General features: G+C 43.8%; 11 protein-coding genes, 3 long non-coding RNA genes, 4 other non-coding genes and 2 pseudogenes across 88 annotated transcripts; 11 read left to right on the top strand and 9 right to left on the bottom strand.

Moving 5' to 3' along the window:
• Positions 1 to 23,138: 23,138 nt before the first annotated feature.
• Positions 23,139 to 48,354, bottom strand: MANBAL (mannosidase beta like). 15 transcript variants are annotated; one of them, XM_081560240.1, is made up of 6 exons: positions 47,427 to 47,483; positions 46,341 to 46,401; positions 45,529 to 45,607; positions 42,042 to 42,139; positions 38,962 to 39,163; positions 23,139 to 24,018 (listed from the first exon to the last, which is right to left on the bottom strand). In XM_081560240.1, exons 5-6 carry the CDS (start codon positions 39,109 to 39,111, stop codon positions 23,911 to 23,913), a joined length of 258 nt encoding a protein of 85 aa, XP_081416366.1. In that variant the 5' UTR covers positions 39,112 to 39,163; positions 42,042 to 42,139; positions 45,529 to 45,607; positions 46,341 to 46,401; positions 47,427 to 47,483; the 3' UTR covers positions 23,139 to 23,910. The 15 variants fall into 15 exon arrangements, with proteins under 15 accessions (XP_081416366.1, XP_081416357.1, XP_081416358.1 ...); XM_081560231.1 differs by lacking the exons at positions 42,042 to 42,139; positions 46,341 to 46,401 and adding an exon at positions 48,324 to 48,354 and having other exon boundaries at positions 47,427 to 47,481; XM_081560232.1 differs by lacking the exons at positions 42,042 to 42,139; positions 47,427 to 47,483 and adding an exon at positions 48,324 to 48,354.
• A 27,955-nt stretch (positions 48,355 to 76,309) lies between these two features.
• On the top strand, positions 76,310 to 79,662 carry GHRH (growth hormone releasing hormone). The gene is made up of 4 exons (XM_081552307.1): positions 76,310 to 76,389; positions 76,656 to 76,760; positions 78,653 to 78,772; positions 79,590 to 79,662. The coding sequence occupies exons 1-4, from the start codon at positions 76,310 to 76,312 to the stop codon at positions 79,660 to 79,662; spliced, it is 378 nt and encodes a 125-aa protein (XP_081408433.1).
• Positions 79,663 to 90,153: 10,491 nt separating this feature from the next.
• On the bottom strand, positions 90,154 to 139,578 carry RPN2 (ribophorin II). Of its 22 annotated transcripts, none has more exons than XM_081560169.1 (20): positions 139,540 to 139,578; positions 138,981 to 139,142; positions 138,762 to 138,872; positions 135,982 to 136,175; positions 127,347 to 127,442; positions 126,641 to 126,816; positions 121,845 to 121,920; positions 120,697 to 120,831; positions 118,416 to 118,592; positions 116,848 to 116,966; positions 116,016 to 116,121; positions 106,014 to 106,105; positions 104,189 to 104,303; positions 101,133 to 101,327; positions 99,769 to 99,855; positions 98,155 to 98,250; positions 96,743 to 96,818; positions 94,765 to 94,894; positions 93,265 to 93,312; positions 90,154 to 90,473 (listed from the first exon to the last, which is right to left on the bottom strand). In XM_081560169.1, the coding sequence occupies exons 3-20, from the start codon at positions 138,847 to 138,849 to the stop codon at positions 90,461 to 90,463; spliced, it is 2,019 nt and encodes a 672-aa protein (XP_081416295.1). In that variant the 5' UTR covers positions 138,850 to 138,872; positions 138,981 to 139,142; positions 139,540 to 139,578; the 3' UTR covers positions 90,154 to 90,460. The 22 variants fall into 22 exon arrangements, with proteins under 22 accessions (XP_081416295.1, XP_081416298.1, XP_081416297.1 ...); XM_081560172.1 differs by having other exon boundaries at positions 116,848 to 116,960; XM_081560171.1 differs by having other exon boundaries at positions 138,762 to 138,893; positions 139,100 to 139,142.
• LOC145533199 (cytochrome c oxidase subunit 7C, mitochondrial) lies at positions 103,271 to 103,679 on the top strand. The gene has a single exon (XM_081560224.1). The coding sequence runs from the start codon at positions 103,363 to 103,365 to the stop codon at positions 103,552 to 103,554; it is 192 nt and encodes a 63-aa protein (XP_081416350.1). The 5' UTR covers positions 103,271 to 103,362; the 3' UTR covers positions 103,555 to 103,679.
• Positions 128,631 to 128,761, bottom strand: LOC145533612 (small nucleolar RNA SNORA38). The gene has a single exon (XR_014074199.1). It is a non-coding gene; the product is annotated as a small nucleolar RNA SNORA38 (small nucleolar RNA).
• Positions 139,579 to 139,669: 91 nt separating the features above from the next.
• On the top strand, positions 139,670 to 198,043 carry MROH8 (maestro heat like repeat family member 8). The gene is made up of 24 exons (XM_081552306.1): positions 139,670 to 139,998; positions 144,475 to 144,596; positions 146,719 to 146,864; positions 150,443 to 150,565; positions 155,746 to 155,825; positions 156,593 to 156,737; positions 157,568 to 157,663; positions 161,579 to 161,683; positions 165,944 to 166,079; positions 167,990 to 168,108; positions 171,070 to 171,222; positions 172,892 to 173,052; positions 178,205 to 178,340; positions 180,798 to 180,988; positions 182,537 to 182,674; positions 183,129 to 183,243; positions 183,575 to 183,715; positions 184,065 to 184,229; positions 185,245 to 185,400; positions 187,570 to 187,692; positions 189,146 to 189,245; positions 189,504 to 189,569; positions 194,381 to 194,552; positions 197,796 to 198,043. Exons 1-23 carry the CDS (start codon positions 139,670 to 139,672, stop codon positions 194,527 to 194,529), a joined length of 3,195 nt encoding a protein of 1,064 aa, XP_081408432.1. The 3' UTR covers positions 194,530 to 194,552; positions 197,796 to 198,043.
• On the bottom strand, positions 192,706 to 192,778 carry TRNAG-GCC (transfer RNA glycine (anticodon GCC)). The gene has a single exon. It is a non-coding gene; the product is annotated as a tRNA-Gly (tRNA).
• A 3,620-nt stretch (positions 198,044 to 201,663) lies between the features above and the next one.
• Positions 201,664 to 203,509, top strand: LOC145533201 (uncharacterized). The gene is made up of 2 exons (XR_014073911.1): positions 201,664 to 202,003; positions 202,104 to 203,509. It is a non-coding gene; the product is annotated as an uncharacterized LOC145533201 (long non-coding RNA).
• LOC145533200 (uncharacterized) lies at positions 202,493 to 206,869 on the bottom strand. The gene is made up of 4 exons (XR_014073910.1): positions 205,804 to 206,869; positions 204,306 to 204,386; positions 203,190 to 203,312; positions 202,493 to 202,988 (listed from the first exon to the last, which is right to left on the bottom strand). It is a non-coding gene; the product is annotated as an uncharacterized LOC145533200 (long non-coding RNA).
• RBL1 (RB transcriptional corepressor like 1) lies at positions 206,641 to 292,492 on the top strand. 7 transcript variants are annotated; one of them, XR_014073908.1, is made up of 24 exons: positions 206,641 to 206,867; positions 209,993 to 210,126; positions 217,683 to 217,883; positions 218,130 to 218,194; positions 218,296 to 218,424; positions 218,536 to 218,696; positions 220,607 to 220,656; positions 221,258 to 221,444; positions 222,573 to 222,705; positions 227,540 to 227,652; positions 227,838 to 227,941; positions 231,881 to 232,018; positions 233,831 to 233,995; positions 236,197 to 236,329; positions 240,899 to 241,165; positions 242,234 to 242,445; positions 249,811 to 249,987; positions 253,122 to 253,193; positions 254,975 to 255,065; positions 263,172 to 263,320; positions 266,162 to 266,326; positions 267,813 to 268,029; positions 277,779 to 277,994; positions 292,276 to 292,492. XR_014073908.1 is itself a non-coding variant. In XM_081560161.1 (23 exons), exons 1-22 carry the CDS (start codon positions 206,712 to 206,714, stop codon positions 267,981 to 267,983), a joined length of 3,207 nt encoding a protein of 1,068 aa, XP_081416287.1. In that variant the 5' UTR covers positions 206,641 to 206,711; the 3' UTR covers positions 267,984 to 268,029; positions 292,276 to 292,492. The 7 variants fall into 7 exon arrangements, 6 of the variants coding, with proteins under 6 accessions (XP_081416287.1, XP_081416290.1, XP_081416288.1 ...); XM_081560161.1 differs by lacking the exon at positions 277,779 to 277,994 and having other exon boundaries at positions 222,539 to 222,705; XM_081560164.1 differs by lacking the exons at positions 277,779 to 277,994; positions 292,276 to 292,492 and having other exon boundaries at positions 267,813 to 269,881.
• On the top strand, positions 246,513 to 246,934 carry LOC145533198 (dolichyl-diphosphooligosaccharide--protein glycosyltransferase subunit DAD1 pseudogene; annotated as a pseudogene).
• LOC145533196 (glucosamine-6-phosphate deaminase 1 pseudogene) lies at positions 277,082 to 292,492 on the top strand (annotated as a pseudogene). Its single transcript, XR_014073909.1, has 2 exons — positions 277,082 to 277,994; positions 292,276 to 292,492. The product of XR_014073909.1 is annotated as a glucosamine-6-phosphate deaminase 1 pseudogene (transcript).
• Positions 292,493 to 299,499: 7,007 nt separating this feature from the next.
• SAMHD1 (SAM and HD domain containing deoxynucleoside triphosphate triphosphohydrolase 1) lies at positions 299,500 to 355,228 on the top strand. Of its 2 annotated transcripts, XM_081560191.1 has the most exons (16): positions 299,500 to 299,789; positions 303,738 to 303,804; positions 313,195 to 313,246; positions 320,423 to 320,583; positions 324,872 to 324,987; positions 326,993 to 327,063; positions 332,178 to 332,336; positions 333,405 to 333,505; positions 333,685 to 333,793; positions 334,610 to 334,701; positions 335,820 to 335,935; positions 341,993 to 342,129; positions 342,903 to 342,998; positions 348,544 to 348,648; positions 349,198 to 349,335; positions 353,113 to 355,228. In XM_081560191.1, the coding sequence occupies exons 1-16, from the start codon at positions 299,582 to 299,584 to the stop codon at positions 353,224 to 353,226; spliced, it is 1,842 nt and encodes a 613-aa protein (XP_081416317.1). In that variant the 5' UTR covers positions 299,500 to 299,581; the 3' UTR covers positions 353,227 to 355,228. The 2 variants fall into 2 exon arrangements, with proteins under 2 accessions (XP_081416317.1, XP_081416318.1); XM_081560192.1 differs by lacking the exon at positions 348,544 to 348,648.
• A 733-nt stretch (positions 355,229 to 355,961) lies between these two features.
• Positions 355,962 to 365,536, bottom strand: TLDC2 (TBC/LysM-associated domain containing 2). 2 transcript variants are annotated; one of them, XM_081560222.1, is made up of 6 exons: positions 365,465 to 365,536; positions 362,519 to 362,680; positions 361,247 to 361,399; positions 360,997 to 361,092; positions 357,238 to 357,311; positions 355,962 to 356,407 (listed from the first exon to the last, which is right to left on the bottom strand). In XM_081560222.1, the coding sequence occupies exons 1-6, from the start codon at positions 365,495 to 365,497 to the stop codon at positions 356,272 to 356,274; spliced, it is 654 nt and encodes a 217-aa protein (XP_081416348.1). In that variant the 5' UTR covers positions 365,498 to 365,536; the 3' UTR covers positions 355,962 to 356,271. The 2 variants fall into 2 exon arrangements, with proteins under 2 accessions (XP_081416348.1, XP_081416349.1); XM_081560223.1 differs by lacking the exon at positions 360,997 to 361,092 and having other exon boundaries at positions 356,272 to 356,407; positions 365,465 to 365,497.
• On the bottom strand, positions 363,184 to 363,256 carry TRNAE-CUC (transfer RNA glutamic acid (anticodon CUC)). The gene has a single exon. It is a non-coding gene; the product is annotated as a tRNA-Glu (tRNA).
• A 5,092-nt stretch (positions 365,537 to 370,628) lies between the features above and the next one.
• MTCL2 (microtubule crosslinking factor 2) lies at positions 370,629 to 444,695 on the top strand. 3 transcript variants are annotated; one of them, XM_081560158.1, is made up of 15 exons: positions 370,629 to 376,631; positions 397,352 to 397,576; positions 404,760 to 404,918; positions 417,030 to 417,092; positions 417,760 to 418,950; positions 420,173 to 420,313; positions 421,693 to 421,818; positions 423,026 to 423,256; positions 429,281 to 429,385; positions 430,858 to 431,025; positions 432,594 to 432,845; positions 433,895 to 433,966; positions 434,908 to 434,978; positions 436,685 to 438,038; positions 441,772 to 444,695. In XM_081560158.1, exons 1-15 carry the CDS (start codon positions 375,234 to 375,236, stop codon positions 441,922 to 441,924), a joined length of 5,709 nt encoding a protein of 1,902 aa, XP_081416284.1. In that variant the 5' UTR covers positions 370,629 to 375,233; the 3' UTR covers positions 441,925 to 444,695. The 3 variants fall into 3 exon arrangements, with proteins under 3 accessions (XP_081416284.1, XP_081416283.1, XP_081416285.1); XM_081560157.1 differs by having other exon boundaries at positions 420,167 to 420,313; XM_081560159.1 differs by lacking the exon at positions 421,693 to 421,818 and having other exon boundaries at positions 420,167 to 420,313.
• Positions 392,943 to 393,014, bottom strand: TRNAE-UUC (transfer RNA glutamic acid (anticodon UUC)). Its single transcript has one exon. It is a non-coding gene; the product is annotated as a tRNA-Glu (tRNA).
• A 5,358-nt stretch (positions 444,696 to 450,053) lies between the features above and the next one.
• Positions 450,054 to 453,020, bottom strand: LOC145533202 (uncharacterized). Its single transcript, XR_014073912.1, has 2 exons — positions 452,382 to 453,020; positions 450,054 to 451,096 (listed from the first exon to the last, which is right to left on the bottom strand). It is a non-coding gene; the product is annotated as an uncharacterized LOC145533202 (long non-coding RNA).
• DSN1 (DSN1 component of MIS12 kinetochore complex) lies at positions 452,644 to 468,707 on the top strand. 7 transcript variants are annotated; one of them, XM_081560216.1, is made up of 11 exons: positions 452,644 to 452,946; positions 454,675 to 454,717; positions 454,954 to 455,274; positions 457,465 to 457,538; positions 458,178 to 458,250; positions 460,129 to 460,216; positions 462,958 to 463,017; positions 463,531 to 463,605; positions 465,420 to 465,567; positions 466,760 to 466,847; positions 467,658 to 468,707. In XM_081560216.1, the coding sequence occupies exons 2-11, from the start codon at positions 454,690 to 454,692 to the stop codon at positions 467,759 to 467,761; spliced, it is 1,059 nt and encodes a 352-aa protein (XP_081416342.1). In that variant the 5' UTR covers positions 452,644 to 452,946; positions 454,675 to 454,689; the 3' UTR covers positions 467,762 to 468,707. The 7 variants fall into 7 exon arrangements, with proteins under 7 accessions (XP_081416342.1, XP_081416340.1, XP_081416343.1 ...); XM_081560214.1 differs by having other exon boundaries at positions 454,948 to 455,274; XM_081560217.1 differs by having other exon boundaries at positions 452,644 to 452,962.
• Positions 468,708 to 477,383: 8,676 nt separating this feature from the next.
• On the top strand, positions 477,384 to 543,976 carry NDRG3 (NDRG family member 3). 19 transcript variants are annotated; one of them, XM_081560194.1, is made up of 18 exons: positions 478,180 to 478,374; positions 487,653 to 487,706; positions 491,439 to 491,540; positions 500,204 to 500,239; positions 511,156 to 511,261; positions 512,274 to 512,394; positions 514,891 to 514,953; positions 516,189 to 516,249; positions 517,250 to 517,336; positions 519,053 to 519,109; positions 528,373 to 528,476; positions 529,747 to 529,812; positions 529,932 to 529,983; positions 536,163 to 536,210; positions 539,956 to 539,991; positions 540,079 to 540,130; positions 541,288 to 541,326; positions 542,379 to 543,976. In XM_081560194.1, the coding sequence occupies exons 3-18, from the start codon at positions 491,484 to 491,486 to the stop codon at positions 542,558 to 542,560; spliced, it is 1,167 nt and encodes a 388-aa protein (XP_081416320.1). In that variant the 5' UTR covers positions 478,180 to 478,374; positions 487,653 to 487,706; positions 491,439 to 491,483; the 3' UTR covers positions 542,561 to 543,976. The 19 variants fall into 19 exon arrangements, with proteins under 19 accessions (XP_081416319.1, XP_081416335.1, XP_081416338.1 ...); XM_081560193.1 differs by lacking the exons at positions 478,180 to 478,374; positions 487,653 to 487,706 and adding an exon at positions 477,384 to 477,414; XM_081560209.1 differs by lacking the exons at positions 478,180 to 478,374; positions 487,653 to 487,706; positions 541,288 to 541,326 and adding exons at positions 477,384 to 477,414; positions 495,216 to 495,311.
• The last annotated feature ends 352 nt before the right edge of the window (positions 543,977 to 544,328 follow it).

Here is a 544,328-nt window from a genome sequence, read left to right as displayed (position 1 = left end):
ACCTGCCTGCTAGTGCAGGAGACGTGGGTTCGATCCCTGGCTCGGGAAGATCCCCTGGAGAAGGGAATGGCAACCCACTCCAGTATTCTTGCCTGGAAAATTCCATGAACAGAGGAGCCTGGTGGCCGGTTTCAGTCCATGGGATCACAAAGAGTCGGACACAACTGAGCACGTGTGCTAGTCTCGCTCTTGGCTTTTCACAGGTCCTCCTGGGGTTACTGCACAGGGGAAGATGGGCCTGAATCCAGCTTTAAATGCCACCATCTGCCTCTATTTTCCTTCTCTGAAAGTTTTCCCATTTCACAGATGGGAAAGTAAAGCCCAGTCCAGGTCAAATGGTAGAAGCCTGGACTTCTGAAAGGAGCAGGAAGGGGAACTCTAGACTATGGGAGGCAAGGGCCTCTGGGTCCAACACAGTATCAGGGAGACCAGGAATGAGCAAGGCCTTAAGCCAGACTGATCTGGGTTCAAATCTAGACTGGTTGCCCAGCTGCTGTACCTTCTACTAGTCCATCACCTTGGGTCCCCTCGCCTATGAAACAGGAGTAAACATGTCCACAGACGACTTCCGGGAAGGTTAGAACTGACAAGAGTGAAGGTGGCTGAAGTTGTGCTCAACAAAGGTAAAGGACTTATGGTTGGTAAACTCAGGCCAGAAGGGGAAGGGGCTGCTTGAAGTCCCACAGCAAGTCAGCAACAGAGCCAGCGCCAGAAGCCAACCTGGGCTGGTGAAATGGCTGCAGGTATTTGCAAGGCTGGCTTAAAGATTAACCACAGCTTCCTAGGATATACTGGGCGGGCCCCTAGCTGGAGGAGCAGGTTTCTCAGCCCTCATTCACTCCCCAGACAGGCCTGCAGGCCTTTACTGGGGGGCCTGGGCTGAGGGTGGGATGTTCATCCAGTGGTGTGCTGAAGTTGGCTCTTCTCTCGTGCAGGAGCAGATTGGGTTCGTCTCTTCCCAACTCCACATTCAGTGATATCATGTTGGTAGCCTGACGTCAGCAGAAGTGGAAGTTTTAACACCACAGAAATCAGCAGACACTACAAATCAAGCCTTTTTTTTTTTTAATTCCAGAGAGCTAGTTGCTAAATATTTACCAGCCCATCACTAGATTCATCCCCAGGAGTTCAGTCGAAAGTTCTGGGCTTCTAAAGCTTGGATGACAAGAGTGCTTAAAAGCATAGACTTCGGACCCCTTGAAGGGAGCAGAATTTCTCTGAGCCTCACTATGCCAACTTGCAAAAGGAGCTAAAGAGAATGCTCCCCTCAGAAGACTCACGTGAACATGAAATGAAGCGATGTCCCCTCAGTGTGTCTCAGCCCTTTTCACACCCTACCGCTGTCTTGATGGAGTGGGCGCAGCTGGGACGCCTCTTGGCTCTGCGAGCACATATGTGGCCTTCCACCTGGAGCCACCAGTGGCTCGGCTCAGCCGCTGAGGTTGTCAGGAGGTCTTTCGGGAGGATGTGGCCAGCATAGTGGTTTCATGACTGAGCGTTGGAAGAGTTCGTTATTTGCAACCACCCCTCTGGGTCTTCACTCAGGCTGTAATCCCCACCAGGAATGCTCGCCCCCACCTCTCTAGCTTCCCGACCCTCCTTGTCCATCACGGTCCTAAGTAAGTGTGGCCTCCTCCAGGATAAGTTTCCTGACAATCCTCTGCTGGGGGCACACCCCAAGCCATATGGAAGTGTCTGTCCCCACCCAGAGGGCAGGGACTCTGGCCGGTTCCCTGGCACAGAGTAGGCACTGCCAAGCAACACTCTCTGGCCAAGAGAGCACTGGGATTAGGGATATACATACAAGAGTTCTAACTCTTCCATTCATTGCCTATGTGATCCTGCCCTCTCTGAGCCTCCATTTACTCATCAATAAATGGGAGCAATAACCTTACCAGGATTATGCATGTGCAAGAGTTGCTTGCTGGTCTAGCCTGGGGAACCGGTGAGTGACTCTTTGTATATTATTTTGCCTTTAAGATTGTTAGTAAAATAGCAGCTCATTGCTTCATACCTGCCAATCATTCATCTTTGTCCATGGATGGCAAACACTGGTCACCGATAATATACCCAGCCCCGTGCCAGGCCTGGAACGCCAACAGGGATAATTTCCCAAGTCCAAGCACCCAGCAGATGACAGATGTTACTGATGTCAACAGTGTGGAGATGGTGAGCACCAGCTATATACAGTTCTCTGTCTCTGGAAACCTCCTCTCTTTTCCTCCCCCCAACCTGGGTCAAAGCCACAACTGAGGGCAGGATGGAGCATGTGGGGTGAGGTCTGGCTCCTCACAACTGGCTGCAGACCCGTGGAGAGAATTTTCCCATGCTATGGGATCAGGGCACTCCCTGCACCTCCCCCAGGCTATTTGCCTCACCCATCCTGAGCCCACCACATCCTTGGAAAGCAACTGGGAAGCTGACCCATCCTAGGCGCTCAGTGGGAAATTCCAGACCCACACTCTCATTCCCTAGATGGTCTGCTGCAATTCCAAGAACCAGGCTCAGGGCTACAGGACAAGGTGAAAAAGAAGACAGACTCTGGCCTGAGGCTGTGAAATGGGTTTGGCACCTCTCGTGGCACTACAATTTACAGTTTACACAGAGATGTCCAGTGCATCAGCCTCGCCAACTGCTCGGGCCTCGCTTAGGAAGCCTCAGTCAGTTCAGTTCAGTTCAGTTCAGTCGCTCAGTCACGTCTGAATCTTTGCAACCCCATGGACTGCAGCACACCAGGCCTCCCTGTCCATCGCCAACTCACGGAGTTTACTCAAACTCATGTCCATTGAGTCGGTGATGCCATTCAACCACCTCATCCTCTGTCGTCCCCTTCTCCTCCCGCCTTCAATCTCTCCCAGCATCAGGGTCTTTCCCAGGGAGTCAGTCCTTCGCATCAGGTGGCCAAAGTATTGGAGTTTCAGCTTCACATCAGTCCTTCTAGTGAATATTCAGGACTGATTTCCTTTAGGATGGACTAGTTGGATCTCCTTGCAGTCCAGGGGACTCTCAAGAGTCTTCTCCAACACCACATTTCAAAAGCATCAATTTTTCGGTGCTCGACTTTCTTTAGAGTCCAACTCTCACATCCATACATGACTACTGGAAAAACCATAGCTCTGACTATGGGAAGCATGACTTTGACTATGGGAAGCCTGCCTCCCTGTTATCACAGCAGCTTGTTCTACCCTGAAGCGTCTTCTCTGGTCTGTCTGCCTGGAATGGCCTCCACCCACCAGCCCCTGGCTAAGCCTTACTCTTCCTTCCTCTGGCCAGTCAGTATTTACCAAGCGTCTACTATGTGCCAGAATCTGTGCTCTGTGCATTCACCTCTGGGAATCAGTAGTAAACAGGCCAGGTCTGGTCTCTGCCTTGGAGATGCTCACAGTCTGGAGGAGCAGGGAAGAGTGACGGTGTGGTGCTTGGCACAGTGATGGGCAAGCATTGGGGGTTGAGGGGAACCGGCTCTGACTCTGCACGTGTGATGGAGTCAGGGCAGGGGGGTGGGTGGGTGCTGGTGAAGGAAGGAGGTTGAATATGGAGAGTGTAGAAGCCAGAGGAAGTAGTTGCAGGTGAAAGAGGGGCAGACAAGGCATTCTAGGCAGAGGGACCAGCATGAGCAAAGACACAGAGGCTGAAAACCCTGTTTGGAAGCAGGAGCAGGCAGCGCTAATGGAGCACAGTGTAATGAGCAGTGGGTGCCTGGGCTGGGGGAAGGGAGGTGGGAAGGGAGGCTGGGGGGAGCCCTGAAGATGCTTCATTGTCAAGCTTGGCTTCTGTCCTGGAGGCAATGGGGAGCCATGGAGGGTTGGTGGAGAGGTGCTGTCCCTGAGCGGGGGGCAGATGGAGGGGTGGGAGGAGCAGTCTGGGGGCCTCTGGGCTGATGGCAACTACAGCTGAGGACCAGCGGAAGTGGAGCCCCTGGCTTACAGGGTGTATGTGTGTAGGCACAAACCTATATTCCTGGGAGTGAGGCCAAACTGGCCCGAAGGCCTAAGACCCAGGACGCCAGGGAAGTGCCCCCAATCCCATGAGAGACAGAAGGTGCTGGGAGCAAGTGAGCATATGTGTCCTCAGAAGCCGGCCTCCGGAGGGGTGGTCAGCCAACGCAAGGCTCTGGCAGTATCCGCCCACCTCTGAGGAGGGATGGAGACAGTGGGCACCCGAGCAGATAGAGCCCAAGCGAAGACCACAAGTGCCAGAGCTGACCTCTGAATGCCACCCCACACACTTAGAATCCTTGCGGCCCACCCTCTGGGTCTGTACGGTCACTTCACAGATGGAAATGTGTGATTCCAATTTCTATTCTCAGCCTGGAATCTGGAGACAGAGCAGAGACTGCCCATGTGAAAATAAGGGAGACTCTTGCCCCCCACTAAGAAACTCAGCTCTTCATCACATCACTCTCCAGAGGCCCAGAGAGGGACAGACACTCTCCCAAGGTCACACAGAGAGTCACTGGCCAGCAGAACCAGCCCCCTTCCACCCCAAGCCTCCTTCCGCCATAATCTCAGAATGTTTGTGAGAAAAGATAAAAGGAACCAGGGCCCTTGATCTGCCTGACCTGGCAGGAGGGCAGAGGGCAGGGCGGAAATCTGCAGCCAGAGCTGTGACCCCAGACATCAGAGAGGGTGAGAAACCTGCTGAGCTGAGAGGAGACAGTCTACAACAGGAGGGCTTCAAAGAATGCTTGTGAAAATAATCAGCGTCGCAACAGCCCACAGTGACCGTGTCCGGAGCTCCCTGGGCAGTGCCCTGTTCTGAGGTCTGTGCGTAGCAATGTGTTTGTTCTTCACAGCACTACAGGGTAGGAGCTATTGTTATTCCTATTGTACAGATGAGAAAACTGAGGCAAGGCAAGGTGATGTGCCCCTGGGAGGGAGGGCAGGACTTCGATCTCAAGCCCTCCTGAGTCTGAAACTCAAGCTCTGTGGTTCTGTCCCACCCAGACCTTGGGCATATTTCACGTCCAGTAGGGAGAGGCGAGACCCACAGAGCTGGACGCCACCCCTGACCCCTCCTACCGTGAGCCTCCGCTTCCATCTCATGGAATGTCTCCATCTCCCACATTTCCCAGGTCTGTTGGATGGATGCAACATAACAATGTTCTGTGGGAGTACTTTGAAAAGTAGATACTAAAGAAGAAAAAAATGGTAACTCAAGGAGGGGTGCGTAACTCCCAGTTCATTAGGTGGGGGGTGCTCACAGTGCCTGCCTTCCTCCAAGAGAGGACAGCATGGGGTAGGAGGCAGTAACATTACCTTGGAGAGACCTGACGAACACTCACTCAGCCAGGTGGTCAAGATCTGCATCAGCAGGGATAGGTCACGATGATAATATGTCCCCTTGATATGATATGATGAACATAACACTTCACCTCTGTGGTCTTCCTCCCCAGAACCCACAATCCCAATGTAATCATGAGAAAGACATCAGACATAGTCCAAAGACATTCTACAAAACAGCAGACCAGTTCTCCTAGAAACTGTCAAGGTCACAGAAAACAAGGAAAGTCCAAGAAATTTTCACATCCAAGAGGAGCCTAAGGAGACATGATGATTAAATGTAATGTGGCATCCTGGTTGGGATTCTGGAACAGAAAAAGGACATTAGGGGAAAACTTAGCACTCTGAATGAACTACGGACATTAGTTAACGATAGTATGCTGAGATTGGTTCATTCATTGAAACAAATCTACCATCCTGATGGAAGATGGCAGTTATAGGGGAAACCAGTTGGGGAGTATATGCCATGTTGGGCTTCCCTGGTGGCTCAGCGGTAAAAAATAATCTGCCTGCAATGCAGGAGATGAGGGTTCGATCCCTGGGTGGGGAAGATCCCCTGGAGAAGGAAATAGCAACCCATTCCAATAGTCTTGCCTGGGAAATCCCATGGACAGAGGAGCCTGGTGGGCTACAGTCCATGGAGTCCCAAGAGTCAGACATGATTTAGTGACTAAACCACCGCCACCATATGCCATGTTATGTTCTATAACAAAGGACAGAATTTTAGGATAGACAGGAAGCCAAGAGAGTTGTTGCTAAACATTTCTTTTTAAAACTTGGAAAACCAAGGACTAGGAAATGGAAGAGATTTTCCCAAGGTCATATGCAAGTTTATGACAGCCTGAACTAGGATCAAGCGTTCTGGATGGCACAGATATTTATCAACTACCTACTGTACACAAGACACCAGCCTAGGTCCTTGAGAGTTACAGAGTTTTGTCCATAGGTCAGCACCTCCCCTGGGCCAGGTGTGCAGGGACACAGATCCTGCCCATTGAGAGCTCTCAAACCAGAAGGGGAAACAGATACTGAAACACCCTGAGCAGGAGAGCCAGAGAGCCATGAACTTCCATGTCCGGAAGATTCAGCCCCACCGTCTGCAACCCACATGATCTTGCTAAGCCTCACGCTGCTGCTGCACAGAAAGGAGCTGGTGATGGAACCTTCTCTCCATGATGCTCAGTGATGCTGAGAGGAGGCAATAAGGTGTTGGAGCTGTGGGGGATCTAATACAGCACTTTGGGCACTGAAATTTCTCAATAAACAATGATTCCTTATTTTCAAGTGCAGTCTGAGGGCTGGAGAGCTCAGAGAGGGAGCGATTTGTCAAGTTGCTTTGGTGGGGCTTTCTTGGGGGGCTTCCTAGGTGAAGAACCTTTCGATTGGGTCTTGAAGGATGGGAAGGAGTCTACCAGAAAGAGGGGATGTGGAAACTGCAGCCCCGGCCGCCAGAGTTCACCGCCTGGTCTGGCAGAGAAGGAAACGCATCGAGCTGCTCTTTGAGGGCATTCCCACGGGACGGGACTTCCCCATTTCTTGGCCCTGATGCCTCCTTCCTGGCCTCCCCTGGGCTTTCGGGTTCATCACTGCCTTGAGTCAAGGGCAGAGGCAGCGGGGATGGGCGAGGGCGGGGGCGGCCACCAGAGCTGAACAACTCCAGGACTGTCTGGAAATGAAACCCAGCCAGCCCTGCCTCCCACTCACCAGCTGAGTGTCGCTTATACAACTTCCTCCTTCTGTTCTTGTTCAGGAATTACCCGGGTCCTAGCTCTGCTGGTTGGGGGGACTGCCCCTAAGTCTGGGGCCGGAGCCTCCTGGGGTCTGCTCTGATCACTCAAAGACTCAGACACTTGGTCTCGTGTCCCGACCTGCCCTCCAAAGTACACTTTCTCCTTCCTACCTCCGTTCATCTGCCCGTGATTGCCGGCCCTCTCCCTTCCGCTGGTCCAAACCCCAGTTGTCCTCCTCAGCCCGTCCTAAGCTCCTCCCAGAGGCCTTCCACAGAGACCCCTCCTGGTCCCTGTATCCTCTCTACCCATTCATGCCTCCTGCCTGGCAGGCAGATCAGCAGCAAGCAAAACTGGCACAAACCCTGTCTTTGCAGCGGGGGCTTCTAGGCTCTATGTCCCGTGCATCCTGCAGGCTTTGTCCACACCCGGGGTGGGGAATCAGAAGTCTGGTACGGCCTCTGCACCGTGTGATCTTGGGCAAGTCCCTTCCCCTGTCTGGCCAGGGTTGTTTCCATAGCTGCTGAGGGGAAAGGTTCAATGCCACGTCCAGGGAGCCTTAATTAAGGGAACAGGCAGGGGAGATGGAGAGGGTTGCCACATGCCACCCCACCCCCATCCTGCCGACCCCAATACAAAGCTTCCCTCTGAGTGGAACGGGTAGAAGGCAGACTCAGAGATTCAGTTCATCAGAATTTCTGGGTGGAAACAGACATGGGGGCCGGGGAAAGGGGCCTCAGAGGTGGCCAGACATCATGATTAAGAGCAACTATGAAGACAGGGCTTTGAATCCTGCCTGGATAGTTCTGTGGCCTTGGGCAAGGCACCTGACCCTGTCACCCTCACTGGTCTCACTTGTAAGCTAGGGGTAACTGTACACATTTTCTTTGGTTCTTAGTGATTAGCATGACACGCGCTTCTTCTTGTTGTTTAGTCGCTCAGCCGTGTCCGACTCTTTGTGACCCCATGGACCACAGCACACAAGGCTTCCCTGTCCTTCAATGTCTCCTGGAGTTTGCTCAAACTCATGTCGATCGAGTCGACGATGCCATCCAACCACCTCATCCTCTGTTACCCCCTTCTCCTCCTGCCCACAATCTTTCCCAGCATCAGGGTCTTTTCCAATGAATAGGCTCTTCACGTCAGGTGGCCAAAGTATTGGAGATTCAGTTTCAGCATCAGTCCTTATTGAATATTCAGGGTTAATTTCCTTTAGGATTGACTGGTTTGATCTCCTGGCTCTCCAAGGGACTCTCAAAAGTCTCCAGCACCACAGTTCAAGAGCATCAATTCTTCGGCACTTAGCCTTCTTTATGGGACCATGACACATAACTAGATGCTCAGTAAATGGATATTATTGCTATTATTATTATTATTTCTAGTGTAGCCAATTTACAGTTCCATTGGAAAAGTGGACAGCTGTGACAGTCTTAAAATTAGCAGTGTACATCTATGTATTTTGCCCTGGAAAGAGTTCATACTCTACTGTTGCTGCTGCTGCTGCTGCTGCTAAGTCTCTTCAGTCGTGTCATACTCTACTAGTACATTTAAATGTTATAGTATTAACAATATAATCCCATTTCTGTTTTTAAAAAAATGTGGAAGTAGGGAAAATAAAAGGAATAAACACAACCATGTTTCGAGCAGTTATCCTGGGGATAGGTGGTGAGGGGACAACTCACAGATGAGCTTAGTAATTTTTTCTTCTGTGCTTATCTTTATGTTTTACATTTTCTAAAATGAGGTCATGATTTCTGTTGTGGTTCAGTCGCTCAGTCATGTCAGACTCTGCGACTCCATGAACCGCAGCACGCCAGGCTCCCCCGTCCTTCCCCGTCTCCCAGAGCTTGCTCAAACTCATATCCATTCAGTCGGTGATGCCATCCAACCATCTCATTCTCTGTCGTCCCCTTCTCCTCCTGCCCTCCATCTTGCCCAGCATCTGGGTCTTTTCTAATGAGTCGGCTCTTGCATCAGGTGGCCAAAGTATTGGCACATCAGCTTCAACATCAGTCCTTCCAATGAATATTCAGGATTGGTTGAGGTTGTGATACGGGGGCAACAGAAAGTGATAGAGATTTTTTGTGACTCGATCGGCTGCCTCACTGGTCTGGATGCCCAGGGCCAGGCCTGGTCATAGACTCCACAGCTCAGGGCTCCTGGGGGCCAAGGTCCATGGGGGTGAGCTGGCCCTGCACCTGGCCTCTCCATACCCACTCTGGGTGACCCACCCCCAGGTGCCTCCACATGGGACGCTGTGGCTTATTTTGCTCCTGGACCCACCTGATGAGGAAGAGCCAGACTCCCAGGGGAAGTGCCTGGTTCTCTTCCGTGATGTTCTGGGGCCCGCTCTTTCCCTTTCCCTAGACCTTGGCTCACCCTGTGTATGTCCACAAGCCCCTCCAGGATGGGGCAGAGGCAGGTAATGAGGAGGAGGGCTCCTTGGCCCGGGGCCTGGGTCTGGGGCTGAGGACACAGCCCCTAGTGGCCCAGGAGGAGCCCACAGTCTGCAGGCTCCCACTCATCTCCATCTTGGTCCGGTTCTCCCAAAGCAGAGCCTGAGGTCACACTCCTGTGGGAAGGGATGGCAGAAGCTGCAGGGAGGGGACAGGAAGAGACACAGAAGAGGACAGGCCAATAAAGAAGGTTGATCCAGGTCACTGCCGGAGGCCACAGGCCCTCCAGTTCCTCTGAGACCTCAAATGAGTCTCAACACGCCTCCACAACTGTCCATCCTACGGAGATTTTGTCCCTCACTTCTGACCCTCTTTGGCTTCAGGATAGCCCCCGGGCTGTTAACTCCCTCACATCCCATGACCAAGCCTGCTCCCTGCCTCCAGAGAGCCAGAGGGAGAAGAGTCCAGAAGGGAGCACCCACCCAGCTTCACCCCAGCGCCCCTCCCAAGTCTTGGTCTCTCTCTAGAGCTTTGGACCCATCTGTACATCATCCTCCAGACCTTTCCCCAGGACATGCTCCCCTCCCCGACTCTGGCATCCTGGATACTCCCCCACCGCCGGCGCTCAGGCGGGTTTGGAGCATCCAGACAGCATCCAGGCCTCTTCGTGATCTCCCAGCCTCTGGTCTCTCCATCCCCCACTCTTCTTCTAACAGCCCTGGCCTTCAGTGGCTCCTCTGTGGCCTCAGGCCACAGCCCATAAAGGAAGCCGCACAGGGCCAGACAGCCTCTCCAGTCCTGTCTGCATCCTCCCCAGGGCTGAACTGAACCAGCAGCACTGTCACCTTTGCTCTCTATTCCACAGGAGATGGTTCCTTCCCCGCCTCTCCTCCCAGGTTAATCCTCTTCATGTTTTGGCCCCTCCCCTGACCACCCAGGCTTTGATGGTGGTTCAGATGGTATAGAATCTGCCTGCAATGCCAGAGACGCGAGTTCGATCCCTGGATCGGGAAGATCCCCTGGAGAAGAGCGTGGCAACCCACTCCAGTATTCTTGCCTGGAGAATCTCACGGACAGAGGAGCCTGGCGGGCTATAGTCATGGGGTTGCAAAGAGTAGGACACGACTGAGCGACCAACACACACACAGTGATCCCCCAGTCTGGGTCAAAGTTTCACAAACCTCATCTGCCTGTCTCACAAGGAATGTTCAGTTGACCATTCCCCCCACCATGGGCCAAGAGTTCCAAGCGGGTAGAGTTTGGGCCAGGGTCATCCTTGCACCCCAGCATTGCCCCCCCTCACCCGCAGGGCTTGACACTGAACAGGCCCCAGGCTTGTCAGGACAGGAATCTCAGGCCTGGATGTCCCAGCTCCACAGAAACACTGCCAGGCCTGTCTCGGCCCCTGCCTGAGGCTAACACATTCACTCAGGCTTCCATACCAGGAACTGGGCCAGCCACTCTGGCCTCACCTTCTCCCCGTATCCTGCCAGCTCAGGGAGGGGCTCGGGGGGTCGGGGATCCCGAGGAGAACCCGGCCCTTCCCCAACTGAGACCTCTCCCATCCCAATGACTGGATCTGGGGACGCACCTCCCCACAACCCCAGTTTGAACCAGGTCTCTTGCCACTTCCTGTCGCTGTGGTCTGTCCTCAACTTCTACCGCATCTACCTCCCAATAATTAAACATATTTAATCATCCCCGGTGGCTCAGACAGTAAAGAAGTCACCTGCGATGCAAGAGACGCGGGTTCAATCTCTGAGTCAGGAAGATCCCTGGAGGAGGGCATGGCTACCCACTCCAGTATTCTTGCCTGGGGAATTCCATGGACAGAGGAGCCTGGTGGGCTACAGTCCAGGGGGTCACAGAGTCAGACACGACTGAGCAACTGAGTACTCGGAATCATCCAACAGGTAAGACAGCTCCCGGGGCCTTGTGCCTAGCTCCCCTTCCGGCTTCTGATTCCTGGAGGTTCTGGCATCTGTGTTTTCAGGGCCTTGGGGGCAGGGCTGTTTGAGTCAGTAAACACTGTGGAGCACTATCTGCAGCAAGTGATGGTGCCAGCCAGGCTGCCTCCCTCCCTGCTGCACCTGGGGCCAGGGCAAGGAGAAGGAGTCTGTCTACCTGCTGGGCACAGGAAACACAAGGCCCAGAGAGGGTGAGAAACTTCCCCAAGGTCACAGAGCTCAGGAGCAGAGATCTGGTTAAGGACTTGGGAGTTGATGAAATATTTACTTTATCATCTTGTGGGTACACACTGGTTGATAAAATACACACAGCTCTTGCCCGTGTGAAGTTCACCGGTTGGTGCGAGGGGTGGTGTATAAAAAAGCCAGAGCACAAACCTATAGAAAGGTGGATCTTGCTACCTACTAGGGTGAGAGGAAGCCCGGAATGTGATGGGGAAGAGTGGGGAGCAGTGAGAACAGGAGGTCTGAGAGGGCTTCTCAGAGGAGATGAATTTTAGCTTTGAAGTTTGAAGGATAAGCAGAGTGGCCATACAAGGATTTGGGAGGAAGAGCATTCAGGCAAAACCCTTGAGGTGAGAACGGGCTTGAGTTGGTCTGGGTGGAGCAGTTGGGGTGGGGGGGGCGCAGGCAGAAAGGTGAAGCTGGAGCCTGGAAAAGGGCCTGGGCTGTAGTGAGAGCCTTGAACTTTATTTAAATGCACTGGAAAGCCTATAGATGTTAAGCAAGAGGGAGTGACACAATTCAATGTATGTTTTTGAAATATCCCCCTGGCAGCTGCTCGGAGGGGGACTACCAGGAGGGCGGGCAGGTAGGAGCAGAGAGGCAGACGAGGAGGCTGGGACGCCCTGGCAGGGGGCGGTGAAGGTGGCTCAACCCCGGGGGCGGGGGCAGGGGAGGTGGCAGGGGGCAGGGGAGGTGGAGTGGGGCAGGGGAGGCGGAGGAGAGCATGATTCAATTGCATGTGAAGGAAGCACCCACAGTCCTTGCTTGCATTGGGAGCGAGGGCGCACACAGAGGGCGGAATCGAGATGAATCCCCAGGCTTTTGGTTTGAGTGGATGGAGTTGCCGTTAGCTGAGATGGGGAAGCCTGGGTAGGAGCCCGCTGAGGGCAAAAAGTCACAAGTTCAGCGTTGGCCAAATTATGTTGGAGAAACCTTTTAGGTATCCATGGTGATGTGGAAAAAATGAATACTTCAGTCAACACTCATTGCACACATTCTGCATCAGGCAATTTAATCTCTTCATCAACCCCTAGGAATAGGTACAATTATTATGTCCATTTCCTTGATGAGGAAACTGAGGCTTGGAGTAGGATGTAGCGTATAGGATGAGAAGAAAGCCAGGCAGAGTCTCAAGAAGCTCTCACATCTAAAAGACCACGGGCGAGGGTGCCTCTGAAGGGAGTCCTGGGCTTCCCAGAAGGTGGTTCTTCTGGATCAGCCTGATGTTCCCAGGGATCACGTGAGAGAAGGTTGAGATGACAGAGCGTCCAGGGGATGGAGACACAGCATGGGTGCAGAGGAGTAGGGGCCGGGAGCTGGATCACAAGAGGTCTGGAAGGAACGGGAAGGGGAGAGGAGGACAGAGAAAGTGGCCTCACATTTTCCAACATGTAAGTCTGGCTGGGGAGGGCAGGAGAGAGACAGGGCCAGCTAACAGGGGCTGAGGGTCCTGGGCTGCCGCCCTGCCCATCTGGGGGCAGGGACGCCCACCATTTGCCAGAGGGATGGACACATCAGAATAACTTCCTTTCTGATATGGTCCAGCCGGTGGTGCCCCAGTCCTGTGTTAGCATGGAGTGCTCCCTCCCACCCGCGGATTTTTTTCAGGGGACCGAGGACAGGGCGCGGGGTTAGGAGAGGCGGATGACTCACTGTCACTGCTCTCAACCCCCAGTATTCCCACACAAACCAGGGGTTTGTCAGAGCCAAGAGGTCTGTGGGGCGCTCTGGTACTTCCTGGGGACTGTGGGCCCACAGGGGATCAGGGTGCTCAAATGCCAGAACAAGGAGCCTTGCCTGGCTGCTGGACTAGGCACCCTCCACGGTCAGAAATTTAACATCAAGAGGAAGTGGGGTGATGGGGAGGAATGGGGAGATTGGGATTGACACATGCATACTATTGATACTATGTATAAAATAGATGACTAATGAGAACCTACTCTATAGCACAGGGAACTCTACTTAATATACTGTGGTGACCTGAATGGGAAGAGAGTCCAAAAGGGAAGGGATATATGTATATGCATGATTGATACACTTTACTGTACAGTAGAAACTAACACATTCTGAAGCAACTATATTCCAAAAAATTTAATTTAAAAAAAAGAAAAAGAAAGAAACTAGCAAACACTTTCCCCACTTCAGAAAGTCCAGAGTGACCACAGACAGCTCTCAACTGAGTTAGCCATCTCCCTGGAAATGTGGTCCGGGGAGTTTTAGGCCCAGAGTGGGGAAGGGTCTTGCCCAACACCTTATTCCATTGGTCAACCCCTCCTTCATCAGTGCGACCAGATGCTAATCCTCTGGCACTGTCACCTCCGCCTGGAAGCCTTCCCTGATTCTCTTCCAGGCTGGGTGAGGGACTTCCCTTGCATTTCCAAAGCCCCTCAGGTATAACATCACCAGACTTTCCTATCTGATTGTCTATCTGATGGTCTTCATGTCCACTTGGCCCCGCAGATTGAAGGCAGAGGCCACATCTGATCCACAGCAGTGCCCAGCTCAGGGTCTGCACAGAGCTGAGGTGTGGGTGTCTTTGTTGAATGGATCTCATCTGAACCAAACCAGCGATGCCTTGTGAAGGGCCACAGACTTTGATCCTTCTCTGGCTCCCAGGCAGAGTACCACATTTCGGGTTTAGCATCCCTACCAAGTGGACGTGCAGAGGCACAGAGCCCCTGAAAGAAAGGAAATTGAAAGGGACATCAGGCTTCTCGTGCTCATGTTCCAGGGGAGGAAGCTGAAGCTCAGAGTGACAAAGGCACAGTCCATGGGCTGAAGATCAGAGGGCATAACATGAATCACGCTCAGATGGCCTTGGCCCTGTTTCATGGCTCTCCTCCCAGAAATGCTAAAGCCTAGGTTTCCTCATCTGCAAAACTGGGCTAGATGCAGCAGTCTCTGGAAGCTCAGCCACGGTCCAGTTCTGTGAACTCACAGACTCCAGGCGCCGCGGTTGGGGAGGAGGGATCATTCCAGAGGCTGTTTATCATCTTATCGTACCCCCTTGAGCTCTTGGAGCAAAACATTCCCAAGGAGCAGGGTGATTCATCACAGCACCATTTGCCTGTTCCAGAGAAAAGACAGACAATGAAATACATTCTGCAACTTTTAAACAGGAGACAAAGAAATTTTAAGATGAAGTTTCTCTTTAGCGGACAGAGACGGAATTGGGATATATATATATACATATATATATATATATTTTTTTTTTCCTCCCAGAGATTCAGGCTTTGAGGGGAGGAAACTATCATGGTTTGAGTCAAATTGTCCCAAAGTGCAAGGTGGCATCCTCAGTGAACACCAAGGACAACACTGCTTTTTTTAAACAGCTTGATGGACTGAATCTGACAACAGCCACTGTGAAGGCCGACTGATTGGATGAGAGTTAAAACCAAATTAGGTTGGCTGCTTTTGTTGTTCTTGGCACTAATCCATTCCAGAACTCTGATGGTCAAGGGGAAGATCAGAAACTTACCTTGCTTGCTCCACTTAAATTAAGCAAAGGAGAGCTTGCTGGATGGTTTGGACATCTTGTAACTCAAGAAGACATGGAGGGAAGTAACAGATAAGTCTGGTTGGGGGATCTAGGGGGAAGCATGGTTTGATCGCGGTGAACTTGAATGGTGAGCTTCCACCATTCACAGAAAACCACCGGAACTGCTCCAGCAGTGCAGGGGCAGATGGATAACCCCATCTCTCATTTCAAAGTCACTGGATATCTGTGCCCTGAGTTTGCGTCTCTTACAATACAACTGTTATATTCAACTCTTTAAAAATGGTACTTTTTGTACATTGGTAAATGCCAGAGGTCAGGGTTGGGGGTGGGAGGGGAGATGGGGAGTTAGTGTTTAATGGGGACAGAGTTTCAGTTTAGGAAGGTGAAAAATTCGGGAAACAGATGGTGGTGAGAGTTGCACAGTGTAAATGTACTTAGTGCCACTGAACTATACAGTTAAATATGGTTAAAATAGTATGTGTTACATTATGTGACTTTTACCTCAATAAAAAAAAAATTTTTTTTTTTTGGTCATAAATGATCTTTATTAAGAATGCATCTTCTCATGATTCAAAACCAAATACTTTACAGGAATGGTATTCCTAATACAAATTGACATGAAAGTGTTTTAAAATTGTAATAAAAAGCAAACATTTAAAAGACCTTTGTCTCTAGAAACACACACTTTAAGGATTAAAAGTAACTCTAAACTGTCAGAATTAAAAGCTCACATCACAGAAACGTTTAATAAGTACTGACCAACAGATTACAACAATGGTGGTGGTTTAGTCGCTAAGTCGTGTCCAACTCTCGCGATCTCATGGACTGTAGCCTGCTAGGCTCCTCTGTTCGTGAGATTTTCCAGGCAACAATACTGAAGTGGGTTAAAAAAATTTTTTTTTTAATTGTACTTCTCTCTCCCATGCCCCGATTGGGCAGAAGTGGGAGTGAACTTGACCTCTTTGCCCAAGTGAGGTTGTGTGATAACAGTAAGAAATTTCCAGAGATCTGGCTTCTAGTTTGACTCTGATGCCAACAAGCTAAGTCTCCTCGCTGGGACTCAAGTTTCCCCACCTGTAAAATCATAGGGAAGAGCATAGGTAGAGTGAGAAGAGAGGACCCCTGAGGCATGGGCTTTGAAATCACACTACCTGGATTCTAATCTCATTTTTCTAGCTGTGTGTCCTGAGGAAAGTTGCTTTTCTGAGCCTCAACTGTCTCATCTGTAAAGCAGAGACAGTATCATCTACCCATGGGATTTGCTGACAGGTTAAATAACATGATGTGTACAAAGCACATAGCTTAACGTTTGGCCCATATGAATTTTTTTTTTTTTTTAATGAAGGTGTGGTTTACACATAGTGAAATGCTCGATCTTCAGCATTCAACTTTGATGATTGCATAGCAAGATACAGAACATTTCAATCACCGCAGTAAGTTTTCTCGTGCCCCTTCCTAGGCAACCCTTCTCCCAGGAAAAAAAAAACAAAACAGATCTGATTTCTATCACCACAGGTTAGTTTCATCTGTTTTACAATTCCATACAAACAGAACTAGGCAGTATGTATTGTATTTGTGCGTTTGTGGGGATGTTTAGCTTCTTCAGCGTGACAGTTTTGAGGGTCATTCCTATTACTGTGTGTATGAGTAGGATGCTTCCTTTATGGTGTGTAGTATTTCATCATATAAACGCAGTACAGCTTTTCCATTGTACTGGTGATAAGCCTCTGGGCTATTCCCCGTTTTTGCCTATTATGAAGAAAGCTTCTATAAATCTTCTCATTAGAATTTAGCAGAAGACTTTCATGGACAAATATTTTCATTTCTCTTGGGTAGATACCTGGGAGTGGAATGTTGGATCATAGGGTAGGTGTATGTTGCACTTTTGAAAGAAACTCCCAAATGATCTTCTAAAGGGGTTGTATCATTTCACATTTCCATCAGTGATGTATGAGCATTCTAGTCACTTCAAACCCTCGCCAACATTTGGTGGGGTCAGTCTTATGGATTTTGGTCATTCTGATATCACATCATGGTCTTAATTTGCATTTCCCCATGACTAATGAATTCCTGTCATGTGTTTATTTAAAAGATTTTCCAAGGTAGTTCCTCTCCCCTTTGCTGCCATGTAGCTTTCACCCTCTATGATTAGAAGGACTGATGAACAAATAAGGAAGGGGAAAACTGATGACCAAATCTACTGAAAATGTAAAGAGCTCTACAAATACAAAATCAAACATAAGCTGAGCTCCGGAACCCCTCTGCTGACTTGGGTTTCCCAGGACTGGGGAGCTAAGGACTTGTTTTTCTTGAATGAATTGGGGGACAAGATCATGGCTGACTTGACGTCAGAATTTTTTTTTTTTGGCTACAGTGTAGCGTGCGTGATTTTTAGTTTCTTGACCAGGGATTAAATCCCTGCCCTCTACAGTGGAAGTGCAGAGTCTTTTTTTTTTTTTTTAATATATTGTAGTATTAATTTGAGGTTTCCCAGGTAGCTTGTGGTAAAGAATCTGCCTGCAATGCGGGGGACATGGGTTCAATCCCTGAGTCATGAAGATCCCCTGGAGAAGGAAATGGCAACCCACTCCAGTATTCTTGCCTGGGAAGTCCCATGGACAGAGGAGCCTGGCAGGCTACAGTCCACGGGGTCACAAAGAGTCAGGGACAACTTAGCCGCTAAAAAACAAATACTATTTTTAATTTTTTGAGGAAGCTCATACTATTTCACAGTGACTGTACCAATTTATATTCCCATCAATAGTGCACAAGGGTTCACTTTTCTCCACATCCTAGCCAACCCTATTTATCTATTTTTGATAATAGGTAAACTAAAAGATGTAAAGAGATATGTCATAGTGATTTTAATTTGCATTTCCCTAATGATTAGCCATGTTGAGCATCCTTTCATGTACCTGTTGGCCATTTGTGTATATTTTTTTGTGGAAAAATGTCTATTCAGATCTTCTGCTTATTTTCTAATTGGATTATTTGTGTTTTGTTACTGAGTTTTAGGCTTTCCTTACATATTTTGGATATTGATTCATAATCAGATAGAGGACATGAAAATCTCTTTAGTTTCACAGTTGCCTAATTTTGTTGTTTCTTTTGTCATGCAAAAGATTTTTGATGTTTTTTCTTTTTGTTGCTTGTTGGTACTGCCAATGATTTTTTTGGATAGGAAGCAAGGAGTCAACCACTGGACCACCAGAGAAGTTCCCAGGGAAGTTTATGTTTTAATGATAAACTTGTCCCTGATTGAATAATCATGTCCACTGCTGCCATTTATAAACTGCCTACTCTGCTCCATAGTAGCATGGTACATGTATTTACACATAGTATGTGTATTTTTACAATAACCCTGCAAGGTTGTTATATGATCTCTATTCAGTGATCTCTAAACATCAGGTCTGAATTTCTTTTCATTTATTTATTTTTGTCTGTACTAGGTCTTCCTTGACACACATGGGCTTTGTCTAGTTGCGGCGACCAGGGGCTACTCTTCATTGCGGTGCACGGGCATCTCATTGCTGTGGCTTCTCTTATGGAGCACAGGTTCTAGGCAAATGGGCTTCAGTGGTTGCAGTTCACCGGCCCTAGAGTGCAGGCTCAGTGGTTGTCATGCACGGGCTTTAGTTGCTCCATGACATGTAGAGTCTTCCTGGACCGGGGATCAAACCCATGTCTCCTGCATTTGCAGGCAGATTCTTATCCACAGAACCAGAGAAGTCCAAAGATGAATTTCTTTGCCTAACACCACACAGCTGCATCTCCATGGGATCTAGATTCAAAATGCAACTATGGTTCCAAAATTTCACTCAAGTTGCTTTTTATTCAGTTATGAAATAGAATGAAGTGCTGATATATGCTGCAACATCAATGAACCTCAGAAATACTGCACTAAGCGAAAGACGGCAGACATAAATGGTCACACAGTGTATGATTCCATTTATGCCAAATATCCAGAAAGGGTAAATCTGCCTTTAGACGGATAACAAGTGAGTGGTTGCCTGGGGCTGTAGGGAGAGAACAGGAGAAATTGTTTAATGGCTGTGGGCTTTTCTCTTGGGGTGATAAAAATAGTTTGCAACTAGATGGAGATGGTGGTTACACAACACAGTAAATGTAATAAATGTCACTGAACTGAATATTTAAAAAATTTTTTTTTAATTTGCTTGCACCGGGTCTTAGTTGCGGCACGTGGGATCTTCGATCTTCACTGTGGCATGTGAAATCTTTCGTTGCAGCATGTGGGATCTAGTTCCCTGACCAGGGATTGAATCCGAGCCTTCTGCATTGTGAGTGCAGTCTTAGCCACTGGACCACGAGGGAAGTTCCTAAGATGGTTAATTTTATGTTACATGACTTTCACCTCAATAAATTTTTTTAAAAAAACCAAACACTTCACCCTGCAGTCTTTTCCTCATTAATGAGCATAATTTTACCAAGAATGACTAAGTCCTTGGGGTAGTAAAACTCCCCAGCATCTGGTCCCAATCTTTTCTCTTCCAGAGAATCCCCTGCTTGCTTGAGAATTTCAGGGAGGAAATGGCAGCACGACCCGGAGAATGGGCCCTAGAGTCAGCCTGCCTGAGTTCAAGTGCAGGCATCCCCATGTTCTCATCTGTAAAATGGGGCTGCTAATGCTACTAGGCTCATGGGGTTGCTTTTAGGAAGGACCAGTATCAGGCATGTAGTGTCCGGGCACAGGGAATGTTTAGAGGTAACGTTTATTCACTAAGCTGTACTGTTAGGGCAGACCACCTGCTCCTACTGTCACCCATACTGCAAATATTTAATGAGCACCTGCTACATGCCAGACACTCTTCTAGGCCTTGGGGATTCATCTTTAAGCAAGAACAATAAAATTCCTTTCTTCTTGGAGTTCACACTCCAATTGGGGTATAAGACAATAAATAGACAAAGTAAGTAAAATACATAGTATGTTGCATGTGCGTGTGGGTGCATGTGCTGTTTTCAGTCATGTCCCGACTATTTGTGACCCCATGGGCTGTAGCCTGCCAGGCTCCTCTGTCCATGGAATTCTCCAGGCAAGAATACTAGAGTGGATTGTCATTTCCTTCTCCAGGGGCTCTTCCCGACCCATACTAAAGAGGAAAAGATAAATAAAGGGTGTGAATAGGAAGTTTTGGGGAAAGATTAGAATTTTTTAATTGGGTGGCCAGAGGTTTCCCTGAGTAATGTTCTGAGGGCAGTGAGGGTTTTCATCTCTTCTTGCTGCTGTAGCAAGTTACCACAAACTTAGTGACTCAAAACAACACAAATGTAGTATTTTACATTTCTTGAGTTAGGAGTTCAAAATGGGTCTCATGGGGCTGAAATCAAGGTGTTGGGGGAGCCATGTTCCTTCCAGAGGCTCTGGGGAGAATTCGTACCTTGCCTTTGTGAGCTTCTAGACGCTGCCCACATTCCTTGGCTCGTGTGCCTGCATCATTCCAAGATCCACCTCCTGCTCTTTGACTTTCCTACCTCCCTCTTTTCCTTATAAAGACCCTTGTGGGGCTTCACTGGTGGCTCAGTGGTAGAGAATCTGCCTGTCAATGCAGGAGACACAGCTCGATCCCTGATGCAGGAAGATCCCACATGCTGTGGAGCAACTAAGCCCATGTGCCACAACTACTAAGCCTGTGCTCTAGAGCCCAAGAGCCACAACTGCCGAAGCCCACGCACCTAGAGCCTGTGCTCCGCAACAAGAGAAGCCACTGCAGTGAGAAGCCTGAGCACCACAATGAAGCACAGACCCCTCACTGCAGCTAGAGAAAAGCCTGAGCAGCAGTGAAGAACCAGCATAGACAAAAATAAATAAAACTTTATATATATGTATATTCATACATATATAAAGACCCTTGTGATTGTATTGGATTCACCTGGATAATCCAAAATACTCCCATTTTAAAATCCTTAATCACATCTGCAAAGTCCCTTTTGCCATGTAAGTTGACACGGTCACAGGTCCTAGTGATTAGGATGGGGACATCTTCAAGGGAGCCGTTCTGTCCACCATGAGGCATAGTATCTAGAGGACAGCAAGTGCAAACGCCCTGAGGCAGGGCTGTGCCCTCAGTGCCAGGCGTGTCTGAGGAAGATGGAGACCAGTGAAGATGGAGGGGAGTAGGTAAGAGGGGAGTGGTCTCTCTTGAGGTCAGAGGGGAAGAAGGTACAATGCCTCTTGCAGTCCCTTTTGGGTCCCAGTGAGGACTGTGACCTTTACTCAAATGAGCTGGGAGCAGTTGAGGGACATGATCTTATGGGTTTTAACAGGATGCTTCTGGCTGCTGTGTTGAGAACAGACTCTCCATTGCAGAGTCTGCAGGATAATGCAGGCGGCTGCAATATCCATGAGATGATGCCAGCTGGACCATGGCAGTAGAGGGAAGCGGTGAAATGGGTCTCATTCTGGAGGTCAAGTTGCAAGGAACCACTTAAAAATCAAAAGTGAAGTGTCACAGAAAGAGGGGAGTCAAGGATCATCAACTGAAAGGATTGAGATGCTATCCAAGTTGGGGAAGACCACAAAAAATCAGGCCTGGGGCTGCTGGTGTCAGGACTTTGAGATGCCTGTTGGGTATCCAGATGGAGATACCGAAGAGAAAGTCAGATTTATGAGTCTGGCGTTTGGGCGAGGGGTCTGGAGGAATCTGTTGGCGATGTCGGCATGTTGGTATTTAAAGCCATGAGCCTGGATGAGGTCTCCCAGGAAGTACAGGCAGAGTGATCAAGGGCTGAGACCTGGGTCCCTTTGCTGAGGAGGAACCAGTGATGCAGGAAGAAAACCAGGCCAAGGCAGGGTCCTGGAAGCCTCAAGAGTGCCAAATCCCGCCAACACTGTCCAAAGTGAGTGTGGAGCAAGGATGGCAGAGCAGAGGATGACTACGTCACTTTCCTAGGGCTGTTCTCTGGCAAACAGCCTCTATGGGAGACAATTTAAGGGAGATGGACCTACCAAGGCAGCCCTGCGATTCCAGAGCTGTCTCCCCTGCAGGCAGCTGGACGGATCTGCTCTCCCAGCATCATTTCCCTCTCAGCTCAGCTCCAGTTGGGCTTTTAAGACTCAGCTCAGTTACTCCCCTCTGCCACGTGGCTGTGCTGCCCCCCAAGGCTGAGCTGGGGGCCCTCACCCAGCTCCCACAGCTCCCCACTGGACAGCTCTCCACACCCAGCCTGTGTACACGTCTCAGTCTCCCACTGGGCCAGGAGCACACTGGGCTTCTCGGAAGCTTCCTGTTTGGGCATCCCCCGGCCTGGCGTGGCCTGAGGGGTCAGACCCTCAGTAAACGTCTGCGAACAGACACACTTAGCAGAAGCCCCTTCCCCTGGGATGTGGCTGTGTCCAGTGCTTCGTCACGCAGACGCTTCCGTCCCCTGAAACTTGGGATCCTCCTGGGCCCTCGTGGCAGACCGGTCATCACACAGCACCCACCTGCTGACACTCACTGAAGAGTTGTTAAATATCAGGAAAGGGGCCAAGGACTGGGTCGAAGTTCAAGTCCTGGCACTCCCAAGTCGTCAGGACTTCAACTTCCCATCTCTGAAAGGGAGAGGACGCATGCTCATCCCTTAAGCTCCTCCTCCTCAGCTGTGACCTTTGGGAGAGTGTTTGGCAAACTGTAAACCAGCCAGGCATTCGGAGGTACCACAGTCAAGGCTTCTCCCTGACGGCTGGTTCAGGGCATGTGACTAGAACTGACCCACCCCAGGCCACATGAGGCCTCCGAATGGGTTCTCCTCAAGCCACTCTGAGGATAAGCGGCGTCCTCCTAAGGCAGCCAGATCCGGGGACTGAGTGGGACCTGGCCCGCGGAAACGAACACACGTGTGGATGTTCACAGCATCTCCAGTGACAGTGACTAAGTGCTACGTGAAGCAGCTGGCTGGACCCTTCCTGAAACTCATCCCAGATCTGCTCTGACCAGACGTCCTTCACTCAGGCCACCCTCTTCTCCAGGGGTGTGCCCTGCCTCACCCTCCAGGGCGGGGACCAGGCTCCCCCTCAGCGCAGACAACACACAGGAGGCTCAGCGTGCAGGGCCATTCGTTGACCTTTACTTCCCCAAATGACTATGGTCAGGGGTTGAAGGAATCGGAGGGAGAGGAGGGGATCCAGACATAAGCAAAAAGTTACACCCTTAATGTGCTGTGATGGGCTGAAGAGAGGTTCATCTGTGACTGACAAGTCCCTGCCCCTACCCCCTATCTGAGATGCTCCGGAAGTTTGGGCTCAAGAATACACACTCATTCAAGCCATATCCCTTCCACCAGCCGGAGAAGGACCAAGTCTGTTTAAGGCCTGGTCGCTGCACCAGTGGGACCACTGTGCTAATGGCCTTGGCGCCTTGACCTAAACAAACAGGGGAGGCCTGGTCTGGCTCCCTCTGCACAAGCAGAGACAAAGGTGACTGATTAGCAGGGGATCTGATCTGCGGGGCATGGATAATGGCAGAGGGTGGTTCTTGCAGCAGTAGATAAGGACTCTAAAACATAGTGTAAACCCACAAGGTGGGTGACTAAAAGTAGAACACGGGGATTAAGTCAGAAAATGGAACTCTGTGAGCTGACCCAACTTTTCAAGAGGCTTCCAGGACAGTCTCTGTTCACAGGGTATTTCAGCCCCCTTGGCCTTAACCCCTCAGGAAGGCAGAAGGAAGAAGAAGTGGTGGTCTGCCTTCCGGGGCCTGGGCATTGTCATGATTGTCCAGATCTCTGTGGTCACAGGGCACCCCAGCCACCTCAGACCTTGTGCCCCAGGAGGGCTGCCCTCAAGGCCCTCATGCCAGGCTGCGAAGGCCGTCTCTTCTACCGCTTCTTCTTGGCCTCCTTCTTGGGTCTTTTGTTTGCAGAAGGAGCAGTGGCCTTGGGCTTCCTCGTCACCTCTGCACTTCGGGGCTCAGATGGTTCTGCCTCCTGTGTGGTGACAGAAAGGAGAGTCCTGCTTAGACAAATCAAGCCTGACACCAGCAAAATGAGATCACGTCTGAAAGGACTCTGCAAATGGGAGCAGAGAAACCAGGGATCAAACCATCACCACGGGGACCTGGGAGCCGTGTGTTCTGGGACTGTCCCCGGGGAGCAGGTGAAGGATAAGGGAGGAGGCCTGAAGGGAGGGGTGGCCTTTGGAGTCTCACAGGCCTGGAGGGCACCGAGGCTCCCCCAGTTCCAGCCAAGTGACCTTGTGGGCAACTCCCTTCCCCTTTCTACATCTCAGCTCACCCACCTGTGGGATGCAAACAGTGATGCATACCTTGCAGGGCTGATGTGAGGAGGAAAAATGCTCAGGAAGAACCTGGGAAACGCAAATGCACCCAGGGGCCAGTGGGACACGCGAGCAGGGCCTGGGCAGAGTATGGGTGGGGAGGCAGCGGTGGGCAGACCTTCTGTGGTTTGCTCTCCTTCCGGCCCTGGCATCCCCTCCTCCCATTCAAGCCACAAAGACGAGGGCAGGGAAGGGTGGAGAGCACGGCCGCTACACAGGGTTCTGCGGTGCCTGGCAGGGGTGCCATGTGGGAAAGGGCAGAGGGCAGCCTCGGGGCACTACTCCAGACTCTCCCTATGTCCGGGGCAGCTCTGGTTTTTATCTGTCATGTACACTGTGATTTGTTCCCTGTATGATCTGGTTTAAACAAAGGCTCTGCTGCTGAAAAAAGGTTTAAAACCACAAAGCCAGCCCTGGCCTTTACGGGGCTGATAAAGAGAGTGGACTCTGGGGAGGGGACTTGGCCTGCTCCAGCCTCACAGGCTGTCAGAGGAGACTCTGGAGTGGCCCCTGTCCTGTCGGGAGTCTCCTCCTCCCCGGCGATAAACCACACTCAGCCAAGAAGGAGGCTAGAGTTCCCATTCAGTGCAGAGAACATGAGCCACGGTCCGCAGGCCTGGTCCGGCCCACAGGCAGACCTCACTTGGCCTGAAGTGTTTATTTTTAGGAATTTGAGCCAGTTGGGAGATTTCCCATTCAATGTGGAGTCCTTGCTTTTCTTGAGAACTTTAAACATCCGGTGACACTGGCCTCATGGAAGAAATGGGCTGAGCAGTGGCTGTCCCTTTATTCAGTGGCCCCCTGCCCCCACCCCGGCCCCCGCCACTCCACTGCCCCCAGCACTGTAGTAAAGAAACGTTTCAGTATTTTGTGTTCTTTTGTTAAAAAATGGGAAAACAAAAAGCAGACTCAGAAGACAAAGAGGGAGCACGGTGTTTCTAGAAAAGCATCTCTTCATGTCTAACTGGCCAGCTCCAGCTCGCTTCACTCTCAGTCCTTCTCTGGTCATTGTTGGCTTCCGGCCCCAGCCTCGAGCTTCCATCAGACAGAAGAGGCAGGACTGTGGCTGCAGACGGGCGGTCCCCACCTAAGGCCCAGTCCAAAGGTCCACCAGCTCCCTCTTATCAGCCTTCACTAGCTCTCCACCCTGCTCACCTGCCAGCCAGGAAACCAGGCGTAAAGGCCCAGCCCAGTCCCAAGCACCCACGGGTGATCCTCCCTAGATAACCAGCGGGCCGGCCCCTGGCCAGCCAGATCTCTGATTGAGCTCAACCAGTCCCCTTGCAGTGATGCTGTTTATGAAAGAGAGGGAGGGAGGGTGGAAGGGAAGAAGGAAGGAAGAAGAAAAAAGAAAAAAAAAAGTTACCCCATTAAAAACACAAAGCGAACAAAACCTCAGAGGAGACACTGTGTCAAGTGCACAGGCTGACAGCTGCAGAGCCTGCAGGAGGGCGACGGTTTAAGGCCAACCTCACAAGCACAACGCCTCTGGAGACTTTGGGAACTGGAAACAGTCCCCAGTCCAGTACCTGGGTGGCCAGTGGAAACCAGTCAGTCCCTGCGTGCCCCGGGCAAACAAGATCTGATTAAACAAAAGGGTTTCTGCACAAGGGACTTGCCAGGATCTCCAGGGATAAAGCCCCACTCTCAGTTCAAAGCTGGGGCCTCCGATTTCAGTGGGGCCTGCTCAGAACCCAGAGATGAGGACACCCAGCTGTCATCCCTCGTGCTTCCTTTACTCCACAGACCTTCTCTCAGGAACCTCATCCTGTCACCTCCCGGACCTCTCTCTTGGCCCAGCGTGGAACGGGCACCTCCCAGGCACCTCCCACTTAAGTGCCGCAGAGAGAGCATGGCCCCTCTGCAGCCGGCCTGGCCTCCCTCCTCCACCCCACCCCCACCAGTAGGCAGAACAACCAGAGTCCCAGCAAGCCCACCCTCCCTTTGCTCCCCTCCGTCCAACAGTCACCAAATCCTGCTGACTTGACCTCCTCCTCCTTGACTTGGCCACCGTCTTGAGCATCAAAGGCCCTAAATCTCTATGCCATGGCTTGCGTACCTGCCAAAAGAATTTTTCTGAACTGCAGATCCTCCCCACCTTAAACATTCCAGTGGCTACCATCACCCACAGTCTTATGTCCCATACCTGGGATGGCAGCTAAGGAGGCCACCTCTCCAGCCTCTCCTGGGCTCTCCTCCATCCCCCACACCAGGCCAGGCCCCAGGGCTTCCACTGCTCAGCCCTAAGCAAGAGGAGCACCCTTCTTTCCTTGGCCGCCCAGCAAACCCCTCCCCACGGTTTGGCCCGCCCAGGAACACACCGCTACTCCCTGTCTAGCCTTCCTCCCTCACTCTTCTTCAGCAGGTGCATGCTCTCCTCCACCCTGACGCCCCAGGCACCCAAGAACCTCAACAATGCAGTTACACGTGCCCATGATGGTCTCCCCTCCTCGCCTGTGAGCCCTTTGGACGGCTTCAATTGTTCCTGAAAGAATGAATGAAATGAAAGCACACACAAGATCTCCCATAACCATGGGAACATCTCTCTTGCTTTATCACCATGAAAATACAGCACTTAAGACTAGATCTTGGGCTTCCTTGAGTGGCTCAGTTGGTAAGAATCTGCCTGCCAATGCAGGGGACATGGGTTCGATCCCTCCTTCGGCAAGATCCCGCATGTGGTGGAGGAACGAAGCCTGTGTACCACAACTACTGAAGCCCACGTGCCCTAGAGCCTGTGCTCCGCAACAAGAGATGCCCAAAATGAAGGGCAGGCCCTGCTCACCACAACTAAAGAAAGCTCGTGCACAGCAGTGAAGACCCACCATAGCCAAAAAATAATGTAAATAAATTAATTTTAAAAGACTAGGCCTCATTTTTAGCATAGGGACAGAGGACAGCAGATTTTAAACCCAATATACGCACCCTAAGTCAACATCTAGACATAGCCATCAATAAGAACAGTAATAGTAAGAGCCACAACAGCTGCTAATATTTACAACAGGCTCTGTGTTCTGTGGTCTGGACATGTCTTATTTTTCCCTCACAAAGTGCCATAATGTGCCCCATTTTAAAGAAGAGACATTCAGAGAGGTTATGGGACCTGCCTCTGCTGGTAAGCAGCAGGGCCAGGATGAACCTAAGCTGTATGGTATATAGCCTCTTTTAGGTTTCCTTGGGACCTTGGGCTGATGGAGATCAAGAGTCGGAGTGAACTGTGAATCTCCTTTCTCTCTGTTTAGCCGAATCTGGACGCATGGGTGACGGTGGACTGACAAAAACAGCTTGTTCAGGATCCTGCCGATGGGTGCTTCAGGACCCCCTGCTTGTGGCAGGAGTCAGGAAAGTCGTTTAGTGCTCCTCGAGTCAGGCTTTGCTCCTACAGTTGAGAGCAGCTCTCCATGGGCGTGTGGACACGGTCACTGAGTCATCTGAGCGCCTTGTCTGTCTCCTCCTCACCCCAGGCCTCCTCCTCTCTTCTCCAGCTCAGGTTCTAGCACTGTCACTCACCCAATTCCCCAAGCTACAAACCGCTGAGCCATTTCTGGGTTCTCGCCATTCCCTGCGTGCCCCCACATCCAATCTGTCCCCATGGCCAGTCCATTCGGCTTTCCACAGAGCTCTCAGCTCTGCCCGGTCCCCTCTGGACACTACTGAGCCAGCTCAGACGACCCCAGCACCCTCCACCCCATCGCCCCGGTCTCCTGCCTGCCCACCTCAAGGTTTTCCTCACCATCCGCCACACTGCTTTCAGTCTGTTCTCCTGAAACAACCGTCCTGGCTAGCCTGTTTTCTGCTTTAAACGTGTTGCTGGTTCCCTCTTCATATAAAGCAGATCCCAAGAACCCCCGAGTGGCCTCCAGAGCCATTCCAACTGCAGCTTTGGCCCTGTCCCTGGCACGCCCCCTTGTGCAGCCCACTCTGTCACTTCTGGGCGACTGGCCAGCCAGTAACTCCCAGATGCTCTGCGTCTTTCCCGCTCTGCACAGGTGCTCAGCACCCATCACCCATCCGTCTGCGCCCAGTGCACGCAGGTTCTGGGTCAGGCAGCGCAGGGGAACCAAGAGGAGGCGCACTTCGTGATGTGTGCCATGTGACTGCCTCACAAACAGCCGCTGAGCGTCCCATCACCCTGGTGGGCCCATCCCTGGGAGCCTCATTTTACAGGCCAGGAAACTGAGGCTCACCAAGACTTAGAGACTCAGCCAGGGGGGCAGGGAAACGAAGGCAGCTGTTACACACATGATTTGGCTCTGGGGTCCTAGCCACACAGAGCAAGTTCCAACTTCTTAGCTGGCAAGAATGACTCCGAATAAATGGCTGACTTTTCATTTCTCTTCAAATGCGCATTGCTGGTACAAGCCAGGCAGACGGCAGACTCCGAACACGACAGCCCCACCTTTCAGTCGCGCCTCCTCTGCAGCAAGTTCCCCCAGCAATCTCACGTTAGGGAGTGAAAGAATCCCTCCACCCGGGGAGTTCCTGGGTCTGCGGAGGCGTCCTCCACGACACAGGCCTCATCAATAATGAAGCAGCTCCACAGCCACTTATGAGGCCAGGAAATTGCTGCTATTCATCAGCTTCAAATAATCGAATCTGTGCCACAGTGCATCCAATCTCTTCCAGCAGGGAGAGCACACAGAATTTTTATAATTTCCATTATACAGTTCAGGGTGGACTGAGTCCAATAAATCAGGACAAAATGTCATTCTACACAGACTGAAGCTCTTCTCTCCTCTGAAATGATCCCGGCAAAGGAGACCCTGTGCTGTGTGCAGGCAGCCCCACGGGTCTTATCTCACCCGATCCTCAAGGATGGTGTGGGACAGACATATATACACGATCACGTATACAATCGATAACTAACGAGAACCTACTGTATAGCTCAGGGAACTCTTCTCAATGCTCTGTGCTGTGCTTAGTCGCTCAGTGGTGTCCGACTCTTTGTGACCCCATGGACTGCAGCCCACCAGGCTCCTCTGTCCATGGGATTCTCCAGGCAAGAATACTGCAGTGGGTTGCCATGCCCTCCTCTAGATCTTCCCCATTCAAGGATTGAACCCAAGTCTCCTGCACTGCAGGCAGATTCTTTACCATCTGAGCCACCAGGGAATCTCACTCAGTGCTCTACGGTGACCTAAACGGGAAGGAAATCCAAAAAAGAGGGGATATATGTATATGTATGGCTGGTTGATTTTCTGTACAGCAGAACACACTATAAAGCACCTATACTCTAATTAAAAAAAAAAATTATTCAAAAAAAAAAGACCCACATGGGTCGGGCGTGAACCACATGGCTCAGGACACGGGCTCGGAGAGGGGAAGGCACCCGGGGCTGAAGCTCCAGCCTGCCCTGCTGTACGCTCTTGCCTGAGGCTCTGGGCAGGGTGGTGGCTGGGACACCTTGCAGGGCTGGGACTAGCACTGGCCTTGAGCGGAGGCCAGGACTAGCTGAAATCAAGCGGGGGAAGCTGTTCACGTGAGCTCCACAGGCGAACAGAGACAGAGTCCAGGATGCGCCTGGCAGGCGAGGAGAGCTGTGATTAGAGAGAATGGCCCACGGAGCTTTCCCCAGACACGATTCAGCACCCCAGCAGGCCCCCCCACCAGCTGGTCTGTGGCTTCATGCATGTCCAGCCCTCTCTCCCATGAGTTGGTAAGCATCTCAAAACTGTGTTTAGACCTTTGCCCTACCCGCTGCATGGCAATCTCTTGAGGATGGCTCATTAAGTAAAAAACACCCTGCTGCCCAATTCAACTGCAAACCCCTCCCAAGCTTAAAAAAACACAGGGCAGAACTGCAGAGGTGGTTCTGTAAGACTACCTCCTGAGGTGTTGAGAACAGGTATACACCTTGCCCAAGTTAATTATTTACTATGGCAGCCTTCACTGGCAATCGGGGGCTGAGTTTAAAATCAAGACCTGGGACTTCCCTGGCAGTCCAGCGGTTAAGACTCTGAGCTCCCAATGCTGGGGGCACAGGTTCAATCCCTGGCTGAGTAACTAAGATCCAGTTTGTTACACAGCATGGCCAAGATAACAAAATCAAATCAAATCAAGACCTCCATGCTGGATTTCCCACCAGGAACTTCCAGGCCACGGCCCCACTGCCTCAGGAAGGCTCCATCTGTCTCATGGCTTCCTGGTTGACAGTGAAGTCTACGTGGGCATCGCATGGAAACCCACCACTCCTGCCATCAATTCTGGTGAGCTCTCCTCCACTGGATCACAGTGCTGGGCACCAGCTGTCTTTGTCTGCCCCTCCCACTCCCTCTCCATCAAGGCCATGCTCTTTCTTTGTCCCATGTGATCCTGGGGGGCTCTCAGTCACTGTGGCCACAGCCATGGCCAGTTAAACATGGCCTGGCCAGAAATGGTACCAAATGCCCCTTCCCACCTATGAGGCAAAGTATAGACATGTGGCCAGGCCACAGCCAAGCAGAGGCCTTCCATGAGATCTGGAAAGTGAGCAGAGGCAGAGAAATGGCTTTCTTTGCTTATAAAGCATGGGCAATAAGGACACAGACTGGGGCTGCTGCAGCCATTCTGCTGATGTGTGGCAAGGGTCTAAGAATGAACCCAACACTGGTGGGAAGGCAGGAGATGGAGAGACAAAGGGAGCCTTCTGAATCCAGCTGTGCCTTGAAATTCCCAGTTCTAAAAGCCAATACAGTCTCTTTCTTTCCTCCTTAAAAATTTTTTTACTTACTTATTTGGCTCTACCGGGTCTTAATGATGGCACGGGGACCTTTGTTGCCACATGCGGGATCTTCCATAGGTGCGGCCTGTGGGATCTTCCAAAGCTCCCTGCATTGGGAGCGTGGAGTCTGAGCCACTGGACCACCATGGAAGTCCCCTACAGCCTCTTTCTAAGGAAACTGCTGGAGTCGCATTTCTGAGTTTTCAACAGAAAGAGTCCCCATTAACAGAAGAGACTGAGGCAAGCCCGCAAAAACGGCAGGGTGGGAGTGAAGGCACCTGCCGAGGAGCTGGCGGCTGGCTAGGCGTGTGTGACATAAACATATGAAAACCTGAGAACAGTCACCATTTAAACTACTAGGAGAGTTTGTGACTAGCAGATGAACTACTACTACCTACGACATGAGTCACTGAACAAAAAGTCAATACCTGCTTGCCCAGGATGGACAGGATCAACATTCTGGGCAGAAACGGATCCAAAAGAGGCTTGGGGAGGACGCTCAGGTAGGCTGTGGGGAACATGGAGAGGACTCCTGACCTTCGCTTCCTCATTACCTACTCCTTCACTCCTGGAATGTGGCTCCCACCTCCTTCAAACTACTGTTCTCCACTTGGAGAAAAGCGATAGGCTATCTTCCCAGAATATGTGACTAAGCATGGAAGCATCATGTTTTTGCACAGAACTGCAGGAAGCTCACAGGTTTCTGCAGTCTTTATCTAGGGGCGCCCTAGGGATCCAGAACTCTGCTAAGAACTTAGTTCTACTGAAACCCAGCTCTGAAGGAGGGCGGCCTGAACATGTCATCATCAGGTGGAGCAGCCTTTCCTCCATCACTCAGCCCAGTCTCTGTGTCCTCCTTGAACCACATGGGGGTTTGCAGCGAGACCACAGTCTTCTAGCCCTCTGCCCACTAGTCTGCCCATCTCCAAGAGAGTGAAAGGAACGGAGACCCCAGGTTTGTCTGCATGGCACTCCTGCTCCCTTGGGAACTGACTTCCCACTCCCCCCCAAGGGGTCACACCGCAGGATGCTGCCCTCCTCCACACTGGCCACAGCGGTCCCAAGCTGGGTCCCAGGTACAGCTCCTCCTCTGGGGATTCTGGAACTGGGACCAAGCAGGAAGGCAGCCTCCAGAGGCTGCAGGTGAAAGATGCAAACTTGGGAATCTGTTAGTGGCCATGTTTTATCTTATCACAGGGGGCGAGCAGAGGAAGGAGGGCAAGAGAAGTGAGAGGAGATGCACAGGAGGGGACGCAGAGGGGATGTGAGTGATGGGGTCCTACCCCTTCCAGAGGCCCAGCTGCATCCCTGATCAGGGAGACCACCCATATATTCTCAGTATCTCTACACCGCACAAGAACTGCCTCAAGCAAGCCAGGCCTTCCTCAAGTCCAGGCCTTGCCTGAATCTTCATTTCCCTTGAAAGGCTTAGCAACTCATTCTTAGGGTTTCAAGAAGTAATACTATGTTGGTTAAAATAATCCCCAGGTCTCCACCTCCAACTTCTTGCCAGCTCTTCCCTTCCCACTTGGATGTCATCTGTTATTACAAACTTGACACACACAGAACTGAACACCTCCTGTGCTCCCCAAATTGGTTTGTGCTTCAGGGAAACAGTCTAAGGACCAGTGGCTGCATAACAGAATCACCTGGGCACTTGAAGAAATTTCTGATCCAAGGCTTCAGAGAACAACTGAACCAGAATCTCCACGAGTGCAGAGCGAGCCTTTGAAAATTCCCCAGGTGGGAACAGCCAAATAGAGAATCACAGACCAGACCAAGGAAAGGCAATTCATGGTAACACTTACCAATCCCTTGCTCAAGGCAGACATCAATGAATAACTTCTTTCTTTACTCTGGAACCTAAAAGCAGCCCCAGAATCCTTTCCACCATGGCCACCATACAATCAGACTGAGCATGAGAGATGAAACACAGCTGCATCCTGGAACTGACAGTAACAGTACAAGAACTACCTTCTTAGATTTTAGAACCTGGCCTACGAGAAAATGCTTGGATTAAATGTGGCCCAGGCCTCAATCAGGCTCACACAAATGTTTGTTTTCTCGGGTCTTAGTTTAATGAGGTGTCAATGAGAAAACGTTCTCATCTGGCTTAGGATTCTAGGGGCTTTGGTTTTAATTTTACAAATTAGTTCTCGCTCCTACTACGGAAAAGAAAGGGGGGTGGGGTGGGAAGCATCTCTCTGTGTTCCTTTTTTCCTCCCCTGATTACCCCCAAAAGAGCTTTCAAATAATCTGCTAAGTATTGAAATACTGAAGTCATAAACTAGTTGCAGAAAATCGGCTTACTGGAACAACAGGAAAGACATTCTTTTGCCTTTCAAAGCCTTTCCCATCATCTAGAGCCAAAAATATTATCTTCTGACCCAAAAAGCCACTAATAAACCTTGCTTCTATAGGCTAAGCAAGAGGCATGATTTTCCCCTAAGCAATGTGGCTGAGACAACAAGACTGTTCTCTGGGCCCCCCACCCCACGTCCACCCTCTCCCTCCTCCTTGTCACCTTCTGCTTCCAGGTACCTCGCTCCTGCTCTCAAGCTGCCTCTAATCCCCACAGCTGTCCCCATTCCCACAGGCTCCTTTCCTCCACAAGAGCTCCCCAGCCCCAAGTTAAAACTCCTTTCTTTTTTCCTCCCTATCCAAATTCCAGTCACAGCTAGCTGCTGAGCACCATCTCTAACCACAGTCTTAGCACTCATTCTCTCTTCATAAGGCTGTTTATACACATAGAATTTGGTGTTTCTTTTTCATTTACTTAAGAGTTGGGAAAAGGCTGCCTTATGGGGGCATGCAGAGAAAAGCTAGCAATGGAATCCCTGCATAACTGAGGACCATTTTCAGGCATGATGCATTAATAAAAAGTCAAATTAATGGTACTATATTTTTTGCTACTGATCCACTGAAAACCCAAAAAACAAACAGAAACAAAAAACATAACACAGGAACCTTCAGTTACAAAGACAATTCATTTGTGTTCCTTATTCCCCTAAACTTGAAGATAAAAGAAAATGAGATGTTTTGTACCACATTTGTATTTTATTTTATTTTTTTTAAATTTTTATTTATTCATTTATTTATTTTTTACTTTTGGCTGTGCTGGCTCTTTATTGTTGCATGCAGGTTTTCTCTAGTTGTGATCAGGGGCTACTCTCTAGTTCTCATGCATGGGCTTCTCATTGTACTCGCTTCTTTTGTTGTGGAGCATGGGCTCTAGGGCACAGGTTCAATAGTTGTGGTGCACAGACTTAGTTGTTCCATGGCATGTGGGATCTCCCCAGATCAGGGATTGAACCCGTGTCTCCTGCATTGGCAGGCGGGCTCTTTACCACTGAGCCACCAGGGGAAGCCCCCACATTTGTATTTTAAAACATGAGGTTGTTACAGAGTAAAGTATGTCAGAAAGAGTACTGTATATTAAGGCATATATATAGAATCTAGAAAAATGGTACTGATGAACCTATCTGCAGGGCAGGAATAGAGATGCTGACATAGAGAATGGACTTGTGTATATGGGGAGGAGAGGAGATGGTGGGACAGACTGAGAGAGTAGCATGGACATATATACACTACCACGGGTAAAACAGAGAACTGGTGGGAAGCTGCTGTATAGCATAGGGAGCTCCGCTCGGTGCTCTGTGATGATCTAGAAGGGTGAGATGGGGGGATGGGAGGGAGGTTCAAGAGGGAGCAGATACATGTATACATATGGCTGATGCACAATGTTGTACAGCAGAAACTAACAACATTGTAAAGCAATTATATTCTAATTTTTTAAAAAAGATGAGGTTGCTGATACCAAAACCAAAGATATCACAAATAAAGAAAATTAAAGGGTAATATCACTGATGAACACAGTGATGCAAAAATCCTCAACAAAGTATTAGCAAACCAAATACAACAGTATATTAAAAGGTTCATACATAATGATTAAGAGAGATTATCTCAGAGAGGCAAGGATTTTTCAAAATTCACAAATCAATCAACATGATATACCACATTAACAAACTGAAGAATAAAAACCATATGAGCAACCCAATAGATGCAGAAAAAGCTTCTGACAAAATTCAACATCCATTCATGATAAAAAACTTTCCAGAAAGTAGGCACAGAGAGGACATACTTCAACATAATAAAGGCCACATATGACAAACACATAGCTAATGTCATATTCAATGGTGAAAAGCTGAAAGCATTTCCTCTAAGATCAAGAACAAGACAAGGACGCCTACTCTCACCACTTTAATTCAACACAACATTGGAAGTCCTAGCCACAGCAACCAGATAAGAAAAAGAAATAAAAGGAATCCAAATTAGAAAAGAAGTAAAATTTTCCTGTCTGCAGATGATACTATCTGTCTACCATACATAGAAAATCCTAAAGAGGCCACGAGAGAACTGCAAAAGCTCATTAATGACACAGAAATCTGTTGTGTTTCTATACATCAACAGTGAACTATCAGAAAGAGCAATTAAGGAAACAATCCCATTTCCCATCATGTCAAAAAGAATCAAGTACCTAAGAATAAACCTATTAATAACTAAGGAGGTAAAAGACCTGTACTTGGAAAACTATAAGACACTGACAAAAGAGATGGAAGATGACACAAACTGATGGAAAGAAATCCCATGCTCTTGGATTGGAAGAATCAATATTGCTAAAATGACCATACTACCCAAGGCAATCTACAGAATCAATGAAATCCTGTCAAAATACCAAGGGAATTTTTCACAGAACTAGAGCAAATAATTTTAAAACTTGTATGGCAACACATAAGACCCCAAATAGCCAAAACAACCTTGAGAAAGAAGAACAGAGCTGGAGGAATTATGCACTCTTGACTATATAAAGCTACAGTAATCAAAGCAGTATTGTAACGACACATAGATCAATGGAACAGAACAGAGCTCAGAAACAAACCCATGCTCTTATAGTCAATTAATTTACAATGAAAGAGACAAGAATATATAGTGGTGAGAAGACAATGTCTCCAATAAATGGTGCTGGGAAAACTGAAAGTGAAACAAGTGTTTATTAGGAGGAAAAAGAGTAAGTATGGACAGACACACAGGTGGGCTCAGAGAATTTCGCCCTCATGGTGGTTTTATTATAATCACTTTTACGGGGCATTTCTTCCAGGTTTCCTTCAGCCAATAATCTTACTTTGCCTGGTTCTGAGTCTGTACTTGGCATCATTATATTTCAGGGTCCTTCCATGTATGCCCACGTATCTCTTAGCCAAAATGGATTCTAGCGAAGGGGCCTATGAGTAAGCTGACATCACTTACTACAAGCTGACGTCTCCTCTCTTGCTACCTCCAAGAAGTCTTTCTGGAGATGTGTAGTTGAGAAGGTCTCCTTGACTTTGAGAATGAGAAATATGTGGTCTTTTATCTCTTATCTGGGCAGGCTCAGCCCTTCTCTCTCCTGCTGTTTTGGAGTAGCTGTCCAGAGGGGAGAAACAAGCTGTTCACCCAGGGGCCCATCTAGCTCCTGCCTCTGCTCCACATTCCCTCCTAAGAGACCTCATCCTCTTTCATGGCTTTAATTTTATCTTACTGACTCTCAAATGTTGATCAATACTCAGCACAGACCCTCCTCCTCATTCAGACCAGTAGATGCAACTGTCTACTTGATGGAATCACCTGGACATTTTAAAGGCCTTTGTTAAAAACTGAATCCAGCATGTTCCTTCCCCATCCTCACCCCAAACCCACCTTTGCCCGAGTTCTCCCAGTTACACCAGCAGGATCTCTGGGACACAGTCATATCCAAGATATATACCTCCAGAATATATTGTTAAATAAGGAAACACGTAAAACTATGTTTAGTATCGTTTGTACATCAAAGGGAGAAAATAAATGAATAAATAAAGAACTATCACACACACATATCCATTTACGTACATCTTCAGAAAAAAGAAACAAAAGTGGGATAATCAAATAAAAATGGGTGCCTACCAGGGGAGGAAGGGGAAGGGTGGAAGATACAGAGATTCAAGGAAATTTCTGTAACTGCATCCTGTTACATAGTTTTGACTTTGGGGAAGTTTGTAATATAAAAGTTTTACTAATTTTTAAATTAAATCAAAAGGAGAAACCTCTAAAAGTAAAAAACAAAATGAAGCAAATCAACGTTATGTCATGGTGGGAGTATACCAATGTGAAGAAAAGGCTTATAAACACAGCACTCTGAATATACATCCCTACTGGGACATATTTTGGGGCCCAGAAAGAAACATAAAGAAATCGTGAATTTCATTCTAAATCTTACTGTTAATAGAGAAAAACAACATCATTATTTGAATGCTATAATAAGTATGTTTCAAGTGTACTGAACAAAGTTTACATTTAAAAAAAAAAGTAAACTGCTGTCCTTAGAAAACCCAGCTTGCAAAGCTGGCCCTTGGCTGACATTTGGGAAACTGGATTTTGGGTGGTTCCCACAATTCCCAGAACTGATAAGAATGGCTCGCTATGCCTAACCTGTCTGTGGAAAATAATATGGTTTATGCTGAAAACCTGCCTTCCTGCTAGAAGTCTGGAATTTTGTGTTTATTAACACAAGTCTGGTTTGTGTTAGGCAGAAGGTGCTTATGTGACCTGTCCCCAGTAAAACCCTAGCCAATGAGTCTCCAACGGGTTCCCTTGGTAGACAGTCTTTCACACAACTGGATGGGGTTCCCATTGAAAATCAAAGCTTTATTGGTCAAGATTGGAGGTTACTAGAGTCCAAACTCACAACTCTGAAAACTAATAATAGGAAAGAATCAAGCATTTATCCTGCCTTTTACTATGAACAGCATTTCAGACTAATCATATAGGCGTGATGAAAAGATCTTCTTCACTGAAGAATTCCAGCTAATAAAGTGCAGAAGGAAAGAATGGCTCTAAGCAATGATCAATGGATGCTAAAACCATTTAGGTGAAAGAGGGATGAAGATTTTATAACAGAGAGACCAGCTATAACCACCTGAACCCACAGATATCTTAGAATCTCTATATGACAAGCAGACACTAAATGCCTGTTGATTACAAAGAACAAGACATTCACAGCACTAGCTATGAGGTGTTCTCACTAAATAACTGGATCTGAATTGAATCAAGCCTCTAGACTGCATTTCTCATTGACAGGATATATACGAGGAACAAGTTGAACATGTCATATGACACCACACAGAAGCAATCAGCCAAATCCTGGATGTGGTAGATGATGACCTACCTTCTTCAACAAATCAATGTCATGAGAAAAGTGAAGGTGGGGTGGAGGAAGGAGGCTGTAGAGCTACAAAATAAACAGACCTAATGAATAAAAGTCGAAATAACAAGAAAGTCAATCTGATTGCATCACGCTCTTCTTTAAAACCCCTGGGCCCCCACCCTCACGCTTCTGGCTGTACCTTTCATCATGTCCCCTCTGTGCACTGGCCACAGTCACCTGCATTCAAGGGTGAGCCCATTCCTTCACTCCTCAGGTCCTTACACATGCAGTTCCTTCTCCCTGGGGGAGGAGTGTAAGTTCAGGTCCTCCCCCTGTTATACACCCTCTCAGTACCCTGTACTTCTCAAGGAAACATGTGCATTTGTTTCATATCTGCCCTTCTCCCAAAGACTAGAAGTTCCTTGAGGGCAGACACCACATCTTTCAGCAGAGTCTGACACATAGTAAGTAAGTACTAAATAAAAATCTGTTTCACACACATGCGAACAAATAAGGTATGAACCACGTGGCCCAATGCCACCAGGTGGGAATTTGGGGACACTTTAAATCAACCAAGCCCCGCATAATCCCTGCTAGTCTTCACTGCTGTGAAGTCTGTATTTTCAGGATCCAGAACTCAGCCTGAAGAGCTGAGGCTCATGGGGAAGGACTTACCGCCTCGTGGGACTTGGGAATGGGAATGATGATGGCCAGCACGCAGATGAGCTGGAAGATGGCCCCCAGGAAGAGTCCATACCGCAGCAGGTTCTCCAGGAATGTGGGCTCGGGCACCTCGGGAGGGGAGAAGTCCAGGTCGGAGGCCATGGCGCCAGCTGCCTGAGGTCCCCTCCAACTCACCGCTCTCCAGAGCCAACTTCTAAATTCAAAGAGTTAATGTCACGTTTCTACAACTGATGTTTAAATGGTTCCACTTACACAAACACGCCCACATACATGCAAGAATATGTAAAGCAACTGTGGTGAAAAGTTAACAGCACTTGAATCTAAATGGAGGATATGTGGAGAGCCACCAGGCCATTCTTTCAACTTTCTTGTGTTTTCAATCTTTTCCAAATATGAAGTTACAGAAAATAAATAAATGCAAACACTTCAACAAAAATCTCAAATCAACATACATTTGCTGAAGGTCTGCTCTGTTTCAGGTTTTCTTTACTTATTCATTTACACACCCAGTCCTTCATTCAACAAATACTTATTGAACACCAAGCACTGAAGGCTGAGGAAAACAGTCTTCTCTTCTCTTGAGGCCAACCTCGAAGGACAGAAGGACAGAGGCAGACACAGAACTCATCCAGATGAGACATGCCAGCTAGTGGTCACTGTTTTGAAAAAAAGCTTCAGAAGGGCATCATTTTATTTTGTATAGAGTGACAGGAAGACAAGACAGGAACGAAGTGGTGGAGACAGGAAGCGTGAGAGTGAGGCAGGGCGGCATCTCTGGGAAGTGTATCCCAAGCAGAGAGAAAAGCAAGTGCAGAGGCCCCTGGTCAGGGATATGAGTCCAAAATGGCCAGAGAGGAGTGCAAGAGGGAGGAGGAGGAGGTAAGACAGAGAGGAGTGGGACTGACCAGGAAGCACCCTGACACTCTGATTTTATGAAATCAAATGTAAAGCCACAGAAGGGTTTTGAGCAGAAAAGTGACATGATCTGACTTACATTTTAAGTGGGGCAAGAGTGGACATGGGGAGACCCGTGAGGACGCTACTATCAGTAATCCAAATAAGAGATGCTGGGGACACGGACGACAGGGTCAGTGGTGGTCAGCGGTGGCAGGTCCAGTCTCAATCCACCTCTCCAGACTCTCTTTTCACCAGAGCCCCCAACTCCTAACACCCTGGTCGAGCTGAAAGACCTACCTGTAATTCCCCAAGAGCACTGAGCTCTTTCAAATCCTGGCCCTTTACCCAAATTGCATACTCTGCCAAGAATGCCCTTTCCCACTCTGACCACTTGGCAAAGTCCCCACTCTACGTCTAAGGCTGAACTCATGTCACCTCCCCAGCATGCTTTTCTTACTGCCCTCCTCCTATCCTGTAGGACTGAACTGCTCCCCCTCTACCACAGCACCCATGAGTGGCTTCCTCTGGCCCACCCCAATTTTCTCAAGAAAGGGGAAAACTTTGGGGAACCAGACCCATCTGACTCCAAAGCCCTTTGTGTTTTCAGGGATCTGTGCCACAAGGGAACTTTCTGCTAAATCTAAGCTGTCTGCTATCATAGTCATGAGCCACATGCGGCTATGGAGAGTTGAAACACAGCTAGTCCAAACTGAGATGGCTGTTAGGTTAGATACACACTCAATTTATAAGCTAGGATGATCATAAGAATGCAAAATATCTCACTAGAAGTGTTTTATATTGAATCCACATTGATGGCATGTTGAAAAGATACATTGGGCTAAATAAATTATTAATTTCATCTATCTTGAAAAAGAACAAAGTTGGAGGATTCACTTTCTGATTTCAAAATGTATTATAAAGCTACAATAATCAAAAGAATGTGATACTGGCATAAGAATGTAGGCCAATGGAACAGAATAAAGAGCACAGAAGTAAATCCTCACTTATACAGTCAACTGATCTCTGAACAAAGGTGCCAAGACCATCCAATGGGGAAGGATAGTTTTGTTAGCAAATAGTGCTAGGAAAACTAGATATCCACGTGCAGAAGAATGAATGGAAGTTAACCCAAAATGTTTCAAAGAACTAACTGCTACTGCTGCTAAGTCGCTTTAGTCGTGTCCGACTCTGTGCGATCCCATAGACGGCAGCCCACCAGGCTCCGCCATCCCTAGGATTCTCCAGGCAAGAATACTGGAGTGGGTTGCCATTTCCTTCTCCAGTGCATGAAAGGGAAAAGTAAAAGTGAAGTCGCTCAGTCGTGTCCAACTAAACTTAAGAGCTAAAACTATTAAACTTATTGAAGAAAACATAGGAGGAATCTTTGTGACATTGGATTTGGCAACGACTTCTTAGATGCCAAACCACAGGCAACAAAAGAAAAAATAAACTGGACTTCATAAGAATTGAAAATTTTTGTGCACGAAAGGGCATTATCAAGAGAGTGAAAGACAAACTGGAAAACAGTTTGGCAGATTCTAAAAAACTTAAACCTAAAATTATCATATGATCCAGCAATTTCACTCCTAGGTATATATACCCAATAGAATTGAAAGCATGGACTCAGATACGTGTACACCAATGTTCACAGCTACATCATACACAAGAGTGAGAAGATGGAAACAACCAAGTATCAATCAACAGATGAATTGATAAACGAAATGTGGTATACACACACACACACACACACACATTTACTCGGCTATTAATACTGAGATGAATAAAATTCTGACACATGCTACTACATGAATGAATTGTGAAAACACAGTAAGTGAAATAAGCCAGACACAACAGGACAATGTAGTATGATTCTACTTGCTAGTACTTAGGACAGGCAAACTCATAGAGACAGAAACTAGACTATAAGGTTACAGGGACCTGAGGAGGGGGAATGGGGAGTTACTGTTTAATGGGTACAGAGTTTCAGTCTCGCATTATGAAAAAGTTCTGGAAATAGTGGTGATGGTTACACACACTGTACACTTAGAAGTGGTTAAAATGATAAATTTTATGCTATGGATATTTTACCACACACAAAAAACTGTACCTATTTCTTCTTACTTTTTAAATATGGCTACTAGAAAACTAAATAAAACACGTGGCCTGCATTATACCCCTATGGATGGCTCTGCGTTTGCCCGGAAAGCTTCCTCCACTTTGGCTCTGACACTTCATTGCTCTGCAACATTTTTCCAACATGAACGCGGAGTGACTAAAGGATGACAAAAATGATCTTTGAAGTGAATAGACTGGGGGGTTTATGCAAATACACATGGTCTACCTTTTAACCTAGTCTCTTAGGAAGGTCGTGCGCCTGTGCTGACGAGGTGGCCATTGTTTCACACCACTCCTGTCTCCCTGGGGAATGGTTTTCAAAGTCTGAGCTTCACTCCCCTGCCCCCAAACCCTCAGAGCTGGCAGATCTTATCCTCCCAGAAAAGATCTGACTTCTGTAAAGAGCCCAACGTCATCTGGATCCCAGGGTGGTGAATCAGGTGGAGCCTCAAGCCCAGGAATGCCATTTTTGGTCAAATACAAGGTATGACGCTCAGACCCTCGGCAGACTGTTTGTGGCTCAGACACCGGCTCTGAAGCAAATTCCAAGGCTGCTGCGAGAACAGCTTCACTAGAGGAAACGTACAGGCCAAACAGGGCACTGTATCCTCGTGCTGTGTGAACAGTAAGGTATAAAAAAAGCTCTCTCACTTCTTCAGTTACACCTCATAAATACACACTTTTTCAAAATGCACTTGGCCCTAAACTTTACCTTTAAGGCTGTAACCAGTCTAGTGGGCTTACCAATATTTAGATTTATTAGTGTTACTAACAGCAACGTTATTAAGAATATTTCTAATATAATAAAAACATGGGGACAAGAGTCAGGCTAGGGGCACTAACTCTGCTTCTATTACCAATTAGCTACACTTTGGACCAATCTAGAGATGTGATGTTCTCATGAGCCAAACAACAATAATGCATTCAAAGCTATAATGCATTTAGGCTTTTTTTTTTTTAATAGCAATTAGGCAATACATAACAAGAGTCATAAAAGTGATTATATCCTTTGACTGAGTAACTCACTTCCTAGAATTTACAGTAAGGAAACAATTCAAAAGAAGAAAAAGGCTGCAGGTACAAAAAAGAGTTCATGGCAGTGCCATTCATAATACTGAAAACCAGGAAGCAACTAAAGTGTCCAACAATTAAGAAGCAGTTAACCCAATTATGGTACATCATGGCATACTGCCTCTTGGCTTAAATAGCAAATACAGATGTTGTGTATCAGTCCAGCGGAAAGTCTTTCCAAAATTATATTACATGGAAAAAGAAAACAATTACATAAACACTATCACTGCAACCATGTATAAATTGTGATTTCACTGGCTAAAGATCAAAAGAGGCCATAAGAAAATGTAAATAGTTGCTATTAAAAGTGAAGGGGCCATAAGTTTTAATTCAGGGGAGAAGCTTATTGAAAAAATTAATACAATCTAAAAGAAAAATCCATGCCCTATCTGCTCTCTTCATAAGACTTTATAGAGTCTAATGAAATGTTGCCCAGGAGAACTTTCTGCAGTGTCCAAAATGTTCTATACTTGTGCTCTCCAATATGGTAGCCACATGTGGCTAGTAAGCACTTAAAGGAGGAATGAGGAACTTTATTTTTCATTTTAACTTCAATTAGTTTATAAATCATCACATGTGGTTAGAAGACTCCCAGACTGGACAGCACAAGTATAATCAGAGGGTGGCTGTAGTAAAGTTCCAGAAAACATAAAATGCTCTATATATCTTGTGTGTCTGCTTTAGAACTCCTGTCTAGTTTTCTCTGCACCCGGGCTTTACCTCCCTGCCTGCCTGCCTGGACTTCTGGGTTTTCCTTTCCTGACTACAGAAGTCACAAGAGTGCTACTCATCCTTCGGCTCCCAATGAAGAGGCTCTTAGTCCTCAGACTCCATGACAGGCTTTGCTCCCCCACCCCCTCCACTGTCACAGCAGATCATTTGCCAGATGAGCACAGTACTTTACAGTCTAACTCGTTCAATTCACAACCACTATGGACAGGGGGTATTACTAATGAGGATGAGGAAACCGAGGCTCAAAGAGACTATGTGGCCTACCCAGGGATTACTTGGCTGAGAAGTGGCAAAGTCAGGGTTCAAACTGGATGGTGGGTAAGACTGAAACTTACCTGGGGGTCAACAGTTCTCCAACTGCAGCTTTTGGCCCATTAGTGAGCCCTGGAAACCATTAAGGGGGCTGCCACTGGCACTTTTTAATTTTATTAACCAGTACAATAGAAAATATCACATTAGTAAGGGTGAGCATTATATCTTGAAGCTTTTTTTTTTTTTTCAATTATATCTATCTACATCCCAGCACGCACGTTCTGGGTCAAAATTCATTTCTTATTGTTTGAGAAATACCACAGTCTAATGTTCTTATTGTTCCACTATAAGCTCCTGAGGTAGCTGGGACCCAGGGTCCATTTTGAGTTTGTTCCAGGGCCTGACACAAATATCTGGTAACTGATCAAACCTATGCTTGTTTCCCATCTTTAAAGAGCAGCCTCATTTAACGAGAGGAGGGGGAGCTGAGAGGCATGGGGCTTATGTAGGCTCTCCCACTGAATCAGGGCAAAGCTGAACATCCCGCTGTGTCTCTAACCCCGCAGTGCTCCAGACTTAATTAAGAGCAAAGGTTTCTTTTTTTTTTTACACATGGGGAAACTCATACCCCCACTGGAATTTAATAAAAAGTACAGACCCATTTATTATCAAACATGGAATAATTTCATAAGGTTATCAGACCCTTTGAGGCTCATCCGTGAATGTCAGACACCAGTGGTCTGAGACATTCATCCAATGAACACAGAGTTACTGAGTCTCTGCCATGGAGTTTCCATCCAATCAGAGGCACCCATACATATAATGTAATGTCGGCGATGAGTAGTACGAGAAAATATAGAGAGGGAGGTAAGGGGTGCTATTTTATATGACGTGGTCAGGGAAAGGCCACCCTGAGAAGGCGACATTTCAGCAGAGGCAAAGAAGAAAGTGAAAGGACAAGTTATATCAACATCCGTTAGGTACCCCAAGATGGAGAAGAGCAAGGGATAAGGTCTGAGGTGGAAAGGAACTTTATGATCAGAGGAGAGTAAAGTGAGCAGCTGTGTAAGACCAGTAGGACTCTGGGTCAAAGGGGAGCCACTGAAAGGTTCTTAGCAAAGAAACAACATGATCTGACTCATTTTTAAAGGCTGCTGTATTGAGAACAGATCGCAGAGGGATAAGAATCTGAAACAAGGAGACCAGTTAAGAGGCTACTAGTCAAAGGGCTTCCCAGATGGCTCAGTGGTAAAGAACTGAGTCCTTTACCTGCAACACAGGAGTCCTGGGATCAATCCTTGGGTAGGGAAGATCTGCTGGAGAAGGAAATGGCAACCTACTCCAGTATTCTAGCCTGGGAAATCCCACAGACAGAGAAGCCTGGTAGGCTACAGTCCGTGGAGTCGCAAAAGAGTCAGACACGACTTAGCGACTAAACAACAAAAAGCGACTAAACAACTAAACAACGACTAAATTAACAAAAAGACACACCTGCAGCAGTGGAGGCAGTAAATTCTCAGGTTATAGATACATTTTAAAGAGAGGGCCAACAGGATTTCTGGGGTGAAATCTAAAAGAAAGAAATTAACAATAAGACCTGAAGGTGAAATTATTCTGTATGATACTGTAATGGTGAATATATGACAGTATTTGTGAAAACCCATAGAACTTTACACCACAAAGAGTAAACTTTAATGTACACAAATGTTTTTCAAAAAATCATTTAGGTATCCAGGATGGAATGTAGAATGTGACATTCTGAGTCTAAATACATAACAAATGGATGAGGTAATTTCACTGAAGGGGTAGGGGGAATGTGATGCTGACCTCAGTAACTGTGGAAATAGATGGAATTTAGAAGACTAACAGCAAGAGGAACTGTACATGGGCTCTGTTGTTTTCCACATGGGATACAGGTTAACAATTCTGAAATTATACACATACATTGGAATTGCACAATTAAGTAAGTGAATGGTAGATGGTGGGAGCCAGGTTTGTTACAGTTGGGAGTAGAAGGTTATAGATAAGGCAGAGGAGGCTAGATGATCCACGTGGATGGATAAACATTGTGGATATCACATAAAGTCATATTTAGATTATTATAGATACAGACAGCTACATATATATATATATATATAGAGAGAGAGAGAGAGAGAGGGCAGGGAGAGGCTAGTCTACACACATACATCTCTTGCTACGCGTTTACTGAGAGGGCCTAGAAACATGGGCATCCCAAACAATAGCAACTAGCACAACTAGCACCCAGATCTTGGTGTCTAATACGATTATCCAATAAAACGAACCAGGGGCTCCTCAGAGAAATGGTTAACTCTAGGACTGAAGCAGGAAATATATAAGATGAGCCTGTAACAGAAAGTAAGAAAGTGTTCAAAAAAACAAAACACATTGATCAGGGTATGTCAAAGGGATATAAGACCCACTTCGATTGCCAAAGCCAGAACAATCTGCACAGCAAAACAATTAAGTAGCCCTGGATTATAATTCAAAGTATGAAAAGAATTATTCAAGGCCGTACTAATATTATTTAATAAGCAAACAACTTCCCAAGGAGAATTTAAAATAATTTATGTAGATAATCTGTCTTAAAGTGTGAAGTATAACTCCACACTCCTTAAGGATGGGCTGTGCATAATGACTTCCTTCCAGGAGTACAGTATGGAAAAGTGGTGGAAGGAGAGTAACTTTACAGTGGAAGAACTTGACTACTTCAAGCTAGTAATCTGGGTTAACATTAACAGTGATAACGTATACTGACAGTATGTACCCTACTGTGAGGGTGTGAGGTACATACAGGATAGTATATATCCTGTGAGGTGATGAGAATGGCACTTTACCTCCGGGATCTTCCTCTCTCAAACCTGTAACTCCAATGTCATCATAAGAAAAACGTCAGACAAATCCCAAACGAGAGTCATTTTATAAGATATCTGACCAGTAATACTCAACACTGTCAAGTTTATCTACAAGGAAAGTCTGGGAAACTACCACAGTCCTAGAAACCCCTACGGAGACCCGACTAAACGTAATGTGGGAGCCTACAACAGAAAAGGACTGAGCAAAGAGAAAACTGAGCAAATCTGAAGAAAGCATGGACTTTAGTTAGTTACCAATAATGGTTCATTAATTGTGACATACGTATTAAACTAATGTAAAATGTTAATAATAGGGAAAATTGTGGGGGGACATATGGGAACTCACTGTAGTATCTTCACAGTAATTTTGAAAATCTAAAATTATTCTAAAATTAAGTTTATTGGAAAAAAGTCAGCATTTCAACATAAATAACCGTTCAGACATGTACAGATGTCCAGACTTAGCAAACAGAAACTAAGTCTTGTCTAAGATGGAAAAATCCAGATTCCAAGTACCTTGGTAGGAGATCCTTGGCTTCTAATGAAATGATTTTAAAATTCTGCTCTGAGACTTCAACCGGAACAGAATGGTGAATAGAAAATCAGTGTCAGGAATTACTACCCTGGGTTGTTTACCCAGACCCGTCCCATTACAACAAATTCCCAAGAACTGCTCAAAACTGAGTTCGAATTTTGTCCTATGCAAAAGTAAGCCATTTCCCAGAGCAGTAAAAGCTGGCAGCCAGCGGGCTGAAAAAGATGGGCAGATGTCCTGTAAAATGCCATTATTAAATCAGAATGTATGGCCACATTCTGATGCGGCAAGTGTGGTTGCCACAAGAAAAAGTGTGGTTTCACATATTCATTTCTCACTTCTCTCAAAAAAAAAAAAAATTTCAGCAAACACGCACTGTACACTTACTAAGCCTTTTGCATTCACCATCTCATTTATTTATCCTCCAATCAACTATATGCACTCATTTTACAGGAGAACTGAGAACCAGAGAAGCAACCAGAGCTCGCCCACAGTTACCGAGTAATACGGTACACTAAGGGGTCGAACCCCAGCCAGACTGACTCCGGAGCTCTGGCTCCTCCGAATGCTCCGCCCTTGGGAAAAGGCCACAACTGTGAGGAGCACCGGGTCTGGTCCAGGCCCAGAGCTAAGGCGCTGGACACGAGCAAAGCAAGGCCCTCCGCCTCCCTGGGACTCAAACTCCCCTCCGCAAGTAACTTCCGAAGAGACACAGGAAGTTATTTGCGCCAAACACGGAGCGGCCCCCGGGCCAGCAGAACAGCGCCTCCGGGACAGGGGCAGCGGCGCCGGAGTCTAATCCCCGCTCCTGTACCGCAGCCTTGGCGACTACGCCCCGCCCCGAAGCTCGGACCGACCGCAAGCGCCTCGGTACTCACCTCCGCGCCGCCGCGCTGCGCCCCCGGAAGTGGTTTCTTGCGACCTTGGGGCCCGGAAGTGACGCTTCTGAGCAACCAGCGGCCTCGGTTCCGCCCCTCAGCGTTGCTAGGGTTGGCGGATCCAGGCTACTGGGCTTTGTTAGCCTTTTGTCCCAACCCTGTGGTTTGGAGCTGGAGAGAGAGGCCTGCAGAAGTGAAAGCCAGGCTCCCTCGATTCTCTAAGGCGCTGTATCACAGCCCATTTCAGCAAACATTTATACACGTTTATAGACGCCTTAATTTTTTTTTTCTGAAGTTTGATTTGCAAACTAGTTTGTAAGTTTTAGGTGTGTAAGTTTGTAATGATGTACAAACTTAGGTGTACAGCAAAGTGATTCAGCTATATATACTTTTTTTTCAGATTCTTTTCCATTATAGGTTGTTATAAGATACTGAATATAGTTCCCTGTGCTGTACAGTAGGTCCTTGTTGTTTATCTATTTTATACATTTGTTGTTGTTGAGTCGCTGAGCCGTGTCTGATTCTTTTGCGTCCCCATGGACTGTAGCCTGCCAGGCTCCTCTGTCCATGGGATTTCCCAGGCAAGAATACTGAAGTGGGTTGCCGTTTCCTTCTCCAGGGGATCCTCCCAACCCAGGGATGGAGCCTGCATTTTCTGCATCTCCTGCTTTGGCAGGTGGATTCTTTACCACTGAACCTCTAGAGAAGCGCATTTGACACATAGTGTATCTGTTAATCCCAGACTCCTAATTTATCCCTTCCCCTCATCCTGTTTGGTAACCATAAATTTGTTTTCTATGTCTGTGAGTCTATTTCTGTTTTGTAAATAAGTTCATTTGTATTATTTTTTTAAAGTTCCACATGGAGGTGATATCACATGGTATTTGGGCTCCCCTGTTGGCTCAGATGGTAAAGAATCTGCCTGCAATGCCAGAGACCTGGGTTCAATCCCTGGGTTGGGAAGATTCCCCTGGTGGAGGGCATGGCAACCTACTCTAGTATTCTTGCCTGGAGAATCCCCATGGACAGAGGAGCCAGGTGGGCCACAGTCCATGGGTCACAGAGAGTCAGACACAGCTGAGCAACTAAGCACAGCACACATGGTATTTGGCTTTCTCTGACTTACTTCACTTAGTATAACAATCTCTACGTTCATCCATATTGCTGCAAATGGCAATGTTTTTCTTTTTATGACTGAGTAATATTCCACTGTGTATACATACCACATCTTCTTTATCCATTCATCTATTGATGGACATTTAGGTGGTTTCCATGTCCTTGCTGTTGTAAATAGTGCTGCTGTGAACACTGGGGCTCATGTATCCTTTTGAATTAGAGTTTTCTTGGATATATGCCCAGGAGTGGGATTGCTGGATCATTTGGTAACTCTAGTTTTTTTAAGGAATTTCCATACTTTTCTTCATAGTGACTGCAGCAAATTTACATTCCCACCAACAATATAGGAGGGTTCCCTTTTCTCCACATCCTCTCTAGCATTTGTTATTTGTAGACTTTTTAATGATGGTCCTTCTGACCAGTGTGAGGTGATATTTAATTGTAGTTGGTTTACATTGTATAGATGCCTTAATTCTATGTGAGGCCCTGAGCTAGGAGCCTGCAATGCAGAAAGGAGACAAACAAGCACAATTTTGTAATTCAGACAGAAGCGAATTATTAAAATTCATTCAAAACATTCACCAAGTACCTACTCTATGGCTTGTGCTGGTTGTTGAACTACACAAATGGAGTCTCTGCCCTCACAAAGCTTACAATTTGAACACACTATCATATAATGTGACAAGTGTTTGGATGGCAGTACAGTTCCTGACTAAGTATGGGTTGGGCAAATAATGAAGGGGAAGAGAACTCTAGTTGGACATGGTAATCAGCCTCCACTTTGGACCTGAATGATTCTTGAATCCTGGAATCCATGCCCTTGTGTATCCCCTTCTCACACTGAATAGGACTAACAGATATAGCTGTTAGGATTTTATGGAAATCATGGAGTATGAGTTCCAAGATTAAGACATAAAAGATACTGTTCTTCCTCTTTGTGGTCTCTTCATCATTCATGAGGGATCCATATTATGAGGATACTCAAGCAGCCCTGGGGAGAGGCTTCCATGAATAATAACTGAGTCTCTTACCAACAACCACCTCCAACTTGCCAGCCATATGTGTGAATCATATTGGGAGTGGATCCTCTAGCCCCAGCCGAGCCTTCAGATGACTGCATCCCTGGCTAAAACCTTGAATATTATTGAGAGACCTTGAGCCAAAAACAGCAAAATCACTCTTGAATTCCTGACCCATAGAAATGATTTTAAGCTTCTAAGTTCCAGGGTAATTTGCTTTCAGCTTTCAGTAGAACTAGTACAGAGAAGATCAATGAGGGGGAGGGGGATGCTAGAGATTCAGAAAAAAGAATGAGACCTGATCTTTCCCTCAAGGAGTTCACTTTCTCCTAGAGGACACAGACAGAAATAATTATAATTCACTCAACATCCACTGTCACCCTTACTGTGTGAGATGATATGGAGGAGCCAAGGATGTATTATTTCTTCATTCATTCAACAGATGTCTATAGAGTTTCTACTCTGAATCATACACTATGGAATCAGGAAGGCAATAGTGAGTAGGTTGGTCCCTACCCTCACTGTGTTTAGAGGTTAGCGGTTATCTGACACCTTCATTAATCAATCGCAAAGAAATGTATATTTATGAACCATGAGATGTGTAAGGAAGAAAGAAGAGGAAACCATGAGAGAATAAATAACATGGGAAATGCAATCAAGAAAGGGTGATCAGGAAAGGTCTCTCTGTGGAGGTAACATTTAAACTAAGAAACAAAGGATGGATAGGAATTTGCCAGGCAAAAGAGGCATAAGGATGGTAGGAGCTGGAAAGGCTGTTGAAAAGCCTTGGCGCATAAAAGAGTGGGGAGAAGCCGAGGCCTGAAAGGTACAGATATTTAGGGGAATTCCCTGGTGATCCAGTGGTTAGGACTTAGCACTTTCAGAGCCCAGGTTCAATCCCTGGTAGGGGAACTAATATCCCACAAGTTACACAGCATAGCCAAAAAAAAAAAGAGAAAGTAATGTACAGATATTTAAGATAAGACTTGGTGTTTGTCCTGGAGGGGCTCACAGTGGGGTGTGGATGAGGAGGGCCATAGGAGACAGAGATGTCTTACATGTTGAATTGTGTCCCCCCAAAATGATTTGGTGGAGAATGAACCCCAGTACCTCAGAATGTGATCATACGCAGAGACAGGGTCTTCGCAGAGGTAATCAAATTAAACTGAGGTTATTAGGATGGACCCTAACCCAATATGACCGGTGTCTTTATTAAAGGGAGAAATTTGGACACCATGCACGCTTAGGGAGAATGCCATGTGAAGATGGAAGCAGAGACCAGGGTGATGCTTTTATAAGCCTGGGAATGACAAAGATTACCAGAAAACCATTGGAAACCATGGGAGAGACGAGGAGGGGATTCCTCCCCACAGCCTTCATCCTTGATTTCTGATTCCTCGCTGGCACAACTGTGAGAAAATAATTATCTCTTGTTGAAGCCACCCAGTTTGTGGTACCGCGTTCTGGCAGCCCTAGCAAACTAATACAGATGTGCAGGTGCTTTGAAACCTGTTAGTATCAGTATCCAAATGTGAAAGATTCCCAGCACGGCTGCTGCAAGCACAGCTACTTCCTTACTCTCTGGAAGCTTCTGGAGGGATCCAGCTGAGTCTTACTCATCTCTGTGCCCGGCCCGGCTTCATTAGCACCACAGCACGGTGGAGAACTCTGCGGCACGCTCGTTCCTATCCATAACATCTCTGCGAGGCACACTGCTTGCACAATGAAAGAGAAAAAGTTACAAAAAGCGTGGTGTCTGCTCTGAGAAACATTTCTAAACTAGATGAACACGACGGGGTGAACCAGTTTGAAATGATTAATTATAGCTGCTACTTATTGAGTATTCACCAGGTGCCCAGTGCTTTACATATATCAATATTCTCCCAGCAGCTTCCCTGTAAGGCAGGTATTATTATTCTCATAAACAGGTGAAGAAAAGTAGGGCTGGAGAAGTTAAGCAACTTCCCCAAGACCCCACAGAGATGGTGTGCATAACCACTGAGCTACCTAACCAAGCTGTTCAAGTCAGATGGGCATTCCAGGCTTGAGTGCTCTACGATGAAGGGAAGGATCAACAGGGAACGAGGTATCCAGGAGGGCTTCATGAGGAAGGTGGCTCGATGTGGGTCCCAGATGATGGGCTGGATTTGGATATGGGCAGAGGAAAGTGGGGTTTTCCTGGTGGCTCAGACAGTAAAGAATCTACCTGCAATGCAAGAGACCCGGCTTCAGTCCCTGGGCAGGGAAGATCCCCTGGAGAAGGGAATGGCTACCCACTCCAGTATTCTTACCTGGAGAATTCCCTGGACAGAGGAGCCTGGTGGGTTACAGTCCACCAAGTCGCAAAGAGTCAGACACGACTGAGCAATTAACACATACACAAAGGAAAGTGAGGCACAAGACTCGCTTTTCCACCTCCGAACCTTTGCCTTTGTTGATGTCTTCGCCTCTTCTCCCTGCTCTTCACAAGACAGGCTCATTCGCATCCCTCAGGGCTCATCCCAAACACTACTTTTTCAGAAACGTCTCCCATGATCACCTTTTCTAGCTAGTTATTTTTTCTAGAAATGGCTCCAGCAGTGTTGTTCATCCCACAGGGTCTTTTCTGCCCTGTGATTGCTTGGACCAACAGCGTACAGCGGAAGAGATGCTGCATCCATTTCAGACATGGCATCCAACTGGCCTGAAAGTCAGCCATCAGCTAAGAGGTGTGACCAGCCAAGCCACATGGGGAGGAACCAGACACATGAGCAGACACCAGACCTAGAAGTGAAGAAGTCATTTGGAGAGGTAGAAAGACAGATAGATGTGTGATAAAGCAAAGATGGTAGGATGTCAAGTGTAGAATCTAAGTGGTAGGCATAGCATGTGCTATACAATTCTTTCAACTTTTGTTTTTGTATATTTGAAATTTTTCACTACAAAGTTGTGAGCAAAAAAGAAACCATCTTGAAAAGGGACGCCTCAGCCCCAAACACCTCAACTGATCCCACTTGGAGCAGAGGTGAACCTCTCAGCCCAGCCTTTCCCAAATTCCTGACCCACAAAATCATGCATGGATATTTTAAGCCACTAAGTTTTGGGGAATAGATTACAAAACTTCCCTAAGTAGATCTCTTTTACTTTCTATCACAGCTTCCTGCCTATTTCCTTTATAGCATTTATCACAAATTGTCTTATGTGCTTGTTTGTCATCAGTCTCTCCCCCTCTAGGATGTAAACTTTATCTCCTTTGTTCACTCCTACCTCCCAGCACCTAATACCCTGCCTGGGGCACATGTAGGTTCAAATGAATGTTTGTTGAGTGAGCAGGACATGGAGCTCTTCTAAAGAGTACTAGAAGAGAATACGGAGTTCACACAGTCGGGGGAAAACTAGTATTTGTCTCTTGGGCTGCCCAAAATCTGAACCCCCATTTGTGGGAATCCCAAGAGGTAGGAGGAGACAGGCCCCCCTCACTATGGCAGATGGATGGGATGGACACACTCTCTCCTCAATCCATGCTGGAGCAAAGATGCCGAACTTAACCATGACCCATCGGAAGCCCCCACACCAGATTCTGAACCTGGAGGCAGGAGCGCCAGCTCGAAGGGTCCCAAGTCCAGGGCCTTGTTCACAGCAAGTGGATCTTGGCCTTGGGTGGTTCCTGCCTGAGCTCCTTCAGTCCTGCTGTTTTCCATTAACTCCTTCTCCACCCTTAGGTTCAGCTGCAGCAAGAAACTAGGAATGTCGAGTGTGGTGCATCCTCGTGAATCCAGAATGTATCCATTGGTGAGGAGGCATATTTTATGTATTTTTCTCCAAATGGGGAGGACATATTTTATGTGCCAGAAAGGCAAGGGACACATTCGTCTTGGAGCCAGCAGAGCCTAAACGACAGTGGAGGCTCATCATATTCTGGACCCTTTCTCTGGGCCTCCAGGAGCCTTCTAGCAGATAACAAACTTTGATAGTTCATAGCCTGTTCTCTTGCTTTCTACAAGGTGTGAACTTGAACTAAAGGCTAGATTTCACACTTGGGTGTCTATAAACCCATGGTAGACTTCCCTGGTGGTCTAGTGGTTAAGAATCACCTGTCAGTGCAGGGGACATGGATTTGATCTCTAGTCCAGAAAGATTCCATATGCTGTGGGGCACCTGGGCCCATGCACCACAACTACTAAGCCTGTGCTCCACAAAAGAGAAGCCACTGTAATGGGAAGCTCATGTATTGCAACTAGAGCGTAGCCCCCACTCATAGCTACTAAAGAAGGCCTACACACATCAATCAAGACCCAGGACAGCCAAAAATAAATTAATTCATTAAAAAATTATAAACCCATGGTTTGTTGTTGTTGTCCAGTCGCTAAATCGTGTCCAACTCTCTGCAGCCCCATGGACTTCAGCACACCAGGCTTCCCTCTCCTTCACTATCTCCCAGAGTTTGCTCAGAATCATGTCCATTGAGTCAGTGATGTTATCTAACCATCTCAACCTCTGCCACCCTCTTCTTTTGCTTTCAATCTTTCCCAGCATCAAGGTCTGTTCCAATGATGGTCATCGGTCATCAAGGTCAGCTTCTCGCATCAGGTGGCCAAAGTATTGGAGCTCCAGCTTTAGCATCAGTAAACTCAGATCCTAATACTGTGCTCTAGGATATTCCAGGAGCATGTCTGCTTCAGAGGAGGAGAGGTTTACCCATGGGCTCATTAAGTCATCACACAGAACTTCCATCAGAAGGTAGAGTACACATCAACGCCACAGAGGGTTTGCCCTTCCCAGGAAAATCCAAATGCTATAACTTGTTCTTGAGACCCCAGGCTTCCCACAGTTTTGAAACCTGAAAAGTTTTTTCCAGCAGACATTCACTGAGAGCCAACTATATGTCAGGGAAATACTGGGAATAAGATCTTAGGCTCTGGTGAGAGAGACAGACATAGACACAAACTAACACAATAAGATATTTTGAGTTTCTACAAAAGAAGTGTGTGCAGAACGACATAAGAACCCAGAAAAAGCATCAGACTTTGCTTTCATTGATCATGGAGGACATCCTAGAGTAGGTGACAGTCAATCTCCAGGAAGAGTTACAGCTGAAGCAAAGGCCAGGTCAGGGCTTATACTTCCAGAGTACTGAAGTTCTGGAAAGAGTCCAGAGCTTCATCTCTTTGAAAATCCTTCAGCCATGGAAGCAGCAAAAACTTAACAGCATCTGGATGGTGCTAACTACCTCCACCTTTATGAAGTACTGCATTAAACTAGGCACATGAAAAGATGTTCTGCATTGCTAATTATCAGAGAAATGCAAATCAAAACTACAATAAGATATCACCTCACACCAGCCAGGCTGGCTATCATCAAAAAACCCACAAACAATAAATGCTGGAGAGCATATGGGGACCCTCCACACTGTTGGGTAGGAATGTAGATTGGTATAGCCACTATGGAGAACAGAACGGAGGGTCCTTAAAAAACTAAAACTAGAGCTACCATATGACCTTGCAATACCACTCCTGGACATATATCTGGAGAAAAACACGATCCAAAAAGATATATGCACCCCAATGTTCACTGTAGCACTGTTTACAATAGTCAAGACCTGGAAGCAACCTAAATGTCCATCAGGAGAGAAATGGATAAAGAATGTGTGGTACATATATTCAATGGAATATTACTCAGCCATTAAAAAGAATGAAATAATGCCATTTGTGGCAACATGAATGGACCTAGAGAGTGTCGTACTGAATGAAGTAAGTCAGACAGAGAAGGAGAAATATCGTATGACACCCCTTATGTGTGGAATATAAAAAGAAATGACACAAATGAACTTAATTACAAAACAAAAACAGACTCACAGACTTCATGAAGGAGATTATAGCTGCCATGGGGAAGAATGAGGGGAAGGGATAGTTAGGGAGTTTGGGATGGACATGTACACACTGTTATATTTAAAACGGATAACTAACAAGGACCTACTGTATAGCACATGGAACTCTGCTTAATGTTATGCAGCAGCCTGGATGGGAGCAGAGTTTGGGGGAGAATGTATGTTTAGTTGCTCCATCATATCTGACTATTTGCAGCCCCATGGACTGTTCCTGGAATTCCTCTGTTCATGGAATTTTTCCAGGCAAGAATGCTGGAACAGGTTGTCATTTCCTCCTCCAGGGGATCTTCCTGACCCAGGGATCAAAGCCATGTCTCTTGTGTCTCCTGCATTGGCAGGCAGATTCTTTACCATTAACACCACCTAGGAAGCCCTTGGGGGAGAATGGATACATGTATATGAATGTCCCTTCAATGCTCACCTGAAACTATCACAACACTGTTTGTTAATCAGCTATACCCCAATACAAAATTAAAAAAAAAAAACTTTTTAAACAAAAACTTGACTCTAACCAAATAGCACAGGTGGCTCCCTAGGTTGCTGCTGCTGCTGCTAAGTCGCTTCAGTCGTGTCCGACTCTGTGCGACCCCATAGACGGCAGCCCACCAGGCTCCGCTGTCCCTGGGATTCTCCAGGCAAGAATACTGGAGTGGGTTGCCATTTCCTTCTCCAGTGCATGAAAGGGAAAAGTGAAAGTGAAGTCGCTCAGTCGTGTCCGACTCTTAGCGACCCCATGGACTGTAGCCTACCAGGCTCCTCCATCCGTGGGATTTTCCAGGCAAGAGTACTGGAGTGGGGTGCCATTGCCTTCTCCGGCTCCCTAGGTTAAATCCACACTAAATATTCAATTACGCACAACGCAAGCAGAGTCATATTTGGTGGAGATAAGTTCACTTGCTCTGTGAAGGCACTTTTCCAGCTGAATAATGATGGTGACTTTTAATTGTGCGCTATCTTCCTTCTTGGGGGCTTTTTTTTTTTTTTCTCTTTTTTTTTTTCTTGGAGGCTTTAAGTGGGACCATCTCCCCAGAGGAAGCCAGAAATGGGGTGTATCATCTCCATTTTGTAGTTGGATGAACTCAGTAAAGAGATCTGGCCCTAGCCACACAAACTGGACTCTTAACTCCTCCCCAGGGCCCAGCTCAAATTAACTTGTCTTAGAAGATTTTTTTGTTTCCCCCATCAGAATTCCCCTGCACACATGACCCTGGAAGAAGCTGAGAGAAATGGCTGAGCTTCACTTTCTACAGACCTTGTGTTGGATACTTGATCTGCAATCACTCACTTGATCCTCCCAGTAACCAGGAGAATGTGTTCCCATTTCAGAGCCAAGGAAACTGAGGCACAGAGATGCTGAGTGATGGGTCTTCGATTATACAGCTAATAAATGTTAGAGTCAGGATTCAAGCCCAGGCCTCCAAGCCCTTTGTCTTAACCACACAGAATCCTGGCCATTCATTCATTCAACAACTATTTGTTGAGCATCTACTGTACACCCAGTGTTTGCTAGGAGTATAATACTTGCTAGGGATGCAGTAGGGAAGAAAACACAGTCCCTGCCCTAACAAAGAGTATCACCTAGCAGGGAAGACAGATATGAAACACTTTCACAAACAATTATTTAATTACATATCAGGCATCAGGCAATGTTAGTAGAATTTAATTGAACTAAGTAAGACACTAGCAGGGCAAGAAAAGAAATCAGGTCTCTGGGTAGCTCTTTCTTGTCTGCAGTTCAGGAGTCAGTCAACTCTTCCTTTTTGCTTAGATTCAGTAGCTAAGCAATGCCTACAGATGCACACAACTGCTTTGGGAGTTTCCACAGACCACACTTCCTTCTCTGAATCATGGCGTTCCCAGGCTTTAAAATGGGGATGAAAATAGCAAAAGACTGGAAGTAACCCAAATATCCATTAACAGGGGACCATTTAAATAAGTGATGGTACATCTATAACCATGGAATATGCAGCTATTAAAAAGCATGAGGCAACTCTAAATACAAGAGAAGGATCACTAAGATCTGGATCCTGGTGAGTCATGGGGTGACATACTCTTTTTAAAAAATTATTTTATTTTTTTGGCTACACTGGATCTTTGTTGCTGCGCACAGGCTTTCTCTAGTTGCAGCTAGCGGACTTCTCATTATGGTGGCTTCTCTTGTTGCAGAGTACCGGCTCTAGGGCATGTAGGCTCGCTAGTCACAGTGCACAGGCTTAGTCGCCCCCACCACATGTGGAATCTTCCTGGATCAGGGATCAAACCCATGTCCCCTGCATTGGTGGGCAGATTTTTAACTGCTGGGCCACCAGGGAAGTCCATGACTTACTCTTAGTGTGTGCCATTTTGTACCTTTTGAATTTTGCACTCTATTCAGGTACCTTATCAAAATATAAATTAGTCACTTCAAGAATATTTTAATACAGCATTTTGATGGGTATAAAAAAGCAGTAAAATAGCCCTGCTCTTATCGGCCCATTTCGTGGTGTCATTGTTAGTTTCAAAGGAGAGGTTAGCTTTGGCAGACCTTGGAAAATCTAAAACAATTAGAACACACGTTGCTCCTAATGAGATGAGAGAGGAATAAGGGCCAAACAGAGAAGAAAGGAGGAGGAAAAGAGGAGAAAAACAAAGAGAACAAGCAGAGACTGGCAGAGAAAAAATCCACAATTACTTTAGTGCCACTGAGACCCCAAGGCAGCTGTGCTACCTGCTTCTTTCTAGCCAGCTGCCAGGTTGCCATGGTAATGTAATAGCCTGTGATAAGCTTATTTATGATTCTGAAAACATAAAAAAAAAACACCCCACCAGCAAGCTGCAGATATGCTGCAATGAGCAAAGAAGATGCCCGCATGAGAGGAGGCGTCAAGGTGACCTTCCTGAAGATTGAGGTCCTCCCTTGAAAACTGGTGGGGTCAGCCTAGAGCAGAGGGTCACAAACCTGAGCATGTAGCCAAATCACTTGGTGTGCTGTGCTGTGCTTAGTCGTTCAGTCGTGTCCTATTCTTTGAGACCACATGGACTGTAGCCCACCAGACTCCTCTGTCCATGGGGATTCTCCAGGCAAGAATACTGGAACAGGCTGCCATGCCCTCCTCCAGGGGATCTTTCCAACCCAGGGATCGAAAACACAGATTGTGGGACTTCCCTGATGGTCCAGTGGTTGGGAATCCATCTTCCAATACAGGGGACACGGGTTGAATCCCTGGTCGGGAAACTGGGATCCCGCATGCCACAGGGCAACTGAGCCTGCACACCACCGCTGAAGCACCTGAGAGCCACAGCTATGGAACCCGCACATTCTAGAGCCCGTGTGCTGCTACGCGAGAGCCGCGAACCGCAACGAAGACCTAGCGCAGCTGAAAACAAAATTTTTTTAATAAAAAGATAAAAATAATAATGATTTAAAACACACACACACACAGATTGCTGTACCCATCCCCAGAGATTCAGATTCAATAGGTATGAGTGGAGCGTTTCTAACAAGTTCCCAGGAGGTACAGAAACTGAGGCTTGGAGATCACCATCCTAACCATCTCAAAAGGCCTCTCCTACTCAGGATTCCATGAGCTTTGGGCTCCACCTCCCACTTGCCCTGAAACAGGAAATGATGCTTCAGTCTTTCAGGGTAAAGCACGGCCATCCCCTCCATTAGCTCTTCTGTTAACTAAGGAGCTACAACACCCAGCGTGGGTTGTAAGGTAGCCCAAAACACCTGGTGGGCCAAGGCCTTCGAGGGCAGTTTCCAAAGCCAAGGCCCATGCCTCATACAAGCAAGTGCCTGGGAAGATTGGCCGGCATACCAGCCGCCTTTGCCAGAACTCTCTCGTGGGGCCAATTAACTGGGTGTGATGGCCAACAGGTGTCACGGGGCCAGAGGAAAGGCGGCTGCCAGTCAAGACTGTGGCTGAGCTAGGGCCAGGGCCGGTGGGAGAGGATTTGAAACTGACAGAAGCCAAAGCTTCAGGCGCTATAATTTCCCACAGCGGGATTCTGACGCTCCACAGAAATGGAAGCAGGCAGACAAATCCAAACACCCAACCCCATTTAGTGCACACAGCATCCCGAGTGAGAAAGCTCCCGGCTGGGGCAGAATGCAATTTTAGTGACAGGTCCCTCCAAATTCAGGATTTCTTGTACATTCAACAAAATATCTATAGAGCACCAGTGATGCGCCAGACGCTATGATGGGTGATGCACAGGTGGGCAGCGGGCAAGAGTGGCCCCGGCTATTATGGAGCCTACATTTAAGTAAAAGGAGACAGACATTATTCAAAGAATCAGACAGTTTAATTGTGCTGTGGTTTTGTAAATGAATGATCTTGTTCTCAGGAAATAATGCTTAAGTATGTCAGGGTAAAGGGGCAAGATATCTGCAACTTATCTCAAGAAGTTCAGAAAAATAATCATATATCATATATTAGCTTTACATTTATGATTGTATATATTACCTATGTAATCTATTATATATATACATACACGGAGAGAGACAGAGAGGGAAAATGATAGAGCAAATGAGACAAAATACAACTGTTGAATGGAGGCAGAGTATATGGGAAGGAGTTCTTTGTGTTGATATTATTCCTAGAATTTTTCTGAAAGCTTGAAGTTATTTCAAAATTTGAATTTTAAAAAAGGCTCACATTGTGAAATCGCACCTTGTCCTTTCTCTTAGCATTACAAGTTTTGCCAAAAGAACGTTTTTGAGTCAAATATTGATGTGTGGAAGTGAGGGAGCTGGTCTGCTGAACCAGTAGTTTGAGATACTAAACTATCATTTTTGCACCTTTGAATACTTGAAAGGCCGACTTTGTATAAATGTATCCTCTGGTTTCCTATATTTTGGAGATATTTAGACCATAATTTCATTATAAGTAAATGAATAAATATTCAAAAACTAAAAAAGGATCACATAAAGACATGACAAATTACAAACAGTGAAGAGTGCTGGTTTTTTTTTTTTTTCAAGTATGTAATGGTGGTGAGGACCTAAAGACAAAGTGGTTTGTCTTAGGTAGGGAGATCAAGGAGGGCTTCCTGGAGATGGCAGGTTTGAGCTGAGGTCTAAGTGGAAGTTGACCAGAGAAGAGTTACCTTCCAAGCAGAGGACACAGCTCTGGCAAAAGCTCTTGGTAGGAAAGAACAGAGCTCATTAGGGGAATTGAAGAAAAGAAACAGGGCCGCTGGAGCTGAGCTCTACACATCCTCTCCTCCGCAGCATGATGGTGGGGAGCTGGGAGGGGGTCAGGGTTTCTGGAAAGGACTGCTCTTCTGGCCCCAGACAGGGTCTGTTTTGTTTCTCCCCTACCTTTCTGCCCTTTCCAGCTCACGTTCTCATGTATCTTCCTCTGGCTCCGCACCGAACCCTGGTCCTAAGATTCTGCTCGAACACAGCTCCCCAGGCCGAGGCCCAGAATCCCAGCAGCATATGGCAACGTGATCTGACAGCTTCCCACTGGCCCCTTCCCTGTAGCTCCCTCTCAGCCTCCAATCCCTGGTTGCCATCCATCAACCCTTTTACCTGCCATACAAAAACCATCGGGCTGTCATTTAAACTTATTTCTACGATTTGCTTCCCGGGCCTCAGGCAACCAGCTCCATCTGCGGATGGCTCCGTGCAGTTTCCATCTGGTCTCCATCCACTGCTGGTTTTCTGGAGAGCTCACACGGAGCCACCTTTCATATCACAACCAAGAGCAGCCGCAGGTGATTTTGGAGCATGAATCTGCCTGATAAAAGCATGGCATCCTTCATCTAGGTTAGCCACGAGTTTTGCAGACATGGGTAACGTCATACCGTACCCCAGTAATGCTTTGTAAACTCCAGGGCATGGGTGCCATTTTATTAGGTATTCATTGAATCACAGAATTAAAAGCTTAAAAGGGAACTTCTTGGGGTCTAACACTGTCACGTTGCAGATCAGCTCAGAGAGGGGAAGTCACTTGGCCAAGATCACAGAGCAAGTTCATAGAGGAGCTGGATTGAGAAACCAGGTTTCCTGAAGCCCAGTGGAAGGGTGGTGTCCAGCTGATGCTCCAAGTAATAAACAATACACAGGACCTCCCAGAAAGCTAAATGTCCTCACACCAGCAGCGAGACAGTCCTTATCTATGAAGTGAGCGGTCTGGAGAGCCTTAGTGGGAAACCAGCCCCATGAATCTGTCTTGTTACGTTTAGTAGCTACTCATTGTGTTATTTTTATCTGTTTGGTTTCACTTTAGACATGGTTCCCATTTCACATTTATGTCTAAAGGCCTTTGTGTGAGGAAAAGGGAAGTTGGGAAGAAGGTTCTTTTCTTTTGTACTCTGCAAACCTTTCCAACTTTTTTTTTTTAATAACATTTCCATTCCAGGGCCCCCGGAGCTTCTCAAATCTCCTGCATTTCCAATCCCCTGTTTGGCCTTCACTGTAATTATCTTGGGAAAATTTAAATTCTTTATCATGGTTCTGTGACAATACGGGCTAAAGATAAGCACATTCTGAGGTCTTGTCAAATTGCCCTCAATAGGTTCAGTTAATAGGAATTACAGTTAGATTTTTCCTTAAGTGTGATAACGGTATTGTGACGATGTTAAAGAAAGAGTCCTTATCATATTGAGATACGGACTGAAATATTTATGGATGATGTGATATGAAGTCTGGGGTTTGCTTCAGAATATTCTCATGGGGGAGAGGTAAAGAAAAATCCGCTCCCTTCATACACAGCTCTGCACTGGCTTTCTCTAGTTCCTTTTGCGGCCTCTTCCCCTCCCCCAATCTATGAATCTGTGTATTCCCTATCTGGGGGTGGGATTTGCCTCCTGGGGTCGCAGCCCAGAAGAGAGCCTATAGGTGCTGGAGCCAAAGAGGCTTAGATTCAAAATCCCAGCTCCACCCTCATGAGCAGAGGGACCGAGGACAAGCCATTTAAGTGTCTTAGTTCTCACTTCCCCATCTGCAGAGTGGAGATAATACATAGACAACCAACCAACCAACAGCCTATTTTTCTAATTTGTTCTTTTCCTCCACTTTTTCTAAGTCTGCCTCCACCAGCCCTGAAAGTGTGTCTTTTTCTCCAGGATCCCACCCACGCCACTTGGCTCTTCGGTGAAAGTCGCTCAGTCGTGTCCGACTCTTTTCGACCCCCATAGACTACACAGTCCATGGAATTCTCCAGGCCAGAATACTGGAGGGGGTAGCCTTTCCCTTCTCCAGGGGATCTTCCCAACCCAGGAATCGAACCAGGGTTTCCTACATTGCAGGTGGATTCTTTACCAACTGAGCCACCAGGGAAGCCCTGGCTCTTCAGAGGCTCCTACTGCCTTCCCTGTGCCGGCTCTCCCCTCCCACCCCCCCCACCCCCTGCCGCTTCCCCCCACCCTTACATCCAACCCTCGCACCGTCACCACCACTCCTCACCCTGCCCAGATCGAGGTCCAGGCTGGATCAGAGTGCCTGTTACCTACTTCCTCCTGGAGGTACCATGAGTCTGAAAATCCCAACACATGTAAATTGGAACTCGTTGCTCCTTCTCTTAATCTGTCCCCCGCAAAGCATCTGAACACCCTTTAGGCTCCCCACCCCTCTTCCCGTTTCCCCTTCCCCTTCTCCCCCCCCATCCTGTCTGCCCATGCTCCCATCTTCCAGAGCTCCCTCAAATCCACCTCAGGGGCCCCCCACCACTTCCTCTGCTCAGACCCACAGGCCTGGCCAGCTGTAAAAGCCTCCCACCTGGGCTCCTTCCCTGGGGCCCCTCTGCTTTCTAGCCCCCGCTCCAGGCTGCTGGCACAACTCTCCATCCAAAACCAGCACTCTTGGACTAGAAGGCCTCCCAGGGCTTCTCTCTGCTGAGAAGAGAAAAGTTCCAAATTCCTGAGCTCGGTATTTGATACCCTGCGCAGCCTGGCCTGTGCACATATTGTTCCAGAGTCATCCTCTGCATTCATTGCCAAGGAAGCCCTTGGCCTGGGCATCTCAGACTGCCATCTCTCACACCAGCATCAGAATCACCTGGGGCCTTGGTGGGAAATGCAGAACCCTGGGTTCTACCCCAGACAACTGAACCTGGAGGGATCTAGGCCCGATGCACACAAAAGCTGAGGACCCTCACTCTAATCACACCAAACTGCTTGCCTGGATCATGCCTCCAGGCCTCTGTTCATGCTAAATTAATGTTTCCCCTTTCTTCAAGGCCTAGCCTAAATGTCGTCTTCTCAGTAGTCATGTACAGATGTGAGAGATGGGCAATAAAAAAAAGGCTGAGTGCCAAAGAAGTGATGCCTTCAAACTGTGGTGTTGGAGAAGCCTCTTGAGAGTCCCTTGGACAGCAAGGAGGTCAGACCAGTCAATCCTAAAGGAAATCAATTCTGAATATTCATCGGAAGGACTGATGCTGAAGCTGAAACTGCAATATTTTGGCCACCTGATGCGAAGAACTGACTCATTAGAAAACACCCTGACGCTGGGAAAGATTGAAGGCAGGAGAAGGGGATGACAGAGGGTGAGATGGTTGGATGGCATCACCGACTCAATGGACATGAATTTGAGCAAGCTCCAGGAAATGGCGAAGGACAGCAAGCCTGGTGTGCTGAAGTCCACGGAGTCACAAAGAGTCGAATATGACTGAACAACAACTGCAAAGCCTCTCCTTCTCCCCAGTGGAGCGAATTCCGCACCCATTCTCTCCTGTAGCACTAGGCACACACCTCTGTTGCAGACTGCATGTAATGATCTGTTTGCCTGCCTTCCCAGCTAGAAGGAAGTCTCTGCCAAAGTCACTTCACAGAACACCCAGAGCCCCCAACACAGTGAACGGCACCCAGCAGGCACTTGATAAATATTAATTAATTTGAATTGCATCTTACTACTTCTTGGCTCCTGGATAGTAAACATAATGCATAGCTCCCGGCAGATTTTATTACATTGATGTCTGATGGATGAATTATCAAAGGATAGATGAGAGCCTGAAATGAATGATGAAATATGCAAATAAACTAATGATGAATTTTCATCGTTGATTAGTATTCGGAAACGCCTGGGTGTGCCTGAAACGTCTCTAACCTGACCGGATGTGTGAATCGGGTCCAATGTGAACCCAGGACTTTTGGTTCCAGGTTCCCTGGTTGAAATCGGCAGACCAAAGTTCTGATGTTAATCAGAAATGTCACTGTCACCATGATGAGTGCATGGCCATCTTCCATCACAACTTTCCTGGCATCAGCCTAGGGAAATCCTCACTTATCACGTTTATCGTTCCATCTCCCAGGGTCCACAGAGAGCCTACTGATACTGCTCAAAGGGAAACCTGATATCTGTTGTTAGGAGCAGGCAGAAATCAGCCTTCAGGTGCTGAGGTTGGCGGAATTCCCTGGTGATCCAGTGATTAGGATTCCACACTTTCACTGCCGAGGGCCTGAATTTGATCCCTGGTCAGGGAACTAAGATCCCAGAAGCACTGTGGCACAACCAAAAAAAAAAGATGCTGAGACCGGGGTAGAGGGCAGTAAGGCATGTCTGGAGGCAGACAGGTGCCACTTCTAGCCCTGGCCTCCCCATTTATGGTCTGTGTGAGACCGGACAAGTTACCCAATGACTCCAATACTCAAGTTTCTTCCACCATAAAATGAGGTCACTTTGTGCTCCTACCCTTTAAGATTATTGAACGAGATCATGTACATTTCATAAGTAGCACATAGTAAGCATCATGCTCTCAGTGCAGGGGGCCCAGGTTCGATCCCTGGTTGGGGAGCTAGATCCGACATGCAGCAACTAACAGCCAGTGCAGCCAAATAAAAAATAATTTTTAAAAGAGAGAGAGAGAGAGATGCTATTGCTACACTGCTGTAACCAGGGCAGCTAGATTCCTGTAAATGATTAGGTGGTGGTGAGTCGGGCTGACTCAAGGGCTGGAGTGACAGGAGTCAAGAAGCCAGGTACAGCCATCTATTAGAAATAGATTCCCCATTTAGAGGAGAATTCTAGCTTTAAGAATGGGGCCGAGCGTGGAAGCTGATCTTCGTTCTGCTCTGTGGCCTGCGTGTTCAGGGACCAAATGATGCAGAGCCAGGAAAGGCCAGGAGGATGTGGCCAGACTGGGAGCTTCAGCCCTGGAGGGAAACCCCAGCAGCTCTGCTTGCAGTCTGGAGTCAGGGCTCTTTGGCCAGGTTTGCCCCACCCATGGCTAACGCAGCTCCCTGAACTGCACTCTGACCACAGACGAAGTGAGGCTGTAATCTGGTCCCTGGTACGGGTCACCCACATCAGATGGGAAGCTGGAAACTGGAGTCCCAGGCAGGCCTTGGGTTTTTTCTGTAGACGCTGAATTACTGGGAACTTCCTCTCTCTGTGTCTGCCGGTCCTGTTGTCACTAAGATGCAACAAGTCTGACTCCCAGTGAGAAGGGGCCTCCCAAGAGATGCCCTTGTCCTCACCGGCCGTGTTCTTACTGGTGAGGCAGGCCGGAGGGAGGCGCCAAGTGCTGTTTTCTCCTTTGTCCTTCTTCCTGGGGACCCTGGGACAGGAGCTGAGCTTGGGGATCACACAGCCTCTCCTAACCGGAAACATAGCTGAGAACCCAGGGCAGGACCTGGGTAAAGAAAGATGAGGGGGTGGGCGGCGCAAGGGGCTGAGGAGGGCACGGCCTGATGGAAGTAATTGACCTGGACCCTCGGTGCTCCCGGGATTTCACGAGGAACAAAGCCCTGGCTGTGGGACCTCTGGCTTCCTTCCCAGAGCTCGACATGGTCAATGACTGGGGAACAGCGCCATCTCCTGGCTGCCTGCAGTCACAGCCCTCCTCCTGGTGGGAAAACCACAGAATGTTCAGAGATTTCTTAGGTGTGAGATGTCTTTAGAATCCTGGAACACAGAGGATTTGGTCTTTGATTCAGTCGTCTGGGGTGGAGTCCAAGATTCTGCATTTCTAACAGACTGCCCATACCACTAGTTTAGGGACCTGATCAGAAAGCTTTATATCTCAATATATCTCAATTATATCTCAATAAAAATAGAGGAAATGCTTTGAGGGGCTCAGATATGAATCACGTCTGGTCCCAGACACCCCAAGGGTCTCAGGGAAGATACTTTTCCACATACAAAATCTGTGAGTCACAAGGCAAGACGAGTAGGGAAAGCTTCTTGGAGAGAAGGGATCCAAAGCATGTTTTGAAGGGTGGTTGGATAGATCTTCACCACGGGAAGCTTGCCCAAAGGGTCAGCTGGGAACAGCCTTCCTGCTGCCTTGCGTCTACCACCCCAGACACAATGGTTCACAGCCATAATAACTGACCTGGGGCTGGCCCAAAGATTGCAAGCAAGGTGACTGATTAAAGTAATCATGGGAGGGCTTTCTTGGTGGGTCGGTGGTAAAGAATCCGCCTGCCAAACAAAGGAGACTCAGGTTCGATCCCTGACCCAGGAAGATTCTACATGCCTCGGAGCAACCAAGCCCGTGCACCACAGCTACTGAGGCTGTGCTCTAGAGCCCGGGAATATCAACTACTGAAGCCCGCTCACCCTAGAGCACATGCCCCCTAATAAGAGAAGCCACCGTAATGAGAAATCCGCACACCACAACTAGAGAGTAGTCTGCACTGCTACTAGAGAAAAGCCCGCACAGCAACAAAGTCCCAGCACAGCCAAAAATCAATAAAGTTATTTTTTTAAAATAAAATACTAATGGCAGTAACATTTCTGAGCAACAGTCACTTAATTGATTTGCTAAATATAATCAACGTCACCTCTTATAAAGAGTTCCTCTAATGACCTTCCCAAATATAGAATTTTCCAGAAAGAGACGAACGTCTAATGGTGATTGGATCACCCTTCAGTCACAGGCCCTTCTGCTTAGGTAGGACATGAAGTAGGAGAAAGGACCCCATTGGCCCCATTTCACAGAAGAGGAAACTGAGGCTCAGGGAGGTCACGTGACTTTGCCTGAGCCCACCCAACAAGGCTAACCCTGAACCCCCTGACATGGCACTCAGGAGCACTCCTGTGACATCTGCCAAGGTTGACTCCATAAAAACAGGCCAAGAAGGCACAGAGCGGTGAGGGGGAGCGGGGGGCCGGGGGTGTCATGGGAATCTGGGAGTCTGGGGTCCAGGCCTTCCATGCCTGCACAGTCACCTCGGGCTGGGAAAACTGCCATCGTACAGGGAGGGTGAAAGCAGCTTTTACAAAGCAGGGTCTGAGGCCCTCGGACAGGCCCCCCTTTGTCAACTTCCTCTGTCCTCCCCACCCCTACGCCCCTGCCTCGAGCATCACCCTCTTTGAAAGGCTGGCTCCAACACACTGGAAATTTGCAACACAAATGCACGGCTTGTATCTCGGTGGAGCCTCACTCCCCTAGCCTTTTGGAACCTTTTAAAGCCAGCCTTTCTCTGGGGTGCTTTCTTTCCACAGCAGCTCAAGCCCCCAGCCCTTACACACAGGCATGATCGCTAATTAATGCTGGGTGAAAATCCGTCTTGGGAAGAGAGCCGGGTGGCTAGCAGGTTGTTCCCACCCCTCTCTGAGGCGGCTGGCAGCCAGAACTGGTGGAGGGGGCTGAACTCTCACTCTCAAAGTTCATGCTGGCTTCTTCCCTCCATCCTCTTCCTTGATGGGTTTGAAAATTTACAGCAAATTAAGGTCATCACCCAGGATGGCACCCAGCTTTTCAGAGCTCGGCTCTATTCATAAGAACTGCAGTAATGGCTAACACTGACCAACAGTACCAGACACTTTATAAACATATTTCTGATACTCATAACAACCTGGAAAGGCAGAGGTTATCACACCCTTTTTACAGACTCGATAACTAAGGCTCAGAGTGATTAAACACACAGACCTGGATCACACAGCCTACAAGTGGCAGAACTGATTTTCAAATCCAAATCCCTTTGTGCCCCCAAATGCCTGCTCCCATTTTAGGTTTCTCTCTGCTCCTGTCTGATGCTCTCCCAGCTTTTCTGTGACTTCTCCCTTTTCTCGATTCTTGGAACATCTAGTGGTGTGTTCATCTCTAGGTCTACTTGCCTGAGGTGACAGTGGCACAACTGAATAAATTATGAAAATATTGGACTGTAGACTTCAAACAAGTGACTTGTGTGGTACGTGAATTGTACTTCAATAAAGCAGTTAAAGCTCTTAAAAAAAAGGGTAGGAGAATAAGAATTGGTGGACTATGGGGACTTCCCTGGTGGTGCAGCGGCTAAGACTCAACACTCCCAATGCAGGCGGCCCGGATTTGATCTCTGGTCATGGAACTAGATCCCACATGCCACAACTAAGACCCAGAGCAGCCAAATAAATAAATCAGTCAGTTCAGTCGCTCAGTTGGTGTCCGACTCTGCAACCCCATGGACTGCAGCACGCCAGGCTTCCCTGTTCATTACCAACTCCTGGAGCTTGCTCAAACTCACGTCTATCAAGTCGGTGATGCCATCCAACCATCTCATCCTCTGTCATCCCCTTCTCTTCCTAGTTTCAATCTTTCCCAGCATCAGGGTTTTTCCAATGAGTCAGTTCTTCACATCAGGAGGCCAAAGTATTATTGGAGTTTCAGCATCAGTCCTTCCAATGAATATTCAGGACTGATTTCCTTTAGGATTGACTGGTTTGATCTCCTTGCAGTCCAAGGGTCTCTCAATAGATACATAAATAAAAGATCTCTTAAATAAAGAATTGGTGGACTATGGAATATTAGCTTGTCATGGATCAATGAATTTGCAAGTCAGAAATATTTGAGTCTTGGCTCTGCCACTGCCCCGCTGTGTGACTGCTGGAAAGTGGGCAACCTCTCTGTGCCTGTTTCCTCATTTATAACAGCAATCATAATAGCAGTGGTAAGAGTTCATTTATGAGGCTTATTCTATTCCAGGCCTGTATTTTATCCACTGTCACATGTAATCCTCACCCTACAGCCTCACGAGTTGAGCCCCATCACTCCCATTTTACAGATGAGGAAACTGAGATCAGGCACAAGGTCTTTAGCACAACCCCTATCACAGAACTTCAGCTGAGGTTGAACTCGATCCCCATGGTTTCTTCAGCCGACTCTGTGTGTCCTACATCTGCACGCTGGTCTGGTGTCCATTCAGGGTGCCCAGCTCTCCATAGTACCCACCTCATGTTTGCTGAGATAACCTCCTGATTATATGAGCTCCCATTGCTCCAGGGGCTCCCAACTCCTCCATCTGCCACCTGCTGCTGTGACCCCTCAGTCCATGCTTAATCTCTGGGGATCTGGCCTGACCTGACCTCTTTGTGTCCAGGCCTGCAAGGAGACCTGTCACTCAGTCCCTGCTTCCCTGGGGAACATCCCATGTTTGCTATGTGCCAAGAACTTGGTTCAGTGCAAGCTAAGAAGCAGGATCACAAAGTATCACTGCTAGGAGGTTCCTTCAGAAACTACTGGCTCTGGCACTTCCCTGGTGGTCCAGTGGTTAAGAATCGCCCTGCAATGCAGGGGACGTGGGTTCGATCCCTGGTCAGAGAACTAGGATCCCATATGCCATTGAGCATCTAACCCTGCATGCCACAACTAGAGTCTATGTGCTGCAAGGAAAGACCCCACATGACACAACTAAGACCGGATGTAGCCAAATAACTAATTAAGAAAGAAATGACAGATTACCTGTGAACTGTAGAAGTGTGTCCTAAAAGGCAGTCTTCACTCCCTGCTCTTCAACCAGACCAGCCCTGTTTAAAAAAGTCTGATTTAGATACTACACTTCCCTAGATTTCCAAAGAAAGATCTATGCTTCAAATTCTTTTAAAAGTTTGAGAACTACTGTTCCTTGCTGTTTCGCTGTGGATGGGAGTAGGAAATTGATGGTATAGAAACTGAGGCCTGGAGGGTACAAGTAACTTGCAGAGGGTCGAGGTTGTTATGGATGGACACAGGAGGGCAGCAGGTGTCTGGATGCTTAGCTCAGAGCTATTTCCACTGCTCAACAACAGCCGTGTGGGAAAGCAGCACTTGTGCCTCCCACGCTTTCATGCCATTCTTGAGGATTCTTTAGCTCTAGGCTAGAGAAATCCGGAAGTACAATTCTCCCAAGACTTCTCATTTCTTGCCTCTCACTCCACACCCCTCGGAGGCAACTATCGACTTTGGCTGCCTCGATACAAGACGACGATGCTCCCCAGGCCAGTTGCCTACACCAGATTGTGACCTCAAGAGGTTAAGTCAAATAGAGGAACATTTTGATAATTGGACAACAAGGGAAATGGCAAACAACTCTCCTCACTAAGGGGAGAAAAAAACACTTTTGTCCGTAAAGTTGACTGTCCTCAAGTGAAATAAAGTTGCACACGGACAAAACAAGATCATGTGAACTTTTTAAAAGGCTCATTTAATCTCAGAGAGTAAATGAACCCTTGGCTGTTTCTCTGTTAGGAGTACTCCAATCATTAGACGAGCAGTATTAGACGCTTCCTCTGGGGATAATGTTATAACTTCTTGCTCTGTCCTTTCTCTCCAAGATGAAGTTCAATATGAATCTTCGTTTGCAAGGGGAAAAACCTCTCTCCCCTATTAGGGTTTGTCAGTGTGATGCTAAAAATGATCCTTTTGCGGACTTGTGAGTAATTGATCCTCTGACGCTAACAACACCGAGGAAAATGAAGGTATAATTGGTGGGAGTGCCACGCAGCCACTGGAGCAGACGCCGAGGCCCGTGGAGCTGGAGCAACCTCTCAGTGCAGAGGGAGACCTGCCACCTCGGAGGTGAGAGGGCAGGTGGGTGGGGGGCGGCCCTGGGGCTTGGTCTGGATGGGCCTGAGAACATTGAGCTTCTCGCCAACTCAGAGACCCCACATCCAAGAGGCCCACTGCCATCCTCTCTGCTCCTGGACTGGTGAGTACACTTGAGGCCCTTTGTTAGGGGCTCGGGAATATCCTTTGGATGGTGGGTACAATTTTGAGGTTGTCTTGAACGCGTGAACCTCAGTCCTTGGGGTAGTGGCAGCAGACAGGTGCCAGGTGGTCTGTCAGGGGCAGATGAGGTCTCGGTGCTTTTTCAAGGGTGTGCCAGGTGGGCTTCCAGGACAAATGCATCACCTGGCAAGATTCTCCTGTCAAGCACGGCATTCTGCCATGGACTAGGGCTTCCCTGGTGGCTCAGACGGTAAAGAATCTGCCTGCAATGTGGGAGACCCAAGTTTGATCCCTGGGTCAGGAAGATCTCCTGGAGAAGGGAATGGCTACCCACTACAGTATTCTCACCTGAAAAACCCATGGACAGAGGAGCCTGGAGGGCTACAGTCCATGGGGTTGTACAGAGTTGGACACGACTGAGCGACTGACACTTTCTTTCTTCAGAAAGGAACTAAGTGGCTGTGCAAATCAGTACCTCACACCGATCACTCAGAACCAATTCAACATAATTGCCTGGAAATTGATAACATTTTGCTTTCTTGCTCAACTGTAGCTGAGCTCCTTACCTTCGGTTTTAGACATGATTATCTGCCCTTGGAGTACTCCATTGCCCCTACACTTGTCTCTCAACCCAGACTTCAATGATCCTAAAGTATTTGTATCTTTTATCACAAGCTGCCTCAAACCCTTTCTGGAAGAAGGTGAGGTGTCGTTCTTTTGAATGACCATTCAAGATGCTTCTTCATGAATAACTTAGATCTCTTTGACTTGGAACACTAGTGGTGAAACAGTTTATAAAGTGAATCAGAACGTCAGTGCTTTAGGGTTCTTAAATTATATAGCAGAAGATTTAAGAGAGGTAAAAGATTGGTTTTTTTTTTCCAGAAGTTCAAAAGTGGCCTTGATGGTTTGGTACTTGAGATCTTACCTCTGTTGTTAACTGATGGTTTGTCTGCAGAATTCTTGTAGCATTCCTGGCATGAAGTCTGGCAAAATGTGCCAACTAATGTAGATTAAGTGCCCATTTATCTGAGTCCAGACGACCTCAAATATGTTTAATCACGGAATTAGTTTATAAGCACGGTGGAGAGCTAACTGATACACATAACGACAGCTGATAAATCCTAAAATGCCTTCGGAGCCATCCAGGAGGTGTTGATGGTGTTCTTGGATTCATGCTTGATTTAGTTCAGTGAATTCTAGTTTCTTAGACTGGCCTTGTGGAAGCTGTCTGCCACAACTGCTTTTTTATTCCTAGCGGCACAGCCTCCATCCTCATCATACAAGAAATGGGATGATTCTTGTTGTTTTCCCTCTTTGTCCAATGGGATTTTGTAACCCCATGGGTTAGCTTTTCGTGGGTCAGAGGTTACAATGGGTCTTGACCCATCCCTGGGGCACGCAGTTTTTGGCAAGTGTTGTGCCTCTTGGTTGACCAGATTATGAGGTTGCCCAGCCTCACTCTGAATGACTTGGGGTTACTGGATTTACTGTGACTTGACTCCCAAAGTCTGTCAATATCAGGTTATTTTCAGCTTCCCCAAACCACTGATATGCACAGGGACATCCAACCAAGCAGGTGTTCCTGTTTGTCCCACTTGTTTCCTCCTCAGAGACTCAGTAACAAAGAGCAAAAGCTTTCGGTCTTCTCAGAACTGTTTTCCATGTGCAGGGGATGAATTCTGGAGCGCCCCCATGAATAGGGAGTCCAATGAATAGGGGATTGTATCTGAGAGGCTGCCGCGCAGAGCAAGAGGCCGCCACGCAGAGTGAGAGGCCCATTCTGAAGTGCCCACTCTGCAACTAATTTGATGGAGGAACATGGAAAAAAAGCCCTTCTCCACCCTGGGCTCATTTTGTTGGCTGTCTAAGACTAGAGCTCGTGATACCTGCTTCCGAGGGCGAGTGTGAGGGTGGGCTGTGAGGGCCAGGGGTTCGAGGGGCTGGGAATCCCTTGTGCCAGCCCTGGGAGAAGGGGGAAGTGTTGGGGAGGCTGAGATGGCGCTTACGTCAAAAACAGGGGTTTGGGCTTTGCCCTGGAGGGAGTGGAATGCCAAGGGCTTCTGAGAGGTGAGAGAGGTAATTGTGAGCCTGGATGTGCTCAGGTCATTGAAAGAGCAGCCGGAAAAAAGGCGAGAAAGCCCAGACTGCAGCTGGGAGACAGAAAAAGTAGTGGTCATGTCAAGGAGACCCCTTCACCCTGAAAGATCTCCCTGTTTAGGAGACTCCAGCAGAGTACCAGGTCCGGAAAGGAAAGATGGGTGTGATAATGTGTGATGAGGACAGAAGGCTTAAGATCCTTGGTCTGGTGAACCAAGGTCTAAATCAGATGCAAAATGCATCTAAAGTGCTCATTGTGTGGTTAAATGTACAGAAGGTCTGGGAGGCACAGCCGGTGGATGTCAAAGGTGAGGCCACGGTTCCATCTTTTCTCTAGCCCTGATCCTTACCAGAGTGGTAAAAGCTTAACAAGTATTTGCAGGATAAGGGGACTTGGACTTGACACAACGGGAAAAGCTTCCGAACAGGAAAAGCTGCCTGGAAGTAGGACACACAGGCTTGGAGGTAGTGAACTCGCTGTCACTCAGTGTTTGGGCTGAAACTGGACCCTGCGCTATTGGGGGGAGGGGGATGGAGGGGTGCATATCAAAGAGGGGGCTGATGACCGAGATCTGGATGGCTGCTCCCTCCAGCTCTGGGGGTGCAAGGGTCTCAGGCAGCATTGAACAGTCCCCAGGGGTGCTTCTTGGGATCTCAAGGCCTCCCGGGTTTAGTCCAGACCCCAGTTCTGGGAGGAGGGTGATACCCTGAGAGGAGAAGTGAGCCCAGGGATGGAAGTGGATTCCTCCCGAGCTGGCCGCGCCTGCTGGAAATCCCTTCTGAGCAGGACTTGCCGGAAATGGAGCCACTCAGGGAGATGGTGGGCCGTGAGGTGTCTCTTGCCCTTTCCGGGGCTGGCCAAGCCTCTGGAGGGGTCCGTATGCCCCTAGAGGGGACATCTTGCTGAGAGGAGGGTGCCCCTGGGAGATGAGAAGTCCCACCCTGAAGTGACTGAGTCTCCCTGAGCCCAGCGATTTCCACCCTGAGGTCCGGGTTGATAGCAGAGCACGGCCCTAGCAGAGGCAGCTCTGTCCCCTGTAGACTCTGCTTCCTAATCGCCGAGCACGGTGTCAGCAGGCCCCCATTAAGGATAATTACGTGATCTATGAGATGATTCTGCGGCCGGGCTCCCCAGGTCCCTGGTCTCTTCCAGGGCTAAAACTCTTAGGCAAAATTTAAACATCTGGAGCAAGAGGCACAGCCGTTCTCCCTTCCCTCCAACTCCACACAAAACCAAGACAGCCTGCCCTCTGAGCAGGTCCTCAGGGCAGAGGTGTGTGAAGAATCCCCCCTGTGCCAACCACTCAGGTGCCTCATCTCAGCTCATGCTCACACGACCCTTTGCAGTAGGTCCAGTTATCGAGTCCATTTTATGGATAGAGAAACTGAGGTCTGGAAAGGAGAAGCCCCTAGTCCTGGGATGCACAGCTAGTGATGACCAAGCCTGGATGTGAACTCGGATTTTTCTGACTCAGGGCCTGAGCTGTTAGCCCCACTCAACACTGTCAGTGCCACACTGGGGCAGGGGGCAACTTAGGCAAATATGAGAAGCTATTTGCTCCTCCCCTACTCCAGTCTTCTTGCCTGAAGAATCCCCACGGACAGAGGAGCCTGGCGGGCAACAGTCCATAGGGTTGCAAAGCATCGGACACGACTGAAGCGATTTAATACACATTATTATATTATTTCTTGCTGAGACCTGAGTCCCACGTAGAATGCCCTACAGAAAGTGGTAGTTTCACCATTGTCTTTCGTTATATGTTCAACCCTGTGAGGTCAGCAGCGTAGCCTTATCATGCCCATTTTACAGATGGAGAAAATGAGGCCAGAGTTCGTGACTGGCAGAGGCAGAACTTGAACCCAGGTGTGTCAGACTTCGAGTCTGCTCCGTCTTCCCTACCCCACAGCTTGCAAAAGACAAGGACCATAGCTTGCACGGAGCCAGGCCGAGGGCCGGAGCTAGCAGAGGGCATCCCAGTGTCTATGGCTATGCCTGACCTTTTCTTCCTGTCTGTCATTTCCCAGGTGCCAGCACAGGGGTGAAGGATGCTGCTCTGGGTGTTCTTCCTCGTGACCCTCACCCTCAGCAGCGGCTCCCACGGTTCCCTGCCCTCCCAGCCTCTCAGGTAAGCAGTCCTGACAAGAGAAGCAGGAGAGGCGCTTTAAGGATGCAGAATCGAGCTGGTCCCGAGCGGGCTCCTCAGGCAGCCTCTGCTGCTCATCTCTGGGAGGGAGGCAGACTTAGCCCCAAGAGGTCACCACCCAGCCCTGGTTCCAGCCCTCTCTGGGGATGAGCAGGGCAAGAGGTGACAGAAGGACCTCACAGAGACCCAGTGAGCACAGTCCCCTGGGCCTCCCACCCCACCCTTTGACCTCTGACTCCTTCTACTAGGATCCCACGGTACGCAGATGCCATCTTCACTAACAGCTACCGGAAGGTTCTGGGCCAGCTGTCTGCCCGCAAGCTACTCCAGGATATCATGAACAGGCAGCAGGGGTGAGCTGGCGTTCTTGTGACTTCTCCCTGCACCCCCAATGCATCACGATTTGGAGGGACCAAGTCTGGTCTCTTCTTTGCACAGCATCTGTCACTTCTGGACTTGCCAGGGCAGAAGGGCTCCAGTGTCGAACCTCGTCTTACCCTTAACTAATAAATGATCATTGAGCATAGATGCTTGTCCCTGAGTTGGGCTCCAGTAATAACACTGACAGCAGTCACCACTTGACTGACTGTACCAGAAAAAAAAGACTTTACACTGGTTCATTTACACACACCTGGCACAGTGCAAAGTAAGCCCTTGGTAGTGTCAGCATTATTCTTAGGTTCTTATGTGCTCTTTCCAACAACTTTACAAAGGATGTCCTCTTGCCCCCATCATACAGAAGCTACATTAATAGCTTCTAAAGGACACACACCAATGAGTGGCAGAATTAGCATCCAATCAGCCTGACTCCACTGCCTGAACATGTTTTAGTTTTCATTTTGAAAAAATTCCAAACTTACAGAGAAGTTGCAGAAACAGTACAAAGGGCTTTTACATACCCTGCCCTAAGAGTCGACAATTCCTAATATTTTTTACTATATTTGCTTACTCTATTTCTGGGGCTTCCATGATGACTCAGTGGTAAAGAATCTGCCTGCAATGCAGAAGACGCAGGTTCGATCCCTGGGTCAGGGAGATTCCCTGGAGGAGGAAATGGCAACCAACTCCATTATTCTTGCCTGGAAAATCCCATGGACAGAGGAGCCTGATGGGCTACAGTTGATGGGGTCACAGTCGGACATGACTGAGCATGTATACACACACACACACTCTATATCTACGCCTAGATACAGCTCTAGACATACATACACAAACTCAGGTATGATTGTGAGTATTATTGTTTTGCTGAGCCATTTGAGAGTGAATTACAGTCATCATGATCCTTTATCCTTAAGTACTTTCGTGTGTCTCCTAATAGCTAATCAAAGGATACTCTCTTATAGAATCACAGTATAATTATCACTTATAGTCCATATTCAAATTTCACTAGTTGTCCCAAAATGTCCTTTATAAAAATTTTTAAATATTTTTGGCTGTGTCAGGTCTAAGTTGCAGCATGCAGGATCTTTCATTGTGCCACATGGACTCTCTGGTTGTGGCACACGGGTTTAGTAACTGTGGTGCTCAGGCTTAGTTGCTCTGCGGCATGTAGGATCTTAGTTCCCCCATCAGGGATTGAATTCATGTTGCCTGTATTGCAAGGTGGATTCTTAACCACTAGACCACCAGGGAAGTCCCTGTAACAATTACTGATCTTCCTCATCCAGGACTCAATCCGCCCACAGGTGGCATTTAGTTGTCATGTCTCTTTACTTTCTTTTAGTCTGGATCAGTTCCTCAGTCTTTATGACACAGACATTTTTTATTAGTAAAGGGCAGTTCTTCAAAGAATGTCCCTCACATTAGGCTTGCCAGGTGCTTCCTCATGAATAGATTCACATTATGCAACAGAAGTAATGTGTCCTTCTCAGTGCATCCTGTCAGGAGGAGCACGTTGTCAATTTGTCCCATTGGTGATGGTAACTGTGATCACTTGCGTAACACGACGTCTGCCAGGTTTCTCCTCTGTCGAGTTAACATCTTCTCCTTTGTGCTTCATAAGTCATCTGTGGGAAGATATCTTGCAGATGTGTACTTCACAGCCTATAATCTTCACTCCTATACACACTGCCTTCTTAAACGTTGCTGAGTCTAATTCAGCTGGGTGCAAGAGTCTATGCCAGATATCGCAATAGGCCGAGGGATGCACCCCCGCTCTGCTCCCTTTGCCCTGACTTTTCCCCGGCCTCCTCCACTTCCTACTCAAACAGCAACTTCTGTTGTTCCTCTTTTTCTAATCAAACAGAGAAAGAAACCAGGAGCAAGGAGCAAAGGTACGGCTTGGCCGTCAGGTGGATGACATGTGGACGGACCAACAGCAGATGGCATTGGAGAGCATCTTGGTGAGCCTGCTGCAGGAGCGCAGGTGGGAATATGTGTGTGTGTGCACGTGTGTGAAGGTGTGCACATGTGTGTATTGAGAGGCCTCAGAGTCTTCTGTCCCCAGGGGTAACCAGGAAAAGGACTCTCCTCCTCTCCAAGCAAACTGGGAATGAGGTCCCTTCTTCCATACATCAAGAACCGGAAGAAGGGGGGACATGTGTGATGGAGACTGGCTCTCATCCACTCCTGTATCTCCAGTGTGTAGCCAGAGGCCAGCCTCAGTGTCTGTGTACAGAAATGTCCCTCACTCAAGAGTCCTAGAGTGGGACCCAGGAATCTGAATTTGAACGAGAGTCCCAGGGGACTCTGATGCTCCTGGTCTGAAATGCATGCCCTGGATCCCTTGCCAAGTTCATCAAACTGTAAAATTAAAGGGAGACCAGCCCCTCCCAATACCCTTGGGTGGAGGACTGTGAGCAGCACTTGTGAGAGGGAGAGATGAGAATGACAGTTCCCTGACCCTCACAATCCCAGTAGGAGTCAGGGAAGATCAGGAACGAGTTTTCCCATTTTACAGAGGAGGAAAACTGAGACAAAGAAGAGGCAGTAGATAGCCCCTGCCTAGTCCCTCTAGGCAGGCCCAAGACCTGCCTTTCTTCCCCAGAGCCCTTCACACGAACTCCATTTCCTCAAAACGACCCGACTGTTTGCAGAAACTGTGCTGTATTTTAGAGCCTGATTTTTGAACTGTGAGCACAAACACGCCCCAGCGTGACTCTGCCAGACACCTCCAGCCCGAACTATTAAGCAAATCCAGTTCCCAGCAGAGCTCTCCGTGTGCCCCCTCGCCTTCTTCCCAGCCTGATTAGACACCAAGAGCTCAGAGATCTGGCCAAGTATTGTCCTGGGGAGATGCAAGCGGCAGCAGGCTGACAGGCAGAGCGCAGCAGAGGTGAGAACCAACCCAGGAGGCCGGATGGACACCTGAGCCCCAGGTCTGGTTGTGCAGCCAAGTCTCTGCACATAGCAAGTCATCTTCCCTGTTCCCTCCTCTGTAAAGGGAGCAGCTTTGCTCCAATGACCGCCAAGGTCCCGGAGGATAGAATTCTTTTTTAAAATAAATGTCCCTAAGAATAATGCCTCCCCCCAACACGCCGCCCCGGCCTTGTGTCTCTCACACTGGGATTAGGTCACTATTCACCTCCTTCAGGGCTCCCACCAGGCCCCAGTGGGGCAGAGTGGCCCCAAAGAGGGCCACCTCCTAAGAATGCAGGCTTTGTTCCTGCAAGTTAAAAGCCAGAGGCTTCAAACTGAAAGTCGTAGAGCAGCAGGAAGGGCCCAGAGGTTGCTCCAGCCATTGTTCCCCCTCCAGCTCAACTGTTGCAAATACTAGGACATGAGGGTATCCGGGGGGTGCTGAGAAAACAGAACTGCTGAATGAATTCTCCTATTAATACCTTAAAATTGCAGAGTAGAATGATTTGGCAGTTAGCATCCTTTTGCACCCATCACGCTTTATGTCCACATAACAGCCCCCTAAGTTAACAAGTTCAGATTTCTCCATCTTCCCAGCTCTTAAAAGTCATCCAGGGACTTCCCCAGTGGTCCAGTGGTTAAGACTTCGCCTTCCAATGCAGGGGGCACGGGTTCAATTCCTGGTCAGGGAAATAAGATTCCATATGCCTTGTGGCCAAAAAGTGAAAACATAAAACAGAAGCAATATTGTAACAAATTCAGTAAAGACTTCTAAAATGGTCCATATAAAAAAAATCTTAAAAAACAAAAAATCACCCAAAGATGGCCAGGCTCTGGGCTGAGGGGACAGCCGTGGATGGTCCAGTCTTGGTATCTGCTCTCATGGAATTCATAACACACTGAATCAGACAGAAATTAAACAAGTACTTGTACAGTGGATTATTTAATTTGTGATCAATGGTAAGAGATGTGGTGAACGTGTGTGCTGGAAAGAATGACCTCATCTAACCCTGTTTGGGAGTTAGAAGTGGCTTCTTCAAGGGCCAATGACTGCTCAGACTCTCAATGGGAGTGGGTTGGGAGAGCCGGGGCTAAGACTGAAGTCATCTTGGGAGTCGGTCAGTCTCAACACTGGAGTCACTGTCACCCTAATTCCAAGTGTCCTGTCCTACCTTGCCTTGATTTCAGTGCCCCCAGACTAAGCTTTATCTTTCTTTCTGCAATAGGAATTCCCAAGGATGAAGATTATGCCTCTATTTTCTGCTCCCTGCAGCTGAAACACAACTGCATCCAGTTAATCCTTTTTAATTTCTGACCTACTTTTTCCTTTAATAAATACAATAAAATTCCCCCATACTGCTTTGCGTTTCAATTTTCTTTTATCTTCAGTCTAATTTTTCACATGTTTTACAGAGTGCCATTTCCCAAAGTGGTATTACAAGATATTAAAAAAAAAAAAAAAAAGCTAACATTTACCAAACACTCAGAGTGCCAGCTGGGCAGCTTTATGTGTAGAACCTCATAGACTCCCTACACAGCCTAACAGGAGGTACTGGCGTCATTCTTATTTCACAGACGAGGAATCGAGGCACAGAAGGGTGAAGTGAATTGCCATCCATGGTCACTGCCAACAAGGAGAGAGCTGGGATTCAACTATAGGGGACCCAGCCCAGAGCTGGGCTCTTAGCCATATTCAACTACTCTGGGCCCAAGTCATCTTTCACCCACTGGTGACTCATTCATCTATGAGCAATGCCATTTATTCACTCAACAAACATTTCTAGAGATCCCACTATGTGCCAAGTGCTGTGCTGACCTCATAGAGTTTATGTTCTTTCTTTCCTTTTGGCTGTGCTGGGTCTTCACTGCTACATGGTCTTTCTCTAGTTGCTGAGAGCAGGGGCTACTTTAGTTGCAGTGTGTGGGCTCTCATCACAGTGGCTTCTCCTGTTACAGAGCTCAGGCTCTAGGGGGCACAGGCTTGTGTAGTTGTGGCCACACGAGCTTAGTTGCTCCGAGGCATGTGGTATCTTTCCAGACCAGGGATCAAACCCATGTCCCCTGCATTGCCAGGCGGATTCTTAACCACTGGACCACCAGGGAAGTCTAGCGTAGAGCTTATATTCTAATGGGGGAAAGAATAATAAAAACAAGTAAATATAGAATTTGTAAGATGGTGGTGATTGCAAAGAGCAAAAAATTAAGGCAATGGGAGTACTGGAGGGGATAATTTATCCATAATGAATGAGTATGTGGTGGGGTGGTTAGGGAAGGCCTCTCTGATGAGGGACATTTGAGTAAAGTCCCTCAAGAGTTAGCCTTGCGGAGAATGACTGGGTGAAGAACATTCCCCAAACAGTGAAAATCCAACACAAAGGCCTCTAGGCAAGAGTGTGGAAGGGGGAGGCGCAGAAGGCCGTTGTGTCTAGCCAGAGCACAGCGAGGCTGTGAGTGAAGGAAAGGAGGCCAAGAGGGAGCGGGAGGCCAGCTCATGGGGGTCCTGGGAGGCCATGGGAAGGAATGAAAGGATCTCACTCTCGGCGAGATGGGAGCCACGGCAGAGTTTAAGCAGAAGAATGACATGATCTGACTTGCATTTACTGCCACTCTGAGAAAGGGTCAAATGCTGGGTACATTCTTAGGGTAGAACTCATTTGCTGATGGATAAGGTATGGGAACTGGAAAGGAGTTAAGAATAATTCCAAAGTTTGGGGCCTGAGCACCTGGAAGGACGGAATTGCCATTTAGGAGCTCTGGAGGTGGGGGCAGAATTAGGAGTTGGGGTTTAGACATATTGAGTCTGAGATGTCCTTTAGAGGCCCAGTAGGGGGACTGAGTAGGCACTTGGGCGTGCAGGTCTGGAGCCAGGAGAGAGGTCTGGATAGCTGTCACCTTTTAGATGGTCTATAAAGTCAGGAGATTAAAAAAAATTTTTTTTAATTTTTTAACAAGGACCTACTATACAGCACATGGAACTCAGTTCAAAATTATGTGGCAGCCTGGATGGATGGGGAGTTTAGGGCAGAATGGATACATTTACATGTATGGCTGAGCCCCTTTGCTGTTCACCTGAAACTATCACAACACTGTTAACTGACTACAATTCAATACAAAATAAAAAGTTAAAAAAAAATAATGGAAAATAATATGAAAAATAGTATATATGTATAACTGAACCACTTTGCTGTACAGCAGAAATTAACACAACATTGTAAATCAACTACACTTTAATAAAATTGTTTTAAAATTTTTAAAATTTAATTTAAATTTTAAAAATTAATTTTTTTAATTTAAAAAAATAAAAATAACATTTATTTTTTTTAAAGATAATTCCCTGGAAGTCCAATGATTAGGGCTCAGTGCTTTCACTGCTGGGGCCCCAGGTTCAATCCCTAGTTGGGGAACCAAGATCTCATAGCTGTGTGGTGCAGCCTAAAAAAAAAATTAAAAAATAAAGTCAGGAAAGTGAGTTAGATCACCAAGAAAAAAGAACAGACTAGCAGAAGTGCAAGGACTACCCCAGGGCACTCCGTATTTAAAGGGTGGAGGAAAGATGAGGAGCCAGCAAAGGAGACTGAGAAGGAAAAAGCAGAAAAACTACAAGAGAGAAATTTCAGAAGGCAGTTCAAGAAGAGAGGGATGGAATGTACCAAATGCCGCTGATGGGTCATCAGTTGAGAACTGAACATGAAAATGATCGTGGAAGACAATGATGACCTTGGCAAGAACAAACTGGGTGCATGGTGGACGCAGAAGTCTGACTCTAGTGGGTTCAAGAGAAAATAGCAGGAGAGGGATCAGATCCGGAGAGGAGAGACCTGGCTGTACAGTATGGTGACCACCGAACACATGTGGCTGCTGAACACAAAACGTGGCTAATATCAACTGAGATGTGCTTTATGTGGATTTCAAAGACAGTATGAAAAAAGAATACCAAATGTCTCAGTCCTGTTTTTGTATTGATTACCTATTAAAATAACATATCTGATAAATTGGGTTAAAATAAAATATATTAAACTTGATTTCACCTATTTCCTTCTTACTTTTTTTATTGTTGTTTCTAGACAATTTCAAATCACCTATGGGACTTGGAAGCCTGGTGCGCTGCATGCAGTTCATGGGGTCACAGAGAGTGGGACACGACCTAGCAACCTAACAGCAAATGGGACTTGCATTATATTTCTATTGGACAGCTCTGGCAGAGTCAATTCTTTTGAGAAATTTTGCTATTAATATAAAGAGAAGCAGAGAGCTGAAGTCACTTTCCAGAGTTACCTTTGTCAGTGATTACCCAACTTTTTCTTTTCATGAACCATTTTATCTGGGCATATCCCCACATATCGCCCCTCTGAAGAATTGGTGAACTTGGGACTTCCTGGAGGTCCAGTGGCTAAGACTCCACGCTTCCAATGCAGGGGGCCCGGGTCTGATCCCTGATCAGAGAACTAGATCCTGGCATGCTGCGAATAACAGTTCACATGCCGCAGTGCAACTAAAGACCCCACATCCTCCAACTAAGACTCAGCGCTACTAAATAACTACATATTTGTTTAAAAAAGAATCTGCTTTCATTGCAGGGGCCACAGATTCCATCTCTGGTTGGTGAACTAGGATCCTGCATGCCCCAAGGCACTCATGGCCAAAAAAATAAATAAAAATAAAATTTAAAAATAATAATAAAAAATTTTTAAAGTGAAAAGTCTAGATGATGGGATGTGTGTTTGGATTAAAAGCATGAAAATATTCACAGCATCTTAGAGTTGATGGGGACTTGGAGGTGAGCAATCTTCTCTCTGTCCTTTTCTGGCCTGAAACACACAGTGCTGGACCCGTGGGTCCGTCTCCCACACCGGGACCGTAAAGCCAGCATGGGGTTTCACAGCGTTCAGACCACCTGCTCTCCCCAGTTTACCCTCCAAGAAAGAATATGAAGCATGGGAATGGCTCCACAGGGGCCCGGGTGGCTCCACCGAGCAGACAATACCCATAATGGGGAACAAAAGACCCCTCCGGAGGAGAAGGCTGGCCTCTGAGGGCCGCAGTCCACTTCAACCAAGCTGAGCCGGCCACCGAGAACCTGCCAGGGGAGGAGAACAAAGGAGGCGGCTGCTGAATGGGGTCCAGCCCGACCCCCCTCCATCCCCCAGACCCACCTGCTCATCTCTTTCCTCCGCCTGTCCCCACAAAAGCAAACACTGAGGGCTCTGTCAACTTCCAATTAGTTTTTCAAATGAAATAATGACCGCTGGGGCCTGCTGCTCCTTGTGGGTTTCGAGGTGAATGCCGTTAATAAAGGAAAAGACTGTGATGGCCACAATTCTGGTGCTTTATCTCCAGTAACTACCACAGTAATGGCGGCTTAAAGGACTTAACCCCTGCCCACAGAGCGGCTGGGAGCTTCCCGTTCCCTTGAGGGTCCTGCTTAAGATGAAGTGCTATTTTTATTATTATTATTTTTGTTCCACAGAATGCTCTAATCAATGGAGGATTTGTTTCTTATGATAATCCCTTATGTTTGCATTAAAACTCACAAAGGGGTTCTCATCTATTGCTTCACGGGCTCCCTACCACAGCCCTAGGGGGAGGGCAGAGCAGAGGTAACAGGTCAGGTCCTACAGCTCAGAGGGGTCAAAGCTGGGAACTGACTCCTGATTCCAGGACAGTGTCCTTGTGTTGTTCCAAGATGCCAGGCCCCTCAGGAAATGCTGGGGAAGCAAGTGAATTCAACCAACCAACAAAGAAACAAAAGAAATCTAGGTCCTAGTACAAACTGCTTACTGGGCCCCTGCTAACAACACACAGGAAATAACAACAGTAATGTCTATACTCACCTGAGCAACCTCTGAGTCAGTGTCAGTCAGTGACAGACGCTCTGGTGTGTGTTTTGGATGTGACCTCATTTAATCCTTATAAAGCCCTCAGAAGTGTTATCCCATTTTTACTGATGGGAAACTAAGGCCCAGCGGGGTGAAGAAAGAAAGGTCAGTTGGATACTGACCTGCCGTGATGACTATACTCTTGGAAGGCCGGGTCCAGGCACTACTGTAATGTCAAATGAAAGACAGAGTTGCACAGCAGTTAAAGTAGTAAAAACAGATTTTATTCAAGACTATTGCAATAGGGAGAAAGAAATCTCATACAGAAGTGGGCTCAATTCTGAATACAGTGTGGTCCACTGGGAACTTGTAGCCAAAGAGCAGGGTGAGGCTCAGTGGGTGGAAACTTACCAAGAGGATACATCAGGGGTAAGGGGATTCTGGCTGAAGACAGACCAAGGAGATGAGACATCATCTGGGAGATGATGGAGGATGAGGATTCTGATCATGTATCAGCATGATCAGACATGGAGGTGGGAGGGTCTGGTTAAACTGCTTAGCAAGATTCTTGCTAAAACTAGATCTTAAAAAAAAAAAAAAAAGGCACAGATAGGTGAAGGAGAAATTTCAGGAGCCTGGCTAAAGTTTGATCAAGCAAAGAATCTTTGCCAGTGGTGAATAATTTAAGCAACAAATCTGGTGTATGTCATAAGTCGTAGTATAGAGTTAGGCCAGTTCTCAACTGCAGTCTGCCCAGATCCATCCCTAGGCTATAAGCAAGTGGACTCTCCCCTGCAGCCTTCAAGAGGCTTCTCCCAGTGGGTAGGACCAGAAAGACAGCATAAGAGGTGTTTCTGCCTCTGCTACATCCCAGCATAAATTTCAATTTCCCTAAACTTGCAGTTGGTCCTAAAATAAAATCTATCCCCTTTACCACAGCCCTTAAAAGCTGTATTTGGAACTTCCCTGGTGGTCCAGTGGTTAGACACGGGTTTGATCCCTAGTCTGGGAAGATTCCATATGCTGTGGAGCAACTAAGTCTACATGCCACAGCTACTGAGCCCAAGCTCTAGAGCCCACATACCAAAACTACTGAAGCCCACGCACCTAGAGACCGTGCTCCACAAGAGAAGCCTGTGCACCGCAAGGAGGAGTAGCCCCCACTCCCTGCAAATAGAGGAAGCCTGCAAGCAGCAACAAAGACCAAGCACAAGCAAAAATGAATTTTTATAAATTCCATATATATGTTAATACACAGTATTTGTGTTTCTCTGACTTACTTCACTCTGTATAATAGGCTCCAGTTTCATCCACCTTACCAATATGCAACGCAGCAAAATGTGGCTCAGCTGGTAAAGAATCTGCCTGCAATGTGGGAGACCTGGATTCAATCCCTGGGTTGGGAAGATCCCCTGGAGAAGGGAAAGGCTACCCAGTCCAGTATTCTGGCCTGGAGAATTACATGGACTATATAGTCCATCGGGTCACAAAGAGTCAGATACAACTGAGTGACTTTCACTTTCACTTCACTTTCAAAAGAGACACAGATGTAAAGAAGAGACTTTTGGACTCTGTGGGAGAAGGAGAGGGTAGGATGATCTGAGAGAACAGCATCGGAAGATGTATATTACCATACGTAAAACAGATGACCAGTTCAAGTTCAATGCATGAAGCAGGGCACTGAAAGCCAGTGCACTGGAAGAACCCAGAAGGGTAGGGTGGGGTGGAAGTTGGGAGGGGGGTTCAGGATGGGGGAACACATGCATACCTGTGGCTGAATCATGTCGATGTATGGCAAAAACCATCAAAATATTGTAATTACCCTCCAATTAAAATTAATCAAAAAAACCCCTGTATTTGTTCTAACTTTCAAGGATACTCTCTTTCTTGCTAACTCTGCCCTGTTTACACTGCCTTGCTTTCAGAACCTTTGCATAGGTTGCTTCTCTGCCTAGAATGTTCTTCCCCAGCTCTGCAAAGACTGCTCCTTTCCTTTCATTGTCAGCTTAGCCTTCCCCTCTAGATAAAAATTCCTTTTCAGATTTGTGCTCACTCTGCTCCCTTTCCCCTGTCCCCTCTGGGATATAAGTGAACTGAGGGCAGAGAAGGCATTCATGTTGCTCACTGCCACAGCTCAACCAACCCCAGAACCGGGCATGTAGCAGATGTCTGCTATGCTTTTTCAAAAGTTATTTATTTATTGATGGCTACGCTGGGTGTTTGTTACTGCACACAGGCTTTCTCTAGTTGCAGCGAGCAGGGGCTACTCTCTAGCTGCACTGTGCAAATTTCTCATTGCAGGGGCTTCTCTTGTTGCAGAGCACAGGGGCGGTGAGCTTCAGTAGCTGTGGTACACCGGCTTAATTGCTCCACCACATGTGGGATCTTCCTAGACCAGGGATTGAACCTTTGTCCCCTGCACTGGCTGGCAGGCTCCCAATCATTGAATCACCAGGGAAGTTCCTCTGCTGTGCTTTATTCTCCAGCCCCTCTGGATCTGCAGACCAGCCCCGAACCAGTCATGGCACCCCTGAGCCCTGCCAGCCCCTTTTCCAGACAGTTGTTTCCTTACCTCTTCCCCTCCATCCACTATATTTCTGTTCTCAGGCCCTACTGTTCTGGCTCTATACCTCTGTCCAGCAGGCTTCAATCAGTGTCTTCCAGAACGGTACACATCTGGTTTCAGTGTGAAACTCCCAGTGGGTGGGCTCTCCTGCTCTCCTCGCTTCCCCACCACTCTGAGCTGTTGAGGTCCCAGCATCCCTAAGTAGGGACACTAGGAGACACCACTTGGACAGCAAGGAGATCCAACCAGTCCATCCTAAAGGAAATCAGTACTGAATATTCATTGGAAGGACTGATGCTGAAGCTGAAGCTCCAATACTTTGGCCACATGATGCAAAGAACTGACTCATTTGAAAAGACCCTGATGCTGGGAAAGATTGAGGGCAAGAGAAGGGGATGACAGATGGTTGGATGGCATCACTGATTCAAGGGATGTGAGTTTGAGCAAGCTCCAGGAGATAGTGAAGGATATGGAAGCCTCGTGTGCACAGGGTCGCAAAGAGTTGGACACAATTGAATGACTGAACAACAGCATGGGAAACCAACATCACCTTTTCCCATCAGAGTGGGTCTCCAAGTCATACGTCTACAGCGGCCAGGTAGGTACCAATCACATGAAGTTGGTGGGAGGAACAGGACCAGGGTAGGTGGAACTGACACCGTTTGGGGCCGGGTGGGGGTGGGGTGGGACTATGGCTGACTGGAGAGTGCAGGCCCCACTTAAAAGGCAAGAGTTCAGCTTCAGCTGATGGTTGCCATTCAGAAATCAGGCCCAATGTTGCCAGTTCTGATTTTCTTTTTCCAGAGAATCCTAAACCCTAGACCTGGATTTTTGTATCAATTTTCTCAATTTGTGAATGTTAGCAACTGACTGAATTAAAAAAAAAAACTATGGATCAAATAAAACATGGGTCACTGGTTTGGAACCTCTGGGAAAGATGAAGTCACTTGCCATCTTAAAGGCAGCCCTGTAATTGCCCATATGGGCCTCTGCCCTGCAGAGTCCCATTCAGAACTAGCCCCGAGTTCTCGAATTCCCATTTCCTCACTGTAGCAAAGTCCAGCTAAGTTGGAAAGCAATATGATTAAAATCATTTCTCCCCCCACCCCAAACTCAGTAAATACTCTGAGGATTACCTGTATTTCAAAAGTTACCTTTTATTATGTTTATTTATTTATTTAGGCTGTGCTGAGTCTTCGCTGCAGCTCGCAGACTTCTCCAGTTGCAATGCACAGGCTCAGAAGTTGCAGTGCTTGGGCTTAGTTGTGGTAATGTGGGATTTTAGTTCCCCAAACAGGCATTGAACCCGGGCCCCATGTACTAGGAGTACAGAGTCCCAACCACTGGACCACCAGGGAAGTCTCCTATTATTTTCAGTTAATGGAAGTAAAGGCAATGAGTCTAAGTGTGTAACTATGGGGCAGTTAGGATAGACGCTAAGCACTAGGCCAAGATTTCAGATGCATGAAGCTGCTTCAGTCATGTGAGAAGGTACTGTCATTATCTTTTACAGAAGGATAAAAAAGGAAGCTTAGTGACATTAAGCCACTTGCCCAAACTCCTTCACCCTGTAGTGAAGTAGGCTTGCCCAACACTGAAGTTTGCACACTTGGAACACACAATTCAGTATTCCTTTCCTAGGTGATACCATATGACCTCTGTGCAACGGTGGTCCTGGGCACAACTCCAAAGGGGCATTTCCAAGATGCGTGTGTCCCTCTCAGCTCCTAAGATGGCTCAAGGGCTCAGCCTTCTTTTAAGATAATCCCTTCCCTTCCCCACTGCATGCCAAGACCAAACTTTCTGGAAGGCAAAAGGCCCCCCCTTTCCAGAGGGGCCTTCAGACATCAACAGGGCATAGCTGGTACCCAGTGCTGGACATGAAGAAAGGATGCTGGCTTTTCTAGGCAATTCTCAGCTCTGTTAGGATAACAGTGAGAAGGACCAATGTAAAAGGTCTGGAGAATCACCCCACCATCATGTCAAGCATACTTTCCAACTAAGGCCTCATGTCATGTGTCGCAGAGACCCCACAGCCCCAAAGTACCGAAAAAAACCTCTCAGGTCTTTGTTCCTGTTATTCTCTTTATTCCATTAACAGATTAATTACAGATTTCAACTTTTCAATGCAACAAGTGGGTAAGTTAGAATATTCGCAGCATCTTGCTAGGGTACCATGCCAAAGAAACAGAGTATCTGGGTATCTGCTCTGTGCTGGGGACATAGTAAAACAAGCAAAAGTATAACCACAATTTTGACTTTCTTCTCTTTAAATAAAGGGGTTTTTCATCCCTCTTTTCAAATTGTGAATTGTCCTTAACTCCTTTTATCAATATTCACTTCAGCTTTCAGAACTTCCTTCCTTTTTCTGGAACTAATGTGCTGTTCTGAAAGAAAATGGAGACAAACACAAAATTATCGAAGGTTCCAACTCATGGTTACAGCTCCTAACTTGGTGACAACAGAGAAACCAAGGTCCTCTCCCACTATGAGATCCCATTTGTAAGGGAATAATCATTCATCTATTAGTCCTATTTATTTATGTCCCATCTCATTTCATGAAAAATGAAAGACAGCTCAAACTAAAGCTGATGACAACTTAAATAAACAATGAAACACACCTGATGATACCTAAGTAAGTGTGATATGTGAAAACACAAGATGAGGTCATTAATTCCAGGCACACCTCTCACAGTGTAAGGCCAAAAGGACAGTGTACATTTCAACCAGATGAAGGGTTTAAAGAATGCTCATCTTCAACTTCCTAGACTCTGGGTCTGCCAAACAACACATGGCCCTCATGTAGCTTGGACGATGACATCCTGACCTTTTGGTGCAGAAACCTGCACCACATTCCTGCCATGTGGTCATGTTCTTGTCAATGATCAGACTGGATGTCTAAACTTCACAGAAAAAAATTAAATCTAAATCTCACTAAATCTCTTTAGCCTCCCCTAGACTTCAAGAAGTGACGGGAAACACAAGAAGGAAAATGATAATCTAGATAGATACTGTGCAACCAGAGGGTGACAGCACCCAGGAGGTGATCTGGACAGTTCTGGTGAGCAGAGGCGAGGGGCTCACACACATGCTCTCCTCATAGACAGCTGTCCCCAGTGGTGAGGGCTGATGTGATGACAAGGAGGTCTTGCAGAATGGCATGCTCCAAACCAGGTAACCAACAGCCCCAAGGGGCATACATGCATAGGCGTGGAACTCATCCTGAGTGCCCCTAATTCTGTGCCAACATTCAGAGTTTCCCAGGTACATCAAAATGTGTGTGTCCCAGGAATTCCCTGGCGGTACAGTGGTTAGGACTCCTCACTTTCACTATAGCGGGCATGGGTTCAATCCCTGGTCAGGGAACTAAGATCCCACAAGCCACATGGCTCAGCCAAAAAAAAAGTGTGCTCCGAAATATTTATGCAGAGAGGACAGAATAATTATGAAATAAGAACAGGTGAAAGGGTGGTGACCCACAAGCCTCCACTGTGGCTAAGAAGCTAGCTGCCTGTTATGCCTGATCAAATAGATACCTGTCCTCAGATCAAAAACACCTGGCTACCAGGGACTCTCCAATAAAAGACGAGGGCCCAACATCAGGAAGTCCCAGATGTCCAAATGATCACGTGACTTTCCTCTTTTTCAGGCAGTACAGTTCAGGGGTAGTAGGGTGGGGGGTTGACTATCTAAAAATCAAGAAAAACAAACCTAATCCAGTTAGTCTGAAAGAATTAAAGAGCTCAATATGCAGCAGAAAGGACTAGTTCTGAAAGCAAATCTCAGACAGAGCAACTATAATACAGGACAAAACCAAATAGGTAACGCTGAGGAACGGGGCGGGAGGGGCGGGGAGAGACAGACCACAGAGGGACATGGATAGGAGCTTGTTGGAGGGTGGAAATAAGTTTGTACCTTGGTTGAGATAGTGTTTACTACAAGACTGTCGACGTTTTTCAAGATTCACAGAATTATACACTAAAAAGGGTGAATTTTACTGTATATGAATACTGAAAAAAAAATCAAAACATGTGGTTGCTTTCTATGTTGAGAACGAGATGATTCAGCTTCTGTTCACACATCAGTGCAAAGGCTCTACATTCTATGCTCTTGTGAATTTCTCCTGTTTCCAGAGGAGTGAAAATTAGATGGCTCCATTTCTTTGGCAGGGAAAGCCATCTCCATGGCAAAGGAACATGATCTGAAAACTCAAATACCTCCCCTCTCTTTGTTGTTCTAGTTCAGGGGTCAACACGTTGTGCCCCAGGGGCCAAATAAAGCCCACCACCCGTTTCTGTAAATAACGTCTCATCGGAACATGGCCATGCTGGTTTGTTTACGTGGACTGGGCTGTCCTCACATTATGGTGGCAGAGCTCAGTAGTTGTAACAGAGACCGCATGGCCTACAAAGCCTAAACAACTACCTGGCTCTTTCTAGAAAACTTCTGCCAATCCCTGGACTATAGGAGCTGATCAGTGAAGCATCAAACATTCTTCTTCCCTCCTTTCACCTTGCCTCCACTTGCATCCTCATCCGAGGACTTGACAAGATGGAGTACGGGTGGTACTTCACTGGGCATTTTAGTCACACAAGGAGCACCCCTGAACCATATCCTGAGCTCTAGGAACGTGAGTTTGGATGCTGGCTTTGATCTGTGGCCATCAGTCTTCATAATTTAGTGTCTTACCAAACCCCACTGTTTGGCCCAACCAGAGGATAATACTACAAAAAGGCCTAGAACAGTGACCAGGTGTGCCGGGATTTTCCATGGGACTATCATCTAATGAATTTAGATGCCCTGAATGGGGGTGGGAGGGGTCCGCTTTAAGAAGCCCTAAAGTCCAATCAGTCTTTTCCTCAACTCTGCTCTCCCATGAACACAGAGAGGGGCTGTGTCTATGAAGCACCTGTGGGACACAAGTGAGGAGGAAGCCTTACAGTCAAAGCCAGGTCCAGGCTGCTCAGCTGCCAAGTTACCACCAGCTAGGCTAACTCAGGGGGCTTTGGCTTTTGCCCTGGTCCACGAAGTGGGGAAACGGCCTCAGAATTCAGCTCTGGGGCAGGGAGGGATGGGGAGGAAGAAGTGTGCTGAAAACAGGTAAGTAACTGACATGCATGGACGTGGGCAAGATGGAAAAGGGGCCCTGCTCCTGGGTCGAGTGCCCCTCATCTTTACCGTAGTGTCCTATATTTTGCCAATCTACTGCTCTGCTCTGCAGCGATCCTGCCAAAGGAAAGAGGGTTTGAGAGTCAAGAAAGGACAGCAAGAAGAGAAATAAGCTGAGGAAAGAAACGGCAAACAACCAACCAAGAGCTTCTGTTAATGTCACCGCTTTCCCCAGGGGCAGAGCCTGATTCTAGAACTCATGGAGACAGCAACAGACAGCTGTAACTTTCTATACAGGATGGAGGAGGCATGAGAACCATGGTCTTCCTCCCCAGAAAATGTACCTGATTTTATCTGTATTAGGAACTCCTGCTGAGTGGGATCTAAATCAAATGGTAACCACTCCCATCTCCCCTCAATCTTGTTCGTCTCATGTGAGCAACTTCCAGAAAACAGAGAGCTCGGCAGAGGACAGCCTTTTGGTTCCCCGGGGCCTAGACGGGCTGCTCTGAGAGAAAACAGCTGAGCCCCTGGCGCTCTCAGATGCAGCACAGACCTGCCAAGTTAAGGCTGCTGGAGGTGCTGAGAAATGAGCCAGCTGCCACTGCTGGTGCTCTGGGAAGCCCGAGCAGAATGTAGGCGACCCCAGGAGAGGCAGGGAGCACTCTGGGCCGGTATCCCCAGGGAGGCCCTCAGAACGCTCACAGCGGATACCCGGGCAGGAAGGAGAATGTGGCTCTCCCACCCATACGGTCTCTGAGAAAGCTGCTCTGTTGACCTGCCAGCTTAGCCAGCAGCTGCACTGAGGGTACACTGAGGGGACTAAGTTACATTCTTCCAGTGAGAGTCCTGGAGAGGAGAACACAGGGCGCGTCTGAAAATGCTAACTTTCAAAGGTGAAAGCAATTCTGACCTTTTCTTATTGACCTTTATGTGGTTGAAATCACCCAAGTTCTAATAAAGTCAAATCAATGTGAAACACCAATGTGACATTTAAATTTACTTCTAATCCCGGTTCGAAAGTCAAGCTGCCAGCCAGCTGCCATCACGTCGGGTCCTGACCCTTCGTGTGAACCAAAGTTGTCTGGTTCTCGGGGGCCTCTGTAAAGCCCGATGCTGTTTCTGGGGGGGAAGAGCATGGACCTCATGCTTAGGAGGAAAAGCTCTGGGAGGCTGTTGGGGTTACAGAGGAGTCCCTCTGTGGGGCATGGGAGAAGCATGGAGAAGGATGCTCTGTGGCGGCAGAGGAGAAAATGGTTACACAGCCAGCACTTTAACTACAATCTTCTGCCACCTGTCCTGATCCACTTTAATCTTCATGAAGCAATTATTCTCTCATTCTAATGTGTCAAGGCATAAACTGTTGTGGTTTTAATATATTTAAAGCTTATCATCACAACTCGTTTCTGATTTAAAAGGCTTCTGTTTCTGGCTGAACTGAGGTGTCACAATGGCCCCTCAGGATATGAATCTTTTCACCACATACTGTTGGTTCAAAGAGCTGGGTGGACAGAGCTGACAAAAATATTTCTAATCCACTCTGGGCCCCTGACCTGCCCCCAACCTTACCTCTTGATTGCCTGCTGGGCCAGCATCCGATTGCCAGCCAGAAACGTCACACTGCCTAAGATGGCCAGGTACTTCAGGGTCTGGAACATGTTGAGTTGTGTCCAGTAGACATACATGAGCCCCAGCATAGCTACAAGGACAGGCGTCATGAGAATCAACGGAATCAAATAGTGACATTGCCCAGGGCAGAAGACAACCAGAAGCCAGTAACTGCGGAGCCCGAAAAGGTTTGTATTTATAGACCAGCTGGTGTTATTCCTTTCCTCTGATGCCAGAAAATACGTAACTCAATATACTTGCTTCTCAGTCTTGGCTACCAAGAAATTCGGAGGTAAGAACAATCTGGTTCCACGTTTTTGCATCTTTGCTCTTAAACGACGGTTTTGCATTTGTTTTTTTAAATTGCTGTCAGGTTATACTGGGTTGGCCAAAAAGTTCATTCTGATTTTTCTGTACCATTGTCTAGAAAACTTCCGATGAACTTTTTGGCCAACCTAATAATTCAGCTGATTTTTCAAATTCTGAATGAAAGCCCTCAGGATTAAAGAAATAAATCCTTTTCCTTTTTACTAAAAGCAAGAAATAGAAAAAAAAAATTAAGGCTAATTTGCCAATGAGACTAGGAAGGAAGCAAGGAGGACAGGAGGAGGGTTTAGTCCAAAGGGCTCAGGTCCAGGGACTTCCCTGGTGGTCCAGTGGTTAAGACGTCACCTCCCAATGCAGGTGGAGCAGGTTCGATTCCTGATTAGGGAGCCAGGACCCCACATGGCTCGTGGCTGAAAAACCAGTACATAAACAACGGAAGCAGTGTTGTAACACATTCAATAAAGACTTTAAAAATGGTCCATATTAAAAAAAAAGAAAATATTACAACAACAAAAAAAGCAGCTCAGGGCACTGAGAACCCTGGGTTCTGACCCAGCCTCTGCCCTTCACAGCCACTTAATTTCTCTGAGCCAAAATTCTCTCACCCGCCAAACCAGGATCATAAGTCCTGCCCTGGTCACCCCCATCAGGGTTGTGATGAGTCAAATGAGGGAATGTGCACAAAAAGCACTCTGGCACAAAAAGTCATGGCTCTAAACAAATTTATATGCAGGTTTTGTTCTCCCTGACCCGGGAGGGCTATCACTCAAATTCAGTAACTGGGCTGGAGAGAAAGGTCATCCTGTCAATTTTGCCCAGAAGGATGACGGATGAACTACAGCAGGGGTTCTTAGCCATTTTTGAGGTCATGGATCCTTGTTAGAATTTTGATCATAGAGACAGACTTTCTCTTTCCCCAGGAAAACGAGATACACATTTGCCTAGAGTTTCAAGGGGTTCATCTGTGGACCCCTGTGGAATCTGAACACTACAGAAACATAGAGGAGGGCTCCTACAGAAGTCGAAGAAATCAGAAAAGAATATTGAGGTCTTGGTGAAATGCAGAGGCCACCAATCCAATAGTGTCGAAAAGTTTCTGAAACACTTAACTAATTTGTGAATTTACTGTCTTGTAACATTTAGGTTCTAAGTTCTCTAGAGGACAATGCAGGACAGCGTGTTTGATTGTGGAAGGGAATGTCTTCTATTACTGTCCAGACACAGCTGCCAGCAAATGTGAAGATCGATATGGCGGGGGAAGATAACCTTTGGAAACTGCATTAATGCTCTCCATCCAGGAAGATGGCTCAACGTAAAGATGCGATAAGTGAGTAATCTCTGGAAATGAACAGAGCTATTAACTGAGGATAAAATGGCCTGCCAATGGCAGCCTTGTACAATGAAACCCGATATAATGACAGCTGTTCTAAGCTGATGGGCCAAACAGGTTTATCATCATATTAACTGTCGTAAAAGGCCAGGAGGAAGAGGGAAATGTTATGCTATTAAGTCATTATAGTTAATAGGTTGTGGGTCTACTTAACAGGGCTTTTGTGTGGGCAGGTGAAATGTCAAAGGAGGTTAAATGGAATTAGCAGCCTGGGGCGCTTACCAGCATGTCCCACGTGAAAGACAATCGTGCTGGGAGCAAAAGTGAAGTTGGAGACATTGGCACCAATCCGGATCCACTGAAAGATGGGGAGAAATAAATTAAGAAGACATTAGAACTTGAAAGGGAGGCAACCCACACTGTGCCATGCTAATCCAAAAAACAGCCCTAAGGGCTTCAAAATTCATATATACTTGAAGGACAGGGAATTTCTCCAAGTGACAACCACCCTATTTTAAGTCCCAAGGAAAAAACGTTCCCTTTTTTCCTTTAGAAAGGCATTCCAACACTTGTTCGCAAAAGTGCTTGAAAATCATTTTTAATAACAGCAAACTTTTCTATTTTAAAACAGGCGACGCCATGAAACTGAAAGGTACAAAACTGTATTGATGATGAAGTAATTGGCACCCCTGCTAATGTCTCTAAGTTTTGGTAAGATAAACCTACTGGCAGCTGGGAGGAGGTGCACTCACACTATGGGTTCTTTGCCTTTTGAAATTCTGATCACTCAAAAGAACAGGTGTCTAGGATTGGTTTCTGAAAGCTTGTGGCATGCCTTTCAGCTTTCGACCAAGCAATAATTCTTTTATTAAAATCAGAGGATTAGGAACATCGGCAATTTTCCAAAAGCAAGATCTAATGAGTTTTCCATATGGTTCTCAAAATTCTCTGAACTTGGAGGATCTGCATCTATGTTTATAGTTTTTAGAGTTGGTTAAAAAGAAAGATTCAAATAGCATGTTAAAATGGTAAAAATGTCCTTCCTCTATACTCCCTAAAAGGCCTTCTCCTTAGAAGGGACCAACACCAATAGTTAATGCCTTTTTAAGGTTTTTAAACATAGAAGATGATACTAAACACCCTATCCTATCACTTGCCTTCTTCACTCAATAGGACATTTTTAACAACCTTGTCATATCAGTTGACAAGTACATAAATTTATCCATTGTTTTAACGAGCTGCATATTATTCCATTGTGTGGATGCACCATAATTTATTTAACACTTGCTTTTATGAGGACTTTAGGTTGTTTATAGTTTTGTGCTCCAAAGAGTATTGAAATGCACAGCCTCTGTACTCATTTTTTCTACAGCTATCAGCATCATGTCTTGTTTTTTTCACACTTGGCTTCATCTGAACATTCGTATGGAGCATCCGTGTCCATATTTTGACCATTTATAATGGCTACCAGGTACTTTCTCATGCCCCTTGTTAAGGGATCAGTTTTTTTGGCAGCTCCCCTACAGTAGGTAATTTTATTTATTCTAAAGTTTTTGGACCATCGGTTCGGGTCACAGCTGTTGGACCCCTCTGGAGCTGTGCTGAGGCCAGAGCACAAAGTCTCCTTTGGAACGGCTACATCTATGGAGTCTGGCGCCAGACACACACTGCCCATGCTAATTACAGCAACTCACCAGAGCAAAGAGAAGGAGCAGGGGCGAGAGGATCAGGGCGGTGAATGTATTGGACACCACTGTGGGGGGCCTCTTCTCAGGCTCGCGGAACAGGTGCTGCCAAAAGAAGACACACCAGGAATATTCTACCATGTGCTCTTCCCAGCGGGGGCTGCCATGTATACTAGCAGCCAAAACCCCAATGACAGTCTAGAGGAGGAAATGCCTCCCAGAGGCTGAGACTTCCTGGCCATGAGCACCCAGTTAGCCTTTTCCCTCTTCCTAACACTGGCTTCTGCTCCCACTAGTCTCCTTCCAGGGATATTACACCAGTCCCAGCTCATGACTGCCCAAGCCTCTTTCCCCCTCCAAAACACATTGCCATTTAGAGGCTGGAGGATGCAACATATGAAGCAGTGTCCGCCTGGTAACAAAGATGGGGCCCAGGTATCTGGATGGCTAGGGTAACACATCCCAGGCAGGACGCCAGATTTCATAATGTTTCTGCGTTCCCAGGGTGGTGTCATTGTATTTTGCTAACTGACTTAAGTTAGCTAACTGGTGTGTTAACAATTTTAAATTTTTAAATTTTCTCGCTTGCCAATGTCCAGTCAACCCAGCTCCATGACAAGGCAGCTCCATGTGAGACTCCTATTCCGAAATTTTTAACCTCAGCTCCTGTTTGCTGCCACTGCCATGAAAGGACTTCTAACATGGCCTGTGGCAGCTGCTGCCGCCAACCCCACCCTACAAAATCAGTCAGCACCCTTTGTCATCACTGTTATACCTTCCAGTGTTTAACTGCATTCTACATTCTTAAATGATGCTATAACAACATCAGGAGGAATTTTAAAAAGAATCCTACTACTCTACCTTTTGGGCCTTTGGCCTTTTTCTAACAGTGGAGTAAGAGTCAGTAGTCTGCTTGGAACACTTCAACATTATTTCAGACGTGCGTTTCCCTGTTACTGCAGTATAATAATTTCTGAGGACTCCAAAACAGTCCACTGAGTAGATCCACTCAGTTTCCTTAACCAGGGCTCCAACTGTCTAACAATTATTGTGTTCATTTTGTACACTGCTTTAGAAACTTTTCAAAGCCATTCTTTCCTTATCTGGGAACTATTCTGAGCCTCACAACAGCCCCATGTACTGGACTGGGCAGGGATTTCTACTATTTGTGTGCAAGGAAAGTGAATCCTGGGAGAGAGGAATGGCTGGCCTAGGGGATGAAAGCCCTGTGCTCCAGTCGAGTCGCCCACCTGTGGGCCCCATTGGCCCTGGTCTATGCAGGAACATGGAGGAGCAAAGCGAGACCCACCAGTGCTGTGGCATCAAGCAGTGATCTGAGGGCTGAACCTCCTGCATGTTTAGGAAAAACAGACTCAGGTTCTGATTTTGTCTCTAGTTATCTGCTTTTTGGGAACTGGCCGGCAGGCAATCTGAGCCTGTTTTTTTAAGCTCCAGGATGGGGCTGGTATCTGCCCTGCCTGATCCACAGGGTGGCGAAGACCAAGCTACAACATATCATATAACAGGTTAAAAAGGGGACCACAGCCAGTGTCTGGGGCTCTCCTGCCCTCTCTCATGTGTCCATTTCTCCTGTGTTTAGTGAAGAAGCCCTTTGGGATATACCTGAATTTCCTGTTTGGGGGTGAAAATGTTCTTGGACAGGACAGTTGACGGAACATCATCTTCAGGGAACCTGATGACCACATCAGCCTAAAACAATAAAAGCAGCGATGAAAGGCCCAGGGGCAGAGAAGGGGGTGAAACTTATCAGCAGGACAGTATCTCCCAACTCCCATCCAGGACCATGACTGAAAGGAGCTCCAAGCAGTCCAATCACTTCTGATCCATTAGCCAACAAATTGAGGCAGTAAAAATTTCAAGAACAAAATAAGTATTTGTTGAAAATGCTTTTTAGAGCAAGAGTTCCAATTTTCTACTGGTCTGGTGAGCCCCACAGAGCTGCTTAATACAAAAATCCCAGTTGGTACTCAGGCTGTTACAGTAGCAATCAGAAACTGCTCCTGGGGAAGTATAATTTAGTCTCAGACAAAGAAAAAAAAGAAAAAGAAATGAAAATGTGCTCTCATACAAAAAGCAGCCTAAAGTCCGAGAAGAAAAGGAGCTTTGAATACAACATAAGAAAATGCAGCTGCCCCTTTGTCTTGCACAAGGAGCCACCCACCATTCAAGGCCTGCAGTCTGGCCTCTGCTACCTTCCCCACCTCACCGTCTCCTGCCCTTGACCAGACGCAGGTGCTCCAGCAAAGCGGACTCGCTCATATCTCACTGAAAGCACTTCAAACTTTCTTGGAGGCTGTCCCCCAGTGATCATCCGACAGCCCCTCGGATACAATCCTGAAAAACCCCTGCAATTCTTCAACCCTTGGCTCCTATGTCATGTCTTTTAAGAAGCCTCCTCTCATCCCACCAGCCCAGTGAGTTATGTAAGTGAAATGCACTGTGCAAACTATGAACACACCATGCAGATGAAGGGTATTAGTTTATCCTAGATGGTTATTAGAATATCCTGCAATTCCACAGGATATGTCCACACCACAATGAATTGGAACTGGATTTCAAATCTCAGGCCCCTCCCCAGCCTACCCTGCAAGGGCACACTGTACCTCAAAAGCTAGAGCCTTTATCTCTTATATCTGTGTATCCCCTGCAGTGCTTTGCCTGTAATATGAAAACCTTCTTCAAGTACAACAACTTTTAAAGAAATCTGCTAGAACCCATTAGGGCAAATCTATATACTTCATTCATTCACTCAATCACTATTTATGAAGCCCCTATGACATGCCAGCCAGGCCATGTGCATGCTCCTAAGACTTCTAATGGGATCAGCATGATGTGTACTTATTTATGGCCCTCTGGGTAGCATGGTAGAGGCCTGGGTAGAGAGCCCATGCCCTGGAGAGGGGCCATCTTTGTCTGACTGCGGCACAGCCGCTCTTGTCTGAGTGAAGATACAAGGAGGCACATACCACATTCCACAGGATTGGGTTCTTCAAAGTTGCATCTCCGATGATCAAGTAGAGAGTGTAGGTACCAGATGCAGAGTCAAATTCGAGCTTTCTCTCAGAGGTGTCCAGTTCAAACTTGTATACATTCTTGCTGTCCGGCTCTGCGACAAACACCACTTCCTGGCCAGTCTTCTGGTTGTGGAGTCGGACAAATGTCTGGATGGAATAATAACGCAACTTTTCATCTGATGATTTCAAAACTCCCTCTGGGCTCAAATCCCTGAGGCACGAGGCTGTCAGCTCTTCTGTCCCACTGGGAGTTCTGGGGTCAGCCAGGCCTGTCTGAGAAAGCAGGAGGAATGGCCACCCCACCCTGCTTATAGCTCCAAGATCAGACAGTACTTTTTGCAAGTACAAGAAATTTAACTTAGGGGTCCGGCCAAATCTCAACGACTCGTAGGCCGAATGCCCAGTTTGTGAATGATTTAAACCCTTTGCTGAGGCTGTAATTTCCTCTTCCTGCCAGCCTTTTGCTGCCCAATTAACTTTTTCACTAGAGGGTGAAAAGAAGGGAAATGAGGTGGAACTGTAAGAAGCCCATTTTCAATTTCCTAGTGCCTCCAGCTAAAGATTTAGGAGAGGAGGCATGGGGATGGATAGCAAGGCAGAGTTCTCATCGTGTAGGGCAGCCCAGTGTCAGAGAGAATTCAGGCTTGAAGACAGTCAGATATGATTTCACTACTTAAGAGCTGAGCAAGTTATTTAACCTCCTTGAGCCTTGATTTCTTCATCTTTAAGACAGATTTAACTTCTACACGTGTTGTATCTGTATGAAGACTCACAATAAAGTACGCAATGCATTTAGCGTAGGACCTGCTATACACTATCTAGTCAACAAACATTTATCAATATGATGATACAAGTCTAATCATGTTATCCCCCCAATGGCATAAGAAACTAAGGTTTCTGCACATAAGATGCAGCAAAACTTAATATTCACTCAGCTTTGCTTTCAGAAGTTTCCAAATAAAGAATTCAACAAAGCCGGTAGATTGGTCCCATTTTACAGATCATAAGGCACAGAGGATTAAATGAGTTGCCATGGTCACAGAGCTAGTGCTGGTTCCACAAGAAAAAAATCTAAATCTCATTCGTTACTCTATACCTGGGCAGCAGACAACAACCATCAAAGTATTTCGGGAAAGAGACCCAGAGCTGTGAAGCCTCCTGGCTCCTGCAATTGTGGCCAAGAATGGGATTTAGGAGCCTGGATGCATGATCTTCCTCCTGTCACAGCCAAGCACAGGCAAGCAGCCAGGCTCACCAGCAAAATGCCATCTCTACCTAGGAGGTCTGTAGGCCAGGCTTTCTAGGATCTTGGATGAGACAAGTCTTCAGTTAAAGTTTTACTTCCTCACTAGCTCTTCCTGCACTAATCCTAATCCCACCAATTTTGTCTTGTATAATAATGACTTCTCTTCATATGCCTTCTTCTCTTGGGCTTTCATTGGCAAGTGTCATTTTGAGAAGGACCTCGGAGATGCTACGAAGTTGAAGCTATAGACACAGCTAAGTGGGGCTGACCCAGCTCTCTGGAGACTGGGGGTGGAGAGGACAGAAGCCAAGAAGGGCAGGGATGGTGGTGCCAGGGGCAACCACTCTGGGCCTGGGCACGAGTGCAGCAGCCGCAGCAATGAGAAACAGAAAGCAAAAAGGTTTCCAAGTAAATCCACTCACCTCCATGGTCTGTTTTGACACTGCCTCTCTGCGTGGATTTAAGTCTGTTAACTCCAACTCAAAGACTACTACAAAGTACCTCAGCCAAGGCCACTAGGGTCCAGGTTCTTTCCTATTTTTCCACACTCAAATTATCTCTGGTATTTCCCTTAACAATACAACCGTGGATGAGGCAGTGCACAGAACAGCTATTCTCAATCAAGTGGGAAGACAGAGGCAAGAAAGGAGGGAGTCTGAGAGGACAAAAGCCATATCAGATTCTCCGGGAAAAAGATATGGTTTGAGAATCTTTTCATAATAATCACTATTTGACATATGGGAGACAAAAATGAAGCCTATTGCTTTCATCATGCTTAGTAGGCACAAGTTAAAAAGTGCTGGTTTTATTTCCCATCTTCCCTTTCGATCCTTGCAGTTAGGGGAACAAGGTCGTGAGGTAAGGATCGCGCGGTTTGCAGCCGCCATTTCTGCCGTCTTCAGTCTCTGAATCTTTTGTAGAGCTTCCAACAGCGCTATGTTGGGACAGAGCATCCGGAGGTTCACAACCTCTGTGGTTCGTCGGAGCCACTACGAGGAGGGTCCAGGGAAGAATATACCATTTTCAGTGGAAAACAAGTGGAGGTTACTAGCTATGATGACTTTGTTCTTTGGGTCTGGATTTGCTGCACCTTTCTTTATAGTAAGACACCAACTGCTTAAAAAGTAATCCATGAGACAGATAGGAAGAGGAGCATATTAAGAGGTGCAGTCTCTTAAAAGGATCAAACCCTTGAACTCAGCATCCTGGATATGTTTGTAAATAAACTTATGGCATAAAAAAAAAAAAAAAAAAAAAGTGCTGGTTTTGGACTTCTCTGTTGGTGTAGTGGTTAAGACTCTGAACTTCCAACGGGAGCGGGGGGAGGGGGGGGCTCCAAAAAAAATAATAATAATAGTGCTAGTTTTCAGATTCTTACAAAATAGAAAATCTGCTTTGGCCAGGGCAAAAACATACTTTGGGTACACTGCCTAAGTTTTCCTTTTTTCAAAATTATTTCAATATATTTTTTTTATTATAGCCAGAAAAAAGCTTCAATTAAATGCTAATCTGCCTTAAATATATCTTTCCTACACCAGCTAATCTCTCTAAAAGAAAAGTGCATTCCAGGTTCAGGGCTACACCCAATATGAAAGCAGGAGAGTGTCACAGGGGAGAACCTGATGGACTGTGAGGGTTCAGAGTGAAGACATGAAAGCAGGAATTCAGAATTTTCTTAACTCAGTGTTAAATACCACGTCCACACAACTATCGTGTACATCAAGGTTTCAGGCCAAGAGAACTGTCTGGGCTTTTTCCTGACCTGGTGAGGGGTGAGTTCAGCGCCAGTGTTCACATCTACCAGCTGGAAGAATAAGGCAAAGTTCTGGTGGCTGTCCGCAATGAATGTGCCCTTGGCTTTGGCTGGGTAGGTCACCCTGAAAGAGACATTTATATGGTAAGTCTTCAGAGAGGATCTGCAGATCTCTGAGAACAGAGGGAAGGAGACCAACTTCGCTTCACTGCCTAATCCTCTCTCTCCCAACTCTGTCTCTCAGTTGTAACACTTCTGTGGTCGACAGAGTGGAGAATTAATTGTCTATGGCCTGAGGGCAAATGGGACTGATAAAGCTTAGATGGAGAAAAGCACAGAATCAACTTCCTTCGGGGCCTGGGGAAAATGCTATGTGTGAGTCTCTAGGCTTTCACTTCAAGGATCTAAGGATTCAACCAAGCCAGGCACTAGAGAGACTCACACGCCCTGCTGGAGGTTCCTGGGTGAACTGGAAAGCTGGGCTAGCAGAACCACAAAGATTAAAAAAAAAAAAAAAAAAATTAACAGTATGGACATTAGCAGTGTATGTGAGCATGGTTGGGAGACCAGGAGGTGGGAGATACAAAAGAATGAGGGCTACTGACAGCTTTTTCTTTTTTGAATGTTGCACTTTTTTTCCCTTTCACACCGTTTTAATTTATTTTTCTGCCTGAAATTGAGCTTTAAAAAGTCATTTTCTCCAAAGGCAGGAGTGATGAGAAAACTTTTTTCTCAGCTATCTCCTGGGATTTTAGGTTTAGGATGGCCAGGGGATAAAAAAACAATCCAAATGGTTATAGAGCTCACAACTGGCCATATTTCCTGCTTATTTACTTATGAGTAATACCAACTCTTCATCTATATAGAGCATTAAACTCTGGAAAGCACTCTTACAGACATCATTTCAGTGGGTTCTCAACAGTGCTCTCATTTCTAATGTCACTATAAAAATATCCAAGCCAGAGACAGAAAGACTAGCCCTTTCACGTGACTTAAAAGGAGTGAATGCCTGGCTTCTAGTCTCTGGCTAACAGGCTAACATCCCATTTTCAAAATGACCTTGAGGGTCCCCTCCCTTCTGTGGTATCTACAGCCACCCCAGTTGAGTAAACTTGGGGTCTGAACTCTACCAGATGTCTAGATGGGCCTTCTACCAAGGATCTGGAAGAGAACTAAGAAGTGGGCTTCATACAGTGTTCCGGACCAACTCTGATCAATTACTAATGGTGACCTAGAAGTGTGTTCCAAAAAAGATGCCGAGTTCCACAATCACCAATGCTGTGACTGATCAGTGATCACCATGGACTGGAGGAAAGGAATCCCAGCCCTTGCGCTGGGTACCTTCCATCTCATCTCTAAGGACCTGTGAGACATACAACTGATTTCAGACCCACTGTGGGCCACAGAATGTGGCCATGAGGACCCTAAAAGCAAGTTTAAGCCTGTGAGGAAAAACAAATAACACAAGAAAATAAATTAATACACTGCTTCCTCCATCAATAAAGTTTTTTTTTTTTTAATTATCATCTGAACTAAATAGTGCTTGGGAATAAGTCTGACACAGACTTACATTCTGAGGTAAGCTCCTTCCCAAACTGTGGACTGTTAATAGCTTGTTCAGGGACTGATTGCCAATATAGACAAACCCCAAGTTTGTCTGGATGCCAAGCAGCACCCCTGGTGCAGTCCCAGAAGAATAACAGCCTCTTTAAATTGGAATATAAGCTGGGTCACTGCTGACACGGAAAAGATGGCTGGAGGGCCTCAGGGCCTTGGCATGGTCCTCCCAGCTCAAGCCTGGGTTCTCCCTGGGCCCAGGAGGCATCCCACCTACCGCGTTGTTTTGGGGGCGATGCTCTGATCCTTATCCACAGTGGAGAGATCGACATTTGTGATGCCAACTTCAGTGGAAATCTTGATTCTGAGCTAAGGTGAAACACGGAATAAAATCGCCAAGTCAACTGGTGAATATGCCAGTAATCAACATACATATCCAACGTTTTCTCTTACTGGTGAGTCAAGGCATGAAAAAAATCCTAGGACAGGAATCGCCAATGATTTTAGTAAAACTGACCCAGCTAAGTAGTATTTCCATCTCTTCAATCCAGAGGCCTAAAAGTAACTCCTTGATTCTTATCCCACCTTCCATTCTTGGCTTTGGATGAATGGTATATATTAAAAAAGAAATGAAAAGAAACAAAGAAGATCTTTCCACAGGTACTTTAAAAAAAATAACGGGGTAAAAAGTCCTTAAGTAGTAACCTTCAAATAATTTAAATTAACAAGTACTCAATTCTAAGCCACTGAGATTTGGAGTTTGTTACCGGCATAACCAATCCCTCTTGACTCTTTCAGTGTTTAAATTCTATACATTCCTTATAAACATTTTCACAAAGAGGAGCTAGCCAATGCTATTAAACAAGAAATTTTTTAAAAAATTAAATTCAAATAAATGTAAATTTCCAAAAGAGAAAACACGCTAAACGTCAACTCAGGGGAACTTTTTTATTTAAAATTTGTATTTAAAATCAAAGTTAGAATGTGCAAATTATGCAATCCCAAAGCACTTCTAATGTGTAAACATATCTGTGAGACTTTCAAATATTTGAAAAACTTGAATGTAATGCTTAAGGTAATCCTTGCCAAATCCACAGCCTAAGTCAGGATCAAGGAACAGAGAGAGAAATCTGGGCAGCTTCAGCATTTTTCTCAAACACACTATGAAGGTGTGACAGCCTCAAATCAAGGGCAAAGAAGACAAATTAAAAAGGGATAAAGATAGCTATCAAGTAATTCTTTTTAACAGCCTCTCTCCTGCCTCCATAATAACTATTTTGTGACAATAACCTCAATTATCAGGTTGAATGGGGGGTGTTCTATTTTGCTTAAAAATAAAAAAAAGAAAACCCTAATAAAAGATTTATTACCAAAGGCCATAAGGATATTATTATCTCCTACTTTTGAATACAAAGCTACCTATTGGCAGAAGTATATTTAGCATCATAGTTTGTCACTGAATCTAGGCAACAGGTGAATTATGGTAGGGGGAGGAGGAACCGCTGGTCTTCAAGTTGAATAAACCACCAAGGAGAGAGCTAGAATCCTCTACTTTGGCTCTTGGGTGCTCTGCTGAGCAAACAGCTTCACAACTCATACAGGGCTTGGAACCAGAGCCAACTTTGCTATTACAAAGGTCAACCCAGAGAGGCACTGATAGCACTTCCATTTGGAGAAAACCTGGAGTGGAAGGCTCAAGCAAAGTAGTCAACGAGCTTTGATTAGCAAGACACCCACCTGAGATCACTTCCCCACAACCCCCAAGAGCATTTGGAGCACCCAGGTGCAGGGACAGACAGAGACAGTGAGATGCACTTCCTATCCTAGAGGGAAGCATACAGGCAAAGCTAAATTACAACAGAGCAGGCTGCTGCTTTGGTGGAGGGAGGAACAAAGTGCTACAGAAGCACAGCAGGAGGATCGGTGACCCAAGTCGGCAGCTCTTGGATGAGGAGGGAAATGGGTAGCAGGAGGCTTAGGCAGGCCTCCAGTTTAGGGAGAGGCAGGACCTGAGCAACCACTCCACGCTATAAAGATAATCTGTTTTCATAAGCAATTACTCTGCAATCTTCATCAACATTAACTAGATAATTCCCTCTTCACTTCTCACTCTCTTGCGGACTCATTTAATCTGTAAATGTGCTTTTAAAATCATCATCCCACCTAAACGTCCATAAACAGGAGACTAGTTAAATAAATAATGGGATATTCACGTACACTTTGAATTACTCTGGAGCAATTAAAAAGAACACAGTAGGTATCTATGGACAGATAGGCAATATATCTCCTATTTTTGAATACACAGCCACCTATTGGCAGAATTATATTTAACATCACCTGTCACTGAGTTCTGGCAACTGGGTGAATTATGGCAGGGAAGCGTGGAGGTGGGGAGTAGGGGGAGGCCATGAAGCTGAACAGACCCCAAGGGGTAAGCTGGGAGCCTCTACTTTGTAACAAAAGCCAAGAATATAACTGTTTATAGAATGATTGCTTTTGTGTAAATAAGAAAGAATGTGCATACATTCAATGACATGGGCATTCTTCTTTTTCAAAGTAAATACAGTTAACTGTTACTAAAGGAGAGGGACTGGATCAAAGGGATGAGAGAAGGCTTTTATATTTCATTACGTACTTTCTTACACTTTGAATTTTTTACCTACATGCATATTCCACTCTTTTTTTTTTTTTTTAAATAGGGCTTACCTGAGCAATGACACTGTGTGACAAATACTTTCTTCTTTATAAACAGTTTTGTATTAAAAAGTACCACCCAATAAATATAATTTAAAAAAACAATCGCTCTCCCTTTCAACAGATGGATAAACAAAAACAGATGTTTAAAGATTTGTATAAGGTTCCTCAATGTATCCTAATTATAGTGATAAGGAAGCCATCAACTTGTGGGTTTTTACTCAGAATCCTGACTATAAGCTTTCAATAATAACATGGTCACTAAGGCCTGCTAATCAAGATTCAACTGTGTGTTCGTTCGGAAGACTTAAAAGCATTCACAACACAGACATGGAATAATGAAAGGGCAAACTGCAATGAACTCTAGTCCTTTTGGGTTTGCTCTCAGACCTAATTTTAAAAGGTCCCCCAAGTTACAGCTTCCTGTGTTGCACAGAAACCATAGGGCTGCTCTTAAATAGGGAACAATTTAAAACAAGTCCTTCTGCCCCTAAAATCTTACTGCAAATGGGTCTCTGGAAACATTTAAAAGAAAAGCTTTTTTATGCTACTCTCTTAGAGCAAACTGAGAAATAAAAATCACCGTAACTTTTTTCAAAGCCCTGCTGTAAAGAGTTCAGAGGAGGATCCTTGTCGGTTATCTGCTCCTTCCTTCAAACTAACACTGCAGGCTTCGTTTTTTTATAATAGCAAAGGGACTTGTTTAGCCACTTTAAATGCCACTAAGCCTGCTTTACAGTGAATCAACCAGTCCTTCCTCTGCCTGTGCTGCACGCCACATATACCTCAAAAAGTTTTAACGCCAGGAAATGCAGTCTTTCTGCTGAGAGTAATAGCCTCCCTGTTTAGCTCATTACTGTCAAAAATAATGGTGCATTAGGGGCAATTAATGCTAATGACAGCTTCTAAAACCCATGCTTCCCCTGACAGCAAGTCCAATGTCAATGAGTGCTATTATAGGCCTTCCACACCAAACCACTGTTAATGCACTCTGACCAATGTCAAGCATCTCAGGAAAGTAAACAGGACCTGCTGACCCGCTCTGAGGTTCTAAGTGTGACTACTACTGAAATTACAAAGTAAAGCTGGCTATGTGACAGAGGTCAGAGCATGCACACACACACACATGCATCAAGCTTAATAAAATGAAGAGGAAGAGAAGAGATTTGTAACACTTACTCCATCACAGAGAAGAAAAAGGACAGCAGTGGCCTCGAAGGGAGCTTATTATTACTGCATGAGTAACAGAGCTATAAGGCATTTCTGCTATTTTGTACTTATTTAATTTTTCCAGCAACCACAGAAACACTTGCACAAACACCAAATTTGATGTTACAAAAAGTCAAGCTGTTACAACAATCAAGACAGCACAGTACTGGTATAAGGATAAAAGTATAGATTAATGGAATAGAACCGCAAGTCTAGAAATTAACTTTATATTTATGGTCAATTGGTTTTTGACAAGGGTGCCAAGACAAGTCAATAGAGAAAGAACAGTCTTTTCAACAAACGGTGCTGGAACAACTGCTCATCTACATGTAAAAGGAGGATGCTGGATCCCTACCTCATACCACATAGAAAAATTAACTCAAAATGGATCAGAAACTTAAATGTAAGAGCTAAAATTATAAAATCCTTATAAGAAAACATAGGAGTAAATCTTCATGATCTTGGATAAGGCAATAGTTGATTAGATATGGTACTTAAGTCAATGTTTCTTTCAATGAAAGAAACAATTAAAAATATTGGGACTATTGAAATTAAAACCTTTTGTGCATCAGAAGACAACATTAAGAAAGGGAAAAGACAACCTACAGATGGTGAGAGGATATCTGCAAATCATATGTCTGACAAAGAACTTGTATTAAGAATATACACAGAACTCATAACTCAGGAATATAAAAAGACAGTGGAGTAAGAAAAGGAAATAAGAGCTATATAGATTAGGAAGAAGAAATAAAAGGACAAATTTTTAATGGGGAAAGATCTGAATAGACATTTCTCCAAAAAAGATACACAAATAACCAATTAGCACATAAAAAGATGCTCAACATCATTAGATAGCAGAAAAATGCAAATCAAATCACAAGATACCACTCACACCCACCTAGGAGGGTCAAAATGAAAAAGACAGAAAATAAATAACAAGACTTGGTAAGGATGCATAGAAATTGGAATGCTTATACATTGTTGGTGGGAATGTAAAGTGGTGCAGCTTCTTTGAGAAACAGTGTCAGTTCCTCAAAAAGTTAAATGTACAGTTATCACATGACTCAGTACTTCCATTCCTAGGCATAAACCTAGAAGAACTGAAAACAGGTGTTCAAACAAAAACCTGTACATGAACATTAACAGCAGCATCATTTATAATATCCAAAATGTGGAAATATCCCCACGTGTCCATCAACTGATGAATGGATTAAAAAATGCAATATATCCACACAAGGGACTATTCAGTTATTTAGCCATAAAAAGGAATAAAATACTGATACATGCTACAACATGAATGAACCCCCAAAATATTATGCTAAGTTAAAAACACAAAAAGCAAGATATTGTATTATTCCAGTTATATGAAATGTCCCAGATAGGCAAACCATAGAGATACAAAGTAGATTAGTAACTGCCAGGACAGAGAGGAGGATATATTCTTATAGAACAAGGAGTGTCTACAAATAGACACAGGGTTGCTTTTTGGGGTGATAAAAATGCCGTGGAATTAGATGGTAGTAACGGCCACACAACTCTAGATACAGTAAAGATGCTGAATTATATACTTCTAATGGGTAATTTTCTGGTATATCCTCAATAAAACTTGTTTGAAAGAAAAAAGAAAGCTGCTTTATACAGAATAAAAGGCTCACCCCTAAAAGATGAATTACCACAGTTCTAAGGGCCTTGGAATGCGGGGAAACATCTTTAATCTTCAGACCACTCCATCCTTTTCTTCTCTTAAGTGGGCTGAGACGGAAGCTAAGTGCTGAAAAAACAAGAGTTGGTCTCTGCCCATAGGGAGCACCCAGCTCAATGAAAAAACAATACTTACAAGCAAACAATGATAATACAATGCAGTAAGAACAATTATGGACACAGTATAAAATACTATAGCAACAAAAATAAGCCAAGTAGACTGAAGCCCTAAATATAAGGGGAAAATAACTTAAAAACTCCTGGAAGAAAATGCTAGAGAATACTTTTTGGATCTTGGAGCAATGTAGAATTTTTTAAAGAAGACACAAAAAATACAAACAACCTAGGGGGAAAAAAAAACTTTTAAATTAGGCTTCATTAAAATTAATTTCTGGGCATCAAAAGATGCCATAAAGCAACACTAAGGAATTATATCTGATGCTTATAACTAAGGATTTACTAATACATACTGCTTCAGAATATATGCAGCGCCTAAAAAAAATCAATAACTAAAAGACTAACAAACCAAAAGAAAAAGACCAAAGATACATGGCAATTCAGAGAAGAAGAAACCTAAATAGCCAATAAACACAAGAAAATATGCTCAATCTTACCAGTCACCAAAGACAAACATTAAAACAACAAGATACCATTTCATATTTAACAAATTATCAAAACTCATCATACCAGATACTGATAAGAATATGAAGAAAACAGCAATTTGGCAAAACATAAGAAAGCTGGAAGATGAGCATACCCTATGATCCCACAACTTCACTCCAGATAAATAAAATGTGCATGAAAAAATGTACTAGGATGTTCACAGGAGCACTATCCGTACCAGTGAAAGTCTAAGTGTCCAGCAACAGAAAATGAATTAATAAATCTAATGCATTCATAAAAGGAAGATAATTTTATGAAAATTATTCATATTTATGCATAAATATGGCTAACTGTCATAAAATTAATATTGAGTGAAAACAAGCAAATTACAAAAGGATGCATATAATGAAGCATATAAATTTGGGGAAGATGCAAATCAATGCACTATACTGCTTAAAAATACATATGTAGCAGAAACATAAAAACTGGCGTTGGACTATACACTTCAAATGTGGGGAAAGAGGAAAGAAAAAGTGAGGAATATACAGAGAGCTTAAGTTCAATCTATAGGGTTTTATTTCTTACCAAAATAAAACCAAATGAAGGAGAGGGGTTTCCCTGGTGGTCCAGTGGTAAAGAATCCACCTGCCAACGCAGGAAACACAGGTTCGATCCCTGGTCCCAGGAAGATCCCACATGCCAGTAACAACTAAGCTGTGCGCCAGAGCCACTGAGCTGTGCTCTAGAGCCCAGGAGCTACAATTATTGAGCCCACGTGCTACAACTACTGAAGCCCGTGTGCCCTAGAGCCCATGCTCCGCAACAAGAGAAGCCACTGCAATGAGAAGCCTGCCTACCACAACTCAACAGTATCCCCACTTTCTTCTCAACTAGAGAAAGCCCACGCACAGCAATAAAGATCCAGCACAGCCAAAAATAAAATACATAAATAAAACAAAGGAGAAAATATAGCAAAATGTTTGGGTTTGAGGGAGATGAACAGCTGGTAGGTATGTAACAATGATACTATTCTCTATTCTCTGTATTTTTGAAATAGTCTAAACTGAAAAAATAAAAATAAAATTCTAAGGGAGCACTGAAGGAGCAACATTTGTATTAGATCTTACAGGATGAGTACTTCAGCAAGGGAGGGGAAGGACATTCCCCATGGAGGGAACAACAGATGCCCAAATGCATGAGCATGCAGAGTACAGATGAGGACCAGTATGCAGTCAGGAGCAGCTAGAGCGGAGTGGGTGAGGATGCAACCACAATGAAGGATCCCATGTACCCTGCATGCAGGACCTTCAAAAGCCACACTGAACAGTCTAGACCTTACTCATACGCAACAGGGAGCCAAAGAAACATTTCAGCACAGGAACACCGTGATCTTTATCATTCTAGCGGTGTTCGTGGCGCTCATGAAGTGGAAGGGGCAGAGACACAAGGCAATGAAACTCGCTGCAAACTACCTACCTATTTACTTGGGATCTACCAAAGTGGGACCAAAGAACAAAGGAAGCACGTAAAAGCCATTTAAAGGTAGACTCAATAGGACTTGGTGACTGACTGAAGTCAGAAGTGGACAGGAAGAGAGCGATTGTAAGAATGGCCGTGATGCATGGGTATGGCACTTAAATTGGGTATGTCGATACCAAGATTGTACAGATAGAAGGAAGAGGTTTCAAGCAAAAAAAAAAAGTTTGCCTTTCAATGAGTTCAGCTGCAAATAACAAAAATAAGGCCCCTTACAGAAGGAAACTAAAATGGAAAGAATCTGAATTTTAAAGGTTCAAGGCACACACTACAATAATTTCTATCCAAATCTTTGTTAGTGAATGGACTAGGATCAGATGTCTCCTGCCTAAAAAGATCAGACACGTGGTAGAGAAAAGGCAGAGAGATTAGAGTTCCAGAAAACATCCTCCTTTCTGCCAAACTTTTAATCTAAATGTTGAATCTATGTTAAGTAATGGCCCACTTTTGAAAAGGTCAAACTTTCTAGCTGTGTGTCCTTTCATTAAAGAAAAGTGACACAGGGCCAACCTGAGGAGCTCTCCAAAGGCCGTATCTGGGATAAAATGAGCTAAAAAATAAATGATGACAGTAACGGATTACAACCTATACAGTAAAATAAGTATCCATGAATAACTAAATACAGGGAGAGGTGGACAGCATTTTCTTACAGTGAAATTCCAACTAATAAATGTAGACGGAATGAAAGAAAGAGAAAATCAGCTTTTGGCAAACACCACATTAATAACTCTTGCAGGCAAAATTGTCAGGGTATTTACAGTCTCAAAATATCACTTCAGCAGACACTTAATTACAAAGCAGAAAAAACAGCAACTTTACAATAGAGAAACCTAGCAGATGCCACCTTCACCAGGAGATCAAGATTAACATCACCAGCAATGAGACATACCAACAGCATATACTTCCTAACAGGACACACTGAGAAGGAACATTGCTTTTAGAGTATTTTTGCATGACCTGAATTTAATTATGAGGAAACAGCAGACAAACCCAAAGCGAGGAACACTGTACAAACTAACTGGTCAGTACTTTTCAAAAGTGTCAAGGTCACCAAAGACAATATACCCTAATTGGAGGAAGGTAAAGGGTCATGGCAACTGAAGGAATATGTGATCCCAGGTTGAATCTGGGACCAGAAAAGGGACATTAGTAAGATACCTAGTGGAATCTGAATTAAGTCTACACAGATCAGTTAATAGTATTGTATCAGTGTTAATTTTCACTTACTGAAATTATATTATATATAAGGTATACATTTGCGGCAGCTGGATAAAGGGTATACAGGAATTCTTTGTACCATTTTTGCAATTTACGATTGAAATGATTTCAAAATGAAAAAGTTTAATTAACAAAGGAAAGTCAGTGGAAAATGACATTTGGATAGTGAAGAAAACAGCTGTCGCAAATAGCATACATATAATTATTGAAAAGGCACTGTAACACCTCAAGCTCCCCTGACAATGTGGGACAATGTGGCCAAGTAGATACAACAGAGACAGTGGCAGAAACATGAAGAAATGACAGCTCTAAGGACAAAGTAATATTATGAATAGGCCAGCAGCTAGAGCAGCACACAGGTCTCAGCCGCTAAGCTAGCTCAATATTCGCCAGGGCGCGTAACTAAACCAGCATTGTGGAGGGGATTCACCCAAGCACAGACAGGCTGGAGGTTCTGGACAAGTTACTTTACCCCTCTGAGCCTCCTCAGTGAAAGGAAAAGGACTCCACGCATCTGTTAGGACTGTTGTAAGAATAAAATAATACAAGAAAAGCACAGAGAACTGTGCTGTGTATGTCACATGCATTCGTGCTGATGACCCTAAGCCAGAATAAGAAAGGTTAAACCGTATCTCATAGTTCAAGAAAGTAGGAAAATGTGTAATGCATCTTCAATAAACTTTTATCCAAAAAGATTAAAATGAAAGCCACAGTTCCTAGAGGGGCAAACACCAATTAGCTGAGAAAACCACTAATGTGAAATAACTCATTCTCACAAAGCAACAGATAAATGAGGCAGAGCTTTCCACCCTTAAATCCACTTGGATCTTCAACACAACTTGAGACAGCTAAACATCTGAAACACAGTTCATTAGGAAGGATTACCGATTTTCTTTTGTACTTCACCCAGACAGCCTTGCTATGCTGCTACAGGTCACTTGATGCTTTTGGTCCCCTTAATTAGCACCAAGCCCATTTCTAAATCTATCAAGGTCAACCACAGAAAACATCTTAAGAATAGTTATATCTCAGTGGAATTAGGGATGATTTTAATTTTTTCTACTTCCTAAATTTTATGTAAGAGAGTAATGCTAAGTTACAATGCAAAATGAATAAATGACAAATCCAACTGCCTATGATCAAGTTCTTGGCTGAGTCTGTCAAACAGCATAGTTCAAACCTACCTCTCTCTTAACATATTCATTTTAACTGGGTCATAAGTGAGGTCAACATACCTAAATGGTTAATGCCATGTGCCTGTCTGGTCATTTCCTTGGGTATATTAACATGGCAATGGGGATGACAAGAAAGCACTTACCTCTACAGTATTTGCAATATAACGGTTGTCACCTTCAACTTTGACAGAGAAGTCATAATAACCACTGGAAAATTTGACATTCATGAAGTTTAGCTCAAAAACATCCCTGTTAAGAATGACAGTGGGGTGAGCAACAACTCACATAGGAAAATCACAAATGGATGCAACAAATGGGCTGCAAAGTACAGCATTCCAGGGATGCACCATTTTTTCACTTTTCCACTTCCCATCCATCTTGGGCCACCTCCTGCTCAATAACATATTATTATGAGGGGCAAACTTCAAAACCACCTAAAATGACCTTCTCTTTCAAGTCTCCAAAGTCTTCTTTTTCTATTCCCTACCCACCCTTCCTCCCAGCTCCTAAAAATCTCACCTTCTTCAGTTAAGTCTTCCACAATTAAATGCAAAATAGGTAAGTCTATAGTAGGATACCAATTACATTTTTTTAAAAAAAGTGGAAATGTTCAAAGAGGCTGGCGTAGGGTAGTAATAATTGTAGGTAATTTTCTGTATTATTTCTACTTTTCTGTGCTTTTTGAATTTCCTAAAAAGGGCATATCTTACTTTAACTTACTAATTCAAAACTTAAAAGTTTCCTATAAAAACTAACCCTTAATTTTTAATTACCTAACAATAACACGCAGCCACTGAAGATAAGACTATGGAAGTATATTAAGCCTATGGGGGAAATGTTCCTGACATATTGTTATTAATAAAGCATAATCCTAAGTGTAGGTAACTTTGGTTTTACGATCTGGGTTATATCGGCTGCAGGCAACTTTCCAAAACAAGTATGTTGGCACTCTGCAGAGATGTGCTCAGGACTTACCCAACGAGGGTGAACGATGTCTTCTGGAGGACTGTGGCTCTGGAAGCAACAGATTTCGCATGTTCTAGTTTAACAGTGGCCTGAGTCAGAGGCTGGGACAGAACATTGGTGACCTGCAACTGGAAATATTTCAAAATTATCTATAGCCACAGAAGCTGAGGGAGTACAGATTTTTGCTTCTAGGGGTGGGAGCTTTATCCTCAGGGAGCGAGCTCCGCTGGGGGAGAACCGTTTCATTTCAGGAACTGTCTCTGACCTGTGGCCTACTATCTCTGGGGGATCAAACAGAGGAAAACACAATTAGTTCGGAATGACATAGATTATAGAATGTTAGGGGTGGGGGAGATCTTAAAGATGATTTTACCCAATGATCTCATTTTTCAGGTAAGGAAACCAAAGTTTAGGGAAAGACAATGACTGGCTTCAGATCACACAGTTAACATTTCCTTCACTCTGATCCCCTGATCTTCCCACTCTACTGCTCTACTATAGTACTTAAAAATATATATATATTAGCAAGAAAAACACTTTATGAAGGTATGGGCAATGAGAAAACTGAATATGGATAACGCTAATAGCAGTCATTTGTTGAAAGTCGACTATTTGCCAGATACCAGGCTAAGCACTTGTATCTATCCTACTATCAATCGTCTGAGACAGCTGGTATAATCTTCACTTTACAGATGATGAAACTGAGGCCACAAGAGGATATGGGGCAACTGAAGGCCACACGGCCAAGGACTGAAGCCCCAGGCTATCCAGCTTCAAAAGCCAGTACTGTTTCTACTTTGCTTTCTTAGCTCCCCTGATTCATGGTGAACTATATTACCCAGGTGAGTTCTCACCCCAGTCTTTGCTGAGGCGACGTGACATATAAGTAGGGGAACAAGAGGCAACTCTGGAGTCTGGGGCACTTCTCCTGGAGAGCATCTGAAGGGCCCTGCAAAGCACAAGAACTGATGGGACAGGTGGACAATCCTATGTGAACTCGTGTATTTAGATATAAACAAGACGCTAATTTCTTATGAAGATTTTAGCTTCTCACTGGTTTGCAAACAATAGCAACAAATGCCTCATTGGAATGGAAAACTCTTAAGCGTGTGCATTTTGCTCTGTTCAGACAGTTCACACACACAACCATCCGCGCTTACTGCTGAGGGGAGGGAGTGCTATGTTATGAAGAAGTGGAAAGATACACTGTCGGCTCCAAGGAATAAGAGACCTGACATTGATCTTAACAATGTTAAAGAAAGCTGTCTTAAACTAATGGATTTAGAAAGTTTGGGTATAGGAAAATACATTTTAGAAGTAAGACTTCTCTATACATCTGGACTTATGAATCCATACATGCAGTTTTCCAGCACTTCATTGAAACCTGTACTATTTCAAATACTCCAAAAAAAACAAAAAAAAAGATCCTGTGACTAGTTCACCGAGTGGTCATCCCCATTTGCTCTTCCTTTAAGAGATCTGTCCTCATGGGGGTTATCATTGGCTGTGTAGATTTCTGGAAGCCTAAGACTGGAAATGGCAATCAGAGCAGCACACTGGGGACATGGAAGTCATACCCGCAGGATAGCCTGTTCCTGAGTGTAGGAAGGAGGGCCCTCGGGCACGACCACAACGGGCACATGGTAGCGGTTCTCAGAGAGCGCAGCGGCAGCAGAGGCCACACTGAAGGCTTCAGAGAGTGACTCAAAGTTCTTCTTGCTGAAGATGGTGTTCATGAGCTGGATGACCTGATCCTGCAAGAAAAGGCGAACACAGCTTGAGATCTTCCTCAGGCAGGCAGCGGGGACAGCCACCCCTCCCTCTTCACCTGGGCCCAGTCACTCCTTCTCTGTTTCCAGGTGTTCACATGGGAAGTCTTTCAGCCACTAACCGATTTGGTAGGGGTGGGGGAAGCAAATATTTTGCATTTAAGCATAAAACTTGAATTTGGTTGGTTTTTTGCATCTTCTAGTACAAACTGAAAGGGATGCATTTCTTTGTCAACCATTTATGAATGCTTGCTGTAGAAACGCAAGGAACTTCTAGACAACTACTGACACAGAAAAGTTACTATATAATACCTATCGCAGTACCCGTCTGTTCCATGTCTATGTGTGCCAGGCACTGTGACAGATGTATTAACTCAGATCGCGACAAAGAGCCCGAAAAGACGGCTCTCAATCCTTTCCAAATAAGGAAACTGAGGCTAAAGGAAGTTAATTAACTCTTACAAGTTAAGACAGAAAAAAAAGAGAAGAAGAAGGACCAAAATTCACATGTAGGTCTGTTTGTCTCCGAAGTCCTTTCATAATAAAATATGTCCTTTCCTGTTTCCCCTCACCCTCCCAGCTTAGCTCCCCTCCTACCCAGCCCACCTCCACACAGGATGCTGGGACTAAGTTGGTGTTTACAAGACCAAACTGCACAGCCAAAACGTACATTAGAAAGAAACTAAAATAACTCTCCATTAAGAACTAATGGGCTGCTTAGAGGAGAGGACTGAAAGCAATTTTTTAAAAAAGTAGAACCTAAAAGGCATTATTAAAATTCTAGAGGTTGTTTGCTTAAGAGGAAACATTTTCCATTTCAATCAATTTTGTTTTTTAAAATCTACCATCTAACAAAAGAGCTCCCCTTGTTCCCGACAGTGTTATTCACAGTCGACATGAAATAATTTTCTTTAATTGTACCAATTACATTTTCCATCACTAAGCTGTTGACATGTTAAAATGGGGGACTGTTCACCAGAATGGTTATATCAAAAGCAGTGACAGCAAAATTATCCTAGCCAAATACCTGGTTGGTAGAAGCCTGGGAATAAAGCAAAAGAAAGTTTAAGTTGTTTTATGCAGAATATCGCCAATTCATCAACTGCACTGTGTACAGGAAAATCTCTAAATGATTTGTACCGTAAGACCCATGTTCTTGCACTTTCACCCATAATGGAAATTTAATAAGAGTGTAGTGCCTCTAGACCTCCTAAACTTAGGATGAAGGAGAAGACAACATAAAAATGCTAACACGTGAATAAATTATTAGATCATAGCCTACAGAGAAAATACAAAATTAACTCAAATTACTCGAGAAAGGTAATTATTTACTGTTTAGTTGAAACTCGGCACACAACTCACAATGCATTCCTAACACATAAAAGAAGTGGAAGTTCTAACTTGGGACCCAAATCTTTCCTCCTCAAATTAAAACAGCAGTAGCTTGTATTTGAAGTCCTTGAGATCAAGGGTTGGTCACCTTCTTACAAACAAGGGGTATCAAGAGGGTCCCACTCTCAAGACTTCCCACACACATTTCAACTAAGGGTTCTTTCAGGTTAACAAGCTCCTCTTGAAAAAAGAAAGAAAAGAATTAACTCTTGGGGGATGTCTGGTAGACACACATGCCGCTCAGTGAACTATGTCAATCAGCACAGATTACGTCTGATTGAGCCATCGCTGAGGGTCGAAGGGAGAGAGAACAGGCAGTTTTGACGTATAGGGCGCTTCTCAAGAGAAACAGGATGTGCATGGGCCACCAGCGTGGAAAGAATTCATGAGACAAGCAGTTAGGAGCGTTGGGGAGGAAAGGGAGGTGGACAGAGAATAATGCACTTGGCCTTTGCTCCACTATCTCGTGACAAAACCATATTCCATTTAAAACAAGCGTAGCAATTTGCTTTCATGCCTGTCCCACTGACAACCAGTTTCTCAAGAACAGGATTCACATTTTTCTTTCTCACTTCCATGCCGAACCCAAGATAGCCCAAAGCTAACCAAACAGCCCTCTCTGAAAAGCTATCATTAGGAGATAATGTCAAGGAGGCCTTTGAGTTTCATGCCAGAGAACAATGATGTAGGCAGGCACCTCCTTAATGGACGGCTCCGTCCCCACATGGTCCATAAGCTTGTAGGTGGCAGCCACAAACAATGCCGTCGTTTCCAGTCCTTCTTCAAACTGGAGATACACACCTCCTAGTTCATCCAGGCGAGCAACAAGGTCCTGTCATGACAGAAACGGAGGCTGGTTGAAGTCACGGGATAAAACAGAGATGAGATGTACAAACCACCGTCACTCCAGTGCAGACAAGGTTTTGGGAAATGTCAGTCTGCAGACCGCTTCAGTCACTCAGTGCTTTCTCAACAAAGGTGCTTAGGCAGAAAGTGAAGTACAGCATACAGGCATCTGAAGAGAATAGGATCTTCTGCAGCTCTGAGAGTGCTCCTTCCCTGACCCCTTCAACTTACGCCCAAGCCCAGGAGTCAGGGCACTCAAGGCACCAACTACTCTGGGCAGAAGGCCAGTGGTCCAGGCTGCGGTGTAGCCAGGAAGCATTGTGACATGGATGGATTTGATGGCCATCCATTTGCATACAACCTCTAGAGCTAAGCCTTTCTCTTCCTTAATCAATGTTCTAAAGGATGGAGAGAGACATACTGCTCTCCTGGGGAACATGAAGAGGCAGCTAACGTGCCTGTGGGGCAACCCAGTGACAACACTGTCAGACTGCCTGTCATCACTAGCTATGTGGTCCATGAGAGCAGGCTCTGAGCAGCGGGAGGGCCTGGGCAAAGGATGGAAGAAGAGCAAAAACCACAGTGACCACTTGCTGAGCGTCAATTCTGTACTAAGCACTTTAGAACTCCACTTGTTCCTACTACCACCATGTAGGGAAATTGAGGCTCAGACATTAATAATTCGCCCGAGATTACAAAGTAGTAAGTAGAAAAAATAATTGAATTTCAGGTTTGCTATGTTCTAAAATCTGTGGACTATGAGATCATACCTACAAAAGTAGGATGAAGTAGTTTGTTGTCTCATTGATGGTGTAACTATACTTGCCTAACCGATACTCCCTATGAAATATTGCTCTGATACAAAGAACAGAAGTGTGCCATGGATATGAAAAGAAAGGTAACTGGCTGTAACAAATGATTCATGTTTATCTGCAAGACTCTTCTAATGGGTTTCAAAGACAGGAACTGGGAGATTCACTTGCCAAAATAAATTTGTACCTCAATCTCCTCCACAATGCTTCTCAGGTCAGCCTGCTGGGACAGGTAGGAGGCCGTCTGCAGAGCCTGGACTGTTCTGGAATGTAAAGAGTAGAACCCCAATGAATGGCAAGTCTCTATGCAGCCCTTCCTGTATCGGGATATCCGGAAAATATCCCACTCTTGTTCTTTAGAAACGTAAGACAGTCTCGGGCCTGAAGGAGCTGGTTTACAATCTATATGGGAAAGAGGAAACAAAGACCATCACATTACAAGGAGTTCCCTGGTGATCTAGTGGTTAGGACTCAGCGCTCTCATCGCTGGGATCCCAGGTTCAATCACTGGTTGGGGAACTAAATCCCATAAGCCACGTAGTACAGCCAAAAAAAAAAAAAAAGACCACTACATCACAAAGTTCACTACAGCTAGAGAGAAGGCAATCTGGGCAACAGGATCCACAAAAGTACTGAAGGCAGAGAGAAGAGATGGAGCACCAGTGAACCCCCTTCTGAACCTCCGCTTGGTTCCTAATGGCACTGCACAGAGAACACCAGACTAAGACTTCATCAGCTCTAGAAGAGATACACTCTGAGAGAGAATGGGGGTCAATTCGACCAAGGTATATTGGGCATCCCCGTGTCATATGAGGTACTGTGCCAGGCAGAGGCTAGCTACCTGTTAACTTTCTATTTTTCTTACTCCAAGACCAAAGAAACTTTGTGGAATGTACATATGTAGGTTGCTGGTAGAATCTGGAGCAACTTTTCTGAAACCAGATGAATGCAATAGAAACAGGAAGCAGTTGGTAAACACATAGCCAACACTTGTGCTGTCGTCATCCTGCTAGGAGACCTGAAAGCTGCTCGTCCTTGAGGCATTAAATAAGGTGAAAGGAATAAAAAATTTGGTTCTCAAACCAGAGCCTATTCTTTTTTTTTTCTTTTCTATTTCTATTACCATTTATTTCCGACTATAAAAGTACGTATTTGTCAAAAATTCAAACAGATTACTAAAGAAAGTTAAATTTCTTTAGGTTATTTAAGAAAGTTAAAATTCCTGTAATGCCTACCCCTAAAAGATACCTGCTCTCTAATTTATCTTTAATTTAATAGACTGTACACACCTTTCCATGAGTACATATAAATGTATTTCATCCTTATTAACAACAACAAAGTATTATATTGCTTAGATGAACCATAATTTATTCATTTAATCTTCAACTGATGAACACTTATGTTTTACTAGGGCATGCAGTGTTGTAACTGTTAACCCTTATCCATGGTTGTATATGTATATATACATTTTAATTCACTGAAGTGAAATTCACATGAAATTAGCCATTTGAAAGTGAACAATTCAGAGGCATTTAGTATGTTTCACAATGTTGTGTAATCACCACCTCTATATATTCCTAAAGCATTCCCATCAGTCCAAAATATTAATAAAACCCCATATCCATTAAACAGTTTCATTCCATTTCCCATCCTCCACTCTCTCCCTGCCCCCTGGCCCCTGGCAATCTGTGTTCGTCTCTATGGATTTACCTATTCTGGATATTTCATATAAATGGAGTCATACAAATGTGACCTTTTGTGTTTAGCTTCTTTCATTTAGCATAATGTTTTCAAGGCTTGTCCACTCTGTAACACAATCAGTACTTCATTCTTAAGGTGCGATGTAGTATGTATGTCCGACAAAGGTTTGCATAGTCAAAGCTTACGGTTTTTCCAGTGACTAGTGGAAAACTACTGTATGGATGTGAGAGCTGAGCACCAAAGAATTGATGCTTTCAAACTGGGGTGCTGGAGAAGACTCTTGAGAGTCCACGGGAATGCAAGGAAATCAAACCAGTCAATCCTAAAGGAAATCAACCCTGAATATTCATTGGAAGGACTGATGCTGAAGCTAAAGCTCCAACACTTTGGCTACTTGACGTGAAGAGCCAACTCATTGGAAAAGACTCTGATGCTGGGAAAGATTGACGGCAGGAGGAGAAGGGGGCGACAGAGGAAGAGATGTTTGGATGGCATCACTGACTCAATGGACATGAGTTTGAGCAAGTTCCAGGAGTTGGTGATGGACAGGGAAGCCTGGCGTGCTGGGGTCGCAAAGAGTTGGGCATGACTTAGTGACCAAACAATAAACAACAAGTATGTCCATGTAAGATATTTTATTAGGTTCTATTCTCTTAATGTGGATAACTTGGAATGGAAATGGTGCTTTTAGAAGTGGAATGGAGAGAGCTGAGGACCCCTGGTGGTTAAGCTGATGCTGCTCAACCCCAGAAAGGTTCTCTAATTCTCAAGAGATGACCAGGCCTTTGTGTAAAAACACCATTTATCAAGTCAGTATTTTGGGGGATGTATAGAGAGAATTTGTCTGCTTTCATTGCGATCATAACAATTTAGATTCCCTCCATGGAAAACAAATCCCATTAAGTTGGCAAGCTGGAAAACAGAGGAGTCAGAATTCATGGAGAGGGAAGTGTTCAATGACCCTTCTGGGATGCTTGTTAGAAAGCACTTGAGAAAATGAAACCTGAATTTCCAAACAAGATAGAAATCCCACATCTGCCTGCAATAAACGCTGAGCCCAGAAAAGACTGCTAGGAGAGCCTAGAAAGAACTTTTCAATTAAGATACCATTTTTCTCTTCTTCGGAACAAGGAACGTCATGCTGGTAACAACCTCAGAAGTTTTCAGAATGAAACTAATCCACTTAGATTTTGAAAAAATTTATCATTGGCTTTATTTATTCCCCAATCACCAACTTCTCTCCCTCTGGAGCACTATATGCAAACACTAAGAAAGCAGATCCTGTCTTACTAACATACTGTCGATGATTCAAAGACACTGGGTTATGAGAGACCAAAACAGCATCTGGTTAGATTGTTCACTCAAGCTTACAAATGTTCTTTTCCTGTTCTGGACAAGTTTATGAACATTCATTTCCTAGAATAAGTCCAATTAAATGTAGAAGGCCCATTTAGAAAAGTCCTAATTTATATCAGATTCCTATAACAGGGCAATTGAGTAGTAATATTATATAAGGCATTCTGCCAGTTTGATCTTCACAATAACCCTATGAGACCGCTATCATTCTCCCTGTTTAACATACGAAAACACTGAAGTTTAGGGAGGTTAAACAGCCTGCTCATGGTCACAAAGACATTAAGTAGAAGAGGCTGGACTTGAACATTTCTCTCGCATCCCAAGCGCGTGGTCTTCCTACCTGAAGTTTTTTACAAGAGGAGAGAATAGAAATATAAAAGTATAGTTTTGAACTTAACTCTTTCTTGGGCACCTACCATGTACCAGGCTCTCTAAGCACTACAAATAAAGCTTACAATCTAATCCAGAAAAAATTACAATATAATCAAGGAAGTAACCAGCTCCTTAAGAAAGGGACCTGAGAAGGAAATGCTCTAGCAAGCATGAACTCCATGTGGCCCATGCCCACTAACACCAGGCACTGCACTAAGCTCTTCACAAGAACTATCTTACTGAACCTTAATATTTGTTCAATGATGTAAGGATTACTGATCTCATTTACAGATGAGGCTCAGAGAGGTTAGTAACTTGCCCAAAGTCACACAGCAAGAAACAGAGCTGGTATTCAAACTCAAGTCTAACAGACCCCAAAATGGATGTACTTTCTTTGTACTTCTTTCTGTTCTGGAGTTTAGAGGGAGATTTTCCCATCTGCTCAGAAGGCAACAGAAAGATTTTTCTGTAGAAGGTGGCATCTGAGTGAGGCACTGACAATGAATTCATGACAGGAGACAAAGTGGTGATAAGTCATATGACCTGAAACCAGATGACCACAAGGGCCAAGCACTGGGCAAAGTGGGCACAAAATGTCATTTCTAGGAAAAGTCCCAGCCCCCAAGTCACTGATTACTGACCACGTGAAAATGAGTAGGACGTGAGAGTGACAAAGAGAAAGGCAACTGTGAACCTGCTCTTACAAAGCTTCAAGTTTAGAAACATTTTAGTTCCTAGCAAAAACAAAAAACAAACCAAACAAGACACTAGGAGACAACTGAACTATTCTGCAGTAGGGCACTGTGTCACTAATGTCTTGCTGATGATAAATAGGAGTCCAGGTACTCCAATTCCTCTTAGGGTTGCAATTAAATGGGGGACATGTAGAAAATGAAATATACGTATGCTGTGTTTAATGAGGAGTTTCAGGATCAAAGAGGGAAAAAAAACTACCTACAACTTTTAAGTTTAGTAAATATCCTGAAGTCAGTTACAATACATGTATAATAAATGTATAACAAACGGGAAAGTTGCTCAGTGTTCCTTCCTAGCGGGTGCTTCTCCTTCACCTGAGCCTTTTGCAGACAAGCAGGGTTAGATCCCTAGGATACTCACCCCTCTGAGCCCTTACTCCCCTGCTGGGTGCTATCACCCACACCTCTAACGGACCCCATGAACTCTCCTCCAGGGCAGAGTCTCCACTACCACCATCACACCGTGGCCTGGCCAAGCCTCAGCACGAGACGCACATGGCTCCCTGGCCTCCCTCTCCCTTGGTCACTCCTACCTTTGCTTCAGCTCCTAACCTCAAAAGCAACCGTGTCTCTCTGTAGCAGCATGCTTATGTTCTGACTCAGTTTTTGCCTTGGCCAGAGCAGCTACAGGAGACCATGTCTTGGGGAGCTGCACGAGGACATGGACCTTAGTACAATACGATGTCTGTAGTGCTGACAGGGCACCTGGAGCACAGCAGGTGCCCAGACAACACTGTGGAACCAGTGGATGCAGCCTTTCAGGGAAGCAGCCTGAGAAGCACTTGAGATGCGCACTTACGCCAGCACGGTCTCCTCCTTGCTGAGGCGAGCAGTAAGGGCACCGAGCACCTCCCGGGAAGCCAAGGGGAGGCCAAAGCCACTCAGGGCTGCCACTGCATGGTAGATCTGGGCCACTGAGGAGTCTTCGCTCACAGCTGCCAGCAGCAGGTCTTTGGTCTCATTTGAAATAGAGATCTAAGAAAGGACGGGCAGACACAGAGCTTAGAACAGGTGAGGGCAGCCTGCAGCAGGCAGAGCCACTACCAGTCACATCACCCACCTGGTCCTCAATTACTCTCTTCAACATCTCAGAAGCCAGAGTTAAATATCTGGGAAACCTCAGCACAACACTTTTGAAAATATTCTGGCAAGTCACTAGCCTACTGATAGAGTTCTCCTGTGTTCAAAAAAATGGATTTCTAGAAATTTAATCTTTCACTTGAAACATTTTGAAATGTTAGAGGGAGACTGTAAGAAAAAAAGCAAGACTTCCCAGAAGAGAGACAACTCGAGGAAGAAGTTACTTAAAAATTCATGAAAAGTGAAAACTTGGGAAACATAAACCAAGTCCATTTCTTTAAGAAAAAAAAAAACCCCACAAGAATGGAATTCCCACCCATACGGAATAGTCTCCTTGCTAAAAAAAAAGTCTCACGTGACCACCCTTCTTTAAAAAAGGACTTGACAGTTTAAAGTAAACACAAAAGTGAAGAAGCTGGACTCACCTCACACCCCGCGAGGGCCTGGCTGGACTGGGCGGCGTAGAAAAGGGAATCCACATTGCTGGGATCAAGGTTTGATTTAATGAAGGTGCACGCTTTCTAAACAGAGGGAAAATCAATGGTAAGTGGTGATACACACGATGGCTGGGTCAAGTGTACGTTTTTTTTGAAAGACAAATTTTGAGGGACAAAAATTTTTTTGAAAGACAAAAATTCTGAGCAATCTATGATGGCTTAAAGAATAAGCTACACAAGATTTCATTTTTAAACAGATATTTTTCACAGGAAGCTATATTACCCCCAAATGCTAACTTCATAGAAACAGCAACTCTAGGGCTTCCCTGGTGGCTCAGTTGGTAAAGAATCTGCCTGCAAAGCAGAAGACCTGGGTTTGATTCCTGGGTTGTGAAGATCCCCACCTGGAGAAGGGAATGGCTACCCACTCCAGTATTCTTGCCTAGAGAATTCCACGAACAGAGGAGCCTGCTGGGCTATAGTGCTTGGGGTCATAAAGACTTTTTTTGTTTTTTTTACACACACATAGTCCTTCTGAACCTAGAAAGTAAGGAAAGAAAACACTTCCATTGACCATCTGCTCTGGCTGTAACCTATGCAGGATGTTTACGATGCTCTTTCTCTTAATGAACATGAGGACCCTGTGGTAGATATTATCATCCCCATTGAACAGAATAAGAAACTGAGGTTCAGCATTGGTAAGTAACCTCATGAAGGTCACAAAGCTAATAAATGGCAATGTCTTCACTCAGATGTCTCCACAGCTAAGTCAGGTTCAACACATCTAAAAAGGATTTGAGGAAGAAAACAATCTATTCAAGAAATCCTTTCAGCAGAATGTGGGGAATTAATGTGTGCTTTGTCGCCATCTGGTGCTTTAACAATAGAACAACATCCAAAGCCCCAAATAATGAAGGGCATTGTTACCACTTTTTGAACACTTAAAATGTGGCAAGCAGTGTTGACAAGTGCTGTATAAGCATTTCTCCTTTAATAAGAGGATCTATGCATTAGGTCCTCCTATCACCTAAATTTTACAGATAAGAAAACTGGGGCATAAGGTCACTCAGCTCTTAATGGAGGAACTGGAATTCAGCCCCAGGCAGCCTGGCTTCAGTCTGAGCTAAACAACCTTTCTCGGGACTACAAAAACGACCTGTTCCTGTGTAAAACCAGCATCATGCCTACTATACTTGCTTTGCAGAGACAGATCTACCAGCAGTCGGTGATTTCAAAGCTCAAAATGCTGGCAGCTTGTTTTTGCTTTTTTTCCTATGTGGGATGGTTGATCTTGAGCCTGCAGGAAGGAAGCTGGCCCCAGACTTCTCCACGTCCACATTTCTTTGCCTCCAATTCTTACGTGTCTAAAGACAGGAAACCACAGACACGCCTTTGTAGGAGGGTCATGCATGCTCAGTCGTGTTCCATTCTTTTCAACCTCATGGACTATAGCCCGCCAGGCCCCTCTTGGGGAAAATTCCATGAATACAGAGGCAAGAATACTGGAGTTGGTTGCCATTTCCTCCTCCAGGGGATCTTCCCAATCCAGGGATTGAACCTGCATCTCCTGCATTGGCAGGCAGATTCTTTACCACAGAGTCACCTGGGAAGCCCTACATATACAGTACTTGACACCGAAATGAAAGATGCTCATTCTCTGTTAACACCTAAAATCAACTCTCATTCCACACTCCACTGTTCCCAGAGCTGTGCTCTCTTCTCATACTTATTTAACCCCATTCCTCTGTTTTCCTGCTGAATCTGTTATGACAAAATAACCAAAATCTCCCCTAATGATCTATCTATGAGAGCAGCCAACTCAGTGGATCTAACAGAACTGAGGGAGTTCTCCCTACTAACTGAAAGCAACGACAGCTGAGCAGGACACACCCCACGACACAGAAGTGGCAGTAACAGAGACTCTCTCTCAATTGTTTCATTTAATGTGCATCTCTAATAAGGAAATCCACCAGCTCCTAAACGTCCATACAACTCCCTTCCTTCCACGGCTTACAATGGACACATCACACCCTCACCACAGCATGTTTCATGAGTGATTAGAAAAATGAAGTATGTGATTAAGCCATTTATTTTTTGATTAAGAGGCACATTTAGAGAGCTTTCATTTCTATTATGCTCAAGTTTACAATTCATTCATTCAACAAATATTTGTGGAACACCTTCTGTTCAGTAGGCATTAAGCAATGCGGATGGCAGTTTGATAAAAACAAAACATCATTGTACATGAACTACCACTATTACATAACAGTACTATTAAGAGCTAATACTGATTACACACGTATTACCTGCCATCACCATGCTAACTACCATACATTCATCACCTGTGAACTATTTCCATGTTACAGATGAGAAAACAAAGATTCTGAAAGGTCCGGTAAGCAGCACAGGTCCCTCAGTGGTGCAGTTGTGCAGTCAAGATCCTGAAGCCAACCACTGAATTAGGAACAAAAAGCCACAGCTAATCATACAATTTGGACAAGGAGATGGCAACCCACTCCAGTATTCCTGCCCGGAGAATCCCATGGACAGAGAAGCCTGGCATGCTACAGTCCATGGAGTCCCAAGAGTCAGACACGACTTAGCGACTAAACCACCACCACCACCAATCACACAATTAGCTGTGGTGGTGAAGACTCTTGAGAGTCCCTTGGATGCAACAAGATCAAACCACTCAATCCTAAAGGAAATCAGTCCTGAATTATTCATTGGAAGGACTAATGCTAAAGCTGAAACTCCAATACTTTGGCCACCTGATGGGAAGGACTAACTCATTTAAAAAGACCCTGATGCTGGGAAAGATTAAAGGCAGAAGGAGAAGGGGATGACAGAGAATGAGACGGTTGGATGGCATCCTTGACTCGATGGACATGAGTTTTAGCAAGCTCCGGGAGTTGGTGATGAACAGGGAAGCCTAGTCTGCTGTAGTCCATGGAGTCGCAGAGAGTTGGACACAACTAAGCCACTGAACTGAATCACTCAATTACCCCCGAATCACAGTGCACTGCAGCTGTCTGGATGGCTTTAGCCTATACCTTCAGCCCGGGCCAACATCCACTCGAACTCGTGACATCAGCAGAGAACACCCGCAGGGGCATGAGTTCAACCTAAATCCACATGCAGCTCCAAATCATGAGACAGATTAAAAGGTAGCGTTCTAGGCTTCCCTGGCGGTCTAGTGGTTAGGAATCTGCCTGTCAATGCAGGGTACTCGGGTTCAATCCCTAGTCTGGGAGAAAGGATCCTACATGCTGCAGGGCAACTGGGCCCGTGCACAACTACTGAGCCTGCACTCTAGAGCCCATGAACTACAACTACTGAAGCCCACTTGCCTACAGCCTATGCTCCACAATAAGAGAAGCCACCGCAATGAGCAGCCTGCACACAACTAGAGAAAGCCCGCATGCCGCAACCAAGACCCAGCGCAGCCGAAAAATACAGAAATAAATCTTTTTTAAAAAAGGTATCATTCAAGTTAGAGTGAGACTACCCCACTCCTCCAGGAGGCCCCTGGACTGAATCCTATGGTCCCACAGATGTTTGAAATCCATCAGTAGAAACCACTCATCTGCATTCAAATCCGCCAAAATTTAAAATTAACCTAATAATCCCATTTTCTCTCCTATACCTGATGATACAAAAACTCTGCTGGTCAAGACTGCTCCACCCTATGCCTCCCAATTGTTCTCTCTCTTCCCAGGCCCTTCACAAACAGTCTGGGCTGTCCATACCGTATCTACACCAGCACCGTCTGAACTCATATGAATAAATTATAAATAAAAGCAAAAGTTTTAAAATATTAATTATAACAATACTGAACAATCAAAGGGCCTTTCATGGGCCTGTTACCTATTAGGCATAACGTGATTTCACATTATCTTTTCAATGATCCCAGGAGAAAGGCACCATCAACTCCCATTTTATGGAGATGCAGCCAAGATCAAAAGCTTGGGCTAATGACTCTGTTGCTTGTGCACTTTCTTTTGAGCAAAACTAATTTTATCAGGCGGTACCCTGACCTAGAGGGTTTACAACAACATGAGGAAAGTCGGTTTCAACAGTCACACACAGAGATGCCGGGCGGGAGCAAGTAACAGCTGTCGGGAAGGTATCTGAATTTCTGAATAGGTGCAGCTCTCCTACAGCAGGGTTAGCAAATTTCCTATAAAGGGCCAGAGAATAAACAGGGCTTGGGGGCCAGATAACTCCCTTTAGTAATTACTCACCTTTACTGTTAAAGTGCAAAAGTAGCCATAAGCAATATATAAATGATGGGTCTAGTTGCGTTCCAGTTAACTTTTATTTATAGCAACAGGCTTCAAGCTGGATTTGACCCTGGGGGCCATTATTCAGATGATGGTTGGCAGACACAGGGCAATTTTCTTAACCTTTCTGAACTTGTGTTTTCTCCTCTATTACTGGAAAATATTTCTGACCATACAGAATTAAGAACTGTGGAAAATTCTTAAAGAGATGGGGAATACCAGACCACCTAACCTGCCTCTTTGAGAAATCTGTATGCAGGTCAGGAAGCAATAGTTAGAACTGGACATGGAACAACAGACTGGTTCCAAGCAGGGAAAAGAATACATCAAGGCTGTATATTGTCACTTTGCTTATTTAACTTATATGCAGAGTACATCATGAGAAACGCTGGGCCAGATGAAGCACAAGCTGGAATCAAGATTGCCAGGAGACATACCAATAACCTCAAATATGAAAATGACACCACTGTTATGGCAGAAAGCGAAGAAGAACTAAAGAGCCTCTTGATGAAAGTGAAAGAAGAGAGTGAAAAAGTTGGCTTAAAACTCAACATTCAGAAAACTAAGATCATGGCATCCGGTCCCATCACTTCATGGCAAATAGATGGGCAAACAGTGGAAAGTGACAGACTTTCCTCTTTTGGGCTCCAAAATCACTGCAGATGGTGACTGCAGCCATGAAATCAAAAGATGCTTTCTCCTTGGAAGAAAAGTTATGACCAACCTAGACAGTATATTAAAAAGCAGAGACGTTACTTTGCCAACAAAGGTCCGTCTAGTCAAAGCTATGGTTTTTCCAGTAGTCATGTATGGATGTGAGAGTTGGACTATAAAGAAAGCTAAGCACCGAAGAATTGATGCTTTTGAACTGTGTGTGGTGTTGGAGAAGACTCTTGAGAGTCCCTTGGACTGCAAGAAGATCCAACCAATCCACCCTAAAGGAAATCAGTCCTGACTATTCATTGGAAGGACTGATGCTGAGGCTGAAACTCCAATACTTTGGCCACCTGATGGGAAGAATTGACTCATGTGAAAAGACCCTGATGCTGGGAAAGATTGAAGGTGGGAGAAGGGGACAATAGAGGATGAGATAGTAGGATGGCATCACCAACTCAATGGACATGAGTTTGAATAAACTCCAGGAGTTGGTGATGGACAGAGAGGCCTGGCGTGCTGCAGTCCATGGGGTCACAAAGAGTCAGACACCACTGAGCGACTGAACTGAACTGAGAATTAAGAACACTCAAAATAACATGTCCAGTGTATCTGGTGTATATGAGATATTCAATAGATAATAGCAATTACTGATTCTAGTCTCAGCCAGGAAAGATAAACTGAGGACATCAGAAATTCTCAAACACTACCAGTTCACAAAAATACACACATACAGAAACATTTTGGCCCACTGGCAAAAATGGAACATTTTGAGCATCAAAAAAAATAACAATTGCAATGGACTTCAAGATATCAACTGGGACTACCTGTTCTGACCAGGACGGAATTAAAATATTAAACTGCCACATATAACTATAAAGCTGAACAAAATGAGATGTTGAGACACCAGACAGCACAAGGCTGTGATCCTTGAAAAAAAATAAAAAGTATGACAGTAGTACAAATGATGGGAGTTTGAAGAGAAATATTTTGTTATAAGATCCTTCCCTTATTCATGATGTGGCAAAATAATTCAAAATATACTGTGGTAAGTTAAGATCCATATTACAGGGACTTCCCTGGTGGTCCAGTGGTTGAGAATCCACCTGCCAATGCAGGGGACATGGGTTCAATCCCTGGTCCAGAAGATTCCATATGCCACAGGACAACTAAGCCCAGGCCACAAAGACTAAGCCTAGAGCCCATGAGCTGCAGCTATTGAAACCTGTGCACCCTAGAGCCTGTGCTCACCAGCAAGAGAAGCCTCCGCAATGAGAAGCCTGTCCACCACAGCTAGAGTAGCCTCCACACACCGCAACTAGAGAGAGCCCACAAGCAGCCACCAAGACCCAGTACAGCCAAATAAGTCAATTTTTTTAAAAAAGATGTATATTACAATCTCTAGATCAACTGCTAAAAAACTAAGCAAAAAAGTCAATAGAAGAGATAAACTATTTAGAAAGATTTGATCTAAGAAAGGAAAGGAAGAGGAAAGAATGGATAGACAAATAGAAAATAAAATGGTAGACTTAAACCCAACAGTATAGTTACAAAAAATATAAATGAACTAAATCCCTAAATAAGAGACTGAGATTGTCAGAATAGATTAAAAAATAAATCCCTACTGTATGCTGTGTACGAGATAGACTAGTGTGACCAACACCTGACGCTACTGATTCAACTTTATCGTAACTAAAAATGAAACAATCAGGTATCACGCATCCACTAAAAGGAAGTACACAGCACTGCCTACAAACTGACCCTGAATATAAATAAGCCTCAAGAACTTTCGGTTTATAAGAATCCAAGAAGCAAGAAAACATGTTCAAAAACAACATGAGGATATAATCAATCAAAGGCAGTATGTGGAAAATTCTCCAGGACAAGTGACCTGGCTTGTTCCATAAGTAAAAGATGGGGGCAGAGGGAGACTGTTAAAGATGAAAAGGATCTGCGAGTCAGGGAGGAGGCCAAGACAGGCCTTAGCAAAGGGACTGAGCAGCTAACTGGACACGTTACCTACCGCTCCCTAAAATGCACTGTCCCCTGAAGATTATATTGCCCTAATCTGTTGAACCCAGGCATGGCTACGGGACTTGCTTTAGGCAAAGAAATGAGAAAGAAAAAAGAAGTGGCAGGTATCTCTTCTGAAGAGAAGTTGTAAAAGTCACACTTTCATCTCTACAACACTCCAGAAAGAGACTACTCCATCAGACTAAATCTTAGCCTGAAGAATATGGAGCAAAGCCCCAGCTGACTGTTGATGGCCATATTATAGTACAAGTGACAAAAAAACTTTAGCCATAAACCATTTAAATGTGGGGCCATTTCCATGCTAGTGTAAGAAAGGCAGCATTCTAAAGATGCCATTATCAGATTTCCATCCATTGATTATGTATTTAAACACTAACCTAAGAATTGCTATGAAGGGATTTTTTAGGTGTAATTAAAGCCCCAAATCAGCAGACCTTAAAATTTAGAGATTCTCCAGGTAGGCCTGACCTAAAAGGTAAGCCCTTTAATTGCAGAGTTTTCTCCAACTGGTAGCAGAAGAGGAGGTCAGAGAGACTTGAAGAGTAAGGACTCAACATGCCATGACTGACCTAAGTGGGGACAGGGCAAGATGAGAAGAAAGGAGGTGGCTGTAAGGAGTGGACAGCAGCCCTTGGCTTGACAATGAGAAAATGGGGACCTCAGACCCACGACCACAAGAAACTGGATTCTGCCAACAACCTGAAGAGCCTCCAGGTTAAGAGCCAAGCCTGGCCGACACCTTCAAAGCGACCTATGAGACACTAAGCAGAGAGCCCCGCCAAGCCTGTCTGGACGTCTGACCTGCAGAACTATCTATTCATAAATGAGTGTTGTCTTAAATCCCTAAGTTCATAGTAATTTGTTACACAACTATAGGAAACTGACACACAAGGCTTATGTGAGAAACCTGGCCCTAATTCCCTACCCTAGGCTGTCCACGTTGCTGTAATGAATAAAATGTAAATTCACAATTTAAGACTCTTCCTAAATCCAGGAAAAATTTCAGTCATGATGCATTTTTCCTCATCAAACATCCAAAAAGTATATCAGAATTGCCTGATGCTGTAACTGTCAGTGTTTAATAAAAGTGAATGCTCCCCATCTTGAACTCCTTTAATATTTATTAGCCACACATATGGGGCACTTAACAAGTATAGCCTCACTGTAAGTGAAGTGAAATGAAATGGAAGTCACTCAGTCGTGTCTGACTCTTTGCTACCCCGTGGACTGTTGCCTGTGAAGCTCCTCTGCTCATGGGATTCTCCAGGCAAGAACACTGGAGTGGGTTGCCATTCCTTTCTCCAGGGGATCTTCCCACCCAGAGATCAAACTGCGATCTCCAGCATGCTGGCAGATTCTTTACCGTCTGAGCTACCAGGAAAGCCCAGCCTCACCGTAAAAGTTTCAATAAAAGCTGCAGCAAGTTTCTAAAGGATTTATGACTTGGTCTTCTTTATATTTTACTAAACACCTGGCATGGTCCTAACATACATTAGTCATTCAGAAAAAAAAAAGAGGATCTGTCAGATTGATATAAATATTTATGATATTGGCTTAGCCTTGGGTATTCTCAAATAAGCAAGAGTTAGCTTTGAAGTACACAAAAAGAAGACAGTGAAGGAACGAGGCCACCAAGGCAAAAGTGGTCTCACCTTTACATCTGGCACCTGGGTACCAAGGCTGCTGAGTCCTATGATGGAGTAGAAAGCAGACTCCAAACTTGTGAAAGGGCGGTCCAGCGAGGCTTTCAGTCTCTCCACGTCATGCTTGGTGAGGTAGTGAGTGGGCGTCAAAGCCTGGGCACTGGCTATGATTGTCAGGGCCAACAGGAAGACATTGCTCGAACCTTGGGGGGAAATGATTGTTGAATAAATACACTCCACACTATTCAAAGTTCTATACACAGTTCCAATGATGAGGCGCACCAAGGTCTGGGAACCAAATCATCTGAGGAAGAGTGAGGGAACTGGGAGGTTCCACCCTGGGGAACCGGTGGGCAGTCTTCAAATATCTGAATGACAGTCGTCCCAGCAGCTTCTGGGCATCTAAAGCAAGAGGCTCATCATGCCATTCCCGTCTCAGGTATGTTTGTAGCTCCAATGCCTCCTAGGACAAATCCAAACTCAAGTCCTCATGTGGCCTTGCCTGTTTCCCAGTGGGATCTCTTCCCCGACTCTTTCATCTGTGGCTCTCTGCCCTCCTCTCCGTTCCTCTAACGAGTCGTGTTCCTTCCTACCCAGCTCTTTGGCATGTCTTTTCCTGCTTAATTTCAACTTTCAGATTTCAGGTCAAGTATCTCTTCCTTAAGAAGCCCCCCAGCAGCCCTCCTCTGGATGGGGTCCCAGTTCTATGGTGAAACACAAGGTGTCTGGGGCCAGGTTTAAATCTCAGCTCTGTCACTTCTTAGCCAGGTGGCCATGGCAGTTACAACGTGACCAGTCTATGCCTCAGTTTCCTCAAGTGGAATAATACCAGTGTCCACCTCACGGTTGTTAAAATTACATGCATTAAGTTAGAAAATCTTAATTAGTGGCATGTATATAAATAAGGGTTACATAAATGTTAGCTACTCCTTCTTTTACATTATTGTTGTTGTTTCTATATCCACTCAAAGCAACTTGCAATTCTATGTAGCATTTTTTACAACTAAATTTAGTAATGTCTGATTCCTCTGCTAAACTATAAGCTCCACGAGGACAGAGACTGTTGCTTTTATTCATCCCAGTATTTCCAAGCCTTGCACATGGTAGTACTGAATTAATATTTGCTGAATAAATGGGAGAAAAAAAACAGTCCTCATCTATTATGCCCCAGGAGACAGAGGGAAATGCCAGGAGTCGAACATTTCTACTTTTCATTGGAAGAAAATCCTTTCAAATGGGCAGCTTCAAGAACAGTCTGCCTTCCAAGTAACAGTAATCACAAGGTTAACATTTGTAATTAATGCTCCTTTGCCTATATCATCTACTTCAGTTTGAACTAGAACCCCTTAAGAAAGGTATTTTATAAATAAGAAAGAGAACCAGAACAGCCTAGACACAGCCAATCTTGGACTCAAACCCAGGTTCATCTAAAGAGTTCTCACTCCACTATTTTTGGAAGAATGTTGACGAAGGGATGCCTATATTAGGGATATCAATGTTCATGCTTCTTAAGCCCTTGTATGTATTAAATAACCTAAAGAATGTAAAAACTCTTTAAAAAAACTAGAAAGAGATCTGTAATGTGGATCATCATTCATCAAATGTTTTTGAATAACTACTATGTACCAAAAACTATTTTTGGTGTCAAAAATACAACATGAAAAGGAACAAAAACCCCTAACCTCATGGAACTTACACCCTAGTGGGAAAAGACATGACACAAAATAACTAAGAAACATTATTCATCATCTTAGAAGGTGAAAAGTGCTGTGGAGAAAAATAAAGAATGTAAGGGATATCTGGAAAGAGCTGCAACTTTAAACATGGCAGCCTCTGAAGGCCTAACTAAGAAATAGAGATATTATGTATAAACCTGAGGGAAAAGAAGGAGCAAGTCATGAAGATATCCAGAGGGAAATTATCCCAAGAAGAAAAGCAAGTACAAAGACCCTGAATCTGGAGTGCAGACGGGGCTTTCTGTACTAGCAAGGAGGACAACATGGCTGGAGAGGATTAAGCAAGGGGTGAGAAGTAGGACAAGGCGACAGACACAGCAGAGGTCACACCTGGACGACCCTATGGCCACTTTGGCTTTTATTAAGTGAGAAAATTTTGAGCAGAGGAGTGATCTGACTTAGATTTTAACAGGAACTTTGTGTTGAGAATAAACAATATTGTGCTGAGATTACAGAGGAGCAAGGATAGAAAAAGAGACACCAGTCAAGAGACCACAGCCATACCTCAAGAAAAAAGATGGTGGTGGTCCAAACCAGGGGACCAACTGGTTGAAGTCTGGCTAGAACTCAATTAGAATTGCTGATGCGTGTAAAGATGTAAAAGAGGGATCTAGATACTAATGCTGAATCTCCAGTGCCTTGAATACATGCATGTACTCTCAGTACATTAAGATCTAGTAACTATGACCAGCATTCTCCCAGCTAGACTGTAAGTTCCTCTAATGTAGCATTTGTGCCAGTATCCTGATCTTCCCACCTCATATCAACGAAATTAACCATACAACTTTGGGGACTGTAATCTGAGCACTTAACTTGTGCGGGGTATGCCCACACTATGCTAAAGTACTCTGTGTGCATTTAGTCATTAAATCCTCACAATACCCAAGTCTGTGCGCTTTACAGACTAAGAAACTGAGTCTCAAAAATAGTTACCTGCCCTAAGACAGGTTAACTAGTTGAGAATCAAACTGCAGGAACTCTATTATCCTCAACCTGTCATATAATGGAGCAGAGAACCCACAGATTTATTCATTGTTACCTTGGGCAAGTTACCTGTCTTCTCTGAGATTCCGTCTGTCAAGTGGAAATAATAAAATAGTACACATTTCCCAAGTTGCTTTGAGACTACACGAGGTTGCATCCTGCACAGCGTCCTCTCAGTACCTGGCAATATAGTTCAGCTTACTGAGTGCTTTCTGAGTGCCGCGCACTGTTCTCCACTATGCAGGGAGATGGTCTCATTTAACTCCCATCGTAATTTACGAGACTAACCTATTTAACAGATGAGAAACTGAGGTGCAGAGGAATTAAGTAAGTTGCACAGGGTCACTTTACGAAAACGTGGCAGACCGCAAGTCTGTACCCGGAGACATCTTAACTTCAAAACTCACGTTTGTAAGCTCTCAAAGAGGTGTGATCTTCTCATCCCTCTCACTGAAGAGGAAAGTGGTCCAAAGAAGGACAATTTAGCCAAAAGCTCACTCTTAGGCCACCTGGCCCGGAAGCCCGCGCGAGTCAAATGAATGGGTGAGGCCAGACCGCGAGTTCTCCGCGGCTGCGGTCCTCGGCTGGGTCTCGGGGGGACCCGTAGCCCGCGCCGCACCCACCTCCACCCCCTCCTCCGCTCGCCCGCAGCCCCAACCGCTGGCCAGCCCCCCATCAGACGCTGGACCCCCAAAGAGCCCGAGCTCATGCCCCTGCCCCGCAGGGGAAGAAGACCCCTCCTGGCCGGCCCCCGAGTGGCGAGCACTAGCCTCCCGCGGGCGACGGCCCACTAGCCAAAGCGTGTGGGCCGCTGGACCCCGTTGTTGAGCCCCGCGCAACGCCTCACCCGACAGCGCCATTCCTCCGCGCAGGTCCCACCAGGGCCGGAGCCGCAGGCGGACTTCCGCTCGGGAAGGTGGCTCCAAGAGGCCGCCGGAGGGGACGCCAAGGACTCGCGGCAGACCCCGTGTGCTGGGATGGGCTCCAGGCACAGGTCAGTCCCCGCCGTTCCGCTGGGCCGGGCGGCGCTCACCAGCCGCACAGTGCTGAGCGCGCAGTGCGCCACGGCCCTTTGCGTACAGGTCCGCTTTCCTCCCCCCCCCCGCGCCCCGGCTCACTTGGAACCGACCTCCTCGCAACGGTCCTATTCCGGCAGGCGGTTGGACAAGGCTTCGGGGGGGTGGGCCCCCGACGGGGCCTCCTGTGATTGGCCGATCGCTCTGTCACTCAATCGTCTCTCTGCAACCCGGCCGATTTTAAAGGAATGGAAAGGATCGGGTGGAAAAGGGCCAGCAACATTTAAGCGGTTTGCGGGTTTGTTTGTTTTTTTATAAGAAAATTATGGCAGCTTTCCCTGAAGATTGTTTCGGTTGTTAGTAACTGACCTATAAGTGACTTTGTAACTGATCTGCATCCGTTTGTGTGAGGAGAATATAAATCCCAATGGAAATGACTCGTCTAAGAATTTATTAATTAGGTAACTCAGATTATTGAGCGTTTACGGGATAGCCAGACAGGGTACTAAGCACTCCATGTACCTTGTTTCATTCACTCCTCATCCCCAGTGTGTGAGATATGTACTATTAATATTTCCATTTTATAGAGAAGAAAATTCAAAAAGGTGAACCGGGACAGTCTCACTATAATCTGCTTTTAACTGTTACGAACACAAAGTATTCACAATGCGATATAACTTTTACAACCATTAGTGTCCTGGATATTACCGTCTATCACTGTCCCAAACAAGGAAGAGTCAGTTCTTTCTCTGTTTGATAGTGTGCTATTGTATGGTATACTAGCCATTAAATATGTGTATATTTTAATTTGGATTTAATTAAAATTGAAAATTCAGTTTGTCATTTGTATTAACCATATTTCAAACATTCAGTGACTCCATGTGGCTGGTGGAGATAATACTGAATTACGCACAGTTATAGAGCATATAGAACATTTCTGTTGTCACAGAATATTCTATTGGACAGCACTGATCTAGAATATATAAAGAACTCCTCCAACTCAATACTAAGACAACCAGTGGTGTGCCGAACCCTCATATTGGCTTATGAGAGTCAGCTGTTAAATTTCTCAGGAATTTTGACAAACCACGAAGTCCTACAGGGATGTTGGCAATTTGATCTCTGGTGCCTTTTTTAAAATTGCCAAATTTGAAACAGTCAAATTGTCTAGTCAAAGCTATGGTTTTGCCAGTAGTCATGTATGGATGTGAGAGTTGGACTATAAAGAAAGCTGAGCACTGAAGAATTGATGTTTTTAAACTATGGTGTTCGAGAAGATTCTTGAGAGTCCCTTGGACTGACTGCAAGGAGATCAAACCAGTCAATCCTAAAGGAAATCAGTCCTGAATATTCATTGAAAGGACTGATGCTGAAGCTGAAACTCCAACACTTTGGCCACCTGCTGCCAAGAATTGACTCATTGGAAAAGACCCTGATGCTGGGAAGGATTGAAGACAGGAGGAGAAGGGGACAGAAGAGGATAAGGTTGTTAGATGGCATCACTGACTTGATGGACATGAGTCTGAGCAAGCTCCAGGAGTTGGTGATGGACAGGGAAGCCTGGTGTGCTGCAGTCCATGGGGTTGCAAAAGAGTAGGACATGACTGAGCGACTGAATGAACTGAAAAGTCCTACTGTATAGCACAGGGAACTGTATTCAGTATCCTATAGTAAACCAATGAAAAAGAATAAGAAAAAGAATATATATGTATTTTCAGTATATATCTATATATTCTCTCACGTTGCTGTACACCAGAAACTAACGCAGCATTGTAAATCAACTATGCGTGCATGCATGCTAAGTCGCTTCAGTCATGTCCAACTCTGTGACCCCATTGACTGTAGCCCTCCAGGCTTCTCTGTCCATGGGATTCTCCAGGGTAGAATACTGGAGTGGGTTGCCATGCCCTCCTCCAGGGGATCTTCCTGACCCAGGGATGGAACCCAAGGTTCTTATGCCTCCTGCATTGTCAAGACGGGTTCTTTACCACTAGTGCCACCTGGAAAGCCCATAAATCAACTATACCTAAGTAAAAAATATATAAGTGAAAGGAATTTTTCAAATTGGTTGTTAAATACAGCTATTAGAAGAACTAAATTATATATACTTGAAATAAAGTATATTAAAAACAAAATTCATCATTTCCTAATTATTTTCCTTTATTTTACCATTGTCTGTGCTTTTGTGGTAGCTTGTATCTACTGTATCTAAATGGTGGAAATATTATATCATACTGTGCTACTACACATCTCTTCCCAGTAACATTGGTAGCTTGATTTGGCTGCAAATGGAATATTTATACCATAGAGTCAGCAAATGCTACAAACCAGGACTTGACTTACTGCTTTGTTATTGTGTAAATTTAATGTTGGAGATAATGTTAATCGAGATTAAACTTAAAAATATATCACATTTGTAGATTTTACATTGTAAATAGCACAGAAACTTGAAAATATTTGTCTTGTGTTTGAAAATTATTATCTAATTCAGAAAAGAAGTCACTTTTAAAGTTTCAGTTACATGTTTATTGTTTTTGTTTTTCAGTCCCTAAGTCATGTCTGACTCTTTTTGACCCCATGGACTGCAGCACACCAGGCTCCCCGTCCTCCTGGAGTTTGCTTCAATTCATTTCCATTGAGTCAGTGATGCTATCTAACCATCTCATCCTCTTCCACCTCCTTCTCCTTTTGCCTTCAATCTTTCCCAGCATCAGGGTCTTTTCCAGTGAGTTAGTTCTTTGCATCAGGTGGCCAAAGTATTGGAGCTTCAGCTTCAATATCAATCCTTCCAATGAATATTCAAGACATTTTAGTAGGAGGATAATGATGATAAACAATATCATTAATAAGTGAATGATAGATGGTACTGTGTGATAAACAAGAAAGAAAAAGTAGAAAAGGGTAAAAGGGGTTGAGAGAGGGGCGGTGTTCTGCCTCAGTCTCTTTTATCAACGGAGTAGTATCTCTTACCTATCCATTCACTTCTCATGAGGCTGACAATATGTTGGGTACTGAGGATGAAACCACAGAAATATGTTTCAGGGGCTCCAAAGAGCCCCAGTTCTTTATGTCTCAACACAGAAAGAATTCACTGAGAGGCAATGTTATGGATAAGAAGTGATTTATTAGAATAGATTGGGGGCAGGAGGAGAAGGGGACGACAGAGGATGAGATGGTTGGATGGCATCACCGACTCGATGGACATGGGTTTGGGTAAACTCCGGGAGTTGGTGATGGACAGGGAGGCCTGGCGTGCTGCAATTCATGGGGTCGCAAAGAGTCGGACATGACTGAGCGACTGAACTGAACTGAACTGATTAGAGTAGGATGCTTGTGAGGTTTACAAGCAGATGGGCAGGAGGGTACAGGGCTCAGAACTTACTGCCCTACTGCCCTTATACTCAAAGGAAATGTGGGGAGGGGGAGAAGACAACCTTCTCCCTCATTCTTTAGTGGACCTCAAGCTTCTATCGTCAGCTCCTCCTTCTCCTCCTCTGTATCAGGTGAGGGAATTTTCTCATCTCCACGTGTTCAAACTGGGACTGTCATGGTACAGTGAAAATGAGCAAAAAGATGGTAATGTACATCATAAATGGCAAATCATCTCAGGTTTCAGTATAATGTCACTTTATCCCTTTTTTAGTGTGTGCAGAGGAACATGAAATAGGAATCATTAACTTATTGACTTCATTGGACAGGATGTGGGTCTCATTCCACTATTGTTCTATTGTGCATGGGTATACCTCATGCTTCGATTGCACAGGTTTCTGGGGGTGTTTTTTTTTTTTTTGGCTGTGCTGCATCTTCGCTGCAGGGTGTGAACTTTCTTTAGTTGCTATGCATGGGGGTTCCTCTAGCTGTGGTAAGTGGGCTTCTCGTGCTATGTTGCAAGATCTTCTCTAGTTGCAACACATGTGCTTAGTTGCCCCACAGCATGTAGGAACTTAGTTCCCAGACCAGGGATGGAACCTGCATCCCCTGAATTGGAAGGTGGATTCTTAACCACTGGACCACCAGGAAAGTTCCCTGCTGCACAGTTTTGTTGCTCAGCTTTGTTCTTGGTTTTGTGGTAAGTAAACCTGCTTTCAGAGAAGGCAATGACACCCCACTCCAGTACTCTTGCCTGGAAAATCCCATGGACAGAGGAGCCTGGTGGGCTGCAGTCCATGGGGTCGCGAAGAGTTGGACACGACTGAGCGACTTCACTTTCACTTTTCGCTTTCATGCATTGGAGAAGGAAATGGCAACCCACTCCAGTGTTCTTGCCTGGAGAACCCCAGGGACAGGGGAGCCTGGTGGGCTGCCGTCTATGGGTCGCACAGAGTCGGACACGACTGAAGCGATGCAGCAGCAGCAGCAGCAAACCTGCTTTCTTGAGTGACTGTTAACTTAGGGGTCTCCCATACTTTTTCCATTACTTATGATTCCTTAGTGGGATTACCTATTTAATCACCTACTTTATCCCTTTACTCTATCCATATCAAATATACAACTGTGACCACGTCGACAAGATTTCTTCCCTCGTGGAGTTTATAGTCTGATGGGAGATGGTCAGTAAACAAACACACATGAACTTGATAATTGTAGGTAATAATTAAATACTATGCAAGAAATGAACAAATAAATATGAGACTGGGTAGGGAGAAGCTACTTAATCTAGATTGGTGATCAATAAATGCCTCTCTGAGAAGGGGACATTTAAACTTTCACTTGAGACAAAAGCAGTCCTGAAAAACTAATTTTTCCAATCCCCTCTTCATTCCTAGGATCTGTAGTCGAGAAGAATTAGTGATGCCTTTTGCTTCTGACAGTTATTCAGGAAGTGTGGATTTGCAGCTGGGCAACTTAGAGGATATTGAAAAGCAACCAAGTAGCCTTGAACTTACAGGTGAAATGGGGGAAAGATAAAGTAGTCGGGCTGGGAACAGGGAATCTCTTGTCAAGTCAAGTTGCAGGGTGACCAGCTGTCAACTAGATTTTGACAACGAGTTTGGTTCCTGACTTTAAGACCTTGGAATGTGATTGGCAAAATGAGCTGATATATTATTCTAGGTATATAAAAATCTAAACTTGGTCCTGAAACAGATCATCCTAAAGGCTTGCACAGAGTCTAAGTGCTAGAAGGATTCTGAGAAGGGAGAGGTAGGTGTGGATGGTTGCTGGATTGGGTTACAGTGTAACTATCTTTTATTTATTCTACATTTATTGAGGACCAGTTGCTGGGCATGCAACCATGAACAGGGCCAACGTGATCCTTGCCCTCATAGGATTTGCATTATACTGCTGAAAATGACCCCAAAAATGTAAACAGACAACAAACAAAGTAATGACAAGTTGTAGTAAGCACTATGAAAAAGTTGAACAGCTACAGTGTGTTTGAGGAACTACATTCATTCACTTGTACATTCATTCAACAAATATTTATTGAAGCCCTATTGTTCTCTCAACACTGATCTAGCTGTAGAACAGTGTACTTATAAACAAATGATTGGAGCTCAGTAAATTGTGTGTGATTAAAGGTTGGGGAGAAAGTAATGAGCAGACAGAGAAAGGTTTATTAGCAGCTCAAGGATACTTAGCCAAAATGGGCAAAGAGGGGATTCAGGAAAGGGATCCTGGAGTCGAGCTCTGATGGATGAGTAGGGGTTAGCTAGGCAAAGAGAGGAAGGGAAGGTGGGGAGGGGAAGAAGAAACAGGCAGGCAGAAGGAAAGCCTGTGCAAAGATCATAGGTGAACAGGAACATGGGCTTCCAGTGGACGACAGACACGTGGCAGGCAGTGGGAGAAATGTACAGAAGACAGTAGTCAGGAAACCACTAAGTGAACAAAAGTAGAGAAACCCTCAGCTGATAGGTGTGTTAGGGAGGAAATAGGAAGGCTATTTGCCCAATAGGAATAAGAAATTTGGTATCAGAAATGGAGGAGGCAAGGATATAAAATGACCTGAATCTAGGAAGGCCCAAAGGAAAGTGCTAGGTTCCTCACTGGCAATAAAATAATTTTATTGTATTTCCTCATTTATAAGATACACATCTTCACATTGTAATATTTCTAATCATGATATATTTATTTTATAATCACTGTAATTGGTATGATAGTGTTCCATTTTTCCTGAAAAGTTTGGTTATTAAACAGAACTGGTGTATTTTATAATCTTAAAAAACAAAAACTACATGAAGAGGAAGATGATGCCAGCATAATCCTTGTCACTCGATAAAGAAGGTTGTTATCACCCCCATTTTGGAAATGTAGAAATAGGCCCAGAGAAACTAAGGTTGCATAAAGTCAGAAGAGGCAGAACCGGGATGTGAGCCTAGGCAGACTCTGGAGCCTGTGCTCTTAAAGTATTAGGTTGGCCCAAAAGTTCGTTCAGATGTTTCCATAAGATGGTATGGAAAAACCCAAATGAACTTTTTGGCCAAGCCACTATATCTCAGGTCAAAAAGGAGACATCTCAAGCACTTACTTACTCAGCTACCTGCTCCATTTGGAAAGAGATCAGCAGCATAAGGGGCCACTATCTTTTAAGCTCTAGTCACTTCAGGGTCAAAGACTTTTGAATTTATATAAGAATATCTACCATTTAAGTGGTTACTGGGATAAGTCTTCTGTATGTACTACCTCACTCAGTCCCCAACAATAACCCTGTTTTACTGGTGAGGGATCTAAGCTTCTAAGAGACAGACTAATTTAATAAATGTCATATAGCTAGTAAGTGGTAGAGCCAGGATTCAAACTAGTCTCAGACTGAGAAAAATCCATGCTCTTATAACCCGCCTGCCTCAGCTCAGCCTTAAAGGTGTTTGTAGTTTAGGAGGCCCTTGGAGAACACTGGATTTGTAATTGAGAAAACTGAGACTCAGGAGGGGAAGAGACTTGTCCCAGGTTGCAGAGGAAGTAGGAAAGGTGAGAACAGGACCTGTCTCTTGATGTCCAGGGGTTCTCCCCACTAAACCGTATGACTTCACACAGTACAGAGGCATCACCCCATGTCTTTCTTTTGGTGTTAGACTCGGACATCTTGGAAATCCCTGGACTCCCCAGGGAATCCCTCACAGACACCTCCAGACACCTGACCCACCAAGGCCCCCTCGGTGAAGTCGTTGTTGAGCAGCTGATCCAATCCATCCAGGAGTTTTTTAAAGGTGAACTAAAGGTATGTGCAAGCAATCTTCCAAGTCATTCCAATTATTCATCTACCAAATATCTTAAAATTTTTATATAAATCATTTATACTATAGGCTATAAAATTGATTTATATGTATACTGTCAACTGAAAAAAAAAAAAAGCATAACCTGCAAGTGAAGAATTATGCTTTTTCAGAGGCGTTACTAAGGACTAAAGGGCTTCCCTGGTGGCTCAGACAGTAAAGAGTCCGCCTGCAATGCGAGAGACCCAGGTTAGATCCCTGGGTTGGGAAGATGCCCTAGAGAAGAGAATGGCAACCCACTCTAGTATTCTTACCTGGAGAAGTCCATGGACAAAGGAGCCTGGCGAGCTACAGTCCCTGGGCTCATAAAGAGTTGGATAGGACTGAGCAACTAACACTAAGGTCTAGAGCCTGGAATGACTAGAGCTCTGAGGGGCTGTTGGTAAGGGAGGAATCAGGATAAAAAGGAGTTTTTGATGGGGAAAAAAAACTATGTAGTGAAAGCACCAAAAGATGGACTGCTAATTGCAAAAGCAGACATTTCAAACTAATCATTTTAGTGTGTGTGAGAAGGTGCGGAGCAGCTGCAGTGGCTGATGGCTTGACAGGCGTAGCACCGTTTGTTCACTGAAAGGGCAGGTGGCATTCTTTATCCACAATACTTTTATATTTATTTTTTGTATTTATAATAAATATATTTACATAGTCTTCTAAATTACTTTTATGCTTATAATCACATTTATAAACATTTTAAATTTCCTATAAAAACAAAGAAAACTGTAATAAAAGGTACAGGTTAATCTTCCCTAATCCCCCTAAGATTTAAGTTATCTTAGTTTTCCTCCTAAGATAACTTCTGTTAACATTTTGGTGTATGTACTTTCAGACTTTTCCTTGTGCATAAAATGCATGTAATTATAGAAAAGCACACATCAGAGATAGTGGGAGAAAAAAGAAATTTCTAGGTCAGTAACTTTAGATCTGTATTATCCTACTGAATGTAGTATTCATTACATAAGTGAAACATTCATTCATTCTGTGGGAGCATATAACAAAAGAATTTGTCTTGACCTGGGGGTAGAGGGAGGCATTCCTGAAGAAGTAACATTTCAGCTCAAGTCTAAGGAATGAATAGGAGGAAGTAGAAGAAGTTAAAATTGGAGGTTTGATCTCTGAGTTGGGAGGATCCGCTGGAGGAGGACATGGCAACCAGAATCCTTGCCTGGAGAACCCATGGACAGAGGAGCCTGGCGAGCTACAGTCCATAGGGTTGCAGAGAGTAGGACACAACTGAAGTGACAGCACACACGCACGCATGTTCCAGAAATAGGAAGTGAAACGTTTAACAACTTTGTGGCAGAAAGGGTCAGAGAATGTCTGCTGAACGCAGAGAAGCCGGGCAGGTCTAAATCACAGCGTCCAAGGTCTCTGTCATCTGTCAACCGACCCTTGGGTTATTTCCACGTTCATGTGTGCTCAGCTGTGTCTCACTCCTTTCAACCGTGTGGCCTGCAGCCCACCAGGCTCCTCTGTCCATGGAATTCTCCAGGCAAGAGTACTGGGTGGATTGCCATTTCCTACTCCAGGGGAGCTTTCCGGCCCATGGATTGAACTCATGTCTCTTGCATCTCCTGCATTGGCAGGCAGATTCTTTACCACGGTGCCATCTATCTAACTGTGAATAATGCTGCAGTGAACATGGGAGTACAGATACCTCTTTGAGATCCAGTTTTCATTTCCCTTGAATATATGTACACAGATGTTTGGGGTTTGTGAAAATTCACAAAGTTTTATATTTTCTCTATGTATAATGCCAGTAAAAAAATTTCTTTTAAAGACTTAAAGCCAGAGTGTTGGTCTTCACTTTTGATTTGAACTTTTCTTTATAGTGGGGCTTCCCTGGTGGCTCAGGGGTTAAAGCGTCTGCCTGCAATGCGGGAGACCTGGGTTCGATTCCTGGGTTGGGAAGATCCCCTGGAGAAGGAAATGGCAGCCCACTCCAGTATTCTTGCCTGGAAAATCCCATGGACAGAGAGGAGCCTGGTGGGCTACAGTCCACGGGGTCGCAAAGAGTCAGACACGACTGAGCGACTTCACTTTCACTTTCTTTATAGTTCATGTCAGTAGGGCTCTCTAAAGGATTTCTTTGTAATTAATAAAGGGCTTGTATTGCTGCAGTGAATTAAAAAAAAAAAAAGTCCATTTCCTGCCCTGACCGAAATCCACAGCCAGTCGGGGTAATAGATGAGTAAGAAGGCAACTTTATCACAGTATTACAAATACCACATTAGCAATATATATATATGTGGTTTATGGATACACTTAGAAGGGTACTTGACCCAACTTCAGGAGAGAATGCATGATCCAAGTCTTAAAGCATATATAGATTTCAGTCAGTAAACAAAAAGTGTAGAGAATTGAGAAGGTGGAAAGGCTCAAAAGCAAGAAAGGGCAGCATGAAACTTAACTGGACTAAAACTCAGTATGCTACCAGGCAAGTTAGAAGATGAAATGTCAGAGGTTAGCTGCGGTCACTTTGAGAAGAATCTTGACTTTAATGGGTGCTGTTGAAAAAAGTTTCAGTAGAGAGGGAACTATGTGATCAAATTTGCATTTTATGACATGAAACTGGTAATAGCTGGGTGAATAGATTAGAAGGGGACAAAACTGGAGCAGAGTAACCCAATGTAGGCTTGTTCTACTAATCCAGGTGACAGAAAATCAGGCCATTGCTATATATTGCTACTATTGCCACTTGCTATCCAGAGGGCTTATACCAATTTATACCATCTACAGGCAGGGGAGAAAAGACTGGAAGAAATTTTCTCATGTTATGTAGAATTATTGATGTCTTTTGCTTTCTTCTTAATACCTTATTTTTTTCAAAGTTTGTATCATAGATATTGCTTTTATAATCAGAAAAGGAAATAATACAAAAGATTTTATTCTTCAAATCATAACTTGTATTTTAATAGGAAACAAATACTCAAAATAATGAATTTTTAATGACATCGGGAGAGCTGGAAGTAACAGCATCAGAGGTCGCCTTTAAGAAACTTAATCAGATAGCAGTAAACAGGAAGGGCTTCCCTGGTGGCTCAGACAGTAAAGAATCTGCCTACAATGTGGGAGACCTGGGTTCGATGCCTGGGTTGGGAAGATCCCCTGGAGGAGGGCATGGCAACCCACTCCAGTAATCTTCCTGGAGAATCCCCGTGGACAGAGGAACCTGGCAGGTCTGTCCATGGGGTTCCAAAGAGTCGGACACGGTTGAGCGGCTAAGCACACAGCACACAAACAGGGAAGGTAGGTGGAGACGCAGACTAAAGGTGGATAGAGCCATCATGGAGTACTTAGTAAAATCTAGCTGAGAGGGAAAATGAAGACCCAAACTTAGGCAGGGCCACTGGACAAGGAATTTTATTCCTCTGTAACTTCTTTATTCCTTGTAATAAAATACTAATCTTGGGTTGAATGAGATGTCAGTCATTTAAAACATTCCGAGAAGCTTTTCAGAAGCCCTTTACAATTATCAAATGAGATTATAATGTAGAATTGTGTTATCATTTTCCCACAAACTCAGAGTGAACTTGAGAAGCTGACAGTCCTGAGATCTTTGTCGTCTCTCAGCCGAACTTTACCTTCTGATGAAACCACAGAATCATTCATTCACAGCCACATAGCAGATATTGTGCATCTGCTAAGTGTAAGTATTATGACCTTATCCCAGATTTTTGTGACCATGCAGATTCTGTGACTTGGCTAACAAAATTTTTAGTGGCTTCATTTACGTTATCAATTCCCTCAACTTCTTTTCATGTATTTCTGCATACAGGAGAAATACCCAGGGTACTCCACTAAGATAATCAGCCTTGAAAACCAATTAAAAGAGCAGCAGAAAGGGAAGGAACAGCATTTAAATAAGCAAGCAGTAGATCTGAGGCAGATTCTATAATCAAATGCCTAGGTTCTGTGCCACTTCTGCCTCTTTCTAGCTGGGTGACTCTGGGAAAGTACTGCACTTCTCCATGCCTTGGTATTCTCATCTATAAAATGAGAATAGCTGTATCTATTGGAGTGGCCAAAAATTTTGTTTGGATTTTTGCATATGATGTTATGAAGTTTCTGGCCAACCCAGTACTTTACGTAGCTACTGAGAGCATTAAATAAATAAATGCCAGCCACAGAACATAGTACCTAACACGTATTTCACATTTGAGAAACATGATGGTATCCTTTTTATTGTTGTATTTTGTCCTATTTGTATTTAACTCTAGCCACACTCTGCCACTAACTCATTCATTCATTGCCTTATTAAGTACTTGACAGTTCCAGACAGTGTCCTAGGAACTGAGGCCGCAAAGATATAATCTCTGTTCCTGCAGCCAATCGAGTGTCACAGGGACTATAACAAAAGTTTAAATAAGTCTAGTAAGGGCACAGAGGAGTAAGTAAGTGGTCTGTTCCATGTCAAAGGATCCAGATGTACTTAGACAAGCACTTAACTTTTAAAAAAATTTTTTTAACTGAAGGAAAATTGCTTTACAGAATTTTGTGGTTTTCTGTCATACATCAACAAGAATCAGCCACAGGTACACCCGTAGGTACACAGATTTGTAAGATTTGTAAGGCTGATTAGATTGATGATTAATTTTCAGAGCTGAAGGCTAACCTGCTAACGGATTTGTTAAGTGGTAGGCGTGGTAAAGAATCCACCTTTCAGTGCAGGAGACACAGGAGACATGGGTTCAATCCCTGGGTCAAGAAGATCCCCTGGAGGAGGAGATGGCAACCCACTCCAGTATTCTTGCTTGAGAAATCCCATGGACAGAGGGTCCTGGCAGACTATAGTCCATGGGGAACCAAAGGGCCAGACACAACTGAGTGAGTGAGACCATAGCTATGCCAGACTATATCAAAGATCTTCTGTACCCAGAACATTGTGGTGCTTTGAAAAGAATACAAATTTCCTGGAAGGGTTATTCCTTGCCCTCCAAGCATTTACAGTTAGTTTGGAAGTGACTACACCTCATAAGTAGGTTGAGAAAAATTCCAAGTAATACATCAAGTAGAACAGAATGATATGATGCAGATTTAAGGGTGAGTGAAGCTTTTTACTTGGCTCTACTCCATGGAAAGAGGGTTATATGCAGCCATAGGACTCAGCCAAAATGGCATGATCATGCCACAGTTCCACCTCTACAAAAATTGGCAGGAGTGGGTTGATACATAGTTCAACCAATCAGCTCAGAAGATCCACAAGCAAAAGCACACTGAATTTCCCCATGCTTTGCACCTGGATCTGTCCAGCCAGTAGCAAAATACCTACTGTCAGGCATCAACCCAAGTTTGGGCTGGCAAGGGGTTCAGCCTCGAAGAGTTAAGGAGAGTCGGTGTCCACGAGAAAACTGCAGGGGTCAGTACATCATTGTTCAATACCATGTGCAGGGGCTAAAATAGTGTTGCTCTCAACAACCAAGAGGAGAGGCAGTTCTGAGGAAAAAACCAGGGTCATTCTAAAGAAAGAAGAAGTTTATGGGATTTGCCTGTCTTCTCTTGATCCATGACAAAGCATGGCTTTTCAGTATCCAAATAAAAAGAGCAAAGGAAGCTGAGAGCAGAATATGGAAAAGAAGGGGGAGAAGAATCTGTTACAGTACTTCACCAGGGAAGATTTACAAATAAGCACATGAAAACATGCTCCATCACTATGATTAGGAAAAAGCAAATTAAAACTACAAAAGGGACTTCCCTGGTGGTCCAGTAGCTAAGATGCCACGTTCCTAATGTAGGGGGCTTGGGTTCAATCCCTGTTCAGGAACTAGATCCCACATGATGCAACTAAGAGTCTACATGCCGCAACTAAGACCCAGCACAGCCAAATAAAGAAATAATACATATTTTTTTCTAAAACATAATGAGATTCAACTGTACACCAACTAAACTGGCTAAGATAAAAAGAAAGGTGATACCAAATGTTAGTGAGGAGGATGTGGCACAACTAAGACTCCCACGTACCACTGGTGGGAATTTAAATAGCATAGTCATTTTGGAAAACCAGAAGTTTCTTAAAAAGTTAAATATATACTTACCATATGACCCAGCAATTCCATTCCTAGGTAAAATGAAGCATATGTCCATACAATGACTTGTACACCAGTGTTTTATAGCAGCTCTATTTGTAAAAACTAAACACTGGAAACCACCCAAAGATCCATCAACAGATGAGTGGATCAACCAATTTTGATATAAATACATACAATGGAATACTACTCAGCAATGAAAATGGATGAACTGTTAATACATTGTACAACTTGGATGAATCTCAAAATAATTACACTAAGTGAAAGAAGCCAGATAGAGAATATACTCTGTGATTCTATTTACATGAAATTCTGAAAAATTAAGACTTATCTATAATGATATCACATCAATGCTTTCCTGGAGGTGGGAGTAGAGTGGGGACAGGCAGGAGGGAGAATTTACAAGGTAGCACAAGAGAACTTTTGGGAGTGATCCATATCTTGATCGTGGTGATGATTTCATGCATACATACCTATGTTCAAAATCATTAAATTACATGCTTTAAATATGTACAGTTTATTGTATGTCTGTTACTTCAAAATCAAAAAAGATGTAAACGATATGTGGAGAACTTTAATAGAAAAGAGAAGAACTTTAATAGAAAAGAGAAGAACTACAGTGACAATCGGGACATAAAGTAATGACAAGATTTGAGTGAAATTAATCCAGATAGATCTCCTGATCTAATCTTAAAAGGAAGTGATAAACAGGGTTGAGAGAAAGAACCAGTGAGTAGGGGCTTTGAGGGGTAAATTAGGATCTGGCTATTCGAAGTAGTAATCCTGAGTTATGGCAGAATTATCCATAACCCTGGGGGCTTCTCTTCTTGTGGGATGTAGGCTAATTTGCCTCACAGGCATTTGGGATCTTCTCCAACCCATGTCCCCTGCATTGCAAGGTGGATTCCTAACCAGTGGATAACCAGAAACGTCCTCCTGTTGCAGAATTTAAATGTAGCTGGACTTGTCCGTAATGCCTCTTAGTTTTCCTCTGGCAGCTTGAGACTCCACCCTAATTCTGCCTTGAGGTCCTCCACAAAACCCTACTACTATGTCATCTGGTAAAGAGTATACTCAACATTGAAGAAGCACTATGTTACTTGAGCAACACGGTAAGAAATGGATGAGAATGATGTTTTAGGAAGAGTCTTCTATGATATGAATAATGCATGCTGAAGGAGTACGGAGGATAGACAGTTCACACTAGACTGAACTAATAAGAAAATAATCTGTCCTGTTGTCCAAGTGAGAGTTTGAGCTCCCTGAGGCAGAAGGATGGAGAGGAAAGGGACCTGTTTTAGGAATCAAAGGACACAGTTTCTAGTTCTAGTTCTGTCAAGCACAACCTTTGTGATTTTAGACAAATCACTTTGCTTCTCTGAACCTCTAGCTCCACCTGGAAAATGGAGATAGTAATATCTGTATGGCTTTCATTAAGACCTTTGAAACAAATGCCTCAGTTTGTTACGATTGGTTAAGATTCTTCTTGAGGCAAGCAAGGAAGATCAACTCTGGCTCACTTTAGTTAAAAACAAAGGGATGGGGACTTCCCTGGTGGTCCAGTGGCCTCCCCCTCCCAATGCAAGGGGCCCAGGTTCAACCTGGTCAGGGAACTGGATCCCACAAGCCACAACTAGGAGTTCTCATGCCACAACAAAGACCTGGCCCAGCCAAATAATTACATATAAAATTAAAACCAACAAAGGACGCTGGAATATCTCGCTTAGAGTCTAAGGAAGATGTTTACCTATCAAGCCTCCAAAAGAGCCCATTCCAGGACACCTCCAGGAGTCTCAAAGGCAGAGGCTGCTCTGCCATCACTATGACCCTAACCTCTCCCAGCTCCCAGTCTGTCTGTGTCTGTCATTCCTTAATTCCACATTCTGGGGGAGAGAGGCTGCTTGGCCCAGGCTGGGTCTGTTCTCCACTCCTGCATCGATCGGGTGTATCAGGGGGCAGCATGGTATCATGATGCCAGGACTTCTGGGCATCCCTCCCTCCCTGTGTATTAGAGGCAGCTCCCAGAGAAAGGGTGAGTGCTGTGATTTGGATAGTCACCCCGGGAGGTCCCTGCTACACAAATACTTTACAATCAAAAAGCCTCTCAGCTTCTGATTCCGCATAGTGGTTAGCATAATTGTGAATATATAATAAGCCATTCGTACCTTACTGATTTAAAAAAGAAAAGACATACTGGGTGAAGTAAGCTAGAGAAAGACAAAAGATACAATATCACTTATATGTGGAATCTATAAAAGGGTACAAATTAACTTATTTAAAAAACAGAAGTAGAACCACAGATATAGAAAACAAACTTATGGTATCAGAGGATGAAAGGGAAGAGGATTGGGAAGATTCCCTGGAGGAGGGCATGGAAACCCACTCCAGTATTCTTGCTTGGAAAATCCCATGAACAGAGAACCCTGATGGGCTACAATCCATCGGGTTGCAAAGAGTTGGACACGACTAAAGCGACTGAGCACACACGCACTGAGTATTATGAACTAGCTCAATTAATTCTCACAACCAACTTATGAAGGTAAATAGTACTGTTATCTTGTTTTACAGATAAGGAAACTGAGGTACAGGCAGGTATCCGCTCAAACAGCTAGTAGGAGGCAGAGCCAGGCCTCAGAGACTAAACTCCTACCCTGGCCACAGTCCTGTTGCCAGCCTGGTGGAACCCAGGAGCAGGCCCGCCAGAGGACCTGCCGTGGTTCTTCCAGGCTATTTACGTCTCCCGCCATCTGGCCTAATGGCTCGGCCCATTCTCGACTCTAAAGTTCTTTCCCTCTCACTGCAGACGCTGGTGGAGGAGGAGCCCCTGCAGTCTCTCTTCAGCCCTGTGCTCCAGGAGGTCTTTATCACCATCACTGACTTCAGGTGAGGCCTGCGTGCCCCCTATGCGTGCATCCTGCTTCCTCATTCAGGGCCAGTGCCGAAGCCAACAGACATGCTTCCTATTTTTAACTCCTGAAAACGATTTAGAAAGAGAAGGGCAAGTCAAATCCATGTTTCTTTGTAAGAAGTTGGCTTTCATGTGTGCGCCCATCTGTATCTCAAAGACCTACTAGAACCTCTGTGGAGCTCGGTTGTGTCCAGAGTATATTCAGTGGAAAGATATTCCCATATATGCTTCATGACAGCAGAAGTCCATGGCCTGAGAAATTTGGAAGGGCTGTCTGCTATTTACCTCTCTTAGAAATTAGTACGGCACATTAACTGATTAAAGGTCCCAAGAAGTCCTGTAGTTAAAAGGTTTTTAAACTTGGGTCTGCCCACCAGTCCCCAAACTCAAAACCAAAAACTAACAAGCATTCAGCACAACACACTTTGGAAAATTGTGGTTTGCTGTATCAGACTCTAGCTGGCTTCCTTCTGTGGTTGAACTGGAGGAAAACCTGAGGAGTCCCTCTTGTGGGTTGGGGAGGGAAAGGAAGGGACCAGGTTGGAGGCTCTGAGCCTGAAACTCCTCCTCTTAACCTTTTGCGAGGTTTGTCCAGACAGACTGACAAGCATGCCATTGGTCTCCTCCATCAGAATGATACACCAAGCCGTCTCTCCTTCCCTTTGGGGTCACTTGAATTCCTGCTTATCAACATCAAAGCAAACTCTTCCCAGCTAGCTATTCCCAAACTGTCTTTTCTTAGTTACCAAGATGTCTACTTGCTGTTTGGTTCTGAAGATCGAGCTGACCTGTTGAGTCTTGTCACCAAAAGTGTAATCGCTCTGCCCTCTATCAAGAGCCTTACCCATCCGCAGGAAATCATGCCAGGTGGATCCTACAATTCAGAGGTAACTCACACCTGGCCAGAATAACTCACCAGCCACAGGGTCAGCTGATCTTGGCTTTTTGAAAGTACGTTCGATTTTTTGGAACTCACCAAAAACCATTTAAGCGAAGCCTAGTGAATAAAATAGGTGGTGCAGCCAGGTGGCGCAGTTGGCAAAGAATCTGCTTGCCAATGCAGGAGACGAATAAAATAGGTTGTTAAATAGTTTTTTTTTTAATTTTATTCCCACTTTATTTTGTTTTATTCCGTTCATTCCTTCTTTTCCTGCTTTTGGCTTTACAATAAGACGGGAACGTTCATATGCCTAGTTTTTCAGTAACATCTTATGGGAAAACCAAATGAACTTGTTGGCCAGCCCTATGCATCAGGTGGCCAGAGAGAGGCTTCCTGATGAGGTGACAGTTGCAGAGAGGGTGTGTGAACATCTCTGGAAGAAAAGGTTCAAGCAGAGAAAAGAGGAAGGGAAAGGCCAAGGCTGGATTTCCTTCTGCAGCTGGTGAACTGGAAGGTGAAGCAGTTGCCAAAGGGGAATTTGTTCTCCTGGGTTTCAAGGTGTCGGAAAGATTCACAAGTCAAGCTTTAAAAGTATGTTGATAACCCATAAGTAATTCTCACATGTAGTGAGAATCAGTTAACTGGGTTCCCAGTAAGACTGAGATGTCCATTTGAAATGAAGATTTATTGTTTCACCTCGAGTCACATAATGCCTGCTAGTGCTTTACCCAAAGGTCCTTCACCTTTGAGTAAGGTCTAAGATAACCAGGAGAGCCTTAAAGTGCACAGTGTGGGAGAACTTCCCGTGGGGTCCTCACTAACCCTGTGCCTTTGCAGTGTCTCTACAGGCAGACATTTCAGGCGTTCGTTGAGATGCTCCAGAGTTTGGTAATAAAAGACCGACATTTGGAAAATCTTGACATCATTTTTAAGGTAAACAGGATATCAGGAGAGAATGGGTAACTATTCCTATTAACTGGTGAAAGTGGAAGAAAAAATATGGAAGGGTTAAGTTTTAGGAGGCAACATAATAGGCGAGTATGGGCTTCCCTGGTGGCTCAGATGGTAAAGAATCTGCCTGCAATTCAAGAGACACGGGTTTGATCTCTAGGTCAGGAAGATCCCCTGGAGTAGAAAATGGCAACCCACTCCAGTATTCTTAACCTGGAAAATTCCATGGACAGAAGAGCCTGGTGGGCTACAGTCCATAAAGAGTCAGACGAGACTGAGGGACTAACACTTTCACTTTTTGTAATAGGTGAGTATCAGCTCTGTGTGTTGAGTCGGACTTGGGTTCAAATTCTGACTCTCTGCCATTCATTGGTTAAGTACATTCAGCAAGGAATCTAATCTCACAGTCTTCACCTTTTAAAAATACTTACCTATTTATTTATGGCTGCACTGGGTCTTGGTTCTTCGAAAGTACAGGCTTTTTCCAGTTGTGGTGAGCAGGTCTACTCTGCGGTGCACGGGCTGCTCACTGAGGTGGCTTCTCTTGTTGCGAAGCGCAGGCTCCAGGTACATGGACTCAATAGTTGTGGCACACAGGCCTAGTTGCCTCAAGGCATGTCAGATCTTCCAGGACCAGAGATCAAACCTGTGTCCCCTGTGTTGGCAGGCGGGTTCTTAACCACTGGACCACCAAGGAACTCTGTCTTCTACCTTTAAATGGAGATAATAATTACTATAAGTATTGAATAAAAGGCCTTCAAAAATGGTTTAAATGCTTGCTATAATTATTCCTTTAAATTATTTTTGCCCATTACTATAGGAGGGCTTCAATCAATGATCAAGAGAACAGAGTCAGCCTCGTGAAGGAGTAAATAGGCAGCTGCCTACCAGGCAAGGTTGTTCATAGCCACCTGCCATCACCTGTACCCGTTCCAGTAGCTGCCATTCCACCAATAGGGTGTTACTCATTGGAGTGCATTCACTGCAGTTCAAGCGTCTTACTCTCTTTCTCCTTTTTAAGATGCAGCTATTCTAGAAAGGGATAACCCTTTAAACTATTTTTAATCATTTGCACCTTTATACAGATGGATACTAACTTTTGCCACAACAGACCTTAATGTTATTTTTCATGCTTGTGCTCAGTCGCGTCCAACTCTTGGTGACTCTATGGACCGTAGCCTTCCAGGCTCCTCTGTCCATGGGATTTTTCCAGCAAGAATACTGGAGTGAGTTGCCATCTCCTCCTCCAGGGGATCTTCCCAACCCAGGGCTCAACCCAGTCTCCTACGTCTCCAGCGTTGGCAGGCGGATTCTTTAGCACTGAGCCACCTGGGAAGCCAGACATTCTTTCTCATCCCTCTTCTATTTATACATCAACACTCCAGCCACATTGGGTTTCTCTCATTTACCTGGTTGTGCCTTGTACCTTCCTGCTTTCCTAGCTTAATTCAAACCATTTCTTCTACCTGAAATGCCACCCTTTTTGTTAAGTTCCTCCTCCATGAATCCTTCCCTGACTGTTTCAGGCAGATACAATTTCCCATTCTCAGTTCAGTTCAGTTGCTCAGTCGTGTCCGACTCTTTGCGACCCCATAGACTGCAGCACACCAGGCCTCCCTGTCCATCGCCAGTTCCTGGAGTTTACTCAAACTCATGTCCATTGAGTCCGTGATGCCATCCAACCATCTCATCCTCTGTCGTCCCCTTCTCCTCCTGCCTTCAATCTTTCCCAGCACCAGGGTCTTTTCAAATGAATCAGTTCTTCAAGTCAGGTGGCCAAAGTATTGGAGTTTCACCTTTAGCATCAGTACTTCCAATGAACACTCAGGACTGATATCCTTTAGGATGGACTGGTTGGATCTCCTTGCAGTCCAAGCGACTCTGAAGAGTCTTCTCCAACACCACAGTTCAAAAGCATCAATTCTTCAGCACTCAACCTTCTTTATAGTCCAACTCTCAACATCCATACGTGACCACTGGAAAAACAATAGCCTTGACTAGACGGACCTTTGCTGGCAAAGTAATGTCTCTGCTTTTTAATATGCTGTCTAGGTTTGTCATGACTTTTCTTCCAAGAAGCAAGTGTCTTTTGATTTCATGGCTGCTGTCACCATCTGCAGTGATTTTTGAGCTCAGAAAATAAGGTCTGTCACTGTTTCCCTATCTATTTGCCATGAAGGGATGGGACCAGATGCTGTGATCTTAGTTTTCTGAATGTTGAGTTTTAAGCCAGCTTTTTCACTCTCTTCTTCCACTTTCATCAAGAGGCTCTTTAGTTCTTCTTCACTTTCTGCCATAAAGATGGTGTCATCTGCATATCTGAAGTTATTGATATTTCTCCCGGCAATCTTGATTCCAGCTTGTGCTTCATCCAACCCAGCCTTTCTCATGATGTACTCTGCATATAAGTTAAATAAGCAGAGTGACAATATACAGCCTTGACGTACTCCTTTCCCTATTTGGAACCAGTCTGTTGTTCCATGTCCAGTTCTAACTGCTGCTTCCTGACCTGCATACAGATTTCTCAAGAGGCAGGTCAGGTGGTCTGGTATTCCCATCTCTTGAAGAATTTTCCAGTTTGTTGTGATCCACACAGTCAAAGGCTTTGCCATAGTCAATAAAGCAGAAGTAGATGTTTTTCTGGAACTCTCTTGCTTTTTTGATGATCCAACAGATGTTGGCAAGTTGATCTCTGGTTCCTCTGCCTTTTCTAAATCCAGCTTGAACATCTAGAATTTCACAGTTCATGTACTGTTGAAGCCTGGCTTGGAGAATTTTGAGCATTACTTTACTAGCGTGTGAAATGAGTGCAATTGTGCAGTAGTTTGAGCATTCTTTGACATTGCCTTTCTTTGGGATTGGAATGAAAACTGACCTTTTCCAGTCCTGTGGCCACTGCTGAATTTTCCAAATTTGCTGGCATATTGAGGGCAGCACTTTCACAGCATCATCTTTTAGGATTTGAAATAGCTCAACTGGAATTCCATCACCTCCACTAGCTTTGTTTGTAGTGATGCTTTCTAAGGCCAGCTTGACTTCGCGTTCCAGTATGTCTGGCTCTAGGTTGGTGATTCAGGCAGATGCAATTTCCCATCCTCAAAGCTCCTTAATAGCACATCATTGATTTTCTTTCTTTCCTAAATAGATTTCATAAGGCTAAAAACATACAGAAGTAGTGAATAAATAATTGAATAAAGTTGGATGAAGAGAAAATAAAGTCTAGAATATAAGTACCAATAGAAGCTGGACCACCTGACTCCCTAGATCTTTGTGGTTGTTTGTCATCCCATTACTTTCATTTGCAACCAAAACTGGTTTGTAATTTAAGAAAATGTTTTCAGACGTGGTGGTGACATGTGGCAGACTTCCCAGAAGGCACAGTGGTAGGCCAGTGCAAGAGAGACAGGAGATGCAGGTTCAGTCCGGGGATTGGGACAGTCTCATAGAGCAGGAAATGGCAATCCACTCCAGTATTCTTGCCTGGAAAATTCCATGACCAGAGGAGTCTGGTGGGCCACAGTCCATGGAGTCGCACAGAGTTGGACATGACTTAGTGACTGAGCATGCATGCACAGAGTTACATGTGGGACTTTTCCCTCCACACTTCTTCCAAAAGAATACGGTGTTATCGCAGATCTTCCTGATAAACCATTTTTTTAAATGTAAAAAGTTAGTTTCAAGTTTTCCATTTATACTCTGTAAAAGCAAATTGAATGCCTCCTCTTATGCATAAATATCTTAAGTGCTAAGATTTTTTAGGATTATAACAGAAAACCAGTTCTATCAGAAAGTCTTTGAGTACCTATTAGAGAAATTAAACAATGTTAGTAAAATATGAGCTTGTGACTTTTGGATTATTTTCCTAGATCAAGCTGCTTAACCATTTATTTTTCACAGCACATGGACCCCTGGTTACAATCAGACAAAGATCATGAACGGGAACGGGCCACAGCCAGCATGGCTCAAGTTCTGAAGTGTTTATTCAAACATCTCAGCCTGCAAGTAAGTTGACCTCCAGTTGAAGATGAGGATCCAGAGCTATCCTTTTAACTGCTCAGTTCCCCTCCTGTTTATGGCTCCCCAGACTGGTGACTTCTTGGTGCTCATATAATAACATTTGGCATCATTCACTTATCTGCTCCTCTCCCCTAAGTGAGCAGCTTGAGGCCAGGTACTGTGTATAGTAACCTTGCATCCCCAAGGGGATGCACAAGAGTTTGAAGCAGTAAATTGTGGCAGGCAAATATAAGTATGTAAGTCAATTTAAATATCTCCCGGCATCTCAGAGAAAATGGTTCTACAATACCTCTTTTTAAATCCTCTCATTTCCCTTTTGCACTCTCACTTTCCAGTTGTTCTGAATTCTCTCCCATAATTCCTAAAAAGAATTCCCCAAACTCAGATCCTCTTTCCTGATCTGTTCCTTTTTGTCATCTACAAAATCTCTTTCTTCTTTCCTCAGTAGATCTTCTCCACATTGGAGTCTCTTCTGTTCTCCATCCACCATTTCTCCAATCTGCATAATAAGGCCCAGGATTTCGAAGAGAAGTTGGGGGAGAGTAGGAATACTAGGTCTTTATGAGAATTCTTCAGAGAATTTACCCTTGATGTAAATATTCTAACAATCAAAAGGACAGCATGCTGCTACCTTTCTTACTTCTCCCTTTGAAAACACATCCAAACTTGCCACCTCCTTACTGAAGCTCAGCCCCTCAAATGATGCTACTTCCCTTGTTCTCTGCTTAGTTGATGAGAGCACATGACATCTGGCCACCACTGACTACCTCATTATTCTGTGCTCACTGACTACCCTACTGCTAACCACAATGCATACTTCTTCCTCAAACTCTAATTTTGGCTGCAGACTAAAGACAAGAGTTTCAAATGACTTCTTCCTATACATAATCTCCCTCTAGGTTCGGCAGAACCTCTTCAGCATTTTCTTCCTGGCAAGAATTGCTAATGTAAGGGTGCTTAACTTAGGTGCCCGTGGGGTCTGTGAACATCTGGAAAGTCCTATGCAGAATTTTGTGTGGTGCAGTCTTCTGGATTTTTCTGAGAAAGGTTCACTGTTTGTGTCCCCAGTGCCAGTCCAAGTGCCTTATCCATAAGTGCTATAGTCATAACCAGTACCTGGCACATAATGGATACTCAGTGTTTGTTGATTGAATGAATGAACATATTATCAGAGAATGAAAGATCTTACACAGTTTGCATATATGTGTCTCTGTTTAGTGTACATAGGTTGCAGAAGCTGTTGTTTCCACTATCTCAATATATTTTTCTGAAAATCCACAGTGGAAATTTCTTTCTGCCTCAATCCTAGGAACAGTCATGCTGCCTCTGTATGGCTATTTGCTTCTCGCTTCATGGACAATGTGAATCGTTTTAGATGCGCTCCTCTGTTTGAGCCCTGAGAAAGTCTGAAGCCTAGCTCTGTGGCCTAGTTTGAGCAAAAGATGACCATGCATTCTGCATGCTAACAAAATCCTTAACTTCATTTATCTTTTCTGCCTTCATTTTTTTTTTTTTTATTGGTCCCACTTGCTTCACTGTTTATTTTAAATTGTATTTCTTTTTCTGGTAGGTTTTGACCAGCTACTTGACTTTTTTCCGTAATATGGTAAAATATCTACAAATAAAATTTTTAAATATTGTCAGTTGGTATATCTCAACTTTGTATCTGACTTTTTCACTAAGCAAACTAGCACATATTCCTGAAAAAAGGGAAAAGTGAAAGTTAGTCACTCAGTTGTGTCTGACTGTGATTCCATGGAGTGCAGACTGCCACGCTTCTCTGTCGATGGAATTCTCCAAGCAAGAGTTCTGGAGAGGGGTGCCATTTCCTTCTCCAGAGGATCTGCCTAACCCAGGGATTGAATCTTCATTGCAAGAAAATTCTTTACCATTTGATCCACCAAGGCTAATTTATTCCTAACTTATTATAAATTCTTGGGATACTTGTTTCCTAATGATCGTATTCATAGTTCTTGTTGTTGTTCAGTCACTCTGTTGTGTCTGACTCTTTGCGACTCCATGAACTATAGCACACCAGGCTTCCCTGTCCTCCCCTCTCTCCTGGAGCTTGATCAAACTCATGTCCAATGAGTAGGTGACGCCATCAACCATCTCGTCATCTATCGTCCCCTTCTTCTGCCTTCAGTCTTTCCTAGCATCAGAGTCTTTTGTAATAAGTCAGCTCTTCACATCAGGTAGCCAAAGTATTGGAGTTTCAGCTTCAGCATCACTCCTTCCAATGAATATTCAGGACTGATTTCCTTTAGGATTGACTGGTTGGATCTCTTTGCTGTCCAGGGGACTCTCAAGAGTCTTCTCCAACACTACAGTGCAAAAGCATCAGTCTTTCAGTGCTCAGCCTTCTTTATGGTCCAACTCTCATATCCATACATGACTACTGGAAAAACCACAGCTTTGACTCTATGGACCTTTGTTGGCAAAGTAATGTCTCTGCTTTTTAATATGCTGTCTAGGTTGGTCATAACTTTTCTTCCAAAGAGCAAGCATCTTTTAATTTCATGGTTGCAGTCACCATCTGCAGTGATTTTGGAGCTGAAGAAAGTAAAGCCTATCACTGTTTCCATTGCTTCCCCATCTATTTGCCATGAAGGAATGGGACCAGATGCCATGATTTTCGTTTTTTGAATGTTGAGTTTCAAGCCAGCTTTTTCACTCTCCTCTTTCACTTTCAATAAGAGGCTCTTTAGTTCCTCTTTGCTTTCTGTCATAAGGGTGGTGTCATCTGCATATCAGAGGTTATTGGTATTTCTCCCGGCAATCTTGATTCTAGCTTGTGCTTCATCCATTCCAGGATGTCTGGCTCTTGGTGAGTGATCACACCATTGTGATTATCTGGTTCGTAAAGATCTTTTTCATATAGTTCTTCTGTATATTCTTGTCACCTCTTCTTAATATCTTCTGCTTCTGTTAGGTCCATACCATTTCTGTCCTTTATTGTGCCCGTCTTTGCATGAAATGTTCCCTTGGTGTCTCTAATTTTCTTGAAGAGATCTCTAGTCTTTCCCATTCTGTTGTTTTCCTCTATTTCTTTGTATTGATCACTGAGGAAGGCTTTCTTATCTCTCCTTGCTATTCTTTGGAACTCTGCGTTCAGATGAGTATATCTTTCCTTTTTTCCTTTGCCTTTTCACAGCTATTTGTAAGGCCTCCTCAGACAACCATTTTGCCTTTTTGCTTTTCTTTTTCTTGGGGGTGGTTTTGATCACCGCCTCCTGTTAATGTTATAAATCTCCATCCATATTTCTTCATGCACTCTGTCTATCAGATCTAATCCCTTGAATCTATTTCTCACTTCCACTGTATAATTGTAAGGGATTTGATTTAGGTCATACCTGAATGGCCTAGTCATATCCCCTACTTCCTTCAATTTAAGTCTGCTTTTGGCAATAAGGAGTTCATGATCTGGGCCACAGTCAGCTCCCAGTCTTGTTTTTACTGACCATATAGAGCTTCTCCATCTTTGGCTGCAAAGAATATAATCAATCTGATTTAAGTGTTCACCATCTGGTGATGTCCATGTGTGGAGTCGTCTCTTGTGTTGTTGGAAGAGGGTGTTTGCTATGACCAGTGCCTTCTCTCTGACAAAACGTGGTCCACTGGAGAAGGGAATGGCAAACCACTTTAGCATTCTTGTCTTGAGAACCCCATGAACAGTATAGGTCTTATTACTATTGGCAATTATTTTGAATATGTGGTCTTTAAAAATCATGCTAGAGGGACTTCTCTGGTGGTCCAGTGATTGAGCCCACCTTCCAGTGCAGGGGACACTGATTCCGTGCCCAGGTGGGGAACTGTGATACCACATGCCTCCGGGCAACTAAGCCCATAAGCAGCAACTACTGACCCAGAGAGCCACAACTAGAGAGAAGCCTGTACACCACAACAAAAGGTCCCACATGCCACAACTAAGACCAAATGCAGCCAAAAGTGAATAAATATTTAAAAAGAAAAATATCTATAAAAACAGTGCTAGAATGAACATCTTTATACACAAAGCATTTTTCAGGTTGCTTACTTAAATTAGCATTTGTCCTATGTAATAGCATCTGCTGGATATATTGTATCTACACATGTTAAATGTGAACCCAGAAGATCCAAGGGCTGGATATAACACTGGCCCTTCTCTTGAGCAGGAGGTTCCAGGGGAATTACTTCTACAGTTGAAATCTGAGGCACCAAATGCACGTGCAGTCTAATGGTATTTTTCTTTTGCTTCCTAATCAGCTTCCAGTGCGATTCCAAAGACTTGGACACCTCGTGGCTCTGATGGCTCTACTATGTGGGGACCCACTGAAAGAGGTGGCCGAAGAGGCTGCAGAGGGCACGCACTACCTGCTGCACATCACCCTGAGGCTGAAGTGTAAGGCGCTGCTGGAGGCAGTGAGGCCCTGAGTCAATTCTCCAGCATAGCGCAAAAAGCACCAGGCCTCCTTGTGCACTCACTGCCCACATTCTAGAAAGACTTTTACCCTGGTTCATAGAGAGAAGGGTACCCCGTCCCTAGGCAAAGACAGAGCCACACTGACTTAATAATTAGAAGGATCAGACCCATCAGCGTCAGCCATGTGCATGACTGTGAAGTTGGAGTAGAAAACATGTGGCCCTGTGGACAAGCTGGAGTAATTAGTTTAGTTGGAAGTAGAAGAAGTTCTTGCCATCCTTTGGGCCTGCCTTTATGTGTTTATCCCAGAAACATTGACTGAGTCCTCACTCAGATCTAACAGTAACCAGAAGATAAGTGGTCCAGTCCTTATGTGGGCTTCACAGGTGGCGCAGTGGTAGAGAATCTGCCTGCCAGTGTAGGAGATGCAAGAGACATGGGTTCGATCTCTGGGTACAGAAGATCCCTTGGGGAAAAAAAATGGCAACCCACTCCAGCATTTTTGCCTAAAAAATGCCATGGACAGAGGAGCCTGGTGGGCTACAGTCCGTGGGGTTGCAAAGAGTTGGATACAACTAAGCACACACACACACAATCCTTAGACGTAACACACGATCTAGTGGGGGCATCAGAGAATCAGAGGGTCAACAAATAACTGTTATTATAACCATTTGACTGCTATGAAGGGAAATTACAGAGGCCATGAGTAAGGATCAAATCTAGTTGTGAGGTTCAGAAACGGCCTCTCTGAAGATAACCTAAAAAATAACATTTAGTCAGGTGAAGCGATAAGAAGAGTGTATTAGGCAGAAGGAACAGCGTGAGCAAGGACACTCAGCAGGTATGAGCTTGGGGAGTTTGAATAACAAAGAGAGGACCATGGTGGTCAAGGAGTGAATCACCAATCCCCACAGTTGGAAGAAACTTCAGAAGATATCTAATCCAGACTTCCCCCAGTGTTGAATCTGAGTCTATTCTATCCCTACCAAGCAGTTGCCCTGCCTGGACTTGCTTATACCAAGGACAATGTAGTGCGCTACTTCCCAAAGTAGCAGTCTCTTTTCTGGGCAGCTCTGAGTATGAGCTTTGTCTGCTGAGACATACAGCCACGGGAACACAGCTGGTTGTCCATTCAACAAATATTTATTAAGCACTTCTTGTTCGAGGGATGCGTTGGTGAGTAAGGCAGGCAAGGTCCCATCCCCCAAGAGCTTATAGCTGGAGAAACAGTATCCTCAACCATGGGCTCAGATACTTCCTATAGATCAACCATGGGCTCAGATACTTCCTATAGATCAACCATGGGCTTAGATACTTCCTATAGATCAACCATGGGCTCAGATACTTCCTAGAGATCAACCATGGGCTCAGATACTTCCTAGAGATAAATTTCCAGTGAAGATGAGTCACAATAAAACAGGAGGAAAACAAGACACTGTTAGGGCATCTTGGCAGACTCAGTATCAGCAAAACTAGACACATAGACAGTTCTGATTGCAGAACTATCAAACTCAGTACAAAACCGTGTAAGTTTTTGTGGGGACCTGAACTTCAGAGGAAGACCCCTCAAAAGTCCTCACCAATGGTTTAACTTGCCTCGTTTGTATTCCCAAATCACTCAAAAGCTCTTAAAAAGAGCTCTTCTCTTTTCTTTCAGCTCTTTTTATATATTGCTCTTCCGCAGAAGAGAAGCAAATCAGATTAACACACATTCCTTCCCCCATTTTTTGGGGAGGAGGTGTAAAAAGTAAAAATGAGCATTTTTACTCAAGTGAAGGAGACAAAAATGAGACTGGGGATCCACTTCAACCTGAAGATCAACCAGACTTGCAAAATCAAGAAAAAAGAAATAAGTCAGAAAGTATTAACATGTTATATTATTTTCTCAGGTATCACTTATGAAAAGAAAAATCACCAAAGCTTGAAAAGAGCAGTGAAAAAATGTCGAGAACTCCTGGAACTCTACAATATTAAACAGTTCTATAGTTGTCCCTTCAGAATTGCCCAGGTAATCAGAACGGCTAAAATTTTAAAGACAGACAGCTTGAAATGTTGGAGAGGATGGGAAACAACCAGAAGTCTCATACGTTTATTCATGAGAATGTGAAATGATAAAACCACTTTGGGAAAAGGTCCGTTAATTTCTTGTAAAACTAAACATACAAGATTGCCCAGAGAATTTGCTTTCTGAACATTTCATACTTTGGAGATGAGGTAATGGCCGTGACTGTTACACACTTTGCTCTGTGAGTTTAAGAGATTTAGGTCACACCATCAGTGAGGCCAGTATCACTGTGTAGACATTTTTTCAGACCAGCTTTGTGCCCGATTGCTCTCCTAGCCCCACCCAACCCCTTGCAAATGTAAATCCTTGTCACAAAAAGGGACCTCAAGAGGGTGAGTTTGAGGGACTTCCCTGGTGGTCCAAGGGTTAAGACCACCTTTCAATGTAAGGAGTGCGGAAATGATCCCTAGTTGGGGAGGTAAGATCCCACATGCCTTGCGGCCAAAAAACCAAAACATAAAACAGAAGCAATATTGTAACAAATTCAATAAAGATTTAAAAGAAAGCTCTAATTTAAAAAAAAAATGGGTGTAATTGATTCAAATACAACTACTAAAAAGCCATACACTTCTTTGTTAATGTAATTATTCAATACTCCATAAATACTAAACATCTTCTAGGTATCAGGGTCTTCGCTGGTGGCTCAGTGGTAAAGAGCCCACCTGCCAATGCAGGAGACCTGGGTTGGGACTATCCCCTGCAGAGGAAATGGCAACCCACTCCAGTATTCTTGCCTGGGAAATCACATGGACAGAGGAGCCTGGCGGGCTACAGACCATGGGGTCACAAAAGAGTCGGACACAACTGAGAGACTAAGCAACAATAGATGATACATAGAAAAAAAGCCTACAGATCTTACTCATGTACGGTCTAAGATACCAGGTAAATTGTCTTTATATCAGTTTCCTCATCTGTATATGAGGATCTGTAAAAATTAGGATAACTCAGTTGTTATGAGAGTCAAATGAGATACAGTACAGAAAATGCTTTGCTTAGTGCCAATCAGAGAAGGCGATGGCACCCCACTCCAGTACTCTTGCCTGGAACATCCCACGGATGGAGGGGCCTGGTGGGCTACAGTCCATGGGGTCGCTGAGAGTCGGACACGACTGAACGACTTCATTTTCACTTTTCCCTTTCATGCACTGGAGAAGGAAATGGCAACCCACTCCAGTATTCTTGCCTGGAGAATCCCAGGGATGGCGGAGCCTGGTGGCTGCCGTCTATGGGGTCGCACAGAGTTGGACACGACTGAAGCGACTTAGCAGCAGCAGTGCCAATCACTTGGTAAGTGCCTAGTAGATTATACCTATTATAATTATGTGGAGGACTTTATTCACTGTCACGTACAAACTGTGGAAAATTCTTAAAGAGATGGGAATACCAGACCATCTGACCTGCCTCCTGAGAAATCTGTATGCAGGTCAAGAAGCAACAGTTAGAACTGGATATGGAACAACAGGCTGGTTACAAATCGGGAAAGGAGTATGTCAAGGCTGCGTATTGTCACCCTGCTTATTTAACTTATATGCAGAGTACATCATGTGAAATGCTGGGCTGGATAAAGCACAAGCTGGAATCAAGATTGCCAGCAGAAATATCAATAACCTCAGATATGCAGATGACACCACCCTTATGGCAGAAAGCGAAGAAGAACTAAAGAGCCTCTTGATGAAAGTGAAAGAAGAGAGTGAAAAAGTTGGCTTAAAACTCAACATTCAGAAAACTAAGATCATGGCATCTGGTCCCATCACTTCATGGCAAATAGATGGAAAAACAGTGGAAACAGTGGCAGACTTTATTTTTCTGGGCTCCAAAATCACTGCAGATGGTGACTGCAGCCATGAAATTAAAAGACGCTTACTCCTTGGAAGGAAGGTTATGGCCAACCTAGATAGCATATTAAAATGCAGAGACATTACTTCACCAGCAAAGGCCCGTCTAGTCAAAGCTATGGTTTTTTCCAGTAGTCATGTATGGATGTGAGAGTTGGGCTATAATGAAAGCTGAGCACCGAAGAATTGATGCTTTTGAACTGTGGTGCTAGAGAAGACTCTTGAGAGTCCCTTGGACTGCAAGGAGATCCAACCAGTCCATCCGGGAGGAGATCAGTCCTGAACATTCATTGGAAGGACTGATGCTAAGGCTGAAACTCCAATACTTTGGCCACCTGATGCGAAGAACTGACTCACTGGAAAAGACCCTGAGGCTGGGAAAGATTGAAGGCAGGAGGAGAAGGGGACTTCAGAGGATGAGATGGTTGGATGGCATCACTGACTCGATGGGCATGAGTTTGAGTAAGCTCTGGGAGTTGGTGATGGACAGGGAAGCTTGGCATGCTGCAGTCCATGGGATTGCAAAGAGCCAGACACGACTGAGCGACTGAACTGAACTGAAAGTACAATGAGAAGCAGAATGACTCATTATTTTAATAAATCATCTCCAAATTATTTTAGCTAGGCTTTGGTCCCTGTCAGCAATAGAGGATTAGGGCCTTTCCTTAATTCCTATTCCTGTAAAAGTATCATGTGTCACTCTTTCTGAGGATCTCAGTAATCAAGCATTTTTATCTTTGGCCATGGTCCACAGCTTGTAGGATCTTAGTTCCCCAACCAGGAATCAAACCTGTGCTTCCTGCAGTGGAAGCACAGAGTCCTAACCACTGGACTGTTAGGAAAGTCAGTACAAGCTTCTTTCTAAAAGTCAGAGTTGTAAGAAACCATACACAGTCCCTTGGGACACTGGGTTACTTCCAATTTTTCACTTCTGTAAACAGTATAGAACTAAAGAGCCCTGAACATCTTTGTATGTTTCTCTGATTGTTGACTTAGAATTGTTCCTTGTTCAGGACTCTTCCTGTTAAACCATCCATCTTGAAAGTTCATTTTCCCTAAATCATCTCAGGTTTTCGAAGTTTTTCTCAATTCCAACGAGCTCTACCAGTTTGTAATGGCTACACTGGATGGCCTGAAAAACCTGAAACATCCACACACGCAGTGGTCAGCGGGGGAATTGCTGATAGCATTGGTGAAGAATGCGCAGTCCCGGTTTGAGAAGGTAAACTGCTGAGTGGACATTTCCCGAGTTTAAAATGCAGTCAGAGACCTGTCCCCACCCACAGATGCTAAGGTCTCTCCTACTGTTCCTATTCAGCAGAATACAACTGACAACAACCACTGAAGGGACCATAGTCAAAGCCTTAGTCTATTTAGTTAATGCTGAAAAATCATGCATTCAACAAGCATATACAACCACTGTGAATGCAACTAGGGATGGCAGGTTTGTTTTTTTATTTTTAATCTGAGGTATGGTCCCTATTTTCCAAAAGATTGTAGTTTTTTTCTTTGAAAATATAATTAACATACATGAGAATGGTAACTCCAATTTAGATCTTCATTCAGGTTAGTTAAAGGTACCAGAATTTTAAGAATCAAGCCACCAGTGATCCTAGAGGAAGGCTAACTTAGTAAATTTAAAATCAAGAGAATTTATTTTAATGAAATTGATACATGAACTAACGATATGGTCATATCATCTATAAATGTGGAAGGACATACTGGAAGAGATAAAATGGATGAAAGTAGTTGTCTCTGGAGTGTGGACCTGGGGAATAGGCCAGGGAGAGCCTTGAATACCACTGGACTTTAAAAATTGTGTGCATGTTGCACTTTGATAAAAATAAAAATAATTTTAAAATGATGAAAACCCATTTTTTAATCTATTAAAATAGCAAAGATACAAAAAGATCAGTAAAATATTGGAAGATGGTGAAATGGGCATTTGTATCTTTTGGGTGATTTCAGCTGTAAAAAAAAAAAAAATTGTGAGAAGCTTATACAAAGGGTTTATCGCCTCATGTATTAAGAAGTCTGGAAGTAGGGTGTATTTTCTAGGGTTGGTCCAGCAACTCAACAACTTTATAAGAGAGCCAGGGGTTTTTCCATCATTCCCACTTAACCTGTTCATATATTCGGAAGTAAGATAGTCACCACAATTTCCAACTCTCTGAGCAGATAAGACTACCCAGCAAAGAAGAGAGAGGTTGCTTTCCTTTCATCAGAGAGAAAAGTCTTTCCCAGAAGCCCCCAGCTGATTTTCCTCCATGTTCATTGGCCAGAATACCATCCCGTGCCCATCCTCAAACCGTTTCTGGCAGCTGGTGGTAACAATGGCCATTTTATATGAGGCTGCTAAGGACTGCCTTCTAAGAAGCTGACATTTCCACAGAGACCTCGAGCCACAAGTCTAGGAGCAGGAAGAGCAGTCCAAGCAGAGAAATGGATCAAGCCCTGTGGCTCCTGTTTACTTTACCTGAACATGACAAACATCTGCAGGAGGAAGGCAGTGATGACTCCCCTGCCATTCTCAGAGCCAGAGTGAGGAAAAACCAGCCTCCTTCCAACTTTTGTTAGTTTGTCTTATTATAAAACCAATACATAATCTTTCAGGAATAATTAGAAAAAATACATAAGCAAAAAAGTAAATATCACATCACTCAAAGACACATTAATATGTTTAGATATATGTTTTTCCAAATCCTGTTATGTATATATACATTCATATAGGTATATTTTTAGTTTTGATAATAATAAATTTTTTGAAAAATAATAAACATTCTGTATTAAAAGTCACCCCCAGGACCTCTTCAAAATAACCACAGTATCTTCAGTAACTATCAATGTCCCACAGCAGTAAAGTCTTAAGCGATTTCTTTTCCTTTCTTCAGGTGCCAGAAATTATGGGAGTTATCTGTGCCCAGCTCTCCACAATCAGCCAGCCTAGTGCCCGCCAACAAATCATAAATATTGTGAGTTTGTTTATGTCCAGGCCCAAGTACACAGATACAGTGATCAACCACCTTCTGTGTCACCCAGTACCATATGACAGGTAACAGAATCTGGTACAGCCTCTGGATTAAATTGGGGTGTGTGCTACACCTCTGAGTACTGTGGAGCAGGGTTGCCCTCAAAAAATCTAAGGATGTTCTTGTTGAGATATGATACGGACAGATGTCTGCAGAGTAAATCAGAACATAATGCCTAGAATAAGGAAACAATCCACAATGAACATTTTACAAGATGGTTGGACTGAACTCTTCAAAAAAATTGTCATGAAAGAAAATAATTGTGCTGAAGGCACTGCTCTAGATAAAAAGACACAAAAGTGACATAACCAAATGCAATAAATGACTTTGATTGGATTCTGAAAGAAAAGCAAAAGCTATAAAAGAAAATTTTCAAGAGATTTAAATATATATCAGTTCAGTTCAGTCGCTCAGTCGTGTCCGACTCTTTGCGACCCCATGAATTGCGGCACGCCAGGCCTCTCTGTCCATCACCAACTCCTGGAGTCCACCCAAACCCATGTCCATCGAGTCGGATATGCCATCCAACCATCTCATCCTCTGTCGTCCCCTTCTCCTCCCGCCCCCAATCCTACCCAGCATTAGGGTCTTTTCCAATGAGTCAACCCTTCGCATGAGGTGCCCAAAGTATTGGAGTTTCAGCTTCAACATCAGATCTTCCAATGAACACCCAGGATTGATCTCTTTTAGGATGGATTGATTGGATCTCCTGGCAGTCCAAGGGATTCTCGAGAGTCTTCTCCAACACCACAGTTCAAAAGCATCAATTCTTCAGCGTTCAGCTTTCCTCACCTTCCAACTCTCACATCCATACATGACCACTGGAAAAACCATAGCCTTGACTAGACGGACTTTTGTTGACAAAGTAATGTCTCTGCTTTTAAATATGCTATCTAGGTTGGCCATTACCTTCCTTCCAAGGAGTAAGCATCTTAATTTCATGGCTGCAATCACCATCAGCAGTGATTTTGGAGCCCAAAAAAATAAAGTCTGATACTGTTTCCACTGTTTCCCCATCTATTTCCCATGAAGTGATGGGACCAGATGCCATGATCTTAGTTTTCTGAACGTTGAGCTTTAAGCCAATGTTTTCATTCTCCTCTTTCACCTTCATCAAGAGGCTCTTTAGTTCTTCTTCACTTTCTGCCATAAGGGTGGTGTCATCCGCATATCTGAGGTTATTGATATTTCTCCCGGCAATCTTGATTCCAGCTTGTGTTTCTTCCAGCCCAGTGTTTCTCATGACGTACTCTGCATATAAGTTAAATAAGCAGGGTGACAGTATGCAGCCTTGATGTACTCCTTTTCCTATTTGGAACCAGTCTGTTGTTCCATGTCCAGTTTTAACTGTTGCTTCCTGACCGGCATACAGGTTTCTCAAGAGACAGGTCAGATGGTCTGGTATTCCCATCTCTTTCAGAATTTTCCACAGTTTGTTGTGATCCACACAGTCAAAGGCTTTGGCATAGTCAATAAAGCAGAAATAGATGTTTTTCTGGAACTCTCTTGCTTTTTCGATGATCCAGCGGATATTGGCAATTTGATCTCTGGTTCCTCTGCCTTTTCTAAAACCAGCTTGACCATCTGGAAGTTCACGGTTCACGTATTCCTGAAGCCTGGCTTGGAGAATTTTGAGCATTACTTTACTAGCATATGAGATGAGTGCAATTGTGTGGTAGTTTGAGCATTCTTTGGCGTTGCCTTTCTTTGGGATTGGAACAAAGACTGACCTCTTCCAGTCCTGTGGCCACTGCTGAGTTTTCCAAATTTGCTGGCATATCGAGTGCAGCACTTTCACAGCATCACCTTTACTCTTCATTACTAAATTAATATAATCTTCTTAGTTGTGAAATAATAATATGTAGAAAATTTCCTTATTCTTAAGAGACAGATCATTTAAGGGAGATTTAGGGGTGAATGTCATGATATCTACAATACACTTGAGAAAAATTTAGCCAAAAATAAATATATATATAAAAAATAAAGTATAAATATGTATATAAAATAAAGTATAAATATATACATAAATAAGATTAGAATCACAGAGAGGAACAAAGAAGAAGCTTTTTTATGATTAGTGGTTTTGAGCTGGAGGCAAGGCACCCTGGAAGTTCCAGGAAATGCTTTATGGGGAAGGCAATGAGGCATCCAGGCCCCATCCCACTTTAACCAGAGCAGCTCTTCCATTTATCTGCTTTATATACTGTGATTCTGGGTAATTACTATCTTGAAAGAAATATTTCTTAGCTTTTTTTAAGTTGAAGTGTAAGTGATTTACAGTATTATGTTAGATTCAGGTATACAGCAAAGTGATTCAGTATTTGTATTCAGATTTTTTGCCAGATTCTTTTCAGATTCTTTTCCATTATAGGTTATTACAAGATATTGAATGTATTAATAGTTCCCTGTGCTATACAGTCAGTCCTTGTTGTTTATCTATTTTATATATGGTGGTGTGTAACTGTTAATTCCAAACTCCTAATTTATCCCTCACCCCCCACTTTTCCCTTTGGTAACCATAAGTTGTTTTCTATGTCTGTGAGTCTGTTTCTATTTTATTAAAAAGTTCATTTGTATCATTTTTTTAGATTCCATACGTAAGTGATATTATATAATGTTTGTCTTTGTCTGACTTACTTCACATAATATGGTAATTTCTAGGTCCATCCATGTTGCTACAAATGGCAATATTTTATTCATTTTTATGACTGACTAATATTCCATTGTGTATATATGCCACATCTTCTTTATCAGTTCATTTGTCGATAGATACTTAAGTTGCTTCCATGTCTTGGCTATTGTAAATAGTGCCACTATAAACATTGGTATGCATATGTTTCCGAATTAGAGTTTTTATCTTTTTCAGATATACATGCAGGAGTAAAATTTCTGGATCATATGGCAACTCTATTTGTTGTTTTTTAAGGAACTTCCATACTGTTTTCCATAGTGACTGCACCAGTTTACATTCCCACCAACAGTGAAGGAGGGTTCACTTTTCTCTACACCCTCTCCAGCATTTATTATTTGTAAACTTTTGATGATGGCCATTCTGACCAGTAGGTGTGAGATAATATCTCATTGCAATTTTGATTTGCATTTCTCTAATAATTAGCAATATTGAACATCTTTTCATGTGCCTGTTGGCCATCTATATGTCTTCTTTGAAATGTCTACTTAGGTCTTCTGCCCATCTTTTGATTGGATTGTTTGTTTCTATACTGAGCTGTATGAGCTGTTCATATAATACGTTTTGGAAATTAAGCCATTATCAGTTGCATTGTTTGTAAATATATTCTCCTAGTTGGTAGGTTGTCTTTTTGTTTTGTTTATGGTTTCCTTTGCTGTGCAAAATTTTTAGGTTTGATTAGGTCTTATTTTATTTCTTTTGCCTTGGGAAACTGATCTAAGAGAATATTGCTACGATTTATGTCAGAAAATGTTTTGCCTATGTTCTCTTCTAGGAGTTTTATGGTCTAGGAGTTTAATGTCTTATATTTAAGTCTTTAAGCCATTTTGAGTTTATTTTTGTGTATGGTATGAGGAACTGTTCTAACTTCATTGATTTACATGCAGGTTTCCCAGCAACACTTAATGAAGATTTCTCAGCTTTAAACTGTTTGAAAACTGTTTCAAAACTGGTTTCAATGAATGGGTCTCATATAATGTCTTGGTGCAGTGCTAATGTTTTCTGTAAGCTGAAACAAAGTTTAGTCGCTCAGTTGTGTCCGACTCTTTGCGACCCCATGGACTGTAGGCCACCAGGCTCCTCTGTCCATGGGATTTCCCAGGCAAAAGTACTAGAGTCTGTTGCCATTTCCTTCTCCGGAGGATCTTCCCAACACAGGGATCGAACTCCGGTCTCCCACACTGTAGGCAGATGCTTTACCGTCTGAGCCACCAGGGAAGCTGAACTTAGACGTTTTACTCCACTGTATCAAATAGAGAACTTTTTTTTTTTTTTTACTTGTTTTGCACTTATTTTTTGTGGCATTTATTCCCAAGCCATAAGTTTTTGTTTCTTCAGTTTCTTCTGGGGTATCTTTTTCTTCTGTGTAACCTCCTCTTCTGGTTTAGCAACAATCTGTTCTTTTGCATTAAGGATCATCTCAATGTGGCAGGGAGAGCTCATGTAGGGGTTGATCCAACCGTGAGCTCTATAAGTCCTGCACTGCATTTTGGGGATTTTGTTCACCTGGATGTGCTCAATGACCAGAGAATCTACATCTAAGCCCTTAAGTTCAGCATTACTCTCTGCATTTTTGAGCATGTGCAGTAAAAATTCAGCACTCTTTTTGGGCCACTGACCCTGCGTCCAGCCTCACTGTTTGGCCTGTGCACACCTACCAACTCAGCCGTTCTAACGACGGAATGGCACACATTGCTTCTTTAAAGTGACATCCTTCAGATATTTGGTGGCTTTTCAGATATGCATATCCTTTATGGCCTGGGCAGTTTCACGAGTGTTCTTAAAGTGAACACAAAGGTTTGAACCTGATGATTTGCATGATTTTGTTGGGTTTTCTGGATCAAGTGAATAGCTCACCATTTATAGAGGTCACCTCAGGCCACTTACCAGAAAAGGAATAAAGGAGAACTTTTACTCATCCAAAAGAAAAATGAGTTAATACAGATTGTTTAATGGTCTTAATTTTGTGTATTTCTCTGGAACATTGTTTTTAAATCTTTACTACTTGCTTCAGCTTACCTATTAATACACTAGATTCTTATGTAAAATATATGATTTGGTATAAAGTATTAACTATATTCAGTTGATTTAAATGTAATTTTAGCATTATTTTATTTTTTTATGTTTGTTCTAGTTCTTGGAAAACTACTGCTTTAGGTCAAGTGAGAACTGTAGAGTCTGTTAGAAATGAAAACGACGTAGGAAACTTAGAGTACAGAGTATGTCATAGGGAAGTTGTGAGATTGAAAAGATATGTTAGGACCAGTTTGTGAATGGTCTTAAAGTCCATGCTGAGGTTGTGGGAACTTGAGTCTATGAAACCTTGGGAGTTACTGTTGTGAAATCAGATAGCAATTCAGAAGAACTGAGCCTCAGAGAGGAAAACCTCTTATAGATTGGATTCCAGACGGATTCTGGGAAGCTCATGGTCATGGTTGGCCTAGAATAAGCCATTCTCCTGATCCCTCTTCCTCTGGGATTTCTAGGCATCTGGCTGAGTTGTGGAGAACTCTGAATGTGGAGCTGCCCAAAACGACCTGGATTCTCTGGAGACTCCTGAGGAAGCTGCAGAAATGCCATGATTCTGGCACCCAGGAGAAGATGGCCTATGTGGCTGTTGCTGTAAGCCCTTGAGCTTTGCCCCTCCAACTTCAGCCCACCATGGCCCTCCTGGATAATTGGCCCAGCATCATCTGGAGAGTGTTCCTTTTGGTTCCTCTCAAAGTTTGTTTCCCTCATCCATTTATAAATCCACCAGTGTTGCCACCAAGGGATGGATGTGGAGGAGGCTGAGATGAGTGAAGGAGTCAGTATGGTTTCATCTGTTTTAAACATTCTTTTCCTCGTCTTTTAAAAAATGCATATCATCATAGTCAAGAGAGTACAAACATTTCAAAGAATATAGAAGAATATAAAATAGAAACCAAAGGTCCTCCTTTGAAAAATTGTTTTTATTTTTTATATAATTTTTTTTGGCCACACCTCGCAGCATGCAGGATCTTAGTTCTCTGACCAGAGATCGAACACACATATCCTGCATGGAAGGGCAGAGTCTTAACCACTGGACCACCAGGGATGTCCCCCAAAGGCTCCCCTTGAGCAGAGATTGGCAAACTTTTTCCATAAAGGACCAGATGGTAAATATTTTAGGTTTTTCAGGTCACATATAGTCTCCACCACATATTTTTGGATATATTTTTAAATAATCCTTTAAAAATCAAGAAACTATTCTTAGCTCATGGCTATACCATGTCCCTAAAAATGAACTTTCTGCAAGTGTTTATAATATATAAACTTCTTATATATGTACTTGGCATACTTTTTCCCTCTATATTTTTTCTTATAAATAAAATTTTTTTAGAGCAGTTTTAGGCTCACAGCAGAACTGAGCAGAAAAGTACAGAGAGTTCCTATATATTCCCTTCCCCTCTGCATGCACAGCCTCGCCCATATCCATGTTTGTTTTATTTCATTTTATTAACAATGTATTAATTTCTACTATACAGGAAGGTGATTCAGTTATTCATATATATATGTATATTCTTTTTCATATTCTTTTCCACTATGGTTTATCACAGGATATTGAATATAGTTCCCTGTGCTATACAGTAGGACATTGTTGTTTATCCATCCTGTATATAAACTGTTATATACAGGATGGATAAGCAAACTCCAAACTAATCCCAAACTTCTAATTCACCCCTCTTCCACCCCACTTCACGACTACTTTTTACTTTATTTTATTCCCTACCAGTTTATGGTTCTGCTTTCTCCGATCTAAGTTATTATCATACTTTTTTTTTTAGCTTTCAAAATTACTTTGAAATCTCTAATCTTCTATTGTCTTCTTGCCTACGCTCTCTGTTCTTGTGGGTTTATGCCTTTTAAAAAATCCCTAAAATGTCCTTTTAGTGCAGTTTTAGGTATTAGAGCAGATAAAGGTATATATTTAATCTGATTAGCCTATAAAATTCTGCATGTGTATTAATAAGGTCACAGTATATACCATTTCATGACCTGCTGTTTTTCATTTAACCATACACAAACTGTTATCCTCTTCATAGTTACATAGTAATTGATTTTAATTACCTTTTAAAAAATAGGTAATACATGATGCAGAACCATTTATTTCATTATTGTTTCCTATTAGTGAACATTTGACACTTTTCAAACTTTTGCCATGAAAACAGTGCTGTAGCAAACTTAATCATGCTTGCATCAATTTTGTTATACATACTCAATTATTTTCTTAGGATAAAGTCCATTGAAGGAGAATTTCTGGGCCAAATAGTGGGCTGAGTTAAACTTTTGGTAATGTTCCCAAATGACCCTCTAGCACACTGCCCTTCTGTCATCATGTGTGAGCATGGCCTTGCCACACCAAGCGTTGTTGTCTAGCTGCTAGGTGAAAAAGGAACACATTCTAATTACAGTTCCGTCATTGGCAAGGTTCAACATTTATGTATGTTTTTCAGTTGGTCATTTGTGTTTCTTCTTTCTTCATGTCCTACACCCAAGTGCTTCTCAGTTTTAATACACACGCAAACCACCATCATCTAAGGATCTAATTGAAATACACACTCTGATGCAGATATTCTGGGGTGGAGGAGGGGCGCTTGCGAGTCTCTGTTTCTAATCAGCTCAGGTGATGCTCCTGGTAGGTGGCCCACACTTCCCACACTTTGAGTAGCAGGCCTTTTCATTTGTCCCTCCTGACATATAAGGGCATTGAATATATTAAAACTACCGCATTTCTGCAAATTATCTGTCATCCGACTTTGTTTATGAACAATTTTCTTTTTGCCCGGGCTTTAAATTTGTATGTGGTCAAATATGTGAATGGTTTCCTCATAGTTTCCTTCTGGATTTCAGGATGCCCCTCACTCTGGCAACTTTTAGTGACACCTTCACTCCTATCTCATTACCCTGTCACTTTCATATCCCTGCATTGCTTACCACTACTGTTCTGCCTGTGATTTAGTAGAACCAGAAAGCATGTTCTGGAACAAGCAGAAGTAAAACAAAAGTAAGACTTAGGACCAGCGGGTGTTCAGCTCTGCCTTGTGCTTTTCTCCATAGGTGACAGATGCCCTTTATGAGGTGTTTGTGGGGAACAGACTCCGAGCAGCTACGTTCCGGCTCTTTCCTCAGCTTCTCATGACACTGCTCATCCAGGTTCACCATACCATCGGCCTCACCATGTCTGACGTTGCCATCCCCAGTGGCCTGTACCCAGAACAGGAAGTGTCTTCAGAGGTCACCCCCTCGTGGTACTGTCCATTGTGATTTTGTTGACCAGGATTCATTCTGTGCTCTCACTGGCTCTCTTTGGTCTTACTGGTGAAAGTTACTCAGTCATGTCCGACTCATTGAGATCCCGTGGACTGAAGCCCATGAGGCTCCTCTGTCCATGAAATTTTCCAGGCCAGAATACTGGAATGGGTAGCTGTACCCTTCACCAGGGGATCTTCCCAACCCAGGGATCGAACCCAGATCTCCTGCATTGCAGGCGAATTCTTTACCATCTGAGCCAAGGAATATTGGGAAGCCCAAGAATACTGGAGTGGGTAGCCTATCCCTTCTCCAGTGGATCTTCCCTACCCAGGAATCGAACTGGGGTCTCCTGCATTGCAGGCAGATTCTTTACCAGCTGAGCTACCAGGGAAGCCCAGTCTTGATGTCAAGGCAAATTTGGCTATCTGAGTTCAGATGCACTGCAAAATAATGGGTGCTAGCATGCCAGCCCTTTCTTAATAAATCAGGTAGCAACAGAGACAAGCGAGACAGCCTTAAACCTACCTCCAAGACCATACTGATGCAAAGCTGAGCATTTTCTCATTTCTGCTTCATGCATAGGGAGGTATTTTTAAATTCTCCTTTAGGGTCTCAATAGAAATTTCTCAGTATTTCTGGGGCACATGGATTTCTTTCTGAGGAAGTGCTCTAATGTGGAATATTTAAGAACGCCTGACTAAGAGGCAGAAGAACTTGAGTTCTGATTCTCATTCAGTTTTTGTTTAAGTATTTATTTTAGGTTCTGCTGGGTCTTTGTTGCTGCACGCAGGCTTTCTTTTGTTGCAGCAAGTTGGGGGCTCCCCTCTAGTTGCTTCTCATTGCCATGACTTCTCACTGTGGAGCATGGGCTCTAGGTGCACGGGCTCAGTAGTTGTGGTGGCTTGAGTGCAAGGCTCCATGGTTGTGATGCACAGGCTTAGTCGCCCTGCTGCATGTGAAAGCTTCCTGGAGCAGGGATCAAACCCACGTCCTCTGCATTGGCAGGCAGATTCTTAACCACTAGACCATGAGGGAAGTTCCTTTAAATAGCTCTGTACTCTGGGCAAATCTTTCTGTTGTTCTGTGCCTCAGTTTCCTTATCTGTAAGTGAGCTCAGGCTTGGTTTCTCCAAGGACTTTCCAGCTTCAAGATTCTCTGATGTCATGTCCAAAATACTAGTTCGATAAGTAGTTTTCAAAAGCAGTGGAGTAAATTTTAGGGGGGTATAAATTCTATGTAAATAAAGCTGCAAAGAAAAAAGCAGTGAATCTCAGTTTAGCATCCTACATCATTTGTTTTATCATAGACTTCTTTCCATTCTCCCAGGGAAACACAATTTTATTGGATTTCTTTATGCTTAGAGTTTGTGTGAAGGGCCTTTCAATTATTAGAGCACTGAGAATCTTTGGGAAAATCTAGAAAGAAGAGAATTACAGTCCACCAGCTATCAATACGTGGCCCTCCTCGGTGAGAGCAGGTGATTTTATGCTCTTCAGTTGGAGGGACCTGTACTATATTCACTTGTACTGTTTTTGTTGGATTAGCTTCGCCATACAGGCTACAAAGACTCTCCTCCTCAGAACATCCTGCTGGCAGGAATTCAACATCATGGAAAAGAACAAAGGATGGACCCTTCTGGAAGGAAAAGACTGCCATCTTCAGGGAGTATCCCTCCTTGCCAAGTAAGACTTCCTTGCCATGCATCCCTGCTCTAAAGCAGCTGTGTTTTAAGGTAATTTTTTTTCCCCTTTTAGTTATCGTAGCCACCGAGGTTGAATCACCTTCTCATCCCAGAATGGGCAAATGCCCGTAATTCCAGCCAAATTTTTAGCCCTGCCTTACCCTCGGGAGGAGAAGGGGACAACAAAGGATGAGATGGTTGGATGGCATCACCGACTCAATGGACATGAGTTTGAGTAAACTCTGGAAGTTGGTAATGGACAGGGAGGCCTGGCGTGCTGCAGTCCATGGGGTCGCAAAGAGTCGGACACAACTGAGCAACTGAACTGAACTTACTCTCCCGTGCACCTGAAGCTGAGCAAAAACTTAAGAGCCCCCTCACCCCCCACCCCCCACCCCCCATGCCCTCTCTGAGTAAGAGCATTTCTGAGAGTTGTTCTGTGTTCTGTTTTGCAGTGCATTGCTGGAGAGAAATCACCTCCTTGCACATAAGGTCATGTACCTGTTAGTGCCTTTTCTTAATCGAGGGAATGATAAACATAAGCTCACATCAGCAGGCTTTTTTGTGGAGGTAAGACTTCTTTTTTAGAGGCTGTATGTATTCAGGAAGCCTATAAGGCAGCTGTACTGGCCTTTCTAGGCCTTGTCCAACTGAGTGACCAACTAGGGTCCGATTTAGACGTGGGATAGAAATGGTCCAAATTTAACCTTATTGAAGTTCTTCTGTCCACATATTTAGTGTTCCTTAGGTCCCTACGGTGGAAGCATCATCCTGTAATGTATGTGCTGTAGAGTAGAAGTTTCAAAGGAAAATAGGTGTTTCGGAGTTGGTGGGAAGCTGGCTCCCCTCATGAAATAGGGCTAAAAGGTAACTTCTTTGGCCACTTTCTGGGTTTTTTCAGCTTCTTCAGAGTCCAGTGGCTAGGAGATTTCCCAGCATATACTGTATTGCCCGCTTGAAAGACTGGCTACTTCTTGAAAATAATCCCTTTAAAATTCTTGCCCTGAGGGGACTGTGCTATCTTACCAGACAGGAGGAAATGGTAAGACCACTGATTCTATTTTTTTAATTAATTAATTAATTAATTAAAAAATTATTTATTTTTAATGGAAGGATAATTGCTACACAATATTATGTTGGTTTCTGCCATACATCAACATGAATCAGCCACAGGTACACATATGTACATAAGCTCTTTTGCCTTCTCTACGTATCAGTCCTGCCAATACTGAGAGATGGCATCAGGCCCTCTTTAATTCTATGTTCTGGGCTGGCCAAGACAACCAAAAACTCAACAAGCACCAGGCACAGAGCACAGGCGGGAAGCCCTACTCTGGTACCAGAGAAAGTGCCATTGGGAGGGGTGATGATACGCTGTTTTGGGCACACAGAGGGAAGACATGAAGAGCCTGCTGCCGTACATCCTAGACCTTTTATGTGAATCCGACGAGAAGATTGTTTTATTGGCCATTCAGATACTCCTGCAATTCGTCAGGACGATGGATTTCACCACCCTGACTGCCATGATGAGGACCCTCTTTTCCTTGTTTGGTGATGTAAGATAAGGGGAGAGGAGAGACTTTCCTAGGGGGAAGGTAATTGGCATAACAGCAAACTGAAGTTGGGATAGTAATAAATACATTCTATTTTAGACTGTACTTTTTTGTTCAGAACACTTTCAAATCTCTTAAAACTCTTCTAGGTAACCCATGATGTTGGTGGGGTTGGTGTTACTGTTTTTTAGGTTAAAAAAACTGAGGCATAGAGACTCCCCTGCTTCCTGGGATGAAGAAGGAGTTTCTAGAAGAAATTCAAAGAACAATCAGGACTGGGTCAGGATAGTGGACTATACTTATGTCTCCATCTGAGATCCCAAAGATTTGTCAAAAAAAATACACGGGGAGACTTTCCTGGCTGTCCAGTGGTTAAGACTCTACGCTTCCACTGCAGGAGGAGTGGGTTTCATCCCTGGTCAGGGAACTAAGATCCTGCATGCTAAGTGGCCCAGCCAAAAAAAAGAAATATATGTGGCACAGTGAACCACGTTCTGAAAGGTCAAATATGCCAAGGCTGGAATTTTTAATTTCATCAAAACAGCATGTGATGTGTATGTGCTAAGTCGCTTCAGTTGTGTCCAACTCTTTGTGACTCCATGGACTGTAGCCCGCCAGGCTCCTCTGTCCATAGGATTCTCCAGGCAAGAATACTGGAGTGGGTTGCCATGCCCTCCTCTGGGGGATCTTCCCAACCCTGAGATCAAAGCAGCATCTCTTACATCTCCTGCATTGGCAGGCAGGTCCTTTACCACTAGCACCACCTGGGAAGCCCAGCTTGAGTGAATAGTTAATACTAGGAGCAGATACAAGCGGTGATGACTCATTCTTAGAGTGAGAGAATGAGCCATGCAAAGCAGCAAATGTGACTGTCTCCACATATATTTGGTTTCTTGCCCTCAGCTACCAACATCTAAATATCCTCCTGTTAGGACCGGCATTTCAGCCGACCTAGAGCTCTTATAAGTTAAGCATGAACACATTCAGTGAGTTGCTTCCCTTTGAACATCCTTCATAGGTAAGACCGAATGTTCATCGTTTCTCCATGACCCTCTTTGGAGCCTCCATAAAATCTGTGAAATACACAGATAAGAAGGGTGTAGAGAGCCAAGTCCTGGACAGCTTGGTCCCACTTCTTCTGTATTCTCAGGATGAGAATGATGCAATCGCTGCGGTAATGCCTACTGTTAACTTCTTTCAGCCCTGAATAAGTTCAAATCCAGAGCCAACTCTGCAAACAGGCCCTCGTATCTCTGAGGGCAGGGACTCTGTGGTGCCATCTTTATTCCCCATTTCCTCTGGCACAGGCTTCCTTTCAATTATTTTACCTAAGTGAATTGTATGAAAAACCTTACTCCTTATTTCTGTGTAGCAAATCATGACCCTATGTGGGTGAGAATCATGTATTTTTATACCTTTCTGTAGCCCCTCCAATATTCAGCCTAGCCCAGAACTCTCAACACACTGCCCAAGTCAACAAACTCTTTCTGCTAATGATGATCACAGTCTGTTGTCTTTTCTCTTTAATTCAAGAATGGCCTTGTGGCCTTGAGACAAATAGACTAGTGTTGAGGCTAAATCAGGAAGAGAAACTTCTCTGAAATCTGGAGATTTCTTTGAACTCTCCTTAATCTTCCAGGGGTTCCTCCATAAGAATTGTGGGAGGGATGGCATCATCTTTAGTACTGTCCCATACCTCAGAAGCTGGTCTTTTTCAAGGTCCTGTGACCACCAGTTACAGCCAACCAGAGAGGTGGGTTTAGGCTGCAAGGAGTCTGGGAAAATGCTGGAGCGCCCACCCACCTATGCTCCTCCTTACAGAAAGATTCAGAAACAGAACTAAAGATTACAGTGGACCGTGGCACCTTGTTATGGGGGAAGTGTTATGGCCTTATAGCCATAAATATAAAATATTTCAGACCTCAGTGAAGTATAGGGCAGAGCTTCCCAACCAAGTGATGGGAAAGTGTGCTCCATAGAGGTCATGGACATGGAACAGACAGTACTGATCCCCAACCCCCACCCTGCACCCCAGCCAGCTTTTGGCGATCAGGCAAAGCCTAGAGCAGTCAAGACTCTGGGCTTGTTTTTCTAGCATAAGGTTAGGAATCACTGGCACTGACAATATAACCTAAAACATCCATACCACCTCGGCTGAGAAATAAAACCGGAAAAAATCATACAAAATCTCAAATTTTGTTATCATTTCTGAGGTATTAGTTTTCATGTTTTAAAACTTTATCTGAAAAAAAAAAATTTTATATATTAAAAAACTTTGTTCATATCATTTGTAAATCCTTTCAGCAATTTGCTTTTCTCTGTTTAACATATTTAGAAGATTTATTCATGTTATATAGCTCTAGTTCAGTTATCACTGCTATACAAAATTCTGTCATGTAACTGCAACTTCCCTATTCTTTTATTCCTGGACATTTAGATTACTTTTATATTTTCCTTATTACAATACTGCAGTGAGCATTTTGGTAGATTTCTTTGTGTACATGTGTGAGAGTTTCTTGAGGGCATCAACCCAGAAGTGGAATATCTGGGTATCTTTAACTTTACTGCTGCTGCTGCTGCTGCTGCTAAGTCGCTTCAGTCGTGTCCGACTCCATAGACGTGTGCGACCCCATAGACGGCAGCCCACCAGGCTCTGCCGTCCCTGGGATTCTCCAGGCAAGAACACTGGAGTGGGTTGACACTTACAATTCCTAACAAAGTAACTGAACTAATGTGCATTCCCATCTGTCCCCAGAGGAATTTTAATGGCCCAGATGTCTAGTGGACCTGGGACCAAACACTTGCTTGGAGACTACCAGGGGTGTTATATGGTGCATGGCAGCCTTCTGAGGGCAGTGAGTAAAGAAGGAGACCACTTGCTAATTTTGCTCAAGTATCAGGATCAAGTGAGGATCAATACTTTCCAAAGTTTCTTCCAAGCTAGAGATGTACAAGGACTGTGAGAAGGGGAGCTACACTTTCCTGTGTGGAGTGACAGGAGAATAACATAAAGAGCAGCTAGTACGCATGGGAGCCCTCTCTCTAGAGCATGGGGTAGTGTGACTCCTGCCCAAATCTCTGACCTGGGTATTACACTTGATGTTAGTAGCTCTCACTTATGCCCTCGACCAGTGGTTTCTCCATTTTCCCCAGAACCCTGCAGATTTTATGGGTTCTCTGTAGAGACTGTTTGGGAAAGTTGAAGGAAGGCACCTTGCCCTTACTTCATTCAATCAAGATAATTCTGAGTTTATCATATTAGACTTTAGTGTTTTATTTGAAGAAAGGTAATCTCAGCTAAAACATGTTTGAAAATGCTGATCTCTGATCATCCTTTTCACAGGAGAGCAGGCAAGTGCTAACTATATGTGCCCGGTTCCTGAAGTGGAAGCTGCCCCAAGCAGTGTACCGCAAAGATCCCTGGATCATCAACCCTAGTGACATTGAAACAATCTGCAAGTTCTTTGTATGTGAGCAATAATGGCTTTGTTAACTCCTTAATATGCTGACATGCTTATTTTTTTTCATACATCGTTTTTAATGAAGGAATATGACATAAAGGAAACATTTCCCATCCTTCTCACTTCAGCACTTGATATCTATGACCGGTCTTGTTCTATGAATCCATTTTTCTGTAGTTTCCTCCCAAATGAATCAAAATTCACTTTCTCTTACCACCCTTCCTTACCAAAAAAGCCTGGTGAACTCTTGGGAACTCCACTAACCTGGCTCAGGGGCTGCAGAGTCAGGGAGATAGTACATGCTCAAAAAACTACTTATGGAGTGAATGGAAATGAGGTTATCAATGATCTTTAATGCTTTCTTTGGATATAGTGGATTATTTTACCCTCCATCAGAGCATGAGCCCCAAGAAGGGCTGCCATGCTGTTGTAAGCTTTGCAACACAAAGCCTTGCAACACTTTGTCAACACAAACTTGACAGAGGCTACTGTGACTCATCTTAGGGGCAGGCTTGAGCCAGAGCAGCCTGAGGAGGCCCATCCATGGTTTCCTAGACAACTGAGTCTAGAACCACTGGGATCCTATCGTGAAGACCCCAGGACTGACTCTTCCCAGGGATCTTCCATATGCGTAACCATTGAGGACCCAGTAGGGCCTACCTTTGATCAGACTTACCAGCCTAGGAAGCCCCACAGTGCCCTCATGTCAGGCTTTCCATGCAGGATTCTCTCTCTGACCTGCGATCAAACCTATCACAGATGCACTAATGACAGTATTTTTGCAGCAAGAAATTCAATGCTGTCGGTCAATGAGACTACATATTGTCCATGTTAAATCATAAGTTCTATAAGAACAAAATCCTGCCCTCTTCCTGTCCCTGAGGTGCCTATCCTGGTAAGAGATCCACTGAGTAGTCAATTCGTTCAACCAACAAGCATAACATGCTCCATGTGCAACAGGCCGTGGAAAACCCAGAAACATGCCCAAGATGAAAACTTGTAAGGGGAGCTTACAAGCTAGTGAGGGAGATTAAACCTCTGTGAAACACTGAATGGAAAAGCAAGGTGGAAAGTGATATGTTGCCAAGACAGAAGGACCTGCAAAAGATTCAAAGAGTACAGGGTTAGGTCAGGAAGGTAAGAGGTGTCAGGGAAGAGCTATTCGGAAGGCAGAGCTCAAGACTGGGCTTAGAGACCCAAGAAGACTTAGATACAGAAAAGAGACGACAGATTAGAGGCATTGCAGGCACAGTATGCGGGTGTGAGCGAGGTATATTCAGAGGATTTAACATTACCAAGGGCCTCGTTATTGTGGCATAATTCACTGAGCAACTGTAGTTGTTTCAACCACTATACTCTGTATGTGTATCTGACATAGTCCCTTTATAGTGAGGCTGATAAAAATAGTGCTGCTACTTCACTCCTTCATACTCTTTTTTTTTTTCCCCCGCCACTTAGGGAAAAAAATGCAAGGGGAAGGTCAACATCTTAGCCCAAACATTGATGTTCTCCAAGAATGCAAAACTTCCTATCAGAAGAGCAGCAGTCTTATTTGTAGGTACAGAGAAAATCCTCTCATTTCTCCAGTCACTTTTATCCTGTGCTTTCCCAAATTGCGTTTTTGGGTGTCCCCATTCTTTATGAAGATGACTTTGAAAATATTTCTTTGGAGAAGGGGGCTATGTTATCTGTAGGTAACTATCAGGCACTTGGAGGAATTCAGTGTTTAGAAAATCTAATTATCAGAAGGTCAGTTGTGCCAGCTTCTTAAAGCCGGATCCAGATCACAGACTCACGGACTTTATCCTGCATTTAGGGCTCTTATCGAGGTACGTGGATCACAGTGAACTCGGGACGCAGGGTACCGACTGGATAGAGGATGGTAAGTGGTAAACACTTGGACTTGGGGTGCCCTGTGTTTGGAAGGTACCTGAGGCAGGCTCTGTGGTAGAGATGAGCCTGGGAACCAGAGAGCCTGACTTGTATTATTTAAAAAAAAGCCCTTGGAGGCTTCAACCAAATGTCAGTCTCCTTCCAGGCCAGTTTCTTCTTCAGGAAAAGACATGACCCTATTTGTCTTGGAAACTAGCTTTGGTGAATGTCTCAGGGGCAATTTCTGAATTTCATCATCTGTCAGAAAGTAAATTATGTAGAAATACTATCTTAGTAAGTTATGATGACACCTCATGAGTACTACACAAATTGACTGCAGTGGCTCAGAGGTTAAAGCGTCTGCCTCCAATGCGGGAGACCCGGGTTCGATCCCTGGGTTGGGAAGATCCCCTGGAGAAGGAAATGGCAAACCACTCCAGTATTCTTGCCTGGAGAATCCCATGGACGGAGGAGCCTGGTAGGCTACAGTCCACGGTGTCGCAAAGAGTCGGACACGACTGAGCGACTTCACTTTCACTTTCACTTTCCTTTCTCTTTTCTGTAAGTGGCTGTTGTCTTATAAGGTGGAGGGACTTGCTAATAGAGAAGTTTTATAGTCCTGTAAGGCAGCTGTCATGCAAGTGGTTTTCTACAGTTGTACAGCTTTGGGAATTTGTCACTCAGAGAATATTTATTTCCATTTAATAAATAGTTCTACAACCAGAAAGTGCCATGAAATGCTAAGTCTCACTATTCAAAAGCATGTACTTTGAGAACCAAATTAAAGTCCTGAACAATTCATTGCTTTTAAAATAAAAATATGTAACTGGTAATAGAGCCAGAAGCTGAAACTTTTTTTAAAAAGATCATGCCACTTTTCTCTATGGTGCCCTACTTCCCCACAGATATCAAAAGCAAAAAAAAAGAAAAGAGAAGTCATGTAGTTATTTTATTCTATGAGATGAGATTTCACATGGTCAATTCTGGTCAATTAAAAGGAAATTATTTTCTAATCTAAAATGCTGGGGAACCAAAGTTCTTTTTCCATTCCAAATTTATCTATATATATAAAAAATGTATCTGTACAGATGATTTAGGATAGTTGTGTGTGTGTGTGTGTGTGTGTGTGTGTGTGTGCGCGCACGCGCGCACGTGCTTAGTTGCTCAGTCATGTCTGACTCTTTCCAACCCAGTGGACTGTAGCCCACCAGGCTCCTGTGTCCATGGAATTTTCTAGCCAAGAATACTGGAGTGGGTTGCCATTCCTACTCCAAGGAATCTTTCTGACCTAGGGGTCAAACCCACGTTTCCAGTATCTCCTGCATTGATTGATGGATTCTTTACCAGTGAGTCACCTGGGAAGCCCAAAGATATGTATACTACTGCTAAGTCGCTTCAGTCGTGTCCGACTCTGTGCGACCCCATAGACGGCAGCCCACCAGGCTCCTCCGTCCCTGAGATTCTCCAGGCAAGAATACTGGAGTGGGTTGCCATTTCCTCCTCCAGTGCAGGAAAGTGAAAAGTGAAAGTGAAGTCGCTCAGTCGTGTCCGACTCTTCGCGACCCCATGGGCTGCAGCCTACCAGGCTCCTCCATCCATGGGGTTTCCCAGGCAAGAGTACTGGAGTGGGGTGCCATTGCCTTCTCCGTATGTATAGGGTTGGCCAAAAAGTTCATTGAAGTTTTCCTATTACCTATGGAAAAACCCAAATGAACTTTTTGGGCAACCCAATGTATAAATTATATACATATACATCAGAAAGAACCTTATTAAGTTGCCATTTTGTAAGGCAAAACAGTCAATATCCGCAATCTCCTGTGGTTAAATCTAATGGATAATCCCACCCTCTTTCTTCCTTTACAGTGGCTTATCTGTCTTAGAAACAGGGTAGAACATCCTAGCACTCTTTTTTGGACAAGTTTATGTCATTTATCACAGTTAATTTTAAGCTAAATTTGAACAAAAAAAATAACAAAAATTTAAATGTAAGTTTCTGTTCCTTTGGATTCCGAAACTGATGTCTACTCTTTCATGTGGTCTGTGGAACACATAGATCTTCATGCAAGAACTGTAAAAAACGAAAGACTAGTCAAATATTCCATTTTTTAAATAAGCATGATGAATTTAAAAACTAGACTACTACTTAAATAAAAGCTCCAGTCTGTGAAGAGGTCCTGAGTATTTTTGAAGTCTTGGAGAATTAGAAATTAAAAAGAGACCTTTTTTCTGTTTTTTTGGCTTTGCCATGCAGTAAGTGCGATCTTAGTCGCCTGACCAGGGATCGAATCCGTGTGCCCTGAAGTGGAAGCATGGAATCCTAACCACTGGACCACTAGGAAGTCCTGACCTTTTTCTAATATGATTCAAACACAGATCCATAAAGTAAAATGATAGATATGTCTACATAAAATTTTAAAAAACAAACTTTGAAAAATAAAGAAGCAGACAAAACTGAAAAATAGGAAATAATATGGGAGGAGTATATTTACATTATGATAAATAGTTAATATCCTTAAAACACATCAGTACTTCTGCCAAAGTGGCAAACAATATGAATAAGTAGTTCATAGAAAACCAATAGCCAATAAGTATATGAAAAATATTACTAGTAATCAAAAGTTTGTGAAATAAAACAATGATGAGATGACAGTATGTGTTTTTCTTTCAAAATGGCAAAGATTACTAGTTAATACCCAATGTTGATGTGTTAAGGGAAAACTGACATTATCATACACTGGTATGAGCATAACTTTTTATGACATACTCTTTAAAAAATTTTGTTTGGCTGTGCTGAGTCTTAGTTGAGGCATGCAGGATCTTCAGTTGTAGCATGTGAGCTCTTAGTTGTAGTATGTGGGATCTAGTTCCCTGACCAGGGATCAAACCCAGGCATCTTGCATTGGGAGTGTGGAGTCTTAGCCACTGGGCCACCAAGGAAGTTCCTGAGCATAATTTGGTACAACTTTTTATAGGGAAGTTTGGCAGTATGTATCAGAACCCTTTATTTTTATTTATTTATTTAAAAAATTTTTTTTATTTACATGGCTGTGCTGGGTCTTAGTTGTGGCATTCAGGATCTTTAGTTATGACATGCGAACTCTTAGTTGCAGCATGTGAAATCTTTATTTGTGGCACGTGGGATCTAGTTCCCTGACCAGGGATTGAACCTGGGCCCCCTGCACTGGCAGCACAGAGTCTTAGCCACTGGACTACCAGGGAAGTCCCTATCAAAACCCTTTAAATAAACGTACACACTGACTTGTTGATCCCACTGCTAGGAAATTAAACTATGAAAGTTAGCAAAAATTGTTACAGGAATGTTCATTTAAGTGTTATTTAAAATGGCAAAAATAGGAAGCATCTAAGATTAGAAAAAATAGGAAATTAGAGTTTGTCCATATTGTAGAATCATATATGTAGCCATGAAAAATATTGTAGGAAAATGTTTAAATGACTTAGATAAATGATGATGCAATATTATTAAATAAAATAAGCAATGATTAGATAATATGTATATTATGGTTACATCTGGACAAAAAATAGAAACATACTAGTGTAAATGAATGAATAGAAATAGACCAAAAAAGTTAATGGTGGTTTTCTCTGGCAGGAGGATTTTAAGTGACTTTGATTTTCTTCTAGCACTTACATACATGTATTGTCTAAATTTTCCACATAATGAACATGTATTTCCTTTGCAATAAGAAACCGTACACTAAAAACTTTAAAAAAAAATTAAAAGGGAATAATGATTTATTAAAAGATGCTTGCTCTTTGGGAAAAAAGATATGACCAACCTAGACACCATATTAAAAAGCAGAGACATTACTTTGCCAGCAAAGGTCCATCTAGTCAAAGCTATGGTTTTTCCAATAGTCATGTATGGATGTGAGAGTTGGACTATAAAGAAAGCTGAGCACTGAAGAATTTATGCTTTTGAACTGTGGTGTTGGAGAAGACTCTTGAGAATCCCTTGGAGTGCAAGGAGATCCATCCAGTCTATCCTGAATATTCATTGGAAGGACTGATGCTGAAGCTGAAACTCCAATACCTTGGCCGCCTGATGTGAAGAACTGACTCACTGGAAAAGACCCTGATGCTGGGAAAGACTTGAAGGCAGGGGAAGGGAATGTCAGAGGATGAGATGGTTGGATGGCATCACCAACTCAATGGACATGAGTTTGAGCAAACTCCAGGAGTTTGTGATGGACAGGGAAGCCTGGCATGCTGCAGTCCATGGGATTGCAAAGAGTCGGACACGACTGAGCGACCGAACTGACCTGAATGATTTAAGAGTAACCTCAAGAACCAACGGGGCTTCCCTGGTGGCTCAGTAGGTAACGAATCTGCCTGCAATGCAGAAGACCTGGGTTCGATCCCTGGGTTGGGAAGATCTCCTAGGAGAAGGGAATGGCTACCCACTCCAATATTCTGGCCTGGAGAACTCCATGGACTGTATAGTCCATGAGATTGTAAAGAGTTGGACACGACTGAGTGACTTTCCCTTTCCAGGACCAACACAGGAACTCAAAAATTAACAGTGTTATATACGGTCTGCCTGGTCCATATAATTTTAACATGGACTACTTGGCAGTTTGATTATTTTAAAGGAGTAAAATATTTGGCAACTCAGAAACAAGTAAGTTCTGTCAGTGAAAACTGGAATTGGTTAACAAGTAAGTATACAGACTTTCACACAGAGGCTTGGAAAAAGTTAGGTCTCCGTTTCAGCTGTTCTGGGCATACTGGGTCCTTTGTGTCTGACCAGTGATCGTTTCCGTAGATCTTCACCTGCATGCAATTTGTTTTCTTACCACTTAGATCTGAAAAAACTGCTGCATGACCCTGAGCCATCTCTGCGCATCATCACCTCCCAGGCTCTATTCCGAATCCAGAAGGCAGGGGCTGAACCACATTCCAGGCAGACGCTGTGCGGGCTGAGGAAGCTCATAGGTTGTTTGCCTATCTAGAAGTCCAAGGCAAGCAACACTAGGTAAAAAAAAATCTAATCCCTTCAGAAGCCCCAGAAGCACCTGGTGCTCCTTTAGAAAAAACTTCCTCCACCCACTTAATCACCTCACAACATATTTTTTGCTGTCAAAACCTTTAAGGAATGGCAATATAGAAGAGAGAGCAGCTTCTGGTGTACCTTTGCAGAAACAGTGAAAATCTACTGAGATTCTGAGGCATGCCAGAACATCCATAAAGTTCTAGTCTTGATAAACAGGTCGAGGAAAGCTTCGAGAGATTCTCAGTGTTCATACTGCAGTGTTGGTAGTGTTGGCTCTTTTGTCAAAGCTCAGTCTGCTTGTCAGCTATCTTAAGAATAAAGTAACGACCAGTTCTTATAATTTGATGCTAGTGATGTATTTTTTATAAAACTCCTTATGGCCTTTCTCCTTCCTCTTTCTCTTAAAAACAAGCAAGAAGCAGTTTCTGAAGTGGTGTAATACTAAAGTATCTGATATATGTAAAGTTTCTACTCCTCACTTTCCTTCTCTTATTTTCCTGATTCCTCTCCTACAACGGCTATCAGATCCTTAAACGGTTCTAGGATGGGAACTGTTATTGTTGAGGACCCACTGTCTGTTTTAACCTTTAACCATAGATGGAGAAAGTTTTCTTACAAGTAGACAAGTAGAAAGAGATTTGTTTTTACTGAGTGAATACTTTGATAAGCTGCATGTGGAAGGTTGGGGCTAGGTTAATTAGAGATGGTCTCTCATGGGCTAATTCCCAGGCTCTTGTTTAAGGAACCTAAGTGGAGAGCAGAGCTCAGTTATTTAAGGCAATGGAGAGGCATCTTGGAGGTGGGATGGGAAAAGAGAAAGGAAATAAGGCAACTGGCATATGAAGAAGAGACATATGCAATGGTGGATTGCATAAAGTTGTATGAATCCCTACCGCATCCCACATTCACACCATCCCTCTGCCAAGACATCTTTAGGAACACATTTCTCCATGATTCATGATAAGTTGTGCCGGGAGCCAGCCCACGAGATCCCACCCATGACAGAGTCATGGGAAAGAGGAATGATTGAGCACGGCTTCTCAGGCCTCAGGGATTCTCGGAAGGCTGCCTCAGCACTCACCTTAAAGATATGTCTTTCTGATGTTGACTATAATAAACCTCTTCTTATTTTCTATGACTTAGGCAAAAGGCCTTTCCTGATTCCCTTCTAAAATAGATCATTCTGAAACCTCAAATCAACAAGGCCCCTGAATGGTAGCACCCTAAATAAAATTATCTGGGATATAGAGTATGCTAATCTAAATTCCTTTTGCTAACATATTAGTTTGTTTAATAAATAAGCCTGTGCCTTTAGAGCTAATATACATGACTGCTCCTTAATAATAAAACAGCATTGAGAGCCTCCACACAGAAAGCCCCTATGGGCACAAAACCTTTCGCAGGAAAAAAGGCTTGTTAGGAAATATAAGAAATATTGCTTTATGAAACTGTTACTTAATCTATATTTACTCACTATGTTTTTACTCTTAATGTATTTAGCCTATATAATAAAAGCATAATAGTTAGAGATTTATATAAGTAGAAGTTTAGCTTTAATGCAAATAATAAGACAATTGTTGATTTAACTGATGATTCTTACTTAAAGCTGAACTTCAGCTTGCTGTTCTCTGACTTTATGGAACTACATTTTTTTCTGTTAAGCTCAAGGCATAGAGTAAGTTACTGAAAACAGGTTTTACCTTGAAACTTTCTATTGATGAATTCTTTCCTGTTGTGCCTGATACAAAAGTGTTCTGACTGATCAACCCTTATCAATGGAGAGTCACAAGATGTTAGCAGGCCCCCAGGCCAGAAGATGATGTAGACAAAATGAGGCTTTTGGTAACTAAAAACATGCAAAAGGTTTCGATGAAGGTCAAAACTGCTGGCCTATTAAGCTGAATTGATAGGCCCATTAAGCTGAATTCATATGCCCATTAAGCTAAATTAGTATGCCCACTAAGCTGAATTGGTATGACTCTATACTTTACATTTGTTTCTATGTACCACAAAAAATATAAAAGCTGTCTTAAAAATAATAAAGTTGGAAGACACTTGGGAGACACTTGGAAACGCTGAGACTTGCTGTGTCTTCTCATTCGCATCGCCGACGCCGTCCATCCTGAAGGAACCCCTGGACCTGCTGGAGCTGGACTCCAGCAAAGTTGGACATATTTTGAGGGATGTGACAGCCAAGGGTGGCTTCAAGAGCAAGATTCCTACTCAAGAGAGGTCTTCATATTTGGGACTAGCAGACAGGAGTTTTGAGCTAAAAGGCAGGCTCCAGCTGCCCATGGATTAACTCTTCACCCTCAAGCAGAGCTAAGAGTACACCTTGAGGGTGGCCACTGGATGCCAACTTCAGTGCATCGAGCACACTGGAGTCACGTGCACCCCTTACTGCTCTCTCTTTGGTCTCACTACGTGCCACCAACTCCACTCTCCCCTTTTGAACTATCCATTTTGTCAATCACGCAGTGAAGATGATTAATGCATATTGAGTGCTTACAATGAACCAGAGTCTAAGTACATTGTGTGGTTAACTCTTTTAATCCTCATTACCACTCCATGTACTAGTATCTCCATTTGGCAGATGGGGAAGCTAAGGGACATAACATGAAGGTGACTTGCCCAAGGTCACACAACTAGGAAATTCACAAACTCAAGTTCTGGCTCCAAAACCGACATCCTTGGCCGGTCTGCTCTGCCCCCCTCCAATGTGCCCTTTCCCTTCAATAAAGATTTCCTCTACAGTTCATCTCAGTGGTTGAATTCATGCCTGGAATCCATGTAATCACACAAATGTTGTGAAATGTTATTGAGCCTCAGATTACAAAGTTTGAACACTTCTTACCTAAAAGTTAGTGAATCTTATTATTATTTTTTTTTTCTCCAATGGGATAGAATGCACATGCTACAATGTAAGGAGTGGAGTTAGAGCAAAAAGTGGTGATTATTCTTGAGGAATATTTTCTGAGTCCTTGGTTTAATCTCATGAGCTATCCGTGTCTCACTGCAGCAAACAGATCTTTTGGATTTAGGAAGCAGTTTAGACCTCTAGTCACATATAAGAGGTTGAGCGAATCCTTTCTCTTTACTCATATTTACCCTAGAGTTGCCCTCCAGGTGGTTATTTTATTGTCTGTGTAATACCACTAACGGGGAGTAGCAGGCACAACAATGCTTATTCTATTTTATTTATGTTTATTGTGTTAAAATCCACAGAGAGAAGCATCCATTAAGAGGACTGCACTTCACTCAACTACCTCAGTGGTTTGGGAGGGGCTGAAGAAGCACTTAATAGTAATTGTATGAACAAGTCTATTTATTCTAAATATCTCCATTACTTTTATATAGGGCTCTCTTCATAGATAGGTTTATGTTTTTGTGGAATTTTAAAAATATACAAAACAAATATTTCTGGACACTTAATTTGTTGTAATATGTTGAAATAAAAGTTCCATACAATTAAATATCATTTTGACTTTATTTTCATCATATACTTTTCAAATGTATTGTTTGTTATCCATTACTGGCCCAACCATGTCTTTACTATTTTATATTTTCCCTTTTTTAAAACTTTGAGTATCACTTTTCCTCTGTATACTGAGATATATATTCTTTCTTCTTCTTATTGAAGTCTTTCAACCAACCAAACCAAACCTAGTAAACGCTGAATTTAAGCTCAGAACATGTATTAGTTGATCTGAGGAAATCACTTTTGTGGCAAGAGGGGCACAACACTAAAAATGAAAAGAATTTCTAGGCAGTTCATGTGTTGTGACCTTAAAGCTAAAGAAGTTGGTATTCCCAAGGACCTTTCCACTGCAATAATCTTGGTGATTTTTTTTAATACTTATTTTTGTATATTTATTTTTCTAAATTTGTTTTTCTATATTTATTTGGCTACACTGGATCCCAGAATGTTGCAGCATGTGGTTTTTTAGTTGCAGCCTGCAAGATCTAATTCCCTGACCAGGGATTGAACCTAGGCTCGCTGTACTGGAGGGGAGAGTCTTAGCCACTGGACCACCAGGGAGGTGCTGTCTTGGTGATTTCTAAAGAGTTTTTGTGTTGTATAACTGCCCAGATTATCATTTTAGGTCAAGACCCCTTAGAATTTATAAGTCTGGCCAACCAATTCCATTGCATTTTAGTATTTTATATGAAAAAATTTTTTTCAAACATGTTTTAGGCCAAACACATTTCTACAACTTCCTTTGTGGTAACCTATTTTAGAGCTTTAAATAGTCTTGTCATGTTTTGGGATTTTTTTTTTTTTTTTAAGATTTCTAAGCCAAAATTTCTGGCAAAGTCATTTCCATCTCCTGCATTATTAAGATAATAAAAATAATAGAAATTTTTCTTAAAATAATTGAAAATCTTTTTAAATTATAAAAGGATTTTATAACTCAGACCTTCAAAGCTTTTCTTATTTGACAGTTGATGAAATTGCCACAGCATCATGGCTGCTAAAGAACCTGTTAAGATGTTTGAAATATTAGTATCATCCCACCACCCAGGTCTTATCACGGCCAAAAGTGAAATAAAAGCATGAAACAGACATTATTAGTTAAGTAGTCTTGTGCTGAAACAAAATCAGTAAATGATTGAATCTGAAAATAATCTCAAGCTATTCATCTCTGCATCTGATTCTTTATATGAAAGCCCCGACCTCAATGTACTTCTTTGAACTCAGGATATTAAGTCAGTTAGGGTTATTGGAAGTTAAAATACAGTATTTTAAAAGAGAAAAAGTTCAGAAAACTGTTTTGTCTTATTACAGATTAAAGTGGTAATGCATGTGTGTATTCATGCATCAGTCAAGCTAAATCACTTCAGTCGTGTCCAACTCCTTGTGACCGTTTGGACAGTAGCCTGCCAGGCTCCTCTGTCCATGGGATTTTTCAAGCAAGAATACTGGAATAGGTTGCCATTTCCTCCTCTAGGGGATCTTCCTGACCCAGGGATCGAACCCGAGTCTCTTGTGTCTCCTGCATTGCAGATGGACTCTTTAGGCTTGAGAAGGTAATATTTGAGCAAAGACTTGAATGAAGTGAGGGAGGTGGTTAGGCAGATCTAGGGAAAGAACATTCTGGGCAGAGGAAATAGCCATTTCTAAGTCCTAAGGCTCCAGGGTCAAAAGTCCTAAGGCTCCAGGGTCAAAAGTCCTAAGGCTCCAGGGTCAAAAGTCCTAAGGCTCCAGGGTCAAAAGTCCTAAGGCTCCAGGGTCCCCTAGGCTAGTCAAGGAACCACAAGAAGGCCAGTATGACCAGGGTGGGGTAGGAAAGCTGAGAGGAGCAAATGAAGACAGAGGGAAGTGATAGACATGACAAAGAGTTGCGCTTAACTCTGAATGACACAGGAGCCACTGAAGCATTTTCAAACTTTTGGATTTTTGCCAATTTCAGAGTTTTATTTTTTAAATGGCTTCTCAGTGGCTTAAGTTTGCATGTCTTTTACCTAGACTGTATTCAAGTCCTTCCCCCATTTTGAGATTTGTCTTTTTCACGTTGATTCATAAAAGCTTTTTATACTCAAGAAATTAGCCTTTGGTCTGTTACTTTAGTTACAAATTCACTTAACACCTTAAATAGTCTAGCCACCTAGATTTTGCTTTCCTGTGTTGCATTTCAAACTTCAGACCTTGGCAAAGATATTGCAATTTTATATGAAAATTAATTCATGATTCTTCACCCCTGTGTTAAATCATATATACAGAAAAATCGTTTCTGAAATAAAATGTTAAGTTCCTAGAAGCAGTTTTTAATTAACTGTTTATCCATAAAAACAAGTAGTAAAAAAAGTATTTTAAGTATCTCTGTATACATATGTGATGGTCTATTTATTTTATAGCATACATTTTCTTTATTTAGTTTTTGGCACAAGTTCAAAGTTTAAAAGATACAAAAAGATAATACTAAAAGTAACTTTGTTCTCAGCTCACCACTATTGAATTCCTCTTCCCTTAAGCAACTACTGCTCCCACTTTCTCATGTATCCTTCCAGATATTTTATACAGATGCTCAAACTCTGTTTGCTCTAAGTGAACACATTCCCAATCTCAGTTAATCTCCATTTAAGAATCAGTAATATTGATTGAGACATGACACACATGTGGAAAGAAAGATCAGAGTTGATTGTAAAGCATCCATCTGTTTCTGATGCAGTAGAAAAGCAGTCGAGGAAACAGTAGTTATCATTGTTCTTTGCATAGAACTTTCATGTTATTTTTTTTACCTTGAGTTGATTGTGTAATTTAGATATTATTGTTATCGCCATTTTACAGATGAAGAAACAGACTCGGAGAGGTTAAAGCCAGAGAGCACAAAATTAGTAGGTAACAGCGCTAGGACTCAAGACTCTTGATTCCGATTCTCTGAACTTTCTTCAGTAGCTCCATAGGTAATAGCCTTAGCTGTTTCGAAGAAGGAAAATATCAACTTCTCTAAATCGAATGAGGAAATTGAAACAAGGAAAAAAGCAATAGGGATAGTCTTGCTGAGACTATTTGCTATTGCCGTCTTCAGGTGTTACATACATCTCTCTCGTATGGCTCAATTTTTCCACCAAGACCTTCTCCTTAAAAGGCTTATACCTGGGGTGGGTTTTCACTAATGTTCAGTTTTCCAACTTTTCTGGGAATGCAATGGAGCAGGAGTTACCAAAGTATGTATAGATTGAGGAAACAAAAATGATCCTAAGTTTTGGTTCTAGGTAGAATGAAGTCAATGTCAGGACAGTCTCTTAGAGGAAAACTTAAAAGAAAATGCTGTTCTGAAATTTCTTCCCGTGACTGAATTGAGTGCCCAGGACACAGATTTTGGTGGAGAAAGCCTTAGAATGAACATTTTTAAGTTAAATTGGGCTTTTCAGTTTTTAATTTCCTTATCTAAAGTCTGAAAGAGGTAGATAAAACATAAATTGTCCTTGTGAGCAGGGTGGGCTCTAATTTCTCTCTAGGGACCCAGCTAAAGGACCATCACTTTAGCTTTTTCTTTGAGGAACAACAGTTAAGAATGATGAGGTCAGGTCTTGCCCCTCCCCCACAACTATTAACTGCTTTTTTTTGTCTGTTAAAAGGCTAGCTGGTGAGTAGATCTTCTTAAGAGGGGCATGTGCCAACTAAGTAGTTGCTTAGGGCAGACTATCCCTGTTGCTTAGAGCAAAGCTGGGAGACAAAAAATTTGGGGGTGGGGGGAGAATTTCAAAATGAAATAGTCATGTTGGGGAAAATAATCAGAACTTTGTTGTACTTTCTTACACTTATTTTGGGGTTTGGAATTGTTTATATTTTAAATTATATTTGGGAGGGTGTAGATTATAATCTTTTTAGTCTTGGAGCCTCTAAAGGTCTGAATCAGGCTCTTGACACATGCTCCAGGAAACTCTGAAATTTTAAATCCACAACTGGGAGGCTGCTAATTATACAGGTACTATGGGATTAAAATATAAACAACCTTCATGATGTATCTGGGTCAGAAATGGAGAGTAAATCTATCTCACCACCCATAATTCATTTTCTATTCAAAGAAGCTCAACTGAGTGTTAACACAGCAGGCCACTGGATAATAACGAAAAATAAAAACCAACATGTACCCTGAGAAAAAAGCAGGGAGAGCATATTGACAAAAGGGAAGAAAAAGAAAAAAACATGAAGGTGAGGCTGGATCAATGCTTACCTATCTACATTTGATTCAACTGGTAATAGTGAAGCCCTGAAGAGTCTTGAGAAAGAGACATGATACAATGATGCTTGAGAAAGACTAGACTAGTAAGTAAACATAAGATGGATTGGAAGAGAAAATATAACATGAAACTAGAAATCTGGTGGAGGAGGAATCCACAAGATTTAGTGATTAGGTGTAGGGGATGAAGGAGCAGGAGAGTCAGTGATAACAAAAAGGACAGCATGGGCTGGGTTTTTTTGGTGAGTTTGGCAGTCCTGTTTATTGAAAACCAATGACACAGTTTAGTTAACAGTCCAAAAGAGGTGGGGAGAGTACAGTTTAAATCTGCTTTATTTTGTAAGGGAAAGAAGAGAATTCAAGAGTATTTTCCTTTTATCTTGGCCTCATTTCCAAAGCCTGCACTTTCTAATAGTTCACTTCAGGATAGTCTGAGAATTACCACATGGCAAAAGGAAACGTCATAGACGTGAGCGATTAATTGAATGTAAAGAGTTACAGATCAAATGAAACAAAAGACAGGAGAGGAAAATGGGAGGTTCACATAGACAGGATAATGACATACTGAAAACCCAAAGTTAGAGCACAGACTCATTCCGGAGGAGAAAAAAAACCCAGCATGCAGTGATTCTCATTTTTCGTTTGGTGGATGACCTTTGAGAGATGACACACCTCTTGTTCCTGGGTCATTTTCAAGCCAGCAGTGCCCCTCAGTTCAAATCTGGATGATCTGAAAGTCACAGCAAAAGAAGAATCAGTATCTTGCACATAGTAGGCATTCAGTAAACATATTTGGAATGAAGAAATGAAGGGTTTTCAGGACTTAGTGTGTGTGCATGAAGCAGGAAAAAAAATCAGAATCATTCAGCTCCAAAGAAGAAATGGCCTTATAGTACATATACTGCAACTCACTGAAAACCCCACTACTTACTAAAAAGATGAAAAATGCAGCAATGACTCTCTATTTTTCTTTGGCTTATAATTCCTTAAAAATTCCTGTTTCCTTTTATCTTGGTTTCTTTTCAAGACCAGAATGACCCTCTGAAATTCAGATCTGGATAAAAAAGAGATTAATGAGTTATGGCAAAGGCAAAAAACTTGAGGTCTCTCAGCTCTTGTGATCTTGTCCATGACCAGCTATGAAAGCCAAGACCCCATGGGGTAGTCCTATTTTTATCCCACTTTTCTTCAAAAAATTCCAACCATGATGTCTGTGTTTAACAGAGTCAGGGATACTTCTCAACAAAGAAATATCCTTTACCACTGTCAGCTCCCAACTGTATGTTGCTATTTTCCACTCACTAGGGTGGAAGTTCTGTTTTATCTAGATGTGCGGTGATAACCTTCCAGAAAAGAGCTGTGAAGAGGAAGACCAGGCTCTAGATCCCTGTCTTGGGCACCTTCTCCAGGGCCTGGCTACATCGCTGATCTCTTTATCTTCAGTCTCTGCCTGTCCCTGATTATTCACATGCTTGAGTTTCCCAGTCCTAGAAAATACCCTTCCATCTGGCTCTCCTCCACCAGACTATGAAAACAGAAGTTTTTACTTCGTATTCCAACTTTCTGACCTTCCTTCCAGCAGCCTCTCAACCACAGTAATCTGGCTTCCACTCCCACTGTGCTAACTAAAGACAGCTGCTTCTGGCAAAGGTTACTGAAATCATATGAAAGATAACATAGGAGGTCTTCATTGAATTCCTCATCCTATTTAAATTCTCTGCAGTGTTGTACTCTATGGAGTACTTCTTTCCTGGCCTCTGAAATACTGCTCCTCCTCCTTATACCTTCCTGGACAGTTTTTTTTTTTTTTCTTTTCATTCACTCCTAAAATTTTGCCTATTGCTGAAATGTTGGTACTCCTAGAGGGTCCAGCCTTGAGTCTCTTCTCGTGCCAACATACTCCCTGAGGGATATGAATCTGCTCCCTTAGCTTCAGGTACTGCCTGAAAATTGCCAAATCTTCACGTCCAGGCTGCCTCCACTCCTGGAGCTCTTAAAGACAGATGCACAGCAGCTTAATTAGAAAACAAATGATCCAGGGACTTACCTGGCAGTCCAGTGGTTGACTCCGTGCAGAAGGCACGGGTTTGATCCCTGGTCGGGGAACTAAGACCGTGAATGCCAAGTGCTGCGGCGAAAAAAAAAAAAAGATCCAGTACAGGAAAACCTTCATCCATTTCATCTCCACTAATCCTGACATTTCTTTGCTGACAGGAAGTTAGGAGGAGAGACAATGAACCCTGTTAAGAGACTCCTTGACCCTGGAGACAGATCTCCCCTTACCTGCCCATAATCTAGAAGTAAAATCTCACAGGAGGTGAGTCTCCATGCAGACACTACATGCCGATACCCCTTTCAGAAGATAATGAGATGGTCCTGAAGTCAGCTAGAAGAAAACAGAGCTGGAAGTACCACATTTGAGTTTTTGGGGGGAGTTTTAGTTTTTACTCATTTGAGACCCAGCCTGCAGCTGGTCCCCAAGTCCCAGTCCTCCCTGTGTGTGGGGAATGTAGAAGACTGGGAAAATGCCCAGGGGAGAGGGGCAACCTTCTAAGAGCCCACACACAACAGTTCCAGAACTGATCATAAGATCAGTTATACTGATCTGGTTATACTCCCTCTGGTTATACTCCATTCAGGTTGAGAGTATCACCTTTTGGAGCCCAAAGGGAAACCTATGTTATTGGAGACTCCTCCTCTTCAGCAGGGCCCCCTTCAGCTCTAGGACAGAGTTGTCTCTGCAGGCTGGCTCCTATCTATGCTGGACTCATCTCCCACCATCTCCATACCTCTGCTCTCTACCCCCATCTAACCCACGTGTGACACCCAGAGGAACCTGGCTGCACAGACTTCACCTCCTTTTATTAAAATCTCCATGCTTTTACCCTTCTGAGATCCTTTGCAACTTACCTGGACCTGCTTCCATGTTCACCTCTGGTGACTTCTTCCCTCATCCAAACAACAATGGGCTCTTTGTCATTTTTAAACACACCACATTAAGTACTGAGTGCCAGCTATGCCAGTCACTAATCTATAAACTCTGGAACACACTGAATATAAAAAGAAGGTTCCTGCTCTCACACAACTCACATTTTAGTAGGAAGAGCCAGCGAATGTCAAGATAATTTCAGATAGTAATAAGGTGCTATGAAGACAATGATGGGGGGGTGGTGTCAGGGTAGAGAGGCAGGTCAGCTATTTTAAATACAGTGCTCAGGGATAGCTTGACAAGGTGACTTTTTGTAGAATAATGAGAAGGAGCCAGACAAGCAAAGATCTGGCGTGGAGTATCTGGGGCTGTTTGACGAGCATGTGAGAAAGGCTTTGAGGCAAAAATTAGTTTGGCAGCTTGGCATGTCCAAGGTTCCAAAACAAAGCAGGTTGGAACTTATTACATACCTAAGAAAGGGGACAATGCCCTAGATGAGGTGGGACCAGATCACATGGGGCCTTATAGGCCACGGAAAGAAGTTTGGAAATTATTTTAAGAGCAACAGGAATCTATTGAAAGATCTTGAGTGAAGGACTGACGAGCTCTGCTTTACCTTTTTAAAAGATTCTGGCTCTTCCTGGAGAAGGGGTTTTTGATGGAGCAGAAGTGTAAGCCTTCAGACCAGTTCCTTGCCTTCAGGATTATGCTCAGGCCATTCCTAAAGTTTTTACTGGGTTCCAGTGTCCCAGTTCCTAGGGCCCAGGGAGGTAAGGAAGTGCCCCCTTACTCAGCTCTTTCAGCCCAGGTCAAGCCTCGTTTAGCCATCAAAAGAGATGGACAGGTGTCTGCTAATATCTTTACCTCATCAACTCCTCAGTGATTCTAAAAGACCACTCTCAAGGCGCTGGAGACTGTGAGGAGTGTCAGACGAGGCCCTCCCCCGCCCTTGATGCCGTGGGACCACTTTTTTCAGTTCCCTCCTCCATTTCCTAACTCAGAGAGCAAATCTCGATCAAACTGATTGGAGTCCTGGGGCAGTGACAAACCCAGGGAGGCCCATGGGTTGGCGGGGCAAAAGACGCTTCTCCCTAAGATGAACGGGGCCACCTCGCAACTGGTAGCCCTGCCTGAACCAAAGAGCCACCGAGAAAGGGATGCGCCGCTGGCCCTAAAGCTGGATACAACTACAACTCCCGGCAGACCCTGCGCTCGGACTGCCGATCCCTCCGCTACCAATTTGCCCCGCCGGCTGTGTCCACCGCTGCCCGCCAAGGGCCAAGTCCAGGTGTTTTAGGTCCCGAAGTCGGTCTTCTTATCACATATCCGGAGAGGGACGGCTGGGAGCCCTGGAGGAGAAACGGACTTTTTTGAGGAGAATCGCGGATGCAGACCATCGAAGAGACGTCGTCCTGCAGCTCCCGATTTTCGCGCGCTTTTGGCGCGGGTGGTTGTGGGTAGCGCGCCCAGGAGCGAGAAAGGAGCCGGGGGGCTGTGACCGCGCCGCCCGGCGGGCCTGAGGGGATGGACGAGGACGATCCCCACGCCGAGGGGGCGGCAGTGGTCGCCGCGGCCGGAGAAGCGCTGCAGGCCCTGTGCCAGGAGCTGAACCTGGACGAGGGGAGCGCGGCCGAAGCCCTGGACGACTTCACTGCCATCCGGGGCAACTACAGCCTTGAGGTGAGCGGCGGCAAGTGGGGCGGCGGGACCGAGCTCGCCAGGCCCCACCCCCGCCCCGCCCCTACCCCACCCTGTGGGGCGGTGGGAGTTTCCCTACCGGGAAGGGTCTCGCCGAGGAGTGCGAAGCTGGAAGGGAGGGTATAGATCCCATCTCTCCATTTATTTTGAGGCGGGAAACCGAAGTCCTGAAAAGGAGTGGCTTTTCCAAGGTCACACGCCGCTCAGGGGTCGTCCCCTGGTCTTCAGACCAGCGCCACAGACGTCTTGGGACTGCCCTTAAGTCTGTTTGAGAAACAAATACCATAACGATAAAAGCTTAAATGACTTGTGTGCCGAGACGCCGCTGCCCAGCGCTTTAGATGTGTCGTTTTACTTGGTTCTCTCCACAAACCTTTGACTATGTTCTGTGATCCCCATTACACAGATGAGGAAGTTGAACCCCAAAGAGGTTAAGCCCAAGGTCGCCCAGTTAATGGTGGAGCCGGACTGAGTCTGAGTCATAACCTCTCTACCCTGCCGGCCCGAAATGTGGGTTGCTTTTTTTGCCGTATTGCCGCGGCACAGCTATTTCATCAGAGCCAATTGTGCACACAAGGCTTATCTCTGGGCCCCAGATTCCTCCTATCTCAGTCGGGGATAATTAGATGGTCTTGACGCTAAACACAGTGTGTGTCTCTGAACAAAATAAATATAAGCTATCATTAGATTTTCCCTAGCCATTCTTGCGTTAAGTCCTCACAACAGCTCTGTGCCATGACTGGGCAGTGAGTTAATCCTGCTGTGCAGGTAATAGTATCAAAACCAGGAGGGTTGTGTTGCCCAGGTTCGTTCTGCTAATCATCGCAGGAACCCAAACAAGCATAAGCCCAGTATAGAGGTAGAATTATGATGGGATGTATTTGCAATTACTCCAGTGGCCTCATGATCAAAAGTTTTTGTGATCTAAGAGGGCTAGACTCAGAGTGTTCTTCTGACTCATCACCCGGTAGAATAGTTAATCGCTGAGTTCAGAGGCTTGGAGTTAGAAATTTGGAGTTGACTGTGTATGTGTGTGTCAGTATATGAGGGAGAAGAAGAGAGACTCTTGTATGTCTCCAGGGTAGGACTGGATAGACTGGATTAAGGACAGTCATCTGCATCTCTGGGTGACACGACTGGAAAGCTGAGTAAAGGAGGAGAAAGTAAGGGAGATTATAACTTACAGCTTCTCGATTGAAAACAAACTTTTTAGAAATCTGAGAAAGCATTTCTGACATCCCAAGTCTTCATTTAGTCTCTCATTGAATGCGCATTGCTGAGTGTAGGCTGTGTTGAAGGCATTAAACTAGGCGCCTCTTTCAGATTCTTGAATATGCCTAGCTTGCTCCTACTTTCTCCATGCCAGTCTCTCTGCCTGGAAAATTCACTCCTCAGTCCAGGGAAAGTTTAAGAGCCGAATCTCCAGTTAGGCAGAGTTGATCAGGATATCTTAATGTTTGACTTAATTCACAGTTGTGTTGAATTACGATTTTGTGTTTATTCTATCTAAAGCGTTTTATTTTCCTCTTGTTTGTTGCTTTGTTTTTGGTGAAAGGCATTTTCATCTATCTGCTGCTTCCTAAGAACCCCTCTGCCCAGTCCCTATCCCTTCTAGTCTACCTGACAAGCTCCTGATTACCCACCCCACTTCACCCGTACATTTTGGTGAATTATCACCACTTACCACTTTTGTCTCCCTCTGTGAACCCTTCTGTGACTCCCCCTAGTCAAAATCAGTTGCTCACTACACTATATTCTCCCATAGCACTTTATTTTCAATTCTTAAAACATGTATCTCACCAATTATAGATAATAGTATCTGTTCCTCTTAGTTCTACACTTGGAGTTTTATAAGGTCAGAAGTGTTTTTGTATTTTGAAGGCCTAGTATCAAGGAACTAATTTAAATACTATAGGTGGTTTTTTTTTTTTTTTAAGGAAAAAAGTCAAAGTAGTAATTTTGGTTCTTAAAGTTTCTCTATATTAATAGTGTTTTCATCTAGTAGCCTGTATCCAAAAGCTCTATAATACTTGGGTGTTATATGCAAACAACTCGTTAATCAAGGCTTCTAAAAGTATTCAACCTTAAGCTTACCTGCCTCAAGCAATTAAGACTTGTCACTACTTTAGGGCAGGAACACTGGGTCTTAGACTTATTAGTAGCTACCCATTTCTGCTAACCCCTTTTGGATTATTGCAGGAAATCTTTATTAGTCATTTTTACTCTTCTAGCTAAGTCGTTTCAGTCGTGTCCGACTCTGTGCAACCCCATAGACGGCAGCCCACCAGGCTCCGCCGTCCCTAGGATTCTCCAGGCAAGAATACTGGAGTGGGTTGCCATTTCCTTCTGCCATTACTCTTCTAGAGTCTGGTCTTAAAGAGGATCTGCACTACAGTATTGTGTTATGCTATGAGATTTGTGTCTAGTTCTTAATTTCATGTAAAGCTCAGCAATGAAGTCATAAAGTGAATCTAGCTTCAATAACTCAAGTCTAAAGCAGAGAGTTAGTGTTGAATTCTCAAATGTCACCTTTTTTGTAGCATTGTAAATTGAAATATCTGCTAAGATAGAGAGCCATACTTACTGTTTTAAAGATTAGGGTAAATAATTCCCCCAATTTCTACCTCACAAAACTGACAATCTCCTTTATATTGAACACGATAGGTATTAATTTTTATATGTGTGATTCTTTTGCCATCATTCTACTCTGTTCTTTCCTTTTCTCTGCCAAATTGATTAAAAAAGAAACAAAATGATAGAAAGGCACTTGCACATCATCAAGGCCATGACTGGTGTTATAATATTGAAAAAGCTAATGCTGAGAAATTGAGAACTTTTTCAGTAATATTAGATTTGGGGTATAGATGAGAGATCTATCTTTAGATTAATATCGATTTACCATGTTACACAGGACTGAGAGTAATGAATTTTATACCCATTTTTGGAACCAACTAAGCTTTCTGACCTTGGGCAAATATCTTCACTTCTCTCACCTGTTAATACAGTATGAAAATTAGACCAGATAATCCTAAGATCTCTTTTGAGTCTAGAATTCAAGTGTTCTAATGAAATATATCCATTTTGCTGTTTTATCTTTTGCCTGCCAGGGAGAAGTTATACACTGGTTGGCATGTTCGTTGTATGTTGCTTGCCGCAAAAGCATCATTCCCACAGTTGGAAAGGGTATCATGGAAGGAAATTGTGTTTCACTTACCAGAATACTACGTTCAGCTAAACTAAGGTAAAGCACTTTGATTTTTCAAACATTACTTTATAAGTCCTGAATTTAACTTTAGAATTTAACTTCTCTTCATTTTAAATCATTTAGCTTCATCCCATTCTAAGTTTTTTTTCCAGTTCTCACATTTTTTTCCCAGTTCTCACATTGTTTCTCTGTCTTTCTTCCTCAAATTCTAACTTCAACCAAAGGCCCCTGTTCTAAATCTTTTTTTTTTTTAATTCAGTTACAATTTATAAGTCATACAATTTACTTACTTTACTTGTACAATTCAGTGATTTGGGTATTTTTTACAGAGTTATATAACTATCACCACAGGCATCACAGGCATAGAGGTTTTGTTTTTGGTTTTTTTTTTGGCTGCACAATGCAACGGGTGGGATCTTAGTTCCCCAATCAGGGATTGAGCCTGTGCCCCCAGCATTGGAAGCATGGAGTCTTAACTTCTGGATTGCCAGGAATGTTACTAAATCTTCTTATCTATGATTTTTTTCATTAATATTTTAAGTTTGAGAATAATTTGAAGCTCTCAGAAGAGTTGCAAAAATAAGAAAATTACAAAGACCATCCATACACCCTTGACCTAGACTCACCTTTTAGTGACATTCTATCCGTTTGCTTTATCACTTAATCTTTTTCCCTTAAATAATGTATTTTCCTCAACTATTTCAGTTTAAGTAGCATCCAATATAGCCCTATACCCCTAAATATTTCAGTGTGTATTTCCTTAAATAACTATAGTGCAGTTATCCACATCAACAAAATTAACCTTGATACAATAATTTTCTATAATCTAACATCTCTATTCTAGTTTTATTACTTGATGCAGTAAAATTTTTTCTTTTTTTCGGTTGTTCTGGGTCCTTGTTGCCGCTCGTCAGCTTCTCTAATTGCAGTACAAGGACTTCTCACTGCAGAGCACAGGCGCCAGTGCATGTGGCTCAGTAGTTGCAGTATTCGGGCTTAGTTGCCCTATGGTATGTGGGATCTTAGTTCCCCAACCAGGAATCAAACCTGTTCCCTGCACTTGGAAGATGGATTCTTCACCACTGGACCACCAGGGAAGTTGCTAATTTTAAGTGACTATGTAGATCTTTATGGACTTGGGAAAATATGCATCAAATATTGCTAAATTATACTGCAAAATACTGTATAAGTATAGATTCATACATATACCTATAAAACTAGAAGATTTTTATTGAGTATTTACCTGTGTGCCAGATATTATATGCTAACAGTTTGCATTTGTTTATTCGTTTAATCCTCACAGTAATCCTATCAAATAAATCTCATTTTAAAGATGAGGAAGTCAGGTCATCAAGAGGTTAAATTATACCCAGTGGTTATATACATAAGTGGCAGAGCCTCTGAAGTCCATGCTGTATTACTTATGTATCAATAAACAAATATACATTAGTGTGTCTTGTTTTGAATTGTATCTTTTATTCAGCTTCAGTTTACAAAATAAAATTAGCCTAAGTAATTTCCAACTTAAAAAGATAGTTTCATGTGGGAATTCCCTGTCTGTCCAGTGGTTAGGACTATGCGCTCTCACTACAAAGGGCCTGGGTTTAATCCCTGGTTGGGGAACTAAAAATTCCCCAAATTTATGTAAAAATTTGTCTTGCTATTAATAGTGTTAAAAATTAGTATCTATTTTGTAATTTGAATTTTAAATTCTTAATAAAGCAGTTGTCTGAATCTCATTAAGTAGTGAGAAGTAGTTTTTCCTTAGTTTTTTACAAGTTTTTTAGTAACTTGTGATTTAAATCAAGATTATTTTCATTCACTCATTATTTTCATATTTACTAGAACCTGAATGAAAAATTACTTTTCATAATTTTAATTGAACAAAGTAATTTTCTTTTTTGCCTTTTGAGTACCCTTAAAATTAGATAATGTGCCACTATTGGGACATATGTTCCATATTACCATCTCTTCTCTGTACTTTGTTTTTGCTGGCAGGGTGAGTCACAGCTCCCAGTAAGCCATGCAATCAGGAGGGTAAGCAACCAATACATTTACAACTATTCTGTCTCACAGCCATTCTGTTTTTCACTTTCAGTAGAGTATTTGTTAAACTATGTGAGATAGTCAACACTTTTTTTTTATAAATAGGCTTCGTGCTAGATGATTTTACCCAACTGTAGGCTAATGTAAGCATCTGAGCATGTTTAAGGTAGGCTAGGCTAAGTTGTGATGTTCAGTAGGTTTAGGTATATTAAATGCATTTTCAACTTATATTTTCAACTTACAGTAGAGTTACAGGTTACATCCTGTAACCCCATTTGTAAATCGAGGAAGATCTGTATACATGTAAATAACATAGAGAGATAGATGACAAAGCAAATATGCAAAATGCGAAATTGGTGAATATTGGTGAATAAAGAAGTTCTTGTATACAATTCTTGCAGCTTTTCTGTAAGTTTGATGCTATTTCAAAATAAAAAGTTTAAAGATAAAAGGGAATGTTTAGATACATTTATGGCACATCTATATAGTGGAATAAAATCCAGCTCTTAACATTATGGAAGGACGTTCATGTGAACTGATAGGAAATGATCTCCAAAATTATAGGAAAAAAGAGAAGTATAGAATATCTATTGTAGGTAGTATGGTTTCATTTGAGTGGGGAAAAAGTATTTAAGTAGGTATGTGTTCATAAATACCCTAAAAAAATTCTGCAAGGGTAAATAAGAAACTAGTAACAATATAATTGTGACTTTCTGTGGCTCAGCAGTAAAGAATCTGCTTGCAGTGTAGGAGATCCAGGTTCAGTCCCTGGATGGGGAAGATACAATCAGTCACTAAGGCAAAGTTGGTTGCTTTAGTGGAAAAAAACTGGGAGGGAGTTGATGGACAAGGAGAGATACTTTCCATCATGTATCCTTCAGCACCTTTGAAATTTTGTAATTATGTACATTACTTATTAAAAAAAGGAAAAAAGAAAACTCTCATAGGGTAACATGATATCCATCTTTGTGTAAATATTTTTGCCTATATCTTTGACTCTCTCCTTAGATTCTTATAAAAAGCAATTTTTGGATGAAAGAATTGAGTGTTTTTAAGACTATATTTGTTGCCAAGTTGCCTTTAGAAAGGTAAATTACTAATACTTCTAGCACATTTCACTATATCCTTTTTGGAGTAGCATTTTTTTTTAACAGCCCTTCTGAGATATAATCTACATATCCATTTAAAGTATATGGCTCAACAGTTTTTAATATATTCACATACTGACTACAATTTTAGAACATTTTCATCACCCCAAAAAGAAACCTCATACTCATTAGCATTCACATGTTATACCCCCACCAAATCCCCTTCCTCTTGCAACCACTAATCCACTTTGTGTCTTTTTGCCTATTCTGGACGTTTCCTATAAATAGAATCATACAGTATATGATATTTCTTCATGATTGGCTTCTTTAACTTAGCATAATGTTTTTAAGGTTCATCCATGTTGTAGCATGTATCAGCATTTCATTCCTTTCTATGACTGAATAATTTTCCATTGCATGGATATAAACATTTTATTAATTTTTTGTTGATGGACATTTGAGTTGTTTCCACTTTGGACTCTTATGAATAATGTTGCTGTGAATGTGTACAGCTTTTTGTGTGGACGTATTTCTCATTTCTCTTAGGTGTATATATAAGAATTGTTGTGTCATGTGGTAACTCTGGTTAACCTTTTGAGGAGCTATAAAGCTGTTTTTCAAAGTGACTAGTCATTCTATGAAGATTCCAATTTATCCACATCTTGTCAACACTTATTATCTGTCTTTTTTTTTTTTAAGATTTACTTATTTGTTTATTTATTTATTTATGGTTCTGCTGAGTCTTCGTTGCTGCACAAGCTTTCTCTAGTTGAGGTGAGCAGGGGCTACTCTCTAACTGTGGTATTCGGGCTTCTCATTGCAGTGGCTTTTGTTGTGGAGCACGGGCTCTAGGGTGCATGGGTTCATTAGTTGTGGCTCCCAGGCTCTAGACCATAGGCTCAGTAATTGTGGTACGTGGGCTTAGTTGCCCCGCAGTATGTGGGATCTTTCCAGATTAGGGATCAAACTTGTGTCCCCTGCATTGGCGGCAGATTCTTAACCACTGGACTACCAGGGAAGTTCCTATCTGTCTTTTTTTTTTTAATAGTCAAGTACCCATGAAGTGCTACCTCATCATGGTTTTGATTTGTATTTCCCGAATGGCTAATGATGTTGAGCATCTTTCATATGCTTTTTGGAGTACTGTATTCTTTGTAATAGATTTTCAATGAAACAGAAACTCTTTTGAAAGCTGTGAAGTTTACTTTGTGTTTTAATTTAATTAAAAAAATCACATTAATAGTTTAAGTGATATCAGTCCTATAAGGCTCTTTTGTTTGTTTTTAAACACTCTGATGTACTTTGTTCCAGGTTAGGACAGCCATTTTGGGGATAGCAATATTGTACATTGGATTTATATGAGAACATATTAGTCACGGCTCTTATTTATTAAAAAAAAAACAGATACCAGATACCAACATTGGCTCTCTTAAGAAGAAAAAAAAGTACTGAAAGAATATTGGATAGCTGACAAAGTCTTTAGGATAACTTGAGAAATTAGGCTTAGAAAATGAGAAAGAGAGGCTGGCTACACAACCAAAAAGCATGTCACAGAACCCATCTAATAGGTACACAGCTTGCATGGCCAGCAATGCTGTCCCTGGATGTTGGCAGTGTTTTTGTCCCTAGGAGCTGCTATTGAGCTCCTTAAGAATTTACCGCTTCCTCATTTCTGCGCCATCACCTCTAGATTCAAAAATCAAGCAGATATGTCTGATTAAGGACCTAAGGTTTTATGCCTTCACCCTAAGTTCCAATCCAGCTGACCGTTCCAGTAGAAAATCCTCAGATAAAGGAAAGGATAGAATTTCACATGCAGAGCATCCCCATCTCCAACAAAGTCCTCTATAAGAGACTATAATTTTGTCAGCCAAAAAAATTTTAGTAATCTAGCTTTTTTTCTTTTTCTGCTGCTCTTGATAAGAATCTTTTAAAAAGACTCAAATTATTAGATTTCAGTCAGCATGTCTGGAGTTTGAACTTCTACAGACAACTAGCTGATGATTTCTTCTACCACCTTTAAAAAAAAAAAAATTACATGCATTATTCTGTTATATCACTAGACACTTAAATGAACTTTAATACTACAAAATTTCCAGTCCAAGACCATACTAACATGGGAACATAAAAAAATCCACTTATAATTGGATAAGCCAGAAATGTAGAGCCATAGTCCATTAAGTGATTTTTCTGGATGTGTACTACCTTCTTCAGCAATCAATGCAAAGAAATAGAGGAAAACAATAGAATGAGAAAGACTAGAGATCTTTTCAAGAAAATTAGAGATACCAAAGGAACGTTTCATGCAAAGATGGGCTCAATAAAGGACAGAAATGGTAGGGACCTAACAGAAGCAGAAGATATTAAGAAGAGGTGGCAAGAATACACAGAAGAATTATGCAAAAAAGTTCTTCACAACCTAGGCAATCACGATGGTGTGATCACTCACCTAGAACCAGACATCTGGGAATGTGAAGTCAAATGGGCCTTAGGAAGCATCACTACGAACAAAGCTAGTGGAGGTGATGGAGTTCCAGTTGAGCTATTTCAAATCCTAAAAGCTGACGCTATGAAAGTGCTGCATTCAATATGCCAGCAAATCTGGAAAACTCAGCAGTGGCCACAGGACTGTAAAAGGTCAGTTTTCATTCCAATCCCAAAGAAAGGCAATGCCAAAGAATGCTCAAACTACTGCACAATTGCACTCATCTCACACACTAGTAAAGGAATGGTCAAAATTCTCCAAGCCAGGCTTCAGCAATACGTGAACCGTGAACTTCCAGATGTTCAAGCTGGTTTTAGAAAAGGCAGAGGAACCAGAGATCAAATTGTCAACATCCGCTGGATCATTGAAAAAGCAAGAGAGTTCCAGAAAAACATCTATTTCTGCTTTATTGACTCTGACAAAGCCTTTGAGTGTGTGTATCACAATAAACTGTGGAAAATTCTGAAAGAGATGGGAATCCCAGACCACCTGACCTATCTCTTGAGAAACCTGTATGCAGGTCAGGAAGCAGCAGTTAGAACTGGACATGGAACAACAGACTGGTTCCAAATAGGAAAAGGAGTACGTCAAGGCTGTATATTGTCACCCTGCTTATTTGACTTATATGCAGAGTACATCATGAGAAACGCTGGGCTGGAGGAAGCACAAGGTGGAATCAAGATTGCCAGGAGAAATATCAATAACCTCAGATATGCAGATGACACCACCCTTATGGCAGAAAGTGAAGAAGAACTAAAGAGCCTCTTGATGAAAGTGAAAGTGGAAAGTGAAAAAGTTGGCTTAAAGCTCAATGTTCAGAAGACTAAGATCATGGCATCTGGTCCCATCACTTCATGGGAAATAGATGGGGAAACAGTGGAAACAGTGTCAGACTTTATTTTTCTGGGCTCCAAAATCACTGCAGATGGTGACTGTAGCCATGAAATTAAAAGACACTTGCTCCTTGGAAGGAAAATTACGACCAACCTAGATAGCATATTGAAAAGCAGAGACATTACTCTGCCAACAAAGGTCCGTCTAGTCAAGGCTATGGATTTTCCAGTGGTCATGTATGAATGTGAGAGTTGGACTATAAAGAAAGCTGAGAGCTGAAGAATTGATGCTTTTGAACTGTGGTGTTGGAGAAGACTCTTGAGAGTCCCTTGGACAGCAAGGAGATCCAACCAGTCCATCCTAAAGGAGACCAATCCTGGGTGTTCATTGGAAGGACTGATGTTGAAGCTGAAACTCCAATACTTTGGCCACCTGAAGCGAAGAGCTGACTCATTGGAAAATACCCTGATGCTGGGAAAGATTGAGGGCAGGAGGAGAAGGGGACGACACAGATGAGATGGCTGGATGGCATCACTGACTGGATGGACATGGGTTTGGGTGGACTTAAGGAGTTGGTGATGGACAGGGACGCCTGGCGTGCTGCAGTTCATGGGGTGGCAAAGAGTCGGACACGACTGAACAACTGAACTAAACTGAACTACCTTCTTAGGTATATATTGATATTTGATGGTAGAACCACACGTTGTAACATAAACACTTGAATTTTATTCCTGCCCTATAACAGTCTGGTGCTTTGTGATCAACTTTCAGAATCTAATACTGAGACAATCTGTCTTTCCTCAGACTAGTTTTGTGAACTCATCAGTCTGTTGACTAACATTTACTTTGTAATTTATATGCAGAGTATTGTGTAGGTGCTACAGGGTATAAAGAAGTAGATAGATACTACCTCCATAGTCAAAGATATTTTATGTATTGAGTGTTAATTCAGAGTTTACATTCTCACAGTGATTCTGGGAACCAAAGTAATTTCATAGCACTTGAAGTGGGGTTTTTTGTCCTTTTTTTAAAAAATAAATTCAGGGATTTTAATAAAGATTCTTAGGTATAAGTAGAGTGTTTCCTTTTCCTACCATTATATGGATTCATTTTAAATTTGCTTTTTTCTGTTTGTTTAGTTTAATACAGTTTTTTAGTAAAATGAAGAAATGGATGGACATGTCAAACCTGCCACAAGAGTTTCGTGAACGTATAGAAAGACTAGAAAGAAATTTTGAGGTGTCTACTGTAATTTTCAAAAAATTTGAGCCAATTTTTTTAGATATATTTCAAAATCCATGTGAAGAGCCACCAAAGTTACCACGAAGCAGGAAGCAGAGGTGAGACACTTTATCCTCATATAATTGACATAGAAATTATGATACAAACTTATTAAGGGCATTTGCATTTTAAAAGTCAACTTTTTAACCCCATTTAATAAACCACAGTTGTCTGTCCTTTGTGAATGGGATTTTTTGTGTAATATGACTTTACTACTTGCTGTATTTGCTGTTTCAATTTAAGTGACAAATGTGGAATGATATTTAGTAAGTTAGATAAAAAGTACGTTTCCCCCTCTTTTTTAGGAGGATTCCTTGCAGTGTTAAAGAGCTCTTTAATTTCTGCTGGACACTGTTTGTTTATACTAAGGGTAAGGTGACACTTTCAGTTGTTTTATATTTCTCTTGTGGGAACTCAGTGCTATTTGACATGGAAGGTTCCTGGGTTTTATGTCTCTTTTTTCTTGTAAAGGTAATTTTCGTATGATTGGAGATGATTTAGTAAACTCTTATCATTTACTTCTGTGCTGCTTGGATCTGATTTTTGCTAACGCCATTATGTGCCCAAATAGACGAGAGTTGCTAAATCCGTCATTTAAAGGTGAGACCTTATTTATTTTTGAAAACTGATAATCAATTTTTAGAAAAAGAGTTTTAAAAGTCGATCATATTCTTTTTTCCATCCATTGTTTCTTACACCCTGTCAAACTAGGTTTACCATCTAATTTCCAAACTGCTGACTTTCGGGCTTCTGAAGAACCTCCCTGCATCATTCCTGTACTGTGTGAGCTGCATGACGGACTTCTGGTAGAAGCCAAAGGAATAAAGGAGCATTACTTTAAGCCATATATTTCAAAACTCTTTGATAGGAAGGTACTGTACTTTTATTTAAATGATTCAGCTCCTGTGGGTCAGCAGTAGCAGCCTCCAGGAGAAAACCAGTATTTTAAGCAAGTTCTTAACATTACAGTACTCGGGCTCAAGTTCCCAGGTTTCAGTCTCTGCTGTGATGCAGTCCTGGCCTGTGATTTTCTGTGATGTGCAAAACTGAGCTGTAGAAGAATGTGACCATCTGTATGTCCTGTTAACTAAATGCACAGCCAGAGGCATCTGTAGGAGGTTCTGATAGAGAATTAATGAAGGACAAACATCAGAGTAAGCCTAAGGAAAAGCAGGAGGTCAGAGTAAGCTAGTTTATTGCCACAGTTTGAATACTGTTTACACAATTTGCTGTTTACTGAAAGTAGGGTGATATATAAACAGCTGTAGCTTTAATTCCATGAGTAGAGCAGAGAGTCCCTTATAGTTTTATAGTTACTTGTGGGCTACCTACATGCCTTCTAGATTTTTTTTTCAATAATTTACCTTGCTGTTTCTATATTCATGAACTGACTTTTTCTTTTGGGCCTCCGTTTATTTCCCCAACATTGAGCCATTTAATCCAGGTAGAACTTGAATTTTCTCTTTGGTTAAAAAAAAAAAAGAAAGGAATATGGATTAGGTCATCACTAACTGGGTTCTTCTCTTACGTATACTTTTGTATCTAGTCTTATCTTTCAATAAACAAATATTTATGTGTATATACACAATATATATATTTCTGTGTGTGTGTGTGTGTGTGTGTACTCAAAATGTCTCATTGTAAAACTTTAATCTCCAGCAAAGTAAACTTTAAAGGAACTGAAGGGTTTTGTCTTTTGTGCTCTGTAGAAGCAGTGCACTAGTGGCTCCTAGGTATGGTGGCCATATATCTTGCTTTGCCTGGGTTATCTGGGTTTTGGCTGTTGGTTTGGCATAATTACTAGAATGTCTCCTTGTTTTCACTCCAGAAGTATCCTGGTTTGAACAGTGGTTCTCTTGCCCATGGGCCACAGACAGTTTATTTGGCCTATTTAGGATGTTTTACATTTTTATTTTGTTCAATTTTTAGCTTCACATTTTTAGTCTTCACATGAAGACCTTTCATGTGAAAATTTTTAAAAAATCAGAATTGGCAATATTGGTAACTACATAGGTAACGATTGTCAAGCTAAATAATGGCTACCTCTTAGGACAAGGAAGTGTGCTTTCTGCCCTCTTCATTTATGTATGTTGAACCCTGACCCCTGAAAGCATTTGGGTTTACAATCCCTGATGTTTGATAATCTAAGTATAGTGTGGATACACAGACAATATTAATAACAGTGTAATTTTCCTTTCTCACCAGTTGTTGTTGTTAGTTACTCAGTCGTGTCCGACTCTTTGTGACCTCACGTAGCCTGCCAGGCTCCTCTGTCCATGAGGATTCTCCAGACAAGAATACTGGAGTGGGTTGCCATTTCCTTCTTCTCACCAGTAACAGTAGCTATATTCCTTTCAAATCTTTTGCTTGTCTGACACATACCATCATTCAATAACTGTTATTTTCCATTCTTTATAGACAGTCTTTAAAATTGGACAGCTTTCATCAGAATCACTTGGGGAATTTGTTAAAACTGCTGCCTTAGTTCAGGCTTTGAGGTCTGTCAAGTCTGCCTTTTTAACAAGTTCCTCTACATGATTGTTCTGTCACTAAAATTTGGAAACCACCGCTATGGATAGGCTAACTTCAAAGTATTCTGAAATCTTGATATTAAATGTTTTTTAATATTTTATTTGCATACTAAATAGGAGTTACTGGTCTGAAAAAAATATTTAATAATTCTGTTTTGTGTTTGTGTGTGTTAATTTAGATAAATGTAATGTTCTTGTGTGTACGTTAATATGCTTACTTACATAATGTCACAATGACTTTTTCTTCCCAGATTTTAAAGGGCGAATGCCTTCTGGACCTTTCCAGTTTTGCTGATAATAGGTAATTATCTAGCACTAAAAGTATCATGCATATCATAAACTGTCAGTAATGATTTGTTGCAGTTGGTTAAGTGATATGTTGTATCAGGTTAACAGCTCCAAATTCAAATTCAGGTTTCTTCTGCATTGGTGGCATTCAGTGAGTGTTATCGCTAAGCCTTGTAGTCTTAAATTTGTTTTCAGAAACCATTGGCACTTAAAATATCTGCTCTCCTGAGAAACTCATAAACAGACCCAGTGACTTCTGTATTTGAGTTTACATTCTTTCACTAATCAAATATTGGCAAACTCAGAATGTGCTTATATTCCAAGGCCACACACAATTGTTTCCTCAATGATCAAGCCTTAATTAGGTTCAGCTAGTTTTCAGATTAAGTACAGATTCTTTTCAGTCACCTTGCAAAGTAATTTATTGCCATATACGTGAACGTAAAGAATGTCCATGATCAGATAGAAACCTCAGATATTGTTAGATGGGCAGAGTTAATAAAGCCTAGAAAGTCATGAGCTTTTCCATGCCATGGAGTCAAAATCTATCTTCAAGATAAATCCATTGTGTAACTTAGTTGTATCCTAGGAGCTTAAAAGAATTCTCTTTTCAGCAAAGCAGTGAACAAGGAGTATGAAGAATATGTTTTAACTGTTGGTGACTTTGATGAGAGGATCTTTTTGGGAGCAGATGCAGAAGAGGAAATTGGAACCCCTCGGAAGTTCACTGGTGACGGCCCATTAGGGAAACTGACAGCACATGCTAATGTGGAGTGTAACCTTCAACATCACTTTGAGAAAGTAATATAACCTAGCCTGGCCTCAGTCTTGAATGATCTTTTTCTGTATGTATGTGTTTCTACTATCAGCAGAAAAGTGAAGAAAGTGAAAGATGCTCAGTCGTGTCTGACTCTTTGCAAACCTATGGACTACACAGGCCACGGAATTCTCTAGGCCAGAATACTGGAGTGGGTAGCCTTTCCCTTCTCCAGGGGATCTTCCCAACCCAGAGGTCGCACCTAGGTCTCCTGCATTGCAGGTTGATTCTTTACAGCTGAGCCACAAGGGAAGCCCAACAGCAGAAGCATCTTTCAAGTTAAATCTTGAATTTCTTCTACTAATTCATTTTTCCCATGAAAACTTTAAAGAATACTTTTCAAAACTATAGCATATAGTATTTTTACCTCATTTCTTGCTATTTTTCATACTTGGATATTTTCCCAGAATGCCTGGATTTTCAGTAGACTATGTGTCTTTGGATGTGAAGACATACTTTTTTCCTGTTTTTTTCTTTGTAACACTTTAGCTGCTGTTTTCTTGCTTTAAAATATGCTTTCCTACCATGAGAAACCATGTGCTTTTCTCAAACATCAGCCATATTACTCTGGATTTGATTGTTAATAGCCAAGGCTTAATTCTCTGTTTATGTGTTGCTGCTGCTGCTACTGCTAAGTCGCTTCAGTCATGTGCGACTCTGTGCGACCCCATAGACGGCAGCCCACCAGGCTTCCCCGTCCCTGGGATTCTCCAGGCAGTTTATGTGTTAGGTGGGTTGAAGTATAAGGTCTGCTAGAAAATTCATAGAAACCTAAGTTTTAGTCCCAGCATTTCCATTACCTTTGTCAGCTGTTTCCTCACATGTAAAATGAAAATGTGCATGTTATATTTCAAATTAATGTTATGAAGATAAAATGAGATTGTAGATAGAAAGCACTGTGAAAAAGTGTTATTCAGAGATAGGATGTTATTAGCATAATATTGCTAAAAATGTGGTAGGTAACCAGAAAAGGGGGGAAAAGTAACCTACTAAACATGAATAGAGTGGATGGTATCTGTACTAAATTAAACATGTAATTTAGTAACTTTTAATGTTACGTATTTTTCTTTTTTGTCAGAAAACATCATTTGTGCCTTCTACCCCACTGACAGGACGGCGATATTTAAGAGAAAAAGAAGCAGTCATTACTCCTGTTGCTTCAGCCACCCAAAGTGTGAGCCGGTTACAGAGTATTGTAGCTGGATTGAAAAATGCACCAAGTGAACAACTTATAAATATTTTTGAGTGAGTACAATACTATTTTTTTCCAAGTTTTCCAATCTAATTTTAAATTAGATTCTATATTTCATTCTGTTTTTAGTACTTCTGAATTCTGAAAATAATGGATATACGTCTGGCAAGTTTTACTATACCATTTCAATCACAAAGTATATTGCTCTAAAATCAGGTAGAAGTACTATTAAAAATTATATATAAATCTTATTTCATATTATTATAGACTTTGAAGATTAAACGTATCTTAATGGTTATGTAGCTCTAACATTCCACTCTGGTAACACCCCTAATTTATGCATTACTGTTGTTGTTTTCTTTTTTAAATGGGTTCAATCTAAATGTCCAGCAAATGGAAGACTGGTTACATATTGATGGTACAGCCATGAAATGGAATTTTATGCAGTTGTTGGAAAAAAAGAGACATATTTCGTAGTAAGATGATGAAATGAGGCCAGACCAGAGAAACTTATTTCCTAATACCTAATGAAATAACAGAATAATAAAAATCAGCAAACTGTGAGGAGCAACCAAATGAAGAGAAGGATATGATTTCATGCTATAATTTTTCAGAGTGATGGTCAAGAAAGGAAATGGATGCTCCTAGTATGCTCCACCCCCAAGAAGCATTAGTGAGGGAAAAGGGTTTGTTAACAGGATCTTGAAAATGATTATTAATACTCTAGATATGGAGGGAAACAAATGGAGTGAGTAGGCAGATGGGCAAAAAGTCCTATTAATAGAAACCTCCCCAAGTGAAAGTTGAAAGTCCCTTTATACCACTAAGATAGCAGCAGAAATATGAAAAATCCTTAGGGCCTTCCATTTTCTGAGGTTCCTACCTGATTTGTGGCGAGATCCTCATAAAACGGGAAGGTATCCCTGACTTAGGTATAGTGAACCCTGGAATGGGGATAATTAACTAAATCTCAGAAGAGAAAGTAAAGCCGTGGTCCTCTAACAAAAGCTGAACATAGCACCATCAGTGTTGTACTCCCAGTCCCCAAACCTCAGTCTACAGAAAAGTGGACAGAACATTCATCCCCAGCTTCAACCACAGCTCAGAAGATAAACAGATGGCAGGGAAAGTAGGAAGACTCATAGCATCTGATCTACCCTCATAGTATTTGAATAAATAAATCTGGACTGAGCTGTCCATTTAGCATGAACAAGTTAAAAAGAAATGGCAAAGCAACTATGCAAACTTTTTAAAATCAATATACTTATTTATTTATATATTTGGCTGTGTTGGGACTTAGTTGCAGTGTGTAGGATCTTTGTTGAGGCATTACAGTACCTGACTCTCTAGTTGTGGTGTGTGGGCATAGTTGCTCCATGGCATGTGGGATCTTAGTTCTCTGATTAGGGAATCAAACACCGCAAGACAGATTCGATTCTAAATACTGGACCACCAGGGAAGTCCCTGTGCAAACATTTTAAAGCATGAGAGAAGGAAGGAAGGAAGAAAATGTGGAATGCAAAAGACAACCTGGAAATAAATAAATGGAAAGACATTCCATGTCTATGGATTGTAAGATTTAATATTGTTAAAATGTACACATTACCCAAAGCAATCTACAGAATCAGTACAATCCCTATCAAAACCCAATGACATTTCTTATAGAAATAGAAAAAAAAAATCTAACATTCATAAGGAATTTTGAAGGACTTCTAAAAAATAATCTTGAGAAAAAAGCTGGAGGGCTCACACATCTTAATTTCAAAAACACATTATAAAGCTATAATAATGAAATCAGTATGGTATTGTTATAAAGACAGACATGTAGACTAGACATGGAATAGACTGGCATCCCAAAATGCAGCTTCATGTATATCATCAACTGATCTTTGACAAGGGTGCTAAGACCACACTGTAGGGAAAACTGGATATCCACATGCAGAAGAATGAAAAAAGACTCATTTACCATATACAGAAGTTACTTTTGATACCTATTATAGGTGGAATCATGTAGCATTTGTTTTTGGCTGGATTCACTTAGTATAACATCTTCAAGGTTCATCCATGTTGTAGTATATAACAGGATTTTAAGGCTGGATAATATTCCATTATTTCTATATATAAATGGAATATTATCCATTATATATTATTTGCATAAATAATGGAATATTTTGTATGTATATATATGTGTGTATATATATATATATATATATATATATATATATACACACACACACACACACACCAGTTTATCTATTCCTTCATCAGTGGACCTGTAGGTTGTTTTCACATCTTGGCTATTGTGAGTAATGCTGCAGTACACTTGGGTCTCTTTGAGATATCTCCATGCAAAAAAATGAAGATGGGATTTTGTCTTATGCTTTATACAGAAGTTAACTCAAAATGGATTAAAAACCTGAACATGAGACCTGAAACTATACAGCTAGAAGAAAAAATTGGTGAAAAGCTTTGCAACATTGAAATAGGCAGTTATTTCTTAGATATGACATCAAGAGTATAGGTAACAAGCAAAAATAGACAAATGGGACTACATCATACTTAAATATTTCTGTACAGCATTGGAAATAATAGGATGAAAGGCAGCATACTGGAATGCTTGCTTGCTTCTACATGCTGAATCATGTCTGACTCTTTGTGACACCAAAGACTATAGCCTGCTAGGCTCCTATGTCCATAGGATCATCTCAGCAAGAATAATGGAGTGGGTTGCCATTTCTTTTTCCAGGGGATCTTCCCAACTCAGGGATCCAACTCTTGTCTCCTGTGGCTCCTGCGTTGACAGGCTGATTCTTTACAACTGAGCCACCTGGGAAGCCTTACTCAATTAAAAAATGAAAGTGTTAGTTGCCTAGTCGTGTCTGACTCTTTGCAATCCTATGGGCTGTAGCCCCCCAAGGCTCCTCTGTCTGTGAAATTCTCCAGGCAAGAATACCAGAGTGGGTTGCCATTTTCTTCTCTAGGGAATCTGACCCAGGGATCAAACCTGGGTGTCCCACTTTGAGGACAGATTCTTTACCATCTGAGCCACCAGGGAAGCCCTATACTAAAATAGGAGAAAATAATTGCAAACTGTATATCAGATAAGAAGTTAATAGCCAGAGTATATAAAGAACTCCTACAACTCAAAAAAAAAAAAGCAAAAAACACTTCATTTTAAAAGAGGGCGAAAGACTTGACATTTCTCCAAAGAAGACATACAAATGGCCAAAAAGCATATGAAGAAAATTCTCATTGTCGTTAATCATCAGATAAATGCAAATGAAAACCACAGTGAGATATCACCTCATACCCATTAGAAAGACCACTATCAAAAAAAACCAAAATAACAAGTGTTGATGAATATTAGAACTGGTGTTCTGTTGGTGGGATTGTAAATGGTGTAGCTGGTATGGAAAATAATATGGAGATTTCGCAAATAATTAAAAATAGAATTTTTATGACCTAGCAATCCCACTTTAGGGTATATTTTCCAAAGAGTTGAAAACAGGATCTCAAAGAGATATTTGCACACCCAAGTTCATTGCAGCATTACCTACGAGAGTTCTAGAGATCTACTGTACACTAATGTGTACATAGCTAACAAAATGTACAGTTAAAAATTAAGAGGATGAGTTTATTATTTGTTTTACCACATAATGAAATAAAAAAGACAGCCTAGTTTGAAGAAAATATAACTCAAGAAGTACAGCTTTGCATTAGAAGAACTCAATAAGAACAAAGTGTTTTTGCCATGTATGCTACCTGCCTTTCTACACATGATGCTGGTCCATTTGAATATGGGATTGGGAATTCTGAACCCTGTGCTTGTTATTTGGCTTTGGGCAAGTCACATTCTTTCTCATAGACTTGGATTTGTCATTTCTGAATTAAGACCTGTATTCTGTGGTTGAATGACAGGAAGGTAACAGAGTTAATAATATAATAATATAAAAGTAACAGGGTTAATTAATTCTGGCCGGGTATCTTCCTTTTTGATGCTACATTTTTTTTTTACTTGTTATTCTTTTGGTTTTGGTAAGAGTTACGTGCAATTTATTTTTACACCACAATATATACATAAACACTGCCCATCATCTAGTTTTTTAAATCAGGGTTATTGAAGTATAGCTCAGTTGGTAAAGAATCCACCTGCAATGCAGGAGACCCCGGTTCGATTCCTGAGTTGGGAAGATCCGCTAGAGAAGGGATAGACTACCCACCCAGTATTGTTGGGCTTCCCTTGTGGCTCAGCTGGTAAAGAATCCGCCTGCAGTGCAGGAGACCTGGGTTTGATCCCTGGGTTGGGAAGTTCCCCTAGAGAAGGGAAAGGCTACCCACTCCTGTATTCTGGCCTGGAGAATTCTATGGACTATACAGTCCACAGGGTCTCAAAGAGTTGGACATGACTGAGTGACTTTCACTTCACTCACTTGAAGTATAATTTATATATGAGAGTCATCCTTTTTACTGTACAGTTGTGTGAGATTTGACAGATGCATACAGTTGTATCATCACCATGATGATTAATACATAGAACAGTCCCCCCAAATTTATGCCTCTTTATATTCAATCCCTACACCATCCCCAGCCTCTGGAAACCACTGATATGTTTTCTGTCCTTACAGTTTTGCCTTTCTAGAATTTCATATAAATAGAAGCATAATATAGAGGACATAGACTCCACTAATGTTGAAATTCTAAAACAGTATGCCAAATGATTACATTTAAAGGCTGTGGACTAGTTTGAAATATCCTATGTTTACATATCGAGGTTTACAACTTAAAATAGGACTTTGGTCACTTAAAACTAGACTAATTCTTGAAAGAAGACATGTTGGTAGTGTGTTTTTTTTTCCCTGGTCATTAGGTTCCTTTTGTGTTTTATAGGTCTTGTACGCGTAATCCTATGGAAAATATTATGAAAATAGTGAAAGGAATAGGAGAGACTTTCTGCCAACACTATACTCAATCAACAGATGAACAGCCAGGATCTCACATAGGTAAGGAGACAAAACTGAAATTGATACAGCATTGAAAGTAGACTGTCCCAAGAAAAATAGAAATCCAAGTTTTTCCTTCCCTGCAGTTTTTAATATATCAGATTTAAGTTTATGTAAATTTTGTTCTTTAGTTACTAACAGCTACATTTCATGTTAGCACGTTTTCTTTTTATTTCCCCTCATAGACTTTGCTGTAAACAGACTAAAGCTTGCAGAAATTTTGTATTATAAAATATTAGAGACTGTAATGGTGCAAGAAACACGAAGACTTCATGGAATGGACATGTCAGTAAGTAAATTCACTCTACCAGCCGCTGGCAAGTTCCATAAATCCTAATCCTGGAAGCGGTGTGTTGAGAGGCTCTGTAGTTCATTGTAGGTGGTTCATGATCAGCAGTTAATGGCACACTTAGCCATAATGACATATTAATTGGCCTTCATTATCTTTGGCACACCCAGTACTAGCCACCTCTTGGCAGAAATGTGGAACATGTAAAATTTGTTTTTGGTACACCATCATCGTCTTTCCCCTTCAGGTCTGTTGTTTGTCCTTCATTCCTAGTTAGCTAATGTTGAAACCCCCCCCACCCCCTGCAACTATTAAGCCAACTAATAACTTAAATATGTGGCCATACCTCAGGGATTTTTAAGGAATAAAATGTTAGCGGCTTTTTTTTTTAATTGCTCCATTTTCTTTGGACATTTGATTAAGTTGGATCACTCTCTCCAATAGCTCAGTAAAGAAATTTTTCTAAAAAGTCAATCCTAGCATATGATCTTTGTTTCCTCCTCCTCCACTCTCTTGTCACTTTTGGAGCCTTCTGACCTTAATTTCCAATAAGAACAAGTTGATGTTTGGGGGTGCTGCTGTTAAAATAAAATTTCTTTGTGTTTGCACCCTGGAAGCTTTCTTCTGTGTTGGTTCCCATTTTTACTGGATTCCATGTTTTTATTTTTCATGATTTACTAATATTTGGTGGAGCATAGGCTCCCATAACCTCCTAAGAAAGAAGTAAATTTTCAGTTTTTTATTTTGAAATAATTATAGATTCACAGAAAGTTGCAAAAGTAGTACAAAGGATCTCATGTATTCATTTGTCCCCAATGGTTACATTTTATATAGTATGATAGCAAAACCAGGAAATTGACATTGGAACAATGTATGTCGCTCCCTTTACCATTGTATCACATGTGTAGACGAGGTAACCACCACCAAAATCAAGATACAAAATTGTTCTGTCATCACAAAGATCTCCCTCATGTTACCCCTTTTTAAGTGACACTCTCTCTCTTTAGCCACTAATTTGTTTCCATATCTAATAATACTCTGTGAGTTCATTTTGTTTATATTTGTTGAGGTTTATTTTATGACCCAGGAATGGTTTATCTTGGTGAATGTTCTGGGCTCTTAAAAAGAATGTGTACTGTATTTGAGTGAAGTGTTCTGTAAATGTCAGTTCTGTCTTTTTGGTTAATGGTATTGTTGAATTCTTCTATATCCTTGCTAATTCTTGGTCTAGTTCTATCAGTTAGTGAGAGGAGATAAGGGTATTGAAGTTTCCAAATGAAACTAAATTTATCTATTTCTCCTTTCAGTTCTGTTAGATTTTTTTTAATTCATATATTTTGAAGCTCTGCTGTTTGATGCATAGATATTGAGGTTACTGTCTTCTTGGTGAATTAATCATTTTATTATGACAGAATATCCCTCTCTGAGTCTGGTAATTGTCTTTGTTCTGAAGGCATCTGGCTGATGTTTATATATAGCCACTCCTGCTTTCTTTTGGTTAATGTTTGTATGATACAAGCATATGTAGTTTTATTGTGCTTCACTTTTTTGTGCTTCACAGATAGTGAGTTTTCAATAAAAGTTTGCAGCAACACTATGTCAAGCTTGTTGGTGCTGTTTTTCTAACAGCATTTTCTCACTTCATTTCTCTGTGTCACATTTTGCTAATGCTTGCAGTATTGCAAACTTTTTCATTATTATTATATTTGTTATAGTGATCTGTGATTAGTGATCTTTGATGTTTTATTGCAAAAAGATTACGATTCATTGAAGCCTCAGATAACATTTTTTAGTAATAAGTATTAAAAAAATTTTTTTAGACATGATGCTATTGTACACTTAATAGACTATAATATAGTGTAAACATAACTTTTATATGCATTGGGAAATCAAATAATTTGTGTGACACGTTACTGTGGTATTTGCTTTATTGCATATTTATTGCAGTGGTCTAGAACCTGGTATGCCTATATATCTTTTTCTACTCTTTTACTTTCACTCTACCTGTATCATCCTTTGAAATTAGTTTCTTGTAGGCAGTGTATAGTTGAGTCACGTTGTTCTGTATACTATGTCAGGCTCTTTCTTTTAATAGATATTAGACAGCTTACATTTAATTGTTACTATGTTAAGGGCATAAGTCTACTATTTTATTTTTTGTTTTCTGTTTTGGTTTTTTGTTTGTTTTCTTTTTCCTACCTTTCCATGGATTACTTTGAACATTTTTAGAGTGTGTACCTTTGTGTTAAATTTTTTTTAGTGGTTACTCTAGGTATTACACTATACATACATAATTTCACAATCTACTGTTAAAAACATTTTGTCTATCAGCTTAAGTGTGGAAACCTTACCTTGCTTTAAATTTCTTTTTAAAAACTGCATGAATGTTTTATTTTAAACTCATACTTGATTCATAGTTGTCTGTATATAAGATTCTAGATTGACATCATTTTCTTTTCTGATTTTGAAGGCATTGCTCCATTATCTTCTAGATCCCAGGATTGCTAATTAAAAGTCCAGTGGCATTCTAATTCTTTGTATTAGTGTGTGACCTGTTTTTACTTTCTGGAATCTCAGAATGGGAGTCTTTCCTTGAATGTTGGATTATTCCTCAAATGTTAGATTATACCCTTGTATTTCAATTGGAGGCTTTCCTCAAATGTCTACTTTTTGAATGAGTCACCAAAAATGAGACATTAATAAGCCCTTATGTTGATAAAACAGTTTGGGTCAAAACTCTGTACGCAAGAGTGAGAGTAAAAGTCCAGAAGCCTCAAGTGATCATGTAGTAGAGGGACCCTCAACTGTTGGTGTCTTTAAGACTTATCTGGAGTATTTTGATTTGTCTAGAGAAGTATCTGCTAATCTCTTGCCTGGCTATTGGTGTTATGGAGCAGAACACGGAAGGGAAAGTTGGTCTCAAATTCAGTCTTCAGACTTTCACCTAAAACCATGATCTCTTCTATACCTGGTGTTCTGAGCTCTGTTTCTCTCTAGTTCAGTTTTTGTAGAGACTAATTCTCTAGTCTAGAGGCCTATCATTTGATTCCTTAGAGTGGATGTTCTATGGGAACCTGAAGAGTTCTATCTGTTAATACTGTAAACTTGCAGATCACCCATCCATGTCAGTCCCTGCCTAATAACCTCTACTTTCCATTCTGCCTATGCCTTCAGTTGCTGTGTTTTTCTCAGGTTGTATGGAGCAAATTCATTTAAGTGTCTCTAGTCAGGCCCTTATGTTTGACCATCCTGCTTTCTGCTGGGTAATTTGTCATTCTTTCATCCACCTTCAGTTTACATATACAGTTTGTGGTTATAGGTAACTCCTTGTTTTATCCAAATTATTTTCTATTTCTTACTCTCTTTGTTGATTTGGAGTGGTATTTTTAAGAAGGATGGCAAAAATACTATTTATAAAACTGAAAACTTATGTTAAATTTTAAACTCAGTGGTAAAACAGGACTTTATCTTCTTAGTAAAATGTTTCTTTCTCTGAACTTCTAAAAAGTCTTAGCTATGATATACTGTACCTTTGATTTTAGTGTTTGATTAATAAACACTGCCCTCATGTCGAGAAAACAGGTGACACAAAACTCATTTAAATAAAGGAGCCAACTCTTTATGCTTGTCTTTTTGTGGGAATATTAATTATTTTATTATTTGCTCCAGTTTCAAAGTAGATTGTTGTTTATGCCTCATTTACATTTAACATCTACCACTGACCAAGATTATATCTTACAAGAAAACTCTTTATCAGTTTAAGAACTTGGAGTTTTATCTGTATTAATCTAGTATAATGTAATATGCTCTTAGATAAGTTATAATATGATTTATAGTTTATGTAAGTTTTTTTTTCTTGTTTCTGTAGTCCTCTTTTTATAATGGCAGAGGCTAAAATCCTGAGAAATTTATTAAACTGTGGTCTTTCTCTTCCCCAAGGTTCTTTTAGAGCAGGATATATTTCATCACTCCTTGATGGCCTGTTGTTTGGAAATTGTGCTCTTTGCCTACAGCTCACCTCGTACTTTTCCTTGGATTATTGAGGTTCTCAACCTGCGACCATTTTATTTTTATAAGGTGAGATGAGAACAAAGTTTTGTTAATCCTTTGCCTCACATAAACATTCTGTTTGTATTAGTGATGAAGAAGTGAGCTGTAGTGATGTCTGGATAATATTTCCAGAAGTATTCTGAAAACACACTGCTTTTGGGTGGAATCAAGGACAAAGAGGAGAGGGAGAGAGAGTATCAGTAAACTAAGCCAATCTCACAGCTTCAGACATCACTGACTTGCAAGTATGGCCAGGAACTAAGTAGTTAACTTTGAGTTTTCTGTATTATGAACGAAAAATCATAATCCTGTTAAATAGAGGCATGATGAAGAACAGAAACTCTTTTCTCCTAGGAGAAAGAAAAATCTAAAATTAATCACGCTCCTCCCCCAAATCTGAGCTAATTCACTGTGGTAAATCTTACTTCCCCTTTTTTTCTGCCGAAACCTTTCTCTTCTAAAACACAGAAGTCACAGCTACAGTAACACTTAATGTTACCTAATTTCTGAATTTAAGATTGATGCTATTGTTATACTTGTTGGCATGGTTTAGTTAATATTTTGTCACCTATGTTACTTTCAAACTACTTTTCAAACCTATGTTACTTTTCAAACTTATGGAGAAGTTAGTTTGGTGGACCCTGATGGTCCAGTCCAGCGGTTAAGACTGTGCTTCTACTGCAGGGGGCATGGGTTTTACCCCTGGTCGAGGAACTCAGATCCTGCATGCTGTGTGGGATAGATAGATAGATACAGATAGATAAGCAAGCAAGCCTAAAGTTGTAGAAATGCAGATCGCTGAAAAGCTTACCCATTTGAATTGTTGACTTTGTGGAATTTAAAACTTCTTTTTAGTTTTATGCGGAAAATTGCTTTTCTATATTTAATGTTTATGGGAGTATTTCAGATTTTCCATTAAGAAATATATGTAGTTTTATTTGAGGAAAAAGTTTAGTTTTTGTCCTCACCTAATAGAAATTCATTTTTATTTGTAACACCCTTTTTTTCATTCTAGAAGTTAAAATGGTTGTTTTTTAATCATAAATAATACTCCCTGAAGAAAAATGAAAAGTATATACAATTGTAAATATTAAAATCATACATTATAATCCTAATATAAATGATAATCACTGTTAATATTTTTGTATATATGCTTATATACGTTTGCTCTAGATGTTTATTCTTATTGAAAGTGAAAGTTAGCTGCTCAGTCATGTCCGACTCTTTGCGACCCCATAGACTGTAGCCTCCAGGCTCCTCTGTCCACGGAATTCTCCAGGCAAGAATACTGGAGTGGGTTGCCATTTCCTTCTCCCGGGGATCTTCCCGACCCAGGGATTGAACCCAGGAATCAAACCCAGGTCTCCCACATTGCAGGTGGATTCTTTACTGTGTGAGCCACCAGGAAAGCCCATTTATTCTTATTAAAATGTAACTATAGTGTATATAGGCAAAGTTCCTTTTATATATGTTATTCATTCTCTTCTTCTGAGCTGTTGGGAAGAACAGTTTGAGAAAGGAAAGTGAATTCAAAACAGCACTGGCCTGGAAACCCAAGACCTGACTTCTACTGTTGGACTATTGACCAGTTTTGTCTATCATTGCTTCAGTTTTCCATGTACAGAATAAAACATGAAAACCAGAAATGTATGTGAAAGTATTTTGAAGATCTTTAAAACTTCTTTATAAATTAAAATATATTAATAAGCCACAGAATTATGGTTCAAAAATGTTCTTGGTTCTATGTCATTAATAAGACCAGAGCTAGCCATACATGTAAGCCTGGTCTAGAAGTGACTGCTTGAGACCATATTACTTTCTCTGTTTTCTCTTCCCCAGGTTATTGAGGTGGTAATCCGCTCAGAGGAGGGACTTTCCAGAGACATGGTGAAACACCTGAACAGCATCGAAGAACAGATTTTGGAGAGTTTAGCATGGAGTCATGATTCTGCACTGTGGGAGGCTCTCCAGGCTTCTGCAAACAGAGTTCCTACCTGTGAAGAAGTGAGTTGGGGCAAGGCTAATAATCCCATCATTTTATGAAATCTCTTTATTGAGACATGATCCCATACTGTATAGTTCACCTATAAGTATACAATTCAGTGATTTTTAGTATATTCAGAGCTATATGAAGTCATCGCCACAGTCAATTTTGAAACATACCACCTCAACGAGAAAAACGTTAGGTATCACTTCCCTACTACCTGCACCCCCCCAGCCACCCACCCCTGTCTTCTTCCTAACCCTAGGTAACCAGTAATCTACCTTCTATGTCTATTGATTTCCCTGTTCTGGACATTTCATGCAAATGATATAATATGTGGTCCTTTGTAACTGGCTTCTTTTATTAATATAGTGATTTTCAAGGTTCATCCATGTTGTTATATGTATCAGCACTTCATTCCTTTTTATGGCTTAATAATATTCCATTGCATGGATAGATAGATAGATAGATATACACACACACACCACTTTGTTTATTCATTTATCAGTGGATGAACTGGTGGTGTTTCCACCTTTTGACTATGGATAATGCTGCTATGAACATTCATGAACAACTTTATATGGACATAACGTTTTCATTTTTCTTGAGTATATGGCTTGGAGTGGAATGGCTGGTTGTATACTAACTCTAAGTTTTTGAGGAACTGTCAGACTGTTTTCCAAAGTGGCTGCACCATTTAACATTCCCACCATCAGTATATAAAGATTCCAATATCTCCACATCCTCTCCAGTGCTTATTATCTGTCTTCTTGATTTCTAGCAATCTTAGTAGGCATGAAGTATTATTTCATTGTGGTTTTATTTGCATTCCCTGATGGCTAATGATGTTCAACACTGATTCAAATGCTTATTGGCTATTTGTATATCATCTTTGGAGAAATACATGTTCAGATCCTTTGCCCATTTTTTTATTTGGGTTGTCTTTTTAATATTGAGTTATAGGAGTTCTTTACATATTTTAGATATACTCCTTTATCCATTATATGATTGGTAAAACCTTTCTGTGGGTTGTCTTTTTACTTTCCTGATGATGTCCTTTGAAAAACAAAAGTTTTTAATTTTAATGATGTCCAATTTATCTGTTCTTACTTTTGGTATCAGAGCTAAGAAATCATTAATCTCATCATTTAAAATTTTTCAAATAAAGAATTTCATAAAGAAGTAAATACTTTTCATTAGTAGTATTTAGAATAAAAAGGTCAAAAGCTTCTGCCTAATACACTCAAACTGCACATTTAACAGTTTAGTATAATGAGAAATTGAGTTTTCTCCCTCCACCTCTGTGTTATTTTTTGACTCCTGTCTACATCCTTCCTTGCTTTTTTGTGTCTACTTATACTTCAATTAACCATCTTGAATTTTTCCCTAATCTCAAACTACTGAAAGAACTATTTAAGACTAGGAAGAACTGAAAAGAAAATGATTTCTTAAATACTCTCTTCTATGCTTCTATTCGGAGAAGGCAATGGCACCCCACTCCAGTACTCTTGCCTGGAAAATCCCATGGACAGAGGAGCCTGGTAGGTTGCAGTCCACGGGGTCGCTAAGAGTCGGACACGACTGAGCGACTTCACTCTCACTTTTCACTCTCATGCATTGGAGAAGGAAATGGCAACCCACTCCAGTGTTCTTGCCTGGAGAATCCCAGGGACGGCGGAGCCTGGTGGGCTGCCGTCTATGGGGTCGCACAGAGTCGGACACGACTGAAGCGACTTAGCAGCAGCAGCAGCAGCATGCTTCTGTTGTCTTTACAGCAGACTGTGGTTAATTGGACAGTCTTCAGTATTCATCAATTTTTCCATTATAGGATCCATTGGGAAATGAAAAAAAACTATGACTTTGAAGGAAAAGGATTTGAGTTGAAGCCATTTCTCTAATACCTAGCAGTAGTGTGTCTTTAGGCAAATTTCACATTTTGAGCCTCAATTTTCTCAGTCCCTAAGTGAAGAACAGTAGTGCCCACCTCATAGGTTTACTCCCAGTGGTCAGTAACCTTAAATTCATATAAGGTTAAGTAAGATGAACTCTTTACATAATTTAGGATTAACTATTGAGCACTTTATACAAGTTGGTATATTTTGTGAAGAGAGAAAGGGAAATAAAACAGTAAAAAAGTTAAGACTTTTTTCTTACCTTTTCTGTTATGTTTTGAACAGTGGGCTTATCTGTATGTAAAGCAGAGGGGTTTTGTTTTCTCCAGGTTATATTCCCAAACAATTTTGAAGCAGGAAGTGGAGGAAATGTACAGGGGCATCTTCCCATGATGCCAATGTCTCCTCTGATGCATCCAAGGGTCAAAGAAGTTCGGACTGACAGTGGGAGTCTTCGAAAGGGTAGGTTCACCATTGGTAAAACAAAGGAAAAATAACAAAGACTTTTTTCATTAGAGAAAATTTCAAGTTTTGCCCTAATATGTTATTAAGAAATCAATTTTTTTTATCAAGATTTCAAAGGGGAATAATGTTTATGCCGATACCCTTTGTGGCTAATTATATACTTTTTTATATTAAAGTAATAAGGTTCCACTCTGATTCTGAATATAATTATTTTTTTAAATTTCAATATCACTTATTGTAGAAATCGTATTTTGGCCTTTTTATAAATACACGCAACTTTTCCTCAATGCTAGTGGAAAACTACTTAAATTAAGTACCTACCTTTGCAAATGGGACAGAAGTTATATTCTTTCTCTGACTATGTGTGACCTTATAGAGAAATAAATGTCTAAAGCAGAACGAAGAACTCGTTGGGATACTTAAGTTCATTTAATGAATTACTTATCTGTACTCTTAAAATAGTTCTTTTGAGCCTTACTATAGGAAAATTTTAGTGCATTCTTCTTTATTTTCTCTTGTGACGTACCAAACTGATGTGTGCATCTTCTGGACTATATAACTGTGTAATTTTTAAAAATCAGTTAAACTCTTCTGACCACAGAATATCCCTGAAGAAACCGCAGATGAATAAGTAATCCAGATATTTAGTAAAGCAGCTTGAGAACCACTTTTGAACTATAATTGTGTGTGTGTGCTTCTTGCTTTGCATGTAGTGTAAGTTCACAAAAATATGCAAGCTGTGCGTGCAAAACAATCTTCATTAAACTATAGGAATAATCAGGACTGTTTTATGACCTTTAAAAAATTGTCAGAACTAAAAACTTCCTTACTTTCAATTATTAGTATTTATTAAAGAAATGAAAAAATAGTAAAATATACTTAATATATGGTTGGTTTAGTTGCTAAGTCGTGTCTGACTCTTGCGACCCCATGGACTGTAGCCTGCGATGCGAGGCTCCTCTGTCCATGGGATTCTTCAGGCAAGAATACTGGAATGGGTTACCATTTCCTTCTCCAACTTAATATATACTATGATTAAAAACTTTGGAAACATTGAGAATGAAAGTGTTTTATTTTTTAAAAACTTAATAAAGAATCATTTAAATGACGCTTGCCACTTTCTTCTTATATAACTTGCGGTACTGAGTGAGCTTCTTTCCTGTGCCTTGGTGAATTTTCATGTTCCTTTCACTTTAAAGGAACAGCTTTCATCACTTTTATCCTTTGCTCTTTCAGTGTTGCGAGATTTTTTTCCGAGTTCCTTTAAAGTGAAGTTTTTTGCCATTGTAACTTCCTGTTGGATGTCTTCCTGCTGTTCATTGTAACAGCTTTGCATTTATATTAATAAGTCTCATCTTCGCACAGTTCTGGCTGTATATCTAATCTCTTAATCAGCAGCAGTGTCAACATTCTTAGGGTCAGCTATTCTATAATTTCATTGACAATTTTAATTTCACTTTCAGCATTATTACTCTTCATTTCTTTGTTGCACTTTTTTTTTGACAATTCCCTCTTTCATTTATTTTTGTAAAATATGGATTTATCACTGGGAAACAAAGAGGCAACGTAACTGTATGCTTTGCGGCCTACATGAGTTCAACAGCAGATTTGTCCTGACCAATCACTGACAGACTTTGAAAGAAGTGACAGGATTGATCACCAATCATGATGCACATCTATTATTTACATAATGATTTGTGGGAAAAGTGTGTAATTTATGCAATTATAGTTAATATACCGTGGCAACGGAAATTTGAAATTTGAACCTTTTTGTTAAGGCTTTTGTTAATTTAACTATGTTGTGGTAACTGAAATTCATGCATACTTTAACTGTACAAAGCATGCACTTTGTGTGTAGCATGTGTGTATGTATCTGACTATAATTTATATATTTATGTTATATGTGTGTGTGTTGTCACCTGGAGAATTCCATGGACAGGAGCCTGGTGGGCTACAGTCCATCGGGTTGCAAAGAGTTGGACATTACTGAATGACTAACACTGTGTGTTTGCAGCCTAGCTGGAGATCTCAGAACTAAGATCATGAAGAATGGTCACTGAAATGATTCTCTCTTGGTGGTGGGATTTTAAGTGTTAACTTTTTCATTATAGTTTTTGGTGTTGTTTGAATTGTTTCAGTGAGCTTTTAAAAACTGAAATATAATTCACATACCATAAAATTCACCCTTTTAAAGTGTGCAATTCAGTGGTTTTTAGGAAATTCACAAGACTATACAGCCATAGTTTATATATGCCATTATCTAATTACAGAACATTTTTATCACTCCCAAAAGAATTCCTGTATCCAATAGTAATCACACTTTATTTGCCCCTCTACCAAGACCCTGCAACTACTAATCTGTGTCTCTATGGATTTGCCTATTCTAGACATTTCATATAAATGGAACTATATAATATGTGACCTTTGTGATTGGTTCTTTTTCATGCATGTTTTCAGGTATATATATGTTGTAGCGTGTGTCAGCACTTCATTACTCTTTATGGCTAAATTAATACTTGTGTCCAACTGCTTGTGACCCTGTGGACTGTAGCCCTCCAGACTCCTCTGTCCATGGGATTATCCAGGCAAGAATACTGGAGTGGGTGCCATTTCCTCCTACAGGGAATATTCCTGACCCAGGGATCAAACCAGCCTCCCTTATGTCTCCTTCATTGGCAGGTGGATTCTTTTAATACTGAGCCACCTAGGAAGTCCTGAGCAAAGGTTTTTGAGCTTAATGTGCATTACCTGAGAGGCAGGGTTCCCAGAGATGGGCCATTATGGATAATTTAAGCTTATAGGCAACATCCCTTTAGTGATTAACCTGCAATAAAGGTTCTTCCTATTATATGCCAATGGGATTTTGCAGTGAAGTGAGATTAAGTTCAACTCCTAGTACAACAGAGAAAGTAGGAACTTAGCTGATGGGCATTTGGGTTATTTCTACCTATTGGCTTTTATGAATAGCACTGATGTGAGCATTCAGGTAGTATCTTATTTTTATAATTAGAAGGAAAAGTTATTTTCTTGTAGGGGTTCATGCAAGAGGATCAAATAATAGAAAATCCTTAGAAAACAATAATATTGAGCCTTGACTGTAGTGGGGAAAAGACAGTTTATTAATTTATATACTTACTAAATTTTTATTGAGTGTCTACTGTAGCTTTTCCAATACTGTGCTAGGCAAATAATCATTTCAAGGGGTTTGCAGATAACTTGGTGGTTATAACATGCGTTTTCCCCCTTGAAATGTCAGCTCTGAACATTCCTAGTTAGTTTCAAGGGTTGCATTGGTTTTCTTAGAAATAAGACATAGAGGTAGACTTCTGTTAAGGGGTAATGGGCTACAATAGAACTTCCCACTTGTTTGCTAAGGCTGGAAGTCAGAGCTGCTTTCATAACCCCTAGAATTAACAAGAGATTTTTATTAAACCATAACTATTTCCCCAGTTACCTCAGAAATCCAGAGTTGTCAAATTATTGCCAGTGGTAATTTTTATACCTTATAAACGTGTTTTGAAAATAGATGACATGACTGTTAACACACTGCTGCTGCTAAGTCGCTTCAGTCATGTCTGACTGTGTGACCCCATACATGGCAGCCCACCAGGCTCCGCCGTCCCTGGGATTCTCCAGGCAAGAATACTGGAGTGGGTTGCCATTTCCTTCTCCAGTGCATAAAAGGGAAAAGTGAAAGTGAAGTTGCTCAGTCGTGTCTGACTCTTAGCGACCCCATGGACTGTAGCCTACCAGGCTCCTCCGTCCATGGGATTTTCCAGGCAAGAGTACGGGAGTGGGGTGCCATTGCCTTCTCCATGTTACACACTAATGCCTCAAATTAAGGCAAATTAAGCAGTCATAACACTTCTGCTCATCTTCATCTTCTAGTGGGTTTGTAAAAGATGATTCTGTATCTACTAAATCAGAAAGCCACAGCTACTGCCTTAAACTGTTTGAAGTGTAGATATGTGGGAAGAGATAAAATTGTGAACCAAATCACTGATGTTTCCTTTTTATCAGGAGGAGACAGAAGTTAGTTGGACTGCTTTTGTAATTTAACAGTCACTACATTCTACCTCTTAGCTTCTACTTTCCCCTTAATATTTTGGTTCTTTAACATAGGCAGAGGTTCAAGAAACTAGGAAGGTTAGCTATTGTAATTTTAAGATTTATTTCATTCTTCTCTCTCCCACTAGATTCGACATTGCATGAGGACAGAGGCTGTTATTTTAGCATAGTAACTCAGTATCTAGGGCTTCCCTGTTGGCTCAGTGTTAAAAGAATCCACCTGCAGTGCAGGAGACACAGAAAATGCAGGTTCAATCCCTGGGTCGGGAAGATCCCTGGAGGAGGGCATGGCAATCCACTCCAGAAATCTTGCCAGGAAAATCCCATGGACAGCGGAGCCTGGCGGACTACAGTTCATAGGGTTGCAAAGAGTCGGACGTAACTGAAGTGATTGAGCACACAGTACAGCACAACTCAGTATCTGTTGAATCAGTGAGTAAACCTGATTTTTTCTTTTTGAAATACAAGTCAAACTGTTAAAATTTTTCTCTTTATTAGATATGCAACCATTGTCTCCAATTTCTGTCCATGAACGCTACAGTTCTCCTACTGCTGGGAGTGCTAAGAGAAGACTTTTTGGGGAAGACCCCCCAAAGGAAATGCTTATGGACAGGATCATAACAGAAGGAACAAAATTGAAAATTGCTCCTTCTTCAAGCATCACTGCTGAAAATATATCAATTTCACCCGGGCAGAGTCTTCTAACAATGGCCACAGCCATAGTAACAGGGACAACAGGAGATAAAGTTCCAATCCCATTGCATGGTAATATTTTGATGCATTTATTTTTTTTGAAATGGATAAAAATTTAAGAAATGTCTTATTGGATTATATAACATGGTCTTATTACTCCTGTATTTTCTCCTGAACCTGTACTTTTTTTCCTCTAGGAGTAGTTTTAGGTTCATGGCAAAATTGAGCCCTACACCAGACTAGCGCATGTATTACAATTGACGAACCTTCATTGTCACATCATTATCACTCTAAGTCCATAGTTTACGTTAGTGTTCACTCTTGGTGTTATACATTCTATGAATTTTTCAAATGTCTAATGACAACTATCTACCATTATACTGTTATAGAGAATAGTGACACTGCCCTAAAGCTCCTCAGTGCTCCCCCTTTTGTTTTGTTTTGAACATATAGAGGCATTCCGCATTTTATTGCACTTTGCTTTATTGAACTTTACAGATACTTTTTTTCTTTTTCTTTTTTTTTTACAAATTGAAGATTTGTAGCGACCTTGTGTTGCCGGGTGATGATTAGCATTTTTTTAGCATCAAAATATTTTTTAACTGAGTTACATAAAATTTTTTGGACATAATGCCTGTAACACACCCCATAGACTACCGTATAGCAAAAGCATAATTTTTATATGCCTCGGAAACCAAAAAATTCATGTGACTCATTTTATTATGATATTCACTTTATTGTGGTTCTGTGGAACCAAACTCTTAATATCTCTGAGGTATACCTGCACAGTTTTTTGAATTTTCATATTTTATGGATTTACTACTCTCTTTGTTAGGACTTATTTTCTTACCTGAGTTTTACAAAGGAGTGCATTGAGCAAGAATTTTGTTTAATGGTTTAAAACATCTCCTTTAGACCACAAAAGAGAACAGTATTATTGTTTCAGAGCAGAAATAGAAAACAAGAATATTGTAACCTAAAATTACTATTTTTGTGGCTTTCTTCTTCTAACATTACTATGCACAGATAGATAGTAAACAAGAAGAGGGAGGAGGAGAAGAAGGAATAACGAAGGAAGGAGTATTGACAACTTTTCTGGGACACATTTCTAAAACTAAGAACTCTTGCTTGTACATTCAGGTATTGCAAATGATGCTGGAGAGATCACACTGATGCCAATTTCCATGAATACAACTCAGGAGTCCAAAGTTGAGAGTCCTGTATCACTTACAGCTCAGTCATTAATTGGTGCTTCTCCAAAACAGACCCATTTGACCAAAGCACAAGAGGTACATCCAGTTGGAATAAGCAAACCAAAGAGAACTGGGTCCTTAGCACTGTTTTATAGAAAGGTATGTGTTTTTATAGCATCTAAAAAGATCTCCTTTAATCAATGCAATAAAGATTGAGTAACGGGACAGCTTTAGCCTTTTTTTGTATGTGGTAAAATATACATAAAATTTACTATTTTAACCATTTTTAAGTGTACAGCTAAGTGTCATTAGTACATTCATGTTGTTGTGCAGCTTCTACCACTGTCCATCTCTAGAACTTTTTCATCTTCCTAAACTGTAATTCTGTACCCATTAAACAGTAATTTCTCCCCCCAACCCCCAGTCATCATTCTAATTTCTGTCTCTATGACTTTAGCTACTCTAGGTACCTCATAAAAGTGAAATTATACAATTTTTCTCCTTTTATGATGGGCTTATTTTACTTATCATAATGTCTTCACAGTTTATCCACATTTTTGCATGTGTTAGAATTTCCTTCCTTTTTAAGGCTAACATTCCATGGTATGAATATACCATGTTTTGTCTATCAGTTCATCTGTAGATGGACATATGAGTTGTTTCTGAACCTTCCTGCCAGTGCAGGAAACAGAAGAGACATAGGTTCAATCCCTGGATCAGGAAGATCCCTTGGAGGAGGGCTTGGCAACCCAATCCATTATTCTTGCCTGGAGAATCCCATGGACAGAGGAGCCTGGCAGGCTACAGTCCATCAGTTTAGTTCAGTCGCTCAGTCGTGTCTGACTCTTGGCGACTGCATGAACCGCAGGACACCAGGCCTCCCTGTCCATCTCCAACTCCCGGAGTTTACCCAAACCCATGTCCATCGAGTTGGTGATGCCATCCAACCATCTCATCCTCTGTCGTCCCCTTCTCTTCCTGCCCCCAATCCTTCCCAGCATTAGGGTCTTTTCCAGTGAGTCCACAGGGAGGCACATAGTCAGACAAGACTGAAGCGACTTAGCACATGAATGTGCCTTATGGTTATTTTGAGTGAGTAATGCTGTTACATTGATATGCAGATATCTAAGTTTCTGCTTTCAGTTCTTCTGGGTATATACAGAAGTGGAATAGTAATTCTAAATTTAATTTTTGAGAAACTGCTATACTATTTCCCATGGTGGCTGCACCATTTTTTTTCCTGCCAGCAATATGCAGTGGTTCCAAGTTCTTTGCATTCTTGCCAATACTTGTTATTTTTTGTCTTTTTTATAGTAGTCATCCTAATCAAGTGGTATCTTATTGTAGTTTTGATTTGAGTTTCCCTAATGAATGATTACATTGAGCATCTTCTCATGTGCTACTAGCCATCCTTATACTTTCCTCAGAGAAATGTCTATTCAATGTTTTATGTTTGAGTTTTTTATTGTTGAGATGTAGAAGTTCTTTATATTGTCTGTATATTAGTTCCTTATCAGATTATGATTTACAGATTTTTTTTCCCCATTCCATGTGGTGCCTTTTTACTATGTTGTATATAGTCTATTTTGATGCAGTTTTTAATTTTGATGAAGTCAAATGTTTTGTTTGTTTGAATGAATCTATGTTTTGTTTTGTTGCGTTATTCCTTTTGGTATCATATCTGAGAGATCATTGCATATTCCAGTGTCATAAAGCTTTTCTCCTATGTTTTTTTTGTAGGAATTTTATAGTTTTAGCAATTGCATTTAGGTCTTTGATCCATTTTGAGTTAATTTTTGTATAATTTTTGTGTACAGTGTAAGATAAGGACCTGGTTTCATTCTTTTGTGTGTGGATGTCCAGTTTTCTCAATATACTTGTGACAAGACTATGTTTCTCCACTGAAACACACCTTGTTGGCACCCTTGTCAAAAGTTACTCATCACTGTACATGCGAAGGTTTATTTTGGGGTTCTATATTCTATTCATTGGTCTCTTCATGCCAGTACCACACAGTTTTGATTAGTATAACTTTGTAGTAAGTTTTTAAATCAGAAAATGTGTGACCTCCAACTTTGTTCTTCTTTTCCAAGATTATTTTGGCTATTCGGAGTCCTTTGACATTCCATATGAGTTTTAGGATGGATTTTTTCTATTTCTGCAAAAAAAAAAAAAATCACTGGGATTTTGATACAGACTGTATTGAATCTGTAAATGGCTTTGAGTAATGTTGACAACAATATTAAGTCTTACAGTCCATCAACATAGAATGTCTTTCATTTATTTGTGTTTTCTTTAATTTCTTTCATCAACATTTTGCAGTTTTCATTGCACAATTTTTGTTTCCTTGGTTAAGTTTATTCCCAAGTATTTTATTCTTTTTCATACTATTATAAATGGAATCATTTTCTTAATTTCATTTTTGGGTTGTCCATTGTTAATGGTATAGGAATAGGAGTGATTTTTATGTGTTGATTTTGTATCTTGCAACTTTGCTGAATTCAGTTTATTAATTCTAATGCTTTTTATGGACTCTGGGGTGTTTTGGTTTTCTACACATAAAATCATGTCATCTGCAAATAGAGATGAGTTTACTACTTTTCTAATATGGATGCATTTTGTTTCTTTTTCTTGCCTAATTGCTCTGACTATAACTTGTAGTATAGTGTTGAGTAGAAGTGCTGAAGTTGGGCATCTTTGTCTTTTTCCTGATCTTAAAAGAAAAGCTTACGTTGTTTCACTTTGAGTATGATCTTAACTATGGAGTTTTCGTATATGGTTTTTATTATGTTGAAGTAGTTTCTGTCTGTTCTCAGTTTGTAACAAAAGAGTGTTGAATTTTGTCAATTGTTTTTTTCCACATCAATTTTGAGGTGATTATATCATTTTTCCCTTCCTTTTGTTAATATAGTATATTATACTGATTGATTTTCACATGTTAAACTGTCCTTTCATTCCAGGAATAAATCCTAGTTGGTCACATGGTATAACCCTTTCAGTGTATGCTGTTTCATTCAATTGATAGTGTTTTCTGGAGGATTTTTACATTAGTATTCATAAGAGATATTGCTGTGTAGTTTTCTTATGGTGTCTTTGTCTGGCTTTAGTATCAGGCAATGTATCTTTTCATATAAAAAACACAACTTAGCAACTGAACAACAATAACAAATGTACCTTTAACCTTTTTTGAAAATATATTTAAAAGTATGGGGCTTCCCTGGTGGCTCAATCAGTAGAGAAATAGCCTGCAATGCAGGAGACCCAGGTTCAATCCCTGGGTCAGGAAGATCCCCTTGAGAAAGGAATGGCAACCCACTCCAGTATTCTTATTTGGAGAATTCCATGGACAGAGGAGCCTAGTGGGCTGCAATTCATGGGATCACAAAGAGTCAGACATGACTGAGTGACTAACACTTTCACTTAAAAGAACATTATGATCTTGATGAGCTGTGTTTGGACTCAAGTTCATAGAATTTGATTCTGTTTCCTGATATGACTTAACGTTTCCTGCCAACTTCATTTGCATAACTTTAAGAAAGCAGTTGGAATTTACAGGAACTCCATTGTGTTATAGTGCTTTGAAAAGTGAAAGTGAAAGTTGCTCAGGCGTGTCTGACTCTGGGACCCCAAGGACTGTAGCCTGCCAGGCTCCTCTGTCCATGAAATTCTCCAGGCCAAAATACTGGAGTGGATAGCTGTTCCCTTCTCCAAGGGATCTTCCCAATCCAGGGATCAAACCCAGGTCTCCTGCATTGCAGGTGGATTCTTCACCATCTGAGCCACTTTAGATTGAGTTTATTGTGGCGCAAGTACATCTTAGATCTTATGTATAAGTTTAAATTACTGAAGATTTATTATTAAGATTTTTGGGATACTGTGGGGAGTCTACATAATTTTTATCATAAATCTCGTTTGTTACCTGTAAGATATGACTAGTCATTATAATCCCTAAATTGTTTTAGTATTAATGCAGAGTTTAATGTAGAAATAATTTCTATCCTGCCTTGCTTTTATAAGCAGCTTCAAGCTTCTAATAAGACAGACATGTTAATCAGATATTTGTAGCCAAACATGCTGCTTCTCTAAAATAAATCCCAGAATAGGGAGATATCTCTCCAGTCCACTCTATAACTAGTGGCTATCTAACCCATTCTTAAAAATGGTAAATGAAAGATAGGTTTGAGGGTACGCTGGCGGGAATATTCAGCTTGTAGCCGAGTGTAGCCATGTCGGCGTCTGTGTTGTCGGTCATCTCGTGGTTCTTGAGCTCGACTCCTCAGCGTTTGAAGTTGTTGGACGCGTACCTCCTGTATATACTGCTGACCGGAGTGCTGCAATTTGGTTATTGTCTCCTCGTGGGGACCTTCCCCTTCAACTCCTTCCTCTCAGGCTTCATCTCTTGTGTGGGGAGCTTCATCCTAGTGGTTTGTCTGAGAATACAGATCAACCCACAAAACAAGGCGGATTTCCAAGGCATCTCCCCAGAGCGAGCCTTTGCTGATTTTCTCTTTGCCAGCACCATCCTTCATCTTGTTGTGATGACCTTCGTTGGCTGAATCATTCCTGTTTACTTAACTGAGGAGGAGGAGACTAGAGGAATGTTCACTTTTTAATTTCCCCTGGATAAGAGCTCTTTGAGATGGCAGTTTGCTGGACACATGGATTTTCTTCAGATTTATGCTTAGGTGGAGAGCCTAGAGAAGTTCCCTGGCTTCCAAGCCAGAACAACTTTGTAATAAGCATTTGTTAGCACAGCCTCTGCCTTCCATGAAATGTAACCTTTTTGCCTTCCAAATTAAAAAACTCCATACCACTCCTTCAAAAAAAAAAAAAGAAAAATAAAGGCACTGTTTTTTGTTTCTTTCTAGCATTGTGATTAGGGTTTAAGGCTTAAAATTTTTAAGAAATTCATTTCTTTTTCAGATTATCTTTTGATGCAAATTTATTTCCTCTATCTCAGTTCAGTTCAGTCGCTCAGTCGTGTCCAACTCTTTGTGACCCCATGAATTGCAGCACGCTAGGCCTCTCTGTCCATCACCAACTTCCGGAGTCTACCCAAACCCATGTCCATCAAGTCAGTGATGCCATCCAACCATCTCATCCTCTGTCGTCCCCTTCTCTTCCTGCCCTCAATCCTACCCAGCATTAGGGTCTTTTCCAATGAGTCAGCTCTTCGCATGAGGTGGCCAAAGTATTGGAGTTTCAGCTTCAACATCAGTCCAATGAACACCCAGGATTGATCTCCTTTAGGATGGATTGATTGGATCTCCTTGCAGTCCAAGGGACTCTCAAGAGTCTTCTCCAACACTACAGTTCAAAAGCATCAATTCTTTGGCGCTCAGCTTTCTTCACCGTCCAACTCTCACATCCATACATGACCACTGGAAAAACCATAGCCTTGACTAGACAGACTTTTGTTGGCAAAGTAATGTCTCTGCTTTTAAATATGCTATCTAGGTTGGCTATAACCTTCCTTCCAAGGAGTAAATGTCTTTTAATTTCATGTCTACAGTCACCATCAGTAGTGATTTTGGAGCCCCCAAAAATAAAGTCTGCCACTGTTTCCACTGTTTCCCCATCTATTTCCCATGAAGTGATGGGACCAGATGCCATGATCTTAGTTTTCTGAATGTTGAGCTTTAAGCCAACTTTTTCATTTTTAAAATATTTCTTGAGATAAGTGCTCTTTTTTCCACCTCCCACTACCTTTGCTACTCTGTCCCACCATCCCCACTCCTGCCCACGTCTTGTGCCTAACGCCTGTTTTTAAAGGAGAGTTCCAAATGTAGTATTTTCCCCATTCATTTCCTGTTTTTATTTTCAAAATAAAAAATTACTGCCTTTGATAATGAATCTAAGATTGACAAAAATAAGACTTTATAAATTTTTAGTTCTGAATTTATTTCAGAATCTAGCCTGTCCATTTCCTTCCATTTAATTATAGCTTACTTAGAAGCTAAAAAAGTTTTATTCTAAAAGGGAATTGAGATGTTTGTATCTATAATGAGTTCAAAATAACCATTTCTTGAGTAAATTGCAGCTGTTATCCATGCTGAACTCAGTGTGATACTAGTGTCCTATGCCTGAATAGAATTTACTGTGAATTTTTTGTTAGAATTAGCAGCCTTTCAGAGGATGTATATCAGATTAGCTTCAGAGGAAGTCATTGGATTAGCTTTGTAAAAGATGCTTAACAAGTAGTACTTTATCCTTCTAGCTAGGGCTATATCTGTTATCTTCTCCTATCAGATTAGTGATTGGATAGTTAAAATCATTTTAAAGCTCTAATTTGTAAATTTTTTTCCCTCTCAAAAGATACTTTGATGTAAAGAATGCCTTACCCTTTTATTTTTACTCCTGAATGTTTAGATTTAAAGCCTTAGTTCAAACAGAATAGTCTAGTTTAGGAATATCACAATAGGGTTACCAATTCTTAAAATAACAAACAGAATGCTTTTTGGATGATAAGAAATCATTTTAGAATCTTTCAGGACCTTTGGGTCATTTGCATTAGTATCAGTTCATATAAAGACTCTGTATATAAAAGATTAAAGGCGTTGAACTGAATTTACTCTGACATATTTAAAAACAACTTGACAGAGACAAATACTACATGATCTCATTTATATGTGGAATCTATAAAACAAGCTCATATATGCAAAGAACAGGTTAGTTGTTGCTAGGGGCAAGGGAGTGGGTGAAATGGTTGGATGAAGGGAGTCAAAAGGTACAAACTGGAAGATATAAAATAAGTAAATCATGGGGCTATAATGTATAGCATGGTGACTATAGTTAATAACACCATATTGCATATTGAAAGTTGCTAACAGGATAGACCTTTAAAGTTCTTAACACAAGGAAAGAAATTATAACTATGTGGTGATGAATGTTGACTTATTGTGGTGATCTTTTCACGGTATGTGTGAATACTGACTCATGTTGTACACCTGAAACTAATAATGTTTTTTGTCAGTTATACCTCAATAAACATCAACAGTAAAACCTAGTGTCTCATTTACTTAACATTCCTTTCATGTGCTCATAAAGACAATGTAGAATATAGGGGAATTTTTTTAATGATTTTGCTCTCAGACTCATTTTTGAAGTCAAACATTTTAGTGTATTATGTGACATTTTAGGCTTTCTAGCCATTTTACCTGAACCAAAAAAGAGACTTCTGATTTCTTAAAAAGTTATGTATTTATAATTGTCATAATGCTGATAAATCAAGCCATTTAGTTTTAGTATTTTTTGCTTTACATAGTGGACAGCATAGAATAGCACAAAGCATCTTTTCCCAAAAATTGTGTAGGGTAGTTTTACAAAGAGAGTTTTGTTGTAATATATTTTCTTTAGTCACAGCAGTGAACTGATACTGTAAAATAGGTATTTTATGTAACTTAATGCATCAGTAGCCTTAGGTGTTTATTAATCTTGACCTAAAAGCCCATCTCCATGGTAAAACATAAATTTGAGAAATTATTTACTTGTTTTTTTGCATCAATGTGCTATCTTTCATCTTAGGTCTATCATTTGGCAAGTGTACGCTTACGTGATTTATGTTTAAAACTGGATGTTTCAAATGAGTTAAGAAGGAAGATATGGACATGTTTTGAATTCACTTTAGTTCACTGCCCTGATCTGATGAAAGACAGACATTTGGATCAGCTCCTCCTTTGTGCCTTTTACATCATGGCAAAGGTAATGTATAAGTTGGGGGAAACTCCTTGCTGTAGTTACCTATATTTGAAGCATGAGGTGGAAATCTGTTGTGCTCATTAGTTTACTTTAAGTGCTTTAAGCCAACAGTGCCCACCTTCATTAATTAGGTGGTAAATTCCAGATAATGCAATTACAGGCCATTTGTAGTAATTGGGTCTCCACACTATTAATAGAGAACCATTTCCACCTCCACCCCTATAACACCTCTAATCTTATACTTTAAAGTAATCATTTTAGATCATTACATTTTAAGTGAGTAACAGAGACCCAGAGCTGAAAGTAACTTGGCCAAAATTACACACTTAGTGACAGCCTGTGATCTCTTGATTCATAATTTGATGTAAAATAGCTTCTATATTCCTTTTTAGTGATTTATTCCATTATCTCAGAAGAGCATTTTACTTTCTAGTTGCTACAACATGTTTTAAGTCATAAAATGGCATATCTTACTTGGTTTTAAAACTTCTAATGTGTCTGAAACAATCATGTGTAACTTTGGTCTTGATCATATTGGCCACAGATCCTAGCAGATGAGCATGTTACAACCTAATTTTTCAGCTTCTTGAGGCAAAGGACATATTTTCAAACTCATTTGTGACTTCCTTCTCACATTGCCTCTTTAAAATCACTATACAAAATATATATTAATAAATATTGTTAATTAACCTTTTTTAAAGTTATTATTATTTTTTAATTATTTCTCTTAAGGATACCAGAACTCTAAAAACCAGCCTTGGGTTTATAATTTAGAGAGTTAATTTCCATGTATGGTTACAATTTTTATGCATTTATTCCACAACCACTAAATAACATACAACACCAAAGTCCGCATAGTTATTCCCCTTTTATAGTCACATGCTACATTGGCATCCATACCAATAATCCTTTATATTTGTATTACTCTTTCCACTTTTAAAACCACACCTATATGCATATTTCATTTATTTACCATTCTAAGAATCTCCAGGGAATTCCCTGGGAGTCCAGTGGTTAAGACTCTATGCTTTCACTGCTCAGAGCATGGATTTAATCCCTGATGGGAACCGAGATCCTGTAAGATGTACAGCAAGGCTAAAAAAAAGAAAAGAATCTCCAAAGTCAGTACGCTAACGACACCAAAACCCAAAGTTGTCCCAGAACTGATAATACCGCTGGGTTTCGCAGCAGAAGCAAACTACTTTGAGACATGAAACACTCAACCCTTAAGCCATTCAGTATTCACGTAAGTAAAACCCTTACTAAAGTAGAACTAAAAAATCAAAAATTATACAACATTCAAGGAACCAATATGAGTATGTCAACAGATAAAGTTTAGAGCAGGTTAGATATTGAAAATTTTAGGTAATGAAATTATTGACCTCAAAGTAGGCAGTTAATATGTTTAAAAGGATTCAGTGTAAGGACCTAAAAATTTAAAAATTTTTAAAAATAAAAAGGACCCAAAAGATGTCAAAAAGAACTGAAGGAAACTTGGAGTGAAAACCAAGTGAAATTTCGATGGAAACAAAATTCCAACCCCAAAAGACTCAATAGATTAGAATAGAGAACTGTGGGAATGAAAAAGCAATGTATCACATAGAGATAGAAAATACAAAAATATCAAGAGACAGAGTTGCAAAACGTTTTTTTCTTGTTCCCTTTTTCTTTTGTTCTCTTGTGGTTTGATGACTAACTTTAGTGTTGTGTTTCAATTCCTTTTTCTTTTTGTGTATCTGTTGTAGATTTTTAATTTGTGATTACCATGAGGATTTGCTATAGCAATCTATGTAGAAACAAGATTGTTTTAAGTTGCTGATCTTTTCAAGTGCATTTCCAATATCCTGCATTCCTATTGTCTCCTCATAATTGCTGGTTTTGATATCATATTTGTGTATGGATGATTTCCTACCTTTCGTGTATGTTTGCCTTTACGGGTGAGCTTTTCCATTTGTAATTTTCCTGTTTCTAGTTGTGACCTTTTCAAAGCTGGTCTGGTGGTGCTGAGTTCTCTTAGCTTTTGCTTGTCCATAAAACTTTTGATTTCTCTGTCAAATCTAAATGAGAGCTTTACTGGGTAGAGTATTCTTGATTGTAGGTTCTTCCCTTTCATCAATTTAAATGTGTCATGCCACTTCTTTCTGGCCTGTAGAGTTTCTGCTAAGAAATCAGCAGATAAACTTATAGTCCCCTTGTATCTTGTCATTTTTCTCCTGTTGCTTTTAATATTTTTTCTTGGTCTTCTTCTTGTCAATTTGATTACTGTGTGTGTCTCGGCATGTTCCTTCTTGGATTTATCCTGCCTGGGACTCTGCAGTTCCTGGACTTGAGTGAATGTTTCCTTTCCCATGTTAGGGAAGTTTTTCAGCTATTATCTATCTCTTTGAAGTTTTTTTCAGATCCTTCCTCGCTCTCTTCTCCTTCTGAGACCACCCCTATAATGTGGAATGCTGATATGTTTAATGTCCCAGATGTCTCTTAGACTGTCTTCATTTCTTTTCACTCTTTTTAAATTCTGTTCCACAGCAGTGATTCCCACCAATCTGTCTTCAGGTCACTTATCTGCTCTTCTGCCTCAGTTATTCTGCTGGTGTATTTTTCATTTCAGATGTTTTATTGTTCATCTCTGTTCTTTAGTTCTTCTAGGTCTTCGTTAAACGTTTCTTGCATCATCTCGATCCTTGCCTTCATTCTTTTTCTGAGATCCTTGACCATCATCAGTATCATTATTCTGAATTCTTTTTTATGGAAGGTTGCCTGTATCCACTTTTAAATAAGTACTTAAAAACTAATAAAACTGAAGACTACAGGAGAGTCAGCGGATCTGAGTTTTCTTATGTTCTTTTTTGAAAGGCGTTTTGTGGTTAAAAAAAGAAATAAATTTTCAGTAGAGTTATACCATAACAATCTTAGTGCTTTTGATTAATGAAACTATTAGCTGAGTTCCCACAGGCCACAAAGCCTGAACTTTTAAGGTAGTAGAAGTCATAAATGGTAGTGGTATTTAGTTATAGAGTGGCCTGGGGTTAATAGCTTTCTGCAAGACTGCTCTCAATGCCAACTGGTAATTGAAGTTTTTGTTTAGAGCCATTTTTCTTTTAAAAGCAATTGATGAATGAGGTTTTTATTTTCCTTAGGTAACAAAAGAAGAAAGAACTTTTCAAGAAATAATGAAAAGTTATAGGAATCAGCCCCAAGCTAATAGTCACGTGAGTTATATTATTTTTCCTCCTGTCCCAAAATAGATTTGTACTATCTCTCTGCTGACAAGTCATATAAAAGGTAAACTTCTTTTCTAGGTTTACTATAGATATTTTGGTTTTATGGATGCCATTAAACTTGAGACAGTTTTAATCAAAAACAGTTTCAATAGAAGCCAAAAATCTTGCTGTTTCTGACTAATCTACATATTTGCATGTACTTCTCACATATTCTCTTATTCCATATGTCCATTTGTTGAGTGGGGATGTTTTTCACTAGAAAATCTAATGAAATGTATTTATAATACTAATATTCTTTAATTATATGAGATTTGATTCTCTGATGATATTTAAATCCAGTGAAATTTGAGGATATATTAAGTCTAGTTTCTTTTTTCCATCTGCTAAGAATCTTAATGTTTGCATCTTTGAATTTGAATAGATGTCAGGCATTTTTTATATAATAGCCCTGGTGAGAATTCTATACAACATTTCAGTCATGGAAATATAAAATGTTAGCATGGTGGCCTGGCACATAGTAAGCATTTAATAACTGTTAGCTCTACATGATTTTTATTGTTGTTCTGAAGAACACAGGATTAGTTTATTGTAAGGCTTTGGCCATTCAACAGCCTGATTGCTCTAAAGGAGCATATTGGCCTCCTCTTTGGCCCCAATGATCTGCCATCTTAGACTAGAAGAGAGAAATAGTAGCTGAGATAACCCTGGCCCCAGTACTAGTAGCCATACCCTTCTGTAGGAGAGCCCCACAGATAGTTTCACTTCTTTACTGAAGCCCCAAATACACTGCTAGCAATATAGAGATATTAGAAGAGCCAAGTATAGGCATTTCTTATATCCTGTGATAGACTAGAAGAGGCCTGGTTTCTGGGCCTCTTCAGAAAAACTGCTCAGGAGCAGAGTTTGGAGAGGTTCAGAACATCCCTAAGTTCATTAAGGCAAAGTTAATGTGGGTCAAAATTGGGTCAGGGGATTTCCCTCATGATCCAGTGGTTAAGAATCCACCTTCCAATGCAGGGAACATGGGTTTGATCCCTGGTAGGAGAATTCATATCCCACATGCCATGGGGCAGCTAAGCCCATGCGCCACAACTAGAGAGCCCACAATCCACAACTAGTGAGCCATGCAGTCTAGAGCCCACGCTTTGCACCAAAAGAAGCCCTGACACGCCGCAGCTAGAGAAAGCCAGCATGCCACAACAAAGACCCAGCACAGCCAAAGAAAAAAGTCATGCCACAGCTTCCTAAAAATTCTCTCAATACCATTATCCATAGGATGAGGGAGAATGAATCATGCTTTTCAGTTATCCTGGAGGTTAAAAACAGTTTGGGGGGTGGGGAGGACAGATTTTCATGTGGCCACCTGGAAAGATTTGGCATGGGATTGGAAGAGGAAAGCAAGCCCCGGAGAGATCAAATGAGTCTCACATAAGGAATTAAAGGGAAGAAGGAATAGGTTCAGATCTTTTAAGTAGCTTTTAATTGGCAAAACTTGCTCATCAGTGTTTAGTTGCTGCTTACTTAATTCTTCTAATTTGTAACCTCCTAAATGGCATATTTCAGGTGGTAGGCTCTGCTTTAGTAGCTCCTTTTCTAAGATGTTTGCCGTAATCTACATTTACCAGGCTAATAACATCTTGCCCTTAATTATCACCCATACAGACAAATACTTTTTAATTGGCTTGATATCTTGCTTTTCTTATTTTGGTTTTGCTTAACCTGTGCCTATTTGTGACTCAACAGTCCTTTATTTCCCTTATGACCTATAGGTCTATAGAAGTGTACTATTGAAAAGTATTCCAAGAGAAGTTTTGGCATACAATAAAAACCTGAATGGTGATTTTGAAATGACAGATTGTGGTAAGTTGCCCAATTTAGCATTCTATGTGTAGTACACCTTTGGTTATATTATACATACTACAGTGGATGTCTTGGAGTTACTTATGTAGGTGAGGTGGATAATGCATGTGTGTTTTGAGAAGAAACAAGTGACTTTGAAATAAGTATGGGTCAGGTACCTCCCTCCACAGAGACTGTGTATAGAAACCATTAATTTGTCCTCTGTTAATTGTGTTTTAGAAGTTTCCAAGTATACTTATACACATTAATATTGTATATACTTGTACACATTTATTGTGTAAAGACACAATAAAATTCGAAACTAAATCTGAATGACAGGAAAAATAAGACAGCTGTCAGTGATCTGCCTGAGGAGACGAGGAAATGTCCTGTTCATTAATAAGTATATTAGATATTATGCCACCATCAGCAAGGTCACCTTGTTGCACCATCATGCTAAGACTTAAGGCTCTAGTAATTTTTTTTTAAGAAATAAAAATCAAATATTTGGTATTCATATGTTGATAAATTATGAAAAGGCCTCTTCTGCCCATATCCTTTTTCGTGTCTCATCTTTCCATTACTTAATGTAGATGTATGTGTGCATGTGTATATAGGTACTGTAATTTATTTAATTCTGCAGTGTGAGGCATTTAGGTTGTTCTAATTATATACATAATTATATGTAGGTGTAAAGATGGAGAAGCTCTATACAGTCAGCAAAAACAAGACTTGGAGCTGACTGTGGCTCAGATCATGAACTCCTTATTGCCAAATTCAGACTTAAATTGAAGAAAGTAGGGAAAACCACTAGACCATTCAGGTATGACCTAAATCAAATCCCTTATAATTATACAGTGGAAGTGAGAAATACATTTAAGGGACTAGATCTGATAGACACAGTGCCTGATGAACTGTGGATGGACGTTCGTGACATTGTACAGGAGACAGGGATCAAGACCATCCCCATGGAAAAGAAATGCAGAAAAGCAAAATGGCTGTCTGAGGAGGCCTTACAAATAGCTGTGAAAAGAAGAGAAGTGAAAAGCAAAGGAGAAAAGGAAAGATATACCCATTTGAATGCAGAGTTCCAAAGAATAGCAAGGAGAGATAAGAAAGCCTTCCTCAGTGATCAGTGCAAAGAAATAGAGGAAAACAACAGAATGGGAAAGACTAGAGATCTTTTCAAGAAAATTGGAGATACCAAGGGAACATTTCATGCAAAGATGGGCTCGATAAAGGACAGAAATGGTGTGGACCTAACAGAAGCAGAAGATATTAAGAAGAGGTGGCAAGAATACAGAAGAACTGTACAAAAAAGATCTTCACGACCCAGATAATCACGATGGTGTGATCACTCACCTAGAGCCAGACATCCTGGAATGTGAAGTCAAGTGGGCCTTAGAAAGCATCACTACAAACAAAACTAGTGGAGGTGATGGAATTCCAGTTGAGCTATTTCAAATCCTAAAAGATGATGTTGTGAAAGTGCTGCCCTCAATATGCCAGCAAATTTGGAAAACTCAGCAGTGCCCATAGGACTGGAAAAGGTCAGTTTTCTTTCCAATCCCAAAGAAAGGCAGTTCCAAAGAATGCTCAAACTACCGCACAATTACACTTATCTTACACACTAGTAAAGTAATGCTCAAAATTCTCCAAGCCGGGCTTCAGCAATACATGAACCGTGAACTTCCAGATGTTCAAGCTGGTTTTAGAAAAGGCAGAGAAACCAGCGATCAAATTGTCAACATCTGCTGGATCATCGAAAAAGCAAGAGAGTTCCAGAAAAACATCTATTTCTGCTTTATTGACTATGCCAAAGCCTTTGAGTGTGTGTATCACAATAAACTGGAAAATTCTGAAAGAGGTGGGAATACCAGACTGCCTGACCTGCCTCTTGAGCAACCTGTATGCAGGTCAGGAAGCAACAGTTAGAACTGGACATGGAACAACAGACTGGTTCCAAATAGGAAAAGGAGTACATCAAGGCTGTATGTTGTCACCCTGCTTATTTAACTTAAATGCAGAGTACATCATGAGGAACGCTGGGCTGGAAGAAGCACAAGCTGGAATCAAGATTGCCGGGAGAAATATCAATAACCTCAGATATGCAAGTGACACCACCCTTATGGCAGAAAGCGAAGAAAAACTAAAGAGCCTCTTGATGAAGGTGAAATAGGAGAGTGAAAAAAATGGCTTATAACTCAACATTCAGAAAACTAAGATCATGGCATCTGGTCCCATCACTTCATGGGAAATAGATGAGGAAACAGTGTAAACAGTGCCAGACTTTATTTTTTTGGGCTCCAAAATCAGTGCAGATGGTGATTGCAGCCATGAAATTAAAAGATACTCCTTGGAAGGAAAGTTGTGACCAACCTAGGTAGCATATTAAAAAGCAGAGACATTACTTTGCCGACAAAGGTCCGTCTAGTCAAAGCTATGGTCTTTCCAATAGTCATGTAGGGGTGTGAGAGCTGGACTGTGAAGAAGGCTGAACGCTGAAGAATTGGTATTTTTGAACTATGGTGTTGGAGAAGACTCTTGAGAGTCCCTTGGACTGCAAGGAGATCCAACCAGTCCATCCTAAAGGAGATCAGTCCTGGGTGTTCATTGGAAGGACTGATGTTGAAGCTGAAACTCCAATACTTTGGCCACCTCATGCAAAGAGTTGACTCATTGGAAAAGACCCTGATGCTGAGAACGAATTGGGGGCAGGAGGAGAATGAGACGACAGAGGATGAGATGGCTGGGTAGCATCACCAACTCGATGGACATGAATTTGGGTGGACTCTGGGGGTTGGTGATGGACAGGGAGGCCTGGCATGCTGTGATTCATGGGGTCACAAGGAATGGGACACAACTGAGCAACTGAACTGAACTGAATCATATACAGCTTTGTGAGGAGCATCATTGTAAGTTGATCTTTGGTCCACATCCTTAGGGTAAATTCTTAAAGAAAATTGACTGGGTCAAAGACATTTTGTAAATTACCCAAATATCCATGATCATTATGGTGTCTACTGGGATCTTAAGTTTTAAGGTCTTAATGAAAAAATGCTTTAATAATAATGTCCTAGAATCTGATCCCATTTAAGGCCACACGGGCCAAATTCAATTCTTTTTGTATGGATATAGACTAGAGATCTCTTCAAGAAAACTGGAGATACCAAGGGAATATTTCATGCAAGGATGGGCATGATAAAGGACAGAAATGGTAAGAACCTAACAGAAGCAGAAGAGATTAAGAAAATGTGGCAAGAATACCCAGAAGAACTATACAAAAAGGTCTTAATGAGCTGGATAACCACGACAGTATGGTCACTCACTAGAGCCAGACATCCTGGAGTATGAAATCAAGTGGGCCTTAGGAAACATTGTATTAATATGAACAAAGCTAGTGGAAATGACAGAATTCCAGCTGAGCTGTTTAAAACCCTAAAAGATGATGCTATTAAACTGCTGCACTCAATATGTCAACAAATTTGGAAAACTCAGCAGTGGCCACAGAACTGGAAATGGTCAGTTTTCATTCCATCCCAAAGAGAGGCAATGCCAAAGAATGTTCAAACTACAGTACAATTGTGCTCACTTTATATGTTAGCACGGTTATGCTCAAAATCCTTCAAGCTAGACTTCAGTACATGAACCAAGAACTTCCAGATGTTCAAGCTGGGCTTAAAAAAGACAGAGAAACCAGAGATCAAATTGCCAACATTTGTTGGATTATGGAGGAAGCAAGGGAGTTCCCGAAAAACTTCTACTTCATTGACTATACTTAGGCCTTTGACTATGTGGATCACAACAAACTGGAAAATTCTTAAAAGAAATGAATGGACTGCTAGACCAACTTACCTGTCTCCTGAGAAACATGTATGTGGGTCAAGAAGCAACAGAACTAGACATGAAACAATTGACTGGTTCAAAATTGGAAAGTAGTAGGATAAGTCTGTGTATTGTCACCCTGTTTATTTAACTTCTATGCAGAGTATATCATGCAAAATGCTAGGCTAGATGAAGCACAAGCTGGAATCAAGACTGTCGGGATAAATATCAACAATCTCAGATATGCAGATGATACCACTCTAATGGCAGAAAACAAAGAGGAACTAAAGAGCCTCTTGATGCAGATGAAAGAGGAGAGTGAAGAAGCTGGCTTGAAAACTCAGCATTAAAAACAAACTAAGATCATGGACCCAGATTGCTTTGGCAATTCTGGGTCTTTTATAGTTCCATATACGTTTTAGAATTATTTGTTCTAGTTCTGTGAAAAAATGTCATGGGTAATTTGATAGAGGTTGCATTAAATCTGTAGATTGTTTTGGGTAGCATGCCATTTTAACAATATTCTCCCAGTCCAAGAGCATGGGATATCTTTCCACTTCTTTGAATCATCGTCAGTTTCCTTTATGAATGTTGTATAATTCTCAGTATATAAATCTCTCACCTCCTTGATGAGGTTTATTCTTAAGTTTTTTGTTGTTGGGTTGTTTTTTTGGATGCGATTTTAAAAAAGGGATTGTTGGATTATATTCCCTGTCTGATTTTTCATTGTTAGTGTAAAGAAATGCACCTGGCGATCTGCTTATTTTAAGTACTTCTAATTTTCCTCAACACAGACCAATTTTTAGGATTAGACATACTTAATAAATGATCACTGTTTTCATCAATAAAAACCTACTTCTGATGTCAAGTATGTTAATTATCAAAGCATTGGTCTTTGATTGAGATATGCCTAATAGAAACCCTATTTATAGTAGCCACCTGTGGAGAAAGAGCTTCCTTGTTAAAACACCAACTGGATGCTCGGCCTGTGCCTTCATTATCATGTTAGAGCACCCCAGACTAGCATTTTGATTAGAACACTTGAGAGATCCAGATTATAGCTTAATCTAAGTGACGCAAACGTAATGCTTAAGTAAATTGAAAACTTTACAATATTTCCTCCGAGGCTTGGCTTAAGAATTTTTTTAAAAAAAGATGCATGTGTGGTGTTTTCATACAAGGCCTTCTTAGAGTAAGGCCTTAGTAAGTAGTAGTTATTATTATTTTGTTTATAAGAAGTATAAAATATATCTTATTAATGAGTATGGCTCTTTAAATGTCTTTTTTTTAAAGCTAATTTTTCTAAGGCCATATTCCTTACATAAAATCCTTTAAATGTTGAAAACTAGGTCAGACACACAAAAACAGTTAAATCCTCTCAAGGGACAAAAGTTCTGTTTCCATAGGAGATGTATAAGCCTGATAACTGCAAATTGATAATTAAGTGACTTTATTCACATTGGAACTATTTTACGGTCACCAGATAGACAGCCAGATGTGGCTGTCTAGTTTTAGATTGTCTCTGTAAACAAGGTTTCCTTGGTTTTAGATTACAATGAATGCCTTTTAGAGCTTATAAGAAAGTGCCAAAATGGTCTAAAAGCATTGTAGTTTTAAACTGGTGTGTGCTTGGTGACTTTTGCATAACTGGAGGTCAAGGGCACCGCAGCCTACACACTTTTACAGTGAGGAGCAAGAGAGGATAAGGAGGAACGTGGTAGGAGAAATACACAACAAATACCAAATGCTTACTCCAGGGAAGTGCTGCTGCACTGGTCAAGCCCATCACATCTCAACATGACCTTTGAATTTACAAATAAATTCTGATCTTTCTTACTTTCATCCTAAAATAATTTTGCTTCTTTACTTTCTCCAGTTTCAGAAGGTAAAAACTCACTATATATGTTTCTTCTCAGACTGAAGACTAAGGACTATATGCAAAGAAATCAGCATCAGTCACTTGAGCAGCTCCTCTGAAACCAGTTCCCCTGAGAAATGCGTGTCTACTATGCTCTCAGTCTCTTTCCCCCTGAATGCAATTATATTGTCCTGGGATATGAAACTAACCACGTATTATGGTTGCGTTTGTTGGCCACTTGCAGCCCTGGAATAATTTGCCTTCTCCCTTCCCACTTTCACTTTAGATCCTTTGAAAATTCTGAAGTCAGAGATCCAGGCTATAAATTTCAGCATCTCTCTCCAGAGTTCTGTGGATAGTATCTCCTTTTTTCTAAGAGCTTCTCTCATTCACTGACAGTTTTTTATAAAACCACATTTTAATTGCTTGACAGTGTTATATGATAATCCAGAAAAGACATTCCTCTTATTCATGGGAACAGTAGGGAAAATTATGAATCCATATATAGTTCATTGGTTCATTTCACAAATATATATATCAAATATATACCATGTGCCTCAAATTATATTAGGCAGAGATCCCTTCTACCCTCTGAGGGAAAACAGATTTGAACCAATTATAGCACCAAGCAGGAAGATCTCATTCTCTTTCCCAGTCTTTCATAAGTTCTGTCTCCTAATGTATATGGTGTAAGATGGTCACCAGGCCTACTGAGGCTTTAATTTCTGAATGCCAAAGTCCTTGAAGAGGCAAGAATGTAGAAATCTTTTTCCAGCTTAAAGGATAACTGACATCTTGTTTTCTGTTTTGAAATGAAAAAATACTAAATAGCTAAATGTTGTTCTTGTTTCACTTAGTTCGACTCTTTTTTTAATGATCTGTGTAACAAGAATAACCTACAACTGCTGTAACTAAGCCAGTGTTTACTGTCTTGGAACAGTGTCCCCCAGGATGGTAGTGTCATGGTGAAGAGGAATTGCATAGAAATGCATGGAGAAGTGTCATGCATAGAAAGTTTGAGAAGTATGGAATTAAAGTGAACGTATTTTTTTTCTAATTGCAAAACTTCTCTAAGCCTTTATTATACTAACATGTATTCTGAATTCCTAAGAGAAGGCTATAATATGCGGCATTTTTTCAACTTATTGATCACATAGCTTTTTCTGCCTTACTAAGATCCTGCAAAAATAACAGGAGTAAAAAAGACATCCAAATGGGGACTGAGATTCCCCAGGGAGATTCCCTGTGGCAGCCTCACCCTTGGACCATGTCAAGAGTTTTCTTATTTTCTTATTTTCCTAAGGTGGAAGCGTAGTAGTAGTAGTAGTAGTAGTAGTAGTAGTAGTGTTGGTTGCTCAGTTGTGTCCGACTCTTTGTGATCCCGTGGACTGTACCCCGCCAGGCTCCTCTGTCCATGGGATTCTCCAGGCAAGAATAATGGAGTGGATTGCCATTCCCTTCTCCAGAGGATATTCTCGACCCAGGGATCGAACCTGGGTCTCCTGCATTGTTGGCTCGCACTTTACTGTTTGAGCTACAGGGAAAACTAAGGTGGAAACATGCTTCTACCCATATTCTCAGTGTTTGCAGGCCAATGTATTGAGAATGAGACATTTTTTTCACATGCTGAATTCTTTTTAATTGCCAGTAGTTTTCTTAGCTCTGTACAAGAAGCTCAGTGTAGGTAAACTTCAACCCAGAGCTAGGTGATTCTTGTCAGTACAAGTAGAAGATGTTTTGTAATTCTCTTTCCCCCAAAAAAAGAATAGGATAAAGTTCTGCCTGGCGTCACAAGCTACCCTAGAGTTACACTAAAAATATGAAAGTACCTTGGGGCAAGCTATAATTTTATAGCTGAGGATGATATCTATAGATAGCACTAAGTTCCTGTTATGCATGAGAAAATAAGGCTTTTTGAACACCTGTCACCTGCCATGTATTTGCAGAATAGTAAACATAAGCAATTCACCTTGCTTCTTCCTTAACCTTTGAGGATACACTTTACCTTTTAGAGTCTTTCCACTTTCCAAAGAGCCAGTAAGAATATCTGCAGTCCCTTTTGTTATCTGAAGCGCAGGATTTGCCACTGCTATCCATATTCTGAAGCTCAGTTTAGGTAAATTTCAACCCAGGGCTGGTGCCGCTCTGAGAGTCACCAGTGACATTGGGTTCAGAGGTATGGTTGTGAAAACATTCTTGCTGAAGTGATATCTAGAGAATAGAGTACCAACTTAAGTTCACATGTTTGTATTTCTCAAGTTTCCAATTTAATTTATCCATAATATAGGTGGATTTTTGAACTTTTCTAAAAATAGTCATTGTCTTGCATAAAGATTTAGGTTTATTTGATTTTTTTCGCTTTTATATTGTAGAGAGAGTTGTGTTTCAGATCCCCAAATTATAGATTAAGATACACCTATCACAACACTGAATTCTTTTAACAGACTTGGAAGATGCTACAAAAACACCTGACTGCTCCAGTGGACCAGTGAAAGAGGAAAGAGGTGATCTTATCAAATTTTACAATACAATATATGTAGGAAGAGTGAAGTCATTTGCATTGAAATACGACTTGTCAAATCAGGACCATGTGGTACGTTTTTTATTTTACTACTTTATTAATATCTGTACTCATAATTGGTTTACTATGAGTTTATTTTGGTAGATAAGTATTTCAAAGTAAAAGCCTTACTGATACATTTTACAGGAGAAAACATGCTAGTGACATGCTAGTGATTAATCAGAGTGATTAAGGCTATGATAAAACATACTAGAGGAAATCATGGAAATTTCATCCATACTGTAATCATATGTTGCTAGAAATTATGGATGCATATGGAAAAGGACTCAATGGGAACATGGAAAAATGAAAACAGTTCTGGTGGTTTTTTCCCTTGTTTTTGATTTCTGTTGTTATATTTCTGAGATAAATGTTTTTCTCAAGATAAAGAGAAAAGGAAATAAATAGGCTTGAATCAATAATAGAAACAACACTAAGAAATTTTTATACCGAATCTAGATTTGACACTACCAGCAGGCCTTTATAAGTATTATCAGTGTATAAGCTGAAGTTGGTTCCCAGGAGAACAGCCTTCAGTTATAAGAAAGAGGAACCTAGTAGAAGCTGCATTCAGGCAGTAGCTATATATGTGTCTGTGTCTCTACATTTCTTTCCTTGTCCTTTTCAAGGAATATGAGCTGACTATCCTCAGAGGCCATGACTACTCATCCTCCTCCCTCAGTTCCACACATCCCCCCACCATGTGCTATACTGTGAATATCTCTAACATCAGCTAATTGGGAAAAAAACAAAACTAGTTTTCCTAGCTTCAAGTGAAGATGATGAATGAAATACTAATTAAGGAGTCATCCCCATTTATGCTTGGAATAGAACATTGTATAGATTATTAAAAGTGCAGTTCCTTCTCACTTTATCTCTGAGTCCTTTTCATTTCAGTATAAAGTCTTATACTTTATACTAGTAACTCAGTCAGTAAAAGAATCTCCCTGCAATGCAGAAGACAGGAATTTTGTCCCTGGGTTGGAGAGGTCCCCTGGAGAAGGAAATGGCAAGCCACTCCAGTATTCTTGCCTGGGAAATCCAATGGACAGAGGAGCCTGGTGGCTATAGTACTTGGGGTCGAAAGAGTTAGACATGACTTAGTGACTAAACCACTGGGCATAAAGTCTTAACCATTTTATTAAGAGATTTGTTCCTTGTTGGACTCTTCTTGCTGGCCCACAGAATCCTCTGCCTCTCTTTTATTCTCTGTGCTGCTAATCTGGTTGTGGGTATGTATGTATGGACTCTTGAGACACCTTTGGTGATCAAAGGTGAATGGCGATCAAACCAGTCAACCCGAAAGGAAATCAACCCTGAATATTCATTGGAAGGACTGATGCTGAGGCTGAAGCTCTATTAACATTGACCACCTGATGTGAAGAGCCAACTTACTGGAAAAGACCCTGATGCTGCAAAAGATTGAGGGCAAGAGGAGAAGGGGGAGACAGAGGATTAGATGGTTAGCTAGCATCACTGACTCCATGGGCATGAATTTGAGCAAACACCATGAGACAGTGAAGGACAGGAAGCCTGACACTGCAGTCCATGGGGTCACACAGAGTCGGACACAACTTGGCACCTAAACAACAACAATGTGTGTGTGGAGAGAGATCCTTATTGCAAATGTTAGGACATAAATTATTCTTTGCCTCACTTTCTGAGCATGGACATGAAGTTTCTATGCTCTTGACTTACTGCTTCTGGTGTCTTACTCAGAATCCTTCAGGATTTCCTTATAGATCCAGAAAAATAAATTTTAGTTTATCCATTAGTAATTGTTGGAAAACAAGGGTTAATGAATCATTTTTTAATTTTTTTCAGCCATAATAAGTTCTTATGGTATAACTGACTTCTAATTCAGTTCAGTTCAGTTTAGTCACTCAGTCGTGTCCGACTCTTTGTGATCCCATGAATTGCAGCATGCCAGGCCTCCCTGTCCATCATCAACTCTCGGAGTTTACCCAAACCCATGTCCATCGAGTTAGTGATGCCATCCAACCATCTCATCCTCTGTCGTCTCGTTCTCCTCCAATGAGTCAACTCATTGGAGTCTTTTCCAATGAGTCAACTCTTTGCATGAGGTGGCCAAAGTATTGGAGTTTCAGCTTCAACATCAGTCCTTCCAGTGAACACCCAGGACTGATCTCCTTTAGGATGGACTGGTTGAATCTTCTTGCAGACCAAGGGACTCTCAAGAGTCTTCTCCAACACCACAGTTCAAAAGCATCAATTCTTCAGCACTTAGCTTGCTTCATCGTCCAACTGTCACATCCATACATGACCACTGGAAAAACCATAGCCTTGACTAGACGGACCTTTGTTGGCAAAGTAATGTCTCTGCTTTTAAATAAGCTATCTAGGTTGGTCATAACGTTCCTTCCAAGGAATAAGTGTCTTTTAATTTCATGGCTGCAGTCACTATCAGCAGTGATTTTGGAGCCCCCAAAAATAAAGTCTGACACTGTTTCCACTGTTTCCCCATCTATTTCCCATGAAGTGATGGGACCAGATAGTACAGGAAAAAAAAGTTCCATGTTGATCCTTCACCCTTGTGGGGAGGAGGGGAGTGTAGAATAAAAAATATGGTGGGATTCAAAAAAAGAAAGAAAAACTTTCATCTGATAAAAGCTTTGGTGGTGGTTTATTCGCTAAGTCGTGTCTGACTCTTGCGACCCCGTGGACTGTAGCCTGCCAGGCTCCTCTGCCCATGGGATTCTCCTGGCAAGAATACTGGAGTGGGTTGCCATTTCCTTCTCCAGGGGATCTTCCCGACCCAGGGATTGAACCTGGTTTCCTGCACTGTAGGCAGATTCTTTACCAACTGAGCTATGAGGGAAGCCCTATAAAAGCTTTACTTTTATGTTTTTTCAGATGGAAGCTCCGCCACTCTCTCCTTTTCCACATATTAAGCAACAGCCAGGCTCCCCACGCCGCATTTCCCAGCAGCACTCCATTTACGTGTCCCCACACAAGAATGGGTCGGGCCTTACACCAAGGAGTGCTCTGCTGTATAAATTCAATGACAGCCCTTCTAAGGTAAGGTGCTCCCAAACTTTACTCCAGAACGGCAATATCCATGTTAAAAATTGGATTTCAGATTTCCAGTTAGTAATCTTTAATCTTACCCCATTTTTTTGCAAAGTTACTGCAAATAAATACGAGTTCTTACTATGGCAAGTTTCCTGTGATCAAGGGCAGTGTATCCAGTTGAGGGAGTTTAATCTATTATGACTGACATGGTATTGGGGGAGTTCGCACCAAGAGCTCAGTGTGTCCCTGCTCAGGCACCATCTTGAGAAGGACCAGAAGGCAGCACCTGCAAGTGGTCAGATATGGGGACAGTCTGTAAAGAAAGACCTTGGAAGGGAAAGTTCATTTGGTGGATGGCAACCGGGATAGGGAAAAGTCTGAAAGCAGAGGCCTCTTCTGACTTACACAGACAGCTCTGTGGTCACCTCCATCTTTAGTCCCATTAATGATGACGATCCAATGGGGACATGATTGCTGTTTTCAGGTAGTTCAAGGACTGTCAAGTAGATGTGTTCATTGTATCTCCAAAAGCCAGAATGACTACCAACTGGAAGGAGTTGTAGTGAGATAGGTTGTAACTCAGTCCAAATACGTGGCAGCTCCTTAACTCATTAGTTTCTTCACTCATTTAGATCCACAAGCATTTGTTACGTTCCTGCCATACTTAGTTACTGAGATATACCTCACAGACTTGCATTTCCTATTCATAGAAGCTGATTTCATATAAGGACTTTTAGAAGAAATTCTTGGATAAAATCAGAAATGGGTCTAATTGAATTCTAAGGCAGTAATTTCACAATCATAGGTCAGAATCTGGGGAGCTTGTTGAACACAGATTCCTGTCCCATAGACTTACTGAATCACAAAGCTCTAGCAGGCAGATTCCATAGACAGTGTTGATGCACAGCGTTCAAGAACAACTTCTCAAAGGCTGTTTTACAGTAAGACCAGCAACATCAGCATCACCTGGGAGTGTGTTAGAAATTCAGAATCTCAGGCCTCACACCAACCCTACTGAATCTGCGTATTATGATTCCCCAGATGATTAGTAAGCACATTGAAATTTGAAAAGCACTGCTTCAGGAAAAAGACCTCAAACTTGACAGAAGTTTGTTTGATTTATCAGAATCACCTGGAGGGCTTGATAAACTAGAGATCACTGGGTCCAGTACCTAGAATGTCTGATTCATTCCGTGTAGGGTGAGGCTTGAGAACTTGCATTCCTAATAAGCTCCCAAATGCTCTGCTGCTTGTGGTCTGATGTTCACATGTTAAGAACTGTTGCTATAATGTAAATCCAATTTTTAAAATCACCTGAAAAGATTAACTCTAAGCACCCTTATTAAGTTGACCTAGATTCAAAAAATAATCTCTTCCTCAGTGTTTAGCTTTGGATAGAGGATAAAGGGTAGGAAAAAGCAGTTAGCTTGGTTCTTTGCTACTTTTTCCCCCTTCCCCCTTTTACTCACACATATCCTCTATTTTTGCACAGAGTTTGAAAGATATCAACAATATGATAAGGCAAGGTGAGCAGAGAACCAAGAAGCGAGCAATAGCCATCGATGGTGATGCAGAATCACCTGCCAAACGCCTCTGTCAAGAAAATGATGATGTTTTACTTAAACGACTACAGGATGTTGTCAGTGAAAGAGCAAACCACTAGTTCTCTCCTCACTTCTGTGGTAAAAGCACTTTCGGGTTGTTTTGCAGTAAGTTGGGGCTCTATCTTTCAAAACAATCAACCCTGAAGGTAGTAAACATCACTGAGTTACAAGAAAAGTTACACCAAAGTTAAGTGGATTTGTTTTTTGTTTTTTTAACTTTTATCCAAAATGTAGTTGACAGGTATATTTTGAGTTGGATTGTAAAGGAATATTTTTAAGTTCACTTAAAAAGGAATGGTTTTAAGTGCAGTTAAAGGAATGGTTTTAAGTGCCTTTTAAGCATATTAATAGTCATAGAATTGTTAAAATATTTGTTCTCTGAGTTTTTCAGACAAAGTAAGGAGAAACCTTATAATTTTTTTAGCTTACTTTTTAAAATAATCAAATATCCTCTCCTTCTGGGCTTTGTCATAAGAGGGTGAATAATCTATTTTTGGTAGGTATGCTTTGAGATGTTTGTGCTCCCAATTTAATATTGAGCAGGGGTTGGGTTCCATGGCATCTAGGCCAGAGGATGATGTTCGAGCCTGTCTCTGACCCAGTGTGCTCCACATCTAGGTACCACTGTGGGTTGTCCAGAGGCTTCTCATGCCCTTCCTCTCCTTGAGCAGAAGCGTGTTTGTACTTAAACCCATGCACTACCCCACTCCTTGCTTTCCAACCTTAAGGCCTCTTAGCCTGGTGTCACAACCTAATAAAAGAGCTACTTGCTCCTTTTTAAAACTACTATCACTTTGTTTTCCAAACCATTGACTGAATTATATATGATTATATCATATAACTCTTAAAATAGGAAACTGCTTCTCAGGCCAGTAGAGTAAAATACAGAAAAGAGTTGTTAGAGACTAAATTTCCTATTAGTGAGGTAGTAAGAGGTAGTAAGATACTGTTTTTTAGATCATTATAAGATTGATCATTCTCAATGTCTAATTGATTCCTTAAGAATAGTTGAAACCTTTCTCAAAATCATGTTAATATCACCTCATGCCTTATAATTATACTATTCCATCCATGACACAGCTGCTTATCACCTCCTGCTCTTTGCTTTCAGTATCATCAGTGCATTATGAGTTTCCCATTAGGGTCTGATCACTGGCCCCTTAAGGGTGTTTTCTAGGGCTAGGGGTGCAACTTTACAAAGAATCAGCTGTTCAGTATTCACTTTTCTAGTGTGTTTCCAGAATCTGGAAGGACATGAATAAGCCATTCTTAATTAATTTTGAGAAAATTTTATCAAATATATGTTTTTTAAACTGCAAACCTTATTTTTTTAATGCTAAATATTTAACTAGTGAAGAGTGAAACTGGCTCAGTCATGTTCGACTCTTTGCGATCCCATGGACTGTAGCCTGCCAGGCTCCTCTCTCCATGGGATTCTCCAGGCAAGAATACTGGAGTGGGTAGCTGTTCCCTTCTCCAGGGGATCTTCCCAACCCAGGGATCAAACCCAGGTCTCCTGCATTGCAGGTGGATTCTTTACTGTCTGAGCCACCAGGGAAGCCCATTTAACTAGTAACCCTGGCTAATTTGAATTAATCTAAAATTTGGCTATTAACTATTATCAATAATTATGATTATTAGGAATTTTATTTTTAAATTTTAAGAAGAAAAGTGAGTCTGGCACGTTTTACTTTTCTGAAAATTACATCATTTTTTTTGTGTAGTATCTACACATGTTACAAGCCAAATAACATCAAGTCTGTCTTGAATCCTTGTATATATTTTTATGTAGCTATAACTATTGTGTCATTATTAATGTGCAAAATGTAAATGAGCATTTGTATGTTGTCTTTATAAGAAAATCTGGATGAGTTTTTATCAGTTTTCTAGGCTGTATATTCATGTACATAAAATGGTTAATAAAATATTGGTGTTTTTGTGAGATTACTGGATAAAATCTATACTTGTGCTCTTTTCTATGTGACCGGATACAATTGTGCAGCCATCTAGAATCTGTGTCTCTAAATATCTGCTTTATATCTTTTAAATGTCTTAGTGTATCATTAACATTAAAACTTAGTGTAAATTAGTGTAACTAATTAACATTAAAAGTTAATATTCTCAGTGCTTTCCAGGCCAGGAAGAGAATGGGGAGTGAATGACTGATTGACAGGTACAGGGTTTTCTTTTGAGATGATGGAAATAATTTTATAACTCGATATAGGTGGTGATTGCATACCATTGTAAACTTATTAAATGACAGTGAATTTTACACTTTAAAATAGTTATTTTTATGTTGGGAGAATTTCACCTCAATTGAAAAATGCCTTAGGCACATATAAGAAGCAGAATTATGTCAGGGCCTTGAAATGGACCAAATTACCATATGATTTAAGGAAAAGTCTTCCCTCTTCAGAGTGCTTTCAGGTATATTTATCCATTTGAGATTCAAAGCTTAAAAGTTCTTTGCTATTTAAGATATTTTCAATTTTTTAAAATTTATTTATTTATTTAGCCACATTGAGTCTTAGTTTTGATGGCAGGGTCTTCACTGGGTCATGCAGGATCTTTGGTTTAGATCCACAGACTCTCCAGTTGGGGCACTTGAGCTCAGCAGGTACTTCCCAGTATATGGGATCTTAGTTCCCTGACTAGGGATTGAACCTGAGTCCTCTGCATTGCAAGGCAGATTCTTAACCACTGGACCATCAGGGAAGTCCCAAGATATTTTTAATTAATTTTTTAAAAATTTTGGCTGTACTGGTCTTCCTTGTGGCGAGTGGGGGCTTAGTCGCCCTGTAGCATGTGTGCATGTATGCTCAGTTGCTCAGTCGTGTCCTTCCGACTCTTTGCAACCCTTTGGACTGTAGCCCATCAGGTTCCTGTGTCTGGGATTCTCCAGGCAAGAATACAGGAGTGCGTTGCCATTTCCTTCTCCAAGGGATCTTCCCAATTCAGGGATCAAACCTGTGTCTCCTGCATTGGAAAATGGATTCTTAACCACTGGACCACCAGAGAGGTCCCTCTAATTATGTGGTTAGATTGTTTAAATTAAAAAAAAAAAAAAAAAGTTTTTTTAAAGATGGTAATATTCCTGCTTATTTTTATTTTGTTCCTTACACTACTTTCACTAAGTCAACAAACCTAATTGGTTGTTTACTCTCTGCCTGGCCCTTTGCTAGGTGCTAGGGATATAAAAGTGATCCAGGCATAGTTCCTGTCCTCAAGGTATATTTGTAGTCCATTAATATAATGGTATAAGTATATAGTACAGTACTACACAGAGAGGGATGGTGTTAGTTAGCACAGAGTAGATGGTTCACTCTGCCTGAACAGGTATGTTAAGGAATCTAAAATCACTCTAAGTAGTAGTGTTAGTTGCTCAGCATTGTCCGACTCTTTGAGATCCCATGGACTGTAGCCCACCAGGCTCCTCTGTCCATGGGAATCTCCAGGGAAGAATACTGGAGTGGATTGCCATTCCCTTCTCCAGAGGATCTTCCCAACCCAGGGATCAAACCTGGGTCTCCTGCACTGCAGGCAGATTCTTTACCATTTGAGCTACAGGGAAGACCAGAATCACTCTAAAGGAGCCAAATGGTAATTTAGTCCTTACAGATGACTAACTGCCAGGGCAGTAGAAGACAGCACAACCAGTAGAAAGTCCCAGAGGTAGGAAAGTACTGTAGGTTTAGGAATTGCAGATACTTCAGCGAGGTTGAAAGGAAGTGTACATACTCAAAAGTGCAGTGCAAAGAGGGCTAGAAAGGGGCCTTTCTTAGTTGGGCTCTAAGCCAGGTTAGCCGGGCCGGGGGCCGGGGGCGGCGGCCAATGGGGCCTAGGCCGGGCCGGGACCCGAGGGCCGGGGGCGGCGGCCGAGAGGGGCTAGGCCGGGCCGGGCGCCGGGGGTTCAGCTGTAGCGGCCGAGAGGGGCTAGGCCGGGCCGGAGGCCGGGGCTTCAGCAATACGTGAACCGTGAACTTCCAGATGTTCAAGCTGGTTTTAGAAAAGGCAAAGGAACCAGAGATCAAATTGCCAATATCCGCTGGATCATCGAAAAAGCAAGAGAGTTCCAGAAAAACATCTATTTCTGCTTTATTGACTATGCCAAAGCCTTTGACTGTGTGGATCACAATAAACTGTGGAAAATTCTGAAAGAGATGGGAATACCAGACCATCTGACCTGTCTCTTGAGAAACCTGTATGCAGGTCAGGAAGCAACAGTTAAAACTGGACATGGACCAACAGACTGGTTCCAAATAGGAAAAGGAGTACGTCAAGGCTGCATACTGTCACCCTGCTTATTTAACTTATATGCAGAGTACATCATGAGAAACGCTGGAATCAAGATTGCCGGGAGAAATATCAATAACCTCAGATATGCGGATGACACCACCCTTATGGCAGAAAGTGAAGAAGAACTAAAGAGCCTCTTGATGAAGGTGAAAGAGGAGAGTGAAAAAGTTGACTTAAAGCTCAACATTCAGAAAACTAAGATCATGGCATCTGGTCCCATCACTTCATGGGAAATAGATGGGGAAACAGTGGAAACAGTGTCAGACTTTATTTTTTTGGGCTCCAAAATCACTGCTGATGGTGATTGCAGCCATGAAATTAAGACGCTTACTCCTTGGAAGGAAGGTAATGGCCAACCTAGATGGCATATTTAAAAGCAGAGACATTACTTTGTCAACAAAAGTCCATCTAGTCAAGGCTATGGTTTTTCCAGGGGTCATGTATGGATGTGAGAGTTGGACGGTGAAGAAAGCTGAGCACCGAAGAACTGATGCTTTTGAACTGTGGTGTTGGAGAAGACTCTTGAGAGTCCCTTGGACTGCAAGGAGATCCAATCAATCCATCCTAAAAGAGATCAATCCTGGGTGTTCATTGGAAGGTCTGATGTTGAAGCTGAAACTGCAATACTTTGGCCACCTCATGGGAAGGGTTGAGTCATTGGAAAAGACCCTAATGCTGGGTAGGATTGAGGGCAGGAGGAGAAGGGGACGACAGAGGATGAGATGGTTGGATGGCATCACCGACTCGATGGACATGGGTTTGGGTAGACTCCGGGAGTTGGTGATGGACAGAGAGGCCTGGCGTGCTGCAATTCATGGGGTCGCAAAGAGTCGGACATGACTGAGCGACTGAACTGAACTGAACTGAAGCCAGGTTAGCGGAGAAGGCAATGGCACCCCACTCCAGTGTTCTTGCCTGGAGAATCCCAGGGACGGGGGAGCCTGGTGGGCTGCCGTCTATGGGGTCGCACAGAGTCAGACACGACTGAAGCGACTTAGCAGCAGCAGCAGCAGCAAGCCAGGTTAGGGAGCTTAGGCTTGGTCATTTCCAACCGGTTGGAACATTCTCAACATTGGCTGCAGCTGGGGAGTTTTAAAAAACACATCGGTGAATGGGCTTCTCCCCCCAGAGGTTTCTGATTTAATTGGTTTGGGGAACAACCTAGCTTTAGGATTTTTAAATACTCCCTGCTGGTGCTGCTAAGTCGCTTCAGTCGTGTCCGACTCTGTGCGACCCCATAGACGGCAGCCCACCAGGCTCCGCCGTCCCTGGGATTCTCCAGGCAAGAACACTGGAGTGGGTTGCCATTTCCTTCTCCAGTGCATGAAAGGGAAAAGTGAAAGTGAAGTCGCTCAGTCGTGTCCGACTCTTAGCAACCCCATGGACTGTAGCCTACCAGGCTCCTCCGTCCATGGGATTTTCCAGGCAGGAGTACTGGAGTGGAGTGCCATTGCCTTCTCCGTTAAATACTCCCTAGGTGAGTCCAGAATCACTGCAGCCATGAGACACTTGCACCTTAGAAGAAAAGCGATGACCAACCTGGACAGCGTATTAAAAAGCAGAGGCATCACTTTGCCCACAAAGGCCTGTCTAGTCAAAGCTGTGGATTTTCCAGCAGTCAGGTGCAGATGTGAGAGTTGGACCATAAAGAAGGCTGAGCACCCAAGAATTGATCCTTTCAAACTGTGGTGCTGGAGAAGACTCTTGAGAGTCCCTTGGACTACAAGGAAATCAAACCAGTCAATCCTAAAGGAAATCAACCCTGAATATTCATTGGAAGGATTGATACTGAAGCTGAAGTTCCAATACGTTGGCCACCTGATGCGAAGAGCCAACTCAGTGGAAAAGATCCTGATGCTGGGAAAGATTGAGGGCAAGAGAAGGGAGTGACAGAGGATTAGTTGGTTGGATGGCATCACCGACTCAATGGACATGAGTTTGAGCAAGCCCCAGGAGATAGTGAAGGACAGGGAAGCCTGGCATACTGCAATCCATGGGGTTGCAAAGAGTTGGACATGACTTAGCAACTGAACAACAACAGGTGAGCACCTAAGGTGAGAACCACTGGTATATAGGTCAAGGGGGGGGCACTAAAGTGTTTTGTTTCTAATATTTAATTTAGACTGTGCTGGGTCTTGGTTGCAGGGCTTCCCAAGTGCAGTGGAAAAGAATCCCCCTGCCAGTGCAGGAGATGCAGGTTCAGTCCCTGGGTTGGGAAGATCCTCTGGAGAAGGAAATGGCAACCCACTCCAGTATCCTTGCCAGGAAAATCCCATGGACAGAGGAGCCTGGTGAGCTACAGTTCATGGCGTTGCAAAGAGTCAGGCATGACTGAGCTTGCACACAAGGCGGGGTCAGGGTGAGGGGTAGTCTTAGTCGAAGCACACGGGCTCTTCTGTCTTTGTTGTGACATGTGGGACCCAGCATGAGGACTCGTAGGTGCGGCAATCTAGATCCTGACTAGGGATTGAACGTAGGCCCCCTGCTTTGGGAGCACGGAGTCTTAGCCTCTGGACCACCCGGAAAGTCCCAAAGTGGTTTTTTAATTTTACGTGGATAATGACAAAATCTGATGTTTATTTTAGAGCAGCAGTTCCCTAACTTGCCCAAAGATAAGGATTACCTGAGACACTTGACTCCTAGGCCCCACCCTTGACCAAAGGAATGAAATCTTCAGGAGAAGGACTTAGGAATTTTGTTAATCTCTGTTTCAAGTGATATTTAACCTCAAGCAAGTCAGAGATATTTCTGGCAGTGTTTCTCAAATTTTAAGAGCATAGCAATCACCAGGATTGTTAATCTTGTTAAAAATTCAGTCTGGTGTTGGGCCTGAGATTTTGCTTTTCTAACAAGCTCTTATCTAACACCAGTACTGCTAGGCCAAGGACTGTGCTTTGAATAGCAAGTTTTAGAAATCTGGAAGCTATGTGGAGGACTGATCAGAGGATGTTTAGCCTGATGAGAGGCAAGTTAGTCATTTTTAAGTTGGTTAATTTTACCACCTTCAGGGACATTTGGCAATGACCATAGACATTTTTGCATTTTGGGTTGTTACAACTGGGCATGGGAGGTAGTGCCTAGTAGGTAGCTAGCGGCCAGAAGCCAGAGATGCTGCTGAACATCCTACAATGTGCTGAGCAGGCTCACAACAAAGAATTATCCAGCCCTAGTATCAGTTGTGCCAATCCCTGAATTAAGTGAACTTTTACCTGGGCAAGAAGAGCTCTGTGTTTTAATGTCCTGGTAGTGGAGATAAAAAAGGAACCATCGGGGGTTACCCAACTGAGCAGGTATGGAGTCCTAGTCAGTGATGGCTTCATAAAGAAGATGACTTTCCAGGAGAAGGATTCATGGTAACAGATTCCATGTGGGGTAACTAATACACATGTGGGATTATTTGGTGTTGATGATAGATCTTTAATATGTTAAAGAAACTGTTCCTGAGGTTTCAGATTCTACCTGTAGGTCAGTGGTTCCATCAAATTTTCCCATGGTAAGAATCACCTTTGCGGGTTTATTAACTATGCAGATTTAAAGTGTAGCACACAAACAGCTTTGTTAAGCATCCCAGGCTATTATTCTTACCCAGGAAGCTCCGAAGGTACTTGTTTAATGATCAGTAATACGGAGATCTGGGTTCAAACATCTGCCCTGACACTGTCTCACCAAACCAAGTTGAACTTAATTGCTTACTCACCTCAGTTAGGTCACCATCACTTCAGGAAATAATTAATTACAGAAAATAACATTCATTGTAGAAAACCTAGATTATATATAAGCAAAAAAATAAAAACTATATTCTCACCAACCAGAGGTCACCTTTTCAAATTTAAAAAACATTTATTATGTTTTTTTCACTTGAGGAAATTGTGTAAATCTTGTTTTATACTATGATGAATTTTTTCCAGCTTCATTGAGGTATAATTTACATAGAATAAAATATACCCATCTTAAGTGTATAGTTTGATGAATTTTAGTAATTATGTATGATTGTATAACTACCACTACAATCTTCATCTTACTGTGCTTTGCTTTATTGCATTTCACAGATAATTGCTTTTTTTTTTAACAAGTTGAAAGTTTGTGGCAACTCTGCATCAAGCAAGTCTTTTGGACTTTTGCAACAGTATTTGCTCCTTTTGAATTAGAGTTTACATTTTTTCCAGGAGTGGGATTTCTGGGTCATATAGCAACTCTATTTTTAGTTTTTTAAGGAACCTCCATATTGTTTTCCATAATGACTGCACTGCAGTGACCTCTTGATGTGAATCTTCCTAGACTTTTTTCAGTGCATTTATTATATATTTTTAAAGTATTAATAAAAATGGATCATATATGTAACTTCATATATCTTTTTTGGTGGTGGTTGTTTAGTTGCTAAGTCGTGTCCTACTCTTGGGACCCCATGGACTGTAACCTGCCCGTCTCCTCTGTCCATGGTATTCTCCAAACAAGAATACCGGAGTGGGTTGCCATTTCCTTCTCCAGGGGATCTTCCCAACCCAGGAATCAAACCTGGGTCTCCTGCATTGCAGGCAGATTCTTTACCGACTGAGCTGTGAGGGAAAACTATATCCTTTTTGCAATGTCTAAATTTTACCTCTCTGACAGTATTAATGCTTGTGTTCCAAAGGATTTTTTTTTTTTTTTTAGTATTTATTTGTTTGACTGCATCGAGTCTTAGTACCGGCACATAGGATTTTCATTGTGTCATGCAGGATCTTTTCACTGTGATGCACAGATTCTTTACTTGTGTTGTGTTTGCTCCAGAGCAGGCAGCCAGTGAATTATTTATGTTATCATTAAACAAGGAAAGATTAGCACTGTCACTGCAGCCACTGCGGGAGGTGTCCTCGACAAGATGAAGCACAACATTCTGAACCACTATTCTCAGGCCAGTGAGTACTCAGCCAGATATATCAGGAACTGCATCACCCAGTTTAGTGCAAGACCAGACAAGTACTTCACTCTGGGGCTCCCCTCTGGGAGCACCCCCACTTGGCTGCTACAAGAAGCTGCTTGAGTACTATAAGAATGAAGACCTGTCCTTCCAATATGGAAGACTTTCAACATAGATGAGTATGTGGGCCTTTATTGAGACCACTGAGAGAGTTACCACTCCTTCATGTGGGACACCTTCCTCAAACACATTGATATCCTCCCAGAAAACACCCAAATTCTGGATGGGAATGCAGTTGGCCTACAGGCTGAGTGTGATGCCTTTGAAGAGACGATCAAGGCTGCAGGTAGGGATTGAGCTGTTTGTTGGAGGCATGGGCCTTGATGAACATATTGCCTTTTACAAGTCAGGCTCCAGTCTGTTGTCCAGGACCCATGTGAAGATGCTGGCCATGGACACTATCCTGGCCAGTGCTAGGTTCTTCAGTGGTAATCTTACCAAGGTGCCCACCACGGCACTGACAGTGGGCATGGGCACTGACTGTCATGGGTGCTAGAGAGGTGATGATCCTCATCACAGGGGCTCACAGGTGTTTGCTCTGCACAAGGCCATCGAGGAGGGAGTGAACCATATGTGGACCATGTTTGTCTTCCCACAGAATCCCCACATGGTGCTTATGTGTGATGAGGATGCCACCCTGGAGTTGAAAGTGAAGATCATCAAGTATTTCAGAGATTTAAAGCTTGTTCATAACAAGTTGGTGGACCCCCTGTGCAATATCAAAGAGAAAGAAACAGAGAAAAGCCAGCCTTTTAAGAAGTCATACACTGATTAGCTCTTGCTACTTGTAGTCTCAAGGACCTCACTGAGACAGGTGGGTCTCTGAAGATTGTCTTTAGGAGGACAGAATTGTTTTTCTTTAATCTAGTATGGTTACTAGCTATATGGGTGAACTTGTTCTTGGTGGTGCAGTGTGGAGTCTAGTCATGGAATTCAGCTAATTTATAATTTAATCAGAAAAAAATCACTACATAATTTTGATGTTTGCCCCACAGATTCGGGGTTTTTAACTTTTTCTTGTGCCTCTAACACTGTTCATATACTCTCATCAGGAATTTCTATCATTACATGCACTGATTCTCAATTGAGAGGGAGTTTGGGGCTTATGTGTATTGGACAAAACCTCTTTGGAAAGTATTAAGAGCCTGTCTTGGGTAGGTCTGCCCCTTGTTTGAGAATCATTGTTCCAGATTAAGGAACAAACTCAATGTCTAAAATCAGTGTAAGACAGCAATCCCTTTAGTTGGTAACATGTGCCATGGGAAGAAAACTCTCCCTCACTGTTTTTCTCCAGCTAGGAAAACTTTCCCCAGCTGCTTTTTTCTGCTCTCTCAGTAGGCCTTTCCATGAACTCAGAGGCCTCCTTGAGAGAGGATTCGGGTGAATGCAGTGCCTCAAGGGGGCCAGCCTCATCAGACTCCTATCCCTCGGGACGCTCCAGCACCAGGAGAAAGGCAGAGACCCTGTGTTTTGTTCCAAGGTCTCACTGTGGCGCCTCTCTTATATACACTCATTCATAGGTAGGAAGTTCATAGGGGCAACAGACACAACCAAGATTCAATGTTATGTTGAGCCAGGGGTATGGATGGGGTCAGGGGAAATAGCTCAATTATGAGTTTAGAAACAATACCAGAGAGACGTGTTTTCTGTGTCCCTAAGAGTTGAGTGCCAAGAAATATATCAAGTGCTTCTACAGTTTTCTAATATCCTTTCTTCATTTAAAATGTTCTGCCCTTCTAACCTCCTGGGTCTGTGTGGTGCCGTCTGATGTTCCCAGAACATCAGGAAGTACGCTTTTGCCCCGTTACCCTTCACTCCTTGTTCACAGGATGAGTCTATCGCTCTGCCTTCCATTCCCTCTTATGCCTTGATGGTCTGGATGCTGCCTCCTTCTCCTCCCAGTGTTTGTGCCTGTTTGAAGCCACTCCTGCCTCTATTTCTGGAAAGGTCTTTCAGAGCCTGGCTCAGGCTTGTCTTTAACTGCTGAGTTTGGTACCAGCGTTTCATTTTTAGCTTTTATACGTGATTGTGCTATCGTTCTGTGTTTTTGTTTTTGTTTCATTTTTCAAGTTGAGTATTATAGATTTATTTTTGGCTGCACTGGGTCTTCGTTGCTGTGTGTGGGCTTTCTCTAGTTGAGTCAAGCGAGGGCTGCTCTCTAGTTGCAGTGTGCAGGCTTCTCATTGTGGGGGCCTCTAACTGCAGTGGCTTTCGTTGTGGAGCACAGGCTCTAGGGCATTCAGGCTTCAGTAGTTGCAGTTCTCAGGCTCTAGAGCACAGGCTCAGTAGCTGTGGCGCATGGGCTTAGTTGCCCTGCAGTATGTGAAATCTTCTTTGACCAAGAATCAAACCCAAGTCCCCTGCATTGGCAGATGGATTCTTAACCACTGGACCACCAGGGAAGTCCTGTCATTCTGTTTTAACCTAATGAATCGATGGACTTGTTTTACAGTGTGATATTTTCTATTAAATCTAGTACTTTCAAGGAAAAGATATAGAAAAATTTTAAAGGTTTTAGATTTATTTCTTTGTTGAATTTGTTTTAGATACTGGTATTTGGAATAAATTGTTTAGTGAGTCTAATGTTTGCAAAGTTAAGAATTAGGCACTATTTAATCTATAATATTATGATGCAAGTTGGCTAAAATACGAGATATTCGTTACATAGTGGAGTACCCCACAGGCTCCCTCTCTTCATTTGGGTCTCTGCTCAAGTGCCAGGTCATAGCACTTCCTAGCCTTTCCTATACTCTTACTTAGCATGTTTTCTTTTTCTTCCCAGAATTTATAATCTACTCATATATTATCTGAATCCACCACTAGTGAATGAAGCACCATGTAGGTAGAACATTTTTTCTGTAGTTTTCCCAGAGTATAGAATGACACATTGAAGGAAGTATGGGCTTGACATTTGCCGAATTAGTGAACTGAAGAAAGAGGCTTAGGGATGCTCTCTCTTTTTTTTGGTGGTTTTCTTGGCCTCTTGGCATGTGGGATCTTAATTCCCCAACCCAGGGGTTGAACCCCCACCTCAACCCCCCCACTGCAGTGGAAACACAGAGTCTTAACCACTGGACCACCAGGGAAGTCCCAAGGTTGCTTTTTATAATAATTATATCTCATGTACTAACCACGTACATGCTGCAGTGAACAAGGGGGCATATTTGTTGTTGTTCAGCCACTAAGTCACATTCAACTCTTTGTGACTGCAGCCATGAAATTAAAAGACACTTACTCCTTGGAAGAAAAGCTATGACAAACCTAGACAGTGTGTTAAAAAGCAGAGACATTACTTTGCCAACAAAAGTCCACATAGTCTAAGCTATGGTTTTTCCAGTAGTCATGTATGGATATGAGAGTTGGACCATAAAGAAGGCTGAAAGCCGAAGAATTGTCGCTTTTAAACCGTGGTGTTGGAGAACACTCTTGCGAGTCCCTTGGACTGCAAGGAGATCAAACCAGTCAATCCTAAAAGAAATCAGTGCTGTATATTCATTAGAAGGATTGATGCTGAAGCTGAAGCTCCAAAACTTTGGCCACCTGATGCAAAGAGCTGACTCATTAGAAAAGACCCTGATGCTGGGAAAGACTGAAGGCAGGAGAAGAAGGGGACAACAGAGGATGAGATAGTTGGATGGCATCCCTGACTCAATGGACATGAGTTTGAGCAAGCTCCAGGAGATGGTGAAGGACAGTGAAGCCTGGCGTGCTGCAGCCCGTGGGGTCACAGAGGGTCAAACGTGACTGAGTGACTGAACAACAACAAAATGTACTAAGCACTTTTTATGTGCCACACCAAATTCCCATAAAACCCTATAACGAAACTGTTTACAGAGGAGGAATTAAAGCTCAGAGGTTTTAAGTAACTTGCCCAAAGTCACAAGATTCAAACCCAAGCACTCTGGTTCCTTAGTACATTTTTTAAAAATTCAATGAAATCGGGGGGTTTTGTGTGGTAAAATATGTATAACATAAAACGGACCATTTAATCATTTTAAGTATACAGTTTAGTGGCATTAACATTCACGTTGTTGTGCAACCAATCTCCAGAACTTCTTCATCTTGGGAAACTGTAACTTTATACCCATTGAACAACAGCTTCCTTTCCCTGTCCCTCCCTGCCCCTAGCAACCACCGTTCTACTTTCTGTTTCTCTTATTTTGACTACTTTAGATGCTTCACCTAAGTGAAATCATACAGTACTTTTTCTTTTCTGACTGGCTTATTTCATTAGCATAATATCCTCTGTGTTCATGCATGTTGTAGCATGTGTCAGAATTTCCTTCTTTTTAAAGATGAGTAAATATGCCATTGTGTGTATTGACCACATTTTGTTTATCCATTCACCCTTGGATGGACTGCAGCCCAATTCTAATCTGTAAACTTTTCAAAACTGTGTCTTTTGATATTAATCTTGAGGTGACAGATTGTGGTAAGTGCCAAATATCTTTCTTAAGCTTCTCTCTTTCTTTACTGTGGGAAACATTCTTATTTCTTCTTTCAGTTTTGGACCAGATCTTCTCACCCACATCACAGACAGAGGAAGTTCAACTTGTTGAAAACTTTCCATCCAAAAAGTTGCTCACAACAAATGCTTGGGGATGGGGAGGGGTTGTTAAGTGGTCCAGTAACAATCTTCTCCCTTTACTCCAATCCTTCACTTCCAAACCCTCTCTCCCATTTGCCTCTTGGGAGCCCTAGATTCCTTGCCTTCATTACATGTTCCCTAAACTTCCTATCTTAGCATCAGCTTTCACCAACATCGTGAAAATTGAGTCATGTTGGCACTGAAAAGGGACTTTTTCTCCAAGGAACCCTGCTGTCCTGCTCAGAATCCAGTGCCAGCTTATTCCCAGATACTCAGCGCACATTAGATGGGAGAATATTCAGTTCCCTAAAGCTGCCTCACATGTAAATTATACTTCTAGTTAGTAGAGATAATTGACATTTTCTCAGTCTTTTGAAAATATGTGAATAAGAGCATCTTACCATTTTGTTTTCAGTTGTGTTTGTTTATTTTGGCTGCAACATGTGGGATCTTAGTTCCCTGACCCAGGATCGAACCCGCATCCCCTGCATTGGAAGTGGGGAGTCTTAGCCACTGGACCACCAGGGAAGTCCCCTGAATAACAGTATCTTAAATATTACTATGTGTATTGGCATACTCTAACTCACAATGTAGGAAAATACAATACAGTAAGTCCCCCACAAACGAACAAGTTCCATTCCAAGAGTGCATTCATAAGTCCACTTTGTTCATAAGTCCAACAAGGTTAGCCTAGATACCCAACTAACATAATTGACTATACAGTACTATACTGTAAATAGGTTTATAATACTTTTCACACAAACAACACATAAAAAACAATCACAAAAAATAAAACATTTTAAATCTTACAGCACAGTACCTTGAAAAGTACAGTAGTACAGTACAACACCTGGCATAGAGGGGCTGGCACCGAGTGAACAGGAAAGAAGAGTTACTGACTGGAGGAGGGAGAGAGGGTGGGAGATGGTAGAGCTGAAGGATCATCAGCAAAAAGAGGAGGGCAAGCTGCAATTTCACTCACGCCTGACGTTGATGGCACAGATTCTGGTTCCTTGCTGGATTCAACTCTATCTACCTGCTTGACATGAGTTTGAGTAAGCTCCAGGAATGATGGACAGGGAAGCCTGGCGAGCTGCAGTCCATGGGGTCACAAAGAGTCAGACACGACTGAGCAACTGAACTGAACCCGCTTGAAAAAATGGTCCAGTGATGACTGGGTAGTAGCTCTTTTTTTCTCATTGTAGATGACATGGTAGCACTGGATTGCGTTTTGAACGGCTGCTGCATCCTTTGTGCACGGTTCTACATTCGGCTCCTGTGCCTCAGAAACTAACAGTGCCTCCTCAAATAAGAAAAATCCCCTCACCATTTCCTGTGTCATGAATCTCTTCCATTCTTCAGTTACTACTTCCTCTTGTCTCTATTCCTCCTTCCTCTGGGCCTCCAATTCTATGAGGCCTTCATTAGTAAGCTCCTCGTGTTGCACAGAAAGTTCCATTGTTTTCACTTGGTGCTTCTTAGCAATACCAGCTACATCACCACTCCTTTGCGCTTGCTTACAGACATCCTGGGCTTGAAATAAAAATATTGTACTACTGTACTCTATACAGTACTGTACAGTAAAGTACACAAAAGCATAACCACTTATAGAGGATGCACACAGGTGGCCATGGACACCAGACACATGAACTAACTTCCATGATTAGATATGTAAATGCACATTCGAGTCTTTTTTTTTTTAAGATTTTTTGATGTGGACCATTTTTTAAAAGTCTTTATTGAATCTGCTATAACATTGCTTCTGTTTTACACTTTGTTTTTTTTCGCCACGAGGCATGTTGGATTTTAGCTCCCTGAGTAGGGATCAAACCCAAAGCCCCTGCATTGGAAGATGAAGTCTTAACCACTGGACTGCTGGGGAAGTTCCAGGTTTACATCTTTGAAAGTTTGCAACTTGAAGGTTTATATGTAGGAAACTTATTACATATTTGTTTTTCAAATGCAGCTCCAAAGACAACCATCCAGTCCTACCCAGCTTATCGGCTCTAAAGTGAAAAGTGAAAGAAAAGTGAAAGTGTTAGTTGCTCACTTGTGTTCGACTCTTTGAAACCCCATGGACTCTAGCCCACCAGGCTCCTCTGTCCATGGAATTCTCCAGACAAGAATACTAGAATAGGTAGCCATTACCTTCTATAGGGGATCTTCCCAATCCAGGGATTGAACCCAGGTCTCCTGCATTACAGGTGGATTCTTTACCATCTGAGCCACCAGGGAGGCCCCACCTCACCTTAATAAAAATTTTGAAACTATTTTCCTTGTCAATCACAGTATTTAACAACTCCCAAACACTAAAATGCCTTTAGACCTTCTTGAGATAAGGGTCATGTTTTTAGATGAGAAGGATTACTATGTAACAGATATTTAACTTTGAGGAAAGAATATTTTTAAAAAGATCAAAGCCTTCCTTGACATTTGAATTATTAACTTTTGTTAATATGATAAATGATAAATGTATGATATTTATTATCATGTGATATATCATATGATAATGTAATAAATGATAAATATGATAAATGATAGCACACTTAGAGCTGAGAAACAGACAAGTATGTATGAAACTTTATTTTGCATGATATGCAATAGCACAAGGGTTCTTGGTTGTAACCAACTCCATAGTTGTCAGAAGTTTGGGGCCCAAACATTGGGAACCACTAAGTCAAAATGTCTGACCTCAGGACATCAACTCAGGAGTGGATGTCACATAGTCCAAGCATGTTGGAGGTGTGTATCAAGTCTGCTAGGGCTGCTATGACAATATACCATGGACTGGGTGGCTCAAACAACAAATTCATATTCTCAAAAGTTCTGGAGGCTGGAAAACCAAAATCAAGGTGCTAGCACAGTTAGTGTTACTGAACTAGGTCCATTTGCCCAATGTGCAGCAAGCCAAATACTGAAACGCCAAGGTTTACAGTCAAAGAAAGTTTATACACAAGACAGCCAAGTGAAGAGATGGGAGAACAAGTCTCAGATCTGCCTCTCTGAAGGCAGAAGGATTGGAGTGCTTATGGGATAAGTAGGATGGTCTAAAAACTGAGCAGGATATTGCAGAGCCCTCCTGAGTACAAAGGCTCTTCCATGTCCCCCATTTCTCATTTGTAGGAAAAAGGTTTCAGCCTTCTAGATCTTCCCTGAGTTCCAAAGGGCAGATTCAAGCAATTACCTAATAGAGAAATGAGGGAATGAAGAAACAAAGGAAAAGCAGTTAAATAGAAAAGTAATGACAAGAGTGCAGCAATAAAAGAGTCCTAGGTCTTCCTCAAGAGATACACATAACGATCCAATACATATCTTGAGTTGTTTTTACAGGAACTAAGTCTCCCCACCCAGGTGGAGGATGGTGACTTCATGCGGAGCACAAGATTCCTGGAACATAACCCATTACCTCACCATCCCCCTATCAGAAGAAAGCTGTTCACCCTGCAGCCCTAAGCCAAAAGTTGCCTTTAAAAACTCTTCCCTGAAACCCCTCATCAGAGAGTTTGGGTCTTTTGAGCATGAGCTGCCCCTACCCCATGTTTGGCACCTGCAATAAAAGCTGTACTTTTCATCACTATGAAAGTGAAAGTCGCTCAGTGTGCAACTCTGCGACCCCATGGACTATACAATCCATGGAATTCTCCAGGCCAGAATACTAGAGTGGGTAGCTGTTCCCTTCTCCAGGGGATCTTCCCAACCCAGGGATTGAACTCAGGTCTCCTGCATTGCAGGCGGATTCTTTACCAGCTGAGCCACCAGGGAAGCCCTTTCGTTACTACAACCCGGTACTAATAAATTGGTTTTGCTGCACAGGAGCTAAGTGGATCCTACTTCAGTTTGGTAACAGTCTCAGTTGTGGGATAAAAGTAGCTGGAAGTAGGGGAAAAGGTGACATAATAAGTGTTCTGCACAGGTGCTTCTGGGTTACATACAAAGACTTTATTAGGATATTAAGAATTACAGTTCAGGAGACACAGATTTAGGTAAAAACCAAAAGAGTGCTCAGGAGAAGAAAATGAATCAGAGGCTTACAAGACAAAAACCACAAGGTTGTTAGAGTTTTGTGTTTGGGTGAGAACTGTCATTGACTCTGACATAAAGAAGCATTTGTTATTAAGGAACAGGCTGTCACTAGTTGTTCTGGGGTAAGGTCAATAAGTATCTTGAATTTCTGGCAGATGTTCTGGATGCCTGTGTTAAGACAAAAGTGGTCAAAAGTTCAGTTTCCCTCCAGGCTGAGATATGCACAAGTCCTGTTTCCTTAATGGCCTTTCAGCTCCACCTTAGTCTCCTCTCTTAGCAATACCTACTCCATTTTGACTTTTCTTTCACATTTCCCCCTTTTGATCAAGATCTTTCTTTGAGAGGCATCAATGATCAACCATCTGGTTATCTGGCATCAGCATCAACTTCCTCTGTGCTGGGAAGGCTCTTCCCGGAGAGTCATGTCCCACAAAGGAGGGAAAAAGGTGTCTATGTGAAAGATATGTTTTTAGAAAGTTTATGGCCATATTTGAGCAAAACAAGGAGTAATCTAGGAAGTGAGACTTCATTGGCACTCAAAATAAGAAAAGTTCAAAAACCTTTATTAAGAAGAATCTTCAAATTGGAGTGGTCAGTCATCTCCAGATGTCTAGCTATCATTATTCCTTTTAGTATTTCTCCAAGACCTGGTATTAAGTCATTCATAGCAATTATTTGTTTTTTCATATGACTTATTAATTGTATGATATTCAGCAGTTCTCAACCTTTTTAGCACCAGGGACCAGTTTTGTGATTATTCAAGTGCATTACACTTGTGCACTTTATTTCTATTATTATTATTACATCAGCTCCACCTCAGATCATCAGGCATTAGATCCCGGAGGCTAGAGACTCCTAGATTAGATGGTCCATCTGGTCCGGAATCTTGGGAAAGCTGTTCACAACAGATTTCATCTGCTTCATTATCCTGGCCTTTTTCTGATTAATTTTGCTTTCAGGTCTGTAGGCTTGTTGTGACATCCAGGAAGGAGATGGTGCCTTCTTTAAATGAGAAACATGAATCCATGAGTCAATGTCCTTAGGTTTAGCAGCACAGGTTTAGTTAACAATACCTGTAAAGGTCCCTTCCCACAAGGTTGGAGGACATCATTGTTAAGGTGTCATTTCCAGTAGATATAGTCACCAGTCTGTTTTTTCCTGAACGAGTAGATCTGAGATTGAGCAAAACCAAAGACCACAGCAGCTTAAATGATTAGTCATCATAAATGTGCTATGGTAGGTGGAGCGCAAAGACTAAAAAAAAAAAATTAGTTTTCCAGGAAGCCAGGAAGTAACAAGCAGTTGTTTTGGTTTTCCTGTAGCCCCACTGTTAATTAATTTACATCCAGTGTTTACCCATCTTAATTTCTCTGATTCAGGAGCAGTCTGTTGCCATGTTACAAGATATCAGGATAGGAAAAGTCTGGCAACTAGAGGTCAATTCTTCTGAAGAAGCAGAATGGATTTCATCCACAAATGCCACAATATTTACATATTCTGTTGCTGCTACCTTTGCATGAAAATCAGCTAGGACTTTCCCCCCTTACACTCAGTCCTTTTAGTGTGAGCCTCTATTTGATGACAGACAACATTTTATATCAGGACCCATCAGACTTCTAAGAATTTCACACAATTTCTTGAACACCTAAAACACATACCCACATAGACACAACATAAAGAAGGCTAAACGTTACTTATTTGACAATTCTTCCCCTATAATTTAAACATATCAAGTACATCTAATTAGTTTAATATCTCTTCCTTTACAATGAGAGAGAATATATCTTTGAGATCTCTGAAATATCTCTTATCTCAAGTTAATTCTAAGTCAAAAAGAATTCTTTTGGAATTTGATTTGGGGAAGTCTGTCAAAAATATCCAAAAAGTTTTAAAATAGTCAAATAGGATCATACATCACTGTGAAACAATGCTTAGTTATTCATTTAACCAAAATAACAAAGACTTCATAGGCAAATATGAAAGGCTGGGCTTCTCAGAGGCCTCAGAGGTAAAGAGTCCACTTGCAATGCAAAAGAACACCTGCAATGCAGGAGACCTGAGTTCTATCCCTACATCTGGGAAATCCCCTGGAGAAGGAAATGACAACCCACTCCAGTATTCTTGCCTGGAGAATCCCATGGACAGTGGAACCTGGCAGGCTACAGTCCATGGGGTCGCAAACAGACACGACTGAGTGACTGAACCACCACCACAGTTCTGAGCAAATCTTAGTATCAAGAGGACTTGCATTACTTAAGTCATCATATGATAAAGACAGGTGATTATTTTGATAAGACACAAGATCTTTTTTTCTCCCAGGCACATTACTTAAAGGTAATGAAAAATCTTCCTTATTTCTTATTATCAAGAGCAGACAGATAGGAAAAAAATCAAAAACAAAAAACTGTCCTTTTAACAGAGGGAGAAAGCCAAACATATTACTTAAAGTTAAAGAAAAACCTTTCATAATCTCTTATTTGAAGAGCAGACCATTAGGGAAAAAAAAATACTTTGTCCTTTTAACATAGAAAAACAAATTCCAATTTTGTACCAGTTTTACTTTTGATATTAAAACTCATTTAATTAAATTCATTTCAATCATTTCTAGTCTTAACCAGGCATGAAAGTCCTTTCTAAAGATTCCTTCTTCATAAATTTCTTTTACGGAAAACAGACATCCTACTTTCCTCATATATGGAGATGTCTTTACTTACTTGTCTATTTATTTAGCTTTAATCACATATATTAGAACTGACTCATTGGAAAAGACCCTAATGCTGGGAAGGATTGGGGGCAGGAGGAGAAGGGGATGACAGAGGATGAGATGGTTGGATGGCATCACCGACTCAATGGACATGGGTTTGGATAAACTCTGGGAGTTGGTGATGGACAGGGAGGCCTGGCGTGCTGCAATTCATGGGGTCGCAAAGAGTCGGACACAACTGAGCAACTGAACTGAACATATATTAGAATTTTTAAAAAATCCTTCAGTTCAATTGCTCAGTCATTTCCGACTCTTTGCGACTCCATGGACTGCAGCTCGCCAGGCCTCCCTGTCCATCACCAACTCCAGGAGCTTGCTCAAATTCATGTCCTTTGAGTTGGTGATGCCATCCAACCATCTCATCCTCTATCGTCCCCTTCTCCTCCTGCCTTCAATCTTTCCCAGCATCAGGGTCTTTTCCAATGAGTCAGTTCTTCACATCAGGTGGCCAAAGTATTGGAGCTTCAGCTTCAGCATCAGTCCTTCCAATGAATATTCGGGACTGATTTCCTTTAGGATTGACTGGTTTGATCTCCTTGCAGTCCAAGGGACTCTCAAGAGTCTTCTCCAACACCAACTTAAAAATCCTTCTTAAGATTTTTAACTTCCCCACTTAAAAATCCTTAGAAAACTTTAATTTGAAAATTAGTAAGAAGTAAATAGCAATTATGAACTATGTTTTACATTGGCATTCTGTATATTGGCAAACTTATAAATAATTTTTATCATTTCTAGAAACATGCTTTCTCGTAGAAAATTTCTCAGACTGGCATCAAATACTTTAGTTTCTCTGTAAAAAGAAGTCTATGTTCAGTAATTAATTCAATATCTTATCTTATTTGGAAATGATTTAGATATTCAATGAATTTAACTTAAAATTTAACTCATTACTTAATTTAGTAAAACTCTAAGGGTATAAGTTACCAATGAGATTTGAGAAACCATTTTATTTATTTAAAATATTTATTTGGTTGCCTGGGGCCTTAGTTGCAGCACATGGGATGTTTACTTGCTGGTATGCAGGATCTTTAGCTGCGGCATGTGGGATATGGTTCCCTAACCAGGGATTGAACCCAGGCCCCCTGCTTTGGGAGCACAGAGTCTTAGCCACTGGACCACCAAGGAAGTCCCCCTGGGAAACTATTTTAAGTTATTGTTCAGTGCGTAAGTCATAACCAACTCTTTGTGACCCCATGGATTTTAAGCAGATATATCATTGCTAAAAAGTTTGCCTAAAAACTCAACTTATTTACATTTAATTCATTTGTTCTTAACAACCATGTTTAGATCTCCTATTAAAATACTTCACTAGACATTAGATAACATCAGTCATCCTTCTAAGTTATTTTTCTGACTGACAAATTTTGTAACAGATAACATGAGCTTATTTGACTTTTAGTAAACCTAAGTAGAGTAAAATATTATACTTGAGATTTTCCTGGTGATCCAGGGGTTACAAATCCACCTGCCAATGCAGGAGACATGGGTTCAATCCCTAGTCTGAGACGATTCCACATCTCAGGGGGCAACTAAGCCTATATACCACAACTGCTGAGCCAGAGTGCTCTAGAGCCCATGAGCTACAACTACTGAAGCTCACAGGCCCTAGGGCCCATGTTCGCCACAACTAAAGAAAGACCCAGCAACAAAGACCCAGCACAGCCATAAATAAATAATAAATAAATAAACTTATTTTTTAAAAACTCCTTAAAAAGTGTTATACTTAATGTTGGCAATGCTAAAGAAATGTCTGTATTAAACCAACAAACTTAAACTAGCTTTTATTTCCTAAAGATTCACCCTAGATCATGTGAACTTGAAAAACATTTGGGTTAGGTTCTATTACATTTTTGCAAGTAGACTTAACTTATATAGTGCTTGTTTGTGTTAAGCCAATGAAATAGAATTCTTTTACAGATTAATTTTAGCAGCACTATCCAAAAGTAGAAAAAATACCACATATTCACAACGTATTTATATATAGACACATATGAACATGGTCTTCCCTAGTAGCTCAGACAGTAAAGCACCCGCCTACAATGCAGGAGATCCGGGTTCGATCCCTGGGTCAGGAAGATCCCCTGGAAAAGGAAATGGCAACCCACTCCAGTATCCTTGCCTGGACAATCCATGGACAGAGGAGCCTGGCGGGCTACCGTCCATAGGGTTGCAAAGAGTTGGACATGACTGAGCGACTAACACACACAGGTGAACATACAGACAGATGCAAACAGAAGCCTTATAGTTTTTGTTTTAAAACTTTTCTTAAACTGGATTTCTGGGCAAAGGCACTTCTATAGCAGCTTGTATTTTTATTTATTTATCTTTAATAATTTATTTATTCACTTGTTTTTATTTTTGGTTCCTGGGCCTTCCTTCCTTGCTGCTTTCAGGTTTTCTCTAGTTGCAGCAAGCGGGGGCTCCTCTTCCTGTGGTGCATGGGCTTGTCATTGCAGTGGTTTCTTTTGTTGCAGAGTGTGGGTTCTAAGGCGTGTGGGCTTCACTAGGTGTAGCACGTGGGCTCAGTAGTTGTGGCACACAGGCTTACTTGCTCTGAGACATGTGGAATCTTCCCAGATCAGGTATCGAATCCGTGTCCTGCATTGGCAGGCTGATTCTTATCCACTGTGCCACCAGGGAAGTCCAGCAGCTGTATATTTAAGAGTCTTCTTCTCTCCCTTCCCCTCTCCCCCCTTTTTTTTTTTTCGATTTTAGGAACTGGAGATGGTCTAGATAAGAGTTCCCAGAGAGGTTACAAGCCTTTGAGATAAACAGGGGAGATGTGGGGAATGATGAAAAGGAATGGGTGAAATATGAACTGTCTCTAGAACTGCATTTCCACTTTCACAAAGATTCATAAGGTATAACTTACTGTAAATGACACCATAGGCTGATCCACCCACCCAACTACTTTATCCTCAGTTTGCTTCTTTATATTAGGGAGATTTCTAACTGAGATGTAAATAAAAAAAAAAATTATGTTTTGCCCAGGCAACATTGTTGGTTAGCTTTGTCATGTCACTATTAATTGGACATGCTAAAGGGCATACTGAAGAGCATGTCCAATTAATAGTGCTTGAAGGGTGGATTTACATGTCTTAGTCCAGAGGATATATGTGATGGTGTGGTGCCGTCCTCATTGGACCTGGCTTCAAAATGGGCTGCCATTACAGGAGGGGCAGTATGGATGGTCTTCTGCAGGGGGTCAAGCTCAGTGTTACAAAAAAATAAGGAAGTTCAGAAAGAGATGGATAGCAATGAGGAGATTTTTATGAAAGATATTCAGAGGGAGAGAAAAAAAGGAGATTTGGAAAGAGCGAGATCTCAGAAGCCTAGGATTTTTCTACCTTGGAAATCTTTTGAGATAATTCTGAGTTAGTTTCTCAGGGGGAAGCAATAGTAGCAGATTCATTAATTATGACTGGAGACCTCAAAATATGAATTGAAATATGCTTCACATTCTCTTTGTTTTGTACTATAGCTTTTCTCCAGTTGAGCACACAAATAAACTAATTTTGAAATTCTGAACAAGCCAAAAGTAGACCAACAGAGTTTCAAGTCATTGCAGGTGATTTTAGTCCAACGCAAAAGAAATTTACAAGAGGAAGGCCCATAAGTTTTAAACATTAACTGATCTATAGTTCTGAACAGTGGCAGTGCCTTTAGGAACCCAATTCCCTGTAACTGAGTACTCACCAAGATGAACCATTCCCTTTCCAGATAAAGCCAGCCACAGAGGACCCCCAAATAAAGTCTCAGAACCTTGACCGTACTGGGAGGTTTGGAACTGAGAGGACTTACCCCTAAAGACGCAAGATCACTGAGGAGACGACTGAGTACAGAGGACTCCTGTATGTACCTTACTTGTGTTTGCAACAGCTCATTTGAATGTAGGAGCCAATGCTCCTAAAATAATATAAGTTGAAATACGAGTGGAGACTGGCTGTAAGCAATGAGTTTAAAAGGATTCATGAACTATGTTTACTCAGGAGCAACCCACTGAAGTCCCTCAAATATTGTTTGAGTATCCTAACTCCCAAATACATGGTCACTCCACCCCAAACACTGAGGCACTCCTAGGAAATCACCATAAGTGAAACTCTATAGGAAGAGTTGGCCACTCCCTGTGACTGCCTGAAAGCAATCCAACTTGTACCCAGCTCAAGTTACAGAACAGAACAGTGGTTTTCAAGGCTGTGCATGTGTGCTAAGTTGCTTCAGTCGTGTCTGACTCTACGAACCTATGAACTGTAGCCTACCAGGCTCCTCGGTCCATGGGATTCTCCAGGCAAGAATACTGGAGTAGGTTGCCATGCCCTTCTCCAGGAGATCTTCCCGACCCAAGGATCAAATCTCTGTCTCTTACGTCTCCTGCAGTGGCAGGCGGGTTTTTTTTACCACTAGCATCACCTGGCTGACCTAGATTCAAATCCCAAAGCACTTAACACATGGGTGTGGCCTTTGGCAAGTCATTTCACCTCCCTGGGCTTCATTTCCAAATCCCTTAAATAACACCAGGAATCTTTGTCCAGAACCAAGTCTCTTCTTCCTGATACTAGACCTTGCCCTCTAACCCAAGGGATAACATGCATCCTGACTGGGTCAATCATTTCATAACACAACTGGTCCAGGAATGAAAGCAATCCAGACTTGTTGAAGTCATTCCCTTACATTTGAACTGGAGGAGCAGAGGCTTTCTTTTATCTCTAGATATGAAGCCATAAAGATGGGACCTCAAAGCCACTTGCAACTGGTAGCCCTCATGTTTCCACATGATTTGCACCCTCCTTGACTTAATCTCTTAGCACTTCCCCTTTGCTCACTTTGCCCATCCACAATGGCCTCTTTGCTATTTCTTAACACCCAGCACGCTCCTGCTTCAAATGCCTTTGCACTTGGTGTTCTCTTTGTCTGGAATGCTTTTCCTCCAGACACCTGCATGGTTGAGGAAGGGTTGACTCCTTCCTCTCCTTCCCGTTTCCTTAAATGTCACTTTCTCAAAAGGCCTATTATGTCTCCACTACTCAAAACTGTGACTCTATCCTCCTCCTCTACTCCTCTTTAAAATTTTTTTCCCAAGTACTGTCTTCTAACTTTATTCTTGTTCAGTTCAGTTCAGTTCGGCTCAGTCGCTCAGTCGTGTCCGACTCTTTGCGACCCCATGAACTGCAGCAGGCCAGGCCTCCCTGTCCATCACCAACTCCCGGAGTTTACCCAAACTCATGTCCATCGAGTCAGTGATGCCATCCAGCCATCTCATCCTCTGTCGTCCTCTTCTCCCCCCTGCCCACAATCCTTCCCAGCATCAGGGTCTTTTCCAATGAATCAACTCTTTGCATGAGGTGGCCAAAGTATTGGAGTTTCAGCTTCAACATTAGTCCTTCCAATGAACACCCAGGACTGATCTCCTTTAGGATGGACTGATTGGATCTCCTTGCAGTCCAAGGGCCTCTCAAAAGTCTTCTCCAACACCAAAGTTCAAAAGCATCAATTCTTCGGTGCTCAGCCTTCTTCACAGTCCAACTCTCACATCCATACATGACTACTGGAAAAACCATAGCCTTGACTAGACGGACCTTGTTGGCAAAGTAATGTCTCTGCTTTTAAATATGCTATCTAGGCTAGTCATAACTTTCCTTCCAAGGAGTAAGCATCTTTTAATTTCATGGCTGCAATCACCATCTGCAGTGATTTTGGAGCCCAGAAAAATAAAGTCTGACACTGTTTCCACTGTTTCCCCATCTATTTCCCATGAAGTGATGGGACCATATGCCATGATCTTAGTTTTCTGAATGTTGAGCTTTAAGCCAACTTTTTCACTCTCCTCTTTCACTTTCATCAAGAGGCTTTTTAGTTCTTCACTTTCTGCCATAAGGGAGGTGTCATCTGCATATCTGAGGTTATTGATATTTCCCCCGGCAATCTTGATTCCAGCTTGTGCTTCTTCCAGCCCAGCGTTTCTCATGATGTACTCTGCATATAAGTTAAATAAGCAGGGTGACAATATACAGCCTTGACGTACTCCTTTTCCTATTTGGAACCAGTCTGTTGTTCCATGTCCAGTTCTAACTGTTGCTTCCTGACCTGCATACAGGTTATTCTTGTTAATTAGACTATTATTCATTGCCAGTCTCCCCCAGCTAGAATATGTTTCACTAGGGCAGGGGTTTCTGTTTCTTTGGTTCATTGTTGTGTCCTAGGTGCCAGACAAATTAGTACATACCCAGTAAATATTAATATTGGTGGAATGATTGAATGAATGTATTTATAACCAAAGAAGATCAGCTAGTATAATACCTATCTAATGACATTGTTATAAGGATTGGAAATTATGGATATAAAGTAAAGCACAAATAGAATAGTAGGTACTCAAATACGGTAGCTATTATCATTTTGCCAGTTCACTCTTTTTTTTTAACAAAGAATTCCCTGACAAACATGCAGATAAGTTTCTGCATCAGTGAACAAAAAAAGACGAAAGAAGGAAAAAGAAAAAGACTTATGGGGCATACACCAGGATCTGTATGTACCAGGATCTGTATCTTTGGATCTGTATGTGTGTATATACACATTTTGTTTTCCAAGTTTTCTTTCTTGAGCATTCTTTTTACCAGACAAAGAAATCTACACATTTTTTTAAAAAAAGGATTTTGGCTTACTCTGGGATTTTGGCAGATGGAACAAACAAGGTCCTTGAGGAGGTTAGGTTCAAAGAGAGAACCAGGGAGTGGTGATAGATGGCACTGAGAACTAGCAGTGCTGGTTGAAGAGGAAGTTGTGGAGAGATGTAAAACCACAAGGTTAATACTGCCAGAAATAAAATTCTGCAATTCAGGTGGGTGGGTGGAAGCTAGCTTGGAAGAGCAAGGAGGATTTGCTGAGGGTATTCAAAGTCATTAAACAATGGGCCTTAAATTAATTGAACTCTGAGTTCTTTTTTTCTAGTTCTAACTATGGTGATGAAATAGAGGAAAACAACAGAATGGGAAAGACTAGAGATCTCTTCAAGAAAATTAGAGATACCAAGGGAACATTTCATGCAAAGAGGGGCTCGATAAAGGACAGAAATGGTATGGACCTAACAGAAGCAGAAGATATTAAGAAGAGGTGGCAAGAATACACAGAAGATCTGTACAAAAAAGATCTTCACGACCCAGGTAATCACAATGGTGTGATCACTCACCTAGAGCCAGACATCCTGGAATGTAAAGTCAAGTGGGCCTTAGAAAGCATCACTACGAACAAAGCTAGTGGAGGTGATGGAATTCCAGTTGAGCTATTTCAAATCCTGAAAGATGATGCTGCAAAAGTGCTGCACTCAATATACCAGCAAATCTGGAAAACTCAGCAGTGGCCACAGGACTGGAAAAGGTCCGTTTTCATTCTAATCCCAAAGAAAGGCAATGCCAAAGAATGCTCAAACTACCACACAATTGCACTCATCTTACACGCTAGTAAAGTAATGCTCAAAATTCTCCAAGCCAGGCTTCAGCAATACGTGAACCGTGAACTTCCTTTTAGAAAAGGCAGAGGAACCAGAGATCAAATTGCCAACATCCAGTGAATCATCGAAAAAGCAAGAGAGTTCCAGAAAAACATCTATTTCTGCTTTATTGACTATGCCAAAGCCTTTGACTGTGTGGATCACAATAAACTGTGGAAAATTCTGAAAGAGATGGGAATACCAGACCAGCTCACCTGCCTCTTGAGAAACCTGCAGGTCAGGAAGCAACAGTTAGAACTGGACATGGAACAACAGACTGTTTCCAAATAGGAAAGGGAGTACGTCAAGGCTGTATATTGTCACCCTGCTTATTTAACTTATATGCAGAGTACATCATGAGAAACGCTGGGCTGGAAGAAACACAAGCTGGAATCAAGATTGCCGGGAGAAATATCAATAACCTCAGATATGCAGATGACACCACCCTTATGGCAGAAAGTGAAGAAGAACTAAAGAGCCTTTTGATGAAAGTGAAAGAGGAGAGTGAAAAAGTTGGCTTAAAGCTCAACATTCAGAAAACTAAGATCATGGCATTTGGTCCCATCACTTCATGGGAAATAGATGGGGAAACAGTATAAACTGTCAGACTTTATTTTTTTGGGCTCCAGAATCACTGCTGATGGTGACTGCAGCCATGAAATTAAAAGACCCTTACTCCTTGGAAGGAAGGTTATGGCCAACCTAGATAGCATATTGAAAAGCAGAGACATTACTCTGCCAACAAAGGTCCGTCTAGTCAAGGCTATGGTTTTTCCAGTGGTCTTGTATGGATGTGAGAGTTGGACGGTGAAGAAGGCTGAGCACCGAAGAATTGATGCTTTTGAACTGTGGCATTGGAGAAGACTCTTGAGAGTCCCTTTGACTGCAAGAAGATCCAACCAGTCCATCCTAAAGGAGATCAGCCCTGGGTGTTCATTGGAAGGTCTGATGTTGAAGCTGAAACTCCAATACTTTGGCTACCTCATGCGAAGAGTTGACTCATTGGAAAAGACCCTAATGCTGGGGAGGATTGGGGGCAGGAGGAGAAGGGGACAACAGAGGATGAGATGGCTGGATGGCATCACCAACTCGATGGACATGGGTTTGGGTAGACTCTGGGAGTTGGTGATGGACAGGGAGGCCTGGCGTGGTGCGATTCATGGGGTCGCAAATAGTCAGACACGACTGAGCGACTGAACTGAACTGAACTGAACTATGGTGACATTGACATCAGAGGAGAGCGTGAATATTCATTTCTCTCAATATGAGCAGAACAGAGGGCCTGTGTCTAGTAGGCATTTGTTTCCAGGTTGTGGAATGACTGGATGAAATAGAATCACCAGGTCCAAGTGGAAGTAAAGCAGCAAACTAGAAACCATCCAAGTTTTGGAGTCAGTTCTGAATCTTGAGTCTGTCACTTACCAGCCACGTGACATTGCACAAGAAACCAACCAACTTGTGTAAGATTTAGGGGCCCTACGAAGTAGATTAGGGGAAGCATAATAACTATGGCATAAATCATACTCTTTAACAAGCAAAAACAAATAGAAAATTAAATTCTCAAAAGCAACTGCTTTGAACAAACCCAACTGATTAAACTTAAAACCCTGCTTATATCACCTTCTACTGTCCAAGAAACCTTGCTGTCAGGGCAGGTTTTCCCACAAGTCTTATAAACACAAATTTTCAAACAGCCATGTTCAAGTTTAAATATGTATCTTTCACATATATATGTTATTTGTCTCTTTGACCCCATTGCCCTTGTGGTTTTGGTTTCACAAGTCTTGAAAAATGTTCTTTACTCAAAATATTCTGGGGTTTAAAGATATGTCTTTTGGGCCCTGGTCCTTCCGTCCTTCTGTGCAGAGCAGGGCAAGGTCACCTCTCTATACTTTCCCTCAGGGGTCTATGGGATAAGGGAGCAATTGAAAAATTTGGGTTAACTAATATAAAATAATTTTGTATCAGAATTCCCATTAGCTAGCAATTGTTGGCAAGTGAGTAAGAGCAGGGGCTTCAGAGAAAAGCTAGATTGCCCCCTGTTTAAATTCAGGCTTCATTACTCCCTGGCTGGGTGACTTTGAGCAAATCACTTATTTCTCCATACCTGAATTCCTTACATCTTAAGGTTATTGTGGGCTTCCCTGATAGCTCAGTTGGTAAAGAATCTGCTTGCAATGCAGGAGACCCTGGTTCCATTCCTGGGTCGGGAAGATCTGCTGGAGAACAGATAAGCTACTCACTCCAGTATTCTTGGCCTTCCCTTATGGCTCAGCTGGTAAAGAATCAGCCTGGGTTCGATCCTTGGGTTGAGAAGATCCCCTGGAGAAGGGAAAGGCTACTCACTCCAGTATTGTGGCCTGCAAAATTCCATGGACTGTATAGTCCATGGGGTTGCAAAGAGTCGGATACACCTGAGCGAATTTCACTTCACTTAAGGTTACTGTAATGCTTAATTAATACTTGCAAAACCCTTATAACAGTACCTGGAACACAATGAAGCTCTAAGTGTTTGCTAAAAATATTTGGCTCAACTGCTAGACCACTGACAGGTTCATGCTGCTTGATCATAGTCTGCCTCATTCAACCTGTATCTCCTACATGGGCCTATGGTTGGGTTGATGGGAAGGTGTATCGGTTTTAGTAGCAGCAGTAGTAATCCTTTTACAAGTAACTGTACAGATCAAGATTTATAGGTAAGTTTGGGTCCTGCCCCAGGGTGGCAAGAATGAAGGCAAGATGGCTGCCATTTTCATAGGCAGCTACCACCAGGTAGTAAAAGTCCTTGAAGATAAATTTTAACTTATCAGATTGTCCACTTCCTTTCCTCTGGGCAGAGAGTTAGGATGGAGAGAAGGGGTGAGGATTCTTCTGGAAAGAAGTCTGACATCTGCTGGTGTATGGAGACTTGAAGATAGGCTAAGAGTTCATAGACAGACATCTCCAAGACCCTCTAATTGGCCAGCAGTACTGCAGAACTTGTTAATGCAAGCAGATGGCTTTACATCAGGTTTGAATTCATTCCAGCATCTTCCAGTTCTGCTTCCTGCCCACTTTTCTCTTAATTAAGATGAGGGCAACCTTAAGGCCTTTCAGGTTTCTTTTAAGTTTAGGGCATCTGAAATACGGCCAAGGGTAAACCTGGGGTAGCCTGAAGTTCAGTCACCAGAAGAGCCTCTGCTCTGGACTGTAGCAGCATGTAGTGGGCGCACCCTCTGCAGGCTCACCCCCCTCCCTTATTAGCACTGTCGTCACTTTTCCTTCTACTCACTCCTTTTACCGTAAATGCCTGAGTGAGGTTTGGGTCCATTGGGCGGCCATTGCGCCTGCGCAGGTGCTGGAGGGGGTTGGGGGACTGAAGTGGGCGGCCTGTCTGGCCCCAAGGCCTGAGCTGTCAGTGCGCCTGCGCGGTCGGCCTGCAGCCTGGCAGTATTAAGCTGACTCGCCGCCGGCGCCGAGCTGCGAGTGCGCTTGCGCACGGGTAGGGCGCCGGGGTTCTTGAGTGTGCTGAGGCGAGCTGTGTGTGTGCGTGTGTGTGTAACCATGCAGAGTGCCGACTCCCAGAAGCCCCCCAAGCGGCCCCGGCGCGATGGCAGCCCAAGAACGCCGCCAAACACCCCTCCCGCAGTCGCAGAGACGTCTCCGAGCCACGACCTCCACCCGGACCACCGAACCTGGGGCCCGGAGCAGGTGTACTCCTTCCTAAGGCGCTGTGGCTTCAGCGATTCGGAACTGCTAAAACGCTGCCGAGGTATCAGAGCTGGGTTGTTGAGGGGCGTGGGGCCGGCGACCCGTGCCCGGGACAGCCTAGCCTGAGAGAGGTAGCCCTGAGGCAGTGAGCGGGGGCCTCTAAGAGGAGTCAGAGCGGCCGAGGGAGACCGGACGCGGGAGGCACCCGAAGGGGTGGACCTCAGGCGGCGGCGCCCAGGAGGGAATGACCTGAGGCGGAGAGCTGAAACCTGAGGCGGCGAGACCTCGGACGAGGGGACCCGAGGGAAGGGAGGGGCAGACTTGACACGGGAGGCACCCGTAAGGATGGGCCTGCGGCGGCGGCGCCCAGGAGGGATGACCTGAGATGGAGAGGGAGGAGAAATGGGGCGTCTGGAGTTGGGGACCCGTAGGCAGGGGGCGGACTTTGGGGGTTGGGACCCTGGAGCAGAAAGAGGGGGCAGCTGGTCTAACTCTGGTGGGCTTCTTCAGGAACTTACCACCCTGGCGGAGGAGAGGTGAGACTCGGGTCCTTTTTTTTAGAAGAAGGTAAGTGGGAGGGTTGTTGTCACTCAGGTTCACCACGTTTGGGACACCCCTCTGCTGATGCAGCTCCATGAACACTAGCCATATTAGAGTATGTGGGGATGCTCGAAGGGGCTTCCCAGGTGGCGCTAATGATAAAGAACCCGCCAGCCAGTGCAGACTTATTAAGAGACGCGGGTTCCATCTCTGGGGAGTCAGGAAGATTAACCTAGAAGAGGGCATGGCAACCCACTCCAGTATTCTTGCCTGGAGAATCCCCATGGACAGAGGAGCCTGGCGGGCTGCAGCCCATGGGGTCGGAAAATAGCGGACACGACAGAAGCAACTTAGCACACACTCTCTGGGTGCTTGAAAGTTTCTGTTTCCTCCGCTCCCCTCCCAACCGGGAGTTTTTCTACCGGGGAAAGAACATTTTTGTTCATCTCTGAATCCTCATGCCTACCGTACCATCCCGATAGGACTCAATATGTGCTTGGTGCCTGTACTTGCAGAACTTGGTGAAGATAATGTTTTGTTCTCCAAAAGCAATTTCCCTTGCTAACTCTAAACCCTAGAGTGGCTCAGTTGACCACTGAACTCCCAAGAGCTTGCAACTTGGCTTGTAGGTTGTGAATTGTAAGCAACTTTATTGGCTCAAGTTCAAGCATCCATCCACTTGAAATCTACTCAGCTTCCTGTAAGGGATGGAAAGCTTAACCTCTGCTTTACCCTCTGAAGTGTTCAAGAGGAAAGTGGGTGTGATTTGCAAATTCAGAAAACTTTTGCATTTACGAGGTGGAGCCCTGTTTGCTTAGGCTGGGGACTAGGGTGGGAGGATCTTTAGTGGTTCAAGTCTTAAGGATAGCTTGATGGATGTTGCACCTGACCACAGCCAGACAATGTCCTGTCAGACCGAGGTTACTTCCCCTCCAAAGGTTCTGCATATCTCTGCTTGTCCCTTCTTTATCCTATAAAAAAAATTTTTTTTGTTTGATTTTGAGCCACTTGCAGATTTCTGAGATCAAAACATTCTCCGTATTGCGATAATTTTTCTCATTAATTAGTCTGTCCCTAAGTTCAGATTTTTTTTTAATTGAAGTATGGTTAATTTACAATGTTGTGTAAGTTTCTTGTATACATCAGAATGATTCAGTTATACAAATGTGTGTGTATATGCTATGATCAGTTGTGTCTCTTTGTGATGCTATAAAGTGTAGCTCACCAGGCTCCTCTGTCTATAGGATTTTCTAGGCAAGAACACTGGAATGGGTTGCCATTTCCTACTGCAGGGGATCTTCCCCACCCAGGGATCAAACCTGCATCTCTTGTGTCTCCTGCATTGGCAGGTGGAATCTTTACCACTAGCGCCACCTGAGAAGCATATATATATATATATATATATATATATATAGAGAGAGAGAGAGAGAGAGAGAGAGAGAGAGATGCATGCGTGTGTGCATGGCTTCAGTGGTGTCCGACTTTTTGCAACCCTATGGACTGTAGCCTGCCAAGCTCCTCTGTCCATGAGATTCTCCAGACAAGAATACTGGACTGGGTTGCCGTGCCCTCCTCTGGGAAATCTTCCCAGCCCAGTGATCAAACCTGCATTTCTTATGTCTCCTGTATTGGTAGGCGGGTTCTTTACCACTAGTGCCACCTAGGAAGCAATATATATATGTATATATATATAGAATGTAGTTCCTTGTGCTATACAGTAGGAACTTGTTGTTTTATACACAGTAGCTTGTGTACAGATTAATTTTTGTTTGACAAACTAAGCACAAGGTGCTGGATCCCTTTCCTCATTTTGGAATACAATTTCACAGGAATTTAGGAGCTGTGATCCATGTTTTTGTAACATGATTTGTTTGAGGTTCAAAGGTCACACAACTAGAAAAAACAGAATTGGATTTTAAGATTAGGTCTTTGAACTCCAGAATGCATCCCAGCTATATCTTAACAAGTATTCTCATCAAAATAGACTGAATTTCCCTCAGCAATACAGGAACAAATAAACCAATAAGAAAAGAAAAGAGAACATATCCAAAGTTATAAAGTCAGCTAAGAGCAAGGAAAAAAACACCCCAGTAGGAAAAGGAGCAAAGCACAAGAACAAACAGTTGACACCCAGCTTGTAAACACAGAAAAAAATATTCAGTCTTAACAGTAATTTTAAAAAACACTGATTTTAAAATTTAGGTAGAAAAATATATAAAGACTGATATAGAAATGGGTAATCTAATAAAGTTGATGAAAGTATCAATTTGCTTAACCCTAGACAGTTTGGAAATGCCTTTCCGTTTATAGGGAATTTCACTTGTAAGAATTCATAGAAGTATTTGTACAATGTCCAAAGAAATATATTCAAAAATTATTCTTCTAACCACTAGTTATAAATAGCAAAAAAATAGAAATTTTCTACTGGACCAGGCCCTGGCTCACCTGGCACCTGAACATTCATGCTTTGATCTAACTCACCCCAGCCTTGGAAGGGCAAGGTTGGCTGTAAACTTGGGGGCCCAGAGTCACCTTTGCCCTCACGCCAACAAACCCACATGGGAGGTGCTGAGTCCTGAGTGTTCAGCGTCCGCACTATGTGACCCTGAGCTGTCTCCATGGAATTTTCCAGGCAAGAATACGAGAGTGGGTCACCATTTCCTACTCCAGGGGATCTTCCTGACCTAGGGATCGAACCTCCATCTCTTGGCAGGAGGATTCTTTACCACTTCGTCACCTGGGAAGTACCTTGTTGCCAGCCGAAATCTTGGCCTTCTCTGCCCACCGAAGCTGAATGAAAAATATGGAAACAAGAGTTTGGAGGAAATAGAAAGGTGCCTTTTATTCTCAGCTGGCTGAGAGGGGAACACAGTAGGGTTGTGCCTAAAGAACTGTGCCCCCTGCTCCACGAGGAGTCTGTGGGCTTATATAAGGCAAGGGCTTGCAGTCAGAGGAGTCAGTGATGAGGAATAAAGGTGATAGGATCTTGATTTCTTCCTCTTGTATTGTTTCAAAGACAATCATAAGCTGCCGTCAGTAACCCAGTAATTGAGTCTGGCAGTTCAGTGGCTCTGTGGCCTTCTTTCTGATATGTAACTACAAGGTGAAGGGTGTTGTAAGGGTAAACACCAGATAGGGGGATGTATTTAGCATAGAGTCAAAAGAAAATAGGTGAGAAGTGTAGCTTCTGCAGAGTTAGGGGGCAGAAAAGCAAACTCAGACATTCAGTTAGGAGCAAAGTAGAAAAAACTAGGAATGTTCAAACCTGCTCACTATTCCTTTATATTCTTTGTTCTCAGGAAAGAGAAAGAGAAAAACTCATTCCTCTTTTGTCCTTTTCACTGCAACATACTGGATGCTCCAAAAATCTTCATCTGAGTAAATTCTGATGGATCCAAATTGAAAGAAATCAAAAAGCAAATGCTGTTAATACTGAAATCATTTATTTTTTCTCTCTTTTCTTCCATAGAGAAGAAAATGACAGATTCATTACTGCCCTTTCTTGATAAGTCACGTTCTGAAGATCTTGGAATAAGGTGAGAATGATAAAATTCATATTGTAGCCAAGCACACTTAAGACCTTCTTAGTCACATTTGAAAGACAAAGCCCAAGATCATTAATATTAACTGTCCTCATTTTAAATTTGTAGTGTTTTAAAACAGAATACCATGCCTGCTGTTTAGCAGTTGTTTTTGTTTTTGCTGTGCAAATCCTGTGTTTAATATTACTAATGATTCCTATTTAAAAAATTTTTGCTGACAAACCTTCATGAAGTTTGTAGTGACCAGCTTTTTACTCTCAAGTTCAGAATAATTGAATTATTCAGATCAGAAAATGTAGAACTGATAGGAAAAAACATTAGCAAGCAAAATGCAGTCCTATCTTGAACGTATTTCTAGGTCTTTCTAAAGGTGTCTTAAGACTGAAATCCTTCGTTGGTGTTAAAGACACTGTCCAAAGTAGTTTGGCATTTTTCAGTTGAATGATTTGGGACAATTTATTTAACCCTTTAGTGTATGCACGTGTGAAATGGATACCTGTGAGACAATGTATGTAAAGTGATTAGCACATGATAAGCCCTTCATAAATTATATGTATAGGTTGAGGTCCGTATGTATGACTGGGGATCCTAGGATCTAGATCTAGGTCTACTTTAAAGATCTAGGTTGAGGATACAATATCTAAATATTCCTTAAATAGAGACTTTATTTCTATTGGAATTGGCAAGAGTAGTAAAATATTGTCTTTTTTCTGGAATTCCACTTAGTTAAGTGTTGTTTGTGAAAACAGTAAGCAAAGAATTGAAACAAAGGATTATACTTGAGTTACTTTATGCATTGCTGCTTAGTAGTTGGTAAGGAAAGTAGATTGAGAGAAGAGATCACCTTAGGACATTTAACTGACTTTTAACAGACTTCATTCCTCCAAATTCCCTCTTACTACCTATTTCTTATGTATAGTAATTGCTTACTATTTGAACTAAATGGATTTTTCTAGTAAAGTTTTGCTTTAAAAGGGAAACATGTACTTTGTGGATCCAAATACTGTTGATTTGTTCAACAAACATTTGTGGAGGACCATTATGTGTTAGGCATTCTTCCAAGAACTTGGGACACATGAATTAACAAAACAGTAAAAATTCCAAAAGGAAAACTATATGTCATGTCTTTTTGTGCCCATCTCTTAACTCTGAGGTGGGTTCTGCAGAACTCCTTAGAACTGTGTTTTTCTATATAGCAGCCACTAGCTATGTGTTAAAATTAATTAAAATTAATCAAAATGGAAATTTTAATTTCTCAGTTATACTGAGTCATAGTTCAGTTGAGTTCAGTCACTCAGTCACGTCTGACTCTTTGCGACCCCATGGACTGCAGCATGCCAGGCCTCCCTGTCCATCACCGACTCCCAGAGTTGACTCAAACTCATGTCCATTGAGTCGGTGATGCCATCCAACCATCTCATCCTCTGTCGTCCCCTTCTTCTCCTGCCTTCAATCTTTCCCAGCATCAAGGTCTTTCAAATGAGTCAGCTCTTCGCATCAGGTGGCCAAAGTATTGGAGTTTCAGCTTCAACATCAGTCCTTCCAATGAACATTCAGGACTGATCTCCTTTAGGATGGACTGGTTGGATCTCCTTGCAGTCCAGGGGACTCTCAAGAGTCTTCTCCAACACCACAGTTCAAAAGCATCAATTCTTCGGGGCTCAGCTTTCTTTATAATCCAACTCTCACATCCATACATGACCACTAGAAACACTATAGCCTTGACTAGACAGACCTTTGTTGGCAAAGTAACGTGTCTCTGCTTTTTAATATGCTGTCTAGGTTGGTCATAACTTTCCTTCCAAGGAGTAAGCGTCTTTTTAAAAATTTCATGGCTGCAGTCACCGTCTGCAGTGGTTTTGGAGCCCAGAAAAATAAAGTCTGCCACCCCTGTTTCTCCATCTATTTCCCATGAAGTGATGGGACCAGATGCCATGATCTTAGTTTTCTGAATGTTGAGCTTGAAGCCAACTTTTTCACTCTCTTTCACTTTCATCAAGAGGCTTTTTAGTTCCTCTTCACTTTCTGCCATAAGGGAGGTGTCATCTGGATATCTGAGGTTATTGATATTTCTCCCAGCAATCTTGATTCCAGCTTGTGCTTCTTCCAGCCCAGCATTTCTCATGATGTTCTCTGCATATAAGTTAAATAAGCACGGTGACAATATACAGCCTTGATGTACTCCTTTTCCTATTTGGAACCAGTGTGTTCCATGTCCAGTTCTAACTGTTGCTTCCTGACCTGCATACAGGTTTCTCAAGAGGCAGGTCAAGTGGTCTGGTAGTCTCATCTCTTTCAGAATTTTCCACAGTTTATTGTGATCCACACAGTCAAAGGCTTTGGCATAGTCAATAAAGCAGAAATAGATGTTTTTCTGGAACTCTCTTGCTTTTTCTATGACCCAGCGGATGTTGGCAATTTGGTCTCTGGTTCCTCTGCCTTTTCTAAAACCAGCTTGAACATCTGGAAGTTCACAGTTCATGTATTGTTGAAGCCTGGCTTGGAGAATTTTGAGCATTACCCAAGACGGATGGGTCATGGTGGAGAGGTGTGACAGAATGTGGTCCACTGGAGAAGGGCATGGCAAACCACTTCAGTATTCTTGCCTTGAGAACCCCATGAACAGTATGAAAAGGCAAAAAGATAGGACACTGAAAGATGAACTCCCCAGGTCAGTAGGTGCCCAATATGCTAATGGAGATCAGTGGAGAAATAACTCCAGAAAGAATGATGGGATGGAGCCAAAGCAAAAACGATACCCAATTGTGGATGTGACTGGTGATAGACGCAAAGTCCGATGCTGTAAAGAGCAATATTGCATAGGAACCTGGAATGTTAGGTCCATGAGTCAAGGCAAACTGGAAGTGGTCAAACAGGAGATGGCAAGAGTGAACGTCGACATTCTAGGAATCAGTGAACTAAGATGGACTGGAATGGGTGAATTTAACTCAGATCACCATTATATCTACTACTGTGGGCAAGAATCCCTTAGAAGAAATGGAGTAGCCATCATGGTCAACAAAAGAGTCCAAAGTGCAGTACTTGGATGCAATCTCAAAAACGATAGAATGATCTCTGTTCATTTCCAAGGCAAACCATTCAATATCACGGTAATCCAAGTCTATGCCCCGACCAGTAATGCCGAAGAAGCTGAAGTTGAACGGTTCTATGAAGACCTACAAGACCTTCTAGAACTAACACCCAAAACAGATGTCCTTTTCATTATAGGGGACTGGAATGCAAAAGTAGGAAGTCAAGAAACACCTGGCGTAACAGGCAAGTTTGGCCTTGGAGTACAGAATGAAGCCGGGCAAAGGCTAATAGAGTTTTGCCACGAGAACACACTGGTAATAGCAAACACCCTATTCCAACAACACAAGAGAAGACTCTACACGTGGACATCACCAGATGGTCAACACCGAAATCAGATTGATTATATTCTTTGCAGCCAAAGATGGAGAAGCTCTATACAGTCAGCAAAAACAAGACCAGGAGCAGACTGTGGCTCAGATCATGAACTGCTTATTGCCAAATTCAGACTTAAATTAAAGAAAGTAGGGAAAACCACTAGTCCATTCAGGTATGACCTAGATCAAATCCCTTATGAGTATACAGTGGAAGTGAGAAATAGATTTAAGGGACTAGATCTGATAGACAGAGTGCCTGATGAACTATGGACAGAGGTTTGTGACATTGTACAGGAGACAGGGATCAAGAAAATCCCCATGGAAAAGAAATGCAAAAAAGCAAACTGGCTGTCTGAGGAGGCCTTACAGATAGCTGGGAAGAGAAGAGAAGCGAAAAGCAAAGGAGAAAAGGAACGATATTCCCATCTGAATGCAGAGTTTCAAGGAATAGCAAGGAGACATAAGAAAGCCTTCCTCAGCGATCAGTGCAAAGAAATAGAGGAAAACAACAGATTGGGAAAGACTAGAGATCTCTTCAAGAAAATTAGAGATACCAAAGGAACATTTCATGCAAAGATAGGCTCGATAAAGGACAGAAATGGTATGGACCTAACAGAAGCAGAAGATATTAAGAAGAGGTGGCAAGAATACACAGAAGAACTATACAAAAAGGATCTTCACAACCCAGATAATCATGATGGTGTGATCACTCATCTAGAGCCAGACATCCTGGAATGTGAAGTCAAGTTGACCTTAGAAAGCATCACTACGAACAAAGCTAGTGGAGGTGATGGAATTCCAGTTGAGCTGTTTCAAGTCCTCAAAGGTGATGCTGTGAAAGTGCTGCACTCGACATGCCAGCAAATTTGGAAAACTCAGCAGTGGCCACAGGACTGGAAAAGGTCAGTTTTCGTTCCAATCCCAAAGAAAGGCAATGCCAAAGAATGCTCAAACTACCGCACAATTGCACTCATCTCACATGCTAGTAAAGTAATGCTCAAAATTCTCCAAGCCAGGCTTCAGCAATACGTGAACTGTGAACTTCCAGATGTTCAGGCTGGTTTTAGAAAAGGCAGAGGAACCAGAGATCAAATTGCCAATATCCGCTGGATCATCGAAAAAGCAAGAGAGTTCCAGAAAAACATCTATTTCTGCTTTATTGACTATGCCAAAGCCTTTGAGTGTGTGTATCACAATAAACTGTGGAAAATTCTGAAAGAGATGGGAATACCAGACCATCTGACCCGTCTCTTGAGAAACCTGTATGCAGGTCAGGAAGCAACAGTTAGAACTGGACATGGAACAACAGACTGGTTCCAAATAGGAAAAGGAGTACATCAAGGCTGCATACTGTCACCCTGCTTATTTAACTTATATGCAGAGTACATCCTGAGAAACGCTGGGCTGGAAGAAACACAAGCTGGAATCAAGATTGCCGGGAGAAATATCAATAACCTCAGATATGCGGATGACACCACCCTTATGGCAGAAAGTGAAGAAGAACTAAAGAGCCTCTTGATGAAGGTGAAAGAGGAGAGTGAAAAAGTTGGCTTAAAGCTCAACATTCAGAAAACTAAGATCATGGCATCTGGTCCCATCACTTCATGGGAAATAGATGGGGAAACAGTGGAAACAGTGTCAGACTTTATTTTTTTGGGCTCCAGAATCACTGCTGATGGTGACTGCAGCCATGAAATTAAAAGACCCTTACTCCTTGGAAGGAAGGTTATGGCCAACCTAGATAGCATATTTAAAAGCAGAGACATTACTTTGCCAACAAAGGTCCGTCTAGTCAAGGCTGTGGTTTTTCCAGTGGTCATGTATGGATGTGAGAGTTGGACGGTGAAGAAAGCTGAGCACCGCAGAATTGATGCTTTTGAATTGTGGTGTTGGAGAAGACTCTTGAGAGTCCCTTGGACTGCAAGGAGATCCAATCAATCCATCCTAAAAGAGATCAATCCTGGGTGTTCATTGGAAGGTCTGATGTTGAAGCTGAAACTGCAATGCTTTGGCCACCTCATGGGAAGGGTTGAGTCATTGGAAAAGACCCTAATGCTGGGTAGGATTGGGGGCGGGAGGAGAAGGGGACGACAGAGGATGAGATGGTTGGATGGCATCACCGACTCGATGGACATGGGTTTGGGTAGACTCCGGGAGTTGGTGATGGACAGAGAGGCCTGGCGTGCTGCAATTCATGGGGTCGCAAAGAGTCGGACACGACTGAGCGACTGAACTGAACTGAACTTGCTAGCATGTGAGATGAGTGCAATTGTGTGGTAGTTTGAGCATTCTTTGGCATTGCCTTTCTTAGTGATTGGAATGAAAACTGACCTTTTCCAGTCCTGTGGCCACTGCTGAGTTTTCCAATTTTGCTGGCATATTGAGGGTAGCACTTTCACAGAATCATCTTTTGGATTTGAAATAGCTCAACTGGAATTCCGTCACCTCCACTAGTCATACTTCAGGTGCTTAGTAACCACTTATGACTGGTGGTTACCATGTTGGACAGGGCAGATATAGAATATTTCCATTTTGACAAAGTTCTCCTGCTCAGAGCTACCTTTGAGGATCCCACCGGGATCAGCTGAAGTTGTTCACAGTAGTACCAATGCAGCCGATTGATTAAAGTATTTTCTCCTTGTTTCCTGTTTTACCTTTCCTAACCTTCCACTCCATTTCCCAGGATTCACATCCCAAAATAAATTACCTGTATGCAAGCTCTTGTCCTAGACTCTGCTTTCTATGGGGAAATCAGTTTAGATAAGTACTCCTGTATTTCCTCATGATTAACTGATGATTGTAAAAGGTTTTTCTAAAAAAATATTAATAACAAACATTGTCACATTAAATGTATACATCGGTTGTAAGAAACATTACATTTCAGAAATGATGAAATACAGAAATAAAATCTTATTGTAGTCTATCCTGGCCCAAATCTTTGTTTAAAGTATTTATTTGGGGACTTCTGTGATGGTCCAGTGGTTAAGAATCTGCCTGCCAATGCAGGGGACTCGGACTGGATCCCTAGTCCGGGAAGATGCCATGTGCCTTGGAGCCACTAAGCCCATGTGCCACAACTATTGAGCCTGTGCTCTAGAGCCCGGGATCTGCAACAAGAGAAGCTATTGCAGTGAGATGCCTTCACACCACAGCTGTGAGTAGCGCCCACTCACCACAACTAGAGAAAACATGCACAGCAAACAGAACAGCCAAAAAACAAAAGTATTTATCATAACTTTTGCCAAAACAAAGACATTTCCAGGTTTTGGGTGGCTTTTTAATATACTTTAATCAGTGATTTTTTAAATTAAATAAATTTTTATTGAGGTATAATTGACATGTAATGTTATATTCATTTCAAATGTATAATGTAATGATTCAGTATTTTTGTATCTATTGAAAAGTAAAAAGAAAAAAGGAAACAAAAGTGATCACCACAGTAAGTCTAGTAACCCTCTGTCAGCATACAAAGTTACAAAGAAATTTTTTTTTCCTGTGATGAGAAATTTTAAGATTTACTCTCTTTGGAATTCCATGGCAATCCAGTGGTTAGGACTCCGCACTGTCACTGTCGAGGGCACAGTTTCAGTCCCTGGTTGAGGAACTTAGATTCTGAAAGCTGCGCAAGAAAAAAACCAACACCAAAAAAATAACAACAAAAGTTTACTCTCATGAGTCAACAAAAAATTAGTATTCGATATAAAGGAGAAATAGAGAATTTTATTTGAGCCAACCTGAAGATTATAACCCAGGAGACAGCCTTTTAGAAAACTCTGAGGAATGTTCTGTCTGTTAGAAGTCAAAGACAGTCATGTACATTTTTGAGATAACAGATGGTACATCAAAGTGATGCACTGAAATTTACATAAAGTTCGCCAAAGATTCATACTCCAGATCTGCACATAGGAGTAATGTGTCACCATGACCTTTACAGGGTTAGGAAAGGAAAAATTCGTCTTCTAACGAGTTACATTGTTTACATCAGAAGGAAAAACCATTTTTTTTAAAGTCAGGCCAGCATTCTCACCTTTGAAGAGTCTGCTTAATGTGTAATCCAGATACACACTGCACATTAGGGAGGGCCTAGCACAAGCAGGGTGCATGTTACACTTAAATTTTCTTGCCCTGCCTTAAAACATAAAATGTATTTTATCATTTGGCAACTTTGAAACATGTACTGCAACATTAATTGACTATAGTCATCATAATGTACATTACACATCCATGACTTATTTTATAACTGCAAGTTTGTACCTCTTGAACGCCCTTCACCCATTTTGGTCACCTCCTCATGATTTCTTTATGAATACAGTAGCTTCTTTTTGAGTTCTAATTAAGTAATGAATACTGAATATCAGTTGAGGGAAAGACTAGGCAGTGAGGTTGGTTTAGGTTTGGTATTGTTTTATGCTATGATTCTTGGTTATGCTGTACTGTGCAACTATGCTTAACCTTGGTCAGTTATAGCTCTGCCTTTGAGTACTTCTCGGCCTGGCCTTTCTCTGTGCTTGTTAGGTCAAATGGCTGAGGAGAGGGGAATAGTAAAACACAGAGCATGCTGCTTTAATGGTTTATCAGCTGTAATGATGCTTCTATACATTCTAGGAAAATCATTCTTAGATTCTGTAGTTACCTTGAGTTTCAGGGTACAACACAGAGGTCAATTATAGTTCTTCTGGCTCCAAGTCTATTTAAGTACTTTTAGCAAACGATTTACATTTCAGTCTAATTAGCTAGCGGATTGATGAAACCTAACCCCTTGCCTTCTGCTTCAGCCAGGTATCCGGCAGACAGGCCTAGACCAATTAGTAAGTGTAAATGGAGACTAATTAATAAGTGTAAATGGAGCAGGAAAATTAACTACAGGATTTTGAGTTGTTAAATTCCTATTAAATTCTTTCTCAGGATTTTAGTATTATGCGTAATTACTGATAGAGGAAGATAGGTATAAATGAAGCTAAAACCATAAATATTTTATTCGTGCTTAAGTCATACCTGATACTCATAAGTCAAACTTGGACCTTTGAAACTCGTCACTATAGTGAATTTTAAAAGTCCATTCATGATCTTGTGACTGATAACCACCCCTGCCAAGAAGTCTTGTATTATTCTGCATTTCCTTTCATTGTATCCTAGATACTTCTTAATTGATGTAAGCAACAATTATTTCTCTTTGAAAGTTGTTTTGATATGACAGAGACTCAGATTGTCAAACAAATGTAGTTTTTCTAGATGTGATATCTTTGCCCATTTAGGTAGATGACTTTGTTTACATACTCACCACATGGTTACACTAATAAACTAGATTCTTGTACTTAAAACACTGCCGATGGGACAAATATTCACTTGGACATCAATTGTAATTTCTATAACACCTGTAATCATTATTAAAATTCTCCTATTGTTCTTGAGGGCAGGAACTGAGTCTGTTGTAACCTCAGTGCTGAACACACTGTTTAATCCCTCTGCAGCCCTGTGAGGGAGATATTAATAGTATTATTTCTGTACTATAGATGAGAATATCAATGCACCAAAAAAGGTTAAGTGACTTTTTCAAGGTCATGTAGATTCCATGTGCAGATGTGAGCCAAAAACCTTTTTCATTATCACTATGCTCTACTTCAAAGAGACCTACCTATCTTGAGATTTCACTTACATGAATCATGCAAATTTTAGGATCATTAAGGTAGATGTTAGCCTCGGTTAGGTTAAAGTAAGTTTGAAGTGTATATTGAGCATTTGCTGATGCAGATATGGAAAGTGTTGAAGTCTGAATATATCAAGAAAGAAGAGGATTAAAGGCAGAAGTCTCATGTCTCAAAAGCAAAGGAAGGAGAGGGTTTCTGGGGAGGAGTATGTTTGGATTACTAATTGTTCCTTTTAATCTGACTTCTATTCTAACAATCTAAAGTTGATTATATACTCCAGGATTATTAAGCAAATAATGATAGATTTGCTTATCCTGTTATAATTTTAGTTCCTATGGGAAGAGAATGAAGCTGCTTAATTGTATCCAACATACAGTGAAGGTAAGAGAAATCTGAGTTTATTATTATTTTTTAACATAAAGTGATATAACTCAGTTATGTAGAGTTCATTTTTAAAAGAATGGAAAGAAATCTCTTTTCAGTAATTGGATTGAGAGTAATAGGTTATTACTTTCCTAAACTTTCTGCACTTTCTAAAATAACCATAGAGTATATAAGTCAAGAAAAGCTAAAATATTTTAAGCACATAGAAAGTATACATAGGCTACTGCTGAGCTTGTCAGATCTTAATATTTTGCTTAATTTGCTTCAGACCTTTTATTTTTATAACAAAATATTAGAAACAATAGAAGGCCTCCTTTGTATCCCTCTTGAATTGTTTCTATCTTTTTTTCTCCAAGAGTAAGCACCATCCTGAACTTGGTGTTTAATCATTTTCTTCAATGTTTTTTGGATTTTTTACTACATATGTATAGCCATAAACAGTGTATAGTACTGTTTTACATGTGTTTTTAAAACATTGCTGCTGCTGCTGCTGCTAAGTCGCTTCAGTCGTGTCTGACTCTGTGCGACCCCATAGACGGCAGCCCACCAGGCTCCCCCGTCCCTGGGATTCTCCAGGCAAGAACACTGGAGTGGGTTGCCATTTCCTTCTCCAATACATGCCAGTGAAAAGTGAAAGTGAAGTTGTTCAGTCGTGTCCAACTCTTAGTGACATTATATACATGGAATTTCATTCACAGTAAGTAACCTTCTAGTGTTGTATTTTTGAGAAATATTCATATCAACACATATAGCCCTACCCTTAGTCATAGAATAACATTTTTTTCTTTTTTGCTATCTGGGTCTTGTTGCTGTACATGGGCTTTCTCTAGTTACAGCTATTCTTCGTTGTGGTACATAGGCTTCTCATTGTGGCTTCTCTTGTTGCAGAACATGGGCTCTGGAGCACTCGGGCTTCAGTAGTTGTGGCATGTGGGCTCAGTACTTGCAGCTCCCAGACTCTAGAGCACAGGCTCAGTAGTTGTGGTACACAGGCTTAGCTGCAGTGTGTGGGATCTTCCCAGACCAGGGATCGAACCGATGTCTCCTGCAATGGCAGGCCGATTCTTTACCACTGAGCCACCAGGGAAGCCATAGAATAACTTTTAAATTAAAATTAATCAGTTTTGTTAAACATTCTTATCAAATGATGGGTCAAAGAGTAGATATATGCCTAAAAATTAATTGTTTATTTTTCATCCCCCAGCCCCTTCCAGACATTTTAAAAGCCCTGTTTTTCAGACTTAGTGTCCCAAGAATCATTTTAAGAAGCAGTCAACTGCCTAGCTCCCATCTCAGAAATTCTGATTATGGGAACTTACTTTAGATACCTAGAAATGTGCATTTTTCATAAGCTCTTCAGTATGGGTCTAATACCATAATTAAATGTTTCTTAAAAAAAAAGGAAAAATATTTCTTGATTGGTTAGTGATAGGAAATGTACATCATTGCTTACCCTTTTGACATCTATAGGGTAAGAAAACTTAGTTTCAGATCTGGAAGAGGAGACAGGGTTGTCATTCTCCTTTTACCAAGTCACCATTTGTATTTTTTATCAGAGGTATTATATGCACTGAGTTATCTTAGATCCTATGATCATTTTACTTTTACAAGTTAGTCTGCTTATTTTCCATTGAAAATTATATTTGAAAATTTGCTTCAATTCTGCAACAACTTTCTTTTAGAGACGAAGTAGTGATTCTTAGAGTAAATTTATTTAATCCTAGCCCTTTTTGAAAAAGTTACCTAATATTAAAATAACTTCATTTTCATAAAGAAGTAAATAGAAGGATCACTTCCAAAGATGATATCTAAATATTTCGTCCTGCAGTTGGAAGACAGTTTGTCCTCCATTCTCTTGTGTCCCTCTTCAATAGTTGCAGCTTGAGTGGTCTCTTCAGGCAGGGCAGAGATAAGATGAGTTTTCTTCATTAGTTGAGATCATCTCAGATAATCTGAGGTCACTTTTTCACAATTTGCTGCAAAAAATCTTTTCAAAGTAATTTTCAAGTCAGTAGTTTCATTTATTCCCTTTTATTTATTTTTGTATTTTTCATGAAAAGCAAAATTGTTTAACCTCATGTATAAACTATAGTCATTGAAAATAGGTCTTAAAGCTACTAAGTGCTGGAGTCAGTGAGTCAATGTCTAGTAATGAAATCAATACCTTTTTGACTTTAGCTTCATGAGCAGTACAGTTGAACAAAAAATTGATTTCTACCCTAATTTGACATCTACCTTTATTTCTTTTTAAATAAAAACAGCTTTAGTGAGATATAACTCACATACCTTACAATTCACTGTTTATTCTTTCATTTTTATTTTTTATTGAGATGTAGTTGATTTACAATGTTGTGCTAATCTCTGCTGTACAGCAAAGTGAGTCAGTTATACACGTATATACATTCTTTTATTCATTCATTTTAAATATGAGTCATTGTTTCTTAGAAATTTCACAAGGTTGTTCAGTCATCACCACAATCAATTTAACTTATGAGTTCTTTATATATTCAGGATATAATTCCCTGATCCGGGAGTTGGTGATGGACAGAGAGGCCTGGCATGCTGTGGTTCATGGGGTCGCAAAGAGTTGGACACGACTGAGTGACTGAACTGAACTGATTTGATACATTGTGCAACTATTTTCTCTCATCTTCTGGATTATCTTTTTATTTTTATTTATTTAGGCCACATTGAGGAGCTTGTAGGATCTTAGTTCTCAAACCAGGGGTTGAACCTGGTCCCCCAGCAATAGAAGTTTGGACTCCTAACCACTGGATTGCCAAGGAATTCCCTATCTTTTTACTTTCTTAATAGTGTTCTTTGGGGCATGAAAGTTTTTAATTTTGATGTAGTCCACTGTATCTATTTTTGCTTTTGTCTCTTATGCTTTTGGTATCATATCTAAGAAACCATTGTCTAACCCAAGATTATAACCTCTTATTCTTGAGTCAGTTTTCTTCATGCTAAATTTAGTTCAGTTGGCCTCTGAAGCCAGAAATTATATAATAGTGAAGATGAAGTACAGTATTTGACATAGCAGGCACTAACTCCAGGACCAGCATTACTCACTGGTGGGTGGGCACCAGTCCTAGGATCTCCAGGACCCCATCCCCCCACCCACCAGAGGGCAGACACAGGCCCCAAGACCACTGCAGCCCCACAGCCTACCCTGTCAGGACCCAGCCGACACATTAGCAGCCCAGCAGCAGTCCTGGGCCCCTACCTCCTGGCCCTGCCTTACAGCAGGCTAGCTCCAGCTCTGGGACACCTTGGGTGCCTCAGCCAGCAGTCCTGGGATTCAGGCGCATCCATCAGCAGGCTGATGTCAGCTTCAGGACGCCAAGGGCCCTGCATCCAGAGACCTCGGGACCAGCTCCACCCACCAGTGAGCTAGCACTAGCCTGGAACGCCCCTTGAGCCTGGCCCTGCCCACCAGCAGGCTGACAACAGCCCTGGGACCCGCCCCCCACCAGGCCCTGGACTCACTCATCAGCAAGCCAACACAAGCTATGAGGTAGTTTGGACTCCTCAGCCAGCCACAATGGAATTCATCCCCAGTCACCAGCAGGCCAACACCAGACCCAGGAACCCTGGCCTCATAGCCTCTCATCTCAGAGCCTGGCTCTGCCCACCAGTGAGCCAGTACTAGCCACAGGACGCTTTGGGGTTCTGCAGCCAGCTACCTTGTGATCTGGCCCTGCCAACCAGTGGCTGGGAATCTCCACACAAGGCAGGGCCTGGCAACCAACCGAATTGCGGAGCAGGCCACACCTACCACACTACCCATGATACTCATGCCAGCACAGTAGAAGGACCCACACTGGGGGCACCCCTGAAGCATATAGCCCTGGTGACCAGAGGAATGTGAGATTCTGGGACACACAGGACATCTCCCACAAAAGGCAACTTCTCAAAGTCAGGAAACATAACCAACCTATCAGATACATAGAAATAAAATCTGCAAGTTAGACAAAATGAGACAACAGAGGACTATGTTCCAAACTAAGAAACAAAACCACAAAAGAACTAAGTGAAGTAGAGACAGATAATCTACCTGATAAAGAGTTCAAGGTAATAATAGTAAAGATGATCAAAAACTTGGGAAAAGAATGGATTCACAGAGCAAAATGTTAGAAATTTTTAACAATTAGAAAATATAGGGAAGAATCGAGCAGAGATAAAGAATACTGTAACTGACATAAAAAATACACTAGAAGGAATCAACAGTTGACTAAGTCATACAGAGGAGGAGATCAGCAAGCTTGAAGACAAGAGTGGAAGCCAAACAGAAAAAGAAAGAAAAACAGAAATGAGGACAGTTTAAAAGACCTCTGAGACAACGTCAGGCATTCACATTCTAGGGGTCCCAGAAGGAGAAAAGAGAGAGAAAGGAGCAGAGAACATATTTGAAGACATAATAGCTGAAAACTTCCCCAACCTGGAAGAGGAAATAGATGTCCAAGTCCAGGAAACAAAGAGAGCCCCAAATAGGCCCAACCCAAAGAGGAACACATCAAGACATTGTAATTAAAATGGCAAAAATTAAAGATAAAGAGAGAATATTAAAAGCAGTCAGAGGCTAGCAGCAAGTTTATATAATGAAACTGTCATAGACTATTAGCTGACTTTTCAACAGAAAATCTGCAGGCCAGAAAGGAGTGGTAGAGTATATTTAAAGTGATGAAGTTCAGTTTATTTCAGTTCAGTCGCTCAGTCATGTTCGACTCTTGGCAACCCCATGAATCCCAGCACGCCAGGCCTCCCTGTCTATCACCAACTCCCGGAGTTTACTCAAACTCATGTCCATCGAGTCGGTGATGCCATCCAGCCATCTCACCCTCTGTCGTCCCCTTCTTCTCCTGCCCCCAATCCTTCCCAGCATCAGGGTCTTTTCCAGTGAATCAACTCTTCGCATGAGGTGGCCAGAGTATTGGAGTTCCAGCTTCAACATCAGTCTTTCCAATGAACACCCAGGACTGATCTCCTTTAGGATGGACTGGTTGGATCTCCTTGCAGTCCAAGGGACTCTCAAGAGTCTTCTCCAACACCACAGTTCAAAAGCATCAAGGGAAGAACTTGAAACCAAGAACCTACCTGGCAAGTTCTCAGTAAAATTTGATAGATCAAGTTTTACAGATAAACAAAATCTAAAAAAAGTTCATTACCACCAAACCAGCTTTACAAGAAATGCTAAAGGCACTTATGAAAGGAAAAAGCCCATTGGTAAAGGCAAATATACAGTGAAGGTATTCAAACAACCACATACAAAACCAGTTACAAGACAAAAAGCAGAATCATCTATAACTGTAGTAAGTAGGGGTAAGGGATATGCAAAACAAAAAGGTGTAAAATATAATACTAGAAACAGTACTCAAGGGGGACTTCCCTGGTGGTCCAGTGGTTAAGAATCTGCCTTATAGTACAAGAAACTTGGGTTTGATCCCTGGTCAGGGAATTAAAGATCCCACATGCCACAGAGCAGTTAGGCCTGCATGCCATAACTACATGAGCCCTTGTACCACAGCTCGAGAGTCTGCACCGCAATGGAAGATTCCACATGATGCAGTAAAGATCTTGTGTGCCTCAACTAAGACCCAAGGCAATCAAATAAATAAATATTTTTAAAGAATAGTACTAATGGGAAAAGGGGAATAAATAGAAGTTTGTTAAGACTCATTTGAAATGAAGAGATCAGCAACTTAAAATAATCATGTGTGTGTGGGTACATATGAGTTTGAGCAAGTTCCAGAAGACGGTGAAGGACAGGGAAGCCTGGCATGCTGTAGTCCATGGGGTGGCAAAGAGTCAGACATGACAGAGTGACCAAACAACCAACACACACACACACACACACACACACACACACACATATTGCTATATATAAACCTCCCAGTAAGCACAAACTAAAAAATCTATAATATATACACACACAAAAAAAGAGAAAGGAATCCAAACATAACATTAAAGATAATCATCAAATCACAAGGGAAGAGGACAAAAGAAGAAAGGATCAAAAACTACAAAAACAATCCCTAAACAATTAACAAAATGGCAATAAGTACATACCTATCAATAATTGTTTTACATGTAAATGGACTAAATGCTCCAATCAAAAGACATGAAGTGGATGAATGAGTATGAGAACACAACCCACATAGAGACTGCCGGAAGACTCACTTCACACCTAAAGAAATACAGACTGAAAGTGAAGGAATGAAAAAGTGTTTCATGCAAATAGAAATCAAAAGAAAGCCAGGGTAACAAAGCCAAGTAGTAAGTTAGTCCTGTATTCAAGTTAAACACACTCACTTAACACACTCATTCAGATCATATAAGCCATTAGACTCACTAAAGGCTGATGAAATCATATACGTAACAGAAAGGTTGAAATCTTTACCCTTCTGTTATTAGAAGCCATTAAGAAGTAAAATGTACCCAGGTCCAGTACACTTGGTCTGTCTGGTTCAGTTCAGTTCAGTTGCTCAGTTGTGTCCGACTCTTTGTGACCCCATGAACCGCAGCACGCCAGGCCTCCCTGTCCGTCACCAACTCCCGGAGTCCACCCAAACTCATGTCCATTGAGTCAGTGATACCATCCAACCATCTGATTCTCTGTCGTCCCTTTCTCCTCCTGCCCTCAATCTTTCTCAGCATCAGGGTCTTTTCAAATGAGTCAGCTCTTCGCATTAGGTGGCCAAAGTATTGGAGTTTCAGCTTCAACATCAGTCCTTCCAATGAACACCCAGGACTGATCTCCTTTAGGATGGACTGGTTGGATCTCCTTGCAGTCCAAGGGACTCTCAAGAGTCTTCTCCAATACCACAGTTCAAAAGCATCAATTCTTCGGCGCTCAGCTTTCTTTATAGTCCAACTTGCACATGCATACATGACCACTGGAAAAACCATAGTCTTGACTAGACGGACCTTTGTTGACAAAGTAATGTCTCTGCTTTTTAATATGCTCTCTAGGTTGGTCATAACTTTCCTCCCAAATCTGTCTGGTAGTGATTCCTAAATAAAAGTAAGATTTTCATACCTTGTCATTTCCCGTAGTATTATTGTTACTTGAAAGCAAATAGCTTTAACTTCACACTGTAGATTGGAATGAGTGGACAAAAATTTTAGATGGTGTAATGTATTGTTGCTCACATTAATTTAAACATAATTTTCTAGGTGATTAATGATCCTATCCATGGCCACATTGAATTTCACCCTCTCCTCATCCGAATCATCGACACACCTCAATTTCAGCGCCTGCGATACATCAAGCAGTTGGGAGGCGGTTACTATGTTTTTCCAGGAGCGTCACACAATCGATTTGAGCACAGTCTAGGGTAAGAAGCCTCTCTGGTGACTCAGATGGTAAAGCGTCTGCCTGCAATGCAGGAGACCTGGGTTCCACCCCCGGGTCAGGAAGATCCCTTGGAGAAGGACATGGCAACCCACTCCAGTACTCTTGCCTGGAAAATTCTGTGGATGGAGGAGCCTGGTAGGCTACAGTGCATGGGGTTGCAAAGAGTCAGACATGACTGAGCGACTTCACTTTCACTTTAGGGTAAGAAGAATACAATGCGATGAAAGTTATGTGATGAATTTAATTTTTTTAAAAAAAGTTATGTGAATGTAGTTTCTCCCTCTGTTTCTCTCCGAATATCTTATTGTATAAATTTAATGCCTTTTTCATCTTAACTAAGCACTTACCACACACCATAGCTGTAGCTTTCACAGTTTGAGGTGTATCATTGAAACTAGCACAAATTTCTTTTTCCTTCTTGACAATTTCACAGATCTATTCTCATGATAGATCTTAGCAACCTCAGCATAACAATTTTTTTCCATCTTTATTGAGTTGAGAATTTTGACCTTTTTGCTCACTTACAATGGACATGAGTTTGAGTAAACTCCGGGAGTTGGTGATGGACAGGTAAGCTTGGCATGTTGCAGTCCATGGGGTCGCAAAGAGTTGGACACGACTGAGCAACTGAACTGAACTACTCACTCACAGGAAGCATTTCTAGGCTTCTCTTTGGCACATCTGAATTGCTAGATTTACTGCTCCTGCACTCTGGGGCAAAATAAGGGTTACTTGAACATAAGCACTGAGAAACGTTGATAATCAGTCTGATAATTGTGCTGGCTGCTAAGTGGCTAATGTGTGGGATACACTGGACAAAAGAAAGAGTCACTCATGACCTGGTCATGGTGGAGCAGAAAAGTGTGAGATTTCATCATGCTACTCTGAATGGACTGATTTAAAACTTATGTGTTGTGTATTTCTGGAGCTTTCCATCTAATATTTTCAGACTATGGGTGACTACTGGTAACTGAAATGAGAAGAATGAAACCAATGATAAGGGAGAACTACTGCATTACTTTTGTTTTGTTTATTTGTTTAGAAGCATTTTTAATTAGCCAGAACACAAGCATCTACTCAAATTTTTATTCATCAATAAATACCTATTAAAAAATTGTTCAGTTCAGTCACTCAGTTGTGTCCGACTCTTTGCAACCCCATGGACTGCAGCACACCAGGCTTCCCTGTCCATCACCAACTCCTGCTCAAACTCACATCTGAGTCGGTAATGCCATCCAACTATCTCACTCTGTGTTGTCCCCTTCTCCTCCTGACTTCAATCTTTCCCATCATCAGGGTCTTTTCCAGTGAGTCAGTTTTTCACATCAGGTGGCCAAAGTATTGCTAGAAAAACTGTTAGACCATACCAAACTGATAAGGTAGCAACTGTTTCTATTCTTGTGGAGCTCAGAGTTTAGGGAACAAGAAAGATATTTATTTATTCAGGAAGTACTTTCAGGTGGAAATGCTAAAAGTGTATTTAACACTTGTTGGGTACCATATCTTTAATTTATGTTGTAAACATTACAATGCCAGAAGTTTGCTTTTTTAAAAAATGGGATAAAATATACAGAATATAAAATTTACCTTCCTAACCATTTTTAAGTTTACAGTTCAATAATGTTAAATATGTCCACATTATTGTGCAACCAATCTCCAAAACATTTTCATCTTGCAAAATTGAAACTGTATCCATTGAATAGCAAGTTCCCATTTCTCTTCTCCCCAGTCCCTCAGTAACCACTATTCTACTTGCTGTTCCGGTGAATTTGATCATTCTGTGTACCTCATTACAGCTTCCCAGGTGGCACATTGGTAAAGAATCCACTTGCCAATACAGGAGATACAAGAGACTTGGGTTTGATCCCTGAGTCAGGAAGAGTCCCTGGAATACGAAATGGCAACCCACTGCAGTACTTTTGCCTGGAGAATATCATGGACAGAGGAGCCTGGCGGGCTGCAGCCATATAAGTGATTTCATAGGATATTTGTCATTCTGTAATTGGCTTATTTCACTTAGCATAATTTCCCTAAGTCGCTCATGATGGAACATGTGTCAGAATATCCTTATTTTGCTCAGTTAAAAACTGCTGATAGGCTACCCCAAGTGACAGACACTGGGAAATTTTTATTATGTATGTACAGAATTTATACTTACAAGTACTTGCTTAATTGGGAATTAACTCTTATCCTAAAATTGGCCAAAATGGGGTTCTTTCGACATTCCAAAATTAATTTTTTTTCATGTGCATCTAGAAAAAGCCAACTTGATAAAACATCTTTTCAAAATTCTTAACTTAAACAGAAATCTTTCTGGGAGCATTGGCATTTCTCTTCCTGTATCTTAGAGATATAAAAGTTCTACCTGATCTTCTTAGGCATCCCCCCACCCCCACTGTGTTCTGAGATCTTGGTCTCTGCTCCCTGAAAGTTACTCACATGATAGACATTTGGCAAGCAGTCAGATAGACTGGGAAGTTTATTTGTCTGGCTGTGGCAACTCTCAGGAAAATTTGTTATAAAGGGTCTTTTTCATCTTAACCTTCATTACCTCCTCTTATACACCAAAGGACTTTACTCTCTTACACTGTTTTGGGAAATAAATTTCTAAATCTTATGAAGGCTGCATCCTTTGCACTCTCTTGTGGGGACGCCTCTTGCATTTTATTGGTTTGAGTCACTGTTAAGATACTACTTGTCAGTGACCAGACAATGAATCCTTAAAAGTGGAGAAGCTTGGTGAATTGGTAAATTTTTTAGAGAGCTTTCATTATAAAGAGCTGTTTTATTGTTACCTATGAAAAAAAATTAGAAGATGGATAGTATATAAAACAGCTATGCCATCAGTTTAGAACTGACAAAAATAAACAAATTTGGGAAGCCTTATTTTGTAGTGTCCATTTAGGGTTCCCTGACAGATGCTAATAAAAACATTAGGTTAATTAGATTGATTAATAGAGAAAAAAGCTGAGAGGAAAGTGAAGAGACTTCATCCCAAGAAGGTGAAAATTTTAAAGGAGTTTGTCCCAACAGGATAAAAATCTTTTTATTTTATTAAGAAATTAGATGTTTAAAATGGATGTTAATAGGATTAAAAGAAAGGTTTTGATACAACACTATGGAAGGTTGGATGGGCCATGGGAACCTTCTGTTGGTGCCCATTATTAAAGGGCCCCAAACAAGTCATTCTTTTTACCTCAGTTTAGTATATATACATAAATAAATATATGTTTAAAATATTTAATTGATGTATATATTTAGAAGGCTGGAAGAAAATTACACTGAGATACCTGATCAATAATTGTTTTGGGCAACGGTTAAGCCCAAAACAATTAATCAAGTTAAAGGTATTTTTTAAAACAGACCTGAGTCCCTTAGTTAACCCCCTCACTGGAGACCCCAGAGCCTTTATATAAAAATAGATAAAATGACCAGAGGATAAAAAGGAAAGTTTCTAGAACCCCTTGTAAGAGAATAGTTTGTTGATGGTACTAATGAAGGCTAAAGTTAATGGTGTAAGAGTTGATAGGATTGAGATGACAGTTTATAAAAATAGGTGTATTTAAGTAGGTTTAATATAATATGTTTATATCTCTTTTTCCTAACTATGTTGTGTATAGACATTATGTCTCCCTGGGGAATGCTTCCCCTGCCTGGTATTATAAGACAGGATATATAAATCTGCCCTTACTTTTACATTATACTGTGTAAGTTCAGGTAACCCTATTGGGTTGTTTGTTTTGGAATTTTTTGTATATTTTTCAAAAAGTATTAAATATACAAAAAATTCCAAAACAAACAACCCAATAGGATTACCTGAACTTACACAGTATAATGTAAAAGTAAGGGCTAATATTCATAAGCTAATAATAATCAAAGTAAAGCAAAGGTAGTTGGGGAAATCAGTCTTTTAATATTATTCAGGCAGCAGACCAGTTCTTTGGGGAATTAAAATCAACTCTCTCTGTCTTGTGAATCTCTACAAATCAGAAATATAAAACAGCCTACAATGACCAGAAATGTAATACAGGCTATTACAGAAATGTAATACAGCCTACAAGCTCAATCAGGTAGACTATGAAACAAAAAGTGAAAAAGAGGGCTTTTTACACTCAAACTGCTGAAAAGGGTCCATAACCCATAGTCGGATTCACAACCTCCTTAAGGATTTATAATGGACAAATACACATCTTAACAGTCACTCATCTTTCAAACAGAAAAATAACTTTTTCTTTTTCGTTTTTGTTTTATTCCTTCCTGTTCTGCAGTGTGGGGTATCTAGCAGGACGTCTAGTTTGTGAACTGAGTGAAAAACAACCAGAGCTGCAGATAAGTGAACGAGATATCCTCTGTGTTCAGATCGCTGGTCTTTGTCATGATCTTGGTAAGCAGTTCAAAGAGCCAGAGTTCTAGTGTAAAATCACCTGTCACCTCTCTTTGAAATACAACTAAGAGCAATATGAAAGTTGTGTTCTAATTCTTTAGTTAACATTAATGTAAATTTGCCATTGCTTCTTCCTAGAATGGTTCATAAGCCCAAACCATTGCTTTCTTTTTTTTTAAGAGTCTTTCAATGAATGTCCCACGTTGTACCCTTCATTGCAGGTTATATGAAAGGACGTTCTAATAGTGATTTTTTTCTTACTGCTGTGTGTTGGAATGATGTAGATTTGATTTTTCCTTTATCTTTGCTGAATAAAATTGCTATTTCCCTTCAGTTACTTTGTGAAATCTACTCTTCTCACACCTAGAATACATAATCTGCTCTAACAGATTAACAACAGATTTAGAGAACTCCTTGTGACCTATACTCACAACCTCAGTCTTGGGCCACTTAAATCCAAGTAAAAGAATATCATCTTTTTCCAGAGACAAAGACAAAAAAGAATGTTCTCTTTTATCACAGGAATTTTTCCCTTTATCCTTGTAATTTATTCATACTTACTGGAGTTATCTATGGATTTCCCAGGCAGCACAGAGGTAAAGAATCTGCCTGCTAATGCAGGAGACACAAGAAACATGGGTTCGATCCCTGAGTCAGGAAGATCCCCTGGAGTAGGAAATGGCAACCCACTCCAGTTTTCTTGCCTGGAAAATTCCATGGATGGGGAGCCTGGCTACAGTCCATGGGGTCACAAAGAGTCAGACATTGAGCACCCACACACACACACTGAAGGATCCTAAGAGTCTGCATGTGCCCTCAATGCAGAGAAAGGGAGGTTTTTGCGTTACAGTAGTCAGATAATTAAAGGCATAGGGCAGTCTTTTCAGCACTTTCCCTTGGAGATTTCAGTAGGACCAGTATCAGCCCTCAATCATTAATTTAAGATTCTTGATATTTTGAGAGAGAGCTTTTGGGAATCTTTTACCAATCCCCAGGAGTCTAAACTCTGCAGTAACAAGCCTTTATTTATGTACTGAAACATGCAAAAAAGGCCTGGGACTGGTCCAAGTGAGCTCCCTCTCCCATCTAACAAGGAAGTGTAGGGGGGATTTGTTCCAGGACCCCCTCTGGATACAAAATAACCCTCCAAAAGCCCAATGCTCAAGTCCCTTATATAAAATTTGTATATAACCCATACACATCCTCTCCTGTGTATAGAGAATTGAATCAATCTAGAATTAAATTAATTCTAGATTACTGGTAATACCAATAATATGTAAATAACTGTCAGCAAGCTTGGCAAATTTAAGTATTGCTTTTTGGAACTTCCTGAAATTTTTTTTTTTCCCCCAAATATTTTCTGTCCAAGGTTGATTGAATCTGTGAATGCAGAGGGCCAAGTGTAACTCCTTCAGAAATTCTGATGATTCCAGATTTGTGCCTCAGAAAAGTTTCATATTTATAGATGTTGTGGAATGTTAAGGTCACTTATGAATAGGATGAAGTAGTGATCTCCACTTTTGATTGCCCATATCATCAATAAAAACAAAGATAAGCCCTGATGTGTACATTTATTCTAAAATAAATTACATACATTATAAAATTTACATTAAAAGGGATGTTTTTAAAGGTTCAGAGTAATGAAGTTCTAATGTTTTCTTCCTGACCCTAGTAGATTGTCTGAAACTGCTTTTCTAACACTACCATTATATAATCTAAAGAAGCCAAAAGTTTTTGTCATTAACATTCCTTTAGTTACACAAAACTGTCCTTTTATTAAGTTTATGTAAACTCTGGTGACTCAGAGACCCCTCAGTGGAGAATTTACATTCTTGTATTGTTCTGCTTCCTGTTCTCTTGTTTTAGAAAATGGGAAGGAAGAATTTGTTCCTTTTTGTGATTATGTATAAATTATTAATTTCTGTTGATATTCACGTTCAACTAAAAAAATTCCCTTTCCACCAATTTACAGTTTTCCTGTTCTAAGGCAGCTTTTGTTTTTAAGGTCATGGGCCATTTTCTCATATGTTTGATGGAAGATTTATTCCACTTGCTCGACCAGAGATGAAATGGACGGTATGTATCCATATTCAATATTTAGTAAAATAAAGACTAAGAAGTGACTACTGTGTTATAGTATACTTCCTGTTACAGTTTTTCAGGGTGTTGCTTTCATTTGATCCTCACAGCAGTCTCTAAGGAGGAAATCATTATCTCCATTTTTGTAAGTGTAAAGGAACTCGAAACTCAGGTGTACTGATGCACCAAAAATCACAAAGCCTGTGAAATGATAGAGAGCCAGCACTAGAAAACCAGGTTTCCTAGAAGCTAATTTAATGCTCTTTCTACTCTGTCATACTAGTATAAATAAAAAATCAAAGGCTGACTCTGGCTTTGATTCATTTTGTGTGACCATGAAGTAAGGAATACCAACTAAGTTCTTTGTATAATTACAGATTTGCAGGTAGCTAACCCATTTTTCTGGAATCAGTTTTTGAGAAGTAAAGTTAGGTCATCTTCCATTTTTGGCCGCACTATATTTGGAGCAGCAGAAGATACTAATAGTGTCAACCATTATTTATTCTCTCATTTTTAGAAAGATATAATTCATCTTAAATATGTTGTCCAGATCTTCATTGTACAGTTCAGTGAGTTTTGACGAGTGTATTCATCCATGCAGCCACGACTCAAGTTGAGATGTGCAATATTTTCATCTTCCTGGAAAATTCCTGTGTGACCCTTTCTAGTCAGTTCCTACTCTCCCCATCTGCTGCTAAGTCGCTTCAGTCGTGTCCGACTCTGTGTGACCCCATGGACGGCAGCTCACCAGGCTCCGCCGTCCCTAGGATTCTCCAGGCAAGAATACTGGAGTGGGTTGCCATTTCCTTCTCCAGTGCATGAAAGGGAAAAGTGAAAGTAAAGTTGCTCAGTCGTGTCCGACTCGTAGCGACCCCATGGACTATAGCCTACCAGGCTCCTCCATCCATGGGATTTTCCAGGCAAGAGTACTGGAGTGGGGTGCCATTGCCTTCTCTGACTCTCCCCATCATCATCACCTAATTTTTATAAACAGATTGATTTTGTCTGTTCTTAGACTTGATATAAGTAGAATCCTATAATAGGTACTGTTTTGTCCTGTTTGTATTCATGCAGTATATTGTTTGTCCCTATTCATTGCTGAGGTAATAGCCCATTGTATGAATAAGTCACTATTTGTTAACCTTTTCTCCTTTTGTAGAATTTGGGTTGTTTTCAGTTTGGGGCTATTACAAATAAGAATGTTGTACATGTTACTATATACGATTTTTGTGGAAAATATTTTCATTTGTCTTAGGTTCATTTCTCCTTACCTAGTAGTAGAATTGCTGGGTCATCAAGTAGATGCATATTCAACGTTATAAGAAATTACCAGACCTTACCCATTTTACACTCTGCCAGCAATATGAGAGTGCCTGTTCTTCCATGGCCTTACCAACATTTAGGTTTTTAGGTTATTCTTTCTGTTGAGTGTGAAATAGTCTCTTGTGGGATTTTCTCTCTTTTTTTGGCATTCTCTGTGGCGTATTAACTTCCATTTCCTGTACTTTGTCACTGATAAATCATCTTTTGTAAAGAGATTTTCCATTTACCCATCTAAAAAAACTGAATATTTACCTTTTAGTTGTCAGTTTGAATAAATATATATATAGTCAGATACATGTATTATGGATATTTTTCTCCCGTCTCTGACTTACCAATTACCAATTCATTTCTTTAAGATTTTTTTTTTTTAATGTGGACCACTTTTAAAGTCTTTACTGAATTTGTTATAATATTGCTTCCATTTCATGGATTTTGGGGGTTTTTTATTTGTTTTTTGGCCACAAGGCCTATGGGATTTTAGCTCTCTGATTAGGGATTGAGCCCACACACCTTGCACTGGAAGGCAGTCTTAACCACTGTACTTCCAGGAAAGTCTTAGTTCATTTCTTTAACAAAGGTGGCTTTTGAGAAAGAAAATTTAAAATTTTGATGAAGTATTCTGGTTCTTCCACCTAGTAAAAAGAATAGTTTCTCTCCAGTTCTGCTGCCCTAGGGCCTCCCTCAGGCTAAAAGCCATAAAAGAACTGGAATGTAGCCCACAACATAAAAGAACTGGAATGTTTCTCTTCCAAGTGTTTAGTTCCCTCTAACATCTGCCTGCTTTTGGTGGTAATCCAATACCTTCAGGAAATTCATTTCGATTCCGTTTAGTCGCTCAGTCATGTCCGACTCTTTGCGACCCCATGGACTGCGCCAGGCCTCCCTATCCATCACCAACTCCCGGAGTTTACTCAAACTCATGTCCATTGAGTTGGTGATGCCGTCCAACCATCTCATCCTCTGTCATCCCCTTCTCCGGCCTTCAAACTTTTCCAGCACCAGGGTCTTTTCAAATGAGTCAGTTCTTTGCATCAGGTGGCCAAAGTATTGGAGTTTCAGCTTCAGCATCAGTCCTTCTGTTGCAGGAAAGGGGACGCCTTCCAGGGCCCGAAACTGGGCTCTTGTCTAACGCTCGGAAATGAATTGTCTGAGGAGACACATGTGCTGACAAAGCAAGAGATTTTATTGGGAAAGGGCACCCGGGTGGAGAGCAGTAGGGTAAGGGAACCCAGGAGAACAGCTCTGTCACATGGCTTGCAGTCTAGGGTTTTATGGTGATGGGATTAGTTTGCGGGTTGTCTTTAGCCAATCATTCTGATTCAAGAGTCCTTCCTGGTGGTGCACGCCTTGTTCAGCCAAGATGAATGCCAGAGAGGATTCTGGGAGGTGGCTGGACATGTGGTGTCTCATTTTGACCTTTCCCGAACTCTTCCAGTTGGTGGAGGCTTATTAGTTCTGTGTACCTTACTAGGACCTCCTGTTGTAAAACAACTCATGCAAATGGTTACTCTGGTGCCTGGCCAGGGTGGGCAATTTCAATCAGTGTGCTTCCCCTAACACTTCCAATGAATATTCAGGACTGATTTCCTTTAGGATGGACTAGTTGGATCTCCTTGCTGTCCAAGGGACTCTCAAGAGTCTTCTCCAACACCATAGTTTAAAAGCATCTATTCTTTGGGGCTCAGCTTTCTTTATAGTCCAACTCTCACATCCATACATGACTACTGGAAAAACTATAGCTTTGAGTAGACGGACCTTTGTTGACAAAGTAATGTCTCTGCTTTTTAATATGCTGTCTAGGTTGGTCAGGAAGTTATCCAGAGTTAATAGTTGTTTTCCAGCAGGGTTAATTTAAATAGGATCTACTTAGCCATTCCCAAGTCTTTTTCTTTAAATATTTTGTCTTTCACATGTAAGTCCTTACCTCGTGGAAACTTATTTCTCTGCATATGCATGGTAGAAATCTGATTTCTTTTTTAATATGGATAATTATTTATTTTCCCACTGATCTGCAATCAAATGCTCTACACTGTCCCCACTGATTCTATAATACCAACCCCAACAGTTTTTGAACTTTCTGTATATGATGAATCTTCCTGGATTCTATTCCATTCCATACTTTCATAGTTGTCACTACTTTATAGCAAGTCTTGATAGTTGGTAGGACAGCTGTCCACACCTTGTTCTTTTATTAGGTATCTTTGGCCTCTTGTTCTTCTATTATAAACGTTGTAATTTTCTCCATAAAGATTTTATACATCTTTTGTTGTGTTTACTCCTTAGTTGCTTATAATTTTAGTCATTATTGTCTGTGCTATCTTTGTGAAACTTAAAGTTTTCTGTGTGTATAAATTTTTTTCTGATCCATTTTTAAGTATGTTGTAGGAATGCTCCTTTATTCCTATATGCATCAGTGGGTATTTCCTAAAAATAAGAACATTCTCTTACATAACCTCAGTACATTTATCAAAATCAGGAAATTAATATTGATACAATACTATTATCTAACTTACAGACTTTCAAATTTCATCAGCTTTCCATAGAAAAGCGGGAAGAAAACCTTTTTTGGTCCTGATTCATCCATATGTTACACTTAGTTGTCATTTTTCATTAGTTTCTTTTGATCTACAACAGTTCTTCAATCCTGTCTTTCATGACCTTGTCATCTTTTGAAGTATACAAGCAAATTATTTTGTGGAATGTTCCTCAGTTTGAGTTTTGGTTTTCGGTTTTCTCATACTGTCAGACTATCTATTTTTGGCAAAATGCCACAGAGTGACCTTCTTAGTGTGTCCCATCAGAGGCACATGAAGTCTCAAGCCTGGTAATATTAACTTAAATCACTCGATTAAGGCAATGGCTGCCAAATTTTCCCACTATGAACTTAACTCTTTTTCCTCTATATAATTAGTATGTACCTTGATTCGATTAAAAATAAAAAAATAGATATAGGATCATTCAGGGTTGTGTTTTCATCTTTCTTGAGTTTGTTTTTGCCAAGAACTGTGATAGAGCAGTTCTTAGCAAAGATCTGTCCTATCACAGTTCTTAGAAAAACAAAGGCCCTCCTGGGGGCCATTTGATCTTTATAACAATTACAAATGAGTGACCAGAGACTATGAGTAAAATGAGTCTATAGTTTGAGATTCCAGCCCAGATCTTGACTTCAGATCTCTGGAACATTCCCCCCCACACCACCTTTTCTTTTTTTTTTTGCTTCCAAGTTTGGAATTACCCTTTTCCACCACTAGATGGAAATGCTAATAGAACTTGTAGCTTCACAAATTCCAAAGCTGATGATACTATAGAACTAAATTTTATAGTAATATTCATTAAAATGGTATTCTACTGGGAATTTCCCGGCAGTCCGGTGGTTAGGACTTGGCACTTGCGCTGCAAGGGCCTATGTTTGATCTCTGGTCAGGGAACTAAGATTCTGCAAACCATGAAGCTCACCAAAAACAAACAAACAAAAAAGGTATTCTATCCTTATAATCTGGTAATATTCAGCTGTGCTCTGTAATACATATGTATTATAAATGATTTTATCTCATTAAATATATTTATGAAATAATGATGCACCTGGATTATAAAGTTTTGTAGACTGGTAAAATATAGACAAATTTGACAGATTTTTAAAAATATCTGTAAGACTAGCTGAAAACTAAATCATTAACATGCATTAGAACTTGATCTCTGAATTACCAGGGAGCCAAGAGTAACTTGAATAATCAGGGGTCCCTGATGGATGAGAGTCTGTAACAGACTGTACTGCTGCCTTTTCCTAGCATGAGCAGGGCTCAGTTATGATGTTTGAGCACCTCATCAATTCTAACGGGCTCCAAGATGTCATGAAACAGTATGGTCTCATCCTTGAAGAAGATATTTTGTTTATCAAGGAACAAATTACAGGACCACCTGAATCACCCATCAAAGATTCTTCAAAGGTAAGTTTGTATACAACCTGATTTGAACCGACTGGTTCTTTTCATCTAGTCTTTTCTTGGTTCCTTCAGATCTATATTTGAAGGGGTGACATTTTGCTATTTTAGGAGACTAAATGATAAAATATGTGATACATTTCTACTGTTTAGCACAAAAAATAAAAGGCTTATATAGTTCTTCCAGCTCTTAACTGAGTTCTTTAGAAGTTATCCCCCAAATTAAAATACACATATTAATATTTTTAATGAATATGTATGCATAATTTTATATAGAAGCCTAAAGTAACTTAGTTCTGAACGTATGTGTCTTGTTGATCCATTAAAATTAATGTTTGGATTATTTAGATATGTGAAGACCTAGAAAAAAGTTGAATTAGTTCAGAGGGAAGTATGATTTGTTTCCTTTTTGACCTTTTTTCTTTTAATTGGAAAAAAGAATTTCCCTTTGTGTTTTTTAGTCTTTTTTCCTTAAAATACACAAATCTACTTGTAAGGTGTAAGATAAATAGGAGGATTTTATAGCAAATATCCTATTTCCAAAAAACAGAGTTCCTAGGAATTCCCTGGTGGTCCAGTGGTTGGGACTCTGGCGCTTTCACTGCCGAGGGCCCAGGTTCCATCCCTGGTTGGGGAACTAGGATCCCCAGGATCACTCAGCGCAGCCAGAAAAAAAAAGCAGAGCTCCAAGAATTTTCACGCCTGAATTTAAGCATTCGAATATAAGGAACATTCTTACTAGTTTATAAATAGATCTTAATATTTTTAAAAATCTTTTGAACCAAGAAAACAAGAAAGCTTGTTGGTTATCTAAGTGTAATAGAGTTAGGATCCTTCCAAAGGCACTAGGTTTAGGATTAACAGGATATCATACTTTAGCATTTCTAGCATTTCTTTCCCTTTTCTACTAATTTGGGAATTAAGTGAAGGAAAAAAGAGTAGAACCTTCTCACTTACCTAACCTTCTCATTCAAATATCTGTTTATAATTTTCAGTTAAACACATGCTTTGCTTTGCTTATAAATAGATGTATTTCCTGTTCTATAACTTTCAGTGGGTTTTCTTCTCTTCCAGTGGCTCTATAAAGGGCGTCCTAAAGAAAAAAGCTTCCTTTATGAGATAGTGGCCAATAAAAGAAATGGCATTGATGTGGACAAATGGGATTATTTTGCCAGGTATGCACTGAACACTTCAGAAAAATTGATTAAAAATCTTGTATACTTTAAATAGATACAATTTTTATTTAAGTAAATAAGCAAGCAAAATAAAACCCTTATATAAATTTAGTATTGATATTTAAGGTACGGTTTCCTTTGCTGAAAAATTTCATCTCTCTGCTTGGGAATCTCTCCAGGGACTGCCATCATCTTGGAATCCAAAATAGCTTTGATTACAAGCGCTTTATTAAGTTTGCCCGTGTCTGTGAAGTAGATAATATGAAGCATATTTGTACTAGAGAAAAGGTAAGCTATGTCAGAGGACAACAAGGAAGGTGTGATTCTTAGCTTGAAGTCTAGAAATACCCTTTCAGTAATTTGGAAAAATCACTACCTGGTAAATTGTCAATCTCTTTACTTCATGCTTAGCATTTGTAAATATTTTAAAGCTCTTTTCACTTCTTCTGTATGGTCTACCGTCTACAGTAGACATTTACTGAGTCTTGTTCTCGGTACTGTTTTCAGTGCTTTAGAAGATTAACTCAATCTTCACAATCCTGTTAAGATAGATACTGTTATTTTCCCATTTAACAGATAAGCAAATTGAAGCACAAAGAAGGCATACAGTTAATGGCAGAACTGGAGTTTCAATCCAGGAAGTTTGGCTTGAGTCTTGTCCTTAATCACTATATTATGTGTTTCATAGTAGTTATACTCCTATAATCATTATTTCCCTGCTAGGTTAGTCATATAACTAAAGAATATAACAGTACTATACTATACAAAGTCTTTCTTTTGAGAATGAAGACTAGAACAATAATAATACCTAATTTCTAGAATTATTGGGAAATTTAAAAAATATATTTAAAATGCCTAAAACAGAATGCATCACAGAGTTAAGATGCTCAGTAGATTTTGGTTTACTAACAATAAAAGTTGCAGATTGGTAGTATTATGAGTCTTCCTTGCTCTTTCTTGGGAGTCTCAGGGGTTTTGATGCATTTTACCTGTGTCCAGTCTTCTTTTATGCCACCATCCCTTTTTCTTGACTTATATGCTTGTCTATTAACAAGGGAACCTAATCTGATCCTACCTTAATGTTTGTTTCACCTCTTTCTTCAGGAGGTTGGAAACTTGTATGACATGTTCCACACGCGCAACTGTTTGCACCGCAGAGCTTATCAACACAAAGTTGGCAACATCATTGATACAATGTAAGAAATTTGATTGTTAATTCCATATAAAATTTTCCATGATGTTTTACTAGAGTATCATACTTGGGTCAAGTTGAGATTTCTAAATAAACTCAAGTAAAGTTTAAGTGAACAAATCTAAAATGGTTCCCTTAAACAAAACAAAAACTAGCATAAAGTGAATTTAGAGGTGAGGAGGAGAGTGTTAAAGAGGACAGACTCAAGCAGAAGAGGGGGTTTAGGCTAGGCAGGAAGAGGCCACCCTGAGATGGCTTAGATCTCCACACAGGTAGTCACTTAGGTACCAGATATTAATCATGGAGGTGAGAAATGAGATGTGGATAATTGACACTCTGAAATTAATGACAAAAATGAATTTTGAAGATTAATGTCTCTCCCTCCCCTGTCAATTATCAACATTAGTAGAAAACAGTAAAACCTACAGGAATTTTGGGCTTCCCTCGTAGCTAAGTTGGTGAAGAATCTGCCTGCAATGCAGGATATCCAGATTCAATTCCTGGGTCAGGAGGATCCTCTAGAGAAGGAAATGGCAACCCACTCCAGTATTCTTGGTCTGGTACTGCTTCTTCCTAACTTGATTAAATGAAAATTACTTAATTTCTATGTCTGTACAATTGAGCTGATTACACCTGTGTTATTGATAGAAAGATTAAATAAGATGGTGTATCTAAAGCTTTGTCGTAATGCCTGGAGCACAGTAAATATGGTAGTTTACAAATCATCATGGACTTACTTAGCATGGTTGAGATGCAGTTGTCTTTTTTTTTTTTTAATTGTAAGTTACAGGTATACAATATAGTGATTCACAATTTTTAAAGATTATATTCCATTATAGCTATTATAAAATATTGACTACATTCCCCATTGTACTGTATATCTTTGTAGCTTATTTTATACTTAGTATTTTATACCTCTTACTCCCTCATCTGCCCCCTTCCTTCTACCTACTGACCACCACTAGTTTATTCTCTATAAGTCTGAGAAGCAGTTACATTTAGAACATTGTGTCTCAAGATTTTGTTTCTTAAAAGTAGAGAGATTTCCTAAATTTTAAGCAAAGCATAAAGCAAATATTCAAATTTCTTCATAAACATAAATGTTTATAAAATGATCTTTAGGATTACAGATGCCTTCCTCAAAGCAGACCCTTACATAGAGATAACAGGTTCTGCAGGAAGAAAGTATCACATTTCTACAGCAATTGATGACATGGAAGCCTTCACTAAGCTGACAGGTAAGAAGTAGAAGGTAACATAGGTGGTCCATCTCAGAAACCGTGTAAATTTTCCCTGGATTGCAGATAGGTTATTTTCCAGACATACCAATGTATTTAGCTTCTGAAGTGATTGTATACTACTGGATTTGAGTTTCATCTCTGCTTTGCACTAACAAGGTTAGTTATTTATAAACTAAATAAAGTTATTCAACCTCTCTGAACCTTGTTTCCTCACCTATAAAGTGGGAGTAATGATACCTAGCATGCAGTTTAGTTGTGATGCTGCAGTGAAGCATATAGCACTTGGAATAGTACTTGGCACACAAGTGCTGTGCTGTGCTTAGTCGCTCAGTCTTGTCGGACTCTTTGTGGCCCCATGGCCTGTAGCCTGCCAGGCTCCTCTGTCCATGGCGATTCTCCAGGCAAGAATACTGGAGTGGGTTGCCATGCCTTCCTCCAGAGGATCTTCCCAACCCAGGGATTAAACCCAGGTCTCCAGTGTTGCAGGCATATTCTTTACTGAGTGAGCCATTAGGGAAGCCCAAGAATACTGGAGTGGGTAGCCTATCCCTTCTCCAGGGGATCTTCCTGACCCAGGAATCTAACTGGGGTCTCCTGCATTGCAGGTGGATTCTTTACCAGCTGAGCTACCATGGTAGCCTAAGTGCTCAATATTAATTCTTTTTAACTTCTAATACAATTGGGCTTCCCTGGTGGCTCAGCTGGTAAAGAAGCCTCCTGCAATGTGGGAGATCTGGGTTTGATCCCTGGGTTGGGAAGATCCCCTGGAGAAGGGACCAACTACCCACTCCTGTATTCTGGCCTGCAGAATTCCATGGTCTGTATAGTCCATGGGGTTGCAAAGAGTGGGACACGACTGAGCGACTTACACTTTTATAATACATAATTACACTTTCATAATACCAGACCAATACCAAAAAGCTGACTTGCCCATTTAACGTAATTTTTGTTGCAAAACAGGATGCCAAAGACATTTCTGTGCACTTCAGCAGAAACAAACTCTGCAGCTTAGGGTGGGAAGGAAGAGAGGTGAGGTGTCACAACTGATTCTTTAATGTGGGAAAGTTTAAGATCAGTAAAGCAAAAGATGTAAACCAAAAAGTATATACCAGTTAAGAGTTCTTAGTTGCAAATCCTGAAACTGACTCTGCTTAACTAAAAACAAAGTGACAGAATCAGTGAGAAGGCCGGAGTTTCCGAAACAAGAGAATGGGAGAAGCTGAGTGGCCTCACACACAGCTAAGATCAACTTCCTGTTCCATCACTGCTAAATTTTTTTTATACAGGTGTAGGCAGTTAATATATGGGCTTCCTTGATGGCTCAGATGGCTAAGAATCTGCCTGCAATGCAGGATACCCGTGTTCAATCCCTAGGTTGGGAAGATACCCTCAAGAAGGGAATGGCTACCCACTCCAGTATTCTTGCCTAGAGAATTCCGTGGACACAGGAGCCTAGTGGGCTACAGTCCATGGGATGGAAAAGAGTCAGACACCACTGAGCAACTAACACTTGCACCTTCAGGCAATTAATACAGAGAGTCCCCATTACACTTGTAACTTTTTAGGCACTTTCCAATCATACCTAAACTACAGGTTAGAAGTGAAATGGTGATTCTGTGTATCAAATGTCTGTACACTGAGAACACTGTGTCCATCAATATTTGCAGTTTATAATGTGACAAGTGAGTTTACTTTTTTCTTGTTAATTCATCTGGGTTGGATTGATGACAAAGTTACTTATAGGGGATAATGTATCTGAATTGTTTCTGTGTTTTGTTTTAATAATACCATAGTAGGTACACTAGTTTTCTGTCCTGTGTGGCTGGAAATGGAAAAAGAGATTATAAGAGAATTTAAGCAACCTGCAGATAGTTATTTTTAAACTTTTGCTCATACTGAAGCAAATGATGCTGTATTTTAAAAAATCATCTTCAGTCTTCTTCAGAGACCAATCCTAACCATTTATCCTATAACAGTATGTTACATTTAAATTATCTTTTCAGTTAAAAACAAAAATGAATTTTGGATTTTATACACTTTTGGGTTAACTGCTGCTGCTGCTGCTGCTAAGTCGCTTCAGTCATGTCCGACTCTGTGCGACCCCATGGACTGTAGCCTACCAGGCTCCTCCGTTCATGGGATTTTCCAGGCAAGAGTACTGGAGTGGGGTGCCATTGCCTTCTCCTGGGTTAAGTGACAAACTGTCAAATAGCGTACGTCTTAATGAGGTCATAACTGCACGTGACTATATGTAGCTCTTGCTCACCATGAACATGGTGACTAGAACACTGAAACTGGCTTTTACCCTGTTCAGTGAGATGAGTTCACTGATCACTTACTTGGATGTTGTCACAATGTCAAAAGTCCCAGAAAAGAAATTAGGTCACATTTTTGTGCTTTAGCTGTCAGAATATAGGAGAACAAGCATACTGCCTTTCCCTTTCGTAATTTGAGCCAGGAATCATCTTACTTTTCTTGCATATTATTCTGAGCAGTCATAGGATCCTTATTGTCCTTAATAACAACACGAGCTTGAAGGAATAGGATCACATGAGCCTTCCTTTCTTTTGTTGCAATTCCAAAACCAACTCATCTTCATTTTGAAAATCTTCACTTCTTATTTTCAAATTTTTTAGAATTTTTTTTCATGTTTTAGGGACAAGTGTTGAAAATATACAGCAATGTTAAAAGAATTTTACACTTAAAACCTGTATACCTAAATTCTAGCATTTACTGGACTTGCTTTATCACATATTTATTACTTACCATCCCTCTACCCATTTATTAATCGATCTAAAGCTTGATACATTTAAAAGTAAATTTCAGACATCAGTATACCCTAATTCCTGCAGCATGCAGATTAACTAAAGTTCAGTCTAACTGTTATAGATTTTTTTCTTTTTATGCAAAATTACATGCAATTTGTATGTTTATAAAAATTGTAAGGTTAACATTTGCTGAACAAATGCAGTACACAGAACATTATCTTCTCCTTAGAAAGTTCCTTCATGCTCCATCCCAGTCAATACCTGTTCCTACCTCATCTCTAGAAGCAACCACTATTACCTGTCCTAGAGTTTTGTATCAGTGGAATCATACAGTATATATTCTTCTGCATAAGGCTTCTTTCACTTAGCATTGAGATTTATCCAGATTGCATGTATCAGTAATTCATTCCCTTTTATTGCTGAGTAGTAGTCCATTGTATGAATATGCCACAGTTTCTTTATCTATTCTCTCTGCTTCCTAAATTCCTGTTTCTGATGGATGTTTCGGCTTATCTGGATGCAGCTATCTTAAGCATTGCAAATGCTATGACCACTGTCTTAGGTAGTCATTTTCTTACCTTTGTCTTTATTCCGCAATATTCCTAAGCAATAGGTGGACCTTACCCCTTCCTCCCCTTCCCTTGCAAGACCTTACCCCCAAATCCCTTAATTAAATTGGGGCATTAGAATGTTAAATTCAGAAGAACCTTAGAGATCATCTGCTTAAAACTCCTCAGATGAGGAAACTGAGGCCAAATGAAGGAAAGCAACTTATCCTAATAAATGGCAAACCTGAGCTCAAACCAAGTCTTCTGACTCCCAAGTTAAATGTTGTTTACACTCTTTTAGTGATATTTTAATCATTAAGTTTAATAGACAAGCAGTTTCCCTTTACTTTTGTACATGACTATTTTCTGAAAACATGTATGTGGAACAAATAGGACTCTCATACATGGCCAGTGGGAATGCAGATGGCACAGCCACTTGGAAAATGTTGAGCATTTTCTTTTAAACATATATGTATCCTGTGACCCATTAATCCCTCTTCTGCCCACTTGGCCAATGAAAACATCAGTCCACCCCAAAACTGTACCTGGTAGAATAAGATGAAAGGCATAAGAAGAGTATCAGTCAAGTTCTTTGGGGTTCGAAGGAAGAAGGAATTACATCTTTGATTTGGATGCACTGGGGAAGGTTTCGTAATCAGGCATTTTTTGAGATGAACCTCAGAGATTAGATAGGCCTTCAAGAAGTGAGATTCTGTCATGGGGGAAAGCATTTCCCTAATTTAGCTGGGAATAGGGTAGATTAAAGCATGGATTAGAAAAGTGTGGTCTTATTATATTAAAATTGTTTTGTTTTTCACACTGAGTATAATATGTAAAGAAATAATGAAAACCAGACTTCCCTGGTGGTCTAGTGGTTAACAACCCTCCTGCCAATGCAGGGGCCACTGGTTCGATACCTGGTCTGGCAGGATTTTCCATGCTGTGGGAAAACTAAGTCCATGCGCCACAACTGTTGAAGCCCATGGGCACTAGAGCCCTTGCTCTGCAGCAAGAGAAGCCCCCACAGGAGAAGCCCGAGCACCACAACTAGAGAGTAGCCCCTACTTGCTGCAACTAGAGAAAGCCCGTGCACAGCAAGAAAGACCCAGCACAGGGAAAAATAAGTAAAATGAACAAGTTTTTAAAAAATGTTTTTTAAAAACATCACTGAGAGGGTAAGGAATCTGTTAACCAAGTATTAAGAGGGAAGAACATACATATACATGTAGGTGACATGAATGACATAGGCTGCTAATATTTTGCCAAGAAAGGGCATTTTAATAAAATTAACTTTGCAAAATGCAGTGGTTGATTCAATCAAGGATAATGAGTGCATGCTAAACCATTGGTTGAAAACTTACTGGGATAATCAGAGCCTCTGAAAATATCACCTTGCAGAAGGGTTCATTTATTACAGAGAAAAACCTGGGGATTATTGCCCTAACCAACTTTTGGAACTTGGTAACAAAGCCCATTATGTGACACATGATGTGATGCCCTGGGCCAAGCTCATGTAGTGCTCTTAGATTTTATAACACTTGTATAATGTTCTTCATAACAGTGTTTTCCTTGAATCTAGTGGTGAAGAAACAGCAAACAAGTTCACAGTCTGGACATTTTACAAAACGACTGCCTGAACTTTTCTAAATTGTCAACATCATGAAAGAAGTCAGAATTACCTAGTTGTAGATGGGAGGAGCCTAGAAAACATGACAACTAATGTCATCCATAATCCTTGATTGGTATCTGTATCCAGCAACAAAAATTTGTAAATTGCCTTATTGCAACAATTGAACAAATTCAAGTACAGATTATATGTTAGATATCTTTATATCAGTGTTAAATTTCTTGACATGATTGTGATTAAGTTAGAGAATGTTCTTGTTCTTGCGAAGTGTATGCTGAAATATTTAGGAGTCAAGAGTCTTGATGTCTGTACTTTTCAAATGTTTCCTCAAAAATTTATATGTGCACACATACAGAGAGTGTTTGCATATTTTGAAACAAAACAGTTGATAAATTTTGGTGAAGGGTATTTTATTTTGAAATTTCTGAAATAAAAAGTCTGAAGAAAAAGGAAGAAGGAAATTAAGCTTTCTTCTATTATTATGGAATGAAACCTTTAAAAACTTTTTCTTTTTTTTGACTGTGCCTTTCTTTGCAGGATCTTAGTTCCCCTACCAGGGATCGAACCCAAGCCCCAGAAGTGAAAGTACTGAGTCCTAACTACTGGACCTCCAGGGAACTCCCTTAAAAACTTTATATTAAGTAAATTTACATCACTTAGCTTCATGATTTAGCTGCAATAATTAGCATGGCAGTTTTATTTCATCCCTTCACCCCATCAGACCCTGGGCCATTTTTGAAGCAGATCTCAGACATAATTTTGTAATTCCTTAAGTTTCATTCTCTTTAAAAAAAAAAAGCAATAAACTAATACACTCTTTTGTACCCCAAACCCATTCTCAAGTCATCATCTCCAGTGCAGTCTTATCTCATGTCTCCCCTTTCCCGCTCATTAGGTTATCCTGAAAGAAATCCAAGACACTGACTGGAGCACTTTTTACAAACATTTTTTCACATCTTTATAATCATAGTGTATGTACGTTTGTAAACCTCTGCTTGAAATCATTTCAGAAGTACAGCGATGTATGAGTCTCTTTAAATCTTGGGGTTTTTTGTTTGTTTGTTTTGTTTTTTTTCATTTTAATATAACTGAAATTTCATCAAATTGGCAGATAACATTTTTCTGGAGATCTTATACTCCACTGATCCCAAATTGGATGCTGCACGAACGATTTTAAAGCAAATTGAATCCCGTAATCTATACAAGTTTGTGGGTGAGACTCAGCCCAGGACACAAAGAATTAAAAAGGTAAGTTGAAAGGTCCTCTGTCCCCCCAAGAGGAAACCATTCCCATCACAATACCGCGGCTGTATTCTAAGCCCTTTATTTTAATATGTTCTCATTTAATCTTCACATCAATCCCTTGAGGCCTATCTTGCAGACAACTGAAGCTTGGGAGAGATTAAATAACTTGCCTACAGAAGCACATTTAGTGAGCTAGGATTCAAAGTCAAGTCTCATTTACTCCAAACCTTTACTTTCTCAACTCGGAAGTGAGAGGGGGCCTCACATTTTATCTAGATCCAAAGACCAGAAAATGAATGTAATGGAAAAGGGGCCTCAAAATAAGGCCTCTGCATGAGCTTCTTTGAGACTCTAAGGACCTGCTTTTTAACTACTTCCTTCTTTCACGGTTTATCACTTTCTCCCAGACAGTGCTTGCCTGCCTTCCTTAGTTCAGTCATTAGTTCTCCCTCCTGCTTGTTGAAGGGTCTTATCTTTGTCAAAAAACCTGTAACACAAGCTATACTGATAACCACATCCTGCCTCACAATACTTCCTTAGGTCATACTTCTTGTTTTACTAATAGGTTAATGCCTCATTTTTTTCAATGTGAAATTCTGTTATGAAAATCACACTATTGTGATTTGATTAAAAGGTAGCATGGGTATGTATTTGTTGGGAAATTCTATCTACGTTTCTTGGTAAAGTGCCATTTTTAGAGAAGAACCCTCTTCGTGGCACCAACACTGTAGGATGAAGAACTGGACTTCTAACATGAGGAGCCTTGTCTTTTCCAGGAAAACTACGAACACCTTCCAGAAGAGGTCGCCAGTGCTAAACCCAGTGATGTACTGCTAGAAGCTGAACTGAAGGCTGAAGATTTGATAGTGGATGTAAGTAGTTAGCTCAATAACATGCTAAGCAAAGAATTTATTTAAGGTAAAGCATCACTACCACCCCTATTATAACAGTAGTACATGTTCATTATAGAAAATCTGGAAAATACAGAAAAAAGATGGATAGAAGAGAATCACCTATGATATCACAGAAAAAAATAACATTAGGCAGATTTTTTAAATGACAGCCAACTCCAGTATTCTTGCCTGGGAAATTCCGTGGACATAGGAGCCTGGCAGGCTGGGCTAACAGTCCATGGGGTCGAAAAAGAGTTGGGCACAACTGAGGGAGTAAACAACAATGAACAAAATTTCCTTTGGCATATTTTTATGTCAGTATTGTCAGTATTTTATGTAATTGTGGTCATGTTATTAATAGAGCATTGTATACAGTGATTTTTGAATGTTTTCTTGATCAAAAAAGTAATTGTTGTTCAGTTGCTCAGTCATGACCCCATGGACTGCAGCATGCCAGGCTTCCCTATCCTTCAACTGTCTCCCAGAGCTTGCTCAAACTCACGTCCATTGAGTTGGTGATGCGATCCAATCATCTTGTTTTCTGTTGTCCCCTACTCCTCTTGCCTTCAATCTTTCCCAGCATCAAGGCCTTTTCTAATGAGTGGGCTCTTCACATCAGGGGGTCCACTGGAGAAGGGAATGGCAAACCACTTCAGTATTCTTGCCTTGAGAACTGTATGAGCAGTATGAAAAGGCAAAAAGATATGACACTGAAAAATGAACTCCCCAGGTTGGTAGGTGCCCAATATGCCACTGGAGAAGAACAGAGATATAGCTTCAGAAGGAGTGAAGAGAATTAGTCAAAGTGGAAACAGTGCCCAGTTATGGATATGTCTGGTAGTGAAAGTAAAGTCCAATGCTGTAAGGAACAATATTGTATAGGAACATGGAATGTTAGGACCATGAATCAAAGTAAATTGGAAGTGGTCAAACAGGAGAGATGACAAGAGTGAACATTGACATTTTAGGAATCAGTGAACTAAAATGGACAGGAATGGACAAATTTAATTCAGAGGACCATTATATCTACTACTGTGGACAAGAATCCCTTAGAAGAAATGGAGTAGTCCTCATAGTCAACAAAAGAGTCTGAAAAGCAGTACTTGGGTGCAATCTCAAAAATGACAGAATGATCTCTGTTTGTTTCCAAGCCAAACCATTCAATTTTACAGTAATCCAAGTCTATGCCCCAACCACTGATGCCAAAGAAGCTGAAGTTGAACAGTTTTGTGGAGATCTACAAGACTTTCTAGAACTAACACCAAAAAAAGTTGTCCTTTTCATCATAGGGGACTGGAATGCAAAAATAGGAAGATACCTGGGGTAATAGGCAAGTTTGGTTTTGGAGTAAAAAATGAAGCAGGGCAAAGGCTAACAGAGTTTTGCTAAGAGAACACACCAGTCATAGCAAACACACTCTACCAACAACACAAGAGATGACTCTACACATGAACATCACCAGATGGTCAATACCCAGATCAAATTGATTATATTTTTTGCAACCAAAGATGGAGAAGCTCTATACAGTCAACAAACACAAGACCAGGAGCTGACTGTGGCTCAGATCACGAACTCTTTATTGCAAAATTCAGACTTAAATTGAAGAAAGTAGGGAAAACCACTAGGCCAAGGTATGTAAAAAAAAAAAAAGTAATACATACCAATAATTTTTTAATAGCACACACAAAGGAAAAAGTTAAGACTTTTTGACTCCTATTTTCGTAGAAAAGGTAGTGTCTTCTTATATCCTATGAGAATGCCAAATGACTTTCTAACATTTTCTTCTGTTGTCTCATAAGAAATTCTTTTCAGAGTTCTACTCCTGAAATCTCAGAACAGTCTTCCCTGTGTAAAGCCTCTCAATTTTTATCTTCTTGCTGACGCATCTTTGAGGGAAGGGCAATCTTTCTATAACCATTCTTTGCCCTTGAACCCCCTCTCTATTTCCTTGGTTGTGTGTTCAAGTGCCTTAGAGCTGCAGATCAGGCTGCAGGCTCCTCTTTCATTAGATGAAGTTCCACCAGAATAAAGGGATCTCACATCCTGACTTCCTGAGGCTCTGAAAGGCTTCCTTCTCCAGAATGTTACCCCTGGGCTTGCACGTGTCTGTCCTTGCCCTCAGTGCAGGGCATTGCTCCTGGTAGTCCCCCCACTTCCCAGTGGATCTCCATCCAGGTGGCCTCATGCATAGAAGATGACACACACATGGCCAGTAGACATGAAAGGAAGTTTAACTTTCTTATTAACCTGTAGGCAAATTGATGCAATGAGTTTTTTGATTCTCAGATATATAAGATAAAAAAATTTTTTAAAGATATTGTGATAATAAAGATATGTGATAATGGGAGTGTAAATTGACAAGAGATCAAACTTGGGTCAATTTTAACTGACCCAGTAATTTCAGTCTGGAGGTTTGTCCTAAGGAGATAATCAGTTTTGCACAAAAACACAAATACATTTATTGTGGCATTATTATAGTGTGAAATTTGAGGGAAAGTGTGTATGTCAGTGGAATACTGCAAGCATTAAAAGTTGTTTTTAACATGGAAAGATGTTTATAATAAGTGAAAAAAGTACATACAGAATTATTTTATTTTTGCACCTTTAAACTTATATACATGTGTATATACAGTGAACACACTGAAAAATCCTGGATATATTAACATTGTTTCTACCTGGGTGGTAGAATTTCAGGTGACTTTTTCCTATAGTGAGTGTGGTATAAGAGTTTCATAATCAGAAAAAATAACTATCCATTTTAAGATGGGTAAAGCCCTTCTATATTCTGAGAAAGCAAGTAAAATTGCTAACTACATGTCTTATCGTGTATTCGCATTCCAATTTTAGTTTTACGGTGTGATATATTTGTGTGGTCCATTTTACCAACTCCTTTTAAGACTGCGAGTAGTAATTTTATGATTATCTATTGGGCTGTAAAACATAATTTACTAGATAGAATTAAAAATACGTAGTTGTTGGTCTGTAGCTACTTTTTACTCTTAAGTCCTTGGTTAAAAATGGGATCTCTGGGACTTCCTAGGTGCTTCAGTGGTTAAGAATTTGCCTGCCAATGCAGGGGACACTGGTTCAATCTCTGCTTCAGGAAGAGTCCACATGCCACAGGGCAACTAAGCCCGTGCGCCACAACTACTGAGTCCACACTTTAGAGCCCACAAGCCGCACCTACTGAGCCCGAGAGCCCTTAAAGAATGGGATCTCCAACTACTATAACATTGCCCACTGGAAGAATAACTGTTTCATCAAATATGCTTAAAGGAGGAATTTACAGTACATTGTAGAGAAAATGAGGATTGCCTTTTATTCCAATTTTAAAGCCAAGGAAAGAAATACCTAAGAGCTAGCAGCACTTGTAAAATTGTTGAAAATTTGATTAGTATTCATGCGTTACCATGATGGGTGAAAATGTCAAGGCTGCATCGGTCCCTCCCACGTGGCACTTACACAGAGGCCTGTGATAGCACCGGCCCTGGGATCATGGGGAGGACTGAGCAGTTTTCCCTCACATCAAAGGGATGCAGCTCTCAGAGCCAGTGGACCACACAGCACGGGAGGGCCAGCCGTGTACTGCAGACGCTGGGCTCACTTCTGGACCACGGCTGAATCTCAGATGTCCATGCTTCTCACAGGGAGCATCGCCACCAAAGCTCACAGACTGGTTTTCTTCTGTCTCCACTCGCAGGATAAGCCCCTCTTATCATCTGTTCTTTTTTTTTTTTTTGCACTATCCTCGCCACATTACTCTATTCTTCCTGTTATTTCACTTCCAGTCTCTTCCCTTGTCCAGAACCTGTCCATGAGGCCCTTAGGAATTTCCATTCCATAATTAATGCACCTGTATCTTCAGCCTCTTCACTATCTCTTTGCCTTTGTTGCATGCAGCCTGCTGTCCCCTGAGAACCGTATCCCCTGCAGCTCTTTCAGGAAAAGCACATTCCTCAGGGTCAGGAGATCTTCCTGGTCATCAGTCCTTTTGTCCCCTACGACCATCTCCAGACCCCATGCAAGATCCCCGTTCCTCTGAGACTGCCACCCTTAAACCAGCTCCTGTCCTCTTGGTTGAAGATTTTGGCATAGTATAGAGCCTTCCACTCACTCCAGTTCCTGCCATCATCTTTAGTGGCTTCATAGTCCCATGACGCCAGCTCAGATCTCCTTATCCTCATCCTCAATGACCTTATACCCTCCACCTCAGCCAGCACACTCAGCAGATTATGCACTCTGAATCTTATTGACATTGAAAAATGCCCTTCCTCTAAAATTCACTAATTTAAGCATCCCATCTCTGTCCACAAATCCCTTTCTTCCTTACTTGCTTGTTCCTAGCTCATTGGGAACTCCAGTTTATTGTCTCCTTCCTTCCTTCCAGCTTGTCCCCTCACCTTTCCTGGGTACCACGGTCCACTCCGTAGTCTCACCTCTTGCCTCTCTTAACCACCAAACTTCTAAGAGTTGTCTTCTCTCTTTTATTTCTCGACTTCTTTTTTGTGTATTGTTGTTTGTTTTAAGCCATGCCACGTGGCATGCGGGATCTTACTTCCCCGACCAGGGACCGAACCTGTGCCCCTACAATGGAACCATGGAGCCTTAACCACTGGACCATCAGGGAAGTCCATTCTCATTTACTTCTGAACCGCTTTTCTGTCACCATCACTATAGAGCTCTACCTCGTTTTATTGCCAATCATCTTATTGTACTTTGCATGTATTGCAATATCTCCAAGGTCTAGGCCTGTATTAAAACTACTCACTAAGACCACCAGTGACTTCAGTGTTACTAAAACTAGCAGAAAAGTTTCTGTCCTTTCTGCCTCAGAGCTCTTTCTCTTTCTTCTGCCTAGAATTCTTTTTTTTTCCTATCTAAGCCTGGTTAATTCTTGCTCACTTTATTAGTAAAATCACTTTCCCAGGAGAATATTTCCAGTCATTGCCTAGGAGCTCCAGACTACTAGGTTCTCAGGTCACAAAGTTTCGCAGCACCATTTGCTTTTCTTTGGTAGCTCTTTTTTTTTTTTTTTTTTTAATTTTTTGGCCACACCACCATACAGCTTGCAGGATCTTAGTCTTCCGACCAGGGATCAAACCCAGGCCCCTGGCAGTGAGACCACCAAGTCCTAACCACTGTACCAACAGGGAATTCCCAGTAATTACTTTTATAATTATTTGTTCTACCTTAGTCTAGGCCATGTGATCTGTGGGGGCTGGGATTTTATCAAACATCCTTGTATCTCTGCACAACAGTGCCTGGCATGTGTCTGTCACATAGTGGATATTGACTTGATACCCTACTTATATTAAAAGCATAAAATCTCTCTCCTCACCCCACCCAGATTTCAAATCCCTATGGGTCGTGAACCAGAACTACTTTTGTTCCACTATGAGCCACTCTACCAGGGCTCCTACTTCTCCAGAGAGTGCAGCTTCATTTCTTGTGATACCCTCACAATCCCGAATTTAATTCTCATTGCTGTTATGTACATGATCGCTCATTTATTGCTTGTATTAAGGTTATCAACATGGATTATGGGATGGAAGACAAGAATCCTATTGATCATGTTCGCTTCTATTGTAAGAGTGACCTCAGCAAGGCAATCATGATTACTAGAAACCAGGTAACTACTTACAGTGGCATTTGGCAAATCTTTGTAGTAAAGTGGCATTTTACATGCAGGTTAGGCTCTGAAATCAATGTATACAGTTTAAAAAAAAAAAACAGAAACCTATCTTTAAAATTAAAGTATACTTGATTTTGGTAGACTAAACCATCTTAACAGCCAGTTTTTCCTGTTTGCTGAGCTTGAAGAAAGCTCCATTTTTTGGTTTAGAAGGTAATTTGTAAGTCTGGTGGGACAGGAATATCATATGGTTGAAGTCATCTAAGTTAAATGTGCTTATTTGTATATCTTCTGTGAGAGAGTCTGTAGTCTTCATATAATTATATCATATAAACCTTTCATCTTTTATTAATGGACATAAAATTATGGGACATCTTGCAGTATGACAGTTACCCTGAATTCTTTCCTTTGGATTATCATTGGTATAAAATACCAAACAACATGGTGCGTTTAATATCACATCAAGCATGGAGCTTAGGGACAGCTGATTTCTCTCTTCAGCGTGTGAATTCAAGGTGACAGTGAACTCTTTCCTTCTTTAAAAAGGTTTCTCAGTTTTTGCCAGAGAGATTTGCTGAGCAGCTGATTAGAGTTTACTGTAAGAAGACAGATGAAAAGAGTCTGTTTGCTGCAAAACAGCATTTCGTCCATTGGTGTTTAATCAAAGACTTCACCAAGCCACAGGTGGGTGACATTATTCACATACGTCACAGAAATTTTTAAGTAAAAACCACAAGCAATCTTTACTTCCCTTTGAAAAGTTCTCGTTTAAATGATGGTCGTTTGATGAACTTATTAACAAGATAGAAACAGACTCACAAACTTAGAGAACGAACTTATGGTTACCATGGGTGAAGGATGGGGGTGGGCAGGAATAGTTAGGGAGTTTGGGATTGACATGAACACACTGCCGTATTTGAGATGAATAACCAGCAAAGACCTAGGACCTTCTGTATAGCACAGGGAACTCTGCTCAGTATTATGTAACAACTTAAATGGGAAAGGAATTTGAAAACGAATAGATACATATTTAAAACTGAATCACTTCACTGTACACCTGAAACTGACACCATATAGTTAATCAACTGTACTCCAATATAAAACAAGAAGAAAATAATAGTCATATGACTTGGGGAAAAAAAAGTTTTTCCACATTAAGCTTCCCTTTTAATTTTTTGATTTAATTATTTTTAAAATTGGAGTATAATTGCTTTACAGTGCTGTGTTAGTTTCTGCTGTACAACAGCGTGAATCAGCTCTATGTAATCATATATCCCGTCTCTCTGGAGCCTCCCTCCCACTCACCTCCATCGCACCCCTCTAGGTCATCACAGAGCACTGAGCTGAATTCCCTGTGCTATCCAGCAGCTTCCCACTAGCTATCTGTTTTACATTCTGGCAGTTTTGCCAGTCATTTTATTGTACTTGCATGTATTGCAATATCTCCAAGGTCTCGGCCTGTATTAAATCTACTCTCACTAGGACCACCAGTGACTTCAGTGTTACTAAAACTAGCAGACAAGTTTCTGTCCTTTGTGCCTCAGAGCTGTTTCTTCTGCCTGTAATTCTTTTGTTTCCTACCTAAACCTGGTTAATTCCTGCTCACTTTATTGGTAAAATCACTTTCCCAAAGCTGAGTAAATTCAGCATTCCCAAACTTGTAACCTATTTAAATTCACTAGTTGCCAGTCCCATAGAGAATGTTGTTGAAATGGTCCTTTATTGACCTGCACGTGGTGGATGCCTGGCACAGAGAACATGACCAATTGATAGCTGTTGATTGAACAAATGATTGGTAGGTAGGTCGGAAACGGCATTCTGCTTCCTGGTCTAGTACTGTCTCTCACAGCACCCTACCTGCTTCCCCCCAAGCATTAGATACTGAAGGAAACAAAAATGAAAGGTTAGATGTGAAAGAGTAGCCCAGTATATCAGATCTTTGTCAAATGCCAGAGGGAGGGACATAGGGAAGTCTTTTAGTATTCAGGGTTGAGAGAGCTGTCAGGTAGGAGGGAGGATTCTTCTAGATCCAAAAGCTGGGTTGTGTTTGGATGAGTAGCAGAGAGAACTGAGAGCTACACAAAAATGAAACTGGAACAAGTCAGGTGTGTTTGGGAGCTATGAAGAGACTGGTCTGACTGGAGGAGAAAACTCTTATTGTTGAGGTGACAGGGGAAACAGAGTCGGCTTGATGGTGGAGAAGCACTGATAATCAGCTAAGAAAGAGTTATTCTTGTGCACAGTGGGGAGGGAATTGCCGAAAGTATTCAAGACTTACCATGCTGCTATAATTATTTTCTTTTAACAATTTTATTTATGTGTTATTTTATTTAATTTTATTGATTTGTTTTTGGCTGCACTGGACCTTCATCACTGTGTACAGGCTTTCTCTAGTTGCAGTGAGCAGGGGCTACTCTTCATTGCAGTGCACGGGCTTCTCATTGCAGTGGCTTCTGTTGTGGAGTGCAGGCTCTGGGTGCACAGGCTTCGGTAGTTGTGATGCACGAGCTCAGTAGTTGTGGTGCATGGGCTTAGTTGCTCCACGGCATGTGGGATCTTCCCACCCGGACCAGGGATTGAACCCGTGTCCCCTGCATTGGCAAGCAGATTCTTATCCATTGTACCAACAGGGAAGTCCCTGCTGTAATTATTATTTACTTCTGGGCTTTTATCTCTAGCTAGACCTGTGGGAATAAGGAAGTCTGTCCGTCTTAAGAACTATAGCTTCTAAGGAGACTAAACCCCTCATGAGGAAGGAAGACTCTAGCGACAGATAGACTGGCATGTGGATAGACTGGAAACAGAGAGACAAGAGGCTACTCAAGTTGGACCTTAAATCCAGATACATTCATTCAGGGAATGAATGTTCCCCCAGGTCCTGTGTCCCGGACCAGGGATGGAACAGTACCTGAGACAGTTCGCGAGGGTCTCGCTCTAGTTGGGGACAATAAAAACTCGAGTAAATAATAATTACAGTAGTGTGCAAGTACTTTGGGCTCGGAGCAGTGTGTACAGTCTTAGAGGAGCAAAAAGGTGAAGGGTTTAAGCCAGAGTTGGTTGGTTGGGTAAGACTCATTTAAAGAAAGACTTCCCTGGTGATCCTGTGGTTAAGAATCCACCTGCCAATGCAAGGGACACGGGTTGAATCCCTGCCCAGGAGGACCCCACGTACCATGGGGCAGGTAAACCCATGTACCACAATTACTGAGCCAGTGCTCTAGAGCCCGCGTTCCACAACTAGAGAAGCCACCACAATGAGAAGCCCATACACTGCAACTGGAGTAGACCCTGCTCGCCACAACTAGAGAAAGCCCATGGGCAGCAGTGAAGACCCAGCGCAACCAGAAATTAATTAATTTTTTAAAAAAGGGCTTGGAAGCTGAGACCTGAAGGATGGATGAGGAGTCAACTGGGTAAAGGGGGAGGGGGTCTGGAAGGTGAGAGAGAATGAGGTGCATTTAGGAGGGTGAGATGTGGGCTCTGTGCATAGTCCTGTAAGCCAGGAGCCTCAGAGCAATGGGAGCTGTTGGGGTGTTTTAAGCAGGAAAGTGACATATTCAAGTCAGCGTTTACAGCAGAGTCACAGCCACTGTACCCGACCAGAGGGCTCATAGTAGAAACACCTTGACTTCTCTGCCCACCTGTCTTCCAGTCTCCCGCCAGTGCCTCCCACTAGCCCAACCTGACTGGAGGCCAGTAGGCAGGGGAGCTGGGAGATGTTGCTCACAAGAGCAGCTCCTGTTAACGCAGAGCGGGGCAGATGGAGGCAGAGAGTGGATCTGAGAGCAAGTAGGCATGAGAGACCGGCAGTGTTCTACACGAGCCTTCTCTTCCTCGTGCAGTAAAGGCTCTGACAGTCCTGTACCCTCATGTCGCCTAGAGAATCAATTTAGGATAGAGTAAGGCGTTGGAGGGCCTAGCTTCTTACACTCTTTGATTTCCAGTCGTAGTGTCACTTCACTTTGACACCAACCCTTGTTTTGGGTGGAGTCTAGGAGGCTGAGGCCAAAGTGACAGCTTTGATTATGGAGCAAAGGTCAAGTTCCACAGGTACACACTATCTTTCCCCCTTTTTGCCATCTTATAGACCTGGGCCATTTGTTACAGGGGAGACTAAGAAAGAGGGTCCAGCAAGGGTCCAGCAAATTCCATCTTTCCCTGGAAAACCAGGACAAGGTGTGTCCCCGGAAGCTGCATGAAGGGAAGGGGTTGCCGAGCCAGGCCATGTGCTGCTTCTGGCCATCTTTGAAAAGAACTGATGTGGTGGCTTTTGCTCTGAAAGCTCTTCCCTTCCCAGGACCATGTGTCTCTAATTAAGCATGTACACAGTCCGGGGTTTCCCAAGAGTAAGTCTGTCCAGAAGCAGGCTATCTGCAGGACGAGGATATGTGTGCCTGGGACATCCGCTCAGAACCACCAGAACTGGCTTTTCTTTATTCCTGGTTACTCTCTCTTTGACAGGATAGTGACGTTGTAGCCCCGCTTATAACACCTCGGAAATCAGAGTGGAATTCAGCTGGCACCCTGGAAGCAGCCCAAGTCAAAGCCCGACTTTTCTCAAATGACTCGATGTGAATGTCTGCACTGAATTGTTTACAAAAAGCCCCTCCCTATCCCCTTTCCCTCCTCCCCCAGCACAATTAATTTAGGGAATTTGATCACAGAGGTCTACAACTGGAGTGACAGCTAGTGCTTTATATTTTATATCTTGAATGTACGCACATACTAAGTCCTTTTTATCTAGAGGAACAGGTATTAGGCAGACCTTATTAACATGAGCTGTGGAAAGCTCTGCCTTCCCTCTTTTTAATGTTAATCAAAGCCTTTCTTCTTTAGCAGTCTATTTTCTTAGAATTAACAGCTTTTTTAAGTACTTTGAACTCTTATGGCATAAGATTGTTTTTTAAAAAATTTGGAAATAAGACAAAGGCGCACACTGGAATTTGCAGTTGGGGTTGTCATGAATAGCCGCGGTTAAAAACAGAATGTGAAACCCCAGCCCCCTGAGGAGGTGCCCATCACCCTGAATTTGAGGCTAGCTTTCCTTGAGTGATTGCAACATTAGGGAAAGGCACCTCCTCTCACCCTTTTAGTCCCCCATAAACTGCCAGCTTGGGGTGAACAGTATAGGAGGGCCATGGAGGGGCTCCAGCTCTTCAATGAGAGGCCTGATTGATTTGTTGAAAAGATCTGAGGTGCTGGCCTCCTCTGAAATGGGACATAAAACTGCCTTATACGAGACCCCCTAGCTCCAGTAGCAGAGGGACTCCCCAAACCAGGCTATCCTCTGGGTCAGCTGTGGCTCCAGCCCAAGTGGGTTTCTTTCTCTCCTGAGTGCTCACTGCCCACTCTCTGAGGGTTCCACCATTGCCCAGCCTGGAGAAAGCAGCTCCCCTCCCCCTGACCTCTGCATCTCGCTTGGGTGCTGATCAGAGGCCATCATAGGAACCGTCCTCCAGGCTGCTCAGAGCTGGGACTTCATTTTTGCCAGTTCAGTGCATTTGATGAGTTTCAGGGCAAAGACTGGCTGCCTATGCTGACACAAAGTGACTTACCCAGTGAATTCCAGGTTCCCCGTTGTGTCTCTACCTCCAGCAGTGGAGTAGCCACTACTGTGGTTGAGCAGTGCTCCTGAGCTAAACAGAGTCTGGAGTTAGAGCTAAAGCTGGTGGCTGCCAGAGGCAGAGCCATGGGGAGTGCAGTCGTGAGCCCCTGACGTCCTGTACTTCACCACACCTTTACAGAAACCTCCCTGGCAGCCTGGGTGTGGGGAGCCAGCCTTGGCTCTGGGTCAGAGCAAGAGGGAGCGGGAAGAGCTCAGACCGCAGGGCAGAAGATCACCCCCAACATCTTGGGGGTGCTGCCACCGTCCACTGTGTAACCAGGTGCTCCTCTGTTGACACTAGAGTGACAAGCATTTGGAATGTCTGCTGTTCTGCTCTGTCACCCCTCCCCCACCCCCAGTAGATAATCGAGTTGACCCTAATTCCTAGAGTAGTTAAAACCGTGCTCCTCTCCCACCACAATGCTGTGTGATGGGGATGTGGGTACAGTGGGCTCCTAGAAGCCCAAAGAAAGTGGTCATGGTACCAGGTCATGTCTGTTTTGGCCACGGTACTTCCGAAACGTCCAGTGGGGAGAATCCTCCACCTCAGACTTCATGTGTCCAGGCCCAAGGTCACGAATGTAATGTTTCTCTGCAAAGATTGTTTGATTTTTGCCACTCCTCCATTTACATCATTGTTTTACTCTGGAATTTTGTCATCTCAGAGTGTATCATTGTGCTCTCTGAGGAACAACTTGAATCTGTTTTGTTTGCATCTTTTGGTACTTTCTGGCAGCTGCACTTTATGCTCTTTGCAACTGTTTTAATTATGGGAACCACGTGCCGATGACAAGGTTAAATTTTTCTTAAGAAGCATCTTCACTATTGGTATAAAAACGGAGCCTTTAAGAGCTTGGCCTCTAGAGTTACTGAGCTTTGTCACCTTGAGAATGTGAATGGGACTGCAGGTTCAAGTGCCTGGTCGCTTCATCCTGGTGAGAGAAACAGCTGCAATAAAGCCTCATGAATGTATCTCTGTCTTGAAATCAGTGGTGTCTTCCTCAGTGACTTTCACACTCGCGTGCCCAGTTTTGACCCTTTTGTGCAAAAGAACTGTGTTTGGTCTAGGAATGTGCCCAGATGTTTCTTTATACCTCAGTACTGTGTTGGGTCTTCCAGAGGGGATGGTTTTAACAGGCCCTGTGTTACTTGGTTTTCCTCATTCAATAATGGCAAGTAATGACCTTATAAAGAATCTTATTCTGTCAGGAGGCAGGCACTAGCATGGGAAAGGTTATGGATTTTTTTATTTTATTTTTTTTTAGTTTTTCTAAGTTCCTCTTTTGCCAGAAAAAGTGTCCTTCCTCCTTTTTAATCTCCCTGACGTTCCCATCTACAGAATTTCAGCTTCTTTACCCAAATGTGCATATCGTTCATTTGCTGCTTTCATATTTTCCTTGTGGAATTAAATAAGAGATCTGCAAGTAACCAGCACACTAGTAGCAGACAGAAAGCTTGTCAGTTTTCTGGGAAAAGAAAAATGCTATTTTGGAGTCTTTATTAATTTCACTGGTTGAGTTAGGTGTCTGTGGTTTGACAATATTCTTTAAATGAAAATAATGTCCAAAGCATATAGAGAAGAATCTCATTTTGTAAGAATCCCATACACCTCCTTGAAAAACTGTCTGGAAGGATATACATGAAAATGATAGTGTTTAGGGGGTGGTTGAATTTTAGGCACTTTTAATTTTTTTATATCTTCTGGTTTTTCTACAATAAACACGTATTAACGGTGTTCTCTCTAAAAGGATCATTTTCCTGAGGAATTTTGTGGTGCTCGGGTGAGGTATAACTGTCTTTTCCTCCCTCAAATCCCCTCTCTAGTAGAAGGTGGCCTGTCTCCACACCTGTCTTGGTCCTCAGGCGCCAAGAGGCTGCTCTCAGCCACAGTCCACACTGAACACTTCTCCATCTGTGTTCCGGACGGAATGGGCTGCCCTGCGTGAGCGTGGCCACGTCGGCACCCAGGGGCAAGTCTGAACGCCTGTCGCCTCAGGAAGCTGCCCGCTGTGGCATCAGCTCAGGACCCAGGCCTCCAGCTCGCTGATGCAGAACTGCTCCTGCTGGGCCAGCACCTCATTGTTGAAGGTCGCACAGGGGTGGCTTCCCCCACGGTACAAGTCTCCATCCAACCACAGCCCAAAGCGGCCACTAAAGAGAGGAGAGTCTTGGCACAGCTCCCTCCAGCACCCTTCAGACCTGCCTCAGCAGCCCTTGGCCACACCATGACTGCTCTGCCTTAGTCTCATCTCCTCTGAAACCAGTTTGTCCCAAATTGTTAGGGACTCACACATTGTTCCCCACGGGGTTTCAAGTTGTTTGTTTTTTTTTTTAACAGTTCAGTGATTTTGATAAACATATACGGTGGAGCAGCCACCACCACAGACCAGTTTTAGAACCTTCAGAACATTGAGATGGCAATGCCTTAACCAAAGGAGGGACTCTCATAAGCTTGGACTCCAAGCCCAGAACACGTCAGACCAGGGCGTCCATTCTAGTCCCCTCTTTTGACAGCAAACCTAGGCTGGAGCTGGGAAGTGGGTTACTGCAAATTGGCAGCGGCTGGTGGGGTCTGTGTCAGTCTACCTCTCTGTGGAGCCTATTCGGGCAGCTGGGAGAGCAAAGAACTTGCCTGGTGCTAATCAAGCTGTGCTGTCATCTGTGCCCTCAGGATAAGACTTACTCTGCCTGAATATGCAGGTCACACGAGAGGCGAGATTGACCTTATAAAACACACTCCACTTCCCACCCCCAACACACACACACACTTCACGCCATCCTCTCCTCTCAGTATTGACTTAGAGCAGAGTTTAGGGGGTTGGCTGGGGTCCAGGCACCTATCAAGGGGAGATTCTTGAAGGTTAACCAGCAGCCTCCCCCGTTTTGTCTGGGCTAGCCTAACCTAGCATTTCCAGACAGGGGAAAGGACCAGAGTACAGACCACCTTGAGACTCAAGACTAGGGAAGACTAGGACACGCACCTGCCACAGCCCATCATCAGAGAATCCAAGTCGCCTTTCACAAAGAAAGAGTTGCTTCCTGTCCACTTGAAGACCTGCGATAAGAAACCTCCAGTTATTGGCGGAGTCCTGCTCCTGCAGTTTTACTCTGGACCACTGGGTGGCAGTGTGGTGAAGGAAACAACTCCAAGCCCCAATTAAGGCCCTGGAGCTACTCTAGGCTCCTAACTCTGCAGTTTCTCTCAGTCTCCCTGGAGTTCACCTCCTCTTGCCCTCCAGTCTGAATTCCCACAGCCCAAAAGCCCTTCTGTTCTAGGAATAGACCAGAACCCTCTGAGGCTTCCTGCCTCCAAAGTTGGAGAGAGGAGGGGAAAAGTCCACACCAGGAGCCAGGCCCTGATTCTACCATTAACTGTTTCCTCCTCTCACTGGAGTTAACACTAAGCCTGCACACCCCCGGTGCTATTTCACACCCAACAAGTGTTTCGAGCCCCACCCCAAAGAGACACCCTGACTGCCACCAATTCTGTCCCTGCCAGTCACTCCTCCCCGGATCACAGCCTCCTAATGGGTCTCTGCTTCCTCTGTCTCCTGACCCGAAGCCCATGTCTGTTCTGCAGTCAGTGAGCTATTCAAAATTAAGTCAGGGACTCCCCTGGTGGTTCAGTGGTATAGAATCCACCTGCCAATGCAGGGGACACGGGTTCAATCCCTGATCCGGGAAAATCCCACATGCTGTGGGCAACTAAGCACCTGGAGCCGGTGTTCCCCAACAAGAGAATCCTGTGCACCACAGCTAGTGAGTAGCCCCTGCCCACTGCAAGTAGAGAAAGCCCGCGTGCTGCGACAAAGAGCAAGCATAGCCAAAGATTAATTATTTTAAACAATCAAATTGGATATTAGCCCTCCTCTGCTAAAGCTCTCTGATGGCCCTGACAATGGGAATAAAATCCAGCATCTAACAACAGCCGAAAGCCCAGCGTGCTCTGCCTTGATTTTCTCTCCGACCTCTTTCCCCCTTTACCGCCTGCACTTCGTGTACACTGGCCTTTCTGTCCTGGGACACCTGAAGCTATTGCTGTTCCAGGGTCTTGCTGACCCCTCTGCCCAGAACGCTCTTCCCCCAGATCCTCAGAAGGCTCACTTCTCAGCTTTCAGACAAAATGTCATCCCAGAGAAAGTAGCCCTTCCTTCCAGGCCCTGTTCAGTGACAATATGCCCTGGTAACATGTAAGTTCCATGAAGGCTATCTTGATTCTGGCAGTATTCCCAAGACATGGTGTAGATGTTTGTTAAGTGAACAAATTATTCAGGAGTCAATTTAGGACTTCCCTGGTGGTCCAACGGTTAAGGATCCACCTGCCAACACAGGGGGAACAGATTCGATCCCTGGTCCAGCAAGATCTCACATGCCACAGAGTAATTAAGCCCACACACCGCAACTGCTGAAGCCTGCACTAGAGCCTGTGCTCAGCAACGAGAGAAATCACTACAATGAGAGCCCGACCCCTACAACTCAAACGCAACTAGAGAGTAGGCCCCGCTCGCTGCAACTGGAGAAAGCCTGAGCCCAGCGATGAAGGCCTAGCGCAGCCAAAGATAAATAGAAAACTATTTTTTTAAAGTCAGTTTAGCTAATAAAAAGATTTTTAAAGGGCTGCAAAAGTATAGCCTATGATTGCCTGTAATTAGTTGCAAAAAATGCTCTGAGCAACCAAAGGGTTTTTAGCAAGAAAATGGACTAATCAAAGATAAGCTCTGGGCTCAGAAGAGATGAGATAATATTAACAAGTGACCACAAGAAGACAGAACCATTCAACTCCTCCTCTACTTTCCTCAAGGAACATGACCTTCAGACTTGAAGGGGGAAGATAAACATTGCTACAGAAAAAATTAAGGTGATGTTCATGGTGCTTCTTGGAATGAGGGTCAAGGAACTGCTGGGAATTCATGAAGAATGCAGATTCCAGAAGACCAAAGACAGGCAAAAATTAACCAATTTTTTGAAAATATGAGATTCCATAATAATAGCCTGGGAAGACTATAGCAATTGCCTGAAAAAAAATCATTCCATTCAAGAGTTTGGTTTTTGTTTTGTTTTGCATTTAGCACAAGGCACTGTTTTAGGTACTGGATAGACCAGTGATGTAACAGACAAAAATTCCTGCCTCCTAGGACTCCCACTCTAGTGGCCAGAGGCAGGTAAATAAGTAAAATAAATAGTGTGTTAGCTGTGACAAATGCTTAAGAGAAAGAAGTAGAGAAGGGCAATAAGAGTTTCCAGAGGCTGGAGTGCTGTAAATGTAAACAGCAGGGAGGGTCCTGCTGAGAGGCTGACATCTGAGCAGAGTCCTAAAGGAAGTGAGAACTGACTCATACGGAGATCCTGTGGAGGGAACCTTAGGGAGAACAGCGTTTTTAAAGGCCCTGAGGTAGGAACAGGCTTGCTTGTTTAAGAACCAGCTCCGAGGTCAGTATAGGGAGAGGGAAAGTAGCAAGAAATGACTTCAGAGAGAGTCCAGAAGATGTAGAGACTCATAGGTTATTTTAAAGACTCTGGGGATTTGTCTGGTGGTCCAGAGGTTAAGAATCTGACTGCCGATGCAGGGGATGTGAGTTCGGTCCCTGGTCGGGGCGCTAAGATCCCACACGCCTCGGAGCAACTGCCGCAACTACTGAGCCTGTGTCGCAACTACAGAGAAGCCTGTGCACCACAGCGAAAGATCACACGTGTCGCAAATAAATAAATAAAAACATTCTGAAAAAATACTTTGGCTTTTCTCTGAGGGAAAAAAGAAGCCATTGGTAGCTTGGAGCCAAGGAGTGATATGTTCTGACTTCATTTATTTTAAATATTTATTTGGCTGTGGCTGTGCCGAGTCTTAGTTGCATCACATGGGATCTTCAGTTGCGGCATGTGGGATCTAGTTCCCTGACCAAGGATCAAACCTGGGCCCCCTGCAGTGGGAGCTCAGAGTCTTAGCCACTGGGCCACCAGGGAAGTCCTTGACTTACCTTTTAAAAGGCTCACTCCAGGTACTGTGATGACTGAAGGTGGAAGCATTAGGAAGCTATAGTAGGGACACAGGCAAGTAATGATGGTGGCCTGAACCAGGGTGACAGCAAAGGACACTGTGAGAAGTGGTAGATTCTGGGTAGAGATAGAAAGAGAAGGAAGACCCATCAGGATTCGTTGACAGCTCATCTGATGTAGGGTGTGAAAGGAGCGTTAAGAAGGGCTCCAAAATTTTTGGTCTCAATGGCAGGAAAGACAGAGGTGCCATTCACTTTGTCAGGGAGGATGGCAGGAGGAACCAACTTTCTGGGAGAAAGTCAGGAGATCAGCTTGGCAAAACCCCAATCGTGGTTGGACCCTCCCATCCACGCTGTCTGTGCTTGAACCTGACGAGCTGAATGTTGCTAGAGGAAAGCACACAACAAAGGAACCATCCCTGGGACTTCCCTGGAGGTCTGGTGGTTAAGAATCTTCCTTGCAGTGCAGCAGACGTGAGTTCTATCCCCAGTCGAGGAACTAAGATCCCACCTGCCACTGGGCAACTCGGCCCGTGCGCCACAACTACTGAGCCTGCTCGCCCTAGAGCCTGTGCTCCCAAACAAGAGAAGCCACCACAGTGAGAAACCCAAGCACCGCAACTAGAGAGTAGCCCCTGCTAGCCGCCACTAGAGAAAGCCTGCACAGAGCAATGAAGACCCAGGACTGCCATAAAGAAAGAAAGAAAAATTTTTAAAAAGACAAAAAAAAAAAAAAAAGAGCATCACCTTCAGCTGTGGAGAGAAGGAGAAAAGGAAGGTCTCGCCAGTACCGTAGAAGCCTTTGCTGAGTCGAAGGGCCGAGGAGGAGAAGGCCCCAAACATCTGGAAGGAAGACTTTGTAGTTTGCAACTGGAAGGAAGCTGGAGATCCCCTCCAGGCTGGGGGGTCTGGGGCAGAGCTGGGGGTCGGAGAGGCCCCCAGGGGCCCATCAGCCCTTGGTGGCAGCCCTCCCCCCAGCACCCCCAGCACGGCTCACCTGGCCGTCCTGGTCTCTCAGCACCAGCAGCACCGGCCCACTGTGGCCCTCCATCTGCCTGTACAGGCTCCGCAGACTGAAGCCGTCCCTCGACGTGCAGAAGGCCAGGCTCCAGGAGTATCCAGTGACTCTTGGGGGCAGGTGGAGACTGAGCTGGGGACAGAGCAGAGGGTGAGCGAGGGCTCCCGGTCCCCCCACCCTCTGTGCTCCGTATCCTTGGGGTCCCAGGAGAACTAAGGTTAGACAGCCAACCCTCACCCAAGCCCGTGCTTTACAAGTTCAGTTCAGTTCAGTCACTCAGTCGTGTCTTGACTGTTTGCTATCCCACGGACTGCAGCACACCAGGCCTCCCTGTCCATCACCAACTCCCGGAGTCTACTCAAACTCATGTCCATAGAGTCGATGATGCCATCCAACCATCTCGTCCTCTGTTGTCCCCTTATCCTGCCTTCAATCTTGCCCAGCATCAGAGTTTTTTCCCAATGAGTTGGCTCTTCGCACCAGGTGGCCAAAGTATTGGAGCTTCAGCTTCAGCATCAGTCCTTCCAATGAATATACAGGGTTGATTTCCTTTAGGATGGACTGGTTGGATCTCCTTGCAGTCCAAGGGACTATCAAGAGTCTTCTCCAAGACCACAGTTCAAAAGCATCAATTCTTTGGTGCTTAGCTTTCTTTACAGTCCAACTCTCACATCCACACATGACTACTGAAAAAACTATAGCTTAGACTAGACGGACCTTTGTTGGCAAAGCTTTACAGTACTTTCATGTTTCCAGGGGGCACCATGGAAACACCAATGAGCAGGAGCCCTCAGAGAAAGGGATTATTTTATAGATGAGGAAGCTGAGGCTTGAGGAGATGAAGCAGCCTGCCTGAAGCCCACATGGGGAGGAAGTGGCAGAGCCAGGATTTGAACTCAGGTCAGGCCCATCGTGGCCCCTATCAACCAGAGAATAGATGAGATATTGACTGCCTCCTCCTAACTCCCCATCTCATCCTCCCATTCCCACCCCAGCTTTGGCCTCAGTTCCCAAGGACTGATTCCACTTAAAGAGTCCGATTAGTTCACCATATCCCTAACGTCCTAGTGCAGTGAAGAAGGTGGTACTAGGGTTACTGACTCATTTTATCAGAAAAGCCCAGCGAGGAGAAGTGAGTTGCCCAAGGTGACACAGTGAGCAGAGGACAGAGCAGGAGGGACCCCAGGCATCCCTGGGCCTGGCTGGGGTGGGGCAGGACTGAAGTCTTTGTACCATGGACTGTGCCCAAACCTGACTCATCTCCAAGGCTCCTAGAACCTGGCTGGCTCCTGCCAGCTGGAGCTCCATGGGGTGTTCAGGAACCGGAGTTGGGACTGGGGTTGTCTCCTCCTCCTTTTCCTCCTCCTCTTCCTTGTCCTCCTCCCGAGACAGAGCATCCTCCACCTGGCTGGGCTGTAAAGACACACAGAGGCCTGGTGGGTCAAGAGACAAGGAGACACGAGCTTACACACGTCCAGAGCCTGAGAGCCTCGGCCACCTCATCACCCCTTCCCTGGCCCCTGCCAGTCCAGCCAGAGGAGGCAGCAAAGTGTCCACGACAGGCCAGACCCTGTCCTTCCCACCAGCCAGCTCCCTCCCTGGCCCCTTCCAGGTACGCCACCGGATTTGGCCTTGGACTGGGCCTTAGACTCCGGGAGTTGGTGATGGACAGGGAGGCCTGGTGTGCTGCAGTCCGTGGATTGTGTTCTAAGCTTGGAGAGAAGGGCAGGTGGCAGCTCCCATAATGTATGCATTTGTACATGAAATAGCAATAATAATAATACAATAGTGGCTGAATATACAGTAAACAGGCCCGTGTGAAATGCTTGGTGAGCATAATCTGAATTTTCCCAAGAATCCTAAGAAGAATGTGCTTTTTTGTTTTTGGCTGTGCCACAAGGCTTGCAGGATCTCAGTTCCCCAACCAGGGATTGAACCTGGGCCCTCCACAGTGAGAGCGTGGAGTCCTAACCACTGGACCACCAGGGAACTCTCCAGAGTAGGCTTTTTATTACCCCCATGTTATTATCCCATGATCTTAGTTTTCTGAACGTTGAGCTTTAAGCCAACTTTTTCACTTTCCTCCTTCACCTTCATCAAGAGGCTCTTTAGTTCTTCTTCACTTTCTGCCATAAGGGTGGTGTCATCCGCATATCTGAGGTTATTGATATTTCTCCCGGCAATCTTGATTCCAGCTTGTGTTTCTTCCAGCCCAGCGTTTCTCATGATGTACTCTGCATATAAGTTAAATAAGCAGGGTGACAATATACAGCCTTGACGTACTCCTTTTCCTATTTGGAACCAGTCTGTTGTTCCATGTCCAGTTCTAACTGTTGCTTCCTGACCTGCATACAGGTTTCTCAAGAGACAAGTCAGATGGTCTGGTATGCCCATCTCTTTCAGAATTTTCCACATGGCATCTGGTCCCATCACTCCATGGGAAATAGATGGGGAAACAGTGGAAACAGTGTCAGACTTTACTTTTTTGGGCTCCAGAATCACTGCTGATGGTGACTGCAGCCATGAAATTAAAAGACGCTTACTCCTTGGAAGGAAGGTTATGGCCAACCTAGATAGCATGTTTAAAAGCAGAGACATTACTTTGCCAACAAAAGTCCGTCTAGTCAAGACTATGGTTTTTCCAGTGGTCATGTATGGATGTGAAAGTTGGACGGTGAAGAAAGCTGAGCGCCGCAGAATTGATGCTTTTGAACTGTGGTGTTGGAGAAGACTCTTGAGAGTTTCTTGGACTGCAAGGAGATCCAATCAATCCATCCTAAAAGAGATCAATCCTGGGTGTTCACTGGAAGGTCTGATGTTGAAGCTGAAGCTCCAATACTTTGGCCACCTCATGCGAAGGGTTGACTCATTGGAAAAGACCCTAATGCTGGGTAGGATTGGGGGCGGGAGGAGAAGGGGACGACAGAGGATGAGATGGTTGGATGGCATCACCGACTCGATGAACATGGGTTTGGGTAGACTCCGGGAGTTGGTGATGGACAGAGAGGCCTGGCGTGCTGCAATTCATGGGGTCGCAGAGAGTCAGACACGACTGAGTGACTGAACTGAACTGAACTGATGTTATTATCCCCAAAGAAGAAAGAAGGCCCTTTGAGCTGGTGAAACAATGCATGTTTCTCATGGGTGAGACAGTGCACAGATTCACATAAAATGCGCATTTAGGGCTTCCCTGGTAGCTCAGTGGATAAGAATCCACCTGCCAATGCAGGAGACATGAGTTTGATCCCTGGCCCAGGAAGATCCCACACGCCGAGGAGCAGCTAAGCCTGTGCGCCAAGACTACTAAATCTGTGCTCTAGAGCCCGGGAGCCACAACTGCTGAGCCCTTGTGATGCATCTACTGAAGCCTGTGTGCCCTTGAGCCCATGCTCCACAACAAAAGAAGCCACTGCAATGAGAAGCCTGCGCACCACAACCAGAAAGTAGCCTCTGCTTGCCACAACTAGAAAAAAGCCTGTGCAGCAACAAAGACCCAGCATAGCCAAAGATAAAAATAAATAAAAAATGCCTCTATTAAAAAAATGCACATTTGTGTGAAGGTGTGTGATGTGTTGGCTTAAAATAGAGTTGTGTAGGCAAATCAGTGTGAGAAGTGTTGAATGCAACTTTGTATGTTACCTTTCAATGTGTTTGTGGTTGTGAGCTGGGGTTGTGTTATATGTGAGTGTCAGTGGGCATGTATGTTGGTGTGTTCATTCATTCATTCGTTCATTTAATCACTGAGCTGCCACTCTGTAACAGAGTGTGTGTGTGTGTGTGTGTGTGTGTGTGCATGCATGCACATGATACCTGCACACAAGGACTTTGGGGCTTTTCATCAGGAGAGATCTCCTTGGGGAGAAGAGATGGACAGGACACTGCTTTCCTGTTCCCAGGTTCAGGCCTAGGGAGGGAGTTCTAACCGGACAGGCTTCTGGACAGAGCTCCATCTGGCACCCACTCCAGGGAGGAAAGAATGGAGACAGTAGTCTGTGCTCCTTGAGGGTCCTGGAACCACAGGGCTGGGCGCTAAGGCCCCAGGTTCCTGAGTCCTTGCTTTGAACCCTGGGCCAGCCAGGGAGGGCCTCACAAGGGGGACACCCAGCTGTATGCACCCTGGCCCAGTCCCCTCCCAGCCAGAGATCTCACCTCCCTCACCTCTCCTGCCCGACCCCCAGCCCCAGCTGGGCCTCTTACCAGCCGAGTGTAACGCCAGCGGAGACTTTTCATTCTTCTGTCCGAGCCCAGCCAGGGGCAGTAAGTAAGCCTTCAGCCCTGCCAGGGAGGAGGCAGCGCTGGGTGAGACCTGGAGATGAGAGGGAGGGGCCTGGGGCACACCTGGCTGTCTCCACACCCACCCAGCTGCCCTTTGCTCTCTCTCACCTGTCACTCACCTGTCACTCCCAGGCCAGCTTGTCCCTAGTGAGTCTGTGAGGTCAGCTATGCTCGGCATTCAGGGCCATACTTGTAGTTAGCAACTAATGCAGGTTAGCCATAAATTCTAGTTGTAATTCAGGCCCATAGACTGTAACCTTTGGGCTGCTGCCTGAGCCCCAGACAGGGTGTCTGGGGCCTCTACTTCCTTGTGTGACCTTGCATAAGTGCTATGCACGCCTGGGCCTCAGTTTCCCCACATATGACATGTTGGACCAGATTATCTCTCAGAGGCCCTCACAAGACTGACAGCATGCAATTCAGTTTTCACTCAAAGCCATTATAACAGAAGCTTGAAAAGGGCCAAGCTAGACCAAAAGAACAGATATTGTTTTTTAAAAAAAATAGTCATTTTTCTAATTAAAAGAGCAATACATGTTTACTATAGAAAATTTGAGAAATTTAGAAAAGAATAAAGAAAAATACAAAAATATTCATAATTCCACCTCAGAAATAAACTCTCAACCCCTACAGGTTTATTTTTCCATCTTTTATATTTATTTCACATATATGTATATACATACATTTATAAATAGATCATACAGTGTGTTGCTTTATAAGGTGCTTTGTCAAGCTTAACAAAAGAAAAATTTCCAATTATATTCAGTACCCTTTGAACATGTGATTTTTTTTTTTATGTATTTATTTATTTTGGCTGTGCTGGGTCTTAGTTTCAGCACACAGGATCTTTTTTTGTTTATTTCATGTGGGCTCTAGTTCCCTGACCAGGGATTGAACACGGGCCCCACCCCCCACATTGGGAGCGTGGAGTCTTAGCCACGGGACCACCATGAAAGTCCCATGAACATGTGATTTTTAATGGCTGCATATTATTTCATCACAGGATGTTCATCATTTCTCAAATGTTTGACATTCTGTTTGCTTATAATTTTCTGTAATTATAAGCAAAATTATAATAAACTTCCGTGTTCATAAATCTGATTATATTCTTTATGATAAATTTCAAAAGTTGAATAATGGATCAAAGGGTGTTCACACATTCTTTTCCAATTGTTTCCAACAAGGCTTCCCAGAGCTTAAGGCTAACCAATGTCTGGATATCTTTCAGGAATCTCAAGGTAATATCTTTCTGATCATCATGCACATTTTACGTCCTTAAATTACAGATAAAGAAACTGCCACTCAGAAAGTTGAAGAAGGAACTAACCACAGCCACTGGATAATATAACACAATACAAAGAGCACAGACTCTGGAGTCAGGGAGTCTAAATCCTGTGTAACCTTGGGCAAGTTACTTAACATCTCTGTTCTTCTGTCTCCTTGTCTGTAAAATACTAATACCTATTTACCTGATAGAGCTGTTGTAAGAATAAATGAAGGTAATGCCTGAAGGGACGATTCATTAGAAAAGACCCTGATGCTGGGAAAGATAGAGGGCAGGAGGAGAAGGGGGCGACCGAGGATGATATGGTTGGATGGTATCACCAACACAATGGACATGAGTTTGAGCAAGCTCCGAGAGATAGGAAAGGACAGGGAAGCCTGGCGTGCTGCAGTCCATGAGGTTGCAAAGAGTTGACACAACTGAGCAAATGAACAATGCCTGAAGAACTAGGAGGCTGAGCCAGTCTCCATCCTCCGGTTCTGAGTTCAGTGAGATAAAACACAGTGCCTGGTGTTTGGTGAAAAAGTGAAAGTGTTAGTTGCTCAGTCGTGTCTGACTCTTTGTGATCGCATAGAGCCTTTGTGAGCATGTAGCCCACCAGGCTCCTCTGTCCGTGAGATTCTCTGGGCAAGAATCCTGGAGTGGGTTGCCATTTCCTCCAGGGGATCTTCCCAGCCCAGGGATCAAACCTGGGTCTCCTGCATTGCAGGCAGATTCTTTACCGTCTGAGCCACCATGCGTGCTGATAAGTGGCAGTGCTTAAGGCCATCCCCCCAACACTGCCTCTTTGGGAGATTCAGAGCTCAGATCGCTGACAAATGGCCAGTCAGTCTCCACCTGAGCACCTCGGGGACAGTCACTTGGTCACTTGCAGGGGTAAGTAGCTCAATGGGGCAGGGAAGGACAGGAATGTACTCACTTTGCCAAGTCTCGACCTCTGGTGACCTCTTCCAGCTTGTCCAGCCTGATGGCTTCCTTAGTGCATCTCCAGGATCCCACAGAGAAGGGGCCACTTCCAGAACCGAACCTGTCCACCTGGAGGTCTGTACAAAGCAGTTTTATCTCTGTACCCTGGTTCCCCGGCGGATAATTGTCACCTCTGCCCCAGCCAGGCTCCAGCCCTCCTCTCCTGGCTCTTATAGCTGCCCGGAGGGTGGCAGGCCCTGGCCCCGGAGCCTGCTCCGGTTTCAGCCGGAAGGACCTGGCTGTGATTATAATCCATCAGAAACTCAAATCCCACAAACAAGAGCTTGTCACCTCGGGTCCCTGCTCTGCCCCTACCAGCCCAAAGAGGTGGGGTTTACCGAACTCCTGGGATCTTCCTGGAGCCTCTCACCCATAGCTACTGGGCGCCACGTCGTGCCTGAAGCCCATCACGGAGGGCACTTCCCTTAAGGGGCACAAATGTTATAGGAAAGGGTCAAGCCGTGGGGCCACATCCACCTCCCTGTGCTTCAGGGGAAACCTGGGGCTTGGGGGTGAGGGGAGGCCGCCCTGCTCTGGTCCTGTTTCCCTTCTCTCACAAGGGGAGATGATTCTTATTGGCCTGTCGTGCCATGGGGTGAGGTTACGCAAGGAAGCCCAGCGTCTGGCACACAGTAGGCACGCTCTCGGTTCGGGTAGTTTCTCTGTCCCAGGCTCAGAGTGGGACTTCAGTGAATGCTGCTGTTGAAACACAGAACCTCAAAGTTGGAAGGGGTTTCAGCCAGTCCCAGACCAAGTGACCTCCACGCAGGGCAGAAAGTCATGAAAAAATACGCCCAGCAAGGGTCCCCTAGCCTGTTTGGGGTGGGTGAGCCCACTCCCTTGGGTGGCTCACACCCTCGGATGGGCCAGCTGCCCACTGGGGGCCAGGGTACACAGCTACAACCGCTTCACACAGACCTCCAGGTGAACAGGGTCAGTTCTGGAAGTGGCCCCTTTTCTGCAGGATCCAGGAAATGTGGGGTGGGGAGGGCAGCTGTAAAAGACCTCTTCCTGCTGGCCTTGGTGGAAAGGGCTTGGGTCCCCAGATCCTTTCTCCATGGCCAGGTCTCCTGGGGCAACGCCCCTACCAGGAAGATAGGATACTGAAAGGACTTGTATTAATATTATGGGGAAAACATTCAAGTGATGGGCCCTGTTGCCACCTCAAACAAGGCTGTTGCAATACATGTTTGAACTGTTAACAGCCTGGGGGTCACAGGTCTGGCCCTCCTGCTCTCACGGCCCCACTCCCAAATCTTTTTCCTCCACCCTCGATTCCTGAACCTTTGGGCACTTTGGGAGGCCAGTGAGATGTGCCTTGCTGTCCCATTCTTTGTCCTTAAGTCTAGAAATGTGACCTGGCAAGAAAGCTAATTGCCACGTAGTGTGTTCAGTCGTGTCTGACTCTTTGTGATCCCGTGGATTGCAGCCCACCAGGCTCCTCTGTCTGTGGAATTCTCCAGGCAAGAATACTGGAGTGGGTAGCCATTCCTTTCTCTGGGGAATCTTCCTGACCCAGGGATGGAACCTGGGTCTCCCACATTGCAGGCAGATTCTTTACTATCTGAGCCACCTGGAAGCCCAAATCCCATGTAATTGGCTTCTGAAAAGCTTCCACGATCAGACTCTAGATGCCAGAGGGTTGAATGTCCCAGCTCTGCCTTGCAGCCTGCTTTCTCCTTTCCCCACCAGACCACATGCCGCCTCTTTCAGCCCGGCAACAGTCATCGCCAGGAAACAATTTCAATGTCCAGTAAAAGGAGAAAAGGTTAATTGACCTATGGAACATCCACTCTGTGGATTATTTCTAAGAATTAAAAGTGATGTTTGCCAAGAGTTCATAAATGCACAGGAAGATGCTTCTGCTATTCTGTAAAGTAAAAAAGGCAGATATAAAATGAGATGTGCGGGACAGTTTCTGCTATGCAAAATAAACCTGAAGACATTAGGAGAAAAGGGAGAGAATACACCTGGCGGCTTGCTGGGCTGACTGGCTTCACTCTGAGCCATGGATGGGTGCATGATGTACCCCCTCATGCATCCTGGGAGCTCTGATCTCCGTGCTCTGGTCCCTGTTATGGACAGTCTTTGCCCTCCTCACACACAATTGCCACTCCTTCGGCTCCTCACTCTCAGCTGGTGACTTTGTTCCTCTTTGAGAAAATGGAAGCCATCAGTCCCTCCCTCACCCTTCCGACAGCCCCACCTACATCGCACCCATTTCTTCCGCCTTCCTTCCAGGACAATGAAGGAACAGCCTCTGTTCCTTTCAGAAGCCAGTCCCTGGGGTCCCCCTAGATTTGTCGCCCTCCGTTTCTCTCTGCCTCATCCATCTCTTGCTTGCCCCTACCTCTCAGTGTGACCATCCCCTCCGAGACAGCTCCATCCTCTTTTTCCTACACTCCACCTCTACCTCCTCGTCACTGTTCAATCCCCCGCCTTTGACATCTGTCCTGACCACCCCTGCTCTTGTCAAGGTCCCCAGCAGCCTCTGTGTCACTCTAGGCTGGGGGGGGGGGCGTTCACTTTTCTGCTCTCATCTTCCTCCAGCCCCTCTGCTATTTGACAGAGTGATTCTCCCTCTCTTACACTTACTCCTTCACTGGCAGCTCCCTCTCTGTCTTTTGTGGCTGGTGTCACCTCTCTTACTTTTTAGAACCAGAAATTCTTTTATAATTTTCTACTTTATTAAAGAAATGATATATGGATATAGCTTTATTTAATAAGATTTGAACAATTAATGATAGATGTTCTGGAAGCAATTATTGAAGGCCCCTTTCATCCTGTCCTCTCCCAATCTCATCCACGCTTGGAGGGAACAACTACCAATTTTTTTTCATTTTTAAATTTTACTTTTTATTTTTAATTGAAGTATACTTGTTGTACAACATTATATAAGTTACAGGTGTACATGAGAGTGACTCACAATTTTTAAAGGCATAAACTCCATTTATGCTTATTATAAAACAGTAGCTATATTCCCTGTGTTGTACAATAAGTCCTTGTTGCTTTATTATTATTATTATTATTATTTTGGGAGGTATGTGCCACATGGCTTGCAGAATCTCAGTTCCCCAACCAGGAATTGAACGTCAGGTCACGGCAGTGAAAACCTGGAATCATAACCACTAGGCCACAAGAGAACTCCCACTTGTAGCTTATTTTCCACAAAACAATTTGTACCTCTTACTCTCCTTCCTTCTTCCCACTGGTAAGCACTAGTTTGTTCTCTATATCTGTGATAGAACCAGGGATTCCTAACTTCCTGGTTCTAGGGCAGTTTTTCTTCTCTCTATAGACCCGCTCTGTATGTGACCCTATCTGGTCTCATGGATTTAAATATTATCTAAATGCTAATGACTTTTCATGATGCTGGACCACATGCTATCCTGGGCTCCACACTCACAGATCCATTGCCTATATGCCTTGAAAGTCTCTAAAGACATCTTAAACTGATTGGGCCCAGAAAGAACTCTCAATTTCCATCTCTAAACCTGGTCTCTCTACCCACAGTCACCTTGAAGCTGTTTTCCCTGTCTCATTAAACCACACCACCACTCGTCCTGTAACGAAAGCCAAAAACCTGGGAGTTGAACTTCATTTCTCTGATCCCTCACCTCCATCCATGGGTGTCTAACTCTTCAAAGTTCCAAAAGAGATCTCAGGAGCATCCCTCTTCTTCCCTCTCTACTGCCTCCACCCTCATCCCAGCCACCGTTACCTCTCAGAAGCTGGTCCAACAGCTCCATGCCCCATCTTCTAGCATCTTCTTGCCATCAGCTAGAGTGATCTATTTAAAACACAGATTACATCTCACCCTGGCTTACTCCAAAGTCCCCAGTGGCTTGTCACTGCATCAGGAATAAAGCCCTGCAAGGGCTGCTGTGACTCCCTCTGTCCACTCCAGCTCTGTCCTGTCCTTTTATCACCTGTCAAGTGCTGGTTACATGGCCCTTCTCACTTTCTTGAACATCTATCAAGTGGGTTCTCTCTGCTTGGAATTCTCTATTCTGGCTCTCTGAATAACTCACTTTAAATGTCACCTCCAAAGAGAGGCCAACCTGACTACCCTTTTTAAAGCAGGCTCACCTACTAATTCCTCTAACTCTCCTTCAGCCAGTGGATTGTATAAGTGACAAAAACTTTGGGACTTCCCTGGTGGTCTGATGGTTAAGATTTCACAATTTTTAAAGGTTATACTCCATTTATAGTTACTGTAAAATAGTGGCTATGTTCCCTTATTGTATAATAAGTCCTTGTAGCTTATTATTATTTATTATTTTAGGGGGTGTGCTGGGGCATAGGTTCCCTCCCTCATTGGGGAACTAAGATCCCATATGCTGCATGGTGTGGCCAAAAAATAAAGGCACTTTTAAAAAAGGAATAAAAATTTCAGTTTTTAAAAAATCACCTCCTCTTGAGAGCCTTCCAGGATTTAGTCTCTCTTCAGTTTCCATCATGTTGGTCAATTCAGCTGCTTGAATGGGAGAACATAAACTATTTTTCCACTGGGTGATCAGCATCTTCATTTCTTACAATCTGATTTATTTCTTACAATCATTTAATGCTTCATGACTTCTAGAGTAGAGCTTTATACAGTGTGTGCCTGAGCTGAACACTACCCAACAGTGCAGCACAACAGGCTCTAAAGCTGGATGGCCCTGGGTTCAAATCTACCCAGCACTGCCACTTCCAAGTTGTATGACCTTGAACAAGCATTCCAGTTATTCATTGCTGCGTAACAAACTACCCCCAAAATTAGTGTCTCAGAACAACAATATTTATTTTGCAGTTTGGGACGGCTCATTTCTGCTCCACTTGGCATCAGCTGGCACAGCTCCAAGGCTGGGGGCTGTATCATCTGAAAATTCCTTCCCTCGCGTGTCCGGGGCTTAGTGGGGACCAGAGCTGGAGTTGTTGACTGGAACACCTTCACGTGGCCTCTCCCATGAGGCCTCGCTTCCTCCCAACATGGTGGCTGGGATCCAAGGGAAAGTGGATTGAGAGAGAGAGAGAGACTCAGAGACAAGAGACAGAAAGAGATTGAGCTGTCAGTCGTATTGCCTTTTAGGACCTAGCTTTGGAAGTCACACTGTCACTTCTGCCGTTCTCTGTTGGTTGAGGCAGTCACAAAAGCTGCTCAGGTTCGAGAGGAAGGAATATAAACCTCATGACTCAGTCAGAAGAGAGTCAATGCCACACTGTAAAAAAGAATAATTGGGGGACTTCCCTGACGGTCTAGTGGTTGAGAACCCACGTTGCAATGCAGAGGACGTGGGTTCTATCCCTGGTTGGGGAACTAAGAAGCCTGCATACACTTGGGCCCTGCACCTCACCACTAGAGTGTCCGTGTGCTGCAGCAAAAGATCCCGCAAGACACAGTGAAAATCCGACGTGCCACAACTAAGCCCCGACGCAGCCAAATAAATAAAGAAATATTTTTTACAAAAAGAATAATTGGGATAAGCTATACATCCTTGAACTTATCTTTGAAAAATACAGTCAATTAAAAGAAGTTCCTAACCTTTCCGAGATCCTCGGCTGAAGTGTTGGGCACCGAGCCTGGCATGAGTGCTCAGGGGTCATAAAGCCCCAGGTGGTCTCCCCACCTGCATGGAGCCAAGTCTGGGCCCCTGGCAAGTCTTACTCCTACTGTTTCCCTCCTCTGAACTGAGTCCGGAGCCCCCACCTTGACTCTACCCAACCCTCACTGCCCCCACCCCCAACCAGGTCCTTGCTGTTCCCCAGGCTCTTCTGGGGCTGCAATGTGGATTCAGGGCTCCCCACATCTGAAGACCCTCAGAACAGGAAGGGCCATTAGCCCCCTGCTCAGCCATGAGTGTTGGGACCCAGACAGGGTATGTGGTAGAGCCAGGACTCGTGCCCAGGCCCACGTAGGGAGATCCAAGCAGCTGCTGTTGTGGCCATGAGTGTGTCAGGAGTGGCTGGGCAGCCTGCTCTAGCATCTCCAGGCCCACATTCTGCATAGATGGAGAAATTGAAGCTCAGAGAGGGTATGCAGTTTCCAAGAGCCACACAGCATCTCTCTGTGCCAGACCAGACCCAGTCTACAAGAAATGGGGGCATCAGAGCTAGAAGGACCCTGTCATCCATTATATCACATGGGGTCTTCTGAGGTCCGAGAAGCAGAGGAGTGCCTACCTCGGCCCTTGCCTTTGTGGAATGTCATGCCATCCTGTGGGTGATGACTCTTTTGTGGCTCATCTCCTCCCTTGACTGTGTGCTCCACGAGGTCAGGAATTCACCACTGACAAGTCCACCACTGTGGCCCTCTGTGGACTGGGTGAGTGGACGATCAGTGCAGGCAGGGGAGCTGGTGCTTTGCCAGGAGGGGGTGGAAATGCCCTGAAGAAGTGTTTGCAGAGGACCTGTGGAGTGGCCCTGCTCCTTAGCTGGCTGGTGGAGGGCACCTGGAGGAAGTGTTTGAAGATGGAGGGGGCATTGACACACCTAGATGGGAAGAAGCCGTGCCTCACAAGGAGAGGGCATACCCCAGGAGTGTATTCGCCGCTGCGGGGGAGGTGGGACAGAAACACAGTGGACCTGGGGTCAGCTGTGTGTCAAGGGCGGAGGAGGTGAGGCAACGGGATTGGGGGGAGGAGGGAGAGGAGGGAAAGAGAGAAATGGAAAAGGAAGGGGGAAAGGGTTAGGAGGAGGAAAGGAAAGGAAGAGGAACAGAGGGAGGAAGAAGAGGCTGCAGAGGGGTAAACACAGCCCTGCCCCCCACCGTCGCAAGGGGGTGCCACCCTGAGGGTGATCGTCAGCCCGCTGGGCAGCCAGAGGACTTCTGGTGACTCTGCCCAGCAGGGGCTCAGCGGCCATGGGGAGTAGCAGCGAGGAGAGGGGGCAGGGAAGGTGTGACAGCCACATGGGAAAATCAATAACACAGGAGCACAGTTCTGGAAGGAAAGAAACGACACCCATCAGAGTCGGGGCTCCAGGGTCATATGGAGTTGCTCTGTCGGGGACGTGTGAGGATCAGGGCAACCGGGTCCAGCTCAGATTAGCCCCCGCGGGAGCCAAAACCTATTCCCAAAGCACCCGCAGGCCTGACTCCTCAGAACGGGTCGCCTCCATTTTAGCCGGGCAGAGCCTGAGACCGGGTTCAGGGAAGGAGCGAGTGTGCCTGGGGTCACAGCCGGTCAAGGCGTGCAGAGCTGGGCTGGCACCGAGGGCCCGACGCTCCCCACGACTATGAGAGGGAAGCCAAACCTGGACACCCGGAGCACGCCCTTGGAGGCGCGAGGTCTGGCGTCCATCCCGGCTCTGCCAGTAACCGTGGGCCGGGATCGCCGGTCTTCCCCAGGCTTCAGTTTACGCATCTGTATATTGGGATGATCTGTCTCGCTCCTCCAGGTTTGGGGGCGGAGTTCGCGCACGCTCCGCACAGCCGCGAGGGGCGAGGTGCTCGGCGTGTATATGGATGCTGGCTCCCGCGATCTGAGGTCCGCCCGGCTTCTGCCTGGGAGTCCCCCCTCTCGCCGCTCGCGCGACCCCTGCGCGGACGAGAGGAACGGGGGCGCCTCCGCCGGGAGCGTCGCCCAGGCCGGCAGGGGAGGGGACGGCGGCGGAACGGAGGCGGAGGGAGCCCGGGCCTCGGCAGCCTCAGCCGGCCTGACCCTCGAGGGGGTCGCTGTTGCCTCGCAGATCCCTCCCTCGCTCGCCGCCTGTGTCCCTCCCTGCCGCTCCCGCCGCGTCCGCCTTTTGTTCGCGGAGCCGCGCGTCCCCGAGCCGAGGCGGCGGGGCGGGGAGCTGGCGGGGCTGCGCGGGGGGCGGGCCGCGCCGGGCGGAGCCGGGGCCCGGGCCGCAGCCGGACTCGGAGCTCGAGAGAGCGATCGGCGCGCGGGCAGCCGGGTCCCGGGCACGCTCCGGGGGCGCGGCGAGGCCGAGGGGGCGGGCGCCGGGCGGAGCCGGAGCCGGAGCCGGGGTGCCTGGAGGCGATCGGGCCGCTCTCTCCGAGCCCAGAGCAGCGGAGAGTCCGTGCGGCGGGGGTCGGGGCCGGAGCGCAGCCCGGGAGCTGAGGTGGGCCGAGAGGAGCCGCGACCCCAGCGGCCGGAGCGGCGCCAGGAGCCTCCCCCGGGGCGCGGAGGCCGGACGGGCCTGGGCCATGCGCGCCGCTCATTGAGGCCGAGGGAAACCGCGATGGAGGTGCCGGCGGGGGAGCCCCCGGCTCGGGGCTGCGGCCCCCCGCCTGCGCCCGCCCCGGAGAGGAAAAAGAGCCACCGCGCGCCGTCGCCGGCCCGGCCCAAGGACGTGGCCGGCTGGTCGCTGGCCAAGGGCCGCCGCGGCCCAGGCCCAGGCGCCGCGGCCGCTTGCAGCGCCGCGTCCTCGGCGAGGCCCGACAAGAAGGGGCGTGCGGTGGCGCCCGGGGCGCGGGGCGCAGGGACGCGGGTGGCCGGGGTCCGCACCGGGGTCCGCGCCAAGGGCCGTCCGCGCCCGGGGACCGGGCCGCGACCGCCGCCACCGCCGCCCAGCCTCACCGACAGCAGCTCGGAGGTGTCGGACTGCGCGTCGGAGGAGGCGCGCCTGCTGGGCCTGGAGCTGGCGCTGAGCAGCGACGCCGAGTCGGCAGCTGGGGGTACCGGGGGGGCGCGCACGGGACAGCCGCCCCAGCCGGCACAGCAGGCACAGCAGCCCCCGCGGCCCCCCGCCTCCCCCGAGGAGCCGTCGGTGGCCGCGTCGTCGGTGGGCAGCAGCCGCCTGCCTCTCAGTGCCTCGCTCGCCTTCTCCGACCTCACCGAGGAGATGCTGGACTGCGGACCCGGCGGCTTCGTGCGAGAGCTGGAGGAGCTGCGCTCGGAGAACGACTATCTCAAGGTGCGGGGTCGGGGCGGGGGGGATCCCGGTGTGGGAAGGGGAGGCCACGGGGAGGCGCGGGTGTCCGCCCCACCGGTCCGAGGCACCAGCCGGCCCGCTGTCCCACCGCTCGAGCTGGGCAAGGGGCCTAAACTCTCAGGGGCTCCCTCGCATCCCATTGTATCTGGGAAACCTTCTCCTAAGGGAGGAACCTGGAGGAGACTGCCCAAGGGCTCTGATTTAGGAAGGGGGTCTTGATTGCTTTGGAGGATGCTTAGATACGGTGCCTGGGATGGGGGTGGGTGCTCCGTGAGGGTCTGGACCTCGGATTCCTCGGCTCAGAGCCCTCACCCCCAGGCCGCTGGGTGGCCCTCCTTTCTGGGACAGGCACTGGTGTGCAGTTTGCCGGGGAGACCTGTGGCCATCTCCGGCCAAGGAAGAGGCCTGAACACTAGCCTGAGTCTTCACCCAGGGCTTTCCTGCCTCAGGCCTGTCCCTGCCTGCCTTTCAGGGCGGGTCCTCGTTTGAAAGCATGACATCTGGGAACATCCCCTTGGCTAGAGTCCGACTTCCGCTCAGTCTAACGGTCCGGCAGCCTGGGAGGATGGTGTCCTGGGAGAACCGGTTCACAGCTCCCTAAATCCCAGGGTATTGTCTTCTGCCCAGTTTGGGATAGGCCTTGTATACCCAGCAGTCCTATCAGTGCCCCCCAGCAGTGCCCATCTCCTTTCCAGTGAGAAGAGGGAAGCTGGCATCTAAAAGAGGCTTTTTCTCTGGGCCTGTAGGGAACCTGAGAGCTTCCCAGGGAAGCAGGCTTGACCTTCACCCTTTCGGTGGACATGAGCACCTACTGGATGCAGGCCAAGCTCTGTCTGCCCACTGAGGCAACTTCAGCGACGGCCCAGCACTCATATGTTGGTGTTGGCCTGGGAGATTGCCGGCTTTCTGGGTTCTCCCGCTACAGGCTGGGCACGGTTTGGAAGAGGCTGAAATGTTACCTGCTCCTATCAGTTGATATACTGGCACAACACCCAGAGCACCCCTGGCCAAGAGCCTCTGAGTTCATGGCACTCTGCTAATTTCTGTCTGCCTGGCAACACTTGGCCTTGCCCTGTAGCTCTTCGGGCCAAAAGGGTTTCTCTGTCTTTAGAGTCTGTGAGGTCTTGCTTAACTGTGTCTCTCCCTCTCCATCTCCCCCAGGATCTGCTACCCAGCATGTGTTTAGTAACTGCTTGTACGATAGAAGGACAGGGTCTGTCTGAATCAGAATAACCTACGTCTTTAGCCTCTAACCTTTCCTCAGGCCAGGCCTTAGTTTTCTCATCTGTTAATTGGGAGGGTAAGCTTTCCTGAAGTCCCCATTCAATGTGGACAATCGGGGGCTCAGTCAGCTCCTGCAGTCTTCACAAGCCAGCTGTGAGGACAAGACAGTGGAGGGTAGGTGAGAGGAGGGAAACAAGCCAGAGAAGGCCTGGCCCTACCCAGTTGGTGCCTGACCTGCTCTGAACTCGAACCCTGAGCTCGTCAATCCTGCCTCCTGGCCTCCATCGCTCCCCCTGGCAAGGGAAGATGGGCCATAGAACTTGGCTTCACAGTCTCCCGCACCCACCCCCAACCGGCTCCTGTTCATCCTCTGGAGTCCTGCTGAGCCACCCAGGACTGTTAGGATGGAAAATAGTTCCAGAAGGCTGGAGATTGAACCTGAGGCCTCACAGGGGCCAGGGCCTGGCTGGGGACCACCCACTGCCTGGGTCAGGGCTCAGCCTCAGTTTCTCTCATTCATTCAGTGTTTCTGGCTTCACATGCAGGCCTCAGGCCACTGTTAGATCTGAAGAGTGTGCCCTCCTGGCTCTGTGATCTTGGGCAAGTCCCTTAATGTCTCTGGACCTCAGTCTCCTCGTTGTAAAAAGAGACATCACACATCTTCCAACCTTAAGGGTTAAATGAGTTATGTGCGCAAACACCATGAGAGCGCCTGGCATGGAGCGAGCCTCAGAGGAGGGTAATTTCCATCACTGTTATTCTCAAGTGGTACGTGACACATTTCCGTGGGCGCTTACCATGTTCTCTGGCAAACTCTGTGGGGAAGGAATAGAGCCTCCTCCCCACCCGAAGCAGTCCTGGCCCCTCATTCATTCATTCGCCAACTATTTACTTAATGCCTGCTGTGTACCAGGCACTAGCAGAGATCTGAGGATGAAGTGTGTGTTTTCATGGAGCTGTTGGTCCTAGTGGAGGAGACTGGAATTAGACAGTAGTCATACACTACATTACAGTGCGGATCGTGATAAGGGTGGGGAGGGACACAGTGTGCTGAGAGCACACGGGGGTGCTTAGGGAGGCCGGGATGAGAGGGAGCCAGCTGAACAAGAAGCTGGAGCGAGACCCTTCCAGGCTAAGGGAAGTAGGAAGAAACTTGTGGAATTCAGGGAACAGTTCCGAGCCTGGAGAGAGGGAAGAGTTTGGATGGGAGAGGTGAGCAGGACTGGACTGTGAGGTTAATGCTGTGTACATGTGAATCAGTCCCTGATCTTCTCTCCAGCTACCAGCCTCACAGAAGCATGGTGAGAACCTAAAGACTGTGGATGTGGGCCATAAATGTAGTTGAGTTCTTTGTTTGGTTTTGTTTTGAAGGGCATGCCGTGTGCCATGCAGGATCTTAGTTCCCGGACCCAGGGATCAAAGCCGCATTCCCTGCAGTGAAAGTGCAGGGCCTTAACCACTGAACCAGCCAGGAAGTCCCAGGAGGAGTTGTCTTGTTCATTCTACAGATGGGTAAACTGCGGCCATAGCGGGGAGGGGACTTGCTCCAGATCCCAGAGCCAGTTCTCCAGGCAGCCAGGCTCGGAGTCAGAGTGCTTTGTACTCTTGACGTGTTTCCTGCCCCTCTGGACCACTTTGCTTCTAGGATACAGGAACCGAGTTACCAGGAGAGACTCCAGGTCCCCAGCATGTCCACAGCAGGCCTGGTGCTGCCTGGATCGAGTCCCTCTGAGCCCGGTGGGGCCTTGCTCGAGCTCACCTCCCGGTTGATGGCAGGCACTGGGACCTGTTGCTTGGGGAGGGCCTTGCGGATGATGACAGCAGATCTCCTGTGGCCTGAGGCTTGCTCTGGGGCCCCAGGGGGCAAGGTGGAAACCTGGCAGCTCTCTCCCAGTGAGGAGCTGCTACAGAGAAGGGAGTGAGCTTGCTGTCACTTCAGAGTTATTCGATGCTGGAGTTATCCGCATGTTGGATAAAGCCATGGGGCTTGTGGAAAACAGCTTGTAAACTGAACAAAATGTAGTGGTTGTGATTACTTGAGGAGGATTTAGGAAGAGGTTTATGTGAAGGCTGTAGTTGAAATTGCCTGACCTCAGGGTCCTTCCAGCCAAGGAAGTGTGGAGGTTATTAACTTTTAAAAAAATTTTAAAAAGACATTGAAGTATAGTTGCTTTACAATGTTGTGTTAGTTTCCACTGTACAGCAAAGTGAATCAGCTATATGTATACATATATCCCCTCTTTTTTCCTTCCCATTTCTCAGTGTCCACAGGACACTGAGTAGGGTTCTCTGTGCTATAATAGTAAGAGTCTCATTAGTTATCTATTTTTACACAGTATTAATAGTTTATATATATCAATTCCAATCTCCCAATTCATCCCATCCCCTCCTTTCCCCCTTGGTATCTATGTTCTCTACCTTGAAGGTTATTAACTTTTAAGGGTCCAGGATTCAAAGAAGCATACAGATTGTCTGTTTGACCTTCAAAATCCTGGTGGTCTGAGGTCTTCTATTTCCCCATCACCACTAACTGTTGCCTATGTACCATTAGGATATGCTGGGAACCACCCAGTGTGGACTGAGGAATCTGAGAGTTGGAACCCAAAGATCTAGCTTTGCGATCTGACTGTCATTTACTGTGTGGCCATGAGCGAGTCACGTGGCCTCTCTGAGCTCTCTTTTTGTTTCATTTGTATAATGAAAGTGATGGAACCTGCCTGGGCAACCTCACAGGACTGTTTACAGGGATCAGGGAGGTGTGAATAGACAAGAAAACATTTTGCAAGCGGTGAAATCCTGCACCTTTTAGGGAATTACCATTATTGTTAATCAATGAGCAGAGAGGATGTCTAGGTCTTCATTCTTTTTTGGGGGGGCACGGCTGTGCTGGGTCTTTGTTGCTGTGCAGGCTTTATCTAGTTGTGAGGAGTAAGGGCTACTCTTTAGTTGTGGTGTGTAGGCTTCTCATTGCGGTGGCTTGTCTTGTTGCTTAGCACAGGCTCTAAGGCATAGGCTCAGTGGTTGTGGCGCATGGGCCTAGTTATTCTGGGGCGTGTGGGATTCTCCCTGACCAGGAATCGAACCCATGTCTTCTGCATTAGCACTTTACCACTGAGCCATCAGGGAAGCCCTGAAGTCTTCATTCTTGATAGAGCTGGGAGAAGACAGGAGGGTAGATCCCCTTAACTTTAAGATGTCAATAAATCAGGAGCTGCTGCAGGGAGAACAGGAAGGTGTGGGTCACATTCCATACTGTGTGGACTCCATGAAGCAAGCCCTCCCCACCTCCCTGGAGGTTCTACATGTGAGAGTTTGTGTGTGCATGCTAAGTCACTTCAGTCATGTCCGATTCTTTGCGACCCTATGGACTATAGCCTGCCAGGCTCCTCTGTGCATGGGATTCTCCAGGCAAGAATCCTGGAGTGGGTTGCCTTCCCTATCCAGGGATCGAACCCGTTTCTTTTATGTCTCCTGCACTGGCAAACGGGTTCTTTACCACTAGCGCCACCTAGGAAGTTGGAAGTACAGCCAGTTTTAGATGTCAGCCCAGAAGGGCCCAGAGGAAGCATCTAATTCACTTCCAGTTCCCGTTGGGTACAGTTGGGTAAATGGAGGCTGCAGCTCACACAGCCAGAATTCCAAACCTGGTTGGTCCAACTCTGCTGGATTCTGTTCTTTTCACAGTCTGAGAGGAACTTGAGCTTGTGGTTGCTAACAATGGGTCTAGTGTGGGACATAGGTTGGTGAGAGGAATTCTATTGTGTGCAGTGCCCTAGGCTAAGACTTGTTGGGAGCAAGTAGAGAATAACCTATGCTGGGGCTGAGGGCCTGGAGCCTGCAGGCAGTGTCTGTATGTGTGTGGGGGAGGGGCACGTGCCTGCCTGCGTGTACATGGATACGTACCCTGCATCAATGCGGAGTGAGATTGGGACCAGGGGTCTGAGACTGGAGGAAGTGATGGGGGGTTGGATTCAGCTTTAAGGTTTAGATAATGGTTAGGCTGGAATCCAGAATGCTGGAATGTTAGAGCCCGCCTGGGGACCCCCAAACCACTGATTACTGGCCTTCTCTGGCTCTTGCGCACAAAAGCTATCAGCTATGAGATCATTTCCAGAGTGCCAGGCCCTGAGTTAAGTAAGTCCTTTACTCCTCACAGCATTCCTATGTGGAGAGTTCTGATATCAGACCCATTTGACAGAGGAGGAAGTGGAGAGGTTATGTCACGTGCACCGCTGGTACACTTGGGACCCTCAGCAGACAACCCCAGGGAGCTCCCTTCCCCAGTCGTTCTTCCACCCTCTCCCATGCAGGAGGCAGCCCGTGCCTCCAAGTTTCACAGAATAGGATTCTCACCTGGTTCTGCCGGTTGCAAGCTGTGTGAGATTCTCAATCTTTCTGAGTCTCTGTTTTCCCTTCTGAAGAATGGGAGATAAGCATACCTGTCCCTTTTCCAAGTGACGATGTAGATTTGCGTGCGTGCTAAGTCGCTTCAGTCGTATCCGACTCTTTGCGAACCTAAAGACTGTAGCCCGCCAGACTCCTCTGTCCTTGAGATTCTCCAGGTAAGAATACTGGAGTGGTTTGCCATACCCTCCTCCAGGGGAGCTTCCTGACCCAGGGATCAAACCCACATCTCCCGCGGCTAGGCATTGCCGGCGGATTCTTTACCGCTGAGCCTCCGAGGAAGCCCGATATACATCTAGCACACAGTAAATGTCAGTGCCTGTCCTGGTTGTCACTTTTCCCTTACTTGCTTCTTCAATCATTCATTCATTCATTCAACATATATTTTCCAAGTGCCTCCTGGATACCAGGCCCCGTGCCAGGTGTCTTGGGCAGTAGCCAGCAAGTTGTGAAGCATTTCTCAGCTCCCGGGAGTTGTAGGGGGAAGGGTTCAATCTGCCTGTCACTGGATGGGTGGAGAGGAGTGGGCATCGGTCAGCAAAGCTCCTGGCTAGTCCCTGTCTTGAGTCGCAGCCGTCTCTGGGGCAGCTGAGAGGTGGCCTGGAAGAAGCAACTCTGAGAGCTGGGTCTTTAAGGATCTTCAGCCTGTCGTGGGGGGAGGGAGCAGCTCCAGCGAGATGGAGAATGAGATGGAAAATGTGAGATGGCTGCTGCTGAGGCCTTAGGAGGACCATGAAGCTCCCAGGGCTCCCAGCATTCCTGGCAGAGGGGCTTGGCCTGTGTCCCTAGGCACACTCTCTCCTACACACACAAACACACGTACCCATATTCACAGCGGATGCGCAGAGATCCACGCCCACTGACACACGTCCCATGTACCCATTCAGGGACAGGCTTGTGCTCTCTGCTTTCCAGAAGCACACCTGCGGGCGTATTAGAGAGGAGACCCGCTCAGAGAAGTACACAGACCCACACAAGATACACCACACATGTCTCCTCACACCCACCGTTACCGGACAGACACAACACAGACTCACACCATCTAGGAGACGGCAGGCTCAGAAACACACCCTCACACATCACCAGACATGCTTGGCCATGTCCCAGAGACGGACACACCCTGGAGACAGTCTCAGATGTATTGGAAGTACACGTGCGTATGCAGGCGCACACAAACCCACTCAGACTCATTACACACAGGTGCTGGCACCCGCAGACCCACCCCTGCCAGGCGGGCACAGACACGGCCCATCACCCAGACACCCCCACTGCATCTGCCACAAAGACAGCAAACAGCAGACCTGGGCTCACACACCTGGGCTCGCACACCCGGGCTCACAGACACACACAGCGAGGAGACGCATGTGAACAAGGCATGCAGCCACGACATAGAAGCAGGGCATGAGCACAGAGCACTCAGGTGTCAGGTCTGTAGCATTTGCTAACAGGAGCCAGAGACCCTCAAAGGAGGATACCCAGACATGCGCGCGCACACACACACACACAGAGGCTGTGACATTTCAGCCACACAGAAACACAGGAAATCCTGGCCCGTGTCTCCCTGGAGCTCATGTGTACAAACTACTGTTTTCAGCGCCTCCACGAGGCTTCCTTCCACTAGGCTGCTGGGAACAGTGAGGAGTGTGACAGGGGTTTGATTTTGCAACCTCCGGGATCTGGGGGCCCTGGAGCCTGACTGAGACTGAATGGATTGTAGGCAGATAAAGGGCTGGCAGGTCACCGAGGTGGAGAAACTGCATCAAAGGCCCTCAGACCCTGGACACACGACACTTGGGCTGGGGCCCAGTGAGCCAAATGGAGCAATTGTCAGGCCTGCCTGTGGGAGAAATAGTGCCCAGGGGCACCTCCCTCCTAATCTCCTCGGAATTTCCTGCTTGCCCTCATCTCCTGCCTCCTCCCCTTGCCCCTTTGCTGAGGGCTGTGGAGGACTGTACCATTCCTGTCCCTGATGAGTGCCTGATTCTGCCTGGGAAAAGGAGACTGGGATAGAGGAAGTTATGTGGGCACTCAGAGGAGGGGCCTGGAAGACTTCCTGGAGGAGGAGGCATTAGAATTGAGGAGTTAGCCTTGAATGACTGCCTCTGTGTCCAGCTGCTGGGACCGTGCCTGGCACATCCCAGCGATTCAATAAATATTTGTTGCACAATTGAATGAAAGGCAGTGATCAGGATCTGCAGGTGGGCTGCAGGCAGACTGTGGGCTTGAAATAGAAGAGTTGGGGGGAGTGGTGGGTGGGGGCAGTGGTGTGGGAGAGACTGGGAAGGGGAGCTGGGCCTGCTTGGGAAGGGCACTGAGTGCTGAGCTGAACTGAGGCATTGTGAATACCTTGCTGGTAGGGGCTATGTTGACCTAGAGCAGGGCGAGGCACTGCCTCCTTTCCATGTGTCTTCAGCACGGGGCACAAGGCCCAGGGGCCTCGTGGGAGGTGGAGAAATTCCACTTTGGGGATCAGGTCTGGACCAAACCTTGCTTTGTTTCCTCTTCCCTGTACATGAACCCATGTTCAAGGCCCCTCTTCAAGCCTGTCTTCCTGTCTGTAAGATGAGACTTTAGGGGGTCCAGGGATTAATAACCTGCCTTCCAATGCAGGGGATGCAGGTTTGATCGCTGGTTGGGGAACTAAGATTCCACATGCTGTGGGGCAACTGAGCCCACACACTCTAGAGTCTATACTCTCTAATAAGAGAAGCTCCCAGATCGCAATGAAGACCCACTGTAGCAAAAACAAAACAAAACAAAACAAAGGGAACTTAATTCCTTTCTTTCTTTCAGAGCACTTGGGAGGATTAATGGTCAGGTGTACAGCACATTCAGCACCATCCTGGGCACAGCAGAAGGGAGGGAGCCCCACATGTGTAGTCTCTGGGGCAGAAAGAGTTCATCAGGGGAGGAGCTTGGCTAAGTTCTAAGCAGAGGCCTGACCAGCAGCCAAGGTTATAACTAACATCATTCCCCTGGTTGCCCCACAGGCGTGACCTCATATGCAGTCACATTCTCTTCCTTCTGGCGCCAGAAGGAACTGGGAACTGGGGTGGGGAAAGAGCAAGAGACTTGGGTATTCTGGGCCGGGCTGGCCCTGGCAATCACTGGAGGAGCCCCACAGGTCAGCAGATGGTGCTGGCCTCCCTGAGGAATGGTGGGGAGTCGGAGAAGGTGGGAGCAATAAGCCAGCCTTTCCCTTCTTTGGGGTCCAAGGTGGTAGAGAGCACTGTGGTCTGGAGCCAAACCCAGTTGGGCTTGAAACCTTGTTCTGCCTTTTCTTCTATGAGCTTTGCCTTTACAAGCCTCAGTCCCCTCATCTGTACAATGGACGGGCATGCTGATGGTGCTCGCCCTACAGTGTTGCTGTGAGGATTAAATACGAGAAAGCATGTATGTGAGGATTACCCGGGGCCTATAAGGGCTCAAGCTCTGCACCCTCATCACTCGTTATCACCAGGCTTGGATCTGACTGCCCATGAGCCCTGGGGTTTTGTTTTTGTTTTTAATATTTATTTATTTATTTCACTATGTTGGGTCTTAGTTGCTGCACACGGGATCTTTGTTGCGGCATGTGGAATCTTTAGTTGCAGCCTGTGGGATCTAGTTCCCTGACCAGGGATCGAGCTCAGACCCCCTGCATTGGGAGTGCGGAGTCTTCGGCCCTGGACCACCAGGGAAGTCCCAGGCCCTGGGTCCTTGATGACAGGGGTTGTGCCTGGCTCTGGGTGTGGGTCTTGGCATGGAGCAGGGGCCTAGGAGGTGTGCGTGCAGCTGAAGTGCATTGTGGGTATCCCCAAACACATCTCTCCCTGTGCTGCCCACCCTTTACCCTCCTGCCCCAACTCAGGCCAGTGCTGCAGGCTCTCATCCAGAGATATGTCTTTGCTGATGGAGGGCCACCTTTGGGGATCCCACATTCTAGAAGTGGGGTGAAGAATCTCCCGTTGCCTGTGCCTCAAAGAGAAGCTCAGACTCCAAAGAGTTTGGGGTCCTGTAGCCAGGCTGGACCAGCTGTCTTTACCCTGGTTTTGCCCCAGATCCACATGAGTTCTTCGGGGTCAGGTGCCTTGATCTCTCCCCTCCACACCCCTCCTGAGCCCTGCCCAAGTGCCTGGGTGGCCTGTGTGGTCCTGCTTTTCTCAGCCTCATCTCACCCCTGCTCCACCCAAGTTCTGAGCGCTCTGTGCACCCCAAGCCTCCGTCCCTGTCTTCTCTGCCACGGGGCCTTTGTACTGCAGTCCCTCCCGCCTCCCTTGGTTTCCTCCTCCACCTTCCTGTGTTCAGCTCCAGGCCAGGCTCCTGAGTTAGACACCTAGGCGCTTCCTGTAGGCTCCTTTGGGGCATTTACCTCTAAGTAATGACATTATTAACTAGATAATTACAGGTTTCATCCCCCCTCCCCACGCTCTGCATGAGGGCACTGATCTTACCCTGGTGGGACTTAACCCCTGCCTTTCACACTGGTGTCCGTAAACCGAAATACTCAGAGAGGTTAAGGGGCTTGCCAAAGGTCACACGGTCTGTAAGTGGCAAGAGGCAGAAGGACTAGGGTCTCCTGGTGCGCTTTGCAGGATGCTAGGCAGGGGGAATGATGCCAGAAAAGGCTCGGAGGTGTGCGATGCTGGGGTGGGCTGGTGCCTCAGGCCACACTGCCTGGAGCCATTCCCTTGACTCGCCAACCTCGCCTTCCCTCCCTGTACACCTCTGAGCGCCGTGCTCTCCCTGCTCAGAGATTTGGCTGCAGCCCAGAGGCCGTTTGGGGGATGATTTTGAATATATTAAAAATTATATTTATTTATCATTTATTTTGGCTGTCTGGGTCTTCGTTTCGGCACACAGGATCTTCAATCTTCGTCGCGGCCTGTGGGATCTTATTCCTCGACCCGGGATCAAACCTGGGCCCCCTGCATTGGGAGTGCGGAGTCTTAGCCACTGGACCACCAGGGAAGCCTCTGGGGGACGTTTTAAATACATCCGGATTGGATGTACCTTCCTGTCAACAAAGAAAGTACAGGAGGGACACTGTTGGGTGTCCCTGCTCTGAGCGCCCCCCAACCCAGAGGCATCAGGAGCTGCAGAGGTCTCCCTGCTTCGGCTAGTGACGCCTGGAATGGGACAGCGGCAAGTCAGGCCTGGCCTTGGAGGTCAGCGGTTTCTGGGCATCTCCTCCCTCCTCAGTGCCCTCCCGCCCATGTCCGCATATGCGGACACACACACACAGCTCCCCACCAGAGAGAGTGTCTGTTGCCTCATGCATAGAACTGTGCCACATCTGAGAGGCTCACTCCTGATTGCCTTTGGAGCCTTCTTCTTCCTGAGCCTCTGTTTGCTTATCTGTAAAATGGGCGTCTATAGAATAGCACTTGCCTCAAAGGAACTGTTGTTGAGGTAATGGACATTCAGAGCTCACCCCGGTGCCTGGCACAGGGTAAGCCCTTGTATATATTAGCTATTATTATTGTCACTATTGTCCCATCAGAGATATCATCTAATTTAGTTTACAAGTGCTCAAATTGGACTCGAAACCTGGCCATGCCATTTAACATGTGACCTTGAGGTGACCTTTCCGACCTCAGTCCCTCACCAGTCAGTGGGGGTGGCTGGGGATACAGCGATATAATGTGTGCCACATGGCACAGGTTGAGCTCTCAGGAAGCTCTGTGCCTGTGGTCGTTTATTGCTGTTGGAGAGGCAAGTCCAGGACTCTGTCTTCCGTCACTGAGACCAGGCAGCCTCCATGCCAGTGCAAGGGGGCATTGTGTGGCATGGCCATGCCTGGCTGGGGTCCAGGCCCTCCTTCTCCAGGACCTTTGACCCTGACTCCACTAAAACTAGAGCCCAGCCTCCACACAAGGAAGCTAAGCTGGGAAACAGGAGGCTAAGCAGAGTCCGTCCCGGCTTGACTCTGGACAGTCTGGGGGACGGTGGGACTGTCCCAGGCCCCCTCTAGACCTCAGAGCCCCTGCCTGTGAAGGGATGGAGTCTCTGGGCACCCCCCCACCCCTGCTGCTGCTCCTGTAGTTCTTGGCTTATGAGCTGGAAAGGAAGTGGAGCTGCACAGCCTATGCCCTCCTTGGGGTCCAAGTGCGATGATCTCATCTGGAGCCTTGACAGATCCCGGAGGACGGGCAGAAGGGACAGCAGATGGCTGCCCTGGCCTCTCGGGGGTGCTGGCATGCCGCCCTCGTGGCCACTGCTGGCCCACCCTGCAGGTCAGCCCATCTGGGTGGGGGTGAGTGGCCCGGCCAGAGCCAGGGTGGCAGATGGGCAAGCAGCCTGGGCTTTGGCCTGAGGGAGGGACCGTGGTGGCCAGGGTGGTGTGGAGAAGGCCGGCCAGGAGGAGGCTCCCAGGCCTCTGTGGAGTGGTTGCCATCCTGCAGAGTGAAGCTTCTGGATCCCTCAGCTCAGTTGTCATACTTGCTGGGTCTGTTGCCCACTTGTGGGTCGGGTCCCTAGGCCCTGGGAAGGAAGTGATAAATTTGGGTAAGGTTTGAAATTGAGCAAGGCTTCCCTGTGGCTCAGATGGTAAAGAAACCGCCTGCAATGCGGGAGACCTGGGTTCGATCCCTGAATTGGGAAGATCCCCTGGAGAAAACAATGGCAACCCACTCCAGTGTTCTTGCCTGGAGAATTCCGTGGACAGAGGAGCCTGGTGGGCTACAGTCCATGGGGTCACAAAGAGTCAGACACGACTGAGCGACTCACACTTTCACTTTTCTTTGAAACCGAGCAGGGGTGCAGTTGGGCTGGGACATGTGTTACACTCCATGAAAGAAAAACAGGGTTGAGATGGACTCGATGGGCCTAGAGGGGTCTGGAGGGCTTCTCTGAGGAGGTGGCCTTTAAGTGGATGCTTCAAGCAAGATGGGCAGCCGGTAGTGGGAGATGCAGTGGAGGGGAATCCAGACAGAGGCTTAGAGGTGGGACAGGCAAGGTATAATCTGGCCTCTGGGAAGAGGCCTGAATGGCTGGAGTACAGCCGCTGAGAGGAGGAGTTGGGGAAGATGAAGACGGACAGGTTGACAGGATCAGGCTTCTCTTGCTTTCGGGCCCAGTGATTTACATACAGTAAAATGAGCTTTGGCAAGTGTATGGAGCTTTGTAACCACTACCATAATCATTCCATTCCCCAGTGGCTCAGATGGTTAAGAATCCACCTGCAATGCAGGAGACATGGGTTCAGTCCCTGGGTCAGAAGAGCCCCTGGAGAAGGAAATGGCAACCCACTCCAGTATTCTTGCCTGGGGGAAATCCCATGGACAGAGGAGCATGGCAGGCCACAGTTCACAAAGAGTAGGATACGACTAAAGCAGCTGAGCCGCACCAGCTATCGCCCCCACCGACATTCTCCCTGTACCCCTTGGTGGTCAGGGCCTCCCTCCTCCAGCCCCTGGCAACCACTGATCTGTTTCCTGTCCCTATAATCTTGCCTGTTCCAGAATATCATGGAAATGGCTTCATACAGTCAGTGGCCAACTGAGTCTGACTTCCTCCACTTAGCATACTGCCTTTGGGCTTCACCTGTGTGGTTGTGGGTATCAGCAGTTCCTTCCTCTTTATTGCTGAGTAGTTATTATATGGATGTACCACCGTTTAGCCATTCACCAGTTGAGGGACATTTGGGCTGTTTCCAGAGCTTGACGATTGTTGAAGGATTTCTCATAGGAGAATTAACGGTTAAAAAAAAAAATCACTCCATGTACTAAGTGGAGAACAGATTAGTGGGGAGTAGATTGGCCATCACGGGACTAAATTCAGTGATTTGGTGATGAATCTGGCTCACTGTGTGTTTGTGTGCTCAGTCGTGTCTGACTCTTTACGACCCCACCTGACTCCTCTGTCCTTGGAATTTTCCAGGCAAGAATACTGGAATGGGTTGCCATTTACTACTCCAGGGGATCTTCCCAACCCAAGGATCAAACCCCCATCTCCTGCATCCCCTGTATTAACAGGTGGATTCTTTACCCACCTAGGAAGCCCGTAGGTACTCAATAATTCTTCATATAAAATGGCTGTGCCCTGTGGTAGCCAGGGAGGCTTCTTGGTGGAGGTGGCATTTGAGGTGGAGGGGTGAGGAGGTAGGAGACAGATACAGAGAGGAAGGAGGCTCAGGCAGTGCAGAGTCCCCATGGGAACTGGGTGGGCTGGGACCCCAGCTTCCTGCTCCTACCCCAGCCTTGGTATCCCAGAGTTTCTAGGATGTGGTCTGCAGGGCCCAGATCAGGATTCCCTGGGGATGCTGGGTGAATGGGCACCTGCCAGTGCCCACCCTAGCCCCATGCAGGCTGACGCTCTGGGGTAGGAGTTAGCCAGGGGACCTCAGCTCTGGAACAAGCTCTTCCTTGTTAGCTGATAAGAGGCTACCCCCTCACGCGTTCAGGAACCTCCTGTCCCCTCTGGGCTAGCTGGGAGCTGTTGCTGGGGGCTCTTCCGCCCTTTGCAAATGGCTGTGTTTCTTCAAGGGGTTTCATGTTTGGTCACTTGCATCTCCAACCCCATGGGTTGGGATACCTTCTCACCAGCTGCTTTCCCAGACCAGTTGCATCAGACCCATGTATCTGGAGCCCCTCCGAATGTTCCAATAACCTCGAATATAACCCCTCCCTTCTGTCCTCATTGTGCAGAGATTAATCATCTTACATTCCAGTAGGTTTCCTGCTGAAACTATTTTTTCCTGGAACATTTTGTATTTTTTTTGGCCATACCACACAGTTTGCAGGATCTTAGTTCCCTGACCAGGTATCAAACCCCCACCCATCACAGTGAAAGCACCGAGTCCTAACCACTGGACTGCCGGGGAATCCCCTTTTCTGGAATATTTTAAATGTGGCTTGAAATCAGAGCACTTCTTCTCCAGCTTTATACCCTGATGGTGGAGAGTGAGGGTCTGGGATTGCTACCTAGACCCTACAGATGAGGTGACTCCAGAGGAAACACAGATTCCATCTTATTTTATGCCGTATCTCCCTTTAGTCTCTCTGCTGAGAGTAATTTTCAGAATAGTGTTTCTAAATGTTTAAAACAAAATGTAAAGGAAAGCAAGCATATGGAAATATAGTTATCAAAGTATATTTTTAAATGATGACATAGTAATAGGTGTGCTTATTAACTCATAAGATCTGGAAATAGGTCTATTAACGCTGTAATTTCAAAGTACTGAAGAATGTAAAGGATATTTTGACATTTCTGCAACAACTGTTATATGCTATGAAAATCTGTGTGGTTTCTGTTGGTGCCAAAGCCGTAAGTACTGCTGATACAACTGTGGTTTGTCCAGAATAGAAGGAAATGTTAATTTTTAGTTAGTGTTAGTGAAAAATAAAGACATGATTTTTTTTTTTTCCCCTGTTACCACTGAAGTTCATGTGCTCCCTGCATTCTGGTGCAGACAAGAGAGCCTGAGTCCTGCTTGGAGGTGTCTCTGGGTGACCTTGGGCACAGCCCACCTCCCTGTGCTCCTCTGCAGTTCTTTGCCCCTAGATCAGAGATGATAATTCCTGTGCTGCCTGGCCATGGGGCTTCTGTAAGGACCCACGAGATGAGTCACGTGGAATGTCTTTGTAAACTGTGACGCCCCGTGCTGCCATGCAATGCCGCGCTATTATTAGCGGTCGTGTGAGCTCATGGTTGGCCCTCTGGGCCAGCGTGAACCGAGAGACTCTTCCTGGCTAATTCCCCCAGGGTTCCTGGGAATCAGTCCGTTTTGGGGAACTCGCCTGCCCCTGAGAGGCTGTTTCCTGCAGGCTGACCTCATGGGTCATTAAGGAGTGTGGTGGGGATAGGCAGGGTGTGGGCAGGGTGTGGGTGGGGGAGCAGACCCTGCCCATCCTCCTGGGTGGCATGGGGGTCTGAGGCCAGTGCTGGAGCAGCCTAGGCTCTCCCTCATTTTTAAAAAATTAATTAATATGGCTGCATCAGCTCTTAGTTGGGGCACATGGTCTTCGTTGCTACATAGCATATGGATCTTAGTTCCATGGCTAGGGATTGAACCCATGTCCCCTGCATTGCAAGGAAGATTGCTAATCCCTCTGGGAAACTTCTGAGCCTCAGTTTCCTCATTTGCAAAGTGGGAACATTTTCCCTACCTACCTCACAGGGCTGGTAAGGGGATCAGACAGTTGTGCATGTACTCTGCTTGGACTGGTCCTAGTAATCAGTGAGCTGTTTTTTATTTGAGGGCATGTCTGGACATGGTGGGGCTGAGGATTCTAGGGCAGAGGCAGGGCTGTGAGGGCTGTGAGGAGGAGACCTGGGGAGAGGCGGGGCTGGATTCCAGGGTAAGAAGTGTGAACCTAACACAGAAACCAGTAAGAATCAGGGAGGAGATAGAAAGCTACCTGCTTTTTCTTTTTTTCAAGTTTTTCCCAATAAACAGATGTTACTTCTATGAAAGTGAAAGTGAAAGTGTTAGTCACTCAGTCGTGTCTGACTCTTTGTGACCCCATGAACTGTCCGCGGAATTCTCCAGGCAAGAATACTGGAGTGAGTTGGGTTACCATTCCCTTCTCCAGGGGATCTTCCCGACCCAGGGATCAAACTCAGGTCTGCTGCATTGCAGGCAGATTCTTTACCATCTGAGCTACCAGGGAAGCCCATTACCTCTATAATCAGAGCAAAATATTTTTTTTTTTTTGCTGCATCGCACAGTTTGCCAAATCTTAGTTCCCTGACCAGGGATTGAACCTGGGTCACAGCAGTGAAAGTGCTGAGTCCTAACTACTGGACCACCAGGGAATTCCCGAAATAAACAGTCTCTGTAAATGGAAAGTCTGACTACCGAGGCTGCAGTATGGGTGTCTGACCTAGTCCCCAGACCCCCACCTTCTGCTTCCCGTCCTCAGGTTAAACAATCAGGTTAAGCTTCAAGGGGAGGAGAGGTTACCTCGAAGGAGCAGCCAGAGCGGATGAGTTTGGAGGCCTGGCAGACTGGGCCCAGTCTGGGCACCTTTCCTCAGCTTCTTTTTTTTGTTGTTCGTTTTTTAATTTTTTACTTATTTGTTTCTTGGCCCTGCTGCATGGCATGTCGGATCTTAGTTCCCTGACCAGGGATTGAACCCGTGACCCCTGCAGTGGAAGCAAGGAGTCTTAACTGCTGGACTTCCAGGGAAGTCCTTCCTCAGCTTCTTTAGTCTAGCCTTTCTGACAGGGGGTTGAGAATCAGGGGCCCCCAGGCTCTGAGGTGGGCACCTTTGGGCAGTGTGGCCGTTTCCTGTCTGCTGTAGGGGATTAGGTTTGGGTTTCCCCACCGATACGGGGCGGGGGTGGGGGTGTCTCTGACAACCTTACTGCGTAGCCACTGGGCTGGCAGAGTCCAGTGGAGTTTGGCCCCTCTCTCCCCACTTCCGTGCTTTTGGGGTGAGGGGCTCAACCGGGTCACTGAGCTGTCTTTGAAGGGAAGGCTGAGCTCCCCACTCCCTGGCAATTCCCTACCAGCTCCCTCCATTGGATCAAACAGCCCCTGGATGGAGGAGTCCTGGGAGATGGAGAGGCTCAGTGAGGTCTGAAAACCTCGGAGGGAAGCAGAGTTCTGCTCTTCGCCCCTCCTTATGTCCCAGAAGCCTCTTTCCCAGCCCCCACCTCAGACCCCGAAAGCTTAACCCTGGTCTATGTCCCACCTTCACCAGCTTCTGCTGCCCACATCCCAGCAGACCCGGCCATGGGGCCCACAAGCCAGCCTTTGTGGACTCACCCTCTCCTGTGGACCGTGCCAGGAGGGGCTGACTGCATTCTGCCTGCAGCTGGGACAAACCCCCAAGGGCCCTGGGCTCCCCTTGGCTGCCACGGAGAGATGGAGCTGGTATGAATGCAACATCCTGCATTTTCAGAAATGGACTGTGGTGAAGGGTGGGCCTGGAGAGGCAGCTGCTCGTGTGAGAAAGATCACTCATTCATTCATTCACTTCTTCAATAGATGCTTACTGAGACCCTGCTCTGTGCCAGGCTCTGGGCTGGGGGAGATTGTGTGCTGAGACATGGGACTCTTGCCCATTTAGGGAAAAAGACTGTAAGGAAACACCCTGCCTTAGAGTCACTTAAGAGCCCCCATTTCCAGGGTTTCTGATTCAGTAGGTCTTGGTGAGGGTGTAAGAATTTCAAAGTTCCCCGATGTAGCCAACACTGCTGGTCCAGGGACCACACTTTGAGAAGCACTGTGATTCAGGACCAGGTGGAAGAATTTTGAGTGGTTTGTATCCTCTATATTTTCAAAACTACTTCTATGGTCATCATTTACTTTCATAAGTAGGAAAATCAGTTTTAAAAGGTTATTTTTAAAGTGGTCCTGCAAAATTGACTTCAGTGCCCTGGATGTGGTCCTGTGATGAGGGGTGTCACCTCTTATGATCTAAATGTCACACATCTTTTTTAAAAAAATTTCATTTATCTTTAATATTTATTTATGTATTTGGCTGAATGGCATCTTCGTTGCGGCACGTGGGATCTTCATCGAGTCATGTGGGATGTTTCGTTGCGGTGTATGGACTCTCTCTTGTGGCACACAGGCTCCAAATTGTGCAGGCTCAGTAGTTATGGCACATGGGCTTAGTTGCTCCTCAGGGATCCTAGTTCCCTGACCAGGGGTTAAACCCACATCGTCTGCATTGCAAAGTGGATTCTTAACCCACTGGACCACCAGGGAAATCCCTAGATGTCACACATCTTTTATGTAGCCGAGTATCATTAGTTGTGCATGCCCTGCACTTCCCTTTGGCTCTTCCTGAGCTTGGGGTCCACTTAGACTCCCACATCCTCCTCATCAACATGTTCTGTAAATGGTATAGTGAGGATTTGAACACAGGCCCATCTGGAGGCTGGTTTAGCTTGGATTTAGCCAACTGGCCCACACTTCCTGAGTGCCGTTTCCTTTATGCTTCCTTAATCTTGCCAGCTGAAATGCGTGTGGACCCCTCACTTCCTCATTTCTTTAACTGGTGTGATCATGGACTGGCCCACTTCCTCCTTCTCCACGTATTAGTAATCTATTTTATATATAGTAGTTCAGTTTCTCTTTTTAGTCTACAGTCTTATTTAATGTCTTCAGTCACACAAAAGGTTGATCCTTTTATTTGTGATTCAGCTTTCACATCTGCTATTAGACATCGTGATCATTCGTTTCTTCTCCCGGGTCTCCCCACTGCTCCCTGCTACACTTTGTCTAATGATTGCTGCAGGTTGGTGTGTCTTGTTATGGTTGTTTGCCTAACCAGACATGCCACCATGCACTCAGGATGTTGGGCCCTATGCTGAGTGTGGGGGATACAGCAGGGAGTGAGTGAGACATGGGGAAGCCCCGCCCCACCCCACCCTGCCCGCGGCACTCACAGAGCCTCTGGGAGATAGACTATTAAATGAAGAATTACTGATGCGTTCATGTTGACAAAGGGGAAGTGAAGGACATCTGGGAACTGATGACAGAGGTGGTCAGGAGCTGCCTTGAGGAAATGAGGTCACCCCCCTCAAACCAACCCCCTCCACTTAAAACCCAAGCTCAGATTCTTTTATTTTTTTTGGTTCTGCTGGGTCTTCGTTGTTACGCACAGACTTTCCTCTCTAGTTGCAATGCACAGGCTTCTTGTGGTGGCGTCTCCTGTTGCAGCGCATGGGCTCTACAGCACAGGGTCTTCAGTAGTTGTGACCCATGGGCTTAGTTGCCCCATGACATGTAGAATCTTCCCAGACCAGGGCTCAAACCCCTGTCCCCTGCATTGGCAAGAAGATTCTTAACCACTGGACCACCAAGGAAGTCCCAAACTCAGATTTTTCACTCAGTCCTTCAAAGCCCTGGATTGCTGACCGTTGTCAGTTTCCCCAGCCTCACTTTACTCCTGTAGCTTCCCTGGCCACTTTGCTGTATCCTGATACACTGAGCTCTTTCCTGCCTCAGGGCCTTTGCACACATTGCCCCCCCTCCCCACCCTGTCTCATGGGTGTTCCTTCTGCCTCAGCTCAAATGTCCCTTTAGGGGTGGCCTCCCCAGCCATGTCCTCTAACATAGCACATTCCCCCATTACTCTATCATATTACCCACGTGTTTTGTTTTTGGTTTTTTATCTTCATAGCTCTTAACAGTATCTGAGGTTTTTTTTTAATCTGTCCATTTATACTGTGTCTGGCCACTGAGACTTGGGGCTCCACACAGACAATACAGAAAGGGCCACATTCGTCTTGGTTGCCATGCTCCTTCCCCACTCCCCTGCTTGCACTGGGCCTGGTATGCAGTTGGTGCCCATAAATGCTTATTGAATGAGCCCTTTTCTACTTCCCCAGTGTATTAGTTTCCTGTTGCTGCTATAAGAAATTACCAGAACTTTAGTGGTTTGCAGCAATCCCAGATTATCATCTTACAGTTCTGAAGATCAGAAGTCTGAAAACCGAGGTGTTGGCAGGATTCCATCCCTGTACAGGCTCTGGCGAGAGTCCATTCCCTTTTCCTGCTTCTAGAGGCTGCCTGCCTCCCCTGGCCCTTGGCCCTTTCTCCACCTTCAGCGTACATCATCCCGACCTCTGCCACGTCGCCTACTCCTGCTCTGATTGCTTTGCCTCCCTCTTTTTTTTCTTTTAATTTTTATGTATTTATTTGGCTGCTCCCAGTCTTAGTTGAGGCACGTGGGTTCTTCAGTCTTCATTGCAGCATGCAGGATCTTTTATTTAGTTGCAGCACACGAACTCTTAGTTGAGGCATGTGGGATCTAACTCCTTGACCAAGGATCGAACCTGGGCCCCCCTGCATTGCGAGTATGGAGTCTTAGCCACTGGACCACCAAGGCTTACCTCCCTCTTATATGGATGCTTGTGATTACATTGGGTCCACCCAGAAAATCCACGATAATCTCCCAATCTCAAGATCCTTAATTTAATTATATCCGTACAGTCCCTTTGCCATGTAAGGTGACATATTCAGATTCTGGGAATTAGGATGTGGGCACTTGAGGGGGGTTGCATTGTGCAGCCTACCACTCTCAGACCTCCCCTCCCCCGATGGGTGCCTAGGACAGTGTCGGGTGTGGCCTGTGCTCAAGCACTCTGGCCACCACGACAGGGCCCAGCGACCTGACCTCTCCTCCCTTCTGCAGGATGAGATCGAGGAGCTGCGGGCAGAGATGCTGGAGATGCGGGATGTCTATATGGAGGAGGATGTGTATCAGCTACAGGAGCTGCGGCAGCAGCTGGACCAGGCCAGCAAGACATGTCGCATCCTGCAGTACCGGCTGCGCAAAGCCGAGCGCCGCAGCCTCCGCGCTGCCCAGACTGGCCAGGTGGATGGTGAGCTCATCCGCGGCCTGGAGCAGGACGTCAAGGTAAGCCTGGGCCCCCCTCCCTAGTCCTCAGAGGTGCCCCTGCTGGGGGCGGTGGTGGGGAGGATCATGAGCCTGAGTGGGCCCTGGTCAGCTCACTCCTTGTGTGTCCCTTGGGCAAGTTCCATCATCTTTTTGCACGTCAGCATCCTCATCTGTAAATGGGGATCCCTGATGAACTGATAGGCCATCATCCACCAGGGTTGTTCCAAAGTGGTATCACAATATAAATCCTCCCAACAGCAGCTGCTGTGTGAGTCACAGCCACACACCTGGTGCTGGGCTCCATGTTGTCTCTGCACAGTTCCGTGGAAGTTTTCTTTCTTGTGCTGATGGAGAGTAGTGAAGGTCTGGAGTTGGATAAGCCTGGTTTATTTCTTGGCTCCAATATGCCCTAATTTTATGGTTTTGAGCAAGTCACCTATGTTTCCGTTTCCTCATCTGTAAAATGGGTATAACAGCAGCCCATGCCTCATAGGGCTCTATGAGGATCAGATAAGAACAGGTAAGTAAGAGGTCACTGTAAACAGTGAAAAATGTTAGCTACTATTATTATTCCCATTTTTCTGGATGAGGAAAGTGAGGCTCAGAGAAAGGAAATACCTCTCCAGGGTCACGGGACCCGCTAGCTGGCAGAGCACAGACTCATCAGCCTCCCATGCTGGCTGCCTGACCTCACTGTGCTTGGCCTCAGGGAGCAGGAGAAGGATGGCCTGGAGTCTGGCAGGGGGAGGAGTCTGCCTTACCTGTCTGTGTGAGCCCAGGTCCGGGGACTGAGAAATCTGGGGGACCTGGCCCAACACCCAGCTCTCAGCACTCAGCCCAGTGTTATCCAGGGATGTAGGAGCTGGGGGTGAGGACATCTCACACAGCCTGGGGGCCTATGGGGTCTTCCTGCAGGGGGACCTCTGAGCCACGCTTGAGGCAGAAGTTGAAGGAAGAGGGCCCCTGTAAGGCAGGGGGTGGGGAGGTGAAGGGTGAACACCAGCCCCACCTTGGACTTTACCTCTCCCATTGTCCTGCATGTGCCAGGTGCACAGTGGGTTGGTAGGTCTGCTGCTGATGAAACAGAGCTCAGAAAGCTTATATCTCCAAGTCCAAAGTGCACCAGGGACCTCCCTGGTGGTCCAGTGGCTAAGACTGCACTCCCAAAGCTGGGGGCCTGGGTTCAATCCCGCATGCCGCAACTGAACATCTAGATTGAAGATCCCACGTGCAGCAGCTGAGACCGAGAGCTGCCAAATAACTAAATACAAATACTTTTTAAAAAAATCAAGAAATGAAGTGCTCCTCTCTATTTGAGAAGGCAGCTCCTGGGATAAATGGTTACAGAAATACTCAAATTCCCAGCACCGGATTGAGAGGGTGGCGGGTGAAGGAGAGCCCTAGAGGCTTAGAGGAATCTGGGTTTGGGTCCAGGTAATTGGGGCTTTCAGGCAGAGACCCAGAAAGTCAGCTTTAGATGAGGAAGGCGTGGAGGAAGGCTGCAGCTGGGAGCAGACTGGCTGGGTGGCTGGTGCCTCCATGGGAGGAGCCGGGAGCAGCTGGTGTGTGTGCAGAGTGTGAGGGGGGAGGCCCCTGGAGTCTGGGCGGAGGGGAGCGGGCCCCTTCTGTTGTGATTTGAACCAGCCAATCAGCAATTGGCTTGCCCCTTCCCTCCCTCCTCTCCCTGAGCCTGCAGCTGGGGTGCTGAGCTCATCCATGCCGGCCTGGACTGGACAGCTCTGGCTGCCTCCCTCAGTCCCATGTGCTGGGGACGTTCTGGGGCGTTTTTCGGAGGTTCTCAGAATGCTGACTTCCCTGGTATCGCCTGGGAGGGCTTGATGGACCTAAGTGTGGAGAGGACTGGTTGCTGTCTGGAAGGGACCCTCTGATTTCTCAGCCAGCGAGAGCAGACTGGCGTGGGGCCCCTTCTTGGGGTCTCAGTTTCCTCTTCTCTTAAATGGCGGGCTTAGAGCAGCTGAATCTTCAGGGCTTTAGCAGCTCCAGTGGTTTTAGCAAGCAGGTGGTTTATTGGTGTGGGTGCTGTGAAAGAAACTTCAGGCCTTGGTCCTCCCTCTCCCCCCACCCCCTAGGCTCTCTCTTTGCTGGTTCTCACAGGTGGCAGGACCCACAGAATCTCAGCTGGAACGTTGTCCATCATGAGGAGTGCAGAAGTCGGGGCAGAGACCGGCTCTGCCCCTTGCTTGCCTTGTGGCTTTGGGAGAGCTGCTTTGCAGCCTGAGCCTCAGTTTCCCCGTGTGGAAAATGGGGGGTGCAGCAAGTCTCTACCTGGAGAGACTTTTGTGAGGCTAAAGTGAAATAGTGCAAGTAAAGAGCATGCTAAGCGCAGGGCCAGCTCGGGATGCTCCCCCAGCAAATAAGCAAATGTTGGTTGGGATGTTACTGTTATTGTTCAGGAGAAAAACTTAGAAGTGGGATGAGTGGCTAGGCCAGGCCGAGGAAGCGGGTAGAATCTCAGCCTCCCTGGATGGATAAGTATAGCCTGGAGGTTTGTTCACCATGCAGATTCCCAGGCCCCAGCCTCAGGGGCTGGGATCCTGTGGGAGGGTATCAGGTTCTAGGATCCGGGATGAAAATTCCCACCTGAAGGGACCCTTGTAGGGGGCCCCAGGACACACCAGTAAAACATTTCTTAGAAGCAGTTGTTGCTGGAGAAAAAGTTCTGGCTTTGGGTTTAATTCCTGGGTGACTTGAGCAGGTTACTTTCTCTTTTTGAGCCTCAGCTTTCTTATCTGTACAATGGGGGTGACATTCCCACCCTCCCTGGGTTTTTGGGAGCATTTAGCCACACTGAGTCCAGATGCTGCCTGGACACGGGGCGTTCCTCAGTGAGGGCTCCCAGCCCCTGCCCTGAGGATTCAGTGTGACAGAGACGCCTTAAAGCCTTAGGCTTAGGAGCCGAGGGACTGATGAGTGAGGTGGCTGTGGCCTGGAGGCTGGCACTTGCATTTGGCAGGAGCCGGGCCCCAGTGCTGTAAACAGTGACCTCATGGCTGAGAGCATTTGTTTGTGCTTTGGGGATTTGCCCTGGTTTCCGGAAGCTGCAGCTGCTTCACCTCTTGTAGTATCTCAGTCTCCCCAACTTGGGGATAGTTGGGAGGGTCGTGAGGGGATCACATGAGACAGGCAGGTGGGGACCTTTGAGCCCCAGACACTGTGAGCACACGTTGTGCTTTAAAATATATATATATTTATTTTTTGGCTGTGTTGGGTCTTAGTTACAGCACATGGGATATTCCTTGCCGTGCATAGGCTCTATAGTTGTGCCTTAATGGGTAGGATCTTAAGTCCCTGACTAGGGAGAGAACCTGCATCCCTTGCATTGGAAGGCGGATTCTCAACCACTGGACCACCAGGGAAGTCCCTGTGCTTATTATTAATACTTTTATTACCAATATTAACACAATGTGTTTTCAAGTTTCAGGCCAACACCAGGCTCAGACTGAGAGCAAGACCCCAGAGCTGACCCACCTGATTTCAAACCTGGTTCTGTAGTTTCCTAGTGTGTGACCTTGGACAAGTGATCTTTTCTTTCTGAGCCCCAGAATGGGGATGGAAAAGTACTTCCTGAGGGTTGAAAGGCGCATGGTGCGTGCTCAGGGAGTGACAGCTGATTCTTCCTGCTCACCTGTGGGAGCCAGGGGACCAAGGACCACTGAGACTCAGAGAGGGGAAGGGACAGGCCCAGATAGCAAGGCGCCTGCCCTCTAGACGTGTGCTCTTTGTTCCTGTGGGCCTCCGTCAGGGGCACAGGGCTCTGTGGGGATCTGAGATTTGTCCACATTGGAATTCTGTAAGCTACCTGGTGCTAGGCCTTCTTTACAAAGCACCCCTGAGGGTAGAGAGCAGATGGAGAAGGGGCTTCCTGGGGAAGGGGACAGAAGGCAGCTGAGGACTCATGGAAGGGATGAAATCCACAGAGTCACTCATGGACCCCAGGAGATCCAGAAATCCATACTGATCATGACTTCTTGGTGGGGAGTGGGTCACCTGGTCACCAGGTTGAGGCCTTGGTGGGAATGGAGTGAACCCCAGGTGGAGAGGAACTTGCCCAGGTGGGAGTGTAGTTGGGACGGGAGCCCCAGGTGCCCCCAGCAGCTGGTCCCTCAACCCCAGCCAGGGACACAGCCCTCTCTGGACATTTGGAGGTGCGGGTGGTTGGGGGGAGCATCCCCAGCCAAGTTTGGCCAGTGCAGCTCCCCATGTGTCAGTCATTCACTCCTTCATTGCGTCCCCCCCCACCCCCCTTGCTTGTTGGAGTCTCGGATCTGTTTGTTCATCCAACAAACATTTATTAGGCACTTAGTATATGCCAGACTCTGCACTGCTACCGGGACAGAGAAATATGAAGGAGTCCAGGCATGGCCTGGATTCTAGACCTCTATACTCCACCACTCCTACCCCTAGGGGCTAAGCAGACAGATGAGTAAGTGAATGAATGAATGAATGAATGAAGTATTCATCAGGAAGGGGCTCACTGGGACCAGAGCCACAAGCCTGGGGCTGAATACCTCTAGCAGAAACACTGACACTAAACTCAAGAGTGAGGCTATGAGATGTTGGAACAAGTCAGATAAAATCAGTGCACAGAGGTGAAGCAGTAATCTTAACAATGCATTTCAAAATCATTATTCTTTTTTTTTTTTTTGGCCACACCACGTGGCATGTGGGATCTAGTTCCCTGACCAGGGATCAAATCTGTGCCGGCTGCATTGGAAGCTTGGACTCTGAACCACTGAACCACCCAGAAGATCCCTCAAATCATTACACTTTTGAGTACCTGCTATGTTTCAGCCATCAGCCCAAGCACTGTGCTGTTTATTCCTCATGGCAGCCCTTGAGCCAAGGCTCTGTTACCCCCTTTTACTGATGAGCAAACCGAGACTTCAGATGGTTAAAAAAACTTCTGTCCTGGGTCACACACCCAGTGAGAGCTGAAATTAGGCTTGAATCTGGTTTTGCCACCTGCAATGTCTTTGTTCTGCTAGTGAGGAATCACCCACCCCACTTTGTGGAGGAGGAACGTTTTGGGGGCCTGGAGAGACTGTGGAAGGAGGCTGGTGGGCCGGCTTCTGGCCGCCCTTGGAGATCTTCAAGGGTGGAGAGAGGCAGTGGGCAACGGAGGGAGGAGAGAGAGGGAGTGCTGAATTTCCTCTCTGGCTGTTGTTTTTCCTGGCCTGCCTTGCACACTGCCAAGGGGTCTGTGCTGAGCTGGGCCTGGGCCCAGGCAGAAGGCAGAGCCAGGGAGGGCCCTCTTCCCTTCCGGCGGGGAGGAGGTGCCACGGTCATTTCCGAGACTGGCAGGCCCGAGGCGCTGGGCTGTCTGCCTCACTTATCCTTCTTGCTGGCAAAAGTCCTCTTACCCCTTGTGGAGTCCTGGCCACATGGCCCTTCAGCCAAAGCCCCTGAGGTCCCCCCAGCTCGGCCCACACTATCTCTGTTTGACTCTGAGCAGGTCATTTGCGCTCTGAGCCTCTTATTTCCTTGCCAGCAAAATGGGGGCAGAATTGGGGTGAAGACGGGTGAATCTGGCACATAGCAGGTATTCAACAAATGCTAGTGCTTAGTCCTCTCAGGGACGGAGGCTGGTTATGATTTACCATCTCAGAAAGGCCTTCCTTGGGACTTCCCTGGTGGTCCAGTTGCTGAGACTCCACGCTCCCAGTGCAGGGGCCCCAGGTTCAATCCTTGGTCAGGGAACTAAATCCTGCATGCTGCAGCTAAGACCTGGCACAGCCAAATAAAAAAGAATATTAAAAAAAAGAAGAAAGGCCTTCCTCATCCCCAGAGACCCCTTTTCCTACCCTTTCACCCTGCCATCAGGGGATAGGACAGGGGGGTGTCCTTGAAGAAATGGGGCATTGTTGCAGCAGAGTCCTAGAGCCGGTGACCTGGGGTTTGTGGTTCTGTCAGCTCCTCCTGGAGGGATGACCTGGACGGCTGCCCAGCCTCTGTCATTTGGGGCATGTTCTGTATCCCAGATAATTGGAAACAGGCCTCGGGGTCTGTGTCACACTGTGACCCCCCAGCAAGCCGTGCCCTTTCTGGACTCAGCCTCTCCCAGCAGCAGCTACCACTCACCCAGCGCTCACTGTGCAGGCCCTGGGCCAAGCCTTTGGTGCAACAGCTGATTCAGGCCTCCTGTTGGCCCATGAGGTCGTGCTATTATTATTGCACCCATTTTGTAGTAAAGGAGACAAAGGCAGAATCGGGAAATGATTTGCCCAGGAACACATGCTGGTCATTGGCAGAGAAAACGTGGGGTTCAAAGGGCTTTAGGGAAGCCTATCTTGCTCTGGGTTTCCCCTCTGTATTCTTATTTTTTTTAATTTATTTGGCTGTGCTGGGTCTTAGTTGCAGCATGGGGGATCTCTTTAGTTGTGGCATGGGAACTCTTAAGTTCAGCGTGTGGAATCTAGCTCCCTGACTAGGGGTTGAATCTGGGCCCCCTGCATTGGGAGCATGGAGTCTTAGCCACTGGACCACCAGGGAAGTCCCTCCCCTTTCTTTAAAGTGAGCTTCTGGGACTTCCCTGATGGTCCAGTGGTTGGGACTCCGCCTGCCAGTGCAGGGGACACGGGTTCAATCCCTGGTCAGGGAGGATTCCACAAGTCTCAGGAGCCCAAGAGCCACAACTACTGAAGCCGTGTGCCTGGAGCCCGTGCTCTGCAAGAGAAGCCACTTGAAAGAGAAGCCCACTAGCGCAACTAGAGAGCAGCCCCTGATTTCCGCAACTGGAGAAAGTGCATGTGCAACAACAAAGACCTAGGGCAGCCCAAAATAAATAAGTACATACATATAGACATAAATAGAAATGAGTTTCTGGTCCTGCCATAGGCTCTTGAGAGAACTGGGCAAGAGAGTGGACAGGAGAGGCTTTCGGAAGCATTGAAAGGTCCAGATAAGTGTAAAGGCACTGCTAAGGATAGACAAGGCCTCTAGCTTTCTAGGGGCTGGACCATGATGTGAACACAGGAAGCACAGGGTTCCTGGGTTTGGGTTTGGGTTCTCCCACTTCCTGGCTGTGTGACCCTTGTTGAGTTACTTGATCTCTCTGTGCCTTGGTTTCTTCCTCTCTAAGTGGGGGTGATGAGAGTACCTGCCTGCCCTGGGGTTGCTCTGTGACCAAGATGGGATGGCCCTCGGCCTGCTCACGCCCTGCTTGTCGCTTGCCTTTGCTCAGGTCTCTAAAGACATCTCAGTGCGGCTGCACAAGGAGCTGGAGGCGGTAGAGAAGAAACGGGCGAGGCTGGAAGAGGAGAATGAGGAGCTTCGGCAGCGGCTTATCGAGACCGAGCTGGCCAAGCAGGTGCTGCAGACGGAGCTGGAGCGGCCGAGAGAGGTGAGGGTCCTGTCCTACCTGGAAGGGCCAGGCCTGGGCCAGGCGGGCATGTGCCAGCCCCACCCCAGCCAGTGTCTCTGAACCCCTGCTCTACACTGTTATGCCATCCTGGCAGAGTTGGCTAGTCATTCATTGCTCCAGCACATGCTCCCTGAGCACCTCCTGTGAAAACTGTGTGCTGGACACCAAGAACACAGTGGTGCTTGAGAGACACCTGGCTCCTGACCTCCAGGAGCCCAGAGGCTAACAAAGGAGACAGTCAGCCATCAAAAGAGCACAACTGGGTGGGAGATTACCTGAGAAAACATGCAGCAATGCCCAGCCTAGAGCCCAGCCCTCTGTGCCTCAGTCTCCTCATCTATAAAATGGGATAGTAATACTTTGAGTCATCAGAAGGACTAAGTGGGATAGATTTTATGGATGTGCTTTAGGGATGGCCAGGTGCTGCCACTCGGTATAAAGTCACTGCCAGGTCTGGCCTCTGACTGGTGTCTCAGCACATTTCCAGGACATAGTTGCTTCTTGAATGTGACTCCAGGCACCAGGCTCTCTGTCTTTGCTCATGAGCGCCCCTCCCACCTGGCAGCCCGTTCTTCCTCCTGCTGTGTGTTAGGTGTACAACATGTTAAGCACCAAGCCAGACATTTTCTATAATTTCCATAATAGGCCCAATGAACTTGTGATTGTACCCATTTTATGGATGGGAAAATGGCCCTAAGGGGGGCAGGAATGTCCTCGAGGTCAAGTAGGGCCCACTGGGGTGCACTGATTGGAAACCACCAGCAGAGGTGATGCCTAAGGGTTGGAATCTTCCAGAAGCCAGCGCTCTGTGTCCCAGGCAGCCCGGGTGCCTTCTGGCCCCAGCTGGGCCTCAGCTGTCTGACTGCTCCCGAGGCATCCTAGGATCGAATGTTGTTCTGGGGCACAGTGCTCATCTTCCCGGGGACAGGCATTCCAGCATTCCAGGACACACCACAGCCCCGAGGCCCGAGCAATCCTTCAGCTGCCCTTCCTGCTGGGTGTGTTGGTGTGATGTGCCAAAGGCTTCTCAGAGTGGAGAGGGAGGTATGTGCTGCTCAGGGCTTCCCAGGGCGGGGTAGGGGGGGTAGGGGCCCCCTTCCCTCAGGCAGCCTCCTCTCCCCCATGACCTGACCTGGCCTGGTGCCACAGGGCACCGCCTCCACACATCTCATTGTTGCCACCCTTCATAGTGAAAAGGAGAGATAGTTTCAGAAAGTGCCTTGGAGGTCAGGCTGTTCCCATTGTAAAAGAGGGGAAAAGGAGGCCCACAGAGGGAGAACTCGCCTGAGGTCTCCCAGCCTTTCCTTGGCTGAGATGTGGCCGAGACCCTGAAGCCACCTCCCCTTTCTAAGTCTCAATTTCTTCCTCTGTGACGTCAGGATAATAACAGTACCTAGCCTACGAGGTTCATGATCAGTCATAAGATTCATAGCCATAGAATACTATGAAGAAGTTAGAATAAGGTAATATGGCAGTTCCTGAAAAAATTAAACATAGAGTCACCAAATAAGCCAATTCTACTTCTGGGTATATACCCAAAAGAATTGAAAATAGGGACATGGACAGATATTGGTACCCCCATATTCATAGCAGACCTCCCTTTTGGCTCAGTGGTAAAGAACCACCCCCCTGCCAAGCAGGAGACCCAGGTTCGATCCCTGGGTCAGGAAGATCCCCTAGAGAAGGAAATGGCAACCCACTCAGTATTCTTGCCTGGAGAATTCCATGAACAGAGGAGCCTGGTAGGTTGCAGTCCATGGGGTCGCAAAGAGTCGGACACGACTGAGCGACTAAACAACTACAGCATTCATAGCAGCATTATTCACAGTAGCCAGAAGGTACAAGCAACCGACATGTCCATCAATGTACAAAGAAATATGTAGTAGGTACTTATACTGTATGTGTAATCCTAAAAAGGAATGTGATTCTAACACAGGTTACAGTGTGGGTGAACCTTGAGGGCATTGTGCTCAATGAAATAAGCCATACACGACAGGACAAGTATTGTATGATTCCACTCGGATGAGATACTGAGAGTAGTCAGATTCAAAGAAACAGAAGTAGGTCGGAGGGTATTAGAACCTGGAGGGGGTAGGGTGTGGGGAGATATTGTTTACTACATACAGCATTTCAGTTTGAGGTGATGATAAAGTTCTGGAGGTGAGTGGTGATTATACCACTGGATTGTACACTTGCAAGTGGTTAAAAATGGCAGATTTTATGTTATGTATATTTTACTACCATAAAAGGAAAACATGGTTAAAATGGTAAATTTTATATTAGGTATACTTTCCTATGGTTTTTTTTTTTAAAGGTAGATACATATGCACTGATGTGGAAAGATTTCTAAGGTACACTGTTAAGCACAAAAAGGAAATAATAGAACCATGCGTATTGTGCAATCTCGCTAATCATTTTGGAGACCTATATAGAACAAACTGGTTTTGAAGCATATGTGTCTATGTGCAAAAATGCATAGCCTGGAGGAAACTCTGGGGAAAAACCCGCTGAACTCAGGTGTTAGAAGTGGTGGGAGTGCTTTTGATTATATGACTGCTGTAGTTAGGGGTTTTTTGGGGGGGGGCATGGTCATTATTAGTGAAATTTTAAGTGAAGTCAAGCATGTAAAGAGCCCTTTGTGGGGCCTGGCACACAGTAGATGCTCAAGAAACACTGATTCATTTCCTACTTATTTATTTGGCTGCCGCAGGTCTTAGTCATGTCACGTGGGATCTTTCGTTGTGACGCATGCACTCTCTAGTTGTGGTGGACGGGCTTAGTTGCCCCTCAACATGTAGGATCTTCGTTCCCCCACCAGTAATCGATCCCGTCCTCTGCATTGCAAGGTGGATCCTTAGCTACTGGACCTCCAGGGAAGTCCTTCACTTCCTCTTGAAGGTGATATCAGCAGGGCTGGTTTAGCCCTCCCTGATGTCCCTTGGAGTCTTAGGATCTGGGCAAGGAGGCGTGGCCCTGTGTTTATTGGCTGATTGCCCTCTCCCCCCTCCTTCTCTTTCCTGATATAGTTTCTATGGAGACAGGGGTCCCTTAGCAGTTCTTCTGCCAGAGCTGCTCTAGTCCTATCATCGAGATCTGCCTTTGCCATCCTGACAGGTTGCTGTGGCGATGCTGTCACCCGGCTGGGAACAGGAGCCCCTGGCCTGAGCTGATGTGGTTGCTATGGAGATGGCACTTCGCTGGAGAGAAGGGAGGGTGGCCTGCCCCAGCCGTGTTCTACAGTGGCACTGTTGCCAGCTGGATTGCAGCTCAAAAATCGTAATAGCAGCCCCCAACCCCAATCCAGTATCATTTCCCTTCTTTGTATTTTAGGCAGAAAGCCAATATCAATGTTGATGGGATTTATTATAATATAGCTGCTGTGTCTGAGCACTCTGTACCAGGCACCGCACTAAGGAATTTATGTGTGTCTTCACGTTGTATAGCCAACAGCTTCCCAGGGTACATAGTGATTTTTGTCCCCATTTTATTTTGTTTTATTTCTAGCCACGCTGTGAGGCTTGTGGGATCTTGGTTCCCCAACTCAGGATTGAACCCGGGCCCTTGGCAGTGAAAACTCAGAGTCTTAACCCCTGGACATCCAGGGAATTCCCATTTTGTTCATGTTTTATAGATGGTACTCCTCTTGGCAAGTGTTTAATTGCAATATACTCCACATACCATAAAAGTCACCATTTTATGTGTTTATTTTGGCTTGTGAGATCTTATTTCCATGACCAGGGATTGAACTTGGGCTCTTGGCAGTAAAAGTGTGGAGTCCTAACTGCTGGACCACCAGGGGAAAATTCGCCATTTTAAAGTGTACAATTCCACGGGTTTTAATATATTTATAATGGTCTGCAACCATCACCATTATCTAATTCCAGAACATTCTGTTGTCAGCAGTCACTGCCCACTCCCCCCTCCCTCCAGCCCGTGGCAACCACTCATGTATGAGTGACATACACTCGTACACTCATGTATGAGTGACATAGAGGCTCTCTGTCTCTATGGTTTTGCCTATTGTGGACATTTCATCCAAATGGAATCATGCAACGTGATCTTTTGTGACTGACTTTTTTCACTTAGCATAATGTTTTCAAGGTCTCTCTATGCTGAGACAGGTGTCAGTACTTCATTCCTTTTCATGGCCATATAATAATCCTTTGTATAGAGAGACCACAGTTTGTCCGTTCATCAGTTGATGGACATCTGGGTTGTTTCCATTTTGGGGGCTGTTATGAACTAATGCTGCTGTGAACCCTTGTGTACAGGTTTTTGGGTGGACATGTTTTCAGTTCTCTTGGGTGTATACCTGGAGTGGACCTGCTGTATGTAGACGGGATAGGAGAAAGGACTCTTTGCATCTTCCAAAGCCACACTGACTCTCATGGCAATGCCCCTGCACTCCTTGCCCCATCCAGGGGCCTTCCAGGAACCCTGCTGCATTTCAGGACCTCTGAAGCGGCCGCTCACTCCAGTGAGTACCTCCTTCTCTGGCCTGGGCTTCTTGGCCTGATTCCCACTCTTGTGGGGTAAGAAGGGCACTGACTGTAGCATCAGTTCACCTGGGTTACCGTCTCCGTTCTTCTGGATTCATCATCTCATGCAGCTCTGCTATGGCCTGTGTGCTGCAGGATGAACTTGAACTTGGAGTCACGTGGGCCTGGGTTTGAATCCTGGTTTTGCCACTTATTGGCAAATAACTGTAGCATTGGGCAAATCGTGTAACCTTTCTAGTGCTCAGTTTGTTCATTTATAAAATGGGACTATGAATCCCTGCTTCTCAGAGGTGTTTGTGAGAATTGATCCAGACAAAGCAGGTAAAGGACTTGATCAATACTGGTTATCAGTATTGTATCAGCACCCTGACAACCTCTATGATGGCTGTGATCCTGAAGAAGTATTTACCTTAATCTAATAACTATGCTTCTGGGACATGCCTGGCGATCCAGTGGTTAGGACTCTGCACTTCCAATGCAGGGGGTGGAGGTTTGATCCCTGGTCAGGGAACTATGATCCCACAGGCCACGAGGAGTAGCTGAAACATAAAATTTAAAATTTAAAAAATAAGTCATAAGTAAATATGCTTCTGCTGCCTCTGGCAAGGAGCTCTCCATATCAGGCTGCCAGTTGCCCACAGAAGGAGCAGTTAAGTTGCAAGTCTGCGCTTGCAGTTGGCGGCGTCCGTCTCAGTGATTTGATCTGGGGCCCTTGTCAAACCACTCTCTGTTTCCTCCTCCCCAGTGGTCTCTCCCAGCCTGGAGCCACACCCCCTCTCTAGCTTCTTCCACCAAGAACGGCTCAGTCTTTGAGATGCACCCTCAACCCAGATCCACCCCCACCACCACCACCACTCTGGAGGAAATTTCATCCACACTGCACAGTCTGTGTTTTCAGGAGACCTTTCCAAACATCCCTGCTAAACTGGGTGAAAATCTACCCAACTGTTTTGGCAGAAGGCTCATTTTATTCCTTGAAGGTTGGTCTTTGTTTCCTGGCAGGATGGAAGGTGTTAGCAGGCAGCGGGCCGCTGCAGTTGCGTTCGGCAGCCTCTCCTGTGCAGGCTGGGGGGTGGAGGCACCATCCTGGTCTCCCCAAGAAGGGAGAGAAGGGCAAGCGGGGACAGAGCTCCTACTGCTACTAGGAGCCGTTAGACCAACGATGCTTAGAGGCGCCACCCTGGCTGCCCAGAGGCGGCCTTGTGCATTGCTCGTGGGTGGGGAAGCCCCCTGCTGCTTGCGGGCCAAGGAGTGTGCCCTCGGGGTCCGCTACATGTGACTGGCATTCCTGTGGGTGCTCAGGCGTTGTCCTGCCCCGCCCCGCCCCATCCCACCCTGCAAGGCTCAGGAACAGAACATCTGCCCCCGGGGGCTCCACAAAGGGGCTTTGACTGGCCCTGGCTCCCTGGAGGGAGTCCCACCTGACCAGCTGCTGCCCTGCAGAGGGGAGGAAGGTCTGTGTGCTCTATGAGCCTGCCTTGTTTTCCCCCCAGAGCCACAGATCACTGTGGGAGTCCACATGGCTGAGATGGGGTTCAGGCAGGGTCCATTCCGTCCAGAAAAGACTGGAGCCACTCTGATCCTGAAACGGTTTCCTGCTTCAGCCCCTTTTCTCTGCCCACCGCCCACACTTTCTTTCTTTATAAAAAAAAAATTATTTTTATTTATTTGGCTGCACTGGGTCTAAGTTGCAGCATGGGGGATCTTTACCTGTGGCATGTGGGATCTAGTTCCCTGACCAGGGATTGAACCTGGACCCCCTGCATTGGGAATGTGGAGTCTTAGCCACTGGACCCACCAGGGAAGTCCTACGCTCCCTTTCTGGTGGGCACTCAGGGCTCTCCCTCTGCCTATTGAAAAGGCATTCATGACTTTCCTCGAGGAAAGTACGTTTAAAAAAAAAAAATCCTTTCCTATAACTTTCTCCTTCCACCTGACAGTTAACATATGCTTAGTAGAGAAAGACTACAAAATACAAGGAAGCCATAAGGAGAAAAAGTTTCACCTGTAGCCCACTATTCAGAGGGAATTCCTCTGAGTAATTACCAGATTACTATTTGGGTCGGAGTATTTCCAATCTGTTGTATTTCCAGGATGTTTTTCTATGTGTGTGCACACATATTGAAATGTACATATGCGTTTGTTTTGACTAGAAAAGTAATGTAAGGTCAGTGAAACAAAAATTTCATTACAAAAACACATAAATGCATGCCTAGCATACCTCAAAGGCTGGACACAGCAGACTCTGGTTGCTTTGGTTGCCTGGGGTGAGACAGCCAGTTACTGGGTTCACTGTATTCCCTGATGCTGGGAAAGACCGAAGGCGAGAGGAGAAGGGGACGACAGAGGATGAGATGGTTGGACGGCATCACCGACTCAATGGACGTGAGTTTGAGTAAACTCTGGGAGTTGGTGATGGGAGGCCTGGCGTGCTCTGGTCCATGGGGTTGCAAAGAGTCAGACATGACTGAGCAGCTGAACTGAACTGAACTGTATTCCCTTTTGGATTTTTTTTTGAAGTTTGAATGTGAGTGTGCTCTCCAAAATATAAGAAATGATAAAAACCATACATAAAAGAAGAAAGCCTCCCCTAACCACTTCCCTCAATTCGATGCCTGATTCAGCCTAACCCATGATTTTAGTTTGTGCCTTTTCAGGCCTTTCTCTATGCTTTACAATGTATAGTTGTTTCTGTATGTATTTTTCAAAATAAAGATGGGATTATATTATAACCACAGTTTCTGTAACATACATGATAATGTAGCATGAACACAGGCTGTCTTTTTAAATGCTGGATGTTTGGGGGTTTTCTTCTGCTTAAGGTGCTTATTATAAAACTCAAAGATCACAGAGCCAAGTAAACATAGGAAGGAAAGAAAGTCTAAAAGAACACCATCTATTTCAGTATTTTAAACACAGAGCCAGAGGTCTAGAAGGAGCTCCAGCCAACCTTTGGCTGTGGTCACCCTCAGGAGGATGGGTGGGGGTATAAACAGGGAGACTCCTGCTTTGTCAGCATAGTATAGATTTACAGTGAGAATATAGCTTTATGTATGAATCTACTTTTAAAAAATGATATAATTTTTTAAAAACTTTAAGGAAAAAACACTAGTGGACTATGTCTTCGCTCCTCTCAAAAACATGTGGGGGAAGAAAAGTGAAAAGTGCAAGTTCTCTGTACTCTCCTTGTTTTCAACTTAGTGTATATTCTTTAAATCGTATCCCCCCACCATGCACACGCACACATGTATACCCACATGCATGCATGCACACACGTGTCTTATTTTTATAAAGATGGTAGCATGTTCTAGTTTTTTTTAAATAGTTTTATTTATTTATTTATTTATTTATTTTTGGCTGTGCTGGGTCTTTGTTGACGCTTGGGCTTTTCTCTAGTTGTGGCAAGCGAGGTCAACTCTCCAGTTGCAGTGCGTGGGCTTCTCATTACAGTGGCTTCTCTTCCCAGATCAGGGATCAAACCTGTGTCTCCTGCATAGGGAGGTGGATTCTTATCCACTGAGCCACCAGGGAAGCCCTCCTCTAGCTTGTCTTAAATAACAGCTTTCTTGAGATATAATTCATTTACCATAAAGGTTGTCTTTTGTGGAGTTCAGTGGTTTTTAGAATACTCAGAGTTGCACAGCCATCACTGCTCTCTAATTCCAGAACATCTTCATCGCCCTAGAAAGAAATCTCAAGCCATCAAGCCACTCCCCACTCCCTCTTCCTCCCTGGCAACCACTAATCTACTTTTGGCCTTTATGGATTTGCCTCTTCTGGACTTTTCATGTAAATGGAATCATATGCAATGTGTCCTCTTGTGATAGGCTTCCTTCACTCAGCACAGTGTTTTCAAGCATGTTGTAACATCGATCAAGACTTCATTCTTTTCCATGGCTGACTAATATTCCCTGGGTGGATATACCATGTTTTATTATCCATTCATCAGTTGGTGGACATTTGGGTTGCAGGTTTTGTTTTACAGTTTCCTTCTTTCTGTCTCAGATTTTATCATGTCAACGAATTTCACTCTCCTACTGTCCTTTTTAATGACTTTAGGTTTTATTTCATCTCAGTCCTTATATGTGATGGCTGGGACCTCTCAGTGCCTCTGGGAACCCCTGGCTCCCCTTCCTGTCACCCCACTTCCCTCCTCCAGGAAGTCTTCAGTAGTCACTTAATCTGTGGCTCAGTTTTGTAGATGATGGAGTGGAGTTTCTGGGAGAGGAAGTGGTTCACCCAGGCCTCCCACCTGAGTTCCTGGACCCACCCATCAGCTTGTGATGTGAAAGTGAACGTGTTTTATGCTCAGTTCTGTCCGACTCTTTGCCACCCCATGAACTATAGCCCTCCAGGCTCCTCTGTCCATGGGATTTTCCAGGCAAGAACACGAGTGGGTGACCGAACCTGGGTCTCCCGCATTGCGGGCAGATTCTTTCCCATCTGAGCTACAAGGGAAGCCCAGTACGCTTGTGATGGGCAGGCCCAGATCTGTAACCCTGACCACCTGACTCCAGCGCCTCCACCTCACCACTGCTGGAGGGTGTCTCACTCTGAGCATCCCCTTCCCAGGCCTCTTTTGTGGGAGGAGCTCTTTGTGGAAAGACTTGTTTTGTGACCCTCACCCGCCTTCCCTATTCTTACCTCCTAGCTTTTGAAAGATTCCCCCATCAGCCCCTCTCAAATACTGCCTTCCTGCTCTTAGCACCCAGTGTCTGAAATATCAGCCTCTGCCTTCCTCCCTTATTTACATTTCAAAAGGTCTCTTTAGGATTTGATCAGGCTTTAAGATAAACTTAAGAGCCTGTCTCAGGTTCATCTTCCTCCCTAGCTCTGCAGTTCCAACCTTAGCTGCACATTAGAATCACCTGGGAAGCTATTTAAAAATACTGATGCCTGGGACCTACTCAGACCAATCATGTGAGAATCTCTGGGGTCGGGATCTTGGATATCACTTTTTAAAATTTCCCCTAGGTAATTCTGATTTGCACCCAGGTTGAGAGCCACTGTTCTGGATCCACTCTGGCCTCTGTGGAAGAAGGTACATTTTCTCCTTCCAGTTTTTTGGAGCTAGAACAAGAGTTCTGTCCAGAACTGGTCCCAGGTCCACTCTGGTTTTGCTGTGGGACCTCTCTCTTGCCTTCAGTAGAGAGGAGGCTTGGATTACATCGGTGGTTCTCACCTTTAGGGGTGGGGTGTGAGAGGTGGCGGACAGGAAGCACATGTATTCAACTGCTTGGAAGCATGCTCAAAGATGACCTGCCCGACTTGAGAAGTCAAATGCAACCCAAGAGTGGTTTTATACTCCACTAAGATGAATCACCCCTCTCAAGGGAAGACGTCTTCAATGGACTCATGCCTCTGAGTGACTCTTTTAAACGCTGAGAAACTTCAGAAAAGATGATTATAACAATTCCTCAAATTCCCCTGTATAGAACTTGTGCCATTTTGTGTTCTTGCCACTGATACTGAGTGTTCCTGTTTTTCCATCGCTTCATCAATAGAATGTGTTGTCAGATGTTTGGATTTTTGCCAATCTGATAGGTGAGAAACTGTATCTCAGTGTAGTTTTAATCTGCATTTCTCTTCCATGAATAGGGTGAGCATCTTCCTATGGTTGGAGCCATTTACCCTTCTTTGCCTGTGAACTGGTTTTCATCTCTCTAGCCCATTTTTCTGTAGGTTTGTTGGACTTTATTTTGAGACTTCTTTATGGATTTAGGATAGTAACCATTTGTCAGTGTCATACACTGCAAACATTTTTTCCCAGTTAGTCATTTATATTTTTACTTTTCTTAGAACATTTCTTTGCCCCAGGTAGAATTTGCTTATCTAATCAAATGTATCAGTTTCTTCCCCTATTGCTTCTTATTTTTGTGTTTGGTTTTGTTTTTTGTGGTTTTTTTTTGCCTCATTGTGCAGGCTGTGAGATCCTAGTTCCCCCAACCAGGGATAGAACCCTTGCCCCTGCACTGGGAGCACGGAGTCTTAACCGCTGGACCACCAGGAAAATCCCTGCTTCTGTATTTTTGAATCATGATGATTATCAGAGCCTTACTTTGCTTTAATCTGCATGAAAACCTACCATTTACATTGTTAAAAAATGATCAGTTCCTCATCATTTCTAAGCCTCTTATATAATTATGATTTGTTTTACCATATTCATTTTATTTATTAATGTGTGTTAGTCACTCAGTCGTGTCCGACTCTTTGCGACCCCCATGGACTGGAGCCAGGCTCTTCTGTCCATGGAATTCTCCAGGCAAGAATACTGGAGCGGGTTACCATTCCCTTCTCCAGGGGGATCTTCCCAACCCAGGGATCAAACCCTGGTCTCCCACATTGCAGGCAGCTTCTCTACCATCTGAGCCACCAGGGAAGCCACCTGGCTGCTGCTGCTGCTAAGTCGCTTCAGTCGTGTCCGACTCTGTGTGACCCCATAGACCACAGCCCACCAGGCTCCCCTGTCCCTGGGATTCTCCAGGCAAGAACACTGGAGTGGGTTGCCATTTCCTTCTCCAATGCATGAAAGTGAAAAGTTAAAGTGAAGTCGCTCAGTCGTGTCTGACTCTTAGCGACCCCATGGACTGCAGCCTACCGGTCTCCTCCGTCCAAGGGATTCTCCAGGCAAGAAAACTGGAGTGGGTTGCCATTGCCTTCTCCAGAAGCCACCTGGAGTTCTACATAAAAGTGATGTCATACAGTATTTGTCTTGCCCTGTCTGATTTATTTCACTTAATATAAGAGAAATATTACCGTTTATTAATATCCACTCTGAATTAAAGTTCTCACTAGAATGCCAGTTCCTTGAGCTCAGGATTCCCCCTGAGAAGATTTGCATGCAGAGGCTTATGGAAGTGTCCTCCTGGAATAACGCCATCGGAGATGGAGGCAGCGGGCAAGCCAAGTTGCAGAGCATTCACACTCATGGCCTCAGCTGATCCCATGGGGAGCTCTGGAGCTGGTGTGGGTAGAGGGCATGGACTAGTCATTGGGTGTCGCTTCCCCCCCATTGCTCCCTTGCCCCCACAGACTTCGGATTAGGTGGTTGCTCTCAGCCAGTGACCATTGCTGGAAGGGGGACTAGAGGAATGCTCTGTTACTAAAGGGAGGATCTGGGCATAACACTCCAATATCCCCCTGAGGTACCCTGTCTGTCATGGTCCCTGCTGTATTCTCCATGCCTTACTCTGCTGTATTCTCCATGCCTTACTCTGCCTGGCACATGATGGGTGCTCAGGGAGTCTTTGGTGAATGAATGAAAGACAAACAAGAATGGAAACCTAGATTTTCCAGGTCTTGGGCTCAAGCCAATTAGATCACAATTCCGGGGTGGGAGAGAGGGGAGGAAGCCGGGGTAGGTGGGGTCAGAATCGTCTTAAGTACTGACCTGGTTCTCCATTTGCAGTCACTGGATGGTCTTAAGACTCCTCTAACTCAGCAGTTGGTGCTGCTCAAGGCTGGCCATGGCTGGGCTGGGCTGGCTGGGGAGGGGAGGGGTTCTCAGCGGAACCCTGGGTACCATGACTGCTCTTGGATGTGCATTACCCTTGTGAGCTTTCAGTTCAATTTATTTTTAATCCTCCTCCAGCACTCCTTGAAGAAAAGAGGAACGCGCTCCCTGGGGAAGACGGACAAGAAGCCTTCGGTGCAGGTACTTCTGGTCAGCCTCCACATCTGCAGGCAGCATAACCCCAAGTGGCAGGTTTTAGTCTGAAGGCCCCCAGCTTAATTCCAAGTGTCCCCAGGAGTCCCCAGAGGTGTCCACCTCTCCATTGTTTCTACTCCGTCCTCCCCTTGTTCATTTTCTTAGCTTTGATGCCAGCTTTACTTCCCCAAACTACACCCTGAGCCCATGGTTCTCACATGCTCTGCTCTGTATAGTGCTGTCTGTAGCACAGGTCAGGCACAGAATATAGTTAGTCTCGAGTGGTTCTGGATTATCGGGGTGTCAGGCACTTTTTATATATTGTCTCCTTTAATTTTCTTCATGGTCTGTTGGGGGCAGTGTTATCGCCCCATTTTACAGATGAGAAAACTGCAGTAGCAATGGTGGTAGTAGCAGCAGCAACAGTCACCCTGACAGAATGTCGCCTACTCCAGGAAGCCTCCTGGACTCCTCAGGCTATATGTGTGCCCCATTTGTGTGCTGCGATATCCATGTCTGCCTCTCTGCCTCCCCTCTGGACCCCCAGCTCCTTGAGGGTCAAGGCTCTGTTCCCAGCACCTAGTAGTTAGAGCTGCCCGAAACGGTGTGGCTGAGCCTCCCAACACTAACTCTCCTGGCTGGTGCCTGTTCCCTGTTCCCACTCCGGCCGCAGGAGGACAGCGCCGACCTGAAGTGCCAGCTGCACTTTGCAAAGGAAGAGTCGGCGCTCATGTGCAAGAAGCTCACCAAGCTGGCCAAGGAGAACGACGGCATGAAGGAGGAGCTGCTCAAGTACCGCTCGCTCTACGGAGACCTAGACGGCGCCCTGTCCGCGGAGGAGCTGGCGGACGCCCCCCACTCGCGGGAGACGGAGCTCAAGGTGCATCTGAAGCTGGTGGAGGAGGAAGCCAACCTGCTGAGCCGCCGCATCGTGGAGCTGGAGGTGGAGAACCGTGGCCTGCGGGCCGAGATGGACGACATGAAGGATCACGGAGGCGGCGGCGGCTGCGGGGGCCCAGAGGCCCGCCTGGCCTTCTCCGCGCTGGGCGGTGGCGAGTGCGGGGAGAGCCTGGCCGAGCTGCGGCGACACCTGCAGTTCGTGGAGGAGGAAGCCGAGCTGCTGCGGCGCTCCTCGGCCGAGCTGGAGGACCAGAACAAGCTGCTGCTTAACGAGCTGGCCAAGTACCGCTCGGAGCATGAGCTGGACGTGACGCTGTCGGAGGACAGCTGCTCGGTGCTCAGCGAGCCCTCGCAGGAGGAGCTGGCGGCCGCCAAGCTGCAGATTGGCGAACTCAGCGGCAAGGTCAAGAAGCTGCAGTACGAGAACCGCGTGCTCCTCTCCAACCTCCAGCGCTGTGACCTGGCCTCCTGCCAGAGCACGCGGCCCATGCTGGAGACGGACGCCGAGGCCGGCGATTCCGCCCAGTGCGTGCCCGCCGCCCTGGCCGAGGCCCCGGGGCCCGCGGCTGCGCGGCTCTGCCGGACCCGGGAGGCAGAGGTCCTGCCGGGGCTGCGGGAGCAGGCCGTCTTGGTCAGCAAGGCCATCGACGTCCTGGTGGCCGACGCCAACGGCTTCTCGGCCGGCCTGCGCCCCTATCTGGACAACGAGTGCGCCGACTTCCGGCTGCACGAGGCTCCCGACAACAACAGCGAGGTCCCCAGGGACACCAAGCTGATGCACGCCCTCCTGGTGCGGCTGAGCCTGCTCCAGCAGGAGCTCAACGCCTTCACAAGAAAGGCGGACTCGGTCCTAGGGGGCCCCGTCAAGGAGCCTCCGGAGCCCTTCTCCACACTGCCCGCCTTGAGCTCCCAGGGGCCCTCCAAGGAGATTCTTCTGGCCAAAGACCTTGGCTCAGACTTCCAGGTAAGAGGTCCCAGTCAAGGGCCCTATTGCTTTTTTTTTTTTTTCTGGCCGCACTGTGCAGCAGGCAGAACATCTCCGACCAGAGATCGAACCCATGCCTCCCGCAATGGATGCGTGCAAAGTCTTAACCACTGGCGGTACTGTGCTAAGTCGCTTCAGTCATGCCCGACCCTGTGCAACCACATGGACTGTGGCCCGCCAGGCTCCTCTGTCTCTGGGATTCTCCAGGCAAGAATACTGGAGTGGGTTGCCATGCCCTCCTCCTGGGCATCTTCCCAACCCAGGGATCGAACTGGCCTCTCTTCAGTCTCCTGCACTGGCAGGCCGATTCTTCACCACTAGCACCACAGGGAAGCCCCTTAACCACTGGACAACCTGGGAACTCCCCTATTACTTTTTATATATGTATACACACACACACACACACATATATAAACCTTTTACTGAACCATATCGTACAGAGAAGCGCACAAAACACAAATGTGTAGCTTAATGAATTTTCCCAAGGTGGGCACACCCATGTCATCATCAAGATCACAAGAACCCCAGCAGCCCCTCCTCAGGTTCCCTTTTAGCCACTGTCCCCACTCCCAAGGGTAACCCCTCTCTTGGTTCAGTTTTGTCTGTCTTTGAACTTTGCATAAATTGTATCACACAGAACACTGCATAAATTGTATCACACAGAACACACTCACCTGTGCCTGACTTCTTTCACTCACCATTATGTTTGCTGTCTCAGGTAGAAGTAGTTCCGAGTGTTCTCCTGACCGGATATGACCTCATAGAGTGACTATACCACAGTTCCCTTAGTCATTTACCATTGATAGATACAGGCTCCTCTGTCCATGGGATTCTCCAGGCAAGCATACTGGAGTGGGTTGCCATGCCCTCCTCTAGGGGATCTTTCCCACCCAGGGATTGAACCTGAGTCTCTTTTATCTCCTGCATTGGCAGGCGGGCTCTTTCCCACTAGCGCCACCTGGGAAGCCCCTAAAACCTGACACAGTCAAATAAAGTTAATTCATTAAAAAAAAAAAAAAATCATGGAGAAGATGCATGCCACCAACCGCTGGAGGTGAGTCCACCTAGATCCCTGCCCTTAGGTGCCCGGTCAGAGGCTACTATAGAGCCCGGGGCCTGGAGTGGGCACTGTTTCTGGCACCCCCACGTGCCCCTCCACGGGGTCACCTTTAGTCTTTTCTGCTTGCGCCTCTAGGTGCAGCCTCCTGACCTCCGGGACCTGCCGGAATGGGAGCCCAGGATACGAGAGGCCTTCCGCACCGGCGACCTGGACTCCAAGTCCGACCCCAGCCGGAGCTTCAGGCCTTACCGAGCTGAAGACAATGATTCCTACGCCTCTGAGGTGGGCCTGGGCCTGAGCAAGCAGGGGCAAGGGGTAGGAGGAGAGTGGCTGGGGTGACTCAAGAGCAGAGTGACCTGTGGAGAATCTTAGCTGGTGATGATATGGGTTCTGAGTGTTTCCTTTGGTTCCAAGCTTCCTGGCAACAAGGGCTGGAAGAGAAACAAGGAAGTTTGGGCCATTCTCAGGACCTGATGACAGGAAGTTTATAAACTCATCTGAGGAAGTTTTTTTTTTTAATTTATTTTTGGCTGTGCTGGATCTTTGTTGCTGCCAGCTTTCTCTAGTTGCAGCAAGCGGGGGCTACTCTTCCTTGCAGCGTGCAGGCTTCTCCTTGCGGTGGCTTCTCTTGTTGCAGAGCACGAGGTCTAGGCTTACGGACCTCAGAACCAGGGCCCTCTGCATTGGGCGTGCAGAGTCTTAACCTCGGAACCACCCCAAGTAATTTTCATAAGCTGAACACTCCTATGTAATCAGCAAGCAGACCAATGAATAGCCCATGACCTGTCCCTGGAAGCTTCCCTTCTAGTCCCCATTTAGTCACATCCTGACTTCTAACCAGATAGATTTGTTTTGCCTGTTTAGCTCCAAATCCTTATAAACGGAATTTCCCCTGAAAATGTAGAGTTTTATTGTCTTTTTCGTGGGATTTTCTTACATTATAAACAGCAAGTAACTATAACAGAGTCCCTAAGTAGCATAGCATAAGGATGGAAAAAGAAAGTCAAGATCACAAGATTAACACGTGAATGTGTTAACATGAATTAGCACTGTGAATGTTTAGTTTGTTTAACTTGTTATTGAAATATAGCATAAAAATATACATATAGTAAAGGGCACTATCCTTTTTGGTTTTTTGGCCACACCTCTCAGTTTGTGGGATCTTAGTCCCCTGACCTGCACCCTCAGCAGTGAAAGCACGTTGTCCTAACCACTGGACAACCAGGGAATTACCAAGGGCACTATCCTTAAGTGTACAGTTGAATGGATTTTTACATAAGTATAGACCCATTAAACACATATGTTTGATCCCTGACTTACCTAAGCTGTTTGTAAATTATTACAGTTATAAACAATGAGATGAACATTTTTGTGAATTCACTTAGTTTTCATAGTATATTATTTTCTTCAAATAAATTTTCGCCAGAAAGTATCAAGTTAAAATTCTAATAATAGCTAGATTTGATGTGCACTGTTTCATTTCATCGTCATGACAACCCATTGAAGTAGGGACCTGCCATCATGCCTGGGGTATACGTGAAGGATAGCTTGGGTCTGACTTCCTGCTGTCTCGCTCCCCTCTGACTGTCATCCTTTGACTGCAGTTTCTGTCCTCCTGCTCTCTCCCTGCTCCTCATCTGTGTCCCTCGTCTTGACCCCAGATCAAGGAGCTGCAGCTGGTGCTGGCCGAGGCCCATGACAGCCTCCGGGGCCTGCAAGAGCAGCTCTCCCAGGAGCGGCAGCTCCGGAAGGAGGAAGCCGAAAGCTTCAATCAGAAAATGGTGCAGGTGGGTGGGGTCCTCTCCTGTACCTACTGCAGCCTCTCTTCCCTGAACTGAGGGCAGAAACCTTGGCGGTCCTTGGGTTTTCAGAAGCAGGCATGTGAGGGGCAACCTGTGTCTTTGCAACGCATGCTGCACTGGTGCTTATGCATTAACTGTGCTGGGCTGGGATCCTGGGCTTGTCATGGACTGTCTGTGTGACCTGAGGCCCATCCTGTCTCCTCTCGGGGCCTCAGTGTCCCATCTATGAAATATTGCCCCCCTCAGAGCTGAAGTTCTGTATTAGAAAGTCCGTAGCCCTAGTTGATAATCAAGAGGGTAGTTCTGCTAGTAGAAATCATTTATGAAGCCCTTACTGTATGTAAGGATTGCAATCCACTTCCCACACATCATGTCCTTTAATCTTCATGTTTTCCCCTGTGAGGTGCCCCCCTTTTACCCCTGGGGAAACTGGTGTCCAGAGGGCCGAAGTGCTTTGCCCAGGATTCCACTTGCAGGGCGAGGTGGGGCTGGGATTCTAATCCAAGTTATTGGCTCCCTCTGAGCCATAATACCTTGTTGCTTCCTAGGGTATTGATGTCACCCCGAGCATGGCCTTTGCTTTGCACATGGGTCACCCCTCCCTGCCATCATCACTCACCCTCCCAGGTGTCTCATTAAATGTGAGAGTCCGCGTGAAACACTGGTGCCTGGTATGGGCTCACTGTGAAGAAGTGAAAGTGTTAGTCGCTCAGTCTTTTCCGACTCTTTGCGACCCCATGGACTGTAGCCTGTCAGGCTCCTCTGTCCATGGGGATTCTTCTGGCAAGAATACTGGAGTGGGTAGTCATTCCCTTCTCCAGGGGATCTTTCTGACCCAGGGATTGAACCTGGGTCTCCTGCATAGCAGGCAGATTCTTTACTGTCTGAGCCACCAGGGAAGCCCACCTGGGCTCATTAGATAATGCCAATGTTTTTATAATCAGACAGAGCAAGTTCAGATCCCAACGCTTTCACTGATAACTGTGATTGCTGCTGTTTTTATGAGTTTCTTTTCCCTGGAGTAGCAGAGGGAGGTGTCTGTTTCAACAGAATGAACTGCTAGTGATAGAATCCCCAGCAGGGTCACCACTAGGCACCACATGTAATTTCTGCCTTTATCTGAGGCCTGGAATGGGAAGAATCAGGGTCCCCAAGACAGCTGGGGTGGCTCATGCTCTGGTCCCTCTTGCAGCTGAAGGAGGACCAGCAGAGGGCGCTCCTACGGCGCGAGTTTGAGCTCCAGAGTCTGAGCCTACAGCGGAGGCTAGAGCAGAAATTCTGGAGCCAGGAGAAGAACATGTTGGTGCAGGAGTCCCAGCAGTTCAAGCACAACTTCCTCCTGCTCTTCATGAAGCTCAGGTGGTTCCTCAAGCGCTGGCGGCAGGGCAAGGTTTTGCCCAGTGAGGGGGATGACTTCCTTGAGGTATGGTTCCCCTGGGACTGGGACTGAGCTGGGGGTGGGATGGAACAGAGAGGAGGGGAAGGGGCACCCAGCTGGGTCAACACAGACCTGGGGCTCAAATCTGAGCCATCAGCTTGCAGCTTCCATCCCTGCATTCATTCACTCACTCAGCATCAGTTTGTTGAGAGCCAGCTCTTCACTGAATGCTGTGGCAGGTTCTGGGGATACGGTGGTGAAGACTTGATCCCAGCCTTGCCAGGAGGAAGTCTCCTTGGGGGCCAGTAGGTCTTTAACACCTTTCTGGTATTTGCTGGTTTCCCTTTTTAACAAGTCTGAGTCTTCAGCTGGCAACCGTATCTGCGTGAATTTAATGATCTAGTTTTGTTGTTTTTGCATTATATGCAAATATGATATATATTAATGTTTTTTTAATCTTTTAAGGTATAATTTATATACAGTAAAATGCACACATCTTACGTGGACAGCTGATGAAGTTTTATAGTATACACCCCACAGATACATAGTATAGCATCCCCCAGATTACAGTGAGCACATTTCCAGTGCCCCAGAAGATTCCCCAGTTCCCCGGGTGATACGCCCATCCCAGCAGTCAGCACTATTCTGGCTTCATAAATGCCATGGATTAATTTCACCTGTTCTAAAACTTCATTTAAAGACATGTAGTCTTTTGTGTCTGGCTTTTGCTTAACAGGCATGCGGAATCCTCCTGGATCAGGGATCGAACCCATGTCTTCTGCATTGACAGGCAGATTCTTTACTACTGAGATAACAGGGAAGCCCCTATTTTATTTTTAATGTTATCTTTGACAATGGTAATGGACAATGACTTTCCATTTTTAATAATAATGTCAACTTCCTTTTTAATTTTATTTAAAAAATATTTATTTATTTGGCTGAGCCGAGTCTTAGTTGCAGCATTCAGTATCTTTAGTTGCAACATGTAGGATCTAATTCCCTGACCAGGGATCGAACCCAGGACCCCTGCATTGACAGCTTGAAGTCTTAGTCACTGGACCAACAGAGGAGTCCCTTACCTTTCTTTTTTACATTTATTTATTTAGCTAGAAAGAGTAGGTTGACTTAAAAGCATCAGTGATACTACAGGTAGTATTTGGGTGTGGCAGGAAATAGGACAAGTGGGGCTTTGGGAATGTGTGAAGGTTGGGAAGGACTCACATGGCGTGTTGGTCCCTCAGCCTGTGAAGGCTACAGGTTGACCTCAGATCCTTATCCTTCTGTCACAATAAGCCAGTGTGCTTACATTACTGGGAGAAGGGGACAGGTAAGGATGTCATACCTGTCACATCCACCTGAGTTGGCACTGCCCACCTAGCCTTTTGAGTACAGGTACCTCTGGTCTAGACCAGGCTTTGCCCTTCTCTCATTCAAGCTCCTCATTCCACAGTCAATGGAGACTAGTGGCCATCCCAATGTACCCCTCTCTGGGGTCCCCTAGAGTAGCCTGAGTGTCCCAGTAGCAGGGGATGGTGGTTAGACCCGAATCTGTAGCAAGGGTTCCCTCCCCTACCCCCAGCAGAGCTCATGATTCTTCTCACAGGCCACCCACTTACTCCTGAAGGGCGTCGAGAGAAAGTTGCTGACCAGTTTCAGTGGACATGCTCCTAGCTGCCCTTGTCCAGGAATGTCTGACCCAAAGGTGCCCCTATGAGAAGCACCTTGAAAGCCCAGCATGGCTGCCCCTTGAGCATCACTCTTTGTGACACCTGGGTACTACTGTTTTTTTTTAAATCTTATCCATGTATTTTGGAATATAATTGCTTTACCTTATTGTATTAGTTTCTGCTTTACAACAACATGAATCCTGTATAAGTATACATATACCCTCTCCGTCTTGAGCCTCCCTCCCACCCCTGGGTACTACTATTTGAAACCACTGTCTGCTTTAGGACCACCCCTCCTGTTTGGAAGTCCCACACAAGCCTCTGGATGAAGCCCAGTGTGGGTTTTTTTTTAAATAATTTTTTAAATTTATTTTTTTAATTATAGTAAAATATATATAACATAAAATTTTAACCATTTTTAAGTTTACAGTTCAGTGGCATTAATTCACATTCTTGTGTAACCATCACCACCATCCAGAACTCTGTCTTACAAAATTGAAACTCTCACCCATGAACTCTTTATTCCTCCCTGTGCCTGCCCCTGGCAACCACTACTTTACTCTCTGCTTATATGAGTTTGTCAGATTCCACGTATAAGTGAGACCTTGTAGTATTTGTGTTTCTGTCTCTAGCTGATTTTGCTTAGCATAATGTCTTCCAGGTTCATCCATATTATCACAAATAGTAGGATTTCCTTCTTTTATAAGACTGAGTAATATTTCCTTGTGTGCATATGTGACATTTGCTTTACCCTTTTATTCATAGACAGACATTTAGGTTGTTTCTATATCTTGGCTATTGTGAATAATGCCACAGTGAACAAGAGAGATCCAAATTTCATTTCCTTTGGATATATACCCATAAGTGGGATTGCTAGATCATATAGGAGTTCTATTTTAAAATTTTTGGGAAACCTCTATACTGTTTTCCATAGCTGAAGCCCAGTTTTGGCAGCTAGGGAAGATGTTTTGCCCCCAAAATGAATTGTCTACAGGCCATATATCCTGTATTTTATTTTTATTTTATTTTATTTTATTTTATTTTTTTATCCTGTATTTTAAATCAGTTTGTTGCAAGCAAATTCTCCGTATTTGGTGAAAATCTTTCTAGCCATTTCAATGTACTGGGATAACAGAGAGAAACAGAAACTTACTTTAGGAGAAAAATAAGGTATAAGCATAGAAAATGAAATGATATATATACCTATAATAAATAGAAACATACATACTTACTGAAATAGACATAAATAAATAAAAAATAAGTGTAGGGGCTTCCGTGGTGGCTCAGAGAGTAAAGAATCTGCTTGCAATGCAGGAGACCCGAGTTCAGTCCTTGGGTCAGGAAGAGCCCCTAGAAGGGAATGGCTAGAAATAGACATAATTAATAAGAAATAAGCACAACCACCCATATTGTAAAATATATGTATATATACACACATATAAAATATGATATAAAGCCCAGTGTATAAAAATATATATACACAAATGCATAATAAAATAGATATAACTATAAAATAAGGGGCTTCTCAGGTGGCTCAGTTTGTGAAAAATCCACCTACCAACGCAGGAGATGCAAGAGACTCGGGTTCCATCCCTGGATTGGGAAGATCCTCCGGAAGAGGAAATGACAACCCACTCCAGTATTCTCGGAAAATTCCATGGACAGAGGAGCCTGACAAGCTACAGCGTATGGGGTTGCAAAGAGCTGGACACACCTGAGCACACACGCACTCAGATGCATGGGCCCTGGGCCCAGGAATACAAATAACAAACGATGTATATTCATACTTTTAAAGAATATATTTGTCCACATATGCAGAATTAAAACTGGGTATGTGAATGATAACCCTCATATATTGAGTATTTATAGTGTCCTGGGCACTGTGTTAAATGCTCTCCGTGGATAACTGCATTTCACTTTTACACATACCCTATGATTTGGAAACAAGTACTACTCCCATTCTACTACAGATAAAGATCTTTGATTCCTTGTCCTCAGTTCTAAAATCCAGAAATTCTGAGAACTGTTTTGTTGAGTCTAACTCAGATGGAAAACTTTGACTTGATATTCCTTTGGCAGCAAAACTTTTATTTATCCCATTTCATTAGTATTCACATGTTTGAAGGGGAAACCCTGGTGTTGGTGAGCACAGGGTGTTACTCCAGATGGGGCTGTTATATAATACACAGGGTGGGTACCATATTATCTTTCTAAATCCTGATTAATTCTGAATTCCAAGCACACCTGGCCTCAGAGAATTTCAGAGAAAGAATGGTGCCCCTGTGTATACAGATAATAAAGTCTGTATGGTGGACTTCATGGTGATCCAGTGGTTAAGACTCCACCTGCCAATGCAGAGGACATGGAAGATTCCACATGCCACGGGGCAATTAAGCCTGTGCACCACAACTACTGAGGCTCACACACCCTAGAGCCTAGGCTCCTCAACAAGAGAAGCCATTGCAGTGAGAAACCCAGGCGCTACACCCGCTCATGGCAACTAGAGAAAGCCGGCATGTAGCAACAAAGACTCAGCATGGCCAAAATAAAATAAATAATTTTTTTTTAACTTTGTATGTTTAGATACTGGTGACCTAAGATGGAACTGGGTGTTTATTCACATAGGCCCTTCTACCTGCACATACGTCCCAGTGCCTGCCCTGACCCTGGAAGCTTCTTCATTTGGTTTTTAGGACACCATATTCTCTTGGTTTTCTTTCCACCTCACTGGTTGCTTCTTCTCAGTGTCCTTGGCTGGACCCTCCTTTTCTCCCTGAACTGACCCCTTAAGGTCACAGTCGCCAGGGTTCAGCCCTCAGGCCGCATCTCTCCTTTTGACCTTTGCCTCTTGCCTTGGGAACCTTGTCCAGGCACTTGGCTTCCATGACCTTTCCTGCACATTGTGAATCTACCTAGAATCTACAGAATCTGCCCCAGCTGCACTGCCCACCCCTGTCACCACCCTCATCTGAGCCATCATTGCTTCTTGCCTGGATTATCACTGCAGCCTCCTAGCTGGTCTTCCTGTCATTGCCCTTGCACCCTTCCACCGAGCATCTTCTATTCAAAACAGGCAGGTACCAGGCTGCGTGTACTCCACGTGGATGGTACCCCCTGGTGCTGTGCAGTATGGAGCTGTTTCTACCCTATAAAGTATCCCAACACAGCAGCCAGAGTGATCTCACAAAATTGGAAGTCAGGTCACTGTCACTCCTTAGCACAGCCCTCCTCTGGCTCCCACATCACCCAGAGTAGAAGTGGAAGTCCATACAACACCTGGTCAACCCGCCTTGGTCCCCTTACCTCTCACTTTCTTCCTGGCTCTCTTGCTCTTCCTCAGACAGACATGTTCCCACCTCAGGGCCTTTGCATTTGCTATGGTCTTTCCCTGGAATTCTCAACCTGCAGGTCTTCACATGACTTACTCTTTTACTTCCTTCAGAATGTTGCCCAAATACTACCTCCTCTCTGAGGCCTTCCTTGACTACCCAGTGCAGCACATCCTAGCTCCTTTCACAGTTCTCTTCTTCTTCATAGCACTTATTATTATGGAACATTTCATATACTTAATGACATTTCATGTATTTCACATATCTGTTTGTTTTATTGCTACTGGAATGGAGACTCAAGGGGACCAGGGTCTTTTGTCTGTCTTGCTCACTGACATATCCCCAGCTTTGAACAAGGACCTGGTGCATGGAAGGTATTCAATATATATTTGTCAAATAAGGGACTTCCCTTAAACTTCTTGCTGTCAATGCAGGGGACACAGGTTTGTCTTGGATCAGGGAACTAAGATCCCACATGCTGCCCGGCACAGCTAAAAAAAAAAAAATTGCCCAGTGAATGAATGAATGAATAGTAAATAAGCACCCACTTCTCCTTCTCTCCTTTCTTGAAGTTGACCCCGGTCTCCTGGGCTGACTCGGGACTCCTGTCCAGAATCAATTAATAGCAACCGCTACTCCCAGAAAGGGCCCCTTCTGTCTACCCAAACCTCTGGTTGCCCTTATCTATAGTTTAGAGGGTGCCTTGTGGCCCTTTTATTCCATCCACAGTGCCTCCCTTGACAACAGAGCTATTTCTGAGTAGTTCTCAGGATGTCTCATGGTCCTTGGGGCAGAAGAGATGGTTGGGGGGCGGGGGAGGGCCAGAAGGACCTGACTATCTAGCTGTGCTCCTTGGCCTGGACGGTGCCTAGGAATAAAAGTTAAAATTTGGGAAATCAATGCCTAGCTGGGGTGCCTTTGGTCCATAAATCCTCGTACTTGCTTCCTGCCTGTCTGTTCAGCCCCCTTTTATCTGAGTCACTAGCCTGTATCCTCTCCCCCTGAAGGTCAGACCCTGAGGCGTGATGCCCTGCTGCCCCCTGATCAGTGTGTTTTTTTTAAAAAAAAAATAGGTAAATAGCATGAAGGAGCTGTACCTGCTAATGGAGGAAGAGGAATTGAATGCCCAGCATTCTGATAACAAGACCTGCACGGGGGACAGCTGGACCCAAAACACGGTGAATTCTCAGCCCATTTCCAGTCCTGTCCTGTCCATTTGTTCCTTTGTCTGTTTGGTGATCATGTCTTGCTGCTTTCTCTGACCACAGTCCTACACCAGGAACTAGAGCTGCAGTGGGTTGTTGCCTGGACACTGGCCCCAGATGCTCAGTACTGTGGGGTACATGAGTCATTCCAGGGCAGTGATAGAGGGTCAGATGATGGACCTCGGGGTCACGGTTAAGAGAGCAGTTAATTCTGTTCAGAGTGTAGGGGATGGTATTACAGAGAATGTTGTGGTCCTTTGATGGACCGGAACTTGGGGGTACAGAGTCGACCGATAAGAAAGTGAAAGAAGGAAGAAAAGAGGCTGAGCAGCCTGAAGGGGACAGAGAGAGAGAGAGAGACACAGGGACCAGTGCTGATGGAACAAAGGCGTTTATTTAACATATTGTGGGCATATGTATACTCTTACAAGATAGCCCTTTTTAGCAGAGACAGGGATCAAAAATCTAACAAGTCTTCCAGAAAGCCAGAGGCTAGAATCATTCTCAATAGAGGGAATTGTAAAAGTTACTTTACATATCAGAAGGGAAAAGAGTTGTACATGGCTGCTGTTCACCATATGGAATTTCCATACGAATGAGATACATGAATTTCTATTATCCCAGAAAGCTGGTTTGCCAGCTCTCTGGCACCTGTATTCAGGTGCTGTTAAGGAATATAGAATTCATGCAAGACTGAAAACAGCACACAGGAAGCCTCCTGTTAAATGTGTCCTGACAAGAGAAGGGGTTTTAGGTGGTGGGTTTTGAAGGATGAATAGGAGCTTGCTTAATAAAGAATGAGGAAAAGGCCATTCTGTACCAAAAGAACTGTGTATGCAGAGGTGCAGCAAGGTATTCTGCGATGGGCTGCAGCTTGGGATGTACATAGTAGGGTTAACGACACCAGGCTGGAGTGAGTTGTATGAAGAAAGACCTTGTGGCCTAGGATCAGGAACTTTCAAATCAAAGCAGTGGGTAGTGGAGCAGTGGGGTTAGGCTCCCAGAGCTGGGTTATAGGTGGGAAACAGGTCATGTGCCCAGGAGAGAAGATTAGGCCCAAGTCAGATAGTCAGGTAGGCTCCAGGGTTCAGACTGCTCATCTGGCCCCTGGTGGGTCAGAGAATGCAGTTGCTGAGCAGAGAGAAAGACCCAGGCCTAGATGCTGCAGAGCCTCAGAGAAGCCAGGGCCCAGCTCAGCTTTAGGCTGAATAATTGGTATAATTACAGAATTTTGTGTTTATGTGAAGCTGGGGCATGTGTCAGCCTTGGAGGGAGCCTGGGCTGGGCTTGTTATGCCTGTTTTATGAAGAGATGACCCAGAGCAGTCGTGAGACTTGCCTGAGGCCTGGTAGAGTCCCAGACTGTACTCTGGATGAGTTCTCAGGCCAGCCTCCCCTCCTTGCCACTCTGAAAGCTCCTGACTGAGACCTTGCCCCCATCTGCAGCCCAATGAGTACATCAAGACACTGGCCGACATGAAGGTGACGCTGAAGGAGCTATGCTGGCTGCTCCGGGATGAACGCCGTGGTCTGACTGAGCTGCAGCAACAGTTTGCCAAGGCCAAGGCCACCTGGGAAACAGAGCGGGCGGAGCTCAAGAGCCATACTGCCCTGGTGAGTCTCTCACAAGTCAGAGACATCCCTCTCCTTGTTCCTGTCTCTGCCAAGGTCTCAGCTGTCAGATTGGGAAACAGGATGGCCAAGCCATGCTCTAGAAGCATAGGAATCACTTTACTTACTTTGTGGCCCAGAGAAGGCAAGAGCCTTGACTAGATCACACAGCAGGGATACCAGAAGCAGTGGGGACTGGGGGTCTCTGGGCTAGGAAAGGCAGGTGAGGGGTTGGCAAAGGAGCCTGAGGGCATCATGGGCACCTTTCCCACACCACAGGCTCACAGGTGAGGCCAGAACACTTAAATGCCTGTCTGCATCTGATGGCATTCTTCATCCTCACACCCAGACTTCTGTGGCCTGCTGTTCTTGTAAGGTCCCCTTAACTCTCTGCTACCTAGCCCTGTTTTGCTCCCTCCACCCAAAGTGGGGGACTCCCCTCCCTACAACCCAAATAATCAAAGGACCCTTAACCAGGAGCCCTGGGTATTTAGTCTCTGCTGTGTGCCTGGCTGCAAGTTAGCTGCCCTCTACTGTGGTCTGAGAAGTGTAAGGGTGGGCTTCCTCCCACTCAGAGTGCTCTCACCACCCCCATTCCTCCCCCATGGCCTAGCTTCCTCCCCCCTGCCCCTGCTACAGGCTGCCTTCCCAGGTGTCACGGGCCCCTTGGAGGTGGGTACACCAATTATCTTTGTTGGGCAAGTGACAAGACAGGCATAGAGGAGTTAAGTTTCTTCTCCAAGACACCCAGCTAGTAAACGGCAGACCTGATCTTCACTCCCCAAACCTCTGCCCTCCTGGCTTCTTATGACCGTGATCCCCCTTCTTCCCAATTCTCAAACTTCTGGCTTCCCGGTGCCACCATTCTGTCCTCCCAACCTTCCCTGCAGATCTCACAGCTCCCTTCCCACCTGCACTTTACACAGTGTCCACTGCTCATACTGCCCCCGCAACTCCAGCCATTCCAGGGGCCCCTCCCCCATGGGAATCTGACCACAGCCTGGGGTGTGGGGTGCCTTGATTCTATAAATGGCACACTTACCTCCTGCTTCCCCACCTCTCCTGGACTTGGGACCGGGAAAGCCATCACTCTTGAGTGATTCCTGCACACATTTTTTTATATTTAGACTGTGCATATCTCCCACTAACTGTAAATGCTGGTAAATCCTGGTAAGCATTGATGAAATATCATGAGAAGCAATAACTAGGAACCTCTGCCATTTTGTAGCTATGTGACCTGGGAAAAGTAACCTCTTTGAACCTCTTCCACCTTGGTAAAAATATCAAAAATGGTAGTTATCTTGCTGAGTTTTCTTGAGGATGCAGATAATATCTGAAAGGCCCTTAGCACGGAGCTTGGTGTGTAGAAACTGCCACACAAGCCTTGATTGTGAGAAAAGACTAGTTCTAACTGAGGAGGTCAGCGACAGCTCCTGGGTGAGGGGGTCTTCCGAGGAGAGGACCCTCCTCCCTTTGCCTACCCTCTGCTGGTGCCTGGGAGGGAAGATCATGGGAGGGGACGGCGAGGGTCCTCCCAGGGCCAGCCACCCAGTTTGCTCTTCCTTCCCCAGATGGAGCTGAAGGCTGGGAAGGGGGCTGGGGATCGGACGGGGCCTGACTGGAAGGCAGCCCTGCAGAGGGAGAGGGAGGAGCAGCAGCACCTCCTGGCCGAGTCCTACAGCGCAGTCATGGAGCTGACGCGGCAGCTGCAGATCAGTGAGCACAACTGGGCCCAGGAGAAGCTGCAGCTGGTGGAGCGGCTTCAGGGTGAGAAGCAGCAGGTGGAGCAGCAGCTAAAGGAGCTGCAGAATCGCCTGAGCCAGGTGAGGCCTGTCCCAGCCCCAGCTGCCTTACGCCACAAGCGGGGAGTTGCTGTGGGCACAGACCAGAGGGAGGACTCCTTCAGGTACTGCTGGATCCGTGTGCTCAGAGACTTTGGTAGGGACCAGGTCTTCCTCTCTGCTGGTATCATAGGCTTGCTTTCCTGTGTTTTATTCTGAAGCAAGCTGTTCTCCAATGTGGCCTCTTTGAATTTTATGTTCACATCCTCACAGCTTAGCATTTGCAATGGGAAGAGAGTTTTCTTTTTCTACACTGCTCTGATTAGCCAGGTATGAGTCATATGTCCACATCTAGAGTCTACCAAAACCCTTGAACCAAGAGGGAAGAACCAAGGCTGGTTCCTCATGAAAATTAGAGTTCTCTGACCAAAAGGGGGAAATAGGAAAAACAGTCATTGACTGTAGCCCCACTACAGTTAACATGTGCCTAGCTTATCAAGCTCTGTGACTTTTTCCTTTGTTTATTATTTCAGTTATATAAATCAGGACTTCATCTTTATATAAGACTCAAATACTGCAAAAGCATACTCTAACCCACTCCCTCCCTTTCTTGCCGTTTAAATTTACATTCAGAGATTTTTTTTAATATTTAATTGAATCATAATATGTATATTATTTACATTTTGCCTCTTTCATAGAGAGCTGTTCATAACAGAGTGCAGAGGCGTGCCATTCAGTTTAATTGCTGCTTAGCATACCTAGTGTGGAGATACCACTTTAATATCATTCAGCTGCTGCTTAGCTGATGTAGCTGTTCCAGGAACTGCAGCATGAATTAACATAGTAATAACAACTATTACTGTATTTGATATAATGACACTTATAAGGATGCCTGTAAGTGGTTGGTTTCATGATCATTTGCCAAACCCACTTTGTTGGCTCAGAGCTGCTGTCCACTCGGAAGTTGGCTCCGAGCCCATGATCTGGGTCATCTGGGCTGCAGAGTGGAGCCTGGGGAATGGCACTGCACAAAACAGGGCCCTGCTCCCCAGCTTCACCTGCACGTGACCAACTTCTTTATTCTTGTCCAGCTGCAGAAGGCTGCTGACCCCTGGGTCCTAAAGCACTCAGATCTGGAGAAGCAGGACAACAGCTGGAAAGAGGTGAGAGAGGTGGCAGGCTCCTGGCCACAACTGCAAAGTCCCTCACTTGGGGGAAATGTGACCAGGAAGATGCTAATCCTGTCCCATAGATCACATACCCTCACCCCCCTGGGCTCCTCAATCCTGAGGTCTCTACCTCATGATTCTAGCCTTAAGACCTGTGAAGGTCATCCCCTTGGTAACTCCGTCCTTCCATGCCTGGAGAGAAAGGTTAGATGTCTCTCTGTTTTAATTATGCCTTTCTCAAACACAGGGCCTCCAAAAGAGCTTTGTGATCCTGGGCAAGTCACTCTATCTCCTTGGGCCCCAGTTGCCTCATTGGTAAAATAAAAATCATATTCTCTGCCTTAGCCCAGCCCAGGTTGTGGAGATTAATCAGTGAAGTTTGCTTCTGAACCTCAGGTGCACTGTCCATATAGCAACACACTGAGTAATGAAACAGTGACCATACAAGCCCTTGCTCATGACAGCCTGAGGATGTGGTGAATTAGATTTGGTTGCAGCAAAAGCCAATTCTGGGGAACTGAAGTAGGAGAGGATTTCATTAGGGGCTCAAGAGGGCTGATGATGCCAGGTCAGAAAACTGGTACAAGTCTTGGGACCTGTTCTGGAACCAGGGTGGGGCAAACCCCAAACAAGACCTCAGGTCACTGCTTTCACCTTCAACTGAACAGTGGCTACTGGTTGCTTTGTTGCTGCCATTACATTCAAAGTAAGTTCTAAATAGACTCTATTGGGTTCTCTCTTGGACCGTGGATTGGCCAAGCTTGGATCACATACCTATGGGGGGCGGGATTAGATGCACTATAGCCAGAAACTGACCAATGGGCTTCTAGATCGGTGCTGACAATACTGCTCTACCGGAGGAGACTCAGGCAGAGGGCTAGGGCCAGCTCCCACACTGCCCAGACTGACCCTTTTCTGTCTCTCTTCCATGACAGACCCGCAGCGAAAAGATCCACGACAAAGAAGCTGTTTCTGAAGCTGAGCTTGGGGGAACCGGCTTAAAGAGGTGCTGGCAGCCCCGTCCCCTTGCCCTGTCCCCAGCCCCCAGCCTGCTGTCTGCCCTGCCACTTTGCCTTTCTTCTTTGCTCCACGTGCCCAGAACTGCACGTCAACTGAATTGAGAGAACATGGGGATATGTTTTTTATGGAACCCCAGCCACTTAGGAGCTGGGAAACTTTGGTGATAGCAATTCTAGCCTGCGATTTTTTTTTTCATTCTAGTCATGGAAAATGGGCCCCAGCGTATCCTAGCTGGGAAAGAAACTTTAGCTCCTTTTGGGGTTCTTCCTGTCTCTGGAGTTTGGAGAGTCCTGCAGGACCTCTATTCCTGGTACTACTGACCATCATCCTCTGGGCCCAGCCCTGTGCTATAGCCAGGGAAACCCCTGGGGCTCTGAAGACCATGTCTCCACCATTAGGAAACCCATGAAGAGAGTTGGGGTAACAGAACCCCACAGGGGCCATGTGAGCAGCCCAAAGCCAAGTGAGCCCTGGGGAGGAGGGTCGCTCTGGAGTTGTGGTGTGAGATTTGAATTTCAGCACTGCAGGTTCTAGCTCTGTGCCTTGGTGCTGTACTTCCCATCTCTACCTATGGGGTAACAGGAACTGCCCCCTAGACTCGTCCGAGGACTGAATGGTCTGACGTGTGCAATGCTGTCACATATACCTGGCACTTACAGTCATCAGACAGCACGCATACCAGGTCTGGGCCAGAGATTAAATGGTGTCCTATATTGTGTTATTATTTGTTGTTAGTTACTCAGTCGTGTCTGACTCTTTGCGACCACATGGACTATAGCCTGCCAGGCTCCTCTGCCCATGGAATTCCCCAGGCAAGAATACTGGAGTGGGTTGCCATTCCCTTCTCCAGGGGATCTTCCCAACTCAGGGATCGACCCTAGGTCTCCTGCGCTGCAGGCAGATTCTTTACCGTTTGAGCCACCTGGGAAGTCCTAGATTGGGCTCCCCCAAAAGTAAGCCTTCAGGCAAGGATTTGAGTGCAAATGGAACATTTGGGAGGGGATTCCAGGAAAAGTCTGGAAGTGAGACAGGAAAGGGAAGGCACCATAAAGGAGGTGTCATCCACCAGGTTACACGTGGGCAGCTGGAGCTATTTCACAACATTGCTAGGAGCCAGAGTGGAACATGAGTGCTCCCACCTGAGGGGACCTGGGGACTGACACCAAATTACCAAGCCCCACCACGGTTTGTTGATGGCTACGTCTATAAATCATGTGAAATTTTTAGTTTCCGCTCTGTGGTAAAGAATCTGCCTGCGATGCAAGATACGTGGGTTCCATCCCCAGGTCTGGAAGATCTGGAGAAGGTAATGGCAACCCACTCCAGTATGCTTGCCTGGGAAATCCCATGGACCGAGGACCCTGGTGGCCACAGTCCATGGGGTCACAAAAGGGTTGTACACGACTTCAGCAGCTAAACAACAACTGGGTGGAGGCCAAGTATGCTCCTGCAGACAGAAAAAAAGCCCTCAGGTGGAGAATGGCAGGTGCTCGGAACATGCAGTACTGCACGTGTAGGTGTGCGTGTGGAAGGAGGGAGGGGCAGGGCACCAACAGCATCTTTCACAAGAGGTGAGCAGGACCGTCGTCGTCTCAGCTCCCATGAAGCGCAGGGACCAGCGAGGAAGACCAGAGTGCTTGCTCCGTATAAGGCATCTTCCACTAACTCAGCCATTCTCTCTGCTCTTCCCAGGACCAAATCTGTTTCCTCCATGTCGGAGTTTGAGAGTTTGCTGGACTGTTCCCCGTACCTCGCTGGGGAAGCCTCCCGGGGCAAAAAGCTGCCCAACAGCCCTGCCTTTGCCTTCGTGGGCGCCCAGCCAGTGGACCCGGAGAAGGGTACCACCGAACAGCCAGGGCTCTCGCCCCGTGACTGCAACCGCCTGAGCGCTCTGGGCTGCCCGGAGCCAGCGGGGAGGCAGATGCAACGCAGCTACACCGCACCCGATAAGACGGGCATCCGCGTGTACTACAGCCCCCCGGTGGCCCGGCGCCTGGGCGTCCCCGTGGTCCATGACAGGGAGGGGAAGATCATCATCGAGCCGGGCTTCCTTTTCACCACAGCCAAGCCCAAAGAGTCGGCCGAGGCGGACGGGTTGGCCGAGAGCTCCTACAGCCGCTGGCTTTGCAACTTCTCCCGGCAGCGCCTGGACGGGGGCTCTGGGAGCGGCCCCTCGGCAGCGGGGCCTGGCTTCCCGGCTGCCCTGCACGACTTCGAGATGTCGGGGAACATGAGCGACGACATGAAGGAGATCACCAACTGCGTGCGCCAGGCCATGCGCTCGGGCTCGCTGGAGCGGAAGGTGAAGAGCACGTCCAGCCAGACGGTGGGCGTGGCCAGCGTGGGCACACAGACCATCCGCACGGTCAGCGTGGGCCTGCAGACCGACCCGCCCCGCGGCAGCCTGCACGGCAAGAGCTGGTCGCCGCGCAGCTCCTCGCTCGTGTCCGTGCGCAGCAAGCAGATCTCATCTTCCCTGGACAAGGTGCATGCACGCATCGAGCGGCCCTGCTGCTCGCCCAAGTACGGCTCGCCCAAGCTCCAGAGGCGCTCTGTGTCCAAGCTGGACGGGGCCAAGGACCGCAGCCTGTGGAACCTGCACCAGGGCAAGCAGAACGGCTCGGCCTGGGCCCGCTCCACCACCACGCGGGACAGCCCCGTGCTGAGGAACATCAACGACGGGCTGTCCAGCCTCTTCAGCGTGGTGGAGCACTCGGGGAGCACGGAGTCGGTCTGGAAACTTGGCATGTCCGATGCCCGGGCCAAGCCCGAACCGCCCAAGTACGGCATCGTGCAGGAGTTCTTCCGCAACGTCTGCGGCCGGGCGCCGAGCCCCACGGCGTCCGCGGCTGGGGAGGAGAGCGCCAAGAAGCCGGAGCCCCTCTCCCCCGCCAGCTACCATCAACCCGAGGGCATGGCCAGGATCCTGAACAAGAAGGTGGGCAAGTCAGGCGGCAGTGAGGAGGCCAGGCTCTCCGTGCTCCCCCAGGTGGGGAAGGATGGTATCACTCGGGATGGAGATGCAGCCACGGTCCTTCCCAGTGAGGTAGGTGGGTTGGGGGCAGGGTGCCCTTTTTCTCCTGAGGTGAGATTGGCTTATAAGGTCCAAACTCTTCGGTTTTCCAACTCAGGTGTGTGGTTTGTGTGTTTCAGTAAGTCCCTGTGCTAGTGTGGGATGGGGTTTGGAAGGCCTCCGTCCGCGAACACCAGACCTGATGGACACATGGTCTGAATGCTAGACGGGTAAGCATGGCTTACCCGTGCACACCCCTAGAGACTGCCAGCATCCCCTCCAGGGAAGAGGCGTGTGCACTGATCTCCCATCACCCAGCGATGTGCCCGCTGCCTTGATTCATGAGAGCCAGTCGTGGATTTCTCTGTGTTCAGTGGTGTCACTTTAGCCCCCTGAGATCGGCCCCTGTGGGAGGATTTACTCTGTGAAAACTGGAATTGCTGAAAATTGGGGCTTCTCCTCCCACTCCTGGGAAACCAGTCTTTAAACATGTCCCAGCACACCACTGCCCCGAGCCCACCAAGACTCCATCCCCAAGTGCTTCCATTTTGAGACCCTTTTGTTGCTCATTCCACTCTGGATATCAATTTCAGGTTTAGTTAAGGCTTATGTGCATATTAGTAAAACATATAAGTTAGTGTTGCAGAAAGGGAAATTGCGGGGTATACCATAGAACCCAAGGGCAAGGATCCAAAGGCCCCAGTGATTGCTCTGCCTCCCTCTCCTCTCTCTCTTTAAAAAAAAAAATTGTACATATATATATATATAATTTGTCTGTCTGCACCAGGTCTTAGTTGCAGCATTCAGGATCTTTTAGTTGCAGCATGCAGAATCTAGTTCCCTGATCAGGGCTTGAACCTGGACCCCCTGCATGGGGAACTTGGGCGTCTTAGCCACTAGACCACCAGGGAAGTCCCTCCCTCTCTCGAGCTTCATTTTCTTTGATGTCCTCTTCCTCCCTCCCTCTCTGTTGTATTTGCATGTGGTCCAGGTGGGCTCTCCCTACTCTGCTTTTATAACATCTTCCGGTTCAAGCACCTAAAAGAGATGGAGTCAAATCCCTGTGTCCCCATTCCGCATTTCAGGAAGAAACTGGTCTAATTTGAGTTCAGTGGGCCCCCTTGGTCCAGTCAGTTGTGGTCAGGGGCGGTATCATGGTCTGCAGCACAGGGAGTGAAGGAAGGTTGTAGGTGGGGGCATAGAGAGATGGCATGGGTTGGAATTGACCCATGTGATTTGTATGGTTTATATGTTTAGCTGGTTTCTAGGTTTTCCCTATTGTACATAATGCTGTGATGAACATCTTGATACAAAAGCATTTTTCCATATTGCAGATGATTTCCTTAGTTTTTAAAAATTAAGTTATTTATTTTAATTGTATATTTCCTTAGTTTTGAGTTGTAGAAATGGGTAAATTGTTAAAAATATTTGGTAAGTGTTGCTGAATTATCTTTCCAAAGACAATTTGGAAACTAAACTTTGTCCAGTTTCTAGAACCCCTAAGAGAATATAGTGAGTGCTTTACTTCCCTATACTCTCTGGCTGCGTTAAATTAAAAAAATTAAAAAAAAAAACTTTAAGATATTCCAATTTTTTTTAACTTAAAAACTTTTTTAGTTTAATGTACATACTGAGCATACTGTAAAAAATATCGCTTATTGAATTCTCACAAACTGAACATAGCCATTATATTAGCGTTCCTTGGAGAAACAAAACCAGTAGGCTTTGTGGATATGCGTGCGTCAGGGTGTGTGGGTGTGTGTAGAGAGAGACAGAGACAGACAGACTGAGTCCAGAAGCCTGAGAACAGAAGAGCCAATGGTGTAGTTCCAGTACAGCACATATAGCTGATGTAGTTCTAGTCTAAAGGTCATCAGGCAGGAAGAATTCTTTCTTACTCACGGAGAGTCAGCCTCTGTGTTCTGGCTCAGTACGTCAACTGATTGGACGAGGCTCACCCACGTTAGAGAGAGCAAGCAGCTTTACTCTGTCTACTGGTTTAAATGTTAATCTCAATCAAAAGCATCCTCGCAGAAATACCCAGGATAATGTTTGCTCAGGTGTCTGGACCTGTGGCCCAGTCAAGATGACACAAAATTAATCATCACAGCCAAATAACCACAACTACATCACGAAACCAGAAATACAAAGCTGATTGTATTTTGCATGTTGGTTGACTCAAACATTTTTCAGTATGTAAAATGTGCTTATTACCCATTGACCCAGTAGTTCTCTTAGGAATGTAGCCAATGGAAATTTTTACAGAGGTGGATATGTATATAAAGAAATGTATTGCATTATTAATAAAAATTGCTAAGACTTACTGAATACTTAATAGGCGCTATGCCAACAGTTTGTTGTTGTGATCACAACAGACTTAGAGGAAAAAATCAGGGCTGAGATCAAAGTTGATCACAACAACTTTGAGGAAAAAAATCAAGGCTCAGAGAGGTTAAATAACTTGTTCGAGGTCACACAGCTGGTAAGTAACTGGCCTGGAATTTGAACCAAGCCATCAAGTTTTACAGCAGCACATTTTTGTTTTTTTTTTTTTTTAAGTATAGTTGATGTACAATATTATATAAGTTACAGGTGTGTAATATAGTGATTCATGATTTTTAAAGTTTATACTCCATTTATAATTATTATAAATATTGACTATATTCCCTGTGCTGTAAAATATATCCTAGTAGCTCATTTTTATCCCTAATAACTTGTATCTCTTAATCCCCTACCTCTATATTGTCTCTTCCTCCTTCCCTCTCACCATTGGTAACCATGAGTTTGTTCCCTATATCTGTGGGTCTGATGCTTTTTTGTTATGTTCACAAGTTTGTTGTATTTTTTAGATTCCACATATAAGTGATGTCATTCAGTATTTGTCTTCCCATGTCTAACTTAACTTTACTTAGTATAATGCTCTCCAAATCTATCGACGCTACTGCAAATGGCAAAATTACATTTTTTTTTTAATAGCTGAGTAGCATTCTATCCATTCATCTATTGATGGACACTTAGGTTTCCATATCTTGGCAACTGTAAATAATGTGTAGCAGCTCCCTGTGTGTTGGTAATAGTAAAAAATTAGAAACTACCTAAAACGCACATAAAAAATGAGTTGGATAAATAAATTAAGCTATTTCCATTCAGTGGAATACTATGTGGCCATTAAAAAGAAAGAGATCTGGACATACATAACGACAAAAAAGTATTCATGTTTTTGCGATTACAAAGTAAGCTGTAGGAGTTGAGATCATTTTGGTAAAGGTATGTTCCAGAATTTATTTATGTATATTCCAGAATTTTATTATATTCTGAAATGTGTGGGGTTTTTTGTTTTGCTTTTTTGTCTGTACTGGGTCTTTTTTGCGGCACACAGGCTTTTGCTAGTTGCACTGTATGGGCTTCTCTCTAGCTGCAGTGCATGGGCTTAGTTGCCCCGTGGCATATGGGATCTTAGTTCCTCGAGCAGGGATCGAACCCGAATCCCCTGCATTGGAAGGTGGATTCTTAACCACTGGACCATCAGGGAAGTCCCTGGAACGTTATTTATGAACACTCATTACTGCTTTATTTATGAACGTTCATTACTGCTCTAATGGGAGAAAATAAGTTTTTAAAATTGGTTCAAAGAGGGGCTACAGCTCCTAGGAACTGGTCCCGGGGCACAGCTGAGTCCAAATTCCTTGCCTGGCTGGCCACCCAGTCCCAGGGTGTGCGGTCAGTGCCTCCTGCCTCCTCCTGACTTCTTCCTCTCTCCCCCCAGGATGCAGTGTGTGACTGCAGCACCCAGTCGCTCACCTCCTGCTTTGCCCGGCCATCTCGCTCTGCCATCCGCCACTCTCCTTCCAAGTGCAGGCTGCACCCTTCAGAGTCTGGCTGGGGTGGGGAGGAGAGGGCAGCCCCACCCAGCGAGTGATAGAGCAGCCGAGCTCCTCACCTTAACCAGCCCCCGTCCCTGGACAGCCGAAGGGAACTAGTGGAGAAGAGAAGACGCTCGAGGCCCGCGAGCTCCCTGCATCTCTCACCCTGGAGGGCTGCATCTCTGCCATGGAAGCGCTTTCCCAGCCAGGTAAAGCGGGGTCTCCTGCTGACTGCTGGGTGGTGATTTCTGACTTCCCAGGGGAAGGCAGCGAGTGGAAGAAAGAACAAAACTGGGCTTTGGAAGCGTCTCCAGAGAGATCCGTTGGGAGCTGATCCTTGGGTCGTAAGTTGGGAGAGCCTTGCCTGGTTCCACCCACACCCACTTCTCAGAAGAGCCAAGGAAAGGATCCACTTCCAGCCATGCGCCTCAGGGAAAAGGGCTCACAGAGATGTTCAGATGTTCACAGAGATGTTCCCGGCCAACCACATCCCTCTTCATGGGGAGGAAACACCGATGAGAAGAACAGGCTTTGCTCTAGGGCTCAACATAGGGTGTCTGATGGAGCTGAGCTGGGCGTCACCCCATACCTCTCTTCCTTTCACCACCTCCTCCTCCCGGCCCCGCTGCTTTGGATTGCTGCAGCTCTGGGAGATATGATAGGACAGTAGCCAGGGTCAAGTATCTGCTTGGAATCCTGGGGCCCTGGATCTCCCTGCCCGTAGCTCAGATGCAGCAAGACCTAGAACGTGAGGTAGAAATGTGCGGGGCCCAGGGTCGGGGAGCCACTGGAACTGCCTTTCTTGCCAAGGTGACTTGGGGGGACCCCAGCCTTCCCAGGAGACTCCTTGAGGACAGACATAGGTAGAGTCCATCTCAAGACCTGGTGCACAGATAAATAAATGCCTAATTGCCCACTGCCTTGATTGCTGGGGGCTCTTTCCCCAGCACCCTGGAGGGGTGCCACATCTCCACTGTGTTTACATCCTGCAGCTGGTGGAGGGCAAAGATGTTCCCAAAAAGAGACTCCCAGTTGGCTAGATCAGGCCCAGGAGCCTCCCACAAGGCCGGTGCCCCAGAACATGGCAATAGACTGGGGCCTGGAAATACATTTCTTGCCTAGGTTGTTTATTTTGAGTTTTTCTTACTATAAATATTTAAGGTGGTTTTACTTTATTTTAATAATTTAATTTACCCCAAAGTCCCTAAGGTAATTTATTGGAGGTTGAGACATGTACTCTCGCCACTGGGACAATGCAAGGCTTTAACACAATGGATGGGCGCAGGGTCCCCGCTATGGACAAGGCAACTCAGCAGGAGAGCTCTGGTCTCCTGGTTCAGGTTTGGAGGGGGCCCCAGCAGAGTCCCCACAAATCTGCTGACCCTTTGGCCTCAGAGCACCACTTTTATGCTTCACACCTGCTACTTGCCTGGCCCCCAGCCATGAGTTTGTAAATACTCACAGACAGGACAGAGGGCTGGACCAGCAGCACCGCTTCCCAATCACTTCCCATTTTCCTTCTCATTTTCCTCCCTCCTTCTGACACCTTTTTTTTTTTTTTTTGGTTTCTAATGAGTCCAACACAGATTACTAAGGCTTTATCAAGAGCATGGAGATCTCTCCAAGTTCCCTAAGTGAGAACTCGCAGGAAAACAGGACTGAACTTCGAGAATGTTGTTTGTTGCAGCTTTGCACATGGATCTGAGAGTGTCTGCCAGCCTGCCTCAGTTCTCACCAGCCTCCAGCCTTTTCACCAGCCTCTCTCCTTTAGCCTTATGGACTCTCCAGGCTCGTCTCTCAGCCCCAACCCCACTGCCCACCCTTCCCCCTGTCGCGTGTGAGCTGTCTGAGCCATCGGACAGATTGCAGCATGGCTCACTGCAGTGGTGACAGGGCAGGGGAACGCAGAGGGCCTCCCCCTTGGCACCAGTGAACCCATTTTGGTTGCACACATACCTGCATATCTGCGTGTAACTGGTTGGGGGCTCAGAATGAAAACATCAGGATAAACTGGCTTATCAGTGAATTTTCCATCAGAAAGACTGAAAGCTGGCAGCTTTGCTAATGTGCCCCCAGGACTCAGGAGATTCCTCTGCGCTCCTACCCACCAGCCCCCAGTCTTGCTCTTTCTGGGGCACCTGGACCAGTTACCCAAATACCTTCATCTCCATTGCCTATCGGCAGAACTTTGGGGTCACGTTAGTACAACCAGCCACTTCCTCGTACCATAGTGACCTGTGTGGGCAGAGCAGGCAGGTCAGTGGAGGCAAGGGCCAGGCTCCTCTGGGATGCCAGTGCTCCCACCCAAGAGGTTGGGTGGCCCCTCCAATGCTGTCTCCAAGGGAGGGGGTTCACACCAGGCCACAAGCCACCAGAGGCCTTCTGCCACCTCCCCAGCTGCAGAGGGCCAGGGAGGCTACACTTCTATCCTTGGGGAGGAATCCTCATGAGACCTGGACCCTGCTGATTGCTCAGCCTTACCATCATTGTTCTCATCCAAAATCATCCTTGCGTTCTCATTGTCTTAGCATCTGGCCGTCCAGCCCTCAGCCAGTGTCAGAGGCCTCAGACTTTGGTTTTCAGTAAAGTCCCAGTTTCTGCTTCCTGCATGCCACTGGGCAAGGTCACTCATCACTGTTCCTACAGAAGCCTCTGGACATGGGGCTTGATGGGGATGAAAATGTTACGTGTAAATATTGGTTTGATTTGGGTTTTAGCATTTTAATTAGTAACTGGTTGTGTTTTCTTTTTTGGGGGTGGGGGGTTGTCTTGTAAAAACTCTCTACTCTTTTGGAATGTAATTTCTAAGTTAGTTTGTTTCTTCAAATGCCTTTTAAGTCTTGGTAACATTCCTGAAGCAGCAAACTGCCTGGCCCACCGTGAGGACTCCTCCCCAGGAGCACCGGGTCCCAGGAAGGAACACTGCCCTTTCCCCTTTCTTCTTTCCTGCCTCTTCACTCCCAGCAACTTCCTTCTCTTCCTCGCCCTCTGTCCCTCTTTTTCCTCTCCTTTCCTTCTATCTCTGTTCTCTTCAGCCAAAGTCCCAAGGAACCCCGGGGTCCTAATTCCCTACAGGCCCCTAGGCTTGGATCCATTTTGTTGGCACCAGTTGGTTGAGGAGACATGGAAGACCAGTTGGCATGACTGACCCCAAACTGGACGATCTTGTGTTTCTTACATCTGACCTCTTCCCACAGCCAAATCAGATTCTCCTGGGGGCAATGATGTCTGTATTTGAGATGAAAATCAAACCATTCTGGCACGTCAATGGCCCCTAGATCCTGCATGCACGAGGTATCAATATTCAAGTCCCTGTCACTCTGGCAGCCCTCTCCCCAACCAATTCTGTCCCCAGCAAAGGCTGACCAATTTTAAAAACCCCTCCCAAGAGGTCTTGCTCAAAACAGCCCCTTCCCTTCGTCTCCCCAGGGATGCTCCTCTACCAGCTGCTCTCCCAGGTGACCAAGTTGAGGGTCCAAGAGTTGACCCTCTTGTGCCCTGATTGCCACATGGCTCCCTCCTGCTTGCCTGCATCCACTTTTCATGGTTTCATCACATGGCCTGTTCTCTTGCCCATCCAATTTCCAGGGCCTTCCTCCCTCTCCTCTCCCATCTAGAATGCCCCCCCCCAGCTTTGCCAGTCTTCCAGGCCCATCAGTCCCCCAATCCCACCACCTCTTCATTAATAATAAGTCCCTGGACACCTCTTCTAGAGCACATGGCTATTTAGAAATTGCTCCCCCTGCCACATCTCCTTCAGGCTTCTACATGCTAACTCTGGGAGGCAACCTTGGCAGGACAGGGTTTAGTGCTCCCATTTTACAGATGAGGAAACTGAGGTACAGGTCTCATTCCAGAGTCAACTAACTAGGAAGCCATCAAGTTCAGACTAGAACCTAGGTCCACTGGAACCCTCAGTACAACCTTGTCCCTTGCTGTGTTAACCTACTGCCCCACTGGGGGCTTTGTGTGGGTGCAGAATACCCGGACTATGCCACTGCCCAACCCAGACATAAAACCAGTCTACCCTGAATCTCTGGACCTGTGTGTCCCAGAGGGTGGTGTGGGGACCCTCTGCGTCAGAATCCTCTGTGGACATGTCCAAAATGCAGCTTCTTGGGCCCCACCTCACCCCAGAGGGCCAGGAATCTGCATATCTAACAAACTCCCAGAGAGATCCTAAGTACCAGTGCCACACCATTGATGTTCACAGCCTTGACCATTGTTGTTCAGTTGCTCAGTCGTGTCCGACTCTTTGTGACCCTGTGGACTGCAGCATGCCGGGCTTCCCTGTCCTTCACCATCTCCAATTAGGCCATCTTTTTTAAGCCAAATAACCATGGCGTTATATCTTTAGAAGAGCCTTTAGCTGAGAATTAGGGGACCTGGTCCTCAACCCAGCTCTGATTTGGGTTAATTATGCTGAGAATCTCCAGAAAGCACCGGAGGCAATTTACAATCTTAATCGTAAAGTTCAGTAAGACAATAGAAAAAAAAAAAAAAAGTCAAAAAGCAAGAGGAATTATCACTCCCCAAATCTATCTTCCCAGGTGGCACAGTGGGTAAAGAATTCTCTTGCCAGTGCAGGAGACGCAGGAGATGTGCATTCGATCCCTGGGTCGGGAAGACCCCCTGGAGGAGGAAATGGCAACCCACTCCAGTGTTCTTGCATGAAAAATCCCATGGACAGAGGAGCCTGCAGGACTACAGTCCATGGGGTTGCAGAGTTGGACAGAACTGAGCAACTAAGCGCGCGCACGCGCACACGCGCACGCACACACACACACACACACACACACACACACATACTTAAGTCTATCTGATGTGATTCCCATAATCCTGCTATTAAATTTTACTCTGGAGTTTCCTGGCAGCCATGGTAAAAAGGGAAGCACATCAGCTTTCATGACTCTCATCATCCAGTCATGGGAAATGACAATATTTGCCCCAGGAGGCAAACTCTTCTGCTAATTTAGAGCATGCATCCTTTCTTCAAAGGCCACTAAGCCGGTTGTGGTATGAACCTAAAATGCAAGGATGTTTTCCAGGTCACTATTTTAAAAATAATAATAAACTGCGACCAACTTGAATGACCTTGACCCCAGAGCATGTGGCTTGTCTGTGCCTCTGTTCCTCCAGCTGCAAAGTGGAAGAAATCCTACCTCACATGGCGGTGCTGAGGACCAAATACAATACTGGGCCTGTGAGTCTACGTGGGAAAACATAAGGTTCTACACCGATGTAAAGCAGTCTGATCACACTCATTGTCCCCTAGTGCCCTCACTAGTCTTAGTGAGTCGAAAGGCTAATACACTGGACCAACCTTCTCACTTTTTAAAAAACTGTGGCCCAAAATACGTAATATAAAACTTACTGTTTTAGCCCTTTTAGTGGCTTTAAATACATTCACACAGTGGTACAACCATCAGGACTATCCATTTCCAGAACTTTTTCATCACCCTAAACTGAAACTCTGTACCCACTGAACAGTAACTCCCATCCTTCCCTCAGGCCCCTGATAACCTCTATTCTACTTTCTGTCGTTATGAATTTGCCTATTTTAAGTATTCTAAGTGGAATCATACAGTGTTGGTCCTTTTTTGTCAAACCCCTCACTCTTTTGGATGAGGAATTGGGCCCAGAGAAGGGAGTTCCTCACCCAAGGTCACACAGCAAACTGGAGGCAGGGTCAGGACCAGAATTCAGGTTTCCTGACTCCCAGAAGGTTCTGCATCCCCGGGGGTGAGTGAGACCCCACCTACCATTCCCTGATCTTGGCTGAACCCTGTTTTCTCTCCGGGCTCAGCCTGTTTGCTTCCCACCACCCATCCATCCTCTGTGTTATCACCTTCCTCCGAAGCCTCCCCTCCTCCTGCCTCCTCTTCTCTGACTGATTCCCACCAGCAGTGGCCCTGACCCATGGCCAGGTTTTCCTCTTCTGAGCCCTGGCCTTCTTTGTAGCACTTACCCCCTTCAGCCCTCCCAGAATGGCCTCCTGTGGATTTCCTGGCCCCTCAGGCTCACATCCCCATCCTCCCATGTCTGTGGTCTCCCAACTCCTGATGTTTGCTTTCAGATCTGATTGTATTTCCTGGGTTCTATTTTACTTTGTTTTCTCACACTGAAGGGGGAACCTTTCCCTGATGCCTCAGGCTGGGCTTGGCCCAGTGACCGCCCCCAGCCCAGAAAGACACCCCCCATCCCACCCTTGAGTCCCATTTTCTTCTGTCCACAGTCTCCTGACAGGACCCCAGCATTATCCACTGGGAATTGGCGGAGGTCACTGGGACCCCCATTTTGGCTTCTCCTATCCTGCCCAGTCCTGCATAGTCTTGTTTGTAAAGCAGATGAAGCCTGACTTGGGTTCTTCCCTCCTCTCCCTGGCCATCTGTCCATCCGTCTGCCTTTCCATTTGACATCCCACCATCCTCTCTACCCTCCCCTGGATCTCTCTGCCTCTGAATAGCTTGTCGTGGCAGAACCTATAGCCTACCCTGGCATTACCCCTTATCCCTTCTGTAGTATTTGCAGTTTGCAAAGTCCACAGAGCCAAGAACCAAAGGGGACTGGTGACAAGGTGACCCCTTGCCCAGGGCTTCCCCACCCCACCCTTCCCTGCACCCCTCCTTGGACCCTCCTTTGTCTACCCTATCAGCCTTGCTCCCCTCCCTTCCTGTCCTTTACCAGCTCCCTGAACCCCAGGCAGTAAGGAAAGGAGCTCTGGTTTCCCTTAAGCATACTTGAAGGGCCAAAGTCATCAAGGCCTAACCATCTTGTCTTTCTCCACTCTATGCCACTTGAACTGCTCCTGTGAAAAGGAATATCAGCCAGGATTTTGGAGACCTGGCCCAGGTCTGGGCAGTTGTCCTAACTTCTCTGTGTTTGGCTGGTTGTATGATTTTATGATGATGATCCTTAGGGACCCCAGGGCACCCCTCATGTTTTGGGGTCCTGCATCACCATCTTCTCTCCACTGGGCCCTGGTATCCTGGCTCCTCTCTCAGCTCCGCCACTGATCTCTGTGCCTTAGTTTACTTCTCCACACAGGGGGCTCACCACAAGTCTATTCCCAGCAGCTTCCCAATTTGGTGCCTCTAAGGCAGGGCCTTGGCAGCTGTGGCCCAGCTCCCTGGCACTGTCTTAGGGCACCAGGTTGCTGAGGATGAGATGCCTGGAGGTTCTCAAAGAAGCCGGAGCATTACCTGGGAACTTGACAGAAATGCAAAGTATTGGCCCCACTCAAGAACTACAGAACTAGAACTTTGGCGGGGGTGGGGGAGGGCAGCAAGCTGGGGGTTTAATAAGCCCTCCAAATGATTCTGATATACACAAGTGCTTACTACCTGCCTATCTAAACCAGCAAATAGTGTGGCCTGGTGAAGGACTGAGGCTGGTCCTGACCAGGAACAAGGGGGAAACATCAAGCTCATCTGGATTTCTGAGGCTGGGAACCCTGGCCATCCCTACCCAAAGCAAAACACAACTGTGTTCCCTTCCCAGAAACTGGGGGACTGGGAAAAGGCAGGCATTTTTCCTTTCCCTACCCCTGGCTTGGTTCCAGTTCTACCCACCTCTCCTACTTGTCTGGGTTTTACTAAAGGTTGTATAGGGTTGTGCCAGCCAGGCAGGGGGTGGGCATCCTGGGGTGGGGGGGCAGGAGACAAAAGACCCTGACCCTTTATCCCTTGGGAATCTCACCATAGGCTTATGGCTTCTTTTCAAATGGAAAGAAACTTAGCTCCTCAAAGAAAGACTCCTAAATCCCCAGCCAGCTCCTCCTCCTCCTTCTCCCACCTCCAGGGAGACCTTGTAGACAGTGCCAAAAAGCAGCTCCTGCCCCTAGGGACTGAGGGGAGAAAGCCAAAAGCTGTCCCTCAACCTGGCCCCCCATCCCGAACCCCCGCCAATACTGTGAAACCCCCTTCCTGACCATCCTGGTTTCCTGGTGTGGACCCTGAAGTCATGGGCCCAAGGGGTCCCCCCAGGGAAAGGCCCTTGGAAAGGAAGGGACCAGGGGCATCCTTGGGCCAAACTCTCTGCCTCTCCTGCCTGCTCTTTCTCCTCCCTACTCCTTTCTTCAGAAGGCTCCTTCCCAGGAGGTATTGGGTGCTAGACAACCATGGTCCAGTCCGCCAGCTCTCCTTCCCCCACCCCGTGTCTTATTTCAGACATGAGAATAACTGTACAGTGTAAACTTACAAAGGGTTTTTAATGGTTGTAGATTGGAAATAAAGTATGTCATATGAACAGTTTCCATGGACTTGGCTTCTCTGATTTCTCACGTGATGTGGGTGCAGTCCCCAGCAGACTTGGAACTTGACTCAACCCCACACCCAGTTGCCTGGGAAGGAGGGAGCCCTAGGAATGCCACAGTCAGCTGGCTGGTCTAGGGTCACTTGCGAGGAGCCACCAGGGGCTCCCAGCTACTGACTGCTGACACCTCAGAGTCTCCCATGAAGGGTGGTAAGGCCACTGAGAAACAAATGCAGAGTCATCAAAAATGGAATTGAACTTCTACAAAAGACTTTCAAATATTTATCACAAAAAGGACATGAGTTAATTATCTATTACAGTATAATTAATTATCCCCAGACATTTATTATATCACAGATGCCATGGGTCAGGGATTCAGGAGCTAAGTTGTTCTGACTCAGGGTCTCCTGAGGGTGCAGTCAAGTGTCAAATCAGGCAGCAATCATGTGAAGGCATGAATGGGGCTGGAAGATCCATTCCCAAGGTGGGTTTCTCATGCCTGGCAAGTGAGGGTGGGCAGGAGGCCTCAGTTCCTCCCCATGTGGACCTCTCCCTAGGGCTGTTTGAGTATCCTCACAACATGGCAGTTGGCTTCCCTTAGAGCAAGTGATCTATGGGAAAGCAGGAGAGGTCACAATGTCTTTTATAACTTAAGCCTTGAAAATCATACACTATCATTTCTGCAGTATCTCAGTAGTTATACAGATTAGCCCTATTCCTTTTGGAAGAGAACTATACAAGGGCATGAACAGCAGAAAGTGGAGGTCACTGGGGGCCATCTTGGAAGCCAGCAACCACATGAAAATTATTTTTTTTGTGGGATGTTAGTTCTCAGACCAGGGATTGAACGTCAGCCCTCAGCAGTGCGAGTGTGGAGTCCTAACCACTAGATCACCAAGGAATTCCAGATCTCTTTTTTGAGGGTCTAACAACAGCCAGGCCTGTGCTGGGCATCGAGGATAACAATATATGAACCTGAAAAACAGGAAAGCAAATGTTAATGGCCAAAGGGTGGTCAGGGAGTCAGAGGGATCAGGAAAGGCTGCAGTGATTCCTAAGGTTGAGATGTTGACCAGATGAAGGAGATGGTGATATGCTGCAGCCAGGAGATGGAGACAATATGTTCCAGGGAGGGAACAGCATGTGGAAAGCCTAGTAGAAAGGAGAGCAGGATCAGAGAACTGAAAGAAATCACTGGTGTGGGGAATGATGAAAGAGGCTGGGTCAGATCATACAGTGCCTTATGAGGGAAGGAATGTCCTCATCCTGTGGACAGTAGAGAGTCATGGAAGAACTGAAAGCAGGGAAAGGACCTAGAGGATGTACTGGGTCTGGATTCCATGAGGCAACATACTCACCCGCCGTGCCCCAGGATGGCCAGTTCTGGCTGTGTTCTGTTCTTGGGACATTGACAAGTGAATAGTTGAAGGAGTGGGGTGGGAAGAAAAGGAACTGGGTTCCAGAAAGTGATACTCAGGGAACAAAGAGCAAATCTCTGCTTCAGACATCTATTGGGAGACAAGATGCTAGAACCACAAGGTGGAAATTTCAGGAAGGCAGATTTCTGCCTACCACCAGAAAACTTTTCCAGGGACCACAGCTGCTACAGAAAGATGACCGCAGTCACATTCCAGCTGTGGCTCATTAACCCTTCTTGCAGTTTTTGTGGACTGCTTGTGATTCAACACTTGAAGAGATTTCAGATCTCAAAGGCCTGCATGTGCAAGGTGACACCCTGATGACATGATGCTGGGTGTTGAAGCAGCAGCGTGCTATCCAGGAACCCCCAAACCAGCAATGGATAGTGTGCCAGGCACAGGCTAGGCTCCTGGGAGCACAGAAAGGGCATCTGCTTTCCAGCCTGGGGCCTCAGAGAAGGCTCTGAGCGCACTGGATCCTCAACTGAGGCTTAAAATTGGAGAATTCTGCCAAGAATAATCAGGGAAGGGCTTCTCAGGCCAAGAGAAGCGCTTAAGCAAAGGAGCAGAAGCAATGGGGGTGATGAGAAGAGTGGCAAGCAATTTGGGGAGGGGCAGGTCTGCAGTGAGGTTGTAAAAGGAGAGATCCTGAACTTTTCCAGGTGTTGAAGGGGCCACAAAAAGAGAAAATATGCTAGAGGAAAACTGGAAAAAGTGGTCTCAGTCTGCCCTGGGAGAGTCATGGTCCACAATTTTAGAGTTAAGACAAAGGGAGGGATTGTGGCCTAGCGACCGGACAGGGCACCATTGCCCACTCGCTAATGTATTCCTTTGGCAAGTACCTTTCTGGCCCTCTGCTCCCTCATCTTGGAAAGGCTCTGGGCCTGTCAGGCGCAAAGAACACGATGGGGTAACGGTACCCAGTCAGGGACTCCTTGGGCGTGCCATTGTTGGGAAGGTGGTAACTTGGCCAATACTGGGCGGGGAAGAACTTGGACAACCCGGGCGGGGCCACAAGAGGCTCGAACATCGGTTTGCGCATGCGCCTCGAGGAAACGGCGTTGTGCGCTTGCGCTAGCCCTGGAGCCCACCGGCCGCGCATGCGTAGTTGGCCGGCGGGAGTTTAAGGGGCGGCTCTGGTGCTGCGGGAAGGTACTGAAGCGCTCCCATAGTAGCAACGGCGTTGGTGCAGTGCGTCCAGGGGTAACCCGGCGTTGCGGAGAGAGTGACCTGCGGCCTTGTGTTTCGGAGACGGAGGCTCTGGGCTGGACAGGCGTCTCTCTGAGGTGAGGAAGTCGCAGGCCTGTTGCCGGACGAGGCCTCCCTCACCCCCGCACCAGCCTCTCTGGGGTCGGACACAGCGGCTCAGCCCACACCCCGCCTGCCTGTCGTCACCCCCGACACCGGGTAAGAGGAGACTCGGGTAAGAGGAGACCCGGGGGCGGGCGGCGCCTCTCGCTGAGGGCCTGTTTGCAGAGCCCGCGCTCTAGACGTCACTGTTGTTGGAAGGTTGAAAGCTTGGTGGGGGTGGGTCACACAGGCCAGGGTTCGAATTTCGCCTTTTCTCCAGGCTGGCTGCCTAACAAGTTTTTGTGTTTTTATTTGCTTCTCTGAATCTCAATTCAGCTAACTGCAGCGTGAAACTGTTGATGGTACTTCCAGAGCTGTGGCAACGATTAAATGGCACAGTAATGCATTCAGTTTTTACATACACACAGGTCCTGGCATGTAATAAGCGCTTAAAAGGTTTCAGTTGTTGCTGTTAAGTAACCAGACTTTCATCTGAATGATACAGTCGTAACTGACGATTCAGATCCTTGATCCTGCTACCCCTCGTTATTCTGTTATCTTTTCCACGTTGTCCCTTCACATATATTTATTTTTCTTTACTAAGCACTGCGCCCATCCCGTATGGATTTTTATTGGTGGTGGAGGGGGGGACTCGGTCATGTCCCTGCCCTTTCCCAGTCAGTTACTTGTCAGTGACAGGCACTAGGAATACAGTCTGGCCCCGGGAGACATGTAAACAGACTTTACAACCAATGCCAGGGAGGCCCAGGGGTGGAGCTGCCAACTTTGCCAAAGAGATGTGGCATGAAAGCTTCACACTTGAGCTCTGTTGGGAAGGACGAATAATACAAGGCTATGTGTACAAAGATTCAGAAGTGGTGCGTGGAAAATGAGAAGAGTTTTCTGGGTAGATGGTGGGATGGTAGCCAGCAATGTGAATGTACTTAATGTCACTGAACTGTACACTTAAAAATGATTAAGATGGTAAATTTTATGTTGTGTATATTTCAGCACAATTAAAAAAGAAACAAACTTTAAAAAGTGGTGCATGGAATGGGAGTGGCAGGAGAAAGCAGGAATGGGTACTAGTTAGAACTAGCTTCTGGAAGGTGTTGAGTACACTGGAGGAATCTGCTGCTGTCTGAAGAATGGATTAGAGGGAATTACCCAGCAGTCCAGTAGTTGGGACTCGGAGCTTTCACTGCAAGGGCGGGAGTTCAGTCCCTGACTGGGAGACTAAGATCCCACAAGCTGCTCGGCATCGCCAGAAAAATAAAGAAAGAATGGATTGGAGAGGAACAATGCTGCATGTAGGAAAAACTAGTGGAGCGGCTGTTCGATTCTTGGAAGTGGGGGAGAGGGATAGAAACTATGAAATCCGAGCTAAATAGATAGCTGGAAATGTGGAAGAGTTTTAGAGATTGTTGGAAGTAGAATGGACAGGGCTTTGAATCTACAGAATTAATAAGTAAAGGGAAAAGTGATTGTTCATGTTTTGAAGACCATGTAGATCATAATGCCATTGATTGAATTTTGCAATTAAGCCCTTATTAAACACAAAATAATTGGGAACTAAGAGAGGTATGTGTTAAGGAAGATAAGATTATTTCTAGTGATAAATTCTGTAGAAATTCAGAACAGGAGGTGATGAGCCCTGCTGATGTTCTATGGAAGAGGTGTGGAGGTGAGGTTGGACTGGTCCTTGTCAGGCAGGTAGAGTTTCATGGGGCAAAAAGGGGCGGTTCAAAGAGACGAGAAAGCGCAAGGCGGATTCTGGGGGAGTAAAGCCCCAGCACGACTGGGTCTGAAATGTGGAGAACAGATTACTTCATTTTCCTATTTCAGGGTTCTCCACTCAGGATGACTTCTAGACCGGAGATGGTAGAAGGTGAGTATTGTGAAGTTCGGTACCTTCTTGCCTTGGGTTCAGGTTCATGAGCTTTACCTAAATACCTCCCTGGCTCTTGGTGGATTTGAAATCACTTATTTGTGTATTTGCAGAGATGCTTCCTCAGTGTTTCCATGACCTGGGGCATATGTTTTCCTTTTGCCACTTTTGTTGCACAGATACTTAGTTGTGATGGGTTTGATTCTGTATTTTGACTTTTTTATGACAAGTGCTAGAAGAGGAACCAGTGGCATCTAAGACTCATGATCATCAACTGGAATCAGATCCCAACCCTGTGGAAATGTGTAATAAATCGTCCGCCTCCCTGGAGATGACTGAACGTGTTTCAAAGGAACGAATTCACCTTGGCCGTAGCCCCCAAAAAGGGGAAAGTGGTGGTCTCAGCCACCAGGAAGGACTTGAATCCAGGTCCCTTCATTTGTCCCCACAAGAGCAGTCTGCCTGTCATCAAGACAGGAGGCAATCCTGGCGGCGAGCAAGTATGAAAGAAACGAACCGGCGGAAGTCACTGCCTCCCTTTCATCAGGGCATCACAGGTGGGGTGCTATGTATGTAAGACTGGAGCTCCAGCTCAGATAAGAGACAGTGAGGTATGGCAGAAAGTTAGGCTTGACTTGGCTACTTCCTAGCTATGTGACTGAACAGATGACTTCACCTCTCTGAGCTTCAGTTTCCTCATCTATAGGAGTATTCTCAGATTATAAATACTGATGTCAAACATCTAGTAAGTATTCAGTATCAATGCTGTTTATATCATGTTATTAGCTACCCATTGTAATCTATACCATGGACAGAAAATGTGATTGACAGTTGTTCAGTATTCACCTTTGCTAAGTGAATGTTCAGCATTCACATTGGCTAGAAGTAAAGATTTCCTCGGCTTTCTTCCTCGTATCCTAAAGTAGAATAGAAGGTAGATGGGTTGCTACCTGATTTTAGGTTTTATAACTGAAAATATCTCAGAAGGACGAACCCATAAAAATATATAGGGTAAAAACCTAGTTTTGAGACATGCTGTATTTGAATGTGATTTTATGTGAATTTATAATAGCATCTCAGGAAGCACTGAAATACAAGATTTAACGTGGAAAGTAGCACGTTTCAGGAAGAACTTACTAGCTGTGTGACCTTGAACAGCTTACTTAACCTCCTTTGCTTTACGGTCCTTATCAGTAAATGGGGTGAAATAATACCTATTTTACAAGAGTGTGAGAATTAAATGAGTTGATACATAACACAGTGCTTGGCACATAGTAAAGAAATATAGCTTGTGTTAAGCTATCATAGGAGAAGGCAATGGCACCCCACTGCAGTACTCTTGCCTGGAAAATCCCATGGACAGAGGAGCCTGGTAGGCTACAGTCTGTGGGGTCTCGAAGAGTCAGACACAACTGAGCAACTTCACTTTCACTTTTCGCTTTCATGCATTAGAGGAGGACATGGCAACCCACTCCAGTATTCTTGCCTGGAGAATCCCAGGGATGGCGGAGCCTGGTGGGCTGCCGTCTATGGGGTCGCAGAGTCGGACACGACTGAAGTGACGTAGCAGCAGCAGCAGCAGCAAGCTATCATAATTAAAGCTATTACCTCACTTCCTGAAGGTCTGATGTTTAGAAGGAAATCTATCTAAAAACAGCCATATAGTAGCATATCGGAAAATTGCTACCACAATTATGCTTGTATACTTCCTCCGTAGATGTGCCAAGAAATTACAGTTTCCTAAGGTTACCCTTATACGTTCATCTATGTTCCAGAGCATGTGGACCTAAAATCCTGTGCAGTAAAACATTAGTGACGTATAAGATTTGTTATTTTCTGGTTATTCCCGGCCACTTCCCAGGTTTCTTTGGTTATAGGCAGAGGCTAAAAGTGAGAAGAAGTAATTGAGAGAGGGCACAAAAGAACTTAAAAACAGCCAGCTGAGGCTGGAGGGCTAAAAGAATGTATCTCTCCTAATTCTCAAAGCAAATTTCCTTTACTATATAAGAATTGATGTTTTTAAATGGACATAATTGAGAGAAACAGTGTCTCCATCTTTTATTGATAGCTGTTTGAGGATTCAGTGGCATAGTTATGTAAAATGCCTGTTTCGTTCAGGCTGAAGCACTGTGTGACCTTGGGCAAGTTGCCCAGCACCTAACCTTTGTTTAATGGTTAAGCGATAAGTCACTTGCCTCAAGTGAGGGTGAAGGTTAGAATTTAATAAAATGCCTTTTAGATAGTCTGTGTTCAACAAATTTACTGTTAATGTTATTGTCTCTGGCTTCAAACAAGTATCTCCCCTCTGAGCTTCAGTTTCCCCATCTGTAAAATGGAACTCATAGTTTATAAGAAGATTCTTTAGACACTGTATTTAAAGCACACTGCAATGGCTATCATAAAAATTCTGAAATATTCCCATCTCCTTTCTTCAAATGGTGAATATAAAACACAAAGAGAAGTTAAATTATTTTTTTTAATCTATTTTATATAGCAAGACAAGATTTTAAGGTAATACATAAAAGGTTGTTTTAACTTTTTAAATTTAGGATGCACAGATAGGTAAATTTTATTCTTGGTGATCTTGAACAAGTTAGATGTAAGAAGACAGATTAGAGAAGACTGCTTGGGTTTTCTTACCTTAAGTTGAACTGCATCAAGAGGGAGGGAATTTTTCAGGGTTTTTTTTTACTTTGCTAACTGTCTTAAGTGTCCAGCTCTTTGAATGTGGTAATATTTTATGTTAGAGCTCTGCAGATCCGTCAGTGTCGACCTAACAGAAAGCAAACGGCTGAGCTCTCTCCTCCTTTCCAGTTTCCAGGTGAGAGTCGAGAGTCTCAGGATTGGGAGTATTTTCTTTTTTCTTTCCTTTTTTTTTTTAACTGTTATTGTGACATCCCCAAAGACACGTCAGTACTGTGTGATTTATCAGTAAAGAATAAAAGGTGTTTCTCTCTAGTGAGATTAATTTGAAAGCCAGATTTAATCCCAGAAGCTTTGTCTCTGGAGCAGGCTCTACCAGTCCTATTGATGTTGCTGTGGCTAACTGAGCAGTTAAGAGAGTTCCCCTGTCTAGTATATTTTGCTCATTAGCAGCAAATGATGAGACTTTAAGGTGGGTGGAGGTCATATCTAAGTTTAAGCAGACATTTGAGATCTGGCTGCTCTCTAGATTGGAATTATATGACTAACTGGTGATAGTATCAGTTTAGATAAGCAAGTCATTTGTGTGAATTAAATGACCATTTTTTCCCCTGAATCAAAAATCATATCATGTAGTCTAGGCAACAAAGAGTTTTTTCCTTACCTTTTTATTTTCTTGTTTTGTTTATATGAAAAATCTTAGGTGTAGAATTAAATCATGCTTACTCACATTTATTAAATGTCCTAAGATTACATGAATTCAGGACTGGCCTGGCAAATCTTGGTTGTTGTACTGAAAATGCTTTTCTTTATTTAGTTCTCTGTTCAGAAACTTGAACCTTTCCTAAGGGGAACTGAGGGCTTCAGTCTTGAAAGTTTTAGAGCCAAAGGTAAGTTGCTAAGACCAGACACTCGAGCCTTGACCTTGGTCTCTACCTTCTATTAGGGTTGGTTGAAACCTCATTCTCAGGGTCCTTATTTACAGGAACTGCTGCCTTACACTGGAGAAGGCAATGGCACCCCACTCCAATACTCTTGCCTGGAAAATCCCATGGACGGAGGAGCCTGGTAGGCTACAGTCCATGGGATCACTAAGAGTCGGACACGACTGAGCGACTTCACTTTCACTTTTCCCTTTCATGCACTGGAGAAGGAAATGGCAACCCACTCCAGTATTCTTGCCTGGAGAATCCTAGGGACAGCGGAGCCTGGTGGGCTGCCGTCTATAGGGTCGCAAAGAGTCGGAGACGACTGAAGCGACTTAGCAGCAGCAGCTGCCTTACACAACCAGGCCTCCTCCTTTTTTGGGGGGACTGCATTAAAAAAGATACAAATATGTGCTTATGAAGTTTAGAAGGTCTAAAAGTAAGCCTCTCTTGCCCCATGACCCCCAGTCTCAGCTCCTCTCCTCCCAGAGGCAACCACAGCCACCAGCTTCTTGGGTATCTGCAGATTTACTGTATTTCTAAACATTTATCCATTAAAATCAAATGAGTAATCTTCTCTACACACTGTTCTTAATCTTGTTTGTTGTTTTTTTAAATCTTAATTTATCTTGCAGGTAGTTCTTTATCACACTGATAGAGCTGTCTTGACATTTTACAAGCTACATGATACTCTATTTTATAAATGTACCATATATGATTTAAACAGTTCTTTATTGATAGACTTTTAGGTTTGTTTTCAGTCTTTTGTTATTACAGTGAATGGATAATGAATACTTTTTTATACAAGCCTTTTAGCACATATTCAAGTAAAAATAAGATACATTAGAATTAACTAGTATAAGTATACTGTAACTAAAAGTTTATATTTTTTAATTATTTAGTAGGTATTATTTAAAGGTCTTTTTTTGGATTTTAATCTGTGTTTCTTTTTCTTTTGAGGGGGATAATTTTTCATATTTTTAGAGGAGAGCCATTTGTACTTTATTTTCTATGTATTGTCTGTCCATATCCTTTGTTCATTTTTTAATATTGAGATATTGCCTCTTTTATATTGGTTTTGCAGGCACTCTTTATGTGTTAAGGAAATTAGCTTTTGTCTGTGGACCTAAGGTGCAAATATTCTTCCCCAGGAGTTGATTTTCAGCTTTCTAGGAAGTAGCTATTCTCCTTACAGTGTAATTATACAATCATCCAGGTCAGAAATAAAAGACCTAGAAAATACATGAAGTCAGACTTACTTACCAGTTAAGGCTGTTTATATCAGAACTGCCCTATTACCATAATTAGGGTAGACATGTCCAGGTTATTTTGATAGCTATTTAACATATCTTTTCCCCTTTGCATTCCTCACCTGAATTTAATTGTGAGCTCTTTTTAAGTCTAAGCAGAGACCTGTTTTTACCTTATGCCCATCATTTTTTTATTTGCTGCTAGCATTTCTGACTTCTGTAATATGTTTTTTCACCCAGTGCCAGCAGATCAGATCTCTTGAAAGAGTGAATTGTCAATGCAGATACATCTTTCTAACACATCTTTTAAACTGCTTCTTCATCAGTTGTGTGAAAAACACTATTATAAATGTTATAAAGAGGAGCTGTCTTTTATAAAGAGGAGTTGAACATTTTATCTGTACCTACCCAAAGAAAAAAGATAAAATCTTCCTGCATATTTATATCACTTTTTTGAATGGGTGAGAGGGCCAGAATGTAACAGATGACCCTAGAGCTGAGATTACCTTATGTAAGTTACATCTTTGTCAGCAGCTCACTCTGAAAAGTATTATTCTCTTTATTTTACAACATATAATTGTATTCTCTGTAGCATCTTCCCTTTCTGAAGAACTGAAACATTTTGCAGACAGACTGGAAAGTAATGGAACACTACAAAAATGTTTTGAAGATTCAGAAGGGTAAGAACAGTTCCCTTTCTCTCCAAAATTATAATTGAATTAGGACTTTTAATTTTTTAATTTTTTAAATTGAAGTATGGTTGATTTACAGTGTTGTGTTAATTTCTAGTGTACATCAAAGTGATTCAGTTATATGTGTGTATATATGCGTGTGTGTGTGGGTACTTCAGTTCATTTGTATCATATTTTAGATCCCGCAAATAAGTGATGTATGGAATTTGTCTTTCTTTGTCTGACTTAATCTGTTAGTATGATAGTCTCTAGGTCCATCTGTGTTGCTGCAAATGGCATTATTTCCTTCTTTTTATGGCTGAGTAATATTCCTGCGTGTGTGTTTGTGTGTGTGTGTACACATACTTCACATCTTTGTTTGTTCATCTGTTGATGGACATTTAGGTTGCTTCTATGTCTTGGCTATTGTAAATAGTGCTGCTATGAACATTGGGGTACATGTATCTTTTTGCATTAGTTTTTGTCTTTTCCGAATACATGCCCAGGAGTTAGGTTGCTGGGTCGTATGGTAACTCTATTTTTAGTTTTTTAAGGAACTTCCATACTGTTTTCCATAGTGACTATACCAATTGACACTTCTACCAACAGTGTTAGGAAGGTTTCCATTTTCTCTACACACTGTCCAGCATTTATTCTTTGTAGACTTTTTCATGATGGCCAATAAGATGATACCTCCCTGTGGTTTTTATATATAATTTTGTTTATTTATTTAATGTTTGGCTGTGCTGGGTCTTTGTTGCTGCGTGAGTTTTTCTCTAGTTGCAGTGAGCAGGGGCTACTCTTCAGTCACGGTACATGGGCTTCTCGTTGTGGTGGCCGCTCTTGTTGCAGAGCATGGGCTCTGGGTGCACAGGCTTCAGTAGTTGCAGTACGTGGGCTTGGTAGTTTCGGCTCTCAGGCTCTGGAGCACAGGCTCAGTAGTTGTGGCACATGGGCTTAGTTGCTTTGAGGCATGTGGGATCTTCCTGGATCAGGGATTGAACCAGTGTTTCCTGCATTGGCAGGAGGATTCTTTACCACTGAGACATCAGGGAAGCCCCTCATTATAGTTTTGATTTGCATTTCTCTAATAGTGATGTTGAGCATCTTCATGTGCCTGTGGGCAATCCGTATGGCTTCTTTGGAGAAATAAGACTTAATTAGACAGTTGTTCATTCACTCACCAAATGTTTATCCAGCATCTTCTATGTACCATGCTCTTCTGGAAGCTGGAGATACAGTGATAAATAATCAAAAAAGATCTTATTCATTGTAGTAGGAGAGACCGTCAAATACTTAGAAAATAATGACTTCAGATATAATCTGAATGATTTCAGTGATAATCTTAACTGGGCAGTTAATATGATAGTGACCTGAGGGAGTGGGCAACTTAAGCTCGAGTGTTCAGAGAAGTCCTCTAATGATTTGACGTTTGCACTGAGACCTGTAAGACCTGGATGGTGAGAAGGAATCAAATATGTGAAGATGAGATGAAAAGCATTCATAGTTTTGCTAGCCATGCCAGTTGGAGATAAAGTCATGTGTTTAGCTGTTGGCCAGCAAGGATATTAAGAGAAATTTTACAGCTGCTGCTGCTGCCCTTCTTCCCCCCACCCCAACCCCTGCAAAACTGGTAGTCCTTCAGCAGGGGCAACACCGAGCCCTCTCCCCATCCTGCAACAAATTATGTGACTTGATCTTACACTTTTGACTTCACAAAGGTCTGCCTTTCCATGGATCCTTAGAATTAACATTGCTAGTCAGGAAATGAAAACTATGTTATCTCGACCTCGCTTCTCTTTTAATGAAGTATATTTAAACCACAGGCTGCTGTATTGCAGCTAGAGGTGATACAGGCTGTTTGTCACAGGCTTTGATAGAAAAACATAAAAGTTGACACAGTTGATTTGCCTTTGCCAGGTAGACTACCAAGTACATCTGCAAAATTTTGGCATTTTCAATGCCTCCTGCTTTTCCAGTAGAATTAATCACCCTACTGAACCAAGCTGTTGGTTTAAGTAGAACATATCCAACCGAAAGCTTCAATTTTTTTTTTTTTTTTTTTTTTGATTGGCCATTTGGGATATTTATTAGTGAAGACTGAGCATCCCAGATCAGTCCTCAATGCTCAGTTCCACGATTCTCAGAGTCGGGCTTTCCAGCTCCTGACTGTCTACGACTCTGCACAACTGAGCTGAAGGCATGAGTGCCGGGCTGACACAGCACAGCTCCGTGGGAAAGCTTCAATTTTAAGTGCAAAGACAAGACAGTTGTATGAAAAAGCCATTAAGGTTTTGATTAGTGGGAGGGTAAGAGGCTAAATTTAAAAAAATGGTGTGAACAAAACTTTGGAGATTGAAACCGGCAGATACTTGAGGCTGAGTGGCATTATATGGATAGAATAAATAAAAGGTAATAGTAGGAATCAAAGTTAATGAGCTGGACAGAGCCAGAACACAGAGAACCTTAAGTGCCAGGTTAAGGAGTTTTGGCTTTTCTTCTGAATCCAGTGGAGAGTCACAGAATTTTTAAGCAATGAAAAATACAAAAGGAATACTTGAAGAGAGGTTCAAATACACTGAGAAAGCTAATACCTAGTGCAAAAGTGAATTAGAGTCCAAGAATAAATATTCGTTGAAAGATAAATTCTAAACATGTTTTATTGCTGTTAAAATTATGTGAGACATCCAATACTAAAAGCAAGCACTTTTGGAAGATTTCTGTTAATCTCATAATCCTGTCTGTTCTAGAAGAGTATCAGATTTGGCTCTGGAAACATCAGTGGCCGAGATGAAGGAATATATAACAAAGTAAGTGAAAATGAGTGAACTTCTGTTGGGAAATTAAATTTGTCTGGGGAAAATAACTAAACCCAGGAAAAATGAATAGTAAACAACCTTTTCAGTGTGTCAGTACTGCTGTATCCACACTGGAAGTTAGAAAGCTGCACACTGGGATTTTAAGTACTGTTGTTGTTTTGTCACTAAGTCACGTCCAACTCTTTTTTGACCCCATAGACTGTAGCCCACCAGGCTCCTCTGACCATGGGATTTCTCAGGCAAAAACGCTGGAGTGGTTTATGGACTGTATTGATGGCCAGTTTCATAGAATAGAGTCTGGAGACTAAGGGTGTGGATTTGATATAAAGAGGCATGTTTGATTTGATTAAGTTAATATCCTCTGACTTGGTAGTGCTTTCTAATCTTTTTTATGACCTTTTTATTTACATCTTGGAACCAGAGTAGACACCTAATGTATGGTTGCCCTGAGAGATTCAGAATGAGATGATCAAAAGTTAACTGAATTTTTTCCTGCTTCTCTAGGTTTTCTTTAGAACGTCAGAGTTGGGATCAGCTCTTGCTGCGCTACCAGGAAGAGGCTGAAGAGATCTTATCAAGGTTAGATCTATGACAGGAAATAGGAAGGTTTTACCTTGTGACTTTTGATTTGATTTCAGTTCTGTTAGCACAAATTGAATGATGAATTCAGTCTTACAGGCCAGTCAGCTCGTCAGATCTCTGTGGAGTATTTATGAACAGTGTGACTGAAAATGGAGAGTGAGGGGGCTGGGAAGGAAGAGTTGTCACTATTTTCGGTCAAAGAACAGAATTGCCTCTGTTCTGTGCCCTTGACTGCTGCTCTACATTCTGGGGGAGACAGGCATGTCTCTGCCCTGTACCTGGCAACCTGGGGCTGGGCCAGGAACAGTATCAAGGGACTTCAGTGAGCACATGGCCTTTGAGCTGTGACTGTGGGAGAGAACCACGGCCAGGGCCCTCATGGAGACACAGGGGTGAAAGAGGTGATGGAAGTGGGTCTACAGGAGAGAAAAGACCTTTGGGTCTTGAAGGCATAATAAAATGGGAAAGTGCTAGATTTTGGTTTCATTTTACTGTCCAAACCAGTGGTTTTAAGCCTTTTTTCCCCAAACAGAACCTTAGCTAGAAACACAACTATAAAACGTTAGCCAAAATAGTAATTGTTAAAGTGGCCTCTTAGTAGAGAGGCACCTTGAGGAGCACAGAATGAGAAAGTTCCCTAATCCAAGCACTGATGCTTATTACTTTCTTCACCCTTTAAATGTTCTATGTATGAAGACAGATAATGCGTAAGATGGCAGTTTCAGAATAAACACTTTTGACGGGCCATAGTTTATAGTTAAGAGGAAAGCTTCTGGAAGCAGACTGTCTCTGTTCAAATCCTAACTACTCCTTAATTCTGTGACCCTGGGCACACTTAATCTGAAGTTCCTCATTTGAAAATGAGATAATATTACTACCTACCTCATTGGGTTGTTATGACTAAAGAGTCATCAGCAGTTTCATAAACTTCTCCATTATATTGAGTTATTTTACATAATTGAAGTGGGCTTTATGACCAACCTAGACAGAATGTTAAAAAGCAGAGACATTACTTTGTCAACAAAGGTCCATCTAGTCAAGGCTATGGTTTTTCCAGTAGTCATGTATGGATGTGAGAGTTGCAGTATAAAGAAAGCTGAGCGCCAAAGAACTGATGCTTTTGAACTGTGGTATTGGAGAAGACTCTTGAGAGTCCCTTGGACTGCAAGAAGATCCAACCAGTCCATCCTAAAGGAGATCAGTCCTGAGTGTTCATTGGTAGGACTGATTTTGAAGCTGAAAGTCCAATACTTTGGCCACCTGATGCGAAGAGCTGACTCATTGGAAAAGACCCTGATGCTGGGAAAGATTGATGGCAGGAGGAGAAGGGGACGACAGAGGATGAGATGGTTGGATGGCATCACCGACTCAATGGACATGAGTTTGGGTAAACTCCGGGGGTTGGTGATGGACAGGGAGGCCTGGCGTGCTGCGGTTCATGGGGTCGCAAAGAGTCGGACACGACTGAGCGACTGAACTGAACTGAACATCTTTTTGGTAAAAGATCATAGATGTTAACTTCAGGCTTTACCTCAGGAGTAGTCCTTTTTGTAAATGGACCTTACTGTTAGATGGAGTCAGCTAACCTTCTAGCATTTCCTGGAGTCAGGTATAAAAACATTAACATTGGATAATTATCTCAGAATCTCCCGTTAGTAAGAGAGCCTATGCTCACTGTGGGGTGGAAGAATATTGATTCAGGTTAGTAAAGTCTTTTAGGAATTATTTTCCCTAGGTAAATCTTTGCTATTTTCCCACAGAAAATGATTGTAAAATTATTTGAAAACTTTTTTGTTTTATTTTGTTTTTAGAGGATCAGCTGAAACCAAAAATACTGAAGTTGAAGTGGAACCTAGAATGTATGTTGGGTCTTCCCAGAGTGAAGTCCTTAATACAAAACCTGACTACCAGAAGATACTGCAGAACCAGACTAAACTCTTTGATTGTATGGAGTTGGTGGTGAGTTGGGTCATGTTTCTTTGGCTGAGTTATCCAGCTTTGATACCTTCTCATCCTTGTTAAAAGAGCTGGAGAATATGTGTAATTAGATAAGTATATTCAACTCTACCTTGGGGAAACATGGAGAGACAATGAAAAAAAATAAACAAGTAAATGGTGATAAATGCTAATAAGTCAGGTGGAGGAAGAGAATGTGCAGGGAGGGCTTCAGTTTGCTATATAGAGGGGTTGAAGGCCCTTCTTAGGTGCCACTTTAATAAAGACTTGAAAGAAATGAGGAAGTTAGCCATGAGGATATTTGAAGAATGTCAACCCCATTTTTTTTTTTTTTTTTGCCAAAATACCATCTTGAACTTATGGCATGAGGTCTCAAGTTGGACTTTTTGTGTTTCTGTTACTTTACTTTATTTTGTTTCTGTTACTTTACTTTTTTTGTTTCTGTTACTTTACTTTACGCACAGTATGTGGGATCTTAGTTCCCTGACCAGGGATTGAACCTGCACCTCATGAATTGGATGTACAGTCTTATCTACTGGGCCACCAGGGAGGTCCCTCAATCCAAGTATTAGTTTGGCCAAAAAGTTTGTTCAGGTTATATAAGAGCTTACAAAAACCCAAACAAACTTCTTGGTCGCCCAATATGAACAGGAAGCAGGTGGCATTTGATACAGGGTTAGGAGAGTCTGTTCACAAAGGGGCTGAGTATAAAGATGTGGGTATCAGGAATTCAAAAGTGAAGTGAAGTGATCTGGGGCTTAGAGGCAGCTGAGCTGTTCCTACTTCTCAGCTGGAGGGTGAAACAGTTACTGTGGTACCTGGCAGGGAGTTGTGTAGTGAGCTGCTCTGAAAGAGCCATGGTCTTCAGTTGAGAGGCACTACTAACTCCAGATGACCCTTCCAGGAGCAGGCCCAGGTAAAAATAGCCTGAGCTCATTCAGCTCACTCCTACTTGGCTCCCTCTTGGCCAACCCCACCCAGAAGCCAGAGGACCTGGGCTCCTGTTGAGGTTGTGCAGGTCAGTCTGCTCAGGAGCAGAGCGGTGTGGAGAGGGGTGGAGTATGGATGTGAAAGGGCAAACAAAATGTCTGGCACAAGCGTTCCCACTTGAAAGCCCAGCAAAAGCAAAGCTCCTGAGCAGGAGCTTGCCTGGTGCGTTGCACCCTTCCGATTCACAGTTGTCCGTTGTCTGCAGATGGACGAACTGCAGGGATCCGTGAAGCAGCTGCGTGCCTTTATGGCCGAAAGCACCCAGTGCCTCCAGGACGTGTCGGTACAGCTGGGTAAGCCTGTCTTAAGGGGACCAGAGCTTGCACTGTTTCACATCTAATGGCCCTTCAGATGTACAGTGCCCTTCGAGACATTTTAGGGGTCATTCCGATTGTAAAGGGAATGAGACTGATTTTCTCCTGTGACTTTGAGGGTGATTTTAGGTAAAGGAGTTGTGAGCATTGTTTGCATTGTATGGATACAAACAGTCATCTCCAAGGGTAAGGCCTGTATCTGGTGACTTTTATTTCCCCCTCACAATAACAATTACTATTGTGGGTACTCAAAGTTAACTGGAAATTTTTACACAGGAGCACAGTAGACTGAGAATTAAATCTCTACAAACTGACAAACTGTGTTGTTTGGGTGGATCCAGGACAAGAAATACCTATCCATTGCCTTTTTTCTCTTTCCATTCTTCAAGAATCCACCAAGTGACACTGACATTACTTTTTTAAAAAATAATATCTATTTATTTGGCTCTGCTGGGTCTTAGTTGAAGCATGTGGGATCTTTAGTTGCAGGCTGTGAACTCTTAGTTGCATTTGTGATCTGGTTCTCTGACCAGGGACTGAACCGGGCCCCCTGCAGTGGGAGCGCAGATTCTTAGTCACTGGACCACTGGGGAAGTCCCTATCAGATTGTATTGTGGTTGTAGTTGCAGCTGGCTTTCCTGCCAGAGAGCCATCTCCTTGAGGGCAGATGCCCTCTTAAGTTGTCCTTCAAGTACCCTTCAGGGTCTGGCACAGTATTCACACAGTAAGTTTTCAATAGTGGTATTTGAATTCAATTGAAATGTATTTTTTGGCTCCTTTTCTCTGCAGGGAAGAGAAGCACTCAACAGTTAGATCCTTCACCAGCTCGAAAACTGCTCAAGCTTCAGTTACAGAAACAACCTAGCACATATTGCTCTAAATCTTGTCAGTGACCTTATGCAGCTTTTCTGCCACAAGGTGCTCTAGAGGAGAGAAACCAGAAGAGTGCCCCAGTGCACAGCAGGCTGAGCTGTGACATCTGCCCTGTTGCCTTTGAAGATAACTGGCTGACAGTAAAGCACTCTGATTTGTTTTCTTAAAATGGGATTTATGCATTTGAAAGAATGTCATATACAAGGTTTTTCCAAGAATGGACGAAATGCTTGAGACTTTGTTTTGGAATGACCTTTAGAACTAATGGCCCATTCTTTGAAATATCCTTTGTGATCAGAAATCTTCTTACTCCGAAGATGTTTTTGAGGTTTTGAAACAACCTGAAGTCATTCTGAACCAAATCCAGTAAGCATTTTAAGGGTCATTCTGGTTGTAAGCAGAATGAGACTGATTTTCTCCTGTGACTTTGAGGTGATGTTAGGTAGAGGAGTTGTGAGCATTGTTTGCATTGTATGGATACATATATCTCCTCACAAGATTCCCAAATTGAAGATAATAACACTCATTCTCTATACCCTGATGTCTGTAATGTGTTTTAGCTTTTTTGGGGGGGTGTGCTATACCATGCGGCATGCAAGATCTTAGTTCCCCAACCAGGGATCGAACCCATGCCGCCTGTGGTGGAAGTGTGGAGTCCTAACCATTGGACTGCCAGGGAAGTCCTGTATAGTCTGCTTTAGCTTTTAATATTGAGTTGATATCCTAAGTTCTAGATTCATGGCAAGAAGGGGTTAAGTATCTCTTTTCATTGTTCTCCGTATTTGTTAATAATTTGCATTATAAGATTGCATGTTCTTAAAAGCTTTCCCTTGTCCTCCTGTATAAAAAAATGAAAACGCGGGGAAGGCTTAGCAGAAAATAGGATTCTTTGTCAGGACCCAGAAGTGAACAGTAGCGTGGAGATATGCCTCAGTGTTAACAACCAATAAAACACCAACTAATTTATTGTCAGTGTCTCTTATTTTCTGATCCTCCTAATAGAACAGAACCCACTTCACTTAAATGCCGAGTCATTATCTTAAGTCTTAAAGCTTGGACTATGCACCAGTTAGTGAGAAGTGATATCTCCTAGCTTTGCCCTGTGTTCCTTATTGTTTTTTAAAAATTGTTTTGATTTATTAGTTAATTTGGCTGTGCCAGGTCTTAGTTGCTGCACATGAGATCTTTGATCTTTGTTGTGACATTCAGGATATTTTTTTTCTTAGTTGCAGCATGTGAACTCTTTTAATTGCAGCCTGTGGGATCCAGTTCTAGGGAATCAAAGCCAGGGCCCCCTACCTTGGGAGCACTGAGTCTTAGCCCCTGGACCACCAGGGAAGTCCCACGTTCCTCATTCTTTCATATATTTACATAGCCCGTGCTATATGCCATGCACAGTTCTAGGAACTGGGAAGACAGCAAAGAACAAAAACAGTCTTAGGACCTCTTTTCATGATTCTCAGTCTGTTGGGCACAGGGAACAAGAAGAAACCTCTTTTCCACAGAAGTAATGTTTTAGTTGACTTGGGAAGGAGAAAGGAGTTAAATAGGGCAGTTATTTGAGGTAAAAGGAGCCACATTTTAAAAGGCCTGAGGAGAGAATAAAACATTCTGGGATACTAAAAAGTAAAAAAAAAAGACTGGTTAAGCACAAATGCTAAGTGCCAGTATAAGAACCGCCTGAGACAAAGATAATTGAAAGTTATTGAAAGGTTTTGAGAGATGGATGGGATCAGAACTTTTTTAAAATTTATTTTTAATTGGAGGATAATTGCTTTACAATATTGTGTTGGTTTCTCCCATATATCAACATGAATCAGCCATGTATACCATATATGCATAGGTGTACATATGTCCCCTCCCTTTTGAAGAACTTTATTTTCAAAAGATCACTCCAGTTGCTGTTTGGAGAACAGTTAGAAGCAAGTAGATGTGGATATTAGAGACTAGTCGTGCTCTTAACAGTCTGCAGTGGTCGGGTGCGGAGTGACTGCCTGGGCTGGGAGTTAGCAATGGATGAGTGGGCGGCATCATTCATAGTGTCTGGAACACAGCAGGCATGTCACCTCCATTTTAAAAGCCTAACTGCTACTTACTGAGAAAAAGTCATTTAACCTCTTTATTTGTAAGACTGGGAGAATGATAGAATCTATAGCACAGGGATGCTATATGAGTTAGATTAACAAGTTAAAGAACAGTGGATGGGGGACTTCCCTGAGAGTCCAGTGGCTTAGACTCCAAGCTCCCAATGCAGAGGGCCCAGGTTCAATCCCTAGTCAAGGAACTAGATCCCACTTGCTGCAACTTAAGAGCCTAAAAAATAAAAGAACAGTGGATGGAGGAGGGTAAAAACTCCAACTGGGTAGATAATGAGCAGTTAATTAGATGGGAAAATTCACAGTTAAATTTGGCATACCAAACAGATTTCAACTAGATTGTTGGATATACAGGTAGAAAAGTGGGTAGGAAAACCTAGACTAGGAATAAAATTTGGAAGTTACCAATACCTAGTTATTAGAGCCTTAAGAGTAAGATAATGTCCAGAGGAGAGCATGAAGAGAAACTGGACGGTGCCAAGGAAGCTTTTAAAAATCAGAGGAGTGGTGTTAATTGCCACTCTTTCAGAAGCAGAATAATATAGTGGAAAGAGGGTAGTTTGGAGTGAATCTTCATCCTTATCCTCAGTTTCCTTTCTGTGAAATGGGGAGAGAACACCTCTCTCCAAAGGTGACTGTACCCCCCCCCATTTTATTTAGTACACTGTATTACATTTTTAAAACATTTATTTGTGGCTGCATTGGTTCTTCCTTTGCGGCATGCGGCTCCAGAGCACATGGACCTATAGCTGTGGCATGCGGTCCACATGGCGTCTGGGATCCTAGTTCCCTATCAGGGATCAAACCCAAGTCCCCTGCATTGGAAGGTGAATTCTTAACCACTGGACCACCAGGGAAGTCCTTGGTGTTTTGGAAGTTTTGTTTATAAGAATTAGGAAGTGTCTATATCTCCAATAACCATACAAAATAGAGCACAGAAAAGAATAAGATCTGAGCATTCTGTATCCATACACACCACAACTTGAGATTGTCCCTTTTTTTTTTTCATTATAGATGAGGAACTCAGGCATGGAGGGGCTTAATAATACAACCAAGAACATAAAGATAGCAGTGGAGGGTCAATTAGAACCCATGTAGCATTCAGTAAATGTTAAGTAACACAATAATTAGTAAAGGCTGTGCCCAGGTACTACTAGTTTTTTCTCCCCCCAAGTTTGGTTCAGGAATTGTGCTAGGTGAATGTTGTAGATAGTTGGAGCCTTAGAGATGTTTGGTAATATTCTTCCTTTTGCCCTACTTCAGTTAACGAGTATCTTGCTTTTAATCAGTGATATTTAACACTAAAGAAATAATAGGTTATATTATAAACTCTTTCAAGGAAGGGAATATATCTTCTAGATTTTGATTGCTTAATGTAATCTGGGAAAATCTACTCAGGTTGCACTCAGAGGAGACAGTGTGACTGGTGGTTGTAGTAGAGGTGATACAATGGAGGACTGGGAATTAGGAGCCCTGTTTTGGATTGTAGTTTTGGGTGGGTTTTTTTGTTTTTGAGTATAGTGGATTTACAATGTTGTGTTAGCTTCTGTAGTACAGCACAGTGAATCATATATACACACACACACACACACACACACACACACACACACACACACTCTTTCTTAGATTCTTTTCCCATATAGGTCATTACAGGGTATTGAAGAGTTCCCTGTGCTATATCTAGCTCTTAAGTGACTGGTTCATTCACCAAAAACTTACTAAGCCTGTTCCTGATGCCAGGCACAGTGCTCGGTGCCATGTGACCTTGGGTACCGCTCTAGACCCATGTCAAAGGAGAATGCCTTGCCATGTAACGAGTTCTTAGGGGCTTCGTAAGGATGTAACTTGGCAGGAAGGGAGAAGCCAGCTAGACACAGCTCTCAACACCCCTCCATCTGAGCAGTTCTTGTTAAAGGTTCTCCAGGAAGACTCTGAAGCAAGAAAACTACAGTACTTCCCCCTTAACTGAGGGGGAATATGTTCCAGGACCCCAGTGGATGCTTGAAACTGCAGATAGTATGCCCTGTAATTGTGACGTTTTTCCTATATTTACTTACCTACAATAAAGTTTAACTTATAAATTAGGCACGTTAAGAGATTAACAACAATAATAAAATAGAACAATTGTAACTATATACTGTAATAAAACTTGGGTAAATGTGGTCTCACTCTCAAGATATTGTATTGGCTTGTACTTACCTTCCTCAGAGATGATGTGAGATGAGACAGTGCCTATGTGATGAAATGAAGTGAGGCATTGTGACATAGCTTTAGGTTACTATTGACTTTCTGACTGTACATCAGAAGGATCATTGAGGCATTACAGTGCCCATGGTTGGATGTCTGAGTAGGTGATTTTGGGGATCCATGAGATATAGTTGAAGGATTTTTTGCTGAAAGCTTTTGGGAAAACATTGTAATTGGAGTTGTCTCTTTAACTCATTGAAGTGTTGCTGCAGCAATTATAATCCTTTGGTGATCGTGAGTAGTTGCTATGATGCTTCTTTTCATCTGAGGGTCATATTCCATATATTTGAAATTGTGAAATTTGAAACATTTTGGCAAATTTCAATAGTGTCCACATTGCTGATTCTGCTTCAGTTGCTTTACCTTCCTCTTTCTCAGTAGATGACTCCGCAAGTTTGTCCAATAACTCAGTTAACACTTCTCAGTGCCCTTCAATATGTTCTTCCACTTCTTCATCAAGCATGTTGGCAGATCCTTTGCCACCAACTTGTCTTGCTATGTGAATGAGTTTCCTAACTTCTCCATCGAACCTCAGTAACCTTTAAAATCATTCACAACTTCATAAGTTCTTCCAGCAGGCATTAAGAATGTGGTTTTAATTCACTTACTGCACCTCTGATGAATGTTATTCATTGGCAATAGTAATGATTTCAAGCACTGCATTGTGTCCAAATTAAAATCTTCATTCACTGCTGACCATACGTGGTCAGATATCAGGCAGGTGTATGTGGCCTTGACAAACTGATGGCTTGTCAAGTGGCTGAAGCATTGAGGTTGTATTTGGAGATAAAAATACAACTTTGACATTTTCATAGCAAACAGATTCAGGATGATCAGGTACATTGTCTATTAGTAATAGGATTTTAAATTCCAACCCTTCCTTTTCCAAGTATTTTTCGTTTCTGGAATGAAGCATTGGTAGAACCATTCCATAAACAAGATAGCTGTCACCTAGATTATGTTGTCAGAATACAAGCAGATAATTCTTGGTTTTGTTTTTGAAAACCTGTTGGGTCTTTGCTCTGTATACACCTCCTGCCTTTAATATATGCTCTGTAGCATTGCCAGTAATACCAGAGTTAATCTGCTCTTCCATGTTTTATGATCTAGTGCCTCCTTTGCACTTTTATGACAGTAGGTTTTTTGCTGAATGCAAGTTCATGTGCCTGACACACAATGAGGCCAAATAAACTCAAACATGAGTTTGGAGCAGAGAAAGATTTATCAAAAGGGCCAAGAAAAGAGAATGGGTGGCTCGTGATTAAAAAATTAGAGCTTCCTGGATGGTGTTTGGTTCTGTTGGGACTCTTCTTCCAGAAGAGCCCAGTTTCATCACATGAAGACTTGCTTTGGATGGTATCCTTTCCTTCCTCTTCAATCAAATTCTTTACTTCTGATGTAAATCTGGCAACAGCTTCTGAAGCCAAATCTGGCTTCTGTACCCTGACACCAAATTAATTCTCTGGGACAGGTTTTGGTGAAATAGGAAAGAATAGCTCTATTGCTTTGCAAGGCAAAGGGGATCAGTAGGCTAATGCCCTCAAAATGGTGTGTCCCAACCTGGAGTGGGTAGTAAGAAGTTTCATAGTAATGGTTGAAAGAGGATGTGATCAACTAGCTCATGGATAATCTTCTGATTAGTTGGTGGTGAAGTGGAAGTCAACATCATCAACCTGGTTCCAACTGGTCTGGGATTTCTCCCATCTGGTGGGGGTTTCAGTATCTGCAAAATAGCTCAAAGATATTGAGACCTGCCCCAAGGCTGGTCTATTGTTTCTCTTGACTGTTCCTTGCTTTTGCATCCCCTCTCTTCTCTAATTTGGAGAAGGCAATGGCACCCCACTCCAGTACTCTTGCCTGGAAAATCCCATGGCTGGAGGAGCCTGGTAGGCTGCAGTCCATGGGGTCGCTAGGAGTTGGACACGACTGAGCAACTTCACTTTCACTTTTCACTTTCATGCATTGGAGAAGGAAATGGCAACCCACTCCAGTATTCTTGCCTGGAGAATCCCAGGGATGGGGGAGCCTGGTGGGCTGCCGTCTATGGGGTCTCACGGAGTTGGACACGACTGAAGCGACTTAGCAGTAGCAGCTTCTCTAATTGTTGTTTAGTCACAGAGTCATGTCCAACTGTTTGCAACCCCATGGACTGCAGTGTCCAACTGTTTGCAACCCCATGGACTGCAGTGTGCCAGGCTTCCCTGTCCATCACCATTCCCAGGCTTGCTCAAGCTCATGTCCATTGAGTCGGTGATGCCATCCAACCATCTCGTTCTCTGTTGTCCCCTTCTCCTCCTGCCTTCAGTCTTTCCCAGCATCAGAGTCTTTTCCAATGAGTTAGCTCTTTGCATCAGGTAGCCAAAGCATTGGAGCTTCAGCTTCAGCATCAGTCTTTCCAATGAATATTCAGGATTGATTTTATTTAGGAATGAATGGTTGGATCTTGCAGTCCAAGGGACTCAGGACTCTTCTCCAACACCACAGTTCAAAAGCATCAATCTTTCGGCCCTCAGCCTTGTTTATGGTCCAACTCTCACATCAGTACGTGACAACTGGAAAAACCATAGCTTTGACTATATGGACCTTTGTCTCTAATTAGCAACAGTTTGAACCTGCCTTTGCAAAACAGGGACGGTCATGGAATGAATGAGGCCTATTTCCTGAAATCAAGAAATGGGAGGGGGGATTCCCTGGTGGTCCAGTGGTTAGGATTCGGTGATCTCATGCCAGGTCTGCTGGGTTCATTTCCTGGTCGGGGAACTAAGATCCCCGCATCCTACCAAGCCGTGTGGTGCACCCCAAACAACAACAAAAAAGAAATGTGGGACACAGAAAGGCTTTTGTGCCCAGGAACCGCCCCCCTCCCCCCCGCAGGGTCCTGCTTGGTATCATTTCTTCATTGGCAGACACAGTCTCCCCAGTAATTTTTCTACTTTCCAGTCCAAACTATTGCTGAATCTGTGTAACCATCTCTTATGTTAGTGTTAGTTGCTCAGTTGTGTCCAGGTCTTTGTGATCCCATGGACTGTAGCCCACCAGGCTCCTCTCTCCATGGAGTTCACCAGATAAGAATAATGGAACGGGTAGCCATTCCCTTCTCCAGGTGATCTTCCTGACCCAGTGATCAAACTCAGGTCTCTTGCACTGCAGGCAGGTTCTTTATCATCTGAGCCACCAGGGAAGCCCCAACCATCCCTTATTTTCAGTAAATGGCTTGGTGTCACTCTTCAGGGGATCCCTTGCTGAAGTCTTTGTAATGGCTTGGAACCAAGCAGGAGCTAGTGGGGCCCTCCTGCATGCAAAAGCCCTTTGACATCCCAATTCTTGTCTGTAGAAAGAGGCTTTGATCTCCTAGGCCTCCTCTTGAGTTCCAAAGAGCAACGCAGAAAGAAAAGAAAAGCAACCAGGAAACAATAGTTCAGTGATAAAAGAGTCCTTGTTCCTCCTTAAAGGATATACATAACCATCTGACATGTGTCTTTGAGTTGTTATAAAGAAACTAAGACCTACCCCCCATCCCACCCCCACCCAGGTGGAAGATGGTGATTGCATGCGGACAGCAGTGTACCCCAGACTGATTGGAATCATAAAGTTGAAACATCACCCTGTTACTTTACCACCAATCAATCAGAAGAAAGTTATGCATCCTGAACCCCTCACCCCAAATTTTGCCTTTAAAATTCCTTCCCTGAAAGCCATGGGGGAGTTTGGGTCTTTTGAGCCTAGGTTGATTGATCCTTGCTTAGCCCTGCAATCAACCTTTCTGTTCCAAAGTCCAACATTTTGGTTTGTTTGGCCTCACTGACAGTGGAACACATGAACTTCGGTTTAACAATAGATTCAGTGCTTTCTGGGGCAACACATCAATCAGAATATGAATTTTGTTCGTGTCTTTCACAAATTTAATGCCTTTTCATTTTTTAAAAAGTTTATATTGAAGTATAGTTTATTACTATAAAAGCAAAGCCATCACTTTGCTGACAAAGGTCTATATAGTCAAAGCTAGGGTTTTTCCAGTAGTCATGTATGGATGTGAGAGTTGACCATGAAGAACGCTGAGTGTGGAATAATTGATACCTTTGAATTGTGGTGCTGGAGAAGACTTGAGAGTCCCTTGGACTGCAAGGAGATCCAACCAGTCAACCCTAAGGGAAATCAACCCTGAATATTCATTGGGAGGACTGATGCTGAACCTGAAGCTCCAATACTTTGGCCACCTGATGTGAAAAGTCGACTCACTGGAAAAGATCCTGATCCTGGGAAAGACTGAAGGCAAAAGAAGAGGGCAGCAGAGAATGAGATGGTTAGATATTATCACTGACTCAATGGACATGAATTTGAGCAAACTCCACAAGAAAGTGAAGGACAGGGAAACCTGGCGTACTGCATGCAGCCCATGGGGTCACAAGAGTTGGACACAACTTAGTGACTGAACAACAACGAATAGTTTATTAACAATGCTGTGATAGTTTCAGGTGTATTTCATTCTTAACTAAGCACCTTTTATGCACTGTGGCCCTAACTTTAGCAGTTTGAAGTGTGACCTAAAAGCTAGCACAATTTTTTTTCCTGCAATTTTACAGAAAATTCAATTTTTTAAAAAATTATTTATTTAGCCGCACCAGGTCAGTTGCAACATGTGCAATCTAGTTCCCCAACCAGGGATTAAACCCAGGACCTTTGCGTTGAGAGCTCAGAGTCTTAGCCATTGGACCATCATGGAAGTCCCTCACAGAAAACTCATTCTTACCATAGAGCTTAGCAACCTCAGCATACCCGCTTTTTTCTTAACTAATTTGAGAACTTTCACCTTTTATGGCTTCTCTGGCTTCTCCACATCACTAGCAATACCACTTTTGGACTTTGGGGCCATTATCAAGCAAAGTCAGGGTTACTTGAAACAAACACTTCCGTATCCAGACAATCGATCTGATGACAGAGACTAAAAGACTAAGGGGGCAAGCAGCATATACCGCGTGGGTATGCTAGACAAAGGGCTGATTCACTTCCCCTGGTGGGAGGGAGCAAAACCAGAGATTTCAACACACTACTCAGAAGGGCACAGCAAATAAAAACGTATGATTTATTTTCCATTCAATACTTTCAGACTGAAGCTGGCCAAGGGAAGCTAAAAACACAAACAATGAGAGAAAATCACCGTATGCCGAACATGGCGCCAACTCAACCACCATCTCCGTAGTTCCCCAGCCGGGCAGGCACTGCGCATGCGCTGCCTGGTGTCCTCAGCGCGCCTGCGCGGGCGCAGAGCCTTCCCCGCCCCACTCCCGCCGCCGCGGCTGCTGCGCTGACGGCGGTTGTCGGAGCTTCAGGTGAGTGTGAGCGCCTCAGCCTGGTTGGCTGCGGGCGCGCCGTGTTGCCTGCGGGGTCGACTTCCTTTTGCCTTCTCCTTCCCCGCCTCATCACCCCAGCGCGCCTGGGCTTGGGTCAGCGCTGCCAGTCTCCTCCAGGTGTTCGGCGCCCTCCGCCCTCGTCGCCTGGGGACCCAGGGCAGCTGGCCTCTTTCGGCCGCTACTCACCTGGGCGGCGGGGCTCACGGCGAACCCGCTGGCGACGGCGTGCAGGCGGCAGCGGCCGAGCCTCTGGGTGCCCAGCACCTCAGCCTCGGACCCGCCGCAGGCGCGACCCCCTTTCCTGCTCCTGCTCTGCAGACGCCGGAGCTCGGTTGGCCTCGGGGTCGGACATTCGTCTGCTCCGTCTGCCCGGGAGCCGGGTGAGGGGGTGGGGAACCTGGAAGATGCGCCGAGAGCTCGGCTTGCACCCGTGGGGTCCTGGTGCGGTCAAGAGTACCCTCTGGCTGGACCCCGCGACGACCATGCGAGGGAGCGGCTTCTTATCCCCGGGTTAACAGATGAGGAAACTGAGGCACCAAGCGGTGAGGCTTCCTGCCCAAGGTCACGCGCCAGACAAGAGGCCGGAGTGGCTCTTGAACTCAGGGTCGGGGGCTCTCAGGCTAGTGCGGTTGAAATTTGATCTTGTCCCTTTGAAAAAAAAATCTGAAATACACTCGCATCTCCGGAGATTCTTCAACGTCATAAAAGTAGGCTGCAAAAACAGCATTTTCTTGTTGATGGAGTACAGTTGAGGTGTTAACTGTAATAATGGTAATAGCATTGTTGTTAAGAGCTCACGTTCACCCAACACTTCCAAGTGTGCCAGGGATCTTCGTAAACATTTGAAGATTATCTCAGTACCTCAGCGTTTCGCCATCAGATGCGTCCTCTTTCCTTTTCATGCAGCTTTTTTCTGCAGAGCTGGCCTTTCTGTCACAGGTAAACTGGGAGCCTCCTGGTTTAGGAGCAGGGACGGTGGCTTACTGGTAGAACAGAGGTAAGCCTTATCTTGGGTCCAGATTTTGCCCCCAGAGGATATTATTAGGCTTCCTTTTCTGGCTGCCAGGAGGTCAAGACTGATAGAGCTGGGTTGGTTGGAATTGGAGGTGAAAGAACAAATCTGGTGAGTACTCCCCTTATCCTGGGGCTTTCTGGCTCTATTCCACTGCTGGGCTTGAACCTCTCATTTAAGATGAAGTAAAAAGAGAAAGAAAGAGATCCTTGACAAAATAGTGTTGAATATAAGAAGCCTCACCGATTTAAAGTCCCAAAGGAACAGCTGTAAAAATATGGGTATGTTTCTTCCCCAATAAATAGCTCAAACTGTCTTTTTTTCCCCAATCCTTAGCAAATTCTCCTGCATACTTCAGAGCTCCATTAACTTACCACCTTTTCTGTGAAGCCTTCCTTGCTTCATTTTCCCAATTAGAATTACATACACACACGTGCGTGTGTGCGCGTGCTTGTGTGTGTGTGTAGGTAGATAAGTAGGTGGGTAGGATAGAGGCTTCAGTCTTACTCTTAGGACTGTTAGCCCCTTGAGGTCAGGGAGCATCTTTGCAGCCCCAAGTGCTTGGCTTACAGTAGGCCCTGGGAACAATCAGTGAATTTCCACAGTTCCTTTCTATTACTCAACGAGTGATGTTTTCCTGCTGCCCTTCTGTTCCTTCATTCTGCCCTTCAATTTCTTTTTGCTGGCCTTGTCTTTAGATTCAACTTCTGGTCATCACTGACCACTCAGAGGTCTCTAGTCCACCCTCTTGTGTTTGAAAATTTGCAGAAAAAGATCCTAAGTCAAGAAGCCTGTTTATCTTCAAGAGTGGAATTGGTATATGTTGCTTAAGTGTACAGGGCAATTTTTATTTGCATGATGCATGAAGGTAGCCTCAGGCTTATAGGTTTTTAGTCTGTCTTTAAATACATGTAGGAGAGGGAACAGGCAACCCACTCCAGTATTCTTGCCGGGAGAATCCCATGGACAGAGGAATCTGGAGGGTTATAGTCCATGGGGTCGCAAAGAGTCGAACACGACTGAGTGACTAGCACAAATACATGTAATATTCAGTTTTACCTTCTTTTGCTTTATGTGGCTGACTGCCCCAGTGTTATCAGAGTAGTTACAATTTTTACTATAAATCTTCATAGTACTTATAACAATAAATATTCAAAGGGCTGCTTGGGAGGCAGTAGATGGTTGCATAGGCTTTCTATATAAATAATTAATTTAAAAGATTTTTTTCCAAATAATCTGCAAATAGGTTGAGCTGTTATGCGTAAGCAATGGTGCTGGGTATGGTATAAGGTTCTCATAGTTCTTGTTCAAAGAGCTTACTAGCTAACTAGGAAATATTATTCCTAACTGTAACTCAAGTCTAAAAATCACCATAATAGCATTATAAGCAAAGCAATATGTATAATGGTATACTCAAATATAACGGAATACGATATTCCAGTGTGCGACATTTCATAATATTCTACATTGCCCAATGCTGAAAGGAAGCATCAAGTCATTGAGTCCAGCTGTGCCACTTTTGTAGACTTCTTCCTGAGAAGGGAACTTGTCCAAGGCCAGGGTTACAGAACTAGTGCTTCAACTTGAATGTAGACTTTTTTTCCACTAAAAGTTTATCAATATTTCAGTGAATTCATCCTTGTGTGTGTGTTTAGTCTCTCAGTTGTGTCCGACTCTTTGCAACCCCGTGGACTGTAGTCTGCCAGGCTCCTCTGTCCGTGGGGATTCTCCAGGCAAGAATACTGGAGTGAGTTGCCATGCCCTCCTCCAGAGGATCTTCCCAACCCAGAGACTGAACCAAGTCTCCCACATTTGCAGACGGATTCTTTACTGTCTGAGCCACCAGGGAAGCCCAACTCTTAAAATTTGTGAAACGGGTGAGGAAGGGATGAAAGAAATACAATTCACATCTTCAGGGAGCTTATGGTCTGTTGGGGAAGAGTTAAAGAACCCGTCTCTAACGTTGGAGACAGTGCATACCTAACTGTTAAATTATGTGGTAGAAGGACTAGGTATGTCAAGAGGGATCAATATGAGCTGTGACAGAGCACTTTGGGGAGGATCAAGGGCCTTTCTGGGCTTTGACAGATTGGTACGGTCAGAATTAATCAAAAGGACAAGGAATGCATTTTGAAGCGGGGTGGTAGATGGCTCACATGGTAAAGAATCTGCCTGCAATGCGAAAGACCTAGATTCGGTCCCTGGGTCGGGGAGATCCCCTGGAGAAGGGAATGGCAGCCCACTCCAGTGTTCTTGCCTGGAGAATTCCATGGACAGAGGAGGCTGTTGGGCTACAGTCCATGACTTTGCAGAGTTGGACACGACTAAGCGCCTAACACTTAAAACCAAAGCACGGTTGCCACACCTGACAATAAAATATTTAAGGGACAATTAAAAAAACCAGCTTGGCCAGGGTGACTTGCTTATGTTCAGTTTGTCAACCATTAGTGTGTATAAGAATTACCTGAAGTTTATTAAGACAGATTGTGGGGGCCGCACCTCCAGAGTTTCTGATTCAGTTGGTCTGGGTTGGGGCCTGAGAATTTGTATTTCGAACAAGTTCCCAGATGCTGCTAATGCTCCTGATTCAGGGACAGCACTTTGAGAACTTGAGCGGGATTAGAAAGTTGAAAAACTAGAGTCAGAAACTATCAAAGAACTTGTTCCAGAAAAAGTGTATCTGTGTGTGTTGTATACCAGCATAGGAAAGTTCTAGAAAGATACATTTCTAACTGTAATAGTAGTCATTTCTGGGAGTGGGATTTAGAGGGTTGGAGAATTCACTTTTTACTCCATAGCTTTCAGTACTATTTTTGCATTGTGCACATATTGTTTTCGTGTTTTAAAAAGGAAAGAAAAGTAAGAGTTGTTTTTGAAGATATGTACTAAAATATTTATGGAGTTAAAAAAGAGCTTGCTAAAGTAATCTAGTGTCACACAACAGACATTTTTAGAGTGTCTGCTGTATGCCAGATGCTGCTGGTTCTGGAAATACAAAGCCTTTGCTAAAGCTTGCAGTCTGGTGATCGAGATGGGCAGACGGCAGCTCTGCTGAGTATCACGTGAGCTTCCTAAGATGAGGGGCAAAGGTCTAGCTCTCTGTGTGGCAGGTAATAGGCACTTGGTAAATGATGAATGAATGAACAAATCCAGGCAAGAAGTGAAGATAGTCAGAAAGACAAGGAAAGGGCAAATGAGACATTCTGGGGGAGAAAAGAAATGACAAGGCTGAATAGAGATGATGAAAGGAAGGGGTGTTTTGAGTACTTTCAAGTCCACAGATTGATAACGTTTGGGTTTACTGCTGAACTGGATATCCAGTCATCTATTCTGAAAGAACATCCTACCCCAACCCCACGTTTTTTTTTTTTAAGAGACTGCTTGAAAATAGCACACAGATGCTTAACTTAGATTTAATATGAGTATTGACCAGGGCTTTCTTTGGTAAATGAATTTTCTTTTTCTTTAACCACAGTGCTAATTCTGTTGTATTTATAATTTACCTATAATTTTGCCATTAATTGTCATCCTATTAATGTGAAATTAACTGAGATGCATGGGAGACTGGTTTTTTTTTTTTTGGCTGCGCTGCAGAGAATCTCAGCTCCCCAGCCAGTGATTGAACCCTGGACTACTGCAGTGAAAGCCCAGATCCCTAACCACTAGGCTGTCAGCAGAACTGGAGGATATTTTAAGTGCCATACAAAATTGGGTATTTTGTCTTTTGATCTTTTCTCTTCGGTGAAGGGATGTTACAGTGATGCAGAATTCTGTCATGTTCCCAAAGTGCATCACAGAGTTTGACATATTATCAATCTTAAATAAATATCCATGGTTGTTGGAGATTTCATGGCTAAATGGGGTGTGCTTTGGAAGAAATATGGCTTCACTGCATTCTGAGTTGAATTCTAGTTAACACTACTCAGAAAACTTATCAAGGCATGTTATTAAACTTGGTAGAGAACATGATGTGCAGCAGGCTTTCTCCCCCACTTTTTGTTTGGAGGTGCTACTTTTTATATTCCTCAGAGATTTAATATAGAAAAAGAAAATTAATTTCCCAAGTAGAGAGGTTTAGCTCTGTCATTTGATTGTTAATCCTTTACCACCTAAAAATGCCCACTGTTTACAGACTGAGTTTTCTTTTTTTTTTTCAGACTGAGTTTTCATTTGGGCAAAGGATAAATTTCTGATACAGCCACTCTTCATGCTTGATTTTATTACTAATTATTATAAGGTGTTTTTGGTTGTTGTTATAAGTTTTGCAGTATCTTTTTTTGTTGTTTGTTTAATTTGTTTTGCTGCACCAGGTCTTAGTTGCACCATGTGGTATCTAGTTAGTTCCCTGATCGGGAAGCACAGAATCTTAGACACTGAACCACCAGAGAAGTCCTGAAGGTGTTGATTCTTTTAAGCCTTTCTGTCGGGTCATGGTTGTAACCAGGATGCTGACTGGAATGTAACTTTGGGTGATTAGACAGTCCAAGGGTAATTGCTTTCCAAATATCCTCAGAGAGGTGCAGGTCTCTCCTCTTCGTTAGTAATAATGGTGACGATAATAATACCTAAATTTTGTTGGATGGTTCTCATTTTCAAAATTCTTTGATCATTAAGATCCTGGTAGGTTCCAGTAGCCAAACCTGAAAGGAATAAGTAGAAGAATTAATGATCAGTTGGGATCAAGTGGGAAAAGTCATTTATAGAGGCCGGCCAAAGCTCTAGCTGCAGGCTGCTCAGGTTCAAATCCTTTCTGTGCTACTTGCTAGCTGTGTGACCTTTGGCATATTACAAAAACCTCTCCACACCTCAGTTTCTTCATCTGTAAAATGGGAAGGATTACTAATGTACTATCTTATAAGTGTGTCAGGAAATATAAGGAAATAATGAATGGACAAATAAAGTGCATATTATGGTATCTGGCATAGAGTAAGTGATCGGTATATTATGAGCATGAAGTTCGTGTGAGTTTTAAGTACTGCCTCTTAGGTCTCTTGTTTGTCCTTTACCTCCACTCAGGCTGTCTTAAAGAACAAATTGTTTCCTGGATTCTGTCTTAGAGCTGGCGGGAACCTGGAGCCCATCCCAAGAGCGTGTACCAGAGCTTTGCCAGCAGTAGCTTTCCTAATGTCCTGAGCTGCATCCTTCAAGAGTTGAAGGCAGAGGGTAGTGCTTGTTCTTCTAGAGTTACTTTAGTGTGATCCCCTCGTTAGAGGGGATCAATTGGTTGATGGGTGTGTGAGGTGAAAAAGAACGCCCCGAGATGTGTGTTGCTTTGTTCTAATAGTTATCTGTACTGATACCCTGGAATTAATCGAATGATTATACAGGCAGACTCAGATTCCCAGCTTGGCAGTCTCTGCAAACCTCCTGTCCACCACCTGCTGCCAGAATCCAGGAGTGACACAACAGGAGGGCGGGCCTGTTATGAGGGGTGCTGTTCTTTTCCTTTCAGAAAAACACAAAGTGTGTGGATAGCCCTTATCCAGGGCTGAGGCCTGGTAGAGATATTTACTGTGAAAATGAGGGTCTGCGAGGGTGCTTCAAGCAGCTGTGATCACTTCCCCATCCCCCACCTTTGCTTATGGCATAGCATCTCTCAGAGTATTTTCTGATAAAGAGTAACCCAGACTTTCCTTTATGTAGTGCACAAGCTCAGTGAGCTAGCTGCATTTTAAAAAGCCGTTGTTTCTTCCACAGAGCTGGGTGGTTTGGCTTGTTTATCTGGCTTTCTGGGGAGTCTCCTGAGACCCTTTCCTTTCCTAAGGGCTCTCAGGAGACAGCAATGAAACCAGCATCCATTACCCTAGACACTTGAGAGGATGCTTAAGTCAATAGTTTTATGATCAGATTAATTCAGGCTTTAACCCTGGCAAAACTTGAGAGCCAAGTCATCAGATTATGCTTCTTAAAGACTGAAGTGTGGAATTTAGCCCAGGACTCTGTGATATCTTTCAGAGCCTGGAATAGGAATCCAGACGCCAGCCAGTCCCAGCCCCACACCCAGCTGACTATGAATTTAGGCAAATCACTTCAATTTCTAGGCATATCTGTAGACCAATGGTTCTCAGCTTTAACTGCATGTTAAAAACCACACTGGGCCCTATCTTAGCCCGATTAAGTTGGATCCTTAGGGTTGGGGCTTGGTATTGACATCCTTCAAAGCTCCCCAAGTCTTTTTAATGTGCAGATAAGAGAACTATTGGACAGGATGCCACATTTTAAAAGACTGTTACTTTGCTTCTCAGGAAGCACAATGAAGTGTGGTTGTCCACACAGTGAAGTCTGATTCATGTGCTCAGTGTTCTGACCAGCCTTGTTTTCTTTCCCAGCTATGTTGCTCTTCCTGCTGTCTCTTGGATATGTTGTGTACATTTATTTCTCTCCCAACTCAGATGTCCTCACCTGGAATGGCCTCTCCTCTCTTCCAGCTATCCAGAACATGTCCCTTCAAGGCCCAGCACTCTGTAACTCCTTTGGGAAACTCCTGACCAGCTCGGTCCTTAGTTATTTCTCCCACCTCTGCTCTGGTTCCAAGCTTCGTTTGCTCCGTGCTCAGTTTGCTCAGTCATGTCCAACTCTTTTCAACCCCATGAACTGTAGCCCTCCCGGCTCCTCTGCCCATGGGATTTCCCAGGCAAGAATACTGGAGTGGACTGCCATTTCCTATGCTATGGGATCTTCCCAACCCAGGGATCGAACTTGCATCTCCTGCATTGGCATGCAAATTGTCTACCACTGTGCCATCTGGGAAGCCCCAAGCTTCGGTTAACGCTGACTAAACGTAGTGCACACTAGATGCGATGTAAGACATGATACTCAGGCAACATTCTGTCCTCCTGGGTAGGTGGGAAATATGAAAACACCACAGGTTTGACTCGTACACTCTTAATGTTACTCTTTGTAGTATCCTGTATTTTTGGCTACTTCTTTATGTGTATGTGTATCTTGTAACTGTTAGTTGATAAATAGCTATTTGTAATGTGACTCCAGTGGACATTTTATCACCTATTGCCAGCAGCAAGCTCCTCTTCTTGCCGAACTGGAGCATTTTTCAGCACTGCTTTCTCGTCTTGCTTTTATGTTCTCCTTTTCTGGATTTCCTTCATTTTATTCTCTCATCCTCACCTATAGGAATTTTATCTATTCTTCAAGGTCCAGTTCAGATATGACTTCCTCCATGAAACTTTTCCTCAGCACCCACAACTTACATTAACTGACTTTTGCCTTAAACTTCTGTAAACCTCTGTAACCCTTAGAGCAGTGGTTCTCAACTGGGGTTGATTTTGCCCCCCGGAGGACATTGGGCAATATCTGGAGATATTTTTGGTTGTCTAAACTGTTGGAGGAGGGTGCTGATAGCATTTAGTGGGTAGAGGCCTGGGATGCTACTAAACGTTGTATGATGTACAGGACAGCTCCCATGACGAAAAATTATCTGGCTCAAAATATCAGTACTGAGGCTAAGGGGCTTCCCTCCTGGCTCAGTGGTAAAGCATCCGCCTGCCAGTACAGGAGACACGATTTCGAACCCTTATCCAGGAAGATCCCCTGGAAAAGGAAATGGCAACCCGCTCCAATGTTCCTGCCTGGAGAATTCCATGGACAGAGGAACCTGGTAGACTTCAGTCCATGGGGACATAAAGCGTCAGACATGACTTAATGACTGAACAACAGCAACAACTGAGGCTGAGAAAATGCCTCAGAGTTTGTCTAGTTCATAGGCTCATGTTTATCCTGCCTTGAACTGTAGTGATTTATTTACAGACTTAATCTCCCCTACTCAATTGAATTAATGGGTGAAGGCAGACTCTAGTTCCAAATCTGGGCTTTCTTGTTATTAACTTCATATTAACGTTTAATCCTCGAGCCTGTGCCCAGATCCTAACTGCACAGTGTAATTTAGGACCAGAGATAAGAGCACAGTGAGACAGTCAGCTGAATTTCTTTTCCTTTTTTACCAACCCACGTCTTTTCATCTGTGATAACCTGGGAGGAAGTATGGTACAGGGCACAGAGGAAGCATTTGGGATCAGAAGGAAATTGGGTTTTGGTTAGAACTGTTGCGTTTATTAGTTGTGTTTTTTGTTCGTCCCGTTTCACCTCTTTAAGCCTGGGTTTCCTCATCTCTGTAATAGAAGTAATGCAGTGCCCCAGTGTTTTATTCATGGTGCCATTGTGATAATCCAGTGAGATGTTAGACATGAAGGTGCTTTTTGAAGTGCTGTAATCATGGTTCAGCCAGTAGTTGATAGGTAAGAAGAGAGGATGTGGGTCAGCTTGCTATAGGAGCAGCTATGGAATGCTTCCCAGCCAGTCCTCTGGCCACTTCCTACCGCTTTCCAGTCATAACAACTCTAGGACCAGCTCCAGCCGACCCCTTCCAGCTCTCCTGAGAGTGCCTCCTTTATTTGCTGCCTTCATTCTGTTTTGATTGTCTGTCTGCAATCTTGCCAAAACCAAAAGTGACTGACTCTGCTTCTAGAATACAAACTAGTAGCCTGCTGTCAGTTCGTTTCTGGTAAAGCGTGACAAAGGCCAGGCAAATTACCCTGGTCATGGAGAAAAGCTGGAAAATAAGACAGCTTGCAGTTTAGAAAGCCAGTACTATGTATAGTCCCTTATTTAAAGTCACAGAGCAGTGTTTTTAAGCACTGGAAATCTCAGCAAGCTTTTCGTGACTGGAAAAAAAAAAACATAATGTGGGGTGTGCTAAAAGCCTGAGACCCTCCTGTGCCTGGAATCAGGCCAGGTGCACCCTCCCACTGATTTGCTGAGTGAACTTCAGCTAATCATTGAACCTCAATAAGTTGATAACTGGGTGACCTCTTAGGATTATAGTAACAGCCCTGTGAGGCGGAGGATAGATGCTTACCCTCAGGAATAATGTAAAGTGCTACATTTACAGGGGGCTTTTGGGTCACAGAGGGCTTCCTTAATGGCTTAGTGGTAAAGAATCTGCCTGCAATGCAGGAGACCTGGGTTCAATCACTGAGTCAGGAAGATCCCCTGGAGAAGGGAATGGCAGCCCACTCCAGTATTCTTGCCTGGAGAATTCCATGGCCAGAGAAGCCTGGCAGGCTCAGTCCATGGGGTCGCAAAGAGTCAGACACGACCAAGTGATTAACACTAATTAACTTTGGGTCACAGAACATCAGTCCTAAATGGGGGCGAAAATGTTATTCTACCCAACCTCTTCTCTTGACAGATGGGGAAACAGGTCCAGAAAGGAAGAATGCTTTGCCCAGTGCCACTCAGTTAGGTAAGGGCCCACCTAGGTCTAGAGTCCATATCTGATAGGCTTATGGGCTCTTTCCATGACTAGAAGAATCAAATTTTTAAATCCTTGCCTTGTTACTCACTTAGATGTGGATATTAGAAAAGTCACTTAACTTCTCTTAGCTTAAGTTTTTCCTGTCTATAAAGTAAGAAATGAAGATGTCTACCCAGGAGGAGTGTTAAACATAACTCCTGGGATGAGGAGAATTAACATAAGATCCTTAGACTATAATTTCTGGCACAGAGTAGGAATTACACTTTTCCCCTTTCCCTTTTTAGCCTTTTGATACAAGGCTCACTTCCTCAGTTTGAGGATGGCTGTTTTTTTTACTTGTCACTCTTCCCCCTATCTCATGAAACTGGAAAAGAGTTCTTATGTACCACTTTTATAAAATCTCCACTAGCTTTTTAAAAATATTAATAGCCCTTAGTATCAGGATGGGATCTGGCAGCCATATCATTGGTCAGATGAAGGCACTGAAGGCCTTTGATCCCCGGGAGGGAGCGAGTCTGTGTAGCAGAGAGATCTGGAGATGGAGTTTTCCACCATGTGATGTTAATTTTCTTATAGGAGTTATAAAACTGCTCACTGGCAAGGGCTCAAGACAGTGAGAACTGAGCAAAAATCAGGTCTCTGGAAGAATATGTTGGGTCCCCTGTCATGCGGAAAGGGAACACCTGCTGTCTTGTTGCCAGTTCCTAAGTCACACCGTCCTGCAGTGACTGCATTGGGCCCAGCTGATAAGGACGGCCTTCTCGTTTAATTTCGCCCTTGTTTAAGTGTTTGTCCTGGCACACACTGTATCTTTTTTTATCTTTAAAAGATGCTCGGGAGCACTAGGTGAATGCGTCACTTTGGAGGCACCTCAGGCTTCCCTCTGTCCCTGAGGCTCCTTGACAGGCTCCCCGGTAGAGTCACATTTGAATGATTCACACCTTGCAGTGCCCTGCTTTCAAATGAGTGAATTAAAGTAGGGAATAAAGCAGGGTTGGAAAAGTTTCAGGATATCACCATTTTGTGTGTGTGTGTGTGGCAGGGGGGAATGGAAATAGACTGAAATACTAACAGTGATTGTTTCTAGAAGGAAGGACTGTGAATAAAATATCTTTTCATTACCCTGTGGTTTGCATATTTTCTAAAACAGGCCCGTATTACTTTTATAATAGGAAGAAGAACTTTAAAATTGCCATTTTGAATTACTGATAAATAGTGAAGTCCAAATGAAAAGTAGCCACAGTTCATAGTGTGGTTAATAAACACTGTGAAGGGACTTCCCTGGTAGTAGTCCACTGGTTAAGACTGTGCTCCCAATGCAGGGGGCCTGGGTTCAATCCCAGGTCAGGAAACTAGATCCCACATGCCTCACCTAAGACCTGGTGCAGCCAAATAAATAAATAAAAATTTATTTAAAAAATTAAAAACAAAAATTCAATGAGTAGATCCCTGTTGGGCCAATATTTGGGGCACTAAGTGGGTTGATGTGGGGACTATAGAAGAGAGAAATGTTAGATGCTAGCTGAAGTTTGTGTTAAAAAGTTCAAGCCATCTCATCCCCTTTTGAAGTGTGACTGATATGAAAATAAAATAAAAATTCTGGGCATTTGGTAGCTCAGCCAAGTGTATAGGGTACCTGGGGTCTGAGAAAAGACCCACATCCTAAAGGGAGAGTAAATACCGGGCTTGTGCTCTTGCAGTGACACAAATGTTTGGGTCCTCATGATTGGTGTGTGGGATCCATGGTTTGAGCAGTGGTCCCCATTGGCACCCTCGAGGTTCTTCAAAATAATGGTAGAAGAGCTTTTGTTAGTCAACCTAAAGGAAATCAACCCTGAATAGTTCATTGGAAGGACTGATGCCGGGGAAGCTGAAGCTCCAATACTTTGGCCACCTGATGCGACGAGCTGACTCATTGGAAAAGACCCTGATGCTGGGAAAGATTGAGGGCATGAGGAGAAAGGGACGACAGAGAATCAGATGGTTGGATGGCATCATCGACTCAGTGGACGTGAGTTTGAGCAAACTCCAGGAGATAGTGAAGGACTGGCATGCTACAGTCCATGGGGTCGCAAAGGGTCAGATACAGCTGAGCAACTGAACAACAACAGCAAATGCAGGCATAGTTGAAAGCAGGGTTCATTTTGGTGTATTGGTCATTAATACCTAAGAGGTAACGTGGAACACAGACCCTCTCCATAGCTAAGTCAAAGCCATACATCCTATTTCTGGAGGGAAAAACAGAGAAATAGATTAATAAACTAACATATTGTGAATGATTCCCACCAATCAGAAGTAATTGCTCCTCCTTTGAACTCCTCTGGCCCTTTATTTCTCATTTTGTAGGTAACTTTATACATAGCGGTCATCTCTACTAATAAACTTGTAGAAGGCAGGGACCTTATTTCTGTTGTCCATAATGCTTTGCACAGTGGAAACTCAATAAGTGGTTGTTGAATGTATGAATTCCCAAATCATTGAATTAGCATTTTTCCTGCAAGGCCAAGGCAGAGGAAACGAAGCTTTGAAGTCTGGGTGGGAATCACTTGTATCCAGTATTTGCAATCTCTCCCCATGGCTTCCTGTACAGTAGGATGGAATCTATGCCTTTCTACTCCACACCTTCCCCTAACTTCTCCCTTTCAGTCTTAGTTATCTCTCACTATGTAGCTAATCACTCCAAAACAAAGTTATTTATTATGTTTCACTGTCTGGGTTCAGGAACTGGGGAGCAGGCTCATTGGAGGCCTTTGTGGAGGCTGGCTGCCATACTCTGCATCTACTGTTGTGATTCCCCAAGTGAAGGCTAGTGAGTGTAGCCTTGGTTCACCTCTCTGTTCATGTTAGGCTACAGCATTAACTTTCAATTTTTGTTCTCCCTTAATCCACCCTCCAGACTGTTGCTTTCTAAATTGTAGCTCTGAGCATGTTGTTTTCTTACTTATGTATCTCCAATAACTGAAATGAATTCTCCATGTGGGCAAAGGCTATTGTATTAATTATCTGTTGCTGCATAAAAATATTACTGCAAACTTAGTGGTTTATAACACACATTTATTATCTCAGCTTCAGGGAGTTGGGACTCCAGCATTGGTTGACTGGCTCCTCTGCAAGCCTGTAGTCAAGGTGCTGGTCAGGGCAAGGCGCAGCTGGGGAAGGATCCCCTTCCAGGCCCACGTGGTTGTTGACAGCCTTCAGTTCCTTGCACGTGGTTGGACTGAGGATCCCAGTTTCTTGCTGTTTTGGCTGGAGGCTGTTTCTTGCCACATGGCCGTCTTACAACATGCCAACCTGCTGCTTTTCTTTTTTTTTTTAGAGGAGGACAACACATTTACAACCTGCTTCTTTAAAGCTAGTAGGAAAACTGTGTCTCTTTGCAAGACAAATGTTTAAATATTATATAATGTAATCATATACAGATACTCATGTACTTTCCATCACTTTTGCCGTATTCTAATGGTTAAAAGCAAGCCATGGGTGCCCCCCTCACTCATTTGGTGGGTTGGGGGTTATGCATGGGTGTGTATGCTAAGAGGTACAGAGATCACAGAGGCCACGTTAGAGTCTGTTTGCCATAAGTATCTAATTCACTGTGCCTTCAGCACCCTGAGCAGTGCATGACACATACTAAGCTCTAATATTTGAATGAATGGATGTAGTGTGACCATTATGTTTCCAACTCCTAGTTTAATCCTTTTGCTCCACTTCTCTTCGTTTCAGAGTTACTGATTTATTCTTGAGAATCCTCTGCTCTCATCTGTCCTCATGGATGAACTTCAGGATGTTCAACTCACAGAGATCAAACCACTTCTAAATGATAAGGTAAAGACTGCTGTTGTCACTAAACTATATGTAAGTCCTTTCTTCTATGGTTAGTTTATTTTCTATATTATCTGAATAGTAACTGAAAACATATTTATCTTGACTTTCTGTGGGGAGAAGACTTTAAAAAATATATTTCTTAACCTTCTTCTTGATGTCTTGCCTCTCTTTCTTCCTACTTTTGTTTCCACCAGCCAAATTCAGTCAGATTATCCTTGACATATTCCTGTTCTACAGATAGAGATGTTAAGCAGAAAGTATGAGTGGGGTTTGATTTAGAATCCAGGTATTGTGACTTTTAATTTCTATAAGGAAAACTTAGCATCCATGGCTGGTAATGCACACAGGCTGCAGTGCTCTCCGTAAGGTTTGTCCAGTCTGTGATGTGACCTCTCCGTCTACGTTGAGGTTTTCATCAAGGGTGCCTGGATGTTGGTAATATAACTCATTTTTCTGTTCATCTCAGAGAATACACAGTGAGCATCATAGTTAACAGTCACCAGGATTCAGCAGGTAAAGAGTGCTGTGATGATAAGAGTTACCAAAAAGCTGAGAAAGGTTTATCCTCTCTCTTCTCCCTCTCCATTCAGTAAGTGTGCCTGAAATTCCTTCTTTTAAGCCCTGTTCTTTTGATGTATTGTCATTGTCCCCTATTAAATTACTCTTCTAGCTTGGTATGGATGAGCTCATGGCATCCTTTCCTGGGGAAGTATTGATGGAAAGGGTAAAGTTGGGTAGGGTCAGGATGCCAGCGGGGGCTATACCAGAAGATGCTGTTGCTTGTTAATCTTTTTTTCCCCAAAGCAGGGCCCTTCACCTACAGCTTCTAGGGCTGTTGGCTTACTCTGTTCACTAATTTGCTATTGAAACCTGTCAACCCCATTCTTGTCCCTGTGACCTCATCTCTACCCCTATTCCCACCCTTTCCTTTATCTTTCACCAGATCTCTTGCTCTCCCCCTTGGCAAACTGCACACTTTTTAAACCCTTATTTGGCTTCTTTTGTTGCTTCCCTTCATGTTTTCAGAAAACTCTCCTTTAAGTACTGAATTTTGGTGCATGTGAAGGGCTGTGCCCAAATGATGGGCCACAAAGAATAGGAAGGAAGTAGAATCTGCATCTGTAACGCTTATGTACAGCCACCGAAATGAATAGTTACAAGGCAGGTGTGGGTAGGCAGTTTAGCTTCAGGAACATAGAAACATATCCTAAACCTGAGTGATCACCAGAATCAGCTAGGACCTTGTTTAAAAATACAGATTCCTGGGTCCCCACTCTAGAACAACTAAATTGGAATCTGAGGGGGTGGGGACAGGGCACACACACCCCTCTATGATCACTGGTCCTCAGCCTTGGCTGCTTATTGGAATTACTTGGGGAGATTTAAAAATAACCGATGCCTAGGTCCTACCTCCAGAGATTATGATTGAATTGGTCTGGGGTGAACTTTTATAAAAGCATCCAAAAATTGAGAACCATGCTTAAAGTGATTCTGATTAGCCAGTGTTGGAAACCTATGACCTGATGGATCTCAGACATTTGAGGACTGGGGTCCAGGTAAGAGGAGGAGTCTTCCCTGACCTTGGAAGTCCACAGGATGCCTGAGGCACCTACATGAAGAATTACAGGAGTTAATTGACTGGATGTCTCATAGAGAAGACAGCTGGAAAAGAAAACATTCTGTGACTGTAGCCACATAAAAACATTGGATTAATGTTTGGGTCCTCATCTCTGAAGCTATAGTGATTCCCTGGCTGTGTCTGATGTGTGCCCAAGTGCTATGAACAGAATTATGTCTCCTCCCCTAAAATTCATATGTTGAAGCACTAGCCTCCCATGTGACTATACTGGAGATAAGGGCTTTTAAGGAGATGACTGAGGTTAAATGAGGTCATGTGGTAGAGCCCTAATCTGATTGAATTGATGGCCTTATAAGAAAAGTGAGGGAGAGGGAAAGAGAGATCCACCGTCTACCTCCATCCCTGGACAGATGAGGAAACACGGATGGCGGCCATCTGCAAGCCAAGAAGGGAGCTCTCACCTAAAACCAAACCCTGCTAGAACCTTGATCTTGGACTTCCAGGCTCCAGAACTGTGAGAAGATAAATTTTTGTTGTATAAGCCATTCACGCCGCCTGAGCAGTCTGAGATACCAAGCATTGTCTCACTTCCTAACATCTGTTAGCTCCTCTTCGATATGCCTGTGCTGTTCCTACCCACTTCCCACGCTCCATCTCACGCCTCTGTCTCCCTGGGAGGTGCTCCTAGCCCATCACTATTCATGAGCACTCCCCCTGCTCCAGCCAAGCTTTATAGAAGTAGATTGGCACTAGGCCCTCTTCAGATGGTGTCATTCCCGAACAAAGCCTTCTACCCTATTCCACCCCCGACTCCCCAGTATATCAGTGCTCTGCCTTTGCCCAATAAGTTGGGTACTTTTCATACATTTTGAAAGGTATAATGACAGTAGTGCTTCTCATCCATTATTTCATTTGATCCTCCCAAAGGCTTGGTGATTTAGGACACACAGATCAATTTATTCTCATATTGCTGATGAGGAAACTAGGGCTAAGAAAGGTGAAGTAGCTTACTCAGATTGTGTACCCAAGAACACGTGCTGTGGGACAGGGTTTCTTGATCTTGGCACTATAAATGTTTTGTTGTGGGAGGCTACCCTATTCATTGTAGGGTGTTTAACAGCATCCTTGGCCTGTGTACCCAATAGATGCCAGTAGCATCTTCAAGTCATGACAACCAAATTTGTCCCCAGACGATATCAGATGTCTCCTGGGGGTCAGAGTCTCCCCAGTTGAGAACCACTGCGGGTAGGGTATAAGCTTCCAGATTTGAATAGGAAAACAAGTCTTATTTAAAGTTTTTAGTTTTCAGGGAGGTTTTATTTTTGCCTAATAGCCTATCCTGCTGTATTTGCTGGGTGCTTTACATACCTTCTCTCTTTTAATCATCAGAACATTCCTTTGAAATAGATAGTCTTCCTCACTTAGTAGATGAAAATCTGACTATAAGGCTTGCCCAGTCAGGAAGTGGCAAAGCCAGGACTGAAACCCAGACCTTTCCTACTCCTCAACCTGAGGCGTTTCCACTGTGTTCACCCTGTAGAAGTTTTGGCATCACCTCTGAGGCTTGCCCTCTCTCTGTAAGCAGAAACCTAGAGGTTCATATCATTTCGCATTCTTTCTGTCCATTCTCCTCCTAGATGCATTCTTAGTCAGAGATATTGTTGTGCCCTTCCAGGTTTCAGGGAGCTAAAGGGAGTCTAGACCCAACCTGAAATGCAGAAATTTATCCTGAGCTGACTATAAGGAAGCATTCTCAAAATAGCTTTAAGCGAGGCTTATGTTAACTTTTTTCTTGTCATTTGTTGGTACTTTTCCCATTTAATTTTAGTATGCCTGTGATTTTGTCTATGGCTCAGAATTGTGAAGAAGTGGGTAATTTTGCCATGCTTGTTTTGGCTCCAGTGAAGAAAAGAAGCACCTGCCAGCACTTCTGTGTGGGTTTTTTTTTTTTTTTGAGACAGAATTATATGAAATGATTTTTTTTTTTAATAGCATTTAACCATTTTCAGAGCATTTTCACAAGTACTATCTTAATTTGAATCTCCTAACTTCTTGTGAAGGAAGTAGTTAAAGGCATTTTTAACTCCATTTTACAGATGAGGCTCAGAGAAATTATGTGACTTGTCCAATGCTGGTGTCTACTGAGGTGGTGAAGCCAGGACCGGACCCCATGGATGTTGACTTCAGCCTTGGTCAGGGAGTCTCAGGTTCTTCCCACCACCTGTTGCCTCTTGTAGCTGGTTGTTCCATCCTCTTCCCCCCAACCTCCACAGACCTGTATAAACAGGAGAGCTCCCTGATTTGTGCTTCATTTTCCCTGCCTTCCTTTACCTACCCTTAGTTCAGATACTGCTGAGCCTGTGGCAGCCAAAGACCAGACTTGAGAAAATAAATGGGAGACCACAGTTGGCTTCAGCAGAACTGGGGACCTACCAAGAAGGGGAATAAATATTCAGTGGGGGGAACAGGAACAAATTGTTAATTTGTTTTGGTTGTTACAGTAGGAAGTGAGGTAGACCCTCTACTGGTGACTGGAAACAGAAGGTAGGAAGGATATTATAAGAGGAAAAGCAGGAAGAACCCAGGGATGAGCATTTTAGTCATCTCCAGGGCAGCAGAGACAGGCAGAGATTGTTTTGTTTGGTCTTTAATTTATTTTTAATTGGAGGATAATTGCTCTACAACGTTGTGTTGATTTCTGCCATACAACAATGTGAATCAGCCATAAGTGTACATACAGCCCCTCCTTCCTGAACCTCCCCCTACCCCACGCCCTCCAAGGTCTCTTTAAAAACAACAGCAACACAGACTTATTGACATTTTCATTAAAGAGCATTTGTGAAGTGCTATTAATATATTGCTTGTACAATTTCCCATTTTTCTACTTTTTGCTGGTAAGAGTTATCGTCCTTTTTTTTTTTTAATAGACATGCCATATTTTATTCTCTTTGACAGTCTTTAATCTGCTGTTTCTAAAACTTTTCCTGTTTTAACAACTGTACTTTAGTTCCAAGCTCATCAGTTGGATGTCACTCTTCCTCTTTGGTATTCATTTCTTACTCAAATTGACTATCTCTATTTTGAGATGCTCATATCTCATGCAGAATGGTGTTTATTGCCTTTACTAAGTGCCAGAACTGGGAACAGGGTAGTGAGTCAGACACTGCACCCCACATCAAGGTCACCAAACAGGTAGATTTGCCCCAAATCTCCTCCTGTTGGTAGTTGGTTCTAAGGTCTGTCTTTCTGTTTTATCTATTGCTTTCTGTCTTTTGAAACTATATGTTAATCTTGACTAGATCTCATAGTGGGAAATTATATTTCTCTTCTGCCCAGTTATATTTCTATAACTGTCCAGCAGTTACTTGATTTTTAAATTCTTCTCCTTGCCTTCCCCCCTTTTCTCATACTTCTCTTCATACACTGATAGATTCTCGGTTGCTTTTTGCCTATTCTCCAGGCTTGAACTGAGAGAATTACTTTTTTAAAATTTACTTTCTTGACCTTCTTCATTTACCTTCTGCACTTGGCCTAGAGCCTCCACCAAGAAACATGCCCCTTAGCTGGCTTCTACCTTGACTGCAACTTTCAGTTATGATTTCTCTTTTTCCTTGATTTTTTCTTTTTTCCCTCTTCCCTTACATTATTCTGTTGTTTTAATTTATTATCTTGAATCCCTTTCTGTTGCTTAAGTCTGCTTAGTGCAAGAATCTCTCTGAACATGGAATTAATGCTATATTCAAGAGGGACAGAAAATAGAAAGAAAGCACCCAGAGCCTGGAAGTTTTGTTGGAGTGGAACCCTGCGCTACAAATATCGGAGACAAATAAATCCCCAGGGAAGTGCCCCAGGGAGGTCTTTCCCCTTCCAGAATCTATCTAGTGAGCAGTATTGAATTTTTAATGAGTTCAGAGAATTTGGCTTTGGTTGACCACACTCAGATCGTTTGGGGACCAGCTAATGATCTTCGCTCAGAAAGTCTGGGCACCAAACACAGTCAGACTGACCCAGTCATATCCTTTCTCCAAGATGATTGATCACTCATGAAGCCTGAAGCCAGACTCCAAGAGGATCTGACATCTTTTTAAAAAAAAAAGCCAAGAAAACAAGTGTTAGTCTTCCTCTGATTACTAGTATCTTTTCTTTGGGAGGTGAACATTGCGTAAGGAATGTGAACCATTTTCTTGCTAGGTTCTCAACAAAGATCACTTTGGTTTCAGGAGAGAATTGCATCTTTCTGCCTTTGGCATTTCCCTTTGTGCTCATCTCAAGCTTCAGCCTCACAAAATGCTTCTTGACTGTGATCACAAGATAGTGAAGAAAGGAATTCATGCACAGCAACCGCTGCTTCTCAAACTGCTCATCAGAATTTGTGTGTCTCTGTTCCAGGACCAAGATTTTAGTTCAGACTGGAGTGATTTTCCCTAAGCTTTCTAAATAATCTCTAAGGGAACCTCTGGGAGCCCAGTAAGATTGAAGCTCTAATATGATCTGTTTTGATATCATTATAGATTATTTCTCAAAAGATTAAGTGAGTCTTTAAATCATATATTACAAAATACTAAGTTACAGACATATTTTTTGTGCCACACCAAATCTTTTTTTTTTTCTGTCTGTTTTTTTTTTTCCCATTGCAAAAGGTGAAGTACATGCTCATTGTAGAAAAGTTTCAAGAAAAGTGTAATCACCCATAATCTTTCTATTCTGAAATAGTTGCTATTGTTAATGTTTTGATATTTTTCTTCTAGTCTCTTTTGGTGCATATTTTAATGTAGTTGAGGTCAAACTTTGATGATTATTTTATAGTCTATATTTTTATTTAATGACTGGGATGCAGTGGAATTTTTCTGTTGTTTTTCCCCCAAAATCTTAACAGAAATTTGCCAGTATTTAATTTTAAATTATGTTGGGTTATTCTTTTTATAAATATACATCAAGTACCTGACTTATACTTGGCCCTGTGCTGAATGTGGTGGAGGGTGCAAGTTGAATCAGGGATTGGAGCTCACTGGCTGGTCACTTACATCCTGCTACAACAATCTACCCTAGTCCATGAGAGGGTCCTCCCTTTTGCTTCTCACAGTCATACTAGAAATTAAATACAATGACTTCTCTGAAGGAGGTCTCAGGAGTTGTGTGGGGCCAGTGGGGGCCGTGGAACACTATTGATCCTTTTTATCAAAGGCAGCATTCCTTGGGAATGTGCTATCTGCGTGGCATCGTAGTTGTCTCTCCTTGCTGTGACTGCATCAGACTTTATTTTGTGAGCTTGGTTTCATGCCGGGACTAATACCTCAGACTAGCTGTCTCCACCACTCTCTCCTCTTCTCGGTGTCATCAATAGTCTCTCTGTGATTGGTAATCTATTGTGACTTTTCTGCCACCTGTAGAGAGATAAGGGCTGCTCATCCATAATCTGGAGAAGGCAATGGCACCCCACTCCAGGACTCTTGCCTGGAAAATCCCATGGACGGAGGAGCCTGGTAGGCTGCAGTCCATGGGGTCTCGAAGAGTTGGACATGACTGAGCGGCTTCACTTTCACTTTTGACTTTCATGCATTGGAGAAGGAAATGGCAACCCACTCCAGTGTTCCTGCCTGGAGAATCCCAGGGACAGCGGAGCCTGGTGGGCTGCCGTCTGTGGGGTCTCACAGAGTCGGACATGACTGAGGTGACTTAGCAGCAGCAGCTGCCATAATCTTATTCCTTCAAAAGCTCTCTAGATTGGCCCTGTCCACTAGAAGTTTCTGCAGTCAAAGGAAATGTTCTGTATCTGCACTGCCCAGTAATACAGTAGCCACTGGCCACACGTGCGTGCTGAGCATTTGAAATGCAGCTAATGTGACAATGAGACTGAATTTTAAATTTTAGTTTAAATTGGCAGCTGTGGCTATTGGCTGCCGTATCGAAGAGTGCTGAGCATCATCCCAGCTGCTTCCACTAGTTCCTCTCAAAGGAGGACAGTTTGTTTCTTTGGGTGGCTTTTTTTGTGTTTGTTGTTCTTTCTTTACCACGTGGGGCTGTGCTTTTAACCTCTCTGCTTTGTCCTGCCAGCAGTGTGAGTGGTAGGACACAGAACTGTTTCTAAGAGGATCTTCTTGACAGGAGATGGGATTGCTTAGTGCTCCCTTGGCATCAGAGACCTCGATCTTCTCTGAAGGGGCAGCTTTGGATAAGGTGCTTATTATCATTATAGCTCCACGCCTTCTGGAAGGTGGACGGATATAACAGTTTCTGAATGAGGGTAATGAGGTTCGGGAGGAGCTTTTACTTTATGAGTCAGAAGGGTTTTTTTACTCCCAAAGACATCACTCATTTACCCTTTTTATACTCTTATATCATACTCTTGCACCTCTGGCATCTGAAATATTACAGAAATGCCTCTGAGTCATTACCATTGATTTTTTTTGGCAATCCAACCTTACTATGATACAATGTCTTCTTAGAAGCTTGGTGAATTCTCCTTGGATCTTTTGACTATGTCCTACTTTTTAAACAATTCAGTGATTTGTCCTTTATCCTGTTAGCAGTTTCCTAGGATATGCCAGTGTATGAGGAACTGCGTTTTCTCTGTTTCCCTCCTTCAGTGACACTGCCTTTCTTCCTTGTTAAATTTCAGATCTTTCATTCCTGACCCATCTGTATCTTTGTTTTTGTCTTCATCCGTTCTTTGCTTCCTTGTCCTGGGCAGGCTGGCTCCTGTCGGGGTTGGCCTCCAGCTCCTTCCCTCCCAGGTACCTCCCGTGTGGACTGTGAACATGTTCTCAGACTCTGATCCGTGTTTTCTCTCTTCTCACACGCTCTCCCTGCTCTCCTTAGGTAGGGAGACAAGTTACAAGCTTTACTAGGAAACCAGACTCTTTTCCTTCATCTTCACGGGAAGCCTGCCAAAGTGTAACCCCATCACGAAAGACTCCCCTTTTGCTAACATGCATTGCCTCTGAAGCCTATTGATGAGAACCATTTTAGTTTTATGGCAACCAAGAGGCTGGACATGCACTGCTTTCACTGTGAACTGAATTTGCTGCACATTTGGGGAAACCACATGGGGAAACTGACTGTGTTTTCTGCCTTCTGTTGACAGAATGGTACACGAAACTTCCAGGACTTTGACTGTCAGGTAAGGACTGTACAAGCACCGAGGAGGGCTGTGTACAGGATCTCTGCAGTGCTTCCCTCCCTGTGCTGGTGGTCTTGTAGAGGCGGATCTCTCTTCATAGCTGATCATGATTCCTTCGTGTTCTTTTGATCACTGGATCAAGTTTATTTAAAATGATTTGCTGTTGTGTTCAAAAATTGCTTGCCAGGTCCCTGTGGTTGTAGGTTATTGGGTGGAGCTGTCTTTTTGCAATTAAGATCTCCTTTCCTCAAATTGATACTTGAAACTGTAATCTCGAGTGCCATATGGTTGTCACCTCACAGCAGAGAAGGTTAGGGGCAGTCAATTTGGAGGGGAGACTTTACTAACAACAAAACCTGTTCTAAAAGAAAGATTTAGTGTTATTAATACAAAAAGCAGATGTCCCTTGGCTCTCTCTCTGGGACACAGAATTCAACCTGACTCATTAGTATTTTCCTAAATGGTAGTTCGTCTTAGACTGCTTTTGCCTGTAGCTCTGTTGCTAATTTGAAAATCCATAAAGGAAACCAGCAGTTCCATCTTCCTACTTTTATCTATTGACTGGCCCTGAAAGAAATGGGAAGGAGGAATAAATACAGGGAAATGGATACCTTACAAACCCATTCAGCCCAACTCTCCTACTTTTGGGGTAGATGTGGTAAGTGGCTGTCAGAGGCAACACGAAGGAGACTCAGAGCATACTAAGCAGGAATGGAAGGTGCAGGGAAGGCAGCTTCCCTGTGTCCAGGATTCAGCCAACTTGCACACCCACAGGCAAATCATTATTTTCAGGTACGCCTTTTATGTTAAGTACAGTGGAATCTCTCCATATTAGCGTTAGAATCAAAAGGAGAAACTAACATCTGTCTCATAGGCAACCCAGTTATATCGTAATAATTTATTGGGTACCTAGTATAGATAACAAACATACATTTCTCTAATCCTTGGAGCAATATCACAAGGTGGTTTTTTATCAGAAATGAGGAAATTAAGAATCAGGTTTCATAACTTGCCATGGGTGGAATTGAAGTTGAAAATCCCACTTTGTTCTGAATCCATCACCCATTCTTTCTCACCTGGCAATGTGCAGAGCTGAGATGTGGCAAGGAGTTGAGCTGTGTATAAAGCTGAGCTTCCTTAGCAAGACAGATGAGACTGAGACTCATTGGAAGGGGCAGGCTCACAGCATTGTTACAGATTTTTAAATCCCTGTGCCAAACACTTCTTATTGTGACTGTTTGGTATACTTTATGTATACCACATAATCAGCCTGCTGCTGTTAGGAAATCATTTGTTGTAGACTCTTTACTCAAAAACAAGAAGCCATATTAATTTTTGGTAAATGGTGGCAGTCAAGTTTTGGTTTAGTTGTTTTTAATTTGATCTTTTGATCTAACTTCAGTTATGGTTTAGATTCTAGGTTGAACTAATTGAATTGCATTACTCTTAATATTTGATATAATTTACCTAGAAGGAGATCATTTGAGAGGGTAATAGTAAAATTCAGGGTGAAAAATTCCAGAAATAGTGTATATTTTCCTACTTTAAAAATGTGAAAGCATTTATTTTCATCAAATTGGACATGCTGCTAAATCATAATATTAAAAAATTGTGTGCTTATAGCAAAACAGATATAAAAATACCAAAAGGTAAAGAAATAAAAATCACTTGTTATTCATCACTGTTAATATTTTGGTGTATATCCTTTGGGATTCTTCTCACATATAAATATACTTAGATATAAATGAAATTGAGTTTTAGAAATTGTATTATCAACTACTTTTTAATACTAAGACTTAAAATAGTCTGACAAAATTCTTTGTATTTTGGATGAAGCTTTAATATAACAGCGTGTTCTGGCCTCATTAAATATAACTTTTAGTTCAGTTCTGATACAAATGGAATGATGGCAAGTGTATGTCACTGTCAGTGGTTATGAATGTACAGGTTGTCTGTGTTCTAAAGAAGAAAAGATCATAGGCCCTTCTTTTTTTCTCCTCAGCACCCATGAATGCACTTCATTCTCATTTGTCTCTTTGTTAAAGGCTTATGTGGTGTTCTGGAGACTGGGGGTATCTGGGTCAGGAGTTTGACTACAGTTGATAGAAGGCCTCAGAGGTAGGAACTGTGACGTGAGACATCTATAGAGTGGCAGGGTGTACCTGAAGGCTTTTTGGAAACCACTGGGCATTCTTAGGAGACAAAGCAGAACAAATCTAAAGCTAGCATTGTTACATTCAGCCTTGGCATCGGTGTTGTTCTTTAGCATAACTGTGGCATGGGACTAGCTGATGAAGCAAGTTCCTCTGGTCTCTATCTTGCCTTAGAAAAATCTTGACTGAATTTGATGATATTCCAGGAAGTTATCTTAGCATCACAACTAAGCTCATAACTTCAATCTGAACTGTCTTTTCTTCCTCTGTTTTCTTTACTAATCCAACTACATGCTTCCCTTCCCCCCAATAATTGAAAATATAATTAAAATCATACCATTTCTTTTGGTTCTTTGATTGTCCTAGTGACTTCAATACTATACAGCTCCCTTGAGGCAAATAGCAGTTATATTGAAATTTAAGTAATGAGGGGAGGGGTGATTAGAGGTGAGGTACTTGGAATTGATGTGCAAGGAGAAAACCTATTGCAAGTTGAAACAATGAATCAACAGACTTACTGTTAATTATCTACTTTGGTGCTGCTTAATTGTCTTCTGCTTGTGAGAATGTTTAAAAATTTGAAATTAGAACTAAGACAAATGCTGTAGCTTCTTTGTGCATGTGATATATTGCTTTCAAAAATAATTATACTAGGAAATTAAGAGGCACAAATTTATATATCTTACTATGTATAAGATAAATAAGCTACAAGGATATAATATAGGAATATATTATGTAATTAATATGATATATACAATATAGGATATATTATATAATTAATATAATAATATATAATATAGGAATATATAAAATGGGAATATAGCACAGGAAATATAGCCAGTATTTTATAAAAATTTTAAATGGAATATAATCTATAAGAATTTTGGATCACTATGGTGTACACCTGAAACTAATATATTGTAAATCAACTATACCTCCACTTAAAAAAAGGATTAGTAAAATGGGTACAAGGTTGGATAAATGCATGATAATTGAGTGTAGTAAAATATTAATGGCAGACTCCAGGTTGTGGGTATACAGATGTTCACTGTAAATTCTTTCAGCTTAGGTGTATGGTTGAAAGTTCTCATGGTAAAATGTTGTGGGGGGGGAATCAATGTTTAATTTTACAAAAAAGTACACAAAACTGTTTTTCATTTTTAAACAACTCTCTCCATGGACATTTCCACATGTGCACACACACTTATTATGAAGTTGTAATCACTATGTTTGTATAAATATCATCATCATTATTTCTCACATATTTCTAGAACTTCATGTGTAGTGTTTAATGTGTGCATATCACATGAGTAAATATGCTGTATGTTTAAAAACAATTCTTGTGTATAATCAAATTTAGAAAATTCAGAAAAGTGTAAAACTAAAGGTTGCCTATCTATAATCCTGTTACCTAGAGATAGCTGTATTTTATTATATTTCTTCCCAGTTTTTACTTCTGTATTCTGGTTATCAAAAGAGTACATGCTCATAGTTGAAGAGTTGGAGAGCATAGAGAATTATGAAATAGCTAGAGAAAAGCTCAAAATCCTAGAACCCAGGGACAGCCATGTTGCTGTGTTTAGTTTGAGATATGTTTGTGTGTATATAGTGTTTTTAATAATTTTTAAAGTTTATTTGATTGGTCACACTGGATGTACAGTTATATATTTCCTTTTCTGACTTAATATTAGAACACAATCCCATTTCCATATCATTTTTCAGCTCTCATAAAAACAGTCTTTAATGGGGAATTCCCTGGCAGTCCAGTGGTTAGGACATGGCACTTTCATTACATGGGCCTGTGTTTAATCCCTGGTCAGGGAACTAAGATCCTGCAAGCCACATGGCACAGCCAAAAAGAAAAAAAAACTCTAATGGCTGACTATTATATCCTCATATAGCTATCCCATCGGAGAAGGCAATGGCACCCCACTCCAGTACTCTTGCCTGGAAAATCCCATGGACAGAGGAGCCTGGTAGGCTGCAGTCCAGGGGGTCACGAAGAGTCGGACACGACTGAGCGACTTCACTTTCACTTTTGACTTTCATGCATTGGAGAAGGAAATGGCAACCCACTCCAGTGTTCTTGCCTGGAGAATTCCAGGGATGGCGGAGCCTGGTGGGCTGCCGTCTGTGGGATCGCACAGAGTTGGACACAACTGAAGTGACTTAGCAGCAGCAGCAGCATAACTATCCCATGACTTAACTATTCCATTATTTTTGGAAATTAGATTCCTTATAGTATGTTATTATAATTTGTTCAGTTCATTGAACATTTTTCTGCATAAATTTTATATACATGTTGGATTATTTCTTTAGGTGGATTCTTGAACACACTTAAGGCTCCTGGTATATCTTGTCAAGTTGCCTTCCACTTCCATCAGAGGGGCACTCAATAAATATTAATGGAGAGTGAAAAGCTGCTGTCTTCCAGGATATATATTCCTGTAGAAGATGCTGATAATGGGTGAACTCACAAGAATGGAGTTCATATTCCTAGGATAAGACCTGGCTGAGGGCTGGGTAGTTTCATGCTGGCTGTTTAATTGCAGTAGTTCTTTAGAGGACTGATTTATAGAACCCTACTGTGAGGATTGGTTTTTAGTACCACAGTTCAAATGTATATATGTGACTGCCTCTTCTAAAGGGATTTAAACACCTTTAAACTCTCGCAGATCACTTGGTAAATGGGCACTATTACAAAATAAGAATTAAGTGAGGTAAATAACTGGAAGTTGCTTCCACAGAAAAAAGGTGTTTGGAAAGAACTGAAATTCAGCCACCTGCTATAGTCTGTTAGAGAGCTTGACCAGTTCCATGCTCCTCCCTTTGCCTTAAAGGATGTGAATGTGGCCCCAGTCCCCCTTTCAGCCTCTGGCCCTGTTGCCCATTGTTTACTCCACCCCCTCCCCGGAAAACTAGAAGTATTGCTGACCCACCCATACTTCTGCTGCTGCTGCTGTGTCGCTTCAGTCGTGTCCGACTCTGTGCGACCCCATAGACAGCAGCCCACCAGGCTCCGCCGTCCCTGGGATTCTCCAGGCAAGAACACTGGAGTGGGTTGCCCTTTCCTTCTCCAGTGCACGAAAGGGAAAAGTGAAAGTGAAGTCGTTCAGTCGTGTCCGACTCTTAGCAACCCCATGGACTGCAGCCTACCAGGCTCCTCCATCCATGGGATTTTCCAGGCAAGAGTACTGGAGTGGGGTGCCATTGCCTTCTCCGCCCATACTACTACTTTGTGCTTTTCCTTTCTGATGGCCTTTGTTCACAGGTCCTCCCCTCAAGATGCACACCTGCCTCCATTTGGTTTGATTTTTTTTTTTAATTGAAGCATAGTTTATTTACAATGTTGTGTTAATTACTGCTGTGTTGGTTTGATTTTGCTGATTTTTTTGGGAGGGGGTAAGGGAGAAATTGATTATTAAGTTCTAAGGATAGAGGTGACTTTATTTTCATTTGCAGAGAAAAAAGAACCTTATAGATTCTAAGGCCTTTTTATCACCACCCCCAATGTCAGTTCCCTTTCCCCATCACTATTTCTCTGACAAGCTCTGTCACAGCATGGGCCTGATGGCTCCCAAGGCCCCAAATTCACGTCCTTCCAGCTTAGCAGCCTCACAGCCGAGATAAGATCTTTACCTGTAACTTGATGGAAAAGGCCAGGGGAGGAGTCTTGTTGGTTTGGCATGGGTCATGGGTGTGGGGGTCACACTCTCATCCCTGGACTATTACCGTGGCGAAAGATTGGGGTGTTTGAATTGGCCAAATCTGGTCCTCTTCCTACCTGGACTAGATAGTCCATGTTCTGAAGGTGTTCTGGGCTGTTGCATGTAGGTTAGTCATTCACTCTGTTTTTCCTCATTGTTTACTAAGGCTGTTTGAAGAAGATATTGGATTTGGCTTTGAGAAAGATAGATTAGGAAAAAGACAGATTTTTATCTTGACATATTGCAAAAAAAGCTTTCAAATGAAGAGCATGATTTGTGAGAGTTCTGAGAGTGTGGGTAGCTGAAAAGTAAAAGTAGACGTCTGAAAGAATGTTGATTTAACTAGGCTGAAGGATGTGAGAGGTAAGAGGGGAGAGAGTGAGGCTAGAGTTAGGGAAAACATATTACAGAACTTTAAGAAGGAAAATGTCATTTACTCATAGGCAGAAGGCTGAATAATTGTGGAGACAGATTATTTTACTATGGGATTAAATGAAGTCATGCAAATGAACTTTATACCACTACACAGGATAAGGTAATGGGGGTATTATATTAAAATTTCCTATGTAATAAATAACAAAAACTATACCCAGGGATCGTAGAGAGGTCTGCTTATTAGAAACAGAACAAAATTCATACTAATAAGAATGTTGATATTTCTAGAAGTATGTTGTCCTACAGGTTTGCCTAAACTGTTTCAAACTGGCCAGGGAGAGGAAGCAGCACCAACAGGCATGATGTGGTCAAAATTTAAATTCTCAGAGAGGTATGACAAGTCAGATTGTGTAACTCTGGTGATAGCACATTTAACTGAAGGAAAAGGACTTAGATAAAAAGGTGAATATTGGTTATTATCAATTAATGGTAATAACCTAAACTCTTAAAGTATTGAAAACATAAGCTACATCTTTGATGAAGAGGGAGAGGCAGCCCAGGATGGAGAAATGTGCTGGGGACCAGTATGATCTCAGGCTGTTTTATAAACCTGGAGAATAAGGGATCATGCTTAAGAGAGGTGCATAGCCTTGGAGGTGGTAAGTAATCGGAGTGCTGGGGAAGATCTATGACCAGAGCCTATTAGGCACTCTCATTGTGCAGTCACACCCTCTAGAATGCTGGGGCGAATGGTGGGGTAACTAGAGAAACAGCCTGTGCAGCGGATGATCGTTGACTAAAGTGGAAAGGTGGCAACAGCAGCACCCCTGGCCTGACCATTGAATCAGCTCCATAGCCAGGGTCTCTGCACAGTCAGTTCCAGGTGGAGACTTGTTCAAGCCATTCACACATAAGGTCACAAAGGATATATTTACCGGTCCACATGGAGGTGAGTGTCTCCTTTCTTTCCATGTTTCTTTGAAAATGAAGAGTAACCCTATGAGATACTGGTAACCAAGGGTTGCTTCAATGGGACAGCAAGATTGACAGATAGAGCCCAGGAGGTAGGGGCTGAGATCTCCCTAAAAAGTTGAAATATGGCGAGCCAACTTTAACTCTGAATTTCGTCCAGATTATGAAATGATGACAGAGTAATTACTTTTCCCTATTGCCTTGTCTGCTTTTAATATGTCCTGTTTTGCCCCATCTGTTATAGCTCCCTTTTCATATCATCTGAACTTCCCTGACAGCTTGCTATTCCCCACCCCTTCACTCTGCACCCACCTCCCACCTTTCCTGCACACACTATCCCCATTAATTATCAGATCTTGGGAGGTCCTGCTAACCCCAGGGCCAAAGTATAAATTTTTTTTTTTACTCATTTCTCAGCATAGCTGAGACCAAGCTGGAATACTTAAGCAAGACTGTACTGAAAGCTTGGATATGACAGAAAGAAGGCTCCAGCAACTAGATTGTTGGATGACAGATTGTTGCCCGTTCTCTTCAGTTTGGATTCTCCTGTTGTGTCACTCCTCTGGCAGGGGCTGACTCCTCCCTCTCTCTTTACTCTTTCTCCAGAAGTAAGACATGAGAGAGGTCAAAGCCTCCTTAAATTCACTTGCAGAATAGGTCACTGCCCAGAAGGAATCAGGTCTAAAGTTAATGTATGTTCCTTCTCCAAGTTTTTGCACTTTATGTATGTAAACACATACAGTCTATGCAATGTTGCTTTTTAAAAAAATCTGCATATGTAGATCATATATCTATAGAAATCCTTCTGTGCTTCTATTCAGCATTGTTTTTTCAAGATTTTCTCTGTGTATTAATGCTTATAGTTCTAGTTCATTCATTTTTATCTGTATCTCATTATGTGAATAGAGAAAGCAATGGCACCCCACTCCAGTACTCTTGCCTGGAAAATCCCATGGACGGAGGAGCCTGGTAGGCTACAGTCCATGGGGTCGCGAGGAGTCGGACACGACTGAGCAACTCCACTTTCACTTTTCCCTTTCATGCACTGGAGAAGGAAATGGCAACCCACTCCAGTATTCTTGCCTGGAGAATCCCAGGGACGGCAGAGCCTGGTGGGCTGCCATCTATGGGGTCACACAGAGTCGGACACGACTGAAGCGACTTAGCAGCAGCAGCAGCATTATGTGAATATGTCATAATTCCATTTTCAGTTTCCTTATACATGACTGTTTAGACTGCTGTCAGTTTTTTGGTGTTATAAATAAGGCTGCAGTGTGTATGTATATATGTACATATACATATATATATCTGCATATCTTTTTTGTGTGTTTGAGTATGTTTGAGAATTGCCTTAGATTATACGTAAAAGTAAAACTGCTGTAGGGTAGACATTGCTTAACTTTGCTTAAAATTACCAAATTATTCTCCAGAGTAGCTGTTCCTGGTTACTGCCTACCAACAGTGTATGAAAGTTCTTATTTCTCTACACCTTGGCTGACAGCATTATTTGACTTAAAATTTTTTGCCATTTTGCTATATATGAAATTACATCTTATTGAATTTAATTTGCACTTTCCTGTCTGCTAATAGAGTTAATATCTTCCTCCACAATTTTCTTTAAGAGCATCCTATTTTCTTCTTTCTCAGTACTGATTGCAAGCTGTTGTTATGGTTGGTTGGTTGGTTTTTTGTCTGCCTCCCATGTAGAACATAATCTCTGTGAGAACAGGGATCATATCTCTCTTGCTCACTGTTTTGTGCCCAGAGCTCAGCCCAGGGCCTGGTCTTAGGAGTTCGGTAGATGCATAGTTGTTTAGTGAAGGAGCCTGGTGGAGAGGTTCCTCACTGCCTGATGCTGTGTGTTAGTCTCTCAGTCATGTCTGACTCTGTGTCCCCATGACTGTAGCTGCCAGATTCCTTTGTCCATGGAATTCTCCAAGTGAGAATACTGGAGTGAGTTGCCATTCCCTTTTCCAGGAAGTCTGACATTTACCACACAAGAAATGCTCATACAGCAACAGGAATTTGTGTCTCTATATTCCTCCATCTAAACCCTGTACTTTATTTCATAGCCAGCTCACAGTACCTGATTCTCTCCTTCATTTCTTATTTCCCCTTTTTAAGCCTTTGAATAGGAGGTAGCAAGCAGTAATAGAGAAGAGCAGAAATACTGAGTCATTTGTGATTTGATTTGATAGAGATATCTGCTCCAGCCTGGGACCTATGATTTGAGATGCGCTGATGTTCAACTAGTGTAAAATTGGTCTGTGCTCAACATGAGAGACGAAACCAAGGCTCCGATGAGGTTTATTGTTAGGTTGGAAGACCTTTGCCTTTGTTGAGATTCTTACTAACCGTTTGTCTCATCTACCGTAAGACTTCCTGAGATGGATACAGACTTTGTCAGCAAATATTCACTAGGCGAGGCATGATAATGTATAGACATTGAAGAAGACTAGGATAAATTTCAGTCACTTTTCCTACAGAGTCTTTATTTTCCACCTAGCCACTCTTAGCACTATCCCAGCACCTCTGACTGCATCTTGTCCTGGCTTTATTCAGTTCCTGAGCTCTACTCTGATTACATCTTAAATTTTACTCATTGCCTTGGTTACGATCCTTTGGGATGCAAGGAACAAACCCACCCAAATAGCTTAAACCAGAGGCAGTCCAGAGATGTCTCAGAACTTGATGGCATACACAGTTGGAATCAGGAATCAGAGCAGTAGAAATGCCTATTATAAGCTCCCAAGTTTACTTCTCTTTTCAAGAGAAGAACCAAACTAAGGATGGAATCTCTTAGTCCCAATTACACATTCTTAAGGAGGGACTTAGCATGGACCAAATGTTCACCTGACTCCAGTGAACCATGGCTATAAGGTTACAGTCTGCAAGCCAGGTGACCAAGAGCGTTTCCTGCGCTGTATGGATGACACAGAAGGGCAACTCCCAGGGAACGGGAGAGACTTTTTAGACACATTCATAGGTGCTACCGAATTTATCAATTGCTGAACATACATTTAGAGGATCTGAAACCTCTGCCTTTTTCCGCAGCACCTTCTTCATATCTTCTGCTTCCTTCACTTGCCTTTCTCCAGGTCTTACCTGGCTTCTTATTCAACTTGCTGATCTCACCATAGCCAGTTGTGAATATATTCTTAGCAGATACCCTGGCTTCCCCCACTTAAGAAAGTGAACTTTGTAGATAAGGTGCATTTTTTCTTCATTTGTTTGTTTATCTGGAAGGAATTAACAAGTAGGAGTATCCTGTGTAACATAACATCTCTCTAGTAAGCTTATCGGAGAAGGCAATGGCAACCCGCTCCGGTACTCTTGCCTGGAAAATCCCATGGACGGAGGAGCCTGGTAGGCTGCAGTCCATGGGGTTGCGAAGAGTCGGACACGACTGAGCGACTTCCCTTTCACTTTTCACTTTCATGCATTGGAGAAGGAAATGGCAACCCACTCCAGTGTTCTTGCCTGGAGAATCCCAGGGACAGCGGAGCTTGGTGGGCTGCCGTCTATGGGGTTGCACAGAGTCAGACACGACTGAAGCGACTTAGCAGCAGTAGCAGCAGCAGTAAGCTTATGGTTCAGTGACATGTCCTGCCCCAGCTAGTGGGAAATAGTGGTGAATCGGGTATCGTAAAACTTCAGCCTGGGCAGTCCGTTCTGCCCTTGCTGAGACCTTTACGTTCTCTTGTTACAGGAACATGATATAGAGACAACTCACGGAATGGTCCACGTCACTATCAGAGGCCTGCCGAAGGGAAACAGACCAGTCATTCTGACATACCATGACATTGGCCTCAATCGTATGTATTTGATTTTATACCGTTCTTTTTGTTATAACACATGATCTTTGTACATTTTTTAAAAACACAGAAGAAACCCCAGTATTCTAATAGAACATAGGTTTTCTCCTCTCTGCCTTATCCTTGTTGCTACTTGTGTTAATGGCAGAATTGAAGTTCCTGGAAAGTATGCAGCTGAGTGTATTTTGGTGAATGCTGGGATGATATCTCATTTTGTGTCACATCTGTTAAAGGACTGAAGATTATATGATAGACTGGTTACGAAAGTAGGGTTGAAATCAGTTGGGTTTTTTTTAATCGCTACTCTGGGTTTTTTCATATTTCAGGTTAGAAAATTTAGAATGTGAGCTTATCTTTGTTATGAGCCCTACAATGAGTTAGTAAAAGTATTCTTGCTATAGCCTGTCCTTGATGACTCTAAATGGACTTTTCTAGGTGGTAATATAAGATTCTGGCCTTAGCCCCGGGTCCACGGAGTCCACATTACATGTGTTTCTTCTGTACTCCTCTGGCTGTCAGAGGTGACCTGCATTTGAAGTTACAATCTAGTCCTGGAGCTTTTGAAAAGGGATTGAAGCAGTAAGCCCTCCCTGCACCTTAGCAATTTTGCCACGAGAGAAGTTTTCCACATGGTGAATGTAAGCAGCAAGAAACTCACTTTAGCCAGGCTCCTGGGATATGGTCAGTATCTCTGTATCAGGTAGGGAATAAGATACATGAAAAATTACAGTGTTATGGGTGTAAGATTGTTTTGTGAAACACCAGGATTGGCTTCCACTCTGTAGATGTTCTGTAGAATTGAGGATTGATTAAATGTTCTTTTCAAACCGTTGAGACGTCTGGTAGTCAGCCTTTAGGGCAGCTTGAGTTAGACAGATTGTTCAGATACTTCATTTTAGTGAAATAGCGGTTAAAAAGGAGTAGGAGAGGACGATGATATGGAATTGATTGAATAGAGGAAAAGTGAGGGGAAATGAAGAGCTTGTGACTTACTAGTGTTTTGCTGTTACAGATAAATCCTGTTTCAATGCGTTCTTTAACTTTGAGGACATGCAGGAGATTACCCAGCACTTTGCTGTCTGTCATGTGGATGCCCCAGGCCAGCAGGAAGGTGCACCCTCCTTCCCAACTGGGTAAGGCCACAAGCGAGACCCTTCTGGAAAACAGGCACTCAGAGAGCAAAGCTACAGTGGGAGCACCAGCCACGTGCTTCCCTCCAGGCTGGTTTTTAGCACAGCCTACAGGTTATACTTGTCAACCAACCATCCAGCTGCTTTCTCTCCTCGCTCTGGGAGAACTGTCATGGACAGTCTATTCAGGAAGACTGTATGTTTTCCTATATCCAGGAATGGCCCTCCATAAATGGGAGCCAATCACAAGACATTCATGTCTGGAACACCCACTTCTTACTGTCTTCTATCTGTCCCTTTCTTCATCTGTTTTAAACCTGTCATTTTTTTTTTTTTAATATTCATTTTATTATTTCTGTTAAATAGTAGGTGAATAATTGCACTAAAATTTGAAAATTGTGAAATGCTGACAGTTTCCCATTCTAGCTGGAAATAGATTCCAACAACTTATTTCAGTAATTATTTATTAAAGACTGCTGCTGTGAGGGTGGGACGTTCTGGGAGAACAGCACTGAAACATGCATATTATCATATGTGAAACAGAACACCATTCCAGGTTCGATGCATGAGACAAATAAATGCTCAGGGCTGGGGCAATGGGATGACCCAGAGGGATGGGGCGGGGAGGGAGGTGGGAGGGGGGTCCAGGCAGGGGAACCCATGTAAACTCATGGCTGATTCATGTCAATGTATGGCAAAAACTACTACAATATTGTAAAGTAATTAGCCCCCAACTAAAATAAATAAGTTTATTAAAAAAAAAAAGACTGCTGCTGCTAAGTCGCTCAGCCGTGTCCGACCCTGTGCAACCCCATAGACAGGAACCCACCAGGCTCCCCCGTCCCTGGGACTCTCCAGGCAAAAACACCGGAGTGGGTTGCCATTTCCTTCTCCAATGCATGAAAGTGAAAAGTGAAAGTGAAGTCACTCAGTGGTAGCGACCCCATGGACTGCAGCCCACCAGGCTCCTCCATCCATGGGATCCTCCAGGCAAGAGTACTGGCGTGGGTTGCCATTGCCTTCTCTGTAAACCTGTCATTTTTGTCCCCTCCTGGAACTCGCAACTCCCTTGAGACCCAAACTCAGATTTCTCTGAGCTTCCTGAGAGCACCTTCCCCGCCTGACCTTCAGTGTGGTGACAGGAATTTGAATATCAGTGTAATCATTTATTCAGAGAAGCTGCAGTGTCAGATGGAAGTGCATTTGCCTGAACGTGCACATGGAGCTCTCAGTCTCAGCCTCATCTGCTCTGCATGGCTGAGCCCCAGTCTCCCTGACTCTTCCCTGGACAGCATAATTATGGAGGAGACCTTGGGGGAGGAGTGAAACCACAAGCTGTGGAGCGCTCATCCTTCCCCTCTTTGCTTATCTCCAGAACTGCCTTTGCCAGTGATTGCTGTGAAATAGACCGTTGCAGACGAATAGCAGCTAACACTTACACTGTACTCAGACAGTAATCTTGAACACTACATTACATACTTAACCCATTTAATGCTTAAAACCCTATGGGATAGGTTTACTATTATTCCCATTTTACAGGTGAGGATACTAACGCCCAAAGATACTATATACTTTGTCCAAGCCTACATAACAAATAAGCAGCAGAGCTGGGATTTTCACACAGGCGGTCTGGCTCCAGAATCTGTTATTCACAATGCCCAAGCCATTTCTGTCCCTTAAACACAAATTGGCCAATGACAGTTTATATCCAGCAAAATTTAGATACAGGTCCTTTTTTCTGTTTTATGCTCAAATGGCTCAAAAGCATGCCAATGCTTGAAGTGTTTCAAGCAGAGGCAGGCTGACATCCCTGTCAAATGTAGAGCAGATACTGCCACATATGTAGGAAGTTGTCTTAAGATCTCTTTCATCTTTGATGCTACAGTTTATGTGGACACACCCTACTTTTCTTGGATTCTTGGTCTGAGTCAGTTTTGGGCTTGCTTGACCATCTTAGGATCCAGTGGCTTAGATCAGGAACCAAATTCAAAAGCAAATAATAAAGTAGCTGGGTTATTCTAAGTGAAACAAATCAGCCTTCATGATAAGAGCCCAGGATTTGTGACCGTGTGCTCTAGGCCCATTAAAGGTTTGTTTACTTTTGCACTTAGCTGCCTAAACATAGCAGCAGACCAAAAGCCACTTCCTGAGTTGACTCTTACTTACTGCTAGAAGTTTACTGAACCTGAATCCCAACTGAAGTAGTTATTTGGGGATTAGAAATAACTAAGAACTCTGTGGGCTTCCCTTATGGCTCAGCTGGTAAAGAGCCCGCCTGCAATGCAGGAGACCAGGGTTTGATCCCTGGATTGGGAAGATCCCCTGGAGAAGGGAACAGCTACCCACTCGAGTATTCTGGCCTGGAGAATTCCATGGACTAGTCCATGGGGTCGCAAAGAGTCAGACACGACTGAGAGACTTTCACTTTCAAGATAACTGTTCTAGTGATTGGGAATTGTGAGTGCATTCCAACTCAGGAGGTATCCTTCTGGATTTCAGGTACCAGTACCCCACCATGGATGAGCTGGCCGAAATGCTGCCTCCTGTTCTCACCCACTTAAAGTGAGTTCATTCTGCAATTCTTCATGTGGTTTTTGTTTTTCAAAAAACACTTTCTGCTATGTGTCTGATCTGGGTGCTATGATGGTAATCAAAACAGTATGGTCACTACCGTTGTGAAATGTGAAGCTTGCATTTTGATATGGAAAATAATTAACAACAGGTAAACAAACAAATAGTCCCAGCTTTCATGCTGTAGAAGAAATCAGTAGGGATGTGTGATAGAGAATAAAAGCAGGCTCTACCAGATATGGGTAAGTGAGGAATACCTCTCTAAGGAGTCCTGTAGGTTAAGACCTGGAGGATAAAAAGGAGTTACCTAAATAGAGAGCCAGGGCAAGAGGATTCCAGACAGAAGGAATATGTCCAAAAGGCCTGACCCAAGTGAGCAAGTGGGAGAAAAGCATAAGATGAAATTGGAGAAATAAAACAAGAACCAGATTATGCAGATCTGACAGATCAGGTGAGACTTCAGGATTTTATTCAAAAGGCAAAGAAAAACACTGAAGAGTTTTATGCAGGGGGGTGCTATCTGATTTAGTCTTTTAAAATGATCACTCTAGATATGTAAACTGCACATCAATAAAACCATTTACATTTTTCTTTTGATTACTCTAAAGACTTCCTGGCAATCCAGTGGTTAAGATTCCATGCTCCCAACGTTGGGGCACGGGTTCGATCCCTTGTCAGGAAACTTAAGATCTTGCATGCCGCATGGCACAGCCAAAAATAAATAAATACTGCCAAAAGGAACCTTTAAAAAAAAAAAAAAAAAGATTAGCTGTGGAGAGAATCTCCACAGGTTTAGAGAGGGGTAAAAGAGAAAAAGCAGGGGACCAGTTAAACTATTACAACAATCAGGCAAGTGATATTGATAGCTTGGCACTAGATGCTTCCCAGAGGATGGAATGGAGTAGGAGAAGGCAGATGGAAGGACTGTGAAGGTGACTGTAGGACCTGCTGATGGGTTGAGTGTGGAGGTGATAGGAGAGTGAGCTGTCAAGGATGACTCTCCATGTTTTAGTCATATTTCACATAATCTTTAAAATCAACTTAGAAGTCATCATATCATTGTTTCATAGATAGGGAACCCAGGCTTAGGAAGTTAATGAAACCTAACCAAATTCTCCATCCTGTAAGCATCAGAGCCAGATTTGAATCCAGTTGTATTCTTTCCGTTATGCCATGCTCCCTTCAAATGAGTTAACCCTATTCGTATTGGTCTGTTCCATTTACAGTCTGAAAAGCATCATTGGGATTGGAGTTGGAGCTGGAGCTTACATCCTCAGCAGATTTGCAGTAAGTACATGGAGGATTAGTCTCAACACCCTTGAGGCACTGCCTAGGTCACAGCTCTTACTGCTGTGTTAAATGAAAAGGAACTGTTGTGGATCTTATGTCTGTTTTTCTATAAATTCTGTGCACAGATACAGGTTTGTATAAAGCCTTGCTTTGTACTTCTAGCACCTAAAAAAATAAGAGATGTAGGCAGGATATCATCAATAAAAAATAACTCTCAGAGAACATTTAGAGTGGAATTTCTTACAGCCATTAAAATTTTATAAGACGAGCTTATGATATGTAATTCACATATATTACAACCTTCACAAAGAGGTTAGAATACAGATTCAGGTAAAGTTTGTCATAGGCATAGGAAAGAACTGGAAGAAAACATACCAAAATACTAAGATTGATGATGTGTAATTAGATAATAATGAGATTTTATTTTTTGCTTTTCATAATTTCTCTGTTTATCACATTTTCTATAGTGAGCATAATCAGAGGGGAAAAAGTAAGCTGGAACGTTTTTAGTTTACATAGAAATGTTTTTAATGATTTTTCCCAAATGCCTCCTGGTTGATAGGGCAATCTTCTGAGGGTGGTATTACCTCTTCATGTGGTTTTAGAAAAAACATAAGAAGTTGCTATTGAGGACAGTCTAAGCCTTAACAGCCCCTTATGTCATGTAGTCCCAAGGGCACTGCCCAGGAGGGTAGACCCACCCTGAGCTAAACAGCTGTGGAGATAGCTGTGGCTGCCCTCTGCTGTGGAAATAAAAACCATCTCCCCCATAGATCCTTGCAAGGCAAGGTCATTTGATGGCAATTTAGAAAGCTGGTTTTCCAGATGCTGAGTTAGATTTATGGAGCTGTTTTTCTAAACATCCTCCCTAGCACCTCTCTGACCTTTTTTTTTAAATCTGAGACATCCAGGCCTAGGAAGAGTTGACTAACCATACTCCAGTAGTTGTAGAAGCTGAGATTTGGGCTCTCATACTGTTGTCTTTGTCTCGTTTCAGCTCAGTCACCCAGAGCTTGTGGAAGGTCTTGTGCTCATTAATGTTGACCCTTGTGCTAAAGGCTGGATTGACTGGGCAGCTTCCAAAGTAAGACCAAACAGTATCCACTGGCTCATCCCTTAGTCCCTTCTCAAAATGGCTTATCTGTTTTTTAATTTTTTCATTCATACAGTTAAGGCAAGAAGTCTTAAGTATACAGCTTGGTATGAATATTTACACACATAATCACCACTCAGTCAATATACAGAATATTTCCAACTCGGCCCTTAATACTTCCTCCCTTTCCCAAAAAGAAACCATCATTCTGGTTTCTATTACCGTAGATTGATTTTATATATTCAGAATAATAGATGTGTTCTTTCATATCTTGCTGCTTTCATTCATCATTGTCATCAATGGAATACTATGCAACTGAAAAATTATGGGGTTTTTTTGTTGTTGTTGTTTAGGGAAATGAGAAAATTCTCACGCTTAAAAAACAATAAAATTTTTTTAAATACATACATGCATAAAAAAAGAAGGAAAATGCTACTAGTAGTATATCTTTGGTTGGTAGCATTATAGATGATTCTTATTTTTATTTTATATATTCTATATTTTCCTAATTTTGCTTTGCTTTTATAATTATTTTAAAATATTAAACTGTTCCACCTACCAGCAGACCAGATTCTCAAAAGTTGATCTATTCTTCCCCACCTTTAACATCCAGAGAAATGATATATTTCCTAGCTTTGGATGAAATATATCAACATTGCTTTTGCCAGATATTATGGAAATTCTTTCTTACAACTGACTTCAATTTTGTTCTAATTCCTGTCTAGTATGTGGGTACATTAAAACTTACATGAACACTCTTAATACCATGATATAATCTAGTAAACATTCTTATAAAGCTTTAGAATGACATGATGAATATTAAATAGGTTATTAAATGATGAAATGAAATAGGTTATTAATTCTAATTATCTTTAATTTATAACCTGTGGATCATTGATAACCCAGGTGAAGATTGCTGGGCTTCTTTCTTACTCCATCTTTCCTGGACTACCTGATCCTGCTCCACCCATAACTGCGTCTGTCTCCCTTATCTCCTCTTCTCCATCTCCACCTCCAACTCGGTACTTTACCTCTGCGCCAAGTCCACAGTAGGAACTGAGCTTAAAATCAACAGAGAAGGTTTAAGGGAAATCAGCAACATAATTTGAGTTGGAAATTTTTCTGAAAATAGACTAACAGGCTGCAGATTTACACAGATTGATGCATTTATTAGACTGCGATGTGCATAGCTTTGACGTGGGGAAAATGAAGAGAAAAGCTTTCAAAACGCAAGAACATTCTGTAAACATAGCAGTTTCCTCCCACTGCTTGAAATGAAGATAGCAAAAACTAGAGGAAAGAAAAAAAAATTGCTTTTTCTTTTGGATGACTTGGGAGTGATTGTAAGTCTACCTTATTAAGCATAAATCCAGTATAAATGCAGAAACACAGGTAGAAATTAAGTAGCTCTAGCTGTGTGCTCTAGGTCCCACGTTCTCAAAGAAGGAACAGCCAGCATTTCTTCTAGCCACCTATTTCAAAGTAGGCTATATTATTACCCCAGAAGGAAGATTTCGTTTTTTCCTGACGTCTTTCTTGTTCTCAGGTTTCTTAGGACCACCATCTCACGAAAATGTGTGACACTGAGTTGTGTTTTTTGTATTTTTAAGCTTAGCATATTTACAAGAAAGTGCACTAATAAAGTGGACAGATTGATAAAATTTTACCCATGCTCACTCCCTTGACACAAAGTTTTTATCTTTTTAGCTCTCAGGCTTGACAACCAACGTTGTGGACATTATTTTGGCTCATCACTTTGGGCAGGTAAGTGCCTATTCCAGCCAGGAGAGGGGTATGTTTATTGGCTTGTGTATAAAGTCTTATTCACCTCAGGAAAGAAAGGGTTCCCTGGAACTCACTTGATTGCACTGGGTTAACACTTTCAGTGCCGTGGGATATGCACATGGCACCCACCAAAGGCCAGTCTTAGGGGAGAGCATTAACTCAGTGCCACCCAGCTCTTGGCGTTTAGAGAGATGAGAGAAGGCAGCTCCCACCCCACCCCCACCCCGTTCCCTGTAAGCCGCATGCCATCTGTTCCTGTTTGACGATATCACGTGCCTCTCCAAGCTTCTTTAGAGCCATAATGAGGTCTGGGAAGAAGGGCTGCACAGAAATAGAGATTTCAGAGAAGATAAGAAACAAACCAAAAGACACCACGAATGTTAGTGCTAAAAGAACCTTTTGTTCAAATCCCATGTCTTACTGGTAAGGAAACTGAAGTCTGTAGAGGAAATGACTATTATGTGGATAGCTGTTGGGTGAAAGAGGTCGGGACCCCAGTCCTCTTTTCAGAAAGTAAGTTGAGTAACAGAATTCCTGTACCAATTACAGTGTGTTTTTTCTTAAACTACCAAAGAATTCTCAGACAGCAGCTGGATGTCCTGCAGTTCAGCTCGATGACATTGTCTACCTGAAGATCGGTCAGATCCTGCAGATTAGAGCTGAGTGCCAGTCACAGAGCCGCCACCACTGCTCCCTCTCCCCCCACTTTAGCCACTCCAGGTGGTCACCTATGCTTCTGACCAACCAGCTATAGAGCTGAGGTTCCAACAGCCCCCTCCATGGGTCCAATTTGTTTTCTAGAGCTGCTCACAGAGAAACACTGTATTTACTAGATTGGCTTATTATAAAAGGACCTAACTCAGGAACAGCTGAATGAGAGAGATGCACAGAGCAGTTGTATGGAAAGGGGCAGGGAGCATCCCTGTCCTCTAGAATGCCCCAGTCTCCCAGAGTGGCCATGCATTCCCCAACCTGGAGGCCCTCCCACACCTGTCTTTTGGGGCTTTATGTCGGCTTTGTTACAGACACGTGATTATGTGGCAGTCAATTCAACATTCACTTCCTTTACCCCCCTGCCCCTGGAGAGAAGGGCAGGGTAGGGTTGAAAGTTCCAGCCCCCTACTCACAGGGACTGGTTCCATGTAGAAGTTACTTAGGGGCTTTCCTAAAATCCCATCTTTAACCAAAAAAGATCCTTTATCAGTCTCATCGCAAGGTTTTACAAAGCTCTGTGCCAGAAGGGGTATGAAGACCAAGTATATGTTTCTTGCTATAAATCACAGCATCACAGATGACCTGTGAAGGAGTGAGGGAATGAATGAGCAATGAGTGTGGAGAGCTGTGAGGTGTCTAGAATTGGGATGAAAACTATAAGTACTAGTAATAATGCACAACTGTCACCTATGTATTAAAGGAAAATGGTCAGTGTGGAGAAAATTAACATTTACTGAGTATTCATTCTGTGTAAAGTACTTTGACAAGTACCTTTTAGGCACAAACTCAGTTATTTTTTTCACACGGTTCTGTTAAACTTATTTTAAGATGGAAAAACTGAGGGCCAGAGAGGGAACATAATTGTCCAGCTAGCAAGTGGTCTGAATCCAAATCAGGCTCACTCCAAAGTCCATAGTTTTTTCTTTCATTGAGATTGTATTTCATCAAAATTACAAATTCACATATATATTTTTTTAACATTTAAAAAGATTTATTTCTTTATTTGTGGCTGTGCTGGGTCTTTGTTGCTTTGTGCGGGCTTTCTCTAGTTACGGTGAGCGGGAGCTAGTTTGTTGTGGTGCACGGGCTTCTCATTGTGATGGTTTCTCTTGCTGAAGCATGGGCTTCAGGAATTGAAGCACACAGGCTTAGTTGTTTTGCAGCATGTGGCATCTTCCCAGACCAGGGATCAAACCTGTGTCCTCTGCATTGGCAGGCAGATTCTTTTCAGTTGTGCCACCAGGGAAGTCCTCACATATATTTTAGAGCAGAGGAGTTCTGCAGGGCTTAATACAAAGACTCTGTTACTTACCCCATTTCTGCTTCTTAGAAGTAACCACTTTAATTCTTTTAGCAGATTCTTTTGGGTTTTGCCTCATTAAGTAAGGTATTATTTATATATAATAAAGGACACAAATCATAAGTACATCTCAGTGACCTTTTATACATATACTCATGTCCGTCCATCCTAAGTCACTTTAGTCACATCCAACTCTTTGTGACCCTATGGAGCCTGGCAGGCTCCTCTGTCCATGGGAGTCTCCAGGCAAGAATACTGGTTGCCATTTCCTTCTCCAGGGAATCTTCCTGACGCAGGGATTGAACCCGAATCCCTTATGTCTCCTGCATGTCCAGGCAGGTTCTTTTCCACTAGCGCCACCTGGGAAGCCCATACTCTCACGTAACCATCACCGAATCAAGATACAGAACATTTCCGTCATCTCAAAAAGGTTCCCTCATGCCCTTTCCTAATCACTAATTCCCCTCCCCAAGCGAGTATTCACTATTCTGTTACCTCTATAGATTATCTTACCTGTTCTTGAACTTCATATAAATGTAATTACATAGTGTACACTCTAATGGGTCCAGCTTCTTTTGCTCAGTATAGTCTTTGAAATTCAAACCTGTCTTCCTATGTATCAGTAGTTCATTCTTTGATTCTGTGTAGCAGTCCATTGTTATATACCATGAATGTTCTTATGAGCATTTGGGTTATTTCCAATATTTTGCTTTTGTTTTGCTATTATGAATAAAGCTTCTATGGACAGTCTTTAGTCAGATCAGTTCGGTCGCTCAGTCATGTCTGACTCTTTGTGACCCCGTGGACTGCAACACGCCAGGCTTCCCTGTCCTTCACCAACTCCCGGAGATTGGTCAAACTCAAATCCCTTGAGTCGGTGATGCCATCCAACCATCTCATCCTCTGTTGTCCCCTTCTCCTCCTGCCTTCAATCTTTCCCAGAATCAGGGTCTTTTCCAGTGAGTCAGTTCTTCGCATCAGTTGGCCAAAGTGTTGGAGTTTCAGCTTCAGCATCAGTCCTTCTAATGAATATTCAGGACTGATTTCCTTTAGGATTGACTGGTTGGATCTCCTTGCAGACCAAGGAACTCTGAAGAGTCTTCTACAACACCATAGTTCAAAAGCATCCATTCTTCAGTGCTTAACTTTCTTGATGGTCCACCTCTCACATTCATACATGACTACTGGAAAAACCATAGCTTTGACTAGATGGACCTTTGTTGGCAAAGTAATGTCTCTGCTTTTTTTTTTTTTTGAAACATGAAAGATTATTTTATTTTTTCTTTCTTTTTTTTTTAATAAATTTATTTATTTTAGTTGGGGGCTAATTACTTTACAATATTGTAATAGTTTTTGCCATACATTGACATGAATCAGCCATGGGTTTACATGTGTTCCCCTTCCTGGACCCCCCACCCACCTCCCTCCCCATCCTATCCCTCTGGGCCATCCCATTGCCCCGGCCCTGAGCCCTTGTCTCATGCATCGAACAAGGAATGGTGTTCTGTTTCACATATGATAATATACATGTTTCAATGCTATTCTCCCAGAACGTCCCACCCTCACCTTCTCCCTCAGAATCCATAAGACTGTTCTATGCATCTGTGTCTCTTATTCTGTCTCGCATATAGGGTTATCGTTACCATCTTTCAAATTCCATATATATGCATTAGTATACTGTATTGTTGTTTTTCTTTCTGGCTTACTTCACTCTGTATAATAGGCTCCAGTTTCATCCATCTCAGTAGAACCGATTCAAATGTATTTCTTTTAATGGCTGAGTAATATTCCATTGTGTATATAATATGCTGTCTGGGTTGGTCATAGCTTTTCTTCCATTGAAGAAAAAGCTTTTCTTCCGTGAACATTGTTATATGTGTCTTTATGGACGTAAGCCTCAGTTCTCTTCAATTGTCTTTGCCCCTATCTCTCTAAATATGCATGTATTTCCACCTGTTGGGTTTTCAGTTGTAGGCATTATCTTTGGCATTCCATTATGAAAGATGATTTCTCATATTCACACATACACCAACGCCATGACCCTCATTTATGTTTTCTACTACTCCATCCTTCCAATATAACATGATTTGAATTAGATAAATTTCCAGCATTTATACTAGCATGTAAATGTAATTCAGAGATGAGCCATAACAGATTTCTTTTTCTGTACATTTCTCCTTTACTAAGTGACAGTGTTAGAATTTTTAAATAAAGGATACCAGGGGTACACTGTAAGGTGATAGTGGCAGGAAAGCACTGCTATTTTTATTTTAATTTTTTCTTTTTGCTGCACTGCATAAGGGGCTATTGTTCAAGGACTGAACTCTCACCCCTACAGTGAAAGCAGAGAGTCTTAAACTGGACTGCCAAGGAAGTTCCTGTTCTGACTTTTAAAAATATTTTAGCATAAGAATCAGGACTTGCCATACAGAAGACCTGGTGACACTCATCTCCGCCTCCTTTAGGTCACACTTTCTCCATCATATGGACTGTGTCCAGGGTCCAGTCAGGGGACAGAAGCTACATGCTTTGAGTAGAGAAAATTTCATGTAATATATCAACTAGTAGAAGGTGGCTTAGTTCTTGAAGAGGTGAAAAAGGACTTTGAGGTGTCCAAAAGTAGCAGGTGGAAAAACAGCAGCTATTCCTAGGCTGAGGGGAGGAGAAGCGGGGGATTGGAGGGGGACAGAGAATATAATGGTTGGATGGCATCACCAACTCAATGGACATGAATTTGGACAAACTTCGAGAGATAGTGAAGAACAGGGAAGCTTGGCGTGCTGCAGTCCATGGGGTTGCAAAGATTTGGATACGACTTAGGGACTGAACAACAACAACTCTTAGGCCAAGGGAATGTGGACACTGAAGGAACTGAGGACTTAGTTGAGCCCCCACCACCACGCCTAAGAGTTAGGCCTGTTCACAGGAGGAATGGTTTCCACAGAAAGTACAGCTGGCCAACTGTGAAGAAACTTGCCCAGAGGGTAAGGGCCCTAATTGGTCCACAGAGCCATTCACCAGACGGGGGAGACATTTGTCTAAAATAAGGTCTGAACAGCTGCAGAAGCTACAGAAACTGCAGTTGGATGGGAAAAACCTGGGCCTAGGATGTGACAGCTAGTCTATGAGAATTCTTGAGACCTTGGGCCAGTGGCGCCTGTGCTAAATTTTAAACAAAGGACTAGCGAACAGAAAATATTTTTATTTTTGCCTGTGCTAAGTCTTTGTTGCTTAGTGTAGGCTCTTCGTTGGGGCTCACAGGCTTTCTCTAGTTTCCGCTCACAGGTTTAATTGCCCCATGGCATTTGGGATCCTGGTTTCCTCAGGTATTGAACCCACGTACCCTGCTTTGAAAGGCGGGTTCTTAATCGCTTGACCTTCAGGAAAGTCCCTGTCTTATAACTTTCTTTCTTTTTTTTACTATTTATTTATCTGGCTGCTTCGAGTCTTAGTTGTGGCATGTGGGATCTTTGTTACGTCCTGCAGATCTTTCGTTACGGCACATGGACTCTGCTTGTAGCACACAGACTTAGTTGCTCCTTGGCATGTGGGATCTTAGTTGCCTGACAGGGATCAACCACCTCCCCTGCATTGCAAGGCAGATTCTTAACCATTAGACCACCAGGAAAGTCCCTCTCGTAACTTTCCTGATGGTGTCCTTTGAAGCACAGTTTTTATTTATTTATTTATTTTGGTTTAACCTAATGAAAGTATCTTTTTGTTTTGTTTTATTTCATTTTTATTGGGATATAGTGTTGGAGAAGGAAATGGCAACCCACTCCAGTGTTCTTGCCTGGAGAATCCCAGGGACGGCGGAGCCTGGTGGGCTGCCGTCTATGGGGTCGCACAGAGTCGGACACGACTGAAGCTACTTAGCAGTAGCAGTGTTGATATACAATGTTGTGGTAGTTTCAGGTGTACAGTGAAGTGAATCTGTTACATACATATATCTATATGTCCACTCTTTTTTAGATTCTTTTCCCATATAGCCTGTTACAGAGTATTGAGTAGAGTTCCCTGTGCTGTACAGTAGGTCTTTATTAGTTACCTGCTTTATATATAATAGAAGTGTGTGTGTGTCAATCCCAGTCTTCCAATTTATCTGTTCGCCACCCCTTGTCCCCGGTAACCAGTTTATTTTCTACATGAAACGCAAAAGGTTTTAATTTTGATGAAGTCCAGGCTATTTTTTCTTTTGTTGCTTGTACTTTTGGTGTCGTATCTAAGAAACCATCACTTAACCCAAAGTCATGAAGATTTACAACTATCCTTTCTCTTTAGAGTTTTATAGTTATAGCTCTTAACATTTAGGTCTGTGGTCTATTTTGAGCTAATTTTTTGTACATGGTGTGAAGTTGAAGTCTTAACGTCATTCCATTGAAAATCCAGTTTTCCCAGTACCATTAAAAAAAAGACTTTTCTTTGTCCAGTGAGTTGTCTGGGCTCCCTTGTTGAAAACCAGTTGACCATAAATGTAAGGATTTATTTTGAAAGGCTCATTTTTATCTTACTGATATTTGTCTAGCTTTATGCCGGTATCACAAAAGGGCTTCCCAGGTGGTACAGTGGTTAAGAACTGCCTGCCAATGCAGGAGATGCAAGAGATGCAGGTTCGATCCCTGGGTTGGGAAGATCCTTTGGAGAGGAAATGGCAACCCGCTTCAGTATTCTTGCCTGGAAAATTCGTGGACAGAGGAGCCTGACTGGCTACAGTCTATGGGGCTGCAAAGAGTTGAACACAGTTGAGCAACTAAGCACACACATACACACATGCCCATATCGCAGTATCTTGATTACTATAATGAATTCTATAAAGTGAGAACATCCTCACAATATATACATATTGTGTGTTTAATTAAAAACTTGTGCAGCCACAGACAAGAGGCTGTTACAAGGCTGATGAGTTCATTTAAAATTTAAACAAGTGAATGCATGTATTACTCTTACTGCTTTGAAATGGAAGCATATAAGGTTTCTGTACATTAATAATCTCACCTTCACTAATAAAAATACAATGATAACCCCTTTTTATCTGTCAAATTAGCAGAAGTCAAAAAGAGTGATCATTTATACTAGCAAGGGTGTGGGAAAACAGTATAAATAAATGAGAACGCCCCATATGCCCTGATAAGGAGTGACCTCAGTGCAGAATAGTATGTCTAGCACACTGCAGTTTGTGTTCTAAAGAAATGTGGGTGATGGGGTGCAATTTACACATAACAGCTTTTCCTAGGGAGTTCCATTAGCACTTAAACCAGTTTTACCCCTTTCATACCAGTATTACTTCTGCCCCTTTTTTATCTCAAACTTCTGCTCAAGTTCCTCTTCAGACTTTCAAAGGGGAACTGTAGAGGTCATTTCATCTCTGATTGCGATGTGGTTCATTTGTTGTCCACTTTTCTTAATATCTTCAGCATTTATCAAGCTTCCTTGGAATGGCTCCAGTGCCCTTCGTTCCAGGCACACTCTGATTCAGTTGATCAGTTTCCTACTGTATTGGCTCAGTTTCCCCATGTAGCAGTGAGAATACTCACACAAGTTCTCCTTACCTCGGTTTCCCCACAAGGCTTGCTGGTTGGGGACCTTTGCACACTGCTTTAGATTAACTGACTCTCTCACTACCCCGATACATTTTTTTCCTCCAATGTAAACCCGTTTCCTTCTGCTTAAAACTGTCCGTATTTACTGGTGTATGTGTGTGTCCATATATGTACTGCTGCTGCTAAGTTGCTTCGGTCTTGTCTGACTCTGTGCAACCCCATAGACGGCAGCCCACCAGGCTCCCCCGTCCCTGGGATTCTCCAGGCAAGAACACTGGAGTGGGTTGCCATTTCCTTCTCCAATGCATGAAAGTGAAAATTGAAAGTGAAGTCACTCAGTCGTGTCCGACTCTTAGTGACCCCGTGGACTGCAGCCTATCAGGCTCCTCCATCCATGGGATTTTCCAGGCAAGAGTACTGGAGTGGGGTGCCATTGCCTTCTCCGCCATATATGTACATATATACTTAAATATACAAAAACCTGGCAATTGGTTCTAGTGGCCTCCGAGAAGGCCAGCAAGATAAGGATCATTGGATAATGGGTAGTAAGGAGGGAGATTTTCTTTTTACTGATAGACTCTTGTGTCTCTTGAATTTTATACAGGGCTATAGCCAGTATTTTACAATAATTTTATTTATTGCTTTTTGGCTTCACTGGGTCTTCGTTGCTGCACGCAGGAACTTCTCTAGTTTTAGTGAGCAGGGCTACTCTCTTGTTGCAGAGCACAGACTCTAGAGCCAAGAGCTCAGTAGCTGTGGTACACGGGCTTAGTTGCCCCCCAGCATGTGTAATCTTCCCGGACCAGGGATTGAACCCATGTCCCCTTCATTGGCAGGCAGACACTGCACCACCAGGGAGGTCCCTGTAATAACTTTAAATGGGACATAATCTATAAAAATTTTGAATCAGTATGTGGTACACCTGAAACTAATGTAATGTTATAAATAAACTCCACTGCCTCAAAAAAAAAACCCTGTAATATTGGTAAATAAATGATAAATTGACTTAATCAATAAAATATTAATGGAATGGAATGTGCAGTTCTAGATTGCATATTATTAAATAATAGTATATAAATAGATATTACACTCACTATATTGATGAAAATATAGATAAGTTAATGATACAGATTTATGACTAATAAGAGAAGTGTTACTTTACATTTATTTTATACTTTACAATTCATATAGCATTTCTTATTTAATCTTTAAAACATCCCTATTGGGTAACTGGTTATTATCTTCATTTTACAGACAAGACACTCTCTTTGAAAGTGGCAGAACATGAATAAAACACAGATAAGGAAATTAGGGTTCCAAATGGTGAGGTAACCTCAGTTTTACATCTAGTACTCGAATCCAGGTTGAGTGCAGTTTCCACTGTGCTGCAGAGAAGAGGATTCACAGTATAACCCCAGGTTTTTGTGCTTGACTTGGAGTTGATTACCAACCTTTTCCATCAGATTCCTTGGAGCCCTCATCCAGCACAGAATATGGCACTGAACCAATCTGATGCAAATAAAAATGGTGTCGTTCAACCTACCAGGACATCAGTAGGCCCTACGGTCTGCCCCATCTCCCATGATGGGCAGGGAGCTTTGGCTTTGGGCACTGAGAATACAAACCAAACAAGATAGATTTGTACTGTAGCTCAGAAGTTCACCTGTGTCTTCTTTTCATTGTTCTAGGAAGAGTTGCAGGCCAACCTGGACCTGATTCAGACCTACAGACTGCATATTGCCCAAGATATCAACCAGGAAAACCTACAGCTCTTCCTGGGTTCCTATAACGGGTACAGTTGTTTCTATTCCTTCACTTAAATGCAGACGAGGTCTGAGAAGCTAATGGATATTTAAGAGAGAATCAGGAGGGGAAGTAAACTGCTTCTTACAGTGTTGTGTGATGGGGTCCCTTTCGCACTTTCACCACAGTAGAAGAGGAAGAGCTTTCAGATAGATATGAAAATAACTTTCAAGAGGAATCAATGAACTTAATGCTGTTTCAGGTATATTCACCTACCAGTTGTACTTTTAAGATGTTTTGAGACCAGAAGGACCTAAAAGTTAATGTACACACACAAAACACACAATTTGGGTGACACAGAAAAATGCATAAAGAGGATAGAAGGATAGAAGTTTGGGACCTTAATTCAGTCTCTCTCTGCTGATATCCCGTCATCAGGCAGAACTGAAACGTGAACAGTAGTAAATTCTCTTTTGTTTGTGTATTCCCAAAGTTGTCACATTTCCCCCAGTCACTGAGAGAAGCCTGATTCTTATCTTGGGTCAGCTTCTCCAGTGAAAATGTTAGCTCCTTCCAGCTTCCTGGGTATATGGAAAAAGACTGAGGAAATGGGTCAGCGGTAACTTACTCAGAGTTACACAGCCAGTAGGAGCAAAGCAGGTTTTGAATCCAGTGTCTCTAGCTCCTTCCTCTGTATTACAGAGCCTCCTTATTTTTAGCTGAAATCAGAAAGGATATTAAATACTACAATAAACTGTAAGTACCAGAAAAACAGTTCCCCTAAAAGGGTCCCCTTAAGAAATTATTCCTAGGGACTTCCCTCATGGTCCAATGGCTAAGACTCCACCCTCCCAATTCCAGGGTCCCGGGTTCGAGCCCTGGTCAGGGAACTAGATCCTGCGTGATGCAACTACAGATCCCACATATGGCAACTTAGAAGATCAAAAATCCCATGTGCTGCCACTAAGACCCAGAACAGGCAAATAAATAAAATAAAAACATATTTAAAAAAATTATTCCTGTAAAGTAATTGGAAAATTAGACACTCAGGACTTGAGGATTTCAACAGCATTGCTGTTAAGTTTTAAGTTGTCTCCTTTCAGCATCCTCCCGAGTTCCTTTTTCCTTCTCTGTTCCACTCTGGATGCCACTGACGAGACTACTTATGAACAAAATCTATAAAATCTCTTCCCTTGTCAGGTGTGAAGGAAAGACAGTTTTCAGATTCTTTGATACCTTTGGGTTTTCACATCCAGGAAATAACCTGAGTTGCCATGATTTTACCAGAAATGTGCATTGTTTCCTTTGTGTCTCTCTAGACGCAAAGACCTGGAGATTGAAAGACCCATTTTGGGACAAAATGATAACAAATCAAAGACGTTAAAGTAAGTCTCTCGATCTGCCCACTAAGTTGCTAAATATACCTGCCTTTGGTAGATGAAGTCAGTGTTCTGTGGAGTATGTGTGCTCCTGGCTGAGTGTCCTCTTGCTTGCCTTCCCCCAGGTGCTCTACTTTATTGGTGGTAGGTGACAGTTCTCCCGCAGTTGAGGCTGTGGTAAGTATGTCCTGACATTGTGAAGATGAGTAAGATGAAAATAATAAGTTGTTTGTAGCACACTGCTGATGTACTGGAAACAATTGGTAGATACTAGTTCTTGTTATTTCTGATTACACATAACAGGTTTGTGCTTTATTATCCAATCTGGAAAAATAATTACTCATTGAACACTCGGTTTCATCAGAAGGAATCAATAGTGTCCAGACTGTTTTATTGGTGCAGTTCATTCGGTGGCAGGTAGTACCACTAAATACCATTTGCTTATCATCAGATTTCTGACAGCCTTGGCCTTCTTCAGCCACCACAAATCTGGATCTGTTTCAGCAGGCTGGAAGTTTGCCGAGAGCTTGCGTACTTTTCTCTACCTCTTTCTCAAGCACATAGCACATTGGTAAAAATAGTATGTGTTCATTGTAGAAAATTGGTAAATAGAAGGACAGGAGGAAAAAAAATCACAATCCCAAAGACAAGCCACCATGTTTTTCTTCAGCATAGATGTTGTTTAATCACTAAGTCATGTCCAACTCTTTTGTGACCCCATGGACTGTAGCCCGCCAGGCTCCCCTGTCCATGGGATTTCCCAGGCAAGAATACTGGAGAGGGTTGCCATTTACTTCTCCAGGGGCTCTTCCTGACCCAAGGATCAAACTCACATCTTCTGTATTGGCAGACAGATTCTTTATCACTGAGCCACCAGGGAAGCCCCTCAACATAGATTGGATGATACTAAATATACAAGGTTTGGGGACCTGATTACTTAACACTGTATACTATTCAGTCTTGTAAATACACCCTTGTTTATATAACTTCATTCTCTTGTTGATTATTTATGATTGTGTGCCATTAATAATGTTGCTGTTGAACATCCATACAGAATCTTTGCGTGAATTTTTGATCATTTCCCTGGGATGAGATGAAAATAATGTGTCAAAAATCATAACCTTTCTAAGGTTTATAATGCCTTTTGCCAGATTCCTTTCCAGAAAAGATATAACAGTGTATTGCTGCTGGCAATGTAGGAGAGTGCCTGTTGCACAGCATGCTGTTCAGCATTGGACTTTTCAATTATTAGTAGTTAATTTGGTTAAAAAGTGGCATCCCACTGTTTTAATTTGCACTTCTTTAATTACACATGAAGCTTTCAGTTTTTCATAAGTCTGTTATCATTTTCTTGTCTTTCCCACATATATAATGTAACTTAAGTTTCTGCATGAAATTATCTGGTTTTCTTTGGCCACCTTCACTTCTTTAGCTGAAAAGGTGGAGATACATGTTTTTAATAGATATTTTATATCTATCAAAAACATTTTTTCATGAACATGTGTATTTAACAGAGAAAAATAGTATTGTTTATAGAAAACATGTTTTTAATAGATATTTTATATCTATATTTTATATCTATCAAAAACATTTTTTCATGAACATGTGTATTTAACACAGAAAAATAGTATTGTTTATAGAAAATACCCTTAATGAGAATTTTCTAATGATGCTGAGTTGTCTTTCTAAAATTACATGGACTTAAAGTAATGTTACCAATTATTTTTCAAGATTGTATAAGTTGGCCATACATATACGGTCTTTTTCTGATTCCATACTTTCAGTGTGTATAGAGAATAACTTCAAGAATCCCATCTGTACCACAAACTAGATGCTCTTCTAGACACTTTCAAAACTAATTCCCCTGCCAGAGCCTTTTATCTCCTAAATTGGTAGGGATTAGAGGGCTGTCCGTGTGTGGAAGAGCAGGAAGAAACTCCACAAGTTCTAGTCTCTAGCTATTCTTGCTCACTTATTCATTCAGTATCATTTTTTGAGCTTCTCCTATTTGCTCAGTGGGCTTCCCCGGTGGTTTAGCAGTAAAGATCTGCCTGCCAATGCAGGAGATGCAGATTCAATCCTTGGGTCAGGAAGATTGCCCTGGAGAATGAAATGGCAACCCACTCCAGTATTCTTGTCTGAGAATCCCATGCACAGAGGAGCCTGGCTGGCTACAGGCCATGGGGTCGCAAAAGAGTTGGACATACTTAATGACTAAACAACAAATATTTGCTCAGTGCTCTGGAAAAGGTCAGTTTTCGTTCCAGTCCCAAAGAAGGGCAATGCCAAAGAATGCTCAAACTACCGCACAATTGCACTCATCTCACATGCTAGTAAAGTAATGCTCAAAATTCTCCAAGCCAGGCTTCAGCAATATGTGAAATATGAACTTACAGATGTTCAAGCTGGTTTTAGAAAAGGCAAAGGAACCAGAGTTCAAATTGCCAATATCCGCTGGATCATCGAAAAAGAAGAGAGTTCCAGAAAGACATCTATTTCTGCTTTATTGACTATGCCAAAGCCTTTGACTGTGTGGATCACAATAAACTGTGGAAAATTCTGAAAGAGATGGGAATACCAGACCATCTGACCTGTCTCTTGAGAAACCTGTATGCAGGTCAGGAAGCAACAGTTAGAACTGGACATGGAACAACAGACTGGTTCCAAATAGGAAAAGGAGTCCGTCAAGGCTGTATATTGTCACCCTGCTTATTTAACTTATGTGCAGAGTACATCATGAGAAATGCTGGGCTGGAAGAAACAAGCTGGAATCAAGATTGCCAGGAGAAATATCAATAACCTCAGACATGCAGATGACACCACCCTTATGGCAGAAAGCGAAGAAGAACTAAAGAGCCTCTTGATGAAAGTGAAAAAGGAGAGTGAAAAAGTTGGCTTAAAGCTCAATGTTCAGAAAACTAAGATCATGGCATCTGGTCCCATCACTTCATGGGAAATAGATGGGGAAACAGTGGAAACAGTGTCAGACTTTATTTTTTGGGGCTCCAAAATCACTGCTGATGGTGATTGCAGCCATGAAATTAAAAGACCCTTACTCCTTGGAAGGAAGGTTATGGCCAACCTAGATAGCATATTTAAAAGCAGAGACATTACCTTGCCAACAAAAGTCCGTCTAGTCAAGGCTATGGTTTTTCCAGTGGTCATGTATGGATGTGAGAGTTGGACGGTGAAGAAAGCTGAGCGCTGAAGAATTGATGCTTTTGAACTGTGGTGTTGGAGAAGACTCTTGAGAGTCCCTTGGTCTGCAAGGAGATCCAACCAGTTCATCCTAAAGGAGATCAATCCTGGGTGTTCATTGGAAGGTCTGATGTTGAAGCTGAAACTCCAATACTTTGGCCACCTCATGCGAAGAGTTGACTCATTGGAAAAGACCCTAATGCTGGGTAGGATTAGGGGCAGGAGGAGAAGGGGACGACAGAGGATGAGAAGGTTGGATGGCATCACCGACTCGATGGACATGGGTTTGGGTAGACTCTGGGAGTTGGTGATGGACAGAGAGGCCTGGCATGCTGCAATTCATGGGGTCTCAAAGAGTCGGACACAACTGAGCAACTGAACTGAACTGAACTGAACTGGAGAATATGAAAATGAATAAGATGGAGTCTTAGCAAGACTGGAAGGAGATCAAACCAGTCAGTCCTAAAGGAAATCAGTCCTGAATATTCATTGCAAAGACTGATGCTGTAGCTGAAACTCCAGTACTTTGGCCACCTGATTTGAAGAACTGACTCATTGGAAAAGACCCTGATGCTGGGAAAGATTGAAGGCAGGAGGAGAAGGGGACGACAGAGGATGAGATGGTTAGGTAGCATGACTGATTCAATGGACATAAATTTGAGCAGACTCTGGGAGACAGTGTAGGACAGGGAAGCCTGGCATGCTGCAGTCCATGGGGTTACAAAGAGTTGGACACGATTGAGCAACTGAACTGAACTGGAGTCTTAGCAGCTGGGCCTGGGGAGAAAGTAGACATATCAGAAACCAACCATTGTTCTTGGCCTACTGGCTACTGAGCCTTCGTCTTACACAGTTATAGAAATTACAAAGTGATGAACCAAGGAAAAAGCATGCTTTATTATATTAAGTACAGACTTAGGAGTCATTCTTCCAGAAGATACTTACTGTATATCTAGTATGTTCTCAGCACTTTGCCTGGCATTTAGGGATCAAGTTTTTACATTCTTCTCTCTTTTCTTTTTTTCGGTTGGGCTGGGTCTTAGTTTCTGCTCACGAGCTTTCTCTAGTTGCAGCGAGCGTGGCTACTGTAGTTGTGGACCACAGGCTCTAGGTGCATGGGTTTCAGTAGTTGCGACACAGGGGCTCATTAGTTGTGGCTCATGGGCTCTAGAGCATGGGCTCAGTAGTTACGACGCACAAGCTTGGTTGCTCTGCAACATGTGGCATCTTCCCAGACCAGGGATTGAACCTGTGTCCCCTGCATTGGCAGGCGGATTCTTACCCAGTGTGCCAGCAACGAAGTCCTACATTCTGGCCTTTAGAGCATATTCTGTAGTAAGTAAACAGGTACAGTTGATTACTGCCTGCATTGGCATTTGTATAAAGAAAAAACTCTGACTTGATGATCCTGGCTTTTAGATCATCCCCTGATTTTAGAAGAGTTTTGAGTACCCACCCATCAGCCATCCTCAGAGTAAGCATTCAGCTGGATTACTGATTCTTGCCTAGGTAATTTTCATGACTCCTTATGGCTCGCTGCCTCTGCAGTCTGTCATACAGGCCACTGCTGGTTATTTTCCTGAAGCACTTCACATCCCATCACCTCAGAAACCCTCTGTGACTTTTTGCCTTCCACAATCAGCTCAAGTTTTCTCACCCTCTCCCCTCATCCTCACACCATATGCTGGTCTCTGTAACCCCACACATGCCCAGCACACTCACCTTGCATCCCCTGGGTCGTTGCTTCTGCCTCCCCCTGACTCTGGAAGCCTTCAAATGCCCACCCCTTCTTACTCTGGCTATAGAAATCCTATTTATCCTTCTCTTCTCACTCAGCTCAGAAGTGAAGTTTTCAACTACTCTCATTCTGCCTTGTGGAGAAGGCAATGGCACCCCACTCCAGTACTCTTGCCTGGAAAATCCCATGGACGGAGGAGCCTGGTAGGCTGTAGTCCATGGGGTCGCGAGGAGTCAGACACGACTGAGCGACTTCACTTTCACTTTTCGCTTTCATGCATTGGAGGAGGACATGGCAACCCACTCCAGTGTTCTTGCCTGGAGAATCCCAGGGACGGCGGAGCCTGGTGGGCTGCCGTCTATGGGGTCGCACAGAGTCGGACACGACTGAAGCGACTTAGCAGCAGCAGCAGCATTCTGCCTTGGGACTTCCCTAGTGGCTCAGCAGTCAAGAATCTGCCTGCAATTCAGGAGACATGGGGCTTTGATCCCCAGGTTGGGAAGATCCCTTGGAGAAGAAAATGACAACCCACTCCGATATTCTTGCCTGGGAAATCCCATGGACAGAAGAGCGTGGTGGGCTGCAGACCATAGGATTGCAAAAGACTCAGACATACCTTAGTGATTAAACAACAACATTCTGCCTTGTGTTACATACTTTTGCCCCTCTAGATTCCATGTTCTTAACACAGTGTTTTATATGTGTGCTTGGGCAAGCATGTGTAAAGAAGAGATCTAGTGGATCAAGTTAACCATAAAACATTGTTGAACCATAAAACAACCTCCGCAGAACATTTTCTTTGAGGTCCCTACCTTTGTGGATACTAAGGTATGAGATACCAAGCATGAAAATATACAAGATTGTAATTCTTAATTGTGATGATTGCTGGGAGAGAAAAAAACCATAGAGAAGTTTAACTTTAGATGGGATAGCCAAAGATCTTGAGGCTTAGAAGAGTCAGGGTGAGAGGAATGGCACACACCTGCTACCTCCAGGGCACAGGAGAGGGATGAGAAAGGGGCACAGGAGGTGTGAGGGCTCAGTCATAGGACTGGTTGTGCTGGGGCATCATCAGGACCTCAGCAGGTGAGGCCCCCAGTTCACTTTTTAAAGAAGGAGGTGACTTGCCCTGCTGCTGTATAGCTGTAGGAGGAATTAGATTCAAAATGTAGCTCTTTAAAGACTCTACTTGTAACGGATCCAGAAAATGAACTTAGCCAGACTTTTAGATCTACTAAGAAATACAAGCTATAAAGTATGTCATGTAAATATATCTCCCGTTTTTTATTTTGGTAATTTCTTTGGCTGATTCAGCCAAAACTGAGTTTCTCCAAGCCGAGCTTCTTGAAAGATCATTTGTGTGCCAAGCTATTTTGTATTGAGCAGTTCATAAAATTGCCTTTCTCTGTTTTTTTTTTAGGTTGAATGCAATTCTCGCCTGAATCCTGTAAATACAACTTTGCTAAAGGTAATGTGTTTTCTTTCCTCACTGCCAACCATTAGTGAGTAAATTATATGTGGTTCAAATCACTTTATTTCTGGAATAGTTGCCCAGAAATAAGGAAAACTTCTTTCCCTCATTTTCTTTTTTTTAAAAAATTATTTTCCTAAAAAAAAAAAAAAAAAAAAAAAAAATTATTTTCCTGAATATAGTCTCAGTATAGAAAATTGGAAAATAGAAAAAAGAATGGAAATATAGAAAGAATAAAATAAAATTACTCATAATCCTGCCACCCACAGGTTACCCTCTGGTAAAAAATATATATATATTGATCTTTTTCCTGGGAGGTGAGGGGCTATACTCGGTCTATGTTGTGGTGCATGGGCTTCTACTGTTGTGGAGCAGAGGCTCTGGAGCGCATGGGCTCAGTAGTGGTGGTGCTCAGGTTTAGTTGCTCCGTGGCATGTGGGAACCCAACTCCCTGACCAGGGATCGAACCTTCATCCCCTGCATTGAAAGGCGGATTCTTAACCACTGGATCCCTGGGGAAGTCCCTCTTATTCATTTTTAAATCATTAAGATTATAGGCTATTTCTAGCCCTGTGTCTGTTTTCCTCAACTTTTTGACATGTAAACATCTACCTGTGTCATTGAAAACTTCATAAGCATTATTTAATGTTGTTGTGAGATATTAGATAATGGATGGAAATTCTTTTTTTTTTTTTTAATAAATGTATTTATTTTAGTTGGGGGCTAATAACTTTACAATATTGTAGTGGTTTTTGCCTCACATTGACATGAATCAGCCATGGGTTTACATGTGTTCCCCATCCTGAACCCCCCTCCCACCTCCCTCCCCATCCCATCCCTCTGGGTCATCCCATTGCCCCAGCCCTGAGCATTTGTCTCATGCATCAAACCTGGAATGGTGTTCCATTTCACATATGATACTATACATGTTTCAATGCTATTGTCCCAGAATGTCCCACCCTCACCTTCTCCCTCAGAATCCATAAGACTGTTCTATGCATCTGTGTCTCTTATTCTGTCTCGCATATAGGGTTATCGTTACCATCTTTCAAATTCCATACATATGCATTAGTATACTGTATTTGTGTTTTTCTTTCTGGCTTACTTCACTCTGTATAATGGGCTCCAGTTTCATCCATCTCAATACAACCGATTCAAATGTATTTTTTTTAATGGCTGAGTAATAATCCTGGAAATTCTTTACAAGCTAAATTCCCTTGTATGGATAAGAAAGTTTTCTAGTAGCATTGTCACGATGAGGGTAGATGCGTTTTCTGGAGCCTGTAGTGGAATATTTAAGGGCCTGACCTCCTGGTCTGAATTTGGATTACAGTATATTTAAGCGCTAAACTTACGTTGCTTACTGCTGCTTTCTCAGCCTGAAAGACCTCTGCTTTCTTCCCTTTTTCTTTGAAGTGCAGTTAAAAGGGGAGTGCTGCCACTATAAGCAGCCCATAGTTCCTGGAAATAAAACACGAGGTTAATGCTCTGATGTGACAAAACTCAGAGTGTTCTAGGGTCCAGGTAATTGATGAACTAGTCTAAAACATGAATTTTTTTTTTTTTAATGAGTATGTGGTTTCAAATTAGCCTTTCAATGCAGGTTTGAATCAATTTTCTAAAAGTGCGGAAATGAACTTTACAGTAGCCACAGGTGTGCTTGTTTCTGGGCAGAAATGCCCATCCCACAGCAGTGTGATGGAATTGATTCTCTGTTTGATAGGTACCCAGCTTGGAAATAGTCCTTCCCAGTACTGTCTCTGTGTATGAGAACTGTTTTATGGTTCTAATCAGATTTTGACTCCTAAACTTCATGAAAATACAGCCTGGGCTAATTAGGTCTGTTGCTGATGGTGACTGCAGCCATGAAATTAAAAGACGCTTACTCCTTGGAAGGAAGGTTATGGCCAACCTAGATAGCACATTTAAAAGCAGAGGCATTACTTTGCCAACAAAAGTCCGTCTAGTCAAGGCTATGGTTTTTCCAGTGGTCATGTATGGATGTGAGAGTTGGATGGTGAAGAAAGCTGAGCACCGCAGAATTGATGCTTTTGAACTGTGGTGTTGGAGAAGACTCTTGAGAGTCCCTTGGACTGCAAGGAGATCCAACCAGTTCATCCTAAAGGAGATCAATCCTGGGTGTTCATTGGAAGGTCTGATGTTGAAGCTGAAACTGCAATACTTTGGCCACCTCATGGGAAGGGTTGAGTCATTGGAAAAGACCCTAATGCTGGGTAGGATTGGGGGCGGGAGGAGAAGGGGACGACAGAGGATGAGATGGTTGGATGGCATCACCGACTCGATAGACGTGGGTTTGGGTAGACTCCGGGAGTTGGTGATGGACAGAGAGGCCTGGCGTGCTGCAATTCATGGGGTCGCAAAGAGTCGGACACGACTGAGCGACTGAACTGAACTGAACTGAACTACACTTAAATCAGGTTAAATGTTTGTTCCTGATCTTATGCTTAGAATTTTCAGGGAACTGACTAATCCTTGTTAACCTCAGATTCCTGTGCCTCCTGTGGCATTCCCATGTGCAGAATAAGAGTCCACCCTCAAAGTTCTCACGTTAGTGAAGGTTTCACGAGGTTCACGTCTCTTTTCTAAAAAATGCCTGGATATGCTCCTCTGTGAATATGGAATACCTAACAAGTAGAAGGAAGAAGGTGGCCTCGTGATTGGCCATTGTGCCCTAGAAGCAGTGTTCTCTGTGGATTGGCAGAGTATGCATCACCAGGGCTTGTTAGAAGTGCAAGTTCTTGAGCCCTGCTCCAAAGCTATTAAGTAAGAATCCCTTGGGCAGGAACTCTGAGTTTTAACAAGCCCTCCTGATTGTTCCAATGCATGATAACAAAACCCTACTCTAGAAATTTTTGTGCAGATGACAGTAACCAATGTGTAAAGATTTATGAAGTAAGAGAGAGCCTCATCAATTCCAGCGGTGAAATTAAAGTGGCTGACCAAGCAGGTTGGCTGAATTCAGCATCAAATGCCTGATTGGAGACCTCCCCTTAGTCATGAAGTGGAGACGGTGTAGAGCTGAGAGGGAACTTTTAAGAGTTTGAAGCCCTGAGAAGTAGGGGTCACACTGCTTGAGGACTCTGAAAGTAAATCCTCCGGGTAGTGGCAGAACCAAGGTAGTAGTTAACTTTACTATCACCCTAATGGAAAATTCCTGACATAGACTTGAAAGCCGGGCCCTGCACTACTGATTAATAAATAGTGAATAATATTTCAGAATTAAATCCAAAGTTATTGCTAGAATTTAGGTCTGTGTATAAGAGTGCATTGAGGAGGGACTTCCCTGGTGGCTCAGTGGTAAAGAATTGCCTGCCAGTGAAGGGGATATGGTTCAATCCTTGAGCTGAGTGGATCCCACATGCCATGGAGCAGCTAAGCCCGTGTGCTGCAACTACTGAAGCCGAGGAGTCCTAGAGCCCACGCTCCACAGCAAGAGAAGCCACTGCAGTGAGAGGCCTGCGTTCCACAACTAGAGAGTAGCCCCTGCTTCCCAAAACTAGAGAAAGCATGAGCGCAGCAATGAAGACCCAATGCAACCAAAAATAAATAAATTAAAAAACAAAAAGAGTGCATTGAGAAGATGGACACTGGGGTGCCGTTAAACATTAAATTAAGGAACCTAAAATTTGATTCTGTCTTGTTTGATAGGACCCTGGATATTCAGAGCATTTCCCTTAAGTGTATTTAGGTCTCAGCTGACTTATATGTTTTTCCCTTCTAGATGGCAGACTGTGGTGGACTACCCCAAGTAGTTCAGGTAAGGAGACTTTTTTAAAAAAGCACTCATTTGATTTCAGCTCTTTGTCCGTGCAAAGATTAATAGCTTCTTCTTTTGTCTCCCTAGCCTGGGAAGCTCACTGAGGCCTTCAAGTACTTTTTGCAGGGAATGGGCTACAGTGAGTAGTACACAACTTTCTATTCTAACCAAGATTTATTGATAAATGGGGTTATTTTGGCATCTGAGGAGCACTCAGTTCTCAGGGGGTAACCTCTGTGCTAGCCAGGCTGAAGTCAAGTAGAAACCAAAATTTTTTATGAAAGATTCTTCTGCGCATATATACAAAGATGAGCTAATGCTTACTGGGCACTTACTTTGTGCCAGACACTCTGTATTCTTAACCTTAAGAGGTAAGTTCTGCTATTAGTCTCATTTTATAGAAGAGGAAATTGAGGCTTAGAGGCTAAGCATGTTTCTCAGGATAGCAATTCAGCTGCAGAGCCATGATTCAAACCCTGACAGTCTAACTCCAGAGTCCACATGTTCAACCACTGAAGCTTCGGCAGTCCTGGCTGTGAATCTGAGGTTGTTACTTGCATTTGAACTGAGCTGGTTAATGACTCCTGGCCTAGAGAAACAAGTTAAATCAGTGAAGTCTGCTCCCCACAGGAGACAAACTTGCAGAGTATTTCAGAGTGGATCCAAGGATGTGTTGTATCATGTGCCACTGTCCTGGTCTCTTGTATTGTGAGACCCCTGAGTTCTCTCATTTGTCCCAGGATATCCTCACTGGCTCCTTTCTTGGAGTTTTAAAAAGGAAAACCCTTCTACCCAGGTCCAGAGCTCTGTATCCAGTAGGGTGATTTTTCTCCTGTCTTTGGTGTCAGTGTGATTAATGACCCCTGGGCAGCTGCTCTGGGCAGCAGCTGGACCCCTGGGTACAGCCCTGTACCTGGCAGGCAGCCCATGTATGTCTCGTCTGGAGTGGCCGTGTCATCCCCGTCTGTGAGCCACTACCAACCGAGCCCACACCCCTGTCCCTCTGGCTCGCTGGGAGGAGCAGAAGTCCCTCTCCTTTCCTAGGACGCAGTTCATCATCAAGGCAGGTTGGCTGTTTATAGTGGAGGGAAAAGCAGTTGCCTTTGACTAGTTGAGAGAAGTACCATCCGAGATGCTATTGAAGCATCAGTTGGCCTTCCCTCCTTTCTGGGACCTTAGAATAAAACTTCACCCCTGGCTTAGTTTGTTGTGTCAGTGTCTGCCAGGTAGCCAAGTTTACCACTTGGCACTCTCAGGTCACTAACCTACCTTTTCCTGTGTCCCTCCTGCTTCCAGTCCCGTACGTGCAGCTCGGTCACCTGAGCACCGAGTCAGGTACCTTCCTCTGTGCTGGCCCGCCCCTGCCTCCCAGCCATGCTCTCCTGGCTGCACTGGCTGCCTGCAGCATGTCCGTGGTTTCCCTGTGCAGTGAGAGCCCGATAGAACGCGGCTCATTGTGCTCCGAGAGAGTTAGCCTGCAGGTCCAGCCCTGGTCCCCCAGGAGTAAAGGGGTGGGTTGTAACAGCCAGGGTCGCAGCAGCAGCTGAAACTTGACAGGGGGCCCTTCTTCCACCACCACCACCTACTGAGTGATCCTTGAGTTAACTCCCAGACACAGGGTTCTCAATTACGAGAGTCAGAGCCTATGCCCGGAGAATGCAGGTACTGGCAACTTCTGACCCCAGCATTGAAATGACAGCTGGAAGAGTGGCTCGGGTCTTAGAAAGACAGGCAGGGAGGTAGGCCAGGTTAGGCCCTTTCCTAGCCAAGCTAGAAGGACCTTACGGCCAGAGCAGTGGCACAACAGAAGTCTGACGTAAACAGGCCCCCAGTGCGCTTTCTCGCAGTCAGCCTGCACCTCAGTGCCTGCGCAGAGGCCAGCTCCAGGCCCTCCCTGCCCGTCACCTGCCTACATGTCTCCTCCCCAGGTAGCAAGGGTCACCTGTGGACACGGATGGTAGTCTTGTTGTATCGGGCTTGCACTGTGTGTGTGAAACACCTTCGTAGTTGTATGGCGTGATTTGTCTTTCTTTGGTTTAGTCTTGCATGCATCACAGGTTTTGGTTACCTATTTGGGTTCCCAAAGCCTTCTTCCTAATCACTGTATGGATGGCATGGGCATAGCTAAGAGGTTATACTCTGGACTTAGTTTACCCGTTGTTCTGCTGTAGACTAGAACCAGCCGAGATTTCAACCAGATCCAGAGGATTAAAGCAGCCTTGCCTAGAGCCCCTCACCTAGAGCAAAGTGGCATGGCTGTGTCTCGTCCTGGTGTCACCTTAGATGATGGGTTGGGAAAGCTACATGTAAAGCTGTTGGTGAAACTTCTAGATTAGCCAAGCTTAACCAGAGCTCTATCCTCTAGACCTCTCCGTTCTCTCTTACAGTCCCATCTGCCAGCATGACCAGGCTCGCCCGATCCCGAACCCACTCCACCTCAAGTAGCATCGGCTCTGGAGAAAGTGCCTTCAGCCGATCTGTTGCCAGCAATCAGTCAGATGGAACTCAAGAATCCTCTGAGTCCCCTGATGTTCTGGACAGACACCAGACCATGGAGGTGTCCTGCTAAGCAAATGCTCCTGCCCAGGACCATGCAAGTCCATCCTCCTTCAAACAGCCACTCCATAATATAACACTTCATCCAGCAACCTGGCATCTATCTTTAACTCCTGCATGGCCACTGACGCTCTCTTTCTGGTATCCTGGATTTATCATCCTCTCTGCCTGCCCATCCTCCTTTTTGTATGTACCAAGAACCACTTCCATGTCATTTCTGTAACATTCCATCCTCTTTAGCTGATCAGATCTCCATATCTTCTCTTACCAGCTTTTCCCTGTGCTTTCCCAACTATGTATCTAAGATTCTTTGATCCTGATGTATGTGTGTGAGCACGCGTGTCTGTGTTTGTGTGTGCATAGTTTTGTGATTTTAGACATGCTTTCTTGTAGAGCTTCTGCAGACAAAAACAAAAAAAAGGGACTCTCTTTTTTTGCATTTTCGGTGGTGTTTTTAGGAGAAATATGCAGAACAGTTTTCTAGATTGGGTAGGCCATTACATTCTCTTTCTCCTCCTTACTGATGGTCAAGATTTGAGAAGTGACTTCAGGAGAGAGCAGATCTGAGGAAGGTGGAAGATCATAATTCCTGTTTGGATTGTTGATTATGACCAACAGAAGGGAGCCTGTTACATAGAGAAGCAGGCCAGGTGGCTAGCCACCTTCTCCTGTCCAATTGAATTCATGTATCCTGTAAATGAAAGGAAGAGATATGTTCTCTTAGAAGCCCATGAACGATGACATTCTGATGCAATGTGGCATTTTTTTGAAGGAATGAGTGTGGCTTAATTATTAGGCTCTCTTAGTGCAGGAAGGTGGAAAACGAAATTGCAGGCCTCTGCTCTGTCAGAGCAAAATTGACCTCTCAGCAGTGTCTGATGCCACACACCAGACATCGGAAGGAGGCACCTCCCAGGGGAAGCACTCGCCATCTCTCCATCCCCCCAGAAGGGAGAAGTATGGCCTGAAAATTATATAGATGTTGAGGAAATGGCTGGAGAGAGAGGAACAGACATTAACACAATATGATGCTTTATAAGTATAACCTTGATTTCAGAAGACTTAATGGAGCCTAAATGAAAGATAGAGCCCATTTCTCAGAAAGTTAATCCTGTGAACTCCCTCTTGTAAGAGGGAAGGGGCCATAAGGGCACCCTGTCCAGGTAGAATTGTGTTTGGTCCGCTGCTATGTGAGGGGGTCACAGCCACCCAGAGAGTGTCTCCAAGAGGAGTGTGAAAACAATTGCCACCCAGTAAGGGTCCCGCTTTGACAGCACAGAGATGTCAGCTCAGGGTTACACAATTTCAGTCCTAGGAAGGGGCTTTTCAGATGTAGCATTCGCTTTCTGCTCAGATAGGGAATGCATCACTCTGCCGGATTACGACTTTTTACAGATGACGAAATAAAGCTGTAAATGTCTCATTGTTACCCAGTGGCTGGTGTGACTTCTCTCAAGCCACTTCCTGGGGCTCTGGTGGGGACTGCACATGGGCTTCATACTGGGTCACATACCTGATGATTATCCACCCAGCGACACCATCCATTTAAAGTGAGGAAACCAAGACCCGGGATTAATCATTTGCCCGAGATCATCATTCCAGTAAGCCCGCTGGGATTGAACCCTGAGTCCACCTGACACACCTGTACTCCCCTCAAACCAAAAGCCATGAGAAGCCTGATCATGTGGTTTTTGATGGAGGAGAAGCTGAGATCTCAGGAAGGTGTTCAGCATCTCAGCTCTGCCCTTTGTGCGCGGTCCCGCATCCCACCTCTCGTGCAG

Source organism: Giraffa tippelskirchi, chromosome 13 (genome assembly GCF_054371585.1).
Source record: "Giraffa tippelskirchi isolate mGirTip1 chromosome 13, T2T-mGirTip1v1.2.pri, whole genome shotgun sequence".
Taxonomy (NCBI): Eukaryota; Metazoa; Chordata; class Mammalia; order Artiodactyla; family Giraffidae; genus Giraffa; species Giraffa tippelskirchi.
The sequence above is the reverse complement of the archived record's forward strand: the minus strand, read 5'-3'. Positions and strand labels throughout refer to the sequence as shown.

Bases quoted from the DNA above. Each gene is read 5' to 3' on its own strand.
- LOC145533199 (XM_081560224.1), top strand. From the start codon at position 103,363: ATGTTGGGACAGAGCATCCGGAGGTTCACAACCTCTGTGGTTCGTCGG.
- TLDC2 (XM_081560222.1), bottom strand. From the start codon at position 365,497: ATGAAAAGTCTCCGCTGGCGTTACACTCGGCTG. The intron at 357,312-360,996 runs GTGATGCTCTTT...TTCTTATCGCAG, and splicing joins CCTTCTCTCCACAGCTGAAG to GTCTTCAAGTGGACAGGAAG. The intron at 356,408-357,237 runs GTGCGTGTCCTA...TCCTCTCTTTAG, and splicing joins CTGATGATGGGCTGTGGCAG to TGGCCGCTTTGGGCTGTGGT.
- GHRH (XM_081552307.1), top strand. From the start codon at position 76,310: ATGCTGCTCTGGGTGTTCTTCCTCGTGACCCTCACCCTCAGCAGCGGC. The intron at 76,761-78,652 runs GTGAGCTGGCGT...CTAATCAAACAG, and splicing joins ATCATGAACAGGCAGCAGGG to AGAAAGAAACCAGGAGCAAG. The intron at 78,773-79,589 runs GTGGGAATATGT...CCTTCTTCCCAG, and splicing joins AGCCTGCTGCAGGAGCGCAG to CCTGATTAGACACCAAGAGC.
- MANBAL (XM_081560226.1), bottom strand. From the start codon at position 39,990: ATGTCCACTCTTGCCCCACTTAAAAT. The intron at 39,164-39,964 runs GTAAGTCAGATC...CTTTGAATTTAG, and splicing joins ACTCTTGCCCCACTTAAAAT to AAGTTGGCTCTGGAGAGCGG. The intron at 24,019-38,961 runs GTAAGTCCTTCC...GTCACCACACAG, and splicing joins TTCCCAAGTCCCACGAGGCG to GAGGCAGAACCATCTGAGCC.
- NDRG3 (XM_081560193.1), top strand. From the start codon at position 491,484: ATGGATGAACTTCAGGATGTTCAACTCACAGAGATCAAACCACTTCTA. The intron at 500,240-511,155 runs GTAAGGACTGTA...CTCTTGTTACAG, and splicing joins TCCAGGACTTTGACTGTCAG to GAACATGATATAGAGACAAC. The intron at 541,327-542,378 runs GTACCTTCCTCT...TCTCTCTTACAG, and splicing joins TCACCTGAGCACCGAGTCAG to TCCCATCTGCCAGCATGACC.
- SAMHD1 (XM_081560191.1), top strand. From the start codon at position 299,582: ATGCAGAGTGCCGACTCCCAGAAGCCCCCCAAGCGGCCCCGGCGCGAT. The intron at 299,790-303,737 runs GTATCAGAGCTG...TTTCTTCCATAG, and splicing joins ACTGCTAAAACGCTGCCGAG to AGAAGAAAATGACAGATTCA. The intron at 313,247-320,422 runs GTAAGAGAAATC...ATAATTTTCTAG, and splicing joins GTATCCAACATACAGTGAAG to GTGATTAATGATCCTATCCA.
- RBL1 (XM_081560161.1), top strand. From the start codon at position 206,712: ATGGACGAGGACGATCCCCACGCCGAGGGGGCGGCAGTGGTCGCCGCG. The intron at 206,868-209,992 runs GTGAGCGGCGGC...TTTGCCTGCCAG, and splicing joins GGGGCAACTACAGCCTTGAG to GGAGAAGTTATACACTGGTT. The intron at 253,194-254,974 runs GTGAGTTATATT...TATGACCTATAG, and splicing joins AGCCCCAAGCTAATAGTCAC to GTCTATAGAAGTGTACTATT.
- RPN2 (XM_081560167.1), bottom strand. The intron at 104,304-106,013 runs GTAGGTGGGATG...TGTCTCTTTCAG, and splicing joins ATCGCCCCCAAAACAACGCG to GGTGACCTACCCAGCCAAAG. The intron at 96,819-98,154 runs GTGAGTTGCTGT...CCCATCTTTCAG, and splicing joins TGCTCCTTCTCTTTGCTCTG to TGGATCCGGATTGGTGCCAA.
- DSN1 (XM_081560214.1), top strand. From the start codon at position 454,690: ATGACTTCTAGACCGGAGATGGTAGAAG. The intron at 454,718-454,947 runs GTGAGTATTGTG...TTTTATGACAAG, and splicing joins TAGACCGGAGATGGTAGAAG to TGCTAGAAGAGGAACCAGTG. The intron at 457,539-458,177 runs GTGAGAGTCGAG...TTCTTTATTTAG, and splicing joins TCCTCCTTTCCAGTTTCCAG to TTCTCTGTTCAGAAACTTGA.
- MTCL2 (XM_081560157.1), top strand. From the start codon at position 375,234: ATGGATGCTGGCTCCCGCGATCTGAGGTCCGCCCGGCTTCTGCCTGGG. The intron at 404,919-417,029 runs GTGAGGGTCCTG...ATCCTCCTCCAG, and splicing joins AGCTGGAGCGGCCGAGAGAG to CACTCCTTGAAGAAAAGAGG. The intron at 431,026-432,593 runs GTGAGTCTCTCA...TTCCTTCCCCAG, and splicing joins TCAAGAGCCATACTGCCCTG to ATGGAGCTGAAGGCTGGGAA.
- MROH8 (XM_081552306.1), top strand. From the start codon at position 139,670: ATGGGCTCCAGGCACAGGTCAGTCCCCGCCGTTCCGCTGGGCCGGGCG. The intron at 183,716-184,064 runs GTAAGACCACTG...TTGGGCACACAG, and splicing joins TTACCAGACAGGAGGAAATG to AGGGAAGACATGAAGAGCCT. The intron at 185,401-187,569 runs GTAATGCCTACT...TCCTTTTCACAG, and splicing joins AGAATGATGCAATCGCTGCG to GAGAGCAGGCAAGTGCTAAC.